Raw genomic sequence first — 576716 nt, forward strand, 5'->3', positions numbered from 1 at the left:
TTAATATCAATTTCTAGTGTGTTTCAACTGGAGATTCACTCTCTCACCAAAAAAATCAGATATAAAACAACATGAAACGAGAAATTTCCAAAAATGTTCTGAATCCCATACAAAACGCGAAATTTTTCATAACGAAATTTGTTTGTGTGCGTGGATAGACAAAAATGTAGCATACCTTGTAGAACTGTCATCATACTTGGGTGCTCACCCTTATAATATCGATAATTATCGTTAACGTCTAAATTAACGATAATATCGATGACCAGCATTTATCGATATTATCGATAAGTATCGATAAGTTTCCCATCACTAGTTTGTACAATTTGTTCGCCTAAAACAAAAATATACACCAAAACAAAGATTTAAATAAAGTGAATAACTGCGCATTACACCATAAATATGTAAAATACGTTGCAAATCTGATTACTGCTTACGCTCTGATTGTTTGTAACATTGGAGAGTTAACTGTTCCAACCAAAAAAGATTCGATCTTATTCAGGTATGGTATCTGTAAATCAGTGTTCACTAAATTTAATTTATTAGTTTCATTTTCCAACTACCTGTATGTTATTTTTCAATAACTCAGTTGTTTCGACCGCGGTACGAAAAAAAAAATAATCTGTCGCCAGTATAATCGTAGCTTCAATTCTATAATTGTCTTACACTAGAAATTTGCTATGAAATCGCTATACCTAATAAGCCGAAAGATTAGAATATGCAAATGTTCATGCATCTAAAACAGAAGTTTTCATTTTGCTCTAGCAGATTCAAGCGCCGTTATTCGAAATGTTGGACGAAACCGATCAGAAGGATGACGCCCGAGTGCAGAAACATCACACTATGCCAATACCAGTTCAACAGAACGTTCACTTCAAAAGCACAACCGAATACTCCGGCGGTCTTATGGCCAACAATTACAATAAGCTGCAAATGCAACTTAACACCCGATATATATCACAGGTAAGTGTTCATTTTTCTTTCTTATTGTACCTTGAAAAAATAATTTTTCTTTTCAGATATCATGTCCGCGCCGGATTCGTGTTTCACTGCCACACGTTCGCGTGTGTCCATACATCGTTCCACAGCGCTCACGAACCAAAAGCGAAAACTCGGACACATCGAGCCTAATGAATTTGGAAACTTGTCCAGCCAGTGATGCCGTCCGAACCAGTCTGAACTGCAGCCTCATGATGGAAACCTGTGATCCATCCTTTTCGCAGATGGACACTTCAAACCAACAGCAGCAACTGATTGCGAGCATGCCTGAGAGGCGTAATACGCTCGTCAAATCAAAATCGCTAGAAAATTTGGCTCAGGTTGCGCGCCCAATCGACGGGTCACAACCTTCGCATGAGATGGAATTTGTCTCTAGTCGCATCCAAAAATTGAAGGTGCAGGAATAATGCATCAGGCATAATTTTTACTTATTACGTAGAACACAACTCGACAACATGCATTGTCGATTTTAAAATACGTGCTTTTAACACGAAAAATGACCGATACTGATAGGGTTAAGCCTGTTGTGTATAAGCTTTTTAGCAGAAGGATTTTTACTACCGTATAACAATAAGAGTCACTAAATGCTGTTTAGCAGCATCTTTACACTAGAGAAAAAGTGAACCAACCGTACACGGAATGTAGAGAAATATTGCCACTGGTTACCTTAATTAGTGCAATTTTTAACTAGTTTGTTTTTCATTGGTGGCAGAATTTCAGATCCGGAGCAGGCGCTCGCGTTTCGATTCCTGTAATGAGTGAACTATTTATTTCAATAAATTTATAGAAAGAAACTACTGTGGTTTCCACAGTAGGTTACGTTTTATGAGTTATGAGCAAAATTATGAACACTTATTTTCAATGCGTAGCTGTGCCCAGGATTTTGTTTTTTTTGTTTTGTTTTGATGGGAAATGATTTTTTTTAATAATATTAGTAAATAATATTAGCCCTATTAGTAAAGAGAAGTCAACTCGACTCGCCCATGTATTTCAAATGAGACAAGTTGCTCGTACAACAGCTCCTATCCCTACCTCCACGTGGTACTGACGAGGATACGAGCAACATAGGGAAGACCGGTGAACCGGTGGGAACTTGTTCATGTGCTGACTAGCTAGGTTAAGCTGTTCTTGGAGAGCAGTTTGTCTGAGCGTCTTTTCTTCATGTCTGTGGCGGTTCGAACCTCTGTTGATCCTTAGCAGACGGCTGAACTATAAAATGCGGTGTCTCACTAGCTACACCCAAGACGGCAGACCCGCGACCCTAGTAAAGTAAAAATAATGAATTACAAACTACAGATCCAGCGTATCAAAATAATCGGTATTAAGTTGAGCACACGAAAGAGGACGATTGGAACCTCGGCACTTGGAATGTTAGGACTTTGAAGGAACCAACACGCTCAGAGAGCTGCGGGAGGTAGCAAACATACAAGAGGTGCGTGGGCTAAAAACCGGAGAACGTGAATTCCGGACGGTAGACTCAACCACTGACGAAACGGCCTCCAGATATGGAGGTCAGGTGCGAATATAAGAAATAAGTATATCAAGATTGTCATTGAGAATATGAACGCCCAAATCGGAAGGAAGACCTGTGTAAACCGGTGATCGTACACGACAGTCTGCACACCGAGACGAACAACAACGGCCTAAGCTGGTTAAACTTTGCCGCTTTCCAAGAATTGGTATTCCGAAGTACATTCTTCCTCCACAAGGACATCCACAAAGCCACTCAAAAATCACCTGGCCAACTAACAACAAACCAAATTGACCATGTGCTCACCAAAGGACGTTTTTCCTCGAACATCACCAACATACGCACTTACCGAGGTGCGGATATTGACTCGGACCACTACTTAGTGGCGGTTTGTATACGCGCAAAACTGTCGACTAGCTATCAGTCACGACAGAACCGATCTCCGCGGCTCAACATCAAGCAGCTACGGAACCCACAAGCTGCCGAAGTCTATGCGCAACAACTTGAAGCGGCACCAGCCACGGTAGAGGAGTTCGGCGCTGCTTCTCTCGAGGATGGCTGGATCGGCCATCAGGGAAGAATAACCAATCACGTAAAGACTATGTGCCGCGAGCTGACTTGTCGAAGTTTGTTGGAAGTAATCTCATCACGAACGATAGCGAGGCGGTCGATAGATGGAAGCAGCACTTCGATGAATATCTGTATGGCTATGCAACAAACAGAAGCGGAACTAGAACGGACCTGGGAGTGCCAGTAGTAGATGACCGGGTATCAGCCCCCGATCTCAACGGTACTCAGCGGGAGAATAGGAGTCTGAAGAACAACAAAGCCACCGACAAAGACGGCCTGCCGGGTGAGCTCTGCAAACATGTGAAGAAATACTTGCTAGAGTAATGCACTGGGTCATTTCCAAGACCTCCTAGAATACTCTCCCAAGTTCTATTCCAACGTCTCACACCTTTAACCAGGAGGATCGTAGGGCAGTACCATGCGGGTTTCATGGGAATCCGCGCAACCACTGACCAAATATTTTCAATCCGACAGGTTTTGCAAAAATGTCGTAAGTACAACGTGTCCACGCATCATATTTTTATCGACTTCAAGGCAGCCTATGATACAGTTGATCGAAAACAGCTATGGCAGATTAAGCACGAAAACTAGTATATATTTCTGGACTACCATGAATCGTGTGATGTGTTTCGGGGACACTCTCGAGTCTCTTCGAGTCATGCCGAGGATTGAGATAAGGTGATGGATTTTCCGGTTGCTTAAGCGAAGCCCTCAAAGGTGTTATACGAAGAGCGGGCATCGACACGAGTGGTACGATTTTCACGAAGCGAGTTCAGCTTAAAGGCTTCGCTGATGACTTCGACATCATAGCATGAAACATTGCGACGGTGGAGGAAACCTACACCAGACTAAAGGCGGAAGCTAAGCGTATTGGACTACTGATCAATGAGTATATGAAGGTAATAGGCTCCAAGGAGAATAATGTAAGCCTCCCACCCCGGATCATCGTAGACAGCGATGAGCATGAGGTGGTAGACGAGTTCTATGCTTATTAAATACTAGTTGAACGTTCCCGGCGATGCACGGGATCAAAAGTTTCAAAATTAGGAATCATTTTTTATAATTCATTGCATTATTAGCACAACTCACTTCAAAAATATTTCACATCTTATACGTCCAACATCACATTGAGTACTTTAAAATTCTGAGAACGCACAGGACGAAAATACCCATATTGGATTGCATTTCTTGATTTGGGGATGTTTTACAGAAACTGGATTTTCGGATTTCAAAATGACGTATGGAGTTCGGAAGTTTCGGAAGTATTGTAATGGCTGGCCAAATACCACTTTAGATTATTTTCCTGAAACCAGAAGTCGTTATTTTGGAAAATGTTATGTGGGGTCATCACAGTTCCGATTATTCCACACTCGGGTGATAACCGGATATTCGTCAATCGTTCACAGTAAAACCCCTTTTTTAATAGGGGTCTTCACATCGAGCTCGTATACGAATACCCAGCCGTAAACTGTGTATCTTCCGTTATTCGTCAATGGAGGTGAGTATTTTTACGGCTGGGTATTTGTTTACGAGCTCGACATGAATACCCATAATGTAACTTTTAGAAGAAAGAAATCAAAGTAAGAAGAATTTAGCGTGACCATGCTTAGTTCTCCTCTATAATAGTCATATCTAAAGAGATAACATGTAAATTTTTATAACGAAAATGTTTGTTGGTGTCCAAGGAACACGTCTGAGAAGTAGTTAACGTTTTAATCCACATAACTACGTAGAAATTAAAAAAAATTAATCCAATGGAATGCGGCCCTTCCTCCAGCCAAAAGTCCCAAGATCTAGTTTTGGTAAAAGTATTTCGAATCCCGTAATGTGTTACTATTCACAAAACTTCGAAAACATCAGAAATTTATTCTTTTTCTGCTCGATTCGCACTAAATTCAAACATAAATTCTTCTGCGAAAAAATATTTGCAGACGTTGAAGGAACAACGAACATTTTTTTGAAAAAAAAAAAATTAATTTACAGGCGAATTGAGCTCATACTCAAAAAGTCAAAATTTTGCATGTATTATATGTATAATACACTAAGGTCGCTTTATACGCAGTTTTTTTAACGCGGGTTTCTTTTTACGTGGCTTTTTTACGCGGATTCCGGAATTTACGCGGTTTTTTATACGCGGATCACGGAATTCACGCGGATTCCGGAATTTACGCGTTTTTTTTTGCGCGGATTTCGGTTTCCCTCCACTCGGAATGCAGAATTAACGCTGGTTTTTTTTACGCGGATTCCGGAATTTACGCGGTTTTTTTTACGCGACATGTATACCCCGCGTAAAAAGCGACTTTAGTGTATATATAAATTTTGAAAAGAGTATTTTAATGTGTTTTTCTGTATGCTGAAAATCATCTTCAAACATACGTAGTTTTTAAAGTAATATCCCAACTTTTAGCAATAAGATACCTATAATGTTTCCTCAAATGTCTTTCCTGAGCATTAACAAACATTTCAATGAAGAACAATTACATATCATAGCTTTGAATTTCGATTTAGAGGCAAATTGAGTACAAATATTCTTGATTTCGCTTGTTTAACGTTGTGTTGTGAATAATATCTCAATTTTCAGTAATCAAAAATCTGTTATTTTTACTCAAAAGTCTTTCCTGAACATAAACAAACATTTTAGTGGAAAAAATCATATATCATAGCTTTGAATTAAGATTTAAAGACAAATTGAGCCAAAATATTCATGATATTGCATGTTTTACTTAGTTTTGTGAATAATATCTCTATTTTAAGTTATCAGGCAACTATTTTTCATCTCGAATGTTATTCCTCAATATCAAGGAACACTTTATTGAAAAAAATCACGTGTTTGAATTCTTTTGAATTCTGATTTAGAGACAAATTGAGCCTAAAAAATTATGGTTTCGCATGATTTATGTGGTTTTGTGGAAAATATTTAAATTTCAAATAATCAGATACCTATTATTTTTCCCTCAAGTATCTTTCCTAAACACAACGAACATTTTATTATAGTAAAAATCACAGATCACTGCTTCGAGTTTTGATTTAGAGGCAAATTCAGCATAAAAGTCATGATTTTGCATGTTTCACGTAGTTTTGTGAATAATATCTCGAGTTTCAGTAATCAGATACCTGTTATTTTTTCTCAAATGCCTTTCTTAAACATCAGCGAACATTTTAATGGAAAAAGAATCACATGTCATCGCTATGAATTTTGATTTGGAGACGAATTAAGTATAAAAAGTTATAATTTTGCATGTTTTACTTAGTTTTGTGAATAATATCTCAAGTTTTAGTAATTAGATACCTATTATTTTTTCTCAAATGTCTTTCCTGAACATCGGCAAACATTTTCATGTTAAAAAACCTACATGTCAGCGCTTATTATTTTTGATTTAGAACAATTCAAAATGATGATGATTACTTTACATCTCAGAGTCTGAGGGAATAATATCAATAAGATCATGCGTTACGGAATTCCATTTTTTTTAATAGATATTTACCGGTTTGTTCTATCTGTTCGACTCTTTATCACACTTTTACTGATGGATATTTTTTAGCACTTTTAACGGGACTTTTCGGTATGCCTCGGAATACGTCCAAATATGCTGAATACTTGATAATAATTTAGAGACCAGCTCTTGTCTATTTGACACTTTTATAGAGGGTTTGTCTGTTATCGACGTTACCCCTTTTCGATCGTGCAAATGCACTGAAAGAAATAAATATCTGATAGGATTGGATATGGCAGTGCTTAGGATCGTTGGTGGCCGATGACAACAACACCGCGGGAAATCGTGCCTACTTTGCACTTTGCAAGACGCTGAGATCTAATCGAGTGCGCTGCCGTACGAAGCTAAGGCTGTACAAAACACTGATTGGACCGGTGGTCCTCCATGTCTTTTACAGACTGAAGACGCAGACGTACGCGCTGCTAGGAAAGACACCTGGTCAAAGTGAACAGATTTCGATGGGCCGGACACGTCGCAAGGATGCCAGACGACAACCCGGGTAAAACAGTTTTTTTCAGTTACCCCTCCAGTGACAGAAACAGAGGAGCACAGCGTGATTGATCAGATTGAAAGTGACCTACGAGTATTAAAACGCCTGGGAGCATGGCGCCATACAGTCCAGAACCGAGTGAAATGGAGACGACTTCTTGATACAGCACGAGCCACCTGACCTCTAGTCTACTAGATAGGTGGGTAGACCCAACCACGGGCACTTCTTTTAAGAACTACGTCTACTACAGTGACGGCGAAGCAGAGGTTTCGCGCTGCTATAGAACCAAATGAAGCGTGTGATGAGATGGAGGCATATCGATGACCGTCGATATGCGTATTAAGGATCAAAGGCAGATTTACCAACCAACCCTGCTCCATCAATGAGTACGGTACCTCGTAATCTGTGTACAACAATCGGCTCTCTTGGTCCCCATGCCCTTCAGGTATTCACAAAAAAAGGCAGATTCTGCTAAACAGTCTTATCAGCGTTTACGCATTGACAAACAATGAAACCGACTACGTAAAGGAGGAGTTCTACGAGCTGCTCGAGCAAAAGTATAGAGGGTATCCACAGGCACAACACGACATACCGAAACACTAGAGCTGCCGCGATAAGGTTTCACCACTGTAAACAAGGTGATACGGAAAATTGCCTTACCTGGCACGGGGAGAGAGAGAGCGATCGACGGAATCTGTAACCTGACCCTGTCAGCTTCTGCCATGTGTAAAAACAGGGGGAAACTTGATTACCGATAAGTCGCAGGTAGCCAGGCGTGGGAAATAATACTTCGAAGTGGTATTGAAGTCGTCGCGAGGAAAAGTAGACGGGTTGTGGATCTGCCAACCTTGGAAGGGGTGAAAAGCATTCAGAGAACGAAGAAGTCAGATCCTCAACCCGTTTCGAAAACACAACTTGCAGACACACCATCAAAAATTGCAAAATTTCAAGGCGGTGTACGATTCAATAAAACGCGACAAGTTTTGGCAGATTAAGCTTGAACATGGTATTCCAACAAAACTGATTAAGCTAATAAGTGTGATTGTTGACGGTTTCCCTTCAAGCGTCAGAACATCGAGCGAAATTTCGTGCCAACTTGTGGGCTTTCGAGGTTGCTGTTCAACATAGCCGTGAAAGGTGCTAGATCCACACGAAATTCACGCCTAACAAGACGCTGATTCTCAGGTGGCGCTCTACTATCGATTGATTGGGGTCTTCGAGCGTATAAACTTGCAATCAATTCTCGTTACGAACAAGAAAATGGGTTGTTGTACAGGCGTATGAATCACGAAAGTATGGGTAAGCTTCAAATATCATTAATTTATCATCATAATCTACCTTAAGCAGTCTGAAAATTTTTTAACAATACAACTATCAACGGTCTATCTGATCCCAACTATTGTTTCTAACATCAATACGCTGATTTTTCATTTTGTAAACATTCCAGCAACAATAGATATACAACATTCTTCGTCATAACACGTTACGTCAAATATTGTTTGATATCGTCAGTTAACGTCTTGGTGAGTCATCGAAACTTACCCATTTTTTAAACGGAATACTTTTCACAACTGTTCAAACATCAACTGCTACTACTTGTTAAAACCGGGTTCTGAAATTCGCTCGTTTACCTGGCTGACTGACACACAAAAGTTATGAAATCAAATCGATGTCATCAATAACAAATGTTTTAGATAGATGAACTGCCAGCGTACGAATGTGTTCTTTCACTCTGTTGTTTGTCCAAATAACTTAAGCTGGTTTGAATAATGTTTCTCAAGTTTATTTTATTGACAAATATTATGGAACAGTGAAAATGATAATTAATTAGAAACTGTTTGCTCGAATTTGCAATGCGCGAGTGGGGGAATAGCACAGCTGCACTTCAATGTTCCAGCTGAAGTAGTGATAGGTTCCAGCGATTCTCCTACATGCATTGTAATGTCTCCATATTTACACTGGAGGTTGGGATCGTCAACAGCTATGTCACTTTTCACCAGTTTATCGGTAGAAACAGCTGAAATAAGTTCCACAATGGTTCACTATCTCAATACATATTAAAAACAAATACTTACGCAACCTCCATTCCCACGGACAGCAGGTGCCATCTCTGTAGACAGGAATGGCTCCACCGTTCAATTTTCCTACCAACTCGAACGTACACTTTTGCTCGACGCAATTTCCATAATTGGATAAATTGTTTTCATCAAACCCAGCTGCACAAATACAGTGCCGGCAAGGATTACCGGGTATTATTATTCGCTCGCCTTCGTAGTAGGAATGTCCCGCCAGGGTACACTTCGACAGTTTGTTGCGATCATCATCACAAACGTCCCCCGTTGAACAGCAGTGGCCAAGCTCGTACTGTCGCACGCAGTTTTCGATGCGAGGTTGGAGGAAATCGGCACAATCTTTATGCGCGTAGACGAAATGTGCACCAGAACGTCCATCACTTGATACAAAATACATCCTTACTTGAGACGCAACCGGAAATTCTAAGGCTAACAGTAATGACTTACCTAATACAGTTCACATTAGCGACGCATGTGGACGCCGTTTCTCCGTCCGGAACGTGATCATTAAGCCCGTAGACCTTTCCAAATAGATAACATTTACCGGACTGACGGTTGGTCAAGCTCGGACAGTTGTAGCTTACGGGACAACCTCGTGCATTCTGTTCATCACTGGGAGTACATCCCATAGTAGTATAGTGCTTTGTTGGCTGATCACATCCTGACAAAGCAGATGCTTTGAAAATAATAAAAATTCAGGAAAAAAAATAATTTTCAGTATACTACTATTAATCCAATTCGACTATCGGCTAAAAATATCGACTAGCAATTGATACTTACCCAAGCCTGCGATAGCGAGAAGTAATACAAACGATCTGCTCATTTTTTAGTAAACAACTGAATAATATCTTACCACAGCACTTGTGTTTTATTGGAAAACCAGAAGCTGCAAAAAAATACACATCTTTATCTTCAGTACACCTCGAAATGATGCGTGAGTATGAATCACCTTGACGGATTTCGCGCCAGCTGGGCCAGATGTTGGCAGCCCCCTCGCAGAATTCAATAACTTATTTTTTAATTTCAGGTCATATTTTATGTCAGGTCAAACCAGGAAGTAAACAATTTTCGGAAATTACTGTTTGTTCGAAGAAACAAAAATTATTTCCCAGTTCTTCAGACAACGTCGAACGAGGTCCAGAGCTGGTAGCGAGTCACTTTTTATTGATTTTGAGCCTAATCACTAGTACACACTTAACTGCGTAATATTTTCTCGGTAAAGTAAAATACCGAACTACTTGAAAACATTTTAGTTTATCGTTGTTCGGTAAGAAAATTACCGAGAAATCGGAAACCGAACGTGTTAACGGAATACAGTAAATTTTTTTACCGAAAAAATCTGTGAAACCAAAAATTTTTTGAGTTCAGTAAACTAAAATACCGAATCTCGGAACCCTGGCATCATTTAACCGAGATTTCGCCGAACAAAAAAACCAAGATTCTGAAAAACTGAGCGGTCAGAATAACGAGTGCTTCACTAACGGTTTTTTTTTTGTGTTTCGGTGTAAAAAGAAAAGGAGCAGAATTATTATTATGGAGAATTCTGCAATGTTCAGATCAACTAAAATATTGAGTGAGTATAGACTATTTTTTCTCAGATCTCGTTTTTTTGCTGCAAAGAATATTTGAAGGAAACGATTACCTTATTCTTTCTTCAATCAATTCTGTAGGTTACCAACTCGCCTCGCAGGATGGAAGTTACAGAGTGATAGATGTTACTTTATTTCCTGGGGGCAAAACAACTCTCCAGTTTTTACCGAATCTGTGTCTATTTGAGAATCGCGATGAAGTGTTCCGAGGGTTGTCGAGTACGGTTGGAGATAGTGCAATAATGTCGACGTATTTTATTTAGCCTTCCCGTCGCGTAATCGTTATATTTTAAGTGCAAAGGGTGGAGTAAAAGGTAATACGAAATGTGGCGGTTTCGTATTATCGGTGAGAGTGACGTCAATGTTGAAATCCGTGAAAGATTCGTGCAATTTTGTGGCTAATTTGTGAGAGCTGCATTTCGTTTTCGGTGGCGGAGCACGTTTCCCGCTAGCCCTTGCCTTGTCATAAGTGTGTGTGAGTAAGTGCAATGTGAACAAGGAAAAGCGAGAGAAGTGCGAGTGCAGGATGACCGTTGCTCTTGCGTGCGGCACGTTCTCGCACTAGCATGATAGTTCAGAGAGGACGCGGGAATTAAAGGATAAGTATTAGTGTTGGTGACGTTTTGCCTGCGTTTTTTGTTTGATTTGCATGGCAAAAGGGAACCAATGTTTTTTTTTGTTTTTTTTTCTCTGCTTTCATTTTGAGCAGGTTTATGCTCTTGTTTTATGATTTTTCTAGCTTTTGAGTAAATACTGAAACACATAGACAGTTTTTAATTTATTTAAGAAGAAATCTTGTCGGTTAGCATGGCAAATAAATTTTGATTGCGATTGTTTTGGCATTTTCTTGAATCTAATTAGTACTCGGTCCTGTTAGATATGCATATTTGCATTTTGTAAAAATTTCTAGCTATGAATGCATGAAACTTTGCCAGTTTTTCATACTCAGTAGGTATCTTCGCTTCGTTATTCAAGAAGTAAGTGGTAATCAACGCGAAATACCGTGTCTCCGCGTATGCGTCGGTAAGAGGGAATAGAGCGGTCGCGCATAACTTTCCAGGGTAAACGTGTTTTCGGCCCAGGTGAGCTTTGCTCAACTATGGATTTTCGGTGTTTTGTGACTTCCGAGGTGTACCAAACCATTTATTCGCAGACTGTCCACCCGTAGGTTCTTTTCCAGCACGCAGTGATTCGGAGTAGGTTCCGTTCGTTCGATAAATATCGTAAATAATTAATCGCGACAAAACATCGTAATTAATCGCCACCAAATATCGCAATTATTTGCAATTAATATCAGGATTATACGCGACTCGTCTGTCAACGCACACATCCTTTTTTTCTTTTTCTTTCTGTTTTCGTTCGTTTCAAACGGCAATGGCCAAGCAAATAGGCCGTTTTTGAAGTTCTCTTGCTGACCGCTTGCAGTATGTGTTGAGGGCCTATATTTTTACTTTTTTCTTGTTTTTGGTTAATGCATATCTGGTTGCTTCGTAACATTGTGTAGTCAGCTGAGATAAATCAATGAGAGATACGTTTCGGTAGTTGCATAATGACTTCATAAACAGATTTTCGAATATTTGAGTCTGTCTTGATTAGGTTATAGGTCCGGTATCCTTGCGTGCGCTTTATTTTTGCGGTGTTACATCATCAACCGGAATGAGTTCGGATCGCGTTATGATTTCCGTAAAAGATATAATGAACTCGTACGCGCGATATTTGGTATTATGAACCTGGTATTAGAACTCAGCGCATCGTTTACCAAAACGAAATCTGCTGCAAACCTTACCCTTTTCTCCAACATCCCAGTGATTTCTCGTGGAAGTGCAGAGGTGTTCTCGGCTTCCAATAAAGCGAGTATCACGTCAACATATTCCTATACACACTCCTTCTTTGACCTGCATTCGGATGCGGCCGGCGCTGGTATTGCCTAATATAAAGATTAAGGTCACCAGTTTTTACACATTGAGGATGAATGTTAATCCCAAGCATCATCCATTGGTTCTCTGTGTAATTACAGCTGATCTGGCAATAACGGAGTAGCAACCGCGGGCGGTCAATCATGCTCATGCTCATGCTCAATCTGTGTCTATTTGAATCAGTTGACTTTTAATTAATAAATTTATTTGTATATTTAATAGTTGTAATCATATTCTGGGTTATCTAACGAATAAAAATCGCAAAATACGTACCTCAGTAAATTCTACCGAAGTTCTCGTAATACTTTGACAGTTGAACATTACCGAGAATCTCGTTAAAGTTGACAGGTTTTAGATTTTTGCTTTTACAGAATCTCGGTGTTTTGATGTATTACCGAGATTTTTACCAACATCTCAGCTTTTGAAATCTCGGTAATTTATTTTACCGTACTCGGTGATAAAATCTAAGTGTGTAAGGTACTAAAACTACCATTGTAAAGATTGCTTCTCTCGTTTACTGAATATTTGGACAGTCTGATGCTATTAAGACACTTCATTATCTATTTATAACGAGCAGTTAATGTACAAGAACCAACTAATCAGATCGACTAATTTATTCCAGCTGACTAATACATTTTTAAACTGTTCGTAAAACTTGTTGGCAGTCTTTCCGCAGAACGTCAATCTCAATTTCAGGTTCACACTAGCATAATGGCAAAATAATAGCCTTTGAATATTTGTAACTTCGGTTATTTTCAAAAGCTTCCGTGATTTTTGTGCTTACTAATGCACAATAGTTTCACAAATTATTACTGCGATCATCATTCTCAAACTGTACCAATTTTATTGGCCCAGAACCGTTCTGTGGGGTGTCATCAAGCGACTTGAAAGCAGAATTGAAAACCTGGGAACATCGGAAAATACAGGACAACTGGATATGCTAAGTAGGGCTACGTCAGTCGAAACGCTTTATAAAACCAAGCGTGAAGAAAAGCTTACTTAGTTTAAATAAAAAGTAGCTGTGACAATTACTGGACTGTTTATAGGACACTGTCCAAGAAAGCATCACCTGAAAAAAATTGGCTATTTAGATGATGAAATTTGTCGTAGCTGCGGGTTCGATTGTGAATCCACAGAACATTTGCCCTGTTACTGCAGTGCACTAATACAGCATAAAGCCTTTGGAAATGGAACTCCAGAGCCTTACGAGATCTAGTCTGCAAATCCTAGTGAGGTAATACATTTCATACGAAATTCAGTGACAAATAGGGAGAAAAAGTAAATAGTGAAATGTCTGCCACGAGTATGTAGACAATAAAAGATGTATACCACAAAAGATCAAAATAATGGTCGCAGTCCAAATATTACAAAAGAAAACTTAATCTGTCATTATTAACATCGTCGGTCCTCAAACGATAATTTTTTGATATACAGATTTTAGAGGGCCATAACTCAAAAAATAATTGATACTTTTTTCAACAAAACTATTTGATGTTGTTGAAAACTTGTACGATTAAAAAATCATAACGTTAATGCAATGAAAAAATCACTACACTTTGACAAATACTCAAACTTTCCTCATTATTCCTGAGCAAAAAGGTATATAATGACCCTTATATACGTTTTCCTAAAATCCATCCATGCCCCAGTCTAGTCCCGTTCCCCTCCGTCTACACCCAACAAAACGACAAGAACACGTTTGAACCTCAAGCACAGATTTTGGAATCAGCAACTGCACCCCACTAGAATTCGCCACGACCAGAGAACCCTAGGCCTTCAGTGATATCTTGGCTCAGCGGCACATACCATATGGCCACTTGAACGCTAGCGAACAACAACAACGAACCATAACCAGCAACTAGACCCCGCACAATACCTCCAGGACCCGAGAATACAAGCCCCTCATCCCTGCCCCAGTGAATGACATCGGCCATTCGAAGAGCATCAGACGACCATTCAACAACAAAACACTGATTGAAAAATTCATGCTAGTTTTAAGTTAGACTTAATTTCAGCTCGTAATCGGCAGCGAGGATAAAAAATTTGCTTTTACTTTTTAAGTCACCAGATATAATTGGCGCCGTTAAACATTAAATTGTATTTGTGCTGTGTCAAATAAACGATATATGAGGAAAAAAAAAGGTATATAACACTTTAACACTCGAATGCCCAATGTTCTTTCAAAACAACATTGCGAAAAACTTTTCAAAATAAATGCACAGAGCCGTAGCTACTCCGTTTTGCGTGAGGTGCATAGAATTTACATTGAATAAAACTTTTTTGTAGAGAAAGCAGTTTAATACGGCTTATATATCACGATATTTAGCATATTCCCCAAACGCACGCTCAGTATAGCAGTGACAAACACCGCAAACAGCCAACGCCACTAGCGGACAGCAGCGTCATCAACAAATGAACAAAACGTAGAACCACGTGAACAATAAAACACAAATTTCTGTACAAACACTAGTAATTATGACGTTAAAAATTACATTTTCGTGAACCACAAATTAAGAGCTTTCGATTGATCTATATATCATCGTTGTCCGATTCATTTAAAGAAAAATCATGTTTCAAGATGGCTTGACTCAGTTTTTTGAAAATTTCTCGGAAACCACTTAACCACAAATTACCACAAATTGGATTTCGAACTCACAAATTAACCACTAAATATTGGTGATAAAAGAATTTAAAAAAATTACTTTGTCAAGCCATCTTGATATATGCGATTGTTTCGTCAGTGCGTGTCAAGGTAAACTCATGAAAAATCGGCATTTTTTGAGCATTTTTTTTTTTTCAATGCAAACGTTAGGGCACAACAATTTTTTCTTCTCGAAAAAAATCTCCATCCGAAATTTGAGCTTATTCGAACTTCTGATAAAGTTTCATTTACAGTCGTGAAAGTCTTACATTTTTGATCAACCTAAAATTGCACAAGAGTAGTTCTTTAACCCTCTAGTGCCCAATGCCGCCATTTGGCGGGCTTCAGTCGAAGTTCCAAAAAGCTTCAATAAATACTTAAAAAGTGTTTATAATGGTTTATAGTGATTTTATCGAAGTCCGTTTAGAAATTAATTTGGGCACTAGAGGGTTAAGTTCCCGAAATTAATTTTTTTGATAGCAAATCTCTTAGAAAAGCATGAAATGTAGAGATCTGATGTTGTTTCATAAAAATTTGTTTTAACAAAAATTAAATATCGGGGACATGGAAATTTTTGCGTTGATAGACTCGAGCTACACTAGAACACACAAGAGACACTCCCAGCTCGAACATTTCTTTCATCGATCAAAAACTGTAACCGTTTCGAGGCTCTACTTCCTGAAGCCCGATTGAGCTCAAATTAGGCATGGGAAATTTTTACGAGAAAACAAAACTTTAGAACTCTACCGTAAATAAAACTTTTAAAAGAATTACCCTTTTTCCTGAGAAAGTTACAACTGTACATAAATATGTAGATTTATAACCTCTCGCTCAACGATATCAATAAAATCTGTCGCTCGTAACAGTACATTTCTTTTTGGTTTTTCTCGATAGTTCCGTGTGGGTAAGTACCCACATGGATATTTTCCGAGTGGGTACTACTACCCATACTTCCTACATGAAACGCCGGCTCTGTACACACTGGACCAGTTATTGGTTTTAATCTCACAGATTTTAATGGCACTTTGTATAGAGGTTAGGTATAGTTATTTTACCAACCTATAAGCAATTTGCATAACCAAAAAAACAAGTCTAAACATTGAAAAAGGCGTTACTTCTTTATTTCAATTTTAATTTATATTAGTAAGAGGTCGCTCAACCGAATTTAACTTAACATACACATAAACAATAAGAGGTAAATAGATAGATCCTTTTCACCTCAGTTTTTCGGTTGCAGAATTCGACTGCTTGTACCGAAGATAAGGTTAAAATAAAACCATTAGCCAAAAATATAACATTAAACTACGCCACTGTGATACCGCCAAATTATTTACACGGGAATTCACATCGAATTTAAGAATAAACGTTTTTGCGTAAAAAACGTTATTTGCGTAATGGTCGTGTTTGGTATTTTGGAGTTTACAAAGAATAAAGTCATCCTTGCGGCACCCCTTCCTGCCCACGCTAATGAAATAGACAAAATCTGTTGCTTCAAGATCTCTTTGTAACAAATTAAATAATCGAATTATTAATTAATAAATGATGACATTTCTCATACTCCCCTCTTACTACTACCACAGACAGACGTCCAAGCAAGAACAACATTGATCGAAAATTCTGTGTAAATTTTCAAAGAGAATTGCGTTATAAATCACTTGTACACTAGCGCCGCCTGGTGAACTTATCGCTACAATACATTTTTTTTCGCTGGTGTACGAGGCTGGCGTCACTGGGAGCGCTATCTGGTTACGAATTGCTACTACAAAAAACTTTACACAAGTTTGGAACTCAACTTGGACGTCTGCCTGCGCTACTACTTTACTATGCCACTGAGATATATCAAAGTCTTAAATTACAGAGTACAGGTTGGCTCCAGGTCAAAACTAGGTGCGCTGGTGGAGTGAAGAAATTCGCTAATAGTTTATGTTACCAACATTGTCAGTTGGCCGTTGTGAGACCAATTGGTTTGTTTTTGTGGTAGATGTATATCTCTGTGCACTGTGAATAGATAGAACACTCGAACTGTTGTACTGTTAACCTCAATAAGTAGGGTACTCTTCAAACACGCTAACTTTCACAAGACACAGTGTACACAGTTTAATCATTTATCATTCACGCGCGACAAGTATCTGGTTGCTTTATCTGCCATGATGAGTCCTGACCGGACGGTTACGGATATTTTACCACATTTAACTCAGTTCTATGCACTTGTTTTATAATTTTATAGCTTTCGGACAAATGATGATACACATTAACTGTTTTAGTAATGTTGCAATTCCTGACAACTAAATTTTGTGGATAAACCTAGAACTCTGTTTTGTTTTATATGCATATTTTCTTTTGTCTTTAGTTTCTGGGCAATAAATGCATTGAATTTTGCCAGTTTTATATTTAATAGGTGTCTTAGTTTATTTAATCGACAAGTAACGCCGTTTACGTTTACGTCAGTAAAAGGGAATGAAGCAATAATGCTCCGATGTAAACGCGTCTTCGACCCCGGTGCGTTTTACTCATCGGAGGGGTTTCGGAATGTAGTGACTCCGTGAGATGTAATGACTACGCGACACATACCTTTCAAAGAACCACGTCAACCGAAGTGTGATTGATTTCTCGAAAGTATTCGGGACCCACTATGTCTATGTATATAAATACATAGATGCTGTGGGCGGTGGATGATTTTCGCGTGCGTCTCTCACATAAGATTGCGGGATTTTAATAATGCATAATAATGATAAAAACTAATTTTAGCATCTAAACAGTTTGTTTGATCGGTATAGTGTCTTCGGCAAAGTTGTACATACTTCAATATATCTACAATGTCTAAACATATATGGCTTTTAGCAGCTGACAGAACACTTTCTGGAACATGATGGAAACGAATCAGGCACATGGGGCACTTACATCAAGTGTAATGTTCACCTGTATTTGCAATCTCTCCAGAACTGTTGAGCAATTCCACAAAAAACGGGCAATGAAATTGCTCTGTTTTCACGAATTTCCTATATTTTCAATAAACTCGGAATTCAAAATCTACTTTTCTAAAAATTATAGAAGAAATCAGCAATCAACAACTTAATTAAGAAATCCACTCAAGAGATCTGCCTTAACAAAGATACAAAATAAACAAAAATACCACTTTTAAAACTTTCATGTATAACTTCATGTAAAACTTCTTTTAAGTAGTAGCTTCACAACAAATATTTTTACTTAAAAAAAGAATGTCTACATTTCGCCCACTAGCCTAACCTCGCTTTTTGGCAGTTTTCACATTTTGATTTGTTTAATTTATGTAACAAAAATAAACTATTGTTTGAGATACACTATTGAAAAATTGATAATTAATATCGATTGTCTAAATCATACAGCGCAGCCAATCACTACCTCTCTTCCCAAGCACAGTCGACACTAACGGATACAATCGATTTGACTTATTGTTGTTGTCACTTTTTGTTTCTGATGCTTATTCACGTTCTTTGTCATTTCATTATCTACTTAGCTCCTCCTTCTTTCTAACTAACTGACGAAGCCTTGGTATAAACGGTACCGTTCAAACATTTCACCCCATCAGTTCAGTTTACTAGCAGCAGGCAGCAGCAGCGGACATCAACACCGATGGCAGTAGGCGAAGTGGATTAGCAGCGGGAAACAGCGGCGGTGGTAGTGGTTAGCTGCAGTTCTTACCACTTTCAGTTCGGCTTCCCTTCGATCTGAGTTGGACCCCACCAGCGGTAATCCGATTCAGATATCGTTGGGTGAATACAACCCGGAACTGAAAGAGACTCGCACCGCCAGGTGGTTTGAGATGCCACCATGATCCAGTGTATATATATGTAGGGTGTGTGCACATAACGTGTGTGAATATCTGTAGCGTGTGTCCCTAATATATAAGGTTTGTGGCTAGCGTGTGTGGCTTGCTATATAGCGTGTGTGTATGTTTATGGCGTGTATGCATGTCTGTAGCGCGTGTGTGCATGTTTATAGCGCATGTGGCACCGTCAGGTTTGAGAAGCCACCATCATCCAGCGTATGTTTTTGGGCTATATAAGAGACTGTTTCTCCTCAAGCAATGCAGAGGGACCAATGACCGTTTGGGGTTAAAGTCCCTTCAAAAAAATCAATCAATCAAACCCCATCAGTTTCATTACTAAGCCGTACCGGTTACATACGGACGCTAGATGTTAGCAGCTGAAAGGAGGAAAGACAAAATAGTACCGGTCATCTCGTGCCGGTTTCACCCGTAATGCTGGTGGCTGTTAGTAGTACATGGCTACTGCAAAATACTAAAATGTCTGGAATTCTGGACGGACTAACCAGTAAACAAGAATAATCGGCAACTGGTACCTTTTGGTGCCTCGAAGTTTTGTAATAGAAGTGTTGAAATTTCCTCTACTATTTGTTTTAATGGAATATAAGAATACGGTAGTCAACGTCATGCGGTCGTGTCTTGATACCACCCTCCTACTATTTACAAATAAACAAACAATTTTAAACTATTAAAATTGAATTATGTTTTTATTATGTTTGACCACCAAGTGATCATTTAATAATTTTTTCAACTAAATTAAATACCTATTAGCGCACTAGAGAGGGTCCAGAATTTTTATTTACGAATTATAATAAGATTCTCACTATAGGAACGGTACTTGTTGGGTCTGGTGTATTTTTCTCGTTTATTTCGTTGACAAAGACTTCATGAACAATGGAAGTATCATTAATAAGAACCTGTTTTTGCAATTTTGCAATGCGCGGGTGGATGAATCGCACAGCGCCACTGATAGGTTTCAACTGAAGTCGTAATAGGCTCCAGTGAATCTCCTACATTCATTGTTATGTCTCCATATTTACACTGAAGGGTGGGATTATCAACTGCTACAGCACTTTTCACCAGTTTATCGGCAGAATTAGCTGAAAAAGTACCGCAATGGTTTACAGCTTCGCAACATACGAAACAAATGCAATTACTTACGCAATCTCCATTCCTCCGAACAGCAGCTGCCATCAAGGTAGACGGGAATAGCTCCCCTGTCTAGTTTTCCATACAACTCGAACTGACACGTAACCTCTAAGCAATTTTCGTAATTGGATAAATGGTTTTTATCAAACCCAGCAGCACAAATACAGTACCGGCAAGGATCACCAGGTATTTCTATTTCTTCCTCTTCGTAGTAGGAACTTCCCGCCAGGTTACACCGTATTAGCTTGTTACGATCATCACCACAAACGTGCCCCGTAGAGCAACACTGATCAAGCTTGTACTGCAATACGCAATTCTCGCTATGATCTGGGATATGTTCTGGACAATCCTGAGCTGGGACGGCGAACGACGCACCTAAATATCCATCACCTAATACGAAATATACTCTTACTTGAAAAGCTACCGGGAATTCTAAAACTGACTTACCTAACGCATTGTATACTTGCGTTGCATGCGTCCGTATCCAGGACGTATTCATTAAGATCGTAAACCTTTCCAAACGCATAACATTTGCTGGACTGGCGGTTCGTCAAACTCGAACAGTTGTAGATTACGAGGCAACCTTGTGCATTCTGCTTATCACTAGGAGTGCATCCCATGGTGTTGTAGTGCTTTGTTGGTTGATCACATCCTGACAGAGCAGATACTCAAAATAAAAGAAAATCATAAATAACAACTTGTTACAAGTTAACGAACTCGCGAGGTCATCTATGAACACATTTCATTTCGAAATAGGGTCTACTGTCAGTCCAATTATCACATATCGACTAACAATTGATACTTACCACAGCCTACGGTTACGATGAGTAACACGAAGGAATTGCTCATTTTTAGTGAACAACTGAACAACGTGCTTTCACAACACAGTTTTATTGGAAAACCAGAACCTGCAAATCAATACATATCTTAATTTCCATGTGCCATACAGCAATTTATTATTATTTATATTATTCTAGATAACTGGAGTGTTATGATATTTCTGCAAGATACACTGCCGCGTAATTTTCAAAATCTGCCTTGAAAAACCCAAGCCAAAAATGATAGAAACGACTTTTTACTGTTTAAGCGATGACAGAGTGCTATAGTAAAAACACGTCTTCTATAGTGTTTTACCTAATTTTTATGGTTAGAACCTTGTAATAAATTACTATCCTGTAAATCCGTTTCCAGAGTCCAAAAAAATGGAGTTTTTTGTGGACCATCTGGAATATTTACTATCGGAATTAATTTACTCATATTGAAATAGAGCCTATCGTTATACTAATGTTACAGTTATTACAACCACGAGACGGGATTGGCATTAAACATATCTTGAGATACACATTGAACGTGAAACAGGATTTCCACAACACCCATAAGGATCTCAAACAGCCACGATGGTTCGAAATTTTCGATCACTACATTTTGAATGAAATTAGTAAAATTGATTCAAAGTCGAAAGAGATTGATTTTAATTATAAAACAGTGACAGAGATTTATTTAGAGAATTTCCCAAGGACTCAAGTAAGTCATTATTTGCACAAGGATCACAGGCTTGGAAATCAATTTTAATTATGGCGTAATTATCTTTATGCTTATAATTTGGCACCTTTCCCAGTACAGTGTGTGTAGAAAACTCCCTTTTTGCGGTACTGGTTTAACCACGTGATGATAAATGGGGGTGAAATGCTATTAGGAGACTTTATTACCTATTTATAACGCGAAGTTAACGTTAAAAACCAACTGCTCGGAGCGACTAGATTATTTCAACTGACTAATAGGATTTGAAGCTGATCGCAATTGCACGGAACGAATAATTTGGTGGCTAAAATTTATCTCTCTCTTTGTCTCTTTGAATTCATCGCTATGATAATAACACTTAAACTGTAGTAGTATATAAATCAATCAAAAATTAGCTACGCACCTGCCAGAATGTGGGAAATTGTAATTTAATGATGTTAATCATTTTACCATAAAAAAATATCGAGTCTTGTTTTGAAAGAACATTTCGACCAATCAGGGCTAAAAACAAGGTACATATAATTCTATACATACAATATAAGTATTTCTTGAACTGTGATAATATCCAGACCCTATAAATCGACCCCAGATGCAATTTTGAACCATTCCAGAGCCTCCACATTATTTTTAGAGAGTTATTTCCTAAATGTTGATTGAAATTAAGTGACAAAAACAAATTAGTACAAGATAGCCTATCATAATCTTAGCGTTCATCATTCAAAGAGTTATTGAAAAACAAAGTTTAGGAACATTCGTATATTAAGTAACGCGGAATTTGGCGATTTTCAATATCCACCTATTCACAAGTAACGCAATTTTGTATGGTGATTAGAGATGGTCGGGTTTGATATTTTTCAAACACGAACCAGACACGAACCCGAGTTTTTTTCTCTTGCAGTGTAACGAGCGCCTTGTAAATTGTACAGTGTAAATTGCGCGTTCACGAAAATATTCTTTGTTTTACTTACAAATTTGACAGTTTGCCTGCTGAAAACCGATAATGCAACTTAAAAGCATTAACACACTATAGAGAAGGTATTCGCATCACTCAACTATCATAATGCATTCTAGTTTGTGAAATATTAAAAGTGTCCATCTTACCCGCAGTGTCCGTCTTTACCTACTTTCCCCTACAGATTTTCGTCGGAAAGTACAGGTTTACAGATTTTTCGAAATTGACATTAATTTTTAAAAACAATCCAAATTTTATTTCATTAAATATTAAGCAAATAAAACATATTTTCAACTCCTCACACATTTTAAGCTAAAAATTTCGTTTATGTACCATAAAAACTTAAAAAATACAAAGTTCTTTATGTTTAAACAATACAGATTTTTTTTACAGATATTTTTGTTCCAGATACAGATGCTCAGATTTTTTCAAGGGAAAACACAGATTTTAATGTGGCAACCCTGGTCATAAGACACAAAACGTAACAAACAGTTGCTCAAGAGCAACACAATCTCCTCCATTTGGTTTGGGCGGACAATCGGAAGTAAGGCTAAATTCGTATGTTACGTAACACGGAATTTTGGCAATTTTTAATTTTTTCTCGTTTATTTCGTAAGAAAAACATTGTTCATGAAACCACGAAAATATCATTAATTATAAACTGTTTTTGCAATGCGCAAGTGGAGGAATAGCACAGCTGCACTTATAGGTTCCGAATAAAGTATTATTAGGTTCCAGCGAATCTCCCACATTCATCGTTATGTCTCCATATTTACACTGGAGGCTAAAATCATCAACTGCTACAGCACTTGTCGCCAGTTTATCGGTAGAATTAGCTAAAAAAGTACCACAATGGTTTACAGCTTCAAAACATACGAAACAAACACAACTACTTACGCAATCTCCATTCCTTCGGGCACCAACTGCCATCAAAGTAGACGGGAATAGCTCCCCCGTCTAGTTTACCATACAACTCGAACGGACACTTAACCTCGAAGTAATTTTCGTAATTGAATAAGTTGTTTTCATCAAACCCAGCAGCACCAATGCATGGTCGGCAAGGAGCACCGGGTATTTCTATTTCTTGCCCTTCGTAATAGGAACGTCCCGCCAAGTTACAGCGTACAAGCTTGTCACGATTATCATCACAAACGTTCCGCGTAGAGCAACACTGGCCAATCTTGTCCTGTAGTACGCAATTCTCGTTGTGAGCTTGGAATAGTTCTGGACAATCCTTGATCGCGACGTCGAATCGCGCACCAGAATGTCCACTGCTTAATGCGAAAAATATCCTTACTTGAAACGCGACCGAGAATTCTTAATTTACATGAGACGACTTACCTAATGCATCGTGCACCAGCGACGCATATGGACGCAGTTTCCATATCCAGGACGTATTCATTAATATCGTAGACCTTTCCAAATAGATAACATTTGCTGTACTGGCGGTTCGTCAAACTCGGACAGTTGTAGCTTACGGGGCAATCTTGTGCATTATGTTGATCACTGGGAGTACAACCTATAGTAGTGTAGTGCTTTGTAGGCTGATCACATCCTGACAAAGCAGATGCTTAAAAAAGAAAAAAAAGAAAAAATAAAAACATCTAGTAACATGTTAATTTTCAGCATCTATAAACACGTTTTAGTTCGAAACGAGGTTATCACATATCGACTAACAATACTTACCATATCCTGCGATAACGAGTGGTAATACAAACGATCTGCTCATTTTCAGTAAACAGCAAATTAACATTCGTGTTTTATCGAAAAACCAGAAACTGCAAAAGAACACACATTTTTACACTCATATGCTATGCAGTAATTTTTTCGATCGAAAACTTGAGACCAAAATTAAAATCGGCCAACATTTTATAATTTATTTATTTATGATTCTATTTCTGTTGAGAAACATCATTAAAAGACCAATGATATAAGTAATGTCCGAAATCTCCGCAAACACAACGTACGTAAATCTGATTTGTAGAAAAGAATGTCAAAGTACGTTTAGGAGGAAACACGTCGTGCTGGCAAGTACTTGTTTGATATGTTCGATTAAGAATGTATTCAGATAATGAGTCTTGCCGACGTTAGAAGTAAAAGTACACGATTATCGCACTGAACGATGGAACTGCGAAACGCTCAGCTTTTCGGAATGCGACAGGGTAATTCACGATGAGCTATATCCACACGAGTCGAAGCACTGCAGGAACTTTGTTGGATAATTTAAGAGGTATGGAAAAGCGAGCACCGGGCGGTTACTTTCTACCAGAGTTGTGAAGACTGGGAACCAGCTTCATAGTAAGTAAGGGGTGGCAGCCGATCAATGCGAAGATCTGCAGGACTATGACAACAGCTTGCGACGGGACGTGAAAATCGTCATCGGAGGCATGACTGGTACAGACTATAGTCACTGTATATTTTACTAGTCTGTCGGAGTGGATTCGAAACCAATTCAAACTGTTAAAAAGGGAACCAGTCGAATATAGAAAATTCATTGCATTGGAAACTCGGTACGTGAAACCGCCAATCTCTTGATTTCCAAGAAAGCACACGTGGGATCTCCGAAGTATCGAAATTCCGCAGATTCGACGTCGTAGTACTGCAGGAGGTGTACTCGAAGCAACTTTTGTCTCTCGCTCTCCCTGCTTGCACTCGTTCACCGTGTGGAACTAAAATCAAGCGTTCTTCACATGCATTTTCGACCAACTGACTCGTGCTATCCTGCTCACAGTTCAAGCATACCGCTATATGTTGTACGTGTTGTAATGTTTGTTTTTAATGATTTTTCACTACACGATGCACTTTAACTCAATAACGTTTATCACTTCCGTATACAACGCGCACAAGTTCGCCGTTTTTCAGAACTTGTATTATTTATACTAATGGAAAACACTGAAAATAAACTTGGAGCGAACAGGACTGCGTGCTTATTGCCGTGCATCCGTGCTGCCACCTCAGCGTTGTGAAAAATTGGTTGTTTTACAAAATTCAGGATAAATAGGCTAATTTTAATAAATATACAATGCTGAACGATTCCATAAGAGCACGTAAGCGTATTTTGTTTATTTGTTCAATGATTTCGTGAACATTTGGTGTTTAATCCGTGCATTCTTCGTGAATATCGGCATAATGAGATGAATAATGGAGCAGTTCCCCTAGTCCATTAGCCGATTTAAAATATTTTTTGTCCCTCCGCAACTATCGTGATGCATCTTAAAACAATTGTACTCGGCAGGTTAGGCTCGCGAGAAGGGGACTACACGCGAGTAAAAGGGTAGGCGCGCGTGTGTGCATATGATCTCGGGAGCGAATGCGAGCAAGAAAGACAGCGATAAATACGTAGCTTGAATAGAGAATACTCCAGTGTGTATATCGGGAGCTACGAGAACCTCACTTGAGGTTTTGCATGTTGTTTCTGAGTGAGATTAACACCACTGCCGCATGGAGGAGGAGGAGGAGGAGGAGGAGGAGGAGGAGGAGGAGGAGGAGGAGGAGAAGGAGGAGGAGGAGGAGGAGGAGGAGGAGGAGGAGGAGGAGGAGGAGTATGCAGTTGCGTCATTCTCAGGAAATGTGAAAATTCCGGAGAACCAACAGATTTGTGGAAAGTTATCAGACCGGCTTCGTGGAATGACGGTCTACGACGGACCAAATCATCAGCATACCTAGAAGTCCTCTAGAAATTCCGTGAATACAAAGCCCCCACGCATCACCTATTCATCGACTTCAAAGCCGTGTATGACACTATCGACCGAAAAGAGCTATGGAAGGTCATGGGAGTGTACCAAACTAAAACGGGAGGCAGCGAGGATTGGGTTGCAGGTAAATACTTCTAAAACCAAGTGTTTGTTAGCCGGCAGAACCGAAGTCGTCCTACAACACCTAGGCATTAGCATTACGATCGACGACTATGAGTTCGAGGTAGTCGACGAGTTCGTCTATCTTGGCTCACTAGTAACTGAGAACAATGATAGCAAGCGTGAGATCTGGAGGCGTACTATGCGTACTATCCCGTACAAAACGCTCATAAGACCGCTTGTTCTCTAGGGCATGAAACGTGAAATTTTGTAAATCAGGCCATGTCATTATGACGGAATGCCAAAAAAATAATAATGAGCACCAGGTTCTTTTGAAATAAGAAGAAGTTTCAAAAACTTATTTAGATAATTTCACAAAGACAAAACTCTTATGCACATGCCTTAGGAATCAAGTCTAATTATGGCGTGTTTAGAATTACGCTTAAAATTAAGTACCTTTTTCAGTGCAGCGTGTGCCAAAAATGTTTTTGATATGGTCACTGGTTCAATCAAGTGATGAGAAGTTGTGATGCAGTACTATTGAGACACTTTATTATCGATTCATAACGCACAGTTAACATTTGAGTACCGACTGATCAGATCGACTAATTTATTCAAACTGACTAATATAATTTTAAACTGATCGTAATTGCGCGGAACGAATAATTTGATAGCCAAAATTTATCTCTCTCCTTCTCTCTTTGAATCTATCGGTTTGATTGTAACAACTACTGCTACGGTCGCATTATCGACGTAATAGAATGAGTTCTCGCTGTCAAGTAGTTCTCAGTGACTTTGGTACTCTCTACAGGGCGGCTCTTGATATCAACAGAAAGATTCTAATTTAAATAAACCTACAGCGAAGCAGAGCGGGGGCCTAGTGAGGTTGGTAACGTCTCCGCAAACCACGCTCTACACCTGGGTTCAAATCTCACCGCCAACATAGGTGTCGATGGTTGTGAGGTGGCGTGATCCACTCACAACCAACCCACTGGTCTAGATTCAATCCTAGCCGACACCGGGAGATTTTCTGAGGCGAAAAATCTCTGGGATCACGTATTCCATTGCATGAGGAAGTAAAGCCGTTGTCGCCGGTCCGTTAATCAACCGGTCGTGAGTTAGGGTCCTGGGTGGAGTCGCCTCCCTGGACGTCGGTGATTGGCACAACAACAGTGGCGGAACTAGACCGACGGAAAATAAGCGAGAAAAAAAATACGGCGTAGCAGAACTCGTGCTTCGATCGACTTCATTGTGGTCGACTTTATTCAATTTTCAATTCAATTGATTATTCGAGTAGTTCTCAGTAGCACAATGTTTTGAGCCGTTGAATCAGTTGTTCGGATAAATTAATCACAGCACAATTTTTTCGACAAAAATTAGTATCAAAAAAAAAGTTTTTTAGTCTTTATGCAGAACATATAACGACGAAAAATAGCTATTGAATAAAGTCAAGTTGTTTAGCTATTTACGGATTTCTGATTTTTATGTCAGCTAAATGAATGAACAAAACTACAATCCAATTCAGGATATATTCACACATTATTTATTTGGGTTAACAGGGGCCAGATTGTTCAGTTAAAAAAAAGTGAAATTGAAATTGAAGGAAAGTTTAGAAGTTAGCAAGATACTTCGAGGTGCTGTTGAAAATTATATTGTTGAAGTGCCACCGTGATCGCTAACGTCTTCTCCCACATGCAATGGCATATGGCGAATACAGATGAGGTTTTTTCAAAGGATTTCGAGACCGTATTGCGGTGATTCATTTCTTGGCTGAGGTAATAGCGGCTGAGGTAATAGCTAAGGCTGCAAGTAAGTCATTGTAGTGTTTCGGCAAATGATGACAATACATACAGAATCAATTCAGACTCCAAAATAAACCTCGTTGTTCGATTTACTTTGTTATTTGAGCTTTCTAAATAAGCTGACAGTTTTTTCCTTTACACGAAACTTTATATTACCCATTGAGTTTGGTTGTCATCACTTTTCTTCACTTTGACAGCATGCAAGTAAAATAAAACAATGTTTTCGAAAATTTGTAGTGAATAATCTCGTGCAGTGTTGCTAGATCGTAGATTGCAAATTTTCGCATTCGTGCAATTAACCCCTTAATACAAAATATATTAACTACGAAAGACACATCAAATAAAAATTTTTTGCTCGAATTTGCAATGTGCAAGTGGAGGAATCGCACAGCTGCATTTGTTGGTTCCGTCTGCACTAGTAACAGGTTCCAACGAATCTCCTACATGCATTGTAATGGCTCCATATTTACACTGAAGGTTGGGATCACCAATTGCTACGGCACTTTTTACAAGTTTATCGGTAGAATTAGCTAAAAAAAGTACCACAATGGTTGATTACTTCGGAACATTTGAAACAAATACAAATACTTACGCAACCTCCATTCCGTCGGACAGCAGATGCCGTCTTGGTAGACGGGGATGACTCCATCGTCAAAAGTTTCATCTAGCTTGAATGCACACTTGTACTCCATGCAACTTCCGTAACTGGATAAATTCGTCTCATCAAATCCAGCTGCACAAATACAGTATCCACAAGGATCACCGGGTATTTCTATTCGTTCTCCTTCGTAGTAGGAATGGCCCGACACGTTACACCGTACCAACTTGTTACGATCATCATCACAAACGACCCTCATCGAGCAGCACATGTCCAACTCGTACTGTTTTACACAGTTCTCACTGCGAGTCTCGTAACATTCGTTTTTTGCGTAGGCGAAGCGCGCACTAGAATGTCCATCACTTGACGTAAAATATATGGTTATTTAAGACGCGGTCAAATATTCTAAGGTAAAACACTCACGCAAACTCGTATTGCCTGCATTTTACAAATTTTACGCATTGGGGGGCAAATTCCGTGTCCGGAACGTATTCATCAAGATCGTAGTCCTTTCCGAACAGAAAACATTTGCTGGATTGGCGATTTCTCAAGCTCGGCCAGTTGTAGCTTACGGGACAACCTTGTCCATTCTGTTGGTTACTGGGAGTGCATCCCATCTCACTGTAGTGCTTTGTTGGCTGAGTACATCTTGATATAGCAGAAGCTTTGAAAAATAGGGAAAATTATAGAAAACTTTAAATAGCAACTTGCAAGGAGTGAATTTTCAGCATCAACAAACTTATTGAGTCATCTCATTAGTAAACATGTTTTATTTTTAGAATAGAACGGAGTGTACTGTCAGTCGACTAAAAAATTATACTTACCACAACCTGCGATAGCGAGTAGTAATACAAACGATTTGTTCATTTTTCAGTGAATAACTGAGCAACGTGCTCTCACAAAACAGTTTTATTGGGGAACTATAAACTGCACAGAAAAAGAAAATATAGAAAAACAATCTTTATTCTCATACAATATACAGTAAATTTTTGAACTTACGCAAAACTTCAAGCCTTGATCATTTAATTTGTCCTCTTATTTCACTTAACTTTTGCTCTGATTTCGCGCAACAGTTGAGTCATAACGCAAGATTTTTACAATGAATACAGTAATTGATTGAAGTTGGAATTAATATCAAATCAAAATTGTTTACTTGTCTAATCCAGTACGTATCAACGGCCCGTGAGTCGCTTGCCCATCCCTAATGGGGTCCTAATGTTTTGAACGGTTTTCTGATTTTTATATATCAGCAATTTTCTGAGCAAAACATGATTTTTAAAAAATGTTTATCATTTTCCTTTGATTTTTTAATGAAGGATAAAAATCTGCTCGAAATGCCTTAAATGACAGTTCTCTCATATACCGTACATGGACGAAACGTCATCTAAGACCTTTCGAGCAGTTTTTTTATTCTTCGTTTAAAAATCGAAAGAAAACGATGAACGTTTTTTAAAAATCACGTTTTGCTCAGAAAACGCGGCTTTTTCAAATGATATATAAAAACTGGTATAGCTTTCGGACCCAATTACACTGTCTGCAACCGAAAAAACCATTAACGAGCTTTGTTGCAACAGAACTTATTGGCGCTGGTGCCAGTAACGTGGAATCGAATGCATATGAATAAAACCAGTGTCATAATTGAATGCAAAAGGTTTCGAACGAACCTAATGTCTTTCTAATTGTTAATGATTCAATTACGGTTTTGAATGACCGGATTCATGAAAGTGAATTATTTTATCAATAGCAGTACAAATCAGCATGACGATATTTTATAAGAGGAGTGGTTTTTAGAGCCGCCTAATACATTGAAAATATGTTAGAGCATCAATTGCGTTTTAGTTCCACTATATTGAAGTTCGCATCATCCAACTTTTGCATGTGGGATAGCGTAAACAAAAGGTGTTAGCAAAAGTGGAAAATCTCTCCCAATGCTTCTAAAACTCAAATGATAATTTTTCCTCATAAGCCTAGGGCTTCTTTCCTCAAGCCAAACAATAATCACGTTGTCAAGATGAATGGGGTTATTTTAAGTTGGTCTGACAAGATTAAGTACTGGGACTAATTTACGATAAAAAACTTATTTTCAAAGAGCACATTGAGAGTATACAAGCCAAGTGCATCAAATATACGAGATGTTTATATCCTCTCATTAACAGGAATTCTAAACTTTGTTTAAAGAACAAACTTTTGATTTACAAACAAATTTTTAGACCAGCAATGCTTTATGCTGTACCGATCTGGTCAAGTTGCTGTTCAACAAGGAAGAAAACGCTCCAAAGGATTCAGAATAAAATTCTGAAAATGATTTTGAAGTGTTCTTCTTGATGTGTTACACTCGAATTACATAGACTTACTGGTGTTGAACCATTAGAAGCTATGTCAAATAAAATTATTAACAATTTTCGACAAAAATCGTTGCAATCCTCAATTGCTACGATAAGCTCTCTTTATAGCCAATAATTTAGCATTTAAGTTAGTTGTAAGTTTACTTTCCTTTCTTGACAAGTAGGTTTAAATCCCTACGAATGATAAGTCCTAATTGCGAAAGCAAACAAATCCTAACAATTAAAATTACAAATTACTAACAGTGTTGAGAAGTCACCATTTGTGATTGGACACACATACTCATTATTTACTAATATTTATCATAAATACTTAAGCTACTAACAAATCCCCCTAAAAAAAAGGTGTTAATGGTTAAAATCTGCACACACAGAATCAATTCTCAAAAAAACAGGTTTTCATCCGATCAAATTGTCAGGGCGTACAACTTTCTATTTTTAATTAATTTGTCTCTTACGCGGCAGTGTGCTTTTGTCACCTTTCGATAACATAATATTCGGGTTCGGCTTTTTGCCACCGTATTCTGCTTCTCGTTCCGGTTTGGGGTCTTTTGAACCCTAAACGTATGTAATCCAGTCCGATTTTTGGTATCCTGTACGAAAGTCTCTGCTTAGATGCAGTTTCAGCCAATATTTAGCTTGCTTTCCGTTGATACGAATAATTTCCGAAATTCGGTTCGGCATAGAATTTATGAGATTTTTCAGCGTTTCTGCAGAAAGTGACTTCCGGGGGTCTCTCACAGCGGTTTCTAATTCCTTGACTGTTCCGTACTGCTTTTCCCCTCGGTATACACGTCGAGCGAGGATTCACCAGAAGTTCTCTATCGGGTTTGAGTCCGGACTTCGAGCTGGGCAGTCTAAAACCCCGATTTCCCACTCCGAAAACCATTCCATACTTCTTTTACTGACATGACTTGCCGCATTATATTGTTGAGAAAAGTAATTTTCTGGCATACGATCCTCGATGAATGGAACCAAAGCTTCATCCAGCAGTTCTACATACGTTTCTGAGTTCATCCTAGCAGGAATGGTACAAATCAGAGTCTTTCCGTGAAACCACCCCAAACCATGAGTGTTCCGCCTCCAAAGTTTCGGCTCAGTTTAACTGAGGGCTCCTTTCTCAAATAACGCACAACAGTCAGGGCCATCTAGATTGAAGTTCTTTCCATCTGCAAATATCACAGTATCCCATTCATTTTGCCATGTCATATACTTTTTGGCAAAATCCAACCTCATCGAAATATGACGTTGCGTTAGATTCGGTTTCTTGACCTTTTTTGTATACTTGTAATGTCCAGATCCACGCAGTATCTGTGCAATTGGTTTATTGGTAATCGGGAGTCCACGTTCCTTCTTGATATCCGACGGGTTGAATTTCCCAGTGCCGGCCAGCTCCAAAATGCGGTTCATGTCACGATTACTTGTTTTGGTATTTCCCATAGTTTTTTCCCAACCCACCGTATTTATCACCTTTCTCAAGCGAATTTCGAATCACTGTTTCGGATCTTTTTAGACTCCTCGCAATTTCACGGTTACTCATGCCAGTTTTTTAAGTTCCACCGCAATTTTTTCTCTGATTCACTCAAGTAAGGTTTGTTCACCATTTCGTCACCTCAGATCAACAAAAAAGCCAGCACCAACTTCAGTTCCGCGTACTAACACTACTTCAATACTAAGCTGACAAATCATCACGGTTTTCGAATTGCGGGTGAGCCTGTTGATGATTTTTAATGGTGTGCGTTTAAACAAATTTTCCCGATTTTTGTCTCTAACAGCGCCAAATGTCAATTTGAAATTAATCAATACTGCAAATAACTATGATTTGGGTTAGCCAACATATTCTAGTTGGTTTTATTATTGTTCGCTAAATTATCAGAGTAATAAAATATGATACTGCGTTTAAACGGATTCTCCACAGTGTATATACCTAAAGATAATGCACGAATTTCGTTTTGGTGTTTGTGACGAGTAAAGAACTGCAACCGTAACGCTTTTCATATCCATGTCTCAATAATATACGCTTATTTTCCAATTCTTAAAAATTCAGGCAACTTTGGGTTGCTACATTTTACAGATAAAATTCGTTGTTAATTTTTTAACATAATGTGTGAGGAAAAAATCCGAACAACTTTTAAATTTTTCGAACTAAATTTCTATTTTTAACAACGGCTTTTACCCGTTAACATTCAAGTTCATTAAGCAGACAATGTGTGCAGTAGGAAAAGCGAAAAATAAGCGAGCTGGAAATATGATACAGATTTGGAAAAATATACCGCATCCCGACGGGAAGTAAACCCGCAATCTCCCTGTCTCCGGCATAATGTTTTGATCAATTGAACTACGGGGGACGGTGGAACTGTTCCACAATCTATATGCGTATCTTATTCCACTGCCGACTTATTCTATTGCATTCCGTCGGGATGCGATATAATTTTCCAAATCTGTATCATATTTCCAGTTCGCTTATTTTTCGCTTTCCCTACTGCACACATTGTCTGCTTAATGAACATTTAAATTGGTCTACGATTTCGAAGTTCTGCACAAATCGACAAATCCTTCTCCACAGGATGAAGATCCACTTTTATATAACTGGCAAAACGATCAGTCGATTCTGTCAAGTGACGCTTAGTTGAGAAAATGGCGTTTTCGGAAGAAGATCGTCGTAAATTGATTAGAAATTTTTGTGAGCATAATTAAGAAAATTCTGAAAGGTAAGTTTTCCACTATTTTAAAGATCTTGGTTATAAAAAAACATGTATATACATGACTGTCAAACTCTTCGAGAATGGAAATCCCTTCAGAAGAAAATCTGGTTCCGGACGAGAATGCACTTTGCAAGAGAGCAAAGTTCGAGGGAAATTGAGGGCGGAGAAGGCTGGTCGGTCGGTGAAATCATATCGTGAGCTGGGCAATTATTATCAGGTTGATCCGAAAACAGTGAAAAAGTATCTGCATGCAATGGGTACAGGTATATAAGTAGCATAAAAATGACAAAGTAGTTGTTTGGCCAGGCCTTGCAGTGTCACACTATGCTAATGCAACTTTAGCGGATTTGCGACAAGGCAATATCGAGTTTATTTCGAAAGAATGCGATCATCAAAATGTGCCACATCTGCAGTCTATTGAAACTTTCTGGGCAAATTTGAAGCGAATGGTCTACCATGAAGGTAACAGAGCAAAAAACGTCGATTGTTTGATCGAAAAATAAAAAAAGAGCTCAAAACAATTGAAACATCCGTAATTCAGGAAGCTAAGAGGCAAATACCCCAGAGGATCAGGAAACCAGCGCGATCTAGAGCTGAGTTTTTCTTATGAGGTTTGTTGATAGGTTACACCACTTAAATGAACAAACAAGTTTAGCAAAATAAGTTGCGCAAGGTTTTTTTTTTTTTTTTTCAATTGAAAGTTTGCTCGGATTTTTTCTGCATTGCATTTAATTGATTACCTCACAAAATATTCATCGTAAAAGCGAACTTAATTCAAATATTCTCCAATAGGTTCAATCATCACCACGTTCTTCAACACAGGTAGAAGCCTTATCGTCTACAACTCATTCTCTAGAAGCATTTTTTTACTATTCATGAGCCTATCCATTTGCCTTTACTTATCAAGATTATACAATAGCAATTCTACAGAAAAGTCAATCACTTTATTCGATCGTAAAATATGTGTAAGATATCAAGCATGAAATTTAACGTAAAAACACTGTTTCACAATAAATATCCAAAAAAGATTGTCTTAGAAAAGATCTTATCGGCATGAAAAGTAGCTTGAGGACAGCCATAAAAGCTCAAACTTTCCGATCAAGATTTTTTTAAATAAATTCGTAAAATTGCTCTAAAGTTGAAAGAGAATGATTAAAAACAGAAAATAGTGGAAAAAAATCACATCCTCGCACATATCTAAGGAATCAAATCAGAGCGTGAATCATATTACGAATTAAATATGAGATACCTTCCCCAGTACAGTATGACCACGTGATGAGAAATTCGGCAAAGTGCTATTCAGACACTTCTATTAACTGTAACGTTCGAGAACCAACTGATCAGATCGACTATTTTAATCAAACTGACTAATATGATTTTAAACGAGTCATAATTGCACGGAACAAATAATTTGATAGGCAATATTATTCTCTTCATTTCTCTCTTTCGATCCATTGGTATGATAATAACAACTACAGCTACTACTTTGATCGCGTTACAAACCTAGTAGAATGAGACTTCACAGCAATTCTCAGTGACTTTGGTAATCTCTACAGGGTGGCTCTTGGGAATCAACATCCAAATTCTTATGTAAGTAAATTAACTAAAAAGTTTTGAATAATATTTATTCCGATCTCTAACATGTAATTGTTGAGATGGCTATCGTCCAAATTTACATTTTATAAATTTCTCAACCGACCGCACTGAAGTCGAATTTTTCTTAGTTAAAATTTGCACTAGTATTTTTTGCACCAAAATTCATTCCGGTTTTAATGTCGTTGTGTGAGCGGCAGAACTGGCGCAATAAGTGCGATCAGACATAGTGCGAATGATCAAGACGCAGCTAGGATTTAGACGGTCATTGTAGAATTGGTCGCCATCGCGATTGATAGCATCAGTACGTGGTAGTTGACCAGAAATTCGTGGCACGTTGGAGAAGATTTCAGCATCGTTCTCGACAACGGTGAATTGGCGAAACAGTGATCAACGATTAGAACCCGAGAAACGGAGCCACAAAAATCGAATAAGAAACGGGGAAGTACTTGCATGAATACATGTGGTTGCATGATTGAAAATTAGTTGAAGATTAATTACAATATAGAGCAGTCCACGCAACTCGATCCCGCAAATCGATTCTGATCGACCATTTCCGATTTCGCTGAAACTTTGCACAGTTGTTTCCAGTTGATAAAGAGGTCATTCTATATTATCAGTTCTTCATGTAGACTCACGACTGCTGTTTCAAAAGGGCTTACCCAAAAATGTGACTGATGAATGTAATATTTTGTATCAGAAAAATGACTTGTTTGATTGAAATGGTGTCTTTAGCAAAGTTGTAGGTAATAAGATTGCGATTCTAAAAATATATATATATCACTTTGGATTTGAAAATTACGTCTTGGGTCGATTTTTCGATTATGTCCATCATACCGACCTTTTTATCTTATTTTGCGGTAAAATTGGTTGAAATATGTGTTTCATTTATATATGAATCCCCTTTCAGAATGTCAAACCATCTTTAGAACATTTCTTGTACTCTACAATCCTCACTATCCAAATTTGACTCCATTTGCTCAATCAATCATCGAGTAATGCACAAATTTTTGTTTCATTTCTATGGGTGCCCTACTTTCCGGAGGAGGACGGGATTCCAAACCATCATAGCAATTTTTTTGGCCCATAAAACCTCCACCTGAAAGTTTTTAGGCCGATCGGTTCAGTAACTTCCATGTCTATATGGATCAGACAGAAAAAGGCTTTCAAGTTGGAGATGGTTCGGTCTGATATTTGTCAAGAGAGAGATCTTATCGGCATGAAATATATTTCGAGATCCACATCGAACGTGAACCGAGATTTTCATAAGATTTTCAAACAGCCACGAGTGTTCAAACTTTCCGATCCAACATTTTTGAACGAAATTTATAAAATTGTTTTAAAGCTGAATTAGAACAATTTAAAATATAGAATAATGTAAAAAAAAATATCTAGAGATGTCTGAGAAATCAAATCAAATTATTGTGAATTATATTACGCATACAATATGAGGTACCTTTTTAGTATAGTATGACCACGTGATTAGAAATACGGCAAAGTGCTATTCAGACACTTTATTAGCTGTAACGTTCGAGAACCAATTGATCAGCCAATTGAGCCGTTGAATCAGTTGTTCGGATAAATTAATCACAGCACAGTTTTCGACAAAAATTAGTATCAAAAAAAAAGTTTTTTAGTCTTTATGCAGAACATATAACGACGAAAAATAGCTATTGAATAAAGTCAAGTTGTTTAGCTATTTACGGATTTCTGATTTTTATGTCAGCTAAATGAATGAACAAAACTACAATCCAATTCAGGATATATTCACACATTATTTATTTGGGTTAACAGGGGCCAGATTGTTCAGTTAAAAAAAAAGTGAAATTGAAATTGAAGGAAAGTTTAGAAGTTAGCAAGATACTTCGAGGTGCTGTTGAAAATTATATTGTTGAAGTGCCACCGTGATCGCTAACGTCTTCTCCCACATGCAATGACATATGGCGAATACAGATGAGGTTTTTTCAAAGGATTTCGAGACCGTATTGCGGTGATTTATTTCTTGGCTGAGGTAATAGCGTCTGAGGTAATAGCTAAGGCTGCAAGTAAGTCATTGTAGTGTTTCGGCAAATGATGACAATACATACAGAATCAATTCAGACTCCAAAATAAACCTTGTTGTTCGATTTACTTTGTTATTTGAGCTTTCTAAATAAGCTGACAGTTTTTTCCTTTACACGAAACTTTATATTACCCATTGAGTTTGGTTGTCATCACTTTTCTTCACTTTGACAGCATGCAAGTAAAATAAAACAATGTTTTCGAAAATTTGTAGTGAATAATCTCGTGCAGTGTTGCTAGATCGTAGATTGCAAATTTTCGCATTCGTGCAATTAACCCCTTAATACAAAATATATTAACTACGAAAGACACATCAAATAAAAATTTTTTGCTCGAATTTGCAATGTGCAAGTGGAGGAATCGCACAGCTGCATTTGTTGGTTCCGTCTGCACTAGTAACAGGTTCCAACGAATCTCCTACATGCATTGTAATGGCTCCATATTTACACTGAAGGTTGGGATCACCAATTGCTACGGCACTTTTTACAAGTTTATCGGTAGAATTAGCTAAAAAAAGTACCACAATGGTTGATTACTTCGGAACATTTGAAACAAATACAAATACTTACGCAACCTCCATTCCGTCGGACAGCAGATGCCGTCTTGGTAGACGGGGATGACTCCATCGTCAAAAGTTTCATCTAGCTTGAATGCACACTTGTACTCCATGCAACTTCCGTAACTGGATAAATTCGTCTCATCAAATCCAGCTGCACAAATACAGTATCCACAAGGATCACCGGGTATTTCTATTCGTTCTCCTTCGTAGTAGGAATGGCCCGACACGTTACACCGTACCAACTTGTTACGATCATCATCACAAACGACCCTCATCGAGCAGCACATGTCCAACTCGTACTGTTTTACACAGTTCTCACTGCGAGTCTCGTAACATTCGTTTTTTGCGTAGGCGAAGCGCGCACTAGAATGTCCATCACTTGACGTAAAATATATGGTTATTTAAGACGCGGTCAAATATTCTAAGGTAAAACACTCACGCAAACTCGTATTGCCTGCATTTTACAAATTTTACGCATTGGGGGGCAAATTCCGTGTCCGGAACGTATTCATCAAGATCGTAGTCCTTTCCGAACAGAAAACATTTGCTGGATTGGCGATTTCTCAAGCTCGGCCAGTTGTAGCTTACGGGACAACCTTGTCCATTCTGTTGGTTACTGGGAGTGCATCCCATCTCACTGTAGTGCTTTGTTGGCTGAGTACATCTTAATATAGCAGAAGCTTTGAAAAATAGGGAAAATTATAGAAAACTTTAAATAGCAACTTGCAAGGAGTGAATTTTCAGCATCAACAAACTTATTGAGTCATCTCATTAGTAAACATGTTTTATTTTTAGAATAGAACGGAGTGTACTGTCAGTCGACTAAAAAATTATACTTACCACAACCTGCGATAGCGAGTAGTAATACAAACGATTTGTTCATTTTTCAGTGAATAACTGAGCAACGTGCTCTCACAAAACAGTTTTATTGGGGAACTATAAACTGCACAGAAAAAGAAAATATAGAAAAACAATCTTTATTCTCATAAAATATACAGTAAATTTTTGAACTTACGCAAAACTTCAAGCCTTGATCATTTAATTTGTCCTCTTATTTCACTTAACTTTTGCTCTGATTTCGCGCAACAGTTGAGTCATAACGCAAGATTTTTACAATGAATACAGTAATTGATTGAAGTTGGAATTAATATCAAATCAAAATTGTTTACTTGTCTAATCCAGTACGTATCAACGGCCCGTGAGTCGCTTGCCCATCCCTAATGGGGTCCTAATGTTTTGAACGGTTTTCTGATTTTTATATATCAGCAATTTTCTGAGCAAAACATGATTTTTAAAAAATGTTTATCATTTTCCTTTGATTTTTAAATGAAGGATAAAAATCTGCTCGAAATGCCTTAAATGACAGTTCTCTCATATACCGTACATGGACGAAACGTCATCTAAGACCTTTCGAGCAGTTTTTTTATTCTTCGTTTAAAAATCGAAAGAAAACGATGAACGTTTTTTAAAAATCACGTTTTGCTCAGAAAACGCGGCTTTTTCAAATGATATATAAAAACTGGTATAGCTTTCGGACCCAATTACACTGTCTGCAACCGAAAAAACCATTAACGAGCTTTGTTGCAACAGAACTTATTGGCGCTGGTGCCAGTAACGTGGAAGCGAATGCATATGAATAAAACCAGTGTCATAATTGAATGCAAAAGGTTTCGAACGAACCTAATGTCTTTCTAATTGTTAATGATTCAATTACGGTTTTGAATGACCGGATTCATGAAAGTGAATTATTTTATCAATAGCAGTACAAATCATCATGACGATATTTTATAAGAGGAGTGGTTTTTAGAGCCGCCTAATACATTGAAAATATGTTAGAGCATCAATTGCGTTTTAGTTCCACTATATTGAAGTTCGCATCATCCAACTTTTGCATGTGGGATAGCGTAAACAAAAGTTGTTAGCAAAAGTGGAAAATCTCTCCCAATGCTTCTAAAACTCAAATGATAATTTTTCCTCATAAGCCTAGGGCTTCTTTCCTCAAGCCAAACAATAATCACGTTGTCAAGATGAATGGGGTTATTTTAAGTTGGTCTGACAAGATTAAGTACTGGGACTAATTTACGATAAAAAACTTATTTTCAAAGAGCACATTGAGAGTATACAAGCCAAGTGCATCAAATATACGAGATGTTTATATCCTCTCATTAACAGGAATTCTAAACTTTGTTTAAAGAACAAACTTTTGATTTACAAACAAATTTTTAGACCAGCAATGCTTTATGCTGTACCGATCTGGTCAAGTTGCTGTTCAACAAGGAAGAAAACGCTCCAAAGGATTCAGAATAAAATTCTGAAAATGATTTTGAAGTGTCCTCCTTGATTTGTTACACTCGAATTACATAGACTTACTGGTGTTGAACCATTAGAAGCTATGTCAAATAAAATTATTAACAATTTTCGACAAAAATCGTTGCAATCCTCAATTGCTACGATAAGCTCTCTTTATAGCCAATAATTTAGCATTTAAGTTAGTTGTAAGTTTACTTTCCTTTCTTGACAAGTAGGTTTAAATCCCTACGAATGATAAGTCCTAATTGCGAAAGCAAACAAATCCTAACAATTAAAATTACAAATTACTAACAGTGTTGAGAAGTCACCATTTGTGATTGGACACACATACTCATTATTTACTAATATTTATCATAAATACTTAAGCTACTAACAAATCCCCCTAAAAAAAGGTGTTAATGGTTAAAATCTGCACACACAGAATCAATTCTCAAAAAAACAGGTTTTCATCCGATCAAATTGTCAGGGCGTACAACTTTCTATTTTTAATTAATTTGTCTCTTACGCGGCAGTGTGCTTTTGTCACCTTTCGATAACATAATATTCGGGTTCGGCTTTTTGCCACCGTATTCTGCTTCTCGTTCCGGTTTGGGGTCTTTTGAACCCTAAACGTATGTAATCCAGTCCGATTTTTGGTATCCTGTACGAAAGTCTCTGCTTAGATGCAGTTTCAGCCAATATTTAGCTCGCTTTCCGTTGATACGAATAATTTCCGAAATTCGGTTCGGCATAGAATTTATGAGATTTTTCAGCGTTTCTGCAGAAAGTGACTTCCGGGGGTCTCTCACAGCGGTTTCTAATTCCTTGACTGTTCCGTACTGCTTTTCCCCTCGGTATACACGTCGAGCGAGGATTCACCAGAAGTTCTCTATCGGGTTTGAGTCCGGACTTCGAGCTGGGCAGTCTAAAACCCCGATTTCCCACTCCGAAAACCATTCCATACTTCTTTTACTGACATGACTTGCCGCATTATATTGTTGAGAAAAGTAATTTTCTGGCATACGATCCTCGATGAATGGAACCAAAGCTTCATCCAGCAGTTCTACATACGTTTCTGAGTTCATCCTAGTAGGAATGGTACAAATCAGAGTCTTTCCGTGAAACCACCCCAAACCATGAGTGTTCCGCCTCCAAAGTTTCGGCTCAGTTTAACTGAGGGCTCCTTTCTCAAATAACGCACAACAGTCAGGGCCATCTAGATTGAAGTTCTTTCCATCTGCAAATATCACAGTATCCCATTCATTTTGCCATGTCATATACTTTTCGGCAAAATCCAACCTCATCGAAATATGACGTTGCGTTAGATTCGGTTTCTTGACCTTTTTTGTATACTTGTAATGTCCAGATCCACGCAGTATCTGTGCAATTGGTTTATTGGTAATCGGGAGTCCACGTTCCTTCTTGATATCCGACGGGTTGAATTTCCCAGTGCCGGCCAGCTCCAAAATGCGGTTCATGTCACGATTACTTGTTTTGGTATTTCCCATAGTTTTTTCCCAACCCACCGTATTTATCACCTTTCTCAAGCGAATTTCGAATCACTGTTTCGGATCTTTTTAGACTCCTCGCAATTTCACGGTTACTCATGCCAGTTTTTTAAGTTCCACCGCAATTTTTTCTCTGATTCACTCAAGTAAGGTTTGTTCACCATTTCGTCACCTCAGATCAACAAAAAAGCCAGCACCAACTTCAGTTCCGCGTACTAACACTACTTCAATACTAAGCTGACAAATCATCACGGTTTTCGAATTGCGGGTGAGCCTGTTGATGATTTTTAATGGTGTGCGTTTAAACAAATTTTCCCGATTTTTGTCTCTAACAGCGCCAAATGTCAATTTGAAATTAATCAATACTGCAAATAACTATGATTTGGGTTAGCCAACATATTCTAGTTGGTTTTATTATTGTTCGCTAAATTATCAGAGTAATAAAATATGATACTGCGTTTAAACGGATTCTCCACAGTGTATATACCTAAAGATAATGCACGAATTTCGTTTTGGTGTTTGTGACGAGTAAAGAACTGCAACCGTAACGCTTTTCATATCCATGTCTCAATAATATACGCTTATTTTCCAATTCTTAAAAATTCAGGCAACTTTGGGTTGCTACATTTTACAGATAAAATTCGTTGTTAATTTTTTAACATAATGTGTGAGGAAAAAATCCGAACAACTTTTAAATTTTTCGAACTAAATTTCTATTTTTAACAACGGCTTTTACCCGTTAACATTCAAGTTCATTAAGCAGACAATGTGTGCAGTAGGAAAAGCGAAAAATAAGCGAGCTGGAAATATGATACAGATTTGGAAAAATATACCGCATCCCGACGGGAAGTAAACCCGCAATCTCCCTGTCTCCGGCATAATGTTTTGATCAATTGAACTACGGGGGACGGTGGAACTGTTCCACAATCTATATGCGTATCTTATTCCACTGCCGACTTATTCTATTGCATTCCGTCGGGATGCGATATAATTTTCCAAATCTGTATCATATTTCCAGTTCGCTTATTTTTCGCTTTCCCTACTGCACACATTGTCTGCTTAATGAACATTTAAATTGGTCTATGATTTCGAAGTTCTGCACAAATCGACAAATCCTTCTCCACAGGATGAAGATCCACTTTTATATAACTGGCAAAACGATCAGTCGATTCTGTCAAGTGACGCTTAGTTGAGAAAATGGCGTTTTCGGAAGAAGATCGTCGTAAATTGATTAGAAATTTTTGTGAGCATAATTAAGAAAATTCTGAAAGGTAAGTTTTCCACTATTTTAAAGATCTTGGTTATAAAAAAACATGTATATACATGACTGTCAAACTCTTCGAGAATGGAAATCCCTTCAGAAGAAAATCTGGTTCCGGACGAGAATGCACTTTGCAAGAGAGCAAAGTTCGAGGGAAATTGAGGGCGGAGAAGGCTGGTCGGTCGGTGAAATCATATCGTGAGCTGGGCAATTATTATCAGGTTGATCCGAAAACAGTGAAAAAGTATCTGCATGCAATGGGTACAGGTATATAAGTAGCATAAAAATGACAAAGTAGTTGTTTGGCCAGGCCTTGCAGTGTCACACTATGCTAATGCAACTTTAGCGGATTTGCGACAAGGCAATATCGAGTTTATTTCGAAAGAATGCGATCATCAAAATGTGCCACATCTGCAGTCTATTGAAACTTTCTGGGCAAATTTGAAGCGAATGGTCTACCATGAAGGTAACAGAGCAAAAAACGTCGATTGTTTGATCGAAAAATAAAAAAAGAGCTCAAAACAATTGAAACATCCGTAATTCAGGAAGCTAAGAGGCAAATACCCCAGAGGATCAGGAAACCAGCGCGATCTAGAGCTGAGTTTTTCTTATGAGGTTTGTTGATAGGTTACACCACTTAAATGAACAAACAAGTTTAGCAAAATAAGTTGCGCAAGGTTTTTTTTTTTCAATTGAAAGTTTGCTCGGATTTTTTCTGCATTGCATTTAATTGATTACCTCACAAAATATTCATCGTAAAAGCGAACTTAATTCAAATATTCTCCAATAGGTTCAATCATCACCACGTTCTTCAACACAGGTAGAAGCCTTATCGTCTACAACTCATTCTCTAGAAGCATTTTTTTACTATTCATGAGCCTATCCATTTGCCTTTACTTATCAAGATTATACAATAGCAATTCTACAGAAGAGTCAATCACTTTATTCGATCGTAAAATATGTGTAAGATATCAAGCATGAAATTTAACGTAAAAACACTGTTTTACAATAAATATCCAAAAAAGATTGTCTTAGAAAAGATCTTATCGGCATGAAAAGTAGCTTGAGGACAGCCATAAAAGCTCAAACTTTCCGATCAAGATTTTTTTAAATAAATTCGTAAAATTGCTCTAAAGTTGAAAGAGAATGATTAAAAACAGAAAATAGTGGAAAAAAATCACATCCTCGCACATATCTAAGGAATCAAATCAGAGCGTGAATCATATTACGAATTAAATATGAGATACCTTCCCCAGTACAGTATGACCACGTGATGAGAAATTCGGCAAAGTGCTATTCAGAAACTTCTATTTACTGTAACGTTCGAGAACCAACTGATCAGATCGACTATTTTAATCAAACTGACTTATATGATTTTAAACGAGTCATAATTGCACGGAACAAATAATTTGATAGGCAATATTATTCTCTTCATTTCTCTCTTTCGATCCATTGGTATGATAATAACAACTACAGCTACTACTTTGATCGCGTTACAAACCTAGTAGAATGAGACTTCACAGCAATTCTCAGTGACTTTGGTAATCTCTACAGGGTGGCTCTTGGGAATCAACATCCAAATTCTTATGTAAGTAAATTAACTAAAAAGTTTTGAATAATATTTATTCCGATCTCTAACATGTAATTGTTGAGATGGCTATCGTCCAAATTTACATTTTATAAATTTCTCAACCGACCGCACTGAAGTCGAATTTTTCTTAGTTAAAATTTGCACTAGTATTTTTTGCACCAAAATTCATTCCGGTTTTAATGTCGTTGTGTGAGCGGCAGAACTGGCGCAATAAGTGCGATCAGACATAGTGCGAATGATCAAGACGCAGCTAGGATTTAGACGGTCATTGTAGAATTGGTCGCCATCGCGATTGATAGCATCAGTACGTGGTAGTTGACCAGAAATTCGTGGCACGTTGGAGAAGATTTCAGCATCGTTCTCGACAACGGTGAATTGGCGAAACAGTGATCAACGATTAGAACCCGAGAAACGGAGCCACAAAAATCGAATAAGAAACGGGGAAGTACTTGCATGAATACATGTGGTTGCATGATTGAAAATTAGTTGAAGATTAATTACAATATAGAGCAGTCCACGCAACTCGATCCCGCAAATCGATTCTGATCGACCATTTCCGATTTCGCTGAAACTTTGCACAGTTGTTTCCAGTTGATAAAGAGGTCATTCTATATTATCAGTTCTTCATGTAGACTCACGACTGCTGTTTCAAAAGGGCTTACCCAAAAATGTGACTGATGAATGTAATATTTTGTATCAGAAAAATGACTTGTTTGATTGAAATGGTGTCTTTAGCAAAGTTGTAGGTAATAAGATTGCGATTCTAAAAATATATATATATATCACTTTGGATTTGAAAATTACGTCTTGGGTCGATTTTTCGATTATGTCCATCATACCGACCTTTTTATCTTATTTTGCGGTAAAATTGGTTGAAATATGTGTTTCATTTATATATGAATCCCCTTTCAGAATGTCAAACCATCTTTAGAACATTTCTTGTACTCTACAATCCTCACTATCCAAATTTGACTCCATTTGCTCAATCAATCATCGAGTAATGCACAAATTTTTGTTTCATTTCTATGGGTGCCCTACTTTCCGGAGGAGGACGGGATTCCAAACCATCATAGCAATTTTTTTGGCCCATAAAACCTCCACCTGAAAGTTTTTAGGCCGATCGGTTCAGTAACTTCCATGTCTATATGGATCAGACAGAAAAAGGCTTTCAATTTGGAGATGGTTCGGTCTGATATTTGTCAAGAGAGAGATCTTATCGGCATGAAATATATTTCGAGATCCACATCGAACGTGAACCGAGATTTTCATAAGATTTTCAAACAGCCACGAGTGTTCAAACTTTCCGATCCAACATTTTTGAACGAAATTTATAAAATTGTTTTAAAGCTGAATTAGAACAATTTAAAATATAGAATAATGTAAAAAAAAATATCTAGAGATGTCTGAGAAATCAAATCAAATTATTGTGAATTATATTACGCATACAATATGAGGTACCTTTTTAGTATAGTATGACCACGTGATTAGAAATACGGCAAAGTGCTATTCAGACACTTTATTAGCTGTAACGTTCGAGAACCAATTGATCAGCCAATTGAGCCGTTGAATCAGTTGTTCGGATAAATTAATCACAGCACAGTTTTCGACAAAAATTAGTATCAAAAAAAAAGTTTTTTAGTCTTTATGCAGAACATATAACGACGAAAAATAGCTATTGAATAAAGTCAAGTTGTTTAGCTATTTACGGATTTCTGATTTTTATGTCAGCTAAATGAATGAACAAAACTACAATCCAATTCAGGATATATTCACACATTATTTATTTGGGTTAACAGGGGCCAGATTGTTCAGTTAAAAAAAAAGTGAAATTGAAATTGAAGGAAAGTTTAGAAGTTAGCAAGATACTTCGAGGTGCTGTTGAAAATTATATTGTTGAAGTGCCACCGTGATCGCTAACGTCTTCTCCCACATGCAATGACATATGGCGAATACAGATGAGGTTTTTTCAAAGGATTTCGAGACCGTATTGCGGTGATTTATTTCTTGGCTGAGGTAATAGCGGCTGAGGTAATAGCTAAGGCTGCAAGTAAGTCATTGTAGTGTTTCGGCAAATGATGACAATACATACAGAATCAATTCAGACTCCAAAATAAACCTTGTTGTTCGATTTACTTTGTTATTTGAGCTTTCTAAATAAGCTGACAGTTTTTTTCCTTTACACGAAACTTTATATTACCCATTGAGTTTGGTTGTCATCACTTTTCTTCACTTTGACAGCATGCAAGTAAAATAAAACAATGTTTTCGAAAATTTGTAGTGAATAATCTCGTGCAGTGTTGCTAGATCGTAGATTGCAAATTTTCGCATTCGTGCAATTAACCCCTTAATACAAAATATATTAACTACGAAAGACACATCAAATAAAAATTTTTTGCTCGAATTTGCAATGTGCAAGTGGAGGAATCGCACAGCTGCATTTGTTGGTTCCGTCTGCACTAGTAACAGGTTCCAACGAATCTCCTACATGCATTGTAATGGCTCCATATTTACACTGAAGGTTGGGATCACCAATTGCTACGGCACTTTTTACAAGTTTATCGGTAGAATTAGCTAAAAAAAGTACCACAATGGTTGATTACTTCGGAACATTTGAAACAAATACAAATACTTACGCAACCTCCATTCCGTCGGACAGCAGATGCCGTCTTGGTAGACGGGGATGACTCCATCGTCAAAAGTTTCATCTAGCTTGAATGCACACTTGTACTCCATGCAACTTCCGTAACTGGATAAATTCGTCTCATCAAATCCAGCTGCACAAATACAGTATCCACAAGGATCACCGGGTATTTCTATTCGTTCTCCTTCGTAGTAGGAATGGCCCGACACGTTACACCGTACCAACTTGTTACGATCATCATCACAAACGACCCTCATCGAGCAGCACATGTCCAACTCGTACTGTTTTACACAGTTCTCACTGCGAGTCTCGTAACATTCGTTTTTTGCGTAGGCGAAGCGCGCACTAGAATGTCCATCACTTGACGTAAAATATATGGTTATTTAAGACGCGGTCAAATATTCTAAGGTAAAACACTCACGCAAACTCGTATTGCCTGCATTTTACAAATTTTACGCATTGGGGGGCAAATTCCGTGTCCGGAACGTATTCATCAAGATCGTAGTCCTTTCCGAACAGAAAACATTTGCTGGATTGGCGATTTCTCAAGCTCGGCCAGTTGTAGCTTACGGGACAACCTTGTCCATTCTGTTGGTTACTGGGAGTGCATCCCATCTCACTGTAGTGCTTTGTTGGCTGAGTACATCTTAATATAGCAGAAGCTTTGAAAAATAGGGAAAATTATAGAAAACTTTAAATAGCAACTTGCAAGGAGTGAATTTTCAGCATCAACAAACTTATTGAGTCATCTCATTAGTAAACATGTTTTATTTTTAGAATAGAACGGAGTGTACTGTCAGTCGACTAAAAAATTATACTTACCACAACCTGCGATAGCGAGTAGTAATACAAACGATTTGTTCATTTTTCAGTGAATAACTGAGCAACGTGCTCTCACAAAACAGTTTTATTGGGGAACTATAAACTGCACAGAAAAAGAAAATATAGAAAAACAATCTTTATTCTCATAAAATATACAGTAAATTTTTGAACTTACGCAAAACTTCAAGCCTTGATCATTTAATTTGTCCTCTTATTTCACTTAACTTTTGCTCTGATTTCGCGCAACAGTTGAGTCATAACGCAAGATTTTTACAATGAATACAGTAATTGATTGAAGTTGGAATTAATATCAAATCAAAATTGTTTACTTGTCTAATCCAGTACGTATCAACGGCCCGTGAGTCGCTTGCCCATCCCTAATGGGGTCCTAATGTTTTGAACGGTTTTCTGATTTTTATATATCAGCAATTTTCTGAGCAAAACATGATTTTTAAAAAATGTTTATCATTTTCCTTTGATTTTTAAATGAAGGATAAAAATCTGCTCGAAATGCCTTAAATGACAGTTCTCTCATATACCGTACATGGACGAAACGTCATCTAAGACCTTTCGAGCAGTTTTTTTATTCTTCGTTTAAAAATCGAAAGAAAACGATGAACGTTTTTTAAAAATCACGTTTTGCTCAGAAAACGCGGCTTTTTCAAATGATATATAAAAACTGGTATAGCTTTCGGACCCAATTACACTGTCTGCAACCGAAAAAACCATTAACGAGCTTTGTTGCAACAGAACTTATTGGCGCTGGTGCCAGTAACGTGGAATCGAATGCATATGAATAAAACCAGTGTCATAATTGAATGCAAAAGGTTTCGAACGAACCTAATGTCTTTCTAATTGTTAATGATTCAATTACGGTTTTGAATGACCGGATTCATGAAAGTGAATTATTTTATCAATAGCAGTACAAATCATCATGACGATATTTTATAAGAGGAGTGGTTTTTAGAGCCGCCTAATACATTGAAAATATGTTAGAGCATCAATTGCGTTTTAGTTCCACTATATTGAAGTTCGCATCATCCAACTTTTGCATGTGGGATAGCGTAAACAAAAGTTGTTAGCAAAAGTGGAAAATCTCTCCCAATGCTTCTAAAACTCAAATGATAATTTTTCCTCATAAGCCTTGGGCTTCTTTCCTCAAGCCAAACAATAATCACGTTGTCAAGATGAATGGGGTTATTTTAAGTTGGTCTGACAAGATTAAGTACTGGGACTAATTTACGATAAAAAACTTATTTTCAAAGAGCACATTGAGAGTATACAAGCCAAGTGCATCAAATATACGAGATGTTTATATCCTCTCATTAACAGGAATTCTAAACTTTGTTTAAAGAACAAACTTTTGATTTACAAACAAATTTTTAGACCAGCAATGCTTTATGCTGTACCGATCTGGTCAAGTTGCTGTTCAACAAGGAAGAAAACGCTCCAAAGGATTCAGAATAAAATTCTGAAAATGATTTTGAAGTGTCCTCCTTGATTTGTTACACTCGAATTACATAGACTTACTGGTGTTGAACCATTAGAAGCTATGTCAAATAAAATTATTAACAATTTTCGACAAAAATCGTTGCAATCCTCAATTGCTACGATAAGCTCTCTTTATAGCCAATAATTTAGCATTTAAGTTAGTTGTAAGTTTACTTTCCTTTCTTGACAAGTAGGTTTAAATCCCTACGAATGATAAGTCCTAATTGCGAAAGCAAACAAATCCTAACAATTAAAATTACAAATTACTAACAGTGTTGAGAAGTCACCATTTGTGATTGGACACACATACTCATTATTTACTAATATTTATCATAAATACTTAAGCTACTAACAAATCCCCCTAAAAAAAAGGTGTTAATGGTTAAAATCTGCACACACAGAATCAATTCTCAAAAAAACAGGTTTTCATCCGATCAAATTGTCAGGGCGTACAACTTTCTATTTTTAATTAATTTGTCTCTTACGCGGCAGTGTGCTTTTGTCACCTTTCGATAACATAATATTCGGGTTCGGCTTTTTGCCACCGTATTCTGCTTCTCGTTCCGGTTTGGGGTCTTTTGAACCCTAAACGTATGTAATCCAGTCCGATTTTTGGTATCCTGTACGAAAGTCTCTGCTTAGATGCAGTTTCAGCCAATATTTAGCTTGCTTTCCGTTGATACGAATAATTTCCGAAATTCGGTTCGGCATAGAATTTATGAGATTTTTCAGCGTTTCAGCAGAAAGTGACTTCCGGGGGTCTCTCACAGCGGTTTCTAATTTCTGACTGTTCCGTACTGCTTTTCCCCTCGGTATACACGTCGAGCGAGGATTCACCAGAAGTTCTCTATCGGGTTTGAGTCCGGACTTCGAGCTGGGCAGTCTAAAACCCCGATTTCCCACTCCGAAAACCATTTCATACTTCTTTTACTGACATGACTTGCCGCATTATATTGTTGAGAAATGTAATTTTCTGGCATACGATCCTCGATGAATGGAACCAAAGCTTCATCCAGCAGTTCTACATACGTTTCTGAGTTCATCCTAGTAGAAATGGTACAAATCAGAGTCTTTCCGTGAAACCACCCCAAACCATGAGTGTTCCGCCTTCAAAGTTTCGGCTCAGTTTAACTGAGGGCTCCTTTCTCAAATAACGCACAACAGTCAGGGCCATCTAGATTGAAGTTCTTTCCATCTGCAAATATCACAGTATCCCATTCATTTTGCCATGTCATATACTTTTTGGCAAAATCCAACCTCATCGAAATATGACGTTGCGTTAGATTCGGTTTCTTGACCTTTTTTGTATACTTGTAATGTCCAGATCCACGCAGTATCTGTGCAATTGGTTTATTGGTAATCGGGAGTCCACGTTCCTTCTTGATATCCGACGGGTTGAATTTCCCAGTGCCGGCCAGCTCCAAAATGCGGTTCATGTCACGATTACTTGTTTTGGTATTTCCCATAGTTTTTTCCCAACCCACCGTATTTATCACCTTTCTCAAGCGAATTTCGAATCACTGTTTCGGATCTTTTTAGACTCCTCGCAATTTCACGGTTACTCATGCCAGTTTTTTAAGTTCCACCGCAATTTTTGCTCTGATTCACTCAAGTAAGGTTTGTTCACCATTTCGTCACCTCAGATCAACAAAAAAGCCAGCACCAACTTCAGTTCCGCGTACTAACACTACTTCAATACTAAGCTGACAAATCATCACGGTTTTCGAATTGCAGGTGAGCCTGTTGATGATTTTTAATGGTGTGCGTTTAAACAAATTTTCCCGATTTTTGTCTCTAACAGCGCCAAATGTCAATTTGAAATTAATCAATACTGCAAATAACTATGATTTGGGTTAGCCAACATATTCTAGTTGGTTTTATTATTGTTCGCTAAATTACCAGAGTAATAAAATATGATACTGCGTTTAAACGGATTTTCCACAGTGTATATACCTAAAGATAATGCACGAATTTCGTTTTGGTGTTTGTGACGAGTAAAGAACTGCAACCGTAACGCTTTTCATATCCATGTCTCAATAATATACGCTTATTTTCCAATTCTTAAAAATTCAGGCAACATTGGGTTGCTACATTTTACAGATAAAATTCGTTGTTAATTTTTTAACATAATGTGTGAGGAAAAAATCCGAACAACTTTTAAATTTTTCAAACTAAATTTCTATTTTTAACAACGGCTTTTACCCGTTCACATTCAAGTTCATTAAGTAGACAATGTGTGCAGTAGGGAAAGCGAAAAATAAGCGAGCTGGAAATATGATACAGATTTGGAAAAATATACCGCATCCCGACGGGAAGTAAACCCGCAATCTCCCTGTCTCCGGCATAATGTTTTGATCAATTGAACTACGGGGGACGGTGGAACTGTTCCACAATCTATATGCGTATCTTATTCCACTGCCGACTTATTCTATTGCATTCCGTCGGGATGCGATATAATTTTCCAAATCTGTATCATATTTCCAGTTCGCTTATTTTTCGCTTTCCCTACTGCACACATTGTCTGCTTAATGAACATTTAAATTGGTCTACGATTTCGAAGTTCTGCACAAATCGACAAATCCTTCTCCACAGAATGAAGATCCACTTTTATATAACTGGCAAAACGATCAGTCGATTCTGTCAAGTGACGCTTAGTTGAGAAAATGGCGTTGTCGGAAGAAGATCGTCGTAAATTGATTTGAAATTTTTGTGAGCATAATTAAGAAAATTCAGAAAGGTAAGTTTTCCACTATTTTAAAGATCTTGGTTATAAAAAAACATGTATATACATGACTGTCAAACTCTTCGAGAATGGAAATCCCTTCAGAAGAAAATCTGGTTCCGGACGAGAATGCACTTTGCAAGAGAGCAAAGTTCGAGGGAAATTGAGGGCGGAGAAGGCTGGTCGGTCGGTGAAATCATATTGTGAGCTGGGCAATTATTATCAGGTTGATCCAAAAACAGTGAAAAAGTATCTGCATGCAATGGGTACAGGTATATAAGTAGCATAAAAATGACAAAGTAGTTGTTTTGCCAGGCCTTGCAGTGTCACACTATGCTAATGCAACTTTAGCGGATTTGCGACAAGGCAATATCGAGTTTATTTCGAAAGAATGTGATCATCAAAATGTGCCACATCTGCAGTCTATTGAAACTTTCTGGGCAAATTTGAAGCGAATGGTCTACCATGAAGGTAACAGAGCAAAAAACGTCGATTGTTTGATCGAAAAATAAAAAAAGAGCTCAAAACAATTGAAACATCCGTAATTCAGGAAGCTAAGAGGCAAATACCCCAGAGGATCAGGAAACCAGCGCGATCTAGAGCTGAGTTTTTCTTATGAGGTTTGTTGATAGGTTACACCACTTAAATGAACAAACAAGTTTAGCAAAATAAGTTGCGCAAGGTTTTTTTTTTTCAATTGAAAGTTTGCTCGGATTTTTTCTGCATTGCATTTAATTGATTACCTCACAAAATATTCATCGTAAAAGCGAACTTAATTCAAATATTCTCCAATAGGTTCAATCATCACCACGTTCTTCAACACAGGTAGAAGCCTTATCGTCTACAACTCATTCTCTAGAAGCATTTTTTTACTATTCATGAGCCTATCCATTTGCCTTTACTTATCAAGATTATACAATAGCAATTCTACAGAAGAGTCAATCACTTTATTCGATCGTAAAATATGTGTAAGATATCAAGCATGAAATTTAACGTAAAAACACTGTTTCACAATAAATATCCAAAAAAGATTGTCTTAGAAAAGATCTTATCGGCATGAAAAGTAGCTTGAGGACAGCCATAAAAGCTCAAACTTTCCGATCAAGATTTTTTTAAATAAATTCGTAAAATTGCTCTAAAGTTGAAAGAGAATGATTAAAAACAGAAAATAGTGGAAAAAAATCACATCCTCGCACATATCTAAGGAATCAAATCTTAAATATGAGATACCTTCCCCAGTACAGTATGACCACGTGATGAGAAATTCGGCAAAGTGCTATTCAGACACTTCTATTAACTGTAACGTTCTAGAACCAACTGATCAGATCGACTATTTTAATCAAACTGACTAATATGATTTTAAACGAGTCATAATTGCACGGAACAAATAATTTGCGATATTATTCTCTTCATTTCTCTCTTTCGATCCATTGGTATGATAATAACAACTACAGCTACTACTTTGATCGCGTTACAAACCTAGTAGAATGAGACTTCACAGCAATTCTCAGTGACTTTGGTAATCTCTACAGAGTGGCTCTTGGGAATCAACATCCAAATTCTTATGTAAGTAAATTAACTAAAAAGTTTTGAATAATATTTATTCCGATCTCTAACATGTAATTGTTGAGATGGCTATCGTCCAAATTTACATTTTATAAATTTCTCAACCGACCGCACTGAAGTCGAATTTTTCTTAGTTAAAATTTGCACTAGTATTTTCTGCACCAAAATTCATTCCGGTTTAATGTCGTTGTGTGAGCGGCAGAACTGGCGCAATAAGTGCGATCAGACATAGTGCGAATGATCAAGACGCAGCTAGGATTTAGACGGTCATTGTAGAATTGGTCGCCATCGCGATTGATAGCATCAGTACGTGGTAGTTGACCAGAAATTCGTGGCACGTTGGAAAAGATTTCAGCATCGTTCTCGACAACGGTGAATTGGCGAAACAGTGATCAACGATTAGAACCCGAGAAACGGAGCCACAAAAATCGAATAAGAAACGGGAAAGTACTTGCATGAATACATGTGGTTGCATGATTGAGAATTAGTTGAAGATTAATTACAGTATAGAGCAGTCCACGCAACTCGATCCCGCAAATCGATTCTGATCGACCATTTCCGATTTCGCTGAAACTTTGCACAGTTGTTTCCAGTTGATAAAGAGGTCATTCTATACTATCAGTTCTTCATGTAGACTCACGACTGCTGTTTCAAAAGGGCTTACCCAAAAATGTGACTGATGAATGTAATATTTTGTATCAGAAAAACGACTTGTTTGATTGAAATGGTGTCTTTAGCAAAGTTGTAGGTAATAAGATTGCGATTCTAAAAATATATATATATATATCACTTTGGATTTGAAAATTACGTCTTGGGTCGATTTTTCGATTATGTCCATCATACCGACCTTTTTATCTTATTTTGCGGTAAAATTGGTTGAAATATGTGTTTCATTTATATATGAATCCCCTTTCAGAATGTCAAACCATCTTTAGAACATTTTTTGTACTCTACAATCCTCGCTATCCAATCAATCATCGAGTAATGCACAAATTTTTGTTTCATTTCTATGGATGCCCTACTTTCCGGAGGAGGACGGGATTCCAAACCATCATAGCAATTTTTTTTTGGCCCATAAAACCTCCACCTGAAAGTTTTTAGGCCGATCGGTTCAGTAACTTCCATGTCTATATGGATCAGACAGAAAAAGGCTTTCAAGTTGGAGATGGTTCGGTCTGATATTTGTCAAGAGAGAGATCTTATCGGCATGAAATATACTTCGAGATCCACATCGAACGTGAACCGAGATTTTCATAAGATTTTCAAACAGCCACGAGTGTTCAAACTTTCCGATCTAACATTTTTGAACGAAATTTATAAAATTGTTTTAAAGCTGAATTAGAACAATTTAAAATATAGAATAATGTAAAAAAAATATCTAGAGATGTCTGAGAAATCAAATCAAATTATTGTGAATTATATTACGCATACAATATGAGGTACCTTTTTAGTATAGTATGACCACGTGATTAGAAATACGGCAATGTGCTATTCAGACACTTTATTAGCTGTAACGTTCGAGAACCAATTGATCAGATCGAATAATTTATTCAAACTGGCTAATATAATTTTAAACTGATCGCAATTGCACGGAACGAATAATTTGATAGGCAAAATTTATCTCTTCCTTTTTCTCTTTGGATCTATCGGTATGATAGTAACAACTACAACTACGAAGTAGCGTTATAAACGTAGTAGAATAAGTTCTTGCTTTACTGTAATTCTCAGTGACTTTGGTAATCTCTACAGGGTGGCTCTTGGTATTAACAGCAAAATACGTAAATTAAAAAATAGGTTTGAACCGTATTTATTTTGATCTTTCACATGCTTTATTTCATTGGTTATCGCTCAAATTAACTTTTGTTCATATCTTGATGACGAATTTTACATGCTTTCTAATAATGTTGTTGTTCTATCATTTGATTAAAAATAAAGTGAATTGCAACAGTCGTACTGTATATATATCTGGAGTTTACAATATTTTGGGAAAGGCTGGTCATTTTCTCTACAGCGTTAATATGGTGTTGCATTGCAAGCCATCTTTTTAGAGAGGAGCATTTTTTGACATTACACATTGTGCCAATGGCGGAATTGCACAAGTACACGTGTAGGTAAACCCATTAGACTCTTCCGATACCAATGTGTCACCAATATTCATAGCGAGTTTGCCATATTTGCACTGCAGAGCTGGATCGCTAGACAGTCTGCTTCCGGATTTTTCAACCAATTTGTCCGTATCCTTAGCTGAAAGTGAAGCGATATTTTTTGAGCGAATTCATACAGCAACCTTTTTCTATACTAACGCATTCTCCACTCCCATGGACAACATTTATTATCTCTATACACCGGGATGCCGCCGTTATAAGCCTGTTTAGCATAGAACAACTCAAACCCACAGGTTGGTTCGTAACAATTCGGATCGGATGTTATGTTCGCCTCGCTAAAACCTTCGTGGCAAATGCAAGTGAGACATTTATTGGAGCTTGGATACATACGCTGACCAGCGAGGTATTCATCTCCATTCACGACGCATTTGGCTAACTTCTTTCTTTCTTTTCCGCAAACTGTGCCCGAAGAACAACAACTGTTTGGTTTGTACGTACGAATGCAATCGTCATAATTAATTGCACTGAAAAACTCGGCACAGTCGACATGAACGCAACGGAACTGAGCAAATGGCGACGCACTTGAAAAGTGATAATAAAATTAGGAAGTGCATTTTTCAAACTTCAAATTGATCAACTTACCTTCGACAGTAGCATTGTGCCGAGCAGAAAGGAGTTACTAGTTCATTTGGAATTTGAGCACTTAGTTCATAAGTTTTTCCATTAAAATAGCATTTTGACTTATCATGTTGTGTTATACTTGGACAATCGAATCTTGAAATATATTTATTTATACAAATGTTGAGCTGGAAGAGATTTCGAATAATAATCAAGTCGCTAACCTTGTGGGACATTCTGATACGATGCCGCCTATTGCATTGCAATTCATAGTTTTGTAGTGTTTGATTGGTACTCTACACTCAGATGCTGTAACAAACCAAAATATAATATTCCCAAAACCATCATCACTCTAAAATTACGCTCTCTCTTACCTGCCATGCCAATTAAAGCGAGGCCAACAAGAATCTTCATCATTTTGAACAAAACAACAAACAAACTAATCAGTGTAAACAATTCAAATGAAAACCGATTCACGCGCGACTTGATCTGTCGAACTTCTACTCTGCACTGTGTTGCGAACGGCTGCATTGTGGTCGAATTTATTTAATTTTTTTTCCGATAAAGGCGGTTGCACCAGCTGATTATTGAAGCGGTTCTTAGTAGTACTCTGTTTTGATCCTTTGAGCCGGTTGTTCGGAGAATTTAATCGCAGCAGATTTATAATTCTGTGATTTCACATTTGCACAGTTTTCAACAGAAAATATGATCACTAACTTGTTTGCAGCCTTTCCGCAGAACATCAATCCCGATTCTAGGTTCAGATTAGCATTACGCCAGAATAATGGCTTCTGAAAATTTATAATTCAACCCCTGAAGCACTCCCGTAGTTAGGTTTCGAAAGAATAGATCTACAAATTATTTATTTGCGCAAGCATAATATAATCGAGCGGGGGCCTAGTGTGGTTGGTAACGTCTCCGCCAACCACGCTCGACGCTTGGGTTCGAATCCCACCGCCGACATAGGTGTCGATGGTTGTGGGGTGGCGTGATCCACTCACAACCAACCCAACTGGTCTAGATTGAATCCTAGCCGACACCGGGAGATTTTCTGAGGCGAAAAATCTCTGGGATCACGCCTTCCATCGCATGAGGAAGTAAAGCCGTTGGCGCCGGTCCGTTAATAAACGGGTCGTGAGTTAGGGTCCTGGGTGTGGAGTCGCCTCCCTGGGCGTCGGTGATTGGCCACAACAGTGGCGGAACTAAAGCGACGGAAAATAAGCGAGAATAAAAAAAAAATCATAATATAATTATAAATATTGTGATCAGGGATGGTATTCTACGCGGGAGAATTAATATAACAAAAAAAAAAACACTAAGAAGCAAGAAAGTGTTTTTCCAGACTATTTTGTGATTATAGCGAAACAAGTAATGATAAAGAAACTCAAAAAAGCAAACAAAGTTTTCACTCAATAATTTCAATCGTGATTCACGGTTCAACAACATATTTGTTGTCATCCAAAAATGCTAATGGAAGAAAAATCGCATAATATACGTCACAGTGTTAAGTGAATATAATTGTAGGAAAATTGTAAACCTGCTTGTCAAGAAAAAAAGGAACTAAAAATTCAACCTTAATCTAATCTTACACCTATCTTACTGACAATAAAGTGAGCTAATCGTTGTAATTGAGGATTGCAACGATTTTTGTCGGAACTTTTTGATAATTTGGTTCGACATTTTTTCTAATGTTTCCACATTAGTAAGCCTGTGTAGTTCATTCGTGCTAAACCAGCGAGAACGCTTCAATATCATTTTCAGAAGTTTGTTCTGAATCCTTTGAAGCATCTTCTTTCTGGTTGTACAACAACTTGTCCAGATGGGAACTGCATATAACAGCAATGCCAAAATATTTTTTTGTAAATTAACAGTTTATTCTTGAGACAAAGTCTAGAGTTTCTGTTGATAAGAGGATACAAACATTCTATATGTTTATTGCACTTTGCTTGTATATTCTCAATGTACTCCTTGAAGGAAAGATTTTTATCATAAATTAGCCCTAAATATTTAACTTGGTCAGACCAAGGTTGGTTGTTTGTAAATTAACAGTTTATTCTTGAGACAAAGTCTAGAGTTTCTGTTGATAAGAGGATACAAACATTCTATATGTTTATTGCACTTTGCTTGTATATTCTCAATGTACTCCTTGAAGGAAAGATTTTTATCATAAATTAGCCCTAAATATTTAACTTGGTCAGACCAATTTAAGATTGCACCGTTCATCTTAACAACATGATTATTGGTGGGTTTGAGAAAAGAAACTCTTGGTTTATGGGGAAAAATAATTAATTGTGTTTTTGATGCATTAGGCGAAATCTTTCATTTCTGCAAATATGAAGAGAATATATCTAGACTTTTTTGCAGCCTACTGCATATGACACGAAGGCTTTTTCCTTTTACGGAAATGCTTGTATCGAAAACACGCAGTTGATAGTCCTTTCCCCACGGAGTTAGGTCTGGGATGGCCTTCTCCAGCCACACAACTTTTTCGCTGGAGACGCAGGCCAAGTAATGGTAGCCGTGTTTGAAATGGCAACTCCTTAACATAGGCCTGAGTAACGGAGAGCCCAGTGCTGCACTCCAATCCAGGATCGAATCGTGCACAGTTCCAAGTTGTTTATTTAAACCTTTGGACATATTATTTTGGCGACGAGGATCTCAAGAATCCACAAACATGGCAGAAGATAGAGTTGATCAGCAGCTGCAACCGGTAATTCAAGATATGATTCTCAAGATTGCCCAACTTTCACAGCAGATGGCGGCCCAGCAGCAACAGCGTCAGTATCAAACCCCGGAGCAGATTTTGGAGTTCCTCTCATCGAACATCACCGAGTTTGTCTTAGACGAAGAAAACGGAGCTACGTTCGGACGCTGGTTTAACCGCTACCAGAACCTCTTCGAGAACGATGCAGGTCAGCTGACTGATGTGACGAAGGTACGTTTATTTCTCCGGAAGCTGGACACCCATTCGCACAGCCGCTATCTCAACTACATCCTGTCAAAGCTTCCCAAGGACGTGAAGTTTGAAGACAGGTCTATAAGGTCCAACTCTTCCAAGTTCTTACGGTCTGCTCTCATGCTGCTGCAATGTTAATACAAAACTTTCACCTCTCCAACAAAATTGTCAACTTCGTAAAAAATTACGAAATTTTCGGTTCTGCGCTTGAACTCTTTCAACGACATGCGTATTACGTTAGCGGAATGCAGCAAGGAAAACGCGTAGGCAGGTGCACTATCTACACCGAACCGTGTTCCTGTGAGGCCAAGAGAATCAAGGTAAGGTTGATGCAGACAGATTTTCCCGGTTTTTTGCCGCTGCAATATCCTTGGTGGATCAACTGAAAAACCTGTGCAATTCCATGCAACATAGCGCAAGCATTTCAATCAATTATTTTTGATCTGGCTGATACTGTACACAGACGTTTCTAAGAGCTGAAGATGTCGTTTTGTGCTATTAGAGTTATTGAAAACAAAATTCTGCACCAATATCAACAACTAGGGGGGGCAACGGCCCCCCTGCCTTCCTCTGGCTACGCCTATGCACGTACCTGCACTGCATTGGAGATACGCTTCGCTCTCTCCTTAAGGGGAGTGAATTGGTCGTGATATGTTAGAATATTGAATCATGGTGAAACTTAAGTTTGTTTTCATGTTGATCTTATAAACAAAAATTGAAATGCAATGGACCTTTTCATCAATAACCAGGACAATAAACCATGACCAAAATGTTTATATATTTTTAGATTGAAGATTCTCGTCCACTACCTACCACCTTTTCGATTCGATGAAGTGGAAAAACATGAACTATTCGAATGGATATAATATGAAAAATATCTAGGACATAGTAGACTTTTAAAATCACATCAGGAAAAAATAATTGGTATTTTTTGATTTTTTGAAATTCAAGATTGTCTGTGTATCAAACTACTTATATGCGGTATCTGATGAAGGATAGAACCAAAGTGTCTTTAGCAAAGTTTTTTTTACATAAGATTACCTGCAACTTAGTTAAAGACTTCGCTTCGATGTGACACGTAATAAACAAATAAAATTTTCATGGCACTCTTAGGTGGATTAATCAAAAATCTAATTACATCAAAAGTTGCTCCTTGAGTTATACAAAAACTTTGTCGAATACAATTATCTATTTAAATGACATATCCTGTATGCCTGGAGGCACTGGGTTCTGCATTTAAATGTCATTTTATACTCAAAAGGTGGACGATCACGTTTTCACGCTTTTTACCTGCCCCATCTACAAGAGAGGCGACAAGCTGGGAGTGCCGCAACTATCGCGGTATCTCGCTTATCAATGCCGCTTACAAAATACTCCCACGTATCCTGTTCCACCTTTAACCAGGAGGTTCGTTGGCCAGTACCCAGCGGTCTACATGAGCGCCCGTGCCACCACAGACCAGATCTTTTCAATCCGGCAGATCTCCCAGAAATGTCGCGAGTACAATGTGCCCACACATTAGAGGCCATCCACATACCACGTGGACAGCTTTGGGGGGGGGGGGGGGTTTGGCTAATGTCCACGGTCCATACAATTTTTTTAGAATTTATATGAGCAGTTGTCCACGGAAGGGGAGGGGGGGTGGTCAAAATTGTTAAAAATCTGTCCGCGTGGTATGTGGATGGCCCCTTACATCTTCATCGACTTCAAAGAGACCTATAATACAGTAGATCGAGAACAGCACGACGACGGATTTCCGGATAAACTGGCTCTATTGATCAAGGCTATCATAGCGCAAGTGATGTACAACGTGCGTATTTCGAAGATACTCTTGAGCCCCTTTGAATGGTGCACGAGGTTAAGACAAGGTGATGGACTTTCCTGTTTGCTGTTTAACACCGCCCTTGAGGTTGTAACCCGGAGGGCGGGCATCAACACGAGGGGCACGATTTACATAAGGTCTGTTCAGCCTCTGAGCTTCGCGGATGATTTTGACATCATAACACGAAACTTTGCGACGGCGGAGGAAACTTACGCCCGATTGAAAGCTGAAACCGGACGAATCGGACTGCGAATAAATGCGTCGAAAACGAAATACATGCGACCGAGAGGCTCCAAGGAGAACAACACCAGCCTGCCAACTCAAGTCTCTGTAGAAGACGGTGAGCTTGAGGTGGTCGGCGAGTTCGTGTATTCACTGTTGACCACCGACAATAACACCAGCAAGAGACGCATCCAGGCTAGAAATCGTGCCTACTTTTCACTTCGGAAGACACTTCGATCGAGTCGAATAAGATGACGCTCGAAGTTGACGCTGTACAAAACCGAGACAACAACGGAAAAATGGACTAGTCGAATTTCGTTTAACGGTAGTAATCAATAGTTTTGCCTTTTCGAAAAAAGTCGCTAAGATAATTTCAGCTCAATCATGCAAGAGCTTTCTTCCCAGAACCAAGTATAGTAATAAAATTTCATTCCCACAGACTGCCAGAGGGCCTGCCTTCAGTTGCGTCGCACACTGTTTCCAAAACTGCAAAAACGCGATCGAAATTATTTTGACCCAAAAAACCAGATTTTAGAGCCATAGTGCCTCCAGGAAATTTGATCCATTAATTATTCTCCATTTTATAGAAGTTGCAATTTTGTGAGCAATCCACTTAGCAATGTGAAGTGAATTTTACTTTTTTAATTTTTGCATATAGAAATTCACTTTGTTCGGCAAAGTTGTTGCACATTTTATAAAGAACAACTTTTTCGAAGGTACCGTACTTCCATCTGCCTTTTTTAATGGACTTTTGTGGAGGTTTCTACAGATGGCCACTAGACCTGTGCGCCGCCGTGCAACGCCGTCGTCGCCGACGATTTTGAGTCGGCGCGCCGCCGAGAAAATTTTTTACGCGCCGATAATAATTATGCAGACTGGATTTTTTCACGATTCGAGAGATACCCTCGAATCACAGCCAATACGTGTAAATTATCCTGAATTGTGAATATTCGATATAGCATTTCACATCAAGAGTATTAAGTTGCATCAAACATTATACGCAATATTTTAGAGGTGGTAATTAGAGGCACGCCGATACACGCCGCCGCCGATGAAAGCCAACGGCGTCACGCCGGCGCGCCGATCGCCGCCGAGGCTGAATGTTTTCTACGCCGCCGCCGCCGATGATTTGATCGGCGCACAGCACAAATGGCCACTAAAAATCATTTTTTTAAATATAACATTAGGTGGTGATTTTCTACAATTTTTCAAAGTTCTACGTTATTGTTTATTATCACAAAACACATAGTTTCATCCAAGAAAGTTTATTTTTATCAGTCATTTCATCGGTTATTGACGATTTTTATTGAAACAATGCACTAATTTACTAACAGATATCTTTAAAATTTGCAAATATCTGCAGATTAAACCTTTTCTATATTTAAATATAAGCAAAACGTCATTCAGTCCAGATATAGTTATTTGTCTCTCGCTGTCTCCTGTGCAGATATTTGTAAATAAATAAGTGCATTATTTTAATAAAAATCTTCAATAACTAAATAAATTTGAGAGATGAAAATAAACTTTCTTCGGTGAACTTGTGTGTTTTATTGTAGTTAACAACATTGTAGAACATTAAAAATTTTTAGAAAATATATAAAAAGTTATAGGGGCATTCTAGAGAAAACTTCTCAATAGTTCATTTAAATGACCAGATACTAGTATAGTGTCTTCGACAAAGCTGTTCATTACAAAATATGCTAGAACTTTACTCAGCAAAGCGGATTTTTATATGCAAAAATGAGAAAAATAAAACTCATTTCTCCCTTTTAGGTAGATAAATCACAAATTTCTGACTTTTACAAAATGGAGAATATTTAATAGAACAAATTTACCGAAGACACTATTACTCCAAAATCATTATTTTTTGAGTTAAGAGTAATTAGTCTAAATTAGCACATTATTCTAGTAAAAATCGTCAACAACCAAAAATATATGTGAGATAAAAATAAACTTTCTTTGGAGATGTTGTTTGTTTTGTTGTAGCAAATAATTTTTTAGAACATTCGAAAATTGTAGAAAAACACTATAAAAAGTTAAATAGCGTAAAAAGCTTTCAAATAGCAATATATAGAAAACTCCACAAAAGTCCATTTAAATAGAATAAATAAATAGATAGAAGTATGATGTTTTCAACAAAGTTGTTTCTTTTAAAATTTGCTACAACTTTGCTCAACAAAGTGGATTTTTATATTCCAAAATGAGAAAAATAAAACTCGTTTCTCACTGTTGAGAGGATTAATCATGGAATTGTAACTTCTATAACATGGATAATAATTAATGAAACAACTTTGCTGAAGACATTACGGTTCTAAATTCAATGTTTTTAGGTCAAAATAATTTCGATAATTTTTCTGCAGCTTTGGAAACAGTATGCGTCGCCTGGAAAATTATTTGTTCTTGATAATCCTTCGCCGAAAAAACCTGCTGATATTGGACACCTTGTTTCCCGTGGGAGAAACAAAGACGTCCGCATGGTAGCGAAATAAGTACGCGACAAAAAAAGAGCAGCGATAAAAGTTCCTTTCTTGGTAACTATAGAATTTGTTTAATAAAATCAATCTAGTAACCCGCTTGATTCCGTGCGGTCGTTATTTTCTCCGCACGTACAGGACTTATTATTATTTTTTTTAGTAATTTTAGAAACTTTACATTGAAAATGCATTCGTGTACAGGGACTTATGGATCATGTCTGGAGCCTCTGGCAAATATCTTACAGATTGACATCAAGCTGCAGGCCTAAATTCTAATTCATCTGTGGTGCTAAACAATTCGGAGAAAGGCTACTTCGAAATAATAAAACTGCGGAGGAAATAAGAACGATCGAAGTGTAAATAATAGTCGCCAGTACAGCGCGTGGAGAAGCACGGTATGTAATGATTGATACGGTCGTTTGTTATTTGATAAATTTATTTGTACTATACGTCTAGAACAGTCAAACAGATGCTGGAATAATCAGGTTCAAATGCTGAACCCTCTTCAGCGATCAGTCGCTCGAACAATTATGTTAAGCATACATCATTATCGCAATCTAGGTATGCTCACTTAGCTATATTGCTGCAGGCAAGCCACGCAGTACAAAATAGAGGATCAGAGAATCCAGATCGGAGTTCGTGCGTTCAGTTTTTCTACATTTCTACTTTGATTAGGTGCATTTTTCTATTTTGTTCAAAATGATAGCGTTCTTCGTCATTCTGTTATTCTGATGTTATTGTCTATTCGATAGATACGATTGCCCAGGTATAACACAACACGATAAGACAAAATGTTATTTCAATGGAAAAACTTATGAACTGGATGTCCAAATTCCGGATGAACTAGTGAGTCCTTTTCATTTAGAACAATGCTACTGCCGGAGGTGAGTCGAACCATCTGTTGTCTACTGTAACTATGAACTCAAATTCTTTTCTTTCTAATACTGATTTTGCTGTTTCAGTGCGTCCCCATTTACTCTGTTCCGCTGCTCTCACGTCAACAACAAACCAAATAGTTATTGTTCCACAGAAAAAGACTGCGGAGACGATAGGAATAAGTATGTCAAATGTGTGCTAAACGGAGAAGAATACTTCGGCGGTCAGCACATGTATCCGAGGTCAGATAAATGCCAGACCTGCATCTGCCACGAGGGTTTCAGCGAGGCAAACATAGCATCCGATCCGCACTGTTACGAATCAACCTGCGGGTTCGAGTTGTCCAAGTTCGCCAAACATGCTTATAACGGGGGCTCTCCAGTATATTTCGAAGATGAGTGCTGTCCATGGGAATGGACAATGCGTTAGTATTCGAATTAGCTACTATCTTAACTGTGTAAAATACAAAATTTCTTTCACTTTCAGCTAAAGAGTCAGACAAACTGGCTGAAACCACGCATAGACAACAGTCTGACGATCCTCTTTGGCAGTGCAAATATGGAAAATTGATTATGAACATTGGTGATACGTTGGTACCGGAGGTGTCGGATGGCTTTACGTACAGGTGTACTTGTACCATTTCTCCTCTGGCGCATTGTACTAAATCTAGAAATGTTCCACCCTGAAAAATCGAATGTTCTACATAATCAACAATTCTCTCGCGATGCAAGAGAAAAATGTAACAACTAACAATTTTGTCGTTCGTCATAGAAAGTGAAAACATACTTTTTACCTTATTGGTCACGCGAAAAACCAATTGTTTTTCGTGGCTACTTCCTAATTGCACTACTATTGAAACTACAACTTGAAATTACTAATTAAATTACTTTCATGTACTCACGTATTATAGTGTAATTTAACTAATAGCAGTGAATTAATTCATTTCCAAGACAGAGTTTTAGTTCGTCAAAAATTTTCAACTGCAGTGTTGACATTCCCGCCTTCAATAGTACATGTTTAATCCTTCAAAAAAACAAGCAAATAATTGCGTAACACTTTATCCAAACAGGTGTTTTCATTTATAAGTTATCTTATATTTCTAACACATTTTTCCAATATCAATAAACATATCTTTCAACAATCTCTAGTCTGTATACAATGAGGCATCGGAGGGACAGTGCATTTGCAGGCGACACATTTATCGTCAGATGAAATAGAATCTCCTATATTCATTGTTAGACTGCCAAAAGTGCACTGCATCAGTGGATTACCTGTTTCCGGTGTATTCTTTCGTCCTTCCACTATTACAATATCTTCATCATCGGCTAAATTGGAAAAACAAAGTCAATCAATAACTAGACATTATTAGAATCGAATGTTCCGTCTTACGACATCTCCACGAGATTGGGCAACAGCGATCCGTTCCGAAATATACCGGTATACAACCATCGGCCAGCTTGTCCGAGCTGTGCAACTCAATGCCGCAGTATTTTACGTAGCACTTTGGATTATTTGTGAAGGTACTATTGTCGAAACCTTTCTGGCAATGGCAGATGTAACAGCTGTCCTCTTTGGGGTACATTTTCTGTCCTTCCAGGTATTTCTTACCTTCTAAGTAGCACTCGCTCAGTTTGTTAATTTTCGCCCTACAACGTGTCACGCCTGCCACGCAGCTAAGCACAGGCTAAAGTCACAGTGAACGTTGTCTCTAGCGGAACCGAACAGATTTGGAAGGGTTATCGCACTCACCTATTTGGACAGGAATGTCCTTCATCTTTGATGGGTTTACACCCGAGCTCGAGGTAGTGTTTTGGTAGTGCCGCACATGAAGTCTCGCTGTCTGCAACAATGAAATTACTTGGTAGCTGTTATTCGGTGATTGTTCAGAAGGTTCAGTTGAAATTATTTTAAAAACAAGATAAAAGTAGTAAATATCAAAAGTAACATTTTCACTCTCCGAAGAAACATAAAAATTTACAAAATTTACAATAATGTAATCATTTATTCGAATTAATAAATTTGCGGAAATGGGTTACTTATATAAGATTATGATTAATTACTGTTGGTTTGAAATGATGTCAAAACTGTGTTATCAAATTGTCGCCAAATTACAAGCAATAAACTTGGAATCACATTTCCTTTCTTCTGTTGCCAGTATAATAGAGAAGCTATCAGCAAGAAGGTAAAATATCAAACGCGAGCTTAGATAAAGTTTTCATAAACTTGCTATTTAAAATTTAATTTAAAAACATGTTTATTTACTTTTTATTCTGAGCTAAGCATAACTTGAATCTCTGCATTTAGTTATTGTTGTCATTAAGTATTGTTGTTTATAGATGAGAAATTGCTATTGCTATAAATTTCTCACAAATGGCCGATTTTGAGCCACCCCTTTGAATTTTCAAAAGCACAAGACTCGGTAATAGTTAATGTGTCACTTGTGAAAACGCTATTTTATGTTTGCTGTGGTGAAGCAAACATAAAATAGCGTTTTCACATGGAACGCATTAACAATTTCCTAGTCTTGTGCTTTTATAAACTCGAAGCGGTGACCCGGGGTCGTCCATTTGTGGCCTCAACACAGTGTCACCCTTAATAACTTCAACTGTCTTGCTATCTTGTCATAAGCTTTGAGCAAATCAGAACAGATCAACTATTTTGTATGAATTATCAATCAATGTAGTATTTAGGTAAAATAAAACTTAGCTTTTAGTATTCCTTAGCCGCTTTTCACTTATACATTTGATACCTATAGGGCTGTTCATAAACCACGCGGTCATATTTTAATCATTTGTTATATCAAAACAGGAACGTGTTTAAAATAAGTTGTTTACTCCCAGTGTTTTTTTTTTCTACATAATATAAACTTTTGGGTATCATAAACTTTGTTTTTGTTATCATATTAAACAAATTTTAGAATGTGTACTTTTTTGACGTAGAATTACGTCTTACGGCATATAACGGAAAAACCGAAAACATCGAAAGCGTCACGAAAATTGTTAACTTTCAAATATTTAGAACTCAGTCAGTTTCCAACCGACTTCCTTCATTCCTATAGCAATCGATTGAAAAATCATCTATGCACCCACTCGGATGCAGAAAATTGTAGTTTGTTTATTCGAACTATTTTACTATTGAAAATTGTGAAGCCTTATTAGAACGTTGATTTCGACCGCTGATTATTCGCTAATTTATATATTTTTATGTTTTATCTATTACTGTCGGATTTATGTGATGTAAAGGCTTCTACCGTTTTTTGATTATCGCAATGAGAATTCGGTTTCTAAAATATCTATTTGTGTTATCTACTAACTACTTAAAAACTAAACATTTCAACAGTACTAAACAACAATACAGTATGATGAAGAAAATGAGTACATCTTGTTGGAAAATTTTTAACCGATCAGCCTATTTTATTCTATAACACAACAAATTCCAGTTAAAATTTTTTTTTAACAAAAAAGCAATGTTGCGAGATCAAAAAGCTCATAGTTCGGCTGTGTCTGAATGGGAATAATTTTTCGCGTAGATATTCGGGACTAGTCATGTTCATAAATTGTGGTCCCCATGGCTCTGTGGTTAGCGGTGTCGATCGGCTAGCTCTCTCGCAAGGTGGTGATATCGGGTTCAATTCCCGATCAGGTCGAGGATCTTTTCGAGCTGGAAATTTTCTCGCACTGAGGCACAGTGTATCGTTGTACTTATCCTACAACATGCAATATGCGCCAAAAACAATATCTATAACGAATTCTCTCAAAAAGAGCAACCAATTAGGTTACTTCGAAGATGCGAAAAAGTGGGGTAACGTGAGAGATTGTACACATACCGTACATATATACCGCTTGTGTGACATATCAAACTTTAAGTTTTTGCAAAACAACACTGTCGGTGATCGGCGACTCAAAAAATTGATTATTAATTAATTTTATATGACGTCATTTGCGAAACTGACCTGAAAGTTCATATTTTTCATCATAACTCTTTCCCATGGTTTCTTCTAAATTGTGCGATTTTCATGTGTTTATATTTTTGCCGAAAGTTGTAAAACGCTATATTGAGAAATACCAAAATTATTTGAAAAAGTACGAATTTTTATGCAAATGATTTTTTTCAATTTTAATTATTTTATATTCTTTTGGAAGAAAAACAGATGTGCTTTCAAAATATCAAATAGCTATCTTCGTGTTTTTGCGTACTACTGAGTAATTTAAAGTTGAACTAACCATCGAAAAACCGTTAATGGTTGAATAACTGTTTTATTTCGAACTATAGCTAGATCAAATGTTCGGCAAAAATATAAATTTTTGTTTGGCTTATAATTTTGTAGAAGGTATAAAATATGTAGAAAATCCAGGAAAAAAGTCATATTGAAAATTAAGATTTGAATGAACTTTGTCTATAAAACTTTCTATATCTTTTTTAACATAAAAGATAGAAATTTGACAATTTCAACAAAGTTCCTAGCATAAACATTTGCCAACCTTCTCGAAGACGCTGTCTATCTAGGGGAACTGCTCCATTATTCATCTCAGCCCATATATTCATCACATAAAACATGAAAACACAATTGAAAATAGGAAAAAACGCATATTTTCTTTTTAAACCAATCTGCTGATCTATTGAATGGATTCTTCTTTGTTCACTTTAGATTCCTCATAATGTATAACCCTCAAAACCTCACTTAAAAGCACTAAATTTAATATAATAGTCGGGCATCTGCACTCGAAAACTCATTTAATTCAATCACCTACCTCAGAAAACAAAATCCGCGTATTGCTCCATATGGCTACAACGGGACTCGTCCAGCAGCCAACCAAAGTTTTTTCATCACTAGCCGGGCACTTGATATTTTAATGACTAAACGAAATCACTCATTACTCTAAGAATACTTTAATCTTTGAAATGTTCACCTCAAATTTTCTAAAACAAGCTTAATTTATTAGAAAAATATGAGATGAATTTTCACAATTCCTAAATTTCAACTGTTTGTATTTTCATCTGTTTTCACTGCGTTGAAGAAAACCAAAAATCACAGGAAGGTTGTGTGCGAAGCCACGACCGCAAGGTTGAAGTAGAATATTTTTACAAGAAAGATAACCCGGCTGCTTGCGTGTCAGTCATTTTTCCTAGTAAATAAATGTTGACCGCTCATTGGCAGTGTTGAAAATTCTGTGCAAACGAAGTTGAAGTACTACTCAATTTCAGTTTGCACATATAAATACGGCCTCACTGAACAGGAAAAGTACAAACTCTTTGCGGCGCAAACAAGTTTCAACAGTCAGAGTATAATGAATGAATTCAAATTAAGATAATTAACTTTTGGTTAAAGCTCAGAACAAGAAAATATTAAATCTTCAATTCATTTGTTTGGTTGTCCTAAAAATGGTTCGATTTCTCCTACCTCTAGTAGAAGGCCCTTCGCCAGCGTCCCAACCAGAGGTTGGACACATGTTACCTCTGGCTGCTTTTAAATTGACCTCCGTACTGGTACTTGGTTTCTTCGATGCACTTCCCCCATGCTGGTCCTTCGCGCGTTTCCGAGCATCACGCTTGTATTTGGCGTTCATATATTTAGACATAGCACTGAATACACTTCCGATGGATTTCTCAATAAATGCAATAAATGCACTCGTAGTCTCTTACCCGAGAATAATAAAACACTTCCAAGAAATGTTGCATTCACTAGTAAAAAGACAATTTCCACGTGTTGTAACGTGCTGGAGTACGAAATCTATGTCTGTGATAGGGAACCTTCACGTTCACGAGGCATGACTGGAGAAACGCGTCTAATAATGCGGTAAAATTTTTAATGTCTTTTTGTGCAAATTATTGTACTCAGACAAAAACCTGTTTTGAATTGGATGAATTTTTAGTGAATAAACGTTAACCGTTTGTTATTCAAAGTTGGTCATGCTGATCGCAGCCTTTGCGCTGCCCCTACAGTGGGGGGATTAGTAAATAAAGTAAAAATTGGACAACTACAACAGAATTTGATTGCATCCCGCACAGAATGTCTGCTTGTGTTGATGCCAGAAAATTATTAACCTTCAATTATTTTTTTATTTGCCTTGAAAAACGCATGTTGCGGTTCAAAATCGGTTGCTAATTACAACCTTTGAGCTGCCCTAACATTGGGGGAATTAAGATACACGGACAACATGCACTGTGGAAGCTATTTCACATTCAGTAAATTAGACGGGTGCGACAAATTTAAATTGCTAGGATGCAACACAGAATACTTGCTTGCGTTGACAAAAATTATTAACTTTCAATGACTTGTTTATTTGCCTTCAAAAAGGCATTTTGATTTCCAAAATTGGATCTCCTGATGACAATCTTCATGCTGCCCCAACACGGGGGGAATAATGGCTGTCTGGCGACACACGCTGAGAAAAACCGCGCTGCTCCTGAGACGTGGTGACCAACCACAGGGCTAGTGCTGCTGCTAAGGAAGGACGACTGCTGTTGTCGCTGTCTAGAACTATTATGAGCGGCTCCGGCTGAAACAGGCTCTTATATAGGCCAAATAGCATGTTTTCAATTGCAAGGTATATAATCCTGTCGACCGTGCTTGGGAAGCAAGCATATAACGACCAATCAGAGGTCGAATTTTTCGTTTTGACAAGGCTTGACTATTTTCAATAGTACAATAGTGTGAATAATAAAATTACAATTATCTTATTTTGGGAAGAATCTTAGAAGATTTTCCAATCTATTGCTGCAAGAACGAAGGAAATCTATCGAATACTAACCGATTTATTAGCATTTGAAATTGGACATATTTTCCACTTTTTTCGGTTTTAGATTTTCATTTTACATCCCTATGTAGCCGAACTTCCTGAGAGAAGTATTGTACTTCAAAAGTTGCCAAATCAGTTTCTGTTAATACGAAAAAATCTAATTGAAAATGTCGAATTATTCCGACAGAATTGACATAAATCTTCAGCAGTGTAGTGGTTACCTAGGTTACCAATTTTACACGTAAACAACTGCAGCGGATATCTAGGTAACCTACTACGACGGGCTGCGGCTACGTTCATTCATGATAATGTGATTCATTCATGATTAACAGGGTGATGAATATGGGGGCGTCGTGAGATGAATAATTGAGCAGTGATTCAAGTTTTGAGATTAATATGGAAGCGTTGTGAAAAATGGTTTGTTTTACAAAATTCAGGATGAATCTAGCTAATTTGACTAAATATACAATGCTAAACGATTCCATAAGCATATTTAGTTTATTTGTCCAATGATTTCGTGAAAATTTGGTGTTTAATCCGTGCATTCTTCGTGAATATCGGCTTAATGAGACAAATCATGAAGCAGTTCCTCTTTCTCACTGTTCTGAATAAATAATTTTTTCATGTCACTCTTAGTTGAATTGAATAAATTACATAAAATAAAGTGGAGGATTCAACGTAAATGTAGAGGTACAGGGGGTAAGCCCGGCCCCCTAAGGAAAATGATTCTTTAGTAGCATTTGATGGCGAATATTGTTATATTTCTTTCACAGAATCATTGCCCAGATTGTTTTCTACAAGATATGAAGGTTTTCAGTACTTTCAAAACTGTTATTTTACAAGAAATAGTGAAGTTTTGAAACTAAGATAAAAACGACGTTTAGCAATCAGTGCGGGTGAAACCGGCACCCCTTGGGGGTAACACCGGCACCTAAGTTTGTTCATGAAATAACTCAAATTAACTGAACCAATTTGAATTCGGAAACCGCCGAATGAGAGATCTTACATTTCTGTATGTTACTGTTTAATTTGGTTGTTGTCGGTTAGCTGGTTCTGGGCAGATTGCCGGAACAAGTTCCGGTGAACATTATGTATAACAATGAAAGAATTTGATACTCGGCAAGCCTATCATGTGGCACTTTAAATCATATTATTAACTAGTTTCATTGAAGCCAGGCTCACATTGACCACACCGGAGCCCAAAACAAAACTGACGGCTTTCCCGGTGGTATTTGAAATATTACCACCGGGAAAGCTGTCAGTTTTGTGACTTGATTCAGTTCATTTGACACCTCTAATAACCCTTGGAATCATTCATAAATCACAGAAGAGCTTGAGTGCATGGTTCTAAGTCGATTATTTAATTTATTTATCAGCGAGACATCAGTAATAGATGAGAAATATATGTCAGTAACATCCAACTAGCCTCAGACCATGTCGGGCTTACCCCACTCACTGGGTGACGGTGTTACCCCGACAGCACACATTTTTTAAAAAAGAGTTTTTCTACAAATTTATCGTTTCAATTTACCTCAGATCGAATTCCTGTGATTGTTAACAATACAGGCAATGAATTGTAGAGCATCGAAAAATTATTTTAGTCTTTTCAAATGAATAAAAGCTAAAGTTCCACTAACGAAAAATTACATCCGTTTACGCATCAGCTGCAGTAGCGTTTGTTTTGTCTATTATTTTGACGTTTGACGTTTCACGGTGACTTCGATGTGTCTTAAAATGTTTAAAATATTGAATACCAACTCTTCACATATTCCAAAACACAGTTAATTAGCGTTTTCTAGTAAAATCCTAGGGGTGACGGTCTTACCCTCAGTGCCGGGCTTACCCCCAGTACCCCTACCTTGTAGTCAAAACAACAGTGTTTGTGTTGCTACGCAGAAAAGAAGGACTCGATGGTTTTCAAACCCTTGGGTATAGACCTTTTTACGTACGAATGTGTTAGTGCTACTAGTTGAGGAAAATATTTAAATATTTTAATATTTAACAGTTGTTTTGCTTGCAATGTTGTTTTTTGTAGCTGGACGAATATTCAGTTGAACAATCATTATATGCTTTAAACTTGTTTCTGAATGATTTTTTTCATTCGTGATCAGAAATCGGAAGAAGCTGCTAAACATAATCGACCAAAAATGTTACAAAGTGATATAAGTCGAAGCAACGAGATGCGATGATTTACTGTTTGGAGGAAACAAAAGCAACTTTACATGGGTTTATACGTTTCCTAGTGTTCGTAGGTGAAAAGTCACTTATCTCTATACCGCGAGCTCAGAGTTTGCTTGGAAAGACTGGTCTGCAGGTTTTGACGTGGGACTACGTCTTTGTTTTCTATACTGGTATGCATATGGTAAAATTGGAAATGAAACTCAAATGTTGCGTCAGATTTCAAAGATAATAACAGCATAACCACATGATGGATAACAACAACCAATATGTTGTTGGATGGATAAAATGTTGAACAATTTTGTAACACGCTAGTTATCATTTTTTTTTTTCATTGCAAAGCGGTAAAAATCGATGAAAAGTGTCAAGGTCAAATTTACGCGAACAATGATCCAATCACATGTGAGCATTCCTAGCACAGACGATATAAAAAGACACCAACCATTCCGTGATATTCTCTGTTTCAATATCCAAAAAAATTGACAGAGTCTCCCCGTCCCAATGGTGCTTATTACGGGAGTCACTTCACGGTGAAATATATTTCACTCTCACGCTCACTTCACTTTTTTCGACCTATTCTCGATTCCACCTCAAGTGAGGTGACAAAAATCACCTCCGTGGAGTCAGTGGAGATTGATAGTGAAGTGAAATTGAGAATAGGACAAGTGAAATGAGATTGTTTCCCAGCTCAAAAATGTCTAAGTCCCAGAAAACCGTTTTTTCCCGTTATTTTAGATAACACCAGATCTTGACGTGTTCTGCATTTCTAAGACATTCGGCATCAGAAAAAATGTTTTTTTTCGGTATCGAAAATTTCCTAAACTAGTTTGCATTTTTTTCATCGGGCAAAAAAATGAAAAATTGACCGCTTTAAGGCACGGATCAAACTCTGATTCGCTTTATTACTGAAGAATAAATCCAATATTTACCATTAGATCACAAATCAATCAACTTTAAGACTTATGGCAACTTCGTGGAATCATTTCACCGTTCAAAATGGTCGTGAAATAATTCCACGCGACACGTCGCTTTTTCCGTTCTCACTCATAATAACCCAGATTTCACGGCAGATGTCACCTTGCGAAGTTTTTCTCACTTACGTGAGTCCCGTAATAGGACTTCATTCACTTCACTCTGATTTCACCGTGAAGTGACTCCCATAATAAGCATCAATAGGTCAAAGGTTTTCCGAAAACTTTGAAATAACCCCTCTTCTTGAACAATTTCTAGTCCTGCTGTTGGAGCGTATTAGAAACTGATGTCTTGAAAGAAAACATGCTGGTAAAAGCAACAGTACCGTAGAGTATATGTGGAGCAGAGCGCCGCTAGTTTCTCGTCGTCTTTCATTGCAGCGGGCACGACTTCTGTTCGTGTGCAATCAAAATTGCAAGGCTGCTAAAGATGGTAATTGATTACCATAAAAAAACATATATTACTGAACAAGAATTGAACATTTTTGCAACGGTTATAAGTTAGTTTCATATACTTTTTTTCTTCGATATTCACTAAATAACCGTGACCGACATGATATCGAAAGAGTAAGTTTCTAAAAATATTAATTTATAGAAGAGTAAGAGCCGGCGAGTGCTTGTGAGTTTTTTGTTCATTCACTAGGATATATTCAGAATCTCTTTTTAACATTTCAACATTGATAGATATTTTTTATGTTTAACTTTACATATAAAATAACATAGTTATAATAGGTGTCTTCGTAGTACAGTGAATGTAATTGTTGGCAAATAAAACAAACTTCTTAAGCAAAAAAACAAAAATGAATTTTTTTAACTTTAACTTCGTTGTTATTGTTAAATGTTGTTTGCATAAAAAGCACTACAGGCACAACATCACCAAGTGTAAATGAAGTTCTTTCGAGTGTAATAAAATATAGTTCTGGAAAAATTAAAGCGGAAGCTGAGAATTAAATTACGTAAATCACTGAACAAATAAATTTATTGTGTCTGTAATTACAGTAATTACAGTATTTAGTCCCACGTCATCATTTCATACAACCCTAGGGCTGTATACCTTGCAGTATTTAATTTTATTTGGTCATCAGAGGGACTATCATACAACTTCATGCATATGACGATTGTCATAGGATAGCTATAAAAAATACTTGCGGATCATATTTTATAGCTATCAAATAAAACCAAAATATAATCATAGACTTTAAAGTAAGTTAACATAAAACAATAAACAAAACAACCCCAACACTTTGAAGCATTTTGATTGTTACTTGGGTAGTCTGTGATTTTTCACGAACGTTCAAAACATGAGTTGAGATATTGATAACTAAATTAATTTTTCAGTAATAAATGCTTACATAGCCATATTTCCGATACCATTTTAATTTGTGAAAAAAAAAACAATTTTCTAAACAAAAGTATTTAAAGTTTGAATCACGGTCCTTTAACTGTTTGGAATTTGGATATAAGCCAAAATAAACCCACCGTAATCTAGTTTACAAAACAAACAAACTTTTTGAACACTATTTCATTGATTTCTATAGCACTTACTTATAACTTAAAAATTTAACCCAACCCCGGTGGAGAAAAATCAGTTTTTCCCTTTAAAAATTAACTTCGAACTCTTATTACATATTACTCCTTACATATGCACAATTGACACAAACTGTACTGCATATTAAAGATTAATCTGTTCTCTAACCATTTAGAATATTTTCATCGTGCAAATTTCCAAGTATAATTGTTGAACCTAAATCAAAATTTGAATGCCAGGTGATGCCATATGGCATCACACGCCGGGAATGGGCTAATAACACTTTATAGGTCAACCAGAAAAAGCAGTTCCGGTTGCTTTAAAATATGCAGTTGCCTTTATGGATTGCAATTTTCATCAGTCGAGAAATACATTCAAATATAAATAACTTGTTTTTATGAAGTTTTTTACCTCAAATCAAAGGTTTTTTAGCAAAATTTTTGTAATTGAAGCACTACGCTAAAAAGCATACGTCGTTTTCAACACTAATAATTTTACTCGTAGATAATACCATGCTTTATGAAATAATTTCATAATATAGTTATGTTCCATCTAAACCCAAGATGGTAACGTTTCGATTATAACGAAATAAAAATAAACAAAAAAAAACACTTTAACACAGTTTAGACTCATCGAATCTCAAAAACAAGTTGCCTCACTTTATTCACTGATAACCCCTATCAGATTACAGTCAATGAGTAACATAATTTTTAACACCGTAACGAAATACCTACATAATTGCTTAGCATTGATTGAGCAACTGTGCCAGACATCACAAACAGCTAGTATTTATTTTGCTTGAAGTAAAGTGACCAGATAGTAAAGGCTTAAGCGCGGGACACTAATTCAATTCATTGGCGAGGCGGGGGGGGGGGGGGGGGTTTGGTTTTAATACTTATTAAGCATACTACGGTGGTAATGACTTGACTTGTATGGGAAAAAATGAGATCTGGTGTTATCTAAAAACATCAGAAAAATCGACTTTCTGGGTTTTTTTAGGAAATGTTTGGGCTGGAAAACTCAACGTTGAGCCAGCTCGGGAATTTCTAAGTCCCAAGAAGTCGTTTCATCGGGATATCACCAGATCCCGACGTTTCATGCATTTTGAGAACATTTGGCATTAAAAAATTCGATACCGACAACCGTCGTCGTCGAAAGTATGTGACATCTGGCGGTTCAATTTTTTTTAAACCGCGCAGTACTCTTTAGATGAACGCGGGACATTTCGCGGAACGTTTTTCTACGGGGGACATTTTGTTAAAACGCGGGACTGTCGCACTTTCACGTACAACTCAACTGTATGGCGAGTTCAAGTTCACCAGTATCACTTTTGAAGGTTAACATTGCACCATTCGCTCATCTCACTCTTTTCATAATCCACGATAACTCTATTCATAATTCACGCTAACAAATTTCGATTTTAAATGTTCACAAACTAAAGTTAATTATTTCCGCTAGTGAAAATAGTACTCTTACTGGAGGCAGTAGTGGCCAAGATCCCTATCTTTGCTGACAGACAAAACGTAACAATAGAGCAGAGCAGCATCGCTGCGACAGGCACGACCTTGTTCATCGTTGCGCTAGACTGGAGCAATAAAAACACTTCTGGGAAACACTATAAATCTATTGGTTATTCAAGCCTCCCATATAAAACCGCACGCTGGTAAGCTCAAAAATCGATATCACGCCAGCACCGAACCGGTATTGGAACTGGTTGGATTTCCGATGAACACTAACTAATATAAGATTGTGCCACTGGGACTGTGACGTTTTACGCGCGGCAAAAAAGAAGACATGCAGGCGACAATCACGTTATCGTTCCGGTCCCAACGCTGCAAGTGAAAGAAGAGTTTTCACGCGAAATGCCGGCGTGAAGAGCTCGTGAAGCGATGTACAGTAAAGTAAACCCGACAGGCACGGGTCGGGTTCGGGTTTGTGTATCTTGTTATTTCGTCTTTGGATTTAACGTTTTTGTCCCTCCAGTTTCCTTCAGACTTAAGTTCAAAGCCAAAAGGGTGCAATGTAGATGGGAACTTGGTTCTCCACAACTTATACCGTAATGCTCAGTAATTCTAAGATTTTTTACTATTTTATTAATTCTCCGTGCAAAAAGCAATCTAACACGTTTACGGTAGCTTAGAGTATCCCTACGACACTATTAGTTGAATAGATAATTTGATAAAGAATCAAAACAAGCGACTATTGTTGATCAAGTTGTATTTATATGAAATCTAAGGAATCGTTACGGTCAAAACATAACTGTAGTTTATTCTCCGGCCGATGCCGCTGGCAGTCGAACGTGCTACCTGAAGTCGTCCGCGGCTGGTCCAATACTCCGCTTTAGCGCGATCTTTATCACTTTATCGAACGAGCCACCCGAAGTCCAAAACACCTCTGCTGCGCTATCACTGGTCCTGCGGACAGCACTGCCCCTGTTTACATAGTTGACGTAACAACCAACACCAACATTGCGAGAAAAACGCATTTTTGTTATTTCAACCCAAATCATTATATTGAGATACAATTTCAACGAAATAGTCTGTCAATTTTATGAAGATTGATGTTTGAATAGAGGCCCCATGGATTAATCGATTCTGCCCGTGGTAATTGATCCAGAAGAACCGCTACGCCAGTTTATGCGAATAAACATGCATTTTTCTCGCAGATTGTTCGCATAAGTTGGCGTAAACACTCGACTACTTCCCATTTTGCCTCACAGTTGATTCAGTTTTATCAATCATGTTTCGGTCAAACGTCAGTTATTGTCCATCGGCAGTTTCAATTAGGCAAAAACGCACAAATACACATACAAACACACACACAAACACATGCATAAAGACTTACATTTACGCTAAGGTGGGTAATCGTTACATGGAAAAATGCAAACTTGACAGCACAGAGCCAGGACAAAGATTTTTTTGGATCAATTTAAGCCCCCAGACAATGCTGAACCTGCCGGATATGGATTAATCGTGCCTCTGATTGGTGCATTACATATGCATGTACATAAATTTGTATGAAAATTAGTATAGAAAAACTTTTTCGCATCTTTCTTCCTAAAGGGCTATCGATCAATCCACTTCTGGTAGTGTAAGAATTGTTTTCGGCCCCAAATAGAACCATAAAAACATTCTGGCAAATCGATTAAGTTAACCCGCCGTAATATACACACACGTTTTAATTACTTCATCTGATGCGACTATCCACTAGCAGGAACAAAGGACACGGTGTCTTTAGACCTTCCTGAGGCTGAGTGTTTGTAAAAATATTTATATACAATACAAGAATTCAATCCCCCTTTTCCCTTTTCCCCATTCCATGGAATATTTGTCGAATTAAACGACTTAATCTAGGCAAATAGACAGTAATTAAACATTTGAATAAAAAGACTTAACATAGACAATTGCACCTTGTATGGAGTGACGCCAGTTTTTGCAACCAATTGGCAGTTACCCCAAAACGTTTTTCCTATATGTCTCAAAAGTTTCAAAACAAAATAATTTTCTTTTCGTTTGTAGTGTATGTATCTTAGGAAAAGGAAGCTGAATCAATGAAAAAGTGCATTTTGGTCATTTTGGCTCTTACGTCAACTATGTAAACAGGGGCAGAGCACTCCCAACACTTTATCGTCACCTTTTTATAATTACCTATTAATAAATTACTTTATATTATTCGACTACTAGATTGGATGTCTGTTACCAAAAAGAAGTACAACCTCTATATAGTGATGTCCGATTACATCTCGATTAATCGAACTAATCGATTACCTGCAGAAATAATCAAATAGTTTTTAATCGATTAGGTGAAGCGCCGATTATTGGATGATCGATTAGTTGACCTCGATTAATGTCCGATTAGTGAAAGAATATATACAATAAAACTATTGTGAGTTTTACTGAATCTCATTTGCCGCGCTGTGAACCGCAACTCTAAAACCAAACCCTTCTTGGTTGCCGAATCGAATTTATTTTCTTCGGGACAATGCCACAGCCATAATTAATCTATCTTGGCAACTCTTTCCAAAATCAAAACAAACTTCGATTCTGATAACGCCGATAACACATTGAATGAAGGCGACATCAGGGGTGTCAGGTTTACAGATTAATCTAAAATACATGGATATCATAAAGCTCAAACCAGATATAGACAGATAGCACTAAGTGTTCCTCTGGTGATTAATAATCCTGTCTAATCACCGTCGTCGCCAGTAGTGATTTTCTCAAGGATTTTCCCGATATTTTACCAACGAAGGTTGATGCAGACAAAAACAGCATACTTCTGGCAACTTACAGCGGCCTTTGATTCAAGCGCGGTTTTCGGGGATAGACTGTGTTCAGTTTTGTCACCTTTATTGTGAGAGGGACTTATTTGGTCAATAGGAAAGCTATCGGGGGTACTTACACAATTTAGTGTACGGTATATGAGAGAACTGTCATTTAAGGCATTTTGAGCAGTTTTTTTATTCTTCATTTAAAAATCGAAGGAAAACGATAAACGTTTTTTAAAAATCACGTTTTGCTCAGAAAATGCGGCTCTTTTAAATGATATATAAAAACCGGTATAGCTTTAGGACCCAATTCACGAATGATGTAGGTGATTGAATGAAATAAAGTAAGCCTTACAAAACATCTTAATTAGTTTCCAATTAAATTATCCCGTTCAAGTAGTTATGTGTAGATATACTGTTCTGAGAAAGCTCGATAGATTGCCAACCATTTATTGATCATCCCTAGGGATTTTATCCTCACAACAAGTTATAAAATAAATTTAAAAATGATTTCAGTGTGCTTCACGAAATAATTTGCATAAAAGGTTAATGATGACTTATCAGCCACCTCTTCCGGGTCAGGAAACTAGTTTTCCTTGGTTGAGTATTCGAGGAATCTTATTCAAGAAAGCTAGGTCTTGTGATCGCCATGAGATGACTGACAAACAATGTGTTTGTTTGGCATAATCATGGGCGCAACTACGGGGGGGGCTAGCCCCCCCTAGAATTTCCCAGAGAATGATTGTATTCAATATATATACATTCCATACTAATTATCAGAGCATCAAAATCAACACAAATTGAGATGTCGTCATTCATTGGCTAAGAACTAGTTCTGCACCCAGGATCGATTATCAACCCTTGCTCTCTTACTCACCTTACCAGTCAGACGAGAGCTTTAGTAACTCGTGCTGTATCAAGAAGTCGCCAGTTTACTCGGTTTTGGGCTGTGTTTCACCAGTTCCCCAGACGTCTCATCACTCGCAAGTCTCTTTCGATCTGGTCAAGCCATCATGCACGCTGCGCCCCTTAATTTCTTGTGCCGGTAGGGTTGCTGAAAAGAAGTGATTTCACATGGTTGTCGTCCGGCATTCTTAAGATGTGACCGGCCCACCGCAACCTATTGTCTTTCGCCAGGTGTGCACTGGGGTTCTCTCCAAGCAGCGATTGTAACTCATGGTTCATGCGCTGTAGCCATTATCCGTCGTCCGCTTGTGCTCATCCGTAGATAGTCACCTTCTGTTCGCCGATAGGCACCTTCTGTTCGAAAATATCAAAAGGACTTCCATAGAGGACTACCGGTTATCAGGGTTTTGTAGTTTTTTGTATCGAAGTGGTCATGTCCGATCATCATCGTGATTGGTGCGTACGTTTGTAATGTCTGAGAAGAACGGGCCGTCGTTGAGAACGTGGTCAATTTGTTTTGCTCCAGCTGTGCGTAGAACGCTTCTTTCCCTGCATCAGGTCTTCCTTCGTGAGGGCAGTGCACATCGGGAATAGTGTAATTGTGGAACCGGCTCTTAATTCTCAACAAACACAACCTGTCGCTGATTGCCTGCCGCTTTGGTGGTACTGTGCCTTGCGGCGTCAAATCCACCGTAACTTCTCTCCTTTCAGGCAAAGCTGCTGGAGCGCGACGATGTCGAAGTGGCGGGGTTCTAGCTGATCCAGCAGAATTCGGTCGACATCCGGGTCGTTAAGCGATCTACTGTCACATGTACTGAGCTTCTAATCGTCGTCCTTATTTCGTCGGCTGGGTCATTGCCGATTGTTCCGGTTCGTTTTGAATTCTTGATTCTCCGTAGTAGGTTTATTTTAGTATGCTGCCTCACTAGGGCTGCGATACCTAGTCTCGCGACGGAGCTGCCGCCATGGATGTAGCTGGCGAGACACCGCATTTCATAGTTCAACCATCCGGTCCGGATCAGTCGCTGTTTGAGCCGCCCCTAGCCTGTGGGGTAGACGCGCAGACAAGCTGCTCTCTAGGAGAACAACTACCCCACCGGTTTACCGGTTTTTCCTTGGTTGCTCGTATCCCAGTTGGTACCACGTGGAGGTAGGAATAGGGTAATATTCCTTGAACCACACTGGGGTCTATTTTCTTCTAACTAGTACGGGTGAACTGTTAAAAAGCACTGCCCAGCCGTTTACCAAATCTAGCTCTCCTCAATATCGAATCATTGTTGCTAAAAGAGCTTGGCGTTGACGATGTGTTCAAGATATTCAGTACATCTTCGGAGATTCTAACCCGAAGTGATTTTTTTCTGCTTTTACGATACTATTTTAAGCGTTATTAAATAAGCATATTCAAACTCTTTTTTCTCTTTTTTAAGTGACATACATGAAAACTAGCCCCCCCCCCTAGAAATTTTCCTTAGTTGCGCCCATGCGTATACGTCAAATGTGCCGGGTTGCAGGACGGCCAATGTTTGCGGTTACTGTCGGAGTTGATGGGATGGGGTTTTAGGAGTGCGATTTTGGTATGTCTTAAAATCAAATTTAATCGTATATTTAATTATAGAGTTTTGAATGATAATTTTTAGAAATAGTAGGGTAGAGCGGGGCTAGTTGGTTACGGGGTAAGTTGGTCAATGAGAATATCTTCGAATCTACGTATCAAAAAAATCGGGTCATATGGGTGATACGTAGTAGATAACCAGAGAAACTAAATGACAAAATGAAGTACAGTTTTTATAAGGATGCATAATAAATACAGGTTGGTGCCAAATTGGCCATCAATTCTACTCGGTTTTTTAAGTTGAAACTTTTTGTCTAAACAAAGCTAGCCAAATGGAAATGAACATGGCTCAACGTATTATGAAAGTCATTTTCGTTAGTTTTAAGTTGTGTCAAGCAAACTTTCGCCAAAATTTTATTTTCATATATTTTAACTAATTTTCATATTTAATACATGAGGGGCTAGTTGGTCACATACTAGCGGGGCTGGTTGGTCATATGGACATCATAAATGAATTCAAGTAACCAAGTAAATGCAATTTCAAGGACAGTGCTTTCGTGATGCAAACTTAATCCAAGCGAAAACAGCACTTTTTATTGTTTAGCAAAATTATCTATTTGAAACGATTAAACTATTTGGTAAAAGTTATCGCCATTGCATTGTCATTTTGATGTATATTTTATTGCACACTATAAATGCTGAATCATTGATCTAAAATAACTATAACGTACACTAATGCATCGACAAATGTCTTCTACTTGATGAAAATTTCGACGAAAGCAAGCTTTCAACAACAACAAAAAGAAGAAGAAAACTTATGTAGCTATAGGTTTGTGCTTGTAATTGCAGATGCTAATCTAGAATTTGGCTTCCGGTTCTCAATTTAATCCGTATTGTCTTTGATTTAGTTCGCAACCAAACTATTAGAGAGATTTAAACATATACTTCTCGTCAGATATGAAAGAGTAACACAATTAATTTTTTTCATGAAATTATGAGTTACTTTTTTCATTGTTTGGGATTTCGAAAAGCAAATGTATAAACAAAAAACCGGATGCGGTTTGACCTCCGCTGAGACGCCACAGGCTGCCGCAAATGCAGCGAGAAAGGAAAACTGAATTGTCCTTCCGAAATATAAATGGCCAATTTACCCCAAACCCTAACCAACTAACCCCAGCTGAGGGGCTAGTTGGCCAATTTGACATCCACTCAAAAAACATAGAATATCCGCAAAATCATAAACTATTCTGTACAGTTTATATTTTTTCTAGATGCTATAGACTTAACACAACATTTCCATGGAATGAGTTTTTGCCATAATATTTCCCACAAAAAGTTACAGAGCATTATGACCAAAAATGACCAACTAGCCCCGCTCTACCCTATTTACATTTAAGTTTAATGGAAGTATAAGAAAAATATAATACAATGAAAAAAATAGTTGATTTGTAGTTGATTTGTAAGGCTAATTGTAAGAATAATGCAAAACAAGAATTATTCCTTAATTCTTCTGATATTTTGAAAGTAATTAAAGAAAAGTAATTGAAATGCATTGTGATCTACAACGGTGGTTACAACTGATAGCCAAACCATGGCTGGAAGCATGAGTTAGACAAGGAGAACGAAAAAAATTTCTGTCCATAACCTTGGCCGGTTCACTACCTTTCTTGCGAATTATTACTGATGTTTGATGGAAGATTTCCGCTTTCTCAATGATTTACCTTTTTGCCGAGATTTTTGTGTAGTTTATAGAACTGTACAATGCACTTGCGCCATGCTTCTTGTTTCGACGCCATCTTGAGTTCTTTTCAACATGCATAAACAGAACAAAAAATATTGACAAAAATAGGAGGAGTGGTTAAGAACTCTCGGCACACAATCGACATTATGAGCCTTAACCCATTGCACAGTGGGGCGACTCCATACAAATGCTGGCCAAGCAAAGTACATGGTTTTCGTGTAATTTTGGGATGCTGAGTCCGAATTTGATATTATTTTTGCATGAAAATGCATATTTTTGACGCCAGGGAAATTTTCATTTATATATATATATATATATATATATATATATATATATATATATATATATATATATATATATATATATATATATATATATATATATATATATATATATATATATATATATATATATATATATATATATATATATATATATATATATATATATATATATATTATATGAGGAAAATTTTACGTCGGTTTCAATCTTTTGGAAAATAAAATGCATGATGCTTGAAAAACTTTCATATGCCATATAAAACATAAAATATTAATCAGTTATTAAAAAACCTAAATTAATCCACCTAGCGGTCAGACCCAGCCTTTCTCATCCAAACTTTTATTTGTAAAAATAGATTTACATGAACGCTTCAATCCAATAAATATATATTCACTCTTTAGGTTCTAAAATTTGATAATGCAATCAACACATATAAAAATGCAGTCCGGTCTGTCTGTCTGATCCATACAGGTTCGAAAACTACCGAACCGATTGACGTGAAAATTTGAATGTAGGGGTTTTTGTTGCCGATAAAGGTTCCTATGATATTTTGAGACCCCTCCCTCTTCTGTAAGGGAGGGGTCCCATACAAATGAAACATAAATTTCTGCACAACTCAAGAACAAACCAAGCAAATTAAACCGAATTTGGCAGGTAGATGTTTGAAAAGGTAAATAAAATGTCCATATAAGTTGAACGCCCCTCTTTTTCCGGGAAAGAAGGGGTTCCATTCAAATGAAACACAAATTTCTGCACATCTCGAGAACTAATCAACTAAATGGAACAAAATTTGGTAAATGTTTTCAGTGTAAAAAAATATGTCCATAATGTTTGACATCCCTGCTTCTTTTGGAAGGGAGGGGTGCCATACAAATGAAACACAAATTTCTGCACATCTCGAGAACTAACCGAATAAAGGGAACCAAATTTAGCATGTGAATGTTCTTAGGGGTAACAAATATGTCCATAATGGTTCGACACCCCTTCCTTTTCTGGAAGGGAGGGGTTCCATACAAATGAAACACAAAATTCTGCACATCTCGAGAGCTAACCAACTAAATGGAACCAAATTTGGCAAGTGAATGTTTTTAAAGATAACAAATATGTTCAATAATCGACCTCAGGCAACATTTAGGATTGTAAGATGCCACCTCCCGTGGAAAATAGCCGAAAATGGCCGATTTACACCCAATATAACCATATCCGGATCTAGAGTGGAGCTAAAGGACAGAAGCTAAAATAGACCACAGATACCATTTTGAATTCTAAGATGGCGACTTCCGGTATTGGGTGTTATTCGATCATTTTTGGCTGGCCCAGGAACATGTGCTTCCAGAAGAGGGAGGGGCCTCGAGCCGTTATGGACAGACTTTGAACACATCGCAAGAAACCAATGAATTTGGAACGTTGAAATAGTACGATACCACAGTTAAATTATGTTGAGGCCACATATATCAATCAAAGCAAGTATAGTTTTAAATAGTCTTTGAATTTCTTTTCTTTCTATAACTTTTGAGCCACATATCAAATTGTTATGAAGTTTGTTATTTGTAAGTTCGAGAGATGACTCGTTCGTATGACACTAGTTATATTCAAATAAGTCATGTAATCTTTAAGATATTGGACTTTCGTTGTTTTATTATCGATTTTATACATAACGGTTGCTTAAGTTCAATTATAATCAAATGAAAAGGGAACGTATAGGGCAGCCAAACTTTGAAACCATGTGTTCAATTATAATGCATCAGTTAACCCTTAACTAGCCCGCTCATCTGATATCAATATTGTTCAAATCGATTGTGTAGTTTCTGAGATAATGAAGTTTTATGACTTTCACATTTCGGTAAATTACAGACGAAGTCACAGTTCGATTACAGTAAAATTCAATAGGGTGTTATGAGGCAGCTAGACTTATTAATTGAAACTAATTTTGTGGAAATCAGTTCAACCATCTCTGAGAAAAGTGAGTGAGTCCAAGTAGTCTTCGGAATATGTTCCTTTTCATAACTGGATTCCACATTTTTTAAACATAACAGGCAAAGTACTAGTCCGATTGCAAAACAAATCAATAGGGTCTTATGGGGCAACTAGACCTTCCATTTGACACTAATTTTATGAAAATCGGTCCAGCCATCTCTGGGGAACATGAGTGAGATTAAACAGTCTTCAGAACACGTTTCTTTTCACAACTTTTAATCCACAAGTTCAATCTTATAAAATTCAAAAGTTAAGGGTATTTCGGGTAGCGCGTTCATTTGAAATCAATTTTGCTCAAATCGGTTGTGTAGTTTTTGAGATAATGATGATTCATGTTTTTTACATTTTGATACATAACCTCTGAACTATAAATCCGATTACAATAAAACTTGATAGGGTCTTATGGGACAACAAGACCTTTCATTGCAATTATTTTAATGAAAATCGGTCCAGCCATCTCTGAAAAAAGTGAGTGCTCAGCTCGTTGAACTGAGTCGAGTGATATACGACATTCGGCCCTTTGGAGCACTTTTATACTTTCGGTTTTGCCAGTGATTGCTATACCTTCCTAGGAGAAAGGCAAAAATTAACTTTTGACAAGTAATCCTCGATTTTCTGCCGTTTCCCTACACATCCCACGGCAAGATTGCCACCAATCGAATTGTTCATGTGCTCTGCGTACACGGCAGTTGAAAGTTCTTGCAGGAACTTATAAAGTCATGGAACAAAACAACTTTATTGTAAGTACATTCATGTCATTCATTCATGTTGATCAATAGCGGATCTATGTTGGAAAAAAACATAGCAAGCTTTGCATTTTTACGTTTTGATGCACCTTTTGAAGTATTATCGATGCATGTGAACACGTGGTTTTTGAAAAAAAAATTTAAAAAAATAAGCTTTCTTAAATAATTAATTTTTAAATTTTCGTTTAACTTTTTTTTTCAAAAAAAAGGTGATATTTTTTCGAAAAGTCAAAATTATTATCTTCAACTTTGTCGAATACGTCACACCGATCAAACAAACCGTTTTTGCCCTAAAAATATTTGTAATCATCAATACCTTTCCAAAATAGCATTTTTCAATAGCTTCTCAATAATGAGTCGTGTTTCAAAAAATTAAACCAATAGCACAAAAAAACATCTTTTGCCTATAGAAACGTCTATACAAAGTTTAAGCCAAATCAAAAATGGTCGTTTGAATTGGTTTCCCGTTTTTTGTGGAATTGCTCGGTTACTTCCTAATTGCACGAATCTATAACACTTCTACATTACTACAACTTGAAATTACCGTGTAATGGGGTGAAATTGATCAGTGGGGTGAAATTGATCACCTGAAAAATAGTGATAAAAAATACTAATCAAAAGATATTGCTCTTACAACACTAGGTAATGTTAACGTGTCCTTAAACGCAACTTTTGTTTGATTCACATACCTGCCAAAGTTAACCCTTGCATGCCCGGTGCAATTTTTCATATTTTCGAAATATTCTTCTAACTCAGTCAAAACTCAATCAAATTTGATCAAACAAGTTTTCAAATAACAAAAAAAAAGTATTGAATTTACCTAAAGTAATCTTAGTTAAGGGTTAATTACGTTAAATTTGGAGAAGTGAGTAACGTTTGATAAAAGCTCAAAAGATGTAATTTTCAACAATGATCTTTCCATACCATTAAAGAAATACTGATGAATAAGCAGGAAACCACAAAGATTTCAATTTCAGAGCTAGTTTTTGAGCTTTTGCAACAAACCAAATTGAAATCGGTCGAATGATGATCAAATAAAAGCAAATTTAGCATCAAGCAGCTCGTGAACCAAAAGAAAACTAATTTTAACCTGAAATATCGTTATTTTCGTTTCCAAACTAGCTGTAAATGATATTTTTCAGTACAGAAATCATCATTTATCTTTAGCATATCGAAAAAAAAGCATATTGCCAAAAGAATGTATGGATTTCAATGGTGATCAATTTCACCCCATTTTACCTCATAGTACCTTATAGAATTATCGAATTTATTTCAAGAAGTAGAAAATAGAAATTTCACTAATAGTCATAGAGGTTTACTGGAGCACATACCAGTACTTGTTTAAAAATTACAGTATTTCGGGAAAAATGTACATGAAGCTAGTTAATAGGAAATTGTTGTACAAATTGATCAATTTCACCCCGTTCCATGGTACTAATTAAACATTCACGTACTCACGTAATCTAATGAGATTTAACAGTGAACTGAAGAAGTTATTAATAAAAACACTATCATTTTTAAAACAGAGTTATAGTTTAACGAAAATCTTCAACTGCACTGTTATTATTTACCGTTAATAGTACATGTTCAACCCGTCAAAACACAAATAAAAGTCTAGACGCGTAGGTAACACTCCATCCAAAGAGGTCTTTTTATTTATAAGTTATTATAGATTTCCAACACATTTTTCCAATATCAATAAACATCTCTTTCAACAATCTCTAGTCTGTATACAGTGAGGCATCGGAGGGACAGTGCATTTGCAGGCGACACATTTATCGTCAGATGAAATAGAATCTCCTATATTCATCGTTAGATTGCCAAAAGTGCACTGCATCAGTGGATTAACTGTTTCCGGTGTATCCTGCCGTCCTTCCACGATTACAGTGTCTTTATCATCGGCTAAATTGCAAAAAAAATATCAATCAATAAACTAGGTACTATTAGAATCGAATGTTCTATCTTACGACATCTCCACGAGATTGGGCAGCAGCGGTCCGTTCCGAAGTAGATCGGTATACAACCATCGGCCAACCACTGCGTGCTGCGCAACTCAATGCCGCAGTTTATCTCATAGCAGTTAGGATTTTTTGTGACGGTACTATTGTCGAAACCCTTCTGGCAATGGCAGATGTAACAGCTGTCCTCTTTGGGGTACATTTTCTGTCCTTCCAGGTATTTTTCACCTTCTAAGTAGCACTCGCTCAGTTTGTTCATTTCCGCACCACAAACATGATTTGACGAGCAGCATCCGCGTGCCTCATACTGGTAGATACAGTCTTCTTTAATTCCTCCGAAGAATTCGGGACAATCGATGTGGGCACAGATAAAGGAAGCGGGTGATGTATAGCTGTAGAAAACCGCCAAAAATTATTGAATTGTTCCACTCTATTAAAGATATCAATTAGTACTTAGCACAACGACAACCAGGATCACAGGAAACCAATTCTTGGTCTTGTCTGGACAGCGAACTGCCAGACTCGTAAATGTTACCATTGAAATAGCACTTCTGTCCGTCACGATCCGTCAGCGTCGGACACTCAAACCTGCGAATAAACGATTTAATAACGTACGTAAGATAGTTAGTAGGTACCGCAACAATAGTAGCTACGCGTGTCACGTCTCTGCCACGCACGATCAATCTGATACTGCTCTAGGCGTGCGCAAAGTGGCGAACGCCTCTCCTAAAGACAAAGTGGACATCGCTTCGAGCGGAACTGGACAGATTTGGAAGGGTCATCGGACTCACCTATTCGGACAGGAATGTCCTTCATCTTGAATGGGTTTACATCCGAGCTCGAGGTAGTGTTTTGGGGGTGCCGCACATGAAGTCTCGCTGTCTGCAATAAAGAAATTACTTGGTAGTTATTAATCAGTGATTGATTGTTCAGAAGCTTGAATTTGTTTTGAAAACTAGATTAGAGTATAACATTTTACATAACACTTCCACCCACCGATAGAAAGATAATAATCCTTTTTCATCAGTAAACTCTAACCAGCAGTTCTCAATTTACAACAATATAACCATTATTTCAAATCAATAGATTCGCGGAAATGGAGCACTTATATCAGATTTTGATTACTGTTCACTCGGAATGGTAGGTACCATAAACTGCGTTATCAAACTGTCGCCAAATTAGAAGCAATAAACTTCGAATCACATTCCCTTTCTTATGTTGCCAGTAACAGAGAAGATATCCCCAAGATTGTATATATCGAACACGAGCTTAGATCAAGTTTTAATAAACTTGCTATTTAAAATTTAGGTTGAAAGCGTGGTTATTTTCTAGGCATAACTTGAATCTCTGCTTTTAGTTATTGTTGTCATTAAGTATTGTTGTTCATCCAAGTAAACATTACTATTAGATTTTTTTTTGAATTTTCAAAGGCACAAAGATCAGCAACAGTTAATGTGTCACCTTTGAAAACGCTATGTTTGCGTGGTGAAGCAAACATGAAATAGTGTTTTCACAGTTTTCACGTATTAACTATTTCCGAGTCTTGTGCTTTTGTAAATCCGAAGTGGTGGCTTCGAATTCGGGCCGTTCCTAAACTACGCGGTCATGTATAAACTCAGTCAGTTTTCAACCGATTTCCTTCATTTTTATAGCAATCGCTTGGAATATCATCTATACACCAGCCGAAGTGTAGAAAATTGTGTTTTGATTATTCGAACTATTGTACTATTTAAAATTGTTGATCCTTGTTGAAACACCGATTTCGACCTCTGGATGGTCTCCTAATGCTTACTTTTCCTAACACGGTCCCAAATCTGTCCAGTTAAGCGAGCATGCACGCCTTCTACGCCCTTTCGAGATACCTTCCGGCACTTAACCATGTTCCATTCGCCATTACAAACGAAAACATGGGGTAGGCATGTTTTGGGTGTTTTCTTAGTTTTATTTTTCAATTCCTCCTTAGTTTTCACGGCAAAATTCTCGATGGGCCGCAACTGGGAGACGTTGGGCGGGTTCGCCGATTTGGGCGCCATATCGATATTCAGCCGCTACATCTCCTCCAACGATCGCTTCGAGTAGTGTGCGGACGCCAGAACACCGCGTCTTCGCCCTTATGGTGTTTCTTGACGAACGACGCAACTTCTGGCAGGTACTTCGTACTATTTCCCCGTTAACGGCCAGTCTGGAGCGAAAGAAGAACGGCTTTGGCATCCCCTTCTCGCTGATTATTAGCAACATCAGCATCTTTTTGAGGAAATTGGTGTGAAATGAACTTCATCTCGGAGCTTACTTCCTTCGTGGGGAAAGTAGAATAAGTAGAATGAGAAGTGCCCTGCCAGTCGTTGTCATCCAGAGTTAGATAGGTCTCGTTGTCCCCACCGCCACCTCGCGATTCACCGGGAAAATCAACTTGACTTATTCTGCCGCTGCCGCTGTGTTATTATCTGCAGCACCGGGACCAGTGGACGAGACTGCCGCTTCCTGGCATATATGTCCATGTTTGCTGGGTACTTTTTCACTATCTAGCCAGTTGCACCTACACGGTGACAAAAAAGTCCGGTCACACTTTTTTGGGGTCGCCTGTAGCCTAGACGTTGCATCTCCCTGGTGCCATCTATATGTCAAATGAAAGGGTTAACTTTGCTGCCCAAAGTGGCAAAGTTTCGTTTCTGTGCAGTTTGTTTACATTGAGTTGTGAGCCATGGCAGAGTTAAGAGCAGCTGTTATCGCTGATTATGTGAAAGGGTACAAACCCGGACACATATTCAAACACCAAAAACTGCTAGGAATAGACCGGAAATTCATGTACCGGACCATAAATCGGTACCTAGAGACCGGAGGCACCGAGGACAAGGCACGATCTGGACGACGAAGGTCTGTGAGAACTCCAAGGCTGAAAAAGATTATACGAGACCGGATTCGCCGGAATCCCGCCCAATCTGCACGGAAGCTGGCCAGGAACCTTAAAAAGAACCGAGAATCAATCCGCCTGCTTCTGCGCAAGGATTTAAAACTTACACCGTACAAAAAACAGGTGGTGGGGTTACCAAAGCTACAAAGGACAAGAGGTACAAATGGTCGCGGGAGTTGCTCGGTTGGCGTGCAGATGACGAGATTATTTTTTCGGACGAGAAGCTGTTCGTTTTGGAGCAAACAGTCAATCGCCAAAATGATCGAGTTTGGAGTGTGAGCCTCATGCAAGCTCCTGCGGACAAGCTGAACGTTTCCCGGTTCCAAAATAAGACGTCAGTGATGGTTTGGGTAACCATTTGCGAGAGAGGTAAACTGCCTCTTATTTTTATCGATAAAGGGGTTAAAATCAACGCAGCGTACTACCTGGATACGGTTTCGAATAAAAATGTTCTGCCTCAAGCTGAACTATTGTTTGAAGACGATTACTACTGCTTCCAGCAAGATGGCGCCCCATTCCACACCGCAAAGGTTGTCATGATGTCGAAGCTGAACGACTATAAAATAACAAATTTAGTGCAATTTAAGCGAGTTATCACGAAAATCTGGGACGAGATGCCGATGGAGCACGTGCGCGCCGCTTGCGACGACTTTCCGAGACGTCTGAAGCTGGTTCGATCAGAGAAAGGTGATGGAATTCCGAGATATCGTCTGTGAAATAACTTAAAACACTGTATAGGTCGTTTCCTTTTTTATTGGTTTTTTTTGTATAGGTCATCCAGAAAATTCAATTCCGGTTGATTTAAATCATACAGTTGCTCTTATGGATTGCAATTTTCATCAGTCCGTTGTTTTTTAACTCAAATCAAAGGTTTTCGAGCAACATTTTTGTCAATTGAAGTACAACACCAAAACGCATACGTCGTTTCTAAAACTACCTCTGAACCAAACAATAATTTTAATCGTAGATAATATAATCATGTTAACCATGCTTTATGAAATAATATCACAATATAATCATGTATGAAACATGTTCAGGACTACCACGAACTACCAAGTGCTGTTGACACAGTTCAGACTCATCGAATCTCAATAACAAGTTACCTCACATCATCCACTGATAACACCTATCTAATTACATTCAATGAGTCACATCATTTTAAACACCGAAACGAAATACATAATTGCCTAGCATTGATTGATCAACTGTGTCAGACATCACAAACAGCTAGTATTTATTTTGCTAAAAGACACAACCTTCAACAGAAGAAGTTTACCCACACGCCACACGCCACACACCAAACGTTCAACTCAACTATATGGCGAGTTCAAGTTCACCAGCATCACTTTTGAAGGTTGACAGCGCACTATTCGCTCATCTCACATTATCATAATCCACACTAGCCATAGAGGCGGATTTCCCCACAGATTTCGCTTTAAAATGTACCCAAACTAAAGATAATTATTTCCGCTAGTGAAAATAGTACTCTTACTGGAGGCAGTAGTGGCCGAGATTTCTATCTGTGCTGATAGACAGAACGTAACAATAAAACAGAGCAGCATCGCTGCGACAGCCACGACCTTGTCCATCATTGCACTAGACTGGAGCTATAAAAACACTTCTGGGAAACACTATCAATCTATTTGTTATTCAAGCCACCCACACAAATCCGCGCACTGGTAAGCTCAAGAACCGATATCACGCCAGCACCGAACCGGTATTGGAACTGGTTGGATTTATGATAAACACTAACTTATATACGATCGTGCCACTGGGACTGTGACTGTGACGTTTCACGCGCGGCAACCGGTTGCAAAATAGAAGGCACACAGGCGACAATCACGTCATCGCTCCGGTCCCAACGCTGCACCTTAGTAGGGGAAAAGTTTTCACGCGAAATGCCAACGTGAAGAGCTCGCGAAGCGATGCTATTGAGCCGATAGGGTTTAACGTTTACTTTCCTCTAGTTCCCTTCAGATTTCAGTTCAAAGTCAAAAGGATGCAATATAAATGGGAAGTTGGTAAGCTTCCGCCACAACTTATTTCTTATCGCTCAGCTTTTTATTTTCATAGTATCCCTATGGCACTGTTAGTTGAATAGATAATTTGATAAAGAATCAAAGAATAAAGAATCAAAATTTTTCATGATGCCGAAACAAGATTTGTGTACGGCCTTCACGTCGACTTTTCGATTGCATCTCTTGATTCTAACAATCAACTGTTCACAGTTTAGTAATTTTTGTGCACCGAGGAACTCAAAATTCCAAAGAATTCTCCGATTGGACGGATTGCGTATTTTGGGCATAAATCAATCAATTGGTTGTTCAGCAACGTTTGTGTTTTTGGTGTAATGGCTTCTTTGCGAATTATTATCGACGTTTGCAACATATAATACACAGTCGAGACCGGAAGATTTCCGCTTCCTGAATGATTCACGTTTTGCCGAGATTTTCGTGGAGTTCAATTGGAACTGTATAATGCGCTTGCGCAATGCTTTTTGTTTCGACGCCATTTTGAACAGAACTGAACAGGCGTAAACAAAACAAAAAATACTGCCAAAAAGAGGAGAAAGAGAGCTTTCGTATATCTACATACTCTCATTTTTCTTATTATTGTAGTTGAATCTTTTACGCAACCTCAAAAAACTTTTCCAATTTCTGTTGTCACCTGTAATGTGGAATTCAGCCGGGGTGCAAATGAAACTGAATTCATATTCTTATATTTTTATCCGATTGTCACGAAATTCTCAGGATGGAAACTTTGGCCTTAACTCATGAGGCTTTGCATGACCTCGGAATCGAAAATTTTTTCTTCATTCGCATACTTTATCTCATTAACTGTCTTACCTGCTTCTTCATACTAGCCCAACGTTTCTCAATTGGGCGCAACTTCGGTATATTTGGAAGGAATGGTTAAGAGCAGAATCATTTCAAATCGCCTGGAACTACGCGAAAATTTAATCGACCATTTTTGATTTGAATGAAACTTTGCACACGTATTTGGCTCAGCAAACTGAGCATTTTTCACAGATGGAGAGATTTTTTACACCCATGAGTTACATTCTAAAAGGGCGTATGCCTCATGGCATAGGTTTTATTCGAAGCATTGTAGCCCAGAAACCGTTGGTTGTATAGAAAAACTGCCTGTGAATGAGTTGTAGGGAATTGAAAATGCACTATAAAAAAATATACACTGTACAAAAAAAATTTTTTTTGACCAAAAAAAATTAAAAATAAACAATAAATTTCAATATAAAAATAAAGAGGTGATTTTTTTTTTATTTTTTTTAAGAAAATTGACGTTAATACGCAACTTTTAAAAAAAGTCCAGGATGGAGAAATGAAAAATAATTTTTTTATGGTAGATTATTTTTTTTATAAAAATTCTAATTTAAACATTTTTCAAAATATTTGTTTTCTGATGATTTTAAAAGATGCAGAGAGTCATTTTAAATTAAAAAGCTTTTGGTAGTAAACATTCTAAAGGCATTGGTTTTCGAGTTATTTCTAATTTAAGCTCGAAAAATTATAATTATTTAGGAAAATACACGTTTTTCTTAATTCGTCCATGGTTCTCCAGCAAAAACCATACACACTTAAATTTTTTTGCCGGGTCTCGGTAATTTTTGCCGAGAACGGCACCACTGAGTGCTCGGTTAGAAAAAAAATGACAGCTGTCACATTTTTTCGAAAATCTCGGTTCAACCTAACTGAAGCTTCGGCACAAAATATTAACGAGCCGAAATATCAGTTAGGTGAACCGAGATTCATGAAAAAATGTGACAGCTGTCATTATTTTTTTAACCGAGCACTCAGTGGTGCCGTTCTCGGCAATAAATTACCGAGACCCGGCAAAAAATTTTAAGTGTGTACGTTCATTGGAATGCTTGATCAAAAAAATACAATTCATTCTTTGACAGCAGAACGATTGGGCGGTTCTCAAGAAAAGAGTTAAATGTTCTAAGCGATATAAATATATATATAAGAATCAAATATTTATTTTCGAGTTTTATTATCTTAGGAACATATTTTTTTAAGACATAGATACTTTACAGAACTAGTTTCACCTTATATTTTATATACATCATAAGTAAATGATTCGTCATCTTTTGAAAACAGCTTCGATTGTATCTTATTTTCTGAAGTCGGAACAAAAGAGTAATACTTTTGTGTAGAAGCTGTTATTATAGATTTTTTGAAAATATTGCTCCATTCTGTTACTCCTTGTTCATATTCTTCATATGATACCCAACTAAATGACATTTTTGATGAATTTTTATTACTTTTCTGATTAGACCAATCATACAATTATTTTGCGCTTGTAATGGGATGTTCATGTTCTTTAGCTAAACTTGCATTTCCTGCCATTCGTTTTAATATGCCACCAATTGCATCGCATGGGCCTTTAACATGAGAAGTCGCAAAAAAATGCCACTCTACATCGACGTTATATTTTGTTTTGATCTTGCAAAGACTTGCAAAGTTTTTTCTATTTTTATATTGTGAGGCAGCTCCATCAGACATTAATAACGCTTTTTTCAACTCTATTGTTGTTTTCAAAAAACTCATTAATTTGGCAATGTACACCTGATTCGCAACAGTATCATGATGGAGTACTTCCGATATTATGATGAAGCTGATATTCCTGAGTGTTCCAGATTCTGAACAGTAAACAAAAAAGGGATCAATGGTGGCTTGACTATCATTCCAATAACTACACGAATCACAAATTGATAAAGACGTATTAAAATGAGCTTGACTGTTCAATATTTTTAATTTTGCAATAACGTTTTCGTTTAATTTGCGTCAGCTTGATGAGCACTGATGATCAGGAAAGGGTTTACAGCATGTGGGCTTGGTGTATTCCATTTTCACTTTATTCAGCTTTACAAATGCAAACTGTTGCTAACACATCTGGAGTAGTGCAATCGTATTTATATACGAAAACAGGTTGCGTACTTTACAAACAGTTATTATTAGTAAACAAGTAGGTAGTGTTGCATGACAAACATATTTTTTATAACACATTCGGCAAGGAGGGACGTGTAGGTAGGCTCAGGTTTAGCGCTTGAGTTATTTATACCATCGTTTTGTTGTCAAAGAATGAATTGTATATTTTTGATCAAGCATTCCAATGAATGTATGGTTTTTGCTGGAGAACCATGGACAAATTGAGAAAAACGTATATTTTCCGAAATATTAATAATTTTTCGAGCTTAAATTAGAAATAACTCGAAAACCGATGCCTTTAGAATGTTTACTACCAAAAGCTTTTTAATTCAAAATGACTCTCTGCATATTTTAAAATCATCAGGAAACAAATATTTTGAAAAATGTTTAAATTAGAATTTTTATAAAAAAATATTTTTCATTTCTCCATCCTGGACTTTTTTTTAAAAGTTGCGTATTAACGTCAAGTTTCTTTAAAAAAAATTCATTTCTTATTTTTTTAAATTGAAATTTATTGTTTATTTTTAATTTTTTTTGGTCAGAAAAAAATTTTTTTTGTACAGTGTATATTTTTTTATAGTGCATTTTTAATTCCCTACAACTCATTCTCAGACAGTTTTTCTATACAACCAACGGTTTCTGGGCTACAATGCTTCGAATAAAACCTATGCCAAAAGACATACCCCTTTTAGAATGTAACTCATGGGTGTAAAAAATCTCTCCATCTGTGAAGAATGCCTCAGTTTGCTAAGCCAAATACGTGTGCAAAGTTTCATTCAAATCAAAAATGGTCGATATTCGACCATAGGTCATTTGGCGAGATCTTGCTCTTAAGAACTCTCGGCACGCAATCGACATTATACGCCTTATACCACTTCAGTGCATTTCTCTTGTAGTGGCATGATGCCAAATCCGGCCAGAAGATCGTTGGACCGTTGTAAGTCTTCAGAAGAGAGAGAGAAATCGCTTTTAGAGACATTCTTCAAAATACACCCGTCCATTTATAGTTCTTGATGAAACGTAAGGAATACTGTTTTCTGCAGGAACAAATCGCTTGCCACACCAAGAACATCTTGGCGAACTTGGACACCCTCTGTATCCAGAGGTTCTTTGGAACATTTGGCAGTGAAATATAGATTACCTGGAATCTGTTCGCCTTAACATAAGTCCCTGATGGCCCGGCTAGCGGAACAATTGGAAAACATCCAAAGGAACGCGCAAAACATCAACCAAACCGACCTGAAGAAAGGCTGCTCGTTCGATGCGTGGCCAGCTATACAGATCTCTTCGAATGGGACGCTTCTTAACTCGACGACAACGCGAAGGTGCGCCTACTGCTGCGAAAGCTCAATCCCACAGCACACAAATGATACATGTCATTCACCCTTCCAAAGCTCTCGAAGACCATCACCTTCGAGAAGATGGTTGCCAAAAATAAACGAAACACAGGATATTACGCTGGAGAAAATTGTAGAGGAGTGCAAGAGCATGATCAATTTAAAGAAGGACACTTCACTAACCGGTCGTCAAGCTCTTCCTGTGGCCGGTACAGCTATGACACAGGCCGTCTGTCTAGTTCTCTCTCCGCCACCAATAGAAAAAGAAGTTCGGCGGCAACAAACCCTACACGCCGAAGTTTCCGTGTTGGACGAGCTACTGGAATGTACTACTCCAGCGAACGCAGTTTCAAAACTCACCCACTATTTGCTGAACTGCTTACTAGAGTCTACAATCAAATAATGAACACTGCTATTTTTCTTGATTGTTTGAAAACCGCCCGTGTGACACATGTTTATAAAGGCGGTATCCCAAAAGAACTGAATAACTACAGACCCATATCTTGTTTATCTGTTCTCGACAAAATCTTGGAAAAACTATTAGTTACGCGGATAGTTTCATACGTTAACCACTACAACTTGATCTTCTCTCGCCAATATGGATTCAGAAAAGGATCAAGTACGTTAAGCGCTACTTGCGACTTACTAGAAGATATATATGACTCTCTTGATAACAAAAAGTTGGCGAGAGCGGTTTTCATTGACCTGAAAAAGGCAATACAATAAATCAAGTTTTCAAATATCTAATTGAAAGTTATCTCACTGATCGCCTGCAGTTTGTTGCATTGGGCAATAGTTGCAATGATATACGGTTCATTAGAACCGGTATACCGCAGGGTAGCAACCTTGGCCCGATTTAGTTTCTTTTGTTCATTAACGATATCTGCAAACTGAAGTTGGAAGGTAGTCTTTGTTTGTTTAATGACGATATTAAGGTACCCAAAGGCCAGCTGTTCAACGGCAGATGGAACAAGATCTAGTTCTTTTGCACGATTGCTTCAGATCCAATATGCTGTCCCTAAACGTGCGAGAAACAAAGTATATGTTATGACAAGAAGTCGAAGAACTTCGAGAATATGCTTTCCTGGGGCTGACACTTGACTCTACTTTGAATTGTTCCATCAATTGAAGATGAAGCTGAGCTCCCTGTGTGGTGTTTTACGGAAAGTGACCTCGTTTATTCCGCAAAAAATGGCTGTTGAAGTTATACATATCGTTAATCCACTCCCGGCTGCAATATTTGGTGCTATGTGGGGCTCTGCGAGCAAATCGAATCTGCGCGAACTTCCGGTCAAACCGTTGTCTGAAGACCGTTTAAAGGAAACCTTCCTGGTTCCAAACAATTCAACTGTACTCTGGTGAAAAGAACGTGATCTTGCCTATTCAAATTCCAGACACTGACCTACGTCTACAAGCTTATCATGGATCCATCGTTGCATAACAGCATTGTCGTAAGAAGAATTCAATATAGTCGTGCATCAAGGCAAACCGGAAATTTCTCGCTGGCCAGACGGAATACTAAGATGGGACGAAGAAAGATCACGTACAATGGTTTCAAGAACCCTAACGCTTTACCGCAAGTGTGTTAATCTGCTAGCAACATGAACTCCTTCAAAACTTTACTGAGAAAACACATCAAACTGAAAATTGACCAATATTTGATTAACAACAGTACTGTCTCTGATATGACTGGTCCAAGAAAAAACTTTGTTTCTATGGCCGGAAATCATTCCAACTAAACGCACCACCACCGCTGCTACACTGTCGAGTCTTCGAAAGGCCTTCGGGAGATTCGGTATGCCGGAAGTAATGGTAACCGACAATGGTCCACAACTGATTAGCGACACCTTCTGCGAGAAAAATGGGATCATGCATCTCAAAACGGCTCCGTTTCACCCGCAAAGCAACAAACATGCGGAACGCGTTGTTGACACCTTCAAAAGGACAATCAAAAACATTCAAGCCGGAGGAAAAGACCTGGACGAAGCACTCGACACATTCCTGATGTGCTATCGTTCCACTTTCCCGTCGTAGTGCGCCTGGAGGGAAGGCGCCTGCCGAAGTCTTACTTCATCAACCGATATGAACTTCGTTGGAACTTCTTTACCCACCGAGCATCTTAATCAACATGAAAAACAACCAGCAAGACCGTCAATTCAACGCTAAACGCGAAGGAGAATAGCTTCGAGGTGAAAGAAAAGGTGCACGCGCAAGTGCACCACGGTAACAACAGGAGCTGGATCACCGGAGATGTCGTAGAGCGAATAGGTCGAGTTATGTATAGTGTGTGTGTTTAAAACCATCGGAAGATCCCGCTGCCACCGGGGCGAAACCCTGGGCAGAACCACCACCATCGGAACCGGCTCAGGTGAACTGCAGTATAAGTTCCTACCCGAGCTTGCCGAACCACTTCATTTGGTACCGAAAGGCTTAGAGCAATTTGAGTGAGTGCAGATTTCAACCCGTACACCCTTTATCTATTTCGCCTTAACGTGAAACGGTGTTGAAGTCACAAATGACCGACTCCGAGCCACCACTTCGAATTTCCAAAGGCACAAGACTCGGCGATAGTTAATGCGTCACCTGTCAAAACATTATTTTATGTTTGCTTTACCGCAGCAAACATAAAATAGCGTTTTCACAGGAATCGCATTAACTATTTCCGAATCTCAAATAGGCGAGCAATTACCCTGCAGTCTTTTGACGCACCTCTGCATTCACTAATAGCACGAAAATTCACAGGAATGGTTAAAAAGCAGTAATCTTACTAGGGCAACTTGTTTGAGCTTTAGGGCGACTTTTTTCTGCGTTTATCAACCAGTGTTATCATGCCTTGTTGAAACGTAGATTTCGATCAATCAGAGCTGAGCCGCATGCATAGATGTGATTTATCAATGCTTTCTCTAGCACGGTCGACAGCATATTAAACCTTATTAACCGGGAATGTACCGTAACCAATTACCCGAAAATGGCTACATGGGAACCTGTTTCTTCTCAAATTAATCATTTTACTAGAGGATGGTGCGACAGACGGTCACATTCAAGCAGCAGCTTTAGCCCGGGGTATTTGCCCTCTTCCCCCCCCCCCCCTCAAATCCGGGCCTACGCTTGAGAATGTTTTCACGACAAGATGAGAAAAAAATGACAAAAAACCTATATCTTGAATCATTGAATCTAATTATTTAAATTGAAGTTGCACTTACGAAAACATTACTTTAAATTGCCGCTTTTCAATCACTACGTACCAAACCCTTGCTCTTCCAAAGAATTTACTGGTTACCAACAAGTTACCTGATGAAGTCTTCATATAATTCGAAATTTTGCATCACTTCTAGTTGTCCCCAAGAAGCATTATCAGTGAAGCATTGTTCCGAATCTGCTAGAGGGCAGCAGTAAACACAAAGCCTTGACTGTAACAATTATCTCTATTTTTGTTCCACATAAGGGTAAAACACATCCGAAATAGATACCATCCATTCATTGGCAGATACTTGCTCAACGATAAAATAGAATCAATATTAGCTTATCTCTGCGTGCTGTGTGTCTACGTCCTCACCCCACGCTATTGGGCATTCCCTTTTGAGTAATAAACAACAAGGCAAAAAATGTAATAATTCAAATGAAAATATAAATACCCCACCCGAAAGTATAAGCTCAACGAGACACACGGGCGACTACATGCGCAATATGAACGATAATTGCGAAGGACACGCTGATCTTTGAAAAAGATTAACAGAACGCTTTTTTTCCTACCGCCCTCATGCTAATCATTCTCGTAAACAAACGAAGTGTAGCTTGATTGTGAGTAAACTGATGTACCTACTGGGAAATTTCGGAAACCTAACACTGAAGTAGACAGCTTGAAGGCTAAAAATATAATATTTTAGGCATGATTGCCACCTTCTAACTCAAATGTTACGGCACCTTTCCTTGCTTCGCAGCTACCGTTTGCTTCTTAGACCGTAGTGATCTGGCATGGCTTTTCCTATGCGTCAGAAGATTACCCGCGGTGGTGAAGCACTTGGAACATTGCTCACATTTATACGGACGCTCTCCGGTATGTTTGCGAACGTGTTTCTTCAAACTAGAACTAAATGAAAAATACAATAGTACGTTTACCGGAGGAATATGCATAATTCGTTAAATTTTACCTTGTGACAAACGCCATATCGCAGTATGTACATGAATGCCGTCGATCGTCATTGTGACTGCGTATGTGGGTCTGCAGCGAATGGCGATATTTGAAGTCTTTGCCACAGATTTCGCATTTGAAATTCAGCTCGTTGGAATGGATAACCTAGAGAATTAGTTTTCTGTTATATTTTATTTTGCTTATAACAAAAACACCTTGAGTACCTTATGCATCTTCAGGGCAGTGGGGTCGCCAAAACTTTTATCACACTGGGTACACTTGTGTGGTTTGTTTCCGGTGTGAATATTGAGGTGGCAGGTCAAATTACCTCGCTGTGAGAAAGCCTTATTGCAGTACTGACACACATGATTTTTAGTGCCTAAATGAACATGCATGTGCTGCTTAAGATTGAGCTGCAAAACTCCACAAATAGGACATTCTTTTTTGGTAGTTCTTTTGACACTTTTCTTTTCTTCGGATTGACTGTCCGACTGTTTTTTGAGTTTTGGTTTCTTATATATCTTCTGACCGTTATCTTTTTTACTATCTGTATTGTGAAGACTAGTCTCTTCATCTTCTACCGTAGAAAAAATTGCATGATTTTCATCTCCACCGGAAGTTATCTTATCGTTACCATCGTTACTATTCGCATCCGTCACCTCGACTATAAAAGTATCCTCCTTAGTTCCTGATTCAGTTTTTGATTGATCAACTATTTCAAATATTATAGAATCATTGCTATTGTTTTTGGCCTGTACTACTAATGTGTCCGATTTCAGCTCCGTCTCTGCACAGGGTATTATCACTTCGATTAGCTCATCAGCAATCATTTGCTGATCTTCCTGAGTTGTGCGTTTATTAGCCACACTCTTTGCCAGCTCGAAATGGTGTGCAAAAATTTCCCGCACACGAGCTTCCGTTTTTTTGCATTGCTGAACAAACTGATAGCAAATGATCAGCTTTGATTTGCAAACCTCGCAAATTGTCATGGGAACTCCCTCGACCGGTTCAATCTGGGGAAACATACAGAATGAAGAGTGTTACTATAATCATATTATTTTTTTTTTTAATTAACTGGTTTACAAGGTAAACATTTATATCACTGGTACTGAAGAGGTTAAACAAAAATCAAAACAAACCTACCTGAATGGAAGTGCATTCGCGCAGCATTCGTACCAAATCCAATTGACCGCTTTTATATATTGATGACATGCTGCCATCATCCGTGAGGCACAGCCGGCAGAGTTCGGAATCTTCTGCGTTTGTCACTTCATACATCTCAGCAACTACTGTAGAGAAAATTCGGTTTATTCAAGACGCGTAAACATTGAATTCAATTCGTGTTAACGTTTCGTTTCAGTCACACCCGACCCGTTCAAAACAATATGACGTTTCCATTGGACGTTATTCACAAAATACATTCTTCCAATCTGAGGGGTGCAACAACGAACAGATTACTAGCGCAGAAACAAGGCAACTTCATGGTGTAATAAATATTTGTTTCTAAAATATTGATTCGCATTTTAATCTTTCTGCAAATTGAATATATATTTGTAACAGTTTCATACGTGCTAAGGTTTTATCGTCGATTGTTTCGAAATTACCATGTTGCCAAAATACTTAGAAACTAAGACCCAAATAAAAATGGGCGTGGAAATGCTTAATTGTTATTGATATTTTCATGTGTTAGGAATATTTTCGTTGTATTTCACCAGAAAATACGCTTTTGATACTACTTTAGTTTATTCTCCAATTTTGCATTTGATTAGTTTTGGAAAACGGCAATGGAATTTTTCTAGAATTATTCAAAATATCAATAACGAATTTATGAACAAAGATCAAATTCGATGTACCAGTCGTGCAAAATACCTTGGTTATATAATAAACTCCAGCTACTGCCAAAAACTCATGCATTGCCGTATTATGAACTTTTTAAATAAATTTACTTTATATTTTGTATTCATAATGTGTATAGTTTTTAATCGAAATGGTTAATACATCTTGCAGTTAAAATTTCATTAACATGTTGGGTCAAGTTTGTAAATCTTCAAGTCACTGGACTTGTTGAATAGAGCATATATTGTTGCCTTTTTTCGTTCACTGCGATACGTGTTATTTTACATTTTGAAGAACAATTATCCATATGATAAAAAATGAGACAATGCGGAACACATTTAGCCAATTTGTTGTACATTTCAGCTAAACCAAGACTTGCTTGAAAACCTGATTTCGCAGAGAGGATGTTAAGATGATAGACTAGCACTCATTTTTTTATCAGATATAAATCATTATTTTAAGTAAAAATCCAGGAATAATCCAGTGAAATTTGGATACTGTAGATAAAGATAAGCAATGCAGAAGTCGTGATGAATTTTTAACAGCAAACCTGTTTCTCAAGGCTGATGTTATTCCCAAATTCTTCAATGACGAAGATGATGTAAATCAACACGATTTCCCAGAATAAGCAACCTTGAATATTAGCAATAGTAGTCATCAGCACACAAAATCAGTTTCAGTTACAACTGACATTCGCAACCAGGAGCAAGGAAAATTCGTTTACATTTTGGGATGGGTTGCTTTTAAACTGAGAAACTCACAGACCGATCTTGGCGATAAGACTGCAAATGTGAATACAATTTTAAACCAAGCACTACTAGCGTCATTCATGGGTAATTTGTCTTACGGTGGACTAACTGTTCCATCAATAGAGTTCCAATTGATAAAGAAAGCAATGGAAAACATTTTCTTTCAGAATCACGGAGCATCAGGCTTTGGTTTTATAACAAATAAGAAAAATTAAAATTTGGTTTTATAACAAAACTAAAACCGCTGTGAAACATGTTCTACAACCATACCCATGCTTCGACCGGGTTGTAGTAAAATATATGTCAAAATACATACTCTTGTGGGGATGCGGATTCGGTACTGTAATTTGATAGGAAAAGGTTCTCTGAAATCATCAATCGATGTACAAACTTCTACACGCAAAAAACCTAAGATATCGTGCCAAACAAACAGATTTGTTGATTAACAGTCTTTGAAGCTGCTCTTCAATGGATTTAGGATTAACAACAGGTTAAAAACCTGCGATGCAACAGAATTGTTTGTTGGGTGACATATCTGCAAAATGACAGCTGGCTGGCCGGTGGGAAATATAACCCTGATTCACGTGGATGCCACATGAAAAGATATGGTTTTGGCACAAAAAAATGTTACCACATATATATTTTTTCTTGAACCGCAATTTTATACCTACAACTTTTCCTAAAACAATATTTTAATCAAACCAACCATTTTTCTGATACAGAATATGTTGTTAATCAGTCACATTTTTGAAGAACTGATTTCATGAAATGTCTTCTTCATCAAAAAAGAACAACTGTTCTGGCGAAATCAGATTTGATAAGATAAAAAATCTAATCTATTTTCTATAGAGTGATTCTATTATGTCCCATCTCACAGAGACCAGTTTCAAAATTTAGAGATGGAAAATAATGACTAAAACGGCCATCGATAGTTATCGATAATTTCCCAATACCATCGATTAGTTTGACAGCTGGAAGCAGATGAAGAAAAACAACAAAATGTTGCTTCCGTTGTGGACAGGAACATTATTTAAAAGTTCATTTGCACACATAATTCGCACTTATGCGAAATCTCGTCGTTGTCCGTTAGGGTTGCCACCTGATAGGGACATCTAGCCCGGAGATTTCCGAAGTATCGGGAAGGGAGGGGGTATATGGTGCATTGACATGCTTGTTGTGATTTATTCCCACCACATGATCTACACTATTTATTTACTTCATTTATTTTGGCAATTCTTAACAGCCGATAGAATTCGGTGATTTTGGTGACAATGTCAGTAGAATATTTCAATGAAATTGGGTTGTTTAGCTATTCACGGATTCCTGATTTTTATACAACAGCTAAAAGAGTGTAATTTTCTGAGCAAAACGTGTTTTTAAAAAAATGTTATAGGGTAATCGCTCCATTATTCATCTCAACAGGTTGGTGCACCTATATTCATCTTATTTTTCTCATTTGTACAATTTACCGTCAAATTTCTACAAATTTTTGAAAGTAAATCTATTAACTTCTCGATTCGCTCAACTGGCTGAAAGTTTTACGTTGAAAATATGGTAAAATTTGACGATAAATTGATCAAAAAGGCATGATGAAATCAATATAGGTACTGAGATGAATATAGGAGCGGTTACCCTATCATTGTCCTACGATTTTTAAATGAATAATTGAAATCGTTCTAAATCGCTACAATGACAGTTGGTATATGAGCGAACTGTCATTGTAGCGATTTTGAGCAGATTTCGAGAACTTTTATTTTGTGATTTAAAAATTGAATGACAACGATAGAAAATTTTTGAAAATCACGTTTTACTTAGATGCGTAGTTTTGCTTAGAAATACAGCTCTTTCAGATAATATTAAAAACTGATATAGCTAAACAACCCAATTAGTAAATGATGAAGATTCGCCGTAAACTCGACAGCGTTGAAATCTCCTTTGGAGAAATAAATTAGAACGATTTTAATTATTCATTTTAAAATCGTAGGAAAATGATAGGGTAACCGCTCCTATATTCATCTCAGTACCTATATTGATTTCATCATGCCTTTTTGATCAATTTATCGTCAAATTTTACCATATTTTCAACGTAAAACTTTAAGCCAGTTGAGCGAATCGAGAAGTTAATAGATTTACTTTAAAAAAATTGTGGAAATTTGACGGTAAATTGGACAAATGAGAAAAATAAGATGAATATAGGTGCACCAACCTGTTGAGATGAATAATGGAGCGATTACCCTATAACATTTTTTAAAAAACACGTTTTGCTCAGAAAATTACACTCTTTTAGCTTTTGTACAAATGAGAAAAATAAGATGAATATAGGTGCACCAACCTGTTGAGATGAATAATGGAGCGATTACCCTATAACATTTTTTTAAAAACACGTTTCGCTCAGAAAATTACACTCTTTTAGCTGTTGTATAAAAATCAGGAATCCGTGAATAGCTAAACAACCCAATTTCATTGAAATATTCTACTGACATTGTCACCAAAATCACCGAATTCTATCGGCTGTTAAGAATTGCCAAAATAAATGAAGTAAATAAATAGTGTAGATCATGTGGTGGAAATAAATCACAACAAGCATGTCAATGCACCATATACCCCCTCCCTTCCCGATACTTCGAAAATCTCCGGGCTAGATGTCCCTATCAGGTGGCAACCCTACAACGCAGTTATTTTGCAGCGTCAGTTTAACGTCGTTTACATACTTGATTTTGATTCCTACCGGACTTATGAACATGGATAAAACTACGGAGACCACAATCAAGGAGATAAATGCAGCAACAGAGTACATACTGCTCAAAAACTCACCAGAAAAATTGTGTACAGCTAGCATCCAAGTAGCTACAAAATACGCTGGAACATCAGTGCAGAGATAAAAAATTAAGGTTGCAGCTTGAAGTAAAAATATCGTGCTCGAAATGCATTTCGTTTACAACGAACCTCAGACTGTTTTAATCATGTGTATTGCGTATAAAAAAAAAAAAAAAACAAGAATATTTACAAGTATTTTTATATGTATTGATTGCTTAGTGACCTTCAAAAAGAATTAGTTTAGTGAGCTTTTGGCGATTTGATGGTTTGAATGGAATTGTCTGCTTCGAATAATCTGCTGTTCTTGTGTGGAGATAGTTCGTCGATACCAGTTGATGTATTTGGAGCTGATGTTCGTTGTTACAAGGAAAAAGAATATCTAGATTGGCAGCGTTCCGCGCAATAGCATTGCTGACCATGTTGTTGAAATGCAATCCCACATCTACGTTGTTGTTGGTTCCAATAAGGGTCTGTAAAATGAATATTATGATGCTTCAATGTTTACCTCTAAGTATTTATTCTAAATCTGTTTCTCACTCTAAACTCAAATTCCGCTGCCAGATCTGCACAAGTGTATCAGCATTGGTTATAAACTCAATACATTGCTCACAGAAAACCTTGCGGGCTATTTTTTTGCTAAGTAGCTCAATGTTTCTTTTAATAGCGAACGCAGTGATATCGTCAGTGTGGAATAGGTCCAGTTCATTCTGGATTTTTGGGTAGGCTATTTGTTGAATGGACTGATTCAAATTAGTGTCAGATATTTCGGGGGTGTAACAACAATGTAGAAGTGGCGTGATATCAAAATCTGTACAATTTCCATACGACGAGCCACAACTGTCGATTTGATTCAGTATTCTTTTATAACTTGCTCGAAATTGGCCAGCATTTGGATTATTGTTGGAACCGCTTTTTGATCTGATTGCTCCGAAGAACATTTCCAGAAGGTCTTGACTAAAGCGGTACGTGTATAGCGATGGAATCGTGTTGTTAATTTGACAGTAATCCGCGTAGACACATCGGAATGTTTCAAATGCCACCAGAAAACCAAGAAAACCGGTCTTATAGATAGAATTCAAAATCGGTGTGCCATCCAGCAGCTTCAGATTTCTGATGTTATTTTCCGCAAACGCAAATGCTTCTCGTAGATCATCAATATTTTCTTCACTAATTGGCTTTTTGAAATTCTGATCTGTATCACTCATGCTATTTAAAACATCGAACATATTATTGAACAATTGCACGAATTCTGCAGTATGCACATAATCCACAAAATCTGACTCACGAGAACTTAAAAAGTTCAAAGCTGACGCGACGCTACCACTTATGGTTTGGTCAGCCAAAATAACTTTCATTTTACTGTTTTCGAAATGAATATGCTTGTTAGTTAAGTTTTTAGTTAATTTCAATTTCCGTTCATTTTGATACTTATTCAACTTCTCTAAATATTCCCATTTTACGAGTCCGCCGCTTGAAATCAGTGTTCGTTGAGAATGCAAAGTGTTTCACCATGCCATCAAATCTTTGAATATGCTTATTCCATGACACTTGTTGACGAATAGCCATTTCATCCATCAATAAGCACCCAAGTAGTTCCTTGCCTTGTTCTAGCATTTCTTGTGCTTTAACTTTCAGAGCATTGAGTGCTTGACCACTTATACCTGGTTCTCCATCCACATTAACATACCATCGAGAAATTGTGCGAGTGTGGGGAAGAGTATTACTAAAAACCTTCCGAACGTAGTTATAAGCCCTTGGTGAGTAAAAGTGAAGTGTAGTCGCAAATTTCCGTAGTGAATCGCTGTAAGGATCTCCTCTCTTTCTGGATTTTAATTCCATGAATATATCATTTTTTGATAAATATTCCTAGATTATATGAGTACAGATAAATGAGCAAATATATACGCTCCTCTAATTAAATGTAAACTTTATTAGTAAAAAAATGCATTATACTACAACTAACTAAGACTAATTTTGAAGTTACAACTTATTTTAAAGATAAAATTCACCTGCAATGGATTGTTTTCAATATCTTCAACTAGCTGCCTCGCTTGAAGATTTTCCAACAATTGCTCCATACTTTCCACTTTATCATTCAACCTTTTGTTCTGAGCCCGCAATAGCTTCATTGTGTGCTGGGTTCGTGCAAATTGTAATTTAATTTTCGGAACTGCTTTTAACAGTTGGTCGCCCGTCGTGTTTAGTGTGATGTCCCCTATATACCGCACAGTTCCAGAATGTTTCAATGGCTCTTTTTGATTGTGACTGTTCTGAACTTTTTCGTGAGGCTGCTGTGCTACAGCTGGTAGCTCGTTAAGTACAGCCGATGCAGTCGGTGTGGTCGAATCAGTTGGGTTACTGTTATTGAAATTAAACCATTAAACCATAGGGTCATAAACAAGATATTCACAATTCGTACCAGTCCTTCAAAACATTATTTCAGAACAACGTTGGAACTGCCGTATTCGTGAGCGTTCTCCGGGTTCCCAAATTTTTAAATGACTCCGCAGTGAAATGAAAAGAACACACCCGGGCAGTTTCGAAGTTGATTCATTGTTCCATCATATCATTTTCAGCCTCCACTATTGACTTGATCCACTCCAAACGTCGGTTATGTATTTTTGGGAAACGGTGTTTTGAAAAGTTCGGTTTCGAAATATTATGTAAGTCGTTTTTGCACGACGGTACTATGCACTTCATTTTCCACAAACTTTGTGCGATACACTACTTCATACGTTCAATCACAAGGATAACGAGCACAGCAAAACAAAATGCAATGCAAATTTTGACAGCTGAGCTTACTGAGATGTTGACTACGCGAGCCACCGACTCATGCCATAGGGTTGGTTTATAATGGTATTATAACAAAATTTCTCTGCAGCAGCTTGCAGGAAGCACACGGGGTGCGTAAACTTTGATCGCCGATTACTCGAAATAATGTTTTTGGTGCTTGGTTCGGTCTGGTCGCACGCCGACCAACTGTTCTAAGAAATGTAATGAAATAGTTGATTCGGTTACCCCTCGTACATTCGCATTACAGAAAAAAAAACATCGAATAGAAGTAAAACACCTAAGGAGAGACAATTGGGTATAGATTTGCATCCACTTTGGGAACCACTCGCTGATTGGTTGAAATTGAAAACCCCGAGTGCGTTAAAATTTATCATCAGGCTTGCTGGCAGTGTTGCTGAACAACATGTTTCTTTGTTTTGATTTATGTTTTTTTATGATGTTACCTGTTATAATCTAGAATATTTTCAAATGAACATTCAAAATAAAGTACAAACCGTACAAATACGGGTGAAGTGAGAGATCCGACTTGGATAATCACTTATATCAATTACCAAAAGATCTAAAAGTGCGCAAGGAGTTAATACGGTTTTGCGTGAAGCATAAGAACAGCATACCGCTGCTCAATATCGGAAGTAAATAGTGTAGTGTAAGCTTATTTTTACTTTTGAATCCGGTCTGGGTAAAGTTTGGAACATACCTGTTCAGGCATATTGCTTGTGCGGAGAGTACAATTCATATGAGTCAATGAATGAATCATAATCTTTGATGGATAACACGTTTGATTTTGGGGATATTAAATATGCAGATTCTCCGGTAACCCTCAGATGGTAAATCAATCGCCTGCAGGAGGAATTGTGCATAATGCTGATGAAAGCATTAAAACATTCAAGTATTTTCCTAATGAATGGCATCACTTACGAAAAATACAACAGGGATTATCGAGGTGGGTGATGAAGAAGAGTAAGAAGCCAGATGTCTCTCCTTAGTAAAACACAAGCAGCACGATCGAGCGAACAGGTAAGGACTCTTCACTCACACGCTCTGTTATGTACCTGTCAACAGAAGCACATATAATTTTAATCGCATCCAGTTTTGGAAGCAGCGTTGCCAGGTCATTTTTTCAAAAAATCTGGAAAAGGCAAAAAAAATTCTGGAAAAAAAACCTGGAAGTCATTTCGTGGGGTGAAAGGTAAATTCTTCGGATTAAAGTCTTGGGGTACGTAAAATTTGAGGTGACAAAATTGCTAAATTTCGCGCCAAATTTGAAGTGATGACCTTTTTGCGGAACAGAGAAAATAAAATCTGGATCATTCATGAAAAATCTGGATAATTGGACATCAAATCTGTCTACCTGGATACATGTTCAAAAATCTGGATAATCCAGCTAATTCTGGATACCTGGCAATGCTGGTTGGAAGAATGGCTCAAGCAGAGATGCCAGATATACAGACAAATCTGTATTATACAGACTTTCTGTGTTGCGATTAGTCAGCCTATACATCAGAGAGACGCCGAGACACTCACCGTTAAGGCAGCTGTCAACATCAAAACGGGCGATCTGTATAATTTTGCATTGCCGTTACCCGTTTTGATGTTGACAGTTGCCTTAACGGTGAGTGCCTTGTCATTTCTCTAATGTATAGGTTCGCTAGTTGCGATACAGAGACGCATAAGCCTACAGATTTTATACAGACATTTAGTATAATACAGATATTACACAGATATCTGATATTCTACATAATGGTTTTACCAGTATACACAAAAAAGCGAACACAAAAACCAAAAGTCACTGTAGCCGTTGCTGGAAAAAGTGAACTAGGAACTGAACACTTTGCTGAACATATTAATCTTGCGTTTTTGAGAGTGAAATCATGACAACGGGAATCGAGTCAGGCTATCGGGGTTTTTATCGGCCCCGTGGGCACTAATCTGCCTGTTTCGCCCCCAGTAACAAACAGCTGATTGTCTCGATCGATTGCCATGCAGGTTATATTGGTGAAAAGACCGTTTGTTCTATTCGGAGCAATATCCAACGTTGAAGAATTGCTTAAAATGTCCCAAACCTTGAAGGTACTATTTTTATAACCGCGAGATTTCTGCCATCATGTATCAGTTTAGCTACATTACGACGAACGACGATTTTTATCACGGGAAAGACTCTTACTTCTATGTGTTACTTAGATTTAAAAGATAAAATAGTTATCGATTAATCAACCAACTATGATAGACTCGAAAAAGAACAATCAAAACAAGCAATAAAACAAAACAATCTGACAGGTCGACAAATAATTAGGTATCAATGTATCGGTAACTTTTTTTCGCAGCGGTATACAGACTTATACAGACATTTTTATGGATTATACAGACTTGCCAAAAAAAAGTCTGGCATCTCTGGGCTCAAGTGTCATGTGCTGTGCACAAAAATGCAATATTATATGCCTTCTCACTCACCCTTCTGCAGTACGATTGCAAGCTATCCTCTTTTGGCTGCAGTCTTCAGACGTGTGCTGGTCGGCCGATACCAGTTTGCCCAGTTTCAGTCGACAGATTAGAGAAAAATCGTTCGCGGACGGTCCTCTTGCTCGTATCGTTCAGTGGAAGGGCTCTGAGGGAAAGTTTATTGCAGTGGAAAAAATGGTCGCTTGTGGCCAAATTCGTTGGCAAAACGTTAAAAAAGTGTGTTGTCATAGGCGGCAACAATAAAAGTTAGCAGTGTAGTGTTAATTTAACGAGAAAGGTGTGTTTAAGCAGAAGTTATTTTAATTTTTTCTCTATGATTGTGGAGGCTGCCGTTTCCTCCATTTTGTGTATGTGTTGTTTTGAGAGTATTGTACGAGCCCTAGTTTATTTTATTTTCCGTTCAGTTTGTTGGCGGTATAGTTTGATGAAAAATTTCTAGTTCGGGTTGATAATTGTGGGATTTTCAGATGGAAAACGCAAACAAAAATGGAATATTTGCAGATGATATGCTATGATTAGAAGGATTTGCAGAGGTAGAACGGACGTACGGTAAATGTGTGTGCAGAGGTGGTGAGAGAAAAGTATCTTTTAACGATTTGGTCACGTAGGCCACTGCTCGCTATAGTGTTTTTGTGTAGCAAGGCAAACACGGCAAATAATGCCGCGGCGTTGCAATGTGGGCCTTGCTTCAGTAATCATGGAGACTTAATAAATGATCGATATTAAAATGTTAAATTAAATTACTAGCTTAAACCGAAGCTGTATCGATAAGCCAGTAATTTTAAAATGCAGCTTCTTTTATCAGTTGTGTTGAAAATTAGTCACTTATGCAAAACTTTTTGTAAATTCAAGAAAAAAGTTTGTTTTATTAGAACAATAAGCAACTTATCATTTAATAAAAATTATGCTCATACTTATTGGAAACAATTTTAATAAACATAATTCAGATTTTAGCAATTAGTTATGATGCAAATTATGTTACTTTGCTAAAATTTTAACTTTGGAAGGTTAAAACTTATCAATCAGGTAGAATCGCAAAATTATGAGAAGTACTATGGAGAAGAAAAACATTAAATTGAATGATGCAAAGGCGGACGAAATGTGAATGTTGGCTTTGTATTGCGCAATATGAGGAAAAATGGGATCAACATGGAACCATGCTAAAACACTGCAAAATTTGACGTTTGTGTTTCATCAGACTTCAACTTATTAGAAGGTTGTTTTTAAAATAATGTTTACTAGTTCTAAAAGAATAAGATGTTCACACGACATGCACTCTATATTTGATTACCTACATGTATGGAAGTTTTCCATATATGCTAACGTAATTCCCATTTGTAAATAACAGGTACACATAGCATAATGTATGTGTGTTTCAAATAAATTTTCAACGCATTTTTCTAACAGCATCCTTCAAACAAAACTGGACAGGTCGCATAAAGAAACTGTTCTCTAGTACGGCAGTCGCATAGTTAAATGTGTTCGATTTCCATGTTTAAGATTTATTCTTCCATTTCGTCCCATTCCCAAATTAAAACCTGTATTCACTTATACACTGACCACGCAGAGCAATCAGGGTACATCGTTATTCTGCGCTTCCTCTTACACCGTTTTTTTCGACAGAGACACGGCAGCATCAGCAGCCATTTTCCATCAATTTAATGCTTCCACGTACCGACACGATGCTCTGAAGCATAACAGCATAATCATATCCCTCTCTCTCTTTACAGAACCGGGCGGTGCGTACGAATAGTGTGTAGCGTGTTTCATTTGACCAGAACTGTGTTTGGTGGCAGTGATTCAGTGAAGTGTACATTGTTGAGCAGATAGTGGACAAATCGGTTACGTTCCACACCAGCCCACAACTCGCGTAAACGTACAAAAATGGGTGAGGACCCGAAAATAAAGATACAAGTGTTTCGCCCAACCTGGGAAGAATTCAAGGATTTCCCCAAATACATCCAACACATCGAGTCTTTAGGAGCTCATCGTGCTGGATTGGCAAAGGTAAGCTGTTTTAACTTGAAATTAAAATAATATTTCGAAAAACATTTTCAACTTAAACTAGGTAATACAACATATTAAATTGTATTATAAGTTGAAAATTTAGTGATGCGAAAATGATTTAACTGGCTGCGGAATTTCTATGCGAAGCTCAAAAACCACCCTGGAAAGTTAGTCAACAAAATTAGTCATTTTAACTTACTAGATATTTAGAATTACCCCAAACGGGCGCGATTAGCTTAGTTATTGTAATCACAATGCGAATTGCAAATGCAAAACAAAACGTTTCAAAACAAACCATATGTGAACAATACTAGCAAACGATGCCACCTGCATATGAACATACACTGTATGGAGCAAACCGCGTTATAGTATTGGTGTGAATTTATTTTGACGATGCTGTTAAGGATAATCAAAAATCTGAGCATTGTGACTTGGTTAAGATTAAATGCGGCACGTTCTGATCATTCATCAATCTTTTGAAATCAGCTGCTAATTGGCAGAAGTTAGCATGTTCGATTTTGCACCGCCCTTTGCCATAGCTACCCTAGAGCACGGCATATTTGGAGGTAGAAATCGTTGTGAAGTATTTATTAGTTCTGCTTAAAATGCATAAATATTGTCTAAGTGATACAATTACCGAAAAATAATTTTCAAAAAAAAAAAAAAAACATTTGAAATAATCCAGGGTGTCGAAAACCTGTAAAATCAGCGAATTCATTTTTTGGTCAGGGAAATCAGGGAATATCAGGGAAAACTGAAAAATATTTAGGGAATAATTTTTAACCGAGAGGCGATTCTTTTTTAAACGACACTCTAGCGAAAAAACTGATTTTTGTAGCATAAAAGGCTGATTCGGGACCATTCGATTCGGTTTCGGTTTCATATCCATTACGATTCGGTTTCATATCCAATTGAATACTTTTTTCACTGGAATTTCAGAGTTGCGTTAATCTACGTTGTCCCTTTTTGTGCTGAATGCTGAAAAATATCAGGGAAAATAATGTTATATTTTAGGGAATATCAGGGAATTTAAATTAGAAAACTTTTTCGCCAGTTGTTACCCTCAACCTTAAACTGGAATAAAATGAAAAATTATAAATATAGATTTTTGAAATTCTAAAATCTGTATATAAGTGACATTTATCCTACGCACATTACCAGACGTATAAAGCCGTATAACTTTGTTTTTGTTTTTTATCTGACTTTTGGCCGTGACGTTCAGCAGCTTCTCTCCGCTGCTGGGTACGAATAAAAACTTTATTTAATATCTAGTTTAGAACAAAATATATCACAAAAAATATTAAAAACGATGAAAAAATGGGGTTTTAACTTGTACAACTTGCTCTTAATACGCTTATAATTAAAAAGTGATTCATCTACGCACACTAGTAAACGTGTATAGCTGTATAAGGTAGCTTTTGTTTGCTCCAAACTTTAGTTCATCACATTTCGTTGTTCCAATTTTTTATCACTTTTTGCCAATTCCGTTAACCAGCTTCTTCCGATTCCAGGTATAGAATGAAAAAAAAAAAAAAAATTCAGAACCGAATTCGGAACAAACTATAAGTGTTCAAGTGAATATATATTTATAGCTACTGAAGATGTAACATTGCAAACAAAACAGCGATTTGTTTATGTTTTCTTGAACACGTGTCACTAACACATTCGTACGTAAATAGGTCTAAATACAAACGATGTGACGACGCAAAGAGTGAGGTCGAAAACTCCAAGTGAACCGTCAAATCGAGGCTCCAAGTGTGCAAGCGTTTCCGTACAGAATGTGTGTTGCAATCAGTATAAATTTCGTGAATGTCATGCTCATATTATGAGTGATGCATTGAAAATTAAATAACACTATGAACAAGCATTGAGACTTAGTAGTATATCCTTACAAAGTTTCGAAATTTCATTACACTTTCTAGTGCGTATTAAAAGTCATGCGAAAATAAATGTGGTTGCCAGAATTGTTTAAAATAGAATAGAGGTTCAATGAGAATAAGAAGTCTTGAAATTTGAACTTTCTTCGGAAATAGAATAAAAAGTTGACTAATTTTCAAACACTTTTTTCTCAAAACATTGAATTCGACTGACGATATGATTCATAATCAAAACAATTTGTCACAGCGTTCATTGTTCTACGTAAAGCTTGCGTTTGTGAGCTTATGCTCAGGATCTTTTTTTCTATGGTTCCGCCTCTTACCCCTACAAAGATTTAAGGTAAACGATTTATCTATTAAGTAATTAGTAACTATGTACTTCAACTAGACCAGAAAGCAAAAAAAAACTGACTGACTTTCTCAATACAGATATAAAATCCTCCATAATATTCCAATGCTTGAACGGCAGTATTACTGGATAAAAATCACAGGAGGGTTGTGTGCAAAGCCACGACCGCAAGGTTGAAGAAGAATACTTTTACAAGAAAGATAACTCGGCTGCTTGCGTGTCTGTCATTTTGAAATCGGATTTGTTTCGTATATACCGTTTGTTAAGCACAGTATCAACGAATCGTAAAAAACATCACACTGCTGTGCATTTGCAGCAACATCAAACCTCAGTTGCAGTTTATTTATAACCATTCATTATGCTCTTTCAAATACATTTAGTAGCCTTAAAAAAGGCCGATTGTTGCAATTGCAATTTTCATTCAATTTTTGCATAAATGCTTCATGGTCAGATATACCCGCTGCAACTGCTACGCTATTCGTAGCCATGCTACAGTTGTGGCCGCTATACGCTGCCATTGGTAACGCTGCCCCTGCATCAGCTGGCCCAGCTGCTTTCGATGCTGACACTCCCGCTGCAACTGCTACGCTAACCGTAGCCATGCCACAGTTGTGGCTGCTATACGCTGCCATTGGTATCCGCTGTCCTTGCATCAGCTGGCCCAGCTGCTATCGATGCTGAGATCCGCTGTAACTAGTGCGCTATCCATTGCTACGCCACAGCTGTGGCCGCTATTCGCTATCGCTGGTATCCATTGCACTGCTACTGCTGCTACTAAGGGATGACTGCTGTTGTCGCTGTCTAGAACTATTATGAGCGGCTTCGGCTGAAATAGGCTCTTATATAGGCCAAATAGCATATTTTCAATTGCAAGGTATATGATTCTGTCGACCGTGCTTGGGAAGCAATCATATAACGACCAATCAGAGTTAGAATTTTTCGTTTTGACAAGGCTTGACTATTTTCAATAGTACAATAGTTGAATAATAAAATTACAATTATCTTCATTTGGGAAGAATCTTAGAAGATCATTTGGGAAGAATCTTAGAAGATTTTCCAATCTATTGCTACAAAAACGAAGGAAATCCATCGAATACTAACCGATTTATTAGCATTTGAAATTGGACGTATTTTTCACTTTTTTCGTTTTTTGATTTTCATTTCACATCCCTATGTAGCCGAACATCCTGAGAAAAGTATTCTACTTCAAAATAATGAACAGACGAAAAGATTCTGTCGGCTGTAGAAAAGATTTTCAAAGTGAAACCGAAGTCTCTCCACTGCCCGAAGCGCACTGTAAAATTTGTCAGCTTCAACCCACTACCGCACGTGCTTAGTTCGTAAACAATTATTTGACATCTCTTTCTTACTTGCGTCGTAGATCGCGAAGCCATTTTTTTATTGCTCGGCAGATTTGCCCGGACGCAGTGGAATAAAGAAATTCGCTACTACTAACATCGAACTGTCAAAGGATAATTTGTTGTTTCCAACTCTAAAAAGTCGATGGAGTATCTATCGCACGGCAATCTCATAAAATTGCATTCTGAGCATGACAAACGGAAAATAAATTAGTCGGAAAAAAACTTTCTCAGAGGAAAGTTGACTTTAAAATCAAACCATAAGCAAATAGCAAAATGAACTCTTCTAACACTTCTAAGGAAATTAAAAGATTGTATGCATAAAGTTTCATATCACTGTTATTACCAAATCGTTCACAACAAGTTACAAAATCATGTTCACCTAATCACGCAAATCATTCTCTTTGTTACTATTCAAAAGTAAACATTATTTTGCGTTTGAAATATATTTTTTGCTTGGCGTCCTTGTGTGCGATGCACAGGTTGCACATATGGACGACTCGCCCCGGACTGAAGTAAGCCGTTAACGATGTTAACAACAAAGTTTGACGTTTCTGGAAGTAGCTGAAAAATACAGTATTCGTTATTCTGTCATCTATCGCCATCATAAAATGGGGAGGGCCTTTAAATTTCGAGGAAGACACACTTATCTCACAAAGAATAATGAGCAACTGTTGGTTGATAGGTTTAAAGTTAATTTTTGGCAAATTATCAATCGAGCTTCAGAACGTACCACCATCCAACATTGTAAACTTTGATGAGACGAGTTTGAGCGACGACCAAGGCAGAAATCAAGTCAAGTTCCCTGAAGAAATAATAAACAGCACCAAAGCATAAGTTTCTGTCATGTTAAGTGCAGCTGGAAAGGGTGCAATACTGTCATCCTGATCCTGTGTAAAAAGCAGTTCATTTGTATAGTTCATGCCCTGACGGAGAACACCAGATATAACATCCGAATCAGGATGGTTTAAGAGTTCTTCGCTGACCACGAATGCAGTACGAAATCTGATGTACCGTCAGCTTAGGATCTGTATGAGATGAGAGACGACAGTCAGAAACATGACGAAAGTCTCGTCTCAATTGTGAAAGAAACAAGATGTGGCAAGGGTAAAAAGGAAGAAGATTGCAGTGCAGTCAGGACAGAGCGTGGTTGGGTACTACAATCGATCAAAAAAAGGTGACTAGGAGATATATCAGCCTCGACTCAGCAATTCAAAGTAAACTGTGGCTATTAAAATTGTTTATTTGTTTTTTATTGAACTAAAACATCGCACAGATGTTTTGGCGAAACTAGACCGACGAAAAATATGAAAATAAAAAAAATCGTAACTTAAGCTTGAAATCGCTTAGGGGCCATCCACATACCACGTGGACAGATTTTCAACGATTTTGACCACCTCCCCCATCCGTGGACAACTGCCCATACAAATTCTAAAAAAATTTTATGGACCGTGGACATTAGCCAACCCCCCCCCCCTCCCCCAAAGCTGTCCACGTGGTATGTGGATGGCCCCTTAAGAAGATTTTTTTTAAAAGGCAGTAATCGCGAATATGGTTCTTGTCGAGACCAGAAAACTTTAAAAGTATTTTGTTTTCGCTATAAAATAATAAATTTAACTTATTGCAATTGAAATATTCATTTCATTTCACCAAATTCACGGTAAATTTTTTTTTGACCGTGATAAAATCGAAAAAGCACTGTAATACTAAAATTGTTACTTGTAATGACATCTTTGCATCGCAAGAAAGGTTAGATCCGTCAATTTTCCAACAAACCATTTGTCGACAAATTGGTGAACAATGTTTGAAAATCCTGGACTTCGCAACATGACACACAAAACAATCAAAGAAGCGAGTTGTTTGGCTAGACGCATCGAATTTCAGACTGTTTAATAATAAACGATGATTAGGCGTGTGAAGAAGAAGCGACGAGGAAGCACGGAATCGACATGTACTACCAACACCGCGGAGAAAATGTCACGGTTTGGGACTATTCTCATGATATTCGGCACCATGGATATCTGAGTTTAATCTGGGAAATATTGATCGCAAATGTATACATTGATATATTCCGTGGAGTGCCTCCGCTGAAAATGACAACACGTTTCAATGGTAGCGTGTAGTTTTTATTTATTTTTATTTACACCACCAATACGCAACAAAACCTGTTATTATTTGGACAACTGACGAAGTATTTAGGTTAATGATCTGTATAAATAAATAATGCCATTTTATATTTAATTTCTTTTGGTGATTGTCACTTATCAATTAACTTTTACTTCATGTAGAATGAAGGGCTCTGACCGTATTTCAGAGCTCACAGAGAGGATCATACTAGAAACAATTGTCCTTCAGAAAAAAAGAGCTCAGAGACGAAATGCTTTCCTTACTGCAAAAAGAAAACCGAAATGCTACTCGTTGGAGTGATCCCTAGGCACAATTGAGCAGACACTCGTAGAGCTCCAAGGTCGAGCTAAACTTCGTGAACAGAGAGCGACGATCTGACATTTACTCTCTGTTTACAAAGCAGTTTTACTCGAGATTTGGTTACAGTGGCAAATGTAGGTACTGGTTAACCTACTCTCAGAGCGATCGAGAATTAATGTTGATAATAATTCGTTCAGAAAAATTATATCTTTCCAAACAATTAGAAATGCCGCATTTTCTGGTTAAGGACCTTGCTGGTTTTTGCCTTTTCTCAGCCAAGAGATCGGTTTAAATTGGAAACGGCACAAAAATTAAAAACGGCTTATTCATGAACAAATTCTATACATGTAACGTACACAAAATTATGTAGCGGTAGTTTTTCTCCATATTTTTTGTGAAATTTTTATTGTCTCAACTACAACAACGTGTTTTTGTGTGTATTTGTCTAATGACCATACCAAGAATAAGTAGAAGCACAAAAATAACTGGCAACTAATGATGATTAAAAAACCCGCCCTTTTGGCAACTCTGCCTAACATTAGGGTCGAAGGATAGGATTCGACGGGTCTCGACAGAGCTTGATTGCTGTGATTATGCGCAGCTCGCGTCCGCTGATTTGCTTCATCAGCTCATTTATCCGTTGTCTGCTTTGATTTGTTCGCCACAATGCCACCCACACACAGCCTGATTGTTACAAAACATCCGAAGCGGTAGCGTCTCATCACGAACGAACAACAAAAGCAGAGACACGAACATTTCCGAACAAGCACATGGTCCGGCAGCAGGCGTACGTTTGTTTATCAACCTGTTTTTGCTATCATCTTTGCGCTTCCATCCATTGACTAGCTACACTGCGCTGCGAGAGCTTCTCCGGTTGGAAGATACTATGGCGACGTATTTTTCATGGTGTTTTGTACACACAGTACGTTTCTCTCACTTCTTGCACCCGAACAGCCGTTGTACAACGGGGTTTTTGTATTTGAATGGGAACTGTGACGCCATGATGCAGATAGGGAAGTCGATAATGTATAAGAGAAATTAAACTGGTACGTCCTGTGTAAGTCATTGGTTTTTATTTAGAGTTTGACCTTCATACAATCAGCCATTCGCGAAGACCGAATTGTCACGTTAACACCAGATTGGACCTAAAATGGAGTACTTTTACATTGGAAAATGGTGTAGTGCGGCGAACAGCTGATTCTGACAGTTATGCTGCGTGCGGCAGCCAACACCAACACTAGCTTGCTTTGTTTACATGCGGTGAACTGTTGCCGACGCTTTTTACGTCACAGTGTATGTGACCGGTAAAAAAAGGTTTTTTTTGTGTATTAGTGAACAATCTGGAATGGGACAAAAATTGGTTTGTTTATTTTACTTGAATTCAAGAGTTGTTGTTGCTTCACTTTTTGTTTTGTTTTGATAAACTTTTGCATTTTTTTATTGTTTTACATTATGATTTTTTCTTAATTTGGATGGTTTCATTGGATCGTCAATTTTAACTTTTAAAATTAGTTGATCATGTTTGGTTTCTCCAACCGTTCGTATGTATTGATTAAAAGAATTACTAATAAGAAGAATTACCTGTTCATGTGGGGCACACAAATCAAACAATCTTCTCTCTGCTCTGGATAGTAAAATGTATAGCCTAGGCAAAAGCTGCGCAGTGCGCATTTTCCCCCCAAGCATTAGTCAGCGAGGCCTAGTAACACATTAACGATTCATTACAGTTTGATTGCATTGACTAAACACGTTGGATTCCGTTAGGTCATTTTTCTGCCTTTCAGATTCAGGTTGAATTTTCTTTTCGAAGATGTGTAAACATGTTCAATTTTAGTAGCAGCTTCAGCCATGTTCAATATGGTAAGGACGGTTGTAGATTAGATTGGTATTGACGTTGGACTCTGTCTTTGTACTGGTTACAATCTATCAATATAAAACGGTAACAGGGAAACATATGTTTTTAGAATGGTTTCAAGTTTTCCTCTACAGAAACGAGTTTTAATTATTCACTAATTGTTGGAAATTTTTAAATGACTTGTAGTTTTTTTTGACATATGTACGTACTGATTGGACAGGAAAAATACTTTTATAATTGAGTTTCAGCTAAAGAGCGTTCGTGTTGCGGTTTGGTGTAGTCAACAGCATTGCGTAGGCATATATCAAGTTGATGTCTTGGAAGAAAAGCGTATTCGAAATGTAAGGAGTCTCAATCAATTGACATTCTATTACAAAACGACTAAAACTTATGAGAATCTTGCCTATGAGTGCAAGATAATTTTCAAGTTTTGCTGTCTCGTGCGTTTCCTAAGGTATCAGTCTCTCTATGAATACTAAGTAACTGGTATCTACCTGAGATCTATTTTATCGAGATGTGGTAAAGTTATATTATGACAATAAAAGTAGGATACTTCCAATACACTAGTTTTGTTAGACAAACAATCAATAACTATTAAATAGGCTGGATGTAAAAAAAGTTCTTAATTTCCCAATTGATGAGCTCGAAAGCGGGATCATATTATTAGGATACCACAGCAACAATCTGCCTCATACTAATATTTGCAACTTTTTCCTTTTTGTCGTAGATTATCCCACCACCCGAATGGAAACCACGCAAAGCTGGCTACGACCTGGATGGTTTGAACCTGACGATTCCTGCTCCGATTTGTCAGGTCGTTGCGGGTAAACAGGGACTGTACCAGCAGATCAATATTCAAAAGAATCCTCTCACGGTGAAACAGTTCTCGGAGCTGGCCAACACGGAAAGGTATGCGCGGCATCGAAACTTGACGTTCTGTAATTGTTTGCTATAATCATTTTATTTTTTCTACTTCACTAAGATATGCTACTCCGAAGCACTTCGACTTCGAAGATTTAGAACGCAAATACTGGAAGAATATTACGTATGTGGCCCCAATCTATGGTGCCGATGTGTGTGGCAGTATTACCGACGATGATTGCAATGTAAGTTATTCATGCTTTACAATTTATTTTGACGGTACTGAAGAATCGTTTTATTTTTTGCACGCTTTCAGGTCTGGAACATCAATCGTCTTGGAACGATACTTGATTTCGTCAATCAGGATTACGGTATCTCCATCGATGGGGTGAACACGGCTTATCTTTACTTTGGAATGTGGAAAACTACGTTTGCATGGCACACAGAAGACATGGACCTGTACTCGATTAACTATCTGCATTTCGGTGCTCCTAAAACGTGGTACGCTGTACCACCAGAACACGGTCGTAAACTGGAGAAGTTAGCCAACAGTTGCTTTCCAGCAAGCTTTCAAACGTGTGCGGCCTATCTAAGGCACAAGATGACGCTCATAAGTCCGCAGATTCTAAAGCAACATAACATCCCGTTCGATAAGATAACGCAGGAGGAGAATGAAATTATGATCACTTTCCCGTTTGGTTATCATGCCGGATTCAACCACGGTTTTAACTGTGCCGAATCGACTAACTTTGCGCTCGAACGGTGGATCGAATATGGTAAACGAGCCACCCAGTGCTATTGCAGTTCGGACATGGTAAAGATCTCAATGGACACGTTTGTACAACGGTTTCAGCCGGATAAATATGATGCATGGATAAATGGAACCGATTTCGGACCACACCCAGAGGATTCGACACACATCGTCGGTCCTCCGCCACGGTTTATAGATAATGAAAAAGATGAAGGCATCGAATCTTTTACGGAGGATGGCGAAAAAACACCAATGAAAAAGGCATGTAATATGGCTGCTATCAACATACGAAAAATGTCGTTTAAGGAGAAAAATCCAGATCTGGATTTGAACGATATCCAAAACAATCCCCATATCCCAGACGATGTAAAGATGGTCCTTAGTGGGGCGCTCACAGTAGGGGATGAACCGGAGGAAGAGTTTGATGAGGAAGATGTCGGCAAGTCGCTCAGCAAATCTGATACCACATCTGACAGTTTCAAATCTACATCTTACGATCCGTTCGATTCCGACGATGACGAGGATGAAGAATTTAGTTCCAAGAGTAAAAAGCGAAAGAAGAGGAAACGCGCAGGAAGCGATTATGATGATGATTGGTACTCATCGCACGGAAGAACTCGCAAAACTGGCTCACCGAGAAAGAGGCTCTCGCAGGAACAAAAGGCGGCGAAGGCTGAACGGGAGAAAAAACGTATAGAGCGAAGGGTTAAACTGGAAGAAAAACGAAAAAATCGTGAAGAGGAGAAAAAACGTCGGGAAGAATTACGGAAGCGGAAACAAGAAGAGCGAAAGGAGAAAAAAGAACGAGAGCGAATGGAGAAGAAAGAACAACGTCAAACGGAATCGAAACGGAAGGCGATGGAACGAATAAAGGAACGAATGACCAAAGAAAAGCGAACTCCTTCGAAAAAATCGCAAAATGGAACATCAGCTTTGAAAAAGATGAAAAATCAGCTGATGAAGGAATTGCCGCCGCAGTTGAAAATGCTGGAGCATAACAAAAAGTTTGAAGGTAAGATTCCCCATCTCAAGAAGCCCGGTGCCGGGGGGGTGCATGGCAATGGTGATACTGATGTGGACGGTAGCAGCAGCACTAGCAAATGTGAAGGCAAAGCAGTAACGCCTGTTGGTAAACTCAGTTTGCCGATACCATCATCGACAACTTTGACTGTGATAGATAAACCGGGCAATGGCATTAAACGGGAACTGATTAGCGATGGGGTGGTTAATGGGAAACCAGCTACGCCACAGTTGATCGATAGTGGACTGGCGAAGAAAATCAGCAGTATTCCACATTTGGTGGTGACGAAAATTGATGCGAGTGAAGTAAAGAGTCATCCCTCGTATAACTCTCGAACTGTAACGACTTCATGTCAGCCGTCCCTTCCAGTACAAATAAATTCTGGCAAAGCAACTGCGGCACAGAATCTTCCTCATCGACCATCTGATTATGTTCCTCCTCCAGTCAAGATTCCCAAACCTCCGACTCCCATAAAACAGCGAATGGATTATATGAGTGCATTCAATGCTTTCATTGAGACTAACAGTAACAAAGTACAACCCTTCGTAGCTCCGGTAATTACAAAACCGCCAACGAAAGCTGTACGATCGGAGAAGTTGCAGAATGTAGAACGGACAGCAGAATTACTAGCAATGCCGACTTTATTGCAGCCGCATGAGCGGCCACTACCAGCCTTGACTGATAACCCAATGGCTAACAGCTGTCGAACTTTTGAGACCTCGGCGGGTAGTATTCAGATTGTTATCCGTCAACAGCCAAAGCCACAAGAAAATGAAATTAAACTGCACACTTTGCAACCGGTGGCTCCAATCATTGCTGTCCCACCCAACAATGTGCTGAACATTCAATACCAGCAACCAGATTATTTCCTCCAGCCACAAACAATGGAACAACCACCTCCCGCACAACAGCTAGTGCAACTGAACCAATTGACGGAATCGTTAGAACCGTTCCCCGAGGAAGAACAGTTTCGATATTTCGACATATCTGGAAACGAAATTCCCGGTCCTTACCAGCAGACGGTTGTCTACGAGAAGCCTACCATAGTTGACAGTATTCACACCTCCAACACCCTACCGATGGAGAGTGAAATTGCTGCGATGCTGTTAGTAAACGGTAATCACCGCCATAACCAACTCGACCAGCAGCATCCACAGCAGATGCAACCCGCCGCTGTCATTAGCGCTGTCGGCACCGGCTTCATTTGGCCGAACACTAGTACCAATCAGAACGGTTTTCTGAGTGAACGAATAGTAGAATTTAACCATTAGAGCTCGTAGTGTTTTAAGCGTTCGTTTTTATCAGTGTTTTTTTCGCATCCCGGCGCAAATTTCACAGCATCCCCAGCCCACCATCACTCATCTCCGAGTCACTAGATATTCGCTGCCTGTACCGTTCGGTAAAAACGGTTTTATTTTTTTTTTTTAGTTTTCTAAATTTTAGGTCATGACTTAGATCTTCACCTTATTTTCGACATTATTTTCTTCCTGAACTCCGCGCTTTAGCCTTTTTTTAATATTAAGTTTTCTTTCGATGAAAGAAATTACTATATATTATCGTGATTAAAAGAACTGAGAAAGATGTGTAAATTATCATACATATAGTTAAATTGATCGATACTTTGAGCACTGTTGGCTCATACCGTGTAAATGAACGTTTTTTCGCTGAAAGAAGAGGATGTATGCGTGCTTAAACTGGAAGTGCCACCCCCCAGCACTGTCCACTCTTGTGAAATAGTATTTCTTTCGTCTTGTTTTAATATAAAACGTATTATGTGAATTATATTTCCGTTTTCGTTTCTTTTGTTATTATTTGAGAAAACCCCATTTATTTAGGTGTCTTTTTCTGTTTTTGTTGAGTGTGTTTTTCGGTTTGTTTCTAAGAGTGATGTATTTTTCTTGGTTTTGTAGTAGTTGTCCTATGAATTAAAAAATATCTGTTTTTTTTTATAATAAATAAGCTTAGAATACTTGTAAAACGAAAGGTTTACACAGTTTGTATTACTGTTACATGAAATATTATTTTCTATTTTATCAGATTATTTATTAAAATATAGCTCAAGAACAGGTAGTTGTAAGGTGAGATGTATTAGAATTAGGTGACCGATATTTAGGTCGCCAATCTTCGCCGTCAATTTCATTTTTAGAAAAATATTCGAGTTGTGATATCAAGACATTCAAGCTTTGCATCGAAAAATATGATCCTAAGAATTTGTTTCCTAAAGATACTAATTCCTTAGGTGTTTTTTATTCGAGTTTAGCTTCCTAGTAGTATATAGGTATCTGATTTTACTGGACTCTTCTGATTTTACAAGACTCTTCGTAAAATTATTATTTTGCAATGCTCTTGCATGTTAACAAGGATTGTCATTGTCATTAAATTCGTGAAATTTTTGATTTAGCATAAAATTGTTCAATTAATACTGCAGGATAGGTTTATTTGCAATCGTAAAAAATGTAGACGCATAGTAAGTGTATTCGTATTCATACCTCTATTTGATGTGTTATTTTGTCTTTATGAAACCTTTTTTATCACTTTGGGGCTTATTACGGATGTCACCTCACGGTGAGAACAAAGTGAAAAAATCTCACGGTGAAAAAAGACGCGTGCAAATCAAATGGGAATCACTTTCACCGTGCCTATTACGGTTGTCATCTCACCGTGAAGTGAGCCCCTTTATCTCCTACATATTCGCACAGTCACCTTACCTAATTTTTCACCACAGATTTTTTAGGCAAGGTGACTGTGAGAAGCCATAGGTACTCATAATTTTATATGGTAAATTTTGTTACATAATTTGTGTTTTTCGTTGTCTCAATCTATCTTAGATGTTTACTTTTCCAACGCTTCATTCTATCTTGCTTGTGCGTTCCTAATCATAAACACTCAGTAACCGGTATTTGATCGCTACTCATCACCACAGCCGGACTGCTCTGCGCTATCGCGGTGTAGATTGCCGGAAGTAAAATGCTCACATTTCCAATTCTTTTTCTCCATCCGGTGGCGTTGGGCGCGCGCGCGTTTTTCCGCATTTCGCGTGTCGTTTGCTGCGTTTCACCTTTTCTACTTATAGATGTACTGTCCTGACCAAGGCGGAACTTCGGCGGATACCGAGCAGGAAGCACGCGTCGTCGAAAGGATTTGAGCGAGACCGGCCGGTCCAGATCTAGAAAAAATCGTAAATGCTGCTCATCTGATTTAGTCTAATGCTCAGTTTACGCTACTTAAAATGGTTCTGGTGTTTTTTTTCTGATTGGCACCTAAAATTCAGCAAACGTGGATGTTTTAGAACATTTTATTTTAGTTTATTGGCGTGATCACTAGCATAAACACACGCATGTATGGTATGAGTGCTTAAATTGAAATTTTAACTTGTACATTCCAGAATGAACGTTTGAGAGAATAAACACGACACAGCTAATTAATAACGAATATAAAAACCATATTTATACCCGCATTATAGGTTTAGCCATTACCAAAAATTAGCAACACAATCTTATGATATTATTTTTTCATTGGTACTGTAACATGTCTTTACATTGTAAATGTATAGAACTTGCATCGCAATTTCCCTTAGTCTTACTGGGAATGCTATCTGGAAGTTTGAAATACGTCGTACGAAAGTGTGCACACATGCTTACCCTTTTCATAAGACCTAACACAACTCAGCATAGTTATAGGTAGTTACTAAAACCGTTAATATATCACGTTATGGTCGGAGCAGTAAAAAATGTGAATAATAAAAGTGACAAGTAGAAATGCAGTATGTGACTATTTTTTTGGCACAAAAACTTCGAAATCATGTTACTAAACCACTCAAACGCTTCAATTTGATACGAGTAAATTGACACATAATTTGATACACAGCAAAATCGTTTCGCGGTTTTTTTATACGCGGGTTTTTTATACGCGGGTTTTTTACGAGGTTTTTTACGCGGATTTTTGAATCAACGCTGTTTTTTTTACGCGGATTTTTGAATTAACGCGGTTTTTTTACGCGGAATTTTGAATTAACGCGGTTTTTTTTACGCGATACCGCGCTAATTCAAAAAAATTTTCGCGGATTTCCGATTAACGTGGGTTTGGAACCAGAAACGTTTAAGTGTTTATCTAGAAAAAGACTAAGTCCAAAAAATACTCTCCGCCCACCGAAAGATCCGGAATGACCATCAAAGAGGACAATTTTTAATACTGGTTCTAGAGCGTCTCGGGTTTTTTCTAAAGCCCTTCTTGCTGGACTTGAACGCGGATTTTTTAATTAACGCGGTTTTTTTTACGCGGATTTTTGAATTAGCGCGGTTTTTTTACGCGGATTTTCGAATTAACGCGGGTTTTTTACGAGGTACGTATCCCCGCGTAAAAAAAAACTGACTGTTTAGGTTCTTTTTATTATTTATCCCTTTCTAATTGACCTAGTTTAAAAAAAAACTCTTCACACATACGACATGAGATATTCGATTGCTAATGCGTTTTACAGAGAAAGTAAAGTCCAAAAATGAGTTCTTCTGATTCTGTGCATATTTTTTTCACTCTCCAACGCAGATGTTCCTCTGAACTATCATGAATCAATTAGCCGGAATATTTTTTTCTTATGCTTGTAGTATGTAGTAAATTAACTACCGAATAACAGAAGGCAAACTGTTCGGTTCTGTAGGCAGTCGTAAAATTGAATAACTTCAGCTCGGTTCTGTGAATTAAACACGGCCGTCCGGTGATTGTTGCTTTGTGTTATGACCGAACTCAGGAAATCGTAACAACCAGTAAGTCAGAGTAAAAACAAACTTCCTTCAATACAGGAATGCCCCCGCATAATCGAGTGAGATCGAGAAAGCGAAAGTGAAAATGGCAAACCCGAAGGAGGTGTGCTGAATCATTCGCTTAAGTAAACAGGAACCTGCTGAATTTCGGCGGCGGGCGGGAAAAATAAACAAACACGTGAGAAAAAAGAGATTATTTTATTTTCCCGAAATGGTCTAAAAATATAAGCGTCCGACTTTGTTGGTAGCGCCAGTGATCGATTTTTTTGGTAAGTTCATTTCCACTGTTCTAGCCGGAGAAGTAGTCGCATTTTTATACGTCTTTAAAACCGAGTGACTTGTATTTCATAATTTTGCATCAAACAAGCGGTCCGGAAAAACTACCCCAAGTGCTACCATTTTCTGCGTAGTTCAATCGGCACAACTTAAAGTGTGAATAACGATTATTATTTGCCGAAATCCAGTGATACCAGTAGTGTTATCAGAGACAGATTTGGAATTTATGGCATGTTGATTGGACTTCATTTGGTAGAGCGCATAATTCGGAGGTAAAGATAATATTGGCGTCATTTATTGATTTATTGATACTGTAGGGATATTGAATCAAATAAAATTGGATGTTTGAAGAAGTTCAGTGAACGATCATTCTACTATTTCAATAAATTGATGTGGAATTTACGAAGACGTTGATGTTTCTCTGAGTACCTACAATCAGATATATGAAAAATTAATTCTGCTATCAAATTCCAAATTCGATTTGTTATATGATGCGTGATAAACCGGCACTGTATGTAACAATCAAAATAAAATGAAGAAAATATATCTGGACTTTTTTGCAGCTGACTCTATATGACACGAAGGGTTTTTCTTCTACGGAATGGCTTGTATCATTACAAAACTAAGATTTGTCACATCATAGCGGGAAATCATGGAGATCAAAAGTGAAAATATTATAAAATATTGTGTTCAAGATAACAGGCTATCTCAGATTTAACATTTAAGTAGATATCCTGAAGAGAGCGATCAGTCAAGTAACTTTGTATGATTTTTGCGATGCAAAGAAGAAAATTGAAATTAGACATTTAAGCTATCAATTCAAATTTATTAGTTCGAATCATATTAGTTACTTTAAGTAACGAAAACCAAACTGCTTATTTGCAAAAATTTTTTTGGATATGATATATATTCTGGTTTCGATCTATGTCAATGTATTCATTGTATAAATTTTGCATTACGCGATTCACAAATTTGTTGTGCGAAATTCGAACAAAAGTTGGGAAGGATTTCGTGCTAGCTCGATCAGACATTGGCAGCACCCTATCAAAATTCAATAAACCTTCATGAGTGTGTAGGCTTTACCACCCAAAGCAACTTTGCATATTTTTAGAAATAAAGAAGTGACTGTGAGATAAAGAAAACATGAGTTTGAGTCTGAACTTTTATCGAAAAGTATTGGCGGAATAGAATTCGAGATTCTAAAAAAATAATAGAAACCAAAATTTTATTAGAATTTGATAAAAGGTCATTTCAGTTTCCTTTTATTTATTCAAAATATGTTTTTCAGATAGACAATTAAGTTGCCTTAATTGACTTGAACTTTTTTCCGTGTACGTTTAGGTTTTCCCCTCAAATTAGTGAAACTTACCATCGATCATTTGTTAACTTGTTTCGAATGGTCTTCGAAACCACATGATGTTGAGGACTCCCAGCCAGTATCGAAAGGTTTTGTAACTGTGTATTTTCGTTGCATTTATGCACTTTTTCAGGTCCAATTGGAACTAAACAATCATTGCAAGTTTTAGCGAACGAGTGCCCTTTTTATATCTTTCTTTCTTTCTTTCTTTATTTCTTTCTCCCTCTTTCTCCCTCTCTCTATCTCTCTCACACACACAAATTTTTTATAACGTTATCATGAGTTTCAATAAACCTAGCGTCTCCATAAATGGGCAAAAATTATCGGAACATTAGGAAAAAATTCACCATTCAACTCGTTTTATTTTAGTTTTCCCCGATAGAATATTTTAAAACCACTTTCATTTGAAAGCTTGGACCCTAAACTAACTTTTGGTGAAGAAAAATCCGAGGTGCGTTGAAGTTGCATAATAAGTCGATTCTGACACGGCGTGCAGTGGCCATTAGGACAGAGATAACTGTTGTGAAATTTTGCAGGCTTCTTCCGTTCTCTTGATTTTTGCCCAAATTTCCTTTTCTACCTGCCAAACCCCTTGGAGAACTAGACTTTCTCTCACACAGAGTGAGTAATTATCCACATTTAGGCGTAGAGTATTTCAGTCGCAGAGTTCCTTTTCACTCTTTATCATCACGTGTTAGGGATAAACCTTTATTTGCTCTCTCAGTTTAAGAGGGAGTAGTTTTCGTTAGCTTCTCCTTCACTAGAAGAGAAGTTAGCCAAATATCAAAACATTTAGGTTCATATTGAAGCCACATCCTAACCGTTTTCGAATTTAATATTATAGGAAGATTCACAACTCACCATGGGTGCGTATTCTGCAGAAAGTTCGATTTTATACTGTTTTTGCCGCACCCCAGAGCGATGAGAACGGTAACGCAATGCTCAGTTGGTCGCCGAGCAATTTATTTCATTTTTCTTGCGTGCGCGGATGCTCCGTCAAATTAGGAGCGTTTTTTCGTCAGAGAAACTATTACTCTGCGCTCTCTCTACAGCAGTGGTGTGATCAGGGTTGCCACATTTAAATCTGTGTTTTCCCTTGAAAAAATCTGAACATCTGTATCTGGAACAAAAATATCTGTAGAAAAAAATCTGTGTTGTTTAAACACAAAGAACTTTGTATTTTTTGAGTTTTTATGGTACAGAAACCAAATTTTTAGCTTAAAACGTGTGAGGAGTTGAAAATATGTTCAATTTGCTCAATATTCAATGAAATAAAATTTGGATTGTTTTTTAAAAATGAATGTCAATTTCGAAAAATCTGTAAATCTGTACTTTTCGACGAAAATCTGTATATCTGTATATGCAGATTCTGTACCGTTTCTTTGGCCAAAAATCTGTAAAATACAGATTAATCTGTACATGTGGCATCCCTGGGTGTGATGCACATTGAATGTAAGCTCGCAGTTGTTAAGAGGGAAGAAAACTCTTTCTCTTTGAGATGAAGATGAGCAAAACAAAGCCTGAAATTTTGAGACAACATCACTTTTTTTCGTTATTGTAAGCATACATTTTTTTAGATAATGTGCAAAATTTATGATAGTACGTGTTGTTTATTTACCATAACTTTGTTTAAAAATGGTTAGTTAGAAAATGGTTTTTATTGTCGACATAATACATGATCCAGTTGATAGAAAAACAGTATAATTTTTCTCTGCAATGTTTGTTTTAGAACAGATTTGAAAAGTATCGCAGATCCATTACAAAAAAAAAAAAAAAATACCCGAATAATAAACTGGAAAACAAATCAAAGATTATAGCTTCTCAACCGTTCTTGTGAATTTTGGTGTACATTGGGGTCATTTTTTACACGGTTGGTCGTACCGCATCTTAAGGGAAAATTTCATTGAGTGCTTGAAAACTCGACTTCTGAGGTGGCTAACCAGAAAACATTTTGGTTCTCATTACTTGCGCTTAACTCAAATGCATGAAATCCGAAAATGTGTAACAAATCTGGAGGTATATACGTACCTACATTGGAAAAAAATTGGTTACGTTTTCATATAACTTCGCAGGCTATATCTAAATACCTAGTAAATTCAACTCGATATGCACATTAGAGCGATATAAAATTAATATCGTTATTCTACGTCTGGTTTGCTGGGTAGGGGCACCAAAATTCGCAGGAAGTAATGAAAAGCTGTAATCTTTTATTTATTCCAGTTTGAGCTTGCGAGCGTTTTTTTTTCGCTTTTGTCGACCAGTGCCCAGTGGTCCAAGGGCAGCTTAAGCCTCAAAAGTCAAAGTGAACCAATCTGTCAAATTATATGGGACAAGAATCCAAAGTTTGAGTGTAATCCGTTGAGTTTTCATTTTCTTACAGTTTTTGGAATGGACAAACATCGTGTTTTTCGGGGATAAACACTGTATGCACCAGAGCTCCGAAATCTCACATTCAATGCTTAGAATACACCTAAAATGAAACTAACTGTGCACTTACTCTCACCATTTGCAGTGATACTGTATTGAATCTAGTTACCCTTACTCCCAAATTTACGTATAACTGATTCGGCTGGTGTTACTTTTTGTCATGCTTTGCCATTCATTCGTTTAAGAAAGTAATGAATGATATCAAACTTTTAGCGCCTATTTAGTTTCGTCAGGCTACAGCAAGCATTGGGTGCTCTACAGGATGAAGCATGATTCTTTAAATTAGTGTTACTATAAAACCATTTTACGAGAAACCAATGGCTAATAGTTCTTTCAGCACCAGGAATTGGAAAATCACTATCAATCCAGCGAATTGATAGAATTTTGAACTGAGACTTCAGTCAAGCAAGCGCAAAGTAATTGATATTATCGATTGCGGGAGAATTTATCTCGCAAGATGCATGAAAAACGCCGTAGAAGTGCGCGGTTATAACCAATCATGTTGGTTTCTTCTACAAAAAGTGCGCAAATCCAATTTCCGCACTTTTTGTAGAAGATATTACCGCGATTGGACGTACCCGCGCACTTCTATAAGAATTTTTCGCGAGAAAATTTTTCGCAATCAACAATATTTGAACGAACGAGAGATTCACACCGCTATCGGCGCGGTAAAAAGTTTTTGTCAGAGCATGCTGTATGAGGGATAGAATAGAATGAAATAGCTGGAAATATTGTACTCTGAATGCTCTTATTATTCGCCTTCACACAGTTCTGTCACTTTTTCCAAACTATGCACTACATAACGTGAGACCATCCTGTAAGTTGACAGGATGTATGTACATTAGAGATGGTCGGGTTTCGGGTTTGAAAATTTTTAAAAGTGTCGGGTACGGGTCGGGTTCGGGTTTCGTGAAAAAAAAATTTTCGGGTTCAGGTCGGGTTCGGGTTTAAAAATGTCGGGTTTGGGTATTAAAACCCGAGACCCGATTATAAAATCTATGAAATCTCGGATTCGGGTTTCACAGTTTCGGGTTCGGGTCGGGTTCGGGTTTCAATGAAATAAAATTTTCGGGTTCGGGTCGGGTTCGGGTTTGAACGAATAAAAAAGTTTCGGGTTCGGGTCGGGTTCAGGTTTTGACCGAAAAAAAAATCGGGTTCGGGTCGGGTACGGGTTTGAAAAACATCAAACCCGACCATCTCTAATGTACATGAGTGACGTCTTCTGAGAAACTGTTCACATATGTCATACTCCTATTGATTTCAGAAACTTCCAAACATCTAGCGGTTTGTGCATTGTGTTTAATTGTTGTCTTATAAACATATTTCGGGTTAAAAATGCCTTGAAACTATAGTTGCCCACGATAGCCCGGTATACAATAGGTTTCATTTTAAAGGTAAATTCATAAGCATCCAAAAGGTGAAGGTTCGATTTAGCGAAAACTAGCGATAATTAGCTTTTTCTCCAATTTAAGAGAACAATAACATATTTTTGTACAAGTTTTTCTGATAGCGTATCAGGTTCATGCGCTTTACGGAATCGTAGTAGCTACTCGTGGGTATTAGGAACTCGTGCTCCATAAACGGCTGTTTCGAATAAAAACAACGTGGAGAACAGAATCTTTAAGTGTGAAATTGTTTCAGATTATTAATTTTCCTTTATTTTGCTTTAAATCTCGCATATGTTATTTTAATTGTGTAATACATCTTAGTAAATATCAATATTATACTGGAGAATAAATAGATTTATAGCTTTTATTTCGAAATTCGTTCAATGTTCAATTTCTTGAGATATCTGATAAAAACCTGCTTGAAGCACCCCTACAGAATTTCATTTTGAGTAACTGATTAGGTTTATGTTGGAGAACTAACTCTCCAGGGGAATCCAGGAAAAGAAGGGTCGCATGACGGAATTCGGTTTAGTTAAAAAAACTGAACACCGGGGCGTATCTGGTGAGTAACTACCTAGACACATTATGTGGTTACAATAAATCTAACTTTATAATTCCGAATTATTTGAGTGGTCCTATGATGAGTTTTGACCATTTTTGGGTAGTTCTATGTATATTATGTAAATATTTTGGCACTATTTTGGTCATATTTCCGGAATAGTTAAGCCGATTTCAGATTGCAAACCAAAGGGTTCAAGAAGACTAAAAATCCGTTCGTCTGACGGTTAATGGAAGTGTTTACGTAAAGACTGCAATGGATGCCGAGGCCGTACCCGTTCATCGTTTGGACTTGCTACCGAAATAATACCCTTTCCCTATCGATATTTTTATATTTTTCCTTCCGATACAAATCCATGTTTCCGCTCCTGTTTTTCTCCTTGAATTATTCCCCTCCTAGAAGTTCATACTATTTATACCCTTCCATTTGCTCTTCGATTTCCTTCCCAGTTAATTCCGTGATTGCCTTCCTTCGATATCCTTGTTTTCTTCCCTCCTGAAAGTTATAATCATAAATGGAACAGTTGAAATACGTGTCGCCCGTTAAACTGGAGAAGAGGAACTACGGTTGTTGTTGGAGTTGGTGTTGCTGCTGCTGCTACTGCTGGTCAAGGTTGGTGCTGTTCGTTGCTGCTGATGGTGATCAAACTCAATTATATCTATACTCCGTATGAGTCACGAAAATTTGCTAAGGAATATTTGTATGAAAATGCATTGCAAGATATTGAAATTTCGTTCACTATTCAAATCTAATTCTAAATTACTCAAATTGTCCCATGCTGTACATACTTTTCTCTGCCGAATTACGATTTCTTCAAATGCTAGCTAACCAAGGAAATGTCCGGTCAAACAGGGTAGATTCAATCATCCCTCGTGCCGTGATGAACAGTGTGTTGAATTCAAACAAACTCAACGTTTGTCATGTTAATGTTCAAAGCTTGTGTGCACGACAGCTTACCAAATTTGATGAATTTAAAGTATGTTTCTCTGACAGTAAAATAGACATTATTTGTGTTACCGAAACTTGGCTTACAGAAGATATACCAAATAAGTTGATAGAGGTTGATGGTTACAATATGATACGCAACGATAGAAAATATTGCCGTGGTGGTGGTATTTGTATTTACTACAAAAATGACATTAGATGTAAATTATTATCATCATCCGAGCTTCTAGCAGGAGCCCAATATTCAAATATCACCGAGTATGTGTTACTTGAAGTAAACTACAACCACAATAAATTTCTTTTAGGAACTTTCTATAACCCTCCTTGTTCGGACTGCGCAGACCTATTATCCGACAAATTGACAGAGTACTCATTGGATTATCATAACACTGTATCCGTTGGCGACTTCAATACCGATTGGAGAAAAATTTGTAACAAAACGACTAGACTGAAGAGTGTCACTGATAGCTATGGATTAACTTGCATAAATACGGAACCTACTCACTTCCATTCCAACGGTTCTTCCCAGATAGATTTATTTTTCACATCTAATGTACAGTTTATGAATAATGTTCATCAAGTATCATCTCCAGTCTTTTCGAATCATGATATCGTCTTTTCGTCTATTGAAATATCTCGCTCTCGATGTGCAGATACACGTGCATACCATGATTATAATAATGTAAACATGCAAAGTCTGTTGAGTGCTATCAATCTCGTTGATTGGTCACAATTTGATAGTATAGATGATCCAGATATTGCGGTTGATCTTTTTAACAGTATAATCTCCGACCTACATGAAACTTTTGTACCAATCCGTTATAGTAAACCCAGGAAAAATCCGTGGTTCAATAGAGACATTTCAAATGCAATTATTGATAGAAATTTAGCGTATAAGCTCTGGATCTCGAGCAGAACTGATGAGAATCACGCTCAATATAAAAGATTACGTAATAAGGTTACTCATTTAATAAATGGGGCTAAATCTAACTATGTTTCCATTAGAATAGATTCTTCAAATAATAACAAGCAGCTTTGGAATAGGTTGAAAGCTACTAATGCTGTACCAACTTCGGCTTTGGATAATCGATTAAACCTCTCGAATGACGAAATCAACGAATACTTTGCATCGAACTTTACACGTGATGGGAGTGTTTTTCCGGTGCCTACATTGAACGAAAATGGTTTTAAGTTTTCTTCTGTGGACGAAAATGATGTGATATTGGCTATATCTTCAATAAAATCTGATGCTATTGGTCTCGATGATGTTCCGATTAAATTCATACGCCTGATTTTGCCCCAAGTTTTGCCAAGAGTAACTAAGATTTTTAATATGATTATATCCACCTCAAAATTCCCCCGGGCCTGGAAGTTAACCAAAGTTATTCCTATACGCAAAAATGCCAGAAGTAATGCAGTTAACAACTTACGTCCAATAAGCATACTGTGTGCGCTTTCCAAAGTTTTTGAAAAAATTTTGAAGCTTCAAATTAATGATTTCATACATGACTTAAGGTTGATGTGTACTGAGCAATCCGGTTTTCGCAGAGGCTATAGTACTACAACCGCCTTCCTTAAGGTACATGATGATATTCATGCTGCTATTGACAAAAAAGCTATAGCATTCCTGCTGCTTGTAGATTTTTCTAAGGCTTTTGACAGGGTTTCTCACGTTAAGCTTCTAAAGAAATTGTCAACCCAGTTCATGTTCAATAGAGCCGCTGTGCAGCTTATACAATCATATTTGACATCACGATCTCAGGTAGTTACTACGGATAGTTGCTTCTCAAACCAAATTGAAATTTTGTCAGGTGTGCCGCAAGGATCAATCCTTGGGCCACTGCTTTTCTCTATGTTTATCAATGATTTGCCCAGTATCTTGAAAAACTGTAAGGTACATATGTTTGCCGATGACGTTCAAATTTATTTTTATTCACGTGACCTTTCTTTGGCTTCGATGGCAGATCTCATTAATGATGATTTGTCACGAATTCTCGCATGGTCCGATAGCAATCTTTTACCAATAAATCCTTCAAAAACTAAGGTCATGCTAATCTCCCGAAATCGTAATATTAGCAATCTTCCTGCAATTATCTTAGGTAACGATGTCATAGAATATCTTCCTGAAGTGTCTATTCTTGGCTTCATGGTGCAAAATGATTTTAATTGGGAGAGTCATATAAGTAGTCAGTGTGCCAAAATTTATAATGGACTTAGGGTTCTAAAACTGTCCTCAAGTACTCTGTCAACTGCTATAAAACTGAAGCTATTTAAAGCTCTTATCTTGCCTCACTTTTTGTATGGTGATGTTTTTCTATTAAATGCTTCAGCTTCAGCGTTGGAAAGGTTACGTATTGCACTAAATTGTTGTGTTCGCTTTGTTTTTGGATTGTCGAGGTTCTCTAGAGTATCTCATCTCCAACAGGAATTAATTGGTTGTAGATTTCATGACTTTTTTAAGTTACGATCATGTTTAATGTTATTTAAAATTATAAACACTTCATCACCTCCATACTTAAGAGAAAAAATTCATTCCTTACAAAGCAGTCGTACCAGAAGCTTTTTACTTCCTATATTTCGAACATCACATTATAAAAATACTCTGTTTGTGCAGGGCATTGTTTTTTGGAATCTGCTACCTTCTGAGCTCAAAAATATTCGGTTCTTAAATGGATTCCGTCGTGAATGTACAGCATGGTTCAATAATGGGAGAAGTTAATAAAATAATACCTAAGAAATATTCGTTACCATCAGAAACTTAAGTTATTCTACTATAACATTTCGAATTGTAGTAAATTAAAAGGTTTTTCCTTACACTACAATGTTTGTAAACAAATAAATAAATAAATAAATAAATAATGGTGTTGAATCGGCCAAGTGGTTACCGAAATATTAGGAAAAACCAAATGGAAAATGGACAAAAATAACAAATAATTCATAAATAAAAACCGGAAATATTACATATTTGAAGTCTCATTTAATATGGAATAAGTTAAGGGGGTTAAAAAACCGTTATTCATCAATACTAATCGTTCAAAAATGAGTTTGAGGTTTTGACTGTGATTTGCTCTAGAGTGGACCACTGTGCAGTGGTCAACGCAGGTTTCGCCCTAGAGCTGAAACAGGAGGAATAATGAAATATTGTAGCTTCTCAAGCGTTCCTGCGTTGGAAAATGGACAAAAATAACAAATAATTCATAAATAAAAACCGGAAATATTACATATTTGAAGTCTCATTTAATATGGAATAAGTTAAGGGGGTTAAAAAACCGTTATTCATCAATACTAATCGTTCAAAAATGAGTTTGAGGTTTTGACTGTGATTTGCTCTAGAGTGGACCACTGTGCAGTGGTCAACGCAGGTTTTGCCCTAGAGCTGAAACAGGAGGAATAATGAAATATTGTAGCTTCTCAAGCGTTCCTGCGTTTTTGGAAAACTCACTGTTTTGTGAAGAATATTTTATTCTTAGCGTACATATTCGATTTTGCCTTTCACTCAAAACCGGTGCTTATGACAGGTAATGAAGTTTTAGATAAGATTTTTTGTTGAGCAATAAGACTTAATGGAACTTCTAGATGAATTTGTTCATTGTTCTAAAATTTTCCTCTTTTTTTTTTTTCATTTCCGGGCTTTCGAATTATTTTCTACGAATGATCGAATCAAGAATAAACAAATCATGATCGGATAAACTATTATTAATCTGACCTGTAATTAAAAACAAATTGAATTTAAAATGCAATAAATAATTAAATATAAAAATTTTACTTTCTTAGACCCATAGTTTGTTTAGTTCTTCTTCGGGTAATTTAGATACCTACTTCCCGTGCTTTTTGATTGGTAAAATCAGAAATTACAGATTTAAAATCAATGGAATCAGCAGTGGTGGGCATCATTCCGCTAATTCGCTAATGGCTAATTAGCGGCGCTGAAATTCAGTTAGCGGTTTAGCGTTTTCGCTGATTTTTGAGCTGATAAGCGGACTGTTAGCGTCGCTAAAATTTTGGCCTTCGAATCGCTCATCGCGAATTCGTTAATTTTGTAGAGAAGCGACAAAAAAAACTACTTTCAAGACTTGTGAGTCGCTGATGGCGTACATAAGTTGCTTCAAATGATGAACCCACCTTACTGCAAAAGTTACTTTTGAAACAATTGTTTTATACGAACAAATTTAATTGTGATAATTGTCTAGGGCGACATCCATAAACTACGCAACGCAAAAAATTCGATTTTTGGACCCCCACCCCCCATATGTAACGAAACGTAACGCCAACATCTACCCCCCATAAAAATTACGTAACGCTGCAAAGGGATTTCCTTGATAAAAATGCTCGTTTTTGGAGAATCTCTCCAGAGATTTTTCGTTGCGTAACACTGAACTTATCTCCCCCCCACCCCTGTGTAACAAATCGTAACGCTCAAGGAAACCCCCCCCCCTTCCCCCTATGAGCGTTACGTAATTCATGGATACCGCCTAGACACTTAAATTTATTGCCGGGTCTCGGTAGTTTTTGCCGAGAACGGCACCACTGAATGTTCAGTGAAAAAATCAATGACAGCTGTCACATTTTTCTGTAAATCTCGGTTCACCTAACTGAAATTTCGGCACCAAATATCCGTTATCTCGGTAGTGATAGCTCGGTATTATTTTGTGCCGAAATTTCAGTTAGATTGAGCCGAGATTTACGAAAAAATACGACAGCTGTCATTAATTTTTCAACCGAGCACTCAGTGGTGCCGTTCTCGGCAAGAATTACCGGGACCCGGCAATAAATTTTAAGTGTTCAGAATTCCTTCCTTCACGACACAAGTGCAAGTCAGTTTTTTGAAGTAGAATACTTCTCTCAGGAAGTTTGGCTACATAGGGATGTGAAATGAAAATCTAAAACCGAAAAAAGTGAAAAATATGTCCAATTTCAAATGCTAATAAATCGGTTAGTATTCGATGGATTTCCTTCGTTCTTGCAGCAATAGATTGGAAAATCTTCTAAGATTCTTCCCAAAATAAGATAATTGTAATTTTACTATTCACACTATTGTACTATTGAAAATAGTCAAGCCTTGTCAAAACGAAAAATTCAAAACATTGAAAACATGCTATTTGGCCTATATAAGAGCCTGTTTCAGCCGGAGCCGCTCATAATAGTTCTAGACAGCGACAACAGCAGTCGTCCTTCCTTAGCAGCAGCACTAGCCCTGTGGTTGGTCACCACGTCTCAGGAGCAGCGCGGTTTTTCTCAGCGTGTGTCGCCAGACAGCCATTATTCCACCCGTGTTGGGGCAGCATGAAGATTGTCATCAGGAAATCCAATTTCGGAAATCAAAATGCCTTTTTCAAGGCAAATAAACAAGTCATTGGAAGTTAATAATTTTTGTCAACGCAAGCAAGCATTCTGTGTTGCATCCTAGCAATTTTAATTTGTCGCACCCGTCTAATTTACTGAATGTGATATAGCTTCCACAGTGCATGTTGTCCGTGTATCTTAACTCCCCCAATGTTAGGGCAGCTCAAAGGTTGTAATTAGCAACCGATTTTGAACCGCAACATGCTTTTTTCAAGGCAAATAAAAAAATAATTGAAGGTTAATAATTTTCTGGCATCAACACAAGCAGACATTCTGTGCGGGATGTAATCAAATTCTGTTGTAGTTGTCTAATTTCCACTTTATTTAGTAAACCCCCCACTGTAGAACGCATTCACAAAAGCAGTTAGTTCGACTATGCAGAGCTAATATGAAGTCGATTCAATCAATCAGCATAAACAGAATTTCGTCGTCTCCCAGCTGCCAGGTTGCAACATGATGCAACACGCAACAGCGAGCAAACGAAATCGCTTGGTGTTACAAACCGCAATAAGATACGGGTTAAAACCGTTGCGTGTGTGAGAGCACCATCGGTGTTTATTCGCTGGATACAAAAATCAAATGCGAATTGTGGAATAATTTGTCTGAAGAACATTAGGGAATGGAACAACTGAACTAATAGGGCGTGGTCTATTTCGTAGCACCCTTCGGCTATAAAAGAGTGTTTCTGGGAAAACTAGCTACATTCATTAGTCGAAAGGTGAGCTGGATGGACCGTCCACAACGTTGACAGCAGCAGCAGCAGATATCAGCACTCAGCGGTAACAGAATTTATCAGCGGGTTGCGCCTGTGGCTGCCTTCAAATTAAACAAATCACTTGCCCTGTGGTTGGTCACTCAGGCCTCTGCTTGAGAACGAACGCCAACGCGAGCGATCGGGCGAGATTTTTGCCGTACATCAGCCGGCACTTCCTCTAATGGAAAAGTTGGATCATTTTGTTCAGAAGAATATTACTGTCGGTAATATCACAGAGCTGCGATTGCATTATATCCGATATGGAATTGAACAATTGTTCTTTTGAGGACAAATAAAACACTTAATTTGAAGAGTTAATAGTTTTGGGTACCAGTAGCAGTATGGTAACAGCCTCAGCGGTAGGTGCATCCGGTACATCCATGAGGCGGATGTTATAAGGAAGTAAATGGAAGCGGCATGGCGAAACAGTTCGGGTGTGCTTAGACGCGCGTCATTTTTCGTTGTTGATATTATTCCCCACATGAAACGAGGCGCTTTCGTACGATAGCGGCGGTATTAGCGGTAGATGCATTTGCCAACACTTACTCCAGTAAAACCGTGTCTAATTTTCAATGTGAAAACACCTTTCTATTGTGTTGGCCGTGCACATTAGGCCTCTGCCAGGCTAAACGCGAAAAGCGGCGTGAACCGTTTCGCCCGGCCGTAGGTTAATGTGCAGCCGTAAGTAGAAAGTATTCTATCTCAACCTCGCGGTCGTGGCTTTGCACACAACCCTCCTGTGATTTTTACTCTAGAACGGGGTTCTAGTTATCGTATAAGCTACATGTGCATTCTGGAGAACAACCTCAAGGTGGATGCGAAAAAAATCTGCATATTGCCAAGCGCAACTTCGGTTCTCCTTCTTCAATCAGATCATATCTAGATTTCAAAAACATTTGTATTACATACAAGCAGAATCTCTTTTGTTGCTCCTCATATTCACAAAATTCTCAAGTATGACTGTTTTATGAATTTTGAACCTCTTATTGTAAATAAAACTCAAAAGTAATTATTTTCGTTTGTTTTTATGAGCAATAAACATATGACAATCTATGTATTAATTATCGCTAGATTAGCGAATAGCGAAAGTTCCACCAGAAGGGATTTAGCGTTTAGCGTTTAGTGATTATAGAGCTAAATTTTCCAGTTAGCGAATCGACGATTAGCGTCGCTAAATTTTCAGTTAGCGGTGCCCACTAGGAATCAGTGATTTCACGTTCGATTGATAAAATGGCAAGGTTTGTTGATCTCAAGTTACTCATCGTTGACTTCAAATAGGTCTTGATCAATTTTAGAGAAACTTCTTCCGCAAGCTGCAATACTAATTTCCATCGAAAAAAAAAACTGAGAGCGATTTCTTTGTTTGGTATCGAAGCGATCATACCTATTATACCTATGAATGAAATTCAAAGCTCTATTGATCTACCTAGATGAATATTGTTCAATCCTGTTGAAACCGAAACGTAGTCTTTGAGCCGTTTTTATTCAATAATGAATTCGTCTCTATCGATTTTACCTGAAGCCTTCTCTAGATCCAGCTCCGCAACAGGATCCAAAAGAATGTCATTAACTTGTTATCACACTTCTGTGTACAGTCAGGTTTTTTTTTTACGCGGGGGATACGTACCTCGTAAAAAACCGCGTTAATTCAAAAATCCGCGTAAAAAAACCGCGTTAATTCAAAAATCCGCGTAAAAAAAACACGTTTTTTTTAAATCCGCGTAAAGTAGTCCAGCAAGAAGGGCTTTAGAAAAAACCCGAGTCGCTCTAGAACCAGTATTTAAAATTGTCCTCTTTGACGGTCATTCCGGATCTTTCGGTGGGCGGAGAGTATTTTTTGGACTAAATCTCTTACTAGATAAACACTTAAACGTTTCTGGTTCCAACCCACGTTAATTCTTCCGAATTTTTTTGAATTCGTGAAATTTTTTTTGAATTAGCGCGGTATCGCGTGAAAAAAAAACGCGTTAATTCAAAAATCCGCGTAAAAAACGCGTTAATTCAAAAATCCGCGTAAAAAAACGCGTTAATTCAAAAATCCGCGTAAAAAAACGCGTTAATTCAAAAATCCGCGTAAAAAAACCTCGTTAAAAACCGCGTATAAAAAAACCGCGTAAAAAACCTGACTGTATTCAGACTCTTTTGCTGCAAGTATTTTTGAGTATCGTTGATTTCAATTAGAATTGAAGTCCAAAAACCAAGAAGATGGGCATGATAAGCGGCTCGGTGTTCGCAAGATTTTGGGGCCCCTTTGAGTGGTTGGCCTGATGCGGACCGCACCAACCGCACCGCTACACTACTGATTGAGATAACATTTGGTCAAAGATCTATTCATTTCGTATTCTAGTCCCTGCAAATTTCAGGCATAGATTTTCACCAGATCCCCTTTTTTCGTAATGGTGCCATAGAAAAAAGTTCTATATCGAAAAATGTTTTTTTACAGGTACCTACAACTACACTAGGGGCACCAAAATTCACAGGAATGGTTAAAAGTCTGTAGTCTTTTCGGAGCAACTTCTTTCTTAGGGCAATATTTTTTTTTGTTTCTGTCGACCATTGTAAGTAAAGACATTACTTTTGTTTTCAAATCATGTCAATTCGAGTGTACCATACCAAGAAGGGTGAATGAACATAATTTTCGTTATTTTTTTGGATCCTATGAAGCGTTTTCCTCCTTGGTAAACAGCAACATAAGGAGATCAGCGTTAGTATTGTTAGTATCTATCGTGAATCAATAGTTTATTGTTTTCTCCAAACAATTTTTGAAACTCCGTTATTGAGTGGATGCTAACGTCTAATATATTTGATTTACTAATGTGAATTTTTCATTCAACATTCCAACCTTCTTCTTGTTCTGCTTATCAAGAATTAGAGCCTAGGTGGTGCTGTTCTGTGTGCTTCTCCAATTTCGTTGTCTCATAACTATCTCATCTGGGGTTTATTATGTTTGTGTTCTTGTAACGGCACCCACGCGTCCTGTAAAAGCCTACAGGGTTCCGTCGCATTAGGTGACATACTAAGAACCCGGAAAGAAGCCGGTTTCCTACCGCATTCTTTCTACGTTGGCATAGCCTTCAGCTGTGCATGGAAGTAGGTCAGAGCTGGCTTACAGTTGAAACCAAGTCTTCCGCTTGGCTTGGGTGACGAAAACCGCCACCCCTTAAGCACAATTAATTAAAACAAGAGCCCGCGGTTCGGTACTTGATGGGCCGGTAACTCGTCGCCGCATCGCGAGGGTGAGTTACTGGCAATTGTTTGTAAACAAGACAGAGTTGCTGAGCGCACGGCTCACCGCTCTCGGTAGAATTAGACTAAGTAGGATTAAACCCACGAATTAAGGTACTAAAACGAACAAAGGCTGAGAAGGGCCATTAGCATAACAGACATAGGGAGTGGTTCCGCGAGGGGAAATTGTCTCTCGCGGAATACACTCTAGAGCTAGCAGTAAGTTCCAATGTAGCATAGAATTTAATTGTTAAGTAAAACTGATTCCGAGCGGTCACTGGATCGCGCGTCCAAGAATACCTGTGATTTTTTTACGAAAGAATATCACAAATTCCTGGTAGGGCAACAGGAGTTGCCCTTCGTTTTCTCCAATAGCCAGTCTATAATCACAACCGTGATAACAATCTTATTTTGAGGAAGTCGTTTTTTTACGAATGAAAAAAGCGACACAGAGAAATAATCTTTTGCGTTTTCAAAAAGGTAAATTTGAATCTAAAAAAATATTTCTCAGCGTCGCTCTTTTCACCTTGAAAAAATTGAGGAAAACCACCTTTCTCTGAAGCGACTGATAAGAGATCCTCTTAACTTCAGAAAGATAGTCTGTGTCGATTTGACTCCTCATTGTCTTTTCTTTTTCTTTTTTAAAGAGTGAATTCGTTTTTTCAACAAAATTCTATTACTTATTTTCTTTCAAAAGTTAGGCTAGAGAAACATTTCATTCAGTTCTAAAATATTAAACTATGTGTAGTGAGGTTTGTAACTGTACCCAATTATTACTTTTCCAGGTCAAACGTACACAAAATATGAAAACTGGATTTAATTTACAGCCGGAAAATGCTCCGTTAGAATTGATTCCGTCGCCCAGAATAATGTGGTCATCCCCTGTACCGGTAAGTCGTAGCAGAATAAAGATTTATTCAGAAATAAAATTTAAACGTAGGGCAGGGAACGGCTTAAGCAGTGGCGCCTATTTTAATCAGTCGAAGAAAACAGGCCTCTAACTCCTGAGTTTTGATCAATGTCCACAATTTCAATGATAGAAACGAAAACTTTGATTGTCTAGCTGTCTTACGAATATCAGAAATACCGTTTATCACAAAGAAATCTGTGAACAAACCTCAATCGAAGCCATTCAGAAGTCACTGCGGGTGCTGAAAAAATGCCTGCAAAATAGATGGAAACTGCTTAAAATAGGTTCGGAGTGATTTGAATAGTGTCCTTCGATTGGTAACTTTGATTGATTATTGTTGAAGTTTGCTATCAGTTTCACAACCTGAAAACAAGTTCTGACAGAGAAAAAGATAGAGAACAGATTGTTATACTTCTGTTTGAATTTCACCCAACACATTTCGAGTATTTCGTCTCAATACACAGGCGGTTCCTAAAGCTGCTTAGAATATGCTCCCTACCCTAATAAAAAAATACCAGAAACGAGTCATTTATTTTCCTTGCATTGAAATGGTGTGTAGCAATCAACTTCATGCTTTCAATATGTTACAAACCGAATAAAATAGGTAAAACCTTCAAAATAGGGGAACTACTCCATTATTCATCTCAGCCCGTATATTCATCTCATTCAACATGTGAACGCAATTGAAAACAGGAAAAAACGCATATCTTCTTCTTAAACCAATCTGCTAATCCATGGAATGGATTCTTCTTAGTTCACTTTAGATTCCTCATAAAGTATAATTCCAAAAAACTCACTTAAAAGCACAAAATTTGATATTATAGTCGGGCATCTGCACTCGAAAACTCATTAAATTCAATCACCTACCTCAGAAAACAAAATCCGCGCATCGTTCTATACGGCTACAACGGGACTCGTTCTGCAGCCAACCAAAGTTTTTTTTCATCACTAGCGGACCACTTTTTATTTCAATCACTAAACAAAATCACTCACTACACTAAGAATACTTCAATCTTTGAAACGTTCACCTCAAATTTCCAAAAACAAGCTTGAATTAGCAGAAATATATGAGATGAATTTCTACAATTCCTAAATTTCAACTGTATGTATTCTCATCTGTTTTCACTGCGTTGAAGAAAATCAAGAGTTGCCAAATCAGTTCCTGTTAATACGAAAAAATCATACTGAAAATATTGAATTGCTCCGACATAGTTGACATAAATTTACAGCACTGTAGTGGTTACCTAGGTTACCAGTTTTGCACGTAAACAACTGCAGCGGATATCTAGGTAACCTACTACGACGGGCTGCGGCTACGTTCATTCATGATAATGTGTTTCATTCATGATTAACAGTGTGATGAATATAGGGGCGTCGTGAGATGAATTATTGAGCAGTGAAGTTTTGCGATGAATATGGAAGCGTTGTGAAAAATGGTTTTGTTTTACAAAATTTAGGATAAATCTAGCTAATTTTACTAAATATACAATGCTAAACGCCTCCCCAGCTGGTCTCGAGGTACGATGCTGGCCTAACAAGTCAGTCGTCGTAGGTTCGAGTCTTGACTCGGGGGAGACTGTTACTGTCAGTAGGATCGTAGCGCTAGCCCCGCAATTGTCCTGTACACTTAACGGTTGGCTGCGAAGTCTGTGTTTAGTTAAACAGAAGGCAAGTTCCGAATCGGCTTTGCTTTGCTTTAACAATGCTAAACGATTCCATAAGAGTACGTAAGCATATTTAGTTTATTTGTTTAATGATTTCGTGAAAATTTGGTGTTTAATCCGTGCATTCTTCGTGAATATCGGCTTAATGAGATGAATAATGGAGCAGTTCCCTTATGTGAATTTTCTTTAAAATTGTTAGAAATTAAATCGGAGCTAATTAGATACGGTGCAAACTTGTTATTTCTTCAAACATGTTCAATGATGGTATTTTTTTCCATCCTTCACCGAAAGATTGACACATCACTGTATGACTATCCAACCGAGGTATGGGACCAAATACCGGACAGAGACATTATCATCAAGCTGACGGTGCTGATCCCGATTGTGTTGTTCGGGATTCTGGGCAACATCACGCTGCTGGAAATCGTTCTCTCGAATCGTACCCTGCGAACTTCGACCCATTTGCTGATCGCGAATCTTGCTTTAATCGATCTTGTCACCCTTGTCCTGTGCCCTCCGATGTTTCTTCTGCACGACATCCACCAGAGGTACGTGCTGGGTCAGATCGGCTGCAAGGTAGAAGGATTTGTCGAAGGTAATTGATCAGTTGACTAATATTTAATTTAAAAATTACAATTCAATCCTCAACAGGTGGTCTGCTGATCACATCGATTCTAGCGCTGTGCGTGGTCAGCTACGATCGGTTAGCGGCCATAGTGCTTCCAGCGAGAGCAAGAATGACACGGAACTGTGTCATCCTTGCCATCGTACTATGCTGGGCTTTAGGATTTGCCGCCGCTTTACCGCTGGCCATCTATCGCAACTACCGGGAACGAAACTGGGCCAATTTTCGTGAAACTTACTGCTCCGAGAACCACGAAGTTATGCCCATCTACTGGGACTACATTGTGGTCCTGTTGGTGTGGATGCCACTGGGGGTAATGGTAGTGACCTACAGCGCCATTTTGTACAAGCTGGATCGGTACGAAAAGGAGGCACTAAACCGGGAGCATCCGATGGTTGTCCGGTTCAAAAGCCGAGTTGTGAAGACACTGTTTGTCGTGCTGATGACGTTCGTCGTAGTACGGATTCCGTTTACGATAATGATTATGGTTTACTATAAAAATGTAGACGATTCCAACAAGTTCAAGGTACGCCGGGATCAGATTCAATGCTGTTTTTTGAAGTTGTATAGTTTTTTTTTTCTTAGGTCAACGATAATATTGTTTTACTCTGGTGGTTGGCTAAGATGGCGTTCATATTCTTGTATTCGGCCATGAATCCTGTGATATATGGCTTGACAAACAGAACGTTCCGGAAAGCTTATAAGAGTTCAAAGATTCTGGGTACTCTTTTGCGGTTGAGTGAAGTAAGTGTACTGACACTATGAAAATGGAAGCAGAACAGTTAATAAGTTTAACCATGACATTTCTAGAATACTGAAAAGTCTCCGCAAGAAAAACCCGTGGCAACCTCCCGTAAAGCACTTTGGCCTCGAGAACCATGCGAAGGTGGTAAAACGAATAAGGAAAATAGGATGTATTGGGGTAGTAGAAACAGGTAACAATACTCTTAATCAATTTTTATTATTACATTATAATAACATCATCTATCATCATTAGATACATTGTTGCAAACTGGTTAAACTCTACCATAAGATATAAGGACAAACGTCGCAGTGTTGCAAATCAGCGTGAACAAAATAATCCTCCTGCAGCGAACAACACAAAATCCTCTGAAATGGTACCGAACAACTAGCAGCTAAGATTTAGTCAACCTGTGGTGCGTTATTGACAAGTGGCAATAAAATGATAATATTCGCTTTTATCGGTAATAATTAATTATGCCTGTCGAATGCTTTCCTCTCTTGGATTCGCTTTGTGAGTTATCGTAGATAGTATCCGAAGTAAAAAGACCTTACGCCTAACAGCTTATCACAGTATTATCGAGTACCAGGGGGATCATCGTTTTCCCTCGTGTGGATTTGTAGCTGGCTGTTGATTTTCTCGTTGCCACTTTCATCCGGTCAAACGGTTGCAGCTTTCGTGGCGATTGGGATACTTTGTTGTTATAAAAATACTAGTAAATTACCACAACAGGTGAGTTAAACGAAATCGTTGACAGTTTAGCATATGTTAAGCAGTGGTAATTCCTTTATCAATTGTGTACTTTACATTATATCGATTAGTGGGGTGGATAGTTCATTCGTTTAAGTGCGCAAATTTCCAGTCCCAGTCGGAGGGTATTTTCGATCGGTTCGATATAGTTCCGCTGGTCCAGGACGTTAACTAAGTTTAAAGTGAAAGTGTGTAAGAAGTGTGAAAGTAAAATTATTTTAAGAGTATACATAGTGATTGCAGTTTGGCATTGCGTCTTTTTGGTATGAATATCTGCTCTATTCATTGTGCTGATAAATTGTTCAAAGATGAAGATATAATTCTGCGAACTAACGGTTGTTTTCTCACAAGTTTGGAATCACACAAGAAATTTGAACCTCTACGATTTCTTAGGTGCCGCAGTGGTCGTTTGAGATGGACCATACTGATTGTTGAAAAATAAACCTAATGGTGTGCACGCTAGTGAATTGCAGACAGACATTATACTCGCTATAACTTTCAAAAAGTATAGTGATTCTAATAAAATCCAAAGTACCTTTCTCCGATCAGTGACTACGTTAAAAATAATATTGCACGCTTTATTTGTGAAGTTAGTCCTTCGAAAAGTTCGAGTTATGCTTTTTTACTCTTTATAAAAAATCTACCGATTTCGTTAAATTATCGTCCAGTTCATGATAATTACATCAAATCAGAAAAACACATTTCATTAGACTGAGTTGCGCTATTTTCTTAGGAGTACTTTCTGTAAGTCACCGACAATCGCATTAAAAATGTGTGGTTGTGTCTAGCATGCTGTATGTATTCTCCATTGAAATGATATATATATATATATCTAACCTCCGACAACGTCAGTGCTGCTTCGCACTCCGCTTAGAAATTTATTACATTCTTGAAATTGTTTCTCCTTTATATCTTTTGGACGGTTTCGACGGATATTCGCTCTTCTGTAGCATTTTCTCATACCTCATTTAAATCTTTGAGCAAACAGATTTTCTCACAATCGAAGAATTTTCAGACTCCCCAGAAACTCTGTTTCAGGCTAATTTAACGATATTACAATTGTAAAAAATGCAACATATATACCATCAATATAAATTTTATTTCAAGTTTGAAATAACTGAGACAAAATTTGATTTTTTTGAGCTAGCTTAAAATAATTTTTTGGCAATATATATATAATCAAATTTACACACAGATTGTTCCGGTGTAGAAAAATTAGAATGAAAAAACATATTTCTATTGTCACGTTTATAGCTTCTTGGAAGATTTTTTTCCTGGAATGCATTTTTTACTTTTTTTCTTGATTATCACCTGCCTCAAAAATGACAATGTCGCAGAATCGAGGTCAAAAAATAATTATCGACAAGATAACGAAAACTCCGAAGAAAACATAATTGTAGTGTAGCGTAAAAGCTAGAGAATTTGTCATTTAATATTGAGCGCATCCAGAAACATTTTCTTAGACTGGCCCTAAAGAAATTACAATGGCGCAATCCATCAGAGCTTCCACCGTATCCTGATCGATGTCTACTCCCTGGGCTTAGACACACTGCAACGACGGCGAACAATTTAGTAAGCGCTTTTAATTGAAAAGCTTCTTTGGTAATATCCACCGAAATTTTTTTTTGTCATTTTTTTATTGACCAAAATCATGCTAATACTCTCCTAGAATCAAAATCTACATCGCCCAAGTACTGATCTACACTAAAATTTCGATTGAACAACTTTTATGCTCTAAAATCATATTTTTCGTTAATTTTGGCGATGCTGTTTTTTTTTTTTAATTTCGTGGCTTTGTATACTAGTAGAAATTACCTTTGATCGATAACGTGTTTCAAATTTTAAGTATAAAGGTCGCTACATTAAGTTTCAACTGTTACAGCGTCTCTACAGCAGTCGATCAGCGGTTCTCGTTGTGTACGTTCTCTGTTTGAGTTTTTCTATACTTTTTAACTGTGAGTTGTATTTAAAAGTTCTTAAATATGATTGACAAGTTTGAGTTTTGCGTGGGGTCGGACGACAATCGCGTCAAAGTCGCTGCGCATCGCAAGTCCGATATCGCGAAAGAGTCTAGGCGCAGCCTTACATCAGACAAAAAAAAGGAAGAAGAGGCAAATAAGGCCCAGGAAGGACAACTTTACGGCGCAGGGATAGCTGACTGATGGTAAAAAAATTACTAGGGGCTTTATTATTCCGTTTCTTAAGATTTAAAGCAAAAAAAAATCTGAAAAATATAAAAATGTGTAGGTACTTCACTAGCGACAGTTATGTAGATAATATTTTTTTTTTATTTGGTTGTAGGTGGAGTTGAGCACGACTTCTACTGCTCGCCGCGGAAGAACTAAAAAAAGCGGTTCACGGCGATCGCTGCACAGCCGCCATTTCGTAAAAAAATAGCAATATTTTTTTCTAATCTCCAAGAGTTGCTTAATCCAATGATATATTATTTGTATACCTTACATCTCAAATTTCCTTTTAAAAAAATCATGAAAAAAGCCTTATTTTTTTTTAACATTTGGTGGATATAACCCCTTAACGGAGAAATCGACTTACCTTGGTTGCTTTCGATTCTAGCTTTCGTTCTCAAGCACCGCAGAGAACGTTGCGCAACGATTCGTTACTCATGCCCAGTGCTGATAAAGGTCATTTTCCCCAGCAAAATTTTTCGAAAATTATAGCCAATCATTTTCAATTTTCACTTCCAATGATCGCATCACTCTTTCAGATACACTAGATTTTCGTCCTAGTAACGTGCCGTTATATTCAGATGAAATAGATCACGCGCATCGTTCACGGTTACGGAATAAAATTTGACGACAAATCCAACCAAATGATCTTCACTTCAAAGCGAAAAAGAAAAACAAACAGTCCACTCAACCAAAATGAACCTCACCGAAACATTTTTTCACTGGCACTGACCGATGCCTTGACAATCATCGTTAACTGATAAACTGATTTTGTTGTCTTGCTTTCATCGTATGAAATATAATGAGGTGTTTTGACAGTTCACTTCCATGCAAAAAGCGGGAAGGGCGAACTCTGAAAGGATTGTAAAAAAATAACGTTTATGGATGCTTTTTTCACTTTCACTCAAGAGTCTCAACAAATATCAACCCTGCTCGTGCCTAGGTTCCATCGAACATGTTTTGGTCAAAACGAACCAGTCAGACTAAGTGTGAGATGAGTTTTAAGTACAAATATACAAATATTCTTAATAGTTCAGAAAACTAAAATCCTCTGCAGAAAAGTTAGGAAAGACAAGTTTAACGTTTGCATCAAAAAAAGGGCTTGTATCGGATGGTGATAAAAAAAACCAAGACTGATAATCGACTTGGATACATTTCTCATGAAAGGTAATTATGTTAGATTACAAAAAAAAAATCTTCTCCCCTGCGAGCGGCCTTCCGGTAGTTAACCGGAACAAACGCCTTGGCAGACGAAAACGTTCTTTGATTTATTTATCAATTCCTCCTAGGTTCGCTTCGAGTACGATCGCCAGATCGCTTCGAGTAGTGGGCCGACGTTTTTATGGCGGCATCTATAAATTATGTAACACGAAAAACCTAATTTTTAGACCCCCACCCCCCATATGTAACGAAACGTAACGCCATCACTTACCCCCCATAAAAATAACGTAATGCTCGTTTTGGAGAGTCTCTTCGAGGCTTTTTTGTTACATGACGCTGAACTCAGCACCCCCCTCCCCTGTGTAACAAATCGTAATGCTCAAGGATACTCCTCCTCCCCCATATGAGAGTTACGTAATTCATGGATGCCGCCTATGGCTTTCTTTGATGAACCACCCAACTTCCGGAGGCACTTCGTACTATAGATTTCCCCATTCACGGCCAGTGCATAGCGAAAGAAGAACGACTTCGACATTCCCTTCTCGCTGATTATCAGCCACAGCAGCATCTTCAATATGAAGTGCCCTGCCCAGCAAAATACGAAGTGCCCTTCCCAGGGCCGGATTAAGGCTTGTGGGGCCTAGTAACATCGTCGGCCATTCGGAACCGGGTTTTCTTTCGATGCTCTGGTTAATGTCCAATAGTGCCAAGATGTTGTAAATGCTGGAACGGCCGTATTCGGCGTCCACAAAGTGCCGCCGTTTTCGACCCGGTTTTCGTCATCACGATTAGAGTTCGACTTGTAGAGCTGTCAATTTTTTTCTGCTGGCTCATGGGTTACTATGATTGAGGCTACATAAATTGTTTCGTCAGTGCGTGTTAACCCATAAAAAATCGGCAAAAAGCATTTTTTTAATGCAACAGCTGTTATTTATTTTTTACAGTTATAGGTTTTCTGAAGCCTGCAATATAATGATAAGTTTAGTAGTTTTCATACAAAATTCTATGCGGTAATTTTACTTCAGTACAATATAAAAGTTCATCCTGATACATCCTGGGGATAGTTTTTCGGCTAAACTGGTCGACAAAAGCAAAGAAAAGTTGTTTTAAAAGCTCAAGAAGATTTTTTATGAATTTTGGTACCACTAGTAAATTCTGAAGTGCGTCGAAAGGCTGCAGAGTAATTGCTCTTCGGGTTGGTTCTTCTACGTTTGCTTATGGGAAAACTCTTTTAAGTGTTTGAAAAAGTTATATTTCCCGTAGTAAACATTTTCAGGAAGCTAGGGCAAGACCTGTGTTATTCTTCACGAGTGCGAAGGGCTTATTAAGCTTATTTTCAGTTGCATTGCGAGTCACTTCTAGTGTTCGATAATGAATTTAATATTAACATCAGCACCTTAAATGTTTGAAAACCTGAAAAGTCATGATTTTGTTTTTGTTTCATTCTTTTTTAAATTTTGTTCGTTATTTTATTTAGAATTCAATAGATTGATAGAACGAATTGTTAAATAGTCTAATTTTTCAATAATTCTTACACGAGCTGTTGACAGAATCTACACACTTTTACACTACACTTTCATTTCAGTTCAGTTTTTAATTCTATCACTTTTCACTTTTCACTTGCAAATGCGTATTTCAACGCCTATATTAACTATATAAAACGCCTATAATAACGCCTTATTCAGTGCGTAGATGGACTGCGAACCCTTTAAATTATATAGCTAAGTAGGTAAAGGAATGGGACAAATTTTAAGTCAGAGAACGTGAACAACTTGAGTTAGGTAGAGGATCGTGCGGCCTGGTGATCCATGCCTTGTCGGGATATTTTAGGTAGACATTTGAAAAGTCATGAGAGATCAAGGTAATATCTCTGTTAAGGAGAGTAGCTGGGTTTTGTTTTAAAATTTCCAAACTTTCTGCGACATCTCATTTCCAAAGGGATGTTACGGATCGAACTAGACTAATATTGTCGGTAGTCATAGGGTGATCTTCATGAAAAATATGTTCGGTTATTTTGGATCTGAAATGGTGTGTTATTCCATTTTCCGAGTCTTTTTTAGACTTAATGAGTTCTAAAGTATGTTCCTTAAACCGGATGTCTAAATTTCTTTTGATTTGGCCAATGTAAACCTTATCACAATGTGGGCATGCAACTTTATAAACACCTGCCCTATGTAATTTGTCAATAGTGTCTTGAGTAGAACCCAATGTTTTTTTAAATTGGTTATTTTACTACTATAGATAATATCCATACCAAATTTCCTAAATTTTTCATGAAACTGATGAGTAAAATTGACATCATATTCAACAACTACCCTCTTCCGATCGTACCTTAGCGGTGTAAGTGTAGTGTCAGATTTCCTGTGTTGGATTCGTTTCTTTTTATCAAAAATAGCTTGTAATGAATATGTAAAGAATAACACAGATTTACAGACAATTGAAGAATTACGAAATAAACTTGTCTTCTATTTGAAAGTTGATAAGGGTAACAAAATTGTTATTTTGAACAAATATGACTACGATCAACAAATTGGAAAAAATTAATAATGGTCCATACAGACAACAGAGAGTCAACCCTTTTGCTGACATGATGAAAAATTTCGAAAAAAACTATTAAAGAATGCCAACCTATTTTTGGTGATGCTTTAAAGAGTTTTCGTGTTTTAAATCCCCCACTATCTAGAATAAAGGGCCTTCCAAAAGTATATAAACCTGGTAACGAAATGAGAGAGATCGTTTCTGCTGTGTGGGCAACAACGGAAAAATTGGTAAAATGGTTAGTCAGGGAATTTAAATCAATGCCGAACGAATTTCCTAGTCGATCTGTTAAGAGTACAGGAGATTTTGTTGAAAATTTAAAATCCTCGGGGAGTATCAATACTGACGAGATAATGGTTCTTTTGATGTCATAGCACTCTTTCCAAGTGTTCCAGTGGAAGAAGCTATAAATCTTTTAAAAGATTAACTTCTCTCCCAACGATGTGATAACCATTGGAAAACTAAAGTACGCAGTTCTTTGAAGTTAAGTCGACTTTGCATGTAAGATAATTATTTTTAATTTCGTGGGATATTTTACAAACAAACAAAAGGAGCACCGATGGGGAATTCTCTGTTACTTTTTCTATGTGAACTTTTTATGGCACAATTGGAAAATAAACTAAAAGAAAAAGACTCCTCACCAGATCGTTGGTGGAGGTACGTGGATGATATTTTTTGCATTTTCAAAATATGAGTACGGTCGTGGAAAATCTAGGCCAGTTCTATTCGACTTTGTCTCGTGTGGCAAAACCATTCAAGGAGGTTACACCGATGGCAGCGGAAGAAATCCGAAGACGACCAGCTCCGTGAAGGCAAGGAAGGATACTTCTAGCGCAATCCGCGCCTCCCTTTTTGGGAAAATTACATTTTTATTTCTTCCTAAAGCGGGTGCGTGAGCAATGAAAAAAGTGTGCGTTCAGTATTTTGCAAGATTCAATGACAAAAGATAGGATTATTGCGAGCAAACCCGCCTCTTTTTGGATTGGACAATGATATTCACAATATGATATAAATCTATCCTCTTTGCGAAAAACATCAAAAGTCCAACCAAAAACACGAAATTCTCAACAACGAAATACCCACACTACCTTACAAAATTCGGGGGTCTGATTTATTCCTTCTCCAAGGAAACGAGTGCCTACCTACTAATAACTGACAGCTTTTCAGGTTACTTCGATTACGAAGAGTTTAAGAACCTGTCTTCCAAAGCGACCATAGACTAGTTGAAGAGATGGTTTGCCAACTTTGGCATTCCAAGAGTATTATATACAACGTATTGATCCTCAGAGAGGGAAGCACTCGGTCCTTCAAAAAACCAATGTACACTTCTGTATTGATTTGGTTTGGAACTTTAACTTTACTTTAAATGAACCGGTCTGTGCGGCTGTTGGATACAACATCAATACTGAACAGCTTTTCATCGGGGAACAGAATTAACCAATTTTTTTCCTCTTTTAGCAAAGAGAGCAATTTCTTTGAACGAATCACACGTAGTTCTTTTATACGCTCCGCAATTAAGTGGCGTTTTATTCTAGCTCTGGAAGATGCGTGCAAGTCTTCTATGATGATTCTACGCATGGATTTCATAAAAATGCTGGCATCTTTGGCAAATTTCCTTCTTTGCACGGACCGATTTGATCACGATTTGCGAATGGAAAATGAGGATGTCCACTTCCCGGCTTTCGCTGCTTAGGGTCACATAACATCCAACGTGTGATCAGTTAACTCGTAATCACTTCTTCGGCGTACATTTTCACTTATTGGCAATAAACCAGTTTTATAGTTGGGGGGTGCCTCCACCACAACACTGTTCTTGTTTGAACATTTTCGCATTTTTTTCTGTCGCATACGGTAAAAACAATGACAAGAAATAATCATTGTTTTGTCCATCATTTTTTGTTTTGGTTAGGGAAATGATCATTTCAATTCAAAATATATGGACATACAAACTAAAAAATCGTATCAAAAATTTAATTTGCTAAAAAAAAGTTACCAAGCGTGTACCCGGGTGCAATTGACAAGCACCGTTCTCTCCAGTCAACCACTGTTGACTGGTTAAGGCTAAAGTTCTGAAACGATAGATCAAGATTTATTGACAGAAATCAAAAGCAGAAACTTTAAACAATGTAATCAGCATTAGAATAATACCTAAATTTCCATATTTTGCATACATAAACTAAATATTTTTTATCCATTTAGGACGCCTGAGCAGTTTAGGAACATGGACCTGACAATGAATTGGGATGGCAAATTTGTACATTTTATAACGGATGAAGAAATGCTAACGGTAGCTTGAAACATATGAATTAGTTTCTACCTTCAGGTTTACTCCACAACACAATGATTGGCCCCACTAAGACATAAATTTTAATTCTACTTTACTTTAAACAACAATTTATGTCCAAATATTTTTCCGTGGATTTAACCGATAAACTGAATCAACATTCCATATAAAATGCGGAAGTTCTTAGTCACCCGGTGTTTACATTTTATCTTGTTGCAGATGAACGTGAGCATTTATGACTACCCCCGGGAAATATGGTACATCATTCCGTTGTGGGAGATAATGATCAAAACAGTCACCTTCATTCCCGTTATCACGTTCGGGATATTCGGTAACAGTGCTCTGCTCTGCATTATCTGCACTCTGCGGCCGCTGCGAACCCCGACAAATATTTTGATTGCTAATCTTGCCGTGGTAGATCTGGCCACTCTTGTAGTGTGTCCCACTATGTTTATGCTGCATGACTTCTATCAGAACTATGTGATGGGAGCGACTGGCTGTAAGTTGGAGGGATTTTTGGAAGGTATGACCGAGCGGTGTTGAAGCTTAATTTGTAATTTTCAATCTGATATTTTTTACTAGGATCATTACTTATCACATCGGTTTTGTGCCTGTGCGCTATAAGCTACGACCGTTTGACGGCCATTGTACTTCCCAAAAAATCTCGTTTAAATATTCGTGGAGTTTCGGTGTTGATTTTTTGTACTTGGTTTGGAGGCTTTTTGCTAGCTTTACCCTTGACTATTTTTAGACAGTACAAAGAACGCCAGTGGAATAACTTTCTTGAGACATTTTGTGCAGAAAATACTAGCTTTCTTCCCCGGTACTGGCACGTGCTTATCGGTGCCCTTGTGTGGTTTCCGTTGACCGTTATGATTTGCTGTTACAGTATAATTTTTCTGAAACTTGATCGCTACGAACGTAGAGTTTTGAGCCGGGAACATCCCATTTCTGTGAGCTACAAGAAGAAGGTGGCTAAATCTTTGTTTATCGTATTGGTGGTTTTCATTATGCTAAGAATCCCTTTTACAACATTGGTGTTTATTCGATACAACCGGTACGTTAGCGAAAGTACCGATCAAATTGGGCAGGATTTTTTGATCCTTTGGTATGTGTCACACTACATGATGTTCTTGAATGCAGCGATCAATCCTGTAATATATGGGTTAACTAATGATAACTTCCGAAAAGCTTACAATAAAACCAAGGTCTGGCGTTGCTTCTGGGATAATAAGCACTTAAACAGGGTAAGTAACATTCTATCTGTTAAGATAGTCGTGAAATATATTTACCTTATTGTTGGTTTTCAGGTTGAACCAAAACGGGAGCCCGCTGTTAAGGTCATAGGTAATCTGCAGCCTCGCGGACCTTGTGGAAATGATAAGCTGGATGATCTGTCTGGCTGGGTAGTTCAACCAAAATACTGCCCGTTTACTGCTGCTTCCCGGGAGACTAAATCATCACAGTTAAAACCTACCACAGGAGACAACGACCGAAGTCCTTACTATATAAATAATTTCTCATACTTTGGAGAATTTCCATGTAAAATCAACACGCTTCAGTCAACAGGATATATTTAAAATCACAAATAAAGTCAATGACGTTGAGTATCGTTTAGTCCACTTGTAATTGCCGAAAAGATCCATCAACACCAAACAAAGACTCGGCGTCCTTTGGCCGGCCAGGTCGCTTCCGCTCGTCCGTTCCGTACTGATCCTCTTCCAGAAAGTACTCTCGATTGGCAAGGAATTTTTTCTCGGCACGGTTTATGATGTCCTGAATAGGTCCTGCCTCTCCACCGTATTCTGCTGGTAGCAGTCGCTTGGGGACGTGTTCATAGAGTGACTCTAAATCATGTCCGTGAACGTAAAGCTTTGAAGAAAATTTGAAACATATTTTTTTCATAATTTAACACTATGCTCAAGATTAACTCACCCGAGATTTATTTTTTTCACTCATGAAGTTTTTAAACATGTTGAATACCAATTCAAATCCTGATGGAGTGTTTATGTAGTGGAATCCTTTCTGGCGCAACGGAGACGCCTCCTGGCTCATCATTGTCATTTTCTTCACGAAACTAGGCGAGAATTGCAAAAAATGAGCCATTGTGACGTTGGCAAGGTCCAGGATACCGATCTAGGAATATTTTACTCTGTTATTTTTGCTGAACAAATTTAATCTCACTTACCTGTCCCGCAATCACAAAATTGTCATCCTCTACCATCATCAAATCGTTTGCCATGGTGCTTACTCGTATAACATCTTCTATAGTGTACTTCGCCGGATCATACATTGCGGGTCGAATCAGTATCACCCGGGGAGAATCGGGCGATTCCGTATTCGGTAGCGCAAGACCCACGCCAAGCCGTATAATCTCTAGCGTTTTTGGATCCTCGGGATCACGGCCACGAATCAACTCAGGCGACATTGTCCGCACGGTATAGAACATATCCAACTTTTCTTTCGCTCGTTCCAAACTGTACTTACAACCTCTCAGAAAGGCGATAAGGAACTGGTCGTCAATCCGCGACCGCATGTAAGCGGTCTTGGCGATCCATTGGCGAAACGCGTTCAGATCCTCTTGGATGCGTTCCGGCCGTTCATTCAGTTCCGCTATGGCCTTTTTGCTCAACGCGTCCGAAAGGGGTCTGATGTTCGCCATGCTGCAACCGAAAAGTGCCCTCTTTAGATGACTATACGAAATTTGAATTTTTGTTGCTGAACTGTAAAGTCCAACGCTTATCAAGCACAGCTGATAACTCTAGTGCATGCTTATCTGACGAGAATTAGATAAGCAGTTTTTTTTTGCAGTGTCATGCTATATTTTTGGAGTGTGTAGTAGAATGTGATATTGTTTGATATTTATGTATTATTTCCGACAGACGTTTCGAGGATTTGTGTGTAGTATTTCTAATTCATAGACTTTGTACACTTCCGATATTTTAACTATCGAAGTTCACCGCTGTCTTTAAGAGTTGATAGCATAATGAAATGTATCGTTGTGTTCAATTATATACTACACTTTTCACCTGGACACTAGGGTATTGTTTCACTTAATGAACTCTTAGGACGGAGCGACAGCGTGACACTGCGGGAGGTTGTAGATACTTCGTTATTTAACCACGGTCTGTATGAAGTGACGCTCGGGCTCGACTTACTCGGCGGTTGCTGATAAGGAACAATACCTGGAAATGGGGTTTATTGATAGTAAAGCATTCTGATGTGACGATGTCGTTTGCTTCGACAGACGTTGGAGATGATGTTGAAAAAAAAAAACGGACATTAATTCAAGACTGTTTTGGCAATTTATGTAAATAACCTAGAAATCTATCCAAAAGCCTTAGATTAATTAATTAAATTAGGTATTGTTCATTAGCATTGTTTTAAAATATGACGTATATCAGGGTATCGAACGTCTTCGGCAGTGGTATTCTTCGGCAGGTTTTTGCTCAAGACCACTGCGAAGACTTTCGATACCTTATATAAATTTCTAAAGCGTATTTGCCAATTTTTGTTGCTAATTTTCTGACATTAATCTGAATTTCGGTCATTTTCCATCAACAGAAATTAGCATCTCGTGACTCCGCGAAGAAAAAAAAATCTGTTTTTTTAAATACGATGCGATTTGCAAGATAGTTTAAAAATCGTTTTTTTTTTGATTTTCTAATATTTTTAAGAATTACTCTAAACTACAACACTTACTCTACCAATCAGACGAGTGCCGTGGTGGTTTACCAGTTCACCAGTTTCCCAGGCGTCTCATCGCCCATCAGTGTTCTTTGATCTGCTGAAAAAACGCGATCTCATAGGGTTGTCGTGCGGCATCTTGCGGCGTGTCCAGCCCGTCGCAGCATATTGTGTTTAACCAAGTGTACGATTCACAGGTTCTCTTCGAGAAATACGCTTGCGCTACTCTCCATCGTTCATCTGTACTCCAGCGTACATAGTTCTCAACATCCTCCGTTCGAAGGGCGTTCAGGTCCTCTGCGAGAAGCGTTGTTGTTTCGATTCCATAAAGGATTTTTGTGCACCTACGTCAGTTCCTGTTCCGCTTCTGCTTGCTGTATCGCGCTTCAGATGTCCATAGAAGTACTACTTCTACCTGTCGAGCATATCGATGACCTCCATGAGCCGGTTCTCATCCACGTCATTGCACATGTTGTCTTGCGACACAGAGCCTCTAAGGAGTGGTTCGCCTTCCCGTAGAACTTACACGTATTGCTGGCAGAGGAGAGTTGCTTGAGATTTTCATATTCATCATTCTTTCACTGGCACTTATTTCGTCTAAGAATGTACGTTTGTAGCCTCGCATTCCAACGCAAGTTTCGGCAGACACCCGGTCCGGAGCAAAAGAAGAGCAGCTTCGAAATCCTCTTATCGCTGAATGTCAGCTACAGCAGCACCTTCTTGCGGAACTTGGTGTGTGAAATGAACTTCACCTCGGAGCTCACTTCCTTCGTGGGGGAAGTAAAATACGAAGTGCCCTGCCAGTCGTTGCCATCCAGGGCGAAATAGGTGTCATTGTCCATTGCCACCGCCACGTCGCGGTTCACCGGGAAAATCGATTTTACTATCTTATTCAGATACTTCCTGGCATGTATGTCCATTGGGCTGACATGATTTAGGGGTGCCGCAAAGCGCTCAAAGTTGTAATTTTTCGAAAATCTACGTAATCTATGTACATGAAATTTGGAAAATCGGAATTTTATTTTCGATGACAAATAATTAAAAATGCATGAAACGTCGAGATCTGGTGTTACCTCTAAGAAAATTTTGGCCAAAAATCGACTTTCTAGAACTTAATCGTTTTCTGGGCAACCGAAGGTTTTATATGAAATATTCTAGCAGTGGCTTCTAAAATGACTCACAACTCGTTCCAAACCACATGTAAATTGTTTTAATGCTCATCAGATATTTTAAACTTGTTTTTTATTATGGTGGTTCATTTATGTTTTACTAGGGAGGTCTCAAAAACAATTGAAGTTCAATTTGAAGTGGTTTAGTAGGAAAAACATATTTATAGACCTACTACTCTTATTATACTTGATTTACCACAAAGATGGACCAACTATTTTCCGTAAGGGTGATAGCAACTACGAAAAACATGAAATTTCATTATATTCAACAGAAAAGATAAACCTAACCTCTTAGCCCTACATTACATGCGCTGTTGTATTTTATCAGTTGACAGGGGTAACACTGATTACTACGATTTCACACGCGCTGTTGTTTTAGCGATATTTATGTGTTTGTGGATGAAGATGCTTATCTACTTCATGGACATTATGCAATGGATTGGCTCAGATCAAATAATTTCAACATTTTCCTGGACAATAGCTTTTTTTTCACTGACATGATTTTCATTGAGAATTGACACGGGAGACGTTCAATATCAATTTCAACTTGAGGTAATGAAATAGCTGTTTTGTCAATTTCATTTTGTAGTTTCGGAATTTCGCAGCTCTGGTAAAGACATAAGTTAAATAAAAAAAAATTAATTTTAATTTTAATTGTTTTAGAACCAACCTGATAAAAACAAATGAACTACCCTATTGAAAATCAAGCTTAGGGTACCTTATGAACATTAACATAATTTACAAGTGGTTTGGGACAAGTTATGAGTCATCAGTTATGAGTCATATTCCACATTAGGCCCAGAAAACGGCTAAGTGCCAGAAGGTCGATTTTCAGCCAATTTTTTTTTAAATATACAGTGACGTATAGATTTTATCACGGTTCGTTTTTTTTTTTTTCACGTTTCGTTTTTATCACTCTCGAATTTATCACGAAAAGCATTTCGGTTTTATCACGTTTCTGAAAGATATGAAAAATATTAAAAAAACGACGAATAAATTCCCTTACCGGTGCCATTTAGCAGCGAAAAATTGTCAGCAAGTTTTTAAGCAATCGCTACTTTCAAGGAAAAATGATGAATTATGACTTGATTGTCGATTAAATTTACAACTAGAAAGTTACGGTTTTCAGCAAATTTGTAACTACGTGGCATTAGACTTTAACTTATTCCGTGTTTCTTACTCTCTGAAAAGCTGCGGTTTTTACCAAAGTTGTTCAGAATGTCAAATGCTCCTGGATAGTGGAAAGTTGAGTATTCAATTCCACCACTATGTGGTGCTAATGTGCACGCAATTCTTCGTATTTTGATTCTGATTTAGTGATTTACCTATACTACGATTCCATCCTCCAAGACAACTGTTGTCTTCATCAAAGTTTTCCACATGACCTCCTGATCAAGTTTCCTTACGACCGCAGTAGATAAGTAATGTTAAAAATTTCCAAAGCTACAAACTGTGTATCAAATAAAATCTCTTGAGCCTCTGGCTGAAGACGACAACTTTCTAGATTGTCGCATAGGCCGAGCGGCTGCTCGAGCCTATGCCACTGAAGGAACTCTGGCTGTGGCTGCTCGAGTCCCAGAAACACGGTACCGGCACCGATGGCAGCGGCACGGGGGCCGGTTCCAACAGTGAAGCGCGGTCGCTTGTAGCGCGCGACAAGGAACCGAAGAAAGCGACAGTGCGCGACATCTTCGGCGAAGAGAATCACCTCAGCCCGCCCTGCCGAGAGAGTTCATCCTCACCATCGTCATCGTCATCCACAAATCTCGCGGCCGACGCCGCCAAAATAGCAGCCGCCCACAGCAGCGGCAGCAACAGCAGCATCATCAGAAGTCCAACTCCGACGGCACCGAGTTCATCGCAATCCGTTCCGCTCTGTCTCCAGCGGACCATCGCCAAAGAACACCAACAGCAGCAGCAGCATGAGCGGGAAACTGCTCCCAGTACGACCAGCATAAGCATCCCAGCCGGGCGTCGCTTTTTGACGTAGAACTACGTTTTTCATTAGCCTACCACATAGGGATGTAAATAGGAAAACTATTAACGAAAAGGGGACGAAAAATGTTCCATTTTAAATGCTTATAAATCGGTTTGTTTTCAACCGATTTCCTTGATTCTTGCAGCAATCGATTGGAAAATTATACACGCATCCACCCGAATGAAGAAAAGTGATGATTGATTATGCGAACTATTGTACTACATATTGAAAATTGTTGAAACGAAAATTACGCCCTCTGATTGGTCGCTTGCTGCCTTCCCCAAAAAAGGTCGACAGAATAGTAGAACTAGTTAGCCGCATCGTAGCGAATTGCGGAAGTAGCAGCAGCGGGTTGCGCCAGTAAACAAATCACATCACGTTTCGAAGCAGCAGCGGAGTAGCACCAAACGTCTCGATATGCCAGTTGAGGCCTTCTTCCCGCAATAAAGTTTTGCTTTATCTTGGCAACAACACATTCTTTGCTGAATCCAAGAAAACACAATTCTGTCGCGGCCGTCTTATTTACTGAATGCGAAAACAGCTTTAACAGATTTTGAACAGCAAAATGCCTTTCTCAAGGCAAATAAACAAGTAATAATTTTTTGGCAATAACACAAGCATTCTGTGTTGGATCCAACTAGCAATCAAATTCAGTCGCGATCAAAAAATTCACTTTATTTATTTACCTAATCCCCCCCACTGCTGGGGCAGCACACAGGCTGCGATCAGCATGACCGATTTTGAACAACAAACTGCCCTGTTCTGTTAGAACACCTTAACAAAGGTGATTAATTCGACCTTGCAGAAATAAATTGAAATTCAATCAATCAGCATGAACAGAATTTCGTCGTCTGCCAGCTGCCAGCAGCTCGTTGATAGTGCCGCCGCTCTGGTATTACTGTTCTCAACGGTCACAAAACCTTCTTACCTCGCCCCTTTCTCGGCAAAATTCCTGAAGTGCAACGATGCCGAAGTGGTGGGTTTTCAGCTGATCCAGTGGGATAAGGTTGCCACCCGGGACGTTCTGTGATATACAGTACCGTGTTACTAGCGTCGTGCCTATCCCGTCGTCAAGGTCGTTGCCGATTGTTCGAGTTTGTACTTACTTTTTGAGTTTTCGCCAGTGATGCCACATATACAGATTTTTTATGTATTTTTATACATATATTAACATATACAGATTACAGATTTTCTGGAAACAATACTGATTTATGCAGATTTTTTTTGGATTCATGAGGTCGAAAATTAAACTTCTTGATATAGTTGAGCTTGAAACACATGATAAACTCAAATGCTGTTGAGCGTGTCGGAGGTTTTATGATATTTATATTCTATGGCTACGAAACAAATAAAGTAACATTTAATCCAATAGCAACGGATCTACTCTCAATAAGCCTAGCTTCACTAATGAAAACTCGACGTCTACTTAAACCGAAAACGTATGCTGATTCAGAAAACTGCATATTCTTTGGTGATTTTAATGTTTCGAATCACAAAACTATTACAAAAAACGTGACACTCGAACAAATTCTTCAAAAACTCGTAAATTTCCAAAAAAATTCAAGAGACAGAAATTTTGTTTCTTCTACGAAGTTACATAGAATTTTCTAATCTAAAACTTTGTCGAAAACTGCAGAGCTCTAGCGTGTAAGAATAAAAAGTTGGTGTCGAAGCGCCATCTCTGCGGCCAAATCGCGAACTAAACTGAGCGTCAAGTTGAAGTTCTTATTACACTGAGAAACTTTAGGTTAGGTTATTACACTGAGAAACATAGGTTGGATAGAGTATCAAAGTACTGGACCGTGTATCCCATGCATAAAATACATAGCAATTGTATTTTTACATGAAACCTATGGTTATATTCAAACTGAAATATCACAAAAACACCAGAAAACAGCTCTTTCAAAATTTCAGTAAATGAAGATTTTTTGACGGACAATTTTTAGAAAAAATCATGGTTTGCTAATACTTGCTACCCGCTGAGATATCTACTTCACAAAATTATATATTTTTTTTTAATTTTGTGTAATATTTTCACTTAAGTACATCAAAAACTTCTGTACTCAGACGAAAACGACGTATTTATTCAATTTATATCGAGAAAAAATTTGTTAGAAATTAGTTCGAGTGAACTCATAAAATTATCACAATAAAACGTGAAATTCAGACAAAATTTATAAAAACACGTAGATCTCTGAAACTTGAAGAGTTAGAAATTTTGTATGTTCTGTAAAGTTTCATGGAATTTAGAGATCTACAATTTTGTCGAATAACGCAAAGCTCTAGCGTGTAAGAGAAAGAAGTTGGCAAGACTGGAAACCGATTGGTCAAACCCTGAGAGCGCTATTAATTTCGTTCTGCTAGATTCCATTTCTGGCCCAGTGTGCAATGGAGATATTGAGTTTTAGTGGCAATTTTGACAAAATGCATAGTTTTCCATCACATGTAAAAAGCCGATATCTCAGCCCCCCGATAAGATATCAAGGATCTTTTTTCACGTAAATTTTTGTCTTGAATCCCGCTTTGCAATAAAAATTTCAGTTCTTGATCAAAAAAATTTTTTATATGTGTTTTGAAGGGTTTTATCTGAAAATTATAAGGAAAATTATAAAGAAAAGGACTTTTTCAACATCGATTTTGTTTGGGACAGCCTAGTGTGCATAAATGAATGACGGGATATATGTTAAACAAGCTATATTGTGTTTTTTCTCGAGAAGGATATGGCCAGAACATATGCTGATTTTCTTACAGTTTTTTGAAATTTTGCCAAAGTGGCAAGATTGTTTATTATTTTTAGTAATAAAATTTTTTACTAATTTTATTAAAGAAAATTTGGCATAACTTGTGTTCGCAGTGTCTTCATTTTTTCGGCATGCAATCTCACTAGGACTAGACTGGTAAGACACCGCATTTCGTATTTCAGCTACTCTTTTGAAGTACGGACGCTAGAACATGACCGTGAGATGGAAGCTTCTGGTACACCTCCTAGGTAATGTCCAAACCGCTTGGTTTGAACCGCGACTTTGAAATTTGTCCTTAAACTAAAACTTTTTTTTTAAATAACTTTTGAGAGAGTAGTGGATTTGTCTTTAGTGGGTGTTTCAAGACATTTGATACTTCGATAAAAGAACAGTAGCTTTCATTCAAAATGAAAGATTTTTCACCGTACTTCCGAGTCATCCAGCGACATTGGGATCTCACTGTTTGGATTTAATCATCAGTGTACTCTCCCCAGAGGGTCTGGTTTTCTTTCTACGCACCACTCAGTGAAGTTGTATGAGAGTTGTTAGCATTGGAATTCTGCCCTTATGATGTTACATTGTATATTTTCGTTTTCACGGTATGTACTCCACCAATATAATATAAAAATCGTAGTTAATACAGTCAGGACTGTTACGAGTTTTATTCCTACGAAGATTTTCGAATTAATTTTGAATTTTTACGCAGATTATTTCACAATGCATTAATCATGATGATTATTTTGTAATAAAAGTTTTTAAAGGTTATGATCGCGTGATCAGATTCATATAAAAAATCTAAACATATAAAAATGCAGCTCTGTCTGTTTGTCTGATCTATACAGGCTTGGAAACTACAGAACTGATCAGCATGAAATTTTGTATATAAGGATTTTGGGGCAGAGAAAGATGACTAAGACAATTCGAGACCCCCCCCCCCTCTACTGGACGGGAGGGGCCCCATACAAATGAAACACAAATTTATGCGCATTTCAAAAACTAACCAAGTGAATGGAACCAAATTTGGCATGTGAATGTTTTAGGGGTAACAAATATGTCTATAATGATTCAACACCCCTCCCTTCTATGAGAAAGGGGTCTCATACAAATGAAACACAAAATACACACAACTCGAGAACCAATCAAGCAAATGCAATCAAATATTGCATGTTGATGTTTTTATGGGTAAGAAATAAGCCCATAAGTGTTCGACACCCCTTGCTCTTCTGGAAAGGAGGGGTTCCATACAATAGAAACACAAATTTCAGCAAATCTCGAGAAATCATCAATAAATAGAACCAAATTTGGCATGTGGAGGTTTTTGGGAGCAAACAATGTTTTTATGGTGGTTCGACACCCCTCCCACTTCTGGGTACGAGGGCTATTATACAAATCAAACTCAAATTGCTATGGTGGTTTGACACTTCTTCGTACTCTGGAAGGGGAGAGATGTTCTAACCTGTTTTCCGAAAACAGACTGAAATGATCGGAATGATGCACAGGAGCTAAAAATCAACTCCAGACGGCATTTTTAAATTTAAGATGGAAACTTTCAGTTTCTGGATAACATCCGAACATGACCGAAAACCTCCCAACATGGGTGCTCCCGGAACCAAAATGACGCTCAGAGGTCAGAAATCGTCCCCAAATGCCATTTTAAAATCCAAGATAACGGCTTCTGGTTTCTGAAAAACAACGGAAAGTGACGAAATACCACCCAATGTGGATATTTCCGGAATCGTAATGACGCACTGAATCCACAAATCGACCTCAGACAACATGTTGAATTGTAAGATGGCAACTTTCGGTTTCTGGAAAACAGTTAAAAATGGCCGATTTCCACCCAATATGATTATATCCGGAACCAGAATGATGCACAGGAGCTAAAAATCGATCATAGACACCATTTTTAATTCAAAGATGGCGACTTCCGGTTCTAGGAAAACCGCCGAAGTTGACCAAATACCAAACAATATGGATATTTCTTGAGCCAGAATGATGCTCAGAGACCAGAAATTGATTTCACATGCCATTTTTAAATCCAAGATGACGACTCTCGGTTTTCGGAAAACAGCCTGAAGTGACCAAATACCACCCAATATTAGTTTCTCCGAAATCAGAATGATTGTAATATGGCAACTTCGAGGTTACAGCCGAAAATGAATCGAAAATGTAATCGAGATGATGCATAGAAGCCAAACATTGACCCTGGACACCATTTTGAATTCAAAGATGTACAGAAGCCAAAAGGCGAGGATGTTGTCATTCGGATAAAACCAATCAATCCGGACGATTTGTTTTTTGACTTTAATTTTATCCTATGGCCGAATCGTCGTGCAATTGCAAACTATAAATAAACCGCAAGGAATCAATCAATTTGGAATGTTTGAAGTTATTTTATTTAACACCCATTTTGGGCGGGACGAAGTTTGCCGGGTCAGCTAGTAACAAATAAAAAGGTTTGCATCTCTGCCTTGCTTGGAGCAGTACAGAATGGTGTACTTAGAGAATGGAAGGTGTGCTACGTTTTTTGAGATGCGCCGTTACGCTACACATCGTGAAATAGTAAATCTTCCAGAACGCATGGTTCAATAAACAAATCGCAATCTTATCTAATCTGCTGGCTGTTTTCAATTTTATGTAGAAGATTACGGTTCAATTCGCCTAGTGTGTCAACGCAATCAGTTTGCAAAAACAGTACTGTAAGGGAGCATTGTAAGTAGATACGACGGGCACTACTGGTAACATAGAATCGTTCGTTGAAATCAAGTTAAATTTTGCACCTAATTAGCCATCAGCCTGTTACCTTACAATGCCCAATATTCGGCCACTATGTCCTGAACTAGCTAAAAAAGCAAGGGAGGAGCTGAACGAAGTACCAGAGCGAATCGATGAAGACTTAGCTGCTCTTCGAGCGTGGCTAGCAAAGAGTCCCCACATCAAGGCACGCGATGACGATCAATTTCTGTTGACATTCTTGCGAGGAGGAAAGCATAGTCTCGAGCGAGCGAAGGAAAAACTCGACATGTACTATACCGTGAAGACAGCACTTCCAGAGTTGATGAAAAATCGTGACCCGTTCGATAAGAAAACAGCTGAGCTGTTGAGGCTAGGAGCATGTCTACCTCTGCCCTTAACAAGAACACCGGACGGGCCAAGAATTTTACTCTTCAGACCCGGTAAATGAGGATGACAACCTCGGCATTGCCGGGCAATTGGCGATTGGTGATATGGCAGGTATGACTATGGGACATCTGGCTCAGTTCAGTCCAACTTTTGCGAAAAAGGTATCACTTTTGACTCAAGAGGCATCGCCTCTTCGTATGAAGGGTGCTCACCATCTCAATGCACCAGCCGGATTTGAGACAATTTTCAACATATTCAAAGGATTTATGAACGAGAAGAATCGATCCCGGGTGAGTGCATGTTTCTTGATATACCAATAACCGAATCATCTATGCATTTGTGGTGATTTGTTGTGTCTTATGTGTTAAATATTTTACGATTACTTGTGACACCTAATACTTAATAATTCATAATTTGTCAAACGTTCCAATCTTATCACAGATATTCGTACACGGAAGCAACTTCGAAGCGCTTTACGATTATGTTCCTAGACGTCTTTTGCCAGAAGAATATGGTGGCGAAGCTGGTCCGATTCAACCGATCATTAACGAGTGGGTCAAGAAGGTCGAAAGCTACCGGGATTATCTCAAAGAGGAGGAACAGTACGGTACGGATGAACGAAAGCGACCGGGAAGACCGAAGAATGCCGATAGCCTTTTTGGAATTGAAGGATCCTTTCGAATGTTGAATGTGGATTGAATGCAGTTTTCTCTACCTTATTGATGTTCGTATTAGAGAAACAAGATAAACGTAAAGAAAATCCCTTAGTATCCCAAGTAACAATTTAAGTCGTATTGCATTCTTTTAGCGGTTTTCATGACCAATTTTGCAAAATTGCTGTTAAAACTAAAAATACTATCAGAACCACTATAAGTTTGCTTTACAGCCAGGTGGCCCACCCTTGCCAAGCTTATTGAATCAATTATAAGAATGGCAATAAAACTACTTTGAAACCACATGGAAAGAATACCTATGTAAGCAGCTGGCATTACCTCTTTAAGAGCGCAATAAGTTTGGTTGCATTATTGCGCTCTGCTACTTGCCACAATAAGCCCAAATCAACTTTTCATTGCTTGACAGCAACCGAATAAGTTGATTTGTTGTACCGTTCCTGCACACACACCAGAACATCACGCCACTTTTTTAAATAAGGAAATCTCTCGTCGCGGGAGAAATGTTTCACCTGTGTTGGTTATCATCGTGCAATCGGTTTTATTTGATGGTGATATTGTAGAAAGATAAGGAATAAGGAGAGGTTTTTGGTAGGTTTTGTAGCTCTCAAGCATATGCGCATTAAATTTTGTCGTGCATTTTGAGATCATAGGCGCTTAAAATTTATGCGCCATCAAAATAGTACGGGCTTACAAAAATGATCTCATTGTTAGCAAAAATGAATTGGATTGTTTCAGCTCAGTTTTTCAGAAAAAAAATCTAGCCGTGTTCTTCAATACAGAGATAGATCAAAATCAACATAGGATATTCAATTTATTTGTTAGTCAGACGACGATTCGATTTTCGTTTCAAGATTATAAAAAGTTTCAAAAATATCAATATGGCGCGGTTGGTAATTAGTTGGCATTAATCGTAGCCGCAATAAGCCTAATTAATATCAGGATTATACGCGACTCGTCTGTCAACGCACACGTCCTTCTTTTTCTTTCTATTTTCGTTCGTTTCAAACGGCGGTGGCCAAGCAAATAGGCCGTTTTTGAAGTTCTCTTGCTGACCGCTTGCAGTATGTGTTGAGGGCCTATATATTTTCTTGTTTCTTGTTTTCGGTTAATGCATATCTGGTTGCTTCGTAACATTGTGTAGTCAGCTGAGATAAATCAATGAGAGACACGTTTCGGTAGTTGCATAATGACTTCATAAACAGATTTTCGAATATTTGAGTCTGTCTTGATTAGGTTATAGGTCCGGTATCCTTGCGTGCGCATTATTTTTGCGGTGTTACATCATCAACCGGAATGAGTTCGGATCGCGTTATGATTTCCGTAAAAGATATAATGAACTCGTAGGCGCGATATTTGGTATTATGAACCCGGTATTAGAACTCAGCGCATCGTTTACCAAAACGAAATCTGCTGCAAACCTTACCCTTTCCTCCAACATCCCAGTGATTTCTCGTGGAAGTGCAGAGGTGTTCTCGGCTTCCAATAAAGCGAGTATCACGTCAACATATTCCTATACACACTCCTTCTTTGACCTGCATTCGGATGCGGCCGGCGCTGGTATTGCCTAATATAAATATTAAGGTCACCAGTTTTTACACATTGAGGATGGATGTTAATCCCAAGCATCATCTATTGGTTCTCTGTGTAATTACAGCTGATCTGGCAATAACGGAGTAGCAACCGCGGGCGGTCAATCATGCTCATGCTCATGCTCATTAATCGTAGCCGCAATAAGCCTAGTTCAATGATATAAATATGTTGTAAGGTGCGGCAAAGGTTGGATGCTTGCATTATTAGAGAAAAATATGGTAAATCCCTGGGGACTAGACAACTTTATTTTTATGAAAAATCTGACATCACACCGACGATAATGAGGAATCAACAAACTTTGATATAAATAGAGAGGTGCACGAAAAATGCAACGATACATACTTAGTTTAATTGAATATTGAATATATTTCGAAATATATCAATTGCCCCTACCTTATTTTTAAGGACGCATAATTTAACGACATGAGAAATTATTTTCAACCAAAACAAGACAAACTGGCGATAAAATTAAAAAAAAAAACTATCGAAAAGTACTAAGTTTGCTGTGTTACTTTATTAGATTTTTGGAGTTCTACGTCATCAATGTTTACGAATGCGCTGCAAGATGCTCTAAAGCATTTTACACACATCTTACGGAGACTGCGAAAGAATTCTGCATCACACTAAACCAACTCAGCCGCTTTTGTCTCACCTGTATGTATATCATTGCCTGCATATATTTGTTTACAAGATTGACAGGTTAAAACTGGGCATTTGAATGACCGCAATAAAACTGGTTTCTATGTTATATGACAGCAAGCTGGAGTGGTTTTATGGGGCAATAGATAGTAATAATAAAACCAATAATAAAGCAAAATCGCATTGACTCTTGCCGGTTTTATTGAAAGTTTTATTAGAGTTTTATTGACAGCTATCAGTGTTCATTACGACTTGCTATTCTTGGCAACGGGTTTAACCGCCATAAAATCGTTGGTAATATTCATTGCTGTGATAAAACCGTTAGAAAACCAAGTAGCTATAAAATTGTTACTTGGGATGTTTGCTCCTGTAAACTTTTCTTAACGTTTAACACTTAATACAAAAAAAAAAAAACAGTGACAATTACCATATTAGAAAAACAATGTAGTTTTCATTTATCCAACGATAAGGTGAATATTACATTCCGTGCAGTTGTACATTTCATTATGAATCACACTAAAGTCGCTTTTTACGCGGGGATACGTGCTGCCGGCTGCGTAAAAAGAAACCGTGTACAAAAACGCGTAAATTCCGGAATTCGCGTAAAAGAAGCCGCGTAAAAAATTCGCTTAAAAACCGCGTCAAAAGCGACTTTAGTGTATAATGTAAAAAGGTTTGTACTTAAGCCTTGCTTGGAGCAATACAAAATGGTTTAAGTGGAGAATGGAGAGCGTAAAACGTCGTTTGACATTGACCGTTACCTACACGCAGTCGATTAGTAAATCTTTTATAACGCATGGTTCAATAAACAAATCGTAATCTTATCTAATCTGCTGGCTGTTTTCAATTTTATGTACGTACTATAAGATTACGGTTCAGTTCGTCTAGTGTGTCAACCCAATCACTTTGCAAAAACAGTACTGTAAGGGAGCATTGTGAGTAGGTATCAAAGGCACGACAGCTAACTTAAAATTTAGTTGACATCAATGTTTATATTTATATTGACAGTAAATTTGTGAGTCTGAAAACAAATTCATATATTAGCCTCTTACCCAAAAATGCCCAATATTCGGCCACTATGTCCTGAACTGGCTAAAAAAGCGAGAGAGGAACTGAACGAAATTCCTGAGCGAATCGATGAGGACTTGGCTGCTCTTAGAGCATGGCTAGCGAAAAGTCCCCACATCAAGGCACGCGATGAAGATCAATTTCTGCTGACATTCTTGCGAGGAGGAAAGCATAGTCTCGAACGGGCGAAGGAAAAACTCGACATGTACTATACCGTGCGGACGGCTCTTCCAGAGTTGATGAAAAATCGTGACCCATTCGATGAGAAAATGGCAGAGCTGTTGAGGCAAGGATCGTGTCTGCCTCTGCCCTTAACAGAAACAACGGATGGGCCAAGAATTTTACTCTTCAGACCCGGTGTGACAGATCCTTCCAAATTTACTATACAGGAGGTCTTCAGATGCAATTCGATGATAATGGACATAATGTTAAAGGAGGATGACAACCTCGGCATTGCAGGGCAATTGGCGATTGGCGATTTGGCAGGTATGACAATGGGACATCTAGGGCAGTTTAGTCCGACTTTAATGAAGAAGGTATCACTTTTGAATCAAGAGGCATCGCCTCTTCGTATGAAGGGTGCACATCATCTTAATGCACCGCCAGGATTTGAGACAATTTTCAACATATTCAAAGGATTTATGAACGAAAAAAATCGATCTCGGGTAAGCGAATATTACTTGTCGTCTCAAATTTTACGTTCTCTAACGGACACCTAACATAAGAATAATTTTTTAACGTCCTAATGCTATCTTAGATATTTGTACACGGAAGCAACTTCGAAGCGCTTTACGATTATGTTCCTAGACGTCTTCTGCCGCAAGAATATGGTGGAGAAGCTGGACCGATTCAACCGATTATTAACGAATGGGTCAAGAAGGTCGAAAGCTACCGGGATTATTTCAAAGAGGAGGAACAGTACGGCACGGATGAACGGAAGCGACCGGGAAGACCGAAGCATGCCGATAGCCTTTTTGGAATTGAAGGATCCTTTCGAATGTTGAATGTGGATTGAATGCGGTTATTATCCATTTGCTTTTCAGTGTCATCTGATTTGTCTCTAAATATAAAAAAAAAGAATTATCAAAGAAAAAAACAGTTTTTATGTTTAGAAACGTTAGTCAGCAGCATTTCTCTATAAGTAAATTTCTCTATAAGTAATAAGAAAATAATTCCGGAACTCATCTCAACCGCTATGTTCATTTAATAGAATTTTGACACTCAATCAAAAACTAAAAAATATAGGGTAATTGTGCCATTAATCGTCTCATTACATCGAATGCACGGATTAAGCACAAAATTTTTACGAAATCATTGGACAAATAAACAAAATACGCTTACATGCTCTTATGGAATCGCCCAGTATTGGAAGTTTGGTAAACTTAGCTAGATTCATCCTGAATTTTGTAAAACAAACTATTTTTTACAACGCTTATATTTATCATCTCAAAACTCGAATCACTGCTCAATTATTCATCTCACGACGCCCCCATATTCATTACTCTGTTAATCATGAATGAATCAAACTTTCATGAATAAATGTAGCCGCATACCGTCGTAGTAGGTTACCTAGTTATCCACGGGAATTGTTCACGTGCAAAATTGGTAACCTAGGTAACCACTGCAGTGCTTTCGATTTATGTCAATTATGTTGCAATAATGTAACATTTTCAGTTTTATTTTTTTCGTATTAACAGAGACTGGGGTGGCATTGTGCAGCTTGATTTGAACGATTTTCGCTATTTTCGAGCCCGTCACATACTGCTAGTTTTGCTTTAGCCTCAAAAAGAGCTGTCATTGTCATTTGTCCTTCGGCTCATCTAACCCGCAAAGTCGAATAAAATACGAAAAATGAAACATAGCGCCCACCAGTGATCATTTAGTTTTGTTCGTGTTACTTGAAACGAAATGCGCAATGCCACATGCAGTGGAAATTTAGGATTTGTAAAAATTCATCTCATATATATTTCTGCTAATTAAAGCTTGTTTTTAAAAATCTGAGGTGAACATTTTAAAGATTAAAGTATTCTTAGTGTAGTGAGTTGTTTTGTTTAGTAAATAAATTAAAAAATGGTCCACTAATGATGAAAAAAAAGCTTTGGTTGGCTGCTGAACGAGTCCCGTTGTAGTCGTATGGAGCAATGCGCGGATTTTGTTTTCTGAGGTAGGTGATTGAAAAAAATGAGTTTTCGAGCGTATAATATCAAATTTAAAGCTTTTAAGTGAGTTTTTGGAAATTCTACTTTATGAGAAATCTGAAGTGAACTAAGAAAAACCCGTTCCATGAATTAGTAGATTGGTTTAGTTAGAAAATATGCGTTTTCTCCTGTTTTCAATAGTGTTTTCATGTTGTATAAGATGAATATACGTGCTGAGATGAATAATGGAATAGCTCACCTATTTTCTGATTAAATCAGTCTGCCAACCCACGAAAAGAAGTTTAAAAACTAATATAAAAGCTCTGAATGTGATAGAATTCTCGGGCATTTTGGTGCCATCCACATTCAACGTGGACACAAAAATCGTCATTATAGACCTGCATTACCTTCACTATATCAGCATGTTCGTATACATGGTACAACTGGATGATTCATGCACCACACTTCATCTTTCAATTTATTGCCAAGTATTGATGGCAGAACTTTACGCTCGAATACTCCGAGCACTCGCCGATCAGCCTGCTTCAGCGTCCATGTTTCATGTCCGTAAAGGGCCACCGGGAGGATCAGCGTCCTATACAGCGCTAGTTTAGTGCGAGTTTGCAAACTACGGGTTTTTAGCTGGTTACGTAGTCCGCAACTCTTCGTTTCACTTCGCGGCTCTTAACGTTGTCACGAAACAAATTCATAAACCACTTCAAATCGTTCCTCATCAACCTCGACTTTAGCACGAACACCACAGGAACTCCCACGCTCCCTGCCAGCTACCATGTACTTTGTTATGGCAGAGTTAATGCTGAGCCCCAACCTCGCCGCTTCCCTCTTAAAAGGCCTGAAGGTCTCCTCCACGGCCCTACTGATCACATCAATGTCAATCAATGTCGTCCACAAAACCAAGGAGCACGTGAGATTTCGCGATGATCGTCCCGTTTCTTTGCACCTTTACTCTTCGTACTGCACCATCAAGGGCGATGTTAAACCGTAAGTTGGAGAGCGCATTCCCCTGCTCCAGTCCATCTAACATCGCCGACAAAGGATACGGTTATACGGTCATCTACGGGCCTCCACCGGATGGCTCTTGTTTCGTGATTTCCTAACACTACGGAACCGACGCCCCGTTCAGCTGCTTTGCCGTAGATGTGATACTTGAAAGAAGTGTGTGCAATAGGGTCTACTGCACGGAATTCCCTGAATTCTTCTGAAGATCTTCTCCTAAATTTGACCACCGAACCCACTGCAACGCTGTGATTTCGACTCCCTGCCGCTGTAGTTCTCGACCCCGCTGTAGTTCCAAGTACCCAACTTCCAATCGTTTACCGTTTTCCGTTTTCGTGTTCGTAGCCTAGGTCTTTGTCGATTGTTCCGTTCCATATTTCGTTATTCGTGGTTAGGAAAGGTTTTGGTATGCTACCTTACAAGAGTCGCGATACCTACATCCTGTTGATGGAGCTGCTTTCTTAGGTGGCTGGCGGGATATAGCATGTTACCGCCCGCTCCAGATCAAACGCTGTTGTACGCCGCCTCTAACATGGGGATACAGTCGCGTTCGACCCCTCCGAGGGTTGGTTACCCAATCTCCACTAAGGTTACTTGTATCCTGGTCAGCACCTCGTAGAGGTGGGGATAGGAGTTGCTGGACAGAGGTGAGTGACCACATTTGGGTCTCAAGCTACACGTGTCCAGTCACTCACCAACCATAGAAGAAAAGAGCAAAGCAGAAATAGATGCCAAATTTAGCTAACAGTGCTTCTTCACATTGATGGGACTAAGGACTAAACTGATCCCAAATTGAGCTCTAAGCTCAAATTAAAGAGCATCAAATAGATGAAACACAATACATGAAAAATGATTTTAAATTAATCTAGAAAACACGAAAGTACATCTGTTAATGAAAGAAAACAAAAAAAAGGAATATGCCTTAACGTTTGTGCTAAAAATAAATGAACAAAAATTACCGATTTTTCATGGATTCACCTTCACATGCAATGACGAAACTATGCATGCTTTTACCCATGCTGAGCAACCTTAAGCTGAACAACTAAAGCCCTTGGTCTCCCCGGGACCGCCGTTAGGCATTACTTCAGGGAGAGGACCCGTTGTGCTTTTCGCACTTACCTCTATGGGTAGCAGAGCAGCCTATACAGGCCAGTTAGTTAACCGTTAACTAACTGGGGCACATCGATGGTTTTCCGTCGATTGGTGCCCTGCAAAATACTAACGATCTGTGACCGCATCCCAGATTTCCCTATTTTCGCACATCCTACGCACGATATTCTCTGGCGTGGTGTCCATCCCACTTATTGCCAGCATTTCGTACCGTACCTGCTCGAAACGCGGACATGTGAAGAACACATGCTCCGCGTTTTCTTCCGCACCCGTACAAGCGGGGCACATAGGGGACTCGGCGTACCCGAACCTATGCAGGTACTGCCTAAAGCGGCTATGGCCTGACAGGATCTGTGTCAGATGGAAGGTTACTTCCCCATGGCGCCTATTAATCCAGCATGCTAACTCTGGAATGAGTCGGTGTGTCCATCTACCTTTTGTAGTGTTGGACCACTCCCGCTGCCACCTGGCCATTGAAGATGACCGTATGGTGTTGCGTATACCCCTCGTGTCGCGTTGGTCAAAGCACTCTACATCCTCTTTGACGATGATGCTGATGGGCATCATGCCAGGACGCAAACCGCCTCGTACGACACTGTCCGGTATGCGCACGCGACCCTTAGGCACATTAGCCTGTACGTACTCTCGAGTTTGCCGCGATGGCACGAGGTACTCAATACCTTGGACCACACTGGTCCTCCATACCTGAGTATGGACATGGTCACGCTAGCGAGGACTTTGCGCCTGATGCTACGGACCGCCGAGCTGTTTGCCATCATGCGAGATAGCGCTGCCACAGCCATGGAAGCTTTCTTGCAGGTTTAATCGACGTGGCTCCCGAACGTGAGCTTGTCGTCGATCATAACCCCCAAAAGCTTCAGCGAGCGTTTTGAGGCGATAGTGCATGCACCAGCACTAATCGATGCCTTCTGCTCCGACTTTCTGTTATTTACAACAATAACTTCAGTCTTATGGTGCGCTAGCTCCAGTTTCCTGAAGTGCATCCAGTCTTCCACTACGCGTATTGATAGCGCGGCCTTTAACTCTGCCTCTCTAATTGACTCGCCATAGACTTCAAGAGTTATGTCGTCAGCGAAGCCCCCGATCACCACCCCTGGAGGGAGTGTTAGTTTTAACACGCCGTCATACATGGCGTTCCACAGTACCGGACCCAGGATGGAACCTTGCGGTACACCTACGGTACCGGAACGCTTTTCTGACCCTCGTTTGTGTTATACACTAGCACTCGATTCTGAAAGTAGTTACCCAGAATCTTGTACAGCAGCGTCGGCACTCTGAGACTCTGTAGCGCTAAGGCTATGGAGTCCCAACTGGCACTGTTAAACGCGTTCTTCACGTCGAGCGTGACGATCGCGCAGTAACGAATGCCCCTCCTTTTGCGTTGGATTGCAACCTCAGCCGTTCTGGTGACGGAGAGAATTGCATTCACCGTGGATCTACATTTTCGAAAACCGAACTGGTTGCTTGATAGACCGTTCTCACTTTCTGTATATTTCACCAGTCTATTGAGGATTACCCTCTCAAGCACCTTGCCCGTCGTGTCCAGCAGGCAGATTGGTCTGTATGCCGATGGGTCACCTGGTGGTTTCCCAACCTTCGGCAACAGCACCAGCCTCTGGCGCTTTCACACGTCCGGGAAGAGGCAGTCGTCAAGGCATTTCTGCATGACCGCCCTAAACAACCCGGGGGCTTCTTCGATGGCCGTCTTGATGGCCAAGTTCGGGATTCCGTCTGGTCCCGGAGCCTTGCCTACCTTCAGGGAGTTTGCGATCTCGATCAATTCATCTTCTGTCACCCTTACCGCATCGTCTGCCTCTGCACGGCTGCCGTCACTCACGGTTGGTGGTTCGTGGCTTGGAAAGAGGCCCTGAATGATCGTTTCTAGCATTGCTGGTGATTGTTCGGCTTGGGCTAGCGCACCTCTAGTCTTGGTCATAACGATCCTGTAGGCGTCACCCCACGGGTTCGAATTGGCACTGACACAAAGTCGTTCGAAACAGGCTCGTTTACTGGCTCTGATTGCGCTCTTAAGCGTTGCCTTAGCGGATCTGAATGCGGCACCGCGTTCCGCTCTTTGCATGTCGGAACGTGCGCGTTGCATCCTCCGTCTTGTACGGAGGCATGCACTGCGTAGGCCTGCTATCGTTTCGCTCCACCAGTATGTCAGTGGTCTAACCTCTCTAGGCGGACGAGACCTAGGCATCGTGGCGTCGCACGCTTATGACAGTATCGAATTTAGATGGTCCACACCCGGCAGCGGTTCACCCCCTTCGTGCTTCCATCTAATTGCCTGCCCAAAAACATCTGCATCGAAATGCAATGTTTTTCAGCCGAAGAAGGATGGAATATTGGCCCTACTCGCTGCTTGCTTCCGCACGCCTTCCTCATAGCGGACCGATTGGTGGTCGCTATTCGTGTAGCTGTCGTCTACCCTCCAGTTCGTGATCAGTCCCGGGCTGCAGAACGTCACATCGATAATCGATTCCGCACCATTTCTACTGTAGGTGCATTTTGTACCAACGTTAGCCAAGTCTAAGTTGAGCTTTGCCAAAGCTTCCAACAAGACCTGGCCCCTCTGGTTTGTACAGCGAATTCCCCACTCGACAGCCCAAGCGTTGAAGTCACCCGCAACCACAAACGGCCATAGGCCCGTCAGTTCCACGGTTGCTTGATCGACCATCTGTGCGAACGTTTCGGTAGACCCACTTGGCAGAGCATAGCAACTGCAGTAGAATACTGCATCCACTTTGGCTATAACGTACCCCTCTCTGGAGGTCGACACAATCTCCTGAACCGGGGACCTGCCTGTCGTGCAAATGGCCGTTTCCCAGACTTGTCCGATACCCAGTTACCGTTTCCGGTTGGGATGCGGTATGGGTTCGAGACGATGGCCACGTCCGACAACGACTCAGCAGCTGCTTGGTGTAGCAACTGCTGCGCCGCATAGCAGTGATTCAGGTTTAACTGTATCACCTTCAGGCCTGCGGCTTAGTAGCCGGCCGTGCAGCCGGACACTTGGGGCCTCCCATGGCGTGTTTGGCGTCCCGTTTACCGGTGCATACCAGACACTTGGGAGGTGCACCGCAGTCCTATGCCTTGTGGCCTGCCTCCGCGCCTTGTGAACTGCCTCCGCGGTCACTACCACTTCACACTCTCGCTCGAAGGCTTGTGCTATGTCGCACCCTTCGATGATCTCGTCCAAATTATGCATGCAGCATTAATCATATTGACTAGTGCTGGGACTATCCGGATTAAAACATCCGGATATCCGACAAATATCCAAAATCCGGATCAATCGGATATCCGGATATCCGGATTTTGTATCCGAACATAGTTTGATGAGAATTGTGTAAATAATTACTTACGTGGGGAGGGGGGACCTATAAAGAAGTCAATTTTCGCGTTACGTTTTATTTGAACGGGCTTCAAAAGACATAAAAAAAATGCGGATATCCGGATAGTAAACATCCGGATATCCGAATATCCGACTATTCGTATAGTATTCGTTCACCCATTCGTAATCCGAGCTTCGGATAACCGGATCACTAATAAAGGGTGATTTTTTTGCTATTTGGTTTTCGTGTATTCAGATTTGACAGTTCACGCGGGAATTCTGACAGCTGTCAAAGCCTAATGTACTCAATCAGGTTTGCCATTTCATCATCTACAGACTTACGCCTGAACAACGCTTACAAATAATAGAATTTTATTACCAAAATTCGTCCTCTGTAAAATCCACTTTTTTACCGAAAAATTGCCGCATTTGGATCGAAAAGCAACCAGAGACAATACAAGAAACGCCAATGCACCCAGAAAAATGCACAGTTTGGTGCGGTTTACACGCTGAAGGCATCATTGGTCCGTACTTCTTCAAAGATGATCAAAATCGCAACGTTACGATCAATGGCGCTCGCTATCGCGCGATGATTTCTGATTTTTTTTTGCCGGAAATGGAAGAGCTGGGTCTTGTTGACATGTGGTTTCACCAAGACAGAGCAACGTGCCACCCATCGCGCGAATCAATGGACATATTGCGGAATGAGTTCGGTGAGCAATTCATCTCACGAAACGGACCGGTGAATTGGCCGCCTAGTTCATGCGATTTAACACCGCTAGATTATTTTTTGTGGGGCTACGTTAAGTCTCTCGTCTATGCGGATAAACCAACAACAATTCCAGCCTTGGAAGACAACATTACACGCGTTATTCGCGCGATACCAGCCGAAGTGCTCGAAAAAGTGACCCAAAATTGGACTTTTCGTATGGACCATTTATAACGCAGCCGTGGCCAACATTTGAATGAACCTATCTTTAAAAAGTAAATGGCATAAACCAATTTATCGGCTCAAATAAAGATTTCATACAGTTTTGTAATTTTTATGCTTTTTTTTTAAAGAAAAACCAAATTTTTAAAAACATCACCCATTATATCCGGTTAAAAGTCCCAGCATTAATATTAACCCATGAGTCAGTAGGAGAAAAATGATAGCTCTATCAGTGGAACTCAACCGTGATGGTGAAAACAGTGAAGCTACTCCGTTCAGAAGTGTGCGCGTTCAAAGAACGGTACCCCGGTGCATCGAAAAGGCAGTTCGTGGACACCGGATACATCCGTTCCGGCATCTAAAACATCCCTATGACCCTGAGCGACAAGAAGTTCTAAAGAATGCTGAAGAGGGAGACCGAGGGAAAAGTGGCTAAACCGCTGCGTGCGCTTGGCCGAAAGGTCGGTGCAACAGGCCAAACAGTGAGAATGTGCCTGGCGAACATGAACATGCATATCACGAAACCGCCCCGTTTACCAGTATCGGAGCTGCAAGTTGGCTTTCGCGGCAAACCACGACGTGGCGGTGGTGATGGACGACGCGACCTATGTAACCCTGGATGGCAACGTCTGGCAGGGCACTTTGTATTTCACATTAATAGCAGATTTGTATAACTTAATTCAAACTTTTTAAGTTGCTAATAATAATAAGGCGTCGTACACAAATTACGTAACGCATGAAGGGGGGGGGAGGGGGTCAAGCCTGCGTTACTTATTATTACATAGGAGAGAGGGGGGGTAGTTGAGACCGTTACGTAACTGTGATTTTTTTTTATTCTCGCTTATTTTCCGTCGGTCAAGTTCCGCCACTGTTGTGGCCAATCACCGACGCCCAGGGAGGCGACTCCACACAGGACCCTAACTCACGACCCGTTTATTAACGGACCGGCGCCAACGGCTTTACTTCCTCATGCGATGGGAGGCGTGATCCCAGAGATTTTTCGCCTCAGAAAATCTCCCGGTGTCGGCTAGGATTGAATCAAGACCAGTTGGGTTGGTTGTGAGTGGATCACGCCACCTCACAACCATCGACACCTATGTCGGCGGTAGGATTCGAACCCAGGCGTCGAGCGTGGTATGCGGAGACGTTACCAACCACACTAGGCACCCGCTACGTGCGTAACTGTGATGTTTGCTCGAAATTGCAAATTTTGATGGGAGGGAGCAGGTTGTCCAGTGTTACGTAATTTTAAGGGGGTTGGGAGTCATATCGAACGTTACTTATCGTTACATAGGGGGGAGGGGGTCTGAAATAAAGGTTTTTAGCGTTACTTAATTTGTGTACGACGCCTTATTTGGCATGAAAATGTTTTTGCACTTAATATAGATGTAAATTTTTTTGTTAAACATATTTATACTAATTCTGAAATTAATAACTGGCTAATTGCAACCGTTTCACTACATTTTGCTAGATAGATTAGCTTTTTTTGAATGTAGAATTTATTCCTGTAACTTCGCTTCTACCTTATTATGCCATTCATTAAAAAAAATAGACCGATTTTTATTATCTCCGAATTATTCACATTTACGGGTATGTGAGAGTGACACGCTTAAACCCATGATTTGTGCGGTCTTACTCAGCAAAATCTGATATCTTTATGACCCAAACCACAATGCAAAAAGGTTTATTGAACTGTATATTGTATAGCCAACAGACTTCGATAAGCTGTTAACGACTCAGTTTATTCAATAGTGTGCGTTTTACTTTGATGAGATATAAATTACCGTTTGAATTGCTAACTCATTCAACTGTTTTGAAAAGAAAACATCCTAATCTTAAGCCACAATTTTATTTTCTACTAATAATACCAAATTATTACTTGATCACAGCAATTGCGTCAGTCCACTTCCAGCTTCCGGAAAGAACCATCAATTCCGAACAGAGTGTCGGCGTTTTTCGGTTTGCCTGGTCTCTTTTTCTCATCCGTACCATACTGCTCCTCTTCCTTGTAGTAATCCCGATAGCTTTCAATTTTTTTCGCCCAATCATCCACTAGGGCTTGGATGGGACCAGCATCCCCTCCGTATTCTTCCGGAAGTAGACGCTTAGGGATGTATTTATACAAGGATTCCATGTTGCTTCCGTGCACGTGGAGCTGCGAATAAATTCGTAATTAGAACCTTAAATTTTCCTAACACGTGAGGCTACCTACACGGGACCGATTTTTCTCATTCAAGAACCCTTTGAACATGTTATACACAGTTTCGAACCCTGTTGGAGTGTTTATGTAGTGAAATCCTTTCATGCGCATTGGTGAAGCTTCCTGGCTCATCATTGTGATTTTCTTAACGAAAGTGGGATTAAACTGTAGGAAATGGGCCATCGTTGTGTTTGCCAGATCGAGAATTCCGACCTGTCCAGCCACCCCCAGATTGTCGTCCTCTCGCATCAGGATCTCACCCATCATACTATTGAATTTGAATACCTCCTGGATGGTAAATTTGTCGGGATCATTTACACCCGTGAGCAGAATGCGAGGCCCATCCGGTGTTTCCGTTTCGGGCAGCGGAACAGCACTTCCCAATCTCATAATGATTGCCGTCTTTTCATCGAACGGATCGCGGTTTCGCATAAGTTCCGGTAAAGCCGTTCGTACGCTATAGTACAGATCGAGTTTTTCCTTGGTCCGTTCCAGGCTGTGCTTGCAGCCTCTCAGGAAACCTACCAGAAATTGATCGTCCGTGCGGGATTTTATGTGCGGACACTTGGCAAGCCATGCACGCAATGCCGCGATGTCATCGTCCAGCCGTTCTGGTACCTCGTTGAGCTCATCTTTGGCCTTTTGTGCAAGCGCAGGGCTGAGCGGTCGAATATCAGGCATGATGAGTTGTGGGAAGCTGCAATTAGTTGAAGGATTTTATCGCAGGTGAGAATCTTCAACGGATGGACCTACCGATCTAATTGATGTCTTCAACAAAGAACGATGTACTAAGCCAAGCGACAGAACAAAAACTAGCCAATGCAAGGTTGTTACACATGCTAAGCTGTATTATATCAATCGATTAAAATGATAAGTTTTGCGATTAGATAAAGGTACAAGAGGGAAGTATAGTATTTCCCGTTGAGTGTTGGAGCAACCACTGTTTATGTATTTGTTTTAGCCTGAATCGAACTGTGAACTTATGACCTATGGGAAAATAGACTCGTATCATCTGCTTTGATATATTTTTTGATTAAAGGCATGCTCGTAAAACTGCATTGAAGACTATTTATCTGGTGATGATTAGGATTAAACCAAGCTAGTTGTGATATGATAGTGATGTCATATCAACTCGCAACACTTCCCTTCCGATGCAATCTCTGCCTAATAAAATGCAATGAACCGTTAGAGGGCTTCAACGTTACTTTATAAGTAGCAGTGTCTGCAATCGTATCGATAAGATAATCCTACAAATCTCAAAGAAGTATAAGGCAGCTCAAACAGCTGCAGCTTATTCGGAGTTGTTCAGTTGTTTCACTGTCGAATTCGAATTTAAGGTAAACCAAAACGATGACTTTACGACCAATTTCAACTGAATTGGCGATTGTTGCTAAGGATGAACTAAACGAAGAGCCGACACAGCTTAATAGTCAGCTGGAGGTGGTGAAACGAAGCTTTAATAGTCAGCGCACTCTTTCGGGACAGCCGAGTGACCAAATATTATTATCCTTTTTACGTGGATGCAAGTTTAGTTTGGAGAAAACCAAAGAAAAGTTGTTACTGTTCTACCGAATAAGGACAGCACTTCCACAGGTGGTGCAAGATCGGGACCCGTTAAATGAGCATGTTCTAAAAGTGATTCGAATGGGGTAAGTCCGATGTTGGTTTGATTTACTTAATTTTTTTAACTAGTTCCGTTGAGTAGCGTAGGGATTCCTCTACCTGAAACGGTTTCTCAATCAGATCCAAGAATATTTGTTATTCGGGTCGCTAAGTTCGACTTGGCAGAATGCAACTTCGCCGATGTGATCAAGGTCGGAACAATGATCAACGATATTATGATGCGGGATGACGATCAGGTTGTGATCTGTGGGATGTCATTGATCATCGATTTGGCACATGTTACTGCAGGCCACCTTTTTCAATTCGACCTGGACTTTCTAAAGCAGGTTGCAGTACTCTATCAAGACGCGAGTCCATTCCGAATGCGAGGGATTCACATCTTCAATCCTCCGCCCGGCATGGAAACCGTGGTCAAAGTCTTCAACGGACTGCTTTCGAGTAAAAATCAGGATAGAAGAGTGAGCAACGCAACGTTTGACATGAATCATTTATTTCTTAATTTTTTTCAGATCTTCGTACACGGGTCAGGTTTGGACTCACTGCACGCGCACTTTCCTAGACATGTATTACCAGTGGAATATGGAGGAACTCTAGAATCCATACAAAAATACGTGGATTTTTGGGAGAACAAACTAAAAAAGGAACGTAATTATTTAATCGAGTTGACCAAACTTCAAGATAACCAAATTGGTGAAGCTGACAGTTTACAAGCTAACAAATCATGCTTTTCGGTGCTACCAAAAAACAATGAATGTTTTGGTATTGAAGGGTCCTTCAGGAAACTTGAACTTGATTGAAACAAAATAAATACAAAACTCAATTTTCAAGCAGAGCATAACATCGAATAAACTTTCTTTATTGCAAACGTAAAACCACACAAAACTTAATCAAACTCCAGCGATCGGAAGGAGCCGTCCACACCAAACAGAGTGCTTGCGTTTTTTGGTCTTCCCGGTCGTTTTCTTTCGTCGTTCCGATAGCGTGCATCCTCGATGAAAAAGTCTCGATACGCCACGAGTTCATTCTTGCAATCTTCGATGATATTTGCCAGCTTTCCGCCACTACCTCCGTATTCCTCGGGCAAATACTTTTTAGGGATCACCTTATGTAACGCCTCAAACGTGTCATGCACAGCTATTCGCTCCTGAATCTTTTGGCTCAAAAAGCCATGAAACATTCTATAGAGAGCGTCGAATCCCGATGAGGGGTTTACGAAATGAATTCCTTTGGTGCGGATAGGAAAGCCCTCGATTACAGATGTCATTTTTCTATAAATAAAATATAAAATTCAATACACCTAGAATCAATGCTGGATTACACGCAATATATACTTGATCAGGGTTGGGCTGAACTGAGCCAACGCGGATAGACCCAGCCCTCGGAGATCGACCAATACCATGTGACCGGCAATCATTGAAATGTCATCGTTCACTAATAGGAGATCAGTTATCATGTAACAAACTTTCATTATGTCGACAATGGAGTTTTTGCTAGGATCATAGGAACCCATGCGGACGAGCACGATTCGGGGCCCGTCAGCTCCCATCGTATACGGAAGAGGTAAATTAACTCTGAAAATAGTTTACAAAAAGTGGTTTTAAGCGAAGGCTAGAAATAGAAAAAATACGTGACATACCCAAGAGCAGCATGTTCCTGAATTTTCGCATCGGCTGGATCACGATTATCGAAAAACTCCGGAATAGCCGACTTTACAGTATAGTAAGTGTCCAGTTTTTCTTTCGTTTTTTCCAAACTATACTTGCATCCGCGTAGAAAACCTACCAAAAACTGATCGTCACACCGTGGGTTTAGATGGGGTTGCTTCGCTAGCCAGGCTTTCAAAACTGCGATATCCTCCGGGATTCTGCTGGGCACTTCGTTCAGTTCCGTCCGGGCTTTTTCCGCCAGCTCGGGCGACAATAAGCGTAGAGAGTCCATCTTGTGGGCACGTGGAGCCGGTTGGTGCGTGCTACGTAACGCGCTGGAGTTGCACTTTGTCACTGTTAGCGGCACTCTGAATGGTTGAGAAGCCTGACGAGTGAAAAGTGTCGATTTCGTATAAATTTATCAAGATATTGCAGCGATAACACGCGGATAGCGAAAACACACATGAGGATATTGCGGAGCGATATCTTATCGCTGATTAATTACATATAGTTCCTGATAGACCGAAGTGGCTCCTTCTGGACGGTGGAGCTAATTGTGTTTATAGATGTTTTTATCTTTGTAAACTGTTAAAATAAAAAACATCTATATTTGCGATTTTCACATTAATCATTAAGGGCGTTAAGAAATTAATAACGTGAATCTGATCATAATAAACGTCATCTAAGAAATCACCTAATGCACCTAAAAATAAAAAAAAATGATATATCTAGATAAACATTTCAAAAGGTTCTATCTGCTTTCATCGTTTTTCCTGAGCGTCTTTTAATTCGGTAATGGTTCAGTTCTAGTAACTCACCAAAGCGTGGTTTTCGTCCAGAAGGCTAGAGTGATCCCTCCGCTATCAACTTGTGCAAAGAACGTGTCATAAAAGGTTTTTAATGAGTTGTGGGGATTAAATGAAAGTGATCGATCAAAAAATCGATCAAAGCAGATAGGACCATTTGAAATGTTTCTCTAGATATGGGTTGTATATCTGTCAGTCACTCATTCCGATTTTCGTTTCTGCAGCTATGCCAACGTAATTAATAATTCAGTTTAACCAACAATTGTACCGATTTGTGCTTAGTTATCAGACCGACGACAGCTCAATTTTTTTTTTGCGAAAATAAGGCGGTGTCAGTTCAATTGTATTTGCGATCAACATAGTCAAATCTTGCCGCGGTAAGATCGAAGGGAAAGGAAAAGTTAAGTATGAGATTAGAGTAACAATATCACAATGCAAATATCGTGAAGAAACCAAAGATTATTACACCAACCATAGGTAAACAAAAGAAAATGATAGGCTACAAGTTTTGCATCATTGGATCCAGTGCAAGCATTGACAAGAGTAACGTGCATGCACAAAAAATAACAGATTAGTCAATTGAAACAAAAAGTTAGGTAACCGAAAATGAGCCAATGTTGACAGAGATCCGAACAACAAAAGTGGTGAACAAATATAGATATGTGCAATTTAGTAAAGATAAAGTTACGAAATTGGGAATAAACCAATCTAGAATGAAAAAGAAAGCGAAAAGCATTTTTTTATATTTACGAATTATTTCGTCATTATAATTATCAGTACCGGTCATATGTGAAGAAAAAAAAATATCAGTACCGATCGAAGTTATCGAAAAATTTCACAGTCGAATTCGAGTTAAACTTAAACAAAAACCTAAATTAATCCACCTAGCGGTCAGACTCAGCCTTTCTCATTCAAACTTATTATTTGTAAAAATAGATTTACATGCATGCTTAAATCCAATAAATGTTTATCCACTCTTTGGGTTCTAAAATATTGATGTTGTAATTAAAGTATAAAAATATGAAATTTGACGTAATGTTTGTACTTAAGAAATAGCGAAATAAAAGCAATGACTCTTAATTTCGAATAATTTAATCACGAGCGATGCCGGGAACGTTCAGATAGTACGATACCACATTTAAATCATGTTGAGGCCATATATATTGATCGAAGCAGGTAAAGTGTTGAATAGTCTTTGAATTTCTGTTCTTTTTAAAACTTTTAAACAGCATATCAAATTGTTATGAAGTTAGTTATTTGTAAGTTTGAGAGATGACTCATTTGTATGACACTAGTTATGTTCAAATAAGTCGTGTAGTACTTGAGATAATAGACTTTCGTTGTTTTACAAATTAAAACATAACGCTTGCTTAAGCTTGATTACAATCAAATGAAAAGGTAACGTATGGGGCAGCCAAACTTTGAAACCACGTGTTCAATCATAATTCATCAGTTAACCCTTAACTAGCCCGTTCATCTGATATCAATATTGTTCAAATCGGTTGTGTAGTTTCTAAGATAATGAAGTTTCGTGATTTTCACATTTCGATACATTACAGACGAAGTTACAGTCCGATTACTGCAAAATTCAATAGGGAGTTATGAGGTAGGTAGACCTTTCATTTGATACTAATTCTGTGGAAATCGGGTCAACCATCTCTGAGAAATATGAGTGAGTCCAAGTGAGTTGTCTTGGAATATGTTTCTTTTCATAGCTGGATTTCACATTTTTAAACATAACAGGCAAAGTAATAATCCGTTTGAAAAAAAAAAATCATTAGGGTCTTATGGGGCAACAAGACCTTTCATATGACACTAATTTTATAAAAATCGGGCCAGCCATCTCTGAGAAACATTAGTGAGATTAAATAGTCTCCAGAACACGTTTCTTTCCATAACTCCTGAACCACATGTTCAATCTTCATAAAATTCAAAAGTTAAGGGTTTTTATGGTAGCCCGTTCATTTGAAACTCAAATCAGATGTGTGGTTTCTGAGATATTGATGTTTCGTGATTTTTACACTTTGATACATAACCTCTAAACTAGAAATCAGATTACAATAAAATTCAATAGGGTCTTATAAGGCAACTAGACCTTTCATTTGCAATTAATTTCATTGAAATCTGTTCGGTCAGACCATCTCTGTGAATAGTGAGTGCGAAAAAAGGTGCACATACACACGTACACACCCACACACAAACATATACACCTATACATGCTTATATGCAGAAAATGCTCGATTCGTCTAACTGAGTCGAGTAGTATATGACATTCGGCCATTTGGATCACTTTTCTACCTTTTAATTAGCCAGTGATCGTTAGGAGGAAGTCAATATGTTAACTTTCATTATGTGATTTCACATTTTCATGAACAACGGACAAAGTTACAATCCGATTGCAATGAAATTCAATAGCAATCTATGGGGCAACTAGACCTTTCATTTGACACTAATTTTGTGAAAATCGGTTCAGCCATCTCTGAGAAAAATGAGTGAGTTTAAACAACCTCAGGATAACTTTTCTTTACATAACTTTTGAACCATATGTTCAATCATTACGAAATTCAAAAGTTAAGGGTTCTGAAGACAGCCCGATCATTTGAAACCAATTTTATTAAAATCGGTTGTGTGGTTTCTGAGATATTGATGTTTCGTGATTTTTACATTTTGATACATAACCTCTAAACTAAAAATCCGATTACAATGAAACTCAATAGCAACCTATGGCGCAACTAGACCTTTCATTTGCAATTAATTTTATGAAAATCGGTCCAGCCATCTCTAAGAAAAGTGAGTGAGAAAAAAAAGTTGCACATACATACACACACGCACACACACACACACATACACACATACATACATACATACAGAAAATGCTCAGTTCGTCGAAAGAAGTCGAGTGGTATATGACATTCGGCCATTGGGACCACTTTTATACCTTTGGTTTTTCCAGTGATTGCTATACCTTTCTAGGAGAAAGGCAAAAAGATGACTTTACGATCAATTTTAAATGAATTGGCGATCGACCCGTTAAGAATGTTTTTGGAATCAAGGTGATTTGCAGAGGCTGGAAATCGATCCCAGATACCATTTGGAATAAAAGATGGCCACTTCCATTTTCTAGAAAAAAGACTAAAATGGTTAAATAGCGCTAAATTCCACATTTTACGTTGACAGAAAAATCATTGTTTTAGAACCCCGTCCCCCCTAATGGACGACCGCGGAAATTAACAAACCTCCTCTCTCCTTTATGCCTACGAAAATCTTTTTTCACAAAAAAAAAATTAAAAAACGTTTATGCCTGTGCTTTTTAGTGATTAAATATAACATGGCTATAAATGAAAAAACTCTCATCGAAACGCACCAACAGATCATATAAAATAAAAGCAAAAATAGCTTCCAAATTTTGCTGTAAATGCTTCCGAAGTTAACTAAAAACAGTAATGATCTCAAATGTTACTGGAAATTTTTGTTCAAAAAAGAGTTGAAATGATGATCTCAAATCGGTTGTTGCAAAAAAATTATATAATTCTTTCAAACCATCAAAGAAATTATTTGTAAACGTGTCTTTATAATCCAAAAAAAAATCGAAAGAAATATAATCACAAATTATGCATTTAATAATTGAGAACACTTTGAAACACCAGAAAAACAACACAACACCTCAACGTCTACTTTTAAATGAGGTCAAACATAAATAGGCTAAAAATCGACTCAAAATTCCAGAAACTCTTCTGAAATACAAAAATGGTTGAAACAAAAAATGATTTCAAAAAAGCGCTCGAAGAAATTTAATAAGAGACAAGAGACAAAAAGGATTCAACAGTTTGTTCAATATGGTTGTAAGCTTTTTTAGAAGATTGAAAAATAAAAACCTATTCCAAGTTATGTAAGTTATGTTATGTAACAAACTAATATAGCAAATTTCACTCAAAATGCATGCAAACGCTCCGAGAAGCAAACTAACTGAAGCCATTTTAAACAGAAAGTACAGAAAATATAATTTACAGTTTAGTTGTAGTTCTCAGGAAAACAAGAAAATTTGAAAATAATCTCATATGACACTAAGTGACTCAAAACACTTACGAAAAAATCGGAAATTAAAGGAACTATAAATTTTTCTCGAACGGGTTCGAACTTTTTCTAAACATAAATAAAAAGTAAATTCTCAATTAGGTTCATTTAAAAATTTAGAAATGAAAATTACTTTTAAAAGACAGTTAAGGCCATAAAAATGAAAGCTGATTGTAATATACACTTGCCACGTCCAACTTTCACCGCAGCCGAGGTTACCATCGCGCTGAAATTCCTAACACGTTAAAAGGCCCTGGTTCGGACAAACTGCCCCCTGTATCCATTCAGCGCTGCGCGGAGGTACTTGCATCACCGGTATGCCATATCTTCAACCTGTCGTTATCAGAAGGTATGTTTCCTAAGGCATGGAAAATGTCTGCTGTCACGCCCATTCACAATGCCGGAAGTGCTTATAACGTCACTAACTACCGACCAATCTCGATTCTGTGTTGTCTTGCCAAAACGCTCGAGTTTATAATTCACGATAAATTCTACGCAGCCACTAAGCCCTTAATATCCCAACAGCAACACGGCTTTATCAAAAATCGTTCTACTGCTACGAACCTCATGGCATACGCAAGCTTTCTTAATTCTAGTTTGGACAAACGCTGTCAAGTGGACAGTGTCTACGTAGACTTTGACAAAGCCTTCGATAAGGTATCCCACGAGCTGACTCTGAAAAAGCTTGAGAAGCTGGGCTTCCCTAACTGGCTTATCTTGTGGTTGCGCTCCTACCTACGGGACAGATACGCTTTCGTGAAATATAAACCCGTAAAATCAGTCCGGTTTCCGACACGATCTGGTGTGCCGCAAGGTAGCCAACTTGGTCCTTTAATTTTTATTTTATTTGTGAACGACTTACCGATATACCGAGTAATCAGTTCTTTGATCGATTGTGCCGCTCCGCAGCAGGACATCGACATCGTAACAAGCTGGTGTATTCTGAACGGGATGGCGATAAACGGGACGAAGTGCAAGGTAATCAGCTTTGCTAGAATGCGGACGCAGTGGCGTTACGAGTATAAAGCGAATGGTTTGACTGGAACGTATTTCTTCAATGAACGACTTAGGAGTGATCATGAACAGCAAGCTGAGTTTTAACGAGCACATTGCAGCAACTATGAGTAAGGCTTTCGCTTTGCTCGGTTCGCTGGCGGACACACACGCGATTTTAGCGATTTATACGCACTCAAAACGCTTTACTGCTCTATTGTTTGAAATGTCCTTGAGTACGCTGTTCAAATTTGGGCTCTCTACCACGAAACCCAAATTGTTCGCATAGAGAGAATACAGCGATGTTTTCTCCGTTTCGCACTACGACAACTACCTTGGAACGACCCACAAAGATTACCGCCGTATGACCAGCCGTTTAATTTAATTGGAACCCCTGCACCAAAGACGGGCATACTTACAACGAATGTTTGCTTTCGACGTGGTACGCAACCATATTGACTGCCCGGACCTACTGCAACAGGAAAAACTTCTATGCGCCAGCGCGTCGATCTCGCCAACGCTCCGTTATTCCGGACAACTACGCACGGGACTGTATTCGGACAAAATCACCCACTGGAAAAAAGTTTTGCCCTACTATATAATATTAATGTGTTTGATTTCAATGTAACTAGACATCGTTTTAAAATAAGTGTTAGGTATTTAAACTAGTTAGGGATAAGTCAGTCTGTAAAGCTTGGCCTAAAGACGAAGTAAATAAATAAACAAATAAAATAATTTCCAAAATTTTCATACATATTATCAAATGCATTTCAACTTTCAACTTAAGAAACCAGAATAACTCCGAATTCATCTTTTTTTTCACCATTTTGAAGCATTTACGAAAACTATAAGTAGATGATTTCAAAATTACCTAAATATAACCAAAAGTGTCCAAAAGAACGAAACAAATAAGACGGTCAGAATTCAACTCAAAACACCTAAACATGTTGCTATAGGAAAAAATAAACCAGACCAGAAATAAACTAAATTTAGCTAGAATTTAAAAAAAAACAGTAAACTGAAACGGCCTCCTACAACTTGACTGTGCTGAAAGCGACACAGTCAGATGGCTGGAGACACGGCGACATCAAGGCTACTCCTCTCAGAGAAGAACACTTTAGGAATCGTAAGAAAAGCAATTGGAACTATTTCAAGAAACATCTGGTTAGCTCAAGGACATCCTGCCATATAAATATTCGAACTCCAGTTGAACTGGATATCGCAGCGAGTGACCTACAGCATAGGATCACGCAAGCTTTCAATTCAAACTGTCCGTTAAAGATACGGACAGTCTGCCGTGATGTGCCCTGGTGGAACGAAACTCTTAGCAACCTTCGTCGGGAAGCTAGACGCTTGTTCAACAGGGCCAAAATCACGTCCAACTGAGATGCTTACAAAGCATCCCTTACAAAATACAACGCCGAGCTACGCAAAACCAAAAGGAGATCCAGAGTTCGATTCTGTGAGGACATTCAGACTCTGCCTGAGGCTACGCGACTGTAAAAAGTAATGTCCAAAGATCACACGAATGATCTTGGGTAGTTAAAAAGGGAAGACGGAAGTACGATTGTCACTAGCAAAGAAACGCTGGATGTTCTTATGAACATTTACTTTCCTGGCTCGACAGTGACCACCGGGTCAAACGTTGATGAGCAACAAAGCCTCGGATCAAGACGCTTGACGTCACGTGACTCCACAGTTCTTGCTCGTCGACTGTTTACGGAGACTTCTATCAACTGGACACTAAGCTCTTTTGGGCCTATGAAGTCACCGGGACCGAATGGCATTCTACCAATCTTCCTGCAAAAATCGGACGGAGTCATCATGTCCGAACTCATCAATCTTTTGCGAGTCAGCTTTACTCTGGGGCACATCCCGGTCAGCTGGCGCAACGTTAAGGTGGTATTTTCACTAAAGCCGGGCAAAAAAGACAAAACTTTACCAAAGGCTTTCAGACCTATTATAAGTCTGACGTCAATGCTTCTCAAGTTGATGGAGAAATTTACGGATAACTACATCCGCGGCGAGTTTCTGAAGGATTTGCCCTTGCATAAGCATCAATACCTACAGAAACCGCTTTGCATAGCCTAGTGACGAAGATCGAGAAGACACTAAAATATAAAGAAACAGTGGTCTGCGCTTTTCTTGATATTGAGGGAGCTTTCGATAACACGTCCTTTGCATCAGTTCTATATCTTCTCAGAATGAGCCGTGTTTAAAAAAATTAAACCAATATCACATATCATATTAAACCATAGAAACATCTATGTAAAGTTTCAGCCAAATCAAAAATGACAAAGAGAAAAATATTAAAACTGGGACCCTTTTGTGGAATTGCTCATTATCATTACCCCTTTCCATTCTCGTGGAAAATCTGGGACATTTGCGTACATCCTGTCTTCCCCTAAGTTGTCCATGCGGAATGTGGACGGCCCCCAAAGATATTTTCGGAACTAGGACGAGGTTCAGAGTCCAAAAATGAACTCCGGACTCCATTTTTAAATCCAATCGAATCAGGATAATGTTCGGAGGCTATAAATTAACCTCCGATACCATTTGGAAAACCACAATCGTGATTTCTGATTTCTGAAATCGGTCTAAAGTAGTCAGATGAGATGATACTCAGAGGCCAATAATCAACTCCAGACGCCATTTTGAATATCAATATGGCGACTTCCGAGGTCTGGAAAACTGCCCAAAACTGACTCCTTTTTCAAATATTGAAAATTTTTTTTTATTCTTTTTTTATTCTTTTCTAAAAATCGAAGGACAACGATAAACATTTTTTAAAAACCCGTTTTGCTCACAAAACTACACTCTTTAAGCTGATACATAAAAATCAGAAAACCATGTGAAACTCTATGACCCAATTGAACGCCCTCAGCGTTGCTTGGAATAAAATAATGAGTCATTTCATATATTTCACCCCTCATCAGATTGAAAATAACATCCGGCAACACGCATATTGAATTGTGTTATGTTTAGTATAAATTTGTTTGTGGTAGTACAAAATTTATGCACATTTGTAAGTGCAAACACGCATCACCTAAGACTGGCAACTAAAATTTGCCATCGCCATTCATCAAGCCCCTCGACAGATCATGCAGCAGAAAAGTCAGCTCAACACCTACGTTTCGAGTACAAATAAGCAAACGTGCCAAAAGGCGGAAGCAAAAGAGCTAAGGCAGTAGGGAGAATTCGCTTGCAGATGAGAATCAGTGCCCAAATTTTCTTGCCACCACATTATCATTCGTGTCTGCTATTCGCACTGGACGCACTTCCGTCTGATCATTACGACGAATAACAGAGTTCGAGAGTGCCACGTCCGTGTTTGATCGCAGACTAGTTTTGCTAGTATGGTCGAATCAGGACCAAAACATCCATTTTAAAAGTCATTCACCAGTAGTAAAGAGTTGTGCCTACACTTTGAAAATAGAGAGTGATTAACACAATCAGCAAATCACAAGAAGGTGAAAGAGATTCGTTAAAGGCACGAGCCACAGGTAATAATCCAAACACGCGCCATAATTGTTTGATTATAAAAGGAAATTTCCTCCTAGTTCGGCAAGTCGAAGCACGACCGGACAATAGCAGCCGCTAGTCAAGCTTAAGTAATCAAAAGCCTTCCGCGTGAGGTGAGCAAATACGAATCCTCATACCCGACAGGCACTCACGATACTGTCATTTCAGGGCTTTTGTTTCCTGCGCGATTTTGGACTTTAATTAGTGTGCTGGAAAGAAATCATCGCGTGGCTTCGGTGAAGGCTTTGTCGGTGAAGTAGCAATCGGGGCGGTGGAAGGTTGCTTAGCAAACTTTGGCACATTGGTGACGATAGCAAGACGGACACGTGGAGAGCGGAAGCCCTCCTGTTGGCACACGGTGCGGCAATAAACGGTCGGCCATACGGTGCTAACCGACCGGGTGAGATACCTCCTGAGTCGGTGCAACCAGACAGCGCAGGAGAGCGTTGACGGAGTTCATCGCTATTCATCGGTGCTCAAGGGGACACGCTATCGACTCAACGGCAGCAGTGATTGGTTAGGTTTGAGGCAGAGGAACCGCTGGCATGCGACACACACTAGCGCCCCGAGCTGGAGGATTAGCGACGGCTTACCTCGAAAGGCGGATGCGACGCAGATTGCCTGTAAGCGGAATCAACGGAAATAGCTGGCACCACAAGACAGTGGCGTTGCTCAGCATCAAGGCAGGCGGTCGTGGAAAGTCGGGAGCACGAATGAAAATAGAGACAGGAATGCGACCAGTGTCGTCACATTTCAGGCTAAGTGCCGAATAAAGGTAAAGCTGTACACTTGTTGATCTTGTCAATTGATATAATGGGCCGATGGCGGCGTAATAAACTCTTGTGATGCTAACTTGTTAGTTTGGGCTTTTTCTCATTTTCTTGAGTACCTTACGCAGTATCTGTGTGTAGAGCAGAGCTGTCAAGATTACACGCAACAATTGTTTGGTTGTTTTTTAAAAACCGGAAAAGATGAAGTGTTTTCCTGCTATCATCAGCGATACCGCTTACCGTGCAACGCACGTGCCTAATAAAGGGTCTTTCAATTAGAGCGCTACAAAAGTAGACCGATAAGGACAGCAAATGACGCCATTTTTTGACGTAGAATACGTCTTACGGCAACATATACAACAAAGGAAGAGAGTACAATTTCAATACAGGGATCCAATCGCAAAAACCGAAAACATCGAGAGCGTTACGAAAATTGTCCACTTTCAAATGTTTCAAACTCAGTCAGTTTCCCACCAATTTCAATAATTCTTTCAGCAATCGATTGGAAAATCATCTAAGCACCCACTCAAACGCAGAAAAATGTAAATCAAATATTCGAACTATTGTACTAGTATTGACTATTGTCAAGCCTTGTTGAAACGTGTTTTCCCGAAAAAAGGACGACAGAATAGAGTACCTAGTTAGCCAGGAATGCGTTGGTTGGGCTATCTAACAGACGGCCTCTCATAGAACAAATCAGTTTACTAACAGCGGACAGCAGCAGTGATGTCAGTGGGCAGCGGCGGCGAGGAGCAGCAACAGGCAACACCGGCGGTGGTAGTGATTAACTGCAGTTCTCTCATTTCGGCTTCCCTTCTTCCCCACCAGCGGTAATCCTATTCAGATATCGTTGGGTTAATACAGCCAGAAACTGAACGAGACCCGCACCGCCAGGAGGTCTGAGAAGGTACCACCATCCAGCGTGTATGTATATATAGGGTGTCTGCACATATATAACGTGTGTGCATATCTAGAGCGTGCGTTCTATTATTCGGTTAGTTTTCAACGTATTTCTTCTATTTAGCAGCAATCAGTTGTAAAATTATCTAAGCATCCGCCAAAATGCAGAAAATTGTTATTTGAATTGTTGAACTATAGAAAATTGTTAAAACTTGTTCGTTGACTTCAAATTATCTTATTAGTTGCCTAATGCTGCCTTTCCTTGATACGGTCGACAAAATATTATTCCTAGTCAACCGGTAATGCACTATTTGCGCTCGTCTATCACCTATTCGTAGCCACTCCTTAAATTAAGATATCTTAGTGCAACTTGATACAAAAGACAGCCTCAAAACAATTCTACTTCATGCTTGTTCTAGTAGCAAGTGAAACCGCATAGCTGCACATAGCTTCTGCTGTTGTTCATTGTCGTTACCGGTGCCGGCTATAAAGGTAAACGTCATCTGGAGCAGAGAAACCATCAAATTGATTGAGTGAATTCCCAAACGTCAAGCACTCTTCACTGCGATAATCGTCTTCTTCTTCCTCTGACGCTACCAAGCTCGCTTTCTATTGGCCTTAATCATGCTAAAACTATTCAAGAATCAAAATCTACATCGCCCAAGTACAGATCTAAACTCAAAGTTCGTTTAAATCAATTTTTACCAAACAACTTTTTTACTTCAAAATCACATTTTTCGTTTGTTTTGGCGATACACGTTTTTCTTTTTATTTCGAGGCTTTTAAACTAACAGAAGTTACCTATGATCTTTATCGTGTTACAAATTTAAAGTATAGAGGTCGCTGCATCAAGTTTCGACTGTTATAGCGTCTCTACAGCACGTGTTTACTCACAATTTTCCTTTGTTTAGTCGATCAGCCGTTATCGTTGTGTACGTTCTTTGTTTAAGGTTTTCTATACTTTTTCTCTGTGATTTATATTCAAAAGTACTTAAATATGAGTGACAAGTTTGAGTTTTGCGTGGGATTGGACGCCTACCGCGTCAAAGTCGCTGAGCATCGTATGTCTGATATCGCGAAAGGGGCGAGGCGCAGCCTTAAATCAGATAACAAAAAGGAAGGAAGAGGAAACTAAAGCCCAGGAAGGACAACTTTACGGCGCAGGAATAGCTGACTGAAGGTAAAATAATTATTAGGGGCTTTATTATTGCGATTCTTAAGATTTATAGCCTTTTGAAACTTTAGACGCGTTTTTCTCAAAACCATGTTTTCAAAATCGGCGAGCAGTAGAACTGAAAAATTTACATCTGATTGACTTGAAATTTTAACTGTACCTTCTTCATTAGATTATCTAGTGAAGTACACACGATTTTAGCGATTGATTAACAACAAAGAAAGTTATGAACAATCAAAGTCGATTTTTTCTGTCGAAACAGAATTTTTTTTTCTAAACGTTGCCATTTTGCGAAGAAAAATTCTAAAAATATAATCATGTGTACTTCACTAGCGACACTTATGTAGATAATGAAAAAATTTTTGTTTTGGTTATAGATGGAGTTGGGTACGACTTCTACTGCTCGCCGCGGAACAACTTAAAAAAAGTGAAAAATAGCAATAAAAATATTTTTTCCATTCTGCAAGAGTTGCTCAATCCAATGATATATTATTTATACCTTACATCTCAAATGTCCTGTAAAAAAATTCATGAAAAAAGCCTTGTTTTTTGAGCATTTGGTAGATATTACCCCTGAATACATTCTTGAACAAACATGCCAAACGAGTACCGCCACTACGACGTTTTTTTCCTCAAAAGTGGTGCTTATTACGGGAGTCACTTCACGGTGAAAACAGAGTGAAGTGGATGAAGTCCTACTATGGGACTCACGCATGTGAGAAAAATGTCGCTAAGTGACATCTGCCGTGGAATCTGGGTTATTCTGAGTGTCATATAAGTGAAGTGAAAACGGAAAAAGTGACGTTTCGCGTGGAATTATTTCACGACCATTCCGAACAGTGAAATGATTTCACGAATATAGGGAAGTTTAAAAATCGATTGATTTGTGATCTAGCGGTAACATGTATGGGATTTATTTTCCAGTAACAAGGCGAATCTTTTTTTTTCTTGAAAAAATCGGCTCTCTGGGACTTACAAATTTTTGAGCTGCGGCCAATGAAACGTAAGGAAAAAATTGACCTTCGCATTTCGTTTAGCGGTAGGGCTCAAAAGTTACCTCTTGTCGAAAAATGTCCTCTTACAAAATTTTAGCTCAATCGACTTTCCGGGACTTTAAAATTTTTGAGCTGGGAAACTCGCTCATTTCACTTGTCCTATTCTCATTTTCACTTCACTGCCAATCTCACTCCACGGAGGTGATTTTTGTCACCTCACTTGAGGTGGAATCGGGAATAGGTCTCAAAAAGTGAAGTGAGCGTGAAAGTGAAATATATTTCACCGTGAAGTGACTCCCGTAATAAGCACCAGTATTTTGACATTTTTTCTAGAAATGAGAATTACGCACGTTGAGTACGGATATTTTGGAAATTATTTATATCATTGCTCTTGTAATAATATTTCTCAACATACATAGAACGAAGTACCTAGACAGAATTAGGCCAAAATAACATCGCCAAACGAATGACAGTGTGCATCTCTTTGATACGCGAGTGTCGAATGACCATCCTTTGCTTTGTTTGAGAGGTGATGGTTGTTTTACATTAACGAGCGACAGCCTACTGTGACGCACGCTAAGGAAGGGAGATCAAATGAAAATGCTGACCGTTTCGAATCGAAGCCTGAGTCGTCAAGTCTATGGTCTATGCTTGAAAACCGTCGAGTTCCTTACATATTGGCATCAACTGTACTTTCACATAAATAAAGAATTTCATTGGTATTCAAAATTCAAATTAAATTTGAAAACTTCAACGTTTGCTTACGGGAAAACTCATTTAAGTCTCTGAAAGAGTTATTTTTGCTGAGGGCACCAAAATTCACAAGAATGGTTGAAAAGCTATAATCTTTTCAAGGCAACTTTTTTGAGTTTCTGGGCACTATTTGTTCGCTTTTGTCGACGGGTGTAACTAAAGAAGTACATATTTTAAATTCCAGTTCATCATCAGTTCATCAGTATTACATTAATAGTATCGTACAATCGTTATTGAAAATTATATACAATGCTTTTTCGATTGATTCACGGTCAAATAAAATTTCACCTTGAATTTAGCGAAATGATGAGAATTGGATTTTTTGTGTTAAATTCGAGTGAAATTTATGATATTTTGAGTAGAATGATGAACTTTCATAGTTCAGCAATTATGCATGCAATATCAATATGATTTGTACTGCCCATTCTACAGCATAGTTGGAAGAGTCTGATTCTTGTTTATGTGAAACAAGGTTGCATCTTCAAATTTGGGTTGTCAATTCCATACGTGTGCCGATAATTCGCTTCACAAGTAGAATTTTGAAACACGATGTACGACAAACTTGCAGTCTTTTAGTAATTCTACAAGCTTATCGAAAAAAGCAGTGCTCTAACTCTTATTCCTAAACTAGTAGTAGGGACTAAAAGTTTGCCATATATCGTTTCTCAAATTTGTACTTGTGGTGCAAGCTATCAGTACGTGGGGAAACAGCACCCTGAAATTGAATATGCGAGCTTGATTTAGAATTTTTTAAAAGCGTGATAAAGACGAAAGAAAAAGGTGTGAGAAAACCGAGCGTGAATTTGGCAAGTAGTGATAAAAACGACTGTTGATAAAATCTAAAAAGCACTGTATTGCATTTGATACAAAGTTGATGCAAGTTCAAAAGCACTACAAGATTCGTTGAAGGTGTCAACTTTGTGAATAATAATCGATAATTTCAACAAATATGTCCAATCAAGTCTATAAAAAAAATTATAAAACTTTACGAAACACTCCGATTTGTTAACATGGACACTCACAGAACAGTTGACCCTGTTGTACGAGCCACAGAACAATTGGACTGTATTGGTTGTCTTTATTCCTGGTAATGCTTATCAAGTGTACAATTGTTCACAAAACAAAAGAGTTCCGAGCGATATGAACTGCACTATTTTCAACACACAAACTTACTGAAACAGCTGAAAGCTTGAGGTGCTAACGAACCATCAAGCGAAGCATTGTCCCGCTCGGCAGATAACGAAACGTTTATATTGTAACCTCTACACACAGTACATATCGGGCGATACGTCACCTCGATCGGGTTGTTCTGAAGTCCAACAATTCCCATACGCAGGCTGTTGTTTGCATTTGTAGAGCAATACGCTATGCACGCGGTTGAATCACCTGTGCAGGTGATGATGAGTTGTAGGATCTGTATATTAGCCACATATCGCACCATCCAAATTTCCAGAGAAAACACACAAAAAGTTCCCTGGTGACAACCCACGCGACTAGCGCTTCTGATTACGGTCGCAAGTCAAGTGCAAGTCAAGTTTCACGCTGATAGCCCGATTTAGGGTAACCGCGATACGTCTGGTTGGTTCTTATCGGTTCCGAAACTGCAGTTTAGCAGTCCAGTCTGCACTTCAGTTCATACCGGGACTAGTTTGCGTTAGATAGGCGATAATTGGTATAGAGTAAGGAAGAGTTGTGTTGGTCCGTTGATGTTGTTGGTAGGTGTTAGTGAATGAATCGCCATTGTGCGGCCGTTATCTTGTTTTGATAAGAGTACAAGCAACGTTAGAATATATACTTTTTTGCATAATCTTATGTAAAAGAGATAATTCTGTAGCTTTTTTGCTGCCATCACTGATTGCTGGTGACGGAAAAATTGACGACTCACTAAACGGTTGTTAACAATGAGTTGAAAAAAGTTTTTTTGGGGGAATTCAACAATTCTTCTTATTTGGAGTTCGAATTATTCATCCAGGAAACCGGTTTCGAAAAATAATCTTTATTGGCATCTCATCTGTACTAATAAAAAAAATTACACGATCATGTCTTAAAACCATAATGATTGCCTGTTCTGTCATACTAGCATATCTGACGCAACTCGCTACTACTAAAAGGAAGTCCCTCCATCGAAGATAGACTATGTGTTGTACCATCACCACTTATCGTCTAGTTTTACTTTTTTTCTCTGTGAGCAACTACGTATTATATACAAATCGAGCGTGCACTTGGGGTTGAACAGTAACTCACTCAAGTCGGAGAGCATGTATTTTAAGTACATTTAAAAAGATACTTAACGTTAAAAGAATAAATATTGCACAGAAGTAGGTTAAAACTTTGTATTTTGCAAACATGATTCACCCGGAGCATAATTATACTGAAATACTAGTATAGACCTGAGGGAAGATCCGTAACCTTCGAGCCAAGGTTCGTCTGGCTGCGACTATTTTCTCTCAGCAGGGGCCCATTTCCGAGATAGTGCGTTTGAGAGCGAAGTTTGAAATTATTATTTGCATTGGTGTTTTTACCGTTGGGCGTTGCGTTACTGGTTACTGTGCCGCCGTTCGAATGTTGATGATTTGAGCGTCCCTTCTGGAAACCCTGGCCAGCCTTAATGGCCGCCTGCCGCTGCTCGTTAGTCATGACGATGTCGATCATAGAATCAACCCCGTAAGCACCCAAGCGGTCGAGATTCTTGGTTACTTTCTTCGCCTCCAGAGCAGCGGTGATGTCCGGTTTCGGATACTTTCCTGCGGTATTCATATCGGTCATAAAAAATACGCCGTTAAACTGCTGAGCGGGCATTTTTTGGGAAACTTCCCGTTCCAGTGACTGAGCACGAGTCATTCGAGACTCTTTGTCCCGAGCATCCATAATAACATTCAGTATGGCGCGGTTGGAATCTTTGGTCGATGCACGGCTTCTCTGGTGAACCTGCGAATCGGCTGCAGTGTGGATAACATCCGGACGGACGACCGTTTCTGGGGTCGTCTCGTCAGCGTAGAAGCTGCTGTCAACGAATGATTTGCTCGGTGTTTTATCTTTGGCTTCGTCTTCGAAAAAATCTATTTTGGTGTCACTGTTCGCCAGCATCAGGTCGTATGCGGAACCGTCTCCGTCCGAGGGAGTTGAAATAAGATGTGCCAGGGAACGGGACTTACGGGGTGGGTGAGGTAACAGGTTTACAGGTACTATTTCGTGTTCCGCATTTATCTCCAAACTGTACATGCACTTTTCGTTTACGTTGTTCATCTGATGGAAGAGAACTTCGTTTTGATCGGAAATTTCTCGTTCGGCATCATTCACAATGTTTTGCAACTCTTCGATTACATCTTCTATGGTTGCATTTGTATCGTCATCGTTATTGTTAATGTCGTTGCTGGGACAAGCATTGTCCTGATTCAATGAGATGCTGAATTTGTGCGAGTTGGACCCGGAGCCCTCCTTCGTCGGAAAGACTCGTGGTGGTTCTGGTGTAGATGATTGCCCAGTTTCAGAGCTGCTAATACCTTCATCATCGTTTTCGGAGGTATTCCTCTTGGGTTGCGGTGGAACCTGTCTTGGTAAAGCAACTGGCCTCTTATCGAGACTGCTCGATGCCTCATGGCTTTGATTACCTTTAAGTCTAAGTACTTCTCGTTGTAATTCTGCACAACGCTCCTGCAGTCTTCTCTCCATTGTGGTTAGAACAGTTTTTTCTTCGTGCAAAATTTGCACTCGACGTTCAAGTATTACTAAACGGCTGCGCACTTGTTCCGCGGACCGGGCCTGACACTGCAGCTGTTCAATGTCTATCCGTATCGCTTCCCACCGCTTGACCTCGGTTCGCAGACGTTCTAGCCAAGGAGAGGTGGAGGAAATTATCTTACACATTTGGGCCGGATCCAATCCAGCCTGGAAAAGTTCAGCTTGTAAGTACAGCCGTACTTGGACGCTTTCTGCACTCTCCAAAAAGGTGTTGATAAATTTCATCCCAACAGCTTGCAATTCTCCGGATCCCCCTCCACTGTTCAACATCCCGACGAGCAGCCTAAATCGAACCGGTTCCGCGCATCGAAGACGAAGTGTAGACAAAGCTTCCGATACAGCAGTGTGGCCTTGCTGTTGACTACGCTGAGTTCCGTCACAAAGAGCTGACTTATCGCAGGCTATTGTAAGTAGTTGCAACGCAACTATTCTGGACCGAATACCGGTACCTGTGGCTGCAGCCGCCAGTGGTAGAAGTCCGATTGCTGTGGTCCCCAGACGTGCTCCGGCTTCCGGACTTCTGGTGCAACAGATACTTAAACATTGCCTAAAATCGACGGGAATAATTAATATAATTAAAATAGATCGTTTGGTTAAGTCGAACTTACAAACACGCTAACTCATCTAGCAGAGCGCGTCGTTGGTACGACTGATTGGTTCTTGGCATCGCTCCCGGAGCCGGCATCGTGGTGGTTCCATTCATCGGCATGCTTTGGCTGAGCTGGACGGCTCGCAGCACTTCCAGCAGAAGGCTCACGCCATCCAGTGGACAGGAGACGAACTCTTGAACGAAACTGTAACGAGTAAGATTTGAGCGTAAGATAGGTATTCAAAGTAAATGGATTGATCGTAATCAGTTCCGGATGGGTTGATGACGCTTTTGTGTTTGCGTACGCTAGGCTCTACGGAAAGTTGATGATGATGATAATTGTAGGCTAATTATTTTCGGTTAGCTAAGCGCTACTTTATGTGACTGTTTCGATGCATATCAAGCATCTTTGGGCAGAGAGCGTGAGAGTAGCTTTTAAAAACTAATTAGAAAATTGTATCAACTGGAAACTGGTGATTGATGCGAGCACAACTGTGTTTACGCGATGGTAAGAGCTGATTCGTGTTACTTTAACCTTTACTAATAGTTCAACACCATAACCTTTCAACACACCGGTGCGGCATCTTCCGCAGTGATAAATTGCTTTTCGGTAGATGTTTTTTAATTCAGCCTCGATAACGTCAAATTTTTGCACCACTGCTATAAGCTGTAAAACTTCAATTAAAATATTTAGCGCTAGGGCTCGAAGCTTTCGTTTTCTCGTAAAAGAGTCCCTATGCAAAATTTTATCTCTATGTGGAGCCTCAAAGTGCTCAAAGTTTTACTTTTTACTTTTTTACTGATGAAAACATGTACAGATAACAGTTTATGAAATTGTCATAAAATTGATTTTTTTTTAATCCAAACGCCTTGAAAATGGATCTAACTTCGAGATCTGGTGTTGCCTCAAAAATTTGTACCTAACTCTCAGACACCTGGTCTCTACACACTAAATATATTTTACTGAAATTCATTAAACTTTTACTGAATTTTGCCACGCTGAAACTTCAGTAATCATTTCAGCAATGAAATATTACTGAATGTTTCAGCAATGTGAAATGTCATTCATGTTTGACGGACTATTACTGAATTTCCAGCGAACGTCCGTTAAATTAATGAAATATCAGTTCAGTGGGAATTCTTCGTGTAGATTTTAAAACACGTTGGAAGTCGATTTTTTGCTTATTATTTAATTATTTATTAACCTTCAACCATGTCACAAAGATAAAATTGATCCTCGAGTAATGTGTCGCCCAAGTCCGATCCGTTAATCCGATGTCCTTTCGCCATTTTCCTCCACTGAACTGAAGAAAAACAAGATTAATTTTTATTGACAATATTGACAACAGGCACCATTTTTTTTCATTTTGACAGTACATTGCCGTATATTCAGTAATCAAAGGAGAGATTGCTGAATGTCGGTAAAGCAACACAAATTGCTGAAATTTCAGTACATGGTTTTTTTTATTGTTGAATTTCAGTAAAGATTGCTGAATCTGGTTTCGGGAATTTGGTGTGTACGATTCATTTCGGAGACATTTGGCATCAAAAGAAATTTTCAGGTCCAAAAATCTCATGCATTTTTCATTGGTCAAAAGAGTTAAACTTGACCGCTTTGAGGCACGACTTCCAGAAGTTCGATTGCAAAAGCTAAGGTCATCAAAAAAAAAAGGTTTACACTCAAGTCGCTTGTAACGCGGGGGATACGTGCCGCATAAAAAAAACTGCGTAAAAAAACCGCGAAAATTCCGGAATCCGCGTAAAAAAACCCGCGTTAATTTTGCAATCCGAGTGAAAAGAAACCGAAATCCGCGCAAAAAATTCCTCGTAAATTCCGGAATCCGCGTAAAAAAACCGCGTGAATTCCGGAATCCGCGTAAAAAAGTCGTGTAAAAACTCGCGTAAAAAGAGACCTTAGTGTATTTTATTAACATTTGCGTGTCTGACCCCTCCAGAGCAAAAAAAAGGAAAATTCTTTTACCTGCCATTCCGCATGATCTAAACCAAATTTAATCCAACCTTTTTTAAAAGATCACAAATTTATCATAGTTTTGGGACAGCAGGGAACATTTCAAAATTTTCCGTTGTTCCGGATTTATTGAGGGAAACCGTGGGGTAAGTACCCATTCAGAGACACAGGCTAGATTAAAAACAGTACAAAACCTTGCTTGCGACATACGGAAATCGTGGAATAAGCTGTATACTCCTGATGAGGATGATCCGCCGTTGTAAGTTATCAGAGAGAAACTGATAAGCATTTTAAATGAAATCTCAAATTTCCCAGCTACGGACAAAAAGAGATCTGGAAACGTATTACTATCCGATGACATACTTGTCAAGGCTGTTGCAAAACCAGGACCAGGACTCCTTGAACCGACGAAATCTTACGCAATCTTCAAGCGAAAACACCTCAAGTTTAACCGAAGCATCGGATGGTCTCTACATTAAAATTTCTTATGCTGAAAACAATAACTGAACGCTTAGTACTCAGCTTTCCATTGAATGGTGAAAATTACGGCAACTAGAATTGTTATTCATGTTCGAAACAGTGTTAAAGGTAACTTTTCTGGTAAATCTATACATATAAAAATGGAGTTTTGCCTGTCTGTCTGTCTGATCTACATAGACTTGGAAATGACTAAACCGATCGGCGCGAAAATTTGTATGTAATGGTTTTTGGGGCCGGGAAAGGTTCTTATGATTTTAGTTTGAGATTCTTTCCTCCTTTGAAAGGAAGGGCTCTCATACAAATGAAACACAAATTTGTACATAACTCTAGAATTAATCAACAAATGAAACTAAATTTTGCCTGTGGAGGTTTTTGGGAGCAACAATTATTTTCTTGGTGGTTCGACACCCCTCCCTCTTCTGGGAGGGAGGTCTCCCATACAAATAAAACACAAATTTCTCCATAACTTGGGAACTACTCAAGCAAATGGAACCAAAATTAGCATTTGGTTATTTTAAGAAGCAAAAAATATTTCATAGTTTGTTTGACACCCTTCTCTACTCTGAAAGGGACGGCACCAATACAAACGAAACAAAAATACCCGTATAACTCGAGATCTAGCGAATGAAACCAAATTAGGCGTATGATGGTTCACGGGAGTAAGACATTCTGTGGTAGATCGATACCTCTCCCTTTTATAAAAGTGAAAGCTCCCATACAAATGAAAAACTAATTTCTGCATAACTCGAGAACTAATCGAGCAAATGGAACCAAATTTGGCAAATGAAGGTTTCTGGTGGCAAAAAAATATTTTCATGGTGGTTCGACACCCCTCCCTCTTCTAGAAGATAAGTTTTCCATTCAAATAAAACACAAATTTCTGCATAACTTGGGAACTAATCAAGTAAATAGTTATCGCTCAGCTTCTGAGACGTACAGAAGTTTTTTCGATTGCGCTTATCATAAGTCAAGCACCTACTATAGAAGTTTCAATCGCACCGTGCCGCGTCGCGTGTTGCTTGTTTCCGCGATGAGGCGAGAGAATACGATTAAAATTGATTATTCGCAGTTTACCGTCAAGCCCACGGTCGAAAAACTTTACAGTTTCTGTCGTACTATTCTTGGACTGAAGAGGGAAGAGATAAAACGACTCCAATGCCATAGAGGCGAGGCATGTGCGTTCGTTAGGGTCAGTGATTTGGCGCTCGCGCAAAAGATTGTCGACGAACATAACGGGAAACACGAAGTAAAATGCGAAGGGAAGAAAATCAAGCTTCGCATTACATTGGAAGATGGTAGTGTCGAGGTTAGAGTTCACGACCTTCCTGAAGATGTGTCAGAAGAGAGGGTTGTCCATTTCCTGAAGGGTTATGGGGAAGTGATATCGATTGGCGAGTTAATGTGGGGCGCGAGTGACGAGTGCGAAGGAATACCGCTCAGCGTATGGTTCGTTCGTATGCTAGTTAAGCGCAATATCGACTCATGGAGTTGCATCGACGGAGAACAAGCGTTCATCACATACAAAGGGAAAACACAATCATGCCGACATTGTGAGGAGCAAGCGCATACTGGCATATCATGCGTCCAGAACAAAAAGCTGCTATTCCAGAAGAGCTACGCAAATGTGACTAAACAAACTGGACAGACCGGCAGGTCAACGACCGGTCAACAACCTCAAAAATCAGCTGGTGCGAAGCAACAAGATAAAAAACCTGTCGGTCAAAAATCTTCTGCGCCACCACCGTTGTCATCTGATGCGTTTCCCGAACTACCGAAGTCTTCGAGTCAGAGTGAATCTTCAGGCCCGAAAACACAAACGAGCACCCAGTGTGCAGCCAGTGCTGTGTCCACACGCTCTCAAACAACAAGAGCATCAAACTCGTCAACGTCTTTCCTATCACCACTGCAAGCTGTCGTGTGGTCGGATTCGGAGAGCCTCTTTAAAAAACCAAACGTGCTGCGATCGCAGAGCAAAACTAACAACGGGAACGAAACAGATGAGTCATCCACTTCCACGAACAGTAGACGAAACCGAACACGACCGATTGGTAAAAAGCCACGCCAGGATGGCGATAACGACGAAGAGGGTATGGAGGAAGAATACATCCTATAAATGGCTCTCACGTCGTACAACATCGCTTCGATAAACATCGCTACAATCACGAGTCCCACGAAACAGAACGCGCTCCGAACCTTCATCAACAGCCAAAGCCTCGACATCGTGTGTCTTCAAGAAGTAGAGAACGAACAGCTCTCCTTGCCGGGTTACGTCGTTTTCTTCAATATTGACCATTCGAGAAGAGGAACAGCTATTGCACTGAAGCAACACATCTAAGTCACTCACATTGAGAGAAGCTTGGATAGCCGACTACTTGCTCTCCGAGTACAAGACACGACTATCTGCAACGTTTACGCTCCCTCTGGCTCTACGCAACGTGCCTATCGAGAGAATTTCTTCAATGAAACACTTCCATATTACCTGCGACATCGCACCACACATGTTGTTCTGGTCGGCGATTTCAATTGCGTGCTTCGAGCATGTGATTCGAGTAGCCCAAATACGAGTCCCGCACTCAAGGCAGCTATTCAACAACAGCAGATTCACGATATATGGGAGACACTGTATCCGCGCGATCCAGGTTTCACGTACGTCTGTCGGAACGCACGCTCGCGCCTTGATCGAATATACGTTAGCACTGGTCTACGCGATCATCTACGGACAACGCATGCTCACGTCTGCTCATATACCGATCATAAAGCATTGACGCTCCGACTATGCCTCCCTCATCTAGGACAAGAACATGGTCGTGGGTTTTGGGCCCTTCGACCACACCTTCTAACCGACGAAAACGTTACGGAATTCCAGTTCAAGTGGCAGTATTGGACCCGGCAACGAAGAAACTATGGTTCCTGGATCGAATGGTGGCTCTCGTTTGTGAAACCAAAGATTAAAAGCTTCTTCAAGTGGAAATCTCGGACTGTTTTTGAGCAATTTCACAGAGAATATCAGCATCTGTACGGTGAACACGTTTATGCGGATTAATGAGACGTACATGGCAGGTGAGCCCGTTTCCATATACCAGCTGGGGGAGAAACGAAGGAAGAAAACCGTCATCACACAGCTGCAGACCGAGCAGGGCGAATTAAAAACTGACCCACGAGAGATCGAAGAACACATGGTGAACTACTTTTCGACTCTCTATTCCGAAGAGGCAGGAGAAGAGAACGAAAACGACTTCACTTGCGAGAATATAATTCCACCCAACGACCCATCGAATGAAGCCTGTACGAGCGAAATCACGACTGCAGAAATATGGTCTGCAATAAAAGCGAGCGCACCTCGGAAATCACCCGGCTGTGATGGTATACCAAAGGAATTTTACCACCGAATGTTCGATGTCATCCACCGAGAATTAAATCTTCTGCTTAACGAGGCACTGAGCGGAAATCTACCACCATCATTTGTTGAAGGTATAATAGTACTGGTTAATAAGAGAGGAGGTGATCAAACAGCTCGATCATACCGTCTAATCTCGCTGCTTAACAGTGACTAAAGGGCTATTACCACTGCTTCCGTTCCGGGACCAGGCCGTGGCTGATCCGTGTGTCGTCCGGGCTTGTTTTAGATTGATTGCATGCGTTCTTAAGGGCTATTCCCACTGCTTCCGTTCAGGGACCGGGCCGGGACCGGGCTCGTCCGGGACATTTCATGCATTCACACTGCGCCGTGCTTGAACCGTGCCCGCGCTGCGCTCTGGCTGAGAAATGTTGATGTGTGTATGTGAAAGAACGTCTTTCTCTTCTTTTCATACCGCAGCTCACTCCGCGCGAAATATGTCACTGCAACATACACGCATCCACCCGAGTGCCTTCCGTGCACTCTCCGGCCAACACAAAGTATCGTCGGCAACGATAGTTTTTCTCTCGCACTGCGGCAGCACGACGGCAACTCAACGCTGCCCCGGTCTGGGCACGGCGCGTCGGTGTGAATGCGTTCATAAGAACGCATGCAATCAATCTCAAACGAGCCCGGAAGACACGCGAAACAGCCACGGCCCGGTCCCGGCCCGGTCCCGGAACGGAAGCAGTGGGAATAGCCCTTTATGAACGTATTCACACCGACGCGCCGTGCCCAGACCGTGGCAGCGCTGAGTTGCCGTCGTGCTGCCGCCGTGCGAGAGAAAAACTATCGTTGCCGACGATACTTTGTGTTGGCCGGAGAGTGCACGGAAGGCACTCGGGTGGATGCGTGTATGTTGTAGTGACATATTTCGCGCGGAGTGAACTGCGGTATAAAAAAAAGAAGAAGACGTTCTTTTACATACACACATCAACATTTCGTAGCCAGAGCGCAGCGCAGGCACGGTTCAAGCACGGCGCAGTGTGAATGCATGAAATGTCCCGGACACGGCCCGGTCCCGGAACGGAAGCCGTGGGAATAGCCCTTAAACTTTTCTCCAGAATAATTAAAACTAGGCTGGAGCGAGTAATGGGAGAACATCGCATCTTGAGCGACGGACAGAAATGCTCGAACACAGAACGCAACATCTTTCAAGCCACTCTCGCACTGAAAGATCGGATTGCAAATCTTCGACATCACCGTCGCGCCGAGAAACTTATTAGTTTCGATCTCGATCACGCGTTCGATCGGGTGCGGCACTCATTCTTTTCGAGACCATGCGTACGCTCGGTTTCAATCGGGATCTCATCGCTCTACTCTCGCTCATCGCTAGCCGATCCACCTCTCGATTGCTGATCAACGGACATCTCTCCCGTTCGTTCGAAATCCAGCGCTCGGTGCGACAGGGGGACCCGTTGTCTATGCACCTCTTTGTCCTTTATCTTCATCCACTGGTGTGCAGACTGGAACGAGTGTGTGGGGACGATCTACTGGTGGCATATGCGGATGATATTAGTGTGATCGTCACATCGATCAATCAGATCAATGAGATGAATGATTTATTTGCTCGTTTTGAGATAGCTGCTGGTGCAAAATTGAACCTGCGGAAGACGGTTGCCATTAATGTTGGATTCTATGAAGGTAACCAACTCAACACACAGTGGCTGCAAACAGCCGATACAGTCAAAATTCTGGGGGTTGTGTTTGCAAACTCTATACGACTAATGACAACGTTGAACTGGGACACCGCAGTAAGAAAGTTTACGCAATTAATGTGGTTGCACTCTCTGCGTACGTTGACCCTGCATCAAAAGATCATAGTGCTCAACACATTCGGTCCCTCCAGAATATGGTACCTCGCATCAGTGTTACCTCCGTTATGTGTGCATACGGCAAAACTCACATCAACAATGGGTACATTCCCATGGCGCGGCATGAGTTGGCGCGTAACAAGGAACATGGAGGGCTTAAGCTACAATTACCGGCGCTTAAATGTAAGTCGCTCGCAATCAACCGGCATTTACGAGAGATCAATTCCATTCCTTTTTATAGATCCCTTCTTGCCCAAGCAAATCCTCGCCCTGCAGTCCCAATTGATTTCCCCGACCTTAAAATTATCCTTTCAAATCTGCCCCAACTCCCCAACCAAGTTCAACAAAACCCCTCCACCGATCAAATCCACCAGCATTTCATCCAACAGACTGAAGTGCCAAGAGTGGAACGCAAAAATCCAGCAGGGAACTGGCACTCACGTGGCAAAATATTTCAACGAGACAGATAAATTCGGTGCAGCGGACGCAACTTTACTTACTCGTAAACGAAAAAATAGAACAACGCAAACTGCTCTTCGTAATGCAACGAGTAGAGAATGAGAACTGCACATATTGTGACAACAATACTGCTGAAACACTTTATCACAAATTCTGTGCATGTGCTCGAGTCGGTCCAGCTTGGATGGTCCTGCAGCGGAGGATAACAGATATTGTAGGAGGATGGAGACGACTCGACTTCGATGAGTTACTAAGGCCTGCTTTACCAGGTATAAATAAAAGGCGAAGAGTAGATATTCTTAAAAAGTTCATTGAATATATTAGTTTTATTAATGCGTGTGATGCCGAAGTGATAGATTTAGCTGCGTTAAATTTTCATCTAGATATAGGAAACTGACAAAATTTTGTAACTGATAAACTTAGACTAACTTAATAAATTAAAAAAAAAAAAGTAAATAAAAAACCAAGTTTAGCATGTAGGGGATTTTGGGGGTAAGAAATGTTTCTATTATGATTTGACACTCCTCCTCATTCTAGTAAATGAGGGGGGGGGGGGTTTCCATACAATACCGCAAAATATCAAAACAATGGTTGCAGGGGTCTAAATCCAATGGTTGCAGGGGTCCCCGTGGCTCTGTGGCTAGCGATGTCGGTCGGCTAGCTCTCCCACACGGTTATGATACCGGGATCGATTCCCGATCGAGTCGAGTGTCTTTTCGAGCTGGAAATTTTCTCGACTCAGCACTGGGGCACGGTGTATCGTTGTACTTATCCTACACATAGAAAATGTACCAAAAACAATATCGATAACGAATTCTCTCAACTAATCTAGTTGATCGAGACCGCTATAAGCCCCAAGGCTAAGCGTGCGATATTGTAGGCGTCCAAATCTTACAAAAAAAAAACATACTAACGGAACAGATATTTCAACTGATTTTTCCGGAAAAAAGCCCATACTGAAACGCACAGAAGCCAAAAATCGACTCCAGGTGCAATTTATAAACCCAAGACGGAAACTTCTGGTTTCTGGAAAACAGTCGAAAATGGCCGAATACGACCCAAGGTTTCTGGAACGAAAATAAATCCCAGAAGCCAGAAATTGACTCCAACTTTCATTTTTAAATCCAAGATGACGACCTGTGGTGACTGGAAAACAGCCCAATATAGGTATTTCCACTATATAATGATGCACACATGCCAAAAAATTTACCACAGAAACAATTTTGAATTTTAAAAAGGCAACTTCCGGTGTCTGGAAAACAAGCCAGAATGACCAGAATGACGCCCAGAGGCTAGGAATTTACTCCAAATGCCATTGTGAAAACCAAGATGGCGACTTTCTATTTCCGGAAAACAACCAAAAGTGGCAAAACACCACCTGATATAGGTATATCCGAAATCAAGATGTTGTACAGAAGTCAAAAATCGACCCCAGACATCATTTTAAATTCTTCGTTTCATTCATATTTACCCTATGTGGAATCAATTCAGAATGTTTAAAATTATTTAAATAACGAGAAAATGTGCGGATGAAGTTCCCCAAGAAACACACAAAACATGTTAGAAAATAGATTACAACGAAAGTAGTCATAAAAGTGTACTACAAGCGCAATTAAAAACTTGTATTATTATATTGTGTTTGAAGTTGTTTTTCATCAGTAATACAACCGCATTTCGAAAACAAGCCCATTTTTTTCTGGTTTTGGAGATGTTTTTAATAACATAAGTTCGAGAATAACAATCACTATCACTTGGTCTTTTCGTAAGACATAACACCATCTAATAACAACATTACGTACCTGTAAAATGTTTTTCCTTAGTACAACAGTCGTAGCATTCAACACTCAACTTAAAAATACTTGATCAAATTAATATTTGAATTGAACGATTTCTATATTTATTCGAAGCGGGTCAAAAAGTGCCATCAAAAGATAAACAAAACGCTTGCAGTGTTACCAATATTACTCCAGTTTTTTGTTATTGTATATCTAACAACGTTTTCTAGTTTTGTTAGATTTTATATCCAGATAACGTTGAAACTATGCGAAAACAATTTTAATATTCAAGCAAAAGAAACAACTCTTTTTGAAAGGTTGAAAATTATTTTTTGTCATCAATTAAATTTAATAAATAATCAATTAAAACTGCCACTGATAAAAGCTATTGTCGATCTAGTTGCACTGCGCTGACACAACACATTTGCGCATGCGCTGGTTAACAGTTGTCATAGCAACAGATTTGCGCATTGCCTATTACCATTGTTCTATTAGCCTTCATGTTTTGCGCTTTTCTGGTGATAGAGATGTCATGGAATAGGTAACGTCAACTATTCTATACCAACGTGTGTTACTTGGGTTTGCCGGGCCAGCCAGACGGGTGGTATCCAAGACACGAAAGCGTGGTTCATATAGGACTACTATAGTTTTACCACTATCAGTCAAGTTTTTGCTGAGCCGCGAAAAAATATCAACTTTATTATATAATTTTGGGGCGCTGATCAATTATATAATTTTTGGCGTAAAAAGTGTCACTGGTATTTCATAACAGTGACACCGGCAAGTTTGTTTTTTCTTCACATACTCTGCAAGCATGTAAACAACACATTACAAGCAAATGCTACCAGCACACATGTCCGGACATGATGAGCGATGCTGTGCAGTGCAGTCCGCTGGCCTCTTCTGGTGGTTCAGTCCGGTTGCGATCGTTTGAGCGGAGGTTGAAGCGAAAATCATACAAACATTTATATTCGAATTCATCGCCTACAACGCTGCGTCTAGCCGCAGTTCTGTTTGCTGCTGGTCGATCTAGTTTCCAGTTAAACAGCGTCTAGCTACACTGCTGGTACCCGGATAACTGTCTCATAATAAAAAACAACATGTTGAGAAAAAAAAACATGTTGAGAAAACGGCGATTTAATATTATCCGTGAATTTTCGGATTTCCAGCAATTACATCCAGAACTAATAACCATAACAGTTTCATGGCACCACAAGTTTATCGTTGAGAACAAAAAATCATGGATGGAACTGATTTTACGTTATATAACTTGAAAAAAAGACAAAATGGGACAAAATATGCGGGTACATTTCGAAAGTACTCGCATATTTTGTCCCATCACATATAAATTCAACCAGCAACCGGCAGTATCATTGGCAACGTAGATTGTACTACAGAATAACAACACTAGTCTAGTTAATTAAATGACATATTTCTATATACCTAAAATAATCCGATATACACTTATCTGGAGCAAAATTATATGTTTGCAGTTTGCACCACTATGCAGTGGGACTGTAATGCGGGTACTTCCGATATGGGACAAAAACAACTTGATATTTTTTCCATGTTTTTCCATACAAAAGTATCAATTTTAATTTTTTTCCAGAAAATATGATAACAGTTGAGTCGATTCCCGATGATAACCCAATAGTGACCAAAATCAGTGCGTTCAAGAGTTTATCCAAAAACAAAATGTCGTCTTGAATGGAAAAAAAGTAAAATTATGAATCTAAATCCCAATCCCAAATCCCAAATCAGCTTTTTATTTTACAATATTATCGATACCACAAGGTGGTTTCGAAATTCTAAGGATAGATTAAGCTATACATTTAACAAAATATAACAAATCATGGCATTTGTTCCAACACCACCTCAGGAGTTCAGACGAATCAAATTTCAATTGAATATTCATTTTTAACAGATTTATGGCGACGCGTAGTAAAGCAAAGCCTTGATGCTACATTCCGATTCGGAACTTGACCTTCTGTTTATTTATACACAGACTTCGCAGCCGACTGTTTAGTGTACAGGACAATTGCGGGGCTAGCGCTACGATCCTACTGACACTAACAGTCTCTCCCGAGCCGAGACTCGAACCTACGACGACTAGCTTGTTAGGCCAGCATCGTACCTCGAGACCATCTGGGAGATTCGACGCGTAGTAATTACGATAAAATTCGTGGCCGGTTTCACCATAAATATTCCACGGTATGTGTTTTTACACGCACGAAAACGATTTGAATGACAATAATTATTTATCATTACAGAAATAAAACTCACACATTTCTGTATCACGACACTGTCAAAATATAACGTTGTCATTGAGAAATGAAGCCAAGATAAAATTTATTACTTTACACTTGATATGGAGAATATATCTCAGTTAAAATTCCGCGATCATTCTGAAGCAAGCAAATCGGCCTGTTGAATACATTTGGCCCTATGATGAAGCTAATATGAAATTTTGATGACTACAATGAACCTGAACCAACTAGTCATGACACATGTATATTGCTTATGTTGATAGGTTGTTATAACCGTGTGGTCGGCATTAAAGGTTTTATGTTTTGGTTATATCTAGCACTAAAAAATAAAGGATTGGTGCCAAAAACTCGAGAAACTGATAAGAAATAACTGAAATAACCCTGACCACCTTTCCCATGGGTGCATTGCTAGATTTTGAATTTACGCCTCTAACTATCAGATAAACGTAGCTCAGCGTCAAAACATCATACGATATAAACATAAAGTTATGAGTTGAAAAAAAAAAAGATACGTTACTATATCTGTCGAAACTAATGCTTATATGACTCTACTGCTCTCTTCTACCGTACATCGGCCTTCTGATAAATGGGAGAATGTTTGTCAGAATGAAATCAAAACTAAAGAAAACGACATAGACTTACTTGATGTTCGATTTATTTTCGTTTAATTATGGTTCTAATTGCATAATGTCTAGGAACAAACGGATACTTTAATTTTGCAGAGAACAAATAGAAAAAACAGAAACAGAAAAAATCGGCGGTAGTGCTGCCAAATATATTTTTGTTTATTTCTTAAAAATACTGTAATTCGAGTTTTGCTCGTAAGAGGCGTCATAGGTGAATTTTCATGTAAATTTTTCGCAGGAACACGATGAAATTGTCAAATTCGAAGTCAAAATAGACTCGTCTACAAAAAAAAAAAATCACAGGAGGGTTGTGTGCAAAGCCACGACCGCAAGGTTGAAGTAGCATACTTTTACAAGAAAGATAACCCGGCTGCTTGCGTGTCAGTCATTTTGGAATCGGAAGTATCAACAAATCGTAATAAACATCACACTGCTGTGCATTTGCAGCAGCGTCAAACCTCATTTGCAGTTAATAAAAACCATTTATTATGCTCTTCCAAAGTAGCCTTGAAAAAGGCCAATTGCTGCAATTACAATTTTCATTCAATTATTGCATAAATGCCTCATGGTCAGATATACCCGCTGCAACTGCTACGCTGTCCGTAGCCATGTCACAGTTGTGGTAACGCTGCCCCTGCATCAGCTGGACCAGCTGCTTTCGATGCTGAGATCCGCTGCAACTAGTGTGCTATCCGCTATCGCTGGTATCCACTGCACTGCCACTGCTGCTGCTAAGGGATGACTGCTGTTGTCGCTGTGTAGAACTATTATGAGTGGCTTCGGCTAAAACAGGCTCTTATATGAGCCAAATAGCGAGTTTTCAATTGCAAGGTATATGATTCTGTCGACCGTGCTTGGGAAGCATTCATATAACGACCAATCAGAGGTCGAATTTTTCGTTTTGACACAGCTTGACTATTTTCAATAGTACAATAGTTTGAATAATAAAATTACAATTATCTTCATTTGGGAAGAATCTTAGACGATTTTCCAATCTATTGCTGCAAGAACGAAGGAAATCCATCGAATACTAACCGATTTATTAGCATTTGAAATTGGACATATTTTTCACCTTTTTCGGTTTTAGATTTTCATTTCACATCCCTATGTAGCCGAACTTCCTGAGAGAAGTATTCTACTTCAAAACGTAATTTAAGTTTTTGAATCCAAATTCAACATATCTGGTGATACGGCCGCTCAAATTTGACATTTTTTTGATTCCTTGATTATTTTTTTCAAAAAGAAATTTCTATTCTGTATTTCTCATTATTATAAATTGTTCGAAGATATGATAAATATAGATAAAAAAATTTCTTAGAACTATAAAAAATTGACTTTGCTTCTAAAATATGCTGTAATTCAAGATTTACTCATAATATCTCGGGGTGATAAGGGGTTTTCTAATTGAATTGGCTCGAGAATACGATAAAATTATCAAGCTTGAAATCAAAGTGCAATCATTTGCCGAGACATACATTATTTTTTAAATGCAAAGACATAGCCATTATTAAAAGAAAATAGAAGTTATCGACGAAAAAGGAAACTTTTTTCAAAAAAGGAAGGATCCCACGGAACATGATGATGTATAGGGGAACTGTGTACAAAATACCCAGCCGGGGCAAAACGCGCCACTTCGATACATACTTTTTTAAATTAATTTAGTAGTCAAACGTTTCTATTTTACATTATTGACACGTGTCGATTATATTTCTTTCCTATGTTGCACGGATCCTACGGAAATTGGAAAATACATTTGGAGTCTATTTTTCTGCATTTTATGCAACTTGTTACTTAAGATATTGCTATAAAACTTTGCGAAAATAATTTTTACATTCATGCGAATAGAACAATTTTTTTCGAAACGTTGAACGTTGTATGTTAGCATCAATTTAATAGCAATTAAAAGTGGCACTAATAAAAATGACTGTCGATCTTGTTGCACAGCGCATAACAACACATTCGCGCATGCGCTTTGTTGCGGCGAATTCTGACCTGTTGTTATGGAGCGTTTTGTACATACATAGGCGCATTTTACCTCGAACGGAAAGGAAAACCAAAATTTCGAAGACCTTTTTAAATTTCACGATCTTGACGTATTTTATAGATTTTTATGCTTCAGACGGGCATGTTCGGTAAAAAAATGTTTTAACGTGTTCTTTAAATTACATTCTGCATTAACTGACACGTAATGATACATTCTTCTTAACGCGGGCATATTGCTCCCAGTTTCTTATGTCAATAATACAAAATTGTCAGATACGGTAAAAATATCGAAAATTCGAAAACATAGAAAAAAAAATATATCAAAAATGTTTGTCAAAGTTAACAATAATAAAAATTATTTTGTATTTTCCAATTTAATTGACATTATGAATGTCAAATACTCGAAAATGCCAAAAATGTCAAAAATATTGTCGAATGTCGAAACGCCGAAAATATCAAAAATTATAATAATATAAAAGGGCTTGAACATGTTAAGTACATCAAGGTAGGCTGAATGAGATAGCGTCCGTCACATAGAAGAATATCGGCTACCTGCACTGCAATTCAAAAGTTGACTTCCTACACTAAAGTTTCCCGTTGGCCATTACTGAATGTTGACTAATTCTACCTTCTTGTGTCGTTGATTTTTTAATTCCTGAAATTTTTAAAACTTCTCGAGTATTTGCTCAATAACGCATGAAATACACAAAGATTCCCGACAAAAGGGGAAGATTTTAGGTAACAAATAACCGGAAGGCTGGACCTAAAAACACAATCGCTTGTCAGAAAACCTGCATTTATCAGTAGAGCCGTTAAATAGTTCTTGACCACTGAACGCCATTCTAGAGCTGACTTAGTTTCAAGCTAAAAATCTTGCTTTCTTTAAAATTAATTCTCTATTCCCACGACAATTCATGCCTGCCGAACAAATGTGGCCAGATGATTAATGCATAATGATGTAAATAAGCTCTATCTGAGGGTGAATAAAATTTACGCGCCATGTAATTTAAATTCGACCACCGCTTTCTTGTAGGTTGGTATCATCTTAATGAATACTGGAGTGCGATCCATATCTACTTGATTGACCATTATGAAGTTACACTGGACGCGGCGCTCCCTAGTTCCACCATTTGTAGGTAAGTTATTTGCAACTTAAGGTGAAACCTCATTGGATCCAAAAATGGCCGACTTCGAGTCACCACTTCGAATTTTCAAAAGCACAAAACTCGGAAATACTCATTGCGTTCCCTATGAAAATTCTATTTTATGCTTGCTTCACCACAGCAAACATAAAATAACATTTTCACAGGAAACGCATTGACTACTTCCGAGTCTTGTGCTTTCGAAAATTCGAAGTGGTGACTCGAAGTCGGCCATTTTTGGATTCAATGAGTTTTCACCTTAACTGACGGCTGCTCGAACATAAAGTGGGTTTGTCGCTGCCTCTCTCTCCAATTACAGGTGGCCAAACAATAAAAAGTCCATTTCCTCTACCGCACCAAAAAGGCAGGTCATCCAATAAAACTTAATTACAACATGTTTTGTGTGGTCGAATTTATGATAAGTCGGTGTGGCAGAAAATATGATATTGTATTGGGTAATTAGTAATGTTGCTATAAAATAAAAGAACTGATTTGACAAGATCTGGGTGACTATTATCCTAATCTGATTGGTCACCGACCTCACGAAATTGGAAGCAGGCTAGATCGGTGAACGAATGATGATCTCTGACAGATGACCTAGGAATTATGGTTTGTAATTTCTCAAGCCACCGGCTTTCACCAATTTGCTCGTCTCGAGAGGCTCGGTGCGTAGCTTTTTAGTTAGTGAATAGCTTAGTCATACACAGATGTGCATAGTTTAGCCAATAATGACCTGCACACAGATACGTAGTAAGTAAGAGGTAATCTTCAAATTGTTTTATTGTTTGGTCGCTTAGTACAAAAAAGCAACGAATCTAACTCGATCCTCACTTGTTACGCTCATGTGTTTTAACTGGCTTCTCGGCTTGAGCATTGCGGCATTGGTAGTATGGTAACCGCATCGTTAAGCCCCATAGGTGTAATTTACGTCTCATTGTTTTTTTTTTCACTGTTGTGACTACTTCTGATCACTAGCCACAACTACAGATATGAGTGGAATGTAGGTACTCACAGGATGAAGTGATTTTCGATGGGATTTTATCGCTGCCAGTTTGGCATGTGAAATGGGAGAGGCACAAACACGATGACCATTAGCATAGGTTTGTGCTGGATCGTTAGCGCCAGTCAGTGCAATGCCACTCGGCGGATGGATTTCGTACACGATAATTTGCCAGCCGGCCACAGTTGGGAAAATTAATGCTAATGGGTTGTTTTTGCTTGTATGATTTTGGTGGTGGAGAAAGTACCGGTTACAGCTCTAGCTTAGCTTAGCTCTTGGGAAGCAAAGGGATCTTACCTCGGGAATGAGGCCCGCAGATCCGCTCTCAATTTGGTCAGCAAGTCGGTCACGGAACCAAACTGCCGAAGGGTCATCTCGCTGTCCATTTCTGGCGGAGCAGGGATCGGGGATCTGTGAATGGATTTCTGTAAAATTTGCTTCTAGCTGATGAGGTTCTGGTGTTTTACCGATATTCGGAATTTTTATGTGGTAATGTGTGAGACCGATTTGCGTCAATGAGTTGCTGCTGTTTGTCCGGTTTCGGTTCCTCCCCGGGGGATGTGTCGTATATGGATTTAAAGTTGCCATTGGTTCCTCTGCGGCCGTATTTTTTCAATGAGATTACGTAGTCTTCTGGGTTGAATACGGGAGGGCGCTGATTTTCCTGCTGTAAATGATATCACAATTATATCTGATTAGTGATTTGAAGCAGGACCAAAGTACGATTGTATGAAGACCTGAAACTCTTATCAACACTGTAGAATGAAACATTACGAACCTTAATGTTTGAGTTCCAGCCCAACGTCATCTCGTTCACATCCGGTGGACCTATCTGGTTCCCTCCAGGAGGGTTTTTTCCGGCACTGGGAGCCATCTGGTATGAGCAGTATGAAATGTCACTGTAAGAAAAGAGACAAAATGAATATGTTAGCGGGTTTTTGTCAATTATCACACTTTCAATAGATTGTTCGTTTATTTGATTCACGATACTTAAATGAGATCTGCGATAGATTCCCGGCTTTAAATACCTTTGTTGAAAAGGTGGCCAGTTTAGATTATTTTCCAGCGACTAAAAGTCTTGCATTACAAAATGACGCCTAGAGTAGTTTCTCGGCTCCTGAGCATCATCCTTGTTCTGGAAGTATCCATATTGGATGGTATTATGCCATTTCAGGCTGTTTTCCCAAAACTGAAAGTCGCCATCTTGGATTTCAGAACGGCGTCTGCAATTGATTGAATTCGATAACGGTACGTCCTTACGGTAAGAAAGAAGTGTTACAATCGTTGTTATCAGAAACTGAGTTCACCTCTACATCTCTAACAACTGTTACGAAAAGTAAGGGTACTTTTGCCACCGTGATAAATGACCTCTTCTTTTTCAAGCCAAGTATCGGCAATTATAATGGCATTCAACTGTCGGGTCTGACTTCTTTTTCGATTTAGCATGAGGGAAGAGTCAAAGTGGGGAAATGGAGGGGAGCCTAAGAATAAACCCATGCGTCGATGTCTGTCTGACACCCAACAGTCTGATTCTACTAAGATTCACTTTTTGGAGCGGTCTCTGTAACCTTGAAGCTACGAGCTCCCCTTTTCAACACAAAATATTCAAATAAACTAGAAACCGTCAAATACAATTAGCAATACAAAATTAGCGTATGCGACACCCAGCGACGAGCATTAACACTAATATGACATGTCACACCAAGTTTGACACTGCAGAAATAAAAAGTTCTAGTAAGAGGAACAAATTCTTGTGAATAGTCGAAAAAAGTTGCTACAAAATATAGAACCAGTTATTTATTTTGATTATATTTTTCAAAAAAAAAACTATCTGTTTCACGAAGATACTTTTTCAACAATAAACTTATAAGATTTTATTTTGTGAATTGAAGTCAAAACATCGAAACATGGGCCGCTCCCCTCACAACACGGAACAGCAACGGGTTATCTCGGTAAAATGGCAAAGAAGAAAAAAGTCAACGGAAGATTTCTGGGACCATCAAGAACAATTGTTTTCGAAACACTTTATGATTTAAAAAAAAATAGTAATCGACTGGACGCCCCCGTAAAACGAGAGCCAAGGATGATGTTGCAATCAAACGCGATTCTAACAAAGATCCAAAGATCCGTTCCAGTCTGCATTGAAGACGAGCTGAGTTTATCTGTGGGCTGCCGAACAATTTAAAGATGGCTTGTGAAGCATGGATTCAGCGGTAAAAGCCAGAGGAAGGTTCCTATGCTCACACAGAGGTGTTTTCTAGCTAGGTTGAAGTTGGCCAAGGTCCATATCGGTTGGGTAGTCCCAGAACGAAATGGCGAAATGTGCTGTGGTTTGACGAAACGAAGGTCGAATTTGATCGGTTCTGATGAGGAATGTTGGGTTTATTTTCACACACGCTTACCAAACTATCCATGCAAAATCAATCATAGTAACCCATGAGTAAGCAGAAAAAAATTGAAAAATCGAACTCTAACCGTGATGTCGAAAACAGTGAAGCTACTCTGGTCAAAACTGTGCGTGTTTAAAGAACGGTACCCCGCCTATGTGAAAACGGATATCGTGCGGCACTTTCGACGGAAAATCCACGTCCGAGCGGCTGACGATCCTGAGTGACAAGAAGCTCTGAAAGATGCTGAAGAGGAAGACCGAGGAAAAAGTGGCTACATCGCTGCGTGCGCTTGGCCGGGAGGCCGGTGCAACCGGCTAAACAGTGAACAAGTATCTTGCGAACATGGACTTACATGTCCACTGGTCTCCGAGCTGCAGGCAATGACGCAACGGCAGTGCCTGAATGAGATGGTCCTGTTGATTTTACCTGCAAATCCAGACGTAGCGGTGGTGATGGATGACGAGACCTACCTCAACCGGAATGACAACGACTGGCAAGGCATTTCGTATTCCCACGAAGTAAGTGAGCTTCGAGGTAAAGTTCATTTCATACACCAAGTTCCTCAAGAGGGTGCTGCTGTGGTTTACAATCAGTGAGAAAGGGGATGTCAAAGCCGATATACTTTCGCTCCGGACTGGCCGTGAATAGGAAAATTACCGGAAGTTGCGTCGTTCATCGTTCCACCGAAATTTTTTTTGGAAAACCTTAAGCGTAGAATCTACTCTAATAGCTTGGTTAGGAGAAATTGATAAATGAAACGAAGAAAGAACTCAAGAACATACCTACAGCCCTACACACATGTTTTCGTCCGCCATGGCGAATGTCCTGGTTAACTACCGGAAGGCCGCTCGCAAAGGCGTAGAATTTGTTGCAAGTAAGCTAATAATAACAATCTTCCATAAGAAATTTGTCAAACTCAATTGTCTGTCTTAGTTTTTTTCATCACCAAAAAGTTTAAATTTCTAAACGTTATGCTCCACCATAACTCTACAATACCGATTTCACCGTTATGTTCCACCATAACTCTGAACCGATTTTCATCCAATTTGGCATACATATTCCTTGTGTGAAGACAGCGATCATGAACATTGATCGATAAGGAAGTCCAGATTTTTCATTGGATTTTCGTAATAAAATCGATGGGTATGGGCATTTTCTACCCCTTGATCATGTCTAAAGGCCGGTAGCTGATGTATTTGGACTGTAACATACCTTTTAAGTCCAAAATGAACACTTCCAGTTTCTGGAAAGCTATATCAATCTGTAGTAACGTTCAGCGACTGTCTAATTTTAGTATTTCCGCTTGAAAATCGTAAATTGGTGTTCAAAACCATTTTGAGATTCAAGATGGCAATTTCCAGGTTTTATAAAAATCAGTGGAAATCGATCCGTTTTCTGAAAAGCTAGAAGAAATAGAGAAAAATACTCAATTACTCGCTAATTTTGATAATTCTGAAGCTGACAGGACGTTAAGAATCCAAAAATTAATGTCTGATGCCATTTTGATTTTAAATCGACGATTGCTTGTTTTTACAGAGCTGTGTAACATTAAGAAAAATGTGAAAATACTCCTAAATATGAATGTTTTCAGATCCGGGATTATGCCTAGAAACTGAAAATCAGTGCCCGGTGTCATGTTGAAATTGAAGATGGGAAGTTCTGATATGTGGAAAACTGCCAAAAGCTGAAGATAATTTTATAATACTGCCCAATATTAGTAATTCAGAACCGGGATTACGCCATGGAACCGAAAATTGCTGTATTATAGCCAAGGTGAATAAAAGATAGATAATAAATGAAAACAAATGTGAATTTTGAGAATACTGGAGAGAGAATAACCTGAATCAAAGACTAATTTAGCAGCAAAATGAAATTATAAAAACAGTGGTTTAGCGCACTCACATCCCTTACCCTCAATACGAGTAACGAGTTGTGTTGTGATACAGATATGAGTTCGGGAGGATATTGAAGTGAAAGAATAGGAGAAAACAACAATGATGGTAAGAAACTGTTGCATGGTAAAAGATAAAGTGTTTTCCTGTTATCTTTAGCGATACCGCTTACCGTGCAACGCGCTTGCTGCTAAATGAACCAGGAACAACATTCGAATTATTTTTTCTCTATATATTCACAGTAGGGTGTCCCAAGAAAAATCGGTGTTGAAAAAGTCAAGGTGATCAGCCCTAAATTGAATAATAATGTTATTTATAGCATTTTTGTAAAACATTTCGACATTCTAAAAGGTCGTTTTCAGGTTGCCCAAACGTGATTTATGAAAAAATGACTTTTTCAAGCTACAAACCACTCTTTTGCACTTTTTTAAAATCTGTTCGATTCCAATATTTTTCCATATATTTTTTTTTATTTTTGTGGGGTTGTTATTGAATATTTTGCATGGTTTGGTTCAGCATCGCATTCAATTATTTGACTCACAGAGCCCACTGAACATCACAAAAAAGTGAATTTTCCTTATAATTTTCAGATAAAACCCTTCAAAACACAAATAAAAAGCTTTTTTGATCAAGAACTGAAATTTTTACTGCAAAGCGAAATTCAAGACGAAAATTTACATGAAAAAAGATCCTTGATATCTTATCGGGGGGCTGAGATATCGGCGTTTTTACATGTGATGGAAACTATGCATTTTGTCAAAAATGTCACTAAAGCTCAATATTTCCATTGCACAGTGTTTTATTTTGCCGTTTGTGCGTATAATTTCATAAATAGTGATTGAAATGTTGATTATAGTCATGAGGTATGTTCGGAGAAGTTTCAGGATATTCAAAATTGCATCTTTTAATGTAGAAGGAAGGGTGATCAATCCACCAATAAGTGAGATAAGAAAATTTACTTTTTAATCAGAATGAGATAGACGCAAGGTGTCTTCGACAAAGTTTTAGGATATCTTAAAACAAGAAACTTAGCTGAAGACATCATGTTTCTATCTCTTACATATTACGAGCAACATTGGGTTTTCTATTAGAAGGCACGAAAAATCATAATTATCGTTCTAACTTTTTTCGCAGATTTTTCCAAATTTTGAAACCTTCTACTAAGTTATCAACCATCCAAAAATGCATTTGTTTTCTGAACATTATTATTTTTTATCTCCCAAAACAAAAAAGTTATTTAACATATTTGTTAAAATGCATAATTTTCCATTACATAGAAAAATGCTAATATCTCAGCACCTCGATAAGATATCAAGTATCTTTTTTCTTAAAATTTTTCTTAAAAACTTAAAATGTAAGTCATATGACAAAAATGAAATTAGTTCGTAAAGTAAATCTTTTTTCATGTAAATTTTCGTGGTAAATCCCGGTTTGCAAAGAAAATTTCAGTTCTTGTTCAAAATATTTTTTTATATGTGTTTTGAAGGGTTTTATCTAAAAATTATTAGAAAAATTAATTTTTTTGTGATGTTTAATGGGCTCTGGGAGTCAAAACAACCCCACAAAAATAAAAAAAAGTACGAAAAAATGTAGGAATCGAACAGAACTGAAAAAAGTGCAAAAAAGGGGGTTTGTAGCTCAAAAAAGTTATTTTTAATAAATCACGTTTGGGCAACCTGAAAACGACCTTTTAGAAAGTCGAAATGTTCTACAAAAATGCTATAAATAACATTATCTTTCTATCTAGGGCTGAGCACCTTAACTTTTTCAATATCGATTTTTTTTGGGACACCCTAGTGTACAGTCTTTCGACTTTTCGAATTTCATTCGGCGGGTAGTCAAAAAAGTTGTCTTCTCAAAACAAGTACCCATGAAAATTCCAGCTCTATCTCAGCCTCCTGTCAAAATTCTAGATATACTCACAAAATAAATTCACGCAGACAAACAAGCATTCCCAGCAGCCTTTTGTTGCGTTGTCTGAAAAAAAGTTAGTTAGTTTCTAGGTATTCTTTTACCGGAAAAAACTGCTGATACTAGACACCTTGTTTCCCGTGGAGAAACAACGATAAAGTTTCCTTTCGACAAAAACAAAGTCAAAAATCAAAATGTTAGAGAATTATAAGGAGAAAAATTGGAAAAAGAAAAGGTTAAGAATTGTTTCCCTCCGGGGTTTGGGAAGATTAGGTTTGAGTAGAATTTGTTTAACAAAATCAATCTGGTAACCGACTTAATTCCGGACTGTCGTTATTTTGTCTGCACGCAAAAGCTTGTGTATTACAAGTCTCTGACGAAGGTCTTGAAGATTAACACAGCCTTTGTAATCGGACTTCCGGAAGTCGTGCTTCAAAACCGTCAAAGTCTGACTTTTTCGAGCGATAAAAAAAGAATGCAATTTCATAAATCGATTTTTTTTGGCATGGAAATGCATAATTTGTCGAGATCTGGTGTCTGGTGGTGCAAAAAATGTCTTTTACGAATCGACTTTTTGGTATTCAAAAATTACTCGAGCTGGGAGCATTTTCCAAAAAGTTACTTATTTTTGGGAAAAAAAAAAACAGACAACACCAAACCTTTTATAACTTTCACTGGGTTTGAAAATATTACATTTCAATAAATTTATATTGCCAATTTCTGTGCATTTCTTCCCCACAGCTCTAAGTCCGGTTGAGCTAAAATTTTGCATGAGGACTTTTTAAACAGTAATGTAGAACCCTATGAAACAAAAAAAAAATGAAGATCAAAGGCTCAAGGGGGGCGGTTGTAAGCTTTTGTCACAATTCAATGTAATTTTGAGTGAAACCCAATGTATCAATAAAATTTTATTTCAAATAAAAAATTGTTGAGAATACAATGATATTTTACCGGTGTTGGGATAACACTCTATATTTATTTTTGTTTTTGACGTCGTCTATCGAGTTTGTAGTTAAAATTCATGATTTAGTTATTTGACTTTTGAGTACAAAATACATAAATAATGAACAACGGAATCTTGCACAAAAATTAAAAATAATCTTCGGCTATCGAGAGAAATGATACTTTTGGCCTAATAGCGATTTCAATTTACTGAATTTGCTGATGAATGCTTAGCAAAAAAATAGAGGAAAGTTTATTTTGGGTTATTTACAATTCCACAATTGGTAAACCGCACTCCGAGTTAACCTTCACCAAGAAACACAATGTGGGCACCGAGTGATCGATAATCAAATTAGGTTTTGTTGCTAGCATTCTCTGACCGTTTCAACCGCAATTTTCGACAAAAAGTGAACAAAACTGGTACAACATATTTATGCTGGTCTTATTTGTAGCCGTCGATAAACTGCTTACCTCAGGCTTTGGCTTGCGGTCGACGATGCACGCAACAAATTGTTTGAATTCCATCTGTACCACACTGATCTCATTATGTTAGCGCTATCGCTCAAAAAAAAAAACGTTTCGATGCTTCTTGACGCGATAGTTGCATAAAAACCACAATAAAATAGTTTCTCCGGTGGTGTTGCATGATATTGCCTAGAGTTGTCTAGGGTAGCATTTCTCAACATAGATTGCTGTTATGGAGTGTCAAGTGGCTGGCCACAGTCGAGTTTACGTCTTGCTTGGCTCGTGTGCTAATTTTCCATCAACCAGAAGCGAGAATAAACATAAAAACAAAGGTTGTGCCTTAATTTTTCAACCCTTCTGAAGCTGAACTAATTTCATCACATTGATAGCAGTTTTCACTTGCAATAAACATGATAAAGGAAAATAAACCGTCGAACAGCAGAAGAAAAGTGAAACCACAACATAACGGAAACCAAAACAATGCATAAATAAAAAACCAGACGGGGGAAAACATACACTCAAGTTAAAGATATACAGTGCACACCGATAGCGATTATTAACAAGCCATATCCGTTGTTATCTCAAGCAGGAAATGGTTCCACGAGTGTTAAAAAACCGGAGCAGCAACTCTACCGTGGAATACCGAAGGTGACGAAGGTAACAATGTGCCGCTTAGGTTATGCTGCGGTAAAGATAGTTTGTGAAGATATGCGCGGTCAAATGCCCATGCCATTTACGATGTTAGGTACGATGTTTTTTTTGCATCTAAATAAATGAAGCAAAAAATCATTGCAGTTGTGTTGTGTGATCAACATAACAAGCTTGATGAGTCTATTTCAGTCTGCAAGGTACGGATGGCCGAAGTTTTTTTTGTTAGCTGGCCGATGAAGCTAAGGAAATATGATGATTGCTTGATTAAATTGTACAGCGTTGCAGTTTCGATTTGTAAAGAGTACTTCAATTAAAATTTTTTTCTGTAAATTTCTAACGCTCTCCAATGTTGGTCATCAAATAAAGGGGAAGTAAATCAACTACCTCCTCAGTGTCCAGTCACACTTTAATAGCTTCCCAAAGCCGAACTATGCTGTTTGTGAACCTCCTGCTGAAGTCATTGTTTCAATTAAAAAAACACCAACCTTAAACTTCGCTTCCTGTTGACCAACCGATTGTGAATGAATGTAATTCGAAATACAATTTCACTGGATCTATGATTTATGTTTGAATCAATGCCGCTGATCCACGGTTAACCTGCTGATGCTCAGACGGTAGGCCCGGGCAAGAGTTCAAAGCGATGCATATCCGATGAGGCGTGAGAGCTGCGGCAGAGAATCGAGGGCTCTTTTGAAGTGTGCTCGGCAATAAATTTCCACGTGTAGATCATCAATCACGTTCGCAAGCTTGTTCCCATTTCACGAACCACTCGTAGGGTACCAGGGTGAATCTTAGGTTTTACGGAGAATTACCTCCGCAGCATCGGTGAATTAGACCGGTAAGTAAGGTAAACACAAAGTCCCAGCTTTAATTCAATTGAAGTGCTGTCTGCCCCACGACTGATGCAGTTTTTCACAAGTGCACATGGAGAGTTCCAGGAAGGAAGTGGGTGCTTTGGTTCATAAGTAGTCAATTTTACTGTGTCGGTATGTCGGTATTTGATTCGTGGGCGATTATAACAACCCATCTTGATGCCGGTATCAGTTACGCATTCTATTGAAATACAGGTAGTCTACAATTTAATGCACTGAAATAACTTCAAGCTGTGGAATGAACACTACGTTAATGTGTTGTAATTGGCTTTATGATTCCTTGTTGGGTGGTAAATTTTGCTGTAACATCTAACACTGAGCTTTGACAAAACGGAATGAATGTGGTTGTTTGAAATATTTATGGTTGTTGACTTGTTTTGCAATTTCTGCTTTTTCTATGTGTCACACTGTAATTAACTTAATGGGTTTACATAATGACTTATTGCTTCACTTTGGTGTTTCACATTTACTTTCTATATCTTTGCAGAGCTCAATAAAGTATTTCTCACTACTACTCTTCAACATATAAAATTTGCTTTTTTTTGTTCAACAGATTTCAACATTCAATCAGAAGGTTCATTCCTAATCAACCAAATCGATCGCTACCAACGATCGGAGAGCTTGTGGAAATGTCCCGTTATATTATGCTTAGAAACGCACTTCAATAATGGTGTCATCCGCAACGTGTCTTGTTTATCCGTGGATTTGTGCCTATCAATAGAATCGTAAGTGTGCCGACATGCATCAAATAGCAGACACCAGGCATCACCGAAGGAAGCAGCAATCATTGGCAATAACTTTCATAAATATGTATGCTATGTATACTAAACAAATTGCATATTGGCGATCTATGCAGTTATCATCAGTATTACAGACTGTAAAACCGCTAGACAATGCTGCAGTGCAATTGCATTAGTAAGCGGAGGGCAAAGGAAGACAAAACGATAAAATTAATTCAATTACAAATTGTTCAAGAATGCACGTTTCCCGGTGGGCATCGGTTAGTAATGAACGGATCTAGCATCTATTTGCGTTGATTTATATTATTCCCTGAACTGCAATTATTCTGAGTACTAAAATGCGTAGGCCTAAGTATTGCCGAATATATGGACTTGACCATAGACTTCTATCTTCGTCAACTGAAGCAAGCAATCGTGAAGCCCGGAATCAAATAAAGATTAGGTAACGCTATTAAATTTTATAACATTGAATTAGACATTATTTCAAAAAAATGTGTCATAGCAAGAAAAAGATTACATTCGAACCTCTTCCCATGAGCCTCACAACAACCTCTTTTATTTGTTACCGTCAACCGAGAAGACTTTTTCGCACGGGGTCAAGTTGACCACTCTACCACGCCGATCTAACACTGTTTCTTATTGCTTGAGTCAAATAACTCATTCAATAACTCACATTTCAAAGCTGGTGTTTGCAAATTAAATAATCAAAAACACCCGATTTTTGAAGTAGAATACTTCTCTCAGGAAGTTCGGCTACATAGGGATGTGAAATGAAAATCTAAAACCGAAAAAAGTGAAAAATATGTCCAATTTCAAATGCTAATAAATCGGTTAGTATTCGATGGATTTCCTTCGTTCTTGCAGCAATAGATTGGAAAATCTTCTAAGATTCTTCCCAAAATAAGATAATTGTAATTTTATTATTCACACTATTGTACTATTGAAAATAGTCTAGCCTTGTCAAAACGAAAAATTCGACCTCTGATTGGTCGTTATATGCTTGCTTCCCAAGCACGGTCGACAGGATCATATACCTTGCAATTGAAAACATGCTATTTGGCCTATATAAGAATCTGCTTCAGCCGGAGCCGCTCATAATAGTTCTAGACAGCGACTAGCACTAGCCCTGTGGTTGGTCACCACGTCTCAGGAGCAGCGCGGTTTTTCTCAGCGTGTGTCGCCAGACAGCCATTATTCCCCCCGTGTTGGGGCAGCATGATGATTGCCATCAGGAAATCCAATTTCGGAAATCAAAATGCCTTTTTTAAGGCAAATAAACAAGTAATTGAAAGTTAATAATTTTTGTCAACGCAAGCAAGCATTCTGTGTTGCATCCTAGCAATTCAAATTTGTCACACCCGTCTAATTTACTGAATGTGAAATAGCTTCCACAGTGCATGTTGTCCGTGTATCTTAATTCCCCCAATGTTAGGGCAGCTCAAAGGTTGTAATTAGCAACCGATTTTGAACCGCAACATGCTTTTCTCAAGGCAAATAAAAAAATAATTGAAGGTTAATAATTTTCTGGCATCAACACAAGCAGACATTCTGTGCGGGATGCAATCAAATTCTGTTGTAGTTGTCTAATTTTTACTTTCACTTTATTTAGTAAACCCCCCACTGTAGGGGCAGCGCAAAGGCTGCGATCAGCATAACCGACATTGAATAATTAACTGCCCTGTTAGTACGCATTCAAAAAAGCAGTTAGTTCGACTATGCAGAGCTAATATGTAGTCGATTCAATCAATCAGCATAAACAGAATTTCGTCGTCTCCCAGCTGCCAAGTTGCAACATGATGCAACACGCAACAGCGAGCAAACGAAATCGCTTGATGTTACAAACCGCAATAAGATACGGGCTAAAACCGTTGCGTGTGTGAGAGCACCATCGGTGTTTATTCGCTGGATACACTATCTACTGTCTACTGAACGCAATAATCTGCTTACATGCGACACGGGGACGGGAACATTTTCTTCAACCAAGCTGCACAACACGACACAAAACATGTTATTATGTTGCTTCAATGAGAGTGCTATCGGTCCGGCTCGACAAGAAATCATTTTTGTGCATCCGTTCTACGAAACTGAGGAAAAACTTTAGAAACTGAAAAAAGAGGTGGAGCTTATCAAATGATCGCTCTGAGCCGGAATAAAGTCACACATATTTTCCAAGTTATATCATTCCACCACGTACGTAAAATAATTCATTCCTATTTTCATCCCTATATAAGAGCCTGTTTTAGTCGATGCCGCTCAAAATAGTTCTGAACAGCGACGACAGCAGTCCTCCCTTAGCAGCAGCGGGAGCGAGCAGTGGGTACCATCGATAGCGGATAGCGGCCACAACTGTGGCATGGCTGCGGATAGCGTTGCAGTTGCCCAGCAGTTGGGCCAGCGTATAGCGGCCACAACTGTGGCATGGCTATGCATAGCGTAGCTGTTGCAGCGGGTATATCAGCATCGATAGTAGCAGGGTCAGCTGATGCAACGACACTCCCTTCACTAAAATGCTGTTTCAGCGTGGTAGCGGGAAGCATCAGCAGCAGGCTTGCATGAAGTGAATACATCAGCCAGCAACTTTCTCTAAGGCCTCTGCCATAGTAGACGCGAAAAGCGGCGCGAACCGATACGCTCGGCCGTAGGTTAATGTACAGCTCTACTGATGGCTGAACATTAACCTACAGCCGAGCGAATCGGTTCGCGTCGCTTTTCGCGTCTATTATGGCAGAGGCCTAATAGGAAAGTTGTATCATTTTGTTCAGAAGAATATTATTGTCGGTAATATTACAGAGAGGCGATTGCGTAAATCCGATTTTGAATTGAACAATTGTTCTTTTGAGAACAAATAAAACACTTATTTGAAGAGTTAATAGCTTTTGGTACCAATAGCAGTATAGTGACAGCCTCAGCGGTAGATGCAGATGCAGCCGGTACTTCCCTGAGGCCGATGTAAAGGTAAATGGGAGCAGCACGGCGAAACAGTTCGGGTTATGCTTGGACGCGCGTTATTTTTCGTTGTTGATATTCCCCACATGAAACGACGCGCTTTCGTATGATAGCGGTGGTATTAGCGGTAGATGCATTTGCCAACACTTCCTCCAGTAAAGCCGTGTCTAGTTTTCAATGTGAAAACACCTTTCTCATTGTGTTGACCGTGCGCCTTAGTCCTCACTATCAAGGTAACACAGAGATGTAAGATAAACACTACATCCTATGATAAATTGAACAATTGTCCTTATAAGGACAACAAATGAATTAATGAAGATTTAATTTTGAATTAGAATACTTCTCTCAGGAAGTTCGGCTACATAGGGATGTGAATTGAAAATCTAAAACTGAAAAAAGTGAGAAAAATTTCAAATGCTAATAAATCGGTTAGTTTTCGATGGATTTCCTTCGTTTTTGCAGCAATCGATTAGAAAATCTTCTAAGATTCCTACCAAATGCATGAAATTGCAATTTTATCATTCGAACTATTGTACTATTGAAAACTCTTAAGCCTTGTCAAAACACAAAATTCGACCTCTGATTGGTCGTTATACCGCGCTTTCCCAAGCACGGTCGGCAGAGTTATGGACCTAGTAAATTGGGAATGCATCATTTGGCCTATATAAGAGCTTCATCAGATAATAAACAAACATTTCATCGGATATTAAATTGAACAACTGAAATTTGAAGAACACAAATGATTATTTGAAGAGTTAATATTTTCTCGTTTTGCGCTATAATCCAAAGTTAATTATCTTCATCTACATGCATACTCTGATTATTATTGCGTGTTTGCGTCGCTTAGTGTTTGGCTACGGTCATGCAGAACGCAAATAACGGCGCGATGCGATTCGGCAAGACGAAATCTGTTGAAATGTATAGCTCTACTTCGCCTTAAAAAGAGCTGTACATTTCACCACGGTAAGGCGAATCGCATCGCGCCGGCATTCGCGTTCTGCATAACCGTAGCCTTTGTTCCGTTCCCGTTTAATGATGTCGTATTAAATGTGCATATTACTATTCGGCAGCACTTCAACGTCTCATTTGCACAAAATTTAAAAATATTCAATGAACTTCATTCAAAATATCAGACAAAAAGAAATTACAATACTGCCAACTGACACGCAAGCAGCCGGGTTATTTTCTCGTAAAAGTATTCTACTTCAACCTTGCGGTCGTGGCTTTGCATACAACCTTCTTGGGATTTTTTTTTTGAAGAGTGCTCAGTGCAATATTTGAAGGTTGTTCATCAATGTAGCCTTGATTTTATTCACAAACACGTGTGTTTGGTTTGGTGTCATATATGTTTTAGCTGGACCGTGACCAAAATCGGTAGCATTTTGAACGTTTTGCTAACAAACAATGGTCACTGACAGAGCTGCGAAATTTCGAAACTACAAAATGGAAATTACACAACAACAAATTCATTCTCTCAAGTTGAAATTGATATTGAGTGTCACCCGTGTCAATTCTCATTGAAAATCATGTTAGTGAAAAAAAAAGATATTGTCTAGAATCATGAATATATTTGATCTAAGCCGATCCGATGCATAAAGACGGTGAAGTAAATGAGCATCTTCACTCTCAAATACATTAACATCGCTAAAACAACACAGCGCGTGCTTAATCAAAGTAGTCAGTATTTACCACTGTCAACTGATTGAAGCTGAAAGCAGGGGAGAACTATACTGCCGTTCTACGCATATTTGTCCCATGTTCCAAATCATGCAAACGAGAAAAACGTTGTTAAAGTTTTACAATACTTTTACGTATTGCGTCAATGTGACAAATGCAATTATGGGTTTCTAACCAGTTTTACCTTGCAATAGACTGTTTTCAATAAATTTAATTGAAGGTTTTTTGATTTAACACTCTTTTCCATAAAATTACCTACTGGGACAATAATGCCGAGAAATTTGCCTTCCAATAGGTAATTTCTACGCATATCAGTCCCACCAAGTGCATTCGATGTTGCCCAATACAAAGTTCGTACTAGGGATAGAAGGCTGTTTAATCTTTCACGAAAATGATCACGCTAATCTTATTGTCTTTATACGCAAGTGATGATAGTCGAGATGGAAGTTTAGGTAATTAAATAAGTATCAGATGACTTACCATTACAAAGAGGAATTGTTTTTTAGATTGCACATTCCTATCATATTTGAACGTTGCTGGGCTTTCACCATTTTGGCTACAATCCAAAGACAGTTCTTACAACTTCCAATTAGTATGAATCTCCAGCGTTTATCTTTTTATATGCTCGGAAAGGAAAAGCATTCAGATTACAAGTCAGCAAACAAGGTTTAGGTATCCCTAACAAAGATTTGAACGTACTGCATTTAAATAATCAAGCAAAGTGATTTTTGGTTCAGACTATCTAAAACCCGTAATGTAGCCAAACGTTGTTAGGAAGTTTTTAGTGCTCTGTAGCACTTCCCAAGTTGTAAATATGGAAATTAGTGGTTAGTGGGATGAATTAGAATAGAAAAAGTCTAGTAGAACAAATATGTGTAGAAAATCATCGATGGGACAAACAGACTTGGTATAGTTTTTCAAGATTTTCGGAGCAAACAATGTTATTTTCAAAAGTTTTTCAAAAATATACATAAAAATAGACTCATTGGTGATAAAAAACGAAAATCGACCAAAAGTAACATGGGACAACTATGCGTAGAACGGCAGTGTACAAGACACACCAGTTGGGTAAAATGGTCCATGCTAATTATTCCCCAAAATACTCTCACATGTGGCTTTTAATGACGAATTTCTTCGCTTTTCTCATATAAACCAAGCTTTCCTACAGATCTCATATATAAAAGTATGTCATAACGACTAGAATACTGAAAAAACTGTACAATTGGCTGTAGCTCTGTCCAACATGTAATTATTCATGAATTTTATATAAACTTTTATGATCAACTGACTTGCAAATAATACAAAAAACTGTGGTTCCTCTAACTTCCACACTCTTGAAATTTATAATTCTATGAATATTTCAATTTATCTCACTAACTTTCGTAACTTTTACCTAAAAACGATCAAAATTAAAATTGTAGCAGAACGCACTATGAAGAGCTTGCAGGAGAATGCTTGACAACTCAGGGCATGTTTCATTGCTTTTGCTTTTTCTTTCGAGACTTCAAACGCTTCTCACTTCTCGTGATGATTTCTACTACATATGAATTAACGACAAAACTCAATGCTCAATCATTGAGTTGCGAAGTTATTTATGTTGGTCCAGTTACAGTTAGTTTACCACTCAACGTGATTTCAACGGCTTACCATGTATTTTGAGTTAAATAAATATTTTCTTGTTCTATCTACACAAATTATATATGTATTAACAATTACTTTGTTTTTTGTTTAGTTACAAAAAAAAATTACATTATTTTTTCTTTTCTAAGTTTATGATTTTTGCTAGGTACATAAATTAAACAAAAAACATATTTTTCAATGTTAAAAATCTATGCTTATTTAGTCCAGTACAAGCTACTGAACTGAATGAACTAAGTTAGGCATATATAATTTTCTTTAGATTTTCATGTATAATTTAAAAATAATTCACAAATTGATTTGAAATAGAGAGTGTTATTTACACAGTTCATATTCTGCTGTTACATTTCTAAAAGTATTATAATTTACAATTAATATATTAAAAAATAATTTTCTTTTCTTATTCAAGTTTATAAATTTTGCTATATAAATATAAGAGAAAATAGATTTGTACATATATTTTTTCTATATCTAAAATTAATTCCAATTTAGTTCAGTACATGGTGAATGGTAGAGCGGTACACTCGTATCAGTAGTCGCGCTGGTCGCTTGATTCTAGCTCGAGGAAAAGGACTTCGGTGGAAATGTGAGAAACATTCTAACTAATTCTGATCTTTTATTACTGAAAACCTAACAAAACTTGGTATACTGGGGTCTTTTTTCACGCGGGTTATTTTTATGCGGTTGTTATACGCGGCTTTTTCACGCGATTTTTTACAATAACGCGAATTATTTTTATGCGATTTTTTTAAATAACGCGGATTATTTTTATGCGATTTGGAAGAACATTTTTACGCGGTACAGGTCGGACTCGATTTTCCGGAGACTCGATGATCCGGAAACTCGATTATCCGGAATTTTAAACTCGACTATCCGGAATTTATTTTTTTTTGTGTCCGTTTTCAATTTTTATTCCGAAATTTTGTCTTTACCATTTCTTCTGGCATATTCGTTACCATTTAAGTCACTTCCGGCATGTTTGAGACATGTTCGAATCAAGTGAAAATAATCAATGTCCAATTTATTTTGACGTGGGACTACGTCTTTGTTTACTATAATGGGATGCATTATGTAAAATTGGCAATGAAACTGGCAAATGTTGCGTCAGAATTCAAACGTTAATAACAGTATAACCACATGATGGATAACAATAACCAATATGTTGTTGGAAAGATAAAATGTATAACAATTTTGAAATATGGTAGTTATCACTCTAATTTCATTGCTAAGCGGTAAAATTGATGAAAAGTTTCAGTGACAAGTTTACCCGAACAATGAACCAATTACATGCGAGCATTCCTAGCACAGACGACGTGAATGGACACCATCCTTTCCCTGTGATATTCTCTGTATCAATATCGATATAAAAATTGACAGAGTCTCCCCGTCCCAATAGGTCAATTTATTTTTGCTTCCATGAGCTTAGACTTATATGATGTCTCGAAGGTAAAAGTTTTCCGAAAAGTTTGGAACAATCCCCATTCTTGAACAATTTCTAAAGCTTTCAGAATATTCATATTCAGAATTCAGAATAATAAAAACTGATGTCTTGAAAGAAAATATGCCGGTAAAAGCAACAGTACCAGTGGAGTAAAGAACCGCATGTCTCTCGTCGTCTATGATTGCAGCGGTACACTTCTATTCGTACATTTCAGCGGTACACTTCTATTTGTACTACAGCGATATTATTCGTACTGCAGCGGTACTATTCGTATTGCAGTGGTACACTTTTGTTTGTACATTTCTATTCGTGTGCACTCGAGGAAAAACTGCAATGCTGCTGCTGATGGTGATTGAAAGTTTATCTATCTCATAAATATGATTACCATAAATTACTCAACAAGAATCATAGATTTTTACAACGGATATTTATTTAATTTTATCTTCGATATTCACTAAATAATCGTGACCGGATAGCAACGAAAGAGTAAATTCCCAAATATACACATTTATAGAAGAGTAAGAGCCCGCGAATGCTTGTGAATTTTTGGTTTATTTACTAAGATTCATTCAGAATCTTTTTTTACGTTTCAAAATTGGTTCATTCCAAGCTTTACCATAATAAACGTATATTAGCTGTCTTCGTAATACAGCGAATGTAGTTGTAGGCAAATGAAAAAAATTGTCAAGCAAAAATAAAAGTGGAATTGTTGATTGCTACGATTTTTGCTGGAACTTGTTATAAATTTTGTTTAACATACCTTCTTATGTTTGCCAATTAATGAGCCTTTATAAGAACTTCCATATTATTTTGAAAGTAAGATCCATATTATAAACTTGATTTCAGAGTTGAATATGACAAAACCATTCATTATGATACATAAGTATTATTGTATTTGGTTTTTGAGGATATAGAGTTAGATCTGACTTTGACGCATTACGAAAAATTCTTGGTGCTTCTTCAACAAGCACGATATGCTTGTGCCCTATCAAATACATGTTGTTTGCACAAAAAATACTACAGGCATAATATCGCCAAACATAAACGATATTCTTTCGAGTGTCGAGTGTTGATTTCCAGGGGATGCTGAAAATAAAAATACGTACAGTCGCTGAGCAAACACACTGATTCTGTCTGCAGACTGTGTATATTCTATTACAAAAAATCCCCTAATTAAAGTGTTTAGTCCCACATCACCATTTCATACAACCCCAGGGCTGTATACCTAGTAGTATTTTCTACTTCTCAAGATTTTACCCCTGTTTGCTTCAGAAATAACTTCTGGTTACGCCACTGCATCATACAAGAAAATAAAGAAAAGATATATTTCTGTTATGTTCGTTAATCGCAAAATTCCGGTATTTTTTGTGTGATTCGATTATCCGGAATGAAATTTTTTTTGATGTTCCGGATAATCGAGTCCGACCTGTATCAAATAAGTTTGGTATAAGTAAATATGGTAAAAAATCAATCGTATGATTCATGACAATAAGATTTTTTGTTTTATCAATCTAAATAATGCATATTTTTAATATATTTGTTGTTCTTATCAAATAATAGGCGATTTCAGTTGATTTGGCAAAACGAACAAAAATACATGAATAATTGTATAACGATACGAGTCAGGGTCGTTGCGATTAACTTCCGATTAAAGAACGAAAGCTTAAAAATATGGCGGAATCATTATAAAAAAGTTATTGTCTTGTTCTTCAATGAATTTTCATTTCATTTTGGAAGCACTATAAACTCATTTTGTGTGTTTTGTTACGATTTTTATGTCATTTTTCAAGTTTGTATTTACTCACGTGCTATTATTTTTAATTGGATCTTTTTATTGAATGGAGTTTTTTACGCGATTCTTTCGAATTACGCGGTTTTTTATACGAGGATTTTTTCAACGTGGTACAACAAACCGCGTAAAAAAATACTCCAGTGTAAATCGTAACAACTGGAAATTCCAACGTAAAATTGTGCTTCGATGCCACGAACACCAACTGTGGTATCCATTACGGAGTAATTACTCGTTTGTTAGTTTTGTTGAACATAAGGTTGCAAGCCTTTTACTTTTGTTATATACTAAAGAACAAATGCTATAACAAACCGGTTTCAAAACGCAAAATACATCCGTAGCCCGTAGGTACTCTCTCTTTATCTCTTCTCTATCTCTATCTCTATCTCTATCTCTATCTCTATCTCCATCTCTATCTCTATCTCTATCTCTATCTCTATCTCTATCTCTATCTCTATCTCTATCTCTATCTCTATCTCTATCTCTATCTCTATCTCTATCTCTATCTCTATCTTTATCTCTATCTCTATCTCTATCTCTATCTCTATCTCTATCTCTATCTCTATCTCTATCTCTATCTCTATCTCTATCTCTATCTCTATCTCTATCTCTATTTCTATCTCTATCTCTATCTCTATCTCTATCTCTATCTCTATCTCTATCTCTATCTCTATCTCTATCTCTATCTCTATCTCTATCTCTATCTCTATCTCTATCTCTATCTTTATCTCTATCTCTATCTCTATCTCTATCTCTATCTCTATCTCTATCTCTATCTCTATCTCTATCTCTATCTCTATCCCAAGCAGCACCTGCAACGTAATTGAAATGATACTAGTCAATATTTGTTCTTTTAAGACTTTATTAACGGTGCAAGAAACTTTTTCGGTTGCTTTAATGAAACTTGAAAGAATTGAGCAACATTGCGTTTTTTATGTGTATCCATCTCGTGATTCAACACAAAAAGTCGCTTAGTAGTTTCCTGCAATCTACTTGCAACTGCATATTTCATGATGCTTTTGAATAACGATAATGTCACATGATACTGCGTATTGTTGTTTCACAGATGTTTTCTTTTAAGGAAAGCAACCTTGTGATGAAAATGTATAGCAACATCGTGTTGAACAAAGTATTTGCTAAAAATGCCACAAAGTAAACAGCCATATTTAATATAAATTAATGATACATGGTTTTTGTTGGAAATAAAGTTCGGTATCTTTTATTTCGCATTTAAAACACTGCATGTTGAGCATGGTTTTCTGAACGATCTTTGTTTATAGTTTGAACTTTGAACTTATGAACTTTGTTTATAATTTTGCGAGTTTGAATCATAAAGTTTAGTTCAAAACGCTTCATAAGATGAGCGTGAATAATTACGAAGTAAAAACATTTTCTGCACGGTAAATTTTCAATCGCAAGTAAAATTTCAGGAGTAAAAGTAGAGAAAAATTCCAATAAATTTTAATGATTTAGATTTTCTAGAATATGTGTAGTCAGATGAATCTTCGCGACACAACCACCGAAGAGCAATGAGAGTAAAGGTAAACAAAATTAAATTTTGGTTCTCCTCTCTTTTCCTCCTATGCTGCAGCGGTAATCGATGCTGATGATGATTTCACATAGCATTGTTAGTTGCATATAAGCTCCACCTCCTGCGCTTTTTCGGTTACGTACAAGTTCATTAAAAGTAACGGATGCGAATAAATACAATCTGTGAATGCTACATTGGGAGTTGCATTTGCTGCATTGCAACAATGTGCAACGGTGTGACTTCTTCGGTAAAGTTGTAGATAATAATTTGATCTTTCCAACAAAATTATACACTCTAGAAATTTTTGGTTTTGAAAACAAGTTGAAAGAAACGTTGAAAATTAGTTATCTAAAAAAGTTTATTTTTAAAATTTTTCTAATGCAAACTACAAAAAATTACCTAAACATTGAAAATGGCCGACCATGAAGAAATCAAGAAAAAAAGTTATAACTTTTTTGAAAAAAAAATTTTTTCACAAGGTAATTTTTGTTAAGGATAAAATTATTATCTACAACTTTACCAAAGACACTATGCCAATCAAACCAAACGTTTTGACTGGAAATATTCTTAATAAACATTAGAGTTGTATGGAGTTTCTTCTCCACCAGTGTGAGAGCAGTTATTTTTGCAGTGAAATATATTCTCCTACTCGCTAGTGAATCTCTGAGGAGAAATGACAAGCCTGCATGGAACAGTCAACTTTCAATCTTTCCAATTCGTACGCGATTTAATGATTTTGATGATGTGACAAATATGTTTGATTTCAGTGTGTCGAAATATGTGTTTAGACTAAGAATTAGTACATAAGTTGAATTGTCTGTACGATGTTTATTTGAGTCGAAGATGAAAATAAAAAATGTTCCCTCTATCTCTGTTTTATTCACTCTCTTTGTCCCTGAAACTCTATGTCTTTTAAAATATTTTTTTCTTCCTTTTTATCTTTTTATCTTTTTCTGTTTTTCCCTCTTTTCTTTTTCCCTTCTTTTTTCTCTTCCTGTCTTTTATCCTTACTTTATATACCTCTCTATACATTTGTTTCTCTCTTCATGTGTGTGACGAACAAATAAAAGTTTCTCGGGTATGTCTAAAGCAATGTAAATTAATATTATTGGTCTCATTTGAAAGATTTCATAACTTAACAGTTTACTATCAAAAAGTTATAGTCATCGATAGTTTTCTTTATAAAGAATGAACGAATTGTAAACCATTGTACTCATTCAAAAAACAATGCAAAAAAATCAAGCCTATACCAGAGTACGACACATAATAATTACTATTTCAGAGCAGCTCGAAGATTTTAACGAACTCACAGCTAAGTGTAAGTTTGTGTCAATTCCACACATTTAATTCTCATGTATAATGTTGAATGAGGAAACAAAAGCCTATTTTTTTTTGTTTACAGGCCTGAGAGGACTACGATAGAAGTCCAGCAGGTCTACCAAAATCATAAAGCCTAAAAGTTTGGCTCTCCGAGTTCGAGCTCTTTTAAAGGTATTGTTGCCTCCTATGAACATCAAGATTTTAAGACTTCACAGCTTGCGTCATCAGAAAAAATTAAATAATTCTTTCCAATGTAACTGAAGTTTTGGGACGTAAAGTAAATCCAGGCTATTTAAATATTCGTTGAAAAATATTATTCTGTTGACAGGGAATGCTGAAAGTAAAGTCTAGCTGATTGGTCTAACGACTCTATAAAGTTATATATTCAATCACATCCCTTTTGGGAAGAACTAATATCATAGAATAACATTTCTATGAATGACAAATGAATAGAATAAAAATTAACCTTTTTTTAGAAATCACTGTTGAAATCACTTAATTTTGTGTTCTGATTGAATCCATCAGTGCAAAAAGAAGTTTGAAAATTATATTGTTTTAATATATGGTTTCCTCACTCTACTGGATCTCAAAAATGTAGAGTTTTTAAATACTTCCTATAAAGAAGAAAAGCACTTTATGAGAATAATTATCATAATAATAGTGATTATTCTGTTTAGACATCATCCAGAATCTAATTCCCTTCAGATATACGCGGTGATCTCAAACCTACAGAAGCACGATTATTAGCACACGCAAAAAGCTGTACGTACTTTTTCCTACATGCCAATGTGTTTGCTTCATTGTTGCGATCTTTACTTTGTCTGATTGTTAGATGTTCCAGAAAGCGTGCAACAAAGTTGAAGTATAATCTAAAAGCACGATATGGCAAAAAAGAGTTGTTTGCATAAGCTGCCTAGCATTTCATCGTAGTTGAAGAGTTTACCTATCAATTTCACCGCAAATGACGGGAAATCATTTTTTCCCATCAATAAGCAAATTTCTGCGAAAGTTTTACTTCGGGCCAACAGTGTACTTCACGGGGATGGATCCGGAAGAAAAGTAACTCTCAACTGTGGAAATATAGTCATTGATACTGATAATGCTCGCTACTCAGTTACGGAATACTTACACCCTTCTGATTGCCGCTCGTGAAACGGAAATATATTCACTGCTCATACCCCTGTAGTATTGTAAATTCTTTAATAGATCCATGATGGCACCGGATCAGACAGAGCACTGTTTTCCTTCCCCTGTAGGAAGGAAAAAACACCCAAACACTATGCCCAGTCAACGCAGAACGACCGTAGCGTCGCGGCCGAATAGAACTTCCCGAACCGCGACATGATCGACGACAAACAAGCAAACAAGTGCAAACAAACAAAAGGTGATACCGCCGACACTTCAGCGCAAGCACTTCGCGACTTCTTGTTCAACCGTTACTTTGAGCCGTACTGACTGCGACGGGGCTCAGATCGGACATGGCCCGGCGCAGCTGCTGCCGAGCCCACCCCGGACGGACATTTGGCGGGCTGTGGCCAAGATTGCGCTGTGCGTCCGCTCCGTTCATCGATCAGTTTTGTGCGCGGATGGTCAGTCTGAGCCGAGAGGCTCATGCAAAACATGCGGCTAATGGACGCATCATTCGTAGTGAGCCGCGCTGGATGGTGGTGAGTAACAACAGTGCAAACGTGATCATAATGATGATGAGGACGACGACGACGACGGCGGCGAAGACGATGCCGACGGAGCTGCGGTTACCGTTGATGGATGGCCATTATCGATGACTTAAGTGCTGATACATTGCATATGCGCAGAGGAAAGGATGTTTGATTGGCAAAGTGGTTGGTGTGGTAATTGATAATTTTGGTATTGTGTCCTACATGTAAATTAGACGAAAAAAGGATGTTTTGAATTGCGCCCAAGAGGAACGAACGATAATTTTCGGAATTGTTTCGTAAACACCACGGTGAACCTCTCGAGGTGGAAAACCTTCGAATGGTGTAATGATGATAGGTTATGTGGAAGGGGCTTAAGTGGTTCAAATTCCGCCCAGAGAAAATAATTATAATTTGATTAACCTTTTGCCATTAGAGAAATAACTAAGCAAAGTTATTGAAAAGGGAGCAAACAACTACAATAAGAAATGTGTTCACTGAGTTCATTTTTAATTAAAATTACATCAAAAATTGTTGATTGCAGACAAATACATACACAAAAGAATAAACTTAAAACATGTGCAAATATATGTATGAAATTCAATGAATTCAAAAATTATTTCTGCTTCATCATGCATTAATTTTTAGAAGTTTCTACATGACGTCAACTTTAGATAGTTGATATCCGTCCATAGACGTGGAAGTTTTATTATTTCAAACTCAAAAATTTGATCGAACCAATGTTTTAATATTGATGCCAACTGACAGAGTTTCGATGGTATTTGGCATCCACAGCATTCATTAAGAAAGAACAAAAAATGCACTTTGAAATTGCTCTTACGTTCAAAAGTTTTAATTTGGCGGAAATTTAGCGCACGACTATCGTTCCACTTGACCCCATTTCAAATTTAATGGTTTTGTTATTACCGCGGCTTATCAGAAACATCCGTAATACACTGGCAAACTGTACCGCTTCATCGCATCATCGGTTTTTTGCAGGCTCAGACGAAGATTTTTCTCTTCTTCAAGTCATAACGGCGATTTGCATCAGCCAGTGCTGCTGCTGATGATGATGATGATGAGGATTATTATAGAGATGCTGCACACGTGAATATATCATCGAATGGGTGGAAATTGTTACGCAATTTTATGTGCGCTTTATTTCCATTATTATTTTTTTGCTTTTCTCTCTCCGCCTCCCAATCTCTTTCTCCGGGGGGTCATTGGCGGAGATCTGCCATGCTATCGATTACACCATCGCGTCTGCGTGCTGCGAGGAGCATAGCTTCGAACGCGAATTTAGAAATTGGCATTGGAGGTTTTGCGGTACGGATGATTCAAGTAATTAGTGGTTTATTTGAACGGAATCTTTCAATCGTGTTGGCAAATTTCAACGATCTGAAGGTTGGTGTTTTATGATCTTTATGAGCATGATGTTAATGGTGCTAGGGTTGATTAATCGATGGTGAACTTGAGCCTCCCATTTGGGGTTTATGGTAATTAGTTTGAAGCGTTCGGTTGGAGAGCATTCAAAGATACTAAAGGGAAATAAAATCGTCTTCAAAGCGTAATTTTTTTCTAATTTTATGTGTTATTGAACGAAATAAAACTCACTATTGATAACAGCACCACTATTGTTCGGTTTGCATCTATTCAGTCACCTGACATAATCAATCTTGACTGCCCACATTATCTCAATTATTGCACAGGTAACTTCCGGAGATGTGATAAAACAATTTGAGTTTCGAAGTTTACCTACCGATATAGGAAATTGTACAGCCAGCTTATGCAACACCTCAGACCATGCAGCAGCAAACCAGATTGCTCCATTGCCTCAATTAACCCCCGCTGGAGCGCGCGGGCGGACGTCTCAAAGCAGTTCGACCGCAAATTTGGTGCTTATAATTTCATAAGACAACCATGCAAATAACCTGTCTACCATAGGGTAAAGCCAAACACAACCCCAAACGCATGCCGTTCGTATTGAAAACGGCATTAAATTAATAGTTTTGACTCGGCAAACTGTTCGTGACTTAGGACGCGGCGCGCTTTGTCGTGAACTGTTGAAATGGGCTTGGCTTCTTCAGTAAGTACCAGGTTGCTGCGCTGAGTGCCACGAGGGTCAAGTGGCCAGTTTTCTTTTGGACTAAAGGCCAAGAACAGCGCCGTTTGGAATAACCAGTACTGGCTAGCATCGGTTTGTCTTGGTTTCGGGTTGAGGTGAAATGTTCAAAATACTCTCGAAGGCACTGTTAAGTGTCAATCCCGAAGCCGCAGTTTTATGAAGTAAATGGAGACGTTACCGCTGAGTAAAGGGTATTTTATAGAGATATACTAGAGATTACACTTATCTGTTCAGTCGAAGGTTATATTGACAGCTTGGTCTCTACAATGTAGGTGAATGATTTCGCCATCACAAAGGTGCTGGTGATTTAGCAAACAGTATTTTGATAAGCACATTTGAGATTTTCAATTTCCAATAGAGCGCCGAATTATTATTTGCCTATCCTCATAATATGGTTTCATAGAGCGGAACAAAAAAGATAAAAATGTTCATGAAAACGCATAAACATTATCCGCCGAAATTGTTAGCTAATAAGAAAAATAGATACACAGTGTAATCTAAATCTGGAAAGAAACTGTTCAGGAAAACGTTCCCAATTTTTTTGTCTAATTTCAATTTTTATGAAAAACTGATGTAAATAAAATGTCAACAGATTTTTCTTTGAAATGTAATTTCAAAAATATTTTGAAGAGTATATTTTCGACACTTAAAAATCGACTCCCTACAATTTGATCTTAGTTATTTCTTCTGAATATTTCCTTAGCTAAAATGGACACGCGATAAGAACCTTTAGAAAATTTCCAGAGGTTTTACCTTGAAGGTGAGTAAAAATTCAAATAACAGTTTAAGTGTAGTATTCATAATTGGACTTGCTTAACTCGGAACAGCTATAGCATTTTGTAGAGACATTCCAGTTCTTTGGTGTTACCGACAAAGTTATATTTATTCTCATTAGAGTGATTCACCACTCTTGTTTCGCTCAGCTGTGGTGTAAGGATCGGTAGAAACACAGTACAAAGCAAACTGAAGAAGTGTGGTGCAAAAAATTGCTATATGCAGTGATCATGCTGAACAAGAAGTGAGCGGTGAATATCCACTCTGTTCTTTCCTCATATTGAGGAGAATAACAAACTAGAGAAAGGTGTTTCAATACAAATCTTCATTCAAAGCGACTTACAGTATGTTTAGGATTGTTTGGAACTAAGAAAACTTGGTTCTGACTCTCAGGTTTCAATTTTTCCATATAACGATGACCCACTTTAAAGGATGACAACTTAATTTTTTTTTTTGAGTTTCTCTTACTCCACAACAAACACGTTCAGAAAGTAATGAAAATAGGGTAGTTGTTCCATTATTCATCTCATTAAGACGATATTCACGAAGAATGCACAGATTAAACACCAAATTTTCACGAAATCATTGAACAAAATAGCAAAATACGCTTACGTGCTCTTATAGAATCGCCCAGCATTGTATATTTAGTAAACTTAGCTAGATTTATCTTGAATTTTATAAAACGAACCATTTTGCACAACGCTTCCATATTCATCTCAAAACTTAAATCACTGCTCAATTATTCATCTCACGACGCACAGTGGTCCAATAAGGCAAAAAGTGGAACTTAATTCCATAGCGCCATTCACCTTCATCCTAGCTAAAAAAAGTGTCTTCGGAACAATTGTTTGTATGAATGACCCGCATAATAGCAAATTTTTAAAAAAGTATGAAAAAGTTGCTATACTAAAAATAAAAAAAATAACTTTTTTGTGTTAAGAGATAGAAGAATAGTTTATTCAGCAAAGTTGTAGAAAATTCAAAAATATGAAAATATATTTATATTTGTTGAACAAATGAAAATCTTATCTTTTTTCGGTACAAAGTTATAAAGTGTATTACACGGAACTTACTTTAAAGTTAGTTTTTTGTACTTAACTTTTGTTAGTTGCATTTTACACGAAAGTGTTGTTCGGAGGAATCGTTAGGACACATAAAACACACACTTTTTTTCCTTACAAAGTTATATCATATTTTTGCTTAATTTCTCGATAATTTCAACAACGTATAGGTTAAAAAGGGACAAGTGGAATCATGATGTCAATACTTTTCCTTAAAGTTAAACTAAAGTACTACAAACTCATTTAGGTTCCATTTGTCCCAATTCACCCATATAAGAGTACGGCGAGCATATGTTACAGAAGGTTTTCATATATCAATAATACTTTTTTGTGTTGAGAGATAGAGGAATGGTTTATTCGGCAAAGTTTCAGAACGTGAAAAAATATGAAACATTGCTGAACAAATGAAAATCCTATCTTCTTTCAGTACAGAGTTACAGAGTATTTTCTGTAAAAGTTACTTAAAAGTTAATTTTTTGCACTTAACTTTTGTTGGTTACATTTTACAAGAAAACGTTATTCTAGAGAAGCATTTGGACATACAAAACACACGTTTTTGTTGAAGGCCACACATCTCCAGGACTTTTCTTTACAAAGTTATAGCACATTTCAGCTTATTTTTTCGATATTTTCGAATGTTATACATAGCAAAAACTGATTTTATCATTTTACTAAATGAACGATAAATTTTCTTTGACCTTGATAAAATCGAAATAGCACTGTATTGTGTCATTTTTAGCTGTTTTCCGGAATCCTGAAGTTGACACTTCGGTTTCCGTCTTGGAGCGATTCTTCGCCTTTGCGCCATTGCGATTATGGAAACACCAATATTGGGTAATAAACGATAAAAACTTACGGATATTAAAAGTCACCATCTTAGATTTCACCTGGTGTCGAATGTCGGTCTCTAGGCATCATCACGATTTCGAAAACACCCATATTGGATGTCTGCCCAATTTTAAAAATTCAAAAATTGCGTCTGGAGTCCATTTTCGGTCTCTGAGCAACATGTCAATTCAAACGTCAACATATCGATACTGGCCAAACTGTATGCAAAATCTAATGATGTCTTTCAATTGAAAATTCGAAAACCTGTAAAAATAGCGTCAAATATTGTTCGTAGCTCTTACGGTTTCTGAGTAATGATGTTTTTGCAAAGCATGGAAATTTGAACTAATTAATCGTAAAATAACTGACATCGACTGGCAGTCACTTCTAAAAAATGAAACAGATATGAACAAAGCGGTTGATAATTTTTTATCATCACTGTATGGTGTTTTAGACTCAACTGTACCAAAATCAAAAAAGAAAATGGCTAGCTCAAAGATCCAATTTGGTTTACCAGAGAAATTAAAAATTTAAAGAATAGGAAACAAAAAGCTCATAAAACTGACAAAAGAGCAGAAAGCTAGAACCAAGTTTTTTTTGTTCTATTTGGAGCCCCAAACTATCCTAAATTCATCGGAAGTCGATTGGTTTAGTCTCCGCTTGGCGCATTGCATTTCAAATTTGTATGGAGCTTTGTATGGAAAAAACCAACGTTTTTGCATTTTCCATTCTAAAAAGCTCAAATTGGCTCAAACCATAGGTTTCATGACTTCAAATGGTAGGTTTTTCGAGGCCTAACAACTTGGCCAAAGACATCAAAGAGCTTGGGTGTCCCAAAAAAATACTAGAGCTGTTCGAAGTTGAGTATGTCGAAATTTATGTTGCAAATCATTTTTTCTGCCAAAACTGCCAGTGTACCGGCGTTAATCAGATTTCCATCAGAAGTAACCTCTGAAACACGTTGTATATTCTACCAACGCCTAGAATATTGACCTGCATTTGTTTGTTTGATCCAACTGAGTGTATATACTCGTTACGACAGGTTATTTCTGATGGGAATGCTACTGGCGCCGGTACATTGGTAATGTTGGCAGAAAACAAGATTTTCTGAATTCAAATTGACATACCCAACTTTGAACAGCTATAGCTCTTCTTAGGGACACCTTAGCTCTTCAACGCCTTCTGCAAAGTTGTTAAGCATCTAAAATACTATACTTTTACACAATGTAGGGCATTATTAGATCATTATTGAGTTCTCTAGAAAGGTAAATGCAAAAAAGTAGATTTTCCCATATAAATTTTCATACAAATTTAAAATGCAATGCGCCAAGCGGAGACAAAACCAATCGACTTCCAATAAGTTCAGGGGTGTTTGGGGCCCCAAAAGGAACCAAAAAAACTTGGTTCTGGAAAACCGATCACTTTTCCCCACCCTAATATGTAATGAACTGAATACTAAAATATCTATAGCGTATGAGAATTACAACACAAGGGTAGAAAATAACATTAAATCAGATCCAAAACAGTTTTTCAAATTTGCAAACGATAAAATGAAGTCTAATAGCTTTCCATCTCGCATGCAATATGAAGACTTTGCCAGTACTGACTCCAAGCAAATCTGCAACAAGTTTGCGAGTTTTTTTAAACCTTTTATAAAAATAGCGACGAAGTCAGGGACTTTGAGTACTTTTCGCACTTGCATGAGTAAATGAATAACGTATCTGTTGAACAAATAACTGTTCAAGAAATCCTCGCAACACTAAAAGAACTGGATGCTTCAAAAGGTCCAGAACCAGATGGAATTCCACCCTTACTTATGAAAAATCTTGCTCCTGCTTTCGTGAAACCCTTGTTTGGCTCTCAACTCAGCCCTTACGTCCGGACAATTTTCATCAGTTTGGAAAAAATCTTTTCTTGCAAGTCAGGTAAGAGATCTGACATCAAAAATTATCGTGGCATTGCAATAATATCGTGTATCCCCAAACTTTTTGAAGCTTTCGTAAACCAAAAAATATTTAATCAGGTAAAGAACCGCATAACGTGTAACCAACATGGTTTTTTCAAAGGAAGGTCTACGGCTACCAATTTAATTGAATTTGTTGATTTCTCTCTTGCGTCTATGGACAGAGGCAACTTCGTGGAAACTCTATACACGGATTTTAGTAATGCTTTCGACATAGTAGATATTTCCATGCTTATGTTCAAATTAATAAAACTGGGATTTGAGTCAGGCCTTCTTAGATGGATTGAATCTTATCTGACAAATAGGACACAAACGGTTAGGTTTAAGGGACACGTTTCTGTACCAGTAAAAGTGACATCTGGAGTTCCAAAAGGCTCTCATTTAGGCCCTTTGATCTTGGTTGGCATTTTCTACATTTGGTGTAAAAAAGTCTTCTTAATCTCAACGTAAAAAAAGGAAAATTATATCCTACACAAGGAAAAGAAATCCTGAACATTCCAGTTGCACTCTTGGACATCAAATTGTAGGAAGGTGTTATCAAATTAGAGATTAAGGAGTGATTATGGATTCTAAGTTAACATTCATTGATCACTACAATACGATCATCAATAGAGCCAACAGTATGCTAAGTTTTATAAAAAGGTTCAGTTATCATTTCGTAGACCCGTACACTATAAAAGCTCTTTTTGTTACATATGTTAGATCTATTTTAGAATACTGTAGTGTTGTTTGGTCGCCTTATCAAGACGTCCATTCCAATAGAATCGAATCCGTACAAAAACAGTTTTTGTTCTATGCGCTAAGAAAACTAGGTTGGAATTCATTTCCTCTCCCTTGTTATGAATCGCGTTGCATGCTTATTGATATAGAAACGCTTGGAAAAATAAGAGAAATTGCTTCGGTAACTCTTGTTAACGATTTAGCCTCACAATGCATTTGTTCGGAAAATTTGCTAGGAAAACTCAACTTTTATGCTCCTACACGCTCATTAAGAACGCGAAAATTTTTTGTATTAAGTCTTATAGAACAGAATATGCCATGGCCGGGCCAGTTAATAGTATGATGAGTCTATTTGAAGAGCATTGTGAAGTTATTGATTTAACGATGTCGCGAAATGCTCTTAGAAAAACATTGAACACTAGAATTACATAACTATATTTATGATGTTAGCAATAGTTTTTAAGATGTAGTCTACTATGATTGACGCAAATAAACAAACAATTATGTTTTGTCAAAAAATGAAATAATTGATAGCCTCGCAATTAGCGGGGGGTTATCCGATTGATCCAAAACTTTAGATTTCTCAGTATCGATCTAAAACAAATTATTTTATTCATTTTGGAGCGAATCGGAAAATCGTTGATATGGAATGACCCATATGCTATATCAAAACATAATTTAAGTGATTCATACTTTATTTTGAAAATATATTAAGGTGTCCTGAATTTGAATCATTTTTTACGGCAATGAGTCATTTTTCGAACAGTAAAATTTAGTTTTACTTTTACAGTGGTTTATCGTTAAAATTAACCTAAAATGTGTGAATCATCAAATCAATCAATACATAGCATCGCAACCTGTGAAAATGTCACTCACATACATATAATATTCAGCAGAAAAAACGACGAGCTTGCATTTAATTATCTTCATTTATAATAAAAGATTGAAACTATCAATCAATTTGAAAAACAGCGGCTAACCTATCACAGGCTCGTTTTTTGTTCGGGAACCATGTTGTAAGAGGCTACACCTTTTTACAAGTTTTGCCATTTTCCTAGTTTCGCAATAAGCAAGCAGATTTCGTTTCGAATACGAATGTATGAAAAATGAGTGTTATGTGTGTTAACTCTCAGACACGCAACAAAATAACACGTTGTATAGTGTTGCGGCCAGGGACGCCAGATAGGGACATTAGGAGCGTAATAAGCACCTTAACTTGATTATCGATTCAAGTACACGCAAAATTTTTCCTTATTACCTTAGAAGCAATAGCGCAAAATTGCCTTTTGGGTAACAAACCTATTACTTAAAAGGCAATAAAATTCTTCCCCAGTCAAGTAACAACACATACTGCCATATATTTAGCACGTGTTACAGGAGTACGACTATCTAATAATGGTCGTTTCAGCCACATGCAAGATTTTTTCTGTCGAAAACTGCCCCCTTTCCATCTTAAGCAAAAAAAAATCACACGAGCGGGGGCCTAGTGTGGTTGGTAACGTCTCTGCCAACCACGCTTGACGCCTGGGTTCGAATCCCACCGCCCACATAGGTGTCGATGGTTGTGAAGTGGCGTGATCCACTCACAACCAACCCAACTGGTCTAGATTCAATCCTAGCCGACACCGGGAGATTTTCTGAGGCGAAAAATCTCTGGGATCACGCCTTCCATCGCATGAGAAAGTAAAGCCGTTGGCGCCGGTCCGTTAATAAACGGGTCGTGAGTTAGGGACCTGGGTGTGGAGTCGCCTCCCTGGGCGTCGGTAATTGGCCACAACAGTGGCGGAAATAGACCGACGGAAAATAAGCTAGAATAAAAAAAAAAATCACACACCGTCGCATATGTTGCACATGTTACAAGTTTCTTCAATCTCTAATTCATTCGGTGTGCGTGTATTAGTTCGCATACGGAGTTGAGAAAAAATATGACAAGAGCTGCCAAGCAGCATTTTCCCCGTCATAGAGTATGCAAACGTTGATGATTTCAAAGACTTGAAATGCGTCTTGAAATGACATCACGATCTGTAAACTGCGTTAGAGAAAAACAAAAACATTCGCTTTCCTGCAAGATATCTAAAACACATACTCATTGGTTCATGGAAACTCATTTACACCTGTTTGAAAATACAATACTCGTGCCTATCCAGACAATATTCGCAACTTCGGCAACTCTGGTCAGACAGTATTACATATTTCCATTTCAAGTAAACACTGGGGACGAAACGAAAGTGTTTCTAATTAGACATTTGAGGTTGACGGTTGAGATTCTGATTATGTGTGGATGAAGGGGACAAAAATGAACCTGATCGTTGCATCAATACAAATGCAGCGAGTGAGGTCTTGCTAACACATGCATTGCGGTGTTTGGCTGTATGTTCTCCTCCAGAAACACATACAAGCGTGTGGCCGTCATAATTTTTATTACTTTTTGTTTGTTACTCTTTGTGTATAATGCGCAGTCATAAGACACAATAAGTAATAAAAAATTGCTCTTAAGTAATAAAATGTTCTCCATTTGCGTTGGGTGTACGCACTTCTGACTTGGCTAGGAGTACCAAAACTCATAAGAACGGTTAAAAAGCTATAATCTTTATTTTCTCTCCAGCTTTCGTTTTTGTCAATCAACACAGGGTTGTTATTTCTTTAACCAAAATAATTAAATTTTGGTCAAATTGGATATATTTTCAAATTCCTGTACGTTGCAGTTCAAAAATAGTTATAAAATATCACAGAAACAACGATAAATAAAAAATATCTGTGGTTGTGGTTATTCCGGTTTAAATCTAGAGCAAAAAGACTGACTTGCGCTTGTGTCGTAAAGAGAGGAATTCTTGACAATTGAACGTTGTTTGAATGAAACATATGTTTCAAAAGTCACTTTCGCAGTAAGGAATGTTCATCATTCAAAGCAATTAATTTATTTATGTCTCACAGTTTTTTTAAAAATAGTTTTTTTGTCGCTTCTCTACAAAATTTGCGAATAAGCGAGTAGCGTTTTGAAGGCCAAAAGTCCGCTAACCAGCCCAAAAATTAGTGAAATCACCTTGTACCTCTCATATGCTAAGTGAGCGCTCTACTTTCTGAGCCACATTCCCGAAATTGGAAATCATTTTAAGTTACCAGTTATGAATGACATGAATGAAAGTAACAGCGAGGAACATTCAAAGAAAAAAAAAATTAATTCGAGAAGCAGTAGCTTACCAATCACGAGCTTCCTTTCTGGTCCCGATGTTTTTTTAACACATGTTGTATGAATCCCGACCTGTTTTTTGTAAGTGGCTCCACCTTTTTCACAAGTTATGTCAGTATTCCCAGTTTCACAGAGTGAAGACAGATTTTATTCCGTGGGTCATGCAGTTGTACAAAATATGAATCTCACTTCGTTTTGACAAGCAACGCAAAGCTTTAACCCTTTAACGGGCCGAGGCTAAAAAAATGTCAATAAATTTTATTGTATATTTCTGATCACTGATCATAGCTCGTAATTAACAAGAAGAAGAAAAACGAAAGTTGTTGGTGGCAATATAGTTGCCACTGTCTTACAAAGAGTTAACGGATGCATAGCTAGATTTCTAATCGAACACTGCAAGATCGAAAGAAATTCGTTGAAAACTAACCGAGTTATAACCATTTGAAAAGGGAAAAATTTGTCCCCTGTTCCGTTTTTAGATTTTCCTCACATCGTAGTATATTGATTAATATTAAATATAAAATATTTCGAACATATCAACAATTTTGTATATGCAAAAAAAAAATCAAGATATTAATACTTCATGGAATTATTTTAAATGGATATTGGTTCATAAATTCTAATTCAATTTGATTTAGGTTTAAGAAGTCGTCTAGTGCTCTTTATCATCTGAAACAAACCTCATAGAAATTTGGCAACCGATCACCGATAAAGAAATATAATTTCATATCTCTTAAACGGTTTTATTGTTATAAATCAAAACCCAGAACATTTATTGTCATCATCACTAATATGCACATGTTAGCCCACTCGCTTAAACGTCATCTTCAATTTAATGGGTAACTATAAAGGTTTTAAATTGCTTAACCCAATACTTAACCCAATACCAAAAATTGTTTCATATGCTGATTGTGATATACTAGGCGAATAACAGAAATGAGCCAAACGAAAAAAGAAAGATGTTTGTCTACGAACATTGAGCTGTCAACAATCGAAATGTGTATTAACATATATTGATTCAAAATATCACCACTTGAAAATGACGTTTTACACTAACAATACCAACTCTAACAGTGGATAGGATTCAAAATTAAATTCCAAAGGCAACAACCGAAAGCCACAAATTTAGGTATTACGCTTTGACTATATGTGTGGCTGACTCAGATGGTGCAGAGAAAGAGATAAAATTTTGGTTATTCTATTTTTCCCAATAAATCATAGCAACCACAATGCAACAGTGAAACGTGTTGTCCTACCCTTTCCGCATTGAGAGGACATTTAGCTCGAAAGTCTATTTCGTTGCAATAATTTATGTAAATTGAGAGTAGTCTAATCTGGTCTTTTATTTCTATTCGGTTGTATTTGGATTTAAGATAAAGTTTAATGGCTGCTCGGACAAGTTAACACCATTTATTGGTAGAGTTGATTTAGTCATTGTATTCTAAATCAAAGTAACGGGATCGCTGCCCGATCGGTGTGGAATGTTGTATCATATATTATCATAGTTACCATTCGACAAGGCATTAAATATCGAATCAGAATTCTTTCTTTATCATAAATTGAGAGCAGCTTTACGAATAGACCCTTTAAAAAATCTGTTTTTCAATCTAACGTAAAAAAAATTAGTCTCAATAATCTAATCAAAGTACTCCCCTAACCTCTTTTAAAAATCTGCACGAAAAAAAATTCTAAATTATGAAGTAATGTTAAGAGTGCGCGTCATTTAATGTAATCAATTTTTACGATTCATAACCACCAACAATGCGAAAGTTATCAACTTCCCATGCATTAACTTTTCAAGCTGAAAATTCATGAATGGGAAGAGCCTGGAACTTCAATAAAAAGAAATTATAGAGCAACATGTACACGGACAGCGGCGATTGTTGCCGAACATGTTGCGAAAATGACCTTGTTAAACGCATAAAAATTATGTCATGGAAGATCGCGAAACACGTGCTACCCGTGAACGCGGTACTACAAGGAGCTGCCATTAACCAACATAAAATAGCGGTCAGTTTCATTAACGTCCAGCGGCACTCCAGTAGCGAAAGTGGGCAGCAACGGCAGCGTCAGAAGCGGAGGCAAAAAAACAGCACAAAAAAAACTGAACCAACAAACCTGTTTTCGGGGCTCATTCTGAGAAGAAAATAAAGAGCCCAGCTTTGAACTCCAAGCGTGTAATCTGCCACGCCGCGAAAAGTGGCGAAGCGGAAAACTATAGCTTATCAAAGAGGAATATGTAATGAACCTTGTTAACAGTTTGTTTAGCTGCATAACCGGCTCGGATATGAGTAATGGGTGTGCTGGAAAACCAAATTCGGGAGCAAAAAGGAAGTGGTGTTGTGTTGAAGCACCACTTTGCAAAAGTTCGAATCGATGTTGATTGATCGAAATTACTGCGTTTTGGTTTCTCGAGATTTGCAAAACTTTTCCTCTAATGGAAAAGTCTCATCACGGTCGTCTAATCAAATTCAATTGCTACTTTCTGCACAATCTAGATCGAACCACAGAAATCAATATAGTTTGAGGGCGGTCGTTTCACGTGAAACAAACTGGGCCTGTTCCAAATTCGAGATCGAACAGCGCGCGGAATTGATTTACACACGTGGAATCGTCCGAGGGCCAGCCTCTCGACCTAGCGGCCGAATCACGGTCAGCGAAGCTGCGCTGGCGGGTAGTCGTCAGCTGGCACACTTTATCTTGCCCGTCGGCAATTCATTAGGCAAAGTCAGGACCAGGACAGACGTGTGTCAAATTGCACTCGGCCGGCGTGCCAGCTAAGAAGACAATCAGAAAGAAACTATCAAAAAATAAAAGGGTATTGAAATATGCGTTCCACGCAGAACGGGGTCACACGGTGTGCGGTCAAGCGTGTGGATTTTGGATCAATTTTTAGCCGTGGGATAACTTCACTGCGTAGTGTAATATATTACGCTTTTATGAAAGCGTGTCCCGCTGAGGATGTGCATAACTTTGGAGTAAATTTCTTCGGGCCTTAGGACATATGAGATTGATCAACTTAGATTTCAAACCAATCAAATCTAGAGAAGCACTTGTCTCTGTCCACTAGGTGATCGAATATAGTTTTAGTTTGAAGTTGTTTAATATTAATCACATTTTTGTTGTTGCAAAATATCAAAATAAGTTTGAAAAAAAAAAACACTGCTGTTGAACATTTTTACTCTTCAAATGTTTTTTTTTTTAACATTTATTTGGGTAGTGCCTAATAAAAAAAATTCTTAGCTTTCGCAACCGAATTGCTCTATGCAGAATAACTTAAGTTTAAAGTTAGAGCATGTTTAAGAAGATTATTCCAGAAACCTGAAAGTTGTACAGCTTTAAGTGGATTAACGTTAGGCTATATGCGTAGTGGACGTTAGACTATATTCGTGGATATTTTTTTTTCATCAAATGTGGCCTTTTATCAGCCCCTGAAATAATCCCTGCAAGGGAAATTATTGATTAACTCTATTAAACCTGAAATAAAGTTTAAAAAAAATGTTTTTTTTTTTTCAAATCCAGTTTTATACTTACTATTAACAAAATGGTAGTAAATATTTTTCCAGTCTAGAAATCAATTTTCTACAACTCGTTCATTATTTCAGTCAAGTTCTAAGTTGCCATTTTCTTAACATTTCATCAGATCTCTCACCTAGCGGTTAGATCTAGCATTCCTCATGTAAACTTTATTAAATGTTGAAATAGATTTGAAAAAAAATACATGTGGATAAGTTCTACTGGATTTATTTTTTATTCTTGATAATTTTTTTTCAGTATAACTAAATTTTGTTGTTCATAAATTCATTATAATGATCTTATATGTGAATATGAAATTCCGTAACACAGTTAAGCTTATTGATATTATTCTTCTGGAGAATGCCGAATACCAAAAAATAACAACATTAAGTTTCTGAAAAACAGCCCAAAGTGACCCAATATGGGTACTCGCGGAAACAGGATGATGTCCAGATGCTTGAGTCCGACCACAGACACCACATTGAATTCTATGCAAATCTGAGCTGCATTTTTTGTCTTTTGTTTGTTTGTTTATTTGTTTTTAAGTCGCATGTTTCCAAACATTGAAAAAGTATCGAAAAAAGGTCGCTTTATAGATTGCGTGTTAAGAGCCCCGAAGATTTTTTTTAAAAGTAAAATTTCAAGATTTTTTTTTCAATTTCAACTTCCAATAGATTAATCGAAATCTAATGATGAAATAGGACTTCAACTAGCTTTTTGAGTGCATTCGTTTTTTGAGATATTTCAAAATTGAGTTAGCCACGTCCACAATGCTTTGAATAACACATATGGTCGGCGTGCAACCAGATCGAACCAAGCGCCACTTTTTTGAAAATTGAGTTTTCAACGCCAGTGGATGTCAAAATTGATAATCTATCTTTCATGAAAAAAATGAAATCATTTTAACAGTTTATAATGGTATTATAACATAAACTCTCTGCAGTAGCTTGGGGGCCGTTCCTAAACCACGAAGTCATATTTTGTTCACTTTTTATACCAACCGTACCCCCCCCCCTCCCGTGGTCTTTCGGCCAACCCCCCCCCCTTTGCGACATCAACCACGTAGTCTTTTCATATGTCAAGTGCCAAAAATTCACCTAAATTTTTTTACATTTATATTATTAAACTTTCAGTACATTCTGTATTTATAAAATGCAAAAGCTTCATTCTTGACTAGGTGGCAACAATAAATTATTATTATTATGAGTCAGAAAAAAAGACCACGTGGTCATTTCGTTAACCCCCCTACCCCCGTGCGTGGTCTTTCGTGGTCTTTTGACAACCCCCCCCCCCCCCGCTATCCAAAAAAAAAAAAAAATTGGGCCGACGCCAGATCCGATCAGAACACGGCGTTTTCCCCCTTATGGTTTTTCTTGACGAACGTCGTGAAATCCGCAGCACTTCATACTATAAATTTTCCCATTCACGATCAGTTCGGAGTAAAAGAAGAGCGGCTTTGACATCCATACGTAGGGGAAGTAAAATACGAAGTGCCCTGCCAGTCGTTGCCATCCAGGGTGAGTAAATCTCGTCATCCGTTACCGCCGCCACGTCGTGATTCGCCGGGAAAGTCGATTTGACCATCTTAATCAGCTACTACCGCTGCGTCATTCCCTGCAGCTCCTAGAGCAATGGAAGAGGTCGCCGCTTAGTGATATGTATACCCATTTCCGCAAGGTACTTTTTCACTGTTTGACAGGTTGCACCAACCTCCCGGCCAAGCGCACGCAGCGATGCAGCCATTTTTACCTCGATTTTCCTTTCCAGAATCCTTGGATCTTCTTGTTGCTTAGAGTCATCAGCCGACCGGAACCTTTCTTTTGATGCTCTGATTGTTGTCCCATAGTTCCAGGATGTTGTAGATGCGAGGACAGGCGTATTCGGCGTTAACAAAGTGCCGCAAGATGTTCGTTTTTGACGCGGCGTGATACCGTTCTTGTACGCATATACATTTGAACAGAGTTGTTTTACTGTTTTCGCTATCTGCTGACTCATGGGCTACTATGACAGATGCGACATGGGTATTTTCATTAGTGCTTTAAGGTAAACCCATTAAAATCGGCAATTTTCTCCAAGCAACAAAGCTCTTATTGACATCCTTTCCCTCTAGAAGGAGGACGTGGCGTATAGACGTATTGATCCTTCAAAAAGTATTCAGCCAATAAGCTTGTACAATGAGAATGGTCCGTCAATCCTTGTCACATTCAATTGAATTATTGTGTAAGTTCACTGATTCCAGTTTAAGCAGTTTTAGCAGACATGCGTACATAAAATGTTATCCTTCATGTAAGTATGATAAAGCCAGTAAGTTGTTCGGTCGAGACTATTTGTATCAATAGAATTGTTGCGCTAGCTTGGCCATTGTCCTGTAAACTTAATAGTTGGCTGCAAATTCTGTATACAATAAACAGAAAGTTTAACTTTCGACACCGAAATAATAGTACCTAAGCTTTGCTTTTTCGGTTCCCTCGTTGGACTTCCTAAGAAATCTAATTGCATTCTATAATATGATAATACATCTGAAAACAAATCGAACTTTTTCTTCATATTTTAATTAAGCGATAAATACAGATTGTTGATTCCATAACCATTTGATTCCATAACCATTTTTTTATGATATAAATATGGTGCAGCAAAAAATGTTATCGTTGCCGTTATAAAAACATTATGATACTATTTCAGGTTTACCCAATCACAGTGGATCACCCTTATGTTCACGTTAAGAGGAATCTGTCATTACGCATTCATCAATAATGTAATTCAAAAAACACTTTGAACTGAAGTTAAAACAGTTTTTTACCGAACATACTCGTCCTGAACCATTATAATCTATAAAAAACATCAAGATCGTGAAATTTAAAAAGGTCTGTGAAATTTTGTTTTCAAATCCGTTAGGGGCAAGATGTCCCTATGTGAGTTCAAAACGCTCCACAACAAAAGCTCAGAATTCGTCGCAACAAAGCGCATGCGCAAATGTGTTATTATCTGAGTGCAACAAAATCACAATCACTTTCATCAGTGGCACGTTTAATTGCTGTTAAATTGATGATAAAACACAATATTTAACCTTTAAAAATGAAATGCTTTATTCGCTTGAATTTTAAAATTGTTTTCGTTTAGTTTCAGCGCAAATTAAACATAAAATCTAATAAAACTAGAAAACGTTTTAAGATATACGATAACAAAAATTAACCCGCGTCAAATAGTTTTATAAAAATCGTTCAAACTATATGACTAATAATGTGATCAAGTATCTTTACATTGGCTGCTGGATACTAAGAACTTCGTTCATAGGAAAATCACTTTACAGCTACGTAGTATTGTTATTATTAATAGCTGGGGGCACAGGAATGGTTGAACCTGTGTTAACCAGTGTTTTTTATGCAGGTATATAGAAGCTGCAAAACAATCTTTTTCTGTCGCAATAATCACGTTTACGCTTTACTGAAAACACATATTTACATTTTACACTGAACTTTGCGACTGAAATTTTCATTCAATTACCTAAAAGAATAAAATATAGGGTTTCATTTTTGAGATTATTAGTTAAGTCATAATCGCGTGAGACCCTGGACTTTTGACCAAGTATTATTGCAATGGAGAAAATATAAGTACTGAAGTACTGGAATTTTGAGGTTATAAATCAGGTTTACTTGGTAGTGTCCTCCCCTAGGATAATCAGAAATTTCCAATCCAATCTGGAAGAGATGTGAATAGTTATGAAAAGAAAAGAGTAGATATGTAAAGTCTCTTTTCCAAATCATTATTGAAAGAATAATGTCCAATATTTTTCATCGTCCTTAAATTATTATTATCTTCTTTCTCTGTACTTTCATTTATTTAAAGTTGAAACTTTCCTCCGTCTCAACTCCTTGCATACAAAACGTCATCTGCAGCTTCATCTCATTCAACATTACATCGATATAAAATTCTTGTAGGTACAGTTACCATCTAACGGATCGGTTCTTTCATTACCATGCTTGCCCCCAAGCCAACGTATGCTATTCTAAGGGCACTGCATGTGAAAAATATTTATCGGTTCTACGACTGCAGTTATAGAGGAAGTTAATGCTTTCCACTCACCCATCACCGTTCATTGCCAATGGGAATTTTAAACTTTATACACGATATACAGTTTTTTGCGTCTTTAGAAGTCGATCTTATAACTGAAACTTAAACATACATTTTCGTTTTTGATCATGTCGAGAAATGACATTTTTCAAAGAGTTTGATATGAATAGTCAAAACTCAATGGGGATAATAAACACGGCTGCAAACGAGCTGCTGCTGCTGATCTGCCATAATCCAACACGAATTCGAACCAGTTCTATTGATTTCGATTCCAGGTGAAAGCCCATATCAATAAACCAATTTCCATCCGTGAGACCGTCGTAAATACATATATTTTCGCTGACGTTGCTGTTCCCCGTCGACGAAGATAGCCCAGACCCCTGCTGCTGAGCCGAGATAGGTACATAGGAAAGATACGTCGCGCGAAATTAACGATCAGGAAACAAATTTACTGTTATATAACTTGACTGCTCCCATTTGATGATGCCGATTATCAGGCGAACGGTAAGTTTAAGTTTTGTCTTTAGTGGATGGTATTTATACGCTATTTATTGCTGCTTTTAGGTTTAATTCCGGATTGTGAATGCATTAGAGAGTTTATAAAATGATGGGAGAGGGTTAGTCCAAACTAATAAATAGTTGACTGCATGGTAAACTAATATCGTTAATCATCTTCGACAGTTGTAAACGTAGCATCTGCCAATGAATGATATGCTTCCCAAATTAAGGCACATCATCGGAAGGAGCTCAATAAAACTATCCATTTCGTGTCCACCGGGTTCGAGTTTACCTTCATACGTGACCCGATAAATTGCTATACAGCACTTTTACACTAGGTGGTGGGATGAGAGAAGAACAGTTATTTCCAGACCCATCGTGGAGCACGCGAAAGCCCGCTCATGTGTGCAGTGTTTTACTTTTTACCCGTACTTGGGTTTATCTACTACGTATTGCCCACAAGGAAGAAGAAGAGAGAGAGAGAACCAGTTCTACCAGGTGACAGCTAAATTACTCGTGCCGTAATTTGCCTTTAAACTATTCTACACGCCATCGGCCGGTCGTTTGGCCCTTTCCCGAAGGCATCCGACTGCATCACATGGCGGAGGCTGTTTCCATCCATGCAACAGGCAAGTTCAATGGAAAGAAGAAAGACTCTCTAATAGCACTTGGGCCGAGCCTATTATGGGTTGCTCAGGCCTACATTAAACCTGCACAAGAAGCTGCCAGTGACCAGCTTCATGCTCTGGCTAGAGGGATAAACAGTGCATAAAACTTCCCATGAACTTGTCACCATTTCAATTATCTAAAGTTTACTGCAGCATATTATTTACTTATGCACTGCCCTGGAGAGACATGTTGCTATTTGTTTTTATGCGGTAATATTCTACAGTAACAGTGATAAAAATCGTTCCGAATCTCAGTAGGACGGTTACACTACTTTTAGGTGAAGTAAAATAAAAATGTGTTCCGCTAATGTCACAATAAATTAATAGCCCTATTTCAAGGCCCTTAGTTAATAAGGTAGTAAACAGTTAACAAGCCGAACGGCTGTTATTTTCTGCTCAACTGACTTGTGGAAGTTATGTGCCGTTGCACTTTTTTATTACCCAATGTGTAACAGGAGATGCAGTTTCATAAATGGTGCTGAAACCACAGACCTATTTATTATTCGTAGACATGATGTAATTTCGACAGATAAGTTAGTATCATAAAACGAGTTTTTAAGAGCAATATTACCAGATTTAAGTTAACAATACATAAGCTATACATGCGTCCTCAATCTTCGCAAAAAAACCCGCACCAGTGCCTGGTCTAGGAAACACGATGGTTTTCCCTTCTGGCTCCTACTCTCTTGCTGTAATCTACTCTAAAGTTTTCCGTGCCCAAGTCAAAAGTTCAAGTTCGCGAGGCATTATTCGTGTCGCTCCAACTGTCTTCAGACAAGCCTTGGTGGGGGGAGGATGATTCTGCATATATCGATTGATTGCCAGTTTGCTGGAAAGCGTTTCCATTCGAGCATCATGGACGTGAGATGGACACTTCAATTGAAGAAAATCTAACTGTACCTCGAAGAGAAAATAAAACAGACACCAGAAAACTAAGCGCGCAGCAGCGACGACGGGAGCGAAAATAAAACTTTTACTTGCTAAACGCTGATGGGTTAAGCTGAGGATGGCAGAAGATTGCAATTGTCGATAGATAGGTCACTTGGACAGACCGCCGGGTACACTTGGGGGCCAATGCATGGTTGGGCGGTTACGGTCGCATGGGGGTATTTCGAACGTGATTACGTTCTCTGGTATTAGTAAGCACTTCAATCACTTTTCCCGGATTGCAGTGGAAGGCTTTATGTTTTTTTTTTTCATTTTTCTCCCTACAGGTCACCGTTGTTGTTCCTCAGTCTCTACTGTACTATCAAGCTTTTGTTCCGACTAGTCAAGTATCATTAACATTCCTTATAATCAGTTATTTCAATCACTCATATGTACGTGCATTACTGGTTATTTCTTAAAGATCAATAGGAGGCATTCTGAACTGGATGTAATTGATAAGTATTGATATCATTAGTATAAAAAATCTGAACCACAAGGCAAGGCAAGTGTGTGTCACTGTTTCATGCGGTAGACCGCAGCTAGAGCAAAACACACAGCCTAGACAGAAGCGATAAAACAACACTAGAGCAGAGAAACCTGTTGTCTGAAGATCTCCGATCGTCGAGTGGTTTGATTGTAAACAGAAACATGTAAACAACCTATATGTGCATGAAACAAAACACGCAATATTGCAATCTACTTTCGATGGACCTGGTGTACTACTTATGATACCACCAATGTTTGGGCCGAACTAAAGTAAGCTTGTTTATATTTACTTACTGCACATGCGAAGTGAATCTTCAAGTGAATACGGTACGAAACATACCTGAAAGAAGAGAGAATAATAATATGTTAAAGCAGTTTTGAAACACATGTTCTTACTATTAGAATCGGAAGACACTGTCACTCTGAAGTAAGTTTGTATTTACCTAATACCGAATGCGGAAAGCGCTCGAACCTGAATTGTACCCTCACAAAATGTGGATGAGAACAGTAGATGCAACGAAAATCATGATATTTCACTACGCATTGTGGCGTAAAGCACTTGAAAAAGCATACTGGAAATACAACCATTTCAGAGCTAAGCTAGACCAGACCACTATGAAAAAAAGATTGATTATAGCTTTTTACCCGTTCCTGTGAATTTTTGTGCTCTTTGCTAGACCAGAAGTGCGTAAAGTCTTCAGAGACTGGAATGAAGAGCAAACGCTGAAGCGACGAACCCGGCGAACAATTACTCTGCGGCTTTTTGACGCACTTCCATTTATGCTAGGGGCACCAGAAATTCACAGGAACAGCTAAACGGCTCTTATTTTTCTTCTTTTTTCATTTTGAGCTCTTGGGTATTTTTTTCCGTTTTTGTTGACCACTATGAAATGGCAAAGCTTACTGAAGAGGAATTTCAAGAGAGCGAGGAAAAAATGAAACCCTTTATTTCATGTATAAACGATTGACAATGTTCTATTCTGGAAACATGCTACTCGGAAATTTCAAAAGGAGGAATTTGTTGTATACTAACTCTTTCGTACGGCACCGTAAACCATAAATAAACAAATTTGTCTTACCGGAATAGCTGGAAGTAACCCAAACTATTCATTTTGTAAACGGGTTGGCTTTCGTCAACCTCGTTACCACAATATAAAAGAAAAGTTCTTCGCTTTCGACTCCGCAGAATCAACTGTGTTATATGGTTTGTTACGTGAAACGTTTGTTACATTTGTTTGTTAAAAATAATTTAAAATTCAGTTAAAAACCAGCTAGACCAGAAAAGCCGTACATGGAAAAAATCCGTTAAAATAAGCCTTAAAAGGGCTGAGAAACGCACCAAATTAACAGAAAACGGTAAAAAAGAAATTGATTCCAAATTTTGTTGTTAATGGTTTCAAAATTGGAAGAGACTAAAAGCAAAAATCATTACAAATATTGCTGAGAATTTTTTGTTGAAAAAAGAACTGAAATGTTAATCTCATATAAATTGTTGAAAAAAAATTTATAACTTCTGTTCAAACCAGTAAAGAAATCAAAATACTCACAAACGTCACAAACTACGCTTCAAATAACTAAAATCACTATTAACGTCGCAGCACTAAATCGAAATCGCGACTTTCGTTGCGCGCGACTTTTCGCTGGGACTTTAAATATCCTTACGTGGGAAGCAGTGCGCTGTATAGCATATCAGATGCGCTATACAGCGCACTATTTGCGACGTAAGGTATAATGTGCGGCATGAGAGTAAAATCAATTGTCGCCAGTCGACAACTACAATTTTCAACTAAATGGATAATATACCAAAAAAAAAAAAAAAACAACACATTAGAATCCAAAATTTGCTCTAGAATGACTTCTAGCAAATTAAAATTAAAACACTGGAAATAGTTCAAAATCTAGCTCAAAATTCCTGAAAAGAGCTTGTGAAATACAAAAAATTACCAAGATTTCTAATATAGCAAATAAGACACAAAAATAAAAAGGATTCAAAGGTTAGCTCAGTATGGCTGGAAGCTACTATAGAAGCTATTCCAAATCAATCTCAAACATCTTTTAGAGATAGTATAAAAGCACATAAAAGCCTATGCTGAGAAATATCCCTAAAATCCACAAGAATTCGAAAACAAAATAATTCTTAATCTAATCAGAATATCTTCGAATTCAACCGAGAACTACTTTGAGATATTTACGGAAAATAAAAAGGCATGATTTCAAAATTACCTGAAAACGACTAAAAGCGAAAAAGAATTGAGCCTGAAAACCAAAAAAATATTGCATAGCAAAAAAAATATACCAAAGCAGAAATGGATCAAATCTAGTTAAAAGAATTCTAAAAGTCAGATCAACCAATAGTTTTTTTTCCCTGGCGCTACATTCCGATTCGAAACTCGACCTTCTGTTTCTTATATGCACACAGACTACGCAGCCAACTGTTTAGTGTACAGGACAATTGCGGGGGTAGCGCTACGATCCTACTGGCACTAATGTCGTTTTCGTTTTCGCGGTGTAGCTACACTTTTCTCCGGGCAGCTTCAAATAAAACATTTTCAGTGTCGTTGCATTGGTATGCGTAATAATGGGATAGCTGTCAATTCGTTTTTTTTGGTCATGATCGCATTCGTCATTTTGTCTCGTTTCCATTTCATATGTCCATCTCGCAAATGTGCTGAAAAAAATTCACCTGACACTTTACCACGTGGAACGAGAACCAAAACAAACCAGTTTTGACACATACGTGTGAATGTGTTGGTAACTTCCTACAGTACACTCTGCTTTTTTCGGGTGTCGTCAGGGACAGAAAAAGTGTAGTCAGAGACAGAAAAAGGGTAGTCCGAAAAGTCAAATAAAACATTTACGGTGTCAAAAGTGTCGTTTGAGTGTAGCTACACCGCGAAAACGAAAACGACATAACAGTACCTCCCGAGCCGAGACTCGAACCCACGACAACTGGTTTGTTAGACCAACATCGTACCTCGAGACCAACTGGGAGGTATATCAACCAGTAGTAAAATAATCAAAAATGCACCCTGAAATAACTGGCAGTGGTGAAACATAGTAAAATAAAAAAAACAGACCCCAGGTAGCTCGTTCCATACCGGAATTTGACTTTCAGTTTATTCTACACAAACTTCGCAGCAAACCGTTAGAGTTTACAGGAAAATTGCGAGACTGGCACTACGATCCTATTGAGGCCATAACCTTAAACATATCTTGCACTTTTAGATAACAGAACGTCAAAAAAAAAACCCCGAATTACTTAAAAACGTAAAGCAGTTTAAAGGCCACAACAACAACCAATTTCAAAGCTGAAAAAAAACGTTTGAAAAAAAAAACAACTAAAAAACTGATCTCATATTAGTATATAATAAGCATTATATTAAATCAGAAAAAATAACAAACTCAAGAAAAACTATATCAAACTTGATTTTAAATGCATAAAACTGTAGTGAATGAAGCTTGTAACATCTAAAAACACCTTGAAAGGTTTGAAAGAATAAAAATGTATGAACTCCGAATTCAGCTCAAAATAGTTGAAAAATATTTGTGAAGTATAGATAAAAACAACAATACCAATAATGGTTTGAAACGCCTAAAATTAACAGAAAAAAAAACAAAAATTTATTGAAAAAAAAAATTCTTGAGTGACAAAAACAGAAGAAAAATTAACAAAAAATTGCACAAAAACAGAACAAACGAAATTACACAAATGTTCCAGATTACTACACGGCACAGTGGGGAATCGCTGGCCATCGACCCAAAATTGAAAATGTGAATTTCATTTCAATTATATTTTTCCTATAGTTGTATACTATTGAAGTGTCAGAATCCAAATTTTTAGAGCATTACGACAAAATTTGAATTTTCTATGATTTTTCAAAGTGTACTGAGTCAGCGTTATTTAGCGTTTTTCTTGAAAAAAATGCAATGTTGCGAAATTTGCTGGAGCCTCAAGAGTAACTTGAATCTTGCTGACGTCTAAGTAAAAGTTGTCTATAAAATAGTGGAAAATAAATCCTCATCATTGGATAATGTATAATCTCATTGTAATACTCAAAAAAATTAGGCAGATTTAAAAAATTGCGTATTTTTTGCATAAAACAGCGTTTAAAGTTTAGACGGCAGGGTTTGACACTATTAGCACTAGTTTTAAAAGACAGCTTGGAAAAAATGCCTTAAAATGCATCTAGTCTGATCCTGCGCAGAGTTGCGCAGAGTACCCTTCTTTCGAAGAGAAACAACGAGTGTTCGGCACAAATCGGATTTCAAAAATGTAAATTTGAATTGCACACTGAAAACCGTCTACAGAATAACAAATGGCTAGTATTAGTCTGATAATAACAAAGTTTTCAAACATGTTTCAGTATAATTAATCACACTATTTTCATATTTACAAGTTTAACTGATCTATATTTCGATAATTAACGAAGTATCAAAAACTAATCATTGTTTATGTTTTGGATCACCAGCAATGAGTACCAAAATCACGTTTTAAGTTTATATCATACCAGTCACATGTAAAAAAAATCGTGTAAACACAAACAATGACATAATACATCGCCTGCTAATTTCTACAGAGCAAATAGTGAATTATTATTCTGACGTTAGAAACTGCATTTTGAAAACCCTTCTTGAAGATTTTAAAACTGTATTGAAAATGAACACAAACATGAAAATGAAGGTGAAAGTGAATGGAAAAAAGAATGCGATAAAAAGAATCAATGTAATATAGTCACTTTGAAAAACAAAAACAAGTCATAAGTAATTTTCAGCACGAAGCATATTTTTCCATTTATTTTTTCTCCTTTTTCTTAATAACTGATTAATATTTTATGTTTTTGATGGCATATGAAAGTCTTTCAAGCATCATGCATTTTATTTTCCAAAAGATTGAAACCGACGTAAAATTTTTCCTCATATAATTTATTCGAAAAACATGAAAATTCCCCTGGCGCCAAAAATACTCATTTTCATGCAAAAATTATATCAAATTCGGACTCACCGTCCCAAAATTATATAAAAACCATGTATTTTCCATGATTTGAAGACATTTTTTTGCTTGACCAGCATTTGCATGGAGCCGCCCCACTGTGCACGGGTCTGAAGCGGCATATGCATCTTCAATGCACCTCGGGTTTCTCTTCACCAGAAGTTTGGGGTCTAAGTTTTCAAATAAAAGTTGTTTGGGGAACTATTGGCAGTACGTGTAAATTGTCTGCTTAGTAAAAGTTTACATATCAAGTGTTTTTTATCAGGTATTTTTCTGGAACTAGAGTGTTTGATGTGAGTGGTTGCCGCAGGCTGTAGAGGTGCTCGAACATGCAGCGATCTCAATGAATTCATTAAGAAAACAACAAATTTTTGTTCCGATTTTGTTATGTGTTGATATGCGAACAAGTAAAAAATATTCGACGCCCTGACGCCACACTGAAAATGCAAGAAAATGTCGCGTGTGTGGATTGCAATATCAGGTTTTTTTCCAGAGCTATGCTACCTCTGTCAAATCTCCTATATTTGCTGCAAATCCGAAATCTCAATGGTCCGCGGTTCCCCTGACAGACATGAGGAGGGTCCAGCGGAAGTTCCATTTGGTTTGAAATGGGTGCAGGAGTAACCCTTCACTCTCACATTAGACAGAGATAGTATGATATCATTCCCTTGTTTTTTCCTTTTTTTTATGTGTGTGTGTATGTGTGTGTGTATGTGTGTGTGTGTATGTGCAGATTTTTATTCTCACTCACTTTTCTCAGAGATGGCTGAACCGACGTCATGAAATGAATTGCAAATGAAAGGTCTCGTTGTCCCATAAGACCCTATTAAATTTCATTGTAATCGGATTTTTAGTTTAGAGGTTATATTTCAAAATGTACAAATCATGAAACATCATTATCTCGAAAACTGCACAACTGATTTGAACAAAATTGATTTCAAATGAACGGGCAACCTGAAATACCCTTAACTTTTGAATTTCATAAAGATTGAACTTGTGGTTCAAAAGTTATGACAAGAAACGTGTTATGACAACTACTTAATCTCACTCATGTTTCTCAGAAATGGCTGAACCGATATTCATAAAATCAGTGTCTAATGGAAGGTCTAGTTGCCCCATAAGACCCTATTGATTTGTTTTGCAATCAGACTATTACTTTGCCTGTTATGCTTAAAAATGTGAAATCCAACTATGAAAAGGAACATATTCCGAAGTTTACTTGGACTCACTCACTTTCCTCAGAGATGGCTGACCCGATTTCCACAAAATTAGTGTCAAATAAAAAGTCAAGCTGCCTCGTAACACCCCATTGAATTTTACTGTAATCGGACTGTAACTTCGTCTGTAAAGTACCAAAATGTGAAAATCACGAAACTTCATTAACTCAGAAACTACACAACCGATTTGATCAATATTATTATCAGATGAGTGGGCTAGTTAAGGGTTAACTGATGAATTATGATTGAACACGTGGTTTCAAAGTTTGGCTGCCCTATACGTTCCCATTTCATTTGATTATAATTGAACTTAAGCCACCGTAATGTATTAAATTGTCAATTAAACAACGAAAGTCTATTATTTCAAAAATTACATGACTTATTTGAACATAATTAGTGTCATACGAACGAGTCATCTCTCAAACTTACAAATAACCAACTTCATAACAATTTGATATGTGGCTCAAAAGTTATGGAAAGAAAAAAAATTCAAATGCTATTTATAACCAACTTCATAACAATTTGATATGTGGCTCAAAAGTTATGGAAAGAAAAAAAATTCAAATGCTATTTATACTTGCTTTGATTGATATATGTGGTCTCAACATAATATAAATGTGGTTTTGTACTATTCGAACGTTTCAAATTCATTGATTCCTTGCGATGTGTTTAAAGTCTGCAAATGCACGACGAATCGGCCATATGATATGATCAAAGTCAAACGACAAATCGTTTGAAATGATTGGTTTTATCTTAATGACAACATCCTCTACTTTTGGCTTCTGTACTGCCTGTAATCGCATAATTGTAACATTCGACATTTTATGGATTTCGTGCTTTTTATTGGAAAATGCTTAGAATAGTATGTACTTTTTACATCTGGAAAAATATGCTTATGTTTGTTTGAAAAAAGTCGTAAAAAATAACAAGTTATTTTGTCACATAGCGTAAATAACCGCATAATTGTCACACTACTTAACTTTTTCAACTTTTTTGTCAAAAATGTTTCCATCCAAATCCACATCTGCATCCTTTGGAACTCGGAAGTTATTCTGGTCCGGTAACCAACCACCGGTGATCCGTTTCTGATATTCAGCTCATGCTTGTTAAATACATGAAAAACTTCATTTTCCTTGTGTTATATTCCAAAAGTAGCTTGAAAGTGACGGCATAAATGTATCATTGCAAAAATTTCAAGCAATTTGACTTCAAAAGTAGTATTCAATGTATACATAGTGTAAAGTAGTGCTTTCTTCATGATACTAAGTTTAGTTAAAGTGTCTATTTGCAAGAATATATTAGGAACAATGCATTTAAGGTCAAAATATAAAAGTGTGATTTGCTCGAAAAATCAATTTTGCAATTGTTACAAATATGCGATTATGGGCAGTGTACATCGCTCTAATTCTGAATATATTCATATTGGGTGGCATTCGGTCATTTTCAGCAAATTTTCTGGCATAAATCTGACACAGGAAATACTCATTTTGGGAGGTATTTAGTTATTTTGGTTGTTTTCCAGAAACTAACAGGGGTCGTCTTTAAATTCAAAATGGGGTCAAGGGTCAATGTTTGGTCCCCGTGGTTCTGTGGTTAGCGATGTCGAACGGCTAGCTCTCCCACACGGTTGTGATATCGGGTTCGATTCTCGATCAGGTCGAGGAACTTTTCGTGCAGGAAATTTTCCCGACTCAGCACTGGGGCACAGTGTATCGTTGTACTTATCCTAAAACATGCAAAATGTGCCGAAAACAATATCGATAACGAATTCTCTCAACTAATCTAGTTGATCGAGACCGCATTAGCCCCCAGGCTAGCGTGCGATATTGTATTGGTCAATGTTTGGTTTTTATGCACCATCTCGATTACGGAAATATCCATGTTGAGTATTATTTGTTTTTTTTTTTTTCAACTGTTTCCTATAAGCTGCCATTCAGCGATTCAAAATGGTGCCTAAGGTCAATTGTTAGCTCACTGCATCGTTCTGGTTCCAGAGATACTCATATTGGATGGTATTTGGTTATTTTAGGCTGTTTTTCACAAACCGGGAGTTGCCATCTTGGATTTCAAAATGGTATTTAAGATGTGCAGAAAGATGTGCTTACATAAGAGGGAGGGGCGTCGAACCATTATGGACATATTTATTACCCTTTAAAACATCACATGCCAAATTCGGTTTCATTTGCTCGGTTTGATCTTGAGTTGTGCAGAAATGTATGTTTCATTCGTATTGGACCCCTCTTTCCAGAAGAGGGAGGGGTCTCAAATTATCATAGGAACCTTTATCGGGACCAAAAACCCCTACATACAAATTTTCACGTCAACCGGTTCGGTAGTTTTCGAGCCTATTTGGATCAGACAGACTGCATTTTTATATGTATAGATTACAACATCAATATTTTGAAACCTGAAGAGTGAATATACAGTTATTGGATTGAAGCGTACATGTAAATCTATTTTTACAAATAAAAGTTTGAATGAGAAAAGCTGGGCTGGATGACTTTATGCGGTGAATGGTTGTAGAAAAGAGCGACACGTTTGTGAAAGCGCTGCAATGTTGTTGTAAAAACATATTTCAATTGATGTTTTCAGCCGCAGAAAGAAGCATAACAACAACTATCCCAAGTGACAAAACTGGTTATAATAGAGTTTTATAGCGCTTTTTTGGCTGTACTGACATTGTTACTTGGTATTGATATGTTAGTTAGTCTCATAAAAGTTTCTTTGTGTTTTCTACGTTAAAACTTGGCAGTTATTAATCTCACATTATATGTACATGATCCTTTCTATATTGTTACATTGAAGCAATTAAATCATGGTCATTTCTCTTATCAAAGTGAATCCTGATAACAAACCTACCCAACTAAAAAAAACTCCCTTCAGTGGTCTTTGCAGGGATGCAGAGATATGTTTGGTCTCTAACAACGCATAGACTACATTCAAACATTCCTTCCTTATTGTGGATTTCGTGCGGTACTGGCTCGACTCAAAGTTCATAGTTCCAAGAGAAACGGGCAGCATTTGAAATTATCTTTATCACATCCACGAAAACTATGCGCAAGTTGAAATCTTTATTACACCACCTTTGGAGGATGTTTCTGATCTCAATTTCAAAGACACATCAGCTTATAACTCGATTTTTTTTTCGCTTTATTGACCAATTTCACGTAAGAAATACTATATTTCAGGTTGCCAGCCCAGCGGCTTCTAATTAGTGTGAATTTGGGTTAATTTTTTTCTAGTTTGCATTGATTTGTAGAGTCTTCACTTCCAAATGAAGGTTGTTAGAAAATATTCTTTCGGGAAAAACTTGAATAAGATGAGTTTGAAATTTTTTTATCATTTTTGCCCTTCTATGGAGACGCTAGGTCATTGAAACATATGGTATGGAAACGATATAAACAATGGGAGAGAGAATGAGAAAGGGAGCGAGAGAGATAGATAGAAAGAGAGTGAGAGAGTGCGAAATAGAGAGAGAAAGAGAGAGAGAGAAAGAAAGAGAGAGAGAGATAGAGAGAGAAAGATAGAGAGAGAATGATAGAGAGTTAGAGAGAAAGAGAGATTAATAGAGAGAGAGAGATTTTTTGTTCAACAAAATTTCATGAGATAATGTATCATGATCGGAACAGTTAAGACTATTTCATGAAACATACATTTTCATGTCCCATTTCAACCATTTATCGAAACAATCTATCTATCTGGTTTACAGAAACACTAATTTATAGTCAATCCGACGTAAATTCATTCAAATATATTCTTGACCAAGAACAAGAATTAGTGGATTACAGAGGAAGACGCAAATCCAACAACTCAGAATATTTTATTACCCGATCAAAGTGAAATTGCCATAAAAGTGCTAGAAAAAAGTAAGTGCTAGAAAAAGCTTCAGGAGCTTATACAGTGTAACACACAAAAATAGGTACACATGCACCAAAGTGGGACGCCATTTGTAATACACACCAGACAACCGATGTTGGACACCAACACACTTAACAATAGAACGATAATCCTTTCTACTCCTTGAAAAAGGTGAAACAAAGTCACCGAAACTGTCGGAATAAGAAAAAACAAATCGTTTTTGCTATTATACACGGACTGGTTATGCCGATAAACCCGTTAAGATAATCAGTTACCTAAAAAATATCAACTACGCTACGGAATTCCATGTTTATGTGTAAGCAGATGAATGGAATAAGATTAAATTTAGAAGAACATATTAGGCACGAGAATCGATTAGATTCGTGGAAATTCACTATTGAATTATTTTACAACCATAATACGAAAATGTGCTCTGTATTGTTAATGTTCTCAACATCCTCTCAACCACCTCTCAAAATCTTTCATAATTCTCTAACTTGTCGTTTTAAAGTCAAAGTCCATAGGTCAACGGATTTATTATTTTCATATTAATTATAAATGTAATAGCTAGTCTTCTATTGACAAATATTACAAGTGATGCCATCCGTCCTCAAGCGACGAACCTGTTCGATACATTTCCAGAAGTGAGATAAACATTTTACGGGTTTGCTTCAAACTGATGAAAACATTTTGTGCTACTGAGTTGTGATTCTTTTCTGCGAGAGTTCTGGAATGGAACCAAATCAGAATAAACACTTGAACCAACGCGTTTTAGTATGTTTTGTATCAATTTTAATTTTTCCCTAGTGATCCATATTGGTATTTTTCCAACGATGTTCATAACATATTATAATATTATAATTATTACACCGAAATTTACATGAAATAGTGACGATTTGACCGGTGCGCACTAATATTCCACTAAGCCACCGACCGGAACATGACAAAGAAACATGCTGTCATAGAAAAATTTATTAACTCACGTTGAAAGACATCAAAAATTGCATGGGTTGTCAGCACTTCTCATACACATAATTTAATTGACAAACCTTCAACGACTGCTGCAGCTATCATTCAAATTCACTCTTATCTAGGTAATATAATATCTGCCTACAATCGACGGTGTATCGTTTTTACTACGACGCGCTGCTTGTTGGCAATTTCCCTTCCCGACATATATACCGTGGGAATAGAACATTTTCCCGGCGTCAGTGTACCGTCAATCAACTGCAGTGCAAGCCGGTCGACGGAAGAATAGCACGGTAATTATAGCAGTTTTTGTTCCGCCAGTTGTAGCGGTTACGTTGTTTTTTCACTTATTCAATGTCTAATAAACAAATCCCGCCATTCGACCTACAAACGAATCAATAGCATCTACGATGAGATATGCATGTGAATTCTCTGCGCTGGCGACGGTGCCACTGCGCTCGAGTGTGCATCAGGTGGGACAGGTCAACTGAATGAAAATGAATCTAGCCGTGAGCCATGAAATTTGGTGAGGTCACTTAGTGGAGCTGATATGATTTTGTGAAAATCAAGAACATTGTCTATAAACAAAAAAATCAATTCTTCTAAAGTAGCTGGAAAATATTTAAATTTTTGAAGATCACTATTATACATTGGAAGTAAGCTCTGAGCCTTCAAAGTACCAAGGCTGTTGATCTCAATTTATTTTTTTACGATCAGACCAACCAACAACAGCGCCTGCTGTTGTAACAAATGGCACATTATTGCGAGTGATCCGCCAAAAATCGCACCACAAATGGCAAACAAATATAAATTGAAGCTGTTGTCCAACAAAAAATAAGCTCCAGCCGATGAACAAAAGAAGACTCAAGTGAGGTGTGTAATCATAATTTCGTTCGAAGCCCCCCATCCCAACTCGCCCCTTAACACCAACAATTCGGCAATCAGAGGGAGGAAACATGGGCGTCATAATATCGTCGAGTCGAGATACATGCGTGTTTCTCAGCCTAGGGTCACATAAAGAAAACTGAGAAACGGCCAAAGAAGTTTCATAAGCAGAGGATTTAACTATTCTTCTCGGTGTTGCTTAGAAACTCAAATGGACAAAACGTAATAAAAAAAAACAATCAACAGTCTACGCTACCTTCGCACTCTATAATTCAAAGACAATTGTGATGTATTTTCGAATGTTGGGTTCGATGTTGGCGGGTGTCAGGTGTGAAAAGTAATCACAAAATCAATGTTAAGGGAAGGGTAAATCGCATTTCCAAGGGAAAATCCCACTCGAATTGTGTGATCGATCGCTTGGTGTAATTTGTTGCGCGTGTGATTCATAGATTGAACTGCACTCCACCAGTATTTTTGAACATGATTTATTGAGTTTTTTTATTTTCGCTTATGTAATTCAATAGCCTCAGTACTACAAATAGGTAAGATTGGTAATAGGTAAAATTTACCTAGTATTTTTACCTTAGTCCCAGCAGAAAATCCCTGTAAACCGGCGAGTTTACGTTCAAGTTCAGCTCGTCCAGTGATTTCATCTTCTTCATGTTGGAACGCATCTTCCCCCGTGTCATTTTACCGCCAGGGTTGCGTGAAACACGCGTTGGCGGTGCGAGATTTTCTATTTTTCCGATTTCACTTTCCATTACGAATGTTCCGCCAAAGTACCACTGGACCTAATCCGCATATAAATAAACCTGTGGTAAACCACTGGCTCCTCCTTGTGGTGCATTTGAAAGTGCATTTAAGCGCTGTACACACATGTTTCACAAAGTACCGAGCACGAGCAATCCAAACGGTTTGCTCTTAATGAGGGCAATCACTTCGGATTGATTTCGCTACTGAATTAGTTACGCGATTAGTACGGCACCCGACCACGCACCTGAGTGTGGGCGATAGATTATTGAATCACTCAACCATGGTGCCAACTTGTTGGCGCTGAAACGCGATACACGGTAGAGCTGTTAACTCGAGCGTTGTCCTAAAACTTTTCTAAACGATCGGTAGGTACCGCACTTGTTAGCGGCGGGTAAAACACGAACACATCTTATCCTAATCGAAACCAAAAGTGAACTAAAGCAGTACATTCCGTACAGGCACTACATTATCGATGGTCTGGGGTGGTGCAAAAGTTGACCAACGCCGGCGAACGGCGCAGAAGTTCGAAATTTCTCTAATCAGTGTGTTTGAAAGCAAGCACGCTGTATAAAATGAAGCATAAATGTGAATCGCGTTCGTTATGGTAAAAAATTATAAACAGCAGTGTGCAGTACCACGAAGTCAGCAAGAAAAAGCAAACTTACAATAATAGTAATCAAATACAGCCAACAACGATCAGAGCGCGAAGTTGAATGTTCCGTTCTTTTATGGCCGCAATGACGGTTTGCGCATCGGACTTACCAACCGAGGTGAGCATAAAACGCTTGCAAGAAAGTTGGGATTTGGCTAACGCTGTAATAGTGTCGTTTTCGCATACCTTTTTGAAGGTATAAAATAAGCTTTATGAAGTTTCAACACGAAAAAATTCGGACAGTAAACTTGATTTTTTAATTATTCAATGTAGGCATCAGACATAGTTATTGCTACAGCTTCACTGAGCATCGCTTCACGATGCTGGTTTCAAATAGTTTTATGTTATCAAAACTGTGCGGAAATTTTCGCCTCGTTGAATGGCCCAAAGAAAATAATTCTATTTTTAGAGTAGATAGACAGCAACTTTACCCTAATTACTCTCTAAAAATAAAGATGCAAGCAATATTATTTATTTGTGTTGAAAGAAGACTCCAAATACTACATTCCTATGGGCAGCCGTTCGCTACCCTATTTGCTGAACAAAAAATTTTCTTGGCAATTTCGATTGCATATTTTATTCTACAGTCTCTCGTGGCACCCTGTCGATCGAACGAGGAATGAAATTTACGCCCAAAAATTCATTTGATGATTTTTTTTTTCGAATGAGTTTAAGAGTCAGCTACCTTTATTTTTCAGCCACTGCTGGACTTTATGTCGATGGACATCACAAATTGCCAACTTGCGAGCGGATAGCTCAAGATTTTCATTGCGAACATACAGAATCATCTGGTGCGACATCCAGTGACGACATAATGAAACAAAAGTTTTTTCTTTAATAGTGAACCACTTTCCACATTGTTCATTATTGAAATCTTCCATTAACTACACTAAGAATACTGTAATCTTCGAAACACGCATCTCAGATTCACGAATCTCAGGATGTATGAGATTAATTTTTACAAATCTCGAATTCCATCTAAATCTGTTCTTATTTTTTTTCACTGCGTTGAAGATTATGACAGGTAACCAAATAAGTTTATTCCAGCTATAGAAATCATACTAAATATGATTTTTATTCATACTAAACATGATTCGACATAATTATTTAAATTTATACTATATTTTTTATTTCTATTGGTAACTTACACTCGGGAGACTACGGTGGGCTGGGCATGTCGTTAGGATGTCGGACGACAACCCGGTGAAAATGCTTCTGGATAACGACCTACTAGAACGAGGCGACGGGGCGCGCAACGAGCAAGGTGGCTCGATCAAGTGGAAGACGACCTACGGGACCTCCGCAGACGACATGGCTGGCGAGCTGCAGCCATGGACCGAATGGAATGGAGACGAGTTCTTCGAACAGCAAGGGACACTTCGGCCTGGAGTTGACTGGTAAGGTAAGTATGATAACTTACACTATCGATATCTAGTTGATAACTGCTAATGTCTGAACAATATACATATAAAATGTTGCCTTTTGTTCTTTTTTGTTATTGTACCAGCATTTCATTAGGACCACAGTGGTCAGATGGAAATAAATTTAAATAATAATATAATAATTATGATATAATTGCATTCGACAGCACTGCGGTTGTTTGAGTACGTACAACATCGGTAACCTAGGTAACCTTCCATGATGTTATGCAGCCACGTCTCTTAACGAAAAACTCCATGAAGGTCTTATACTCAGAATCATTACTGACAGTGCATGGTCCCCTTCAATTTAACAGAATCATCAATATAAACCTTTTTATATGTTGATATCAATAAAAACACTCTTGATTACCTGCTCTATAAAATGATCTGATAAAACTACTAAAAGCACATAACTTGAACGCAAATCTACTTTACAATGTGTAGTTTACATAATCAATTTCAAACTTTTTGCTCTAAATGCTCGGGCAGCCAGCTGCTGACAAGTCTAACAACACGGGCGCACAGTTTGACTCCTGATATTAAGTTGACAAAAGAAAGAAATAAAAACCGTGATTTAAAATCGCGTTTAACTTTTGAGACAAGTTTCAGCCCATTTTGACCGATATTTCACGAAAATTAGTCGAACATTCACGATGTTTCTTAGTTTAAAAATACAAGCATACAGAATTTAAGAGGTAACGTGACTTATAAGTGCTGGTATTACCAGTGTGAAAATGGAAACAAAACCGAGAGAAGCATCGTAAAAAACAACGAATTAGAAGTATTTTGGAGATTTCACGACAAACTCAAAAGTGGTTACGATATTTCATTAAGCATTCGAGAAATGCGGTGGTCGTGGAAAGGTTGATGGCTTCCTTATGCATAATAAGGAAGCCATCAACCTTTCCATGATTGGATTGTATATATTATTAACCTTAACAGTGGAATGAATGTTGGAGCATTGAGAGGTGAATATTGGAGGTGATTAAGTGGTGTGATAAGTATAGAAGCTTTGCGGGAAATAGTTTATTCTGCAAATTTTCACCAAGTTCACCATATTGCTGGTCGATTTCATAAGAGCATGTGAGGGTATTTTGCTGGAAATTCGATATTCGCAGCCAACTGTTAAAGTGTACAGGACCAGCGCTACGATTCTACTGATACTAACGGTCTCTCTCGAGCCGAGACTCGAACTTACGACGACTGGTATGTTAAGTCAGCATCCTACCTCGAGATCAGCTGGGAGGGTGTCAGATCATTGCAAAAATTTTAAAATTTAATTTGAAAGAGAGGTGCGAAGTGTTCAGAAAAAATATAAGTAAAAGTGTTTCACTTCTACACAAAGCAGAAATTATTTTTATGCATAGAATCATTGTGATAGGAAAAAAATGTAAATTTGAATCGATTTTTTGAAATACTTTTCGACCTCCTATTCTCTTCATCACAGAATTATTTTGGTGTCCCGCGTTGGAGCTTCAACTATTTGGTCACTTTATCCTTAATAGAAATCAAGAAAACAACTTACAAGCTTATCATCTGACTTAAAGACTTCGAGGCAGCATGCGATTCAGTTGATCGTTCAACTTTATATTGGAAGAGGTAGTACGGTCCAGTATGTTGGAAAAATTGTTGGAATGTGGACAATTATGTTGAAAAGGGGTAGTACGAAAAGTGGGTCATCCGTTATGTTGAAGGCTGATATGCTCCTCGGTTTGGTTTTGAAAACGACAATGATGTATGCAACGCATTTTGAAAAGAAATTTACAGAAGGATATTTCATCAACTCTGCCCAAACTTAAAATTACTATAGATGGAGATATATTTGAAGTATGAGATGCGCAACAAAGTTGTTTTTTTAAATGCTCTTATTGTGGCTGTTTTATTAATTAAAAATGCTACTTTATTTAAAAAAAAAGTTATCAATAAATCGTTCAAAAAATCTTTCTGGCAGAGCTCAAATACCATTACGATAGAAGTGGTCATTTATTCAACAACCAATACACTTAGAGAGGAATGAGAAAACTTATATGAAAGCTTTCTCTCTCTCCTCTTCATGCCAGTATTTTTGTTTTGTGTAAACTGTACAACATTTTTTGGCAAACAGTTCACGGTAAGCCATTTTGAAAGCGAAATTCGACTGTACATAATTTCTCGCAAACTTCGCCAGGAAGGCTGCCGCTCATGGCAAGTCCGTCCCAATTGCATTTTTGTCAATTTTGAGTTTATTTATGGAATCAATTCCTTTTTATATCTACTTTCGATAAAACAAATATTTTTGAATACTTCGTTCTGAGAAGTTATGAAAAAAATAGCAAGTCGGTTTGTCCCATAACAAAAGTGATCGCAAGTCGGTCCCACTGCAAAAATCTTCGCAATTTAACCCCACAGCTAATAATGATTATGAAAAATGTGATATTTACCACAACTTATGGTCTTCAGGATTAGAATTGGATGTACCAAGTGATATTCGATAGGAGGTTTGATTGAATTTTACGCGGTCTACATCGTGTGGTTCTAGCTGATAGTACTTCGCAATTTAACCCCACAGCTAATAATGATTATGAAAAATGTGATATTTACCACAACTTATGGTCTTCAGGATTAGAATTGGATGTACCAAGTGATATTTGATAGGAGGTTTGATTGAATTTTACGCGGTCTACATCGTGTGGTTCTAGCTGATAGTACAATGTTATCTTCAAGACAAAGTTTCCACCAGTAGCTTCTTCCAGCTGTTGTTAGTTGACAGTGAACGCTTTAGGTGTGTCACTGTATTGTTAGTTGAAGCATTCTTTAGTGAATACTACTTTTCGTATTTTATCCGTATTTTATGTAAAGACGTGGGCAAGAATTGTTCAATTATTGTCGCGAATTTCGTTTTGAAGAATTTGCCAGTCTATTAAATACTTCGGTTCGCTACTTAGCTGTTTTTTAAAGGAGCAAACATTTTCCTAAGCTATAGGTGTTCTTTCATATTTGCTTCCTCTGCTACGTGGAAGCTGTCCGCCGTCACGAACGTGTGACCGCTCTCAGGAAAATTTAGAACAAGTGCCTACACCTAAACTGATTTCGAATTTATCAGTAGTATCAAATGTAAAAACAAAATCAAATTTTATTTTGAGCGGCGCAGTTGGTACATTGTGCTATGCTTCTCACAAAAAAACTTATTTAATGAAGCACGAGAGAAGGTCATTTATGAATTGACCTGCGATGGATTCATTCCAAACGCAAGCTATAGCACCGCCGTCGATTTGCAGTAGTTTGTTTTTCATCACCGGTCGTAGCTGGCTATGGGACTGACTTGCTGTCATTTTGGCTACGTACCGTAAAAGTAATCGCATGTGAGTCCCAGCTTATGATTTTCAACAAATTTTGATAAAGTTTCGGTGTTTATACAAGTTTTATGATGCAAAAGTGTTAGATTGTCATTGCAGTACTAAATTCTGTTGATGGTCTTGATTGAAAATGCATTCAAGTGCAAAATTTCACCCAAAGCGTTACGATTTTTAATTGCTGTTTTCTCGTCAGCACCAAAGCGCAAATGGGACGGACTTGCTATGAGCGGCAGAAGGTAGAGGATAACCGGCCAGGATATTAGACAAAAACATGTAGTGTATAAAAACAACTGGAGAGCAAGGAACCGCAAACAGTTGATTACTAGAATTAAGAGACGGATCCAAAAAGTCGACGTGAATACCGTACAACGCTCTTGTTCCGGCATCCTGACAAAGCTTCGTCGAACAGCCGATTCTGGGCCTTTCTCAAATATTCAACAATTTTTTTCTTTTGTTATCAGTTTTTCTGGCATTCTGGAAAGTACCTGAAAAATAAATCGCGGATACGTTTTTTTTGGCCATAGTCGGTTTTATTTCCAATTATACACTCCTTTTAGGTCGATACAGCGAGTCCAACGGTTTTCTAACTTTCCGTCTAACTAACTAACTAACCGTCCGAAAAGTTGTCGATCGGAATACGCCTCAGTTTTAGCTATGAGCGCCTCATTTGAGTAAGAACGCTTACCAGTGAGCCATCTCTTCAGGTTAGGGAACCTGAAGGTTATGGTTTTACCTTTTTCAAGATAGTCCACGAACATTATGCCATCTGCATCCCAAAATACGGAGGCCATAATCTTTCCGACCCATTGTTGCGTTTTTGGACGCTTCTGGGCACTTTGGCCCGCTAAAACCCACTGTTTTGCCTGTTGCGTTGACTCAGGAGTGAGTGATGGATCCAGATCCATGGATTCATCCATGATTATGAATCAGCGCAAAAACTCGGTTGGCTTACGCGAAAATAATGCCAAATTCTGCTGAGAAGTCGTCACATGAATTCGTTTTTGGTTCACCAGAGCAAACGCGGCACCCATCGCGCGAGCCTGCCTATAGCATTACCTACCTCTCTAAATTTCACTTTGGGATCATTCAACATTATATCATGGACTTTTTCGACGTTTCCTGGTGTAATGACCTCTTTTGGGCGCCCGGATCATTCAGCATCAACTGTTCTCGTACGGCCACAGCGAAACTCGATAAATCACTTATGAATCGTTCCTTATCCAGTTTGGCCGTGGTCTAGGATATCGTTTTGTTGCGCAGATAGTAGTATTCGATCAAAACTTGAAACTCAGATTTTTCCATATTAAAAAAACTCGGAGGTTAATCACTTCTTAGTGCTGTAACTTGTAAATGCGTAAACATAAATGGCTGAAATTTTGACAGTCGGTACTTATCAAACTGCTAAGTATGGCGGGTCAGGTGGGACTTCCCATTCGAGCGTTTCTACATAAGTTTTAACGGCTTTGCCAGCGATGCATTAGAATCGCTTTTACGTGCCTCTACTCTTATTGTGGCCATGTTTCACACAGTTCCAGGATTAATCAATTGAAGTCGATACCGTTTCCCAGTGATGGTTTTGTTCTAATTCAGTGGCTCATAATAAATAACATCGACCTGGTCCTACCATACAGCATAACCTTCACTCCGTGTATATTCGACCGAACCAACGACGTATAAGGATGATTTTTCATCAGTCGTCACGATGCAATGGAGAAAACCCTTCCTTTTTGTCGCTGGAACAATTTTCCACAACCGAAAAACGACGCCTCTAATCATAAGGAACCTAAGTTCTTTGTTTTTCAATCATTCTCAAAGCATTCGATTGCTTGGAAATAGCTTAACAGGTTCCAAATACCGAAGCAATCTGTTCCTGCGATTGGCATAAATTTTCATTTCTCTGAATCAACGTCTTCGAAATAATAATCAAAATAACCGTCACGGCACATTGCTTCACTTAGAACAGCATTCAAAGAAACTTTTTCAACTCTCGATGCGCTTCAGCCGCCGTTTTCTTTTCGTAAAATTAGAAAAGTAATGCTTCCTGCAAATGACGATTATTTGGCACAAAATCAGATAGTTTCACACAGCTAAAATTATGTTACGCCACAACATAATCACTAACAATGATTACTTTAACAAGGGTAAGAAAAAACATTGGACATTCAAAAATATACATTTTTACGAATGATTGACAAATTATCAGTGTTATTTTACACAAAGAGTATTTCTAAATGCAACAACTAGTATTTGTACGAAAAAAAAAGTTGAATGTTTTGGATACTTTGTTTTTTGAAAATTTTGTGATATAAATATTTCACTTTCAAACAGCACCGAATTTTCATCCAAATGTCGTTCTTTTTGATCAAAAAAGAATGAATCTAGGAATTTTTTCGAAATTTCTTATTATTCGATTATTTACTATTGAAAAAGGTAGAAAAAATTAAAAATTATGTTCCAAGATACAAATCTACCAGTGTTTTTAATATTTATTTGAAAAAATCAGACATCGCGATTTTTGATGATCCATTTTACGAGTTTAGACCCATAAAAATTCCCATTTTTTCAATGAACAAGAGGTAAACATTGATCAAATGAGTAGGACAGTTCTACCAAAAAATGTAGGCTTTCAGAATTGAAGAAGCAACGAAATGATATAAATCATTTCGTTTCACGATTCGTTACTTCTTAAAAAACTTCAAGAGAATCGACAACAAGTTGAGATTTCAGTTAGCATTTGTGTTTTTGATATTCGTTTACATCATCAGCTATACTTACTCATTGTCTATCCATACTTACTTCTATGTAGAAGTAATCAGGAGTAATCATGTATTCAAATTACCTGAAAATTAGAAAAAAATATAACGTTATTATTAATTGTGAGAAAAATATAATTTACATTTAAATTACTTCGCGAATAGAAAATATGCACATCAGGGAGATGATCAAGATAAAAATTTTCACATGTACACAAGTGATTGTAATAAATTTCAATCGGAATAAATTATAGAAATTCCATTACAATTAACTGTGTTATCGTGTTGGATTGGATCTCTGTGGTTAGCTGAGCTGAAAGCATTGTGAATAATTGTATGTCTAAACGTAAACAAAACGAGTGAGAGTTATATCCCTAGTACTTCACAAGCACAAATCATCTCCTACTCATTTTGTTTACGTTTGCACATACGACCTTATCACAAAGTACTCCAGAATTGACGAATCGGGTTATGAAAATCTATACTTTACAGTGTTTACTTGCAAATACATAGTAACTATTATATATGAATTGTATTTAAATTTTCTGAGGTAATCGAATTTCATTAACAGTGTTATAACTATTGTTGATCTAATGCAAACAGATAAACATTTCGAAACCCATCAGAAAGATATCGGAAATCAATTTCATTTTTTTTTTGTGTGTGTCGAACAAAAAGCGTACATAAAAATTTGCAAGCTGAATGACAGGAAGCGTCAAATAAAAGCAGCATTCCATCGTTAAGTATTTTTTAGTGATAGCTTTTAACACCTTGAGCTTCACGCTTGAATCGAAGTTATTAACTTGTAAGCAATCATAGCATATGCTGTAGAGGTCCTCTAGGCGTTGTTCAAGAAGTTACGCTTGGTTTGAAACTAATTTCACGACAGTAAAAAAAAAAAAACATTAAACACGATGTGCAACTTAGTACCTATTACTTGGCGGTATTGGACCTCCACGAAAAAAGTCAAAAGAAAAAAAAGCAGTGCTGTGTTTCCATAGCACAGGTGAAAAGAGTTCAACATTTACAACATTGTCATTCATTGTCTTTGAACAATGGTTGACTGACCATGAATTTTTAGGTGTCAAGAGTCGAACAATAAGTCAATCGAAGGTTGGCATGTTTTATGATGTTTTGTTCTGAGCTCTTGATATTAATTTTACGCATATTCTACGCGAATAAGAAATGGTGTGCAAACAAATACTGTAACTGTGAATTGTTCGAGGCGCAGTTATGTTTCAACACTCGATGCATAACAAAACTTGAACGGTTATCGATGATTGTACAAGTTTGCATGGGAACAATATCAACTCCTCGATGAGTTTGATTAGCTGAACATTATTACGACTTTCGAATCACTAAACTACACAAAATAAAAACTCTGTCTTCGATCGCATTGCAATTACGTGAAACAGACATTACGGTTTGTGATGTTCTGAAGTGGAATAGGTGTCATTGTGAGAATTATTTTTCAACGATATATTGCAATCGTTCTCAATTGTGGTGCTTCAATTAACGTTTATTCCTCACTTATCACGTTTCTTATGTCAGCCGTACTGATGCGATTATATTGCGATGTGATTTACATAATAAACAAATTAGATTCGAAGCGTAAATTATTATGTTGTTGGCGGACCAATCATTGCAGTTTATGACTCTCACAGTCGTGCAACAAAATTGCGATACAAGCACGATAACTCGCGCTTAAATGGGTAAATTAAACTTAATAAGCATTGCCGTGGCAACTATCGATATGAATCTACACTACCAGAGCATTACGTATCTTTCATTACAACTAAATAACAATTGGAGCACCTGTGAAAGCTTTTCGTCTGTACTGTATTTCCATGGAAAGGCTATAACTTGAATTCAATCAATGACCCAAAATATCTCACACATATGGACATTTGGTTCAAATATATATGTTCAGTAAGGCGTACCGTTATAATTTGACACATCGGTCGGTCGGGTCAATTTGAAGCTCCGTTAGGCAGTTCTTCAGGCAGAGCTGCGTAATTCATCGAGAGTGCCAGTGAACTGGGTAAAGTGAATAATTGTTCTCTATCGTGCCTTTCCCCAGGTGCTTCGGCACACATAAGCACACACACAAACACATTTGTGTCCGTGCCTTGCTTCGTCTTAAGGGCTATTCCCACTGCTTCCGTTCCGGGACCGGGCCGGGACCGGGCTGTGGCAGTTCCGTGTGTCGTCCGGGCTCGTTTGAGATTGATTGCATGCGTTATGAACGCATTCACACCGACGCGCCGTGCCCAGACCGGGGCAGCGTTGAGTTGCCGTCGTGCTGCCGCAGTGCGAGAGAAAAACTATCGTTGCCGACGATACTTTGTGTTGGCCGGAGAGTGCACGGAAGGCACTCGGGTGGATGCGTGTATGTAGTAGTGACATATTTCGCGCGGAGTGAGCTGCGGTATGAAAAAAGAGAAAGACGTTCTTTCACATACACACATCAACATTTCTCAACCAGAGCGCAGCGCAGGCACGGTTCAAGCACGGCGCAGTGTGAATGTATGAAAAGTCCCGGACGAGCCCGGTCCCGGAACGGAAGCAGTGGGAATAGCCCTTTAAGCTTCCTGTTCGTTCGCGAGCAGGCGAGCGATTCGATAAGACGACGACAAGATATGATGTTGAAAGTGATTGCAAGTCACTCGCTGCTTGCTGTTGATCTTCGCAACCTCACGCCTCCATGAACTCCGGTACACACATAGCACGGGAAGAAGTGCAACAAAATCGTTAAGTTAAGCGTGTTTATATGCCGTCACTCGTTTGCTCAGCTTCGCCTTTGGTTTCGTCACGTCCGTCCACTGGCGTTTCGATTAGTTTTACGAGTGTTGGGAAAGCGCGTAAGTTTCGTTATCTAGTCGATGTCATAGGTGCCGAAAATTGCAGAAGAATTGGCCCTAACTGTTGAAGTAGATACATGTAATAAGTTGTCATTGCCTTAGGTGCAAAAATGTAATTCAATCTAGCCCTATGTAACCTTATCCAAATCGGAATTGAATAGCTATATTTTTATTGTGAGGATTTCGCCAGTTTTGATTACTTGTTACTGAAATTTCTATTCTAAGAACTAAGACTAGACCGGGTAATCAAATTACAAAATAAATTCGAGGGATTATACGAATGTTTTGCTGTTCTGTTACATTTTCCGCAATATGGACAATATAGGAGCACCACGTAGCAAATATAGGAAGGCAATGGCCAACATGGAAACGGGGCAAATGTTTTTTTTTTAAACATATAAAAAGAGAAGAATGTCTTAAATTCAATGTTTTTTTTTGTTCAAATATAGATGAAACCATCCGATACCACCATTGCTCTTATCAAGCTTGTTTTTAATGGCTAAGCAGGAAGCACACACATATGTTGAACATTTTCCTGTCATAACCTTCCAGAGTAAAATAAAATCTGAATATTAATTATTAATTTCTAACAAAAATAATATAAACTTCACAATAAAAGTTTTATTGATATTGGTTTTTTTCACAGCGGCGTGAAAGACGAGCATTCAGCCTTGTTTATTATCGTAGCATTACAGTTACAAGATACAGAACTGATTACACCCCAGTGCTCTCTAATTATAATAAAGTTCATATCATAGACCGTAAATCGATCGTCAACAAGTCGTTTTTTTCGACTCTTCTAATAAGCTCCAAAGCGAATCTGGTTGTTGTGACACAATCAAAACGTATGAGAAGTTTATACTGCTAAAACAAGGGATTAATTGCGAGTATAGAGAAGCGAACGCTCTTTCGAATTTTATGCGCAAGTAAAACGACAAGATCCGTTATAGAACCGTCCGTTATACATGCGCGTCTTGCGATGTTTGGGTGCTTCCTGCCGGCCCAGAGCGTCAAACCTGATTCGCGATGACGACGACGACGACGACGGACTGGCCGTCTGTCAATTAAGCCACTGCAGCAGAAATAAGCCACATTCGCCACCAGCCTAAGATCGTTATTCGGAATCGAAATGAAACCGTTTTACGATAGCGTTAATCGGTTTCTTTTCCGCTCAGCTGCAAACACTATAAACAGGCTGGATTTAAAGTCCATTTATGAGCCCACCACATACGTGTTTTGTTCAAGACCTTCATTAGACTTGAGCGGTACTTTTCATCGTTTGCCGTCCGGCATCAAGAGGTTGCACGGAAGAAAGCGAGTGACTTTTGTGAATAGTTTTTGTAGGTAACTTTTTTCCTTGCTCTTCAAATCTCTACTCATTTTAAAAGTCATGTGCAGCACGATAAATTTAACCTCACTTTTTTCTTATGTTGAAAGTAAGTTCGTTTCATGGCGTAATAACCGGCCCACTGTAATCCTGTTGAGTGAAACTGATTCGATTGAGGTACTAAATTGGTGCAATTTATTTTAATACCATTATGACACTATTGCAACTGGATCGAAACAGAAGCATAAACTTAACGCTTACATTTTAAACATGTGACTGACTGCGCCCTAAAACTGAGAATTGATTGAGTATTTTAACTACGGAAAAAAATTATCCGACACTAGTGTGCTGTTAGATATCTACAATATATGAACCTTCTCATAAAATTTAATTTTAAGACAAGTTCCCATGTGAATTGCGAGGTACCGTCTGTTATGACTTCTCTTTTATTCGTTAATCTGAATGTCAGCTGCAAAAAAACTGACAATTATTAAAATCGAAAACGAGAGCTGGTCCGACCAATTAGTGCGCTACGGTACTATGGCATATAGTGGTCGGAAATAGCACACGTAACTACGGCAAAACGTCATAAAGCAATTAACGGAAACCTGCTCCCAAATTCGACCAAACGACAATTCTATCAATGTTCCTAGCAAATAAATTTTTGTTTTCGCTGAATTCCACTTTCCTCCACCTAACCGCAAACGATTTATGCGAGCATTATGTTGAACGAAGAACTTTTTCCTGCGCGCCGTCTCCACACTTGCTAATGAAGTAAGGCATACCTTCGTGAGTAGCGTCAAACAAAAAAGAAAAGGGAGGAATGAGATGGAAGAAAACATTCACATACACATGAACCAGTTGTGCTTATCGTACAAGACGAGAGGAGTGATTGACCAAGTGGAACTTGAAAAACGCACAATTGAAAGTTTAAACAAATGAGTGCCCGTGAACCGCTTAAGCCGAGGAAAGCTATGTTTTTTAATTTATTACTCATGTTTAGTGGTCGACATCGCAACAAAAAATTGAATCCAGGATCCGGCTTGGTCCGTTCCGGTTGCACACCAGAACGAAAAAAAGACTCCGTTCCGGTTACGTTCAGAAGTCCAATCTAAAGGGAATAAAAATGATAAATAGACTCAATGAAAAGGCCGTTAAACGAGTGCCTGAAGAAGTATCAAAACAGAATCAACGAAATTTTGACGCCAAATTTAGCTTTCCCAACTCAAAGACACAGGAGAAGGTAAAAAAGATACGCAAGAGTGGTGTTGCATGAGTATTTTTTGTAACCATATAAAAAGGTAAGAAGGGTCTATGAATTTTATGGTTTTACCCACTGCTAGAGTTTGTCAACCAAACTAAATAAAAACCTAAATTAATCCACCTAGCGGCCAGACCCAGCCTTTCTCATTCACTCTTTTATTTGTAAAAATAGATTTACATGAATGCTTCAAACCAATAAATGTATATTCACTCTTTAGGTTCTAAAACATTGAGGTTGTAATCTATACATATAAAAATGCAGTCCGGTCTGTCTGTCTGCCTGTCTGATCCATATAGGCTCGAAAACTACCGAACCGATCGACGTGAAAATTTGTATGTAGGGGTTTTTGGTGTCGATAAAGGTTCGTATGATAGTTTGAGACCCCTCCCTCTTCTGGAAGGGAGGGGTCCCATACAAATGAAACATAAATTTTTGCACAACTCAAGAACAAGCCAAACAAATGAAACCGAATTTGGCATGTGGATGTTCTACGGGGTAACTAATATGTCCCTAATAGTTGGAGTTTCTGAAAGGTAGGGACAAATGGAACCAAATTTGGCAGGGAATGTTTTTAGTGCTAATGTCGATAATGTTTTAACACCCCACTCTCTTTTGAAAGGGAGGGGTCCCATACAAATGAAACACAACGACATTTTGGATTGTAAGATGGCAACTTTCGGTTTCTGGAAAACAGCCAAAAATGGCCGATTTCCACCCAATATAATAATATCCGGATCTAAAATGATACACAGGAGCTAAACTCGACCACAGATAGCATTTTGAATTCTAAGATGGCGACTTCCGGTTTCTGAAAACAGCAGAAAATGACCAAATACCACCCAATATGAGTTTTTCTTTAACCAGTATGACGTTCAAAATCCAGAAATTGTCTCCAAATGCCATTATGAAATCCAAAATAGCGACTTCCGGTTTCTAAATAACAGCCAAAAATTGCCGATTTCCGTCTAACATGAGTATCTCCGGATCTAGAATAATACACAGCAGCTGTAATCGACCACAGACCCAATTTTGGAATTTGATTTGGCGACTTCCGGTTCCTGGGAAACAGCCGAAAATGATCGAATAACATCCAATATGGGTGTTTCTTCAACCAGAATGACGCTCAGAGGCTAGAAATTATCTTACATACCATTTTGAAATCCAAGATGGCGACTTCCGGTTTGTGAAAAACAGCCAAAAATAGCCAAATATCATTCAATCTGTGTATCGCTGGAACCAGAATGATGCAATGAGCTAACAATTTACCTCAGGCACCATTTTGAATTGCTAAATGGCAACTTCTAGGAAAAATTCGAAAATGACCGAATAATACTCAATATGGAAATTTCCGTAATCGAGATGATGCATAGAAACCAAACAGTGACCCTGGACACCATTTTGAATTTAAAGACGACCACTTTTAGTTTCTGGAAAACAACCAAAACAACTAAATAACTCCCAATATGGGTATTTCCGAGATTGATGCCAGAAAATCTGCTGAAATGGCCTAATACCACCCAATATAAATATATTCAGAATTAAGGCGATGTACAGAAGCCAAAAGTCGAGGATGTTGTCATTTCGATTAAACCAATCATTTTAAACGATTTGTTATTTGACTTTGATCATATCCTATGGCCGATTCGTCGTGCATTTGCAGGCTTTAAACACATCGCAAGGAATCAATGAATTTGGAATGTTCAAATAGTACGATACCACATTTAAATTATGTTAAGGCCACATATATCGATCAAAGCAGGTATAGTTTAAAATAGTCTTTGAATTTCTTTTCTTTCCACAACTTTTGAGCCACATATCAAATTGTTATGAAGTTTGTTATTTGTAAGTTTGAGAGATGACTCCTTCGTATGACACTAGTTATGTTCAAATAAGTCATGTAATCTTTGAGATAATAGACTTTCGTTGTATTGTTAACAAATTAATACATAACGGTCGCTTAAGTTCGATTATAATCAAATGAAATGGGAACGTATCGGGCAGCCGAACTTTGAAACCATGTGTTTAATCACAATTCATCAGTTAACCCTTAACTAGCCCACTCATCTGATAATAATATTGATCAAATTGGTTGTGTAGTTTCTGAGATAATGAAGTTTCGTGATTTTCACATTTCGGTACTTTACAGACGAAGTTACAGTTCGATTACAGTAAATTCAATAGGGTGTTATGAGGTAGCTAGACTTATTAATTGACACTAACTGACTAATTGACACTGACTACTTTTCATAACTTCTGAACCCGAAGTTCAATCTTAATAAAATTCAAAAGTTAAGGGTTTTTAAGGTGGCCAGTTCATTTGAAATTAATTTTGTTCAAATCGGTTGTGTAGTTTTTGAGATGATGTTGTTTCACGATTTTTACATTTTGATACATAACCTCTAAACTAAAAATCCGATTACAATAAAATTCAATAGGGTCTTATGGGACAACAAGACCATTCATTGGCAATTAATTTCATGAAAAACGGTCTAGCCATCTCTGAGAAAAGTGAGTGAGAATAAAAATCTGCACATACACACACACACACACACACACATACAGAAAATTCTCAGCTCGTCGAGCTGAGTCGAGTGATATATGCCATGTTCCGATTTGCTCGGGTCCTAACTGTTTCGAAAATGTATAAAATCAAAGTAAGTATATGAATTACACTGGTAATCATAGACTTTGCCCTAGAGCTTAAACTGAAAAAAATGGAAGATTATAGCTTTTTAACCATTCCTGTGAATTTGATTTTTCCCGTAGGCAAACGTAGAAGCACTTCTGCATTTACTAGGGAATTCAAAGGAACTTTGCAATGAATGCAATGGCTGGTGAGAAATCTTATCAGATTCAGGTAATTTTCCAAACGAGCATAACATATCATATCATTAAAATGAAATTGTACTGAAACTTAATCTTCAAAAAATAGTGACATGTAGAATATTTTTCAACATACGACTTCATTCGATTATAATTCCAAACGAATCCTTCTCAGGATTAGATTGCTCTTGAAGGTTGAAGAATTTTTATCAAGTTGCACAGAAACAGAAGCTGGTGGAGCATGAAAAAATCAACTCATTCAGGCACAAATTGGTAATCAGTACCTTTTGTTTCGGTTTGCATAAGAAGGTAGGCTTACACACATAATAACGAAACTAGAACCAATTCTGCGAAACAGCACAGTAGGCTATTAAAACGCAACAGGATTCCCCAAAGCGAACGATTGCAATGTGGGGTAGAATCAATATTAATAGAGCAGAGGTTAGGCAGATACCTACCGCCGTATTGGGGGAAAAATTGATTTCGATCCAAATGACCAACTTCGAGTCACTACATTGAATTCTAGAAAGCACAAGACTCGGTAATAGTTAATGCGTTCCCTGTGAAGATGCTATTTTATGTTTGCTGTGGTGAAGCAAACATAAAATAGAATTTTCATAGGGAACGCAATGAGTATTTCCGAGTCTTGTGCTTTTAAAAATTCGAAGTGGTGACTCGAAGTCGGCCATTTTTGGATTCAATGAGGTTCACCTTAAGCTTATCCGGCTGGAATTTTGCAATTTCCACACAGCATGTTTTAGCTTATGATAAAATGTTCCTGGTGTAACCGTTTGACTGACTGTTAATGCTGGGAGCAATGAGGTAGCAATGCTTATCGATGAGGGTGGTTTTCGATTTGTAGGCTTGATAAAAACGGGTGACAACCAAAAAAAATTGCAACAGATATGACGCTTGGTTGCCCTATCCAGAAAATTGATCAAAATGAATTGAGGTACATAAAACTATATACATGAAACTATACGCAAGCAAAGACACAAGGCACAACTAAAATTATGTTTTAAATACACTTTCTAGAACTGAAAGTACGTTATTCTTGATACAGATTTTTTTTGAAAACTGTACTTGAAGAAAACCCGATTTATTTCTCTTGAAAATGTATTCATTACACTGATCAACACAGGCTTCGGCCAAGAGCTCAAACTGGCAAAAAATGAAAGATTATAGGTATTTCACAATTCCAGTTAATTTTGGTGCCTCTAACCATTCCAGTTACGCCAGAAAAGCTTTCACCAACTCCAACGCGAACGTTAACCGTGCGCCCACTCCACTGTTGAATTGGTGGAGACGCTAAGTTAATTACTCGACAGCCTTCTAGGGAAAGAGCTTAGAGGGAAATCAAAATGGATCTAAAGCTCGATAGTAATATTCTAAAGAAAAATGTTCCTTTACAAAGTTGTTGATGTTGAAGTTGTTGAAGATAGTTTTTCTTCCTATCTTCCAATATAACCAAAATATAAAGCTCAAACTGTAAAAAAAATGAAATATTATAGATATTTGCCTTTTCCTGCGAGATTTGGTGCCCCTAGCTGTTTCAAAAACATATCAAAAGCTCCAACTCACACCAACGCGAACGTTACTCGTGCGCCTCCTTTCACTGTTGAATCGATGGAGAATTTTGTAATTTTTGGAAATTTGAATCTAGAGCTCGATTGTAATAGAGTATAACTGCCTTTAATGGACCACTTAGTAGCGTAGCTGCAAATTTTGCAAGAAAAAGTGTAAATATCTTAACTGAATTAAGTATTTCATTATATATAAACATGAAGAAACATGTTTATCTTCTTTTCTGCATGAAAAACAACTAGATAATACCTCTATTTCCACATAATAAAAGAAATAAATCATCGCTTCAGTTTCCTTTAATGGGCCACCGTTTCCTTATTTGGACCACAACAATTTCCTAATTTGGGCCAGGTCTAAATAATATATCTCTTCAACCGTAGCTGCCGCTGATGAAACTAATTCTGGCTTACGCACAAAGAGTTCTGGATCTGGATCAACTGTAGACTGCACCCATTCTTTCGTAATAGGGAATCCTTTACGTGCCATCCGAGTTAACCAGCGAACAAATGAGTCCTCTACCGCGGCAGTCAATGCAGTTTGTTTACCTTTTCGTGGTTTTCCTGACCACTTGCTGCTTGCACGAAACATTACGGTGGATCGTGAAACATTGGAGCGCCTGCGAGCTTCGAAACACCATTTTTTATTGCTTGAAGACACTCAGTAACAGCTGCTTCAGTATATTTTTTACCAATTTCCGGCGTTTTTCCCATTTTTGCAGCAATATTATACAATAACTCAATCATAACAAATTTATGGTAACTATGGTAACTATGATTCGCAGCATTATTTCGATAATAGCTCTTGCTCGAAATGAAGCATGTCGGAATAAGGAAAACAGTATTATTTCCACCCTTATTTGGGCCACTATTTTTTTCAATATTTTAAGTGTTTTCTAGTAAAATTTATTGCTTATCTTTTAAAGACACTCTTATCCTACTCGTTCATTGGAAATCTGATTATTTTCGCTCGGAAAGCGTGATGTCAATACAGTTTTTGGTAAAGCCATTTCCTATGAAAACGTTAACAAACCATGGCAAACCAGGTAGCTGTTATTAAAAGACATTCTTTGCAGCTTTAATGAAGAATATTATAGTGAACGTCTGTTGCAACATTTCTAATGACAAGCATTATTGTTATTATGTTAGTATTTATAATGTGTAATTTGGTGTAAGAAGTTCAGGTGGTCCACTAAAGAAAGTGGTCTATATTAAGCAGATCTACCCTATTCTGGAGAAAAACTTTTTTCCAAATCCAAATTTCCGCCATAGTTCGTTTCCTAGAAGGCTATCGAATAATCAACTTAGCGTTTGACCGATTCAACAGTAAGAGGAGGCGCACGGTTAACGGTCGCGTTGGAGTGGGTGACAGTAACATAAATGTATGGGGGCACCAAAATTCACAGGAATGCTTAAATAGCTATAATCCTTCATTTTTTACAGTTTGAGTTTTAGGGTGTGTTGTGTTGTGTTGTTGTTGTGTTGTTGTTGTGTTGACCAGTGTTATCAACGAAAAATAAAACTAATGAACTTTTGAGAAAGCTCCGTAACCGGCGTTGTACGGCCTCCACGCCCACTTTTCGAATGCTCTCCAGATTCTACCCACCAACTGTTTGCAGTTCGTTGCTCTCCAGTTATTTTTGTACACCAAGAAACTAAAAAATCAAAAATATCTACGATATATTGGTTACAAATGGGGTCGAATGATCGTTCAGGAACGTTTGTGTTTTTTTTGCCGTAAGGGGTCATCCACAAATTACGTAAGGGTTTAGGGGGAGAGAGGAGGTGTCCAAATTTCTTACGAATGCTTACGAAGGGGGAGAGGGGGACTCAAGAGAATCTTACGTAAGATGGAAAAATTTTGAAAAACAAAAAAATTAACAAAACTAAAAACTCGCTGAATGATTTTGTACTTTACTTCATTTCTAATTGATTTTTATTTTATTTACTTTAACATGATATTAACTGAATCAACTTGTTTTGTTTTTATCCTCTACGAATACGCTATATGTAAAACAACTGTTCCATCTTCTAAAATATTTTTTCCCTTGAAGAAAAAATTTTACGTAAGATTCGTGGGGGGAGGGGGGTAATGCAAAATCTTACTAAGCCTTATAATGGGGGGAGGGGGGGTCGAAAATTTCGAAAAAAGGCCTTACATAATTTATGAATGACGCCTAACGTAATGATTCTTTATCTGGCCAAAATCCATACCTTTCATCGGCATGGTGTTTGTGGAGAAATGGAATCAACATTCTATTCAAACATTCGTTCTGGTACACATTTTGATTGATAGCCAAATCACTGTAACCATTATTTAGACAAGAAGACCGAAGTCCTTTTTTGTCCATCACTTTGGCCGGTCTTCCATTAACTTCCTGGCGAGTCATTGTTGAGGTTTGCCGGAAATTGTACACAGTCGGAACCGGAAAATTTTCGCTTTTAAAATAGTTTACAGGTAATTTACAGGTTACGATCTCCCAGCTGGTCTCGAGGTACGATGCTGGCTTAACAAGCCAGTCGTCGTATGTTCGAGTCCCGGCTCGGGAGAGACTGTTAGTGTCAGTAGGATCGTAGCGCTAACCCCGCCATTGTCCTGTAAATTTAACAGTCGGCTGCGAAGGCTGTGTATAGTAAAACAGAAGGTCGAATTCCGATACGGAACGTAGCACCAAGGCTTTGCTTTTTTACAAGTAATTTTTTGCCAAAATTTGTGTACAGTTCACAAGGCTTCTTGTTTCAACGAAAATTTTAGCAGAGCTGCGCATGCATAAACGAAACAAAACAAAAAACTGGCATATAGAGGCTGAAAGCTAACATTTACATACTCTCATTGCTTTCTGAACGTGTATGTTGTTGAGTAAGAGAGCCAAAAAAGATTTAAAATTTTGGTTGTGACCCGTTATTACTGTTTCTGCGAGCTTAATAAGAAATACTACTACGCGTACTCCTACAAGAAATCAACGAAAAGCTTACACTATTTCGATGAAAAATAAACAATTTCAGGGAAAGAAGGTCGCGTTTACTTGACAATCCGTAGAAAAACTGTCGGTACGATAATGGATAATTGAACAAGTTATTCATGTAAAAAGAAATCTAAAGAAATGAGTGAAAATTACATAAGGCGTCATTCACAAATTACGTAACACATGAAGGGAGGGGTGGAGGGAGGTTTAGTTTGCGTTACTCATTGTTACATATGAGGGAGGGGGGTAGTTGAAACAGTAACAGTAAACAACGTAACTGCGATTTTCCTTCAAATTCGAAAATTTCGGGGCTTAGCGTAACGAAATTTTAGGGGGGAGTCTCATTGAACGTTACTTATCATTACACAGGGGGTCTAAAATCTGGATTTTTAGCGTTACGTAATTTGTGTACGACGTCTAACCGTTCTTTTCACATCGATCATTATATTATATTAGCGTATATTAGCGAACAAAAAATTCATTTATTTGATTTTCACTTCACTTTCATCATCACTTAAAATTTCTGTGATCGTTTTTCTACTTTTCTTTCCAAGTTGATTTTATTCCAGATATTATCTTTTTGGAATTACCGAACACATTTCATGGTAAACTCTTATCCCAATTTGATCTTGCGGTGTGTTTTCAATGGATAATTACATCAGATTTTCCGAAAGCTAGATGAAGTCTTGCCGTAAGTAAACGTAAAAGTTACGAGCCCGGCGAGCAATTACTCTGCGACCTTTTGACGCACTTCTGAGCTGGCTAGGTGCACCAAAATTCACAGGAATGGTTAACAAACTCATCTCCCAGCTGGTCTCGAGGTACGATGCTGGCCTAATAAGCCAGTCGTCGTATGTTCGAGTCCCGGCTCGGGAGAGACTGTTAGTGTCAATAGGCTAGCCCCGCAATTGTCCTGTACACTTAACAGTCGGCTGCGAAGTCTGTGTATAGTAAAACAAAAGGTCGAATTCCGATACGGAATGTAGCACCAAGGCTTTGCTTTTTGGTTAACAAACTATAACCATTGATATTTTTTCAGTATGAGCTCTAGGGCAAAACTTGTGTAGACCAGTGTAATCCATCCTTTATCCAAGCGTTAGAGAGAGTTGAAAGGGAACTATTACTGAAATTTACCACTCAGACAATCAAATTGATGAATTCCAATTGAGTTGCTAGAAATACATTGGCAACAGAAAGACTGTATTAATTCTACGTTAACCTTGCGGTCGTCTCTCATATACAACCCTTTTACTAAGCTGAGAATTATTCGAGTTATGCAGCACCATAGCACATAATTTCCATTACGTAGCAGATGATGGATTCGACTTATCGGGAATTGGAGCTTAGCATAGGATGAATGGGGCATTGTCTTTCTTTTAATTACCGATCAGACATTAAAACTTGCAAATTTGATTTAACGAAATAGCAATGTGTCGATGAACAAAACTGCTACCTGTATGACGACAAAAATACCCGTGTGATTGTTACATCTAGGCGGCGCCGCGATAGACATGGAATGTGAAAAAGTGACGGATTGCGCTGTACACTGTTTACACATATATACTGCCGCTCATGGCAAGTCCGTCCCAATTGCATTTTTATCAATTTTGAGTTTATTTATGGAATCAATTCCTTTTTATATCTACTTTCGATAAAACAAATATTTTTGAATACTTTGTTCTGAGGAACTATGAAAAAATAGCAAGTTGGTTTGTCCCATAGCAAAAGTGATCGCAAGTCGGTCCCATTGAAAAAATCTTCGCAATTTAACCCCACAGCCAATAATGATTATGAATAATGTGATATCTACCAAAACTAATGGTCTTCAGGTTTAGAATTGGATGTACCAAGTGATATTCGATAGGAGGTTTGATTGAATTTTACGCGTTCTACATCGTGTGGCTCTAGCTGATAGTACAATGTTTTCTTCAAGACAAAGTTTCCACCAGTAGCTTCCTTCAGCTGTTGTTTGTTGACAGTGAACGCTTTAGGTGTGTCACTGTATTGTTAGTTGAAGCATTCTCTAGTAAATACTACTTTTCGTATTTTATCCGTATTTTATGTAACGACGTGCTTAAGAATTGTTCAATTATTGTCGTGAATTTCGTTTTGAAGAATTTATCAGTCATATTAAATACTTCGGTACGCTACTTAGCTGTTTTTTAACGGAGCAAACATTTTCCTAAGCTATAGGTATTCTTTCATATTTGTTTCCTCTGCTACGTGAAAGCTGTCCGCCGTCACGAACGTGTGACCGCTCTCAGGAAAATTTAGAACAAGTTCCTACACCTAAACTGACTTTAAATTTATCAGTATGTAAAAACGAAATCTAATTTTATTTTGAGCGGCGCAGTTGGTAGGTATATTGTGTTATGCTTCTCACAAAAAACTTGTTTAATGAAGCACGAAAGAAGGTCATTTATGAATTGACCAGCGATAGATTCATTCCAAACGCACGGTATAGCACCGCCATCGATTTGCAGTAGTTTGTTTTTCATCACCGGTCGTAGCTGGCTATGGGACTGACTTGCTATCATTCTGGCTACGTACCGTAAAAGTAATCGCATGTGAGTCCCAGCTTAAGATTTTCAACAAATTTTAATCAAATTTCGGTGTTCATGCAAGTTTTATGATGCAAAAGTGTTAGATTGTCATTGCAGTACTAAATTCTGTTGATGGTATTGATTGAAAAAGCATTTGAGTGCAAAATTTCACCTAAAGCGTTAGGATTTTCAATTGCTATTTTCTCGTCAGCACCAAAACGCAAATGGGACGGACTTGCTATGAGCTGCAGTATAGTCAAACGTTGTGCGCGAAGTTCATTAGTTTGTTGTCAACTGTACAATTGATCCAAGACAAGCGGTAAAGCAGCCAATTTCAGACTTCCATACGTTGCTTTTACCAGTAGAGCTAAACAAGCACGATCGAAGTAAGCAATCGAAACAAGGCTCTACATTTTTCGATAGTACAATAGTCAGCGCCACATAATAACAATTTTCCGCATTTTCGTGGATGCATAGCTAATTTTCTAATCGATAGCTGTAGAAATGACAAAAATCCGTTGGTACCCGACAGAGTTTCAAGCGTTTAAAATTGGACAAGTTTCGTGGCGCACTCGATGTTTTCGATTTTTTATTTTACCCCTATGTTGTCGTGGGACATAATTCTACGTCAAAATAATAAGCCTTCAAGGTACACTGTACTGTATTCATCTTTTCGTCTCTAATTGAAATTTAGTGAACAAATGATCTACCAACAATTGTGTTCCAGCAATCTTCAACATTATTTTCGAATGACTTTATGTCAATTGAACTTCGCTCTTCTTCAGAATTACGCTCAACAGATTGACTGAACAGTTGACTGAAAAAAGTTCTAGGTATTTACCGTTTGGAATCAGTTATGAGATTTATTTTCAATATTATTCTTTATTCTTGTTTTTCCGCGAACTTGAAATTTCTGATTTTTCCAAATTAAATGTTCATTCACATTATCTGATTTTGCGAAACTTAAAGATCCTCTTACCCAAACCTGTACTGTGATCAAAAATGACCCATTTGTGAGAGAGCAGATTTTGATTTTCTGCCTGCGATTTCCTCCGATTATACAATCGAAATTTCCTAAACCCTCAACTCAGAAGGGAGTACCAGATCCGTTACACATTTCGGAACTCTCCGTGCCTTTCCATTCCGAAGAAAATTGGACTGTTAAGATTCCGTTTTGATCGGAATTCAGATTCGGTCTTACCTTGACTCATGTTTTTCTTTGATTAAATTATATTTTACATTAAGGCTTTTTCGATTACTTGAAAAAATAGTCAAAGAATTCAATATGATCTGCAGAAGTGTCATTGGCAAGCTACACGCACGTAGCGAAATTTAGGTTGAGTATTTTTTCGCTTCAAAGATTGTAATTTTACGCCTTTTCCGCTTAACTCACATCGTCATGATTATGCGGAATGTTGCTTTCTTTTACTGTTGGTTAAATATGAAATCATAATGGATACATAAAAAACCGAAATAAAATCAAGTACATCTTCAATTTGTAGAAAACATCACCTGGGCCGTGTAGAACAATGGTTCCAGCTGTTAAAGTCACCTGTGTTGATTAGTTTCTAGCAGTTGCTGTAGACAATCGCAGCCCGAGCATCTTTAACACGTAGTCGCTCTGCGCTGCTGTACGTTAACACCGAAAGGGGCACCCATAAGAGCAGAACATAAAACAAATCACGAAAGAAAAAGTGAACCACAACAAGAGCGAGCGTGGCTCCCCGGCTCGACGCCTTCCTGCCACGGGTCCGCGTGATGAGCAGCAGCTTGCTTACTGCGAGCCCCGTCTTCAGGTGGTTTAATCTCGTTCAGAGGCACCAATATTAAAAATAACGGAGCCTGCATACTTCAGCTCCGATCTGGCCCGTCAGCTGGACTCGCCAGGCCGGGGCTGTAACTGGTGCTGCCGGTTTGCTGCCACACTTTCGGTTGCCTTCCCTGCTCCGTAGACAAAACGGTCGGCCGTGTTATTAGGCTGTGGACGGGAAATCGGTGTATTCCATTTCCACATTAGTGCGCGGCTGGCTGATTTGAAAAATTGGCCCATATATGTCAGTTTTTCGTTTAATGTTAGTGAAATAACTTTAAATTTAAAATAAAATAAATCTTTGATTGGTTCTAGCTTCGTTGAACAGCCTTGAAAAACCTGAAGCTGGTCTCATCCTTACAACTTTTTGAAAGTAATTAAGTTAGTTCAGCAACAACAAAAAAAAACTAAATTGCCAAGAATATAATTATCATGATTCCAATAATTTTATCAAGCAGACAGGCGGCGGCGTCGACATTCGGTTGGCTCCCTCTTGTGAATTTTTAATTACAACAGCGCTGCCTTACGAACGTTTCAGTACAAAAGTTGATGAACTCAGCAGTTTATTAGCGGGAAGTCTTTTCAGTACCCATCCAACCGAAACCCTTCAAAACCTTCTGAATTGCTCTCACATTCCGCCTAGCGCTCTGGTGAATGTTGTTACGTCAATTTCCGAACCGGCCAACCATGCGCAATTAGGAATATATACCTACGTTTTATCCAGATGAAATTGGGAAGCAGAATTATTCTGCAACAAAGCAAGCAACAACCGATAAAAACAACAGCATGAGCCATTAGAAGCAGAAAGAATGCCCTCTTGTGCTGTCGGGGAAGTATTCTTTTCCCACTATTGTTCCGGCCCATCCGATACGGTCGGTGGCCTCATGTGCGATGACCAACCGGAGTCATCGTTTTCTGGAGCTGGCGGTGAAGATTCAAAGCAGTGTGAATCAATTTCTGCAGCCAATGTTTTGACTTTATGCAGAATTACAACATCGGTCTCGGGAAGCATAATTTTACAACTTTATGTTCGTTGTGTCAATTTATTTTGCAATATAAGTATGCAAATTGTTTAGTACTGTAAAACGGCAGTTTACTGTTATTTCTCAACAGTACTTCAATATTATCTTGATTTACAAATAACTTAGTATGGCTTTTACGCGACGTTTAAAAAGTGTCGGTAACTTGAAAAGTCTATTGTTTACTTAGTTTATTATTTTTACAATCTGTTTATTAAAGGAACAATCGTATTGTTTGAAGTCCCGACCCTTTCTGTCCGTCTTTCTCGAGGGAAGCTCTCTCCAAAGTTTAAAGTAAAATGTTCAACATGATTATATCAAAAGAAATAAAATATTTTTAAATCTAAGACAAACTTGGTATACAATCGAGTAATGAGACAAAACTGAGCCGAAAGCTGTACAATTATTATTTTTGTTAGGCGCAAAAGATTTCTTTTTTTCGAAAATATTTGAAAAATATGTATAAGAACAGTTAAACAAATGGTTTAGGCGAGAAAAGTAATGAACTCGCATAAAATTCCTGAAAAAAAAGAAAAATGAGACACCATTCAGACAAATTTAATCCGTTTCCAAGTTTCCACCGTTTGTTTGATGCTAATAAAAAATCAGTGCTCTTCTACATATTTCATACCATAATCACCGATTCGTTGCGCTTGGTTACACATCTATCATCATGAAATTAAGCAGTTGTTGCCCCCAACAAACAAGTATTTGTTAGTCAAATCAGCCGTTGTATGCAAGTAGTGCACTAGCAGTGCTGCAACTTTAACTCCAACCGCAGGCCGAAACGACGCCGCCAACAAAACATGCAACATCTACCATACTTTTTTTATAGGAAACAGTTTTTTCACCTAACCATGCCTGGCGTTGTGAAAATTTATAACAGTTTCAGTCCTGCAGCTCATGACACTTCATGGTGATTTTGACAGCCAATTACCGTCAGCAAACTGCGTTTGTTTGTGAGCATAAATTATTCTGCATGCTAAACGCACTCTATACTTTATATAAAAACGGCAAAACAGTACGTAGTAAACATTTTACGAGTATTATAGGCCCTTTTGTTCAGTCAGAATAAAATCACGATCAAATTGTTCCCGCTTCAGGAAACTGTACCGTGAAGTGGAGCGTCGTTGGCCATTTTTCGTTAGATTATTTCTAATTGATCTAACAATGGTTCAAATTCTTATGAAGAAATGATAGAAAAATTACTATAACTAAAAAATAAGCTTTGTTTTTTTTTCAATTTTCTCAAGACAATGAGTAGAAGTAAAACCTGTACTGCTAGTTTTTTTTCTGGCGATTAAAATTTATTATGTGCGATGTTCATTTCAAATACATTAATCCCAGCTTAGGGTGTTTGGAAAAAAACTGTTTAAATGAGATTCTAAACTATACAGCTCTGCAGCTATTGTACGAAATTTGATGCCTCTAATTTTATGGCATGATTAGTAGGTTCAACTGCTGCTGCGATCATGGAAAGTACAAACAGTAGAATCAGTTACCGGAGAAGCGACGCTTAACGGCATGTCTCCGATAGAAGACGATGAGAGCTTTTGTTGGCTTGCGTTTCATTCCAAAGAACGCTGCTGCAGCGTCGTTGGAGAAGAAAGAAAAAAAATTATTTCTTTCAATCATATTATCAAACAATAGGGTGATTATACAGTCTGAGGCTATGCCTTGCTATATATGTTCAGGTGTGAAGTGTGTGGTTTATGCGGAATGGGTACTTAATTCGGCTGAACCGGTAGTCACGTGTGCACACTTTTATGTCGAGCCCAACCTTTCATATTAGTCGGTTTATGATCGTGTTTAATCTGCTTCTTCAAATCCTGCTGGCAAAGGAAAACACCACTTTGGAGTAGCGTAATGCGAGATCATGATTGACATCATGTACACGAAAGGTTAAGCAGAGTCTTTTGGAAGCTTAATTTGTTTCTGCTTATTTTGGCTGTCAGAGCGTAACACAAGCCACTACTGGCAGCCGTACCGAGCATAAACATGTGCGCAGTCGCCGTAATGCTTGATTTCAGATTATATTTTCTTGGTGAAAGAAGTGCGATCATCAATCATTGTGGAAATGACTCGCGGTGGGTAACAACAGTTTGTTCGAAAGGCAGCAAAAAAACAAGCACCTACCTACCTATCTACTATGTATTGTTCGAATGAGGAAAGCTACATTTCTTTTGTTGTTCACTGTATGAAAAGAAGAAGGAAATTATTAGTCTGAAACAATATGCTCTCTGGCGAGCAAATATTACACAAACCCACGTCGATCGCGAAACCGACCATGTTCAACACATGACTACACATCAGTGTTTCTTTTCCTGACTGACTTTTTTTTGTACGCGCGTGGTTGCCCTCTAATCGATCTTTTTGATGGCTGCGAAGCTTTTCGAGCCCTCTGGATTTATTTTGCTACACAGTATAGTTAGCATACTAACCATTGTATAACACCGTGTTATACTAGCAAGTTTCCCCAATTACTAGATGGTACTTATGTCAAGGCTGGACGCTTTATCTGAAAACAATTATTATGTTCTCCAAATTCGTACAAGTTTAGATCTAATTTAGCACTAAAGTTGTGTTACAGCTAGAATTCGGGTCCAATAGAACCACTTTGTTGATAATAAAGCTGAATATTAGTTGCGCAACTTTTAGCTGTTTGTAAATAAAAACGCAATTTCATTTTCAAAATAATAGTTGCAATGAATCAAGTAAAGTATTGCCCAACATTAGTTACAACTTAGTCCCATCTTTCCGGCATAACCTGATTACCGTTGCGATAAAAGTGTTTGATGCTATCCAATTACGAAGCAAGCCATTTTTCAATGTTTCCATATGAGGAGAACTGACGGGTATATTGGAAATATGACGGGTAGAATGAGACTTCCCATTACAGTATTTCTATGTAATTTTTTACGACTTTGGCAGTATGAGGCCGAGCGTTGTCATGCAGTAGAATCACATTTTTGTGCCACTGCTCATATTGTGGGCGTTTCTCGCATAGTGCTCAGTCTAATCGCACCAATCGCTCCCCAGTGATGGTTTCATTCGGTTTCAACAAAATAAATAATACCGACCTGGTCCCACCAAATAGGCAAATACATAGCATAACCTTCGCATCGTGAGTCAATGACGTAGAAGCATGACCGGACAGTTCCCATGACTTTCTATCCTGTGGGTTACTGCAACGAATCCATTCCCATCCCCCACAGTGGCTGGACTCTGAACAAAAGTCGGAAAAAACTTAAAAGTCTTTTTTATATTTATTAAATTCTGCTCGAGCGTCTTGATAGAATATTTACACTACACATTACACTTTTTATCCACTTTCACTATTTAATTCTATCACTTTTCACTTATCACTTGCATATACGTATTTCAACGCTTACTTAGCGCCTTCGTCAGTGCTTATTTTTATATTATTGAAAATTAAATATTATTACAATTTTGGGGTGGTGAACTCATTTCTGATGTCAAAAAATGTTGAAAAGAGCAATTTACGCACCTAAAGTGCCGTTAGGCCGACTTCATGATCAGATATATTTTTTGCTCAAATCATGCTTAAAATTTTAATAAGGGAACCGCTCTTATATTCATCTCAACCCCTATATTCATCTCATTGCTCTCTGCGTTGTCCAATTTAGTGTAAATTTTTACTTTTTTTTTAAATGTAGCTTTATTTTACCTCTTGATTCAGTCGAGTAGTCGGGAGCTATTTTATTTGAAAAATTTTCAGCTTTTAAGCCATTTGACCAATTTAAGATTTTTCTACGATATGTTAGAGGTCTTTTAAGGAAAATTATGATATCGAACGGTAGTTTATTTTAACGTCAACGAAAACATAAAAGACGATATATTTTTTCTCATCAATTCAATTTATCCTCTTTTTATACATATTGTAGTACTGAAAGCGACTTACAAGTTTATATAAAAATGCTTGAGTTACTGGAAAAACTTCATGTATACACTAAAGTCGCTTTTTACGCGTGGGATACGTGCCGCGTAAAAAAAACCGCGTAAATTCCGGAATCCGCGTAAATAAAACGCGTAAATTCCGGAATCCGCCTAAAAAAAAGCCGCGTAAAAAGTCACCATAGTGTACTTCCCAATCGAGCATTTCCTTCAAATATACGAAACTGAATATTTTACAACTGACCACCATACGTCTTCATAATTTTATTTCCAAAATATCTCCCTATGAGCAACGATGTGCAAAACAGAACCCAGAAATCAAAAAAAGTACAATAAATTTCCCATTGGTTGTTGGTAATCCGATCGTTCCAAACTGTTTTACAAGATTGTACGGTAGAAATGGAATTAGAAAAAACATGTTTTTTGGCTTCCCAGCAATATGTTTTACCTCGATTGAGAAATTGGTTATATTTTTGGCGAATCTTGAAAATCAACAAAAAATTACATAAATTTCCTTTCAAAATGAAACTTACTGGATCGAAATCGGATTAAAACTCAGGTAGTTACAGGTATTTGGAGTTAAGTTAAAAATTGTGATTTAAAACATGAAAATCATCAAAATTGCTTGATATAACAACATGCAAAGTGCGACTAAAAATCGATACCTCAACCGATTGTCATAAAACTTTGAGAAAAGGTCATTTACAGTTTGATAATCTTCGAAAAAATGCAAAACATTAAAAATATTGACGTGAAAAATCGAGGTTTATTCCGGCTTCCGACCACTGTGCCCCGCCACGATGCGATGAAGAAAACACTTCCTTTTTTGCCGCTAGAATAGTTGTTCACAGGCGAAAAAATGACGCTCAAAGTTCCTTTGTTTTAAAAGCACATGATCGCTTGGAAATGACTTGGCAGGTGACATACTATACAAAAGCAAACTGTTCCTGCGTTTGGCATAAATCCTTTACGAGATATTCTTCCAATTCAGTATCTTCTAAAGCTTTTGGTTTACCTTTACGTAGACGACACTCCTCAACTTCTAAATTCCCGTGTTCAAAGCGAAGGAACCACCACGGTTCAATGTTCCACTTTAACCAGCATTTCCGTAAACTTTTTTAAACTCTTGGTGCGCTTTAGCCACCGTTTTTTTTTTGTTTTTTGAATAAAGTAAGTAACTTTTCCCGAGGATGACGACTGTTTTTTTTAAAAAGAGACATTTTTACATAACTAAAAGTACATGATGCCATAATAAAATCACAAAGCCATATTTAAAGAGGTTTGTTTACCATATGTCTCAGCTTGGTTCATCTCGTTTTAGACATGTCAAAATCGACCAACACTTACTGCTGACGCCATCTATTGACTAACAACGAGAAGTTAGTCGCGATTCCAATATAATTCGTCATCTTCTGGCATGAACAAACTATTTATTACAGCAATTAACCCTCTAGTGCCCAAGTTAATTTCTAGACGGACTTCGGTAAAACCACTACAACCACTAAAACCACTAACCACAATCATTTAACTTTTCACGAAAAACTAATTCCTTATGTTGTTTAGATTTATACTCCCAATCGGGGTTTCACATTTTCGAGATATAAAACAACTGAACGTTTCACGTAGTCAAGATTGTTATTCGAAAAAAGCGGAGTTAAAAAACACCTCTTCTCCAGGAGAGCTGAGTTCTGTTGCTCGCAGCAAAATAACATACTCACTTGCTGCTTACACCACAGCCGAGCGAAACACAGAAATACATCGCAACGCTGCACACCGCTGAGACAATACAACAGAGACAACATGAATTTTCTCTATGGAGAAAATGATGCGGAATGGCGTCTATATTTTTTTCAGTTTCAAAATTCAAATCAAACGCAATCTATTATTCTGCCTAGATGCTCACCAGATTGTGTAGTTATTGTGAGAAAGCTCATCTTAATTTGTTATCTCTCAGAAGAGGTGTGTTTTTGCAAGCTAATCAGTTACACACGATTAGGGTTAAAAATGTATCAAGAGATGACAGTTCTTTTCAAAACATTCGAGAGCGTTCCTCTATGATAGTACTAGTTTTTGGCATTCCAAATTTGTATGGTACTGCATAAAATAGACTAAACTGAGTTGAAAAAATAACGTAGGAAACTGTCCCAAAACGATTAAACTTTGAGTGAACATGATAGTGATCAGTCTAAATTCTCTGATTACTTTTACTCTAAAGCGGAAAACGTGATTGGAATGAGGTCGATATCTCGTACCTTTTTCGATTAATTGAAAAATAAAACCCGCAAAAGAAAAGTAGCGTAAAAAACATGACTATACATATAACGCTGCCGTCTAGTTCCCCATACACGATTGTTTTTTCTTCGTTTACTTTATTTCCATGTCGACGATGGTATGTATGTTGTATATAACAATCGATATGCGACACACACATCCATCGATACACAGCCGCCCTATTGCCGAGTTTACTTTTCTTTGCACGAGAGCTGTCCGAGCCGTTTGTATTTTATCTCTTACGCTTATTCTTCCTACAGCCTTTTTTAAAAGCCATCAAACGACATTCGTCATATGCGAATAAAAAAAGTGGAGAAATATCTCCGGTGGATTTGGGCTGTTGCCAAAACGCGCTGTTTGTGTAGCACTTCTTCTTTCTACTACGATCGCTATTTTGAAGGCATCCTTCAAATAATGCCAAATTGACACACGTAGGGGCCGTTCCTAAATCACGAGGTCATAAAGAGGGGGACGGGGGGGTTTGTCAAAAGACCACGCACGAGGGTGGGGGGGTTAACGAAATGACCACGAGAAAGTGATCAAAATATGGCCACGTGGTTTAGGAACGGCCCCGTAGTACATTTTTTGTTTCCTTTTGTGGTGCTCTGTTGCCAATGCATTTCCAGTGCGATTACCCGACTGCTAGCGCGGGTAGGTATCACGAGCAAACAGCAACAGAAAAAGTATTTTGAGGAGACAGTACAGATAAGGCTGTACTCTTGGGATGCCTGCACACGATTCGCTGCTCTCTCACGTCGATTTGCTCACCAGTGTGAGTGTTTTCAAACGAGTTTGATTACGGAATTCTTAATTTTAGCTCTCAATTCAAAATTGTTTGTTTCCTTTTTGAGCCCTTCAGCTGTCGAAATCAATGCAAGAGCATTCCAGTAGTTTTAATATGACTAACAAAATGCCTGAAAAGGAAACATATGATTTTTAGTTGGTGGGAATATTGATCTTTGTCTTTCTCAGGCCCTATTAAAATTGTTTGAAAATTCCGTAAAAATTCCTTAAATACAAACTGGATCCAAAGAATATCTTTGATAAAGAAATGTACACATGTAGAAACGAAACCTGCATGTGTACGAGTCATTCGAAATGGGTACGAATTTTTAATTTATTAAAATTTAAATCGAAGTGAAGAGTGAAGAGTGATCACATCTTCCTATTCACGCTGCTCTGATGATGGTATTTTCCTTTCGAGAATCCTGGTTTCGACGTCATTTTCTGAAAAATGTTGTTTTTACAACGACTCAAGAGACTCACCTATTCAAGTGTTTAAGTGTGATACAAACAATGACATCCAGGAATACAAAAGTATATGTGCCATGTTCTGAAGAGTTCATCACTGGCAAGTAATTTAAAATTGATGACATCTTCACTGCATTGTTCCAAAATTCGGCAATTTCTGTTACATTTGAGAGTAAGTTCTCAGAGCTTTTCTACAGGGTGTTTGATAAGTTCGAACACAATTTGAAAATGTATTGAAAATAAAAATATTAGATATTTTTTTCTAAGTAAATTTTTACTGAGGTGTTTATTTTTTTTATATACCTCATTACTGTATTTAAAATTTTGTTACATGATTTTGTTGCATCAAATAGTATTTCGAATTAGGTACATTTAGATTTTCTATTGGGGTATCGTTTATAAACATTATATATCGTATGTACAGTTTTATTATTTTTAGTAAAGTGCGATTTGTTGTTCCTTGCAACTCCGGATATTGGAGAGATGGGAAATTTCGGAACCTATTCAAGGCTGAGATTCTCCTAGATGTTATGCTCCACAAGGGCTGTATAGTAGGGCAATCTGAGAATCTATGTTTAAGTGTTTCCTCAACACCACAGAAGACACAATTTGATGTTGCATTACGACCTTCTCGAAAGTGGCAAAGATTATGCTTAAGTTTTTCGTTACAGATCAGGTAGTACATGGATTTTTCCTCTGATGACAACTCCTTCCTATTCAGGTTTTTCCAGACTCTACACCAGTTCCTGTTGATTAGGCCTTCAGTCCTGTTTCCAGGAAGTCTTTTTAAGTAATGTATATAGATCCTCTGTGCAAATGGTTCCGCTAATACCTCCAGTGGAATGTTGATTAGTTATCCTTGATGATCTCCTTGTAATGCCCCATTTCTACTGGAATGTCCTTCGGTTCCTCGTTCTAAGGGCGTACTCATTTTAGTAAGATAGTATCTCTCTCGCTTTTTGAAATCGGTTTACCAGAAAGGATCTGCTTTTGCGTATTGGACAGTGCAAGCCCACTCCATTCCATATGAACTGTGAGAGTTGCTGCTTTAGAATCGATCCTATTGTAATATAGGTGTTCAGCAGCCATATTCGTTGCTTTATGTTCAAGATTCTAGTACGGCTCAGCCACACATTTTCCCAATTTTTTCGAATGGTTTCATCGATCGTTGCACTAAATTTTACGCCAAGATTGTCACTTCATTCTGTATAATTAATTCGGGAGGTGTGGGGAAACTTTCCGTTAGCTTCAGTCCCACGGTTTTTTGCAAATTAAGCCGTGCTTCAGATTCCTCTCCAGACTGCCGAAAATAGTCGAGTATTCTTATTAATTAGTTTTTTCAGGATGCTTGACAATAATCGTTATGTCGTCTGCATACGCTGTGACGGATTCTCCACCATCATTACATATCTCGGATAATTTATCTAATAGGGGTTGAAAGTAGATCAAGAACAGGCACATGTTGTTGTGGGTGTTATAGTACTGATTTTTCTTCCATTTGAAGAACGATGTCAGTTTGTTTTTGACAAAGCTAACCCACCACTCTGTCCACGTTTGATAATTGTGCCTTGATCTTTTCCAGTATGCTCACTTCCTTCGCAGTTCCTCCAAGTTGGCTGGACTTAACAGGCAGTTGTTGAGTGTCCATGATGGCCGGGGAACACGTTCCGCTACGTGTTTATTGAGAACATTTACGACATATCAGCTGAGAGCAGCCTTGTGCTGACGAGCTTGATACGTTTCTTATATCAAGAGAATCACACGCGGCACGCACCTAGACCATCGGTATCTTGTCCCAGATCATGGAAACGAGCTTCTTAAATTGGTTCATAGTGCTCATTTTATGTCCGCTCTGCCTGCTAGCATGTTCGACCATACAAAGAATATCAGAGGATTAAGGCCCGGGGAGCTGGGTGACCAGAAAGTTATATCGAGAAAATCCCTCAAATTCTCACGACACCACGTTTGAAGATATTCGCCGTGTAGGCGATTCATCCCGTAGAGGTCGAAGCCAACACCCGATCATTTTGGACATTGTGCGGTTGTTGTAAGACAAAGAGTTTCTCATCAGTAAACTCGAACTCCTGACCTGCGTGCCGAGAAAGTACTTTAGTATGACGTCGCGGTACTTCTTTATCGTGTGCGGTAAACAAACAGCAAATGTCAGCAAGTCGACACCATGTGCCTCGGTTAGCCTATATATAAGGGAAAGTTAACATCAAAACCAATACACAGAATGCACATGGTGAACACCTACACAACGATAAAAAAATTGTATTCGAACTTATAGAACACTCTGTATAACATCTATGAAGTACCATAATGAGGTAATCCAAACCCGTACTTTTTTTATAAACTTTACTAACTTTTTCTGTTAGCTAACTGCTGCTGAACCTTTGCTAATGTTGTGAAAGATTACTCAAATTTTCCATCAACGGTTCATTAAGCCGAGCGCTCGTCGGCTTGAATAATTTGTAATACAGAAATTTTATATCATTTTTTGGATAAAATTCTGAAAAAATGAAATGATTCTTTTTTAATATTAAAATTTAGTTTCAAGATTGTTTTATCAAAATCAAGAATATAATATGGGTACAACAATGTTTCCATTGCGGCCTTTTTTTTCAGAATTTTGTTTCAATGTATGTAATTCCTTCGGTTCAGATGACAAATTCCAATATATGTTTAGACAATTTCAAATACTGAAAAAATCTTCAGGTTTAGTTTTAACCAATCTCATTCAAAATGAAATTCCAAATTCATGCACAAGCATGAGGTATGAATTATTTGAAACTAGTTGAATTATGCATCAATTATTCCATCAAAATCATCACTGCGTTCATGCGTTAACGATACTGAAACAGAACTGAGACAAAACAGTTCAAAAATTCCAGAATAACCAAATAAAATCTGTCACTGTTGGGCATGAATAGAAACCAATTTAATTCCAGATTTGGTGTTATTTGGTAACTTTAAAATTATTGTTTAAAAATTTCAGTCCAACTTCTGTATTCATTTTCAAGCATATTATGCAAATTTTGTCTCTTAAATATTAGTAATTTCACAGCAAACAAACAAGTTTTGTACTAATTTTAATTTATCTTGGATTTTATTTTTTATGGTCTTATGTTTTTAACCTTGATTTATTTTAAATTTTGTCTTGAAATGAGTAAAAAGGGGCAATGTGACAGAAATTGGGCCTACATTTTTTTTTGATACAGCATTACATTCTTTCAAATGCATTGCTGCTTCAGCTTACGTCATTCATAATAAATAGAACTACAGTTTTTTCTTGCAATTGTCTTAATGACTGTGTCCTAAACACTGTCTTAAAAATCTTTGTGTAATCGATGCGATTGCTTAAATTGCTTGCTTATATTTTTCTTCTCTTTCTCACACGTATAGGGTACAAATACGGTTCAGGTATTTGATTCTTCCTAGTACCACAAATCAAACGCTAACCGTTGTGTTTTTAATCGCTCTAGATAAATCCAACCTAAGCTGAACTCATTGCTATCTTTTCGTCGAAGGTCAAGTTTGGGTAATTTCGTGACCGGCACTTCGTTTCGGCATTCGTTCGTTACCCCGCTGCTGCAGCGATTGTGACCAACCGAAACGGATTAATCTCAGCGTTTATCATTCGCCACGCACTGTGGCCACTTCTGTGCTGCTCGTGGAACGTGATTTTGCCGTCGCTCGTTGCAAGCCGTTTCCTGAAAAACTTCACCCCGATTCGTTTGTCGAGCTTGAAACAATTACTCTAACCAGATCAGTGTGCTTTCAAATGGCCATTATTAATTGCCTTCGTTCGCAAACAGTTTGAAATGGTGCTGAATTTGAAATCTAGTTCTCTCGATGGAATTTTGTCTACTTCAGTGCAGAAATGGCCGCCAACCGAGTTGGGATAATTGATCGGTAAGTGCTCTCATTTGGGGGAGAAATGAAGTTTCGTGTTGCGGGATATCACAGGTCAACACGATTTTTTTTTTGCTTCGATACAAATTCTCGCCAAATTTTTGGCATATTAAATTGATAGCATCCTCTCAAGTAAATGCATTATGATCTCAAAAAGCTTCCTTCCGTTTATTACGCGGAAGCAGGAAACTGATACCTCAAAGCTTTTCGTTGCCTAATGACCGTCCGTCACTAGTAACAAAATGACCAACGTTAGGTTTCAATTCATTGCACTGTTTATATTTTCCACCAGGCCAGGCTCCTTCACGGTCCAGAAGATATGTACCAACCAAGGACACAGCACTTCAGAATGGTTAGGTCGCAATTCTCGTTACCCATAATGGGTGTACAATTGTATGTCGAGCTAAACAAAAAAGTATCGACATCGTACAGAAAACACAAACATTGCACCCAATAGCGAGAGGATAACCAATTGAAGGAGCTCAACCAATCGATTTTCATCGGCCGTCGCTACTACCCATCGCGAACTACGACGATGTTACAGCACCCCGTCACTTTTCGCTATGGTTATAATAATTATCAGTCGAACCATTATCAATTAGCACAACACTGGGAGCTTTCCCCCTTCCCCACGGGGTGGTACGTTGAAGACCGCATCGCATTTCAAAGTAAGAAACACGCCGTTCGAAAGGAACCTATTGGCAAATAAAACCGAACCCCACACACTCAAGCGTACCGGTGTGTGAAATTGTGCGATGATGCAAGTGAACTCGATTGATTGCAGGGGTAATTGTAATATCTAGCCAGCGCGCGGTGCCTTCCGGGTGCTACAACCGATAAAGACAGGCAGAGTGAGGGAACACAAAAAAATGGCATCTTGCGGTTATCAATGTACGGAGAACAAATTGAGAAAGAAATCGGAATGCAATTTGCAGGTAAATACAAGTTACTTTCTTGGAGACTTCGTTTGCTCACAGGAAGGAAGGTTTCTCAATATCCTGCACCCGGGGCTTCTAGTAGACGTGTTACTATCCGGACTGAATTCAAACATATGTAATGGAAGCCTATTTTGGATCTTAAGCTTAATAATCACATAATTTAATAGCTATTCCCTTACAGTTATTTAATGTATTCTTGTTGTTTCTCTATCACCAATTTCCAACGTTACGGTAGGTTCACTATTCTAGTCCGTTTTGCATTTTTATGATTCCGATTGAAGATTTTTAGTTTGAATAGGATTATTGTTTTTTATAAGCTTACGAAATAAAAAATTATTTTCTACATTGGGAAACCGCTACTATATCTCAACACTTATATTTATCTCAACGCTCTTATTGCTCCAAATTAACGTTAATTTTTACTAGCAGTTTGAGTAATCTTTCGACGCTTACTGAGTGAGAACTAAACTACTAGAGAACTAGTTCTGAAAATTCTATCAGCGGCGAGGCTCGATGTAAATGTACCAGAACTGAGAATGCGAACGAAATATTCATTAAGGCTAAATAACATGTGATAATAGCGTTATAGTTACGGATAATTTAAATTTACATATGATTAGTTCTGTTCCACAATATTGTGGAATATGCAGTTTTCAAAACTTACTGGGTCTTGTAAATTCATATTTGAATCATAATATTGTTGAAAAATATTTGGTGCTACTGAATACTTTTAACTCATCGGCTAGCGGGAAAATTGTAAACCTGCAACAGTTGCCTAACCCAAAAGCGGTTCGAGAACTTCCTATTTTCCAGCTCACGGCCCCAGTAGACGTACTTTGCGTCGCAATCAGGAAATCTCCGCCGAACGCCAATCAAAGCAACGAACCTTACTGTTGTACCCTCGAAGTACTACGTACGTTGTTATGTCCACACAGGTTCGTCAGAAACGCGGTAACGAAACCAATTTTGCAAATTTCAAAACAGAAAAGAAAACTGAAACGCGTCAAGAGAGCCCACCGTTCGTAACAAATAGGTTGAGTGCCTATATTTTACAAGTGCGGTACCCCAGCATACTAGCGCATAGTAAGCACTACCCCGAATATTTACCTTGAGTGACGGTCTACTGCAGCTATCGACGTTCGATGGATCGTGGCCGCCAGCGTAAAGCACGCAGTTAGCCGCTGCCGTACGGACTCCTCGTGTAAAAAGTGCTCCAAAATTAATAAGTTCAATAATCCTGTTTACTGCCCGTCGTTGTGCCGTGTGGAATTTGCTTTCTTCGCTGCACACATTTCGTCTGACGTTACACTCGATTATTTCCACTTTTATTACTTTGTGCTTCTTTGTAGCCCATCCAACCGATCGTACATAAATGGAACCAATAATCTTCCACTTTATTAATTAACTGTTGTTGTTGTTATATATGTTTCAAGAATTACGTTCGCTGGAAATCCGGCATACAATGAACCATTTGCGGTAAACACTATCCAGCTTTTCGGCGATAAAAACATGTGGCATGCAGATAAACGCTTATCGAATGATATCTGCGGTCTTTTTCCTGTACACGAACACTTCGCCAAAAGCACGAATAATCGGTTCTTTTTGCACTAATAAACACGGTTCAATTTATTTACTTTTCAGCTGGATGTTATTTTTTAACATCACCACGAGGGTATGGTTTACGATATTAAATCCCTTTCCAAATGGAGCAAAACTCGTCAACAGTTACTGCGCATCGGAGGTCAACCGACCGTCACAAAACAAATGCTATTTAGTTCCCGATTCTGAAACTTCGATTTCGGCTACCACCAGCGAGTACATAACTTCTTCTACACCTGCAAAACGCGTTTCCTCAAAACTGAAAGGTTGCGTTTTTTTTGCTTCACCATCTACTATTTTCCCAATTTCCACCGTTTCTAGCCCATCAAACACTTACTACCGACTGACGGTTCGCACTCACGCTCGGACGTTCCGTTACGCGATTTGGCCGCGAACTGGAATAAGCACAATTTGCCTGAAAAGCACCCTATTGCTGCACACCGTTCGAGCCGGACTGAGCAAGAGCACCACGCAGGAACCACATATCTGGCTAGCGTGCCCCCAAGAGAAGAAAGCATAGGATAGAAATTGTGGTATGCCCCGATCGCAGACGAACACTGAACAACAACACTTCGCAACACCGCCGCTGCCGCTGGCTTCAACTTGCTGACTGATATCGCTCTGTTGGGGTGCGTGCTTCCGCGCCGACAGATCGCCTCGTAAACAGAGAGGAACGCAAACGCGAGAGCACGAAAGCTTGAGCCGGGCAGCAGCAGCAGCAGAGTGGTGTGAGAGCACACCCGTAGAAGAAGAGCATTTCGCAGTATGATCGCAGAAAAAATTAACCGTTCGAGCTTTTGCGATCAACGCTTTGTCGGGTTGGTGATAAGGGGCACGCATCTCAACTTTTGGAGCAAGTTGTGGATAAGGTTGTTACTTTTTTCTATTTGCGTGAATTTTTCTGCGTAGTAGAAAATTGTTTGAAGGTAACGAACCATTTCAACTGGTGTTGTTTGAATGAGGCAAATTGCATTGATGTTCCAAACTAGATCAGTTCCCTGAGATTTTAAGTAGTTTTGCGCTAATCTTTGTCGAAAGTTCATTCAGAAGATTTTTTCTACAAACAAGTTCAGATGTTAAAAGATATAAAGGACCAAACACCAACACTTATCACTCTTACTTAATCTACTACTAATTTTAATTTGTTTACTTGTAGATTTAGTTAGCTCTTCATATATAGCTCTTGCGGTAGCACTAAACTAAAGATCTTGACCAAAAAATCAATAAAAGAACGAATCTTTTTAGTTTCGCACTATTCAGAATTTCATTTTGTTCCTTTTATATTTTTTCTTATGCAGCTATAAATCAGAAAATAAAACTTATTTAAATTTTAAATCATAAAAAATTTCCATGTAAAAAAAGTTGAAAATAATTGAAACGTATAGATTTATTGAACTGAAAACACTGAAACAAATTTGTACATCTTCGTTACAATAAAAAGCTCTTTCGGTTTTAAACCATTGAGGAATTTCTATTTGTTCAGGTTCATTGCCAACGGCATTGAAATCACTCATTGCCATTCAAGTCACTTTTACTGATTCGCAAAGAGACGAAATCACATAGACGTTGGCGCAACTGGCAGAACAAGTAAACATTCAAAACTTTAAACATTACACATTTTTTATGAATTCAAGCAAGTGGGATTGCTACCACAGTTTTAAAGTTTTTAGATAAGCACAGAAGTTATTTTTTACATTGGCACAAAGTTTAGGTAACATTAATTAATATTTTCATCATTGACACCTAGGATTTTCTTCCGTCGACACCTTGCTTTGTTCTAATAGATTGACTGTGAAACTATGAATGTTGATAAATTTTACTTACAGCTGGAAAAAGATTATTGTATACTGATGGAACGCTCTACTATTTTTGTGAGGATTAGTTGAGAAAAAAGTATTATTGGTTAGATGGGAAAAGCATGAATGTGAAAACCAATGACAAAATTAGAAATACAAAAACGCAAATATTTTAGGTAAATTGAATATGAAATTGAATTTTCAAAAACCAAATTAACATATAATCAAAAAATGGCAAAAATCTAATATAAAAAACGCAAAAACTATTCAAAAGTATTATTACATACTGATGAGATGACCAAACGTAATCTTTTCTTTGCATTCGTCTATTTCAGTATCCAAGTCGGTTTACAATGCCAAATTTCTTTCAAAGCGATGCTTCTGCCATTGGAGTCGCCTCTATTTGAAGGAATTAGTGACATTATTGTTATTTTTCACTAAAAACATTTTAATGGTAAAAGTAACTGAGGATTCAAAATGAATGAAATAACACAAATTAATCTTCCTAGCAACGTTTTAGGTAGTCAACAGTACAAACATACCTAAATTAAAAATATGGAAAGTTACAAGTATTTTTAGAGGTTGTTTGTTTGATTGGTGTACCATCTTCCGCAAAGTTATAGATAATAATTTTGTTTTACCGGAAAATATACACCATGAAACAAAATTAATTTCAAAGAAAAATATCTAGGAAAAGTTGAAGTATTATCTCAGGAAGCTCATTTTTTTTTAATTTTTTGTATTTTTTATGAAAATCACAGCAAAATTAGAAAGTAAAAATTCAAACCAGAACGGTTTGTTCGATTAGTATTATATCTTCAGCAATTTTGTAAACTGCAACTTTGTTCTTCCAAAAAAAATGTGGAAGAAAAACCAGAGGCAAATGATCATAAATTAGGTATCTTAAAAAATTCACTCTTAAAAAACCTGATTTGTTTAAAAAAAAAAACTACACAATGCTAGCTAAACATAGTTATTTGGACTTGAGGAAAAATCTTAACTTTTCAAATGAATTTTTTTTTTCAAAGTTTTTCTTCCACAATGTATGTTTTTTTTTTTTTTTTGAAGGTCAAAATCATTTATCTACACGCAAAAGTTGGACTGTGCGTAACCACATCAATATTGTGTCTTTTCGGAGCATTTTTTGTACTGTTTCGGAACCAGTACAACGAATGTGTGTTGTTCATAACGCATTTGGTGGTCTAGCGAATGTTCAATGTATTGGACGGCTCAAAATCAAAACACTTTTGAGGTATTAACCGGTGCTAGTATTGTTCTAGTATTGGTAATATTGTTCAAATGCTGCTGTCGTTAAATCAGTGCAAGCAGTAATCAATACTGATGGTCTTGGTACTGACTAGGTTAATGCAAATATGAACTAATCGATTCACTATCATGAATCCGCTCATTCAAAAACATCATCGAATCAATAACAATCAAAAATACATTGGATTTGTTTAAAACATTTTGCATTAAACGACGACTCTGTTTTTATTCATATGCATTCGGTTACACGTTACTGTCACCAGTGTCAGTAAATTCTGTTGCAACAATGCTCGCTATTGACTGTTTCGGTTGCTGACAGTGATTAGAGATGCACGAGCCTTTGATACGCACCGACTCGCGAAAGTAACCAGCAGTTTATCGAGCGCCCTAAAACTGATCGTTTGCCCAAAACCGAAGTCTACCGAAACACTACGGTTTTGTGTGTATTATACATATTCTGATTTCGATCTCTGTCAACGTATTCATTACGCAACTGTTGCGTTATCTTTTTGACACATTTGCGGCTAAGACAAGACGCGACAGCTGGCTTCTTATTTTTCTTTTCGTAACGGCCGTCATCCCCGTCGAAATTTTTTTGAACGTTCCTTACTGTTGATGCCAGAATGATTATTTTTGACAACTTCTGCAGGTCAATGAAAATAAAACAAATTAAAATTGCAATATATAAGCGAATAATACTCAATTTTTATATATTATTTTATGTACAATAAAGCATACTTCTACTATTAATTTTTTTCTTCCTAAGTTTCTTGGTACCCAAATTATTTCTTCCTAAGTTTCTTGGACTTCAACCGAAATAGTAAAAAACGATTAATCAATGCATTTTTAAAGTTATAACAGTGAAATACATTACTCGGTAATATCATGTACCTTGCATACTTTTGCATCATTATTTATGAACAATTAAAATAGTTAAATTATGACTCTCCAGCATCACTGCTTTACAGTGAAAAGTAACCTCGTTGTATTTTCTATGTGACGATTGCGTTACCGGATTCAGCCAATCAGCAGCCGGTTCAATTTGGTTGCATGTAACGGTGACCAGCTGTCGCGTCTTGTCTTAGATTTGCGGTGCAAAGCCAGAGCATTTAATGTGCGTTTTGAGAGGACACATCGGTTGATGTAAGCTTGAACTTTTGCGTGTACAACTTTGCTGAAGGCACTACACCAATCCAACAAACCATTTCGCCTCTAGTAATATTTTCATCATTCACTCGGTTTAGTAAGTTGAATTTATGTCAACCCTATATGATATTTTAAAAGAAATCAAATGTCAATTTTGAAACCATCCTCAAAATGTTTCACACTAGTTCTGTTTTTTATATCTTGCGCTATAAAACTTTTTCGTGTCTAATTTGGTTCGATTTGCTTGATTAAATCTTGAATTATCCAGAAATTTAGGTTTCGCAGTAATATTTTTTACTTCCAAAAACTTCCATTTGCCTAAAATGATTCCATTTGCTTTATTGGCTCTTCTGCCGCTCATAGCAAGTCCGTCCCATTCGCGTTTTGATGGTGACGAGAAAACAGCAATTGAAAATCGTAACGCTTTAGGTGAAATTTTGCGCTCAAATGCATTTTCAATCAAGACCATCAACAGAATTTAGTACTGCAAGAACAATCTACACTTTGCATAGTAAAACTTGCATAAACACCGAAATTTGATTAAAATTTGTTGAAAATCATCAGCTGGGAGGGTTTGCTTTTACGGTACGTAGCCAGAATGATAGCAAGTCAGTTCCATAGCCAGCTACGACCGGTGATGAAAAACAAACTACTCCAAATCGATGAGGGTGCTGAAGCTTGCATATGGAATGAAACCATCGCTGGTCAATTCATAAATGACCATCTCTCGTGCTTCATTAAACAATTATTTTGTGAGGAACATAAAACAATGTACCAACTGCACCGCTCAAAATAAAATTTGATTTTGTTTTTACATTTGATACTACTGATAAATTCAAGATCAGTTTAGGTGTAGGAACTTGTTATAAATTTTCCTGAGAGTGGTCACACGTTCGTGATGGCGGACAGCTTCCACGTATCAGTGAAAGCAAATATGAAAGAACACGTATTTACTTAGGAAAATGTTTGCTCTGTTAAAAAACAGCTAAGTAGCGTACTGAAGTATTTGATATGACTGACAAATTCTTCAAAACGAAATTCACGACAATAATTGAACAATTCTTAACCACGTCTTTACATTAAATACGGTTAAAATACGAAAAGTAGTATTTACTAAAGAATGCTTTAACTAACAATACAGTGACACACCTACAGCGTTCACTATCAACAAACAACAGCTGAAAGAAGCTGCTGGGGGAAACTTCGTCTTGAAAAAAACATTGTACTATCAACTAGAGCCACACGATGTAGAACGCGTAAAATTCAATCAAACCTCCTATCGAATATCACTTAGTACATCCAATTCAAAACCTGAAGACCATAAGTTGTGGTAAATATAACATTTTTCATAATCATTATTGGCTGAATAATGACAAAAGATAGAGAAAAGTTGTCAAGGGATAAATTTGAGAAAACTGTCTGAGCTTTTTAAAAAAATATTTAAAAAATTCAATTTGAGATCCTGCACTGAAAAAAAAAATTCAAAAACAAAAAGTTAATTTAAAAAATCGATCATTACTATTTTTTTAAAACATTTTTTTAGATAGATAATTCAGTTGCCTAAAACTTTTCTGAACAAACCTGAAAAATCGATGTAAAGTTGCAAATAAATTACAATTAAGTTTTTTATTCGTTCATGTTTTAGTTTGAATTGGTAAAATGAATTACTTGCCTTTTTGTAGCGCAGTACCATAAGCAAAATATTAGATGTTCTCACAACACTAAACTTTGCCGAAGACAGCATGCTGATCTCTCACATATTTCAACCAGAAAAATCTTAAAATGTACATAACGATTTTTAATGCCTTCTCATAGAAAACTTTATGTTGCTTGCGATATGTGAGAGATAGAAACATGATGTCTTCTGTGAAGTTTCTTGTTTTGAGATCACCTAATACTTTGCCTAAGACACCAAGCGTCTATCTTTATCTAATGAAAAAGTAAATATTCTATCTCACTTTTAGGAGGATTGTTCGCCCAGCTTTCTACATCAAAAGATGCGTTTTCAAATATTTTGTAACTTCTCCGAACATATTATACGGTTATAATAAACATTTGTATCACTATTCAATTATTCGCACGATAACAGCAAAATGTACCATTGTGCATCGGTTGAATTTTTAATGTAAACTGCATCCAGAATGATACTCAGAATTATGAAAAATATCTTAAATATTGAAGCGTAATAGAAAATCAGTTCACCCTGACATTTTTTTCAATGAAATGTTTTATGAAGATAAAATCGGGTGAAAAATGTGATAAAATCGGGGGCAGATAACATCGGGGGCAGATAACATCGGGGGCAGATAAAATCGGGTACAGATATAATCGGGTGATTACTGTAATACAGTCATGGAGAAAAAAATTAATACACATGCAGTGTTGGATGATTTTTCGTATTTTCGCAGTGATTTTAATTGTTGTATGATGTTATGTTACGTCATTAAGATCTGCAGACACTCTTTTTGAAAGAAGAACGAAGAAATAACTGGAGAGATTTCTTTGTCGGTGATTCCAAAAATTTTTTGCGTGAGTTAGTGTTTTTAAAGTGGCGACAAAAATAAATACACTATTGAAATATATATACAAAACAATCCAAATTAGCTTTCTTTCTCTACATATTGTTAGCAAAGTGATTTTTTACGTTATAAAACTCACTTTCAAAGTTTTGTGGCCTGTTTTTTGTTTTGTAAAGCCATATTCAATCTTCTTGGAATGTTTACCCCCAGGTTTTCACGAGTAGAAGCTGAACTAGCATTTCACGCTGCCTGTCCGACGTTCCATAAGACTGTTTTATTCTTTGGATGATGCTGTGCAACCTAGACTTTCCCAATCTTCCATAGAAATTCTAGAGGATTTAAATTAGGAGTCTGCGCTGGTCATACTAATAATTTTATTTTTTTGTTTGAAAAACATCTTCGTGTTTTCAATACTGTATGTTTAGGATCGTTATACTGCTGGATCTCTATCCAGCAAAGTGACATATTTTCTTCGGCATAAGGAAGCAAAATCGACCACCTAGGTACACAGGAAACTTTATTCTACTTCAAAAGCGACACATTTTGGCAAAAACTGAATTTTCTAAAAAGTTTTCAGACTAGGGTGCAACTAAATGGCACATCGTGTTTTGGTCGGATGGGTCGAAATTTAACCTTTTTGGTTCAAACGGTCAGCAGCGGGTGAGAAGACCGGTGAATATTGCCTTCAACGCACAATTAACCACGAAAGTAGTAAAATTTGGAAGTGACCACAAAACGGTGTAATACTGTTTTCTGATGCTGGTATGGAACCCATTGATTTTATAACATAGACTATGAATACTAACGACTGTGTAGATGTTTTACGTAGCGCAATGCATGCTTCTTCGTTGGAGAGTAACGATCCTAACCATACAGCATTGAAAACACGAAGATGATTTTTAAACGAAAATATAAAATTATTAGTTTGGCCAGCGCAGACTTTTAATTCAAATTCTTTAGAAATTCTATGAAAGATTGGGAAATTCTAGGTTGCAAAGCATCATCCAAAGAATAAAACAGATTTATGGAACGTCGGGCAGGCAGCGTGAAATGCTAGTTCAGCTTCTACTCGTGAAAACCTGGTGGTAAACATACCCGGAAGATTGAATATGGCTTTACAAAACAAAGGACAAGCCACAAACATTTGAAAGTGAGCTGAGTTGTAACGTTAAAGGTCACTTTTCCAACGATATGTAGAGAAATAAAGCTAATTTGGATTGTTTTGTATATATATTTCATTAGTGTATTTATTTTTGTCGCCACTTCAAAAACACTAACTCACGCAAAAAATTTTCGGAGTCACCGAAAAAGAAATTTCTCCAGTCATTTCTCCGTGCCTCTTTTCAAAAGAGTGTCTGCTGATCATAATGACGTAACATAACATCATACAACAATTAAAATCAGTGCGCAAATACGAAAAATTATCCAACATTGCAAGTTTATTTATTATTTTCTCCATGACTGTATATTATATTACCATCATTTTTTTTTGCTGCAATCAGAGCTGCGATTTATCGAAGTTTTATCGTGAACATGAAAGAGAAAGAAATATCATCGCATTCGGTATTCCTTCCACTAACTGCAAATAATTGGCGCAGTAAGCATGGCGATTTGACACGAGATTCAATGTCTTAGGTAACTTTTGTTGGTTACTGCGTTTTCATTGTAAACGGTCGTTAAGCTACAGAGTTCGCTCTGGACTTTCACACTGGGGCAAGTCTTGCTGATATTTTTAATATCAAACATCACCATGGTGCAGTGATTTTTTCATGTCAGTTCAGTTTGCACATTTTGAGCGTTAATCAGCCTAACTACTCATGCGTTGGTTCTGCTGAATGACAAGATTTGATTTATTCGTTTTGTATATAAATAATAGAAAATTCAATGTAGGTACCTCGAGACTGAGTTTACCTACTAAATATTATAGTAAAATATTCACTATGTGCTCAGGAACGGAAAACGATTTGAAGGCTTAAACGAAAGAGGACAGTTCTGTCTTACAACTCGCACACTAGTTAATAGTCGAAGTCACAGGTGGAATACAGTTAGCTTAAGATCTGTAACGAAAGTAAATTTAATCCCTCGTATCAGTTGAAAGAAAATCAATGAATTTATTTTTTTCTCGCGGCAAAATATCACGGTACCAGAGTGAACATCATATTTCTGATAATTCGCTGTCAGTGCGGTTATTCTTTCTCACTGTAGCGGTATATCAGTAGTTTGATATTGACTTTTCACAGCCCTGGCTGCGATCATACTCAAAATCGCTAATGACAATGTGAAAATTGTGAAACAAACCTTTTTCACTGTTTTGCTGGGTTTTAGACCTAAGGGACTCTTTAGGATTCCGCAGTAACTCTTAAATAAAACATGAAATTTTCACGAAGGTAAAGCAAAGCAAAGCCTTGGTGCTACATTCCGATTCGGAACTTGACCTTCTGTTTGTTATACACAGACTTCGCAGCCAACTGTTTAGTGTACAGGACAATTGCGGGGCTAGCGCTACGATCCTACTGACACTAACAGTCTCTCCCGAGCCGAGACTCGAACCTACGACCACTGGCTTGTTAGGCCAGCATCGTACCTCGAGACCATCTGGATGGTTAACACGAAGGTAATTTATTTTATTTTGAAGAAAGATTTACACTAAGATCGCTTTTCAAGCGGTTGTTTACTCGGATTTTTTTACGCGGCTTTTTTACGCTGATTCCGGAATTAAAGCGTTTTTTTACGCGGATTCCGGAAATTACGCGGTATTTTTTTTTGCGCGAATTTTGGTTTCTCTTCACTCGGATTTCATAATTAACGCAGGTTTTTTTTTATGCGGGTTCCGGAATTTACGCGGTTTTTTTACGCGAATTCCGGAATTTTCGCGGTTTTTTTTACGCAGCACGTATCCCCCGCGTAAAAGCGACTTTAGTGTATATTAATTTTCAACGGCCCCCTCAACCACCATGCATCTCCATTGAAAAAAAGCCCAGGGGGTTTGTTCGGTGGGTTTTAGTAGGTCAATATTTTCAACATTACCCTTACCTGTTTCTACTACCACTGATTAATTTTCATTCTCCTGACAATATTTTGGCAATATATAATTTGACAATCAGAAAGTTCTGAGTGGTGATTTCGTTCTTCCTCCAGTTCTGAGATATTTATTATTGGTTCATCTTCATTGATAAGATGATTGTTTCAAACCACACCTCAAAATAATAATATTTAAAAGTAAAAATATATAGAAACACTAAAGTCGCTTTTCACGCGGGGGATACGTGCCGCGTAAAAAAAAACCGCGTAAAAAGCGACCTTAGTGTACATCATATTTGCAGTAGATTTTTTGGGAAAATCTCTTCTGAAGACCATAAGGCACTACGATGCTTGTAGAGTTCACCTCAAACTAATTAAATATCGGACGACCGGTTCGACATTCAATTTTTCTGGGCTCAAATGGTGAGCAACTAGAAACGTACACACTTTTTGGCAGGATATTGTTCAAGGTGACATTTAGGCGACCCGCTGGCAGATCCGGTAAAGGGTCAGTTTTTAGAAGTATTCCTAGTGCTTCTCGTGTTGTTTTTACTGCTTCCAGACGGTCAACAAAAACATGAAGGGCATATTCAGCAGTTGTCCAAATCATTCTTTGGTCTAATTTTTTGAAAAAACTCAAAATCACTGCTGCATCAGTGCTGTAAATTTTGTTTTATAGAACTGAACTGAAAACTTTTGAAAATGGTTTTCTTTTTAATCTGTGTTTTGTCACTTTTTGGAACAGAAAAAATATCGTTCTAAAACCATTTGCACGCTGCCAATTTATAGGTAAAATGTCATATTGTAATAAAAAAACTCATTTTTTGGTGCAAATCGACTGAAGGATGGTATACGTCAACAGTTTGCAACCATCAGCCCTCAGGTAGCCAAGAAAGTTGGCTGTCTAGCCATCGTTAACCACCTAAATTGTAATGGGACTACCAAGTAAGATTAGTCTCAAGAGGCTAGAAAAATGTTACTCGAGGATACCGAACGGAAAACGTTCAAAATACAGGTTTGTTATGATAACCCAAGTTTAAAGAACTGCATGATTCTAAGAAATTGATAAAACGAAAACGGAAGACGAATACCTCCACGATCAAATATGTTCGCTGTCCTCCAAAGCCCTACTTGCAGCATAAATTATTCGCTCATACCAATCCATCCTGAAAAAATGTTACATACGTTTGGCTCAAACCGTCAAATCCAGAAAGCCAAGTCTTGTGGATATTGAGTGTTTTGCCAAAGTAATCATTCAATGCGCATAAAAATTATCGAATTTCCATTTGTTGTATAATGAGTGACAGATGCCAATTGTTTAGAACAACAAGATGTATCACCAGTGCGGAGAACGCATAGTGTGTCTATATTAGCTGGTTGTGTTTGCTGGTGTAAATCTAGTAGAACATTGTTCCAAAAATAGACCACCGTTTGAGATGCTCTAAGGAGATCACAAGTTCCGTCCGCTTTTGGGCCATCCGGAACAACTGAAGAAAACGTTTAATGAGGGATTTCATGAACACTTTAGTCTGGTGTACAAATGAAAAACCAAAATTAATCCACCTAGCGGTCAGACCCAGCCTTTCTCATTCAATTTTTTAATTGTAAAAACAGATTTACATGAACGCTTCAATCCGATAAATGTATATTCACTCTTTAGGTTCTAAAATATTGATGTTGTAATCTATATATATATATAGAAATGCAGTCCGGTCTGTCTGTCTGTCTGATCCATATAGGCTCGTAAACTACCGAACCGATCGACGTGAAAATTTGTATGTAGGGGTTTTTGGTGCCGATAAAGGTTCCTATGTTAGTTTGAGACCCCTCCCTCTTCTGGAAGGGAGGGGTCCCATACCAATGAAACATAAATTTCTGCACAACTCAAGAACAAACCAAGCAAATGAAACTGAATTTGGCATGTGGATGTTTTAAGGGGTAACTAATATGTCCATAATAGTTAGATGAAACACAAATTTCTACACATCTCGCGAACTAATCAACTAAATGGAACCATATTGGCAGGTGAATGTTTTAAGTGGTAACAAATATGTTCCATAATCGACCTCAGACAACATTTTGGATTGTAAGATGGCAACTTCCGGTTTCTGGAAAACAGCCAAAAATGCCCGATGTCCACCCAATATAAGTATTTCCGGATCTAGAATAATACACAGGAGCTAAAATCGACCACAGATAGCATTTTAAATTCTAAGATGGCGACTTCCGGTTTCTGAAAACAGCTGAAAATGACCCAATACCCCCCAATATGAGTTTTTCTTTAACCAGTATGCCGTTCAAAATCCAGAAATTGTCTCCAAATGCCATTATGAAATCCAAAATGGCGACTTCCGGTGTCGGAAAAACAGCGCAAACGACCAAAAACCACCCAATATGGGTATTTCCGGAACCGTAATGATGCACTGGAGCCACAAATCGACTTCAGACAACATTTTGAATTGTAAGATTGCAACTTCCGGTTTCTGGAAAACAGCCTGAAATGGACGGTTCCCATTAAATATGAGTATTTCTGGAACCAGAAAGATGCACAGAAGCTAAAAATTGATCACAGACACAGTCTTGAATTTTAAGATGGTGACTTCCGGTGTCTGGCAAACAGCCGGAAATGACCAAATACCATTCAATATGAATGTTTTCGGAACCAGAATTACGCCCAGATGACAGAAATCGATTTCACAGGCAATTTTAAAGTCCAAAATGACGACTTTCGGCTTCTGAAACAGTCCAAAGTGACCAAATATCACCCAATATGAGTTTTTCTTTAACCAGTATCCTAAATACCATTTTGAAATACAAGATGGCAACTACCGGTTTGTGAAAAACAGCCTAAAATACTATCCAATATGAGTATCTCAGGAACCAGAATGATGCAAGGATCTAAAAATTGTCCTCAGGCACCATTTTGAATTGCTAAATGGCAACTCCTAGGCAACAGTGGGAAATGACCGAATAATACTCAATATGGATATTTCCGTAAACGTGATGATGCATAGAAACCAAACGTTGACCCTGGACACCATTTTGAATTTAAAGACGACCGCTTTAATTGTTGGAAAACAACCTAAATAACTAAATACCTCCCAATATCGGTATTTCCGGTGTCAGATTAATGCCAGAAAATCTGCTGAAAATGACCGAATACCACTCAATATAAATATATTTAGAGATAAAGCGATGTACACAAGCCAACAGTCGATGATGTTGTCATTTCGTTCAAAACCAATCATTTCAAACGAGTTGTTATTTGACTTTGATCATATCCTATGGCCGATTGGTTAAGCATTTGCAGACTTTAAACACATCACAAGGAATCAATGAATTTGAAACGTTCAAATAGTACGATACCACACTTAAATTATGTTAAGGCCACATATATCGATCAAAGCAGGTATAGTTTTAAATAGTCTTTGAATTTCTTTTCTTTCCATAACTTTTGAGCCACATATCAAATTGTTATGAAGTTTGTTATTTGTGAGTTTGAGAGATGACTCGTTCGTATGACACTAGTAATGTTCAGATAAGTCATGTAATCTTTGAGATAATACACTTTCGTTGTATTGTTAACAAATTAATACATAACAGTTGCTTAAGTTCGATTATAATCAAATGAAATGGGAACGTATCGGGCAGCCAAACTTTGAAACCACGTGTTCAATCATAATTCATCAGTTAACCCTTAACTAGCTCGCTCATCTGATATCAATATTGATCACATCGGTTGTGTAGTTTCTGAGATAATGAAGTTCCGTGATTTTCACAAGTCGGTACATTACAGATGAAGCTACTGTTCGATTACAGTAAAATTCAATAGGGTCTTCTGAGGCAGCTAGACCATTCATTTGACACTAATTTTGTGGAAATCGGGTTAGCCATCTCTGAGAAAAGTGAGTGAGTCCAAGTAGTCATCGGAATATGTTCCTTTGCATAGCTGGATTTCACATTTTTAAACATACCAGGCAATCTAATAGTCCGATTGCAAAGAAAATCAATAGAGTCTCATGAGGCAACTAGACCTTCCATTTGACACTGATTTTATGAAAATCGGTTCAGCCATCTCTGAAAAACATGAGTGAGATTAAACAGTCTTCAGAACACGATTCTTTTCTAACTTTTGAACAACATGTTCAATCTTTATAAAATTTAAAACTTAAGGGTATTCCAGGTAGCACGTTCTATTGAGACCAATTTTGTTCAAATCGGTTGTGTAGTTTTCGAGATAATGATGTTTCATGATTTTTACTATTTGATACATAACCTCGAAACTAAAAATCCTATTACAATGAAATTCAATAGGGTCTTATGGGACAACAAGACCTTTCATTTGCAATTATTTCATGAAAATCGGTTCAGCCATCTTTGAGAAAAGTGAGTGAGAATAAAAATCTGCACATACACACAAATACACACACACACACACACACATACAGAAAATGCTCAGCTCGTCGAGCTGAGTCGAGTGATATATGCCATTCCGCCCTTTGGATCACTTTTATATTTTCGGTTTTGCAAGTGATTGCTATACCTTTCTAGGAGAAAGGCAAAAATAGTATTATGTAACTGAATATCGTTTTTAAAATATTTTTAATAATTAATAACAAAAATATAAATATCTAGCGGATTGAATGAGATCAAGCGATAGGTCAGAAGCAAAAGTACACTTAACATGAGTTAAGATTTCGAAGCTTCAAATTCGATATCGTTTAATAGAAACTGCTACATTAAAACTCTATATTTTCTCAAATGTAATGTTTAAGTTTCGCTGGTAACCTAATACAAACCGATTTTTTTTTTTTCAAAAAATAATAATTTTGTTTTTTTTTTGTGTGGATTATGTTGTTTTTTCAACCATGATTTTTGAGCTATACCTATTTTTTTTTAAATAAATTTTTTGCAAGCTTGCATCTTTCCAAACAACTGTAAGGTTAAAACAGAAACAAAGCCAGTTGGAAAATATTTTCAGCTTTTACTGGGAGAAACCATTTTTCCCAGGAACCTATCCACAATTTTATTGGTTCGTTTAATTACAATTCAGTTCATAAAAACAATTTCATATACAAATTTGTTCGTACTACAAACAAAGCTTTACAACTATATCGGACTTCAAACTAAATAGATGTAATTTGGATAAGACCACTGGAAGAGGAAAGCTCCAAACGGTCTGTATTACACTCGCAGAAGCTGCACACACAATAAATTAAGACATTAAGATGATATATTACACGACGCACACCTAATCAGGCCAAACCTATCGCTCATTAATCTATTCCAGCTAAATAGATTTTATGTCGAGGCGAGGCTACTACGCAACGCCTCCACCTCCCTCGGCGTCATCATCAGTCACAAACTGATAGAATCGAAAAGTTCATATTTTATGTTTGCATTGTTTGTTCAGGTTTATTACAGTCGTCTATAAATTGCAGGCTCCAATCTTCCATCAGCTGAACCGTAGCGGGCCAAACGGTAGCAATTGTGGATGTATTTCATTTCAACACCACTAGTCTGTAGGTGAAAGAGGAAGGTGGTTCACATTTCAGCGATAGTAGTAACGGTGGGGCAGAGCTCTGGGGAGCAAGTGTGAGAACAGTATGCTACATCTCGCAAAGAAAGCTAGGCGGAGCTGCTTCTGACGGCAGAAACATTTCTAATTCCTTTCCGCTGAATCGGATTTAAATAAACAGAAGAAAAAAAATCCTATCGGGGCAATAATATTAAAGTCGTATTAATGAAGAAATGCGGGAAAAGCACACACAACATACGCGCTAGCTGGTTTCTATTCGTAATTAGTATCCGCTCCTATAATTGTTTACTGCTTCGAGATGTTTTACCTCTTCATTCGACCCAACGTGCGAACTTTGGCTAATTGTTATTTTCCGGAAAGGGTGTTGCTTGCCACACGACCCTGGAGAAGATGTTTCGAGGTTTATAATTACGATCGTTTTATGGTGCTTCGACAGCTTCGCATGCATTGGCTGTACATGCACACATGCGACCTGACGATGTGAAAATTCATTCCACCCGATGGGTTTTCTATTGCGCTTTGTGTTACGGTTTACGTTTGCATTAGGAAAAAATGACAAAACTTTTTACGCCGTTTTCACTTTTCCTCGCTATGTTGAAACTTGGAATGTTTTTCGTTTGACGGGATGTTTGGTGATGGCGATGTGCGAACGGTTTTCCTGCTTATTCTGCGTGCGTTCGTAAAGCAGGTTTATGTTTTTTTTTAAATTTAAAACCTACATCTCACATTGTGATTCACGTTGTTGTTCCGTCGAACCATAAACTTAGCATAATTCCCCCAAAAGTATCATGCTTTCACAAATTAGATCTGGAAATTTCTCTAGCAGAAAGAGAGATATCACTTCAAGAATGCGGTTTGAAGCTTTTCGTGTCGATTCTCGCGAACAGACGTGGAGGCAATTGAACTGACAACATCGTTAGTAAATCATCACCAACTTCCACCGAATCATCAAATTATGCAGCATTGAGACAGTGAAGCTTCTGATGGCTTAAGCAGCGACAACGTGTCTTAATATACAAGCAACAGCGCGCCCGTGGACGTCTTATTCAGACAGATGCCAGATAAGTGACGGTCGTTGGCCCGCCTGGTGCCAGGCCAGACCAACCCGGACCAGGTAGGCAGGAGAGAGGGCCGAAAACACCACGAGCGTGCCGATTGTAAGCCACCGGGAAACAGTTACGTTTTTCCCGGAATTATCATCAACCGTGCGGGTGCAGTGTACCACTATTCGGGCTCCACATACCGCGTATAATCCTGAAAATATAAACAGTTGGGTCTCTCGTGCTGGATGCCCACAGACCAAACAGTGTGACCGTCACGAAAGGTAAACCTTTTTTCTGTGGAGTCTTACTTTGATTTATGGCACTCTACTTTACCGTGCATAGCATCAGCAGCATGCGCAGAAGAAAACAGAGCAAAGGAATCAGTGTATTTATATTAGCTTACGGTGTCCTCGGAAGATAGTATCGTGGTAGCCTACACTCGCGATTTAACAGTCGTATGTAATCTATTTTATGTATGAACTCGATTCATGACAACGATAAGAGGAAATAAAATCATATGATATTGGTTCTGCTTTATTTTAGATAATCTCAACATGGTTTTATTTTTTTTTTCTTAATATTTTCTTAATCTTTCGATCTAACATTGAATTCAAGCGGTAACTCGAATATTTTTAAATATTTAATTGTATTTGAATACTTGGCTGAAGATCTGTTAGTTAAGTTGTTACGTTTCTAGTTCAATTTACTTGAACATAGAAGCAAATAATCGTCCAATTCATAAAGATTTCGATCATCAGATAGAACAAAAAACAATAAAAAACGATCGTGATGCTTTGAGCCATGTTATACATACCACTGAAGAGCCTCCAGTAAAAATATGTGTTAACCACACACTTAATTCATTTCGACAAACTTCTCAACAGCTGATCGAACTCGGCGTTCTTGTTGCAAATGTCAGCAACATATTTCGACGAACATTTTGCAAATTTATTGATCTACCACAAACCAGCAAGTATTGATCAGAGTTCTTGAAAATTTTACCAAATCTTGTCAAGGGGCCATCCACATGCCACGTGGACAGCTTTGTGGGGGGAGGGGGGGTTTGGCTAATGTCCACGGTCCATACAATTTTTTTAGAATTTATATGAGCAGTTGTCCACGGAGGGGGAGGGGGGGGGTCAAAATCGTTGAAAATCTGTCCACGTGGTATGTGGATGGCCCCCAAGAATTTCACTGAATTTATTAGTCATAGATTTCCCATTAATTTAATAGATACACCCACATAAACCGTGAAAACGTGTTTGATATCTTTGGTATTTGTGTCTATCAAATTGCGTTGATAGACTTGCATTGCAGCTACTTTGTTGGAACGTAGTCAAAAACACAAGAGTACTCAAAAAGTTTGTTCAATAGACATAGCGTGTTATTTCAAGCTCAAGCATATCTGCATATCGAGTTTGAGGAAACTCGCAAAAACAGATGTCAAAAAAAGGACCTATAGAGCGGTTTCAAAAGTGTAATTTGAACTTCAAAAATAAAAATCACTTTTTTCGGTGACAAACATCAAAATACGATAAAAACAGTACCCTCGGGAGGATCAATGTCTTGTAGACTGCAAATTTAAACTGGCTACGTAATCCGTAATTAATCCTATTTGCTGTCGCAATCCGTCTCTTCAATTCGCGGCTCACGACGTTATCGCACCAGGATAAACGAAAATATTTCCATTCTCTTCCTTTAGACCATGCAACGTCACATACGCGTCCGAAATTTCGCCCACTATTCTAACGCATGATGTGAAACCATCGAAAGTCGCATGTTCAAGCATAATCTGCATTTCACTGAATCGTACGCCACCTTAAAGTCTATAACAAAATATGCAGGTTGTGTTCTTAAAACTTGTCGAGGATTAGTTTCAAGTTAAACATCTGATCCGTTGTAAATCGTCCCACTTGGAAACCGCATTTATATTCACCAACAAAGGCTTCTTGAAACTGCTTCAGTCTATGAAACAGTATGCGGGAGAGGATTTTACATATAAAACTGAAGAGGGTTATGCCTCGATAGTTACGTACCATCAATATAATCTAATGAATGTTGCCACCTCACATTCATGACTTGTGTGAGAATAAATTGACCGTCGAATTTCGCTTAGAAGTAGTTTCGTTATCTGGAGAAACGTTCCATGCAAAATTTCAGCTTAATCGAAACTTGGGGCTGATGCCATAACGCGTATAATTACCATAACACAGCAGACGAAAAATCTTTCCTACCGGGAATAAAAGCCTATGTCTTTCCTCTGACTTTGCCTCCTTTGCCACGAGCTTGCATGTAACATGCAAATTCGATTGATCAATAAAGCCATGGTATTGTCTTATACAGTTGCCTCCCCAGCTGGTCTCGAGGTACGATGCTGGCCTTACAAGCCAGTTGTCGTAGGTTCGAGTCTCGGCTCGGGAGAGACTGTTAGTGTCAGTAGGATCGTAGCGCTAGCCCCGCAATTGTCCTGTACACTCAACAGTTGGCTGCGAAATCTGTGTATAGTATACAGAAGGTCAAGTTCCGAATCGGAATGTAGCACCAAGGCTTTGCTTTTTTTGTCTTATACAGGGCTCTACATTTTCAAAACAACAATGAAACTGATATACTCGCGCTGTCATTTCGATTCGAACAGTTTCATTTTCCCTTGATTCCTTCCGGCTACTATCAAAGAATCACTTCTTTCTCTCTTTCCCTCTTTCTTCTTTCGGATCATTTCAAATGAAACTAATGACTATTTCAATCGACGGAGAGAGTGACGGAGGAAGAAACTCTTTCCTTTCCATCAGCGTCTCAATCGAAATTAGCACTGCATCGTCTTATATACCTACCCAGAGGACTAAAGCAAGAATCAAGTGGCGTAAGTGATAGAATGTGGGAATACGAAAAAGAGGCCGGACTGCGCTATACACTGTTTGTAGATATTGTTGATTGCGTGAGAATTTATCTCGCAAGGTGCATGAAAAACGCCGTAGAAGTGCGCGTTGATGCCAAAAAAGTTAACCAATCACGTTGGGTCTGAAGCAAAGCAGCTACGAAATATGCCTGTTCGAAATAAATTTGTTCAATTCCTCCTGCAGGTATAAATTATAATCGACCCTCTTCAGGACCACAAACACGTTCTTGAAGCAATGTTGAATTTTCTCACTCATTGCAGTTCTACATTTATTCCAAGCGACAAAAAGTGGCGCTGAAATTCCTTGAAAAAGAATTGTTCAGGCTAAATGTGATTCTATTCTGATTATCAAGTTGATTTGAATTATATAAAATTTGAAATCTGTGGTTGAGCGATCTAGTGATATGTAACGCAGATTAAACCACCAGTTTATTGCAATGACATTAGGAAGTTGTTTAATGGTTAAGTAAAAAAATGCCGCCAGAAAACGAGGATCATCCCGAGTCATATGCAAATGGTGATTCGCAATGACCAGAAAATTAACAGTGTTGCTGGGTGCCATTATTGTGACAAGACCGATGACACTTCTTAGCGCCCCGGAATCATTCATTTAAAGTTGTAAAAAGCGTGCGTGGACTTGAATTTTTATTTACCAAAAGAAAAATGTCTTTTTATCACTATTTATTAGCAACCTTTTGGCGAGTGGCGGAATAATTAGAAATACTTCAAATGAATGATTTTGTGATGCTAAAAAGTGCCATTGGTGTGTCATAATTGTTCAATTGATCCTCATTTTGGATTGCCATTTTCCGATAGGACAGGTTTAATCTAGTTCTCTTGTTACTTCTTTGCACAATGAAAGCAAGCAAACAACTCATATTGATAGTGAACACAGCACATATTGACTCAGCAATTTTCGTACAACAATGTTTATTTGATTCGAAATTCGAAAATTCTTCCAAGGTGCCAGTGTATTTGTAGTACTTTTCTCACAAAAATATTCAGCAATTTTGAAATTTAATTGAAAACTTGAAAATTGAGTTCGGTTCAAATAACTTTACATGCTCTGGTAAAGTTAATATAAACCTGTATATATTTTGGAAGTGCTATCTTTCCCCTTTCCAGCACTGATAAAACTTTCGAAATCGGTTGAGAAATTACCGAGTTAAAAAAAATTGTACGCTGAGGTCGAATAAACGGTGTTTTGACCATAGATTCGAGGGGTGTTTGCAAAATTTTTAGTATGAGTATGAGTTACACTCAACAAGACCTATAACCTGCACAAGGTCACTTCGGAAGCTCTTATATATTTTTTTTTCATTTGTAGCTCAGTGTAATTTATGGTGCTTCCTACACAGACGGGAGATCCAAAATCGCTGTAGAAGGTGATCTCCAAACACCAGTGTGGTCCGCGGCTTCGTCAACTGTTCTGTACGCTATGGAAAGCTGAAGTCGAATGAATCATTCGAAATCAAAATTCAATTTTAAAGCCGTAGTGTCTTCAGGAACGTTGTTCCATTAATTGTTCTCCATGTTATAGAAGTTGCAATTTTGGGATTAAACCACTTTTCAGTAAAAAACAAATTTTTCGTTTCTCAGTTCGGAATGTAAAAATCCACTTTGTTCGGCAAAATTATAGCACATTTTAAAAGATACCAGGCTTTGTTTTGCTCATCTTCATCTTAAAGAGAAAACAATTTTTATCCCTCTTAACAACTGTGAGCTTACATTCAATGTGCATCACACCATCTACTGTAGAGAGAGAGCGCAGAGTACTTGTTTCTCTGACGAAAAAACGCTCCTAATTTAACGAAGCAAAAACCTAGTGAAATTATCGTAAATTGCTCATCCGCACACGCAAAAAATGAATTGCTCGGCGATCAACCGTTACCGTTCTCATCGCTCTGGGGCGCAAAAACAGTATAAAATGGTACTTTCTGCGGAATACGCACCCATGGTGAATTATGAATCTTCCTATAATATTGAATTCGAAAACGGTTGGGATGTGGCTTCAATGTGAACCTAAATGTTTTGATATTTGGCCAACTTCTCTTCTAGTAAAGGAGAAGCTAATGAAAACTACTCCCTCTTAAACTGAGAGAGCAAACAAATGTTTACCCCCAACACGCGATGATTAAGAGTGAAAAGAAACTCTGCGACTGCAATACTCTACGCCTAAATGTGGATAATTACTCACTTTGTGTGAGAGAAAGTTTAGTTCTCTAAGAGGTTTGGCAGGTAGAGAAGGAAATTCGAGCAAAAATCAAGAGAACGGAAGAAGCCTGAGAGAAACAACTTTGATGAAGATATCATCCTTCTCCTACCTATTAAAGTGGACTTTCGTGGAGTTTTCCATAGATTACCCCTAAAAATTAATTGTTTTCAATTTAACTTGTTATGGGGATTTTCTACAATTTTTTTTATATTGTTTGCTGTGACGAAACAAGCAATTTATTCGAGAGTAGATTATTTTTATCTCACATATTCACATAAAAATACAAAAAAGATAACAATAGCGAAATTTTTTCGAACTAAATTTCTATTTTTAACAACGGCTTTTACCCGTTAACACACAAGTTCATTGAGCAGACAATATGTGCAGTAGAGAAAGCGAAAAATAAGCACATACTGTCTGCTTAATGAAAATCGCGAAAATCTTTAAAATTACCAAGAAATTTGTTGTCAACTTGGCGCAGCCATGAAAATTGCACATGAAGAACATAACCGTAAAATCGAACATCCAATCAAGTCTTGCCCTAAGAACTTCTTCAAATACGTGAAAACCGAACTAAAAAGTAACAACTTTCCATCACGAATGCATCTTGACAGTAATGAAGGACAAACTAATAATGAAATATGTAGTCTTTTTGCCACTTTTTATTTTAATATACACCACATTTGAAGAATTAGACCGCGACCGCGAATATTTCTCTTATTTTCTTGAATATTCTAATTCTTTATCTGTCAATCAAATATCCGAAATTCGGAATTCAGAACGCACTTAGAAATTTATACGCTACGAAAGGTCCTGGACCTGACAGAATAGCTCCAATTTTTCTTTAAAACTTGGCAGAATAACTCTACACCTTTACTACTTATGTCTCTGAAGAATAGAATTTTTCCAGAACTCTGGAAAACTTCAAATTTTGTGCCAATTTTCCGTCCAACCCTGGAATATTGTAGCATTGTATGGAATCCCTATATTGTCACACATGAAGAACGCATTGAATCTGTCCAAAAACAATTTCTTTAGTACGCGCTTCGTAAGCTAAATTGGACAGCATTTCCCTTACCATCATATGAAGCACGCTGCATGCTTATAGACATACAAGCACTCAAAGAACGGCGCGAACTTTCAATGCTTTATTTTATCAATGACATTATTTCTCAACGCGTGCAATCTACTAAATTATTATCACAACTAAATTTTTATGAGCCCAGTCGTCAATCAAGAACCCGTAAAATAATTTCGGAAAACTCTCACAGAACTAACTACACAAAAAATGGCTCAATAAATCGCATTATGCGTCACTATAATCAACACTGCGAAAATATCGACATCACTATGGGCAGAAACTATACCAAAAAACGACTAACAACTGGAAATAATGTATAGAATATAAGAAAACATTGTATTATTATAACTTGACGAAATAAATATATATTGTAATATTGTAAATATTGTAAAATTCCTTCGGTTTTTGACGATTTTCACTAAAGTAGTGCACTAACTTACACTGATACTTTTTATCCAAAAAAAAAATGATTTTCGAGCCGTAGTGTCTTCGGCTAAGTTGTTGAATTATTTATTTTGTTATTTTTTTATTATTTTAAAGAAGCTGGAATTTTGTGATTAATTTACCTAAACAAGAAAAACGAATTTCATTTTTCTCATTTTTGCAAATAAAAATTCGCTTTATTCAACAAAGTTGTAGAACTTTTTATAAGGAACAACCTTGTCAAAGACACCACACTTCTAACTGCCAATTTAAATTGATACCAATTTAAATTAATAAAATTTTAATTAACTTGTGAAGTTTTTTTTATAATGCCCTTTTCAATTATTTTTTTAATATAACTTTTAATTACGATTTTCTAAAATTTCTCAATGTTCTACAATACTGTCAACTTTAATAAAACATACAAGTCTACAGAGAAAAGTTTATTTTATCTCTTACATTTATTTAGTTGATGAAAACTTAAATTAAGATAATGTACTAATTCACTTACAGACATTTACATTAGTAAATTAAAAAATCAATAATAACCGAAAAATATGAGGAATAAAAATAAACCTTCCATAAAAAAATCGAACAAAGTGAATTTTTATATGCAAAAATGAAAAAAGTAAAATTCGTTTCTCATTTTTAGATGGATTATTCACAAAATTGCAACTTCTATAACATAGAAAATAATTACTGGATCAACTTTGCTGAAATCACTACGGCTCTAAATCAATTTTCTTTGGATCAAAATAATTTCGATCCCGTTTTTGTGATCGGATTGACAATGAAGACTAAATTTCTGCATGTTATACGTGACTACCGTGAGTTATACTCACTGTGGGTGTCTTTGGCCGCTCCAAACTGTTTCCAAAGCTAAAAAAACGTGATCGAAATTATTTTGACCCAAAAAACTTGATTTTAGAGCCGTCAAGTTGTTTCATTAATTATTCTCTATGTTATAGAAGTTACAGTTTTGTGATTAATCCACTTAACAGTGAAAAGCGAATTTTACTTTTTTTCATTTTTGCATATAAAAATTCATCGTGATCGACAAAGTTCTATCTGCTTATTTTAATGGACTTATGTGGAGTTTTCTTCAGATTGCCACTAAAAGTCAGTTCTTTCGATATTACTGTGATTTTCTACAATTTTTCAATGTTCTATGATAATGTTTCCTATAACAAAACAAACAATTTCTTCGAAGGAAGTTTATTTTTATCTCACATATTTTTTTATTAATTAAAGATTTCTACTTAAATAATGCACTAATTCACAATAATTACTTTTTACTCAAAAAAATTGATTTTGGAGCCATAGTGTCTTCAGCAAAGTTGTTTTGTTAATTAATCTTCATTTTATGAAAGTTAGAATTGTGTGATTAATCTACCCAAAAGAGAGAAACGAATTTTATTTTACTCATTTTTACATATAAAAATCCACTTTGCTGAGTAAAGTTTTAGCATATTTTATAAAAAAAACAACTTTGTCGAAGACACCATATTTCTATCTGCCAATTGAAACTAACTATTGTGAAGTTTCCTCTAGAATGCCCCTAAAACCTGTTTTTATATTACTTTTTATAGTGATTTTCTACAATTTTTCAATGTTCTACAATGTTTTTCAGTACAATGTAACACACGAGTTCACCAAAGGAAGCTTATTTTTATCTTTTATAGTTATTTAGTTATTGAAGATTTCTGTTAAAATAGTGCACCAATTTACTTACAGATATAAACACAGGAGACAGCGAGAGACAAATGCCTATATCTGGATTGAATGATGTTTTAGTTATACTTTAATATAGAAATGGTTTAGTCTGCAGATATTTCCAGATTTTGAAGATATCTGTTAGTAAATTAATGCAATATTTTAATAAAAACCGTCAGTAACCAGAGAAATATGTTAGATAAAAATAAACTTTCTTCGCAGATTTATTTGTTTTATTATAGCAAGCAACATTGTAGAACATTGAAAAATTGTAGAAAATCACTACTAAAAGTTATGTTGAAAAAACTGATTTTTAGCGGCAATTTGTAGAAAACTCTACATAAGTCCATTTAAATAGATAGATAGAAGTATGATGTCTTTGCCAAAGTTCTTTCTTATGAAATGTGCTACAACTTTGCCGAACACGATGGATTTTTATATGCAAAAATGAAAAAAGTAAAATTCGCTTTTCACTGTTAAGTGGATTGATCACAAAACTGTAACTTCTATAACATGAAGAATAAATAATGAAACAACTTCACTGAAGGCACTGTGGCTCTAAAATCAAGTTTTTTGGGTCAAAATAATTTCGATCACGTTTTTGCAACTTTGTGTGCGCTCGAGCGAGCAAAGTAACAAAATCAACTGTCAAATCATTTAAACAGTGCTTCTTCGACTTTATCACGATCAAAAAACATCCTCCTGTGAATCCAACGAAATTGTGGACTTTGTGAAATGATAATAATCAGTATTTTTTGATAGATTTCAATGATATTCAACAAAAAATACTATCCTCCATCTTTTCCTCAAATCCTAGACAGTGGATTCACCGGAAAGTGTTTTTTTTTGCCCGTGATAAAATCGAAACGGCACTGTATTCTTGAGTGTCAGTTGTATTGGGGAAGAAAGTTATATGCTAATTTGTTATTGATTTTATACATCCATATAGGGTTCACCAAAGCTCTACATTTTTCAATAGTACAATGGTTAGCAACCTATATTGCCACAACAAGTAATTCTATGTTAAAACGCTAACAATTTTTGCTGTATTTAAAATTTCTCACTCAGGATAGCAAAACCGAGTCTGAAGTGTCATAATATAAGAAAATTCGAGCTCACAAACCGGTGGCCACGCCGACAGGTTAACTATTTCTCGCTCTCTTTCGGAGAACGCCAGGAGCATGTGTACGGTAAAAAAAATGCAACTGCAACCCAGCACGTATCGGCTGCTTTGGGTATACCGTTTTCGTTGCATGTCGGCATGCTCTCTCCCAGCTGCCGCTAAATTGATTACCCTGACATTGCCATTGAATCGAATGCACCGTGGTTCCGTGGATAGTCGGAGTTGGTTTTGCACCCTTATGCTACCAGATCATACCAAACGATAACCCCGCGCACCGCGATGTCTGCTGCTTGTTGTTGCATGTGCCGTAATAAAAGGAGGCGGAAAGATTCGCAGTAATCGTGACAAAGTATCATTTTGGCGGGCTAGCAAACTGCTTCTGCTGCTGATGGTGCTGCTGCCGTTGTTACAGGCTTGTTTTGGTCTTGAATTAAAATGTTCGCAGTGCTGGCGCGTTTGTGACAGCTGATAAATACACACTTAGCAACTGTTTACTTTGAAATTTTGCTGCAACGAGAGCCGTGCCGGGTAAGGCACGACAAATGATGTCGGTAATTTGATTAAATTTTTCAATTTGCCACCTTAACTGGTGCCGTTAACTGTTTCATTGTTTTTGTGTTTTTTTTTTTTTTTTTGTTAATTATATCATCTTGGAGAAATTCGAGCGCAAAACGTATGGGCCCATTTAAATCGATTGAAGAATATTTGAATGCAATAAAGTTTGTTAATAAAATTTAAAAAGGCTCAAAACCTCAACCTAGCCTATTCTACGTAAAAAACTGTTTAAAGATCTTTGTCTTGACTTTGAATAGGCGTTATAATGTTTGCTTTTTACGTTCAGTCGTTTCTCTTTTCAGTAAATTATAAATTTTTTTTTTAAATGAGCGCTCAAAAGTTCTTGCTAGAAAAACTAAACATTCTATTGTGTTTTATAAAAACGCTGTTGAGATAGATTCAATGCTATAAATATTTTTTTCCAGATTCCTTGTTTTGAGATTTGATCTCTTATTAAACCCTTATTCGATGGTTTGTTACGACAATATTTCATGAGTGATTAGTACATTATTAAATACGTGAATAAATCAATAAATAAATAAAAAGTAAATTTACAAAAAAGTGTATTTATTATGATTATAAAAAAAACTAGAATTAAAAAATAAAATAATCAGAGAATAGACAGATATATGAATAAACACAAAAGCCATAAAAAGTCTCTTTCAAATAAATAATTTTCTATCGATTGAAAGCTTAGGCTCATGATCGAAAGATCGTGTGATTATTTTAATGCTATAAAATAATAAAAGCTTACTTTGCCATATAATTTAACGATCTACAACGCACCTCATCAAAGCTTTCTGCAACTTCGTTGAATAAAAATGCATTTTATACCAGTATAACTTCCAGCGATTAACTGCAACAAAATTGAGCTTGATCTTGCAAAGCTTATTTCGAGCTTTTACCAGTAAGAGGCACCCTGAGTGAGCTTTATGTCGACTTACCTGTCGCAAAAGGAAAACCGGTTTCCTCTGGCGTTGTCGAAATGGCTGCGTTCGGCTTGCTCCTCGCAGTAGCTGCAGTTGCAGTATGAGTACTGCGAACCATACAGGCTGGAATCGTCGTCCAGGTCGGTGAAGTTGGCGTCGGTGTCAAAGGCATCGTCGTAGTTGCTTCTGGGCGCACCGGAATCTTCCGATGTGGCGGCACGTGATCTGCGCAATGCGAGAATGGAGAGAAAAATATGAGATAAAATTAGTAGGATAAATCTCACAGTCCATGAATAAGATGATTACATGTTCGTTTCAAGTGTTTAATAAAAAGTAATTGATTTAGCGCGTCAAGAAATAGTGCAGAAGGGTTTTACCAGCAATTATCCGATAGACGTTTCAGAGAAAGCTTGTACGATGGTAGGTATGTACTTTGCATAAAAATGCTATAATCTTCCACCATAGATTCGTCGCTTGGCCACGGCGAGGTACACCTCGGAACACTGCATTACTTCACGGTCCGTGCCGGCAATCAATGCCTAGCTGCATGAATCAAACGTCAATGAAACCTTGTAGTTAGTTGCCTATAGCACGGAACTATGTAACATGTGTTCAATACTCGGATCGAATCGATCTTCGTTTGGAAAGCTATCCGATTTTTCGAATATTTAGCATCGTTTAGATTATACCAGGGGCAAGTATTTTAACTTCTGCTTTTCAATAAGAAATAGCACATTCATTTTCATTTGAATCAAACCAGTTTAAAATTGTGACCTGCATAGCAAAGATTTTTTTTCGAAAAGTTATTCCAAAAACCCTAATAAAAATCCTTCCTTAATGAAATGATGGTATAAATTGAACCAACGCACTTATGTAGATAACATATCTTATAGGACTGTATAATCAGTGAACCGACTAAGAAGAGCAACGGCTGTTGATGATGAATGGAGTGCCACTTTCCATCGAGAAGCTGTTTGTATCTTAAAAATATATGAGCATGCTTTTATCGCGAGTACCTTAAGGCGTGAAACGGTAGCATAGTGTTGATATGGTTGCCCATGCGTAAAGGTAATAAAATCTAAGTGATGGTTTTGTGGAAATGGTTACAGTAAAATAAATTTCGTTTCTCAGTCAAAGTGGAAAAAGGTTTCAGGTCTTGCATATAAAGTTTTCGATGAAAAATTAATTTTTAGTACATATCGAGTCTTTTTTAGTTTCTAGATGACAAGCTTTACATTGCTACATATTTGATTAAACTTAAACTGAACCTTAGCTTGCAAGATTAATTGACCACTCTACGTTCAATGAAAATGCCACAGTAAATGAACTAGCGCCGTCATAACCGTATGTCTATTTCCTATTTCATCACACCATCAGCGACCGCATGCAGGGTTGCAGCGCTTTTCACTTTCCTTATCCATCAATCTAAAAGTAAAATAAAGCAGAGTCTAAATCCATTTCACCTCTTTCAGTCATGGTCATCATGCAACGATTTAAACCCTCTTCCTAGCGCCTCCTCTCCTCTCCGGTGAATAATGGCACAAGAACTAGTGTGCCGTTGAAAGTGAAAGATAAGTTTCATGCGCCAGTTTCCAATGCATACGTCGCTTCAAGCCACCAAACTGGAAATCAATTGCAGTGCTAGTCGAATGCATCGGGAAGACTTTTTTCTATTTTCCTATTGCTAACCGGTTGAAACCGACCGAAAAGAGATGAGTGGGGAAATTTTCCCAAACAGGAAGCTGAATATCTATTTGCAAACCACCATTGAGATCTTGCCTTGCGACAAATCGTGCAGAAGTCCCACATTGGTTTGACTCGGTGTAGCACACACAGGTTTGGCTTTTCACTTTTTTCCCACTCTTAGCAGCGCCGTCGGTATGCACTTAGATTGTTTCGTAAGGAAATTTATCATCAATAGTGGAACCCACTTCGTCCGGCAATACCAACAAATACAGGCAGCCGCTAACCTAATTATTAGGTAAAACGACATGACAGCTAAATTGATGCTGGCCGAGTGCCGAGTTGCTGTCGTTGAAGGGACTGAGTTTCTATGATACAATCGCCTTCGGTGATTGTTTGATTTTATGCACCGTGAAGAAAATAGTTATACTTTAATATACAGTTATGCTGACCAGCCAAGTGCCGTGATTTCATGCTTACCTAATCGTTCCGTATAGTGCATGGAGTAATTTGCCGCAAACTGAAGAGCGAGCTTTATTTCATACATTTTTTTCTAGATTGGAAATCACGTAACTGTAAAACATAAACATTTTTATTTCTTCAATGCTGAATTTATGATCTCTACAGCGTTCTGAATGCAATACTCCAAACAACAAGCATATTGCATCTTGCTTGTCATTTAGAACTTGAAAAAAAAATTGATCGTAAACATTCATTCATGATTCTGCTGAAGACAGGCTGTACTATTTTTGGGAACATTATGCGTGTTGACTCTTGCTGTTAACAATTGAGTGCCCAAAAATATTCGACTATGAAGAAGGTACTAAATTATATAAAAGGTTAATTTTTTTCAGAATTTGAAATTTGTGAAATTTTTGCTTTAATCATACGAGTGCTGTTTCGTGGAAGTTGGATTATTCGTCGATTTTTAACCAAAAAAAAAATTGATTGTCTTCAAAACGAAAAATCAACCAACGGTGAACAATGACGAACATTTTTTTCAATTGTAATTTTCAATTTTTCTGAAACTTTGCACAGATTACGATTTTTTTTATAAGGACTAATTTTTAAACAGGGCTTATGTCATCATGGTATTGATGTTTGCAAATATTTTTAGAGCTAGAACGGTTTCTTGATCGGTGTGAAACGTTCGACGAAGTTGTAGACAATAATTTTGTCTTACTGTAAAAAATATACCCCGTAAAAAATTTTGTTTTCACGAAAAATATTACCAACAAATGGTTTATTGTTAATTTTGTTCGTTTTTCTATTCGAACAGTTTTTTCAAAATATTTTTTTTATATAAAAACTAGAAAACTTAAGCTGAACATTGATGGTATTGAATAGATAAATGAAAAACAAAAACGTTCAAATTCCCCAAAAGAGACAAAAAAATATTTAAGCCAGAACGGTTTGAACCACGACTGATATAAATCACCGTTAGACAAAAAAAAATAAGAAAGAAAAACGCACTTCTCGGGGATATGATTTTTTTTATCAAATCCTATTATAACCTAGGATAAACGAAAAATTAAATGTTTAATATTTTCGAAAGAAAACATTTATTTTCATTTTTTTCATAGTGCATACTTTTAAAAAGAACAAAATTATTATCAACAGCCGTTTTGGCTCCGGAAACGTTTTCATCATAAGTGCCCACACTCGGCACAGGAAAAAAAGATCCGGGACGTATTTTTTTTCTTTTTGAGAATAGTCGTTCTTAGCACTGCCATGGCCGATTTGGGAAATCTGTTTGAAAAATTTGAAAAAAAACCTAAATTAACGGCTAGACCTTTCATTTGACACTAATTTCGTGGAAATCGGTTCAGCCATCTCTGAGAAAAGTGAGTGAGTTTGAGTAATCTTCGGAATATGTTCCTTTTCATAGCTGGATTTCACATTTTTAAACATAACAGGCAAAGTAATGATCCGTTTGCAAATAAAATCAATAGAGTCTTATTGGGCAACTAGACCTTCCATTTGACACTGATTTTATGAAAATCGGTCCAGCCATCTCTGAGAAACATGAGTGAGATTAAACACTCTCCAGAACACGTTTCTTCAAATAACTTCTGAACCACACGTTCAATCTTCATGAAACTCAAAAGTTAAAGGTTTTTTAAGTAGCTCGTTCATATAAAACCAATTTTGTTAAAATCGGTTGAGTAGTTTCTGAAATAATGATGTTTCGTGATTTTCACATTTTCGAACATAACCTCTAAACTAAAAATTCGATTGCAATGAAATTCAATAGGGTCTTATGGGGCAACTAGACCTCTCATTTACAATTAATTTCATGAAGATCGGTCCAGCCATCTCTGAGAAAATCGAGTGAGATTGGGAGAGCGTTACACACACACATACACACACACATACGCACACACACACACACATACAGAAAATGCTCAGCTCGTCAAACTAAGTCGACTGATAAACGAGATTCGACACTTTAGAGCACTTTTAAACCTTTGGTTTTTCCAGTGATTGCTATACCTTTCTAGGAGAAAGGCAAAACACAGACACGTGTCACGAAAACGGGGAGGGACCCAGAGGGGCGGCACCTTTACCAAAACTAAGATAGACAAAAACTAAGACAACCATTTTCGAAAAAAAAAGTTCCGGCTCGAGTGTTTACGGGTTAAAGTAAGATTTTTCGTTAGCATAACCTATCCTCGAAAAACGACCGTTTTTGCCTTTCTCCTAGAAAGGTATAGCAATCACTGCAAAAACCAAAGGTATAAAGTGGTCCCAATGGCCGAATGTCATATACCACTCGACCCCTTTCGACGAACTGAGCATTTTCTGTATGAATGTTTGTATGTGTGTATGTGTGTGTGTGTATGTGCAACTTTTTTTTCTCACTCACTTTTCTCAGAGATGGCTGGACCGATTTTCATAAAATTAATTGCAAATGAAAGGTCTAGTTGCGCCATAGGTCAATATTGAATTTCATTGTAATCGGATTTTTAATTTAGAGGTTATGTATCAAAATGTAAAAATCACGTAACATCAATATCTCAGAAACCACACAACCGATTTGAATAAAACTGGTTGCAAATGATCGAGCTGTCTCCAAAACCCTTAACTTCTAAATTTCGTAATGATTGAACATATGGTTCAAAAGTTATGTAAAGAAAAGTTATCCTGAGGTTGTTTAAACTCACTCATTTTTCTCAGAGATGGCTGAACCGATTTCCACAAAATTAGTGTCAAATGAATGGTCTAGTTGCCCCATAGGTTGTTTTTGAATTTCATTGTAATCGGATTGTAACTTTGTCCGTTGGTCATAAAAATGTGAAATCACATACTGAAAGTAAACATATTGACTTTCTCCTAACGATCACTGGCTAATTAAAAGGTAGACAAATGATTGAAATGGCCGAATGTCATATGCTTCTCAACTCAGTTCGACGAATCGAGCATTTTCTGCATATATGCATGTATAGGTGTATATGTTTGTGTGTGGGTGTGTACGTGTGTATGTGCACCTTTTTTTCGCACTCACTTCTCTCAGAGACGGTCAGACGATTCTTTCTGTCTTGGTGTCAAATGAAAGGTCTATTTGCCGCTTAGGTCGCTATAGCATTTCATTGTAATCAAACTTTTAGTTTTGGCGCTGCGTCAGAATGTGAAAATCGCTCTTATATCTCAGAAGCTATGAACATAGTTGAATTCAAGTTAATGGGCTTTTAAACCCTTAAACAATGACTTACATAATGTTTAAACATGTGTTTTGAGAGTTATAAAAAGAAACGTAACCCGCCGACTGTTTGAAACTACAGCTACGATCAAAATATGTGGCCTCAACATCATTTTTGCGGCCTTGCTCGGTATTGAAGTTGAAATTAAAAGCCACTTTTTGCCTTTCTCCTAGGAAGGTATAGCAATCACTGCAAAAACTAAAGGTATAAAAGTGCTCAAAAGGGCCGAGTGTCGTATATGTGTGTGCATGTGTGTGTGAGTGTAACGCTCTCCCAGTCTAACTCGATTTTCTCAGAGATGGCTGGAAAGAGATAAAATTTTTTGTTTAAGGAAGTTATAACAAAACCATTGGTAAAAAGTTAACGATAGAAAAATGAAACAAAATTTTATTTATTATTTTATAATCAATTTCTTTTTTATTCCAAGAAAGCCTCTAACGATGAATAAAAACGCATTCGTTTTCAATTTATTTCGAATTTAAGTTCAAAAAGTTCAGGATGGAGAAATGAGAGACAGATTTCTACTTAAAAAGAAAAGTTTTGATGTTTTGCTTCTATTTCAACTTTTACAGTAATAATTGAATTCCAATAATGCAATGTTATTTTAATAGTAATTTAAGATAATAAAACTCTTGGTAAATAACTTTAAAATTGCATCCGTTTTTAAGATTTTCCAAAAAATAAGTTTGGAAAATTTGAGCTTTTTATGAAAATATACCTGTTTTGCAGGCTATTCATGGTTCTCCAGTAACAAGCATAGATTCATTGAAATATATGATCAATATAACATGATTCATTTTTTGACAGCAAGATGCAGAAGTTACGGCTATGTTCACATTCACAGAAATTGGGTTGAATAACTCATAGGACGGAGAAAACTTTCCAATTAAACATCTAATCTGTTTGCTGTCAAAGAGTCAAAGACAGTTGAAGGCTTTTGATCTTATAGTGTGTTCAATTAGTTCGTTGTGTAGGTGCGCACCACGTGCATTCTGTGTATTGGTATTGGCGTCAGCTTGGGCTAACTTGCTGTCATTTTCAAAACGACCTAAGTAACGATGAGAGATTCTTTCCACTATTACTCTGTTTCGTTAACTATGTCGTCATTATAAATATTTTTAACGCTTTCTTGACCCTAAATCGAGAGATTATAATATTGCCTGGCTTTCTATGTGTTCGCAAACGAATACACTAGCGCTACCTGGTTGACAAAATTGATTATTGCCATTTGGAAAGATCGGTAATCACTATCGAGCAGGTTGGCATTTGTTCACTTCCTTTTTCCGCTTGAACGTATGCCAGACTACTTCAGGTAGTGGCCAAATCCACAGACGACAGATTGACGGGGATGATAGGTGTTCCAGATGACCGGAGTGCGTCAGCCCATTCGGTTCGAAAGACCAGATGTCGATCTTACCGGGTAACAGCAGACGTTCAGAAGAGGCGTTGGTTTCTTCACAGACCATCAATCTCTTGCGATTGGGTATAGTTCATTCCTTATAGTACACTGTCTTTCAATTCTCACTATTATAACTATTATTATAACTGATTCGCTTACATTACAATTTCATCTTAGTTTTAATTTGATTCAATACGTTTTGAGGAATTCACTTAGGGCTTCGAGTCACCATCGACCAGCAACAGATACCATCCTGGACGGTGTAACAAGAAAATGAGGGTGTTTCACGTGCAGGGTCGTTATTTACTTACTAACTACAAAATCGCAGGGGTATAACAAACAAATTTTTAAAGTGATTTCGTAGAGTGATTTTGATAATATTTCATTCTATGCAGGTTTCGTAGTTTTTGCTATTTTGTGCTCTAGGTGTGTACAAAAAATGATGCTCTTTTAACATTTTTTGGTAATAACTCAGTTTGTGTGGAAGCTATCTATTTTGTGTTTTCTACAAAGTTGTGTGTTTTAATGATATACAAATATATGTAGAACATTGTAACCTTCTAAATGTTACAGTTCTTTGTATATTCGAAAAAAACTAATTTTAAAAACAAGTCCAATAAGAAATGTTATATATCCAAAACAAAAAGAGTTAGAAAAAAGGTCCTTCGACAAAGTTTTTTGTAGGAGCTTTATCTATAACTTTGCTGAAGACACCATTTCTTTAAAGTGTAAGACTAAAATGTTAGATTTTGCAGCGCCACTAGCGGTTGAGTTTCGAACTAAAACTTTTTGTCATGATTTGAGCCTTTTTATATACTAAATATCTTTGGAAGATAGTATGTCAATAAAACCATTATTTGGAGAGCAAATGAATTAAGTTCACGTTTTTGAGCTCTCGTATCACTGTGCACTGTGCACTGGGATTAAATTGAGAACCTGCCACCGACCATTGTCACTACCGTAACTCTCTAATATCTAATCCTGCAAGTATTACTATCGCCAAAACAAACGTTCTTTCGAAAATGCAAACGACTGCAAAACTGTTTATGCAAGAGCTGTGGACCTTAAAAAATGACGCTGGAGAGACGTGGGGCTGGGTCGATGAATTACCAACGGCCATCAAGGAGCGCTGACTAGCTTACAGCGATCAACACGGCACTATCAAAGTATTTACTAACAACGCCCCCTATTTAACAGCAGAGCATTACCCGCTTCGAATTGTGTGAGATCCGCCTAGCAACGGAGCTGTTCCAATAGGTCTGAATCATTCTGGCGAAATCTACTTTTGGGTGGACTCAACACTTGTTCCCAACTGGCTGAAAGCACTATCTACCACATGGATCACGTTCGTCACCAACCGCGTATCAAAAATTTAACAGTCAACGCACATGCAATTGGAATCACGTTGCTGGTCAAGTCAACCCAGCGGATTGCATCTCCCGCGTAAAAGTTTTCAAAATCAAATTCCCTGATTTTCTCTGATTTTTCCTGAAACTTAACAATAATTTCCTCGATATTTTTCAACATTCAGCACAAAAAAGTTCAACATGGATCAACGCAAATCTGAAAGCCACCCTGCCCGCGGAACAGAAGCAGAAAAAATTCTGAACGACGACCTGTTGAGATGAAATAGAAAAAGGAAACGAAAGAGATTAGGCCTAGTGAGGAAAGGAAAGGAGAGACAAAGACCACAATAAACCATGGTGTCAAATCAGCTGAATAAAAGTTCTTTCTCTGGCGCAAATCGGCGAACGAGTTTTTCGATGCACCTTATCACAGAAGCACTTTGTTTGTAGCAAAACAACTCCCGATTTATTGGTAGGCTGTCGAGTAAAAAGTCGAAACTTTGCCGTGATGAGAAAACCCCCTTGTTTAGTCGTCGCGGAGATCCAGAATCACTGTTTAAGATACCGTCACGTCTGAGTCTGCCAACTTGCCTTCCCTCCCTAGAATAGAGATAAAAAAGAACCTTCCCCCAATGGTTGAAACCTCGTGCAATCGTCAATCGTGGTGGGTGGTCTCTCGCATCAGAGTGGTGATTAAACCACCCACTTAGCACCGGGGTGCATAGAGGCGGACCAGTTACATCCTCGACTCATCGTTCTGGCCAAACCAATCGACATCTACACAAAACGAGGATGCTTTCCTTAAAGTACGCCAGGTACAAGTGAACACAACAGCAGCCGCCACCCAACTTTCATTTATCGATTCGCAAGTGAGCAAGTTTTCTAACTATCGTAAACTACTACGCATTATCGCATATTGTCGCCATTTCATTCGAAACCACAAACCAACAACCGAGCCGTCTACATCACCATCACATCCGTTCCTTAGCTCAAAATTTATACAAGAAGCCAAAGCCATCGTCATTCGTCTCGTAAAACAACAGTCGTACAATGAGGAATGGAAAGCACTTCAAATCTCACAACCAATTGTATCTTAATCCAAACTACGTTGACTTTAACCCTCTATTGGCAGTGATCAGCTGATGATCGGGGGCCGTCTAAATCAAATTGTTCCACCAGGAAAACACTCACTCTCACTGTTGCCAACTGTACAGATTTATCTGGAAATGTGCAGATTTTATCGGTTTTTTCGGTACAGATTCTGTACCGGACAGATTACAGATTTCGAGAAAAGGTACAGATAAGTACAGATTTTTTAAATGGTTAGAATGGATTAAACCAAACTTTTTGGCCGACTCTGCAACGATACAATGAATGCGATCTTGCAATCCACGCATTTAAAATTTACTGCCAAATCTCGGTAATTTGCTGCCGAAAATGACACCACTTAAATTTTTTCGTTAAATTTCGATTTAACCAAACAAAAATGTTGGCAAATATCCAAAATATCGGTGGTGTTGCTGAATTATGGGTTTCATTGTTTTGGGCTGAATTTCCGGGAAATTAAACCGCAATGGCTCGGTAATATGCATTACCGAGCCCCATTCTTAAGTGTGCAAAAGTTTGATTGACTGAGTCAACGCAGTCCCAGTTTTCTCTAGACAATTCACGTTGAAGCTGTATAAAAATAAACCTTTGGGCCAGTGGCACAGATTTTGGTACAGATTTTTCCCGGAAATTGAACAGACGAAAAAGATTTTTGCAGCTCCCAGTACAGATGAAAATGTGGCAACACTGCTCGCTACCCACTCTTCTGCTTCGTTCGCTACACCACAACCATTTGTATGTCGCCCCTCAGCTCATGGTTAATGTCCTCCGTCTACGACACTGGCTGGATCAAGAGGGCAGAAACTTGGCGAAAATCGTCGGCCGTAACTGCATTACCTATGTAAAAGCCCGTCACAAACTGCTAAAGCAATTTCTGTCGGAAGTACCGTCACCTCGAGTCACAGCAAGCAGACTGTTCTCCACTATTCTGCCCTATTCTGCCAAAACCACAACCAAACTACCGTCGCGCCGGTCCCAGAAAAGCTTTTGATGCAGTGTTCGTCTGCTTCGTTAACCGTGCGCACAGTGGGGCGTCTCCATACAAAGGCGGCCCAGCGAAAAAAGTGTCGATAAATGCGACCAAAATTTAGTATTTACATAGCTTTGGGGCGCTGAACACGAATTTGGTATCCGTTTTTTGTTTGGGGCCGTCCATAAAGCACGAAATCCAATTTTAATATTTTTTGGCACTTTGTTCCTTTTTATAGAAATCTATGATCTTTGACCACTAGTAGTGCCACCGGACGTCCTCCCCATTGAAAAAGTGCGTAATTTATGGACGACCCCTCGAACTAAACCAATTTTGCCTATATATATATATATAGATATATATATATATATATATATATATATATATATATATATATATATATATATATATATATATATATATATATATATATATATATATATATATATATATATATATATATATTACAATAAATTAAAACAACATAAGTAATACAAACTAACTACAAATTGATAAAATCATCATCAGCATCATCATCTTCCGCTGTGATCGCTTAAATCTCGTGTTGAATTGATTCCGGAAAATTTGAAGTTCATTTTACTTATCAGCAGGAAAAATATCTTTCGCTGCAATTTTCATTTCTTCTAGTAATATTTGATGTTTCATTGTTTCATATATATGTTATAATCCGGTTTCTTTGGTTGAAAGAGGACATTTAAATACATGTATAATACCATGAATTGACAACTTACTAGACATTGAATTAGGTGGTGCCGCTGAAGTTGAAGGCTCCATAATACAATTAAACGAATTTATGAATTTGAAAACCAAGACACTGGAATGACACAACGTTAATACACAACGTTCTAAATGAATACGAAAAGATGCTGGCTGGCCAAGCAAGAAAAGTGTCGATGAATGCGACCAAAATTTAGTATTTACATAATTTTGGGGCGCTGAACACGAATTTGGTATCCGTTTTTTGTTTGGGGCCGTCCATAAAGCACGAAATCCAATTTTAATATTTTTTGGCACTTTGTTCCTTTTTTATAGAAATCTATGAGCTTTGACCACTAGTAGTGCCACCGGACGTCCTCCCCATTGAAAAAGTGCGTAATTTATGGACGACCCCTCGAACTAAACAAATTTTGCCTATATATATATATATATATATATATATATATATATATATATATATATATATATATATATATATATATATATATATATATATATATATATATACATATATATATATATATATATATATATATATATATATATATATATATATATATATATATATATATATATATATATATATATATATATATATATATATATATATATATATATATTACAATAAATTAAAACAACATAAGTAATACAAACTAACTACAAATTGATAAAATCATCATCAGCATCATCATCTTCCGCTGTGATCGCTTAAATCTCGTGTTGAATTGATTCCGGAAAATTTGAAGTTCATTTTACTTATCAGCAGGAAAAATATCTTTCGCTGCAATTTTCATTTCTTCTAGTAATATTTGATGTTTCATTGTTTCATATATATGTTATAATCCGGTTTCTTTGGTTGAAAGAGGACATTTAAATACATGTATAACACCATGAATTGACAACTTACTAGACATTGAATTTGGTGGTGCCGCTGAAGTTGAAGGCCCCATAATACAATTAAACGAATTTATGAATTTGAAAACCAAGACACTGGAATGACACAACGTTAATACACAACGTTCTAAATGAATACGAAAAGATGCGGAGGGTGACGACTGTTCTTTGTTTTTTTTTTCTCATAAAGCAAAATGTGTGCTTTACTTTTGTATGCCAAAGAGTGCGAAGCAAAAGCAATCTTTAAACGGGCTATTGTTAGCCGGAGTTTGATGGTACGAATTTGCTGCTAGTATTTAACACTTCAATCAGTTTAGCGAATTTCATTATCATAAATTAAAAAGGGCTGATTGTTTTTAATATTGTTTTAAATTTGCAGAAAGTGATAAAGTTTGACATAATTAAAATTTCATGAAGATTTGTTTACTATTTTCTTATTTAACACTTATGTTATAACTTTTATTTGATAAATTTTGTTATTTTTGCCCAAATTTTTATTTTATTCTTACGTATTGAGCTCGATATTATTATTATTATTATTATTATTTATTGGTTATTTCATCCGACTTAAGTCTTAATGAATAAAAATATATATGTGGCTGGGAAAAGCCGCCTTGAGAAGCCATGAAGGCAACTATCAAGCTGGCATAAAAACCCAGCATCTTTTACGAGTATTACATGGCTAATATACAATAACGAAAATAATATAAATTAACAAACATTTCATCGAGCACAATAAATTACTGAACCTAAAAATTAAAATTATCGTAGTACCGGTTGTATACCAGAGTCATTCGGCGAACAGGTTCATTCAAGCCGTAGTTTGTGCGGTGCGCATTAGTTTGCAGTAAATGCTGGCTACGTCGTGGGCGAAGTGGGCAATACAGCTGCAGCGAAGTTAGAATAGCAGGACTATCATACCGATTCGTCAAGATTTTGTGTGTCGTTTTGGCAATAATTTCTTGGCGGCGCTGTTCGAGCGGTGAGATTCCAACCAATGAGCAGAGACTTTCATAAGGTGGCAGATTATCAGGGTCTCTCCAAGGCAATGTACGACAGATTCTTCTGATGAAAAGTTTATGATATCATAAATTTCCATTAATGGGGTATTATGGTTATGATTAAAATTAATCCTGGATGAAATTTCAACCTCAAAAAAAAAAATTAAAAAAACTGCTATCGCTTTTTTCACTAAAGAGACAATTTGCACAGTTTTGCGCAGCAGCGGACAGTATGCATTTGAAAGCTTATGTTTTTACCTAAATTTTGAATGTAGTCACAATCGTGGCAAACTGCGGCAACTAAACTTTTAAGCTACTTTTCTACAAAAAAACTGTGGTGCGGTTCATCTAGAGCTGGTTACCGACTTAACTACGGCAAAGCTTCTGCAGGCTTTGAGAAGATTGGTTGCACGAAAAGGACTATGCGACACAATCTACTCGGATAAAGGACGAAATTTTATCGGTACAGCGAATGAGCAGCGCAACCTAATCTCAACTGTCTACACAACTCAAGAACTAATCAAGCAAATGGAACCAAATTTGGCAAGTCGAGGTTTCTGGGGAAAAATGTTTGTTTGATGGTTTGATACTCCTCCTACAGATGAAATAGACATTTAAACCATTTTTTCGGAAAACAGCGTAAAATGATCAAAATCTTTCACAGAAACTTACGAAATCAACGAAATACAAAATGAAAATTTGTGGTGTCTGCAAAACAGCCAAATGACCGAATATCAAAAAGAATGGCCAAAGGCCAGAAATTGACTTCACAAGCCATTTTGAAACCATAGATGACGACTTCCTGTTTCCGAAAAAACAGTTGAATATGGAGAGGATCATTCCGATAAAACCAATCATTTCTAACGATTAGTCTTTCGATATTTAATGTATCCAATATCCGATTCGTCATGAATTTACAGGCTATAAACAAATCACAAGGTCAAGTTTTGGCTTTATGAGGAGTCAATTTCGAATATTTAAAATTATTTAAATAAAGCAAAATTGGCGGAATGAAGGTTGCCTCAACATTTATAAAATATAATTAATTTTTTTTAAATAAAACTTTAAAAAACGATTTTTCGATTATAATACCAGGAAAGTTGTAGACAGTAATTTTGTTCTTCCAGTAAAACTAAAGAAAATCACAAAAATATTATTAATTATGTAATATCTCAAAAACCCCACTTCTCTGATCCGATCAAACAAACTGTTCTGGGTCTAAAAATATTTGTAATCATCAATTTGTTTCAAGTATAAACCATTTTCAAAAGTTAGTCGTGATGTAAAAAAATGCTAATAGCACAGAATGTTATTTTTAACACATAGGATCATGTGTGCAAAACAATAAAATTGGGACTCGTCCAAATAAAGAAAAACCACAAAACGTACAAATTGGGTTGAGAGGAGATCACAGCCACCAACACTTATCTTCACATTGGGATTGGAAAACCTGCTTGTTTCAATTTATTAAGTGGAAAGGAATTATCGAACCAACAAGCTCAACATTAGGTAGCTATGTGGTGACTGGAGAAAAAAAAATAACTACGGATAATTTTTTTATTTAATTTGGGCTACCGACGGTTGCAGATATCAAAAGCATAGAACCGACTGTAAAGTTTGCCAAAAAAGATAATTGGAATTTCAAACCAACTGTTTTTTCAGGTTAGGACCGGCATTTCATCCAAATAAAACTATGCTACAGACACGAAGCATCGCATTGAGGTAATGGAACCTGTTCCAAGCGCTGTTAGAAAGTAACGAAATGATACCAGTAGTAGGTTACTTCCTAGCGTTGGTTTTAACATATAATCTATATTGAACCAAACCGACTGTTTTGAAGCAGTTTCAAAAAAATATGCTTCCGCATTACAGGTAATGCTTACCTGCGGCATCATCTCTCGTTTATGTTATACCTCACCGGTTTCAACAAGGCGAGTTATGTTGAAACATGCGAAACTACAAGACCAAGTTCAGTGGTTTCTTATACTTATCTAATTATTAAGCCCTTTACCTTTGGAGGAAATAAACTTCAATTCTTGATTATATAAAGCGACTATACAAAAAGCAAGAGGATTAAAATCAAACTTTTTAAGCTTTACACTCGTCTAAAAAGTGGAACATATACTCACTTTCTTCCTTTTTGATCAACGGTGTCCACCACAACGTTCCAGGTGCGATGGATTAAATACAGCAGAAACAACATTCGCGAGCTTTCTGGGTTCTGGTGCTGTTGTTGCTGCTGCTGATTTTGGCGATTATTTCTAGAGGTCGTACTGGTACCACTCTGTTCGTACCAGAACCGTTTTCCTCCGCAATTTTCACTATATTGCTGCTGCTGTTGCTGCTGCTGTCTGCGAGGTAATGTCGACTCATTAGCACTGCTAATCGCGTTACCCATCTTGAGTTGATTATAAACAGCGATATCAAGTTTTAGCCAGCTTCCATCGGACACTTCACGGCAGTGAGTAAAAATAACAGCAAACTGTAGTAGGTATTCCACAGAAAGTTTAATAAATTCTGGCGAAACTCATCACTGATTCTTATTGGCCGTTAATTGCAATTTACCACCTCTCGAATAATCGCTCCCATCTTGCTCATCCAATTAACTAAAAATTAAACCAAGTTCTGCACCGGCTGGTTCTACACGTGAAACTAGTAACTCATATTAAACTCACCAGGCTGCGCAGAGACTTTTTTGCGATTTGTTTTGTTCAGAGCATTCTCTTAATTTTTTTTTCACTTGAACTATGTAACAACTTTTCCTCCTTTCTTCAGCGAAACACTATCGCTCGATCATCATACGTTACTTTGCGGAATACCGTCTACCGTCTCGGCCTACAGGTTACGCCCAAACCAAGCTGTTTACACGCTCCGATGGAAGTAATTTTCTAGCTGAAGTCGCTTGCTCTGCTACTTGGCGGTCCCGCTGCGGCTCGGCTGGCTGACGAGATCCGATTATGGAGCGTACCTATGGGAGCGTACATAGGAAATGATTAATAATTTTGCGGCCAAATTAAATTAAAATTAGTCCGCGCTAAGGGTGACGGCACGTTCCCGCCACGCGGAGGAAAGAACCGCACACTCTAGCGGACGCAGTCGTCCACTTAACTAACAGCAATTGATCAATCGGAAGTGACTGCAGTTTTCTGGTTTGGGCTAATGTAAAAGCTTCAATCGAGATAACGTTATGACAACGAATGAACAAGTTTAGCGGTAGCGGAAAAGCTGAGCTTAATTTGAGTTGCCCAATCATAATTGTATCACGAATGATTCAGTTATCAAACCCAAATAATGGGTTTATCAAAAAGTATAATTACGATAGTTGGCTTGATTGAACATAAAGAAAGAAGATGACAATTGTAGAGAAGTATATACCAATATTGTATTTTTGTCGAAAGTAATAATTACATCGTGAGAACAACATGCTAACATTCATATAATTTTATAGTGGTGAGCCGTCTAAGAAATCACATGCATAACATAGAGTATTGAGATTACTTCCAAACATTTTCGAAGCGGTTATATCGTTATTCTTTCAATTACTTCAACAACTACTGTTTGTAACATTTAATTTAATTTCAATTTCATCAACACTTTTATCAAATTGGTCATGAACACCACTGAAAGAGCGCAATAAAACGATAATAGTGCTCCGGAACCAACACTATTCGTTTACGACTCTAAGTGAGTTATTACTTACGATGATCTGGAAAGCCTATTATGAACCGGAACCAAGAAATTCATTAAATATTTCCCGACACTGGCACCACGTTGGTGTCCTGCCACGCAGGTAATTGATCCTCGCATTAAAAAAACACGATCGTGCTGCCACAGTAACCTACAAAGTGCAACCCGCCCGTTTGGGGCCACATAGTGAGGCAAAATATTATTGCACATTCTGGTTCAGCGACGGAGCAACAGGCTATCAACGCAACGCCATCGGGGGAAAACGCATGCAGTGCCATCCGTTCCGTTCCGTTCCGTGCGTTCGTTAGTTCGGAGAGCCTGAACCGAAGGCAGCTAGAAAAACTGGTTTCCTGTACGGCACACCCGGAATGAGAAAGTAAGTTTGAAAATGGGAAAACATTGGCAGTGGGAACAACCCCTTTCGCGATGATGCACTTTCTGCGTACGGGTAAATCGATGAATGCTGCCATTATTTGACGAACCGATCGACCTGGCTGATGCGAGTATGGGAAGGCACAAAATGGCACACTTCGAACAAATTGCTATGCCACAACTTTGACGATTGGTTGTAATTATCAGTTTTACGCGTCGTTAGTCGGGCCTCGACAGGTAGGATGGCACACACTGAGATGATGATGGTAGCTTGAAAGTGTTACGAAAATATAAAGGAATGCATTTACCAACTAGTAATCATCTCGGCTATCCGAAAACGGAAACCCTTGATCCGATGAAAACATACTTTTGATGATCGCGAAAATAGTTTGATCGTTGATATTCGCTCGATCGCAAATCTTGTTTCAACTACAGAATTGTTTAATTTTAAAATAGACTTTGTGACATAACATGAGTTTATTTGGCAATCACCGATTAAAATCGCCCGTTCAACTTTCAGGGAACTTTAAAATAACAAAAATTGAAAATAAACAGAAGCAAATTCCTGCACTAGAGCACCCGTTTTCTCTAGACTACGGACGCAGGCGGTGCTCGGCATCTATTGGCAGGAAATTGCCGATAATTGGTTGTTCTGTTATAATTTGCCGCTCCGCTGACCAACATTCGCGAAAGCGAATCCGGGACAGGGCGATGATGTAGGAAACGAACGACATTTATGTATGATTAACTAATTAATGGGTGAGAAGACCGCTGGTACTTCCCAGTCGTTAGAAAAAGAATTCAAATTTTACCTTTTAGGAAAAGTTTTATAATGAGAAAGTTCATGATAAATTTTATCAACTAGGCAAATTTATAGGTTAAAACATATGAACCAAATCTAATAAACAAATTTAATTTAGGAAAAATAGAATCTGAAGAATATTCGTACAAATATTTCAGCAGCAAAAGAAATAGCAAAGCCAACAAAGGTCTACACCAGTTTGGTGCAAAATGTAATATTTCTAGGTTTTAATACTGGACTCTATTTCAATCCTTGATTACCAAGAATTATGGGCCTTTTTAGGCGTCCACTAGCGTAATTGGAACCTAAATTATTTAAGTCCAAAATGACATCACATGACCATTTACTGTGTGACTTTAGGAAGAAAAGCCATTCTTTTACTACCTAAAATAGATAAGAGATATTTTACAAATTTATTTTGATTTATGTTGTTTTCAATTTGTCGTCTAACTGTGGATCGATTTACTCTGGAAAGATAGTTTGCGTCAATTTTACTCCTGAGTGAGCCGGGTTTTTTTTCTCGTTTTTCTAAGTCAATATAGAAATGTAAAAACCTGAATTCTGGTTTTCGCTATTTGGCGTTGTGTTAACACCGTAATGACCATTAGAGTGCCAATCAAAATCGATTTTTCGAATATCGTTTAGCGGTAGGGATCAAAAGGTGCATCTTCTCTGTTTAAGTCCCCATGCAAAGTTTCAGTTCAGACGGACATCGGGAACACGTGCCTCAAAGCGGTCAAAGTTTCATGAAAAATATCGATAAAAAAGAAGCACAGGTATACATGAAATAGTTGAAATCGAATTTTTTAAGCTGCCATATCTCTTAGAAATGCATGAAACGTCGCGATTTGGTGTTAAATCGAAAAAAAAAATTCTAAAAAATCAACTTTATGGGTCTTAGAAAATTTTTGAGCTTGGGGCCAATGGCATATATATAAAAAATTAACTTTCAAATTTCCTTTAGTGGTAGAACTCAAAAGTTTCGCCTCCACGAATAGAGTCTCCATGCCAAATTTCAGCTCAATCGAACTTCGGGAACACGTGCCTCAAAGTTTCAAGTCTTACACTCACCACCATTTTAAAGCTTCAGGTTGGCATTACAAAATGGTGGAGAGTTACTCGTCCGACTCGTCACACTTTAGAGAACGAGCGTAAAACACTTTTTTTTTCCTCATATATCATTTATTTGACACGGCACAAATACAATTTAATGTTTAACGGCGCCAATTATATCTGGTGACTTAAAAACTAAAAGCAAATTTTTTATCCTCGCTGCCGACTACGAGCTGAAATTTAGTCTAACTTAAAACTAGCATGAATTTTTCAATCAGTGTTTTGTTGTTGAATGGTCGTCTGATGCTCTTCGAATGGCCGATGTCATGAGCTGGGGCAGAGGTTTGTATTCTCGGGTCCTGGAGGTATTGTGCGGGGTCTAGTTGCTGGTTATGGTTCGTTGTTGTTGTTCGCTAGTGTTCAAGTGGCCATATGGTATGTGCCGCTGAGCCAAAATATCACTGAAGGCCTCGGGTTCTCAGGTCGTGGCGAATTCGAGTGGGGTGCAGTTGCTGATTCCAAAATCTGTGCTTAAGGTTCGAACGTGTTCTTGTCGTTTTGTTGGGTGTAGACGGAGGGGAACGGGACTAGACTGGGGCATGGATGGATTATAGGAAAACGTATATAGGGGTCATGTAGCGTATGTCACGGCTCGCCAAGACATCACGAACAGGTACAGCTGGCCGTCTACCTCCGGCCTCAAGGGAAGCTACTAATTTAGACCTGGCGTCACGGTGGACAGGGCATGACCAAAAAACGTGCTCTATGTCGTGATAACCTTCACCACAGGCACAGATACCACTTGCCCCGAGCCCAATACGACGGAGATGCGCATCAAATCTGTAGTGATTGGACATAAGCCGAGACATCACGCAAATGAAATCTCGACCTACATCCAACCCCTTGAACCACGGATTCGTCGATACCTTGGGTATAATGGAATGTAACCACCTTCCCAGTTCCTCTCTGGTCCAAGAATTTCGCCAACTGATGATCGTATTCTGACGTACAAATGCAAAAAATTCATTAAAAGCAATTGGTCTTTCATAAATTTCACCGTTTGTTGCGCCCACCTTAGCCAAAGAGTCCGCTTTCTCATTGCCCGGTATCGAGCAGTGAGAAGGGACCCACATTAAGGTAATCTGAGAAGATTTTTCGTATAAAGCACTCAGATGTTCCCGTATTTTCCCCAGGAAATACGGAGAGTGCTTAACATCTTTCATCGATCGGAGAGCCTCAATGGAACTGAGACTGTATGTAAAGATGAAATAATGGTCCGTGGGCATTTTTTCGATAACCCCTAGGGTGTACTGAATTGCAGATAATTCTGCGACGTAAACAGAAGCAGGATTATCGAGCTTATGGGAGACGGTATAAAACAATTTTGTTGTTTTGCACTTTTTGCCTTCAGCATAGCGAGATATCATCATAGTAACACGCTTTTGAACGTTTTGTGTATGTATATACGATTGAATATGTAAGTGTGTGTCTCTAAGGACGTATATTTGTGAATGTATGTGTGAGCATATGTGTATATTTAAATTGAGATAGCTAAAAGTAAGAATATAAACATATGTTTTGCATAAGAATGCTGTAGAAAAACAGCAGACTGTAAAAAAATATTCTTCTAAAATATTTTTCTTAAATCGTAAATTGTTTAGTAAGTCACAGCATTAGGGCGTCCCCAAATAACGTTTCGTTAGATAGTCTGGGAGCTCAACTGGGAATGATTGTTTGTGGTGTAACAAAAAATCTTTTGTATGACGACAACTCTGGAAAATGTTTAGTCGACGTGCTAATTTGAGTTTAATTTAAAAAAAATCAAGTTTTCCCTTTTTTTATTTCAAATTTTTTATCACATAAAAATCCTGCAGAACCGAACCAATATATGTTTTGTGCGCATCCCTCGGAATCCAAACTAAGAGAAAAAAATATGTTACGGCTTATGGTGGGTCAAATTTCGTTGTTACAAATTTTTTAGCTCTTCTGAAAATTCTTAATTTTGGTGTTTTCTGAAATTAAACCTTCCAAAAACGTACTAAACTTTACGCTAGCAACCATCCTATACCACAGAAAAATGAGCGATCCTATGAGGAAAAACTTCATAAAAGACACATAAATCCTATCTTGAAACGATGTTGAGCTATTCAAGTTTTACTATGGAAAGAATATTGTAAAATGTGATAGTCTCCAGTGTGTGCAACATCGAGTCAATCATTCTTGACTACGGTTGTTTAAATCTGTATTAATATAGGGGAACTGTTCCATTATTCATCTCAGCCCATATATTCATCTCATACAACATGAAAACACAATTGAAAGCAGGAAAAACGCATATTTTCTAACTAAACCAATCTGCTAATTCACGGAATGGATTCTTTTTGATTCTCATGAAGTAGATCCTCAAAAATTCATTCAAAAACTCTAAATTCGATACTATAGTCGGGCATTTGCACTCGAAAACTCATTAAATTCAATCACCTACCTCAGAAAACAAAATCCGCGCATTGTTCTATACGACTACAACGGGATTCGTTCAGCAGCCAACCAAAATTTTTTTCATCACTAGCGGACCACTTTTTATTTTAATCACTGAACAAAATCACTCACTACACTAAAAATACTTTAATCTTTGAAATGTTCACCTCAAATTTCCAAAAACAAGCTTGAGTTAGCGGAAATATATGAGATGATGTCTACAATTCATAAATTTCAACTGTATGTATTTTCATCTGTTTTCACTGCGTTGAAAAAAATCAAAAGTTGCCAAATCAGTTTCTGTTAATACGGAAAAATCATATTGATAATGTTGAATTATTCCGACATAAATGACATAAATCGACAGCACTGCAGTGGTTACCTAGGTTACCAGTTTTGCACGTAAACAACTACAGCGGATATCTAGGTAACCTACTACGACGGACTGCGGCTACGTTCATTCATCATAATGTGATTAATTCATGATTAACAGTGTGATGAATATGGGGGCGTCGTGAGATGAATAATTGAGCAGTGATTCAAGTTTCGAGATGGATATGGAAGCGTTGTGAAGAATGGTTTGTTTAAAAAATTTAGGATAAATCTAGCTAAGTTTACTAAATATACAATACCGAACGATCCCATAAGAGCAAGTAAGCGTATTTTGTGTATTTGTTCAATGATTTCGTGAAAATTTAATTTTTAATCCGTGCATTTTTCGTGAATATCGGCTTAATGAGATGAATATTGGAGCAGTTCCCCTACATAGTAGGTGGTGCAGATTAACTAGTATTTATCGTTTGTTGAAGCCTGAACAATCCATCCTGCTGTTTCAAACATTTTCAGTAAGTAGTAGAAAATTGCTTCGAATACCATCAAATTACACGGTTTCCGTTTTTGCCACCACCCTATCGAAAACTTATCGGTCCATCTTTATGGTACATCAAGTGTTAGATGTCGAAAAAGCAGATTAATATGAGCGTTACTAATAATTGTGGTTTTTCATACTAAATCATTTTATATTGTATTTCAATTGTTTTTGGCACCACCCTACTAAAAAATAAATGGTTTACCCTAGTGAAAAATCAAGTTTAGGATCAGGTTTAGGATGAATAGAGTACATAAGCTGAGATATGGATAAACTTTCAACAACTGGATTATTCGAAGGAAATTAATTAAATTCAGAACATTAGCTTTTTAGTCACATGAAGGAAAAAATTGAAAAAAAAACCCTCGATCATTGCAAATAGTATAAGGGATAGTTAAAGGAAAGGTGAGTTTAATTATTCTGATATCATAGTTTTATGCGGCTGGGCGCTCTAGTAATGGGTTTGCTGAGTTAGCACATCCGTTCCAGAACTTTGAAAGTATTCGTTGAAACCACTCGTTGAGTTCTTCCATGTTTGCAGCTAGGTAAACATCCTCTGTTGGGTGTAGTGGGTCTAAATTCAATATCATTTTTAGTAGCCGGTTCTGCTTCACTTGTAGCTTATTTCTGTGGCAGCCAGCGCAATCATACCAAGCAGGAAAACCATATGTAGTTGATGGTTTTAACACCGTGGATGTCTAATAAACATTCAAATGATTCAAATGTGGTTTGGAGCAAGTTGTGAGTCATTTCAGAAATAGTCCATATTAAGCCCTCAGTTGTCCAAGTCCGGCCAAAAGTTTTTATGTGGCTTGGGTGGATCACTTCCTTTAGTGGACCACTTTGACGAAAAACTATTCATTCTCTTGAATTTGAATTTTCAAATGTTCTCGTGATTCTGTTGCAGATTGGCCGGATAAGATGTTTCCCGATGTAAATTTTCTGGGTATTCGTTGAGTTTTTGCATAAATCAGCTTAACCTGACCGGTGGTACACTTCTAAAGGACGTGGTTCATCCAAGGTTATTTTACCCTACTCCCACTTAGTAGATTTTCCAGGCTCACAAAATCAAAACTTTGAGCACTTTGAGGCATTACTAAATCATGTCCGACGATTAAGCTGAAATTTTGCACACATCATTTTCTTGGACCAATAAAAATATGTGGGGTAAATAAACTTATAGTGGACCCCTTTCCTATAGTGGTTGGTTATTTGAATTCGATGATGAAGTTTTTTTCCATGCCACTCTTACGTTTGCATTAAAAAAATGAACTTTTCCATCAGTGATAAAAAAAACTAGGACAGTTAATAAGGTTCGATAAATTACCCATGGAAGTTATTTATATTAGCTTACTTGTAAAAAATTCTAAGCCCTTGCGAGTGGCCTTCCAGCAGTTAACCGGAAAATTCACCATGGCGAGCGAAAACATGCGTGTCTAGGCATGTTTTTGACTTCTTTCTTCATTTCATCAATTCCTTCACAGTTTTCGCAGCAAAATAGTTGGAGTAAAACTTACGCTACAGGCACTTTTTTACTTTTTGGCCGGTTGCATCGACCAAGCGCACACAGGAATGTAGCCACTTTTCGCTCGGTCTCGCTCTTAAGCATTCTTTGGGGTTTCTTGTCACAGGGTCGTCGGCCGTCCGGAACCGGGCTTTCTTTCGATGCTCTGATTGTTGTCCAATAGTGCCAAAATATTGTAGATGCCGGAACAGGTACTCCTGCGGTCCACAAAGGGCTGCACGATGTCCGTTTTCGACGCGCACACTTCTGAACGGAGTAGCTTCATTGTTCTCGCAATAACGGTTGGAGTTCGACTGATAGAGCTGTCAAATTTTTCCAGCTCACTCATGGGTTACTACGATTGATGCTGAATGGGTAGTTTCGTCAGTGCGTGTGAAACTGAACCCATAAAAAATCGGCAATTTTCGTCCATTTTTTTATTCAAACGTTATATCGAAGGTCAATTTTTGAACGTCAGCATCATCAATGCGCACAGCTCTACCTTAAAAGCACCGATGATGGCAAAAATAAGTTCTACGCAATATCATCATCGGTTTACAACGCTCAGGTCGGTGAAAAAGGAGGAGTTCAAACCGGTTATTGGAAAATTCAACGTAAATTAGCTGACCAATGAAAACGACCTAAAACTTATCAACTTCGGTACCTCAATGAACATGACAATACCTGGAGGTCAACAATTAATACTGAATCGCCATCCTAGTACTTCTCGGCCATCACCGACGTCAAAAACTACCGACGCTCATCGATTCATTCATCGAGACATCGATTCTAAATCACTACGTAGAGATGGTGAAGTAACGCCTAACATTTTCTGTTCTTAAAGCCCGGGTACGCACACGTCGTAACAACGCCTTCCTGACGGAAATTGTCAGCCTACCTTCTTGAAATCTTACAATGTACTTTCTGACATCTACCACCTTCCACTCGTCTAGACGGAAGACGCAATCGCGCTGTCTTGGGCTCCTCCTTCTTGTCGTCATGCCTTTTAATTTATGTTTATTCATGTTCGTTGAAGAAAAAATAAACAACATACCGTTTTGATTCAAACTTCAAACACTTACAATAAAAATCGAATTATTATAATAGTGAAATAAAAAAAATGCTTAAATATACCATTTCGTTTCTTCGAATGTCCTTCGCCCAGTGATGTAGAGCTCTTTACTGTAGGGCTACTTCCGGCGTTGGAAAAAGTGACAGTCAGTATTCCGTTGATCTGCCTATCTATCTCTTATGTCGAATTCGTATTTACGGCAGGACTATACCGTCCCGGACTACAATTTGCAGCTAAAAAAAAAACACTTTCCGAGCAGTTGCAATGGTGTGCGTAATACCAGAGGTAGCTGTCACTTTGTTTTGTTTTGGTCATTATCGCCATTGTCTTTTTATCGCGTTTGTGCTAATGTACGGATTCGGGCGATGATGATTTCAAACGCTTAAAAAGTTCCTCCATTTCGCAAATGTTTTGACAAAATAAAATCCTACCTGATGTTTGACACGCGATAAACGATAATCAAAGCAAACCGATTTTGCCACATTTTTTTGTATTTTGACACATAGGTACTTGTGAATGTGTTGGTGTCTTCAAAACTGCACTCTGTTTCTTTCGCGGACTGTCCGGGACAGAAAAAGGGTAGTCCGGGATAGTCCGGAAAATAAAAAAAAACAGTGATAGGACAAAGTGTAGACCGCGGGGTAGCTACACCGCAAAAACGAAAACGACATTAGCGATTACGTTGAGGCGTTCGTAATTTGAATCAAAACAGATTTTAAAAATCTTCTTATTGTCATGTGCAAAACGTTTTTAAATGTATAGAAATAGCACCTAATTGCAACAACAATAAAATAACCAACATGTTAAACCTTTAAAATCGATGAGAAAGTTACCAGTTAAGTTCAGTTTAATGAGGAACCAGATAACCCTAGAAAGAGCTAGTGTTTGAGCACGTGAACTATACCTCAAAGTCCAATTAAGGGTAGTGAATCAGGTGAGCCTATCCAGCCTCGTATAATCTTAGGCAGAAGGTTGAAAAGATAGCAGTTGTAAGCGATTAATTGGGCATTTTGTGATCAAATGAGGACCCAGAAATTGGAGTATCGCTTCGTCGCAGGGGCAGTACATTGGCCACGTGCAAGAACTCCGAGCGATCGATCTACAAGCTACGAGATCTTTACCTTCAACACCAAGCATAGACAGTACGTCAGTTAGCAAAGCCCTTTGAATCCGGACCGATAAGCGAGACGAGCGAACGAGCCGTGGGACGGCGAAGGTTCGCTAAATTCCCCAGCATCGGTAGCAGAGTTCTGTAAAACCCAACTGCTATTTTCGTCCTATCAGCCGACCCTGAGAACTTTTAATAACCTTTGAGGAGGTGTTTGAGAGAAAGAGAGAGACATTGTTCACCAGGTTGAGTAGCCGAGGTAACATAATTTGTATGGAGAAGACGTCATTACGCCGTGTGTGTATTTGGGCCATTAATAACATTCGGTGCCAGCACCTAATACGGTACAATCTTGTGCGACTGACGCAATCCGCTTTTAAAGCTGTGCTACCGGAAGAGAGTGTACTGATTGAAACCCTCTCTCGACGCCTGTTAAGTAACTACCGTAATACAGTCATCCACAGCGTAGCAGAGACCATCGAGGGCTATTTGGAACGAAACCGAGGGAATTAGTGGTTCAACGAAGAATGTGTTGGACGAGAAGAACACTGCGCGAGTACTGATGTTACATCAAGCTACCCATCAGAACGTGGAGCAATACAGACAGAAGAAAAGACAGAAAAAGGCTAGGAAAGGGAGGAGTGCGAGTAACGGGAGCAACTGTATTACACTAAGATCGCTTTGTACGCGTTTTTTTTACGCGGGTTACGGATTTCGGTTTCCCTTCTCTCGGAATGCAGAATTAACGCTGGTTTTTTTTTACGCGGATTCCGGAATTTACGCGGTTTTTTTTACGCGGATTCCGGAATTTACGCGTTTTTTTTACGTGGCATGTATCCCCCGCGTAAAAAGTGACTTCAGTGTACTCTCTTGAGCGGTGGTAGTTTTACCAGAACAGCAAAATTGTGCCGAGATAAGTTATGATATGTTATGAGTGTATTCTAACGAACGATCGCTGGGAGGCCGAAAAGTGGAAACACTTGTGTGGCGTACAGGCGAAAAGTGGAACACTTGCCACCAGCGTTGCCATTGTGCCAGATAAATCTGGATTTTGCCAGATTTTTGACGTAGGATTACGTCTAACCGCACTATATCGAGATACATTCTGCGGAAACTTAAATCAAGGTGTAACGTTGGAATGAAAGATTTCAAACGGTGATACTGATCTAACCACATGATGGATTACAATAATCAATATGTCTTTGGATTGATAAAATGATGGGCAATTTAGTGATTCCTCAGTTATCGTTATCACTTCATAGTTAAACAGTGAAAATTTCATAAAAGTTTCAAGGTCGAATTTTTCACGAACAATGTACCAATCACAAGCAAGCACGCCTGGCACAGACTTCATGAGAAGACACTAACTGCCTGCTATGATATCCTGTATAACAGTGGCAAAAAATCGTCTCCCCGTCCCAATAGGTCAACTAACGTTTGCTTCTATGAGCCTAAACTATTTTGATGTCTTGAAGGTGAAGCTTTTTCGAAAAGTTCGTAACCACCTCTATCAAACAGTTTTACGTTCTGCTGTTAGAATGTTATTGAAACGGATGTCTTGAAGGAAACAATTTTCCTGTTGCCAAGATTGAACCATGCCAAAAATGAACGGTTCTCTTTTCATGACTTTTTTTTTAAAGATATTTCCACTAATGAACTAGTTTTAGTTCCAAGTCATTTGAGGTGTCGCTTGATGAATTGAGGCTGACGAACTAGATACTTGATATAACTACCCGAGTAATTGGGTTGTTAAGCTATATCAGTTTTTTATATCATCTGAAAGATATGCATTATCTAAGTAAAACGTGATTTAAAAAAAAATATCGTTGTCCTTCGCTTTTTAAATCACGATTTAAAACTGCTCGAAATCGCTACAATGACAGTTCCTCCATATACCAACTGTCCTTGTAGCGATTTAGAGCGAATTTTTATTCTTCATATAAAAATCGAAGGATAATGATATAAAGTTTTAAAAAATCACGTTTTGCTCAGAAAGTTACACTCTTTCAGATGATATATAAAAATCGGAAATCCGTGAATAGCTAAACAACCCAATTAGAGGCATAGTACTGCTTTGATCATGATCATTATATTACCGAGACATGTTCCGGACATATTCCAGGAACCGTTTTACCGATTCCGGTCATCCGCTTTGGCAACATAAAGAACCTTTCTGGCACATGTGTGCCAAAATCGACCTGTACCAGAAGTAAAACGAGCTCAAATTGAACAGAGCCTCAAAGGGAAATAGTCCTACGTCAACTATGCGGTCGTGTCTTGGATACCACCCTCCTACTATTGTTTGCGCGCCAGACAAACAGATAAACATCAGAATCTGCCAGATATTTGTAAATGAGCCAGATATTTGCCAGATTTCATCCGCGTCGTCTCGCAAAAAGGTCATTACTGCCGTGCCTGGCCTTTACCTACCTACACCCGGCGAGAGCGAAAAAAAAGGTCATCACTTTCAATTCTGCCAGCAATTGCCCTAAAATGAGTGACAGATTTTTGCCAGACTTTTTATTTTCGTTTTGCCAGATTTTATTCAAAACTTAGTGGCAACGCTGCTTGCCACAGAAAAATCAAGACGGCGAGAGAAATGACATCGTCGGAGCATCAGAGGACGGAAATGTACCACTCTCAACGAAGGGCGAAGTTAAGGGTGCTTTAAAACGGCTGAAGAACAACAAATCGGCTGGTGAAAATGGTGTCGTAGCGGAGCTTATCAGGATGGTTCCAGATAAGTTGGCCGAGGTTTAGAATTCTGAACAGCTACCGGAGAAGAGGGAGGATGGGATTTTCAACCCTGTACAGTGAATGTAAAGAACTGCCTCCATCGCCTATGTTAGAAAATTGCATAATATTCCACACAAATTGTGATATTGCACATAATTTTCAAACAAAATCGGAGGTTACATCAAAAGGAGCTGAAATTTAAATAAGAAAATAATGTACGTGATATGTTATATTCGAAATTTTTTACTGTGTATCTACAAAAAAGGCTACAAACTGGATTGTGATAACTATCGTGCAATCATCATCCTGAATGCCGCCTAGAAAATGTTTTTCCAAGACATTTTCCAACATATGGTGTCACTAGCACTAGTTTCGTAGAAAGCCGGACAACTCTTCACTTTGCAGCAGATTCTCCAAGAGTGCCGTGAACACGAAGTCCCTACGCATGTACTCATTCAAGCCGCTTTTTATACAATTGACCGGAGAGAGCTATGGCAAACCATGGTAGAGGACGGCTTTCCCAGGGAGTTGGCTGGGATAATCAGGGATGCGATGGTTGGAAACCGGTTCGGACGGGTTATCCAGTTCATTTGAATTTTTGGCAAGATGACGGTCTCTCTTGGGTACATCTTGCACGAATGCTGCGTTAGCTGGAAGACCGAGCACTTTGGAGAAATTTTGTTCGTTATGGATGGGTTCTTTATCTTGAACGAAATTCAAAGCTTCGTAAATTTTTCATCTTATTCCTAATACTGATTGCGCCAAGTCGTTCTCAAATTTTGTTTTTCAAATAGTTTTCGAACCTTGTTTGCTTCTGACTGTACATCTATTGCATGCAAATTGTGCACTTTCCTTAATACAAAAAGTACAATATAAACTGTCATTATTGTTATTTCTTATTGTTCATTTTTTTAATATCGTTTATATGGAGCGATGTTAGAATGATATGGAACTTTCATAATGCGTAAAATTTAGGTGCCACAGCCTTAACAGTCAAGTAAAATTCCCACTGTCAAAGCTTTAGTTACATATTTTTTAATATTAGGAAACATTACGAAAGCTGAATAAAATAAAATCCGCACAATAACATGTTGAAATTATCACAGTTAATCGCTTTCTAGATCACGATCCAGTTGCATGCAACAACACGATTTAATCTAGTTTATGTGCTTCGTAATAAGCAATGTTTAATTGTCAGCATTTTATGTTTGTTTGTTTTCCTGGTAATGTGGTTCTTCTCTAATGGCAAACCGCAGCGCTTTCATCAACGAATAACATAATTTGTCAGCATAAAACCCTAGCTAACCCGAAACTATCGAGTTTCTTATTATGCATCTCGACTGTTACTACCGCTATCATGCTGCGGTCAATACCTACGTGCAGCAAAGTGGAGTTCCACATTTTAGTTCGACAACGGCGGTGGCGGTGACTGTGGGTCAAGCGTGCGGGCGATGGCAGGCGACGAACCTTTCTCTTTTGAGTGATGTTTTGCTTTAGCGTCGAACGGGCAGCCGTCAAGTCATCATTAGACGGACAAAACTCTGCTGTGAAGGAAACTAGGTTTCCGCAAACCCGTTGTCCACTAATCGCAACTGATTTTGCTTGCAACACATTTTGCTTAGCCAGCAGATCATGCTAATTAGTTCAGCAATGAAGAGATGGACAACAGATGTTGCTCGAGGGCATGTGCGCGATTTCGATTACGGTCATGAATGCTTCTGCCCCGTCCGCTAATCGGTACGTACCGTAATGGACGAACGCTATGCCGGAATGCGTCTGTTAACAAGATTTTTCGGCACCGAAGGGTTAGAAGAAGTCACGAAAAAAATTCGCTTTGTGGGTCGATTTTTTGTTCGTAACATCAAGTTTATTTCCGTTCCATGAGATTAAACTAGGATGTAGCTCATTCAAATTAAAACTATTTTCAAAAAATATCTACCATGCATAAACTTCAGTTTCGTTGGCAGGCCTGCATCCATATATTGCTACTGTCGACTTTTCACGCCCAGGAAAGGCACACCGATATTTAAACATATCGTAACATTCAATGTGGAAGAAAATCACTTCACGGGTAGTTTAGGAGCCCATTATTAGTGGTAATGAGCGCTGAGTCGCAAGTCATAAAAGCTACACCGGAGCAGGGAAGGAAAGTCGCAAACACCAAACTTCAGTGGGCGCCCTCTGCGGATATGTTGAACACACAAACACTTTGTACGATCCACGCAGGGAAGCGAAACTCGCTGGACGATGGGCTCCATGCCATCCCATGAGATCGCGCGAGATGAGATGTATCGCCTTGGTTCAGATAGGTCAGGTGAAGAATAAACCACTTTCTAATGGTTTCCAGTAAACAAATTATTGCGGCTCCACGAGGGAGTGCAGAAATCGAAAGGAGCTGGGACTGAAGAAATTAAACGATTAATTTGCTGCTGATAAATTAACTCCGATTGTTTGCTCATCCGAAAATGAGCCAACTTGGACTGTTCAAAAGGTTAATTCCAAAATTGATTGTTTTACGAGAGGTAAAAGTTGTTGCTTACGGCCTACCTACAATGCTTAACAACATTTCTAAGCCATTGTAAGTAAAAATGATGAAATAATCTAACTTATTTTGACAATTTCTCTCTGCAACACGTGTATAGCAATGCACGGTGGGATTCTGTAAAGCATTTGCAGTAGCGGCAAACGATTATCGCCACCAATTTACGGACACTTTCCCCCTCGACGGTGGTCAACAATTTACACTTTGTTGTTTTGTTGCTTTTGTATGCCTTAATGGTGGGTAACACGGGTTTGGCAGCCGCTTGACCTTTCGTAGCCGACCAAATCTTTTCCTGCTATGCTTCAAATGATTGCCACTTGTTTATTTTACCTTCCTTCGACGTTGTTTGACGCGACGTTGCTTAACTTTCCACGCACAAAATAGCGCCTTAGAGAAATGTAATTACATCGAACAATTAGTCGAATGATTTCGAGAGGGAAATTGTCTAGCCCTTGTTGAAATGTGATGTTGAATTGCCCGTTTGGAGATAATTCGAAGCTTTATGTAATAAAATTTACACTCGCACTTGATAACTTTACGTTATGATTGATTACGATTCTTCAATAATTAACTATAACTTCAAGATTTCTAAGCAAATTTAATTCAAATTTCAAAGCATTCAAATTAGAAAATCATTCAAAACAGTTCTGAAAAATCTGGAACATACTTTCGTAAAAGTTCGAAGAAATTAATGATTTAAACATCAATGAGGTTTATTCTCTCAGTTAGAGCCCACCCACAGCGGAAATTTTCTTATGTCCGATCGATAAAAATAATTTCTGTTGCCGCAGTTTATAGCAGTGATAGTTTAAAATCGAAAAAAGTGATTCAACCAGATGTGAGTCAGAAGGTTTAAGAAAGTGTTTATTTCACTTGTATATGTATATTGTATGTTATGCTCAAAAATGATTTATTTATGACAATCAACAAACTTTTTTTTCCAACTGCGGTTCAACCGATTAAAACAAGTTTCATTACATTTGGAAGATTTTTTGGACAGACTTTCTTTTTCTAATAATAGTTTTCATCGAAAACTTATTTTGAAGTTATATATAAAAAGGTGTTCTTTGAGCAATAGTGATTAAGCTCGCTATATTTTCTCGCCAATGGTTGGAACAATTTTTCTATCAACAGATTAATTTTCTATTTTACCTAATGGAGCAAAATTTATTATTCAAATGATACATGTAAAAAACGTTCGAAATATGCTTATTCGGCATTCTGACGATACTTGTAGAACACCCGATAATTTTTATTTTGACTTAGATATTCAACTTGTCTCCTTTAGTGAGGCATCTTGATAAAAAATTTTAAGCTACCCGATCAGAAAGACAAAACAAAAAAGTAACAGAAGCTATTTTTTGTAATGAAAAAAAACCTTCCAGGTTGTGTTTTCAATTTGATCCCATTAGGTGTTAAAATAACAGATGTAACAAAAATGATTCTACTAGCATCAAACCCATATCAAAATTTGTTACTAACGTACCAGCTATCTAACAAAGTGAGATAGCATAGAAGACAGTATAATAACAAACATAGAGATAGATACAACAGGTTTCGATAGATAGATTATAACTCATTCAAATTTAAATTCGTTATTAAAAGCATATGGGAAAATACAGACTCTTATTAAAATTTGTTATTTGTACTTGCGTTAAAAGAATTTTGCAATTTTTTTTTAATTATGCTCAACTTTCTGTAGGTCATAAATTGGACACATATCCAAGAGACTTTTCATTTTTAAGTTTTTAACCAAAAACTGTTCAACCTTATTCAAAAATTAGTTCAGGTTGATTTTTGTAAAATAATGTATGAAGAGTTATTTAATAAAATATAGTCTTCACCTCACAGAAAATTCTTTGTCATTATTCATAAACCGATTTTGTTCCTATTAAACGAGTTAGAAATTAAACGAAGCGTGAGAATTTTTCAATGGAAAAAAATACAAAACCTGCGTTATAGAGAAATCCTAACTATTCTATCTTTTGTTCAAGATTTCAAATTTGAACCTTGGGGATGCAGGCAAAAAAGTGACTTGTGAGACCGGGAAGAACGTGACCCTTATTAAAACATAATGAATTAAATTAACCCTCTAGTGCTCAATGCCGCCATTTGGCGGGCTTCAATCGAAGTTCCGAAAAGCTTCAATAAATACTTAAAAAGTGTTTATAATGGTTTATAATGATTTTATCGAAGTCCGTTTAGAAATTAATTTGGGCACTACAGGGTTAAATATCGACGTAGACCCTAAGCAATTTCACAAAAAAAAAAACGGGCAATCAGTTCACCATTCAATCAATCGACCATTTTTGATTTGGCTAAAACTTTTTATAGACGCTTCTATAGGCAAAAGATGCCATTTTGTGCTATTGATTTAATTTTTTTGAACACAACTCATTTTTGGGAAGCTATTGAAAAATGCTATTTTGGGAAAGTATTGATAATTACAATTATTTTTAGAGTCACAACGGTTTGTTTGACTCAACCCCCGTCTTCGGCAAAGTTATAAATAACAATTTTGTCTTTTCGAGAAAATATACATTCTAAAAAAATTTTTTTTTTGTAAAAATGCTGAACGAAAAATTCAAATTGGTTATCGAAAAAATCTCTTTTTTTTTAAATCGGATTTTGTTCATAAAACTACAAAAGATTACCTCACCTAGGGCCCGAAATATACAACCCTACGTCCCGGTCCGCGATATCTTGGCCCAACGGAACACTTCATACTTGATGCTGATCTACGGCTATTTGAAAAGCATAAGGGTACCCATTTAACAATTCCAACGAACAGAACCGTCGAAAAAAAAACCATGCCAGTTTTAGTTGTAGACTTATTTCGAGCTAGTAGTCGGCAGCGAGGGTAAAAAATTTGCCTTAGCTTATAAGGGAAACTACCACAAAAGATCAAAACAATGGTCGCAGTGGTCCAAATCTTACAAAAAAAAAATTAAGAGAAACTAGAAATAAGACCCAGTTGGCTCCGTTAAACATTATATGTATAGTGCCGTGTCAAATATACGTTTTGATAAAAAAAATACAAAAGATTACCTAAACAATGACCGGTCCGATCATGAAGGAATCAGGAAAAAAATGTTATGGTTTTATGAAAAAAAATATTTTTTTCAATTTTTTTTTAGAGTGGCATTATTTTCTTTGGAAGGACAAATTTGATATCTACAACTTTGCCAAAGACACTATGCCAATCAAACAAACTATTTTGGCTGCAGAAATATTTTCAATTTTCAATAGAGCACTCTGAGAAGAACTCAAAATATTTTTTTGACGTAGGACTACGTCTAACCGCACTATATCGAGATACATTCTGCGGAAACTAAAACCAAGGTGTAACGTTGGAATGAAAGATTTCAAACGGTGATACTGATGTAACCACAAGATGGATTACAATAATCAATATGTCGTTGGATTGATAAAATTATGGACAATTTAGTGATTCCTCAGTTATCATTATCATTTTATGTTAAACAGTGAAATTTTTATGAAAGTTTCAAGGTCGAATTTCCTCGAACAATGTACCAATCATATGCGAGCAAGCCTGGCACAGACTTCATGAGTAGACACCAACTGCCTGCTGTAATATCCTGTATAGCAGTGGCAAAAAAATTTGATAGAATCTCCCAGCCCCAATAGGTCAACTAATGTTCGCTTCCATGAGCCTAGACTGATTTGATGTCTTGAAGGTGAAGCTTTTTCGAAAAGTTCGTAATCACCTCCATTATCAGACAGTTTTACGTTCTGCTGTTAGAATGTTATTAAAACTGATATCTTCGAGGAAAACATGCTGACACAGGAAACAGTACTGCACCGAGCAATGTATGAATAGAGCGCTGGTCACTCGGCGTCTATCAGTGCAGTAGAACTCGATATTCATTTGTATGCAGCCAAGCCAAGTGAAGACTACAATTGCCGCTGGCGACGCACAGTGGGGCGTGTTGGGTTAACGTGTAGGTATCGTTTTGCGATCTGGAACGCAATCGAATTGCCGTTTGAATTGTCTTCTTCTTCTTCTTGTTTCGTATAGTAGCAAATATCAGAATTCAATATGATCATTCGGGTGCCGCAAAATACACTGCGCCACCGAGGACAGCAAAATTCTGTACGTGTCGGTAGAGACAGGTAGCAGGGTATATAAATTAGGTTCATTGTACAGATAAAATGCGTTGTTTATTTTTGAACTCTACTCTGTGTTTGTCTCATGTCCATTTCAAATTTTCTGTGAATATACATTTTTGTTTGAAAACTGTAATTCTTTATCGTTTTTTTTTTTTACATGAACTTGTAACTGCAGGAAGATTTTACTATGTGACATCTTTGCCGCTTGGTGATCGGAGAGTGAGCTATCGTTCACAAGACATATAAATATTATTTAATTTCTACTAAATCGTACTCGATTTAGGTCTGTATAGAAGCTTGCCTTTTCGCGTATTGAAGAAAATTGACTGTATTCGAATTAATGGCATTCATCAATGTTAAAGAGAATATTTTTTCTTCTAAAATAGAGTGCTGCAAATAAATAATCAAAATACAGACCCAGTTCGATTTTGCCAAACACGACAGGGCAGAATTTTCCTGTTGCTCAGATTGAACCATGCCAAAAATGAACGGTTCTCTTTTCATGACTTTTTTTCATGGATATTTCCACCAATCTTTTCATGACTTTTTTTCATGGATATTTCCACCAATGAACTAGTTTTAGTTTCAAGTCGTTTGAGGTGTCACTTTATGAATTATGGCTGACGACCTAGATACTTGATATTACTACCCTAGTAATTAGAGGCTTAGTACTGCTTAAATCATGATCATTATATTATCGGCACATGTTCCGGTCATATTCCAGGAACCGTTTTACCGATTCCGATCATTCGCTTCGGCAACATAAAAAACCAAAATACCCTTCTTTTGAAGGATGTTGAGCTTAAATTGATTGAAATAATCAAGAAAACTAAGAAATGTGATTAGACATAATCGCTCGTTTCTGGCACATGTGTGCCAAATTCGACCCGTACCAGAAGTAAAACGAGCTCAAATTAAACAGAGCCTCAAAAGGAAATATAAAACTATTGTAGTCCTACGTCAACTATGCGGTAGTGTCTTGGATACCACCCTCCTACTATTTTTGTGAAAAACCTATAATTTTTTTCTCGATTTTTCCATGATCGGACCGATTTCATTGGTTAGGTAATCTTCTGTAGTTTTCATGAGAAAAAACAGATTTTGAAAACAAGAGCTTTTAGATAAATATTTTTAATTTTTTCTAATTTTCAATTTTTTACTTGGAGGAAACATAAACGATCTTATATTTTCATTTTGTGGACCGAGTTATACCAGCAAACAATAAGGATGTTGTTGGGGCCTCTCACAAGTTTGTGTGTGCATGGTTCGTCTAGTGAACATTTAATGTGTATTCGATTGTACGCTTTGAAACCGGTTTAAACTAAAGCCCTAGAGTTAAAGCTTGGACGACTGTCACTGAAAAGTTCCAATCGAACTGTCAAAACTCGTTCCAATCGAACATAAGAATGTTTGACATGTCAAGTATGTCTTAGTAGATGGGAAGTATTGTGATTTGGAAATAACAAAATGCGAAAAATCTAGAGGTGGAACTGGACTGTAACAAAAAAACATTAAATTCCAGAAATCCTTTCGAACGGACATTGGGTAGCTTGTTCGGAGTGACCGTAATCAATCGACATATTATACGGTGTCTCATTTGCCACTTGGGCCACAAACTTATACACAGGTCCCGGTAACTTTTAGTGCTTCTCCATTATCCGACACGAAGAATAAATCATCGTGATTAAAAAGCTACAAAACATTTTTTTTTTTCGGATTGATATTTTCAAAACGCCAAACTTAGGCTACAAAGACGTGCCGTTTCTGTTATTAAAAATCCTCTGGTAATTCATAAAACTCAAACCTTTTTCTGCGATGATTTTAATCGGTGGGGAATCGAAAAAAGCTTAAGTTTTTTTAAAATTTTGTGATGTTCGATATGAACAAAATAGAAATAAACACTTTTTTTTCACTACTATGGGGTGATTTTTTGCTATTTGGTTTTTCGTGTATTCAGATTTGACAGTTCACGCGAGAATTCTGACAGCTGTCAAGGTCTAATGTACTCAATTTGGTTTGCCATTACACCATGAACAGATTTACGCCTGAACAACGCTTACAAATAATCAAATTTTATTACCAAAATTCGTCCTCTGTGAAAAATGTTTTTCGCGCATTACGACCATTTAGTGACGAAGCTCATTTCTGGCTAAATGGGTATGTTAATAAGCAAAATTGCCGCATTTGGATCGAAGAGTAACCAGAGGCAATACAAGAAACGCCAATGCACCCAGAAAAATGCACGGTTTGGTGCGGTTTACAGGCTGGAGGCATTATTGGTCCGTACTTCTTCAAAGATGATCAAAATCGCAGCGTTACGGTCAATGGCGCTCGCTATCGCGCGTTGATTTCTGATTTTTTTTGCCGGAAATGGAAGAGCTGGGTCTTGTTGATATGTGGTTTCACCAAGACAGAGCAACGTGCCACCCATCGCGCGAATCAATGGACATATTGCGGAATGAGTTCGGTGAGCAATTCATCTCACGAAACGGACCGGTGAATTGGCCGCCTAGTTCATGCGATTTAACACCGCTAGATTATTTTTAGTTGGGCTACGTTAAGTCTCTCGTCTATGCGGATAAGCCAACAACAATTCCAGCTTTGGAAGACAACATTACACGCGTTATTCGCGAGATACCAGCCGAAATGCTCGAAAAAGTGACCCAAAATTGGACTTTTCGTATGGACCATTTAAAACGTAGCCGTGGCCAACATTTGAATGAAATTATCTTTAAAAAGTAAATGGCATGAACCAATTTATCGGCTCAAATAAAGATTTCATACAGTTTAGTAATTTTCATGCGTTTTTTTAAATAAAACCCATATTCTTGAAAAATCACCCTTTATAACAAAACAAATTGAATCAAAAAACTATGAAACTCAAAATACGAGTAGTCATGTAACGACTTTTATTTTTTGCAATGTTGCAAGTTTTTTGAAATTTTAGAATGGCTGCCAGAACGACGGAATTTCAGTCGGCCAAACTTTAACGCTAGGTCTTTGGTTTAAACCAGGAGTCCAGGCACACGTGGTTTGATACTTTAAATATACAGCCAACTGTTAATTAGATCATTTATCATTAAGGTGAAACGGTATTGACGCCACAAAAAAAAATTAAACGGTGAATTTAAACTTCATTGTTATTACATGGAATAAACGACTGAGCAAAAGATTCGAATTCATAAAAAATTGAAGCAATAAAAAAGTATAATCAATTTTCGATGAATTTAACAAATATTTCAGTCTTTTTGAAGATATAATACGACAATCCCGACGTTTCGGCCATTTCTGGTGGCTTCCAGATTAACTCAATTCATGCGATAACTCGACAGATTGTAAGAAAACTTTCTTCGAAAACATCTTATCCAATCTAAATAGAAACCTTTGTACAAAAGGTTTGTCAAATTTGACGGGGGTGCCGTTATCCTCTACGTATCACCCTGCTTACGAAAATTTGAGTGTTATTAGCTTTCTGTAAACTGGAAGTCGCCATCTCAGTCTTCAAAATGGCGATTTATAGTTTCTGGGCATAGTTCTGATTCTTCTTTTTAAATTTTATACAGCTTAGCAGAGTTGCGAATACACTGGGGTCGCTTTTTACGCGGGTTGTTTTATGCGTTTTTTAAAACGGGATGTTTTTACAATAACGCGGATTATTTCTACTCGATTCGGAAAATTATTTGTATGCGGTATCAAATAAGTTTAGTATAAGTATACCTAATCTAATCTTTTAAATGCAGTACAACCAATCGCGTAAAAAGCGACCCCAGTTTACAATTTGAAACTGACGTCAAAAAACAATTAGCCAAAACCGTTTAAATACCGTTTAAAAAAGTTTTATTGGGGAATATATAATCGATTTTCACGGATTTACTGAAACCTGAAGTAGCCGAATTAAATTTCAAATGTCTCCGTACAACAATCACCCTGGTCATCCTGGTTCAGAAATTTGAAATAAATAAAGGTTTTTGAACAGTTTCCTTGATTTTATCAAGCTTTCCACCATCCTCAATTAAAATTTAGCTTCGAGAACCTTTCGCCCCCCAGCCAATCGAATTAGTTTGAAAGTTCCAACAATAAAAGAAAATGTTTTTCTTTTACATCAGAATTCCCTTCTTCTTTAGGGGTTACCCCTTCTTTTTCCAATATTTTTGACAACCTCTGTTGTACAAAGGAAACGTATGCCAAGTTTGTTGCAAACTTCCCCCGACTTCTAGAAATCAGTTTTCAAAACATCCAACAACATCCTGTTTCGGTCCCTGGACATCAATTTCTGGCCTCCAGACATGATCGAGGGATTTAAAATCAACGAATTCAATTAATATATTAACATAATGTTCGGAAAACCTTGACTTCTTCGTGAATTAAGGCAGGGGGGGATACAACTCTCCCTTCCCAATGCATCTATGTTTATCTACTATGTGAAAGGAATTCGTATGCCAAGTTTGGTATAAATCGGTTCATACATTCCAGAGTTATGCTGGTGCATACATACAAATATACCTACAAAACTTATCTTTTATATGAATAGAAGATAGATTTGGCTTTCCTTTTGTCGATACGGTACTTTTCAAATGTTAGTCTCAATAATTTTAATTAATTTTTTCAAATTAATTTTTGAAAAGTGAAGAATGCAAATTTGCCAAATTTTACACCCACAAAGTTTCATTGATTCCAGAGAAGGTGCTGCCAGTCCCTCAGTCGAGTTGAAGCAGAATCCTTCTGGTATCTTTTTAGTTAGCAGTCGAATTTCATCAAATTAATTTTTCACACGCTTGCTATCTGGTAATGTCATTATTTTGATTACGAAATTTACTTAAAGTTTAACGAAACTTTTAAATAGATTCGAAGAATATTGCCTCTTCAAATTTAATACAATAAAAAACAGTTTTTTCTTAAAATAAGAGCAGAGAGTTTAATCGAATTAAACCTCCTGATAAAACTATCGATGCTCTCAATTATTCTTCTTGAATTTTTATATATTAAACCGACTATCAATCTACTCTCTAACGTAATAAAATTAATTTGAATAGCTATGTATTCTGTACGAAACATATTTCGAAAACACATCGATAGCAATCAGTTTTTCCAGCATAGGCAAAATTATCAAAGTCCACGAAATTCGCAGTTTTCAACGCTAACGATTACATAGTTTTGCAAGTTTACAATTAACCATCCAAGAAAACCTGAATCTACGTCACATCACATTAGATCAAAAGCTTTGTATAGTCTATGATCCACTGCCGGTGTCATTGTCAAGCGTATTACGGACTCTATTCCTACAACCAGCAACATTTCAATCGTTTAAATAATCACATTGAATTACCTTTGTAGCCTCCAATCGGTCAAAATAGATGTTATTATTATGTCACTGCTTTGTTATTTCTCTGTTTTATTTTTTTACTCACTAGCGGCAATCTATTGTACCAGAAATTCCACCGAATGCGTATTACACCGAGCAGCGATATTTACACAATACACCGCTAACGGCAGCGCTAACCTAAACCGAGGAGTTCCTGTATGCTAAGCATGTTTACCGTAAACCCGCACTTACGGCAGCACAATTGTTGCCGACCCGTGCACTAATCCGTCAATATTGATTTTTTGAATGCAACCGCCTCTTCCTCGATTCGCGGCCAACGATGCACTTCACAGGTGAACAGACTAAGGTTAAGCCGTGGGTCACTAGCAATTATGCTATGATCTCGGGCATCACTAAATTCGATACAATCCACCCAAATCCACAATTAATAGTCACACCCTTTCACTTTCAGTTGAACTTTGCACAAACAGGTAGTTTTGCGCTATGAACAGCTCGTCACGCCGGTTTGTTTTTAGAAGAGTTTTTGTTTTGGCACACTTTTTATTCATCAACGGTTGGCTCTTCACGACTAATTAGATGCCGGTCACGCATCTTCAACAATCCACACCGTCCCGGTGAGATAAAATTTGTCCGAGAAGGGCGCTCACTTCCCGGCACACTTCGCCGCTAGCATCCGCAAAATGTGGCTTTCGATTTCACCGATTTGCATATGAAGAAGAGCGCCGAAAAATATGTAAATTTTTTATACTACTTCCTGATGTTGTTTATTCTTCCGCTACCTGTCAAAGCTAGCTGTTTTTAATTTCTACTGTTTCATTTCACTTGTACACTAGTAAATCATCTGATAACTCACTTTTTTTTACAACACAGTACGAATTACATGCACATAGATAGGCACTGATCCAGTTTGAAAATTGCAATTTAACGATTCGCTTGACGATCGCGCAAGGGGTTTACTGCTCGCACAACAAGTGCAACGGCTTTCCAAAAAGCAACAAGTGCTACTCATACAAGAAGGAACCGCTATTTACTTCCCTTGGTAAAAGGATTGGCAATCGCAAGGTAATTGAGGTATCCCTTGCACAAAGAAAGAAAAAACAATCTCAGTAAAAATAAACACGTTCGTTCGCCACGAAGGTCCAGCCACGACTACCGCCGCACGGTGATAGTAGTACTAACTGCAGCCAAGAGCAGCCAACCATGTGCGCCCTCGTCAAGCCAGCCAGCCAGCCAACCAGCCAAGGTGTGCAGTGAAATGCCGGTAAACGAGAGATGTAAAGACTTCAGAGCTGGCTGCGGGGTGGACGGAAAAGAGCCACTTGATATCTGTACCAATCGTCCAAGTTTGTTTTGTTTTGATCCGCGCAGCTCATGCACATGCTTGCCGCAGTCAATACACCCGTTTCTCGGCGGCTAACGCGGACAAGCCGCAGGGGAACTGATCGCAACTCACTTCTCACGTCAGATTCACTTTGCTTCTCTGTTCGACTGGGATGTTGGTGTAAAATTGTTACTATGTATCTATGTAACATTTTTTTTTAGTTTCGAAAATAACCATATTGCTTGGTATTTGGGCATTTTCGGACCGCAAGATACCATCTTGGCATCCGGCCTCTATATAGAATATCGGTTCCGAAAATACCGATATTGCATGGTAGTTGAGTTGGTATTGGTCGAAATCTGTGTTCAAAACATGTCTCGACATTTTACAATAGTTCAACAGTTTACGTCATAACATTAAAGTTTTGTCGCATGTTGATGGTTGCGTTAGTAATTTTCCAACTGTCGCAAAAAAGAAAGAAAATCCGTTGGAAGCCGATCTCATAACAACATCTTGCTCACGCTAATGAAATAAAGTAACGCCAATATCTTGAAATATACGACATTCTACCTTTTAAAGCACTTTTATACCTTTGGTTTCTCCATTGATTGTATACCTTTCTAGAAGACAGGCAAAACATGTCCGAAACGCGAAAACACATTTTCACAACACATTTTCAATAATTCTATTAAACGGCTCAAAAATATAATAACCCCCCCTTAAATGACCCCACTGAGATGCAGGAAAATCAATATCATGGGAATATACCTCGTATTTCAGAACCCACGTATATAGAATAACACGGTGATCATGTTTGATGTTTAAGAGTTTACAACGAACAAATTGGGGGTTAAATTTTCCACACCAACCAGATAGATATACAAAGCCCGTTCGAGTTTAGCTCGTTTTGTTTTTGGCACTACTCGATTTTAGCACATGTGCCAAGAACGATCTGTTTCCCTGTTTCATATTTTAAAGTTTTCTCCTTTTTCCTTTATCAAATTTAAGTACAATAACCGCCAAAAGAAAGGTATTATTTTGCCGAGGAGGATGGCTGGAATCGGTCGAATGGTTCCGAATATATGGCCGGAACAGGTACCGACAATATAATGGCCATGATCAAAGCAGTGTTTAGAACCGTACCATGTCTCCAATGATTGTGTTCCGAATATTCCGGGATTTTTGAACCAAAATCCATCGGGCGAGAGTCTAATTCATCATATCACATAAAAAGTAGAAAAATACGATAAAAAAACATTCGTTTTTGTCAGGGTCAAAATCGAACTCGGCCTGTGTTTCAAAGTTATTGGATCGCATACGCTACTATAAGACCTTTATTTACCAAGTTTAATTAGAACACAGTGCAACAATTTTTTTGCCTTGGCTTCTATGTATGATTTTTTTTTTTTCAAATTTCCCCGAGTTAGAACACATTTCACCTTAAGGGGCAACAGTGGCGCCATTTTGAATTTTTGAGAAATCGGAAATTCTCGATGTTTTCCGGCGACCGGCAAAACGTTAGAAATTATCGTGGCATCGCTAGCCTTTCTGCTGGGTCTAAGCTATTCGAGATCATAGTAAGCTCTCCTGCACTAACCACTATATTTCAACCACTCAGCATGGATTTATGCCGGGCCGCTCTGTCTGTACCAATTTGTTGGAGTTCACTTCGTCGTGCATCTCACAGATAGAACAAAAAGCTCAAGTTGATGCGATATACACCGACCTCAAAGCGGCTTTCGATCGTTTGGACCACTCAATACTTCTGCGTAAAATTTCACGCCTAGGTGCCTCCCACCAGCTCGTTGCATGGTTGAGCTCGTATTTACGAGGAAGAGTTCTATGCGTAAAACTTGGTTCTAGTATTTCATCGCAATTGACTAACAAGTCAGGAGTTCCCCAAGGAAGTAATAGTGGGCCCTTGCTATTTGCACTTTTTTTCAATGACGTGACACTGCTGCTGGGTGATGGCTGCAAGCTGGTGTATGCAGATGATTTGAAGTTGTTTCTGGAAGTTCGAACTATCGAAGACTGCCGTCGTCTACAAAATTTCTTGAATGTATTTACCAGCTGGTGTCGAAAAAACTGGCTTGTGGTTAGTATAACCAAATGCGAAGTTATAACCTTCCATCGTATTTTAAACCCGGTTATCTGCGACTATCGCATCGACAGATTGGAACTGAAGAGGGTTGATCATGTAAGGTATCTAGATGTTCTTCCTGACACTAAACTTACATTCCACCTACATCACGCAACGATAATTTCGGAAGCTACTTGACAGCTTGGTTTCATATCTAAGCTCGCCCGTGATTTTAATGATCCGCACTGCCTAAAAGCGCTTTACTGTTCCCTAGTACGCCCACTAGTCGAGAACTGCAATCTGGTTTGGTTTCCTCACCAACTTACTTGGAACTTGCGGATTGAGCGTGTCCAAAAACGCTACGTCCGTATTGCAATACGTGAGCTCCCCTGGCGTGATCCTGCTAACTTACCTTCGTATCCAGATCGCTGCCGCTTGATCGGAATCGATACACTTGAGCACCGTCGCCGATTGCATCAAGCTGTGTTTATAGCCAAATTACTCCATGCAGAAATCGACTCACCGAAGCATTTGTCTCTCGTGGACTTTTGTGCATCACAACGCGCTCTGCGTTCAACTGGATTTCTGCAGACCCCTTTTCATCGCACATCGTTCGGTTATAATGAGCCCGTAACCGCCTGTGTAAGAGCTTTTGCTTGTGTTGAGCACTTGTTTGACTTCAACGTATCCGTGAAGAAATTCGTGCAGAAGATTGAAAGAACGAACATTTTATGAACTTAACTCTAATATTGTAATATTTATCGAGACATTGCAATGCATTAGTCAGATAAATTGTAGATATAAATAATAATAATAATAAATAATTAAATAAATTATTGTATCTTAGAGTATCGTCTATACTCTTGATATTACATTAAACAGATCTCAAATAAGTTAATATAACATCAAGATAATCCTATTTCAGTATTGTAGGGGAAAAATTGGCATGTTTGACGTGAGACTTTTTTACTCAATATAAGACAAAATTTGACAAACACTTTTAGATACTCGATATTATCTCGCTTTGTGAAACACGAAAACACCGCGTAGATTCAGGAATCCGCGTAAAAACGCGTAAATTCCGGAAACCACGTAAAAAAATGTCGCGTAAATTCCGGAATCCGCGTGAAAAAATCGCGCAAACTCCAGAATCCGCGTAAAAAAACGCGTAAATACGGGAATCCTCGTAAAAAAGCCGCGTAAAAAACCACGTAAAAAGCGACCTTAGTGTATACTAAAACCATGCCAAAAACCTTTTCCTAAAATCACCGTTTTGAGCTCAGTTTTTGTCCGATTTAAGATCTTTTTTTTTAAAGATGGGTAAGAAAATACTAATATGTGAAGAAACTCTTCGAATTTTGATATTTGGCTTTAAAAGAAAATGGCGTCGAAAAAAATCGAAAATTTCGATTTCTCGAAAAGTCAAAATGGCCACTGTTGCCTCTTAAGTAAGGATACCATCCGTCCTGATTTAGCAGGACATGTCCTGATTTTGTAATCCTATTTGGGCGTCCTGATTTATTTTTCATATTCTAGCATTTGTCCTGATATTCTCAAAATATTCAATATTATAGCTTGACAATACGCAGAATTTGTCGGGAATTGATATTTTTCCGATTCCTGGATACAACGTTCGCTAAGGTCGATTTTTGTGCTCGGCTCGGTTGAATCTATTTGCATTTTTACCAAAACTGAGTTTTTGAGAAGACATGTTAACTAACAATATGTACAGTGGTGGGCACCATTCTGCTAATTCGCTAATCGCTAATCAGTGACGCTAATATTCAGTTAGCGATTTCGCTAATTTTTGAGCTGGTTAGCGAAACTGTTAGCGTCGCTCAAATTTTTGGCCTTCGGAACGCTATTCGGTAATTCGCTGAATTTTGTAGATAAGCGACAATAATACTATTTAGAAAAACTGTGAATTGCTGATGGCGTACGTAAATTGCTTCAAAAGATGAACATACTTTACTGCGAAAGTTATTAGGGAAAGTATGTCTCATTTAAAAAACATTCAATTGTCGTTATTGCCTAGAGTTCCTCTCTTTACGACATAAGTGCAAGTCAGTCTTTTTACCCCAGAATGGAGTTTCGGTTATCGTTCAAGCCACAGGAGCATTTTGAAGAACAAGCTCAAGGTCTAGATTGAATTTTCGGTACACCAAGAACTTTTGTAAATTGCAATGCGCTTAAAATTATGACAACTTTGGTACTACTTTTTCGATTTAGATAATATGTAATTAAATTTTTATGAAAGCATTCCTACAAGTATTTATTTTTGATGCAAGCTTAATAACTTTTGTTACTCCTTGTTTTTACAAAATCAAGTATGAACACCGTTTTGAGAACCTCTTATTGTAAATAGTTCTAAAAAGTAATTGTTTTCGTTTGTTTTACCACAAAAGATCAAAGTGGTCCAAAACATACAAAACACGAGCAATAAATATAGCGATATGACTATTTACATATTAATTAGTTAGCGATTAGCGATTAGCGGAAGTTCCGCTAATGTGGGTTTATCGTTTAGCGATTATCGAGCTAAATTTTCCGATGAGCGGCTTAACGATAGCGTCGCTAAATTTTTGGTCTGGAACATCTGTTCACAAATTTTCATGATCAACTTTTCAATAATTCACATATAATGAAATTTAATACTCCTCACTACGTCACCCAGATACAGAAACATTAATTTCATAGAAATATACTTGGGAAACCACGTATACAATTGTGCAGTGCTCAAGTTAGGTGAAAAGGAGTTTACAAATAACAAATTTCTCACCCACTACCCCCTCTTTGCCGTGACAATGGAATAGATGAAATCCTTACCTTCACGTGGTACCGACTAGATAAGAAGCAACCAAAGGATCGGTTAATCGGTGGGAACTTGGTTGTATGCTAACAGGGAAGGGCAGCTGTTCTTTTTGAAGGACAATTTGTCCAAGTGTGTGTTCCCCATTTCAGGATGGCTCAAGACAAGTGATTGTTGAGTCCATTTAGCACCACGAGGAGGCGTTCTCTTTTAAATCCCATCGCTGCAGCATGCCCTGTTACGAACACTCCAAAAATCAATACGAAACGGAATAACCAATATCGACCCAGGTGAACGGAAAGGGACAATGGTTGGAAGCTCGGTACATGAATCGTTAGAACTGTACTCGAACTGGCACGCGTGAGGATCTTAATCAGGAAACTGTGAAAAGTGAATGTGGAAGTACGATAATCCAGGAAGTGCGTTGGCCGAAGGCGGATGAACGTGAGTATCGAGCGATAAACCCTATCGCGAGAAAGACTTTCAAACACCATCTTTACTAATATAGTGACAGCGGCAGATGTGAACGAAGCATCGATTTCGTCAATGAACGATAAACCCAAAGACGTGAAGGAGGAGTTCAATGAGCTCCGCGATAAAACATATGGAGAGTGCTCAAAACGTGTTGTAAACATCGTCATCTTGGACGCAAATGCACTGGTTGGGCAGGAGCAGATCTTCCGTCTTATTAAAGATAGATACAGCCTCTACGCTACTAGCAATGAGAATAGAGAAAAGATATCCGGCATTTCTCAGACAACCATCTCGTGGTAAGAACGATTCGCGACTGGCTGGCCATCGTACTCAAGTCGAGCACTTTGAGGAGGGTGCGGTTGGACAGAGGCTGACTCTTATAAGATTCTCTCATGTTTCATAGACTGAGATCGTTGAAGACAGCTTTCGTTGGAGAGTACCAGTGCGATTCCCGGGAAGCGCGATCTACTTTTATCTTTTGTCGCCGGCCAAACTTACACCCAAAAATTCACTCACATTTTACTTACATTCTTTACAAAAAATAAGTTTGAGTTAGACAAAGATATTGTTTTCTATAGACATCCATTTTCAAAATTGAGAGATTCAGTAATGGCCCTAGCATTTCTATATCAGACTTCCGAAGAAGTTGCCTCGATGAAGCAATAGCCCCGCAAAAGTAAAGCAAATGCACTGAGCTTTCAGCTTCAGCGTTGCAATAGCGGCAATTGTCGGTTGGGACTTTGCCGATTTTCTTTAAATGATAAACAGCAAGACAGTGTCCAGTGAGGAGTCTCGTGATAGTTGTTTGCGAGTTATACTAAGTAGCCTTTTGGTAACCGCTTAGTTGGGGTAGAATTCAAGATTTTCCACGTACTTAGTGCGCTTTTAATGGCCAGATACTCAGAAACTGTTCAGGTCCTTGTCTCGCTAGGCTGTCGGCATGTTCATTTTCTTTTATTTCACAGTGTGTGACCGGGTACCCGAAATAGCATAACTTTGTTGAGAAAGTTTCCTGAGTGTTGCAATGGACTCCCAGACTAGTCAGAAAACACATGTGGCACACTTTGACCGTTAGGCGTCGTACACAAATTACGTAACGCTAAAAATCTAGATTTCAGACCCCCTTCCCACTATGTAACGATAGGTAACGTTCGACATGACCCCCACTTTAAATTTACGTAACGCTGATTAGACTGACCCCCCTCCGAAATTTTCAATTTCGAGCAAACATCACAGTTACGTAACTGTCTCTACTACCCCACCCCCCTCCCCACTACGTAACAATAAGTAACGCAGACTCAACCCCCCTCCCCCCCCTCTTCATGCGTTACGTAATTTGTGTACGATGCCTTATGAACTCAGCAATTTTAACACACGTAAGTACTCGGCAGGGTACCCGGGTACCCATCAAAATGAAATGCTTCTTACTTCTTCATTTCTTGACCGATTTTCGATCTTGACCCGTCAAAAGATTGGAAAATTTGTCTATTTTTACTATACGGGACCTAAATGGTCCACATATGGTTCACGTGAAACCGGATCTTCGGGACCATGTTGCAGATCGGAAATCTTTATTGACAGTCGTGCTAATTTGTCTCACCGGAACATCCGGAAGATCCGGATTTACAGGAACCAACAGACAGACCGACAAAGTAGTTGTTGAATTCTGGTCAGTATTACCTGAGCTGTCATTTGATTTACCTTAGGCCACCTTACGAGGGCTGCGTATTAACTACGTGGCAAAGTAATGGTGATGTAAGACTAGAGCGCGCTAAATGTGATTTTAGCCCCCAGATCATGCCGTAGAGTGTACTGTAAACTCAGATCGCTGAAATTGGCTTTTTGATAGCGTAGTCTAGTTGAGCAGTTCAGTTCAGTTTCTTATCCAGAATGATTCCAAGACATTTGGTCTCATTGCTAAAACTCAGTCTCACTACATTCAATAGCGGAGGGGTGATTGAATGCGTCCTTCGTTTGGCAATACCAATGACTGTTTTAGTGGAGTTAATTATCAGGCCTTGGCGATGTAAAGAGCCGCTTGCATACGATTAGATAGAGCTGCATCACATTTCCCGCGAACAATAAGGACTACGTCATAAGCATAACCGATGACTTCGTAGCCTAGCTGCGATAGCTTGGTTATTAGAACGTCTACCATCAGTGATCTTAACAGTGGACTCCTCGCTAAGGACACCTTTCACTGTCTTTACTTTGACAGACGTATCTCCAAATGCAGCTGTGATCCTTCTGCTCGAAAACATTATTTGGATCCAGCTCTTTACAGCATTGTCGACTCCTTTATTTTACGGATATTTTATATTTTATATTTCAGTGACTTCCCTTGATAAGCACATTAATGCTTCTGAATGAGTAAGTCCTTCAGAAACTAGCTGCCGATGTAGTTATCAGTATTTTTTACCATCAACTTGAGAAGAGTTGACGTTGGACTTCTAGGTCTGAAAGCTCTAAGCAATGTTTTATCGCCCGGTTTTAGTATAAACACCACCGCCAGCTGACCGGGATAGGCTCCAGCGTAAAGCAGGCTCGAGAAAAGCTGATGAGCTCTGTCATGATGACCCCTTCCGATTATTGCAGGAAAATTGGTAGAATGCAATCCGGTCCTGGCGGCTTCATAGGCTCAAAAGAACTTAGTGCCCGGTTGATAGAACAGTCGACGAGCGAGCATTGCGGGACTCGAAACATCATCAGGGAAGTGAATGCTCATAAGAACATCCAGCGTTTTTTTTTTAAGTGACAGTTATGCTTCCATCCCCCGTTTTTCAGTTGCCCAAGACATCGGACATCGGTTTTTACAGTCGCATTGCCTCAGGCAGAGTCTGAATGTGCTCAAAGAATCGAGCCTTGGATCTCCTTTTGGCTTTGCGTAACTCAGCGTTGTATTTAGTGAGGGATACTCTATAGGCATCCCATTGGGACGCGTTTTTAGCCGTATCGCATTTAGCAGCTTCCCGACGAATATTTGCTGAGATTTTCGTTCCACCAGAGCACTTCACGGCAGACTGTTGGTTTCGTTAACGGTTAGTTTGAAGTGAAAGCTTCCGAGATTCTGTGTTGTAAGTCACCTGCTGCAATGTCCAGTTCAACTGGAGTTCGAATATTTGTATGGCAGGAACTTCACAATATCATTTAGTTTGCTTTTTGGAATAAAATCCTTGGAAGGGAACAAGCTATAAGTGATGACTTCCGCAATTTTCTTGAGTGTGAACCTATATTTATCTGACGGAGAATTGTTGGGTAACCAATTCTAAGAGTATCGCAATTTATCATGATGATGTTTTCGGGCCTTCAAGAAGCTGACACCAATCATCGTACCGAATATTTCGCATAGGCTACCTCCGAATTGCGTGAACAAAAAAGTAGTCTATCTCCAACGAAACAACCAGGAGACGCAGAGAATAAACCGCTGCTGGACTGAGTACCATGCCATTCAGTTCATACCAGTATGCAAATTCATTCATTGGTTGATGCAGAGACAAAATGTCAATCAAATTGATTTTAAAGAATAACTTCAACTCATCCGCAAATGCCAGGCGGGGAACTTTTCAATGATTGTATTCTGTCATTGAAGAAGAGCAGGAGCATCAACGGGCACACGATACTGCCTTGTAAATTCCAGAAGGTAGCAGATATCTCTTCGCCAATTTCTCCACTCATCATCCGTCTCAAAGGATAGGATTTCAGCAAGTTCAACAGATTGCCAGTGAATCCATACGAATCCAGTTCGGCAATGGCACCACGATAATTAACTTTGCCGAATGCAACAGTTAAACCAGTGTAGAAGGCGTCAGTTCGAGACCGTTTAAGAAGGAACCCATGCTGTAGGGATTTTATCTGGACCAGGCTGTACTCTTATTCGTGGGATGAAATGGGCGATCAATCCCGTGACGATGCAAAGGAAATTAATTGCAATGGTCGACAAAAGCAAAAAAAACTGTCTCAAAGCTCAAACTGAAAAAAAGAAAGATGATAACTTTATAACCATTCCTGTGAATTTTGGTGCCACTAGTAAATGCAAAAGTGCGTCAAAAGGCCGCAGAGTAATTGCTCGCCGGGTTCGTCTTCTGCGTTTGCTTACGGAAAACCAAATCTCTAGTATTGATATTACGAAAAACCAATCTCTAGTATTGATGAAACAAATGTCAAGGCAGCATCCGTTCTCGTTCGAATTGTTATTAATTCGCTCGAACATTGCGGCCTTGTTGTATCCATCGAGAAGGTCAAGTACACAAGCATGATAGTTGTAGCGATTTGGATTGGGATAAAAGAATTAGAAAGGACTCAGAATAAACTTGACAAATTAAAATTCCCGATAAAAACAATCTCGTCTTTAAAACTGCGAAGAACAGTAACGAGTACACTTGAGCGGGTCTTCGTTTGACCATTTCGGGAGCCTCGATGGCAACGGAAAACCTCATACCCGGCTACGAACAGGTGAGATAATAGAATAAATTCATCATGCCAAGTTTCGTCAACCATCCGAGAAAGCGAGCAGATGATCATCGATGCATGAATTCGAATAAAATCGTTGAAGGTGAACCAGCTACAAGTTAGAAATGATAGTGCCGTAATTTCAGAAGTTTCGACGAGCAAATCATCTCATTTGAAATACAAAAGGCGAGTCGAGTCGACTCCGGAATAGGGCCTATAATATATTTACACGTTTAAGTTAGAATTGTATTCAAACTTAATAAAATGTTTTGTAAGACTGGCTTTTTTTTTCAATGTTTCTTTACGGGCTTATAAATAGAAATAAAAGTCAAACATGTCACAATCACCAACTTTCACGGAAAACCCTGATTTTTTTATTATTTGAACGTTATATTCCCAACGAATCGTGGTAATTTTTAAAATGAAACTCTCCAGAAACAAGTGTCAAGTCAATTTTGCGTGGTGGAGTTGCATTCAAATTTGAGAAAGTTAAAACAAAAAAAATATTATTTTTCTTTTCCATTTGTCTGAAAAATTAATAAAGATAGCCGATATGTAATTTCACCAACAGTCCCAACAAGAAGCTCAGCTCGAGAACTACATCGCCAATACGCTTTCTTCTATCATAGCCCACATCGTACGTGTTTTCTTCATCACCTGGCGGGGTTCACTTGAAAACGAAACTGCCCCACATTGGATGTCCGGTTTTTTCGCCTTCACGACCGCAAGGTATTTGCAGCTGGGTGCAAATGTACGACAATCTAATCCAAGTTCGAGATGTGCATATCCGTTTCGCGCAGTGCGTGGAAATCCTACTTTCGAAACCCATTCCAACGAAAGGAAATGGCCAGACGACTGGTAGTGGCAGATTGTCCAAACTGGTTTCGAAAGCAGGAAAACTGAGGGACTATCCTGGTTGCGCTTCGGCTGTTCAGATATTGACTTGCAATGAACCAACTCACCTGAATAACGCGCACCCGGCATGGTTACTGCCGGGAGCTACCCAATTCCACCTGTTGATAACCTACCCAGTAGGAAGTACAAACAGTGTACTGCAAGAGAGCTATATTTTTATTCGATCCGCAAAAGCCTTGGACTATATTTTTGCCATCGTTGCTGCCGCATTATCTGCTTTTTATGGAGCTGCTCTGGAGCCAGTTTCGCTCTGGAAGCATGACAGGTAAACAAGTTTTCAAATCTAAACGACCGAAGGTGGAGGAGCCATCGCAGTGAAGCCGCCTGCAATCGTGCGGAGAAATGAGAAAAAGGAAGTGCGAAATAGGTTAGATATCGACGGCATTCACTAATGCGACCGATTGCTGCAGCAGAAGTCAAAGATGCTTGCGATTGATTACTTTTTAATGTATCGCTTTCCCCCCGAGGGCTAGTAGGATATTGATCTCAAAAGCGACTTGTTATCAAAACGCAACCAACAACTACGTAACAGAAGCAAAGAATGGGGGAAATTCTCTTATTTCGGATTAGGATCACCTACACTGCCACATCACTTTCAACGTTTATTTTTATCACTTCACTCCCGGAAATGTGCATGCAAAAATGAGTCCAGGATGTTACAACTTTACTAAATAAATCATACATAGCGAACTGGGCCAGTCTTCTGACTGCGTTTTTCGTTTTACAGACAAACTTTTCTTGAGCATTTTAAAGAGCTTGAAGCAAACGTAAGTTTCGAAAAGAATGGGAACTGTTTTGGCGAATAGTAGAAACTTGGGTTTTTTGTCTTCACAAGATATTTGTTAGTTTAAAATCTAGTAGGTAATTATCGTCAATTTATGCTCTCATGGACTGCTTCATGTTATGCCAAGTTCTATCTAACTTCTCAATAGCCCATACATACACTTTTAAGTACAGTGACGTCAAAATGATGAACTTGGCCGTTTTAATCCGTTCACTGATTACGTTATACTTTTTGAATTTTACACCAAACAGCTTCAGCTATATGGTAACATCAATCAACACGCAACATACTCTAGCTCGTATCTGTTTTTTTTTTGCTAAATTATCCTACATGCAAACTTTACATTTCGTTCGATATGACTTGTCGTATGCATATGAAATTGAAAAATTATTCCTAAGTAAACTGTAGTGCGACGCAAAAATCATGAAATAAATATAAAATAATATACAATTGTGTTAGCTGTGTGCGAAGAACATCGTTAGAATTAGTCGAGGAAGAGATCACAAAACGGTGTTTTCACTAGTAGCAATATTCTGAGCTAAGACTTGTTCTCCTTGATCCTATCAGTTCTACTATCTAGGGCTTGCAGTAAATCATACTGTTTTTTTTTTTTCATATTTTCTTTCCGTTCACACTTTGGCTTTCTTAAAATAGTACTGCTTATAAAGTCATTTTTGGGTAAATGCTTTGATCATCTTGTTATTTATGTTGCTTTGTTTGTTTCAAGCTGATTCAGTATCTTAAATCAGGAAAAGTTCACAAATTTGAATATTCATAAATCTGTAACGTTTAAATGTTATTAGTAGAAATCACTTTCATTGATTCAAAGCAATAACAATTGGGTCGCTTGTAAGCTCTTGTTTACATTAATCATTCCGTTTGTCATATGCGATTTGTCACATGAAAGTTTGTATATTTGTTAAAAGCACCATTCGAGTTGTAACTCATTTCGTATTGTATCGTAACAAATAAACTTAAGCATGGAACATAAAAATGAAGGACTGTTTGCCACTCTGTGGTTCACATTGTTGATTAAGCGACCTTCCGTAAGCTTTTATTTTGTGGAACAGTGAACAGTTTTACTTTTCCGTCTTCGAGCGAGTTTTGATCACCTTCTCCGGCTTCTTGGAACGAGGTAATGTGGTGCAGCTAGTGGACATTTTTTCCTGGAATTGAAATCATGATTATTTTTATTAGATGGTTAAAGAATATAATGTGAGTTAACATTAACTCTGATCACTTAGAATTTTGTTTTGTATTGCACTACACAGCAGATTAGTTACTCGAGCGTCAAATCACGGATGTGTCAAAGGAAGTAAAAAAAAGCTTGAAAAACCAAAGAGGTAACACGCACAGCACCTGAATTATTCTTTCGACGCGATTATCATGCTGCGCGCTTATTGTCGCATTTATTAAGAAATTGTTGTACAATTGTCCTGATAAAACAATTATGATGCAAGACATTTTACTAGGTTATTACGCGTACATGCACTTTCGCTCAGTTACCGGTTTATAATACTTTTGTTTCTCGACTACTCAAGATAAATATCACGATGGTTGCAAAACTTGGTTGTTATGGCCATGCAGTGAGCGGTCGTTAAAAGTAGGATCATAAAACTGTTTTCCAACCGAATAGTATATGGCAACTAATTGATAGCCACAATAAAGCTTCTAAAAATAATAAACCATTGCCACACAAGTGATCGGTGGAAGATACGCCGGTCACTTGACACCGGAAGTGTCATTATGACAAGTTTATTTGGATTTTGCCAGATTGTTGATTATGTAGAGTATCGAACGCCTTTGTCAGTGGTTTTCTTCGGCAGGTTTTCTGCAGCAAGCTTATGCAAAAACCTACCGAAGAGACAAACAGACAAACCTGAAATGCTTCAATGGCAACATGATTTCCATTTCAGGTCACATTTGCGGACAAAACTTTGATATCAATCGAATCAGCTTGATCCGCTTTTTAATTAAAATCGGTGTTTGAAAATACGGCTCTGATGAATTCTCTAAGTTATTATAGACTTCCGAAGTCATAATCTTGATAACTATCAGACAAACTTTGAATCGCGCACATGGTTAAGACGAGGTGATGGACTTTCCTGTTTGCTGTGCAACATCACTCTTGAGGGTGTAATACGGAGGGCGGGCATCAACGCGGGGGATACGATCGGTTTATCTTCTGAGCTTCGCGTATGACTTTGATATCATAACACGTAACTTTTGAACGGCTGAGATAACATACACCTGACTGAAAGCCGAAACCGAAATCAGACTGCGAATAAATTCGTCGAAAACGAAATACATGCAAGCGACGAGTTCCGAGAGGAATAACACCAGCTTCCCAACTGAGTTCTCTGCCCAAGTAATAAAATTGGATATATCGAAGTTACATAGTGCTGGTTTTTGGTTGTAACAAACACTATAAAACTTTGATATAACCAATTTGGTTACTTGGGTGTACACGGTGATGAGCTTGAAATAGTCGACGAGTTAGTGCATTTGAGAGATAGAATCCTTCATATACGCAGATGAATTAGGCATCGAAGGATACAATCGCTGCAAGGAAAAGCCATTTAATTTTAATTAGATCGAGTATATTGAGAGTTTTAAAAATCCAGTTCACAATGTCAGAAAATTTCACTAATCCAGAGTTTGTTTCATCAACTGGATGTGCAAAAGGAACAACTGGGGTTTTAGATGTTCCTGGCAGTGCTGGGAACTCCTTCTGGGACTTTAAATTTGCAAGCCCAGGAGGAGTTTGCTTCGGTTTTCCGCAGCATTTTTAGGTTTGTTTGTACCATTCATTTCACTTTGAGAAATCTTAGGACCTTTTCGGGGAACCAGGATTGGCGTACGATGTTCCCGCTGGTAAATCGTTAGAATCGGTTTCGTCAGAGGACAACAGATCAAAAGGGTTTGATGTAACGGGAGAAGTGGTAACGGTCTTCTTCAGCATGTCAGCGTAAGAACGCTTCAAACGCTCTTTAAGAGACCTCTTTATTTTATCCCTGCGCTGCATGTACACCGCACATGTCGAGAGCTCATGCTGACTCTCCCCACACTGAATGCATTTTTCCTGCTGGCAGGCCCGGATTTCAGGGGGGGCAAAGGAGGCCCCCCTAGTCCTAGGGCGACCTTTTTTTTTGCTCGTCACCTTCCAGAACGATACCTCTAAACCTTTTAAAAAAGAGGGCCTCACAAACAAATTTGCCCCGGGCCCCACAGCGTCTAAATCCGGCCCTGCTTGCTGGAATCATCCGCATGATTCTCCCCACACTTGCCACAACGTGCCTTATTGCAGCAGTAGGCGGCGGTGTGGCCTAACTGCTTAGAATTCAGGCAGTTCATTCATGACGCGAGGCACATATAATTGCACAGGGAGACGAACCCAGTGGATCGAGACGTGGTTTGGTAGTGCTGACCCGGCGAACGTAACTCGAAACGAGTCTGACGGAGTGTATACTTTTTTGACACCGTTGATCGATACTGACCGCAGTTGTTTGCAGTCGAGCACCTTCACATCGGGACATGTGTTGTTCTTAAAACACCCTTTAGCACTTTCCAATATTCACTCGACGGACAGACTCGAATCGGTTATGACACCGTCGATCTCCACGTCTCGTGCGGGTATGTAAACGCGATACTCGCGTGTGAAGAGCTCAGAGCAGGCTATATCGTTGGCCCGTTTCAGGTTACTGACCACGACACGGAGCTTGTTAGGTCGGACCTTGGAGATCTCGGTCACGGCCTTGTACCCCTTCGTCAGGTCTTTGGAAATTTGTAAACTGTTTCGATTTCAGTCCCGCCTTTGGCCGAAAATAGACAGTATAGCTGCCCTGGGCTCCGTCTGGGTAAAGCCTGGGGTGAGGGGGGACTGAAGAATGAACAGGGGAGGGGGTAACAGAAGAGTCTGAGTCAGGGGGGTTCGGGGATGGTGGCGCGGGAGGCGAGGGATCTACATCCATCGCGCTGAATCTAGCGCACTAGCGCCGACAAGAACACGTACCTCTTTACTTCTTTCTTCCAGCAGGGTTGGTTGTCCGACCGTTCGAAGCTGCAGCCGTTACAGCCAGCAGCACAAATACAGCCACCACAAGCGAGCCGGGTGCGAGATCACTCTACGCAGCGACACAACTCAACTGTCAACTGTTGGCCTTGAACACGAATTATCTATTCACTGTGCGCAGGTCAAGCTGCAGCCGGTATCTTTACAACAATACAGCCGCTGTAGCGAGCCGGGAACGGAATCGTAGCGACACGACACACTATCTAGTAGGCCTTGAGCGCGGATTATATACTCTTTTGTTTGGCTATTTGTACACACGAACCGGATTATAATCGAACGACCACTTCGCACGTCCGTTTCTGTCGAATATTCGACGCGGAATGATTTCCCATATATTTGTACATCCGTAGAAGTGAAACGAATCCGTAGATCTGTAAAGCATGGTGGATGATGCTTGGACGCTATTACATATCAATGTTGCCAACTATAGAAAAGGTCGTAAAAAATTACCCTTCACATGAACTGGAAAGCTTTTGGCCTGACTCAGAAATTTCAAAAAATTCATGACATGTTATTAATTATTCGTTTTTTTTATGATTTTCAAACCCCCCTCCCCCCTCGTAACATTTGGTCGCAAAACTTTAACCCCCCCCCCTGAAAACAAAAACGTAGCATTCGAATTACCCCTCCCTTCCATCTCCGGTTCTGAGAAAAACGTACAAAAATACTAGACTAGAGAAACATTTTAAAAGGTCCTATCTGATTTGATCGATTTTTTGATCGATCACTTTCATTCAATCACCTCAACTTATTAAACACCTTTTATGACACGTTATTTGCACAAGTGGATAGCGGAGGGATCACTCTAGTTTTCTGAATGAAAACCACGGTTGGGAGAGCAGCTAAAGCTGAACCATTACCAAAATGAAAAGACGCTCCGGAAAAATGATGAAAGCGGATAGGACCTTTTCATATTTGTCGTCAATTTTATTCTCCCGCAGCGCTTGTACAACAGCGAGTGTGACATTGAAAGCAAGTGAGAGAAAACGACGGCTGATTTTACATTGCCAGACTTGTTATATACGACAGTGCGTTGTACACGTTAAATTTAAATTGCCCATTACTGAGAGAAATTTCACCTTTTTGTTGTGAAAAAGTGGCACCACCTATTTTGAGTAAATTTCTTACCCATTTGATAAGTAACAGCTACCAATTAGTCTTTTTATAAATTTTAAATTGATTTTCAAAAATTGAACTTTGAGCTTTGTGATGTATCATTCTAGGGAATTTGCATTTAGTCACGCTTGCTTTATTTGAAATACATTAAGAAAAACATATACTTTGCGTGTTAACAGACGGAAAAAAGAAAACAAGACCTCGCGGAGGAATTCCATCGTCGCAAAATCATTGATAGAACAGCTCCCCTCATAACTAAGCATATGTCTACTCTAAGGAATATCAATAGACTTGGTAGTTGAGCTCGTTAGAAATCATCAAGGGGCCATCCACATTCCACGTGGGCAGCTTTGGTGGATGGGAGTGGGGCTTTGGGTAATGTCCACGGTCCATACATTTTTTTAAGAATTTATATGGGCAGTTGTCCACGGTGGGGGAGGAGGTGGGGTCAAAATCGTTTAAAATCTGTCCACGTGAAATGTGGATGGCCCCTAAGATGTTTCAGTTGGATCAGTTTCAACTTAGAACGGGTGTCAAAATCAAGTCAGTTTGTTGTATGAATTATTGTATACTATGTACTATAAAATGTTGCCAAAAACGGAACCCTTTGTTGCCACAATCGGAGTGTGCCAAAAACGGAGCATGCCAAAAACGGAACATGCCAAAAACGGAAACATACTGTACCGTCGGCCGGGGTGAGATTAAGCCACGGGGGTGATATTGAGCCAAAACGGGAAATGTTTGTATGTTAAATTACTTGAGATTTCCAAAACCTAATACCTCAATTTCAATACTTTATGAAACATGACATATTTATTCACAACTTCAAATGGAATATAGATAATATCAGTAAAATGTTTCACTTAAATAATGTTTCAAAGTACAGGGTGAAAAACATGCGCAAATAACGTCATCCAAAAATGTCCCAAGAAAACCAACCCGATCAAGAAATCACATCAACTTACTGTTCAGTTGGTACGTTAGGATGTCGTCTCCAATGAGTTGAGGAAATATTATGCATTGAGCCTGTGCCTGCTCAGAAAATAATGTTTCTCCAAACTGTACACTTTTTGAGCCCTTTTGGGGTGAGATTGTGCCAAGCTATATTAAACGGCACAGTGTGCGGAATTCACATTCACGACAAAATTATATCAGTATACACCAAAACACTTGCATTGTTTACATAGAGTATGTTTTTTAGCATAAGGTATGTTGTCTAGCTATGGTATTCTTTGAAATAATGACTAAAAGCTTGAGAAGCATACTGTTCTCAATTATTAGATGGAAATTTTCAATGATTGATATTACTTATGGAATGTAACAAAATTTTGTACACGCCAAAATTCATGTATTTTTAGCAAAATTATAGTTTATTGTAACTTAACCATATTTGTTGTAGTTGTTAACAAAACATTCTAGAATGCATTGGTGTATTTTGGATCGAATTCTTCGCTTAAATGTGTGCGTTACAAGCTTGAGCACAAAAAAGCATCATTTTTTGGCACAATCTCACCACGGATGACGGTACTTGAAAAAATCACCATGTCTAATTAAATCATACACTTGTGACAGCATTTAATATGATGTTAACTTCGCTCTGGATTCTCTGGATCTGGGATGTCTTCGGCTTCGAAGGGTTTGTGTTTTGGTACGAGAAAGAAAGATGTTCTTACGACTTCACGTGATCTATGTCTGTAGAAAACACAGAAAATGTTCCGAAATTTGAAAAAAAAACTAATCCCAGCACTTACCAGCTTTGAAAAGAAACAAGTATCTTGTAATTTTCCCAATTAAAAGCCACAAAGAAACAACGATTTTTGTTTTCAAAACAGATTGTATGTTCGGAAATCCAAGCGATTGTTTGTGTAGCAGAGCATTCAGAAGATTTCAGAATGCCACAGATAAAAAGATTTCGACAGCTCTCGCTGCAAAACTTTGTGCAATGTTTTATTGTATTTCTAGTATACATTTTTGCTGTAGAAAATCGATCTTTTGAAATAAATGCTACGTCGATTTTTATTAAACCCCCTCGCCCCCCTCCTTGTCCCAGATTGTCACTTAACGGTGATATCCCCTTCCTACGTCATTTAAGTATTGTCCCAAAGCAATGGGACGCTAATATTCTCGGCACCAGGGGTGACACTCGCTCAGTCAGCAAAAATAACTCTCACAAGCAGAGATGCCAGAACTTTTTCGAAGATTCTACGTTTTTTTTCTTTTTGGTATATTTTCGAACGAAAAATGAAAATTTGTATAAATAATCAAACGAAGGAGTTACATAATTTTATTGTCAATAACGATGAAATCACGGGAGTGTTTACTTCAATTTATTAAATATATTTCACCCGGGATAGCATACTAAAATAAACATAGATTACCGTAGATATATGAGTAAATCTGCGGAGAAATCCGTAGATCTAACAAACCTGCACAAGGCAGTGTGTATTGATCGAAGCATTCTAGTCAAAGGGATCGCAGCCCTATTTAAACTCTACACGTTTGACAATAGAATCATTCCTTGCTACTTCGCACATCGATTCTGATCGACCATTTCCGATTACGCTGAAACTTTACACACTTGTTCCTTTTTGTTAAAGGATTGCTAATTTATGATAAGTTCTTTATGTAGACTCGCGACTGCTGCTTCAAAAGGGCCTATTCAAAATGGTGTCTGATAGATAAAAATTTCTGTATCAGAAAAACGACTTGTATGATTGAAACGGTGTCTTCAGCAAACTTGTAGGTAACAAAATTGTAGTTCTAAAAGAAAATATACACTGTAAAATTTTGTTTTCTGTGCCAAATCTTCCGAATTGTCACTAATTATTAAATATCGGAATCAAAATCGGAAATGACATACCAAAAAAAAAAAAAAAATTCACCTATATTCCATGGAATGTCTCATTAAGGCAACATAACGGGGCTTTATTTAAACAAAAAACAAACCGAGGTTGCCGCGCAGCAAAAGTTCCATATACTTATCACTTCAGTCGGGAAGACTCTTCACTCATTCAACATAAAAAGAGATAGCATGTTACAGTCCCCCTGATTCTAGTGCTCTATTTTCTAAGCCTAAGTTACACCTTCACTGCCCCTGTTTACATTGTAGACGTAAGATGTCGTACACAAATTACGTAACGCATGAAGAGGGAGGGGGTAGGGGGTAATTGAGACAGTTGCGTAACTGCAAGTTTTGCTCAAAACTGAAAATTTGGAGGGGGGCAGGTTTTTTTCAATGTTACGTAATTTTGTGGGGGGGATTCATATCGAAGGTTACTTATTATTGTTACATAGGGGGAACGCGTGTTTGTTATTTCAACCCAAATAATCATATTGAGACAGAAATTCAACAAAATGGTCTACTAATTTCATAAAGATTGATGTTAGGATAAAGGCCGCATGGATTTTCCTGCTCTTTACGTGTTAATTCATCGAAAAACCGCTACGCCAGTTTATGCAAATAAATATGCATTTTTTTCGCAGATTGATGGCATGCCTTGGCGTAAAAAAATGCTGCTACCTACTCAGCAACGAAGTCAATCCATTTAGTATCACAAACCGTGAATCGGTCAAACTTCAGTTCCTGTTTTCAGCAGTTTCATTTGTAGTGCAGGGTAGGGGAGCCATTTATGGCAAGTGCACCAGTTATGGCTATATCGCATAAGCGCAATGGTACCAGTTATGGTAATGCTCCCTTTAAACTCCATGGGCCATACCTGGTACTTCTTCCCTATGTATTTTAGGGCAAGAAAGCTGAATCAACAAAAAAGTGCATTTAGGCCATTTTGGCTCTTGCGTCAACTATGTCGACAGAGGCAGTTCAATTCTCGTTCTTTTTAGCATTCTCGTAAAATTACATACATTGTCTGATTTGCTACTTGTATTGTTCTGGCTACCATAGTCTGCGAAGCGTTACTTTTCTAATATCAAACAGAGAAAACGGCCGCTGAAAGGCATCGAGGGTTGAAAAAAGTTTACGAAAAAGCTGTTCCAAGTGAAGAAACGAGCAATGATTGGTTTCGACGCTTTAAACACGGTAATTTCGATACTGACGACTGTCTTCGTGAAGCAAGGCTTAAAACCTTCGAACACGCTGAATTGCTTGATGTGGATCCATGCCAAATGCAGATACAGCTTGCTATGGTATTAGGAGTTACCCACCACTGCCTGTTTTAGGAATGATTCAAAAGCAAAAATCTTGGGTCTTTATTATTGAGCTATTGAAACTAAATGGAAACATCACTGGGAGACGGTATAAACTTTAATTAATGCGATTAAGCCGAGAACTGCGCGAAAAACGGCCCCAATACGAGCAGAGGCACGAAAAAGTGATTTTGCTGCATGAGCAGTTGAAACTTACATAGAACCACTCAAATAAGAAGTCCTACTTCACCCGCCATATTTCTCATGTACTGCGCCGTCCAATTATTATTTGTTCCGTTCGATGTCATATGGTGTGGCAGATCAGCAGTCCTGCTTAGGGATGCCAATGATACACTCTTTTTTTTACTATCTTCTAAGGATATGTTTTCTGTTGCTGTTTGTTCGTGATACCTATCCGCACTGGCAGTCCAGTAGTCACATTGAGAACGTATTGGCAACAGAGCATCACAAAAGAAAACGAAAAATGTATCCGTGTGTCGATTCGACATTGTTTTGAGGATGTCTTCGGGATTGCGAATGTAAAAAGGGAAGAAGTTTTTTATACAGACGTTCATGTCCGCACTACACAAACAGCGCGTTTCGGTAACATCCCGAATTCACCGGAGACATTTTTTCTCTCTCTTTTTTTATTTACCTATGATAGATGTCGTGTGACGGCTGTTAAAAAAAGGCTGTTGGAAGAAGAAGCGTGAAGACTGCGGCACCTTACCGACAGCCTTCGTGCAAAGAAAAGCAAACTCGGCAATAGAGCGGCTGTGCACTGAAGGATGTGTTATCACACACCGAATGTTATCACTTCCGAGCAATGCGCGTGATGGGTGTCGCGTTTTTCAACAATTGCCCAGAAGAATATGGCATCGATTACACACAATAGCAGTGTTGGAATTGTCAGCAAAATATCAATTTCAAATGCGATACTTTTTCGCCTCTGAACTTTCTGTCGCTCGTTTCACACGCTGATAAATCCCGATTGAACTTCGAGGTGCATGAAAACGAACTTGCATGAACTTGATTTGCCGCAACTCACCGATGCAAGGATACGGAAACAATCATATCGTTTTTTCTTTTTATCTCTTCATATCACATTCGCTCATGATATACCGAGAGGACATATCGTAAATGAAATAGCATGAAATGATTCGTGATCTTGTTCGACGAAATATCGATCTTTACCCGCTCTTCAGCCATAACTGGGTACGATTACTGGTTATACATTTCATTTACGACAAGTGCAATGAAGGTGCTGATGGGTGGTTCTAATGTAGGGCTTTTATAGTAGTTGCATATGACAGCCTAAGCAGATAGCGAATTTCTTTATTTCACTGCATCAGGGAAAATCTGTCGAGGAATAAAGAAACGACATCGCGATTTACGACGCAAGTATGAAAAAGGTTTCAAATAATTGTTTACGAATTCAGCACGTGCGGTGCTCGCTTGAAGCTGGCAAATTTCACAACGCAATGCACGATCAATACTGGGTCAAAATCGAGCGAAAAAAGAAGCGTTTTGAAAGTAGTTAGGTTGTTTTCAGGTCAAAACGAGGTGAGCTGGTAGAATAAACACGACTCATCTTTAAGAAGCTATTTTGAAAATGCTATTCTGGGAATTACTTAATCAATGGTGTCAAATGTGCATATAGTAATAAAAGTTCGAAAGTCATTTCTGTACGCTGGAATAGGGTTAATTATCTATCAAACAGATGAAAAGAATAAATGTTTTTTTTTTCTAGCAAAGCATTTATATGCTATAACAACAGCAGCTTAAAAAGGTTAATGAAACGCACGGCAATTCAATGGCATGGGTTATCATTCTTTTCTACAGCTTTTTCGATTTTAAACCGTTTACATTGGTTTCGATTATTATCCATTCCTCAAAAACTCGCATCCAATTACTGTCACAGCCGTAAATGCACCTCGAATCTGCAAGACTTCCAAACAACTACTAACAAAATCCTCACCCGAGCAGCGAAGGAAAACAATCACCTCTAGCGAATAATGAATAGATATAAAACAAGCCTAGGATGCGTTGACATCGTCGTTCCTTCCCCCACACATTCCCACTCACCGCACCACACCTCTGCTGCTGTTCAGGCGACATGATTTTCTCCTGTTGGTATCCTTTCTTCCCGTAACTACCGGCCTATGGAGAGACAAACGCAACGATCGAATCGCTTCTCAGAGCTGATGTAGTCTAGTCATGTGTTTGTTTTCTCCCAGAAACCTATGCACCCTATCATCATTTCATCATGAGTTGAGAGGATTCGAGTTTAGTCCCGGCCTGTACACATCGTGAAGTGCACATATGATGAATAAAGGGCTATTCCCACTGCTTCCGTTCCGGGACCGGGCCGGATCCGGGCCGTGTCCGTGTCCCGTCCGGGACTTTAGTGCATTCACACTGCGCCGTGTACGAACCGTGCCTGCGCTGCGCTCTGGCTAAGAAATGTTGATGTGTGTATGTGAAAGAACGTCTTTCTCTTTTTTTCATACCGCAGCTCACTCCGCGCGAAACATGTCACTACAACATACACGCATCCACCCGAGTGCCTTCCGTGCACTCTCCGGCCAACACAAAGTATCGTCGGCAACGATAGTTTTTCTCTCGCACTGCGGCAGCACGACGGCAACTCAACGCTGCCCCGGTCTGGGCACGGCGCGTCGGTGTGAATGCGTTCATAAGAACGCATGCAATCAATCTCAAACGAGCCCGGACGACACACGGAACAGCCACGGCCCGGTCCCGGAACGGAAGCAGTGGGAATAGCCCTTAAACGGGCGGCTGAGTGAAACGAAAAATATCAAAACCGAATATCAATATGAGTTCGCGCGTTCGTTGATATAGGCTACCTATTCTCAATGTAGAAAAAGCACGAAGGCGACACGATATTCGAATCATTCGAATCCCGAGTACGTTTCGCTCGCATGTGAGATGGAGACAAAAGTATCCTCTACGATGCCAGCTGAAACTGATTCTCGTATGGTGTTTTCATGAACTTTAAGATCGAATATCCTTGATGATCTTCTTGTGCGAAGTTCTCTGGCGATTTTTCATTGCATTGAGCGATGAGTGAACTTTTTTTATAATGATTATTCCAACACTGCACAACAGGAATGAATTTTTGCGGCGATTGCTGCCAATGGACGAAATGTGGATTCATTATTAGCAATCAACAGTCGGCAGAGTGGCTTTTGCTTGGTGAGAGTCGTTGGGAGCGCCAAACCGCAACAATAAGCCGGGAATTTGTTTGCCAGTATTTTTTGGGATTCATGAGACATGCTATACATCGACTATCTTGCACAAAGTTAAACAATCAATAAACAATAACATTGTATGATATTGGGTCGATTAGACGCTTAGGGGAGAACTGTACAAAACGCACCAGTTGGGTAAAATGGCCCATGCTATTAAAACCCCAACATACTTACAAATGTGGCTTTAAATAATGAACTTATTCGTTTATTTCATATAAACACCGCTCTCCTAAAGTTCTCTTATGAAAAAGTACACCATAATGACTAAAATACTGGAAAAACTGTAGAAACGTGTGGGGCACTGCCAACCTGTAATTATTCATGATTTTTATTTAAGCTTTTACCACTAACTGACCTGCAATATATAATGAAACTGGGGTTCCTCTAACACTAACAATTATGGAGCTTATTAAACTATAAATGTTTCAATCTATTTCACTAATTCTTTTATAAAATTTACCTAAAACCAGTCAAAATTAAAAATGGGGTAGAATGCACTATGATGCGCTGTAACGATTGCTTGACAACTTACGCAAAAAGGCGCATTCATAATCCTACACATTTGATATTTGAAACAATATTACGCGTAAATTTTCATGTCAGAATACGATACAATTATTGTATTACAAGATTATCAAAAACTTAAACTCAAATTAATGAACCGTTCCCTAATATGACATAAACCAATTTAAAATACAATATAAAATATATTCAATTTTCATGCCTTCACCCTTTTCGTCATATAGTCGAGACACAAAAACAATCGAGAAACGCAAATGTCAGAAACCAAAAAGCTTCCTCTGGTAGGGATGAGCGATACCAAGTATCGACTGATGGAGTTTCGATACTTCCAGTACTATTGATATTCGGTTTGCACTTTTTTCAAATTTTAGTAAAAAATAACAAAGCAGCTCTCATTCCTGGTGCAATGCCACGCGATGTGAGATTCGACATGTTCAATATTGCGTGACCAACATTCAAAGCCAAAACGAACTCAACATGTTAGAGAGAACACGGAATAATGCGCATTCATGTGCATATTCATTTCAAGATGTAAATAATGTACAAAACAATAGCATGAAAACTGAGTAAATGCAGCAAAATAGTATTTAATACTAGGGGCAAGACACTGATGGTATAAATAGAAATATTTTCAATATTCAATATTACGATAAATATCGTTACATTTTTGGCACCTCTCTATCTATATCAAAACTTCTTGACATCACATTACCGTCGATGTGATGTCAATGTGATCAATATATATAAACCAATATCGTTTATTAAAGAAATATTTTTCATGGAAGTAAAATTTTCTATTTCCTAGATTTAATATATGAGATGGTTGACGGCATCCCAACAAACAATTTTGTTAGATATCGACTTGTTGGGCTATAGTTCAGCCGAAATTCACTAAATAGGCGCTTACTAAGCTGCAAATCAACAAAATTGTTTGTTGGGTAGTCTCTCGTAACGAATATCGATGCTGCAAACGAAAGTATCGAGACCATCAGTATCGATACGAGTATTGCCCAATCCTTTCATCTAGCTGTTGGTTTTGTTTTTCTCAGTGACATATTTATTTTCGTTTGAGAAGAAGTTAATAAAATTGAAAATGAGATACATGCGGAAGACTACGCGGCAGACGTGGACAAAAACAAGCTTAAGAGCGGATATTAATGCAGTCAAATTGGGTGTATCAATCTCTGCTTCAGCTAAGCTGCATGCTATACCTAAAAGAACATTGCTCCGCTATTTGGACAAACAAAACGAAATTGGGAGACTGGAACTCTGTCGGATGGACTGGTTTAAAACCGTATTCACCGAAAACCAGGAAATGGATTTTGTGAATCACATCGTTCATATGTCAAATTGTGGATTTGGACTAACACATAGATATCCGAAGAGAAACATACCAAAAGGCCGAGAAACTCCACATTGCACATCCTTTCAATCGAGAGGAAGAATAAGCTGGTTGGTTACGATCTTTCCTTGGGAGGCATCCGGGTCTCAGTAACGAAAGGCGGAAAATACATCGCTAGCTCGCATTAAAGGGGTTTAGTAAGGAAGCGGTCAACTCGTTCAATCAGCTTCTACGAAAGATGTATACGAAATATAATTATTCCTAGGAGCAAATTTGTAATGTCGAAGAAACTGGCTTTAGCACAGTATGTTTAATACAAAAAAAAAAATAAAAAAAAATCAATCAAATTTGTATTTTTAGGTTCAAAACAAATCCGTCAGAGTGCTCGCTGAAAAAAAAGCGTCAGATAGCGGGAATTTCATCTACTTCAAAACTGGAGCCCCCGAGAACTCCTTGTTTATGTGCCATCCCAGCGACTGGAGCAACTCCAATACCCGTAGTTTGTAGTTTGAGCACTTTCTGGAGTTTGTAAAACAAACAGCTGATGCTGTTAATGATATTTTTTGCTTCACTTGTGGATATTTATTCAGTTCAACTGGAAATGGCAATAGATGGAATAGATGCCTCCGTTGCTATTCTTGGTTCTATCAGGTTACCTTGAAACACAGTACATGTTACTGAAATATGAAATGTTACTTCGCTAAGAAATAAAATATTGTTTTTTTTTTCATGGAATAAATTGATTTTGATATGACATAACTCTCGATACTTGTTTAGTTTTGAAATTTGATCGTAATCATACACATCTTGCTAAAATTGAAAAAAAAATAGATAAAACTATAAGTTCAATTCAGACACTTAAGGTCCGAGTAGACACACGGCGTAATGACACCTTCTCTATACGAATTAGAAGGCGTAATCGCGGCTTCCGTTGGGATGCTTTGCTTGCCTGGATGGTCGCCCGCCGTCTTCTACTGCGCACTTGATTGCCTTCCGTGCAAACGCGACGTCCTTTACACGGCCTTGCGCCGCTTTCGATTGGTGAAGGCGCTAGCAACGCCGTGTTGTATCATTTTCCGCCTCCTGGTGTTTTAAGAAGTATGTTGTTTTATTTTGGAATGTTCCCCGTGGCTCTGTGGTTAGCGATGTCGGTCGGCTAGCCCTCCCACATGGTTGTGACGTCGGGTTCGATTCCCGATCGAGTCTAGGATCGAGCAGGAAATTTTCTCGACTCAGCAATGGGGCACGATGTATCGTTGTACTTATCTTACACATGCAAAATGTGCCGAAAGCAATATCGATAACGAATTCTCTCAACTAATCTAGTTGATCGAGACCGCTATTAACCCCCAGGCTAAGCGTGCGATATTGTTTGTTGTTTTTATTTTTTCTCCAATAAACATGAATAAACATAATTTAGGAAGAACGCCAACAAGAAAGTGTGCACACAGCGGAGCTCAAGAAAGCGCGATTGTGCCTTTTTGTGTAGACGAGTGGAAGGAGGCAGTAGCTAGAAGGCACATTGGGAGGTTTCAAGAAGGTACTGACAATTTTCGTCAGGAAGGCGTTGAGTAGTCGGGCCTTTACTCTCACATGGATTAACTTTAGGTACAACTCAATAACGAATAATGATTTATTCTCTTTGAATGCCAATGAATTCTTACATTTTCAATTGACTCGTCACCAGATAAAATTAACTATGAATTGGATTTTGATCCAACTATCTTTATTAAGGCATCATGATGTTCAGGAAAATATGGTTGAAGTTCTGTGGTTGCGTGGATTGTTTTGTCTCTATTAGCATAAAAAATGCTGTTTGCTTCGATTTGTCCTAAAATTGTTTACATAAACAGACTTAATGTTTATTTGAAGGTTGTTGTTGTGATTTGGTGCATTTTATCCATTTGTTTTGATTCGTTCTACCCTTTTGTTGTGGTGCGTCTTGGCAACGAACTTGGGCATTTTGTCCAATGGTAGGTTTTGAAGCAATGGTACTTTTCATTAAAAATAACATTGATATCGAGTATTTTAGAATGAAACTTAGTCCTAAATATAAATTATAAAGATCCTTCGAGCATCCTACACGTCCAACGGTGCTTAAAAAAGATGAGAAGCACTGTAAATTGCGTAAATGCTTGACTGGTGCGTTTTGTACAATTCTCCCCTAAATCAAAGTGAAACGGCAGCATATGACAAGGAAAAAAACCAATCCTTCACCAACACAACGCTCCCGTTTATTATACTCGCGTCATGACTGATAAATTAAAAAAAAATTCCCAACAAAGTGGTTCCCTATCCTTTGTATTTAACAGATTTAGACTCGAGCGACCCTGTTTCCACGGTTGAAAATATGGCTCTCTGGCAAGCGGTTCTACTAGAATGAAGAGAGTTGGAAACAAATGACTATTTGATACACTTGAGGCGCAGTACTACAAACCTGGCATCGAAACGTTAGAGGACCGCTACAATACGTGCACTACTCTAGATGGAGACTATGTCAAAGAATAAAAAGGTTTTTTTTATAAAAACTCGATTTTTCATCAGCAAGTCAATAATACTGTTGAATACTGTTCTCTATTTCTGTCTTATCAATCCATTGCAATGTCCTATTCCAATTTCAGCGGATTCTTGATGATTTCTAAAACTATAAGATTCATACGGGAAACGAAATAAAAAACCTTGATAATCAACAAGCAATTTTAGTAACGCAACTCAAATCAAACTCTCAAAGCAACCAAATTTAAGAGTAAATAATTCACACATAATGAATCAACACAAAATTTCTAAAGCCAAACGAAACAAGAAGTGTACGTACAATTGAACGGAAAATCACCAACAAAAATGATTCTGTGCGGGCACAGGCAGTGGATCTCAACTTGAGCGACAATGGAAAAAGAGGGGGAAAATGGAACACCGAGCTCAAATCTCTGTCTCCTTAGGCAGTAAAGGATCTACACTTCGGGGCGGCTCGCCCGAGGCGGAAGTTGATGGACCATCATGCTTAAAGATCCCAGTGAGAGAACTCATAAACTTCGTTTTGTGCTTTTTGTCTTTCTCTTTATCGAACAAAGATTCACCACCGGAAGTACCACTTACTTTCATCGCTTGCTCTGGCTTTGGGGTTCGTGCGGGTATTTGTGGAACCGGTGCATCAGTAATGGACGGAACAAAACTTTCAGGCTTAAATGCAATCGGAACCGATGGAGCCTTGCGCTTGCCATGGGATTGTGGCTTTTTGGCTGGACGTTCGTCGGCATGACTGCCAGCATCGGAGACCGCCAACGAGGAGCTGGACGAGTTTAGGTTCCATGTGAATACATTAAGATGGTCGAGTTTTACAATGGATTGGTCATCAGCAACAGATTGTTCTTTTGAATCGATCTTTTTATCAAGAACCAATTTAGAATCATCCGACGTTGATTCATCTTCTGATATGTGGAGCTTTTCTTTGAAAGCCGGATCATCAGCAAAAGTGGGAGGTTCTTGTGTTTCCATTGAATCTACCACGGTTGGGATAGCTTCAATAGCTTGGACGTCGTTAGCAGATTCAGAAGCTTCCGCTTCGGTTGTCTTTTCGATCACTTCATCGTCAGGTGATACTTCCAAAAATTCGTCCTCGCTAGATAATGAAATTGTATCGCGAAACGCATCCTCAATAAGGCTTTCTTCCGACGGCTCAATTTCTTCATCTAGGGTTGAATAGGCCTTCGAAGAATCTATCTGTGAAACTTCGTTTTCATCCACAAAAATTTCTCTCGGAAGATTTTCTAATTCACTAGATTCTTGTGTACATTCTTTCGGTACGGTTTTATTTTCGTTTGAAGCCGGTTCTTGTTCGGCTCGTTTTTGAGATTCCATCCACTGCAAAAACAGTTCATATTTCTGCTCTAGCTCCGGTGGCATCGATTGCGGCGAGCTTGGAACCGAAGCGGGATGCTGTGAGAAAATAGGCTGACGGTTCGAATCAACAAAAACCACATTGGCTTGGGTGATGGCCGGGAGAGGACTGGGGGGAATTTCATACAGAGTAGCGGATGGGGAAAACTGAGAACCACTGCCATAGTATTGATCTGTTTCTCTCCCGTCAAAGAAAACGTCATCACCATCCTTGAAACAGAAAAGTAATTCAGAATGAACAAAATAGTGCTGGAAAATGTTGACAGAACTCTACATAGATTGGAACTTAACTATGTAGAATCTGTTACACAAAACAGTAGAATTACTTTATGTGAACTATTGAGGCTTGATATATTTAGTAATTGTTTATTTTATACAAAGTTGTTAGCAGATTTAGATGTCTTATATAACAATAATGCTGTATTGTGCCGTGTCAAATAAATGTTGTGTGAAAACAAAATAACAATAATGCACTGCATAGAATAATTTGCATTGTAAGTAATGATTTATGGTGCATGCTATAAAACTACAAATACTAAGACTAGCATAAACAATGTCGTTGCATGCTGAAAACAAAATAACCTTTATTTACAACTTAATTTTTTACCACCTAACTGCTTAAGAGACCTTTCCTAAACCACGTGGTCATAAAGAGGGGGACGGGGAGGGGGGCGGTGGGGACGGGGGTCTTTGTCAAAAGACCACGAAAGACCACGCATGGGGGTGGGGGGGTTAACAAAATGACCACTTGGTCTTTTTTTCTGACTTATGATTTATTGTTGCCACCAAGTCAAGAGCAAAAGCTTTTGCATTTTAGAAATATAGAATGTACCGAATGTTTAAAAATAAAAATATTAAAATATTTAAGTGAATTCTTGGCACTAGACAAATGAAAAGACCACGTGATTAAAGTCGCAAGGGGGGGGGGGATGGTTGGCCAAAAGACCACGAAAGACCACGGGGGGGTACGGGGGGTATAAAAAGGGATCAAAATATGACCACGTGGTTTTTCTCTTAACTTTTGGCATTCGTAATCCGATAATTCAGGAGTAGAATGTAGACAATCGAAGCGTATGGCATCAATAGTTGGCTGAATATTCTAATATATTATAATATTTACGAAAGTAAAAATAAACTGCTAAATCAATTTATCACAAATATATCAAGCCTCAATAATTCCTACATTCTAAGAGCTTCTACAAGAAAAACCGAAAAAGAAACTCACCTCTCGTGTTTTAGACTTGACACGTGGCCTTGCGGTGTTACTCATCGAAGCCGTTCGGCTCAATCCAGGCTCTGCGCTCGAATATCCGGAACTGATATCGTCGGAGGACCGAATATAGCTAAAACGAAAAGAGAACATATTTTTACAATTGCCTACACTACGAGCAGCGTGAAACCTACTTATACGGCGGTGGATTGCGGTGTGGTGTCCCAGCTAGTTCCACTTCAGGGAAATACATTTCCACATGGCGACCACCGGAAGCGGACCGGGTGCTCTTCGAGCGCAATACCCGCTGAGGCCGGGTCAACTCGTCCATCTCCTCCTGGGTGCGCTGCGCGTCCGGTTCCGAGAGGTCGCTCAAGCTGTAGCTTTTGCGCAGCGTCTGCACCAGACCGCCTCCACCCTGAGCAGCAGTGAGTTTTTTTTTTATTCAAATTTTTACAGTTCGGGGTGGAGAATACAGGGAAGCAGAAAAAAAGAAAAATTATAAAAAAGATAATAAGAAATAGTGAATGTTATCGCGCGGGGGAAATTTTGCTTGATATATTCATTTGCAATCACGGCAATGTGAAAATTCACATTATCAAAATTACAACAAATGATTGTGAGTATTGATGATTTTTCTTTGTTAGACATAATCGGTGCACACAAAATTTAAAATATAGTGTCCTTATTAAAGCCATTCATTAATTATCTTTTAACTAAAGGTTTATAAACACTTAAACTGAACACTTTTAATGTCTCAAGGCTTGAACAAAGGTATTTGCTGTTAGGTATTCCATCTTACGTTTTGTAAAAATAACTTGAGAATATTTGTAAACGCTTGTGAAAAATAAAGAAGTAATACATACCGTGTAGGTTTGAAGAAATGATAGTTTTTGCTAACTGAAGCAGATGAGATAAAAGCAGTAAAACTAATTTCACCGTGAGTGTTTGGAGCAGAAAAAATTGGTGCCTTTTTGCATTAAAAGCTAAGCTAGACTTAAAATGATAACTAAAGTTGAGCTCATTGACTAACGGATTGATTATTAAATTAAGGATTATTTGTCATCGCTTAGGGTCTCAAACGTGAAGATGATAAGGATTTCTTTTTTTTTTTTTTTGAAAAATGTTGAAAAACTTGGACACGCTATATGAAATTTGCAGACTGACATTCAATGTTAGAGAGCGTATCCTGAAGAAAGTAATTAAAAAAATTCTAAACAAACAAAACGTAGTCAAAGAAGTTAGAAACATTGTGTGGAAAAAGTTAAACAAAAACGTGATCTCCTTAAAAACATTTTTTATTTGTATGTTACGGTTACTTAAAAGAATGTGAAGCATGATTTTTTTAATTCTATTAGTCCTATTAGTGTGTGCATTCTGTGATTATGTTGCTTGAGCACTCCGTGCAGTGCACGCTCGATTTTTCTGTTCCCTAGAACTAATCTTATGGCCCTTACAATAACGATTTTGAACATGGTTACACTAGGTCTTGTTTTCGCGATATAACGGAAATCGCCGAGAGGTATTGCTAGGTTATGATTACACCTACAGGATAACGACTAAAGCTAGCTAAATTAGATGAGGAAAATCCTAAGGCATTGTTTAAAACGTTCGTTTCGAGATCGGACACGTGTGCTTTCGATGGTTCACTCATTGCTCGATTGCTCGAGTGTGCTGGAAGTCGTAAGAAAAATGATTTACTGTACAGTTATAAATTGTTATCCCTGACTGAATGCATGCAATGTTAGCAATCAACGAAACGAGGTACTAACACACACTTCAAAAATAAAACTTAATAATCTATTCGAACCTACAATCAAACTAACCTCCTCTGCAGTAGCGTAATTTTTCTCAGTGTTACTAGTCTGCGTTCCAGGTTAGTTATCAGTGGGTCTAAACCCATCTAAATTTGGTTAGTTTAGTCCATATGACAGGTAAGTAACAATCTAATCAGTTCTTATAAAGGACAATGTTCATAACTACATTTGAGCACATCGTTATTTATCACTAACGGTTAACTAAACTAAAACACATCAGAAAGACCTAATCAACATCTACTTCCATAGATTCAGAGTCCTTATGAATTCTCTTGCGACCACGTGTATTTTTTGCGACAGTGGTAGTGCTATTAGTAGAAGCAGCCGCGGTCTTCCTGCCACGAGTACCGGTGGTGGCAGTAGGTTTTCTTTTCTGCACTACTCTCAACCTAGCTGAACCACCTTCAGTGTCAGCGGAACTCGCTCGTTCAAAGTCCGCATCCCCGTCAGTCTCATCATGCGTTCCACCGTCCACTGTGTCACCGAACGAAAACTGATTCTGCTCAATTGCAGCTTGAGCTTGCGCAAGCAGATGTTCCTCTTCTTCAGAGTCAATTTCGTATATTATACTGTGGTTCCTAGTGCTAGCTGGTGCTCGTGTTGCTCTGTTTAGAGCTGAGTCGGCCGAGCGAGACCGCCTGACCCGGGAGGGGCCGGACGATGATTCCGAACCGTCCACCTGAGACGATCGGTCATCGTCTCCGAGCGAGTAAGTGCGCCGTGAACTGGCGTGTGTTGCGGTAACGAGTGCATCATCAGAATGGCTTTGTCGCATTAGGGATGGCACTTGCGATGGGTTGTTAAAAGCCTGAATATTTTAGGATTTGGATACGGTTACGGATTGGGATGCAAAAATGAAACGAAACAAAAAAATTGAAAACTCCAATGTGGTTTGCTTCATAACGAATTTAATCGCAAATAATGCTGTTGCTATCCGATTGTTCACTGATTGGATCGAGAGAAAACAAAATAGGAGAAACAAAACTCGTACTACTCAAAACAAACAAACGTGCAACAACGGAATTGTTAGCGTAAAAACAATAGATTAGATGCGATGTGGTGATGTGTTATGGCAGAGAGAAAGCAGTAAATGTTGGTGAGAGTGTAACAAACAGTTCTTACCTTGATTGCGGTTTGCATGATGACGTTCGTGGCATAGTTAACACCTTTGGAACCTAGCTGCAGTACGGCGGTGTAGCCTTTTTCTTTAGCTTGGTTTATATAGTCATCGATTTCCTAAAAAGGCCGAAATTTATATTAGCAAAAACTGAACGAAATCCCGCTCACTTGGCACACTTACCTGCTCGCGACGCGTCAGCATCGGATGTACGAACTTTCGGTAGAGTGTTGAGCTGCCACGCGTCGCCGGCGACAGCAGCCATAGGACGAGGATGACTTTGATTTCATAGTAGAACGGAAACCACGACAGCAGGATGTCGGTGAACGTTTCGATGCAGGTGAAAAACGCAAACACAATCCAGTACATCATCCATTTGACCTAGATTCCGTAGAGCCACCAGGAACGCGCGTGTGTGAGAATTTGTTTGCCGAGTTGGGTCAAAGGAAAATGCCAAGCGCCGAGAAGAAAAAAATAAATTAGTGAAACTAGGTAATGGAGCCTTGCCAAGATGGGCCGGATCACGCATCTAAACATTTTTTAATATCAAATATCAGATTACACAATCGTATGTGAGAAAGACATTAGAAAAATTTTGTCGAGGAATTACACCAGAAATGAAACAAATACCTAAGCGTCATTCATTTTCTGTAATAATGTGCTATTTTCGGCTCGGGCGTAATCTGAATAATTTTATCTAATGATATAATAACAACGTCATTTTTACTACAAAGACTAGTCGAAAAAATTTGAGATTTTTCTTCGTCTGTTACAAAAATCACTTTTATGGAACTCGCTTTCATCGGGGGATCACACAGAAAAAATTTTTTTTTGCTAATACTTTCGAGACAAGATAAGCAGTAGTGAAGATAATTTCGATCAAGGGCAAACTCGTTAGAGAGTGATTAGATAATGTGGAAAAAAATCTTCGAATTTCTCTGTTATCACAGCAACTGATTATCGGATGCAGTCATGCTTGCAACTTATGCACACAAAAACATCGCTCACTGCGTAGTTTTGTTTTCCCAATAAAGAATATTTTTCGGTTGTTCAACACAATCAAATGAGAGCCGAAAAAAGGAAAAAACACGCGGTTCTTTTTTAGGAACCCGGGTTTGGAAATACCGGATATACCTGCCTCATCCGCGTCTGATGAGCCTGATCAACCGGAGAAACTGTGATTCCCATACGCAATAATTTGCCACATGACAAGATGGAGAGAACATTTCTAGACACTGCTGAACGGAGAGGATGGTGATGACCGAAGCAGGAACAGTATGAGAATTGATAGCGATGGACGAACTGTGGAGCCACCAGCTCAGGCGGAGGTTAAAAAGGCGATTAACGAGCTAAAAACCGATAAAGGATGGTATCTCAGCCTAACTTCTGAAACTAAGAGCAGCTACACAGCGTTTCACCGGATCGTTTTAGGAATCTTGGATAGTAAGCAAATGCCAAACAACTGGCTATCAGATCTCTCCAAAAAGTATCAAGGCACTCCCGCTGCGGCGGTAGGAAGTCAGCAATGTCTTCGTCGAATTAATTCACAAAAAATTCTATATAATCTGTCTACAAAACAGACTTTATGTGTGAAATACAAAGCTTTTTAAACTCCGCCATTGTTGGTGCACGTTTTACCTGTCTTGGCATCGATATGAAAAAATCTATTCCTTTGTACAACAGAGAGTTATGTGACCTTCCAAAAAGAAAATTCGGTGTTCTTGCATCATCCGCGTTTCTAGTGTTGTACCTATGAAAATCACTTCCACTATCAATTCGATTACACAAATATCGAGGCAACATATTATTTTATATTATTTTTATTTTATATAGAAACACTATTGTCAGAAAATATACTCTTTGCTTCACCGAATGCCATTGCAATGCGTCCAGCATATAACTCGAGGAAGTGTATCTATTACATCTTAATATTAATCGAATAACCTTATTTTGTAAGCGCTGCAGTCTCAATATTTGTGTAATTATCAATATTGTGTAATTTTACTACTAACAGTCAATTCATTTTTCAAACGGCACAGAATACCGTATTTTTTGCCATTTTTTTGATGACATTGTCAATGTGAGACTTAAAAGTGAATTTGTCATCAATAATCACTCCAAGATACTTTATTTCGTTTACGCGATCAATAGTCTCACCATCAATTGCAATATTTGCGTCTGGTCTGGAGTTGGCAGAAGAAATGATTAAGTACTTTGTTTTACTAATATTTAATTTAAGCTGTTTAAGTTTCAACTAATTCGCCAGATAATGTAAATTTTGATTTAAAAGTGCCACATTAGGATGCTTAGCCGCAATGAACAGAACAGTATCATCAACAAATAAATTGATATCGCAAAACCGTAAACTCGCTTCATGTCATTAATATAAATAGTGAACAAAATGGGCCCTAAAACACTTCTTTGCGGTACATCAAGTTTATTAGCAATGGAATCCGATTCAGAATCATTAAAACGAGTCTTCTGAGTTCTAGCACACAAATAGCTTTCAAACCATTTGTATGCTGTCCCTACGATACCAAAGCGCTCCAATGTTTGTAACAATAAGGACCTAGAAATTGTTTCAAAAGCGCGTTTTGGATCCAAAAACACCGCAAAAATAGTTTCTTCAGCCTCGATTTTTCCTTTCCATTTTGCTAACACCAGATTCAAAGCAGACTCACAAGAGTGACCCTCTCGATAACCTGATTGCTCTGGGATTAGCAAATCATAACTATTTAAATAATCCATCAGCTGGCCTTTCACAACTAGTTCTAAAATTTTCTCTCGTGTGCAACATATTAATGAGGCGGAACTTTTCGGCTTGATCCGTCCCAGTAATCTTGGAGATAGGAACCACAAGTGATTCCTTCCAAACCTGAGGCACGTGCCCTGTTTGCAGTGATTCATTGATAAGGTTCAGCAGATCGTGTCCAATGACATGTATTACTTTTGCGTTGACATTGTCGATACCAGCCGATCTCTCCAAAGAAAAACAAATATCTTTCAACTGTGCAAAAGTAATAGGATGGCAACCAGAAAAATTACAGTTATTATGGACCGGCTGTATTATTTCGAGAGGTTCATTGACCAAATCAATACTCTGACTGATCGATTGAACACTATCAACGAAATAACTGTTGAATTGACTTGCAATTACTCGCGCCGAATGTTCTTCTAAGCCATTCAAAGTTATGGATTGCGGGCAACTATCTCTAATTTTCATTAGTGTTTTTAAAATTTTCCATAACTCTTTGCTATTATTTTGATGTTGATCAATCTTCCGTTGTATATGTTCACATCGTGCCTTTTTCAAGGTGCGTTAGTATATATTCCGCGCAGCGGTGTACCTATTCCAATCATTGCTATCATTACTACTGCAAAATTTTTTGTACTTTTGAAGCAGAATACTTCTCTCAGGAAGTTCGGCTACATAGGGATGTGAAATGAAAATCTAAAACCGAAAAAAGTGAAAAATATGTCCAATTTCAAATGCTAATAAATCGGTTAGTATTCGATGGATTTCCTTCGTTCTTGCAGCAATAGATTGGAAAATCTTCTAAGATTCTTCCCAAAATAAGATAACTGTAATTTTATCATTCACACTATTGTACTATTGCAAATAGTCAAGCCTTGTCAAAACGAAAAATTCGACCTCTGATTGGTCGTTATATGCTTGCTTCCCAAGCACGGTCGACAGGATCATATACCTTGCAATTGAAAGCATGCTATTTGGCCTATATAAGAGCCTGTTTCAGCCGGAGCCGTTCATAATAGTTCTAGACAGCGACAACAACAGTCGTCCCTTCTTAGCAGCAGCACTAGCCCTGTGGTTGGTCACCACGTCTCAGGAGCAGCGCGGTTTTTCTCAGCGTGTGTCGCCAGACAGCCATTATTCCCCCGTGTTGGGGCGGCATGAAGATTGCCATCAGGAAATCCAATTTTGGAAATCAAAATGCCTTTTTGAAGGCAAATAAACAAGTCATTGAAAGTTAATAATTTTTGTCAACGCAAGCAAGTATTCTGTGTTGCATCCTAGCAATTTAAATTTGTCGCACCCGTCTAATTTACTGAATGTGAAATAGCTTCCACAGTGCATGTTGTCCGTGAATCTTAATTTCCCCAATGTTAGGGCAGCTCAAAGGTTGTAATTAGCAACCGATTTTGAACAGCAAAATGCTTTTTTGAAGTAGAATACTTCTCTCAGGAAGTTCGGCTACATAGGGATGTGAAATGAAAATCTAAAACCGAAAAAAGTGAAAAATATGTCCAATTTCAAATGCTAATAAATCGGTTAGTATTCGATGGATTTCCTTCGTTCTTGCAGCAATAGATTGGAAAATCTTCTAAGATTCTTCCCAAAATAAGATAATTGTAATTTTACTATTCACACTTTTGTATTATTGAAAATAGTCAAGCCTTGTCAAAACGAAAAATTCGACCTCTGATTGGTCGTTATATGCTTGCTTCCCAAGCACGGTCGACAGGATCATATACCTTGCAATTGAAAACATGCTATTTGGCCTATATAAGAGCCTGTTTCAGCCGGAGCCGTTCATAATAGTTCTAGACAGCGACAACAGCAGTCGTCCTTCCTTAGCAGCAGCACTAGCCCTGTGGTTGGTCACCACGTCTCAGGAGCAGCGCGGTTTTTCTCAGCGTGTGTCGCCAGACAGCCATTATTCCCCCCGTGTTGAGGCAGCATGAAGATTGCCATCAGGAAATCCAATTTTGAATATCAAAATGCCTTTTTCAAGGCAAATAAACATATCATTGAAAGTTAATAATTTTTATCAACGCAAGCAAGCATTCTGTGTTGCATCCTAGCAATTTAAACCTGTCGCATTCGTCGAATTTACTGAATGTAAAATAGCTTCCACAGTGCATGTTGTCCGTGTATCTTAATTCCCCCAATGTTAGGGCAGCTCAAAGGTTGTAATTAGCAACCGATTTTGAACCGCAAAATGCTTTTTTCAAGGCAAATAAAAAAATAATTGAAGGTTAATAATTTTCTGGCATCAACACAAGCAGACATTCTGTGCGGGATGCAATCAAATTCTGTTGTAGTTGTCTAATTTTTACTTGAGTTAACCCCCCACTGTTGGGGCAGCGCAAAGGCTGTGATCAGCATAACCGATTTTGAATAACAAACTGCCCTGTTAGAACGCATTCACAAAAGCAGTTAGTTCGACTATGCAGAGCTAATATGAAGTCGATTCAATCAATCAGCATGAACAGAATTTCGTCATCTCCCAGCTGCCAAGTTGCAACATGATGCAACACGCAACAGCGAGCAAACGTAATCGCTTGATGTTACAAGCCGCAATACGGTTAGGGATAAATCGTTGCGTGTGTGAGAGCACGGTGTTTATTCGCTGGATACAAAAATCAAATGCGAATTGTGGAACAATTCGTCTGAAGAACATTACAAAATGGTAAAACTGAACAGAAAGGCGTGGCCTATTTCGTAGCACCCTTCGACTATAAAAGAGTGTTTCTGAGCAGACTAGCTACATTCATCAGTCGGATGGTGAGCTGGATTGACCGTCCGCAACGTTGACAGCAGATATCAGCACTCAGCAGTAACAGAGGATAGCAGCGGGTTGCGCCTGTGGCTGCCTTCAAATTAAACAAATCACTTACCCTGTGGTTGGTCACCACGTCTCAGGCCTCTGCCAGGCTGACTTTCGTACGATAGCGGCGGTATTAGCGGTTGATGCATTTACCAACACTTACTCCAGTAAAGCCGTGTCTAATTTTCAATGTGAAAACACCTTTCTATTGTGTTGGTCGTGCGCATTAGACCTCTGCCAGGCTAAACGCGAAAAGCGGCGCGAACCGATTCGCCCGGCCGTAGGTTAATGTACAGTCGTAAGTAGAGCTGTGTAAAAGTATTCTACTTCAACATTGCGGTCGTGGCTTTGCACACAACCCTCCTGTGATTTTTATCTCTTCTACGTTTTAAACGCAGAAGTTCTAAAGAGTACCAGCTGTTCAAATTATGCAATTCAGCACACTTTTCGGAAACTAGGCTATTGGTACACTCTGTTAGCGTGTTAGTTAGAACAGCTGCTTTATTGTCGAAATTCCCTGTTATTGTCGGAAAATTCAGGCTTCTCGAAACTAGCTGAGACATTGCTTGCTTCGAGTATCTATTCCAACACTTAATTTTTACTTTATTATCACGGCTTTGATCATTCTCAAGTACAACACAAATTGTCTCATGATCTGTGATTTTATAATCGGCTTCAGTGAAAGAATGAACATTATCAAAATTCGAAAACACGTGATCAATTAATGTACGAGAGTGTCTGGAAATTTTTGTAACTTGCAAAATCCCATCGGTTTTCTAAAGTTTCTAAAAAACGCTGGTTACTTGTACTTGGAGAGTGGTACACAATTCCAAAATTTCCTACCGTCATGCCTCTTTTAACTGATATTCCTAGCAACCAATTATTTTCAAAAGATTCGTTTAATCGAATACTGAATTTGATTGATTCTTTGGCGTAAATAGCAACCCCACCAGTATGTCTGGAATGTGAAAGGCAAAAAGCAACTTTGTAACCCGGAATGCTATACTGATCAAATGCATCAGCTTCCACTATATAAGTTTCCGCTAGAAATACTAACATTGGACGTGTTGTTTCCACAAGATGCCGCAAAGCAACATAATTTGTAGATAAACCAGCAATAGTTAGATAAATAGATTCTAATTTCCCTCTCATTTCCTTTCAATTATGCCGAAACACAATCCCTATGTGTTAGTTCATTCCCTGGAAGTTTCATAAAATCCGATTTGAAATAAATTTTTGACAAACACTTTTGTCTGGTGCGTTTTTGTTAGTACGGGCCTTACTCGATAGTTGTAATATTCAATAAAATTTCCGGCTTTTTCCCGGTTTTTCCGGTTCCGAACAATTCCCGTTTTTTTTTCAGGTATCCCGTTTTCCCGGTTGGGTGGCCACCCTATATGTCTAGATTTCCAGCGTTACGTAATTTGTGTACAACACCGCCTTACTCGATAGTTGTAATATTCAATAAAATTTCCGGCTTTTTCCCGGTTTTTCCGGTTCCGAACAATTCCCGTTTTTTTTTCAGGTATCCCGTTTTCCCGGTTGGGTGGCCACCCTATATGTCTAGATTTCCAGCGTTACGTAATTTGTGTACAACACCTGATTTGGTATTTCCAGTCATTTTGAAAAGACTTGGATTTTTCCAACTTTTGTTCCGAAATCTGCCACTGTGAGTTGGTGAAACTCTTTGCCAGTGAATACCAAGTTGGCCCTCGAGAGGGACGCTCCACGACTGATCATATCTTTGTCTTACTTCGACAGATCCTACACAGTAAGAAAACTTTATGTCGAATCGCATGTAAAGAATTGCCTCCATCGCTTATGATAGAAAATTCCATAACATTCCACGTAAATTTGAATGATATTGCGTGTAATTTTCAAACAAAACCATGATTTACGTCAGAAACAACTGAAATTCAAATAACATTGCATATAATTTTCATTTAAAATCGTGGTTTTCGTCGGAAGCAACAGAAATTCAAATGTGAAAATATTTCACGTGACGTGTGATATTCAGAATTTTTTACTGTGTAGATAAGTTTAGGGAATACAACCTGCAGACTCACTATGTCTCTATGTTTGTGAGGTAGAGGTCGACTGTAGGAGGTATCAATAATAGGGTTTCGGCTTAGCAGTCTTTAGACTCTATATTTAGAATGCATTTGTTGTTATTCGTCCCAACGTTTCAGCGCTTGTTGGTGCCTTCATCAGGGGAAACTGTTATTTATTATAATTTCACATATTTGATATACACTGGGGTCGCTTTTTACGCGGGTTGTTTTTATGCGTTTTTTCAAACGGAATATTTTCACAATAAAGCGAATTATTTCTACTCGATTCGGAAGATCATTTGTATGCGGTATCAAATAAATTCAGTTTAAGTATATCTAATCTAATCTTTTAAACGCGATACTATCAACCGCGTAAAAAGCGACTCCAGTGTAAATATTCCACTTACAATAATTGTATTGTTCTACGTCCGATGTGTTTCATAACTTTAACTATTGTTAGCAATTTTAAAAAAACTTACGGTCAATTACAAATAGCTGAATAAATTCTACACTCATTAAAATAAAAAGATTTATTTTAATGAGCGTATAAGATTTATTTTAATGAGCGTATAATTTATTCAGCTTTTTGTGATTGACCGTAAGTTTTTTTAAATTGCTAACCATAGTTAAAATAATAAGATTTATTTCAATGAGTGTCTAAGATTAATTTTAATGAGTGTATAATTTATTCAGCTATTTGTAATTGACCGTGAGTTTTTTTTTTCAATTGCTAATCATAGTTAAAGTTATGAAACTCATCTGACGTAGAACAATACAATTATTGTAAGTGGAATATATATATATATCAAATATGTGATATTATAATAAATAACACCCCTTAACAGTTTCCCCTAATGAAGGCACCAACAAATGCTGAAACGTTGGGACGAATAACAACAAATTCGTTCTAAATATAGAGTCTAAAGACTGCTAAACCGAACCCCTATTATTGGTATGTGTCTATGGATTTCAAGGCGGCGTACGACTCAGTCAAGCGAAATGAGCTGTTTGGCAAATAATGCTTGAACTAGTTTTTTCGACGGAACTGTGAAGGCTGATTCGAATGACACTGGATGGATCAACACCATGCGTACGAATAGCGGGTATCGCATCAACCGCTTTCTTGATGTTGGACAGAATAGAGCAAGATGACGTTTTCAAACCATCCATTCAACACATGTGAAAGAAACGGCACCATCATGAAAAAATCCTACATGAGCAAAATTATCTCAAATGACCAGGATATGCGCAAAAAAATTAATCGGCCCTTTTTTGATTTGAAAGAAACTTTGCACACGTATATGGCTTAGCAAACTGAGCATTTTTCGCAAATGGAAATTTTTTTTAGACCCATGTGTTATTATCTAAAAGGGCGTATACTTTTTGGCATAGGTTTTATTCAAAGCATTGTAGCTCTGAAACCGTTGGTTGTTTAGTCTGAGCATGAGTTGTAGGAAATTTATAATGCCTTATAGAAAACTATACGCCGTGAAAAAAAAATTTTTTTAGTTAAAAAAACTAAAAATAAACAACAAATTTCAACTTTAAAAAAGAGTTGACTTTTTTCATAATTCATTTTAAATCGAATAGCTCTCGGTAGTTAAAATTTGAAGTGCATCGGTTTTCGTTATTCTGAATTTAGGTTCGAAAAAATTTTGATATTTAGGAAAATACCGGTTTTTTGAATTCGTCCGTGGACAAACAAAATCCATTAATTCATTGGAATGTATGGTCAATATTATACAATTCATTCTTTGACAACAAGACGATTGGGCGAACGGTTCTCAAGAAGAGGGTTAAAATGTTCCAAATAATATGGTCATATATTAATTGATTATTCGAAATTCGAATATATTAATTATTTATTCGAAAACAATTTTTTTTCACGGTGTATATTTCTGTGATGAGGCATTATTAATTCCCTGCAATTCATTCTCAGACAGTTTTTCTATACAACCAACGGTTTCTGAGCTACAATGCTAAGAATAAACCCTAAGCCAAAATGCATACATCCTTTTAGAATATAACACATGAATCCAAAGAATATTTCCATCTGTGAAAAATGTTCAGTTTGCTATTAGCCAAATACGTGTGCAATGTTTCATTTAAATCGAAAATAGTCGATATTCGGCTATAGGCCATTTGGCCTGTTAGGAGAGGAGCGGTAAACCTTCGAAATGGCTGACTTGACAATGACGTAGACCTAAAAGTCGAACGGCGTGTTGCAGCTGTAAATAGGATTATGCTGCTAGCTGAAGTCCCGAACAAAACTTGAACTAGGTATAATTAACGCCAATTCTCCGGTTGTTCTTTACGGTCTTAAATCATGGACGCAAAAGAAAGCCTGCGGTAACTTAGAGGATGGGATGTCGAGCAACGCATGAATCACGAGCTGTACCAAGTGTTTTTTTCGATTTGATTTTGATGCGTTACATTCGTTTAGTCGCAGCAAGTGTTTGAAGCTTATTTTCTTTCGACACCTAAGAAATTCGCGAAGTTTGTGTTATATCCGAATCCAAATGAGTGTTCTGTACTTAGACAGATTAACTACTTTTAATTTATTTCATTCTCATTAGGCATAGGAAATGGAAAACGGTTGAACGACGTGGAAAAGGTACCTAAAGCAAAGTTGACAACTAGGCAAAAAGGACACATTAGGGAAGAAGCAACCACAAACTACATAAGATAATTCACAAATCTGATTTTCTAGTACACCTTTAGTAGCGTTCTCAACACATCCTGAATGGACAAAACCAAGAGCAAAACCTAGACTTCCACCCCAACATAAAACAAACCTTTAAGTTGGTTCGCAAAGAAACACATGCACTGAAAAAGTTGTAGCTTTACGAAAATCAAGTAAATTCAAAACGGTTGACCCCTTGAATATGGACGATCAACCGAAAGCTCGCAGCAAAGATATCCTCTCCATTGGCCGCAAGAGTTTGAGGAGAAGTAGCGTTAGACACTCAAGATCCCGGGAAACCTGAGTATTGTGTGGGTAGCTTGCCGAAACCACGGATGGGTCGGGGGAAACTCCAGGAGTAGCGGAAGGTGACGTTGCCCATGGGATGAGATAACTTCTCTCGTAAAGTTAGATCTGCAAATCGTTTGTTTCTGAGTTCAAAGGAGTCGGTTCGGCTGAGTCCGAACAGCGAACGCCGGAAATCGAGGGCCGAGGATTTTACAATGCCAGTTTGTCTGAGGGATTTCTAACTGTTACTCTGCCACTTTGTTCTAGACCGTGGAAGAGTCCGCAGTGATTTTAGTTATCTTGTGCGCGCCGCGATTATACTGTAGAAAGGTATCCACCATGTGGTGAAATTGTTAGCCGATAAAGTTTGAAATAGTTTTATTTTAGAGTGAAGATAGCTGGCTCGCTAGAAAAAGCCTATTGGGAAGAGAGTCGTGAATAGAAAAGGCGATTATAAGGTAGAGTGCCTCATATCTAGGCAAGTGCGGGAGTTAATCCCAACGTTGCATGTTGGCTGTTCTTTCGTTCCCGCGCAGGTGATACCGCAGCAACTGCCGGAACACCGCAACTCTAGCCGCCACCTACGCCAGAAACCATGTCAATTCCACACTGTCTAGGAGCAGAGATTCCCGGCAACAGCCAACCTGCCAGAGGAACGTCATCACGTCAAGCCGGAAGAGCGTCGTCACGCCAAGCCACGCTGCAGTCGGACATCCGCTGCAACAATTCAACAAGCAACTACCGCCGCGGGACACCGAGCGAATCACGCAGTTATCAGGAGCAGTAAGAGGTCACACGTAAATCCATGGTAGTCAGTGAGTACACCCTCATTTTTCTTTGACATGCGCATGATCAAATCGTCCGGAACACGTGCACCGGCTATAATGAACCATTGGTTCAGAGGTTAGGCCGACTTGCCCACTTCGGGAAGGTATCAACCCCCAAAGAACGAGCCGACACGAAGATCGTGGGATCGCGCGCGCTGATGAAGAAGTTAAAGTTAAGCAAGTAACCGCGCTCGGGCGCGTGGGTTCGAATCCCGTTGCAGACTAATGTATTTTTTTTTTTCTGCTAGCAATACAGGAAACACGTGTAATGAATAGAAGCTAAATGAATATGAATGAATAGAAGCTAAATTAAATTCTCTAATTAAGAAACTTTTTCGGATTTTATTTTTGGTTTCACAAGAATCGCCGTTTAGGTCGCTATCGTTTTCCATTTCTTTTTTGTAGTTGCAAGTAAGGCTGGCTTGTACTCTGCAGCCTTCTCTGATGGTATCTAAAGCGTTCATAGATAAAGTGGACCGAGAACAGTCCCCATGATGATAATCGGCGAATCCGATTGAATAGAGTTTTTGGTATGGTTAATTCCCCGGGCCACCCGATTCAAAGAGCCCTCCTACTCCTAAGGCAACCTTTTTTTTGCTCGTCACCTTCCAGAACGTTACCTCTAAATGTTTTAAGAAAAGAGGGCCTAACAAACAAATTTGCCCCTGGTCCCCGGCGCCTAAATCCGACCCTGGTTTAAAGAAAGCAGCATCCGATAGCTATTTGAAGTTATATGATTTATAAATGCTAAAGGTGACTATCCCATGACTCCCTATTTTAAAATAAGGAATAGTTATATTTATTCCTCATTGAATATTTTCTCCAGCATTAATCGTTCAAGTACCTATAAACTGCTGATTGTACTGCTGCAGAAATTTAGATGTGTTTCAACTTACCCCACTTTAAGACTAATGGCCTCTAACAAAGATTGATATTTTTAAACTGTTTCTTTTTTTATAATCATCTAATAATTCTAATTTATGATTTATTAAGAAACTCTCAAATTAAAAATAAAAGATCTTTCAACTTTCCCAATATAACTCAATTGGGTTTATAAGATTCTTAACATAATTCTGAACAATAACATACATTATATAACAAACTAATATTCAACATTCTCTTTTACTTACATATTCCTTGACATTTTTGGTCCTGACGGCCTTATATGATGCATAGGCGGGATAGAGTGTGCCGAATAATAGTCTGAAACCGGGAAACAAAATGTTGGCACCGAGCGTTCGTGGACAGATGAAGATAGCGATGAGCGAGCAGAGGCCCATCCCGGTGACGGAGAGCCGCGGGAAAGGAATTTTCGACAGCATGTTCAGGATGGCGCCGAACCGCGACAACGATGTAGCGACTTGTTCCTTACTGATCGGAACCCCATCCTCCTGATAGTCTTCTAGAACGGAATCGTAGGGTCCACCGTAGTCCGATTCGTTGAGCGATGATAATGACTCATTGTAGCGGGGCCGATTATTTCGGAATCTGACTTTCGTCGCCGGTATGCTGTCGGCGCTATCATAGAAGACGGCTGAGTCGTTCAGATAAATAGGGCGATCCCGGGCCAGCGGTGATTCAACATATTCCCGGCCCCTTCGAATGTACATAGCTTCGTCGAACTCTGCTGCCGACATTCTTCTATTTTTAGGATCTTTTCGCACTTCGAACTTGTTAATCAGATGACTGACATTATTGTCGTAATGTCTTCTATCCATGACGAACAGAGTAGATTAAATTCACTAATTTATTATATCAAGCACAAGCACAGCTCAATCAAAGCAAATCAATAATGGTGAGGAGTCCACTATGATTTTACGGACATTAGCTAAGCCAAACGTAACTCGCTAAGCGATCTGCACTGCATTACACGATTCGTACTCACGAACAGCGGCAATGAAAGTGAAACTCGTGAATACTAGTGCTGCCGTTCGTAGAAGCATTGCACTGGCATTAGCGTCACATTACGTTCACCGTCGCAGTTCCCGTCTGCTACGAAAAGTATCTGCCAATTTTCCTCTGCCGTGAGGTTATCCACACTTGAATTTTCATCGTTTATTTGTGAACTCACATGCAGAAAACATAAGCAACAAGCCATGGAATGTGATCATCTGTGCGTTTCGATGGAAGCGTTTTTCTTCGGTGTTTCCTTTGCGGGCTAACATCGAACCGTGAAACGGGGTGACGTTGGGAACAAGAGATGAATGATCGTTAAAAAAATAGTATGGTAGAATGCACGAAACCAATTCCAGTCCAAATACTTTGCACGAAAACAAGTAAACAGATTGGGTGTTCTGTCTAAGGCAACTCGTTCTACGGTAACGAGGAAAAGCGGAGCACGAGTTGGTCTTTGCGTTTATTTGATCTGTTTTGGGTAGGGCAGTTCGAGAGCTGACACATATGTGTAAGCTGCTGTCGGCGGAAGAAACTATTTAAACTAATTTTAGAAGCTAAACAAAAGAAATGAAGCAATGTACTAGCAGCTCTGTTTATGACCAATCAGCGGTGATTTGTGGAAGGCAAACAGCCGTAAGGAAGCTGACTTAAGGAAGCTGACTTAAGCGTGATTGGCATAATCGGACTGTCGGGGCATTTCTTTATGTTGCAACGAATTGTAAGGGCAGCGATGGCATTTGTTATGGTGAATACTTTCAAAACAATATAAATATTACTGGTTGAATTGAACAATAAATTTTTCCGTCGAGCTATCCATTCATGTTGGTGCCAGGTGCAGCCGGCCCATTGAAGATAACATATCCACTTGACAAGCAAACGAGTTTTCCTGCACTAAACAATTCCAGTATTGCAGTAGCTTACAACGTCTATTAAGCCTTTAAAACATCGTGTCGGTTGAAATAACAGAGGATCAATATATTGACAGTTTTTAAAATGGAAAAGGTTACATCACTTTCAGATAAAAAAGCTATTTTAGCACAAAGATTCTGACTGCTGTATAAACAATTGCTTACTTCATGCATCAATCCATCTGTCCGAAATCTGCCTTCGCAGCACTCATATGCGACTATATTTAGACACGTACATCCTTTTACCGGTTTTTCTGTCTAGAGTCTAGACACCGCGAAAAACGTATGTTCTTCAAGCTGGGCATTCCCAGCAATTGCGCTCCGATTTTCACGAACTATCACACATGAAACCACCTTTATTGAGGGCCCGCACTCATAAAGCGGAATAATTCACAAACGCAGGCCTCTGGGTTATTTTTACGCTAGACAATTGGACCATAACTTGACACACAAAGCAAAGCGACTGTCATCCGGCGCCAGCAACAAGCACCTTGAATCGGTCTGCAAATTCGATCGCTGTCTAAAAACGGTTTACTTATCGATAACTAGCGCATTGAAAGCCACATCACACCAGAAACAGCCAATAAAATCCGAAACACACAACGCACATTTCACAAGCCCTGATCGGGGAAGCAAAAAAAAGCAAGAATCCGACGAATACTCGCTAGCGTAGAAGATCACCGAGCGTATGAGGGTGATCGAGAATTTTCACCGTTGTAAAAAAGGTTTAGAACGACACCGAGCCAGATCGAGTCAACGACTGAACGTGCGACTTATTCGATACTATGAAACTTTGAGTGTTGGAAGAAAATTTCCTCTCGCTGCTCAGGTGCCGATTTGGATGGTTGGGAAATCTCCCAATCGAGAGTGAGAGGAATCATTTTCCTGCATGCATTACGGAAATATGGGGTGAATTGTTTTTAGTTTGAGGTTGTTTACCAAGGCATGTCATTCCATTCAAACTCTAGAATGAAAAAAATATAATTCCATAACTTTTATACAAAATTTTATCAACCAAATAAAATTAGCAAATTCTTTGTCAGTTTGTGAGTTTTGCGATTTTGATAATGCACTTAGATATTCATTGTCATGAAAATGTGTGTTGGTTAGAGATATACAGTTACGAAAGGTACTAGTGCGTCATATAAATTACATTTCTTCTGTCCATATTTGCAAAACAAATTGTCGTTTCTTACATTGATCTGTCCTCATTATATTGTCTCATTGCTAAATATACATTGTCCTCATTGCTAAATTGTCCTCATTGCTAAATTGTCCTCATTGCTAAATATAAATTGATGAGCTGGATAAACAACAAAAAAAAATGCTCGTACTGTTGTTTGGGGTGCTATACATCTACATTTTTTCACTGACAGAAGGGAATGCTTACCAAACTAAGGATTGTATACTCAAAAAAGTTGATTCATTTCAATTCGCATGATTGTTTCAGCATAGTGTACGAAAAAAACAATAAATTTAGCACAACTACAAAACACCCGTTTCTATGTCAGGGTGGTAGAATGCTCTGAGATTTATGTAATTTAATTTCGATGGAAGCAAAAAAAATGCAACAATTAATCATTCATGCACTGTTTTACTAACATGTAGATGTACAGGTCAATGTTTGAATAATTTTGTAGAAGTGTTGTAGGACAATGTGACACTATTTCATGATAACTGTAGCCTAATTATGAGTTTAACATCCCCAGTAACATTAAAAGTTTTATTATACTCTCGACATCGCTGTAGTGGCTGTGTTCTTAAATCTACTTTTAAGTAGGATAAATCTTAATGGCTATAATAAAACGGTGAAATAACTTTATTACAGTCACAATGGCCCACATTACAAGAGGGTGTTAAATCTATATTTTAAAACCAAATATATGAATATACGTTTTGGTCGGCAATCCTTCATACAGCTTTAAGAGTTCCTGTACAGTTTTAATGAGAACTTTTATGGTATGAAGGAAAAGTTAAAACGCCACTCAAAGGATCGCTTCAGGTTATACAAAAACCTACGTTTGTAGGTAGTCAGGGACACAGACACAAAAAATGTGAAAATAAATCGTATGAATTCAATCTATGGTACAACTTAAAACCATCATCAAACCATTTGAGTTTAATTCACGTACATGTAATATTCTCTTACTTCCATGCAAAGCCGTAGGTACTCCGTTTTGCGTGGGGGGGGGGGCAGAGAATTTTTTTTAATTAAACGTTTTTTTGGAGGGAAAGCCGTTTAAAACCGTTATGTGCTCGACAAAAAAATAACCTTTACGCATCCAACGGAGTACCCGGGTACTCACAAATTAAAATTCTTATAAGTTTTGCAGTTTTCCTCCTATGTCGATAGTTTTAGCACCAAAAGATTCAGAAGGGCATCTATATATTTTCAAATAATCGTTAGTGGTGTCCCGTAAGAATTTTCTTGTTTCCGAAAATCTGGTTTTCCGGGTATATATTCCGAAAAAAAAACCAAGCTGCGAATGTGCGTATGGTTGAAAAAAAGCAGGGATAAGAACTTTTTAATTTCTGCCTTACAGTGACGAACCCGCTATTCGACCAAATCAATATTCATTGAATAAATGATCAAACCAGCAAGAGAAGCAATGCAAGGACGAGTGATGGATTACAACGATTCTATGACACTTATTAGAGCCATTTACACAACGTTCGAAAACTAAAAACAGAAGAGAGTTCTAAAAAGTTATAATCTGAAACAATAAATGCATTGAACGAATTACAGCGTTAGAAACCCATCTTCGAGGGTCGCCTTATTCAAAATCGACGATACTGAGAGATTCTATTCGCCAAGAAAGAATGGAGCGATTCAACCGTTAGCCCAAATTCTAAATTTGACAATTCGCATTGTTTGATCAATGTTTATGTCCGGTTTTATTTTGGAACGAACTGTAACATAGTTGTCCGGGGTAGGACACGGACTGGGTTATGCTTCCGAGGTGTGAAAAAGTCCGGCCAAAATAAATTGAACTGAACATAAACATGAAACACAAGAAGCACACTGCAGGAAGTTAAGATACTGTCTGAATATTGAATATTTGAAAAAACTAGTCTTGTGTGTCATTTTTTGCCCACGATTTCTTCAATCCAAGAAATCAAAAAGTGGACAATAAAAACTTCTGGAAAAACTGGTCAAATTTTGCAACAAAACTTGTTTTTCATTGTTCTTATATAATCAAACATAAAAAACTGTGATTCGTTCTCTCATTAAAATGACACATTTAACAAAACTAACATTTTCACTCCCAGACGCTGGGCCGGACATCCGAAACGGAAGTATGCGGATCGTCAGTTTCAACTTCGCCGCGAATCAAGCTGGCTCACCAAAAGATTGAGTAATTTAACCTTTTTGTCATATGAGTTCGACCGTTTTGATTGTTCGGATTTAAAATGGTTCTTTTGAGATTTAATGAACTACTACTGGAGACTATTCAATAATGCTTGTTGGTCATATTTCAGATTTTTCATTTGGTTTTTTTACCTAGTATCAATCAAATATATGAGAAAATTGCGTGGTGGGGCAATGAAAACGCGTGGGGGGGGGGCTAAGCCCCCCCTTGCCCCCCCGGTAGCTACGGGCCTGCTTCCATGAATGAATATCATTTTTTTTAATAATATTGAGCTTAATAGGGCATGCCAAGACAATTCTTGGGTAAATTTTACTATAAAAGTACTGAATAATACTTGATAATATGGAGGAATTCTATTAAAATTTTTACAGAAAAAGTTGAGCAAGCACCAAGTGATTGGCCATTGCAACTTTAAAACTACTGCTAGGTTTAAGCATCATTTACCACAATTAGCACTACGCCTCTTACATTACGAACTTCAGTATTTTAGGGGAATTTTACGTGAAATTTTGATTCTAGAATATAACATGGCGTACCGAGCAATATCTCGGCGACTTACACATTTCCTGATGATGATGGATTCTGCTGTGGTAAGTTCTTTAGGTCTCTCTTAAACTCTTTAAGCTCAGAAATTTATGCGCTAGCCAGTCAACTAAAATCGTATATCAATGTATGAAAATTATCGCAAATATATCTTGACGAAGTCGGAATCGTATACCACGCTTATTATCATGCGCAGAAATTCAGTTTTGATTGTATATCATGCTGGAGTCTAACCGATTTACGATTGTAGGCTTAGAATTGTACTAAAGTGTGAAACAAATCACACTCAATCGGAAAATATCGTATATAAATACGTATATCAATAAATTGCATACCATTATTCCTCAGTGCGTATATCGCCTCCAAAATAGTACGCATATGCTCTCTTTGTGCATCAAATGCGAGTTTGTATGATATACATATATGAGTGCGGATACTGGAATCGAAACATTATTATACGTATGACAATGTTGACTGGGTAGTTTTATTACGGCCTCTCTAGAATACTTTCTCCACCAAGGTACCTTAATAAAACTGAAACTAGAAATACTACTCTTGATCTGCGCTTTATGTGTTTTGAAAAACCAATAAGTTTTATGGTAGCACGGCACTAGGTCAAATACACTCTACAGCTTTGTTACCTGATACTGTCAAAGACGTTAACAGAATCGTTCGGTATGCAACTTGAAGTGCTGGTTGTACTTTCCGAGTGAGATTATTAAAGGTTATTAGTAAAGAGTGTGAATCTATTAGGTATTTTCAATTTTTCATTAAAATACTTTTTAGATATCGTACAAGATTGTGCAGACCGTCGAAAGCGGTCTCAACTCAAAAGCATCTTCAATGGCACTTGTGATGTTGTCATGCAATTGTTGACAATTGACAGAAGGAGAATTTAGAATTTGAAGGACAAAATTTCTCTTGGTTTTCCTTTCAAAGTTACCACTATTTTTAATCTTTTTCCACTTATCAGCCATGATTGCAGCTCGCAATTGTAAAGAAATTGGCGATCTTATCAATGCCCTCACGTAAGCCAACAATGGACCAAACTGTTTTAATGTTGATTCTTTATTGTCTCTCGATACTCTTAAGACAATGAGAAACCTTTAACACAAGTTTTAATGTAGTTGTAAGGATTAGTTTTAACGTACAGTTGAATCCCCATTAATAAACGGCGAATAACATATTTAAGAAAAACATGATTCTTAGGAGGCATCTGAAAACCTTTCTTTCGTTACGTTCTGAATTTGGATTCATTTTGATGCAGTATGTTACTGTGTAAAAACTAATAAGCTTCGGTACGAGTCTAACAAAACTTTCTTGAAATATGTTTACGGTTCTGAAGAAGGTATAGAAATTGTTACTTGGGATCGTATCAATCAATATCAATCAGATTTTTTATGAGCCTTATGATTGAAAAACACTTTTGCAGGAGTTATGTTTCTTCAAGCCCGACACGAAAGGTTTCTATGAAGAGATAAACGGATCCAGGAACTGTGTCAATCCCTGCCATAAGCAACGACAGGTAAGGGAGCCTAATAACCGGTGAGACACGGGAGACCATGCGTTGTAAACAACATTTCGAGGTGTTGTTGAACGGCAAAGAGGGTAGAGCTGTCGACAGAAACAGGTCTGAAGCAAGATGGCAGGCTCTTGAACCTGTTGTTTAATATTATCTTGAAACGGGTTCGGGTTTGAAAATTTTTAAAAGTGTCTGGTACGGGTCGGGTTCAGGTTTTGTGAAAAAAATATTTTCGGGTTCGGGTCGGGTTCGGGTTTGAAAATGTCGGGTTCAGGTCGGGTTTGGGTATGAAAACCCGAAACCCGACTATAAAATCTATGAAATCTCGGGTTCGGGTCGGGTTCGGGTTTCAATGAAATAAAATTAACGGGTTCGGGTCGGGTTCGGGTTTGAACGCATAAAAAAGTTTCGGGTTCGGGTCGGGCTCGGGTTTTGACCGAAAAAAAATTCGGGTTCGGGTCGGGTACAGTTTGAAAACATTAAACCCGACCATCTCTACTTGAAAGATGGAGTACGGAAAGCTGGCGTGCAAAAGAGCTGTACCATTATCTCGAGGTCTCATACGCTCCTTGGTCTTGCGGATTATATTGACCGCAGAACAGTTGAAGAGGTATTCGAGACTTTCAATAGCGAAGCGGTGAGAATTGGACTCATCGTTGGTTCTATCAAAACAAAATACATGGTAGAGAGCGTGGAAGTTCGTCGACTCTTGGTACGTGGTATGAGTATTTATGAAGTCGCCGATGAATTTGTGTACCTTGGTACTCTGCAGAGACGGATAGCAGCCGCGAACAGGACCTGTACGGTTAACGTAGCCAGCTGAGATCCGCACGAATTCAATAATGTACATGACGTTGATTCACCCGGCAATACTCTACGGTAGGGTGTCCCAAAATAACGTTTTGTCAAAAAGTCTGGGGGCTCAACCGGAAAATTATTGGTTATGGTGTAGCAGAAAAACTTTTGTATAGCGACAACTCTGGATAATGTTTAGTCGTTGTGCTAATTTGAGTTTGATGAAAAAAATTTTTCATGTTTTTTTATTTTAAATTAATTTTACCACTTAAAAATCCTGTAAAGCCGAACCCAAATATATTTTTTGCGCATTCTACGGAGTCCAAACTAAAAGAAAAAAATATATTTCGGCTTGTTCTGGCTAAAATTTCATTGTTATAAATATTTTAGCTCTCCTGAAAATTCCTAATTTTGGTGTTTTCTGAAATTAAACCTTTGAAAAGCGGACCAAACTTTACGCTAGCAACCATACTATACCACACAAAGATTGGAAATTTAATGAGGAACAACTTCCTAGAAGAAACAAAATTACTATCTTGAATCGTTGTTGATCTATTTGAGTTTTACTATGGAAAGAACATCGTAAAATAGAAGATCTTGAGTGTATACAACATCGAGTCAATCATTCTTGACTACGACTGCTTAGCGACATGAGTTTGTTTGAATCTGTATCAATATACATAGTAGGTGCTGCAGATTGACCAGTATTTATTCCGTTCCTTGAAGCCTGAACGATTTCACCCAAACTTGAAGTTAAAAAAGACATTTTAACAGGCGATTCCCGAAAGGAATTGTCCAAGACACATCAGCCTTTTGAACAAGAGGTATTAAGCTTCGTGAGGATAAAAATAAAATCTGTTACTGGAGTACTTATATTGTTGCATATAATAAAATCACAAACCACCTATGGTAACGTGTGAGGAAACAAATCCGAACTACTTTTGAATTGGTCTACGATTTTGAAGTGCTGCACAAATCGAAAAATCCTTTTCCACAAAATGAAGAACCACTTTTATATAACTGGTAACACGACTAGTCGATTCTGTCAAGTGACGATTAGTTGGGAAAAAGGCGTGGTCGGAAAAAGATCGTCGTAAATTGATTTGCAATTTTTGTGAGCGAAATGAAGAAAAATCTAAAAATGAAGTGTTCCACTATGCTAAAGATCTTGGATATAGATAAAAACATTTATATACATTATTGACAAACTCTTCGAGAATGAAAATACCTTCAAATAAAAATCAGGTTCCGGACGAAAATGCACTTTGCAAGAGTGCAAAATTCGAGCGAAATTAAGGGCGGAAACGACTGGTCGGTCGGCGTAATCATATCGCTAGCTGGGCAATAAATTTTCGATTGATTCAAAAATGGTGAACAAGTATCTGCATGAAATAGGTTTAAAACTTTAAATATAAGTACAATAAAAATTACAAATTAGTGTTTTGGCCAGACCTTGCATTGTCAATTTATGCTAATGCAACTTTAGCGAATTTGCGGCAAGGCAATATCGGGTTTATTCCGAAAGGAAACAATCCTCAAAATGTGCCATAGCCGCAAACTATTGAAACTTTCTGAGCAATCTTGAAGCGAGTGGTCTACCATAAAGGTTACAGAGCAAAAAACGTCGATTGTTTGATAGAAAAATCGAGAAGGAGCTCAAAACACTTGAAACATCCGGAATTCAGGAATCTATAAATCAAGTACCCCAAAGGATCAGGAAATCAGCGCGATGTGGAGCTGAGTTTTTCCTATGAGGTTTGTAAATGAGTTACATTACTTGAATAAACAAACAAGTATAGAAAAATAAGTTGCGCAAGATTTTGATTTGGAATTGAAAGTTTGTTCGGATTTTTTTCCTCATACTTTATCTGTCGGAAATTAATATTGGCCTGGCATTTTTCGACAACGCGGTCAGTAACGATATAAAGCGAAAAATGCTCATAAATTTATCTAAACCGAGGGATGGTAAGAATACGTTTAGAGTGAAAAACTTCAAACCGGAATTTCAGTTAGACGATATTGTCGCTGATCAGTCGCTCCAGTTTTTCGAAATTTTAAGAGTAGAGGCAAACGCCCTACTTAAAGAAGACCCTGAGAATTGGAGCAATAATATTGAGTTCATAAAAAATAAAGAAAAATGCGAGAATTTGTGTGTAGTAAACGATCCCGCAGAACGAGCACTAGGGCTGGCAGGACACATAAATGATTGTGGACCATCTACTAATAAAAAAGAAGTAGGTATCAACTTTTGTTAACCGTGGCTAAAAACCGTAAATATCAAAACAACTCGGTCAAGGCATCTGTTGTTGACGTTTTAAATAATGTTAATAATAATTTATTTATAACGTAAATAAACAGCTGAAATAATCGAACAATTGGATGGATGATATTTTTATTGATTTGTGAACTTGAAAAGTTGATTCACTGCATCTGAAAGTTACTATACATATAATTATTATTTTTAAATATTTTGCATTGTTTAGTTCAGCATAACATTCAGTTGTTTGACTCACAAGGCCCATTAAATATCTCTGAAAAGTGAATTTTTCCATAATTTTTAGATAAAAACTCCCCAAAACACATATAAACATATTTTCCAGTCAAAAATTAAGTTTTCACTGCAAAGTGGGATTTATGACGGAAAATTTACATAAAAAAGATTCATGATATCTCATCGGGGGGCTGAGATATTGGCATTTTTATATGTGACCGCTAATATAGGGTATCGAACGTCTTCGTCAGTGGTTTTCTTCGGCAGTTTTTCTGCAGCAATCTTATGCAAAAGGGGGCCGAAGAAAACGAACTGACGAAGACGTTCGACACCCCACCGTTTTTGTGAGATTAATTAAATAATGGTTCAAATGTTCATTTTAGTCATAGCGTCTGTCCGGAGAAGCTTCAGGATATTTAAACACGCATCATTCAATGTTAGACGCGTGGTGTCTTCGGCAAAATTTTATATAATCTTAAAACAAGAATCTAGCGACAAACTTAAATTCGGGCCATCCACATTAGACTTGGACAGAAAAATCGTCATTTTAGACACCTCCCTCAGTGGACAACCGTGGACATTGACAAACCCCTTCTCCCTTTTTTTCCACGCGGATATATTTTAACAGAATAGTTTGAAAAATATTCGTTGTTGTCTCAATTTATTTAGTGATTAAACATAAAAAATATTAGCAAAGAAATAACAATAAAAAAAATTTAATTCAGCCCACCTAGACCAGAAAAGCTATAAAAAAGAAGCACATCAAAATTGAACCTAAAAAGACTGAAACGTATTAAAAGATTAGAAAAAGACAAAGCAGATTGTAATTGATAACGAGCTGGAGGAGATGAAAAACACAAATTATTTCAATTATTTCTGTAGGAATTTTTTGCTAAAAAAAGCTGATCTCATGTTGACTGTTGCAAAGAATTCAATAATTTCTCTTCAAACCTGCAAGGAAATCCAAAAACTAATAAACTATATAGGCGTCCAGAAGAGGAATATCCTCATAAATTTCGCTTTGAATGATTGAAAACTCTTCTAAATGCCAGTAAAACAAACAACACAATAGTTGTGGCTGGTGTTTATACACTTTTGGCTAATTTTCGAGCTTTGGATGCATGAATATTGCCAAGATTTCCGATGTTGTAAGACTACTTTCTATTACGTCAACAAGAACAATGGCCGCGTTACTAATTTCTATATAAAATTTCTATATAACCGTCTGTTGGTTTCAATCGGTCTCAAATCAGAAAACTGAATTTTGTACTCTAGTGAAATAAATCACACACCCGCGTGTGGCCCACAAGGCATTAATAATGTCCGTTAGTTTAAACCAGTATAAAAAAAAATAAGCTAAGTGTGCATCTCTAATCAGCCTAATCAGTCAACTGAACGGGGAATAAACCGAAAATAGCTCAATATAATCTGGTATAAATTACATGTATGATCGCATCACTTATCAAAGTGAATCCCGATCTAGCATACCCTTCCCTGCTAATAAAAACCTCCTTCCTGTGATATTCGTGGAGATGCAAAGGTTAACACGTTCTCCAAACAACGAGGTTAACACTAACGTCCTTTTCCTCGTTCCACCTGATTACAAGGATGTGACGGGCGTCGTTATTAGCTAAGCTAAGCTAAACACGTTGTCCTATGTTCTACACAAAGCTTACGCACGGTGAAACAATTATGTATGAAGCGGCAGTATATGATCCAAGAAAAGGCATAAAAACTCAGTAGATTTAACTGAAGTGCTACTAAAAGCTCGAAAAATCAGGATCAAAACAATCAAAAATACACCATGAAATAACTTAAAAGCTTACGTTAACAAATAAAAAAAGAATGTGGCTCTTAACGCGGCTTGAAAAGCATGAAAATAAAATAATCTCGAACGCATCTCCAACTTCAATTAGACAAAAAAGACTAAAAAAGCTTCTTAGGTACAAAAGAAACAAAAAAAAATAAAAGTTTGTTCTAAAATATATAGAAAATTTCCTTTGAATAAACGGATGAAGCAAATTAGGTATACTGAATTAAATAAAAAAGTTTGAGAACACTTCTAGAATGATAAAAACCTAAACAAAGATAGAAAATGATTTCAAAATTGGTTCAAATTTATAGAGTATTTCAATCAAGCGTAAAAGACCGAAAAGAAATTAATTCAAATACAGATTTTAAGCCAGCCTTGTTGAATAACGCATCTAAATAAAAGAAAAGGGCAAAGCAGACATTGATTCCAGATTTAGCTTACAGCTTGGTTGAAAGTGCCTTACAGAGTTGGAGCAAAATTTATAAAAATTATTTCAAATTTTTTTAAAATCCCAAGAGTACCTCTACTAACGGGAGAAAACAAAAATAAAGAACAATATATTATTTTATCTTGGGTTCTTCAAAGGTTCTCAACATGTCCAAAAGAACTTTTCCAAAAAACGAAGAGTCCACAAATGGCATGATTCGAAATTTATCTCAGATATAGCTGACAACGACACTAAAACTAGAATATCTGCAGAATTTTTAATATAGGCCAATGTATTTGGAAAAAATAATCGTGTCCGCGTGGGCATTGCCATCGCGTGACCAACTTCAAACAGGACACACTGGGACCAAACTGATAAAAGGACGGCCAAAACTTTTTTTCTAGGTTTTTGTATATAGATGTCTAAGGAGATGTTTCCTAATATGCTATTTTAAATATGTAATGTATATAAATTATTCGTTATTCGTTAAAAATATTATTAAGGCGGCATACAGGCAAAATGAACATCTCTCAGATGGTCTCGAGGTACGATGCCAGTCGTCGTAGGTTCGAGTCTCGGCTCGGGAGAGACTGTTAGTGTCAGTAGGATCGTAGCGCTATTCCCGTAATTGTCCTGTACACTGAATAGTCGGCTGCGAAGACTGTGTATGAATAAACAGAAGGTCAGCGAGTTGGCATATTTCTACAAAGTTCAGTTCAGATTTCATAAAAAAACACAATTCTTCTAAGGACTTTAACATCATATACTGAAATTTCAAAAATGTTAATCTAGGTGAGTTTTTGAAAAAAGATTACAAAGTTGCTTTGTTTAGTAAGGTTTTTACACCCACAAAGTTTCATTGAATTCTGAGAGGGTGCTGCCAACATCTGGTCGATTTAGTGCGAAATCCACATACGAGGTCATTAGAAATGTGATTAGTATGATCAACAAGATCAAGTGTGATGGTGGAGAGCAAAGAAGCACGCAACGTCAACATTGTCTCTTATAACCAGAAAGACACCAAAAAACTGGTATCCTTTTTCTCATTTAATTCTCTTAATAATAATTCTTTCTCAATTTAAGTCCTGCTCTTATTCTAACGCTAATAATTTAATTTATGGTTACAATAAATAATTGCTCAAAAAAAGTTGCAAAATATTGTAATTCTTGCAGCACAATTTCATAGCATGAGCACGATAATCCATTCAGACCTAGAAAGAAAAAATCATTCAGGGCATAGGACAACATCGGGAAAGATATTATCGATATAATGAATTTTATGATAAAAAAAATACAAGTTCATTAGAAAACAGCAGATTTCCTCGTGAATGCCAAACATCAATGCTTTTTTGCATTCTATTCTGAATACAATCGTTTGATCACAAATATTGATGATATCGAGTAAGAACTATAACAAAACCTCCCGATAAAAAACTGTAAGTTCAAGGGATTTTTTTCTAAAGCTGGTTGGACACCCTGTCAGTCAGTGTCAGACCTCGAATTTAGGTAAAAAAAGTCATTCTTGAATAATGAAACTAAACCACTAACGCCATAAGTCGAAATCTCAACAAGCTATTTCTACTAAGAGTACTAATGGGTCATAAATTAAATTTTCTGATGTCATCTAAATGATTCGAATCGCTTCATACAGACATCATTACAGGTCAGTCCATTTCAACGTACTCCAAAAACCTTCCAGCTTTCGAACTCCAATTCCGTCATCGCACCGGCATATATAGGCAATGGTTAATTGCTCAACTCTGTCAAGGTTTGTCGATCCACACAACGTGCTATTAGCGACGACTTGAACCTTTTCCTTTGTTATATGCAAAACCAAATAGGAAACGCAAAAGCGAAAGATCAGCGCGAAACTCGTACCAAAGTTTCCTCCCACAGAATAAAAGTTGTCTGCTCGCTAGCTAGCTAACTTTGCACTTCACCAGAGCGATAACCGTTTGCTCGTCGAAAATTAAATGCCCAACGCCGCACCGGAATGAATCATCATCCATTTCCAATTGGCGCTGCACCGTTGCAGTCATGCATCATGTACCGCGCCGCCGTCTCTGGTTCATTGTTCTCGCGGCTTTACGGCGCAGAACCAGAACCATTATCCAATCGATTGCACTGTTCTGCTCATAGACACTGAACTCCCAGGCGCGCGGTGCGCTGGCTGCAGATTTTCAAAAGGTTGCGAAGGCGGAAACTGATCAGCTGAAGTTCAAGACAAACACCTTAAACCTCGCTGCAGACCTCGGCGAAGGTCACACACAGCATAGGTATCGCACCGTGTATGCCCATAACCAGCAATATATCTTCGTCTACCGGTTTAAGGTGTTTGCACTGGTCTGGTTGACGAACTTGTTCCAGCGAGATGACGAGGAGGCCGTAAAGTGTCGTTCGAAAGTGTGGTGAAGCTTTTTGATTAAAGCTTCGTTTTGTTGGCGGTTCAACCCGTTATTCTAAATTATTTGAACAACAGTGTAAAACTGATGAAGAAAAATCAATAGTAGCAGGGTTTCCATAAATGGTATATATGTACTACGATTCAATGCCGGGCATGACACAGTGAGGATAGCAGGGATAAACAATCAGCTGTGCACTGTGTGGCGGATGGAAGATGAATGTACGTGACTTAACAGCTGTTAATTGTAGGTAATAAGTTTGTGCTTCGAGCTACAGGTTGTATGAACTAGTATGGCGAGAATCAACTGCAACAGTTTTTCTCGATAGACGATGTGTTCACGTTTTCATTTCTGCAGTTTGAACTGCGCAAATGGTAAATAAACACTAGGAAGCTGAATTAAAACAAAACCGCAGATTTAACGCTCAGATAAATCTTCAACTCAGCCGCTTGTTTCCAAACTGGTTTGGCTTACATTTTATTCCGACCGAGTGTGTGCATTTCATAAGTGATGTGCAATCAGCCAAATCAGCCAGCAGCTCCGCAACGCTCTGGCCAGCTCCAGTCGACCGCGTGTTATACTAGCACACTTACGGCCACCATGTGAAATAATTGGAGTGTTGGAAGAAATACAGAAGCTCGTTTGTTATGCGATGAAAATTGCGTATAACATAATATAATAGAGATTTTTGTATTTTTGCGACGATCAAAATAGCAGACACGGGCCTAGTTCAAGTTCATGTCAGACTTGTATAGAATTGGATTTGCAAATTTATGTGAAGTAAAAGTTCAAACGTTTCTACCGATGCGATGACCTTCATTAGATTGACCCAAGTAACTGTATCACTCAGCGTAATCTAAAACACTGGCTTGTTAGACTTACATCTTACCTCGAAGCCAGCCAGGAAGCATTGCTTTGCGAAAACCATACAGTCTTAGGACTGATGTCACCGGGTTCACCTCTCCGCTCCGTATAAAGTAGAAGCCCCATAGATTTTTTGATTCAGATAATCTCCGGCCGTCGCACAGAGGAGTACCTAGAACAAAAAGCTGGCCAAAATAAGAAAAAAGTTTTTTGTCGCTTTTTGGTGCCGCTATATTTTTTCCTGCAGCTTAAATAAATGCTCCACAAAATGCCATCACTCGATGAACGTTAAACGGTATCATAATATGCTGGGAGCCCTGTAAACATTGACAAATTTTCAAGCATCTTTTTGGGAATCGAACCATTTATAAAAAAAAATGACAATTGATCAATATTTTGCAGCAAATAAGTTCTTCATATTGAATGCTAATAAACTGGTTGATAGAAATTCCGAAATTTCAAAATTATAGTTACTCTTAAGAAGTTTTAGAAATTAGTGAATTTTACGTATTTTCGAGCATTTTCATAATAAAAAAAGTTATCAAATCTCGCGGAATCCGATCATATAATCATCGGAGGAATGGAAGTTCATAACATCACGAGCACCTCCTCGCAAATATCTCATCCGGTAACGTCCGGATTGGCATTTGTGACCCGTTTGAAAAATGTTGTTTATGACGAATTTTGAGGTTAAGTGTTCACGCGTACACGGGAAATTAAAAAAAAAATACCTGATGGGTGCCTGCCTCATGCTTAAAACAGTGTTTCAGCTCAACAAAGATGAAATGAGATTAGTTGAGTGAATGAATTTCAACTAATTTAAGTTAACTCAAAAATAATTTGATGCACAGAATCAATAATCCAGGTAGATAACACTCCGTACAAAAGGCTTTTTCCAACCTACGTAGGTTCCACGAGGCATCATATAGTTTGTGAGCATCAAATTGATAGGTCTAAATGAAGATATTTTACTACATTATTTTTCTGGTAAATTCTTCAATTTGTTTCGCTGCCCGTTTTGCGAAAACAAATCATTCGAGCGTATTACTTCATCTACTCACTAACATTAATGAAGACACATAGGCCATGTAAATGTAAACATTAAGTTGTGTGTGGGATATTCAGAGTTACTTTTTGATATAATACTCGAACCAGCCACTTCCACTTCTCTCTGAAATATTTCCCAAAATATTGCTAAATAGCAGCGAAAATAATTTTGGCCAGGTTTCCACTCGAGTTACTCCTCTGTGCGTCGTTTAAAGTTGAACCTGACCAACTGGGTTTTGGGTGAATTGCCCCTCAATTTGCGATATTGGCGTTTGTATTCGAGCTCAGGCCATGAATTTGGGAATCTGAAGAAATTCTCAAATTGGAAATAATAGTTGCAGAGTTTCAGTTGGTAGCGCAGTTGCACTTTCTCAAAAATGCTAACTTTCTATGAGGCAATCAATAATTGTATAACCTTGAGTGCAGTTGAGAGTTATGTTTATATATCAGTCTTCTTGAAATTCCGAATAGTTAAAAAAGAGAGAAGCTTTTGAATCAAGCTAACTCTTTTTTCAACATATCACAACTCTTGGGGGAACTTCTCTTCCAACATTTTTGATACAAAACCTTGAGTAGCCGAAAAAAAATTGATAGAAAACACAACATCTTTGATTCTGTAGCCCCAAAAAAAACAAAGGCGTCGCGTGGCTGATTTCGTCACATGTGCACCAAACATTCATTGAGGTTCTCATTCCATAAATGGAAGAAGAAAATCAAACCAAAGTATACTATGCTTTAAATTGGAGGGTTTCGCTAGGTTATCATATTTCGATAATTGCGTATACCCGGATATTTGGGAATAGAGTACCTGTGCAGTGCACATGTTGCACAGGTGGACCCGACGACACTGGATGAAACTTCTTGTATGCTTATTTAACAAAAAAAAAAAAAAACAATGAGCGAAAAAAAACCCCAACCTTCTCCCGCATTTTTCCCTGAATTTAATTCTCGACTTTTTGCTGGTTTTCCCGGGCATCCTGATCCCCACGTTCTTGAGTCTTTTTGTAGCTTGATAAGTCATTTTTGAACGACGGCGATTCGATGACATTACCAAGCTCAGTCCTAACCCGCAGATGTTTCAATCACGTGCCGTAAACCGGGGTGACTTTAATCAGCGGGGTGACTTGGATCACTCTACCTGTTTTTTGATATGATAAAAAGCGCCCGTAAAGCTTGAAATTCATTTTATATCGAGTGGCACGATATTCAGGAGGTCGTACCCTCTTGAGAAAATGACGGAGACGTACATTAGACTGGAGGCTGTAGCTGCACGAATTGGACTAGCCGTAAACGCATCGAAGACTAAGCAAATGAAAGGAAGAGGTTTCAGAAAAGAGAGTATTAGCCTACCACCACGAATTTATATTAGCGAAGATGAAATCAAGATGGTAGAAGAGTTCGTGTACCTCTGGGCTCACTGATGTCTGCTGCACCAGCAGAGAAATTCGACAACGTCTTATGGCAGAAAATCGTGCCTACTTTGGATTTCGGAGGACGCTCCGATCAGACCGATAGTCATCTACGGCCACAAAACCTTATCCATGCTCATGAAGGACCAACGCACCCTCGGGGTTTTCGAACGGAAGTTGCTGCGTATTATCTGTGGTGGAGTGCAGATGGAAGATGGATAATGGCGGAGGCGGATGAACCACGAGTTGCAACAGCTGCTTGGAGAAGCACTCATCGTTCAAACGGCGAAAATCGGGAGACTACGGTGAGCTAGGCATGTCGTAAAGATGTCAGACGACAGTCCGGTGGAAATGGTTCTCGAAAACGACCCGACTGGAACGAGGTGACGAGGCACGCAGCGAGCAAGGTGGCTCAACCAAGTGGAAGACGACCTGCAGGGTATACGTAGACAACATGGCTGGCATGGACCGAGTTGGATGAAGACGACTTCTTCGAACAGCCTGGAGCTGTTAGTGAGGGTAAGTAAAAGCTTGGAATTTGTCGTAATCTTCACTGATTGTGTTTAGGTATGTCTACATTTTCTGCTATTTTAGGAGTGTTTTTCATGCTAAAATATGAATTTAAAATAGGCTGGAGTATGAGCATACAATCAATAAGCCGATGAATAGATAATAATAGTATGTTTTCTTCTTAACAACCAGAAAAAAAAACAAAATGGAGTGATCGAAGTTACCCCGTAATGATTGATGTAAAAATGTTAGACATTAAAACAATTGTTGCTAAACTTTGAAGTAGTAACTGGAATCTTGCTCAATGCACACTTACTCACTCTCGATATGGGTTGCGTTGTAGAAGAGATATGAGTGCGGAAAATACTAAAGAGAGAATAGCAGAGACCAACGTAGAAGATGAAGTGTTTTCTTGCTTTCTTTAGCGATACACCTTACCAAACCAAGAATTAAAAAGCTAGAGAAACACAGGGATGCGGAAAAGAGAATTGTTTCTCGTCGAGGTTTCAAAAAGTTAGGTTTATTTAAAGTTTGTTTAATAAAATCTTTTCCCCGCACGTACGGAGACTTCTGTATTACAAGTCTAAAACAAAGGTCTAGAAAATAAATATAGCCTTTGTGATAATCGGAGTTCCGGAAGTAGTGCCTCGTAGCTTAGCTAAGCTCGACTGGCTGCACATATCAATGGTTGCACCCCGTGATTGATCCGAATCACTAAAATTGCACATTAAAACAACTGAATGGGGTTGGGAGTGACCGACCATTCTCATTGTACAAGTTTTAGTGACTCAATACTTTGAAAGATCAATAAAGACACCGGCCACGTCTTTGCAATCAGGTGGGAAGAGGGAAGGGATGTTAGTGTGGCTCTTGCTATTCGGAGACCGTGTTAACCTCTGCATCTCCACAAAGGTTACAGGAAGGAGATTTTTGTTAGTACGGCAGGGCTTTTCAGATCAGGATTCACTTTGATATATTTAACTTCTACCCATCTCTATTTAGCTATTTTCGGTTTATAGATTCAGCCGGCTAACTAGAGAAGCTTAATTAGCCTATTTTTATTGGGTTCCGGTTTAGACCAAGTGACATTAACAATGCCTTTGGGGCCGCGCACAGGTGTGCATGGTTTATTTCAATAGAGGACAAAATTGTTTAAATTTATTGATTTGAGACCGATTTACACAATGCCTTTTGATCCGAGCACATTATTCTACACGATGTGGATCTGAATTGAACCAATAAACCATATGAAGACTTTTGGGGACACATACACATCGTCTCCTTGATGCTAGAACTAGATAACTCGAAAATTGACGTTTCGAGAAAAACGAGTTTGAAAATTTGATCTATTCTGGTGATGACGATTCAAATGCAATTAATCAAGAATCAGATTTTATGAAACGCAATATAGTAAATATTAGAATGCATGAACTTTACGTTTTTAGACTAGTTTGAACCAACAGTGAAGATGGCTGAAACCAGGCACACACGTGCATGATGTCATAAAATATGTGAGCTTCTATACATACATATTTGCATATGCGATTTTAAGGAAACGAATTTTGAATCCATCTTATGAGTTGTCTCGAAATGGCCATAATGGAGCAGACTCCTGTGGGGCCATATATGGCCACCAACCACAAGTTAGGAGCATTTAATGAGTTTTAGCTAGCCTAGTAGAGGTTAACCTTGTTTTTCAAAGCAATGAAGTCTGAAAAAATTGGGTACCGTGCCGAGTACATGATGCTAGAAAAATTGATTTCGACGTTTTCACATCGGAAATTCTTGTGGATTTTTTCATCTGTTGAAAAAGTGAAACTCTGACCGCTTTCAGGCATGAGGATTTTGTTATTTGAGGAGACGAAATCTTTGAACGCTGCTAAAATTTCCCCATACATTTCAATAGCACCTGAATCAAAAAGTAATGCAGAACTCTAACAATCAAAAAATCGAAGATTAATGGGAGATATAAAAATCAAAGGACAACGATAGACATTTTTTTTAAATCACGTTTTGCTGAGAAAATTACATCTTTCAGCTGATACATAAAAATTAGAAAACCGTGTAAAATTTTACAACCCAATTGTGATTTGTAAAATAAATTTGTTCCGCCGAAAATCTTTCTGCGATTGCCATAGAAATCAAACCAGTTGGAAAACTCGTTGAGGGATAAAAGTATGCAAAACCCGTGGGGCAAATGTTCGCATTTAGTTTCTGTGGCTGTAAGGAAAATATAAACGCATAACACTTCATTCTAAATAGCGACATTTTTTGCAGGGACTACTGAAGAATAACTAGTGATACGAAGAAAGAGAACAAAATCTTCAAAAATAAAGGTAACATATTTCATTTAAGGAGTCTCTCAAAAGACGTGTCTTTGAGTTTCACAGTTGTCGACATACGTAGCCGAGAATATTTCAGTATAAATATGTAGTAACAAATGCAGAATATGTAATTCATACCGCAGCTTGGATTCAAAATACGTACATATGACTTCTCTGAGAATTTGATCTAAATCGTATAAGAATAAGCGGATTTTAAATTGTGCCAACGAGCAACCAACGGACGTAGTTTCCCGTGATTCCCGTATTCTGGGAAATTTTCATTCGAATTCCAGGATTTGAGAAAATATTTTCTGCAAAAAATATTGGAGAATCGATTAAAAATTACAGATTTGTGACCGACCTCTGTTTGCTTATTACTGGATTTAATTCACCTCTTTTATTCTTTGATTACGAATCAAATCGAATTAAACAAACAAACCCGCGAATACGCTCCTTTAGGCGTTAATGGAATATATGGAAAAAATTGACCCACGAATTTTGTTTATCTGACTTCGAGAAGTGGAGCCTTGAAGCAGTCAGTGTTCCACCTTCAAAAAGCACAGGTCGTAAATTGTTCATGAAATGTAGAAATCTAAACAATGTTACAGATGCCTCTCAGAAATGTATAAAACTGACATTGAAAATAATTATCAGTTTGTTTTCGAAAATTGTTCAATCTATTTTTATTGTTGAAATGCTTTTTTTATGAATTAGAATCATTGATCATGGTCTCAAATGAGGGTGTGCGAAATTTCGCACAGTCTTACTCTCAGTCTTTTCTCTTGTACATCAAACATAAAATCCAAATTACGGAGTTATATACCTTTTTGGTCGAGAAAAATGAGGGAAGTTTGAATTTATTTTTAAGTGCATAGCACCATTTTCATTGCATCAAAGTGGTATTTTTCTAAAAGTACAGCTTATCAACAACAAGAAAATACTTTTGATTTTGAGATATACCAATTATTACTGGAGTAATGGCCGTTTCCCCGAAACGCTATTTTTTTGCAGAGGCTTGCGGTGATCCTGATAGAGACTCAGCGGATCAACCGAAATCAAAAAACTCATATTATTTCATTAGTTTAGAAGTGTGCCGGGTCCTTGAACGATCGCTTTTATGAGTATTTTGTTTTTAGTGCAAACGGGAACGTTTTTCCCAAAAAAGGCACGTTTTGAGCGCAAAAAATTGCATTGAAAAAAATTTTGCGGAAAAATGTAACTGTATGTTTCAAAAAGCGATCGTTCAAGGACCGGCGAATTTAATAACGAAAATTAAAAAAAAAAGATGAAGGAAATCGGTTCAGTAGTTTTCCCGCAATCAGGATCACGGCAAAGTCATTTTCCGAAAAAAAACTATTCCGAGATAATCGCGTGTAAAGTTTCAAGTTTAGCTTATGCGGCCGTGGCGAGGCGCGTTGCAAATCGCTCTAACTTTCTTCCTGTTGCTCAGATCTTTATGAAAATTTGTGGAAATGTTCTCAAGATGTTGTATTTGAAGATAATGTAATAAAAAATTTTCCGGTTTCTTGAAAACTAAAAAGGTATATAACCCCTAAATGGATCGCCACCTTTTTATTTTTATTTTTCAGGGTCTTTTTTCCTTTATAACACTAAAATCCAAACTGAATAAATCACTTTTAGTTCTTTTTATTTAGTAATTTTTCTTACTTTAGGGAATCCTGGGTTTTCTCTGGAAATCAAATTTTTATTTCCCGGGATGCTGAAAACCGTCGGGAAACGGACGCCCTATTCTGGATAGAGGGGCTGTTCGAAGCGGTAAAATCTTAAGCGGCAAAGTTCAAACGGAGTCGTAAGAACTGTGAAGACGAGCCACGCAGTGGACAACCGAGTGGTAGGCATATCAGAAAATTCTATGCATCGCATAATGATTCAAAATGTAGAAACGTAAAAGCTGTATGCATAATGGGTGCTTCTTTTATTGCTTTCTTTGGCCCTAAAACATATTCGTAAAAATGTTCCCAACGAGTCCGACTCTTTGCGTCGTTTCATAACCATGTACGAAACTTTGTTAGCATTGTACATTCAGGACCAAAGAACAATGAAACGAAGATAGTTTCATTTATTGGCAAGGGCATGGCAATGGTTTTCCGTGATGCAAAAATAAAAACAAAAAATAAATATCGTTTCACCGTAACTATAATTAAATTATTCATTGCATTATTGCATTGGTCACAATCAATGATATGAAGTTCGAGCTCCTTCCTCACGTACTCCATTCACCAGATTTAGTCATCTAGGACTATTTTTTGTTCCCAAACTTGAAATAATGACTCGGTGGAATAAGATTTATCAACAAGAAAGATGTTGAGCCCGCGGTTGCTAGTTATTATCAGCTTAACACTTCTCAGTCTCACTATAAACATCGTAACGAAACCATCGAAAATCGAAAGTTGGAAAAGTGATTTCACCAAGGGGCTCTTGTAGCTGTCAAACTTTTTTCATTTTCATTTTTCATCTACCACTCATTGGTTCTGGTACTAACGATTCTGGTGCCACTTTTCGGTTGGTTTGCCCTAAAACAACTGAAATAGAGTAAACGTCTCATCATTGTCAGTTGACTTATTCTCGAATAATTATTCTTTTAGATCGAAAAAACGAGAAATCAACGTTTGTTTGCAGTACAATGTGCACTTTTTAAAAATTGCATATGTTTTGTATAAATATTAAATGAAATATTGACGCCGTGATGAATTTATGATTGGTAGACAAAATGTTAACGTTTATACTCCCCTGGATTTCATCGCTTCACGCGCGTACACTTTAATGAAGCTGACAAAACGATATCAAAACTTTAGAATCACGCTCCGACTGGTCAGTATGGCGCTAATCACCGAGAGCAAAACCAAATGGGACACTTTTCTATGCATGGCTGAGCAAAAAACAAACGTGAACAAGCTTAACTCTCACGTAAAATATTATATCAAAATCAAGTGTAATATGCAAAACTATTTCCTTCTTGGCAGACTTCGCGTTCCAAGATATGTAATTTAAATTCAACCAAGCTCAATTGAACCTAATCTTGCGCAGTTCCGACTACCGACTATACTAATGAGAGGTAATAAAGCAGAGCTTTCAACCGGGCTGAAGGTAGAGGAGAGGTAGAGTTTCTTCCGATACACGGTTTCGTGACCCGTCAGGTTGACCCAATAACAACAGTTAGCTAGCCACCTAATTATTATTCAACTCAAGAACACTAAGTTACCAATTTAAGAAACCTGTCATATTGTCCCACAATTGCGGGAATGGAAGCGTATTCCACTCATAAATTTTTGATAAGGTATCGACAGACGCACTCCGAAGAAGTACCGGCGTGGCACCAATGTTCGGCTCGATGACTGGTGAGGTAAACAAATGCGGAACGCTGCAAAAAACTATATAAGCCGGTTGGATACAGTTAGTGGTATCGTGTTACGTGCTTGGAAAGATGGGGTTCAAATCAATAACGCACGCGATAAGTTTAGTTTAGTGTTAATGACTTGGGGAAACGCTTGAGCGAACACACGTGCATCATAACGCACTGCACATTACAGTGTGTTAAATACTGCATGTTTCTTATCACACTTTGGCTAGTCACTGTCAGCCGCATTACCATTCTTTTTAGTCACTGTCGAAGCTATTTTATTACAAGAATGATCGACCGATTTAAGTTGGATTTGCTCAAAGCAAATTTATATTTTGAACTTGTTATATACGTTGTACTTGTGATGATCAATCATCATTGTGTTAATATCAACAGAATGAATAACTGTCCACACTGAGTCCGGCTCTAGAACGTGAAAGTTTGAACTCATTTGTTTCTATGAATTTAAATGTCTAATTCTTACCCCATTTTGGCCACACGAACAGTAAACAATACTCGTAAATAAAACCAGCCGATGGTCCAATCCAAAAAAAAAACATACTGCATCGTAAAACCTCTACGCCTACAAAGCAAATTGGCGACGACTTGTCTGGCTCTAATACGTAATATGCTTAATTTTAGCAACACGTTTCCTTATCAAGTAATGATACATATATACAGCTTTCTTCGTTGCTTTGCTTTTCCATCCTGGTTTTAAATCTTGTGACAGTGTAATACGGCGAATCTTCAAATTGTCTTGGTGGATAGAAAAAAAAAGCTGCGCTTGATTCGTCCAAATTTTATAACGCACAGTTTCGTTACAAACGAACAAGAATTATAAAACGCGACCCTAATCGCAGATTTCTACAAACAACTGCTGCAAGAGTTGAACAAAAAGCATATCCGGATACACACAAACAATAAATATTCAGCGTCACAACGCTGATATCCGTTCCAATCGATGAGCACTATTCTGTATTGTGTTACATCACACAGGTGGATGCTTCGCCGTCAAAGCTTCATGCTGTTGACATACCTGTAACAACGATAATTTTGTTCATTCTGTTTCCAGCGATGTTTGTGTACTGGTGCTTTGAATTCGGTCATAAATTGGAAAATTAACACAAATATTAGCACATCCAGATTTGATACATATTAACATTAACTTTAGACATATGAATTAAAAACCTTTCCCGGGCTGATTTCAAATCCTTCAAGCATTACCACTTTTCGCATTAATAATGCATATTTTTTACGGTGCGTAATATTCTTTTTCTTTACAAACGGCCGCGAAGTATTTCGAATAAAGTGAACGCTTTTAAATTAGTTCTTATAAATTCATTAAACAAAGAAACAAACGAAGTTCGCACATGCTGAAAAACTGTTTATACATATGAGCGATTCCCGCTGAGGCAGGTCCACTATTTACATCATGGTATAGAAAACGATTTAAGTTATGTTTTTTAGAGGCCCATGTTGAATAAATTAAGAAACTACATTTGGTTGATCGAATTGATGAACCCCTCGTTAACTGGAAATCAATACTTGTTTTGGACCCTTCGTTTCTCGCAAAAACTTGGCTTGCCAAAATTGCTCTAGCTCTTGAATTTCTCTATAAAATTACTCAAACGGACATAGGTATCATTGGAAAGGAAAAAGGTAGGGCCTTCTTTTGGATAAGTGCCCATCCCATCACCTTCAATTTTTTGTCCCATGCTGATGCTTTTTTACATTAAATGTGCCAAAATCAGAGATGTATTTTGTCTGAAACAATAATAATATTAAAACTACCAAAACATGTTCGATTTTACTGTTTGGTTTTCTAGAGAAAATCCAGTACCTAGATGTGTAAACTATAATGGAGTAAGGACATTAAATTATAAAACAAACGAAAACAATCATTCGGGTTCTAAGTGGACTGAATACTGAATTGAATGGAAACATTGCAAACTTATTCCATTTCCACAATCACAATAAGCGTTCATCTGTAGTTTCGAGAGCTGTTGCTCGAAATTTTGCAGAAGTGTTATGGTTATCCTTTGCTTGTAGAACACTAGAGCAATCAAAAGCAGCTAGACTGAAGAACGGTGTCAATAGAGCAACAATAAATATGAAGCTGTTTTCCCAGTCTAGGGAAACCGGTACAAACCGTCCTCTTCGTAACCCGTGGCAAAGAAATTGGTACGCTACTAGTAGCTACGGTAGCACGACAGCAACAAAGAACGAAGTTACATCCTTCTCACTCATTATCGATCGATGAAAGAATATTCAATTCTGAACTCAATCCTGCCGTCAGCCGATCGAAAATTCCTTTCCATCCGCGTGCCCTTTCTCGCTGGAGCTTTATACAGTTTCCAACCGGTCCTTGAACTGATGCCGCCGATCACGGACAATCCGTAAAAGGAAGCCAATTCAAATATCTTCGTCATCGTCCGTCGCTACCTTCATGACAAAACATGACCTTATCCTCAGTAGCGCTTCATGCAGCACCAGAACAAGGATTTTTGTGCTAAATACTCACATCACTATTCGCGAAACAATGGCACTAATCATTTTCACCAGCTTCGAACGAACATCGGCAAATTATTTATGTAGAAACAGTGACGATTTTCTCACTACCGTACTAACTGCAGCGATGATTAACTTGATTGGGCTGTGGTTCGTTTTTCTTCGCTGCCTTATCCCTGATTCAATCAACCCGCAACGCACAAACTTCACAAACTCGCGGACGTCTGTTGCAGCGTGAAGCCGTCGTGACGCGAACTCGCTCGCGTTTGAAAAACAACTCAGCAGCACAACACAGAAGCTTCGACAGGAGAATCAGCAGCTGGACTCGCTTGTCGGTGTTCGTGCAGGCAGTGAATTCAGCAGAGAGAGTGCTGTCTTCGAGGCAAGGTTGCCATTACGCTTGTTTAAAGTATAGCCACTAGTTAACTGAATTTCATACAATGAGCATAAAAGAGAGGTGAGGAGGAGAGTGCATTTTTCTAGTATTAGTAAATGCTTCAAATGTAAACAGCTAGACGAACTCAATGGTAAACCCAAATAGCTACGTCACTATTTCGCATGAAATCTGGACAGAGGAGGGCGAGCAGAGGGGCGCGTGCAAGTGTTAGTAAGTTTCCTCCTCACCTCTCTTTAATACTCATTGAATTTCATATAATAACTGGCTGACCCGGCAAACTTCGTACCGCCGCCTTGAGTTTTATTGACTGTTGTATTGCAAAAACTGAAATATTTAACTGCTGCTAAAAAACATACCTACGATATGTTTCGGCTCTGATTTGTTCTTAGTTTTTTTTTCAATCCTGCGTTCGTAAAATTCTACGTTTTTATTTTATTGAACATTATGAAGCACCTTTCAACCATAATCAAATCATTTCAATACATTGCTGAAAATAAACAGTCATTCTTTTAAATATTCTGAAGGAAATTATTACATTATTTTTTCAATTATTCAAAAGCTAGGCTGCAAATGCAAATATAGTAATACCCTTCTGCCTGGCCAATCTCACTGGAACAGATTTTATAAAAAACTTCAGAATTCTGAATAATTCAAGCTTAAAATTCGGAATATACGAAACATGTGAAAGTGGTCAAGGCGGTCCTAGCCACCAGATTCTATATATTCCACAATGTCGGGGTCAGGGTCACGTGAATATGCCCATGTGAGAAGCGTGAATACTCGGAGTTTATGCCACAAATTTTCAGTGACTGTCCTTGGGTTTTATCAATAGTCATCGAGAATGCGCGACGCACGGGAAATTGCAGGCGTTTAAAATTTAACGGCAAATCGGTAGAAGTAATCGAGATACGCGGGATTATTACGACTTCTCCTTTGTAGTTCCCTGTCAGAATTGTCGCTTCAAGGACATTTGCCATCGGATAGTGGCAACAATGCATCTGTTCGGTGGTAAATTTGACCTTGAATCTATAAAGTAGTAGTATTTGAATATATTTGATCAGCATTTTTCTCTCAATTGAGTGTTTAAGTTATTATACTTTATTTTTCTTTTGTTCAAGACTCGTTTAAAGACTATGGAAACTAAGTGTGTAACTGACGATTTTGAGATATATGGGGTGTCGAACGTCGTGCATTTCGAACTCGTCTTGCTCTTAACCGATCAACTTCCTTTCGGGACTCGTATATTTCCTGACTTTAATATTCTATCTTCAGTGTTGCGGAGCCTGACACTTTTTTTGACCTGCTACTACTCGTTTCTTAACGTGTCTTAAAAACTGGAACAAAAACAACGAATTTAATTTTAATTTAAAGGCATGTTAAGTATTTGAACATTCCACTTACAACAACTTCATATGAGCAAAAAACACTTCGACCACAGCAGAAATTTGTCAAAGTCAACAGGAAGATATGCAAGAATTAGTTTGATCATGTAGATTAAGTAACATTTCTTTTATAAAAAACCCTTAGCGGCATCTTCGTTAGGAAGCATTCCCACTACATGTGGAAGAAAATTAATCGAAACCAACTGAAACCAGCATGAATACTCCTCAGAATTTTTGCAAAAACACATTATTATTTTTAATCTATTATGTTTATTACGTACCGACAGTGTCTTCTTCTTTCGTGAAAAACAGTCACTGCACAAATTAACAGAAACCGACGTCGAATTTAAGTGGCATCAACAGAAACCAATACGAAAATCGCATAGAACTATTCCATAAAATATTTAAAAAAAAATGAAGGCTATCGTTTAAGTACGCCCCAGTGATGAAAACTTGTTTCGAATTCTTCCGATCAAAGGCAACAAAAAATCGTTACTCACTAAAACTCACAGAAAACCTCTCAGAATCTCAGAAGGGCGGGAAATATCAAGGGTTGGTTTTTACGTTTTATAACTTCTCCAGTTGATTTTCGTTATTGCCATGGCATAGTGACAATATGGTTTTGTCCTTAACATAAATTCTCGCAAAACCTAGTGGCCAACCATTTTTCAGGTATCTTTTTTTTTTCAAACATACATGATACCAATTGTTTTTCACGTGACCATGTGACATAAAGCTGTTTATGCGAGAATATGCATGTTTTAGGTTTAATGCCTCAAGTTATCAGGGCTTTGGGCATTATCGAATATCACCCAACTGCGGAGCGCGAAGGTACATACAGACGTTTGAAATTAAATGGTAAATTGGTAGGTACATGGAGCCTCGAAATTTTCGCTTCAATGACATTAATATTTCATCTGCTTTTTGAGGCAGATCTGCTGCCTAAGCACAGTGCAATTGACACTTCGCAACATTATAGTTTTCAATTCAACATTCAACAATCAATTGTATTTGATAGCTGTATTCTCGGTCAATGAGCAAAATACTCGGAGAAATTTCGATTTTACTACCACTGAAAAAGCGCCATCTCTAGTCATTGGACATGTCTTCAGGTGTCCTATTATAATAAGAGACAAAAATCTCTTGTGCATTGTTCGGCTAGCTTTCACTACTCAGCGAGGCAGTGCATAATAGATCACAAATAATATTTTGTGACCTAACGTTAAATAGACCATTTTAAGAACTGACAGGTGTCACAGATCCTGCTGATATTGATGTTGATTTTACTTGCGTTATGTCAGCGGTTCCGAGCTTTCTGTCAAAATTTCATTCATTAATTGAGTTCAGAAACGTCTCGTAAAATGGTATACACTAAGATCACTTTTTACGCGGTTTTTTTACGCGGCTTTTTGACGCGGATTTTGGAATTGACGTGGTTTTTTTTCACGCGGATTCCGGAATTCACGCGTTTTTTTAAACGGATTCCGGAATTTACGCGGTATTTTTTTTGCGCGGATTTCGGTTTCTCTTCACTCGGATTGCAGAACTTACGCAGGTTTTTTTTCGCGGATTCCGGAATTTACGCGGTTTTTTACTCGGATTCCGGAATTTACGCGGTTTTTTTTTACGCGGATTCCGGAATTTACGCGTTTTTTTTACGCGGATTTCGGAAATTACGCGGTTTTTTACGCGGTTTTTTTTACGCGGCACGTATCCCCCGCGTAAAAAGCGACTTTAGTGTATTGTATTGATGAACCACAGACTTACAGACGTAACACTGGAACCTAGCTCCTAGCTCCTAGTCTTCGCGCGAAAACGTCGTCAGGGGCGCTGTTATGCAAGCTCATACATATTTTGTAGTTCCCCAATTGACACAAGCAGTAAGGCTGGCGCTGATGTCGAAATACATGACGCAGCGCGAACACGACAGAAGATGGTGCTAGTGTTACTAACGTAAAGTACTGGAATCATCCAAACGATGATTTTATTGAATATTTGTTCGACGTGTTATGTCTGTTAGTCTGTGGATGATCTTTGTCTTCGCCTACATATTGGTTATGTAAAGTAGTTTTTAAAATGCAATAAATTACGATGCAAAAATATGAATATCAAATTGATTAATGAGTAGCTAAACAACCCAATTATCGCATCTACAACCAAAATTCCTCTTCATGGTTCAGCCACAGACTAACAGACATAACACGTCGAACAAATTTTCAATAAAATCATCGATTGGATGATTCCAGTAGGTTTACCTACATACGGCCGAAACACGAACGGCCGAATCACAAACGGCCGAATTTCAAACGGTCGAAATAACAAACGGCCGAATGTATCAAACGGCCGAACCACAAAAGGTCGAATCATTCGAAAGGCCGAAAAATCATTGATAATTAATGATGATTTGAATGAAAACCGAAATTATCCACCTAGCGGTGAAACCCAGCCTCTTTCATTCGAACTTATTATTTGTTAAAATAGATTTACACGATTTCTATAATTTCTGGTGCGTTTTGTTTTTCACTCTAAGTAACAAATTTTAGGTAGCCAACAGCACAACTATAACAAACATTGAAACCTTTACATTCACACACATATGAACATATATAAACACATACACACGAAAATAATATGAAATAAATAAAAAATTGATCTTGGTATAATCGAAACGTCACTGTACTTATTTAGAGGTCAGAATCGATTATATATTAGGGTGGGGAAAAGTGATCGGATTTCCAGAACCAAGTTATTTTGGTTCCTTCTGGGGCCCCAAAAACCTTAAACTTACCTGAAGTTGATTGGTTTTGTCTCCCCTTGGTGCATTTCATTTCAAATTTGTATGAAAATTTCTATGGGAAAACCTACTTTTTTGCATTCACCTTTCTAGAGAGCTTAATAATGCTCTAATAATGCACTACATTATGTTAAAGTATAGTATTTTAGATGCCTAACAACTTTGCAGAGGACACTGAGGAATTAGAATGTCCCTAAGAAGAGCTATAGCTGTTAAAATTGGAGTATGTTGATTTAAATGCAAAAAATCTTGTTTTCTGCCAACATTACCAATGTATCAGCGTCAGTAGGATTCCCATCAGAAGTAACCTGCCGTTACGAGAAAGAATCTACAACGAGTTTCAGAGGTTACTTCTGATGGAAATCTGACTGACGCCGGTACACTGGCAGTGTTGGCAAAAAAAAAAAGATTTGCAACATAAATTTCGACATACTCAACTTTGAACAGCTCTAGTATTTTTTTGGAACACCCTAGCTCTTTAGTGTCTTCGGCCAAATTGTTAGGCATCAAAAAACCAACCATTTGAAGTTATGAAACCTATGGTTTGCTTGCTTAGAAAGTATGCAACATAAAATAGCTGTAACAAAAAATAAGTGAAATAAAAATAAAATTCGGCCTTTCGTGATTCGGCCGATCGAAATTTCGGCCTTTCGTTAGTATTGATATAATTCGGCCGTTTGAAATTCGGCCGTTTGAGATTCGGCCGTTTGTGTTTCGGCCGTTTGGAGCTATCCCTTCCAGTACTTCACGTTAGTAACACTCTGTAACACTAGCACCATCTGCTGTCGTGTTCGCGCTGCGTCATGTATTTCGACATCAGCGCCAGCGTTACTGCATGTGTCAAATGAGGAACTACAAAATATGTATGAGATTGCATGACAAAGCCCCAGACGACGTTTTCGCGCGATGACTGTTATTCGATTGAAAATTTGAAATGAACGTTTTTTGTGGCGATGGAGCTAGGTTCCAGTGTTACGTCTGTTAGTCTGTGGTTCAGCAAAGTATATTACTGAAAACTGTTAAGCCTGTAGTACACTCTTTGACCGAGCGTCAAATATTTGTCACTTTTTGACAGATAAAAATGTGGTCAAAGATAATTATTTGTCACTCTCCAATTTTAACATGGGGCAAACACGGGCAAACAACAACCATGATGTCAAATAAATTTGACCTATTATGTCAGAAGGTCAAATATTTGACCATTAGACAAAGAGTGTACTACAGGCTTTGAAGCTGAAGGACGCCTTGAGTCTTAAAAATTGGGTTGTTTAGCTATTCACAGTTTTTGATTTTTATGTATCAGCTAAAAGAGTTTAATTTTCTGAGCAAAACGTGATTTTTTCAAAATTTTATATCGTTGTCTTTCGATTTTTAAATGGAGAATAAAAATCACTATAAATCGCTACAATGACGGATGTTATATGGGCGAACTGTCATTGTAACGATTTCGAGCAGTTTCAATTCGTGATTTAAAAATCGAAGGACAACGGAAAAATTGAAGGAAAATTTTTCGAAAATCACATTTTGCTTAGAAAATGAAGCTTTTTCAGATGATATAAAAAACTCGTATAACTAAACAACCCAATTATTATTATATGTCAGAAATACAATTATTCATATTCTAACCACTACCAAAGACAGACGTCTTAACTAACCCTGCAATATTAGGTTTTGGGCTCAGTCAATCGAAAAATGACTAGGATTTCAAACAGCACTTCAAGTTCAAACGAAGTTTCCGAATCATCCAACATTCCAGCCATTGAACGGGGAAGTGAAAACTGGACGTCATGGAAGTTTGCTGCGAAAACTTTCCTTCAGCTGGAAGGCCATCAAGCCAAACAGAAAAGAAAAAAAGAACCGTTGAAGCGGTAGATGAGCGAAAGGATTTGCCAGCCCGATAGAAGCTAATCTCGCTTAGGGATACCATGTGGTCAGAGGTACAAATCAGGACATCTATTTTTTCGGCACAAATTCGATCCAAATTATTTTTATTCTGGTTCAAACTGGTGGTATGTGATTTGCACTTCAAAATGCTATTCGGTTGTTAATTTATTCAACATGTATCTCGAACGATCCAATTTTATCACCTTTGAAGTTTTAGGAATTTGTATGTCCCCAAAGAATTCAGCACACGTAAACTGTTTAAAATTAAACATAAAAATTGTCAAATGTTCAACACTATTCACTTTACTCAGGCTTAACCAAAGAAATAATTTACGCAGTGAGCGTTGTGTGGTTAGGTATCGAGATTTATCAGAATTATTCGCATTATTGATCATGTATTAAGATAGACAGGTTTAATATCTGATCTCCCAGATATTTCAATTCTGCATTATAGATTTTTCCTGATTTTGGGACCGATTACAAGAAACGAGGCGAGCAATTTGCCTCGCCTAGAGTCACTGACGAGCAAAATGTTGTATTAGGAAACGCGAGTGAAACTTGCTTGGTGACAGCTGAGTGGAGCAGTTTCGCAGACGAGCTACTCGTCCGAGATCCAGCCGACTCACCATCTGTTATATCTAAATTGGTCAGGCGAGTAGCTCGCTGCTCACCTCGTTGGCTGTAATAGGCCCCTTTATTTCTTTAGCCCGCAAAACGGTCATCACTTCAAATTTTACAATTCTACCTCATTAAATGTTACTTTAAGTATTTTATCGAAGAAAAATGTCCTTTTGTTTTTATTTTTCCAGCGACGAAATCGAACTGGCAACCAGAAATGAAAAAAAAAAAATACTGGGCAATCTCCAACAATTTCAAATATCGACAACATTCACGTTTCTGTTAAAAACTTACCGACTTGTGCCTTGAAATATGAGCTTGGTGATTGAAGATAATTGCATGTCTTATGAAAATCAGGACAAATGCTAGAATATGAAAAATGAATCAGGACGCCCAAATATGATTTCAAAATCAGGACATGTCCTGCTAAATCAGGACGGATGGTATCCCTAATCTTGCTCCTTGACCCGGAGTCAGCGCGTACGGCGTGGGACGAATTGGAAACAACGTTCGAGGACAAAGGACTCTCCCGGCAGATCGGATTACTCCATAAGCTCATCAAGACGAATTTGGATTTATGCGACTCGATGAACGAATCCAGCTTTCCACGAGCGGTAATGGCGGATGGATTTGACATTTGATGTAGGTTGTCAAACTACTAGTTCATTGATTATTTCCATTGAACTAAAACTATTTAGATGGATTTGACATATAATGGAGGTTGTCATACTACTAGTTCAATGGAATTTTTCATTAAACTGGTTATATTATATATAACGCTAGCCTGCGCCCCCACCGAAAGAGGGTAGACGAAAAGACGTACGCTACCGTCGTTCGGTATAGTTCGCTGCGGTACTTTTTCGCCCTGGCAATCAGACACGACCTTGTGACTGACCAGATGGATGCAGTGACTCTCGATGAAGAGATTTACATGGAGCAGCCTCCATGTTTCACGGACGATAGTCAAAAAACGATGGTGTGCAAGCTTAACAAGATATTGTACGGTTTGAAGCAATCAAGCCGAGTTTAACACCACAAACTCGATGCGGCACTTCGACGTTTTGGCCTGAAACCAACACAGTACGATCCATGTGTATATATTGGTAACAAAGGAGGCAAAATGATGATTGTTGCAATATACGTCGACGATCTAATAATCTTCTGCATGATGATCCAGCATGAAAGTACAAACTGAGGCAACATCTCTCCAGCTGTCAGCACTACTCAATAAAAACAACGATGAGCCGATTGAGATCCGATTCGACAACCAGAGTTGCATTGCGATCGCGAACAATGGTGGTTATAACCACATTGACATACCGCTACCATTTCATAAAAGACACTCTCCGCCGTGGTGTAGTAAACCTGACGTATCTTCAGCCTGAAACATAATAGGGGTCTTCCCTCGAGCTCGTATACGAATACCCAGCCGTAAACTGTGTATCTTCCATTACTCGTTAATGGAGGTGAGTATTTTTACGGCTGGGTATTTGTTTACGAGCTCGACATGAATACCCATAATTTATTACCCTAGCATGTGAAAGGGTCCTAGAACTAAAATGTTTGGAATTGAAATAATTTGCTCAACTATTACCTGCTTGTTCTTGTATAAAAAAATCTATCGCTTTAGTTCGTAAATAAAAAAAAAGCTACGGAGAGCAAAAAAACAGAGTTCATTCGTAGTTGCAATAATTTATTGTGTTTGCAATTTTTAACTAACATTAATACTATTTAGACAGTTTTACCACTGAAAACTACGCTCAAATTCTAGATAACTGCCCTAGGGTTGTCCTGTTTATAGATCACACCACACTATCGGAAAGAAAATCTTTTCACCTTGTTTTCATTTATGTTCATAGTAAATCCGTTCCTTCTTGAAGAAAGTATTTTCGATTTAAATTTCAACGTACCATCTCTCTATCACTAAATTAAACTTTGCTTTTTCGGCTGTAACGTATGCTGTTACGGTGTATATTAGTTACACATATGAATAGTTAGGATATGCCGAGTAAGCAATCTCACTGGATAAAAGCCCTCCAAGCTTATGAATCAAGTAGGAAAGGTTTGATTGAAGCTGAGACAGCGATCTCTCAACATTCTTTGTATGCGTCAACCGTGTACTTCGTGAACCATGTAAATGAGCCTTTGGCTCAACTTTGTGCTTTGTGTATTAAACTGTGTAAACCCTCCACTGTGTGCACTTGTCGTCTTCAGTTTACGACAAGAAAGTCCGCACGAGTCCTTTTATTACGGATCGACATACTGGACAGTTGGTGAGCGCTGGGGCGCATTGAACGCATGATACTGAAATAAACACAAATCAAAAACCTCGTCTCTCTATCGCTGTTCAAATTGACTTACCGAGATGTCCACAGGGGCAGAATACAACACCGACTTCATCTGCCATGCAAATCTTACACTCTCGGGCATCCTTCAGTCGTTTATTCTCTTCCTCCAGTCGAAACGTTTTATCGTTCTCTGGATCGCCCGGCTCGTGCACAGCGTTGTCGGCCGGGGCCAATATTTCAGGTACCATTTTACAGTCAGCTGTAGCAGCGGAGGTGACTATCCTAGAGGTAGATTGTACTGTCTGAGAGCTTGTGTCAACGGAACGAACCTCATCGGAACCGGCTGAATCGGAAGAAGGCGAGGGGGCCGAAAATGTGGAGCTGAATGACGATAGGTTTGGAGCCGCTGATGACGATATAGCCGACCACAGAAGACGTGATACTTCGTTTTCGATGCGACGATCCATTCGAGTCGTACTGGTTGGTTCTAGCTCTTCGTCTTGAATTTGACCATCAAGGACGGCTTCAATTAGAGCCTGAGAATCAGTGTATGGTTGACCGGTGCTCTCCAAGTATCGCTTGGTAACGGCACGTATGCGACCTGCATTGAGTCCCATCGATAACGCCATCTGGACTGGCTCTGTACCAAGAGCCTCTTCTAGGGTCATAGAAATTGTTGTGTGAGCTCCAATTTGCATCTGCTGCTGTTGACCACTTGTGCTGTTATTCTTAATTTGGGTTTGTACGTTTTCAATAAACAGTTGTCCCTTCACTAGTTGTACAAATTGGCATTTGGGGAAACATCTGGCATGTTCGAACCAGGGATCATCGTCAGGCAGCCAATAACGTAACCCTCCATGACAGTAAAAACAATGAACCTCGTCCGATCTGCCTAGGTAATAGAAACCAGCCTGTGCAAGTCGTTCTGGATTTTGAATATGCCCCGTTGTCCAACTTTCAAATGATCGTACTCTTGAATCCAGTGAGCTAAACTGAGCTGCGTGGGGTGTTTTGACTGGCAATATCCCAATGCTACTATCCATAATCGGATTGGAGCCGAAGGTACTGGAAAGTACCTTCGGACAGTTTGGAAAAAACTTTTGATGCTCCGTAAATGGGTCGTCTCCTACTTCCCACTGGCCGATGACTCCCTCGCACCAGGCACATTTAACCTGATCGGAGTTGTATGTATAGTATAAACCTGCTCTGGCTAGCGAGTTTGGACTAATGTACGCGACTGGCCAGGTGGAAAACGTCGCTAGACGACACTCTTCCCTTTTGAGTTCGATGGCATCGAAGCAACGCACATTATTGGTGCGATCCGGATGCAGCAGAAAGTCGCAGTTCGGGTTCAGCATTCGATGTGTTTCTTCGATCTGAAACAATCATTCAATTACATTTTATATTTTTACACACATAAATAAATTGAAATATAATTTTGCTTGTACAAAACCAAACACTCACATTCTCTGTCGAGTTTCCAATAAGAATTGTTACTCCACAAAAGTTACATTTCACCTCCATGTTACGGTCAGTAGCGTAGAATCCCGCTTTGGCCAGGGCTTCAATCGTGTCGTACGCGGATGTAGTCCAACTTGCTTCCTCCCATCTGTCATAGGTACGAAGTCGATTGAACTCGACGTTCATTGCTCTTTTCAGGAAGACACCCGTCCGCGCTGTGTACACAAACCTTTTATGACTTTTTCGACTGCAGTGTTACTTTTGCACTAGAAGTTTAAATTTTAAAAAGTTCAAATTTTTCATTGTGTTAAAACCAACTCAATTGAAGAAAATCGAACCTGTTCTTGTTACTCTCGCTCAGTATTGTATCGCTTCCCCCTTTTCACGGGCGATCCTGTCCGTGTTCATGTTCGTGAATTTTCCATACAAAGAGAAAATTGCATCGCCTAACTCACGACTTTGTTTAGCGTAGCATGATTGGCCTTCGTACTTCTAATGCAATTTGATCTCAAACTTTCTCACAATTTCACCATTTTACTTCTAAATTGTTCGAACAAACGGTAAATAATCAATAAAACTATCACCAAAGTCAGCGTGAAAATACCCTTTCGAGCAAATGCCAGGAACACTCTTTTTTTATTGTTCCTTTGCAGATGTTACTTTGACATTTGGGTGACATTGTTTTCGTTGCTCTTTGCTCGATTTCGACGTTCGGCAATGTTTTGCTGGTTAATCGATATAGTAGGTAGGAATGTTCTTTTATATATTATTTCTGAATTTTTAAATTAATGCATATCAGCGAAAAAAATTATGCTATCATACAGTCCAAATTCGTTGGTAGGCCACCATTACGACCCAACTAGTGGATTTGTTTCGATTTCGTAAGGGGTAAGCGGAGTGTTCGTTTCGGTTATTTATGCAAAAGCGAGTTAGGGTGAAAAAATAAAGAAGTCAGCTGATTGAAACAGATGTTTATTTGGAAACCATGATAATCTTAAATGTTATAATGAATATTATTGCCAGCCTTCTACAAAGTAATTTGTCATTACGTTTCAAGCGAAATCACGAATCACGAAATATCATCGAAGAGAAGCAGAATATGCTTGAATTGATTCGCTAGCTTGTGATCTACTTTGTCGGATCACAATTGACTTTTGGTCACTGGGCCAGCTAGAACTAGACACAACACAAAATATTGTCATTTTTGTAAATATTGTCAGTAAATGTCTAGATATAAGATAAATGTCAGTCCTCCACGCCTGCGTGTTTGGGGGATGTTTATTCTATACCTAGTAGCCCTGAGTTGGTGTCCCAATATATACATACTTTTCTGAATATAATTTATTATCAATGTTTGCTTTCTCGTTGCATGTAAATATTTGTTAATTTATTTTAGGATTAGGTAGAATTAAACATAGTATTAAGGAAATTCAGTTAGAAGTGTAAGTCTTGCATGCAACTAAACAGTGTACAGTACCATAAAAGAGGGGACACCAACCTAGCATAAAATATTGTTAGCCCGCCGTGATGTATCGAATGCTGGGAGCTGTCAACGAGATCACAAACACCAACGTCCCACTGGGGGAATAAATTGAGGCGCGATGGCGCAAACGAGGCTTTTTACCGAAAAATCGGTCCGAGGAGTAAGTTTGGCGCGGCAGCGTGATTCGGCAAATCGTTTGCCCAGAGTTTCGGTTGACAAAACGTGGGATCAGAAGATCCAAAGCACGGTCCGCCAGTATACTACACGAACGTTAATCTCTGGCCGGACCAGTCGAGTGGGATGATAGTGTAGTGTCCCCAGAAGAAATCCTGCATAGTGCACGTCGAGAAGAACAATGGGCCGAATTGGCCATTGTGTACGCAAACCCAAGCGACAGTGCTAAATCCCTCCCGGATCCGAAACGTTAAGGCCGCTTGTAACCTGGCCGAGTTGCCGCTGTAGCTGACAAACAACCCGCTACCCCGTTCTTGGTAGCCCTGCCGATCGCCGTTGGTGCCCGTTCCTGTTCGTCTCGTTCCTGGTTGCAGAGTAGCAGTAAGCAGCATGTCGACCACCGTGCGTCCCGGCCGCAACGTTTAGTGAAGTCCATTAGTGAGAATAAATATGTCAAACAAGTAAGCGTCTTTAGTATTAACCCCCCCCCCCCTTGTAAATCAAAAAAAAAAATAAAAGTTAAATGTAAGGTCAGTCTAATTCTAGTTGTTTTGTGTTACATTAAATGAAATTCATTCTTTAGACTAAGTTTGTCCGCTTCTCGGTATTCGTGATATTTCACCTGAACACGCTCAGTGACCAAAGGCGTGTTGGGGGGTGAAAGTCCGCCCCGCCACCTGAGATTTCTCTAGGAGACCGCGTGTAACGACCCTTTGGTAGTTTGGTGGTGAAGAGTATAATCCCTCCAAGTTAAATGATCCGTAAGCAACCGTAACATTTGGCGCCCAACGTAAAAGAAAAAGTGCTTTGCTTTATTGACCAAAAGTAAACCCCTTTTTTAATCGGTCTCTCGGAGAAATTTCAGTACATTAACATTACTTCAATAACCAAAAAGTCACTGGATAATCTATTGTCTTAAAATTTATCTAGCGAAAAGATGGCGAAAAAACCCATGGTTTGTGCGAGTGATGAGAAAAAACATGGCAGCGATAAACCGTCTTTCACAGTTGCTTGAAGAGATTCAAAATTGTCGAAACTAGTTTATTAGTTGAGCACGCGGCTTTACAGTTACTATAGAACAGAATCAAATTATTTTTCATCTTATAAAAGTTGTTCTTGTTGGAAAATGTTCAAATTTATTTTCTCATTTACTCAGTTTTCATTAATTTAATAATATAATAGTGGTATAGATTGTTTTAATATTTACAGGGAAGGAGTGAATAGTTTTTTGAATAGTAGTTTACGAATTTAAATAATTATTTTAGGTCTAATTTATTGTGGAACCGAAGTGATTTCAAAATGGCTGTTGCTCGTCATACTTTTGATGAAGCGTGTAATTTAGTCGTTGAATGGTACTACAATGTAAGAGTGGATTACCTAATGGAAGATGAACTCGATTATGAGCTGTTGTCTCGATCGATGATAATGTCCGGCGATCTGAGTTTATCGCGTAAACGAAAGTGGGTTCGTGATAGGTTGAAGGCAGAGAAGGAGGGTAATGCAGAAAAAGGTTCGCAAAAAGTGAGAGATAGTATTGAGACGGAAATGAAAATTTGCTCGCAAAAGTTTACCGAAATAAAATCTAATTTGCGACAAGAAGTGGACAACGAAACCAAACACTTGTGCGCGGCGCGCCTTTTGCATGTTGGCATGCGCATAGTTGTGCTATCGTCTGATTCTCGTGGTTCACCGAACTTACATGGTCATTTGCAGAATTTATTAGTGGAACTAGTTGAACTAATAGAGACATTGCAAGTGCTAGCAATCCCGGATAAATCATCTGATGGAAATAGCTCTAGCAACCAACAGGAAAAACAGGCTTCTCAAAACGTAAATGAATCTCCGCAACCAGATCCAGATATATCAGACGACGATTCTTCACCACGTAGGTCAGCTCTTAGTCAGCAGGAGATAGAGTGGATTCAAACGTTGCAAGACAAGATTTTCGAGTTAGAAGGGAAACTGAAAAGACGCGAAGAAGGAATTGACGTTGAAACTCAAACCAGTTTTGACCTTATAGATCCCAGACAACCTACCAATCCTCCCAATCCCGTATCCCAGCATTTCAATTCTCTTAGCATTTCCTATCCATTCTCCCGAGAACATCCACATATTCCACCAAATATTCCCAATCCGATATTCAACCGTCAGGCAAATACAGTGTTTCCCGCTAGCACGGACAATCAAATACAACAAACCGCATTCCAAGGTAACCCATTTGGACTAAACCAACGTAGAGACACGGTACCGTTACAGAACGATAACCAGTTTCAAACTGGGAATTGTCCGCAAAACCCTTATTCAGGACACATTCCATTACATTCGCAAACACCTTTTCCACCATATTCAGTACCGTATCACCCACGTCACACTTTACCCGTTTCTAAATGGAATATTACAAAATATAGTGGAGACGATCAAGGGCTAAAGCTCAACGAATTTTTGGAATTCGTTCAAGCTTTATGTCATGCCGAACAGGTATCAGATAGAGAGCTGTTTGAATCAGCTGTACATCTATTCACCGGTTCAGCATTGAAGTGGTACATGACTCAAAGATCTACTAACCGACTTTTAAACTGGCAGCATTTAGTCTTCGAGCTGAAGCGCACGTTTATGCATCCCGACTTGGATGGTTTGCTACGAAGTAAAATTTGTCAGCGATTCCAGCAGAGGCATGAGTCGTTCCATGAATTTTATTTCGAAATGGAAAAGCTCTTCCGAACTATGAGCGAACCATTTACTGATCACGAAAAACTGCAAATTCTTCAACAAAATATGCGAATTGAGTATAAACGTCAGATGGCGTTTACCGCAATATTCGATTTACAGGCACTTGTAGCTGCGGGACAAAAACTAGACGCACTAAACTTTCCTGCATATAACAGAGTCTTTGGACCCAACCGTTCTGTAAACGCTCTTGAAGAGTTGGCGACACAGAATGTAAAGTCAAAGAATCGCTCTTCCCAATCGCATGGTTCTAACAAAATCGTAGCAGAAACTTCCAAGCAGGGTGAGCAACATAAAACCGATCGTAATCCAATTAATCAAAACGTGCCCAATCGCTCAGGGAAGTGGCAGCAGTTTACACAAAACCAAAAGCAATTTTCGAACCCTGTTGCTGGGCCATCAAATGTTTCAAAAATTGTAGCGAGTCCACCAATAGGTCGACCACAACTCACCTTAGAGGAGGTGGTGAATCAGCATCGACCCCCTCCCTCGAATACTTGCTTCAATTGCGGCAGAATTGGCCATCATGTGGTGATGTGTGATCAGTCACGCGGAATTCTATGTGTGAAATGTGGCCTTAGAGGTTTTCCTACAGCATTTTGTCCTTATTGCACAAAAAACGGGAGCAAAACGGACGAAAATCGCCGTCCGTAAGCCCCAAGAGCGTAAGATCGAAAAAGTCAGCCCCAAGAAGTATGTATAACTTCTGGGAACCAGCCACCGAAAATTTATATAAAAATTCCCCTGAAATTTGTCAAATAGTGTACCCCTTCACAAATGATAAACGACCGTACGCATGTGTTGAGATATATGGCCGTACCGTTCGCGCTCTGCTTGATAGCGGTAGTAACTACACTCTAATGAGCGAAAAAATGTTTTTGCGTTTGAAAAATCTTAAACTCAGCCGTGTCACGAAAAATATAGAATTACGATCAGCAAGCGGCGATGCTTTGCAAATTAAAGGACAAGTTCAGATCCCATTCTGGTTCGAAGATACACTGAAAGTGGTTTCAACATTGGTTGTCGCTAACCTGTCGATCCCATGCATTTGTGGCATGGACTTTTGGAAAAGTTTTCGAATCCAGCCAACAGTGCTTACTCACAGGATGGAACAGCCAGGTGAAACCACTTCCTCGATTGACCGTACGGTAACCGATTCCAATCTTACCGAACAAGAGCGGAAGGTAATCGACGAAATCAAACAGATGTATCTGGCAGCCAATGGAGAAAAACTGACGGCAACGCCCTACGCCGAACATCGCATAGTGCTGAAAGATGAGTGGAAAGACAAGGCACCCGTACGACAGTTTCCGTACGTAATGTCGCCCAAGACACAAGGACTTGTGGCCATCGAACTGCAAAGATTGTTGGACAAAGGTATATTAGAGCGAAGCAATTCTGATTGGTCTCTGAATTGCGTGCCTGTTATAAAACCAAACAAAGTCCGTCTTTGTTTAGACGCGAGAAAAATCAATGAAAGAACGGTGCGCGATGCGTATCCGTTGCCTCATCCGGGGAGAATATTGGGACAACTGCCTAACGCTAAATATTTGTCCACAATCGATCTTTCTGAAGCCTTTTTACAAGTGCCGCTTGAAGAAAAGTCTAGGAAATATGCTGCGTTCAGCGTACAGGGAAAAGGACTTTTCCAGTATACTCGAATGTCCTTTGGCCTCATCAACAGCCCAGCAACCTTGTCCAGATTGATGGATGCCGTTCTAGGTCACGGAGTCCTAGAGCCGAATGTTTTTGTGTACCTAGACGATATTGTTGTGGTCACAGAAACATTCGAGCAGCACGTACAGCTGTTGAAAGAGATCGCTCGTCGGTTGAAGGAAGCAAATCTCAGTATTAATGTTGAGAAATCGAAATTTGGTGTCGCCGAAATTTCCTTTCTAGGTTACCTTTTGAGTTCCGAAGGACTGCACGCCAATCCCGAGAAAATTCGTCCAATTGTCGAGTACGAAAGACCGACAACTATCACGAAACTCAGAAGATTTTTGGGCATGGCTAATTATTATCGCCGTTTCATTTCCAACTTTAGTGGGGTAACAACAGCCCTCACAGATTTGCTGCAGACTAAATCCAAGATAATAAAGTGGAATGAAAAGGCCGAGGCAGCCTTTTGTGATATAAAGGAGCGGTTAATTTCGTCTCCAATCTTAGCCAGTCCAGATTTCTCACAAGAGTTCACGATACAAACGGACGCAAGTGACGTAGCGGTAGCTGGAGTTTTGACGCAGGTGCAGAATGACTGCGAAAGGGTGATATCCTACTTTTCGCATAAGCTAACTACACCGCAGAAAAACTACCACGCAGCGGAAAAAGAGGCGCTTGCGGCTATACTCTCTATCGATGCATTTCGTGGTTATATAGAAGGGTATCACTTCACCCTGATCACGGACTCATCAGCCCTAACCCACATTCTCAACACGAAGTGGAAAACGGGATCTCGATGCAGTCGATGGATACTGAATTTACAACAGTACGACATGACGATTAAACATCGCAAGGGGAAAGATAACGTGGTACCAGACGCCCTGTCGCGAAGTGTGGCCGAGACCAGTGTATCAAAAACATCGTCATGGTATAATAACACTATGCAAAAGGTTATACGAAGTCCCGACAAGTATGTCGACTTCAAAGTCGAAGACAATCGGCTGTATAAATTTATTTCCGTCCCGGATAAGCCGTATGACCACCGTTACGAATGGAAAGAGATTCCACATTCGGATGAAATTCCCGATATCTTTTTGCAATGTCACGATAACGCTTTCCATCCTGGCCAAGAGAAGACATTAGCCCGTATCCGCCAACGTTACTATTGGCCACGAATGGTCTCACAAATTCGAAAGTATGTCCAGAAATGTAGTACCTGCAAAGAAGTGAAGGGAACATCAGGACCAGCTGATCCAGAAATGGGTGAAATGAGACGCGCCACTCGTCCATGGCAGATAATCTCAGCTGATTATATAGGACCGCTACCTCGCAGTCGTAAAGGCAATCAGCATATTCTGGTCGTTTCGGACTTCTTCTCTAAATGGGTGATGATCCAGCCGGTCAAGAGTATCAGCAGCACTTCACTGTGTAGCATTTTACGAGATCACTGGTTCCTCCGAAACTCTGTACCCGAAATCATAATCACCGATAATGGCAGTAGTTTCTTGTCGAAAGAATTCAAGGAGTTGCTAGATCGCTTCCAGGTTACACACTGGATCAATTCGCGATACCACTCCCAAGCAAACCCCGTAGAAAGAGTAAACCGAACCATAAACGCCGCCATCCGGACGTACGTAAAAGACGATCAACGATTATGGGATAGCCGCGTCCCAGAAATAGAAATGATCATGAATACGAGCGTTCACTCATCAACAGGTTTAACGCCCCATTTTATTATCCATGGGCATGAACTGTCGGAAATGGGTACGGATCATAAGCGAGTTCGTCATGGTTCAGCTTTGACTCCGGATGAACAGGAACAGCGACGAAAAGAAATGTTTACTCGTATATACGAACTGGTAAGCAAAAATCTGGAAAAGGCACACAATGCTTCCAGACACCGATATAACCTCCGACACCGGAAATTCGCCAAACCATTCGTGGCAGGCCAACTTGTTTACAGGCGGAATATGAAGCAGTCCAATGCTAGCGAGGGGTACAATGCCAAGTACGGTAGGCAATTCCTTCCTTGCAGAATAATATCGAAGATCGGTTCCTCCTCCTACGAATTGCAAGACCTCAATGGGAAGAACCTAGGTGTGTGGCCTGCAGCCCACCTCAAACCAGGTTGATAAACACTTGTCTCCGAGCTTCTGTCTGGTTGGAATGTTGTGGTAGATAAAAACAACAACAAATGGAAGCATTTATTTCGGTTGGTTGCTAAGTGACATCTCAGTTTTATATTCTCGTTAGATTCCGTTCCACTTTGCGAAGATCATGCAAATAATTCGTCGTACACCTTTTGAACCTAAAAGTAGATGAAAAAAAATACAAATTAGTCTATACTTACCTGATGAACCACGAGCAGAGCCGAGAAAAATATACAGACTTATTTCCGCGTGCGGAATTGCCCATCGTCGCTGCTGAGGATGAAAAATTTTGACAGCTGAAGGCAAAGGTTGCCAGCTTCAATAAATGTGTATAAGTGTAGTTTGTTGTTTACGTAACTAATTTGTTTAGTTCACGTAACGAAAATTTTGTAGTTGACGTAACCGTTTTATACAGTTCACGTAACGAAAATTTTCGCGATGATGTAACTAATCTACGTCATCTCAAATGGATGCATTCGCTCTATTTTTGGGTAAAAAGTTTTCTCGCGCAGCGAAAACTTTCGAAAACCGAACCGAGTGTATCATTTGAAACTTTAGTGTAAATCACTGACTCTCGTGGGAGAGTACCAGTTGATACATATTATTAGGGCGCCCTAGACATAAAGAAACCTTGTAGTAAAGTAATTTGAAAATAAAGTAACGAAATGAATGAAAAGTATGAATGAAAAAGGAATGCTAGAAGAGATGAATGCAAGAGAGTGAATGAGTTGAATGAGGTAAAATTACCCTTCTTGTCCAAACTAAAATTTGTGACAGCTGTATAAGAAATTCTGAAGATGAAAAGTATTTGATCTGTTCTTCGTCTCTTAGGTAATCGTAGTCGTAAGGTTAATTTTACATCAACCAATAAGAAGAGTTGATAGAAGAAATCTCAATAATTTTGTTTCTGCTCAGCAACAGTGAAGACGGTGGCTTTTATCTGACGCACCTATAAATCTGGAAGCTTTGCTTTCGAGTCAACGGATGGATGGACGGACATAATATTTTCCGGTTTTGACGATGAATTGCCCTCAACTGTAGGTGGACAGGCTCACTCTCGAGGTGTCACACAGTTCGTGGGAAAGAGCTCCTCTGTTTAACATGAAAAATCATTTCACGAATTGACCTGACGCTAAGAAAGAAGTAGTCGCATTTGCAGTTGCAGGACCGATGATGGACAGGCTCACTTCCTCAGAGTCTTATAATTAGTGGGAAAGAGCTCCTCTGTCTAACATGAAAAATCATTCCACGAATTGACCGGACTCTTATGAAGCAGTAGTCGCATCAGAAGTTTGCAGTATAAAAAAAAACCCTTCGGTTTTTTTACCCCGGTTCTGGGAAGATTGTGATCTACTTTGTCGGATCACAATTGACTTTTGGTCACTGGGCCAGCTAGAACTAGACACAACACAAAATATTGTCATTTTTGTAAATATTGTCAGTAAATGTCTAGATATAAGATAAATGTCAGTCCTCCACGCCTGCGTGTTTGGGGGATGTTTATTCTATACCTAGTAGCCCTGAGTTGGTGTCCCAATATATACATACTTTTCTGAATATAATTTATTATCAATGTTTGCTTTCTCGTTGCATGTAAATATTTGTTAATTTATTTTAGGATTAGGTAGAATTAAACATAGTATTAAGGAAATTCAGTTAGAAGTGTAAGTCTTGCATGCAACTAAACAGTGTACAGTACCATAAAAGAGGGGACACCAACCTAGCATAAAATATTGTTAGCCCGCCGTGATGTATCGAATGCTGGGAGCTGTCAACGAGATCACAAACACCAACGTCCCACTGGGGGAATAAATTGAGGCGCGATGGCGCAAACGAGGCTTTTTACCGAAAAATCGGTCCGAGGAGTAAGTTTGGCGCGGCAGCGTGATTCGGCAAATCGTTTGCCCAGAGTTTCGGTTGACAAAACGTGGGATCAGAAGATCCAAAGCACGGTCCGCCAGTATACTACACGAACGTTAATCTCTGGCCGGACCAGTCGAGTGGGATGATAGTGTAGTGTCCCCAGAAGAAATCCTGCATAGTGCACGTCGAGAAGAACAATGGGCCGAATTGGCCATTGTGTACGCAAACCCAAGCGACAGTGCTAAATCCCTCCCGGATCCGAAACGTTAAGGCCGCTTGTAACCTGGCCGAGTTGCCGCTGTAGCTGACAAACAACCCGCTACCCCGTTCTTGGTAGCCCTGCCGATCGCCGTTGGTGCCCGTTCCTGTTCGTCTCGTTCCTGGTTGCAGAGTAGCAGTAAGCAGCATGTCGACCACCGTGCGTCCCGGCCGCAACGTTTAGTGAAGTCCATTAGTGAGAATAAATATGTCAAACAAGTAAGCGTCTTTAGTATTAACCCCCCCCCCCTTGTAAATCAAAAAAAAAAATAAAAGTTAAATGTAAGGTCAGTCTAATTCTAGTTGTTTTGTGTTACATTAAATGAAATTCATTCTTTAGACTAAGTTTGTCCGCTTCTCGGTATTCGTGATATTTCACCTGAACACGCTCAGTGACCAAAGGCGTGTTGGGGGGTGAAAGTCCGCCCCGCCACCTGAGATTTCTCTAGGAGACCGCGTGTAACGACCCTTTGGTAGTTTGGTGGTGAAGAGTATAATCCCTCCAAGTTAAATGATCCGTAAGCAACCGTAACAAGCTTTTGGTAGGAATTAAGTGCTACGGGATCATGGATCATGGGATCATTGAGAATACGAATATCCAACTATTATTCAACATAGTGGAAAACGTTTTGACGTAGGACTACGTTTAACCGCCGTATATCGAGATACATTCCGCGAAAACTAAAACCAAGATGTAACGTCGGAATGAAAGATTTCAAACGGTTATACTGATGTAACCACATGATGGATCACAATAGTCAATATGTCGTTGGATTGGTAAAAAGATGGACAATTTTGTGATTCTTCAATTTTCATTATCACTTCATTGTTAAACAAAAATTGAAAATTGAATAAAAGTTTCAAGGTCAAATTTTCACCAACAATGTACCAATCATATGCGAGCACGCCTGGCACAGACATCATGAATAGACACCAACTGCCTGCTGAGATATCCTGTGGCAAAAAAAATTTGACAGAATCTCCCCGTCCCAATAGGTCAACTAATGTTAGCTTTCATTAGCCTAGACTATTTTGATGTCTTGAAGGTGAAGCTTTTTCGGAAAGTTCGTAACCACCTCCACTATCAGACAGTATTACGTTCTGCTGTTAATAAATATGTTAATGCTAAAAAAAACTGATGTCTTGAAGGAGAATATAATGGCACAGGCAACAGTACTGCACCGAGCAATGTATGAACAGAGCGCTGGTTACTCATCGTCTATCAGTGCAGAAAAACTCGAAATTCATTTTTGTGCAGTCAAGCCAAGTGAAAACTGACACACAGTGGGGCGTGGAACACAATCGAATTGTCGTTTGAATTGTTTTCTTCTTCTTCTTCTTCTTGTTTCGTATAGCAGCAAATATCAGAATTCAATATGGAGGAAAACCAAATTTATTTCATCTTGATATTAGAGTTCCGACTTTAGTATTTGTATTTTTCTATTGAAATTTTTTTGAATTAGCATTTGCAAGAAAATAGTACATTCCATAACCTTACTTGGAATTGAACAACGCTATGCAAACATTAATTGCTGAGGCTAATGTTGTGCATCACTCTAGCCCAGTTTATTTTCGAAGATAACGGACATATAACTTTTAAATATGGTATCTTTGTTGTTCTTTGGTATCTTGAAACTGATCAATTTTTTTTTTGATTGATTCTGTATACTGATAAAATGATTAAATTGACCTGAATTGAATGTTAACATGTTCATAAAATTCTATGTCATATTCAAATTTTCTATGAATATTCATTTTCTACTAAAACTGTACTTCGTTATCGATATTTTTTCCACGAGCTTGTGTTGTGCAAGAAAAAAATTAATGTGACATCTTTGCCGCTTTGTGATCGGTGAGTGAACCAACTTCAACAAGATAAACAGATATAGAAGGAAGTTTAATTTCTATCAAATCGTCCAGAACCCAACTTTAGGGGGAAATTGAAATTTGGGTCTAGAACTCTGTAGCAATATTTTAGGGTCACCAAAATTTTCGATGCTATCAAGTACATAACTTTTTTATTTTTGTGATAAAAAACCTTGTTCTACAATTTTATAGCTCCAATAATTTTAAGCAACTCTGTAAAAAAAAGTTTTTCTCTAAAACATTGCTATCACACTTAGTTTCTTTTACCGAACTCAGCAATCTTTTTAAAGAGTTCTCAACAGCTGAGCCATCAGCAATCTGTTCAGTAATTCATTTGCTTGACGAGTGTTCGGTAATTTTTCATTCTCGCTGAAACGTCAAACATAGAAGATAGCTCAGTAAAAATTTACAAAGTGTTCATCAAAAATTGCTGCATGAGTCGGTATTTACAATGCTGACTATTCGTCACGAACTACCGAGCGTTTTGTAAATTTACAAAGCTGACGATTCGTCAAAAATTACCGAGCGTTCTGTAAACGTACAGCGAAAAGAGAAAAATAAATACGACCATTGTAAAAGCTGCTATTACAACCGTTGAATAATTTTACAAAGGTATTTCGGATTGTTTGGATAGATTTTACTGGTGTTCCCAGCACATTCAAGTAAAAACTCGATACGTTTAATGTTATGATGAATATAGGCTTTTTATTGCAGACTTCTAGTAAACTGCTCTCCTGTGGTGGAAAAATTTCCATATGCTGACTGAAATGATTTGCATTATCTCAATCGTAATAGATAGAATCTTGGGTGAAATCATTGTTGCGGATGTGCCATGATATGAAACATTCAAACAAAATACACAAATACGTACATATTTGATAAATAACAACTTACTGAATAGATCGTGTACTTCCACGTCGTTTTCTTGTAGATTTGAAAGTACGATATCCATTTTTTTTTTGAAAATCACACGCGAAACACTTTAAAAACTCAACTTCGAAACTCTTTGAATATTTTCAAAATGACGGACCTTTGATGTTTCGTTTTGACAGATGCAGAAAAATTGCCGAACAGTATAGTAACAAACAACAAGAGTTCAGTAAATCAATTGAAGGGTTTTCAGCAACACCTAGGTAGGTGCTGACAGATCGTCAAATATTTACTGAACTTTATGAAAGAGCAGAACATACTTTAGTTTACAGAAAAGGTCAGCACTGTTTTTTGCTGAGATCGTCAAGTGCCTTTTGTATAGCGGTAATTCGGTAAAAACTTTAACCGACATCAGTTATTTTTGAGGAAATTACAAAATAATCAGTATTTTTTCAAATTTACTGAACATGACCGTAATAAAAATTACTGAACAATTAAAACGAGAATTAGTGTGTATAGAGCTATAGACCCAAATTTCCCCCTAAATTTGATTTCTAGACCATTGAGAATGTTAAAGAGAATATTTTTTCTTCTAAGATAGAGTGCTGCAAAGAAATAATCAAAATACAGACCCCGTTCGATTTTGGCAACACGCCAGAATTTTTTCTGTACCAAAATCGAACCATGCCAAAAATGAACGGTTCTTTTTTCATGACTTTTTTGACTGTTTAAGTGGTCAAAGACGACCTGAACAGTGGAAATGGCCACCAATGAACTAGTTTTAGATCCAAGTCGTTTGAAGTGTCGCTTGATGAATTTTGGCTGACGACCTAGATACTTGATATAACCACCCAAACTAAAATACTTTCCTTTTGGAAGATGTTGAGCTTAAATTGGTTAAAATGAATCAAGCAAACTACAAAAGTAAAACGAGCTCAAATCAAACATAGCTTCAAAATGAAAATATAAAATTATTGCAGTCCTACGTCAACTATGCGGTCGTGTCTTGAATACCACCCTCCTACTATTTCAATAGACAAAACCAGCGACCAAGGCAATTTGCGAAACACTTGAAAAGTGCAATATTTGCTATATCGCTGGAGAGGCGTTTTTACACCATTTTATACCACTTAAAAAATTGCAAATGATGTTTTTCAATGCAAAAACAGGATTTCATGCATTGAATGCGGTTTCGCTTGCACGCAATACACTTACGGATGCTTAGAAGAATCGTGTATTTGGAAAAAGAATCATTGCTAAATTATTTCCTCGTTTTATACTTAAAGTTCGAAGCCAGAATTCACTGGACGTGCTAGGGTATGTAATTTTTTTTTGAACATATTTAGATGCTCTAATATGCTGCGCTTTGATTTTACTGAGCTATTGTGTCAAGCCAAGGAAAGTTATTAAGACATCGGGGTCTGCTTTTTTGATCCTTGAGGAAAACGTATTAGTGTTTGCTGGAAGTTTGAACACTGCGCATACTTAAATAATTTTTGAAGCCTAGGCTACTCAGAAAATTAATCCGCGTATCAAAAATATTGCAATTGGAGATGATTACACCTCTTCAAAAAAAAAAGAAGTTTTATGTGTGGTTCGACGATATAGTTTACAAACAAAACTCAGTGACTCGGGCCAAAGACGTCATTATCAATGTTTTTAAACTACCGATTTGAAGAATTCATGATATCTGAGCGTCAGCTCAACATAAAGAAATAGAAGAACTTAATGATTGTAAAAATTACGAGTTGTTGTTTCGTTTAAGATTGTCGATGCGTTTTCACACAAGCTTCCCAATTATTTTAAACATTTCAAATTCATTGATTCCTTGCGATTTGTTTATATCGTTTGAAATGATTGGTTTTATCGGAATGACAACATCCTCGACTTTTGGCTTTTGTACATCACCTCTATTCCGGAAATATATTGAATGCATTTCAGTTATTTTCGTTGTTTTTAGAAACTGAAAGTGGTCATCTTCGAATTCAAAATGGTGTCCAGAGTCAATGCTTGGCTTCTACACATCATTTCGATTACGGAAATATCCATATGTAGTAGTACTCGGTTATTTTCGGCTGTTTTCCAGAAGTTGCCATTTAACAATTTAAACTGGTGTCTGAGGTCGATTTTCAGCTCCTTGCATCATTCTGGATCCGATGATACACATATTGGGTGGTATTTGATCATTTGCCGCTGTTTTTCAGAAACCGTAAGCTGCCATCTTGGATTTTAAAATGGCATTTGGAGACAATTTCTGACCCTTGAGCGTCATTATGGTTAAAGAAACACTCATATTGGGTGGTATTTGGTCATTTTCGGCTGTTTTCCAGACATCAGAAGTTGCCATCTTACAATTCAAAATGTTGTCTGAAATTGATAGGTCGATTTTTGGCATCATAACAATTCCGGAAATACCCGTATTGGGTGGTATATGATCATATGCCGCTGTTTTTCGGACATCGGAAGTCACCATCTTGGATTTCATAATGGCATTTGGAACCAATTTCTGGCCTTCGTACGTCATTCTGGTTGAAGAAACACCCATATTGGGTGTTATTTGCTCATTTTCGGCTGTTTTCCAGACAGCGGAAATCACCATCTTACAATTCGAAATGTTGTCTGAGGTCGATTTGTGGCTTCAGTGCATCATAACAATTCTGGAAATACCCATACTGCCGGTACCCGCATAACTGTCCCATACTGATTTTGGTCACTTTTGAGTTATCATCGGGAATCGACTTAATTGTTATCATATTTCCTGGAAAAAAATTAAAATTGATACTTTTGTATGGAAAACATGGAAAAAAAACCAAGTTGTTTTTGTCCCATATTGAAAGTACCCGCATTACAGTCCCACTGCATAGTGGTACAAACTGCAAACATAAAATTTTGCTCCAGATTAGTGTATATCGGATTATTTTAGGCATATAGAAGTATGTCATTTAATTACCTAGACTAATGTTGTTTTTCTGTAGTACAATCTACGTTGCCAATGATACTTCCGGTTGCTGGTTGAATGTATATGTGATGGGACAAAATATGCGAGTACTTTTGAAATGTACTCGCATATTTTGTCCCATTTTGTCTTTTTTTTCAAGTTATAAAACGTAAAACCAATTCCATCCATGGTTTTTTATTTTCAACGATAAACTTGTGCTGCCATGAAACTGTTTTGGTCATTGGTTTTGGATGTAATTGCTGGAAATCCGAAAATTCACGGATAATATTCAATCGCCGTTTTCTCAACATGTTGTTTTTCATTATGGGACAGTTATCCGGGTACCGGCAGCATATTGGGTGGTATTTGGTCATTTGCCGCTGTTTTTCAGAAACCGGAAGTCGCCATCTTGGATTTCGAAATGGTATTTGGAGATATGTCAGAAGAAGGAAGGGTGTCAAAATATTATGGACATGTTTGTTACACCTAAAAACAAATTTGGTTATATTTGCTTGATTGTTTCTTGAGCTATGCGAAATTTGAGTTTCATTTGTATGGGACCCTTCCCTTATAGAAAAGGGAGGGGTGTGAAACCATCATGGATATATTTGTTACCCCTAAAAACATTCACCTGCCAAATTTGGTTCCATTTAGTTGGTTAGTTCTCGAGATAAGCAGAAATTTGGGTTTCATTTGTATGGAACCCTCCCTCACAGAAGAGGGAGGGGAGTCAAACCATAATGGACATATTTGTTACCTTTAAAAACCTTCACACACCAAATTTGGTTGTATTTGGTTTATTTGTTCTCGAGCTGTGCGAAATTCGTTTTTCATTTGTATGGGACCCCTTCCTTGTAGAAGAGGGAGGGGTGTTAAACTATTATGGATATACTTGTTACCCCTGAAAACATTCACCTGCCAAATTTGGTTCTATTTACTTGGTTAGTTCTCGAGATGTGAAGGAATTTGTGTTTCATTTGTATGGAACCTTTCCCTTTAAGAAGAGGGAGGGGTGTGGAACCAATATGGACATATTTGTTACATATATGACATATATGTTGGTTGCTTGCAGGCGTAATTCGGATACTCCACGTCGTGCTTCCACCATGATATACCGCGATGATTAGTGATTTCAAATATCGCATGCTAATGCACCATGCTGCCATTTCCGTAAGCATTGATGATATCTACTTGCTCCGGTAAGCAAACAGTTGAACGCAATCTAACGTTCATTTGGATTCAAAATTTTGTATCACTGGCGATAATATCTCAAAAATTCTCGCGATAGCGTTGAATGCAAGTGAACTTGGATACAATAAATACAATCGTGTTTGAATCATTCAGTCTCCTTCTATGGTATTCGGAACTCTTAGAAGCGAAAAACAATCAGCAGCGTTTCCATGGAAAACTTGTATGCGAGTGGAAACAATTGAACGATACCTGATGAATCACAGAACACATTTGCATGAAATATTGCTAGTGAGTGAAAATTTCCATGCTTGGGTATAGATTTAGTGAATGCGGTAATATTGCAGTGCAAATTGAAAACCCGATAATAAACTATTAAATGCTCAATCAGTTTCCAAGAGATTTTCTTCATTCTAACAGTTATCGTTTGGAAATTAGCTATGCATCCATTAAAATGCGGAAAATTGTGATTTTGTGGTAAACAATTTTGTAATGAAACAACTTATTAAGCTTTAGTTCAGCCGTAATCCGCTTAATAAGCTGTAATTCAACAAAATTGTTTGGGGTTCGCCACAGAAGGCAGAATCACGAAAGGCAGAAGCACGAAAGGCAGAATCATGAAAAGCAGAACTCTATGACCGTACACACAAGGCAGAATATTTCAAAAGGCAGAATTTCGAAGGGCACGAAAGGCAGAATCACTGGTAGCAAAACCTGACTCACGATAGTCAAGTGCGTGATGGCAAATTGGTGCGAATCCTGGTCATGGTATCGAAGCTGCTACTCTACATTTATTATTTATTATTATTTGGTAATCAATCACAATAACTGGACAGTTTTGATGGAAGGTGCAAATCAAGCCTAATTATTAGATCCGAAACGCGCAAACTGGTTAGGCTCAGGTCCTAAGGACTCTCACGACATCGAGGAGAGTAATTTTTCGATGTTAGGTTTAACTTACACTAGTCTCAACGGCTTGTTGGTTATAGTTAACATAAAATAATTCATGTGGCAAAGACGCATAATCGAGGGCAAGGAACCGAGGCGGCACAAAGCCGCCGTGGTTTCCGCGGTCCGAGCCGGCCGCCAACCCGCCGTCGGAAGCGGCGGCCTCTCGCATACAAACAACTGATCTACTGGTTTTCTAGGATTATTCAAGCAGGTTTTCTTTCCCTTAGTTAAGTGCGAACGAGCGGTAGCGAGTAAGGACAGCATACACTTGTAAAATAGAGTCGGCCAAAGGCCGCGGTTTTGTGTTGTTAAAAAGAAAATAAACCATTTTTTGATTCTGCCATTCGTTATTCTGCCTTTCGTAATTCTGCTTTTCGTGATTCTGCCTTTTGATTTTCTGCCTTTCCTAAGAGACCCATTGTTTGTTGGGTTTGGACACTTTAAAATTTACGTCAGAAAAGACCGAAAACTACAATCAAAAATTTATTTCAAATTAACATCAACAAATTTGATTACGTCCGGAAAAAGTAGAATAAGAACACAAAGGTTTATACTGGAAAACATCTCTAAAATACAGAAGAAGTCGAAAGATAATAATGTTAAATGTAACTTTGAGTGACTAAAAACAAGTTGAGGTAAAAAAAAACAAAAACTCAAAAATTGTATCTGAAGGTAAGAAAAAATTAAATATGAAAGCAACAATTTTTTTTTTTAAATTTTTTCTAAACAAATAAAAATCTAAATGTAGTAGACTGAATAAAAATTAATCTTATAAACAGCAAAGACCAAACGAAAGTTAGGTCTTAGTTAGGTAGCTTAGTTCGTAAACAATTATCTGGCATCTCTTTTTTACTTGCGTCGTAAATGCCCTGACGTAGTTGAGTAAAGAAATCCGCTATTAAAATGCTTTGGAACGCTCCTGAAATCTTGACAAAAAAAAAAAGAAATTTATCCTCAAGTTAGATTAAATTATTTAATTTATTTTAACGAGAGGAAAGGTCAAGAATGCTTATAATTAAAGGAAAAGCGTGAAGAAGCAGAAATTGATTCCAAATTTGAGCATAGATTACAGTTTCAAGCAAAGTGAAAAACTTGACAAGTGAAAAAGCGTAAATTTACGCTGGCGAAATCTGACGTGAAAACCCGGTTGTGGAACACACAGATATTTCACCAGCCTGTAGTTTACATTTAGTAAAGCGGGCAATGTATGCAGTTTGCGAGGATGCGAAAATAAACGGGAATAGAAGGTGTGACTTTTAGGCTTGGAAAAAAATTGAGGAGGTTGTTTATAAGACACGACCGCAGAGGTAACGTAGAATACGACAGCCTGTTTTATGCCAATGTATTTCTTGGAATAGGTTTGGGATTACACTGAATTGGGGTTAATTCTTCAGATAAACTTTGAGGTTAATTGTGTTTGTCAATGCCATTTATTGACAAGTGAATATTTTTTCAACATGGCAAATTTTTTATTTAGTTTTGAATGATTCACAGTGATAATCAAATTCTACATGAGGTGATTTGTTAGCAATTACACTACCCGTCATAAGTTTGGAATCGCTTTACTGAGTATTGCAACACCCAGTTTGAATATTGCAACGCTTCCCGAAAAGTTTAGCATCACCTGGAATAGGCGGATATCTCGTGTTTTTGACAACCTAGAAAGTTGCGGTTTTTAGCAAACTTGTTCCGAAGGTCAAAGGCTACTGTATGGTGGTCAATTCAGTGTGAAATTTTACCGCTATGTGGTACTAGTGGGCACACAATGAGTCGAATTTTGAACTTAACTAATCTAACGATTCCGACCTGCCAGAAAGTTGCGGTGTTCAGCAAACTTGTTCAGAAGGCTAAAGGCTTCTACATGGTAGACAATTTAATACTGAATCACCCCGCTATGCGGTGCTAGGGTGCATGAAGTTTTTCATATTTAGACTTCAACTTATCGCGTGATCATTACTACCCACAAAGTTGCGGTGTTCGGTTTGTGCCACCAGTTCTGGTCAAGCATATTACAGTTACAGTTACAGAATTTTGCCCATTTTGAGTGATGCTAAACTTTTCGGGGTGTTGCAATACTCAGTAAAGCGATTCCAAACTTATGACGGGTAGTGTATATATGAAAATTTCAACCGCTATACTGCTAGCCACGCACGCTATATAGCAAACCACGCACTCTAGCCACACGCTCTATAGACATGCACAGACACGCTAGACATTCACACGCTATATAGCAAACCACGCACGCTATATAGCAAGCCACATAAACATGCACACACGCGCTACAGGCATTCATACACACCATAAACATACACACACGCTTTAAAGCAAGCCACACACCTTATATATTAGGGACACACGCTTCAAATATTCACACCAGTGTTGCCACAGGTACAGATTTATCTGGAAAGGTACAGATTTTTTCGTTCTTTCTGGTACAGATTCTGTATGGAACAGATTACCGATTTTTGTCAAAAGGTACACACTTTTGTCAAAAGGAACACATGAGGTGCATCACTTGGAAAACAAAACAAAACCAAACATTTCTGTAAAGCTCGATGCGAAGGGCCAACCCGTGTTTTGATGCAAACGTTACTGTTGTCCTGCTTCCCTTCTCGAAGCAGTTGAAAACAAACTTCAAACTCAATTAAAATGTGTATTAACATCATCAACTAAGCTAATAACTTGCAATTTATGTAACCTTTTAAGGTTAACAAAAGTAAACCTTCTATGCAAAACAAATTTATCGTACAGATTTTCGGAAGAAAAAGTACAGATGAAAAAGATTTTCACCCTTCCAGTACAGATGAAAATGTGGCAACACTGATTCACACACGTTATGTGCATACACCCTGTATATACATACGCTGGATGATGGTGGCATCTCAATCCATCTGGCGGTGCGAGTCTCTTTCAGTTTCGGGTTGTATTTGCCCAACGATATCTGAATCGGATTACCGCTGGTGGGGTACAGCTCAGATCGAAGGGGAGCCGAACTGAAAGAGGTAACTGCAGCTAACCACTACCACCGCCGCTGTTGCCCGCTTCTGATCCCATCGCCTACTGCCATCGGTGTTGATGTTCGCTGTTGTTGCCTGCTGCTAGTATACTGTTTTGCTTGAGGAGAAACAGTCTCTTATATAAGTGGTGGTGGTGGCGGTGGCGGCGGTAGCGGTGGTGGTGGTGGCGATGGCGGCGGTGGTGGCGATGGCGGTGGTGGTGGCGGTGCCGCACGCGCTATAAACATGCACACACGCGCTACAGGCATGCATACACGCCAGAAACATACACACACGCTTTAAAGCAAGCCACACACACCTTATATATTAGGGACACACGCTTCAAATATTCACACGTTTTGTGCATACACCCTGTATATGCATACGCTGGATGATGGTGGCATCTCAATCCACCTGGCGGTGCGAGTCTCTTTCAGTTTCGGGTTGTATTTGCCCAACGATATCTGAATCGGATTACCGCTGGTGGGGTCCAATTCAGATCGAAGGGGAGCCGAACTGAAAGAGGTAGGACTGCAGCTAACCACTACCACCACCGCTGTTGCTCGCTGCTGATCCACGCTGCCTTCGCCTACTGCCATCGGTGTTGATGTCCGATGCTGCTGCCTGCTGCTAGTAAACTGATTTGCTTGAGGAGAAACAGTCTCTTATATAGCCCAAAGAGTGCATTCCCGGCCTACTAGGTACTCCATTCTGTCGTCCTATTTAGGGAAAGCAGCAAGCGACCAATCAAAAATCGACATTTGCGTTTCGACATTGTTCAACAATTTTCAATATTACAATAGTTTGAACAATCAGATTACAATTTTCTGCATTTGGACGGGTGCTTAAATGATTTACCAATCGATTGCTGCAAAAATGACAGAAATCGGTTGGAAACTGACTGAAATTGGACAATTTTTGTGACGCTCTCGATGTTTTCGGTTTTGAAATTGGATCCCTGTATTGAAATTGGTTTCCTGTAATTGTTGCCGTAAGACGTATTCTACGTCAAAATTTTCCCTCGTCCAGACGGAACACGAACCCGCAATCTCCGTTGTCTCCGGCAAGGTGTTTTGGCCAATTAATCTACTGGGAAAGGTATAACTAGTTCTAAACCAAAGTCGAATCACCCTCCACTATTGTGTTCCTGTATCTCAGCACGCCAACGATGAACTGCACACACTGCCCGGTGGGAGTTTAGTTTTGTAACTGAGAGAGTGATGGCACCTTGCCGGAGACAACGGAGATTGCGGGTTCGGGTCCCGTCTGGACGAGGGAAAATTTTTTCTAAGCCTAAAAGTCACACCTTCTATTCCCGTTCATTTTCGCATCCTCGCAAATTGCATACATTGCCCGCTTTACTAAACTTAAAAAATGTAAATCATATGACAAAAATGAAATTAGTTCGTAAAGTAAACTGTAGTTTACAGTTCAAGTGAAGTGGAATTCACGAGTTCCCAACAAACAATTTTGTTGAATAACGGCTTGTTATGCTATAGTTCAGCCGAAATTCACTGAATAATAGTTTATTAGGCTGTAAATCTACCAAATTGTTTTTTTCTGTCGTTTTGTTGGGTGTAGACGAAGGGGAACGGGACTAGACTGGGGCATAGATGGATTTTAGGAAAACGTATATAAGGGTCATGTAGGGTATGTCACGGCTCGCCAAGACATCACGAACAGATACAGCTGGCCGTCTGCCTCCGGCCTTAAGGGAAGCTACTAATTTATACCTGGCGTCACGGTGGACAGGGCATGACCAAACAACGTGCTCTATGTCGTGATAACCTTCACCACAGGCACAGATACCACTTTCCCCGAGCCCAATACGAAGGAGATGCGCATCAAATCTATAGTGATTGGACATAAGCCGAGACATCACGCAAATGAAATCTCGACCTACATCCAATCCCTTGAACTACGGATTCGTCGATACCTTGGGGATAATGGAATGTAACCACCTTCCCAGTTCCCCTCTGGTCCAGGAATTTTGCCAACTGATGATCGTATTCTGACGTACAAATGCAAAAAATTCATTAAAAGCAATTGGTCTTTCATAAATTTCACCGTTTGTTGCGCCCACCTTAGCCAAAGAGTCCGCTTTCTCATTGCCCGGTATCGAGCAGTGAGAAGGGACCCACACCAAGGTAATCTGAGAAGATTTTTCGGATAAAGCACTCAGATGTTCCCGTATTTTCCCCAGGAAATACGGAGAGTGCTTAACATCTTTCATCGATCGGAGAGCCTCAATGGAACTGAGACTGTCCGTAAAGATGAAATAATGGTCCGTGGGCATTTTTTCGATAATCCCTAGGGTGTACTGAATTGCAGCCAATTCTGCGACGTAAACAGAAGCAGGATTATCAAGCTTATGGGAGACGGTTAAATTGTTATTGAAAATACCGAAGCCAGTGGACCCATCGATAAGTGATCCGTCAGTGTAGAACATATTGTCGCAGTTGATGTTTCGATATTTATTAGAAAAAAATTTGGGGATCTGCTGCACGCGTAAATGATCCGGGATTCCACGGGTTTCGTCTATCATGGATGTATCGAAAAACACAGTAGAATTAGAAGTATTCAATAAGTTGACACGATTTGGAATATTCGAAGAAGGATTGATATTTTGGGACATGTGATTGAAATACAATGTCATAAAACGGGTTTGAGAATTAAGTTCGATTAACCTTTCAAAATTTTCAATCACAGGACGGTTCAAGACCTCACATTTGATAAGAATACGAGAAGACAGGCTCCAAAAGCGGGTTTTCAAAGGTAGAACTCCAGCTAAGACCTCCAAACTCATCGTATGGGTCGATTGCATGCAACCTAAGGCGATACGCAAACAACGATATTGTATTCGCTCCAGTTTGATCAAATGTGTGTTTGCTGCGGAGCGGAAGCAGAAACACCCGTACTCAATAACAGACAATATCGTTGTTTGGTAAAGTCTTATAAGGTCTCCTGGATGGGCTCCCCACCATTGTCCGGTTATTGTACGAAGAAAATTCACTCTTTGTTGACATTTTTTCATCAGATACCTCACGTGGCAACCCCAGGTGCCTTTAGAGTCGAACCAGATACCAAGATATTTGTGTACCAAAACCTGAGAGAGCGTTTTACCCATTAATTGTGTTTGAAGCTGAGCAGGTTCATGCTTCCTAGAAAAAACTACTATCTCAGTCTTCTCCGGAGAGAATTCGATACCTAGCTGTAAAGCCCAAGCAGACAAATTGTCCAAGGTGTCTTGCAATGGTCCTTGCAAATCGGCAGCTTTGGCTCCTGTAACAGAGATTACACTGTCGTCTGCAAGTTGTCTTATCGTGCATGAATTTGCCAGACATTCGTCGATGTCATTTACATAAAAATTGTAAAGAAGGGGGCTTAAACATGAGCCCTGGGGAAGACCCATGTAGCTAATTCGAAAAGTTGCCAAATCGCCATGCGTAAAATGCATATGCTTTGCGGACAACAAATTGTGCAAAAAATTGTTCTAAATTGGAGAAAATCCTTGTCGGTGAAGTTTACCCGAAAGAATGTCAATAGAAACGGAACCAAAAGCCCTCTTAATGTCCAAGAATGCTGACTATCTAACCCAGGCGCGTTATTGTTACAGGACAGGAGGGCAACTGAAAATTCTGCCATCGTAAAAGGTGATTCTATCGCGTCGTGGCCCGGAGACGCATCGCGAACAACGTTTTGCGCAGGAACAGAGTCCGGACATACTTTCCTGGCAAAATCAAATATCCACCTACTTGAAGACTCCTCGCTTTCGTTGACCGTTACGCGATTCCGCATTCTTCGGGCTGTGTTCCAAAGAGTGCTCATTGATGTCTCCCTCGATGTCTCGTTTACGAACCGACGCCAATATCCGCGTTTCTTTGCTTTAGACAAGCCTTTAAGCTTGGTATCAAGCTCCGAATACCGTAAATAGTCGCCAGGTATACCTCCCTTCTGGAAGGCCAAAAACGCGTCGGATCTTTGCGTGTAGACATCGGAGCACTCTTGGTCCCACCACGGAGTGGGAGGCCGTTCTTTGATCGTTACGCCGAGATATTTCTTCGTTTGGGCTTGCAACGCGGCGTCGAGAATCAAGCCCGCGAGGAGGTTGTATTCTTCAAGTGGTGGATGATGTTGAATCGACTCGACCGCTTTGGAAATCATTTCCTCGTATAACTTCCAATCGACATTCCGTGTGAGGTCATACGGAATGTCAATTGGTCGCATGCGAGTTGACCCGTTAATAATTGAAATAAGAATAGGCAAATGGTCGCTACCGTGAGGATCGAGGATTACCTTCCATGTGCAATCCAACCGTAGCGACGTCGAACATAAGGATAGATCCAAAGCGCTTGGGCGCGCTGGAGGTTTCGGGATACGTGTCATTTCACCGTTGTTTAAAATAGTCATGTCGAAGTCATCGCAAAGGTTATAGATTAAAGAGGAGCGGTTATCATTGTAAGGGGAACCCCAAGCCACACCATGAGAGTTGAAGTCTCCCAAAATCAAACGTGGCGAGGGAAGAAGTTCTATTAAATAAAAGAGCAGCCGTTGCCCAATCTGTGCTTTGGGAGGAATATATATTGAGGCAATACAAAGCTCTTTACCTTGTATTGTCATTTGACATGCAACAACTTCGATGCCTGGAATCGAGGGGAGGTTAATACGATAGAAAGAATAGCACTTTTTAATCCCTAGAAGTACTCCTCCATATGGGGTGTCTCGATCAAGGCGAATAATATTAAAATCATGGAAGTTGAGATCAATATTTGAAGTAAGCCAAGTTTCACAAAGGGAAAATGCATCGCATTTGTTTTTATTTATCAAAACTTTAAACGAATAAATTTTTGGTAAAATACTTCTACAATTCCACTGTAAGACAGAGATAGAATCCTTCAGATTAGCAGATGAATTAGGCATCGAAGGATACGATCGCTGCAAGGAGGGGCCATTGAGCAGTCAACTGCTTCAAAAATGTTCTAACTGTTGGGAGGAATGCTGTAAGAAAAACTTTTATTGGATCGGGTACATTGAAAGTTTCAAAAATCCAGTCCACAATGTCAGAAAATTTCACCAGTCCAGCATTTGATTTTTCAACTGGATGTGCAAAAGGAACAACTGGGGTTTTAGATGTTCCAGGAAGTGCTGGGAACTCCTTCTGAGACTTTAAATTTGCAAGCCCAGGAGGAGTTTGCTTCTATTTTTCCGCTGCACTTTTAGGTTTGTTTGTACCATTCATTTCACTTTGGGAAATCTTTGGACCTTTTCGGGGAAGTTTAGGAGAGGAAATATTTTTCCTCTTTCTAGACTCCCCAGGATTGGCGTAAGATGTTCCCGCTGGTGAATCGTCAGAATCGGTTTCATCAGAGGACAACAGATCGAAGGGGTTCGAAGTAACGGGAGAAGTGGTAACGGTCTTCTTCAGCATGTCAGCGTAGGAACGCTTTGAACGCTCTTTGATAGACCGTTTTATTTTATCCCTGCGCTGCATGGACACCGCACATGTCGAGAGCTCATGCAGATTTTCCCGCAGTGAATACACTTTTCAGCGTTAACACTGCAAGAATCTTCCGCATGAGACTCCCCACACTTGCCACAACGTGTCTTATTGCAGCAGTAGGCGGCTGTATGGCCTAACTGCTTGCAATTCAGGCAGTTTATGACGCGGGGTACGTAGAGCCTCACAGGGAGACGAACCCGGTGGATCGAGATGTGGCTTGGTAGTGCAGACCCGGCGAACGTAACTCGAAACGAGTCTGACGGAGTGTAAACTTTTTTTGTCACCGACGAGCGGTACCGACCGCAATTGCTTGCAGTCGAGCACCTTCACATCGGGACATGTGCTGTTCTTGAAGCACCCTTTAGCACTTTTCAATATACACTCCACGGAAAGACTTGAATCGGTCACGACACCGTCGATCTCCACATCTCTAGCGGGTACATAGACACGGTATTCCCGTGTAAAGAGCTCGGAGCAAGCTATATCGTTGGCCTCTTTAAGGTCATTGACCACGACACGGAGCTTGTTCGGCCTGATTTTAGAAATTTCAGTCACAGCTTTATAGTGTGACGTCAGGTCTTTCGAAATCTGTAATATATTCAATGATTTCGATTTCGGCCCTGCTTTAGGCCTGAGGTAAACTGCCACTGGAAGCGTCGATCCGTCTGGATACAACCTGACACGTGAGGGAGCTGAAGAATTAACAGTAGAAGGAGGGGCAGGAGGGACAGGGTCGGGGGGATTCGAGGATGGAGGTGCGGGAGGTGGGGGATCTACATCCATCGCGCTAATACTAGTGCGCCGATGGGACAGACAAGAAGCACGTACCTTCCTTTCCTTTTCTCCTTCGTGTTGGATAAACGTCCACAGGAGTACACTGCACTCACCACCAAATCGTTCGATAGCAGGCAGCTACAAAGCGACAAAGTTACACAAAGGCACTTGACCTTGAATGCGAAGCAGCAATCTAAACAAAAGACACCGGGCCCGGTCAAAGAATGCCAGCACTTGTGCACACGTTTTGAATTTTATCGGAGCGAATTCGAAACACAACCGATGCTGATGCGTGTTCGGCACAGAATCAACCAAATTGTTTGTTGGGTTTCATTTTGAGCGAAGTGAAAATGGGCCGGAGCTGACAGTCAAGCTGAAAAGTCAAGTATTCGCTTGCTGCTTCTTTCTTCAGGATTGTGTACATGCGTGAAAAAAGGAAGCCCAAGTGAAAAAGATACGATCCACAACCTTCGATTTCGCTGGATCACATTTGTTTACAGTTCTAAACGAAGTGAAATTTCAACAATTTGCGTTTTTCACGACGTGAAAAAACGAACATTTTGTATGAGATTTTCACTTCGCTTGGAACTCTAAACTCTCTCTAGCTAAAAGTGGATCCATAGATGAATGAGACTACCGACAAAATTGACTCCAAATTGAGTTTAGTTGAATGAAAAAACCTGAAAAAAAACACCAAAAATATACCTTATTTCACCTGAAATTCTTGAAAGCTTCTCACCATGTGCTCATCATGTTTCATAAACCTCTCCAAAAATGGAGAAGATATATTTATATTAAATATTGCTGAAAACAACATCAAAACCAGAGCGGATGTAGAATTTCTGTAGACCTCCCGAAAAAAAAATTACAATATATTTTGCGGTGAGAACAGTAAATGGACAATGTTTTTTATTGTAACCATAAAAAACATGGTATGTTTACTGTGAGCTTGTACACGTTTTTTGTTATTACGACAGACGGTGTTATGAACAGATATGCAAAGAGTGAGGTCGAAAACTCCAAGTGAACCGTCAAATCGAGGCTCCAAGTGTGCTAAGTAAACAAACTCAGGAGTGTTACTTCTCGTATAGAATGTGTATTGTAATCAGTATAATTGTTGTGAACCACGTGCAATTATGGTTTGAACGAAAAATGTGTTCGTTATGCTCGTATTATGAGTGATGCATTGAAAATTTAAAAAATGTATAAACAAGTTTTAAAACTCAGTTATTTCTCCTTATAAAGTTTCGGAATTTCATTACACTTTCTAGTGCGTGTGAAAAGTCATGCGAAATTAAATGTGGTTGCCAGAATTGTTTGGAATATAATATTAGCAAAGGGTTGCCTTATTTACTGCTTTTCTCTTTGCGTATCTTTTTATAACACAGTCTCTAGTTATTACCATGTTTTAATAACGTTTTTTGTTGTTTAATGCTTTGTTTAGACTACGCCGAATATCACCTGATATCGCCAGATGATATCGGATATCACCGCGAGCGTTCACATTAGAGTGAGCTGATATGATTTGACATTTGCTTTGGTAATTGACAAGAGAAGAAAACAAAAACAGGTCAAAGCCAAAACAAGACAACAAGAGCAATAAGGCAATCCACGAGACAGTTGCGATCAGCTGATTTCAGGCTGTTTTCAACTTATGACAGCTTTTTGTATGTTCGATCGGTCGCAACTTGGATGCTATCCGTATCCAAAAGCGCGAAAAACAAACGTTATCCGATCGGTTGCTCTATTATCGCGAGTGCCACTCCCAGATACATACAACAAAAAAAAATCACTTGATATTATTGCCGACATTAAAAGATTTCGGGTATGGTCGTATTTGAGTTTTGCAGCTTGAAAAACAGCAATAATAACAAACGTACCAGTAGCGAAACGTCACCCGTGGATTGCCTTATGGGATTAGGATAGAGATGTCAGTGAGTTGGCTCGCGCCAACGCGAACTCTCATATGCAATTGTGCGGAATGAATTCGAACTCTCATATGTGCGGAATGAATTCCCTTTTTCTCGCATCCAACGCTAAGTGCGAAATTTGTAGGGTTGCGTCAAATGTCTGTTGGCCGTGTTGCCAATTGCTTGAAATGTGGTTATTATTGGTTTTCGAACATGATATCCGCGATAGCATGTAGCCGAGGTTAGAGTGCCTATATATAACTAGAGTGGCGCCGTGTCATCCAAAGTAACGCTGGTAACACTGAAAATCCTTTCTCTTTTCCCCACACGTGTTTAATAGGTTGTTTGCTCAATTGGAATGACACTGACAGATAATTTTTATTCCAATTTCGACAGTGTCGCCACTCTATATATTAACAGGCACTCTACTGCCCATAATCGCATATTTGTAACATTTGCAAAATTGGTTGTTCGAGCAAATCGCACTTTTATATTTTTAACTTAAATGCATTGTTCCTAATATATTCTTGCAAATAGACACTTTAACTAAACTTAGTATCATGAAGAAAGCACTTCTTTACACTATGTATACATTGAATATTACTTTTGAAGTCAAATTGGTTGAAATTTTTGCAATGAAACATTTATACCGTCACTTTCAAACCACTTTTGGAATATATCACAGGGAAAATGAAGTTTTTCATGTATTCAACAAGCATGAGCTGAACATCAGAAACGGATCGACGGTGGTTGGTTACCGGACCAGAATAACTTCCGAGTTCCAAAGGATGCAGATGTGGATTTGGATGGAAACTTTTTTGACAAAAAAGTTGAAAAAGTTAAGTAGTGTGACAATCATGCGGTTATTTACGCTATGTGACAAAACAACTTGGTATTTTTTACGACTTTTTTCAAACAAACATAAGCATATTTTTCCAGATGTAAAAAGTACATACTATTTTAAGCATTTCTCAATAAAAAGCACGAAATCCATAAAATGTCGAATGTTACAATTATGCGATTACAGGCAGTCTAGCCGAGGTGATATCCGTTGACAGCTCGATTGTATGGGATATCAGGTAATATGGATGGTGATATGATGTTTAATGTAAAACTGATGTATTTAAAATAAAAAATATAGTTAAATCAAGGTAAAATATATGCAATTACAGTAACTTTTAAGGTTTTTTTTGATGTTATATTTTTCGGGCTTCCTATGTGCTAGTATTAGTGGAAGGGTTACCATTTCGTCGGAGTTGAAAATTAGGACAACTTTTTACCAGCAAAAATTTGATCAAAGCTATTGTTATTTTTTGAGGTATCAATAAATAAAACACGTAATTTGAGATTTGCACTTCAAAATACTCCAAAAGACTCATATTCAACGTGATTCTCGAACGATTCAATTTTGCAACTTCTATTTATTAGGCGTTAGTAGATACCTCAAAAATTGCAACACTAGTAAACTGTTTGAAATAAACTTAACAATTGTCAAAAAATGTTTAACGATTTCAACGACTAGACAATTTCTCTCGTCAAGAATTTACCAAAGAAAAAAACCGTTCAAAATAAGTTCGTTTCTTCCCGGAGTCAAGATGAAAGTACTGAACAGTTTGCTTCCTTTTTGAATATCCGGCATTATTCAGAAAAATCAGGACAAATGCTAAAATATGAAAAATAAATAAGGACGCTCCAAATGGATCTCACAATCAGGACATGTCCTGCTAAATCAGGACGAATGACATCCCTAATTAGTGGTCGATTTCACTTATCCAAGTTTTATTTTTGGTTGCAAACAATTTCCTCCTGCCACGAACTTTTATTCAAGTTGTAAGCCGATTTTTAGTTTTATTTCATTTATTTTTCCACTAAAACAAAGTTTGTTGAAACAGGTAACAATAATAAACTAGGATTCATAAGTGAAATATTTTTCGAAATTGAATATCAGCTGATTTTTTGTTTGAAAACAAATCGATTTTATAAATATACTCGAATAAGCCTGTATTGGTGAGATCTGGCTTAGAAAGCAAAGGTAAGACATCTAACGTGCTCTTCACTCCCGTTCAGTGTTGCCTAATCTATCGATGTCGCTGTTTATAGCAGTGTGAAGCACAGCAGTGTAACATGCCATATTTCATTCCCGTGTATACAAAAATACAGGCTACGAACGTGTCAGGGAGGTGATTTTGAACACTTAGACCCTTTTTACATGTTCAGCTAGAATCGTTGCTTGGCTCAGTGTATAATAAAAGCTAGAGAGATACAGAGCCGCTATGATATTGTGATTTCAGAGGAAAATTTGAATTTTGCGCTCTACAACCGCAACTGACAACCGAAAATGACAATCTCAGACGGCACCGATAAAAATGCGACTCAAGAACTTGTTTGTCAAAGCGTATGCACTCTTAATTTACTTCAATTGAAATTGAATAGCATTGACTTATAGCGAATTTCTTTATTCCACTGTGTGCGGGCAAAACTGCCGAGGAATAAAGAAACGTCATCGCCATTTAAGACGCAAGTAAGAAAGAGATGTCAGATAACTGTTTACGAATATAGCACGTGCGGAAGTGGGTTGAAGCTGACAAATTTTACAGTGCGCTTCGGGCAGCACGGCAGGACAAAACTGGGTCAAAATCGAGCGAATAAAGAAGGGTTTTGACAGCAGTTAGTGCGCTTCCGGGTCAAAACGAGGTGAGCTGGTGGAATAAAAAAAAATGCTATTAGTGCCGCCTTGATTTCTTGCCCTTGACTATGCAGCAGAGCCGCATTATGGTTTGCAATCAGAATGTTCTACGAAAAAAACTAGTTATAATCCATTATTTGATGTTGCTTAAACAGTATGCAATATAACATAGTTTTCACAAAAAATGACCTTCCGTGCTTTGACGAATTGAAGTTTCGGACTTCGTTAGTATTGTTATAGTTCGGCCATTTGGAGCTGTTTGTAAAATACTGTTTCGATATTTAATGGTCCCCATGGCGTTGCCTCCGCTCTAATTTCGAGGTCAACCAACTTGTCACGTAACTTTGGCGTTTGGCCAAAAAAATTAGTCTTATGAATACCACATTATTTTTTCACTGTTCACGGAACTAAAATCACTAAAATTACCAGTTAACATCATCTCCTTTTATGTTTAACATTTACTTCTAGCGAAAATTCGAAGCTTCTGAGCCCTACCGCTAAACGAAATTCGAAGGCTCAATTTCCCCATAACTTCTACTGGCTCCAGCATGAGAATTCCTAAGCTCCAGAAAGTCTTGTTTTGGAAATTTGTTTCCTTGGATAACATAAATGTTTTCCAGTACCGCAAAAGCGTACAGCGCATCGTTTATATGTCTGTTTCTTGACTCTTCAAAAATTAGCTTTATTACTATCATAACATGTAGCGTTATTACTATCATAACATGTTAGACATAATTGTCCCACGACTTTTATTTTATATATCATGGCCCTGTTGTGATAAATACATCAAATCGACAAAAGCATGCGAACTTTAACAAACCAGTAAAAATAGGGGAAATGGTGCCCATCGCTGAATATGATATTCTTTTCTCGATCAAGACAAACGAAAACCTAAAGCCTGTAGTACACTCTTTGTCTAATGGTCAAATGTTTGACCTTCTGACATAATGGTCAAATTTATTTGACATCATGGTAGTTGTTTGCCCCATGTTAAAATTGGAGAGTGACAAACAATTATCTTTGACCAAATTTTTATCTGTCAAAAAATGACAAATATATGACGCTCGGTCAAAGAGTGTAATACAAGCTTAAGAAACAAATAAGAAGACTCTCATTAACTAATGAGGTGTAGAGAATAAAACTTATTCGGATATTTTTGTATTTCAATTACAAACATTTTACTATCCTCAGTTGAACGTGTATCGATTGCTATTGCTTACACGGAAATTCAAAACTACGTAGCCGCTAAGTTAGAACTACTTAAAACTAAGTACATCCGGTTTATTTGTAGTAATGGGTGATTTGATAATATGAGAACTACGTAACATCAACCCAAGTAAACAGTAAAATGCTTTTACTCAACGTTGAGTTTTAGTTACAAAAAGTATTTATTTGTGCTCGAATTAGACGTTGAGTAGTTTAAACCCAACGTTGGCTGAAAATTTCATAGCTGGAGTAGAGCTTGAATCGTTCAGTCCGTGTTTAATAAACAGTGCGTTTGTAAGTTGATAAGTTACAGCATTTTCATTTTGTGTATTATAATCAAAGGAGTTGTTGATCAAATAATACACCAACCATTTTAATAAATAAATTTGGCGGCATCTGACTCGAAAATAATGGAAACACTTAAAACAAATATAGATAAAGCTAGTTTTGCCAAGCTTGAAGGTACGTTATGATGAACATACAGTTGTGTTTTATGCCCTATTGTTATTTTTATAATTTGTGATGGTTGTTATATACATATATATATATATATATATATATATATATATATATATATATATATATATATATATATATATATATATATATATATATATATATATATATATATATATATATATATATATATATATATATATATATATATATATATATATATATATATATATATATATATATATATATATATATATATATATATATATATATATATATATATATATATATATATATATATATATATATATATATATATATATATATATATATATATATATATATATATATATATATATATATATATATATATACATATATATATATATACATATATATATATATATATATACATATATATATATATATATATATATATATATATATATATATATATATATATATATATATATATATTTTTTTTTTTTTTTTTTTTGTTTCAGGTGGAGGGGAAATTTGCATCCAAACCCCTGAGGTGACCAACCTCAGGGAGTGTGGGGTTGGTTTGAATCAGTGACCGGACCCACTAAAACCCCTCCAGTCTCCAGCCCATAATACTCCCCGGGACCACCGCTAGGTATTGCTTCGGGGAGCGGCTTTTGTGCTCTGTGCACCCTCTTGGTTCTATAGATCTCTTTGCTAACTTAGCTAACTAACCTGGAGACTGGCCGTTAGCTAACACTGGCGTGTCGGTGGTCAACCTGTCGCCTGTTTTGCAATTCTAAAACTATTTGAGAGGCGGCTGTACAAACCGCCCTCCAAATGTTTGGGTCTTTACACATCCTCCGAACTAGGTTGTCCGGAGTGGTGTCTGGCCCGCTCACTACCATCATGTCGCTCCGCGCATGCACAAAACGAGGGCACACGAAGAAGACATGCTCAGCAGTTTCTTCCGCATCCGCGCACTCGGGACACATGGGGGACCCCGCATGCCCGAATCTGTGTAGATACTGCCTGAAGCAACCATGACCTGACAGAATCTGTGTCAAGTGGAAGTTAACTTCTCCATGGCGCCTCCCGACCCATCCGGATACGTCCGGAATAAGTCGATGCGTCCATCTACCCTTTGCGGAATTGGACCATTCCTGCTGCCATCTGATCATCGAGAATGACCTTCTGGTGCCTCGTATACCCCTTGTGTCACGTTGATCGAAGCATTCTACGTCCTCCTTAATGGCTATGCTGATAGGCATCATGCCGGACAGGACGCAGATTGCGTCGTATGACACTGTACGGTACGCGCTCACAACCCTCAGGCACATGAGCCTGTAGGTACTTTCCAGTTTTCGACGATGACTGTTGGTACCTAACGCTTTGGACCACGCTGGCCCACCATACCTAAGTATGGACGAAACCACGCTGGCAAGAAGTTTACGCTTGCTGCCATATACCGCTGAGCTATTGGACATCATTCGAGATAGTCCTGCAGCGGCCGTTGAAGCCCTCTTACAGGCATAGTCGACGTGACTCTTAAATGTGAGCTTATCGTCAACCATAACCCCCAAGAGCTTCAAGGAACGCCTTGAGGTAATGGTGCAGTCACCGACTCTGACCACCGCCTGTTGCTCTAATTTGCGGTTGTTCACAACCGTAACCTCCGTTTTATGGTACGCTAACTCCAGTTTCCTAGAGTGCATCCAGTCTTCGACCTTGCGTATGCAGTGCGCGGCCGTCAACTCGACCTCTTCGATCGACTCGCCGTAGACCTCTAGCGTGATGTCGTCTGCGAAACCGACGATCACAACCCCTACAGGGAACTTTAGTTTCAACACCCCGTCATACATGACATTCCACAACACCGGGCCCAGGATGGAACCTTGCGGTACCCCTGCGGTGATTGGGACGCACTTCTGACCCTCCTCCGTGTTGTAAACTAGTACCCGATTCTGGAAATAATTTTCCAAAATCTTGTACAACGACACCGGTACGTGGATGCTCCTAAGCGCGAGCGCTATGGAGTCCCAACTGGCGCTATTGAATGCATTCTTCACGTCAAGCGTGACGATTGCGCAATAGCGAATGCCCCAACTCTTACGCTGGAGTGCTACCTCTGCCGTCTTGGTGACAGAGAGAATAGCATCCAGCGTGGATCTACCTTTCCGGAAGCCGAACTGGTTACTTGCCAGACCGTTTACACCCTCTGTGTACTTCACCAGTCTGTTGAGGATAATCCTCTCAAGCACCTTGCCCGTAGTGTCCAGCCGACAGATAGGTCTGTATGCCGATGGGTCCCCTGGCGGTTTCCCAGCCTTCGGCAACAGCACCAATCTCTGTCGCTTCCACCTGTCCGGAAAGAGGCAGTCATCCAGGCACTTCTGCATGACTGCTCGAAATAGATCAGGGGCCACTTTCATGGCCGTCCTGATGGCCAAGTTCGGGATTCCATCCGGTCCCGGTGCCTTGCTCACCTTTAGGGAGTTGGCGATCACGATGAGTTCCTCATTCGTAACCCTTACCTCCTCCACAACCTCTGCACGGCTGCCGTCTCTCACGGATTGGATGCCCGGCAGGTTGGCCGACCATCCCTGGTCTGTGTCTGAGATACTGGAACGTCGGACGTGAGACTCAGCAACCGGAGGCCAAGGATTTGGCTCGTGTCGTGGAAAGAGTCCCTCGATGATGCGCTCCAGCATCGCTGGTGATCGCTCTGCAGGCGCCAACACGCCTTTGGTCTTCGCCATTACGACTCTGTAGGCGTTGCCCCACGGATTCGTATTGGCACTCGCGCATAGCCTATCGAAGCAGGCCCTTTTGCTCGCCTTTATCGCACTTTTAAGCGCCGATCTTGCAGATCCGAATACTACACGGCGCTCTACCCTTTGTGCATCGGTACGTGCACGTTGCAACATCCGTCTTGCACGGAGGCACGCGCTACGGAGGTCCGCTATCGCGTCGGTCCACCAGTATACCGGTGACTTACCATTCCTAGGTTGGCGGGTCCTAGGCATGGTGGCGTCGCACGCCCGCGATAATGTGGCAACTAATTGGTCAGCACTCGGGCGGAGCCAACTGCCCCCCTCGCGCTCTCTTCTCATTGCTTCTGCAAATACCTCGGCATCGAAATGCGATGTCTTCCACCCGCGGACGGTCGGGGTATTGGCTCTACCCGTCGCCTGCCGCCTCACGTTCTGGACTACGCTATAGCAGACCGACTGGTGGTCACTATAGGTGTAGCCATCGTCTACCCTCCAGTTCACGATCAGTCCTGGGCTGGAGAACGTCACGTCGATGATCGACTCCGCACCATTTCTGCTGAATGTACACTTGGTTCCAACGTTGGCCAGATCTAGGTTGAGCTTTGCCAAAGCTTCCAACAAGATCTGACCCCTCCGGTTCGTGCGGCGGCTTCCCCACTCAACAGCCCAAGCGTTGAAGTCGCCCGCCACTACTAAGGGTGTTAGTCCCGTCAGCTCCATAGATAACAAATCGACCATCTGGGTGAACCTTTCGATAGACCAACGCGGCGGAGCATAACAACTGCAGTAGAACACTCCGTCCACCTTGGCAACCGCGTATCCTTCATTTGAGGTTGACACAACCTCCTGAACCGGGAACTTGCTGGTCGTGCATATGGCCGCCGTACTGGACTTATCTGCAACCCAATTACCGTTTCCGGGAGGAATGCAGTAGGGGTCCGATACGATTGCGATGTCCGACCGCGACTCAGACGCTGCTTGGTATAGCAGCTGCTGTGCCGCATAGCAATGGTTCAGGTTCAATTGTGTCACCCTCACGCCCGTGGTTTCGTGGCCGCCTTACCGGCTGGGCACCGTGGGCCTCCCATAAAGTGCTTGGCGTCCCGTTTTCCAGTACATACCAAGCACTTGGGAGGCTCCCCGCAGTCTTTAGCTTTATGGCCAGCACCACCACAACGCCTACATAACTGGCTCCTATCGGGCCCCTTGCAGGTCCAGGACTTGTGTCCTCCCTCGAAACACCTGAAGCAAACGTCCGGCTGCTGGAGTATGCTCAGGGGACATACTGACCAGCCAACCTTAAGTTTGGCTGTCTTCAGGGCCAGAGTTGCATCGGCCGATGCAAGCCGGAAAGTGGCCACCTGGGTCCCCGCTGGACCCTTTCGAAGGCGAATTACCTCAGTGGCTACTTCCACTCCGCACTTCTCCTTGAGGGCCTGTGCAATATCGCACCTCTCGGTGATTTCATCCAGGTTTTTGAGCTGGAGAGTCACCTCTGAGGTGAGTGCCCGAATTTGCACATCTTTCCCGAGGACCTGCTCGGCTACCGTCTTGTAGGCAGCGCCCTTGTTTTTAGCATCCTTACGGAGCTCAAGGATCATCTCGCCGGTGCGAGAACGACGGATGGTCCGCACATCCGCTCCCAGATCCTTGAGCTGGGTTTCGCCTCTCATTTTCTTCAAGACTTCGGAGTACTTGGACCCCTCCGTCTTGAGTATGAGGGCGTCGCCCCTGCTTCGCGCCTTCTTTCCCATTTTTGGACGATTTGTCGCCTTCTCGTCGTTGCGCTTGCTGTCTTTTTGGCGCTTCCTTCCTCCCACGGTAACCCAAGGGTTTCACGTTGCTGCCACTTCGGCAGACTTTTCGGCGGACTTGGAGGCCGTTGGTGTGCTATCTCGCGGGCTTAGCACAACCAACCGTTTCTTGCTGTTCTCGGGGGCTTCCCCCGGAGACTGCCTTGCTCTTTTTGCGGCTGACCCGGAGGCGCAAACCGCTGCAAACGTGCAGGTGTCCGTTTGGACCGACTTCGTCGCCCTTCCGGTCACCTCCGTTGCATTCTTCTCTGCAGCCACCGCTCTTGCCTTGAGCTCGGCGTGCTCCTTCTTCGCAGCATCGACGGAGGACCGAAGCATGTAGAGAGCCTGCTTCAGGTACTTCGTCGTGTTGGTGCGACTTTTCGCAAACTCGATTATGGCATCGAGCTGCTCCGACAGCGCTACTACCTTCGGTAGCGTGTCTCGCTGTCTTCCGACCGCCTTTATCAACAGTGGACCAGCCACTGCGATGTCTTGCATTGATCCGGTAGGCGTACTGCCTTTGCCGTCTTCGCAGGCGTCCTTTACTACATCCATCTCCGCCTTTCTCGGCGGAGACCTCTGGATGCCTCCTCGTGCAAACGGGTTTTTCAACCCATCTGCGCCCAATTGTTGATCTTCATTTTTTTCAATATTCATTCTTGTTAATTGGGTCCCCCTTCCAGCCGCTATCCTTATCCATACTGGAGTGGTCGCCTATCTGGTCCCATGGTAGTCTATGCCGAAGCAGTGAGGCCATGGCTAGGGGCGGCTGCCATAGCGCCTTATGAGCAACTATGACACCCCGACCGGCGCAAGTCAGGAAAGGACATCTGATCCCACTCCTGCCCGGTTCCCACCGGGCAATGAATTTGGAACGTACTGGAAGGCCTGCCAGGTTTTACGGGACGGAGACCCCTGCACCGGTTGTTGTCTCGCCGTTTCAAGCCGTTGTCACACGACCTTACTAAGGGAGCTCGGCGCAGGTGCCAGCCCAGAATCGTGGTACGAAAACGAAATCCGACTCTTATCATATGGCGTTGCGACCAGTTACCGTAATTGGGAACTTACTGGCATCAATCCCAATGGGCGAATTAGTGCATTTGGGTGGTGGGAGCGGCACTATTCGCTCCGTCAGAGCTGCTTCCGGATAATGTGGCTTTTGTGAGAATTCGGCGGCCCAATGCCTGAGTCTCACCACAACCTAGGCTAGCTCTCGCTGATGGTCCGGGACTGCGTTCTTGCAGTTAGCACTTCCGTGGCCTACGGTAATCGCCAAATACCGACCCGTGGTGGCATACAGCTCTGCCATATATATATATATATATATATATATATATATATATATATATATATATATATATATATATATATATATATATATATATATATATATATATATATATATATATATATATATATATATATATATATATATATATATATATATATATATATATATATATATATATATATATATATATATATATATATATGTATGGCAGAGCTGTATGCCACCACGGGTCGGTATTTGGCGATTACCGTAGGCCACGGAAGTGATAACTGCAAGAACGCAGTCCCGGACCATCAGCGAGAGCTAGCCTAGGTTGTGGTGAGACTCAGGCATTGGGCCGCCGAATTCTCACAAAAGCCACATTATCCGGAAGCAGCTCTGACGGAGCGAATAGTGCCGCTCCCACCACCCAAATGCACTAATTCGCCCATTGGGATTGATGCCAGTAAGTTCCCAATTACGGTAACTGGTCGCAACGCCATATGATAAGAGTCGGATTTCGTTTTCGTACCACGATTCTGGGCTGGCACCTGCGCCGAGCTCTCTTAGTAAGGTCGTGTGACAACGGCTTGAAACGGCGAGACAACAACCGGTGCAGGGGTCTCCGTCCCGTAAAACCTGGCAGGCCTTCCAGTACGTTCCAAATTCATTGCCCGGTGGGAACCGGGCAGGAGTGGGATCAGATGTCCTTTCCTGACTTGCGCCGGTCGGGGGTGTCATAGTTGCTCATAAGGCGCTATGGCAGCCGCCCCTAGCCATGGCCTCACTGCTTCGGCATAGACTACCATGGGACCAGATAGGCGACCACTCCAGTATGGATAAGGATAGCGGCTGGAAGGGGGACCCACTTAACAAAAATGAATAATGAACATAATGAAGATCAACAATTGGGCGCAGATGGGTTGAAAAACCCGTTTGCACGAGGAGGCATCCAGAGGTCTCCGCCGAGAAAGGCGGAGATGGATGCAGTAAAGGACGCCTGCGAAGACGGCAAAGGCAGTACGCCTACCGGATCGACGCAAGACATCGCAGTGGCTGGTCCACTGTTGATAAAGGCGGTCGGAAGACAGCGAGACACGCTACCGAAGGTAGTAGCGCTGTCGGAGCAGCTCGATGCCATAATCGAGTTTGCGAAAAGTCGCACCAACACGACGAAGTACCTGAAGCAGGCTCTCTACATGCTTCGGTCCTCCGTCGATGCTGCGAAGAAGGAGCACGCCGAGCTCAAGGCAAGAGCGGTGGCTGCAGAGAAGAATGCAACGGAGGTGACCGGAAGGGCGACGAAGTCGGTCCAAACGGACACCTGCATGTTTGCAGCGGTTTGCGCCTCCGGGTCAGCCGCAAAAAGAGCAAGGCAGTCTCCGGGGGAAGCCCCCGAGAACAGCAAGAAACGGTTGGTTGTGCTAAGCCCGCGAGATAGCACACCAACGGCCTCCAAGTCCGCCGAAAAGTCTGCCGAAGTGGCAGCTACGGTAAACCCTTGGGTTACCGTGGGAGGAAGGAAGCGCCAAAAAGACAGCAAGCGCAACGACGAGAAGGCGACAAATCGCCCAAAAATGGGAAAAGAAGGCGCGAAGCAGGGGCGACGCCCTCATACTCAAGACGGAGGGGTCCAAGTACTCCGAAGTCTTGAAGAAAATGAGAGGCGAAACCCAGCTCAAGGATCTGGGAGCGGATGTGCGGACCATCCGTCGTTCTCGCACCGGCGAGATGATCCTTGAGCTCCGTAAGGATGCTAAAAACAAGGGCGCTGCCTACAAGACGGTAGCCGAGCAGGTCCTCGGGAAAGATGTGCAAATTCGGGCACTCACCTCAGAGGTGACTCTCCAGCTCAAAAACCTGGATGAAATCACCGAGAGGTGCGATATTGCACAGGCCCTCAAGGAGAAGTGCGGAGTGGAAGTAGCCACTGGGGTAATTCGCCTCCGAAAGGGTCCAGCGGGGACCCAGGTGGCCACTTTCCGGCTTGCATCGGCCGATGCAACTCTGGCCCTGAAGACAGCCAAACTTAAGGTTGGCTGGTCAGTATGTCCCCTGAGCATACTCCAGCAGCCGGACGTTTGCTTCAGGTGTTTCGAGGGAGGACACAAGTCCTGGACCTGCAAGGGGCCCGATAGGAGCCAGTTATGTAGGCGTTGTGGTGGTGCTGGCCATAAAGCTAAAGACTGCGGGGAGCCTCCCAGGTGCTTGGTATGTACTGGAAAACGGGACGCCAAGCACTTTATGGGAGGCCCACGGTGCCCAGCCGGTAAGGCGGCCACGAAACCACGGGCGTGAGGGTGACACAATTGAACCTGAACCATTGCTATGCGGCACAGCAGCGGCTATACCAAGCAGCGTCTGAGTCGCGGTCGGACATCGCAATCGTATCGGACCCCTACTGCATTCCTCCCGGAAACGGTAATTGGGTTGCAGATAAGTCCAGTACGGCGGCCATATGCACGACCAGCAAGTTCCCGGTTCAGGAGGTTGTGTCAACCTCAAATGAAGGATACGCGGTTGCCAAGGTGGACGGAGTGTTCTACTGCAGTTGTTATGCTCCGCCGCGTCGTTGGTCTATCGAAAGGTTCACCCAGATGGTCGATTTGTTATCTATGGAGCTGACGGGACTAACACCCTTAGTAGTGGCGGGCGACTTCAACGCTTGGGCTGTTGAGTGGGGAAGCCGCCGCACGAACTCGGAGGGGGTCAGATCTTGTTGGAAGCTTTGGCAAAGCTCAACCTAGATCTGGCCAACGTTGGAACCAAGTGTACTTTCAGCAGAAATGGTGCGGAGTCGATCATCGACGTGACGTTCTCCAGCCCAGGACTGATCGTGAACTGGAGGGTAGACGATGGCTACACCTATAGTGACCAACCAGTCGGTCTGCTATAGCGTAGTCCAGAACGTGAGGCGGCAGGCGAGGGGTAGAGCCAATACTCCGACCGTCCGCGGGTGGAAGACATCGCATTTCGATGCCGAGGTATTTGCAGAAGCAATGAGAAGAGAGCGCGAGGGGGGGCAGTTGGCTCCGCCCGAGTGCCTGACCAATTAGTTGCCACATTATCGCGGGCGTGCGACGCCACCATGCCTAGGACCCGCCAACCTAGGAATGGTAAGTCACCGGTATACTGGTGGACCGACGCGATAGCGGACCTCCGTAGCGCGTGCCTCCGTGCAAGACGGATGTTGCAACGTGCACGTACCGATGCACAGAGGGTAGAGCGTCGTGTAGTATTCGGATCTGCAAGATCGGCGCTTAAAGTGCGATAAAGGCGAGCAAAAGGGCCTGCTTCGATAGGCTATGCGCGAGTGCCAATACGAATCCGTGGGGCAACGCCTACAGAGTCGTAATGGCGAAGACCAAAGGCGTGTTGGCGCCTGCAGAGCGATCACCAGCGATGCTGGAGCGTATCATCGAGGGACTCTTTCCACGACACGAGCCAAATCCTTGGCCTCCGGTTGCTGAGTCTCACGTCCGACGTTCCAGTATCTCAGACACAGACCAGGGATGGTCGGCCAACCTGCCGGGCATCCAATCCGTGAGAGACGGCAGCCGTGCAGAGGTTGTGGAGGAGGTAAGGGTTACGAATGAGGAACTCATCGTGATCGCCAACTCCCTAAAGGTGAGCAAGGCACCGGGACCGGATGGAATCCCGAACTTGGCCATCAGGACGGCCATGAAAGTGGCCCCCGATCTATTTCGAGCAGTCATGCAGAAGTGCCTGGATGACTGCCTCTTTCCGGACAGGTGGAAGCGACAGAGATTGGTGCTGTTGCCGAAGGCTGGGAAACCGCCAGGGGACCCATCGGCATACAGACCTATCTGTCTGCTGGACACTACGGGCAAGGTGCTTGAGAGGATTATCCTCAACAGACTGGTGAAGTACACAGAGGGTGTAAACGGTCTGGCAAGTAACCAGTTCGGCTTCCGGAAAGGTAGATCCACGCTGGATGCTATTCTCTCTGTCACCAAGACGGCAGAGGTAGCACTCCAGCGTAAGAGTTGGGGCATTCGCTATTGCGCAATCGTCACGCTTGACGTGAAGAATGCATTCAATAGCGCCAGTTGGGACTCCATAGCGCTCGCGCTTAGGAGCATCCACGTACCGGTGTCGTCGTACAAGATTTTGGAAAATTATTTCCAGAATCGGGTACTAGTTTACAACACGGAGGAGGGTCAGAAGTGCGTCCCAATCACCGCAGGGGTACCGCAAGGTTCCATCCTGGGCCCGGTGTTGTGGAATGTCATGTATGACGGGGTGTTGAAACTAAAGTTCCCTGTAGGGGTTGTGATCGTCGGTTTCGCAGACGACATCACGCTAGAGGTCTACGGCGAGTCGATCGAAGAGGTCGAGTTGACGGCCGCGCACTGCATACGCAAGGTCGAAGACTGGATGCACTCTAGGAAACTGGAGTTAGCGCACCATAAAACGGAGGTTACGGTTGTGAACAACCGCAAATTAGAGCAACAGGCGGTGGTCAGAGTCGGTGACTGCACCATTACCTCAAGGCGTTCCTTGAAGCTCTTGGGGGTTATGGTTGACGATAAGCTCACATTTAAGAGTCACGTCGACTATGCCTGTAAGAGGGCTTCAACGGCCGCTGCAGGACTATCTCGAATGATGTCCAATAGCTCAGCGGTATATGGCAGCAAGCGTAAACTTCTTGCCAGCGTGGTTTCGTCCATACTTAGGTATGGTGGGCCAGCGTGGTCCAAAGCGTTAGGTACCAACAGTCATCGTCGAAAACTGGAAAGTACCTACCTGAGGGTTGTGAGCGCGTACCGTACAGTGTCATACGACGCAATCTGCGTCCTGTCCGGCATGATGCCTATCAGCATAGCCATTAAGGAGGATGTAGAATGCTTCGATCAACCTGACACAAGGGGTATACGAGGCACCAGAAGGTCATTCTCGATGATCAGATGGCAGCAGGAATGGTCCAATTCCGCAAAGGGTAGATGGACGCATCGACTTATTCCGGACGTATCCGGATGGGTCGGGAGGCGCCATGGAGAAGTTAACTTCCACTTGACACAGATTCTGTCAGGTCATGGTTGCTTCAGGCAGTATCTACACAGATTCGGGCATGCGGGGTCCCCCATGTGTCCCGAGTGCGCGGATGCGGAAGAAACTGCTGAGCATGTCTTCTTCGTGTGCCCTCGTTTTGTGCATGCGCGGAGCGACATGATGGTAGTGAGCGGGCCAGACACCACTCCGGACAACCTAGTTCGGAGGATGTGTAAAGACCCAAACATTTGGAGGGCGGTTTGTACAGCCGCCTCTCAAATAGTTTTAGAATTGCAAAACAGGCGACAGGTTGACCACCGACACGCCAGTGTTAGCTAACGGCCAGTCTCCAGGTTAGTTAGCTAAGTTAGCAAAGAGATCTATAGAACCAAGAGGGTGCACAGAGCACAAAAGCCGCTCCCCGAAGCAATACCTAGCGGTGGTCCCGGGGAGTATTATGGGCTGGAGACTGGAGGGGTTTTAGTGGGTCCGGTCACTGATTCAAACCAACCCCACACTCCCTGAGGTTGGTCACCTCAGGGGTTTGGATGCAAATTTCCCCTCCACCTGAAACAAAAATATATATATATATATATATATATATATATATATATATATATATATATTTATATATATATATATATATATATATATATATATATATATTTATATATATATATATATATATATATATATATATATATATATATATATATATATATATATATATATATATATATATATATATATATATATATATATATATATATATATATATATATATATATTTATATATATATATATGTATATATATATATATATATATATATATATATATATATAGATATATATATATATATATATATATATATATATATATATATATATATATATATATATATATATATATATATATATATATATATATATATATATATATTTATATATATATATATATATATGTATATATATATATATATATATATATATATATATATATATATATATATATATATATATATATATATATATATATATATATATGAGTTTATTCATTTAATATTGTGAAAAAACACGTTTGATCCGGCATTGACGTCGAATTGTTTTCTTAAAAGTCGATTATTATTGAAAGAAGTCGGATGCGTCGAATCGGCAGCAGATCCCACATTTCTACGGAAGCTTTGCCAGCAAATGCGGGCATGTTTATGTGCATTATTTACACCCAACTATCCCGTGAAAAAATCGTTTATTTTTCAACTCAACTATGGTCACAATTTCACGTGATGTTACATTGTATTTCTATTCAAACTTAGACCCAATTTCCCTGCTAAAATTTCTACATATATATTAACTTTTTCCATAGTGTTTGTGATTATTAACTAACGTTTGTTTTCCACTTTGTGTCCCATAAAGGATTACGGTGTCATGTTGATGATTGCAAACTGGTCATACCCGGCTATTTGAGTGATTTAAAACAGCATTTCATTTCCCATCACAACATAAACACCAGTCGAAAAGCAAAGTTCCCATTTAAGTGTTCAGAGTGTGGGGTTCTTTATTGGTACTTCACCGACTTCAAAAAACATGTTTTAAAGTTCCATCCAATAAGCGAGGAATCAAAACAAAATCAAAAAGATCCACTGCCCGATTTATTCTCAATCGATGATCCCACAAAAGAAAATGATATCAATATTCGAAATCCGTTCTTCCATGGTACCCCGATCTCTATTGCAGAAGCCATTGATAAAATGGCAACATTGATAACGAAATTGAGATGTGATATATCCTTGCCTGAGATCAAGCTACAAGCATTTATAAAAGGACTTGAAGATGTGACTAACTATTGTCAGCGCTATACTATGGGAAGGATTAAACAATTTCTCATTCATAAAAAATTTCGTTCGATGATGACGCAACGATTGATTTAATAAATGACTTGCACATGCCCGACTTAACATCGAATGTAAAAGTACCATCAGACAACGTTGCGTATTTGGCTGCTAAGTCCGAGTGCCCTATCCCGGAGCTCATTGAAACAGTCATTCGAGAACACAAAATTAAAAAAATGGTGTCAATTCATGAACCACGAGGATTGAAGTTTCACCAACGAATTAAAACAAAGCGTTTAGTACAAACCATTCGAATGAAAAAAGATGTTACTCATTATATATCTATAATAGACACGTTACGTCTTTTGATGAGTAATTCAGCTGCTAGAAATATGGTAGAAAACGAAGTGCCTTTTCAAGATGGCTCCATTCAAGGGTTTAAAGACGGATTGCAATTCACCAAACATGAATTCCTCCAGCAATTTCCCAACTCTTTGCGAATATCTCTTCATATTGACGAGGGAGAGTATCTCAATCCGCTTGGTTCCCGCAAGGGAAAAAAACAAGTTAACCAATATATGCTTCAAGATTCAAAATTTTGATAGCCGAGTTAACTCATCTTTAGATCGCATTTACGTTGGACTTATGGTGAAGTCGAGCGTGCTAAAAAAGTATGGATATTCTGTTGTGTTGAAGCCATTGCTAAGTGACCTGCTGGTCCTCCGAGATGGCATCACCGTGAAGATAAATTCTGGTTTCTGGACACTACGGGCAGTATTGGTGAATGTGCTAGGTGATACTTTGGCACTACATGATATATATGGCTTACTGGGGCCTTCTGCGAATTATTTTTGCAGATCTTGTGAAATAACACGAGCAGATTTACACGCGGGATTACTTGGAGACATTTTCCCACACAGGTCGAAGCAAAGTGTAAATGAAGTGATCGCTGCAATTCACCATGAAGAACCAGAAATTCAATTCAAGGGAGTAAAAGAGCAATGTGCCCTTCATGAGCTTCCATACTTCCATTGGACCAACAACTATTGCTTCGACCCGATGCACGACTTACTGGAGGGTATTATCCCTATGGTTTTAAAAAAAATTCTAATGGAAGGCATACAATTAAAGGTTACAACAATCTGTGGCATCAACCAGGCAATTGATTGCTTTGACTACGGAGTAACTGAGGCAGCTGATAAGCCTTCAGCAAATTTTACTCTCCAAAGTTTGAAGTCTAGGACTAATAGTATTAGTCAGTCTGCTTCACAGTGTTGGCTTCTTCTGCGTTCATTTCCTTTTATTTTTGACATAATTTTGAAAACAAACAAGAAGTTTCAAGATATTGTAGCAGCAATGCTCGAGATTTGTTTTATCTCCTTTTCCAACAAACTATCTCACGAAATGGTTAACGATCTAAACCAAGCAGTGAATGTACTACACGGACTCTTCAAAGAAATATTTCCATCTTCTAGAGCTATAAACAAAATACATCACATCGCGCACTATTCTCAAGCATGCTTGGAAAATGGTCCTATTTGTTTTTCCAGTTGTATGATGTACGAAGCTAAGTTTAAAGAGTCAAAAAGCCAAGGGAAAACTTGTGGAAACTTCAAAAACCTTACGTACAGTTTGTCGAAACGGCTTAGCCTAAAACAAGCGAACACGATCTTGAATCATAGTTATGATATAAATCAACCTACCATAATAGCATCCGGGATTGTTGAGAAGAATGCAATTGATTCATCAGCACTTCTGCTAGATTTACCAACAAGGCTCAAGGTCATGCAACATTTCACAATCCATGGTACCGACTTCCGCCCAGGGTTTGTCGTGAAATATATGAAGTATTCGGGCAATTTTTATGGAATACTTTTGGCATCCATTATATCTGATGCTGAATTTATTTTCATAATACAAGATCTCGATGTGGTAGAATTCGATGTAAACCTTTTCGCTTATAAAGTTGTTGTATCGCAAAATGTCGTGAGAGTGAGTATGAATAAATTGTTGACTAGGAAAGTCTACAGCTTATGGAGAACATGTTACAATGATGATGTTTTCTACATAAGCCTTAAATACAAGGATGATTAGGAGGTATGTAACATTGATAGTGATTTTTCAATATATTTCAACTCTCTTATATATCCCTCAGTATTCGAAAAATTAACAATTTTTAGTCAATATTCCATCATAATTATTTCACTTTTTGTTGTAGCTTACACTAGTCGAGTAAATTATCTGAAAAACACTAAAAGTTAAGAGAAAAAAATCAAATATTTACCGAATGCCAAAAGAACACGGGTTTGTTTTGGTTAGAGTTGATGCAATTTTGAGGCAAGGCAGTGCTGGCAAGATTTCATACACATAAAATAGAAACTAGCAAAACCTCTGCTCATTGTGTACGCTTAATTTGTATTGCCAATTACTGTATTTATTGATTCCCAAATTTTATCGCCCATGTTTAAAATGATAATAAATATAATCTTGAAGATACAATGACATTTTAAATAATTTAATTTTTATAACCTAGAAAAAACAATGCCATTTTAAATAAAAATGAAGAAATCAACATTTTTTCGACAACTTTGTGCATGTGAAATTTATCTTGAACTCAGATACTATATTATAGTTACTTTTTTCTAACTTTACTAATTATGAAACAATGTGTAATATTTTTAAATATTAAAGTATAACTATTGTCATTCCAGCGAACCTTGTTACTGATGAAGGGTTATGGCATATGAACGATGAAGACTTGAAAGAAATAGGAATTACAGAAAAAGGGCCACGAAAAATTATTTTAACATTCATATCGAAAAGTTGCAGTTCCAAACACGGAATAGAGTTCAAAGAAAAAACGCTTAGTAATAATCAGACTCAACAGGTAATTTAAACAATTTGATTTCAATGTAATACTTATTTTAAAGCGGAGATTCAACTAAATAATATTTCTTAATTTAAACGGTGTTCTATGTTTTATAGTCGTAAATAAAACGAATTTAAATTGTTATAATCAATATTTATTTTACAGTTAAAGATACGCCACGTATTATCAATGGAACCAAAATTTCACAAAATTTTACTAAAAAAGTTAGATTACGGATTAATACCGGAAACGAATGAATTACTTTTCATGAACAGAATTCTAACAAAGCATTATTTCGAGAGACAAATCATGCAAGACAGAAGGTATATCAATGTGTTTTGTATTGTCCTATTTAATCAAAACTTAAGGCCCAGATACACACACAGCGTAATGACGCCTTCTTCATGCAAAATAGAAGGCGTGATCGCCATTACGCCTTCTATATCGTGTGGAGAAGGCGTCATTACGCCGTGTGGGTAACTGGGCCTTTAGGTCTTTAAGTTAACTTGTGATATAAAAGTTATTTCACCTTTGCTTATGCAATATCAATCTGGTGCTATAAATTAACTAACCAAAATCCATTAATTTAAACAACTTTAAGGTATCCTTCTTGGCAGACGACAAGAGTCCCCAAAAGAGGTGAAGCTTTTTTTAAGTTCCTAATGCAATTTCAAACAACAAATTTATTGTAGTCATTCTTTTTTTGGCGGCACGGTGGTAAAGATCATGGATGTCACAGTGGAATCATAGAGACTAGAGTTGGAAACATGAGGAAAGACGTTTTGCCGGAAAACCGTCTTTTCACCGCGCAATATCAGCGAAAATTATAGTGCCATTTTTTGAATTATGATGGTTTATTGGTATGTAGTACGAATTAGTAAAAAAATGCAAATAGTTCAACGTTTTTCCATTCACAGATTCAACAAGCGTATGAGAGAATGCATGTTGGTTATAATAAAAACGCAGATCTGAAATCGTTCCTCAGCCTAGCCTTGGTTTTTGAAGATAACAGTTGGCTTAATGTAAAAGACTGTAAGTAACAGTAAATGTATGTTAATTTTCTGAACGGGTCATACATTTTTTTTATTTCCACAGTTAACTTAAGAGGTGTTCTAATTTTAATGAAAAAGTTAGGCAGTCGCGGTATCAAAAGAGTGGTGAATACAAACGAGTAGCTTTCGTTGGAAGAATTGCAAGCGCGACCTCTAGTCAAATGGATTAAAGTAAGTTGAATTGACTGCGCTGTGGTATAAATTATATGAACTAATACAAGATTATTTTTTTAGAGTGAAGGAGTTCCAGAAGAGGAGCAGGTTGAAGCTTACAAAGAAAACTTTTCCGAACCACACATATTGTGTATTGGAGAAAAATTTACTCTCGGAAACCTATATTTAATTTTTGGGGCCAATACCATACCCTGTGGAAGTTCGTCATTGCAGGCTATTGATGTATTTTTTAAGGCATTGGCTGTTTTAGGAATAGCTGTTCCAGTACAGTTAAAAAAGATACATGATTTATTATCAATTCAGTTATGGAAGACTTTATCCTCAACGAACAGTTTAACTATTCAGCGTCTCATTACAAAAATAGAAAACTATGAACGAAGTATTAGTTCTCAAAATTAATTTTTTTTTTTTGATAAAGTGACAATTTGATGTATTCAACATAAATAAATTTGATTATCTGCTTACTAATATATATTATTAGATTGTTTTTTTTTTTAAACGATGACTTTTTCTTTCTTCACACATTTTTTTTACATATTTTGGGTTGATTCAACCCAATAGACAGTTTAAAATGATTTACTCAACGTTAGGTCGTTTTTACCGAAGATTGCATTCAGTTCCATCTACTCAAAATTAATTTGTTCGCTAGTAACTCAAAATTGGCTTCCTGCACTTTTTCTCTGAATTGAGTCAAAAGTACGTAAAATTGAGTAGGATCCGTTTACCGTGTACAGCACTTTTTTACCAGTGTTTGAGATGTCTGACAGTTGCGGGTGTTGCTTCTTCTTTTTCTTGAAAATACCCTGCATTCTAATTTTTTTGTGAAAGGACAATATAATTTAAACACCAAAACGGGACTTGTACATCATATGAAGTATGCAGGAAACTTCCGTTTTGGTTTTGTTTTGACACTAACCCTGAGTATGGATTGGTGGCTCTGTAGTTTTCTAGGATCGCGATACGCAGATATTTTTGTTGCTTTGGTTGCTCCGGTTGCTCGCTTTCTCTGTTGAAAAGTCGTAGAAGTGCTCTGTGTAAAGATTTCCGGCGACGTTCAGGTCGAAAACAGTAATTTTTCAATTAAATTAATTCGCACAATTTATATATTTCGATTTTAACTCAACATGTTGCTCAAAATGAACAAGGTAGGTTTGTAAACACCCTTGATTGTTCTGCTAATAACTGTTGCTAAGTGCAAGTTACTTATCCGGTTTTATTGTACATGTATTGTACTAAAATTAGCATACGTTAATGTTTATGTAACAGATTGTTAATTGAAGTGTTCGTATTTTGTTTCAAGGCCATCGCGCACGCAGTTTGCCGGCGTTATTCGACCTCCAAACGGCACGATGTGGTTATAGTGGCCGCGACCAGGACTCCAATTGGAAGTTTTCAAAGTACGTTATCGCCGCTATCTGCATCCCAGTTAGGTGCGGTTGCTGTTCAAGGAGTCGTCAAACAGGCCGGCATTGCTGGTGAGGATGTTCAGGAGGTGTACATCGGAAACGTGAATGCCGCTGGAATAGGCCAGGCACCGGCTCGACAGGCGGTCATCTTTGCTGGTCTACCGAAGAGTACCATCTGCACCACTGTGAATAAGGTTTGCTCATCAGGAATGAAAAGCATTATGCTGGGAGCGCAAACTTTGATGCTGGGTCACCAGGACGTAGTTCTGGCGGGTGGAATGGAATCGATGTCCAATGTACCATATTATCTAAAACGAGGTGCAACCCCGTATGGTGGAATGCAGTTGATAGATGGAATCGTATTCGACGGATTAACCGATGTATATCATAAGTTCCATATGGGTAACTGCGCAGAAAACACGGCCAAAAAAATGGGCATCACCAGGCAGGATCAGGATGAGTTCGCAATAAACAGCTATAAGCGAAGCGCAGCAGCTTGGGCAAGCAAAGTTTTCGATTCCGAAATTACTCCTGTTACAATCCCTGGAAAACGCGGCAAGCCAGACGTCGTCGTTAAAGAGGATGAAGAATACAAGCGTGTTAACTTTGATAAATTCGGCCAATTGGCTACAGTATTCCAGAAAGAAAATGGTACTGTAACTGCCGGAAATGCTTCAACCTTGAACGATGGTGCCTCGGCAGTTGTTCTGATGACAGCTGAAGCTGCCGAAAAGATCAAGTGCAAACCGCTTGCCCGCGTTGTTGGGTTTGCGGATGCCGAAACGGATTCGATTGATTTTCCAATAGCGCCGGCGTTGGCCATTCCCAAGCTGCTCCAGCAAACGGGTGTTCGGAAAGAGGATGTTGCTATGTGGGAAATTAACGAAGCCTTTTCGCTGGTGGTGGTCGCCAACCAGCGCAAGCTAGATATTGATCCAGCAAAGGTCAACATTCATGGAGGAGCGGTATCGTTGGGTCATCCAATTGGTATGTCCGGTGCTCGACTCGTCACTCATCTTGCGCATTCGTTAAAAGCCGGCCAAATCGGTTGTGCGTCTATCTGTAACGGCGGTGGTGGAGCTTCTTCGATTCTGATTGAAAAATTGTAAGATTTTTGTATCGAGTAAACTCAAAGTGCTTCCTATGCCTTCTGTATAACAGGGTTGTAGACCAGTAAGGGATCCTTTTTTATAGTGAAGAAAAAAGTGCATTTATTAGAATGATTTTTATATGAATTATATAAGATTGTGTATAAAGAATAAATGAGTTGTTAATAAATAACAAGTCTTTTCCTTTCGTCTCTTTCTGCTTCTAGACCAAACACTAGTAAAATCAACTCCGGAGGAAATAAACCGTTATTAACTTTGTACACCCACGATCATTGCTCACTTTGCGATGATGTAGTCCACGAATTGGAGGAAAAATTCAACGGACGCTACTTGCTGCAGAAAGTTGATACCACGAAAAAGGAAAACATAAAATTCCTTCGGCTCTACCGAAATGATATTCCGGTGCTTTTCCTTAACGGCCAATTTTTGTGCATGCACCGACTGAATAGTGATTTATTGGAGCAGAAACTGAAGACGATAGAAAATGAATAAATATCAAATAACTCGCATATTCCAACTATTTTTAAGGCTTTATTAAATAGAATTTTTCTATGAGTTTTATTCAAATATTCATCTCTTTTTATACAGGCATGGTTTAAGGCTGAAATGTTTGCCTTTGATAGAATGTTTGTCTACCGTGCGAACTTTTTTAAAGTTGAAAAAATAAAACAACTTGTGTTTGAGATCTTTAGTCTCCAGCAGAAAACCGCATTTTTGTACGCAATCGATAAATTCCTTCACATTATCAAAACGGGATGATACTTCAGCAATTCTTAGTAGTGCCCTGAAAAAAAAGCTTAATAAATAACTGATAACAGGATTTTAGTTACTATGATAATTACCCGACTTTCATGATGCGGTTAGCTTCCAGCAGAAAATCCCTCAAATTGATTCCCATGAGAGATAGGCAAAATACCACAACGTTCACCGAGTTGGTTTCAAGCGGGGTTTTGGCCATGTCGCATGCTATCACACTACTGTTCGAAGCTACTAAATCGAGTGAATATACCTTTTGCGGTACCTCCTCTGCCAAGCGGGCTTCACCACAGCCAAAATCGGCGACCACAAAATTTGGTGGTCTGAAAAATAAACCTGATAAATTTTTAAGCTTCAAAAAATTTCTACGAAACTTACAGCTTTCTAATACTTTTGATGATCCGATCCAATGGATTCACAGACCATTGGGCTATCTGATGTCGGTAGCCCTCGTGATAAGCCTGAAAAGCTTCAGGATCTTCCAGGAACATTTTTCTGGCATCCTCGCCGCTTGACTTGTACATCTGTTCGTTCAGAAATCTAAATCGGGATCCTTTCAGACTGTCGACCAGCTTATCCCGCAAACTAGCATCCTGAATGTGTATTGTATTTTTACCGTTACGCTGTTTGTCGATTCTAATTTCTTTTTGCTTTTTTTGTTGCGGACGCTCAGATTCTTCATGTAGCAATTTCGTTGGTTGAGCTGCCTTCCTTTTCCGAGATGTTGATTGATTTTTGGTGGGTTCTTCTTGGATTTCCTCCGCGGGCGCTCGTACGAATTTACCTAGATTGGATAACTTTTGTTTCGATTTCTTTTCAGTCTTTTTAGAAGCCTGAAATAATGAACGTCGTAACATTTTTTCTTCTCTCTGATATGCATGCACTTACTTTTGTTGTAATTGATTTGAAACTAAATTCGTTATTGGTGGATCGATCATCATCTTCCCATGGATGCTCAGTGAATATTTTCTCCATGTTTTAAATTATTACACAAAATCAGAACTTTCAAAGACAAGAGCAAGCAGTAAACTTCTGCCACAGTGCCACTTCTACACGACGGAGAAAATAAAAACAAAAACATTACCACGTGCGTACGGGGCTACTACAGACGGTGTTATGAACAGATACGCAAAGAGTGGGGTCGAAAACTCCAAGTGAACCGTCAAATCGAGGCTCCAAGTGTGCAAAGTAAACAAACTCAGGAGTGTTACTTTTCGTACAGAATGTGTATTGTAATCAGTATAATTGTTGTGAACCACGTGCAATTATGGTTTGAACGGAAAATGTGTTTGTTATGCTTGTATTATGAGTGATGCATTGAAAATTTAAAAAATGTATAAACAAGCTTTGAAACTCAGTTATATATCCTTACAAAGTTTCGGAATTTCATTACACTTTCTAGTGCGTGTGAAAAGTCATGCGAAATTAAATGTGGTTGCCAGGATTGTTTTGAATAGAATATTAGCAAAGGGTTGCCATATTAACTGCTTTTCTCTTTGCGTATCTTTTTATAACACAGTCTCTAGGGGCTACCTGAATATTACGAAAACTACACTGAAACAAACATGGTCAAAGTTCTCATGAAAATCGTGAGACTTCAATATTTTCTAAAATATTGAATAATTTAGAAAATGGCAATATATTGTCGCTGCAGCATTACTCTGCAATTCGTTGGTGAGTCCAGCGACGCGAAGATTTCCAGCGATGTCATTTTGTATGATTATTTCTCGCACAGTACAATGCAGTTTATATGTGGGTCATTATGTCAAGTGTCCGAGAAAATGCATCGACCATCTCCGATTTCGACCAAAATTTGTGAGTCGATATATTTTGGGCCGGAACTTATAAGTACAAAGTGTTGTACCGATTGGTGGACCCCTCGGCCAATGGGAATGCTTCCACTTTTTGCAAATTTAGCAAAACACTTTTTTATTTTGTGAATATCTCGGGACCCTGAAGAGCTACAGGTGATATTGACATATCATTTTGAAGGGTTTAAAACGTACAATCGAACTACGTGGTCATTTTTTTCCTGCAGTGTTGCCAACATTGCATTTTTTTCGGTTCAAAACTTAATTTGCAATTTCCTCGAAATACCCCCCTTCGACTTTGATTTTGATCACGCCAATGTGTTTAGCAGACGATTTTACATAGGAATCACTCATCAGCAAAAAACAAAATGTAGCGTTCCAGAAATACATCTTCAAAATTGTAAGATTTTGGATTTTGTCTACGCACGAAAGCGCTTCTACATAAATTGCTGCTATCTTAATGGTATCCTAGCAGGTGTTTGTGTTATCGAAGAGATGTTCCTTAAAGGAGCATCCGTTAATGATGCAACGCAAAAAATCCCGTTCTAGAATCATTTTCACGTAAAGTAATGCAATGCGCGTTTAACGTGTAGTGATTGGACATAAGTCTGGACATCACGCGAATGAAGTCCCGACCTACATCCAACCCCTTGAACCATGCTTTCGTCGATATCTTAGGAGAAATGGAATGTAGCCACCGTCCCAGTTCATCTGTGTCCCATGATGTTTGCCAACTTTTGAGCGTCCTCTGACGCAAAATACTGAAAAATTCATCATAAGCAATTGGTCTATCATAAATATCGCCATCAATAGCACCCACCTTAGCTAAAGAGTCAGCCTTTTCGTTGCCCGGAATGAAACAATGAGAAGGGACCCATGCTAAGTTAACCCGGTATTTTTTATCTGTTTAAGCACTTAAAAACCGCCGTATTTTCCCCAGGAAATACGGGGTGTGCTTCACTGGCTTCATCGATCGCAGAGCCTCAATGGCACTGAGACTGTCTGTGAAGATGAAGTAGTGGTCTATGGGTAGGGTTTCGATGATTCCAAGAGAGTACTGAATGGCAGCAAGTTCTGCGACGTACACGGAAGCAGGAGCACCGAGTTTGTAGGACGCGGTAAAATTTTCGTGAAAAACCCCGAAGCCAGTGGACTCATCTAGATTAGATCCATCAGTGTAAAACCTTTTATCCCAACTAACATGTTTGAATTTATTGGAAAAAATCTTAGGGATCTCTTGCGGTCGCAATCGATCCGGGATACCAGTAATGTCTTGTTTCATGATTATGTCGAAGAATATAGCATTATCAGAAGTATCTAAAAGTGCGACATTGAAAGGAGCGTATGAAGAAGGGTTAATATCTTGAGCCATATAGTCAAAATATAAAGTCATAAATCTGGATTGAGATTGAAGGTCGACCAACCTCTCGAAATTTTCAATTACTAATGGGTTCATAACTGTGCATCGAATTAGCAACCGATAAGAGAGATTCCAAAATCGATGTTTCAACGGTAGCATACCCGCTAGCACTTCAAGACTCATCGTATGGGTCGACTGCATGCAGCCCAAGGCAATACGCAAACAACGATATTGTATTCTCTCTAGTTTTATAATGTGCGTGTTCGCGGCGGAGCGAAAGCAAAAACAACCGTACTCAAGAACTGACAATATCGTTGTTTGGTATAACCTTAGTAGGTCTCCTGGGTGAGCACCCCACCAGGTTCCGGTAATTGTACGAAGAAAATTAATCCTCTGTTGGCATTTTCGTGTCAGATACCTTATATGACAAGCCCAGGTGCATTTAGAGTCGAACCAGACCCCGAGATATTTAGCAACTAAAACCTGAGTGATCGTTTTACCCGATAGTAGGAGCTGCAGCTGAGCTGGGTTATGCTTCCTAGAAAAAACGACTAACTCAGTTTTCTCCGGGGAGAATTCGATACCCAGCTTGAGAGCCCATTCAGACAAATTGTCTAAGGTATCTTGCAATGGTCCTTGCAGGTCGTTAGCCTCGCTTCCAGTAATGGAAACAACGCCATCGTCTGCAAGTTGCCTTAGCGTGCATGAATTCGCAAGACATTTATCGATGTCATTGACGTAAAAATTGTATAAGAGAGGGCTTAAACATGAGCCCTGGGGAAGACCCATGTAACTAATTCGGGAAGTTGTCGAATCACCATGTGAGAAATACATATGCTTTTCTGATAACAAATTGAGCAAAAAATTATTCAAATTTGGTGAAAGTCCCTGCGAATGAAGTTTCTCGGTTAAAACTTCAACAGAGACAGAGTCAAAAGTCCCCTCAATGTCCAAGAATGCAGAAGCCATTTGCTCTTTTCGAGCAAAGGCGAGTTGAATTTCGGTAGAAAGCAACGCTAGGCAATCGTTCGTTCCTTTGCCCCGGCGAAAGCCAAATTGAGTATCTGAAAGTAAACCGTTTGTTCCGACCCATTTGTCTAACCGTAAGAGGATCATTTTCTCCATTAATTTCCGAAGGCAAGAGAGCATAGCAATCGGCCTATATGAATTGTGATCAGAGGCAGGTTTTCCGGGTTTTCGAATAGCAATCAATTTGACCTCCCTCCACTCGTGCGGAACAATGTTTAACTCAAGAAACTTGTTGAACAAGTCCAACAAGCGTCTTTTTGCAGAATCGGGTAGATTCTTCAACAAGTTGAATTGAATTCTATCCAACCCTGCAGCTTTATTGTTGCACGAGAGGAGAGCCATCGAAAATTCCAACATCGAAAATGGAGGCTTTTCCGTAGCTACTAAAAACGCGTCGCGAAAGGTTTTCTGTTCCGGTACAGAGTCCGGGCAGACCTTTTTGGCAAAATCGAGTATCCAGCGGCCTGAATATTCCTCGCTCTCGTTCGAAACATTACGATTCCGCATGCGTCTGGCCGTGTCCCAAAGAGTGCTCATTGCTGTTTCCCTCGACAACGCGTTTACAAACCGCCGCCAGTATCTGCGTTTTTTTGCTTTGATTAAACTCGTCATCTGCCTAACCAGTACATCGTACTTTCGGAGCAGATCAAGAGTACCGTGTTTTCGGAAGGCCAAATACACCGAGGACCTTTGCGCGTACAGTTCAGAGCACTCTTTGTCCCACCACTTGTTGGGAGGACGCTGTCTAATCGTTACCCCGGGTATCGGTTTCGTCTGAGCTTGAGTCGCGGCGTCGATGATCAAGCCAGAAAGGAACGCGTATTCTTCCGCCGGAGGAAGTTCCTCGTGAGTCTCGATAGATTCCGCTATAATAGACTCATAACGCTTCCAATCAACATTACGTGTAAGGTCGTATGAAATATTGATTGGGTTCGGGGGAGTTGAACCATTAGCAATTGAGATAACGATTGGGAGATGATCACTACCGTGGGGATCATTGATTACTTTCCACTGGCAATCTAACGCTAGTGATGTCGAGGAAAAGGATAGGTCAAGCACGCTTTCACGAGCTGGAGGATTAGGTACACGTGTCGCTTCCCCAGTATTTAAAAGTGTCATATTGAAGTCGTCGATCAAGTTACAGATTAAAGAAGATCGGACGTCGTCGTAATGCGACCCCCATTGCAAACAGTGGGAATAAAAATCTCCCAATATCAAAAAAGGTGCGGGAAGCAATTCTGCTACATCAGAAAGTTGCCTCTGTTCAATCCGCACGGATGGAGGAATATAAATCGAAGCAAGGCAAAGGTCTTTTCCATTCATATTCGTTTGAATGGCAACGACTTCAATATTCGAGAGCGAGGGGAGGTCGATTCTGAAAAGGGAATAGCACTTTTTGATCCCTAAAAGTACCCCTCCACCGTGTGAGTTTCGGTCTCGACGAATTATGTTAAAATCGTGGAAATTGGGTTGGTCATTTGAATTAAGAAAAGTCTCACAGAGCGCAAACGCATCACAATTGTATGTGTTTATCAAATGAGAAAATAGATCGAATTTGGGGATGATACTTCTGCAATTCCACTGTAATACAGTGATAAAATTCCTAACCTCTTTCGCCGTATTAGTCATCGAAAGATATGATAGCTGAAATGAGGGGCCAAGTTGCTGCTAGTTGCTTCAAAAAGGTTTTCACTGTAGGGAGAAGGGCAAGAAGAATGTTTTTAAGGGGATCTGTTATGTTGAATGTTTTGAATATCCAGTCCACAATATCAGAGAAATTTATGAACCCTGTTTCTTTTTTATCCTCTGATCGAAAAATGGGTGCACGAGGGGTTTTTGGTGCCCCGGGAAGCGGTTTGATTTGAAGTTAAAATCGGGAGGTATTTGCTTCGGCATTTCTTCACCGCTTCCTTTTTGTGTTGGCTTATTGGTCATTCCGCTAGGGGTTATCTTGTGACCTTTGCGAGAAAGATTAGGAGAGTTAATAATTCTCCTCTTCCTTGATCCTTCTGGCATGGCATAAGAACACCCTTCGACGGGATCGTCAGATGTACCCTCATCGGTTGGCAAAAAGGAAAAGATGTTTCCTGTCAAGGGTAGCTCAGCCCTCTTAAGCATTTCTGCAAAAGAGCGCTTTGATCGTTCCTTGAGGGAACGCTTAATTTTTTCCTCGCGCTGTTTGTACGCGGGACACGCCGAAAGTTCATGCCGGGGACCACCGCAATAAAGGCACTTTTCAGTGTCCTCACTGCAAGTGATCTCAACGTGATTCCCTCCGCATTTGCTGCAGCGTGCCTTGTTGCAGCAGTAGGTGGCTGTATGATCCAACTGCTTGCAGTTTTGGCAGTGCATGACCCGCGGCACAAACAGGCATACAGGTAGACGAACCCTGTCCAAACGGATGTAGTTCGGCAGTGCGGATCTGGCAAATGTCACTCGAAAGGACTCCGAAGGAAAGAATTTCTTCTTCCCTTCTTCGATTGATACTGAATGCAATTGCTTGCAATCCAGCACCTTTACACTTTGCATCAGGGGGTTCTTGAAAAAGCCCACCCCGTAACGCAAAATGTCTTCGACAGTGAGATTCCCTTCGGTGACCACACCGTCGATTTCTACATCCTTGTCAGGGATGTACACGCGATACTCTCTCGTGGAAAGCTCGTGGCAAGCAATTGCGTTTGCTTGCTTCAAGCTGTTCACGACAACTCGCAGTTTGTTCGGTCTCACTTTCGTAATTTCAGTGACGTCCGAAAATTTTTTTGCCAGGTCCTTGCCGATTTGAAAAATATTCAATGGCTTTTTAATTGGCCTGAAGAAGACTACGAAAGCACCACCAGCAGTATCTGGGTAAGTTTTTGCCCGTACCGGGACCTTCGGTACTGGGCTAGGTACAGGGGAAGGTACAGGTGAAGGCAGGGGGGAACTGCAGGGGGAGATTTCAACCTCTTCCCCATTTGTTTTCACATCCAGGAATAGTTCCATCTGGATGTTGTCCATTTTTGCGGGAGCGTTCTGCTCTACCGCACGCAAACTATAAATATGCGTATATAGGGGGGGTCAAATAATTTTTGTAAAATGTGAAAACAATTTTCCAAAATAAGATGTGTTAAATAGAAAAAAAAAAGACTATTGTATTGAGAAAAAAAAATATATAAAAAATAATAATAATAAAAACAAATGTGAATACTTCACCAGACTATTCCAATTTCGACCTACGCGCCTCACTGGCTGATAGTTGGGTTGATCCAGTAGGTGGCAGGAATCACAATCAGTCTCCTTCAGCTGAGCCAGCACTAGGGACTAACCAGCGGTTGCTGGTGCGGGAAGTTTCCTTCGGCAGCTGAACGGTTGATATAGTACTGCACTGGTAGCACAAACGACATGTGACCGTCTACACACAATGCACAGTAACCACACCGCTAGGGTATAGCCGGCGCCCAGCGACGCGGGGGGTTTGCTCCAACGACTGAACGGCTTTTGATTTGACTCCAGCATCGGTACCGAAAACACAAGTAGCACGTGTATCGTCTAGAGACAATGCACAGTCTTCTGTGCCACAAGAAGTAACCAGTGCCCGGCGGCGCGAGAATTTGCTTCGACTGCTGGACGTCTATTGTATACTTCACTATACCGAAAAAAAACAAGCCACGCGCGCACCAAACGGTATTGTTTGTTCGAGCGAGCAAAGAATAACGGAGCTGTGCTCAAATGCTTCCTATCGCAACGGTAGCAGAGAAGCGAATCCGAAGACTGTTTTTATCTGTAAGAAGACTGTTATTATCTGTAATCATAACTAGCCTCACAATTGTCCTGTACACTCAACAGTTGCGAAGCCTGTGTCAAATAAACAGAACAGAAAAAGCCAGCTCCGCTCTAATCCTGGGTAAGAAGAAGAAGAAGAAGAACATAGGCAGATAAATGTTAGGATAGGCTTACTTGCTCTATGACGTGCTATGATATGAGCAAAGCGGGATTTTTTGCGTTACATCATTAACGGATGCTCCTCTAAGGGACATTTCTTCGATAACACAAACGCCTGCTAGGATACCATTAAGATAGCAATAATTTATGCATAAGCGCTTTCGTGCGTAGACAGAATCCAAAATCTTGCAATTTTGAAAATGCTGTATCTCTGGAACGCTACATTTTGTTTTTTGCTGATAAGGGCATCCTTAACAGTGCGGTACCATTTGAGTTGTTATGGCGGCTGTGTACAGCGCGATTATTTTGCTCACTCACCCGTTTTCACACCGGTCGTTGCCATCGTCTCAGTTTGACGTTTCATCCAGCATAAACCTTTAGCAGCGCTGTTATCGGGCTGCTAAATTTGAGTCCGCGATGCTCCCCGGATGCTCGGCTACTATTTATCTAGCGCGTTTAGCAGCGACCGGTACGGTATGAAGTGATGATAGAGCACTACCAAACGGGGTATAGAAGCGCACTGTTAAGGATGCCCTAAGTGATTCCTATGTAAAATCGTCTGCTAAACACATTGGCGTGATCAAAATCAAAATCGAAGGGAGGGTATTTCGAGGAAATTGCAAATTAAGTTTTGAATCGAAAAAAATGCAATGTTGGCAACACTGCACTTCAAAATGATATGTCAATATCATCTGTAGCTTTACAGGGTTCCGAGATATTCACAAAATAAAAAAAAACAATCAAAACTATTAGAAAATATTACAGTGGTATATTTCGGGAGATTTTATGTTGAATCAAAACTACATTATATTTATATACTACGAAACTCGCTGGAAAATTCTTGTCAGACGAGCGACTCGTCGCTTTCGGTTTTTCTCTGCATGCACAATATTGTTATGGTAAATTAATGAAAATTTATTTTCAGTCTAACATAATAATTTCAGTCTGCTTGTCTATCCGAAAAAATAACATCAAAAAACCTCATAGCGAATTTCTTTACTCTACTGTGTCAGGGCAAATCTGTCGAGCAATAAAACAACGGCATCGCGATTTACGACGCAAGTAAGAAAGAGATGCCAGATAATTGTTTACGAACTAAGCACGAGCGGTGGTGGGTTGAAGCTAACAAATTTTGCAGAGCGCTTCGGGCAGCACGCCAGGTCAAAACTGGGTCAAAATCGAGCGAATAAAGAAGGGTTTTGACAGCCGTTAGTGCGCTTCCATGTCAGAACGAGGTGAGCTGGTGAAATAAAGAAACTTGCTATCAAAAATTACTGTTATTGTTCATGGAAAAATAAAAATACCCAAATATGCGTATTTTTGACGCAAATCAGCCCTTCTGTGCGGGAAGGTACTTTTAGGTAAAGGAAATTTACCTACTTTTGGGTAACTGCACGGAATTCATCATTTAGGTAAAATCGGGTACTTTGAATCGAGGGGTAAGACAGTGAGTAAATTTGAGGTTTTCCGAGTTTTTCTGAGGAACCTGAAAAATAAAGAGCAAATCTAAGTAACTCTCGTGTCTCTGAATATCCATCCTTAAACTTTTTTCCCACCGCAAATATACACATGAATGTTGCTCGGTCCCACCGTCCATATATATTTATTGCTTTCAAGGTAATCAAAGATGTAAATTATCTGAGAATTTCGGAGTAATATTGAGTAAATCAGAGTAACTCCTAAGTAAAAGAGCAACTCAGATAAAAGTGAGAAAATTTTAGTTTTTCTGAGAAAACGTGAAAAATAAAGAGCAAATCTGAGTAACTCTCGTGTCTCTGAAAATCCATCCTTAAACCTTTCCCCCACCGCGAATATAAATATGAATGTTACTCGGTCTCACCGGTCATATATTTTGCTTGTTCTCAAAGTAATCGAAGATGTGAATCATCTGGAAATTTCGGAGTAATATTGAGTAAATTAGAGTTACTCCCGAGCATAAGAGTAACTCAGATAAAAGCTGTCTCGCCCCTTGCCTTGAATCATCAATATCAATATAAGATTATTTAGTCCCTAGATAAGTGATGTCGCTGGCGTCGCTGGATTTTTTTTTTGGCAGTTTTTGCCCACAACAAGGCTCAAAATAGAGGTAGGTCTCTCAATGTAGGTGATTCACAAAGCAGTTTTCAAGTCGAATCGCGACAAATCGACTCTAGTGCTTGGGAACTTTTGTGCAACATGATTTGCCTCGAATACAATGGGCACACTAGTGACATTACTTATCTAGGGACCAAATAATCTTATATATTAATATCAAAAACTCCTGGCAAATGTTTACACAAAATTAGGTATTCGCCTTTTAATAGGCTGTTCACCAACTTTTATGCGTTTTATCTACCTAAACTAGTGTAAACCTGAATTACGTAAATTTACGTTGTTCCTGCGTATTCACTTGGTAATATTTTCTTTGTACTATGTACACTGTGTACACTAGTTATACGGGTACAGTAAGGTCTCTTTTTACGCGGTTTTTTTTACGCGGGTTGCTTTCCACGTGTTCAATCATAATTCATCAGTTAACCTTCAACTAGCCCGCTCATCTGATAATAATATTGATCAAATCGGCTGTGTAGTTTCTGAGATAATGAAGTTTCGTGATTTCCACATTTTGGTACTTTATAGACGAAGTAACAGTCCGATTACAGTAAAATTCAATAGGGTGTTACGAGGCAGCTAGACTTATTAGTTGACACTAATTTTGTAGAAATCGGTTCAACCATCTCTGACAAAAGTGAGTGAGTTATTGTAGTCTTCGGAAAATGTTTCTTTTCATAGCTGGATTTCACATTTTTAAACATAACAGGCAATTGTATACTTCACTATACCGAAAATTTTGAAAAAAAAAATCAATAGGGTCTTATGGGGCAACAAGACCTTCCTTATGACACTGATTTTATGAAAATCGGTCCAGCCATCTCTGAGAAACATGAGTGAGGTTAAATAGTCTCCAGAACACGTCTCTTTCTATTACTTCTGAACAACAAGTTCAATCTTCATAAAATTCAAAAGTTAAGGGTTTTTTAGGTAGCCCGTTCATTTGAAATTAGTTTTGTTCAAATCGGTTGCGTAGTTTCTGAGATATTGATGTTTCGTGATTTTTACATTTTAATACATAACCTTTAAACTAAAAATCCGATTACAATAAAATTCAATAGGGTCTTATGGGGCAACTAGACCTTTCATTTGCAATTAATTTCATTGAAATAGGTTCAGCCATCTCTTAGAAAATCGACTGAGATTGGGAGAGCGTTACACACACATACACACACACATACACACACACACACACACACACATAAACAGAAAATGCTCAGCTCGTCGAACTGAGTCGAGTGATATACGACTTTCGGCCCTTTTGAGCACTTTTATACCTTTAGTTTTTTTAGTGATTGTTATACCTTTCTAGGAGAAAGGCAAAAAAATATATCTCGAAATCATTTTAATTATTCATAATGATATTATGGGGCTTATTACAGAAGACGAGTCACTGACAAGGCGAGCCAAATGAAACTTGGCTGGATAGTTGAGTCGAAAAGTTTCCCAGACGAGCTATTTGTCCAAAATCCAGCCGACTCGCCATCTGTAATATCAAAATTGGTCAGGCAAGTAACTCGCTGCTCGCCTCGTTTTCTTTGGCAAGCAAAAGTTTCCTAAAACTTTGAACGCCGGTTACTCGAAATAATGTTTTTGCAGCTTGGTTCGGTTTGGTTGCACGCCATATCATATCTGTTAGTGCGTCACCAGTTGCATTACCGGTAGAAATGGAATGGAATACATGGAGGCATTATGATGCCATAACCGCGTACAACCATTCAAAAGCCGATAGAACAACATTGAAAACGATACACGATCATCAACAATGACTCAATACCGCATCTAAAAAAATTGCTGCACGCTGAAAAAAAAAATTAATTTTCAAAAGATCTAAAAGATCAAATCGAAAAATAAACGATCTTTTCGATTTTTGCAAGGCTAAGGAATCGATTCAAAAATTCGAAAATCAGGACGGAAAAGATCGATTCAAGATCGACCAATCCAATCCAAAATCCAACCAATATTGTGGCGCTAGCACTAAATTAAAGTTCGGAAGTCAGACTTCCGACTTCCGAACTTTCTTCCGACTTTACAAACACATAGAACAACTGCGTGTTCACACAACATGTACTGCGGAATGATTTCAATGTATTTGTCTTTATAAACCGGACTGACAGCGCAGTGGCGGCTGAGATGCTTGCAGTGTTGCCGTAACACCAAAAATAAACATCGGAAGTGAGCCTGACTGCCAGTTTATCAGCGACATTTTGATAATTTTTATTTAAATACACAATAGTTATTTCTAGATTTAATTCTGTTTGAAGCTTCCGTTCTATGCAGGCAATGAGGTATACAGAGGTGAGGAAGAAGAAGACATTTGTCTGTATTAGTAACGAAAAAAAGGTAAACAGAAGCACGTGTTGGGGTTGTGACGTAGATCTTCAAAAACATGAAAATGCCATTTGGAATTATGTTCCGCATTCTTTAACGACGCAGGTAGGGATTTTCAGTCGTAAATTGTCATAACTTGTGAAAATTTCTCGAAAAAAATGTTCCGAACATTGATTTTTGGGCATTGTTTTTTGACTTCCACGTCATTACTGTTAACAAAAGAGAAGCCCTTTAAACCCGGGACTCAAACCATCTCCGTACCTTTCTATATTCCATTGTTATGCAGGGGGATGGCAACATGCTATCTCTTTCTATGTTGAATGAGTGAAGAGTCTTCCGTCTAAAGTGAAAAGTATATGGAACTTTTGCTGGGCGCCTGCCTCGGGGCTTTATTTTTAAATAAAGCCCCGATATGTTGCCTACTGTCAAACGTGTAGAGTTTAGCTAGGGCTGCCATCCTCTTGATTCTATGTTGCTATAGACCATTTTACGAGACGTTTCTGAACTCAATTCATGAATGAAATTTTGACAGAAAGCTCGGAACCGCTGAAATAACGCACGTAAAAGCAACATCATCATCAGCAGGATCCGTGACACCTGTCAGTTCGTAAAATAATCTATTCGATTTCTAGCCAGGGTTGCTAATTTTCACTGTCAGTGATAGATTCTCAGTTGACACTGAGAGCTACGAATATCAGTATCAACACGAACGAGCTGAAAGTGATAATTGCTATAAATAATTGACGGTGACGGTGGTGGCGGCGGTGGTGGCGGCGGTAGCGATGGTGCCGGCGGTAGCGGTGCTGGCGATGGCGGTGGCGATCAGCGTTGCCAGGTATCCAAATTTAGCTGGATTATCCAGATTTTTTGAACATGTTTCCAGGTAGACAGCCTTGATGTCCAATTATCCAGATTTTTCATGGATGATCCAGATTTTATTTTCTCTGTTCCGCAAAAAGGTCATCACTTCAATTTTGGCGTGGAATTTTGCAATTTTGTCACCTCAAATTTTGCGTACCCCAAAACTTTTATTCGAAAAATTAGCCTTTCACCCCACGAAATGACTGCCAGATTTTTCCCAGATTTTTATTTTGCCTTTTCCAGATTTTTGAAAAAATGACCTGGCAACGCTGGTGGCGATGGCGGTGGCGGTGGTGGTGGCGGCGGTGGTGGCGGTGCCGTACGCGTTATAAACATGCACACACGCGCTACAGGCATGCATACACGCCATAAACATACACACACGCTTTAAAGCAAGCCACACACGCTAGCCACACACCTTATATATTAGGGACACACGCTTCAAATATTCACACACGTTATGTGCATACACCCTGTATATACATACGCTGGATGATGGTGGCTTCTCAAACCACCTGGCGGTGCGAGTCTGTTTCAGTTTCGGGTTGTATTTGCCCAACGATATCTGAATCGGATTACCGCTGGTGGGGTCCAATTCAGATCGAAGGGGAGCCGAACTTAAAAAGAGGTAGGACTGCAGCTAACCACTACCACCGCCGCTGTTGCTCGCTGCTGATCCACGCTGCCTTCGCCTACTGCCATCGGTGTTGATGTCCGATGCTGCTGCCTGTTGCTAGTAAACTGATTTGCTTGATTGTTGTTGAATTATCTTTTATTTTTGGGTTTGTTTACTGAGGTATAATATTACAGGACAATTGTTTAGCCTTAGCGGCTCATCATCTTTGATGTGAATTGTTTTTGGTGTTGTTTTTAGGTTTATCTAGGTGGGTTAATGTACATGACTGCCTTAGAGGCATGGTAGTTTCAAAAAATTGGGTTAAATTGAAAAAGCCTACCTAACTAAAACTAACTTAAACTAAGTCGGCAAGGTACGAATTGCCTCGTGTGCTGAACTCTGGCAAGCTTCTCTGAACCTAGACAGTATTGATTGTTTGCGTTCGGCTAGTGTATTCAGTGCGGCTAGTTGGTGAATCTCAGAGTTGCGCGTTCTTGGGGGGCTGTTAAGGATCATCCGAAGGATCTTGTTTTGGGTGACCTGGAGCTTGTCATGATGACATTTAGCGCAGCTCTCCCAGATTGGCAAGCCGTATTCAATAACTGGTAAGATGATCATTTTGTGGACAGCAAGCTTGTTCTTGAGTGAGAGTTTTGATTTTCTGTTTATGAGTGGATATAGAAGTTAAATCAGGATATTAAATTTATTTTGTCCACATGTGATCTGAATATGAGCTTGCTGCCCAGAACAAGACCGAGGTATCCCACCTCGCTCGACCATTCGATGGGTGAGTTGTTGATTTTGAGCCTGACGTCATCAGGCGGAACAAGTCGACGTGAGTTTGAGTGGGGGAATAAGATGGCCTGTGTTTTAGCCGCATTGATGCAAATCTTCCAGTTGTTGAAGTAGTCGGATAGAACATCCAGGCCTGCTTGAGGTTTTCTAGTCAACGAACGGATCACTCGCCCTTTGTACATGATGGCAGTGTCGTCCGCGAACATGGACAGAACACCACCATCCGGTAGGGGAGGAACGTCTGACGTAAAGATGTTAAAGAGGATAGGACCCAAGAGGCCCCAGCATCAACATTAAATGTATCAGACTGGGAGTTGTTCAAGCAGACACTAAATGATCTACCCGACAGATAATTTTTGATGATTTTCACAATGAAGATCGGGAAGTTGCACCGATGCAGCTTATAAACAAGGCCATCGTGCCAGACGTTGTCGAACGCTTTTTCAACGTCCAACAACTCCATGGCAGTTGTCTTGGAAACAGACTTGTTCCGCCTGATAATGTTCGTTACCCGCGGCCTTCATATTTTTACATGATTTAATGGCTGCCATTACCTCATCTGCCGAAATTTTAGATTCCTCTGGGACAACTAGAGGGGTCACAGCGATTCTGGACATTGTAGCTGCCACATCGTGTTCAAAGGGGCTCACCAGGGAACGACCGAGATTGTGGGAATTTACGAAATGCTGACCAAGAGCATTAGTTTTTTCAGCTGGTGTTATTAGCTGAACTTGGCCAGCGTGTTGATCAAAATGGGAGAGAGTAGGGACAGGCCTCGGCTTGTTTTTCAAAAGTTTAGTTAATTTCCACAAGTTTGCACAAGTTTGCACAATCTGGGAGAGAGCGAATATGACTCTCAAAGCTTTTGTTTCTGAGATCCACCAACCGGGCCTTGATGATTTTATTAAGACGATTGCAGTAAGACTTTAAGTGAGGCAGGCCAGTACGTTGATAATGGCGCCTAGTTGTGTTGCGAAGTCTTATATAAGATTTAGTTAAACTGTCTAGGTTCAGAGTGTTACCCACCAGGTCAGAAGCAGGGACGTGTTGGTCACGGGCTAAGGAAAGTGCCTCGTCTATGATCTGCAGGCACTGATCGATGTCGTCCGTCGATTCAAGCTCCATGTTGTAGCGGATGTTGGCGTCGATGAACTGCTGGAGCTGTGGCCAGTCAGCACGATGGTAGTTGCGACGACAAGCACGAAATCGATTGGCGGAGTAGCCCACTTCGGCCACCACTGGATAGTGGTCGGAGCTCAATTCCTGGTAGACGATCAGATTCGAAATGTTCGCCATGTTGGTGATGAAGAATTCGATGGTCGAGTGGACACCAGAGCGGCTCAACCGGGCGGGGGAGTCTGGGCTCAGGATGATGTACGAAGATGCTTGTAGGTCGTTGTGGACGACTTTGCCATTTGGATTGATTCGAGTGTTGCCCAGGCCTGATGTTTGGCATTGAGGTCACCAGCCAAGATGAAGTTTTGCCGATGTCTAGTTAGCTTGACGAGATCTTGTTTCAGATTTGAGAATGAATCGTTCCTTGAGCTGACTTGCGATGGACAGTAGGCGGCTATGATAATAATAGGGCCGACGGGGGTAGAAACCTCGACCCCAACCGCTTCGATGACTTTTAAGTTGAAACTGGGCAGCAGCTTACAGCAGATGTTGTTCCTCAACGCGATGGCTACGCCCCCACCCGCTGAGTGGGTACGATCGAGCCGAACAACTCGAAAGTCGGGGAGGTAGATGTTGACGCCAGGTTTTAGATGTGTCTCGGTGATGATTGCTACGTCGATATTCCGCTCGTTGAGGAAATCAGCGAATTAGATGGCTTTGCTCTTTAACGAGCAAGCGTTCCAGTTAGCGATGTTGATGCATTCACGGGCCATATTTGGTGAGAATGGAAACTGCTGCTTGCAGCTGTTCAGCTCTGGTTTTACAGGTGCGAAGGGCTACGAATGCTTCGGCCAGGAGATGCACGAACTCTTTTGTAGTGAGAAGGGAATCTGCGTTGTTTTCTTCGGAGTCTGTGCGGGTAAACTTTATTCCAGCGGCAGGAGTTGAAAGCCCTGAGAGTCCCGGGGGAGGCGAGGAACGGTTCGATGCCGCGACATCGGCAAACGAAGTTGTTAGCCGATTATTCAGTGGGAGAGGTGGAAGCACTGGAATTGCACGTCGCGATGCGATGACTGGAAAATTTTGTTCGTTATTCACTGGTACTGGGACTTTTCTCCGACCGGGTTGGTTGTTGGTTGAGGCTCTTTTGCGGATCTCAATGAATTCCGTTCGCTTCGGGCAGGTACGACTGGTGGCCTTATGATCAGCACCACAATTCGCGCAGACAGGATCGGCAGTTTCCATCAATTGGCAGGCGTCGGGTGCGTGCGTTTGTCCGCATTTGATGCAGCGGTAGGCCATGTGGCAGTTTTTAGTCCTATGTCCAAACAACAGGCAATTGGAACATTGGGTCACATCTCGATGAACTGGTTTGTAGCGCTCCCAGGCTACAATGATATGGAAAAGGGCACGAATGGACTGCAAATCCGCCAAACATGTTGAATTTTTCTCCAGGTTGACAAGGTACAATTGGTCACGGTACTTCCGACTCTTGTTGTGGCGTGACATCTTATGGATCTGTATTGGCTTGAGTCCATTTGCCTTCAGTTCCTCTAACAGAGTGTCAATTTCCATGTCTGGAAGACCACGGAGAACAACCTTGAACCATCAGTTTGTAGCCGTCAGTGCACATACGGATAGTGCATTTCAGTCCTTTCTCGATGTAATAGACAATTGCTTCACGAAGACCTTCTGGAAATCCTTTCACATAGAAGGGTGGAATTTTCTCTTTTTTCACTATTTCGGGGTCCGTGGAGTTTTCCAAGACAGCAAATCTGTTTTTGGCCAAAAGCTTCTTAGCCGCCGAATCGGGAGCATTTCCAGGTCGAGGCCGTTCACCCGTACTAGAACTGGTTTTCGATTTACCCATGTCCTGGTTCACCGTAGCGTCGGTTTCCAACGCGAAAATAAAAACTTACGAACGAACGTACAAAGCGAACGGAGCGAAAATAAAACAACTGTACTGCTCAACACGCTAGCAGAGAATGATGATGATGATCTGAATGTACAATGATGAACTGATTTGCTTGAGGAGAAACAGTCTCTTATATAGCCCAAAGAGTGCATTCCCGGCTAACTAGGTACTCCATTTTGTCGTCCTATTTAGGGAAAGGCAGCAAGCGACCAATCAAAAATCGACATTTGCGTTTCAACATTGTTTCTTTACAATTTCAATTTTCTGCATTTGGACGGGTGCTTAAATGATTTTCCAATCGACTGCTGCAAAAATGACAGAAATCGGTTGGGAACTGACTGGGTTTAAAACGTTTGAAATTAGACAATTTATGTGACGCTCTCGATGTTTTCGGTTTTGAAATTGGATCCCTGTATTGAAATTGAGTCCCTGAAATTGTTGCCGTAAGACGTATTCTACGTCAAAACAGACTTGGTAAAAGCACCGCTCCGAGCCGCTCGGTGACATCGCCAAATTCTAGGCACCCATCACCACGAGCGTATTATCTTTTCATGCGACATTCGCAGCAAGCCCCAGCTCGGCGCAAGAGCTAAGAAGCTACGAATGCAGTGCCGTAACCTTGTGTTCGTCACCGGGAGGCACATTGAACGTTTTATCTTTTTCGTTCTGTTTTGAACTGCCAGTGCGTCAGGTCGGCTGGACTGAGGCCGCTCGCGCACGGCATTTGATGTTTACTCTGCTGCAGTGCTGCTATGGATTGATGAGCAGGGAGGGATGATGGCTGAGTGCTTGTGTAGTTGAACATGATTTTGCATTGCCGTCATTCGTTTTGATGTAATTCTAATTTGATGTGGCTTCTAATAAATGGTAAACATGTTTTGCTCTTGCAATCCGCCAACTTGGATGATGCGTGGTTTGTACTTTTTAGTAAACAAGTATACGATGTAACAATGATTTCCGCTAGTGTCAACATCCTACTGCTTACAGTACCGACACTGAATTATCCAAAATAATATTATCATTTCAACAGCGTGACATTTACTCGCATGAAAAAATAAATCTACTGATTTATAACAATGAATGCAATACGGGTGATATCATTTACCTTCATTACGGATCGTGAGCTTACTGCATTTCGTCTATGCTATTTGTAATCAAAATTATGCTTTCATAAATCAATAGCTGTTGTTATAAACGTTAGTCAATTTGATGATATTTGAGATTTGATAAATTAATAGTTTTAGCGATATAAGTAGATTAGCGTTGCTTTTTTTTTGCATTACATTGACTGAGCTGGTAACATTGTGATGGCAAACATGTGTTTTTCAATTCGGCTATTAGCTTATGTGCAAGTTGCTTGGAAGCACTTTTCTCTTCCGTTTAAGCCTTCAATTGATTTTCGTTACTGAGCCCAGGGTGAATATTATTATAATTTGATTAGTATGAAAAAATTTTATCATATCAAATAATATTCGTGAATATATATTCGTAAATATATAAATATATTTAATGGAGATTAAATCGAATAAAATATATCTTATTATGTCTCGCTTTTTCAATCAGAATTAACACATGAGTAGCTGGACTGATGATAAATCGCAACTCTGAATGTATGTACTGGTCGGACTCAATTACCCGGAGCATTGAATAATATTTCACTCCGGATAACCGAATTCTCCGTATAATAGAACCGTTTATTTATTTTTATTTTTTTTTATTTTCGCTTGTCAAGAACAGCTAGTTTGCTAATAAAAATAAGTGTAAATGTGCCGACATAAATATTTAGAAATGGTCTAATGGTCGATGTCGATGTTTATCATATAAATCACTTTCAGTTTATTTAAGTTAATTTATCTCGGAGATGTCTGAACGGAACATATTTAGTTCGAAAGGTATAGCTGCCTTCATATTCTAATAAACTTTATCGTAATCGGTCACCAGATTCCGAAATAAGTTCCAGAATAATTATAAAGGAAACATGAAGCCGCTAAAACACCTTGATACCCTTTTTATATGTCTCTTATTATTGGTAATTATATAAGCGTTGCGGCTAGATAAGCTGCGGATCAGAGAAAGCGACTAAGATTTATTCAGAAGCAACCCATCCATGCGATGGGTACAGTGACCGTCAAAATAGTGGAAATTCAATAATAATAAGTTGAACCAAAATCAATCTTGCTCCTCTCCTTTTTGCATCATTGAATTGACTACGCAGCATATAACGCAAAATACTGAACCCAAGTTGGTATTTCAAGGTAGAACAGTCAACAAAATCCGAAATCGAAGAAAAATAACAACTCGAGATGATCAAGCCATTCTCCCCGCATAATCGAACCCCGGATAATCGAGCCTCCGGATGATTGTGCCTCCAGATAATCGAGTCCGATCTGCATTGCAATATGCGTATGTACATTGGGTTTAAAATTTCTTATAAGGTTTTTCGAAAAATCCGTGGGTGGCAAAATAACTAACGAATTTATTATGTCCCTCAAATGTATCTAAATAACTTTATTTCTTCGAAAATACAGGACATATTTGCATTTGTTTTACGAAAACCATCCTTCTGTTCAACATAAGCAGCATATTCAACTAGTAAATGAAATAAAAAGTAATAAAAGTAATAAAATGCGCTCCTTATTATTTTGTTTTTGTTTGCGATTGTTGTACATTCGAACATTTTAATTTTAGTACTAAAAATAGTTGGAAATCGATATGAACCTGATATGTAGAAGGTTCATTCAATAATTTAATAACTAACAGGTGAAAAATAAAGCACCTAGACCGAGTGCGTGTGGGTTATGAAGCAGAGCTACAATCAAGCTTTGCTCGAGATGCTGTGCGGGCTTTACCAAGTTCGAATAGAAATTTTGTAATATTTTTTGAAATATGAACTCGTGTTGTGAATTGATAATTGGTGATTATACGTCCTGAAACGACGGAAAGTATCAAAATAGTGTCTTGTTCATTCTCTACTGTATTCTTTGGCTGAAGGCTTAAAAATATAAAGCAATTTAAACCTCATATTAGAGGAAATATTTACCGAAACGTATGGTTTCTTCAAAATCAGAGAACACACATTATAGGGTAAACGCTCCAATAGTGGAGGAGCTAAGCGAAAATTTTGCATATTTGGCCATTTTTCGCTCATAAAAACAAGTCTAGCTGAAATATTTCCCCATTTGCTGCTGAAACGGGTTCTACTTAATAGTTTTGCACCCTAAAATTTACATCAAATACTCTTTGAGGCTCAAAATTCAAGAAAATATGTTGCAAGGTTTTGTTCCAATAGTTGCGGTAGAGTTCCTATAGTTGCGAACGGGTGTTCCTATAGTTACGGTGTGTGATAAACATTCGCTTTAAATTTATTGAATAAACATGTTTAGCTTGATTAAAGTGGACTGTGTTGATAGTTATTATATTGTGTCATATCGATTTATGTATAGATACTCGAATTATTAGATATGGTCAGTTATATAATGCCCTGCCAAAGGTATATGTAACATATCGAATACTTTGGGTCCATTTAAAAAATTCGTCCACGATGAAGGTGTTGCGAGGAGCCTAAAATAATTATCTTTATCCTAATTTACAAAAAAAACATAAATGGACTAAAAATTAAGTCTATAACTTCTGCTCCGTGCCACGTTTGCACCTACAAATTCAACGTTAGTATTTACTTAAAGTCAGTTAGTTTTTCAACTGTTTCACACTAACGCACTGTTGATGACTCTTTAAAAAAATAAAAAATAAAAACACAAACTGTGAGTAAGCATCATTTAAGTGATTATACTTAAAGCATTTATGTAGCGAGGAGCGAGGGAGGGGAGTAATAAATTCAACATATATAACTTTAATAATGAACGTAAATATTTTATATAAATCGTGTATTTATGTCATGCCATTAACAATTATTAAAATTCTCATTTTTTCGTAGATTTTCGCGCTCCTGTTTTCTAATGGCAGCTTGCTGACGTTTTCGTTCACTTAATTTTTCTTTTAGTTTCTCAGCCTCAAGTTTCTTCTTCGCTCGTTTTTCTGATTTTTGTCTCATCAGCAACCGTGTTTCTTCCTTTAGTTTTTCCCGTTCAATTTTCTTCTCAGCTCGTATTTCGCGTGATGCTGCCTTCAGCTTTTCTATTTCCACCTTTTTTGCAGCGCGTATCTCTGTCTTTTCTTTTCTCTCTTGAATCTTTTTCTCCTTCTCCTCCTCGATTCGGCGAATCTCCTCTATGCGTTCACCAGCAGTAAGGACAGGGTAGAATTTACGTTTGTAATTTTTATGCACACGACTTCTTTTCGGAGTGTCAGGACATGTGAGAAAATTTGAAAGACTCATCTTTCTTTTTATTCCTGTCTGCTCGTTGCTGATGTCCATCAATACAAGCTTTTCTTGTTTAGCAGATTCGATGTCGTTTAATGGCACTTCTCGAATTTACGGAGCTTGGTTGATCGTATCTGGGTAGCAATGAATATTCGGTGACAAATCATTATGCCGTCGTGCGATGGATAAATCTAGCGGCATGTCAACTGGAAAGAACAAGGATAAATAATACTCTTATTTTTTCATTTAATATTTTAAATTTACCTGTGGTTTCTTGTATCAAGTTAATGAAATTGTTATTTGATGCGGTAAGAATTTGAACATTATCAATTTTTCCAGCGACTACTATTTTCTCTGTACATAACTCAAGAGTTGTATTCCACAGGTCATTACTTGTACTTAGTTTAGGTGAGTCAGGTTCATTAAATTTACCGAAAGAGTCATTTTGATAAACTTCGAACAATTGCTGATGAGGTGACTGAAAGTTTACTGGGGACATACAAAAATATATGGATTAGTTTCAATAAACAGAAAGCAAGCATTATTCTAGAATTACCTAACGTATGCAAGATTTCCGGCTCCGTAAGAAATGAATCGGGGATAGTCGCATTTTCGAAAGGGTGCACCGATGATTCATCCAGGTATTTAGTTTTCTCATTGCTGGAGTGTGTGAACCTTTGTGACAAGCAATACGGTTTTATAAGCTTTTCGTAAATATTCTTTATAACGATCTCGTCATCACTCATCTCTTCGGTCAACAATATTTTATTCAAACGCTCTTCTCCAATGTCCTTCAAAACAAGATCAATGATGTAGGAAGGAATTACGACAGAATCAATAGCTTTCTCAGAAACTGGATTTTCACTCGCGTCGAGATTGGTAACCGAATCTATAATATTCCCAGCAATTTGTGCTTCGCGTACGTCGAGTTCAGCGTGATGGTGGCTAGGATCCTGAAATGCAGCAGACTTGGCAATACATTTACTGTAGTCGATAACGTCCGGGTCGAACGGGTACAATCCGCAGGTTTTGAATCCAGATACGATGCTGTCTTTTTTTATCCCATTTTTCATAGCTTCCTGTAGAACTGTGCTGAAGTCAATTAATGTAAGAACATTTCCATTGTGCTTATCACGCCACGCAGAAACTGCATTTTTCCAGGCATTTTTTAGAGGCTTAAAAATAGCCACGTCAGCGGGCTGTGTAATCCTAGTTGTGTTAGGATATAACACAACTAGAACTATTCCCAACTCGTAACACGAGTCAGCCACATCTGCTGCCATATGCGATGAATGCCCGTCGACAAAATAATACACAGGAAGAGTTACTCCCGTCTTCAAAAGGAAGGGGTAAAATACCTTCCGAATGTACAATTCGAAATTGTTGGCATCCATCCATCCCTTAGCACTTTTTCCAATACCCCAGTCGGCCGGAAATGTTCGCAACAAGTCCGAGCGAATTCTTTCCAAAGGCAAGATGACGTCGGGAGGCACAACTAAGCCGTCTGCTGAAAAGCTGAACATGACAGTTATGTTCTGGTGACTGCTGGCATGTTATACTTCGTAAACATTGCGGCTCCCACGAATAGCCAACACAGCTTTATTTTTTGGGTTTAGGTAGAAGCATGTCTCGTCTCCATTCCACATCCTTGACGGATCCTGAAGAATGTGCGCAGTGCCGTGCTCTATCGCATATGTTTTTAAGTCGTGAAACCAGCCCCGAATGTTGACCTCGCTTACCTTGGCACTCGCTGAGGAGACAGCCTCTGGCGTTCGTATCGTGAGGGTTTTATGCCTTTTGAGAAAACTCTGGAACCATTTCCGACCTAAAGTTCAAAATCACAATATTTTGAGTTAAGTTATAAACAAAAGCATCACGCAATTTACCAGGAACATTGTTGCAGAAGGGATTTGGTCGTGAATAAGAATTAAAAAACGATTTAATTTTTGATTTCAGAGTTTCCCTCATAATCGGAAAACCCTTTAGTTGCATGTTTTTGATCCATCCAACAAGTTTCAACTCCTCCTCCTCCGACAACACCGTTTGGGGTCCTTTTCGTGTCTTCTTTGTCCATTTGCCGCTTAACCGATACCTCAAAGTCGATTCCGGAATGCCAGAAGATATTGCAGCCCCGTAAACAGTTTGTTTTCCTTCCTTGATGCTGAGAAGACTTTGCTGCACGTCATTTTCACAGTAGCACTCGCGAGCTGGTTTTTTCTTTTGGGGTTCGCGGCTATTATGAAATTCCATCCTGTAATGATGTATTTGTAATCAACTATGCAGAATAATCAAGTAAATTTATATAACTTACTTTTAAGAGCACAATTTAAAGCAGAAAAGGCTTAAAAAACACTGCTTCAATCCACTACAAACAACAAACGAAAGTGCAACGCGGAGGACTTTTTTGACGTTTATGAAGTCAGTGGGTGCTACGTTTAACACAGTGCAACCAGAAATGCGAAACATAACGCAACTATAGGAGCATAGTGTATCTTATGATCCAATAGTGGAGGAACCATTTTATCAACAATATGATATTAAATGACCGAATTTCACCTGTGAAATGGTTACTATGTTAGTTTATTAAATGTAGAAACAATTAGACGAATAGAAATCGTGCTACAATCAGAAACAACTCTTAAAAACTTCGTGGAAAAAATAAGGAATTGAATAGTATTTGGTGCCTTCTGGGTACGTTTTTGAAAAATACGGTTTTTATCAATATTATAAATATTTTTTTGAGTTTTTTGTTATAGTAACACATTTTACCATGTGTTATGTGCTAGTTTCATGAACCTGTAATATAAAGAACTAATTTCTAATCAGTTCAAACAATGATTTTTCATGAGATACCGCAACTATTGGTGCTACCACAACTATTGGATCATCTACCCTAATCATATATCTCTAGTTCAACAGTAATTTGGCTATGATCCGATGGGCGTATGGAAGCTGGTGGCTGAGGGAAACATGGTTCCCTTGAACTAACTGGTTAACCAGTAAATTGATTTATACTTTGCTGAATGTATAGCAAATTGTCATAGCTGACAACCAGCAAGTTGTATTTTGTTTTACTGAACATGCAGCAAACGATCTGTCACTTTTATGCAATTGGGCATTACTGAATAATCAGCAAATTTCATTCTGCTGAACAGTTTGCTGGAAACACAGCACACCAAAAATCAGCAAAATTTTACTGGTTTCCAGCAATGAAAATTTGGTGTGTAGCGATGTTTATGTGGTGTAGGATGAAGGTGCCTATCTGCTTCATTGAATTCGAGCAATGGATTGGCTCAGATAAAATAATTCTTATATTAATTAAGATATATCATTTATATCACTGACATGATTATTGACTGATAATTGACACGGGTGACACTCAATATCAATTTGAAGAGAGTGAGAGTGAAACTGCTGTTGTATCATTTTCATTCTTCTTTGTCGAAATGTCGCAACACTGTTTCTAGCACATTGCATTCAAATAATAGTGGAAGTCTTATATCCGTACCAATTAGGGGTAGGCGAAACGGCTCTTTTGCAAGAGCGGCTCTGAACCGCTCACTCACCGTTCCGAACCGACTCATATGAACGGCTCATGGTTCACAATGATTCACGAGCGTTTATAGTTCGTGTTTTCTCGGTAAACTTCGGGTTCGCGCGAACCCATAAGTTCTGGTGCGCTCAAAGAACCGTGGCTCTTTTTCGTGAGCCGTTCGTTCTTTCGCTCTTTCCTAAGAACCGATCCATATGAGCGGCTCGTGAGCTGTTCGCCCATCTCTAGTACCAATAATATAAGACAAAACTCTTCAGCTAAAAACGTCATGCAGAAAAAAATTGTTTGTATAGAATATTTTCTAAATTAAGAATCGAGTCCTTTTTCTTGAAGCAACACTAAATGAATTAACTTTTATGATGAGTCTGCAAACCTGAACTGGGTTGAGATGCAAAGACCAAAAACAACACACTTGGTTCATTTGGTGTTCGCTATTGTTCGTTCATTCTGCATTGCACAACTTTCAAACGAATAATTGTAGATTCCTGCCAACAGCCTGCAGCATTTGTGAGAAGCCATACAATTGTGCCAACGTGGATGAGGTGTCAAGTCGTCAGATAGAAACCTACTATGATTACGGTGAATGGTCTTATATTTGGGCTTACACAAGTTGTCAAACCATATTTGGTCTATGGATTACACACAGTTTTCATATAAACCTATAACGGTCAAATTTCTTATCTGTTGGAATCATTTTAATTAAATTTCTCGTGCGTATTTCATTATACTTTTCCTCAGGTGCTCAAATTGGCGTCGTCACTCTAGTTAATAATTCAGCGTGAAGAATTTCGCTGCAAAACATAAGCGGCACAACAAAAGGTGAGCTAACAGTCAGCGACCTTTTGTACAGCTAAACGACATGAGCTGCCACTAGTTTGTTTTGTCTGCAAGGATAATTGCTAACGTGTCAATGGTGTCAGAAAGTTCTCAAAACGACACCAGGGAGAAATTCGTCCACTGAACGATGGCTTTATTTGTCGTCGGTGTCTGGAGGATAATCCACTATTTGTAAATCGTTACCAATATAACATGCATATGTTTGAAGCAGGCTATTCGTGGCAGTAGGAGACGCAAGGATAGAGTACAGAACAGCTGAATGAGAGATTGCTATCCCAGAAGCTGAACTACTCTGCAAGGCACTTCACCGACGGATAGCTCTTGGCTCAGCATAAGATGAACAGAAGATTGTTTACTTCAGTGGAAATCAAGAGAAAATTGCTAACTATAATTAATAAACTGTCAGAAGCATAATCATGCTGTCATAGCCATAAGGCCGGTTCGCAGCAAAAAGAAAACCTACGCTCCGTATTTGTGTTTTCCATCAGTCTCGCTCCCAGAATGTGATAAATGAAAGAGGTATATTAATGGGATGGCAAATATGAAACCGCTAACCACTGTTGATGTTGTTGGTGATACTTCTATACGTGGTCACTAAATTTTTCATATCAAATATCCACGGAATTGGCCGGCTCCCGTGCATGTGTGCAAGCGAAGTAAATAAAGCACATTAATTTACCATTCACGAGGTCCACCGTAGCTGTCAGAATGAGTACAATTTTTCCTCCCACATTGCTACGGCAGAAAAACTGCTACACACTTGCAATATTTATGCTGCCATGTGTAGGGACCGGTGTCGTAAAGGGTGAGCTACGTGTAATGAAGTTCGTTAATTAACGACAGGACGCTAAGTAGATCAATAAAGCGGATAACTTTATTCGACGAAAATTATTAATTAGTTTGGGGCACGTGAATGGCCGGAGCGATAAAACTCGCTTAACTGTCACATGTATCTAGCTCTAAGTTAGACCTTCACCAACCAGTTATTAACGAAGCATGTAGAGTACATCTACTTGCTAGTTGATCAGCTCACGAAAAAATCAGCAGTTTTTCTTAGAATAGAGTTCGTCCCGCTGCTGATATGCAATTGGCTGTTATCAAAAATAACTAGAACAAGATACCTAATTTCCATATTTTTCATACATTTTGAATATGACCGATTTCCGACGGTTAGTGCTGCCATCTGATAACTTAAATTCTCATAAAATTGTCACTATGAGCAAAACCGATTTATCGTGCATAGTCCGTCATCGATCGTTGAGCTGTTCAAGATTGTATATGGAAAAGGTGTAGCTATTTGGTCAGTTCGACACTTGAGATAACATGCATCATTAATCTGCATTGTCATTTTTTGCACTTAATGCTATTGCCATATTTTTTGCACTTCAGAGTACGAATGAAAAGTGTGAAATTGACTGTCAGAGTGGGAGTTTATATTGAAGGGTTATATTTATTTTCAGGTCCCATTCTACCAACACTTAAAGTTTGATATGTCGCAAGCCAGATTTCAGCACCATTGTGCATATGGTCAGGTTCACCGGGGCACCCGATTTTTGCTTTATTAACCTCGGCAAGTGGATGTAGAGCGTGCTCATAGCGGTTATCAGGAATTTCTGATGGTACGCTCAACTTTAAATGATGCGCCGATTATTCGTGATTCTTCCGGAAAGTTTCATGTTTGAGAACTAAACATTCGTACACATTATTAACATTTTTCGGATGGCAGCACCGTTCAGTCGTCCACATGGATACTGAAAAAATTGTTTCACTTTTCAGCAGTCATGTTTTGGCCATTTTTTTTTATCAAAACGTATATTTGACACGGCACTATACATTATATGTTTAACGGAGCCAACTGGGTCTTATTTCTAGTTTCTCTTATAAACTAAGGCAAATTTTTACCCTCGCTGCCGACTACGAGCTTAAACTAAGTCTACAACTAAAACTAGCATGGTTTTTTTTTCGACGGTTCTGTTTGTTGGAATTGTTAAATGGGTACCCTTATGCTTTTCAAATAGCCGTAGATCAGCACCAAGTATGAAGTGTTCCGTTGGGCCAAGATATCGCGGACCGGGACGTAGGGTTGTATATTTCGGGCCCTGAGTGTATTCAAAAGTAAGGATCTAGCGTTACGGAATTCAGCACACACCCAAACTACGTGTTCGATCTCATGATACCCCAATCCACAAACGCAATGGTTACTGTCCGTGAGCCCAATACGCAATAGGTGTGCATCTAACCCGTAGTGGTTGGACATAATCCGAGACATCACGCGAATGAAGTCTCGTCCTACATCCAACTCCCGAAACCAAGGTTTGGTGGAAACCTTGGGGATGACGCTGTGTAGCCACCTTCCCAGTTCTCCCTTATCCCACGAGCTCTGCCAGTTGACGAGCGTATTCTGATGTGAGATTTGCAAAAATTCATTGTAGGCAATTGGTCTATCGTAAATATCACCGTTTGTTGCGCCCACCTTAGCCAAAGTGTCCGCTTTCTTATTGCCCGGAATGGAACAATGAGAAGGGCTCCACACTAAGGTAATCTGAGAAGATTTTTCGGATAAAGCACTCAGGTGTTCCCGTATTTTCCCCAGGAAATATGGAGAGTTCTTTGCATTTTTCATCGATCGGAGAGCCTCAATAGAACTGAGACTGTCCGTAAAGATGAAGTAATGGTCCGTGGGCATTTTTTCAATAATCCCTAAGGTATACTGAATTGCAGCCAATTCTGCGACGTAAACAGAAGCAGGATAAATATTTTAGGGATCTGCTGCACGCGTAAATGATCTGGGTTTCCACGAGTTTCTTCCATCATGTATGTATCGAAAAACACAGTAGAAACAGAAGTATCTAACAAGTTGACACGATTGGAGGTGTATGTGGAAGGATACTTTGAGACATGTGATTGAAATACACAGTCATGAAACGGGTTTGAGAATTAAGTTCAACTAGCCTATCGAAATTTTCAATTACCAAGTGGTTCAAAACCTCACATTTGATGAGAATACGAGTAGTTAGATCCCAAAAGCGGTCTTTTAGTGGGAGAACCTGTAGGCTCCTGTAACAGAAACCACGCTGTCGTCTGCAAGTTGTCTTATCGTGCATGAATTTGCCAGACATTCGTCGATGTCATTTACATAAAAATTGTAAAGAAGGGGGCTTAAACATGAGCCTTGGGGAAGACCCATGTAGCTAATGCGAAAAGTTGCCAAATCGCCGTGCGTAAAATGCATGTGCTTTTCGGACAACAAATTGTGCAAAAATTTGTTTAAAATTGGAGAAAATCCTTGTCGATGAAGTTTGCCCGAAAGAATGTCATTAGAAACGGAATCAAAAGCCCCCTTAATGTCCAAGAACGCAAACGCCATTTGTTCTTTGCGAGCATACGCCAGCTGAATATCTGTTGAAAGCAACGCAAGACAATCATTCGTCCCTTTGGCACGGCGGAAGCCAAATTGAGTTTCTGATAGTAGACCATTTGATTCGACCCAATGGTCTAAACGACGGAGTATCATTTTCTCCATCAATTTCCGGATACAGGATAGCATTGCAATCGGCCTATAAGAGTTGTGATTAGAAGCTGGTTTTCCCGGTTTTTGGATGGCGATCACCTTCACTTGCCTCCAATCCTGCGGTACAATGTTTTGCTCCAGGAACTTATTGAACAAGTTCAACAAGCGCCTCTTGGCATTGCCGGGTAGATTCTTCAACAAGTCGAATTTGATTCTATCTAACCCAGGCGCGTTATTGTTACAGGACAGGAGGGCAACTGAAAATTCTGCCATCGTAAAAGGTGATTCTATCGCGTCGTGGCCCGGAGACGTATCGCGAACAAAGTTTTGCGCAGGAACAGAGTCCGGACATACTTTCCTGGCAAAATCAAATATCCACCGACTTGAAGACTCCTCGCTTTCGTTGACCGTTATACGATTTCGCATTCTTCGGGCTGTGTTCCAAAGAGTGCTCATCGATGTCTCCTTCGACGTTTCGTTTACGAACTGGCGCCAATATCCGCGTTTCTTTGCTTTAGCCAAACTTTTAAGCTTGGTATTAAGCTCCGAATACCGTAAATAGTCGCCAGGTATACCTCCCTTCTGGTAGGCCTTAAACGCGTCGGATCTTTGCGTGTAGACATCGGAGCACTCTTTGTCCCACCACGGAGTGGGAGGCCGTTCTTTAATCGTCACGCCGGGATATTTTTTCGTTTGGGCTTGCATCGCGGCGTCGAGAATCAAGCCCGCGAGGAGGTTGTACTCTTCAAGTGGTGGATGATGTTGAATCGACTCGACCGCTTTTGAAATCATTTCCTCGTATAACTTCCAATCGACATTCCGTGTGAGGTCATACGGAATGTCAATTGGTCGCATGTGAGTTGTCCCGTTTGTAACTGAAATAAGAATAGGCAAATGGTCGCTACCGTGAGGATCGAGGATTACCTTCCATGTGCAATCCAACCGTAGCGACGTCGAACATAAGGATAGATCCAAAGCGCTTGGGCGCGCTGGAGGTTTCGGGATACGTGTCATTTCACCGTTGTTTAAAATAGTCATGTCGAAGTCATCGCAAAGGTTATAGATTAAAGAGGAGCGGTTATCATTATATGGGGAACCCCAAGCCACGCCATGAGAGTTGAAGTCTCCCAAAATCAAACGTGGCGAGGGAAGAAGTTCTATTAAATCAAAGAGCAGCCGTTGCCCAACTTGTGCTCTGGGAGGAATATATATTGAGGCAATACAAAGCTCTTTACCTTGTATTGTCATTTGACATGCGACAACTTCGATGCCTGGAATCGAGGGGAGGTTAATACGATAGAAAGAATAGCACTTTTTGATCCCTAAAAGTACTCATCCATATGGGGTGTCTCGATCAAGGCGAATAATATTAAAATCATGGAAGTTGAGATCAATATTTGAAGTAAGCCAAGTTTCACAAAGGGAAAATGCATCGCATTTGTTTTTATTTATCAAAACTTTAAACGAATCAATTTTTGGTAAAATACTTTTACAATTCCACTGTAAGACAGAGATAGAATCCTTCATATACGCAGTTGAATTAGGCATCGAAGGATACAATCGCTGCAAGGAGGGGCCATTGGGCAGTCAACTGCTTCAAAAATGATCTAACTGTTGGGAGGAATGCTGTAAGAAAAATTTTAATTGGATCGGGTATATTGAAATTTTAAAAAATCCAGTCCACAATGTCAGAAAATTTCACTAATCCAGAGTTTGTTTCATCAACTGGATGTGCAAAAGGAACAACTGGGGTTTTAGATGTTCCTGGCAGTGCTGGGAACTCCTTCTGGGACTTTAAATTGGCAAGCCCAGGAGGAGTTTGCTTCGGTTTTTCGCAGCACTGTTTGGTTTGTTCGTACTTTTCATTACACTTTGGGAAATCTTAGGACCTTTACGGGGAAGTTTAGGAGAAGAAACATTTTTCCTCTTCCTAGACTCCCCAGGATTGGCATAAGATGCTCCCGCTGATGAATCGTCAGAATCGGTTTCATCAGAGGGCAACAGATCAAAGGGGTTCGATGTTATGGTAGAAGTGGTCACGGTCTTCTTCAGCATCTCAGCGTAAGAACGCTTTGAACGCTCCTTAAGTGACCGCTTGATTTTATCTCTGCGCTGCATGTACACCGGGCATGTGGAGAGCTCATGCTGGTTTTTCCCACAGTGAATACATTTTTCAGCATTAACACTGCAAGAATCTTCCGCATGAGTCTCCCCACACTTGCTACATCGTGCCTTATTGCAGCAGTAGGCGGCTGTGTGGCCTAACTGCTTGCAATTGGTGCAATTCATAACACGGGGTACATACAATCGCACAGGCAGACGAACCCGGTCGATCGAGACGTGGCTAGGGAGTGCAGATCCGGCAAACGTAACGCGAAACGAGTCTGACGGAGTGTAAACTTTTTTACCGCCGACGAGAGACATGGACCGCAATTGCTTACAATCCAAAATCTTCGCCTGTGTTTCGGTATTTTTGAAGCAACCGGTTGCGCTTTTTAGGATACACTCGACAGACAGACTCGAATCGGTTATGACACCGTCGATCTCCACGTCTCGTGCGGGTATGCAAACGCGATACTCGCGTGTGAAGAGCTCAGAGCAAGCGATAGCATTGGCCTGTGCCAGATCACTGACCACGACACGGAGCTTGTTAGGTCGGACCTTGGAAATTTCGGTCACGGCCTTGTACCCCTTCGTCAGGTCTTTTGAAATTTGCAGTATGTTTATCGCTTTGAATTCACTCCTGCCTTTGGACGAAAATAAACAGTATAGCTGCCCTGTTGAGATCCGTCCGGGTAAAGCCTGGGGCGAGGGGGGACTGGAGAATGAACAGGGGAGGGGGTAACAGAAGGGTCAGGGTCAGGGGGGTTCGGGGATGGTGGCACGGGAGGCGAGGGATCTATATCCATCGCGCTAAATGTAGCGCACTAGCGAACTAGCGCCGACAAGAACACGTACCTCTTTACTTCTTCCTTCCAGCAGTGGTTGTCCGATCGTTCGAAGCTGCACCCAAAGCAGCCAGCAGCACCAGTACAGCAGCACCAATACAGCCACCAGCAGTGAGCCGGGTGTGAGATCACTCAGCACAGCGACACGGACTCGACTGTCAACTGATGGCCTTGAATAATACACTCTTTTGTTTGGCTATTCGTACACACGGACCGGATTGTAATAGAACGACCACTTTGCACGTCCGTTTCTGTCGAGTGTTCGACGCGGAATGTGCTACAGTTGCTTCACTGCAGGCGATGTTTGCACAGCACAGAACCGAGTCGAAAAAAACACACGCGCCGTATACACGCTGTGTATAAAAGCAGATCGAACGACAAAGCGGACTCGAACAATGCGCGTCTATTTACTTTAATAAAATCGGATAGCTTGGCAGCGGAGCAGGCAACAACGATCCTATCTCAACTGAGGTTTGCTTCCAACTGATGTCTTGGCTTTGTCGTCAGTTGATTTTGACGGTAAGTATAAATCATATTAACAGTGTATAAATTAGTTCGACTTTTGCTCACGCGCAGCGACAATCATGTCCGATGAATTCTGCAAGAGTCAGGTATCTTGTTCTAGTCATCTTTGCTGTTATCTCCAATTAAAATACTCTAAATAAAAACCGGAACTGGTGATGAACTGAATAATACTTCCGGAATCCATTTCATTTCGTGTGCGTGTCATGGCGAAATACAGTCGAACATTTGGGAAAATTGCAAATGAAAATACCAGTCTTGCCTACTTTCAACGCGTGATAGATTGACGCGATTAATGGGATTAGTCGGTAATAAATAAATATGCCCATTTATTGGCATTATTGTCGGAGGAATGAATCGTATATTTTCCCACACACCAAATTTTCATTGCTGGCAACCAGCAAAATTTTGCTGATTTTTGGTGTGCTGTGTTTCCAGCAATCTGTTCAGCAAAATGAAATTTACTGATTATTCAGTAATGCTCAATTGCATAAAAGCGACATATCGTTTGCTGCACGTTCAGTAAAACAAAATACAACATGCTGGTTGTCAGCTATGACAATTTGCTGTACATTCAGCAAAGCATAAATCAATTTACTGGTTAACCAGTTAGTTCAAGGGAACCATGTTTCCCTCAGGCACCAGCTTCCATCCGCCCATCGGATAATAGCCAAATTACTGTTGAACTAGAGATATATGATTATCTTTTCAACCTTTGAGTTCATCTAGCCCAACAGTGACTTAGCTATGGTCCCATATCCGCTATCAGGAGCTTAGCGATGATCCCGTACCCGCTGCACAGCGATTTGGCGCGTTTTACTAATGACAGCTTGACGTAAAATATTTTGACATATCAATTCTTTCGCTGGATTCCAGCAAACATTCATTTACTGTTTTCTGTTCAGCAAATAGATTTGCTGTATTTTCGCGAATCACTGAATCGACTACTGGTTTTCAGTAAATTTATTAATGAAATACTGGTTTACAGCAAAAATAAAATTACTGAACGAAATTCAGTAAATAGTAGAACTGAATTACAGTAAACTTTTGAAAAAATGCTGTGATTCAGTAAACAAGTGATTTGCTGATACACTTTCAGCAATGTCTTTTGCTGAACCATAAAGAGAAATTTTGGTGTGCAAAAAGCTACGTTTTCCAGTTACCTATCCACACAACTTCACGAAATATCGGAATCTTTTTGTGAAGATAGCAACTGAAAACTTGAATTCTTGGTTTTAAGGGCGTTTTACGGAATGAATAATTTAATTAGAACCAGCCGAAAATTTAATTGTTCTCAAGGGGTTTTAAAGCAAAAATAACAAAATTGTTTTAATCACATGAGTAGTTCACGTTTTAAATACTCCTCCAGAAACAACGTTTTCTCCACAACTTCAAATTCCAATCTTACAACAAATTTCCACCAAATAAGAGATTTTTCATAAGTTGCCACGTAACCAGTACACAGCTGAAAGAACTTTAACGATCGATTTTTTTTTCTTTCTTATTTATCCATCCGTCGATGACAACTCACCGGCCATGTCTGAGCAGCAGGCATTCATCCAGAAGAAGCGGCTAAATGTGCTGGAAAAAACATGTTTCCGACGTGTGTCTTTTGTCCGCACTTGGCCTTGGCCTATTATGCCAAAAAATCATTTGTGGAGATGGGTAGGATGAAGGTAAACGTTGTACCGAAGGCCGAATTTCTGGGTGGCACTATTCCGATAAATCTAGAAAATCTATAACGAGCGTCTTAGCAGAGTGATTGAGATCAATCAAAGAAATAGTTATCGGTTTCCGTTATACTCTACTAATTTTTTTGGAAATAAATATTGAAATTCAGTCCGCAAATATATATTTCGACTGTGACGTACAGTCTTCCTCAGTGCTTATGTGGACCAGTCCACATAAGCACTGAGGAAGACTGTACGTCACAGTCGAAATATATATTTGCGGACTGAATTTCAATATTTATTTCCAAAAAAATTAGTAGAGTATAACGGAAACCGATAACTATTTCTTTGATTGACTATTCCGATAATTTGGTGGCCAAAACAGAGGAAGCAGCTGATCGTCATGCCACATCGAACAAAAAAAAAAACAAGAAAATCCGACATCTATATTTTTATCGGGTATGGCTAATAGCAATCGCCCGTAAGGCCGTCAGGGAATGCACCGAAGTATGGTTTTTGTAGAAATCCTAATGTAGGATTTACGGAAAATTCGTTCCATTGCAGTAAAAGTCACGAAAAATACGTTTCAAGCTACGTAAAATCGAATGGAAAACCTTAGACCATAGAAACATTTTCTGAATAGAAAACTTCATTGAATTCGCATAACTCAAAAAAAATATTAATAATAGAATAATGAGATTTGAAAACGTAAGAAGCGTTTTGGTTTTAGCCAAATTGGCTGTCACAAAAAGCAAAACTCGCCAACGCGCCTAACATGGTATGGAAGTTCTTGCAGCAGTATTATCAACTTCCTCCAATAATGTACGAGCTTCGAACAGAGAATGTAAGCAATTGACAATGCGCTGGATCATTACATTATGTCCCTTCAGGACGTGATGACAAACGGCGGCGAACGACCATAAACAATAGCCGTTCTGATTAAAAGCAAACAATGTGCAGCAGAGCCACTGAGTCACTTTCAGTAGTCGCGGCTCCAACAATGCCGGCCGGACACCACTTCAAATATTAATTACATACCAACATCAGCGAACCTTAACGGTTGATTCGTTGGCAATTTAATATTTTATAGCTTCCTACATCATTAATACGCTTCAAAGGAGACGCACGCTTCTATCATGATCGAAACAATGCGGCAAAATCTTAACGCCTGGTGAACCTAAAACAGATTATAAAACTTTAGATAACTAAAATAACCGAATGATTTTCCGAATGTCAACCAGTCGAGCGTTTAACATGCATTGACACCATAGACTGGCATGCAAATGCAAAATATTTTGATCTTCATTGCCGCATTAGCAATTCAAACTCAGATTAACATAGAAGCGGCAACATTTCCGGTGCATTTATAAATAGAGCAGTCCGGAACTAACCTTGAAGCACTGACTGCAAAAGCGAAATGGCACAACGAGGAAGACAAATGGGCATTCGCCAAATTAGCCATTCCGACGGACACTGCTGCAGTCAGCCCGCCGGTAGAGGATGGGAGGGGGAAAAAACAGGAGGCCCCCAGGTTCGTACATCGGAAACAGTTCTAACATGGACACAAAAGAGCTTATATACGCTTTCATGAAAAGACAATTGAGAACCGCTGCTATAAGCATGCGGACCGACTGCGCTGCATCTTGGTGCAAATGCTTGTCCTTCAGGATAAGCCAACTGCACATACATACCATCGGAGAGATACCGGATCGAGGAATCAATGCATGGCGGCGGTAGCAGCTGCCACTGCGGACGGTGACCAGACGAGACGATGGCTTTATGAGATTTATTTGCATAGTTTATTTAATATTGAATGTTTCATGCAAAGGAAAATAGTGGCGAACATGACTTTTCCGTTACTCTGTGTGATATACTATTTTCACTAAAAACGTACCCGATTGCGATACACTGACGGTCCAAGGTTATGGCGATAGGGTACCTAGCAATTCTACTTCTTATATCTGGTAGTAAAACTCTCAACATTAGCGATAATTTTTGAGTTTTAATTTATTTTATTTTATTTCCAAAACTAGGATTGAACGTCGAGCGAATTTCTGTTTAAACTTCGGACACCCTACAGCTAGTAGACTGTTTCTTTAGGACAACGGAAGCCGTCAGTGCCGGTGACTCACTACAAGGATATTATTATTCGACAGAGATACATGTGCTGATGATCCTGATGGAAAATGCTTGTTAGAGCTGGACTAAGTATATGCAAGCGGATGCATTGGCGGAGAAATAATGATTATTTTATGACCATGGATGCGCCACGTGTATACACATACCTATGGAAAGTTTAGTTGGGTGTTAATCGCAAACAGTCTTTTTCCATCTAAATGAGTACTATCGTTTTTTTCTACTCTACGATCAGTAAAAATAAATTAATTTAAAGTAATTGGTATTGATTTTATATGCTGTTTAGTGAAATTGAAACACCAACAGAAATTTTTATCGGCGCCTTGTATATTTCCAGTATAAAAAAGAAACTCCTTTTCGAGCTCAGCTGAAGAGTTCAGTTCGTTTTTGCAGCTCAAATAAATATTTTGAAAGTTTGACTGAAGAAGAGGGTATGTTTTGCAAAATAACCTGCAAATAATATTTGAGTTTTTAATTATTTAATTATTTTACTGTTTGTTGAACATTTGGATGACACCCTGGATTTTTCTAATACTCTAAGTTTAAATCTACGAATTTGAATATTATTTGAAATTATTAAGTAATTATTCATGGCTTTTTAATTTTTATTCGCATTTCTGACTTTTACTGCCACGATCAGCTTAAAAAATTACCATATGTTCGATTTTTTTGCATTAGCAAGAGCAACTTAGTTTCTGTGTTTTTTAGTATTTACTGATTTTCATTCAGTTTATGCAAAATATATCTCCAAATATACCTTCAATATCATTTGTCGAATTACCCGAAAACATCACTCTACTTTGAACATCCGAACAAAAATTGCGAAAATTTATTATTTTTCGACCTTTCAAAGTAGGGTCTCCCTTTAAGAGAAATTGAGTTAATCTGACGAGTGGTTCACAATAGGTAAATTTACCCTATCTTATCCAACCGATTTGCATCAGAATCACGAGAAACATTCATAAACCCCAATTTGGGTAAATTACCCTATAGTGGACTGATTAGCTATATTCACTTAATATAAATCGGAGATTATAAATGTTTCTAGTGATGTGATAAATGTTTCTAGTGATTCTGATGCAGGTTGGCAGGATAAGATGTTTCTCGATGGAAGTTTTCTCAAAATCCCTCGATTTTTCGCATAAATTGAGTTGATCTGGCGAATGGTCCACTGTCCCAAGCAGCACGCATTGTTGCAATGAAGCAAATGCAACTCTCAATGTAGCATTTAAAGATTGTAATAAATCGCATCCGTTACTTTTATTCAACTTGTAAATAACCGAAAAAGCGCAGGAGGTGGAGCCTATATGCAACTAACAGTGCTATGTGAATCATCATCTGCATCGATAGCCGCTGCAGTGTAGGAAGAAAAGAGAGGAGAAATAAAGTTAAGTTTGTTTACCTTTACTGTCATTACTCTTCGGTGATGGTGTTCCGAAGTTTCATATAACTACATACATTATAAAAACCTCAAATATATCGAACTTTTTCTCTACTTACGCTTCTAATAGGTATGTAATTCTACCTGCGATTCAAAGTTTACCGTGCAAAAAATGTTTTTACTTCGTCATTATTCACGCGCCTTTTATAAAGTGTTGTAAAAGAAATTTTAGGATTCAAACTCGCCAAATTATAAACAATATTTTGGGAAACGATAGTTCAGAAAACGTTGCTCAGTGGATATGCAGTGTTAATCATGCGGAATATGGAGTCACAAAACCATAGTTCCAACAATAATCATTTATCATTCATTTATATCAAAGGTGGCTGTTTATTGTGTGGTAATTTTAGCAAATATATGGTTCAACAAGATGTTGCTATACATTTTCATCACTAGTTTGCTTTCCTTAGAAAGAAACATTTGTGAAACAACAATATGCAGCATCATGTGACATTATCGTTATTTAAAAGCATCATGAAATATGCAGTTGGAAATAGATTGCAGAAAACTATTGAGCAATTTCTAGTGGTCAGTTGCGAGAATGATACACGTAAATAACAAAATGTTGCTCAATTCTTTTATATTTCTTCAGAGTAACCGCAAAAGTTTCTTGCACCGTTAAAAAAGTTTTAAAACAGCAGATATTGAGTAGTCTGATTTGAAAACATGTTGCAAGTGCTGCTTGGGGCAGGAAAGGGGTCTGCTGTAGGTTAATTTATCCTATGAGTATTTCTCATAGCAGATTAGATAGATAAGATGTTTCCGATGGAAGTGTTTTGAAAATCTTTCGAGTCTTCGCATTAATTGAGTCTATCTGACGGGAGGTCCAGTAAGGGAAGTGGCCAATCCAATTGGTGCTGGGACTTTTTACCGGATATATTCGTGATTCAGTTATCCGAAGCTCGGATTACGGATGGGTGAACGAATATTATTCGGATGACCGGATATCCGGATACGGATAATCGAATAGTCGGATATTTACTATCCGGATAGCCACAATTTTTTTTTTATCTTTTGAAGCCTGTTCTACTAGAATGTAACGCGAAAAATGGCTTCTTTCATAATCCCTCATCTCCTCGAGAGTAATTATTTACATAATTCTTATTAAACTATGGTCGGATACAAAATCCGTATATTCGGATATCCGACTATTCGAAAATCCGAATATCCTGTCGGATAATATCCGGATATCCGATTGATCCGGAATTTGTCGGATATCCGGATGTTTGTCGGATATCCGAGGTGGGATATCCGGATATTTTAATCCGGAAAGTCTCAGCACTACATCCAAGGCAGTTCTAGCCTAGCGTAGTATTCAACCATTAAGGGTTGTTTTACAGACACCGGTAGTGGATTTCCTAACGTCTGAGATTGATTCCTGACTTCTGAGCATCGTTGCGATGTCGAGAATACCCATACTAGAAAATCGGTCATTTTGGGCTGTTTTCCAGAAACCGGAAGTTACCATTTAGGAATTCAAAATTACATCGGGGACGGATTCTGACTTTACCCATATTGGATGGTATTTCACTAAGTGAAATACACTTGAGACAAGTAACGGGAAAACTACTGACCCGATCGGTGTAAAGGTATGTAGAGGTTTTCGGGACCGGTAGAGGTGATTAGGATAGTTGGAGACTACTTGAAAGGAGTGCTCCCATACAAATATAAGGGGCCGTCCAAATTTCACGTGGACAGAAAAAACGTCATTTTTGACCCCCTTCGTGGACATTTTCACCCCCTCCTTTTGTTGCTGTGGGTATTTTTTAAAAGGAAAAACTTAAAAATGTTTCGTTATGTGGTTTATTTAGTGATTAGGCAAAAAATAACAATAATAATTTCAAATTTAGCCCAAAGCCAAAAATGAAAAAACCCTATCATAATTCAGCTTAAAAGGGCCGAGAAACACACCGAGAGATTAGAGAAGGAACAGGAATTGATTCCAAGTTTTACTGTAATAGGTTCCGAAGTTGGATGAGACTTAAAACGAAAATGATTTCGAACGTTGCAGGAAATTGAGCGTCAGTGAAGGGCTGAATGGTACTATCAAAAATTCATCCCAAATTACCATTCTTAACTAAAGTCTCTTGAAGGTAGAACGAAAGCGTATAGAAGTTTATGCTGATAAACATCCCTAAAATCCAGAAGAAGTCGAAAAGAGAATAATCTTGAAAATTGAAAATGAAAAGGAGTTCTAAAATTTTATGACCCACAATGCACCGCAAACGAACATTATTACAATTATGTGTCGAAGTGACCCCAGTGTTTAATGCATCGGGTAGAATTATAATGTTTTGTGACATTTGCAAATTTAAATCATATAAATAAGGTTACAATTGCATTAAACTAGAAGAAAGCCAAAAAATACTAGGCTAAGGAAAGTTGCTCAGTTTCGTGAGAATAGATGTATTTTCGTAAGGGGAACAACGGGCAACACGGACAGGGCGGGCAAGTTGGTCCGTTGCTCATTTCTATATAAACCATTGAAATTAACACAAATTATTTATGCCAGTTACATACCAACAGCATTCTGGGAGTTTCGTGATATTATGTAGATTGAAACAATAGTTAGTTATTTGAGAAATAATAAAAATAAGCTCACCTTCAACAGCAAAGCAATGTGATGTAGTTTTTGCCGTGCCGAATTTAAGCTTCTGCTGCGGTAAAACTTTAGAAAAATATAGTTTTCAATGACATTGGAATAATTAGGCACATTCGAAACATGTGGGTGAAGATAGTTTAGTGAAAATATGATTTCCAAATTTCGATCCAAAAAATTGTTTGCCTCTTGGACAAAACGGTCAGTCGTTGTGTTCGCAAAATGGGCAGTCTGAGAAAACGACGATAGCACCATTCAATATTGTTTCTTTCAGCATTCTTAGCACGTGAGATGAGACATAAAGTCATTAACTCTCATTCGAAATAAAAATCATCATAAGAAACGTTGTTAAAACCAGTAAATATGCTACATGTAAATGATGTGAATAATTCCATTTGCGCAGCGGACGGTAAGCTTCAAACACGTGCTTTTTTGCGCAGCGCGTCGTCCCGAATAGAAAAAAAGTAGGAGGGTGGTATTCAAGACACGACCGCATGACGTTGGACTACGGTATTCTTATATTCCATTAAAACAAATAATAGAGAGAATTGCAACTCTAGTATTTGCTGCAATTTTATCTAACAGTGCATTTCTGAATGCTGAGACGTTAAAACGTTATAAATAATAATATATACTAAAAGAATGGATATCTTTTATTTAATCGCTGTCATTTCATACATATTCGAAACAACCCTTTGTTTGATGCACTACCAAGACAATCATTTAATTGAGCGAATTGATAAAATTTTCCTATCTAAGCAAAAAGCAAACTTTACGAAACTATCTGAAATTGGAGCCCAGAACGATTCAAACGAAAATTTTAAATTTGAAAATTGTTTGACATTTAATCGATAAAACTCATGCTACACAGTACCAAAAAATGAAATTTACAACTAATACAAATGAAAGCACAGAACGATTTCTAGCACATAAAGTGAAAAACATATACAATTTCACACCGTAAATAATGTACAATACAGAATAGTTTTAAGACATGTAAATTTGTACGTTAATTGATATAAACTAAAAGCTTCGAATATAAATATGCATGCAAATTCACAATATATTCATTTACTTTGCATGTGAATATAATGCCTCACGGAATATTACGTGATTTCCAATGCTCCATTTATGTGCATTTAAAGTAATGTAAATTTTCTTTACTGTGTAGGTTAGTTCCAGCCCAGCATATAACTTCATGTATTTGAAAAAAAAAAAAAAACGTTTGGTTCAATAACTCAATATAGCAAGAGCTCAATCACACGTTTTTCGGTAGTTGTTATCAAGGTTTGGGCGAGTGACAGGAAAATATCTTAACTTCTTCAGTTGTGATTTAGAGCATTTCTAATTGTTTTGTTATTTTTCACGATAGCGACAAGTTTGTTTCTTTCTCTGTGTGCGAGAAACAAAATAAAAACCGCGCACCGAGAAACAAAAACGAAAATTTAATAAATGCTCATTGAGAAAACTTGCAACTCTTTTTACCAATAATTTATGATACTCAAAAGAACCCGTTTAGATCTAAATCAAATTTCTAGTAAATAAGTGTTGATCATTCATAGGTAGTAATTTTTCCTCGATGAATAAAGACTGGCTGAAGAAGTTAAAATCGCTGCTGTAAAATCAAATTCACAACTGTGTTCGTTAAGACGTTTTAATATTTTCAATGACAATAATAATCTTCGTTAAACACCCGCTATAGTTATTCACACACATTCTATAACTATCTAAAAACGCGTTAAAACTATTCATACACACGCTGTAGCTATAGCTATTCATACACACGCTATTCCTTTCCATACATCCGATACAACTATCTATACACACGCATAAGGTATCCAACCATGTGCAATTACTATCCATACATACGCTATAACTAATCATTACACACGCAGCAGCTATCCACACACAAGCTATAACTATCCGTACATACGCTGAAGATATACACGCAATAGCCATAATATGCTACACATGCTAGTGTCTTACACACGCAATAGCTAGCCATACACACGCAACAGCGCCATCCCTATCATCGCAAATGTCATAGCAATACAGATGCACATACGCTATATGTGCACACTGCACACACACTAAATGGCGGTAGCTTTCCTAGTGGCGGTGCTGGCTCGTGCAGTTTCTGGCTGTTTTCACTCAACGATTACCGCTGGTGGGGTCCAACTCAGATCGAAGGAGAACCGAACTGAATGAAGAAATGCAGCTTCCCACTACCTCCGCCGCTGCTGCCTGATACCACCGCTCTGGTTCTGCTGCAGCTCGGTTTGGCCGCTGGAATCAGCCACCGCTGCTGATTATACAAGACCGGCCTGGTGGCCTTTCACTTGTTAACTGATGACTGCTATGAGACGACACAGGCTATTATATAGCCCAAAGCAAAAATCCATCCGCGAGCAAACAAGAAGCGAGCTTGTAATTGGTTGAATGTGCACGACTTTTAACACAACTTTTAACTAGTTTAGTATCGAAAACATATTTAAATTATTATATGACAATCTTGCGCAATATTTCCCCTATCAATCAAGCCATTGGTGTTTAGAATCTGTTCAGTGGTAATGATAAAAGAAGCATTTTAAAACGGTGTTGAAACACCTGTTGCAGCTACCGAAAGCGAGCTCGTTATTGGTTGAAAGCTGTGAGACTGTTTACAAAGTCAGATCGGTTGTATCCGTTAGTGTCGACTGTGTTGTGAAGAGAGGTGGTGATTGGTTGCTCGGTATGATTTAGACAATCGATGTGATTTATCAATTTTTCAATAGTGTATCTCGAACAATAGGTTATTTTTGTTACATAAATTCAACCGTAAAAGAATTTCTGATCGGTTGATGCCAAAACCTCGAAATTCTGAAAAGAAATGACTGATATATAAGCGCTCAAAACCTGACCACTTTTCCCTGGTTTTCCCCGGTTGAATTACTAGATTTTCAAATTCAGGTGCCTAACTTCGATATAGACGTTAGTCCAACGTCAAAAATTCTCTATAGTCTTTCAAAGGGCCGTCTTACCAGCACAGCTGGTCCGTTTCATATGCACGTTGTGAAATAGTGGTTTTTCGAGACTGATTTTATTTTAGTGAAAATAGTATAAAATCTTTCTAAAAAGGAAAGGTTTGCATTATTTTATGAAAAGCACTGTTCAATGTCGAATATTATGAATATCGTTAGTTGCAATGTTGTGTTTTGAGCAGAATAATGAATGATTTCCTTAGGGTGACCGTCTTGCCCGTTGTTCCCCTAAGAGTGAGCCATAATTGTAGCATTGTAGCCATAATTGTGGAGGGACTGTATATCCTATTTTACCTGATCCTCATGAGAGGCTCTCAACATTTCTGAATACTCTTGCAAAAAAAAAAAAAAACAAAGAGGTCACGAATAAAATGGTTCCAAATTTATTTAAAATGTAGCTCACAGTGACTTTGAAACCTATCTCTAGAACTTCTATTATAAGCCATTATATTTTTTTGGTAGATTTCCATTATTGAAAATCCACCAGGACATCATCATTACGACCTCCCCTTTTCCGGGGACAATCATGGACATTTGCGAGCATCAGCACTAACATATATTTTTGAATGGCTGATAAGTTTGTAGAAGGTTCAAGAATTGAAAAAAAATCTGGGATAAAAACAAACACAAAACCTATGATTTTAGTGCACTTTCATAGAAAACTTTATTTAGCACGTAAATTGTAAGAAATAGAAACATGATCTTCGGCAATGTTTCTTGTTTTTAAATCACCTGAAACTTTGCTGAAGATACATACTATCTAGTGATCCCGAGAACTCAACCTGATGGAAAAGTAAATTTTCTATCTAACTTCTAGTTGGTTTGATAATTTATTTTTCTATATAAAAATATGCGTTTCAACCAGACAGAGGCGTGGTATAATCGGTCGATTACAGTATTCAATATATGGGTCATTCCATACGAAGTGTACATGCCACTTGGACACGACCATCACGGATTTGGCTCAAAGCTGGGGGAATTATTCATCTAGGTTCACTATGAAAAAATCCCAATTTTGGTGTTGATTGGAATACCCCCCGCTCTGTGGGACCCCCTTCTTTGTGACAAAGTCAGGCAATTTTTGTTCAAAATTCCGTTTTTCTTTTTCTTACAATTCATAGATGTAGGACGTCCGCAAAATACTGATAGATGATTTCTAAAGAAAATAAACCAAGGAATCCAAAACAAATATAATTTTTGACTGGAAGTGTTGCCAGATAGATTATTTTTCTATTTTAAAAT

General features: G+C 38.6%; 25 protein-coding genes, 1 long non-coding RNA gene and 1 pseudogene across 46 annotated transcripts; 11 read left to right on the top strand and 16 right to left on the bottom strand.

Annotated features, from left to right (window-relative positions):
• Positions 1–312: 312 nt before the first annotated feature.
• Positions 313–1838, top strand: LOC129725073 (uncharacterized). 2 transcript variants are annotated; one of them, XM_055680478.1, is made up of 3 exons: positions 313–499; positions 763–960; positions 1017–1838. In XM_055680478.1, the coding sequence occupies exons 2-3, from the start codon at positions 787–789 to the stop codon at positions 1401–1403; spliced, it is 561 nt and encodes a 186-aa protein (XP_055536453.1). In that variant the 5' UTR covers positions 313–499; positions 763–786; the 3' UTR covers positions 1404–1838. The 2 variants fall into 2 exon arrangements, with proteins under 2 accessions (XP_055536453.1, XP_055536452.1); XM_055680477.1 differs by having other exon boundaries at positions 766–960.
• A 663-nt stretch (positions 1839–2501) lies between these two features.
• On the top strand, positions 2502–3224 carry LOC129720416 (uncharacterized). Its single transcript, XM_055671896.1, has 2 exons — positions 2502–2507; positions 2577–3224. The coding sequence occupies exons 1-2, from the start codon at positions 2502–2504 to the stop codon at positions 3222–3224; spliced, it is 654 nt and encodes a 217-aa protein (XP_055527871.1).
• Positions 3225–8790: 5566 nt separating this feature from the next.
• Positions 8791–10162, bottom strand: LOC129723662 (uncharacterized). The gene is made up of 5 exons (XM_055678000.1): positions 10043–10162; positions 9874–9979; positions 9541–9769; positions 9097–9473; positions 8791–9038 (listed from the first exon to the last, which is right to left on the bottom strand). The coding sequence occupies exons 2-5, from the start codon at positions 9914–9916 to the stop codon at positions 8845–8847; spliced, it is 843 nt and encodes a 280-aa protein (XP_055533975.1). The 5' UTR covers positions 9917–9979; positions 10043–10162; the 3' UTR covers positions 8791–8844.
• Positions 10163–19868: 9706 nt separating this feature from the next.
• On the bottom strand, positions 19869–20722 carry LOC129726124 (uncharacterized). The gene is made up of 3 exons (XM_055682776.1): positions 20641–20722; positions 20206–20583; positions 19869–20144 (listed from the first exon to the last, which is right to left on the bottom strand). The coding sequence occupies exons 1-3, from the start codon at positions 20717–20719 to the stop codon at positions 19951–19953; spliced, it is 651 nt and encodes a 216-aa protein (XP_055538751.1). The 5' UTR covers positions 20720–20722; the 3' UTR covers positions 19869–19950.
• Positions 20723–28419: 7697 nt separating this feature from the next.
• Positions 28420–35251, bottom strand: LOC129724713 (uncharacterized). Of its 2 annotated transcripts, none has more exons than XM_055679844.1 (6): positions 35157–35251; positions 29860–30072; positions 29685–29787; positions 29284–29524; positions 28855–29222; positions 28420–28792 (listed from the first exon to the last, which is right to left on the bottom strand). In XM_055679844.1, exons 3-6 carry the CDS (start codon positions 29725–29727, stop codon positions 28599–28601), a joined length of 846 nt encoding a protein of 281 aa, XP_055535819.1. In that variant the 5' UTR covers positions 29728–29787; positions 29860–30072; positions 35157–35251; the 3' UTR covers positions 28420–28598. The 2 variants fall into 2 exon arrangements, with proteins under 2 accessions (XP_055535819.1, XP_055535820.1); XM_055679845.1 differs by having other exon boundaries at positions 29860–29916; positions 35157–35235.
• Positions 35252–37702: 2451 nt separating this feature from the next.
• LOC129725007 (uncharacterized) lies at positions 37703–39340 on the bottom strand. The gene is made up of 5 exons (XM_055680369.1): positions 39136–39340; positions 38961–39063; positions 38560–38800; positions 38131–38498; positions 37703–38068 (listed from the first exon to the last, which is right to left on the bottom strand). The coding sequence occupies exons 2-5, from the start codon at positions 39001–39003 to the stop codon at positions 37875–37877; spliced, it is 846 nt and encodes a 281-aa protein (XP_055536344.1). The 5' UTR covers positions 39004–39063; positions 39136–39340; the 3' UTR covers positions 37703–37874.
• Positions 39341–47049: 7709 nt separating this feature from the next.
• LOC129723980 (uncharacterized) lies at positions 47050–78201 on the bottom strand. 2 transcript variants are annotated; one of them, XM_055678521.1, is made up of 6 exons: positions 78066–78201; positions 48408–48464; positions 48233–48335; positions 47832–48072; positions 47403–47770; positions 47050–47340 (listed from the first exon to the last, which is right to left on the bottom strand). In XM_055678521.1, the coding sequence occupies exons 3-6, from the start codon at positions 48273–48275 to the stop codon at positions 47147–47149; spliced, it is 846 nt and encodes a 281-aa protein (XP_055534496.1). In that variant the 5' UTR covers positions 48276–48335; positions 48408–48464; positions 78066–78201; the 3' UTR covers positions 47050–47146. The 2 variants fall into 2 exon arrangements, with proteins under 2 accessions (XP_055534496.1, XP_055534494.1); XM_055678519.1 differs by lacking the exon at positions 78066–78201 and having other exon boundaries at positions 48408–48612.
• On the bottom strand, positions 55795–57829 carry LOC129723979 (uncharacterized). Its single transcript, XM_055678518.1, has 5 exons — positions 57109–57829; positions 56959–57043; positions 56759–56890; positions 56315–56697; positions 55795–56255 (listed from the first exon to the last, which is right to left on the bottom strand). Exons 1-5 carry the CDS (start codon positions 57263–57265, stop codon positions 56056–56058), a joined length of 957 nt encoding a protein of 318 aa, XP_055534493.1. The 5' UTR covers positions 57266–57829; the 3' UTR covers positions 55795–56055.
• On the top strand, positions 59457–66225 carry LOC129720417 (uncharacterized). The gene is made up of 5 exons (XM_055671897.1): positions 59457–59511; positions 64694–64883; positions 64961–65092; positions 65171–65508; positions 65571–66225. The coding sequence occupies exons 1-5, from the start codon at positions 59457–59459 to the stop codon at positions 65768–65770; spliced, it is 915 nt and encodes a 304-aa protein (XP_055527872.1). The 3' UTR covers positions 65771–66225.
• On the bottom strand, positions 65843–78197 carry LOC129720418 (uncharacterized). Its single transcript, XM_055671898.1, has 4 exons — positions 77978–78197; positions 66834–66924; positions 66474–66766; positions 65843–66409 (listed from the first exon to the last, which is right to left on the bottom strand). Exons 1-4 carry the CDS (start codon positions 78072–78074, stop codon positions 66219–66221), a joined length of 672 nt encoding a protein of 223 aa, XP_055527873.1. The 5' UTR covers positions 78075–78197; the 3' UTR covers positions 65843–66218.
• An 11394-nt stretch (positions 78202–89595) lies between the features above and the next one.
• On the bottom strand, positions 89596–94711 carry LOC129721817 (kielin/chordin-like protein). The gene is made up of 5 exons (XM_055674830.1): positions 94334–94711; positions 90722–90812; positions 90384–90518; positions 89940–90322; positions 89596–89874 (listed from the first exon to the last, which is right to left on the bottom strand). Exons 1-5 carry the CDS (start codon positions 94431–94433, stop codon positions 89684–89686), a joined length of 900 nt encoding a protein of 299 aa, XP_055530805.1. The 5' UTR covers positions 94434–94711; the 3' UTR covers positions 89596–89683.
• Positions 94712–102952: 8241 nt separating this feature from the next.
• On the bottom strand, positions 102953–104637 carry LOC129723012 (zinc finger protein 879-like). The gene is made up of 5 exons (XM_055676932.1): positions 104403–104637; positions 103484–104272; positions 103279–103424; positions 103052–103217; positions 102953–102994 (listed from the first exon to the last, which is right to left on the bottom strand). Exons 1-5 carry the CDS (start codon positions 104535–104537, stop codon positions 102968–102970), a joined length of 1263 nt encoding a protein of 420 aa, XP_055532907.1. The 5' UTR covers positions 104538–104637; the 3' UTR covers positions 102953–102967.
• A 9353-nt stretch (positions 104638–113990) lies between these two features.
• On the top strand, positions 113991–130183 carry LOC129722999 (probable lysine-specific demethylase 4B). 3 transcript variants are annotated; one of them, XM_055676913.1, is made up of 6 exons: positions 113991–114191; positions 115645–115921; positions 124515–124696; positions 124770–124893; positions 124965–127536; positions 129494–130183. In XM_055676913.1, exons 2-6 carry the CDS (start codon positions 115799–115801, stop codon positions 129505–129507), a joined length of 3015 nt encoding a protein of 1004 aa, XP_055532888.1. In that variant the 5' UTR covers positions 113991–114191; positions 115645–115798; the 3' UTR covers positions 129508–130183. The 3 variants fall into 3 exon arrangements, with proteins under 3 accessions (XP_055532888.1, XP_055532886.1, XP_055532887.1); XM_055676911.1 differs by lacking the exon at positions 129494–130183 and having other exon boundaries at positions 124965–128204; XM_055676912.1 differs by lacking the exons at positions 113991–114191; positions 129494–130183 and adding an exon at positions 114236–114447 and having other exon boundaries at positions 124965–128204.
• Positions 130184–131474: 1291 nt separating this feature from the next.
• LOC129723687 (neuropeptide FF receptor 2-like) lies at positions 131475–151815 on the top strand. The gene is made up of 7 exons (XM_055678047.1): positions 131475–131725; positions 148237–148341; positions 150317–150620; positions 150677–151176; positions 151236–151394; positions 151461–151585; positions 151648–151815. Exons 2-7 carry the CDS (start codon positions 148255–148257, stop codon positions 151781–151783), a joined length of 1311 nt encoding a protein of 436 aa, XP_055534022.1. The 5' UTR covers positions 131475–131725; positions 148237–148254; the 3' UTR covers positions 151784–151815.
• Positions 151816–152266: 451 nt separating this feature from the next.
• Positions 152267–161891, top strand: LOC129722926 (somatostatin receptor type 5-like). Its single transcript, XM_055676778.1, has 5 exons — positions 152267–152405; positions 160227–160314; positions 160531–160834; positions 160894–161558; positions 161622–161891. Exons 2-5 carry the CDS (start codon positions 160249–160251, stop codon positions 161889–161891), a joined length of 1305 nt encoding a protein of 434 aa, XP_055532753.1. The 5' UTR covers positions 152267–152405; positions 160227–160248.
• On the bottom strand, positions 161869–163429 carry LOC129722927 (retinol-binding protein pinta-like). Of its 2 annotated transcripts, none has more exons than XM_055676780.1 (4): positions 163341–163429; positions 162500–162974; positions 162247–162447; positions 161869–162183 (listed from the first exon to the last, which is right to left on the bottom strand). In XM_055676780.1, exons 2-4 carry the CDS (start codon positions 162971–162973, stop codon positions 161926–161928), a joined length of 933 nt encoding a protein of 310 aa, XP_055532755.1. In that variant the 5' UTR covers position 162974; positions 163341–163429; the 3' UTR covers positions 161869–161925. The 2 variants fall into 2 exon arrangements, with proteins under 2 accessions (XP_055532755.1, XP_055532754.1); XM_055676779.1 differs by having other exon boundaries at positions 163036–163423.
• A 9189-nt stretch (positions 163430–172618) lies between these two features.
• Positions 172619–173708, top strand: LOC129721839 (alpha-tocopherol transfer protein-like; annotated as a pseudogene).
• A 3026-nt stretch (positions 173709–176734) lies between these two features.
• On the top strand, positions 176735–178071 carry LOC129721838 (alpha-tocopherol transfer protein-like). 3 transcript variants are annotated; one of them, XM_055674886.1, is made up of 3 exons: positions 176735–176851; positions 176921–177645; positions 177738–178071. In XM_055674886.1, exons 2-3 carry the CDS (start codon positions 176971–176973, stop codon positions 177993–177995), a joined length of 933 nt encoding a protein of 310 aa, XP_055530861.1. In that variant the 5' UTR covers positions 176735–176851; positions 176921–176970; the 3' UTR covers positions 177996–178071. The 3 variants fall into 3 exon arrangements, with proteins under 3 accessions (XP_055530861.1, XP_055530863.1, XP_055530862.1); XM_055674888.1 differs by having other exon boundaries at positions 176787–176847; XM_055674887.1 differs by having other exon boundaries at positions 176788–176855.
• A 9293-nt stretch (positions 178072–187364) lies between these two features.
• LOC129720419 (uncharacterized) lies at positions 187365–206492 on the bottom strand. Its single transcript, XM_055671899.1, has 6 exons — positions 206282–206492; positions 190991–191385; positions 190686–190925; positions 190248–190622; positions 187744–188428; positions 187365–187686 (listed from the first exon to the last, which is right to left on the bottom strand). The coding sequence occupies exons 1-6, from the start codon at positions 206426–206428 to the stop codon at positions 187429–187431; spliced, it is 2100 nt and encodes a 699-aa protein (XP_055527874.1). The 5' UTR covers positions 206429–206492; the 3' UTR covers positions 187365–187428.
• Positions 188960–190195, top strand: LOC129721837 (alpha-tocopherol transfer protein-like). The gene is made up of 3 exons (XM_055674885.1): positions 188960–189380; positions 189437–189812; positions 189864–190195. The coding sequence occupies exons 1-3, from the start codon at positions 189082–189084 to the stop codon at positions 190149–190151; spliced, it is 963 nt and encodes a 320-aa protein (XP_055530860.1). The 5' UTR covers positions 188960–189081; the 3' UTR covers positions 190152–190195.
• Positions 206493–206967: 475 nt separating the features above from the next.
• Positions 206968–392760, bottom strand: LOC129721836 (uncharacterized). 6 transcript variants are annotated; one of them, XM_055674878.1, is made up of 9 exons: positions 391615–392760; positions 366611–366903; positions 366065–366541; positions 351112–351321; positions 227008–227128; positions 226697–226896; positions 226527–226640; positions 209337–209522; positions 206968–209275 (listed from the first exon to the last, which is right to left on the bottom strand). In XM_055674878.1, exons 3-9 carry the CDS (start codon positions 366331–366333, stop codon positions 207367–207369), a joined length of 3009 nt encoding a protein of 1002 aa, XP_055530853.1. In that variant the 5' UTR covers positions 366334–366541; positions 366611–366903; positions 391615–392760; the 3' UTR covers positions 206968–207366. The 6 variants fall into 6 exon arrangements, with proteins under 6 accessions (XP_055530853.1, XP_055530854.1, XP_055530858.1 ...); XM_055674879.1 differs by having other exon boundaries at positions 226697–226893; positions 366065–366903; XM_055674883.1 differs by lacking the exons at positions 351112–351321; positions 366065–366541; positions 366611–366903; positions 391615–392760 and adding an exon at positions 323340–324437.
• An 11490-nt stretch (positions 392761–404250) lies between these two features.
• LOC129721060 (receptor expression-enhancing protein 1) lies at positions 404251–466855 on the bottom strand. Of its 7 annotated transcripts, none has more exons than XR_008727336.1 (8): positions 466575–466855; positions 439501–439573; positions 427135–427332; positions 426957–427070; positions 424212–424435; positions 424033–424150; positions 421726–423017; positions 405469–405609 (listed from the first exon to the last, which is right to left on the bottom strand). XR_008727336.1 is itself a non-coding variant. In XM_055673184.1 (7 exons), the coding sequence occupies exons 1-7, from the start codon at positions 466604–466606 to the stop codon at positions 405523–405525; spliced, it is 846 nt and encodes a 281-aa protein (XP_055529159.1). In that variant the 5' UTR covers positions 466607–466852; the 3' UTR covers positions 404251–405522. The 7 variants fall into 7 exon arrangements, 3 of the variants coding, with proteins under 3 accessions (XP_055529159.1, XP_055529155.1, XP_055529158.1); XR_008727335.1 differs by lacking the exon at positions 405469–405609 and adding an exon at positions 414975–415133; XM_055673184.1 differs by lacking the exon at positions 421726–423017 and having other exon boundaries at positions 404251–405609; positions 466575–466852.
• An 8457-nt stretch (positions 466856–475312) lies between these two features.
• Positions 475313–478052, bottom strand: LOC129721596 (death-associated inhibitor of apoptosis 2). The gene is made up of 4 exons (XM_055674350.1): positions 477724–478052; positions 477389–477651; positions 475998–477300; positions 475313–475940 (listed from the first exon to the last, which is right to left on the bottom strand). The coding sequence occupies exons 2-4, from the start codon at positions 477569–477571 to the stop codon at positions 475852–475854; spliced, it is 1575 nt and encodes a 524-aa protein (XP_055530325.1). The 5' UTR covers positions 477572–477651; positions 477724–478052; the 3' UTR covers positions 475313–475851.
• A 49354-nt stretch (positions 478053–527406) lies between these two features.
• On the top strand, positions 527407–528255 carry LOC129724321 (uncharacterized). The gene is made up of 4 exons (XR_008727906.1): positions 527407–527433; positions 527491–527605; positions 527669–527796; positions 527860–528255. It is a non-coding gene; the product is annotated as an uncharacterized LOC129724321 (long non-coding RNA).
• Positions 528256–528597: 342 nt separating this feature from the next.
• Positions 528598–531036, top strand: LOC129724319 (acetyl-CoA acetyltransferase, mitochondrial). Of its 2 annotated transcripts, XM_055679078.1 has the most exons (3): positions 528598–528944; positions 529100–530310; positions 530521–531036. In XM_055679078.1, exons 1-3 carry the CDS (start codon positions 528924–528926, stop codon positions 530804–530806), a joined length of 1518 nt encoding a protein of 505 aa, XP_055535053.1. In that variant the 5' UTR covers positions 528598–528923; the 3' UTR covers positions 530807–531036. The 2 variants fall into 2 exon arrangements, with proteins under 2 accessions (XP_055535053.1, XP_055535054.1); XM_055679079.1 differs by lacking the exon at positions 530521–531036 and having other exon boundaries at positions 528604–528944; positions 529100–530489.
• On the bottom strand, positions 530750–532474 carry LOC129724320 (ribosomal RNA-processing protein 8). The gene is made up of 4 exons (XM_055679080.1): positions 531959–532474; positions 531449–531903; positions 531157–531393; positions 530750–531098 (listed from the first exon to the last, which is right to left on the bottom strand). Exons 1-4 carry the CDS (start codon positions 532043–532045, stop codon positions 530885–530887), a joined length of 993 nt encoding a protein of 330 aa, XP_055535055.1. The 5' UTR covers positions 532046–532474; the 3' UTR covers positions 530750–530884.
• Positions 532475–553348: 20874 nt separating this feature from the next.
• On the bottom strand, positions 553349–554520 carry LOC129720420 (uncharacterized). The gene is made up of 3 exons (XM_055671900.1): positions 553794–554520; positions 553502–553726; positions 553349–553443 (listed from the first exon to the last, which is right to left on the bottom strand). Exons 1-3 carry the CDS (start codon positions 554518–554520, stop codon positions 553349–553351), a joined length of 1047 nt encoding a protein of 348 aa, XP_055527875.1.
• Positions 554521–576716: the final 22196 nt, after the last annotated feature.

Source organism: Wyeomyia smithii, chromosome 2, assembly GCF_029784165.1.
Source record: "Wyeomyia smithii strain HCP4-BCI-WySm-NY-G18 chromosome 2, ASM2978416v1, whole genome shotgun sequence".
In the NCBI taxonomy this organism is placed as follows: domain Eukaryota; kingdom Metazoa; phylum Arthropoda; class Insecta; order Diptera; family Culicidae; genus Wyeomyia; species Wyeomyia smithii.

What these genes read in the sequence shown, in the direction of transcription:
- LOC129726124 (XM_055682776.1), bottom strand. Translation starts at nt 20,719, where the DNA reads ATGCGTTTGGAAAGGTTTACGATCTTAATGAATACGTCCTGGATACGG. An exon ending in GCAAGTATACAATGCGTTAG is followed by an intron (nt 20,584 to 20,640) that starts GTAAGTCAGTTT and finishes ATTTCGTATTAG; the next exon opens with GTGATGGATATTTAGGTGCG. An exon ending in TTCGGAGGAATGGAGATTGC is followed by an intron (nt 20,145 to 20,205) that starts GTAAGTAATTGC and finishes GTACTTTTTCAG; the next exon opens with CTAATTCTGCCGATAAACTG.
- LOC129723012 (XM_055676932.1), bottom strand. Translation starts at nt 104,537, where the DNA reads ATGTATGAAGTGACAAACGCAGAAGATTCCGAACTCTGCCGGCTGTGC. An exon ending in CTGCCCTGAAGATGCATAAG is followed by an intron (nt 103,425 to 103,483) that starts GTACTCAAGGTG and finishes CTAATTCTCTAG; the next exon opens with GTTATCCATTCCAACGAGCT. An exon ending in TAGCTGCGAAGCAAGGAAAG is followed by an intron (nt 102,995 to 103,051) that starts GTGCCGTAACAT and finishes TTATATTTTTAG; the next exon opens with CCTTCAAGCTGTCTACTTCA.
- LOC129721837 (XM_055674885.1), top strand. Translation starts at nt 189,082, where the DNA reads ATGACTTTACGACCAATTTCAACTGAATTGGCGATTGTTGCTAAGGAT. An exon ending in CTAAAAGTGATTCGAATGGG is followed by an intron (nt 189,381 to 189,436) that starts GTAAGTCCGATG and finishes TCCGTTGAGTAG; the next exon opens with CGTAGGGATTCCTCTACCTG. An exon ending in GTAAAAATCAGGATAGAAGA is followed by an intron (nt 189,813 to 189,863) that starts GTGAGCAACGCA and finishes AATTTTTTTCAG; the next exon opens with ATCTTCGTACACGGGTCAGG.
- LOC129721838 (XM_055674886.1), top strand. Translation starts at nt 176,971, where the DNA reads ATGCCCAATATTCGGCCACTATGTCCTGAACTGGCTAAAAAAGCGAGA. An exon ending in ACGAAAAAAATCGATCTCGG is followed by an intron (nt 177,646 to 177,737) that starts GTAAGCGAATAT and finishes ATGCTATCTTAG; the next exon opens with ATATTTGTACACGGAAGCAA.
- LOC129720420 (XM_055671900.1), bottom strand. Translation starts at nt 554,520, where the DNA reads ATGGCAGCAGATGTGGCTGACTCGTGTTACGAGTTGGGAATAGTTCTA. An exon ending in GGAAATCTTGCATACGTTAG is followed by an intron (nt 553,727 to 553,793) that starts GTAATTCTAGAA and finishes GTATGTCCCCAG; the next exon opens with TAAACTTTCAGTCACCTCAT. An exon ending in CTTGATACAAGAAACCACAG is followed by an intron (nt 553,444 to 553,501) that starts GTAAATTTAAAA and finishes TGTTCTTTCCAG; the next exon opens with TTGACATGCCGCTAGATTTA.
- LOC129724320 (XM_055679080.1), bottom strand. Translation starts at nt 532,045, where the DNA reads ATGGAGAAAATATTCACTGAGCATCCATGGGAAGATGATGATCGATCC. An exon ending in TCAAATCAATTACAACAAAA is followed by an intron (nt 531,904 to 531,958) that starts GTAAGTGCATGC and finishes TCATTATTTCAG; the next exon opens with GCTTCTAAAAAGACTGAAAA. An exon ending in ATCAAAAGTATTAGAAAGCT is followed by an intron (nt 531,394 to 531,448) that starts GTAAGTTTCGTA and finishes TTTATTTTTCAG; the next exon opens with ACCACCAAATTTTGTGGTCG.
- LOC129721817 (XM_055674830.1), bottom strand. Translation starts at nt 94,433, where the DNA reads ATGATGGACAAGGTCGTGGCTGTCGCAGCGATGCTGCTCTGTTTTATT. An exon ending in CCTGGTTGTCGTTGTGCTAA is followed by an intron (nt 90,323 to 90,383) that starts GTACTAATTGAT and finishes GGTTTTCTACAG; the next exon opens with CTATACATCACCCGCTTCCT. An exon ending in CCCAATCTCGTGGAGATGTC is followed by an intron (nt 89,875 to 89,939) that starts GTAAGATAGAAC and finishes TTTGCAATTTAG; the next exon opens with CCGATGATAAAGACACTGTA.
- LOC129723662 (XM_055678000.1), bottom strand. Translation starts at nt 9,916, where the DNA reads ATGAGCAGATCGTTTGTATTACTTCTCGCTATCGCAGGCTTGG. An exon ending in TCTCGCTATCGCAGGCTTGG is followed by an intron (nt 9,770 to 9,873) that starts GTAAGTATCAAT and finishes TTATTTTCAAAG; the next exon opens with CATCTGCTTTGTCAGGATGT. An exon ending in GCTAATGTGAACTGTATTAG is followed by an intron (nt 9,474 to 9,540) that starts GTAAGTCATTAC and finishes TTTTGTATCAAG; the next exon opens with TGATGGACGTTCTGGTGCAC.
- LOC129724319 (XM_055679078.1), top strand. Translation starts at nt 528,924, where the DNA reads ATGTTGCTCAAAATGAACAAG. An exon ending in TGTTGCTCAAAATGAACAAG is followed by an intron (nt 528,945 to 529,099) that starts GTAGGTTTGTAA and finishes TTTTGTTTCAAG; the next exon opens with GCCATCGCGCACGCAGTTTG. An exon ending in TCGATTCTGATTGAAAAATT is followed by an intron (nt 530,311 to 530,520) that starts GTAAGATTTTTG and finishes TTCTGCTTCTAG; the next exon opens with ACCAAACACTAGTAAAATCA.
- LOC129721060 (XM_055673180.1), bottom strand. Translation starts at nt 466,606, where the DNA reads ATGATTAGTGCCATTGTTTCGCGAATAGTGAT. An exon ending in CCAAAAATGTCAAGGAATAT is followed by an intron (nt 427,333 to 439,500) that starts GTAAGTAAAAGA and finishes TACGGAATCTAG; the next exon opens with GTCAAATGGATGATGTACTG. An exon ending in TGCTGACGCGTCGCGAGCAG is followed by an intron (nt 427,071 to 427,134) that starts GTAAGTGTGCCA and finishes CGGCCTTTTTAG; the next exon opens with GAAATCGATGACTATATAAA.
- LOC129721836 (XM_055674878.1), bottom strand. Translation starts at nt 366,333, where the DNA reads ATGGGTAACGCGATTAGCAGTGCTAATGAGTCGACATTACCTCGCAGA. An exon ending in GCTGGAACTCAAACATTAAG is followed by an intron (nt 226,897 to 227,007) that starts GTTCGTAATGTT and finishes TATCATTTACAG; the next exon opens with CAGGAAAATCAGCGCCCTCC. An exon ending in CTAGATGAGTTAGCGTGTTT is followed by an intron (nt 209,276 to 209,336) that starts GTAAGTTCGACT and finishes CGTCGATTTTAG; the next exon opens with GCAATGTTTAAGTATCTGTT.
- LOC129725073 (XM_055680478.1), top strand. Translation starts at nt 787, where the DNA reads ATGTTGGACGAAACCGATCAGAAGGATGACGCCCGAGTGCAGAAACAT. An exon ending in ACACCCGATATATATCACAG is followed by an intron (nt 961 to 1,016) that starts GTAAGTGTTCAT and finishes TTTTCTTTTCAG; the next exon opens with ATATCATGTCCGCGCCGGAT.
- LOC129723687 (XM_055678047.1), top strand. Translation starts at nt 148,255, where the DNA reads ATGAAAACTGGATTTAATTTACAGCCGGAAAATGCTCCGTTAGAATTG. An exon ending in TGTGGTCATCCCCTGTACCG is followed by an intron (nt 148,342 to 150,316) that starts GTAAGTCGTAGC and finishes CTTCACCGAAAG; the next exon opens with ATTGACACATCACTGTATGA. An exon ending in GGTAGAAGGATTTGTCGAAG is followed by an intron (nt 150,621 to 150,676) that starts GTAATTGATCAG and finishes AATCCTCAACAG; the next exon opens with GTGGTCTGCTGATCACATCG.
- LOC129725007 (XM_055680369.1), bottom strand. Translation starts at nt 39,003, where the DNA reads ATGAACAAATCGTTTGTATTACTACTCGCTATCGCAGGTTGTG. An exon ending in ACTCGCTATCGCAGGTTGTG is followed by an intron (nt 38,801 to 38,960) that starts GTAAGTATAATT and finishes TATTTTTCAAAG; the next exon opens with CTTCTGCTATATTAAGATGT. An exon ending in TCCGACGGAATGGAGGTTGC is followed by an intron (nt 38,069 to 38,130) that starts GTAAGTATTTGT and finishes TACTTTTTTTAG; the next exon opens with CTAATTCTACCGATAAACTT.
- LOC129722926 (XM_055676778.1), top strand. Translation starts at nt 160,249, where the DNA reads ATGGACCTGACAATGAATTGGGATGGCAAATTTGTACATTTTATAACG. An exon ending in CGGATGAAGAAATGCTAACG is followed by an intron (nt 160,315 to 160,530) that starts GTAGCTTGAAAC and finishes ATCTTGTTGCAG; the next exon opens with ATGAACGTGAGCATTTATGA. An exon ending in ATAATAAGCACTTAAACAGG is followed by an intron (nt 161,559 to 161,621) that starts GTAAGTAACATT and finishes GTTGGTTTTCAG; the next exon opens with GTTGAACCAAAACGGGAGCC.
- LOC129723980 (XM_055678521.1), bottom strand. Translation starts at nt 48,275, where the DNA reads ATGAACAAATCGTTTGTATTACTACTCGCTATCGCAGGTTGTG. An exon ending in ACTCGCTATCGCAGGTTGTG is followed by an intron (nt 48,073 to 48,232) that starts GTAAGTATAATT and finishes TATTTTTCAAAG; the next exon opens with CTTCTGCTATATTAAGATGT. An exon ending in TGCAGGCAATACGAGTTTGC is followed by an intron (nt 47,771 to 47,831) that starts GTGAGTGTTTTA and finishes TTTTACGTCAAG; the next exon opens with TGATGGACATTCTAGTGCGC.
- LOC129724713 (XM_055679844.1), bottom strand. Translation starts at nt 29,727, where the DNA reads ATGAACAAATCGTTTGTATTACTACTCGCTATCGCAGGTTGTG. An exon ending in ACTCGCTATCGCAGGTTGTG is followed by an intron (nt 29,525 to 29,684) that starts GTAAGTATAATT and finishes TATTTTTCAAAG; the next exon opens with CTTCTGCTATATCAAGATGT. An exon ending in TGCAGGCAATACGAGTTTGC is followed by an intron (nt 29,223 to 29,283) that starts GTGAGTGTTTTA and finishes TTTTACGTCAAG; the next exon opens with TGATGGACATTCTAGTGCGC.
- LOC129723979 (XM_055678518.1), bottom strand. Translation starts at nt 57,265, where the DNA reads ATGCAGCCGTTCGCAACACAGTGCAGAGTAGAAGTTCGACAGATCAAG. An exon ending in GTATCAGAATGTCCCACAAG is followed by an intron (nt 56,891 to 56,958) that starts GTTAGCGACTTG and finishes ATATATTTCAAG; the next exon opens with ATTCGATTGTCCAAGTATAA. An exon ending in TCCATGGGAGTGGAGAATGC is followed by an intron (nt 56,256 to 56,314) that starts GTTAGTATAGAA and finishes CTTCACTTTCAG; the next exon opens with CTAAGGATACGGACAAATTG.
- LOC129722927 (XM_055676780.1), bottom strand. Translation starts at nt 162,973, where the DNA reads ATGGCGAACATCAGACCCCTTTCGGACGCGTTGAGCAAAAAGGCCATA. An exon ending in ATTTTGTGATTGCGGGACAG is followed by an intron (nt 162,448 to 162,499) that starts GTAAGTGAGATT and finishes AAATATTCCTAG; the next exon opens with ATCGGTATCCTGGACCTTGC. An exon ending in GTGAAAAAAATAAATCTCGG is followed by an intron (nt 162,184 to 162,246) that starts GTGAGTTAATCT and finishes TTTTCTTCAAAG; the next exon opens with CTTTACGTTCACGGACATGA.
- LOC129720418 (XM_055671898.1), bottom strand. Translation starts at nt 78,074, where the DNA reads ATGAACAAGGTCGTGCCTGTCGCAGCGATGCTGCTCTGCTCTATTGTT. An exon ending in CTTGGCCACTACTGCCTCCA is followed by an intron (nt 66,925 to 77,977) that starts GTAAGAGTACTA and finishes TCATTGTTGCAG; the next exon opens with ACAGCGAGACTTCATGTGCG. An exon ending in CCCAATCTCGTGGAGATGTC is followed by an intron (nt 66,410 to 66,473) that starts GTAAGACGGAAC and finishes TTTCCAATTTAG; the next exon opens with CCGATGATGAAGATATTGTA.
- LOC129721596 (XM_055674350.1), bottom strand. Translation starts at nt 477,571, where the DNA reads ATGAACGTCGAGTTCAATCGACTTCGTACCTATGACAGATGGGAGGAA. An exon ending in TTGGAAACTCGACAGAGAAT is followed by an intron (nt 477,301 to 477,388) that starts GTGAGTGTTTGG and finishes TGATTGTTTCAG; the next exon opens with ATCGAAGAAACACATCGAAT. An exon ending in CTGCCCCTGTGGACATCTCG is followed by an intron (nt 475,941 to 475,997) that starts GTAAGTCAATTT and finishes TGTTTATTTCAG; the next exon opens with TATCATGCGTTCAATGCGCC.
- LOC129720417 (XM_055671897.1), top strand. Translation starts at nt 59,457, where the DNA reads ATGATTCTCAAGATTGCCCAACTTTCACAGCAGATGGCGGCCCAGCAG. An exon ending in GGCGGCCCAGCAGCAACAGC is followed by an intron (nt 59,512 to 64,693) that starts GTCAGTATCAAA and finishes TGGAATAATCAG; the next exon opens with GTTCAAATGCTGAACCCTCT. An exon ending in TCCATGGGAATGGACAATGC is followed by an intron (nt 65,509 to 65,570) that starts GTTAGTATTCGA and finishes TTTCACTTTCAG; the next exon opens with CTAAAGAGTCAGACAAACTG.
- LOC129720419 (XM_055671899.1), bottom strand. Translation starts at nt 206,428, where the DNA reads ATGGTGCGATATGTGGCTAATATACAGATCCTACAACTCATCATCACC. An exon ending in TTCAGAACAACCCGATCGAG is followed by an intron (nt 191,386 to 206,281) that starts GTGACGTATCGC and finishes TTCACTCGTCAG; the next exon opens with GCTTCTCAACCATTCAGAGT. An exon ending in TTCAGCCCAACCCTGATCAA is followed by an intron (nt 190,623 to 190,685) that starts GTATATATTGCG and finishes TTTTATTTATAG; the next exon opens with AAAAATGACATCTGTAATCG.
- LOC129722999 (XM_055676911.1), top strand. Translation starts at nt 115,799, where the DNA reads ATGGGTGAGGACCCGAAAATAAAGATACAAGTGTTTCGCCCAACCTGG. An exon ending in ATCGTGCTGGATTGGCAAAG is followed by an intron (nt 115,922 to 124,514) that starts GTAAGCTGTTTT and finishes TTTTTGTCGTAG; the next exon opens with ATTATCCCACCACCCGAATG. An exon ending in TTACCGACGATGATTGCAAT is followed by an intron (nt 124,894 to 124,964) that starts GTAAGTTATTCA and finishes GCACGCTTTCAG; the next exon opens with GTCTGGAACATCAATCGTCT.